Source organism: Onychostoma macrolepis, chromosome 25 (genome assembly GCF_012432095.1).
Source record: "Onychostoma macrolepis isolate SWU-2019 chromosome 25, ASM1243209v1, whole genome shotgun sequence".
Taxonomy (NCBI): Eukaryota; Metazoa; Chordata; class Actinopteri; order Cypriniformes; family Cyprinidae; genus Onychostoma; species Onychostoma macrolepis.
The window spans coordinates 9,109,186-9,622,168 of NC_081179.1; the positions used below are offsets into that span (position 1 = coordinate 9,109,186).

General features: G+C 37.3%; 28 protein-coding genes and 3 long non-coding RNA genes across 57 annotated transcripts; 9 read left to right on the plus strand and 22 right to left on the minus strand.

The window, feature by feature from the left end:
- Positions 1-4,953: 4,953 nt before the first annotated feature.
- On the minus strand, positions 4,954-46,772 carry det1 (DET1 partner of COP1 E3 ubiquitin ligase). 3 transcript variants are annotated; one of them, XR_009269406.1, is made up of 12 exons: positions 46,554-46,772; positions 45,158-45,926; positions 41,877-42,230; positions 41,475-41,665; positions 39,455-39,646; positions 38,747-38,946; positions 22,580-22,649; positions 18,139-18,499; positions 10,259-10,413; positions 8,485-8,891; positions 6,569-6,708; positions 4,954-6,031 (listed from the first exon to the last, which is right to left on the minus strand). XR_009269406.1 is itself a non-coding variant. In XM_058767656.1 (7 exons), the coding sequence occupies exons 2-6, from the start codon at positions 45,908-45,910 to the stop codon at positions 38,757-38,759; spliced, it is 1,680 nt and encodes a 559-aa protein (XP_058623639.1). In that variant the 5' UTR covers positions 45,911-45,926; positions 46,554-46,772; the 3' UTR covers positions 28,603-28,619; positions 38,747-38,756. The 3 variants fall into 3 exon arrangements, 2 of the variants coding, with proteins under 2 accessions (XP_058623639.1, XP_058623641.1); XM_058767656.1 differs by lacking the exons at positions 4,954-6,031; positions 6,569-6,708; positions 8,485-8,891; ... (1 more) ...; positions 18,139-18,499; positions 22,580-22,649 and adding an exon at positions 28,603-28,619; XM_058767658.1 differs by lacking the exons at positions 4,954-6,031; positions 6,569-6,708; positions 8,485-8,891; ... (1 more) ...; positions 18,139-18,499; positions 22,580-22,649 and having other exon boundaries at positions 37,619-38,946.
- A 14,038-nt stretch (positions 46,773-60,810) lies between these two features.
- On the plus strand, positions 60,811-69,606 carry LOC131533980 (uncharacterized). The gene is made up of 3 exons (XR_009269279.1): positions 60,811-61,045; positions 62,856-62,905; positions 69,466-69,606. It is a non-coding gene; the product is annotated as an uncharacterized LOC131533980 (long non-coding RNA).
- Positions 69,607-77,331: 7,725 nt separating this feature from the next.
- Positions 77,332-82,824, plus strand: map1lc3b (microtubule-associated protein 1 light chain 3 beta). Its single transcript, XM_058766521.1, has 4 exons — positions 77,332-77,564; positions 79,568-79,623; positions 81,091-81,197; positions 81,314-82,824. The coding sequence occupies exons 1-4, from the start codon at positions 77,525-77,527 to the stop codon at positions 81,486-81,488; spliced, it is 378 nt and encodes a 125-aa protein (XP_058622504.1). The 5' UTR covers positions 77,332-77,524; the 3' UTR covers positions 81,489-82,824.
- On the minus strand, positions 81,846-113,559 carry zcchc14 (zinc finger, CCHC domain containing 14). Of its 2 annotated transcripts, none has more exons than XM_058766514.1 (13): positions 112,081-113,559; positions 106,577-106,703; positions 92,391-92,461; positions 92,138-92,209; positions 91,165-91,250; positions 90,024-90,118; positions 89,259-89,295; positions 88,880-89,177; positions 88,602-88,690; positions 86,848-86,963; positions 86,568-86,711; positions 84,981-86,144; positions 81,846-84,028 (listed from the first exon to the last, which is right to left on the minus strand). In XM_058766514.1, the coding sequence occupies exons 1-13, from the start codon at positions 112,720-112,722 to the stop codon at positions 83,973-83,975; spliced, it is 2,997 nt and encodes a 998-aa protein (XP_058622497.1). In that variant the 5' UTR covers positions 112,723-113,559; the 3' UTR covers positions 81,846-83,972. The 2 variants fall into 2 exon arrangements, with proteins under 2 accessions (XP_058622497.1, XP_058622498.1); XM_058766515.1 differs by having other exon boundaries at positions 84,981-86,126; positions 112,081-113,556.
- Positions 112,578-156,117, plus strand: jph3b (junctophilin 3b). 3 transcript variants are annotated; one of them, XM_058766516.1, is made up of 6 exons: positions 112,578-112,680; positions 116,312-118,157; positions 128,871-129,678; positions 143,804-143,928; positions 147,644-148,614; positions 152,832-156,117. In XM_058766516.1, the coding sequence occupies exons 2-6, from the start codon at positions 117,776-117,778 to the stop codon at positions 152,910-152,912; spliced, it is 2,367 nt and encodes a 788-aa protein (XP_058622499.1). In that variant the 5' UTR covers positions 112,578-112,680; positions 116,312-117,775; the 3' UTR covers positions 152,913-156,117. The 3 variants fall into 3 exon arrangements, with proteins under 3 accessions (XP_058622499.1, XP_058622501.1, XP_058622500.1); XM_058766517.1 differs by lacking the exons at positions 112,578-112,680; positions 116,312-118,157 and adding an exon at positions 118,648-118,795; XM_058766518.1 differs by lacking the exons at positions 128,871-129,678; positions 143,804-143,928; positions 147,644-148,614; positions 152,832-156,117 and adding an exon at positions 118,596-122,196.
- A 3,966-nt stretch (positions 156,118-160,083) lies between these two features.
- On the minus strand, positions 160,084-169,665 carry klhdc4 (kelch domain containing 4). 2 transcript variants are annotated; one of them, XM_058768018.1, is made up of 13 exons: positions 169,449-169,665; positions 169,263-169,354; positions 169,107-169,185; positions 168,609-168,707; positions 168,234-168,370; positions 167,587-167,679; positions 167,081-167,243; positions 165,034-165,112; positions 164,683-164,891; positions 164,191-164,599; positions 163,110-163,226; positions 162,274-162,489; positions 160,084-162,243 (listed from the first exon to the last, which is right to left on the minus strand). In XM_058768018.1, exons 1-12 carry the CDS (start codon positions 169,545-169,547, stop codon positions 162,317-162,319), a joined length of 1,749 nt encoding a protein of 582 aa, XP_058624001.1. In that variant the 5' UTR covers positions 169,548-169,665; the 3' UTR covers positions 160,084-162,243; positions 162,274-162,316. The 2 variants fall into 2 exon arrangements, with proteins under 2 accessions (XP_058624001.1, XP_058624000.1); XM_058768017.1 differs by having other exon boundaries at positions 160,085-162,489.
- Positions 169,666-177,784: 8,119 nt separating this feature from the next.
- slc7a5 (solute carrier family 7 member 5) lies at positions 177,785-199,761 on the minus strand. The gene is made up of 10 exons (XM_058767484.1): positions 198,981-199,761; positions 196,185-196,310; positions 186,973-187,078; positions 186,365-186,409; positions 185,473-185,596; positions 185,267-185,370; positions 184,897-184,993; positions 182,901-183,050; positions 181,291-181,468; positions 177,785-180,447 (listed from the first exon to the last, which is right to left on the minus strand). The coding sequence occupies exons 1-10, from the start codon at positions 199,564-199,566 to the stop codon at positions 180,392-180,394; spliced, it is 1,572 nt and encodes a 523-aa protein (XP_058623467.1). The 5' UTR covers positions 199,567-199,761; the 3' UTR covers positions 177,785-180,391.
- Positions 199,762-202,638: 2,877 nt separating this feature from the next.
- Positions 202,639-212,708, minus strand: ca5a (carbonic anhydrase Va). The gene is made up of 7 exons (XM_058767652.1): positions 212,174-212,708; positions 210,010-210,207; positions 209,528-209,646; positions 208,735-208,830; positions 208,571-208,633; positions 208,243-208,401; positions 202,639-206,084 (listed from the first exon to the last, which is right to left on the minus strand). Exons 1-7 carry the CDS (start codon positions 212,313-212,315, stop codon positions 205,932-205,934), a joined length of 930 nt encoding a protein of 309 aa, XP_058623635.1. The 5' UTR covers positions 212,316-212,708; the 3' UTR covers positions 202,639-205,931.
- Positions 212,709-214,134: 1,426 nt separating this feature from the next.
- On the minus strand, positions 214,135-225,143 carry uba2 (ubiquitin-like modifier activating enzyme 2). Its single transcript, XM_058768076.1, has 17 exons — positions 224,870-225,143; positions 223,756-223,839; positions 223,387-223,457; positions 223,178-223,242; positions 222,990-223,090; positions 222,762-222,883; positions 220,098-220,165; positions 218,820-218,941; positions 218,636-218,735; positions 218,386-218,537; positions 217,496-217,589; positions 217,094-217,206; positions 215,639-215,794; positions 215,433-215,529; positions 215,233-215,338; positions 215,014-215,153; positions 214,135-214,846 (listed from the first exon to the last, which is right to left on the minus strand). The coding sequence occupies exons 1-17, from the start codon at positions 225,089-225,091 to the stop codon at positions 214,650-214,652; spliced, it is 2,010 nt and encodes a 669-aa protein (XP_058624059.1). The 5' UTR covers positions 225,092-225,143; the 3' UTR covers positions 214,135-214,649.
- A 3,494-nt stretch (positions 225,144-228,637) lies between these two features.
- On the plus strand, positions 228,638-229,710 carry ccl33.3 (chemokine (C-C motif) ligand 33, duplicate 3). 2 transcript variants are annotated; one of them, XM_058767689.1, is made up of 3 exons: positions 228,638-228,796; positions 229,206-229,323; positions 229,458-229,710. In XM_058767689.1, exons 1-3 carry the CDS (start codon positions 228,646-228,648, stop codon positions 229,537-229,539), a joined length of 351 nt encoding a protein of 116 aa, XP_058623672.1. In that variant the 5' UTR covers positions 228,638-228,645; the 3' UTR covers positions 229,540-229,710. The 2 variants fall into 2 exon arrangements, with proteins under 2 accessions (XP_058623672.1, XP_058623673.1); XM_058767690.1 differs by having other exon boundaries at positions 228,641-228,796; positions 229,209-229,323.
- Positions 229,711-236,873: 7,163 nt separating this feature from the next.
- septin15 (septin 15) lies at positions 236,874-269,010 on the minus strand. 2 transcript variants are annotated; one of them, XM_058767226.1, is made up of 13 exons: positions 268,736-269,010; positions 263,487-263,583; positions 252,372-252,478; positions 247,737-247,837; positions 247,432-247,566; positions 245,432-245,549; positions 245,208-245,300; positions 244,265-244,361; positions 240,532-240,583; positions 240,277-240,402; positions 239,572-239,707; positions 239,311-239,456; positions 236,874-238,509 (listed from the first exon to the last, which is right to left on the minus strand). In XM_058767226.1, the coding sequence occupies exons 1-13, from the start codon at positions 268,772-268,774 to the stop codon at positions 238,470-238,472; spliced, it is 1,287 nt and encodes a 428-aa protein (XP_058623209.1). In that variant the 5' UTR covers positions 268,775-269,010; the 3' UTR covers positions 236,874-238,469. The 2 variants fall into 2 exon arrangements, with proteins under 2 accessions (XP_058623209.1, XP_058623208.1); XM_058767225.1 differs by having other exon boundaries at positions 263,487-263,586.
- Positions 269,011-269,534: 524 nt separating this feature from the next.
- On the minus strand, positions 269,535-271,086 carry LOC131534790 (eotaxin-like). The gene is made up of 3 exons (XM_058767819.1): positions 270,702-271,086; positions 270,389-270,512; positions 269,535-270,285 (listed from the first exon to the last, which is right to left on the minus strand). Exons 1-3 carry the CDS (start codon positions 270,772-270,774, stop codon positions 270,165-270,167), a joined length of 318 nt encoding a protein of 105 aa, XP_058623802.1. The 5' UTR covers positions 270,775-271,086; the 3' UTR covers positions 269,535-270,164.
- Positions 271,087-273,114: 2,028 nt separating this feature from the next.
- On the minus strand, positions 273,115-274,268 carry LOC131534629 (C-C motif chemokine 22-like). The gene is made up of 3 exons (XM_058767631.1): positions 274,137-274,268; positions 273,837-273,960; positions 273,115-273,707 (listed from the first exon to the last, which is right to left on the minus strand). The coding sequence occupies exons 1-3, from the start codon at positions 274,264-274,266 to the stop codon at positions 273,701-273,703; spliced, it is 261 nt and encodes an 86-aa protein (XP_058623614.1). The 5' UTR covers positions 274,267-274,268; the 3' UTR covers positions 273,115-273,700.
- Positions 274,269-275,421: 1,153 nt separating this feature from the next.
- On the minus strand, positions 275,422-279,791 carry LOC131534630 (uncharacterized). The gene is made up of 3 exons (XR_009269398.1): positions 279,651-279,791; positions 279,326-279,437; positions 275,422-275,961 (listed from the first exon to the last, which is right to left on the minus strand). It is a non-coding gene; the product is annotated as an uncharacterized LOC131534630 (long non-coding RNA).
- Positions 279,792-294,815: 15,024 nt separating this feature from the next.
- LOC131534791 (monocyte chemotactic protein 1B-like) lies at positions 294,816-299,544 on the minus strand. The gene is made up of 4 exons (XM_058767820.1): positions 299,258-299,544; positions 295,535-295,655; positions 295,169-295,289; positions 294,816-295,073 (listed from the first exon to the last, which is right to left on the minus strand). The coding sequence occupies exons 2-4, from the start codon at positions 295,587-295,589 to the stop codon at positions 294,944-294,946; spliced, it is 306 nt and encodes a 101-aa protein (XP_058623803.1). The 5' UTR covers positions 295,590-295,655; positions 299,258-299,544; the 3' UTR covers positions 294,816-294,943.
- A 2,447-nt stretch (positions 299,545-301,991) lies between these two features.
- LOC131534794 (uncharacterized) lies at positions 301,992-321,854 on the minus strand. Its single transcript, XR_009269431.1, has 3 exons — positions 321,617-321,854; positions 302,349-302,472; positions 301,992-302,240 (listed from the first exon to the last, which is right to left on the minus strand). It is a non-coding gene; the product is annotated as an uncharacterized LOC131534794 (long non-coding RNA).
- On the minus strand, positions 306,986-307,678 carry LOC131534793 (C-C motif chemokine 13-like). Its single transcript, XM_058767822.1, has 3 exons — positions 307,527-307,678; positions 307,254-307,377; positions 306,986-307,145 (listed from the first exon to the last, which is right to left on the minus strand). Exons 1-3 carry the CDS (start codon positions 307,588-307,590, stop codon positions 307,049-307,051), a joined length of 285 nt encoding a protein of 94 aa, XP_058623805.1. The 5' UTR covers positions 307,591-307,678; the 3' UTR covers positions 306,986-307,048.
- Positions 311,126-311,753, minus strand: LOC131534792 (C-C motif chemokine 22-like). Its single transcript, XM_058767821.1, has 3 exons — positions 311,675-311,753; positions 311,402-311,525; positions 311,126-311,318 (listed from the first exon to the last, which is right to left on the minus strand). Exons 1-3 carry the CDS (start codon positions 311,736-311,738, stop codon positions 311,222-311,224), a joined length of 285 nt encoding a protein of 94 aa, XP_058623804.1. The 5' UTR covers positions 311,739-311,753; the 3' UTR covers positions 311,126-311,221.
- A 546-nt stretch (positions 321,855-322,400) lies between the features above and the next one.
- On the minus strand, positions 322,401-323,226 carry LOC131533901 (C-C motif chemokine 4-like). Its single transcript, XM_058766379.1, has 3 exons — positions 323,019-323,226; positions 322,768-322,891; positions 322,401-322,664 (listed from the first exon to the last, which is right to left on the minus strand). The coding sequence occupies exons 1-3, from the start codon at positions 323,080-323,082 to the stop codon at positions 322,478-322,480; spliced, it is 375 nt and encodes a 124-aa protein (XP_058622362.1). The 5' UTR covers positions 323,083-323,226; the 3' UTR covers positions 322,401-322,477.
- A 1,524-nt stretch (positions 323,227-324,750) lies between these two features.
- On the minus strand, positions 324,751-331,370 carry LOC131533902 (C-C motif chemokine 4 homolog). 3 transcript variants are annotated; one of them, XM_058766381.1, is made up of 4 exons: positions 331,346-331,370; positions 325,455-325,539; positions 325,167-325,290; positions 324,751-325,083 (listed from the first exon to the last, which is right to left on the minus strand). In XM_058766381.1, the coding sequence occupies exons 2-4, from the start codon at positions 325,516-325,518 to the stop codon at positions 324,987-324,989; spliced, it is 285 nt and encodes a 94-aa protein (XP_058622364.1). In that variant the 5' UTR covers positions 325,519-325,539; positions 331,346-331,370; the 3' UTR covers positions 324,751-324,986. The 3 variants fall into 3 exon arrangements, with proteins under 3 accessions (XP_058622364.1, XP_058622363.1, XP_058622365.1); XM_058766380.1 differs by lacking the exon at positions 331,346-331,370 and adding an exon at positions 326,218-326,327; XM_058766382.1 differs by lacking the exon at positions 331,346-331,370 and adding an exon at positions 325,910-325,923.
- Positions 331,371-335,575: 4,205 nt separating this feature from the next.
- ccl35.1 (chemokine (C-C motif) ligand 35, duplicate 1) lies at positions 335,576-336,858 on the minus strand. Its single transcript, XM_058767557.1, has 3 exons — positions 336,599-336,858; positions 336,340-336,454; positions 335,576-336,129 (listed from the first exon to the last, which is right to left on the minus strand). Exons 1-3 carry the CDS (start codon positions 336,666-336,668, stop codon positions 336,018-336,020), a joined length of 297 nt encoding a protein of 98 aa, XP_058623540.1. The 5' UTR covers positions 336,669-336,858; the 3' UTR covers positions 335,576-336,017.
- Positions 336,859-345,869: 9,011 nt separating this feature from the next.
- smpd3 (sphingomyelin phosphodiesterase 3) lies at positions 345,870-410,111 on the minus strand. 3 transcript variants are annotated; one of them, XM_058767862.1, is made up of 8 exons: positions 410,016-410,111; positions 376,085-377,796; positions 362,348-362,423; positions 356,259-356,420; positions 354,905-354,994; positions 351,328-351,391; positions 351,081-351,243; positions 345,870-349,307 (listed from the first exon to the last, which is right to left on the minus strand). In XM_058767862.1, the coding sequence occupies exons 2-8, from the start codon at positions 377,492-377,494 to the stop codon at positions 349,206-349,208; spliced, it is 2,067 nt and encodes a 688-aa protein (XP_058623845.1). In that variant the 5' UTR covers positions 377,495-377,796; positions 410,016-410,111; the 3' UTR covers positions 345,870-349,205. The 3 variants fall into 3 exon arrangements, with proteins under 3 accessions (XP_058623845.1, XP_058623843.1, XP_058623844.1); XM_058767860.1 differs by lacking the exon at positions 410,016-410,111 and adding an exon at positions 402,956-403,093; XM_058767861.1 differs by lacking the exon at positions 410,016-410,111 and adding an exon at positions 379,347-379,448.
- Positions 410,112-410,196: 85 nt separating this feature from the next.
- On the plus strand, positions 410,197-419,750 carry si:dkeyp-50b9.1 (uncharacterized). Of its 4 annotated transcripts, none has more exons than XM_058768100.1 (13): positions 410,197-410,299; positions 411,576-411,715; positions 413,412-413,547; positions 413,673-413,853; positions 415,161-415,325; positions 416,251-416,338; positions 416,563-416,687; positions 417,307-417,368; positions 417,451-417,517; positions 417,689-417,770; positions 417,956-418,031; positions 418,683-418,751; positions 419,445-419,750. In XM_058768100.1, exons 2-13 carry the CDS (start codon positions 411,593-411,595, stop codon positions 419,552-419,554), a joined length of 1,284 nt encoding a protein of 427 aa, XP_058624083.1. In that variant the 5' UTR covers positions 410,197-410,299; positions 411,576-411,592; the 3' UTR covers positions 419,555-419,750. The 4 variants fall into 4 exon arrangements, with proteins under 4 accessions (XP_058624083.1, XP_058624082.1, XP_058624086.1 ...); XM_058768099.1 differs by having other exon boundaries at positions 417,686-417,770; positions 419,445-419,748; XM_058768103.1 differs by having other exon boundaries at positions 410,225-410,299; positions 411,576-411,635; positions 413,412-413,543; positions 417,686-417,770; positions 419,445-419,747.
- Positions 419,751-419,786: 36 nt separating this feature from the next.
- Positions 419,787-421,792, minus strand: LOC131534957 (olfactomedin-4-like). The gene is made up of 5 exons (XM_058768098.1): positions 421,692-421,792; positions 421,426-421,584; positions 421,077-421,289; positions 420,781-420,913; positions 419,787-420,629 (listed from the first exon to the last, which is right to left on the minus strand). The coding sequence occupies exons 1-5, from the start codon at positions 421,722-421,724 to the stop codon at positions 419,818-419,820; spliced, it is 1,350 nt and encodes a 449-aa protein (XP_058624081.1). The 5' UTR covers positions 421,725-421,792; the 3' UTR covers positions 419,787-419,817.
- A 22,482-nt stretch (positions 421,793-444,274) lies between these two features.
- On the plus strand, positions 444,275-448,518 carry LOC131534854 (olfactomedin-4-like). 2 transcript variants are annotated; one of them, XM_058767937.1, is made up of 5 exons: positions 444,275-444,423; positions 444,595-444,717; positions 444,841-445,059; positions 445,738-445,891; positions 445,979-448,518. In XM_058767937.1, the coding sequence occupies exons 1-5, from the start codon at positions 444,358-444,360 to the stop codon at positions 446,806-446,808; spliced, it is 1,392 nt and encodes a 463-aa protein (XP_058623920.1). In that variant the 5' UTR covers positions 444,275-444,357; the 3' UTR covers positions 446,809-448,518. The 2 variants fall into 2 exon arrangements, with proteins under 2 accessions (XP_058623920.1, XP_058623919.1); XM_058767936.1 differs by having other exon boundaries at positions 444,275-444,717.
- Positions 448,519-449,304: 786 nt separating this feature from the next.
- LOC131534855 (olfactomedin-4-like) lies at positions 449,305-458,110 on the plus strand. Of its 3 annotated transcripts, XM_058767938.1 has the most exons (8): positions 449,305-449,368; positions 449,469-449,527; positions 453,251-453,314; positions 455,115-455,203; positions 455,337-455,459; positions 455,586-455,804; positions 456,324-456,477; positions 456,565-458,110. In XM_058767938.1, the coding sequence occupies exons 4-8, from the start codon at positions 455,147-455,149 to the stop codon at positions 457,389-457,391; spliced, it is 1,380 nt and encodes a 459-aa protein (XP_058623921.1). In that variant the 5' UTR covers positions 449,305-449,368; positions 449,469-449,527; positions 453,251-453,314; positions 455,115-455,146; the 3' UTR covers positions 457,392-458,110. The 3 variants fall into 3 exon arrangements, with proteins under 3 accessions (XP_058623921.1, XP_058623922.1, XP_058623923.1); XM_058767939.1 differs by lacking the exons at positions 449,305-449,368; positions 449,469-449,527 and adding an exon at positions 453,039-453,153; XM_058767940.1 differs by lacking the exons at positions 449,305-449,368; positions 449,469-449,527; positions 453,251-453,314; positions 455,115-455,203 and having other exon boundaries at positions 455,345-455,459; positions 455,567-455,804.
- On the minus strand, positions 451,491-455,662 carry LOC131534856 (olfactomedin-4-like). Its single transcript, XM_058767941.1, has 6 exons — positions 455,574-455,662; positions 453,517-453,682; positions 453,230-453,388; positions 452,899-453,111; positions 452,627-452,759; positions 451,491-452,476 (listed from the first exon to the last, which is right to left on the minus strand). The coding sequence occupies exons 2-6, from the start codon at positions 453,547-453,549 to the stop codon at positions 451,665-451,667; spliced, it is 1,350 nt and encodes a 449-aa protein (XP_058623924.1). The 5' UTR covers positions 453,550-453,682; positions 455,574-455,662; the 3' UTR covers positions 451,491-451,664.
- A 2,114-nt stretch (positions 458,111-460,224) lies between the features above and the next one.
- On the plus strand, positions 460,225-463,407 carry LOC131533865 (olfactomedin-4-like). Of its 2 annotated transcripts, XM_058766293.1 has the most exons (5): positions 460,225-460,591; positions 460,695-460,817; positions 460,934-461,149; positions 461,490-461,640; positions 462,000-463,407. In XM_058766293.1, exons 1-5 carry the CDS (start codon positions 460,535-460,537, stop codon positions 462,827-462,829), a joined length of 1,377 nt encoding a protein of 458 aa, XP_058622276.1. In that variant the 5' UTR covers positions 460,225-460,534; the 3' UTR covers positions 462,830-463,407. The 2 variants fall into 2 exon arrangements, with proteins under 2 accessions (XP_058622276.1, XP_058622277.1); XM_058766294.1 differs by lacking the exon at positions 460,695-460,817.
- A 153-nt stretch (positions 463,408-463,560) lies between these two features.
- On the plus strand, positions 463,561-472,387 carry LOC131533864 (olfactomedin-4-like). 2 transcript variants are annotated; one of them, XM_058766292.1, is made up of 6 exons: positions 463,561-464,625; positions 469,063-469,121; positions 469,247-469,369; positions 469,474-469,692; positions 470,768-470,921; positions 471,035-472,387. In XM_058766292.1, exons 2-6 carry the CDS (start codon positions 469,065-469,067, stop codon positions 471,862-471,864), a joined length of 1,383 nt encoding a protein of 460 aa, XP_058622275.1. In that variant the 5' UTR covers positions 463,561-464,625; positions 469,063-469,064; the 3' UTR covers positions 471,865-472,387. The 2 variants fall into 2 exon arrangements, with proteins under 2 accessions (XP_058622275.1, XP_058622274.1); XM_058766291.1 differs by lacking the exon at positions 463,561-464,625 and having other exon boundaries at positions 468,966-469,121.
- On the minus strand, positions 466,075-468,766 carry si:ch211-194m7.8 (olfactomedin-4). Its single transcript, XM_058766295.1, has 5 exons — positions 468,661-468,766; positions 468,223-468,381; positions 467,931-468,143; positions 467,219-467,351; positions 466,075-467,088 (listed from the first exon to the last, which is right to left on the minus strand). Exons 1-5 carry the CDS (start codon positions 468,691-468,693, stop codon positions 466,277-466,279), a joined length of 1,350 nt encoding a protein of 449 aa, XP_058622278.1. The 5' UTR covers positions 468,694-468,766; the 3' UTR covers positions 466,075-466,276.
- Positions 472,388-475,322: 2,935 nt separating the features above from the next.
- ndrg4 (NDRG family member 4) lies at positions 475,323-507,270 on the minus strand. Of its 7 annotated transcripts, XM_058766858.1 has the most exons (18): positions 507,106-507,270; positions 505,575-505,648; positions 498,743-498,833; positions 497,715-497,849; positions 494,983-495,021; positions 488,145-488,250; positions 485,843-485,963; positions 484,702-484,764; positions 484,563-484,623; positions 484,326-484,469; positions 482,613-482,716; positions 482,424-482,480; positions 482,285-482,336; positions 480,477-480,524; positions 480,343-480,378; positions 480,034-480,085; positions 479,709-479,747; positions 475,323-478,478 (listed from the first exon to the last, which is right to left on the minus strand). In XM_058766858.1, exons 2-18 carry the CDS (start codon positions 505,646-505,648, stop codon positions 478,324-478,326), a joined length of 1,377 nt encoding a protein of 458 aa, XP_058622841.1. In that variant the 5' UTR covers positions 507,106-507,270; the 3' UTR covers positions 475,323-478,323. The 7 variants fall into 7 exon arrangements, with proteins under 7 accessions (XP_058622841.1, XP_058622843.1, XP_058622844.1 ...); XM_058766860.1 differs by lacking the exon at positions 505,575-505,648 and having other exon boundaries at positions 507,106-507,269; XM_058766861.1 differs by lacking the exon at positions 497,715-497,849 and having other exon boundaries at positions 507,106-507,269.
- Positions 507,271-512,983: the final 5,713 nt, after the last annotated feature.

The following is a 512,983-nucleotide window of genomic DNA, read 5'->3' on the forward strand; positions in this document are numbered from 1 at the left end:
AAGCCACACACCTGTCTATATAAGACCTTACAGCTCACAGTGCATGTCAGAGCAAATGAGAATCATGAGGTCAAAGGAACTGCCTGAAGAGCTCAGAGACAGAATTGTGGCAAGGCACAGATCTGGCCAAGGTTACAAAAAATTTCTGCTGCACTTAAGGTTCCTAAGAGCACAGTGGCCTCCATAATCCTTAAATGGAAGACGTTTGGGACGACCAGAACCCTTCCTAGAGCTGGCCGTCCGCCAAACTGAGCTATCGGGGAGAAGAGCCTTGGTGAGAGAGGTAAAGAAGAACCCAAAGATCACTGTGGCTGAGCTCCAGAGATGCAGTCGGGAGATGGGAGAAAGTTGTAGAAAGTCAACCATCACTGCAGCCCTCCACCAGTCGGGGCTTTATGGCAGAGTGGCCCGATGGAAGCCTCTCCTCAGTGCAAGACACATGAAAGCCTGCATGGAGGACTCCAAGATGGTGAGAAATAAGATTCTCTGGTCTGATGAGACCAAGATAGAACTTTTTGGCCTTAATTCTAAGCGGTATGTGTGGAGAAAACCAGGCACTGCTCATCACCTGTCCAATACAGTCCCAACAGTGAAGCATGGTGGTGGCAGCATCATGCTGTGGGGGTGTTTTTCAGCTGCAGGGACACGACGACTGGTTGCAATCGAGGGAAAGAAGAATGCGGCCAAGTACAGGGATATCCTGGACGAAAACCTTCTCCAGAGTGCTCAGGACCTCAGACTGGGCCGAAGGTTTACCTTCCAACAAGACAATGACCCTAAGCACACAGCTAAAATAACGAAGGAGTGGCTTCATAACAACTCCGTGACTGTTCTTGAATGGCCCAGCCAGAGCCCTGACTTAAACCCAATTGAGCATCTCTGGAGAGACCTAAAAATGGCTGTCCACCAACGTTTACCATCCAACCTGACAGAACTGGAGAGGATCTGCAAGGAGGAATGGCAGAGGATCCCCAAATCCAGGTGTGAAAAACTTGTTGCATCTTTCCCAAAAAGACTCATGGCTGTATTAGATCAAAAGGGGGCTTCTACTAAATACTGAGCAAAGCGTCTGAATACTTAGGACCATGTGATATTTCAGTTTTTCTTTTTTAACAAATCTGCAAAAATGTCAACAATTCTGTGTTTTTCTGTCAATATGGGGTGCTGTGTGTACATTAATGAGGGGAAAAAAATGAACTTAAATGATTTTAGCAAATTGCTGCAATATAACAGAGTGAAAAATTTAAGGGGGTCTGAATACTTTCTGTACCCACTGTGTGTGTGTGTATATATATATATATATATTTTTTTTTTTAATAGTTAATTTGAACCTTCTATTCATCAAAGAATCCTGACAAAAATAAAGGTTTTGCCAATAGTTTTCACAAAAATATTAAGCAACACAACTGTTTTCAACATTATTGATAAAATGAAATGTTTCTTTAGCACAAAATCAGCATATTAGATTGATTTCTGAAGGATCATGTGACACTGAAGACTGGCGTAATGATGCAAAAAAAAAAAAAAAAAATTCAGCTTTGCACCACAGGGATATATTACATTTTAAAATCCAATAGAAAAATAGAATTAAAAAAAAAAAAAGTTTCAAATTGTAATAGTATTTCACACTATTACTTTTTGATCAAATGCAGCCTTGTTGAGCATAAGAGAATTCTTTCAAAAACATTTTGAATGGCAATGATGGAAAAAGCAAGGAAAAGAGTTATCAGTGTCTCAAACAACGTGAACTAGTGTCTTAATACTATTCCAAATGTACTTCGTAATTTATATATGTGTTTTTTCCACCTCATCTTGTTTTGGCCGTCGTTGCAACAAAATGTATAGTGTATTCAGGGTTACAATAATTCTTGTCCAAAAACTCTTGTATGAACTTATTCAGTTTACATCTGGGTCTGGTCTTCCATCTAGAACGTTGTCACAGCTACAGTACACGGTACAACAGAAGAGCAACTGTTGGATACAGCAAGTAATATGAGCGAATTCATTTAATAGCTGCTCTGCTTTCTCTACATTGAACGTCTGCATACACAGCACACACAAAACTTGAGATGTTTTGAATCACCATTTACTGTACAATTTAGCCACCTGAGATTTGCTAGCTTTTGAACTAATCTGGTGCCTTTTATTTCATGGAACCCCGAGGCAACAAATCATCGTCACTAGCCTGAAATCCACCGCAGCCCTCAGCGAGCACATATAAGCCCGTGTGCTGCTCCTGATCCAGCTGGACTTTTGTTTGTTTAGCCCAGGGCCGTTAGCTTGGACATAATGCTATTTAGCTACAAGCAAAGAAGTATGTTTCACCTTAAAAGACTTGGGGCTCAATCCGAGGAGTCATTACAGTGAAGGCAACGGTTTGAATTCCACCCGTGGCCCGTCCTGTTACTTATGCATCAAATGTCTGAAGTCGGAGTCTCTCTCTGAAGACTGATGAGGTCAAATGCTGCAGACATCAATATTCAAGTTGACTGCAAATCAAAAAGTGATTCAAAGGGCATTGCTCATTCATCTAAAAGTTCAGATTGAACTTAGAAATTGCAAGTTTCAACTTTGTTATTTATTTAATTCTTCAGATTGTGTGTAACTCCTTAATCTGAATGTGCAACTTCAGTTCAAACTTCTTCAATTAATCATTTATTCAGATCTTCAGGGCTGTCTGGTATCTTCAGGGAGCCTCTCTAAGCCAGTAGGCTATGAAGATTTGTTCATGTGCTGTTAACATTGTTCTGCTTAAGAAGACTGTTTCCCCCATGGAGGGATAGTTATGTGTGATGCAATACGTATGCCATTGAATGATGCAACTCAGGCTTGGAAATATTAATATGCTCGAAAAATTGACCAGTTTTATGATCTTTAATAGTTCCATGTGGCGATTTGAAAAATAAAACCCAGCTACGCATGGCAACATCCTTAAAGGCAGGGTAAGGTGATTTGGTTCAAAAACATTTTTTGTTATGCTGGTTCACATCCCAATAGCAATCACTAAGTTAAAGGGATAGCTCACCCAAAAATGAATTACTCACCCTCATGTCGTTCCAAACCCATAAGTCCTTCGTTCATCTTCGGAACACAAATTAAGATGTTTTTGATGGAATCTGAGCTCTCTGACCCTCCATAGACAGCAAGGATATTACCATGATCAATGCACAGAAATGTAGCAAGGACTTCGGTAAAGTAGTCCATGTGACATCAGGGGTTCAACCGTAATTTAAAAAAACAAGCCTGTTTAAAGCCTACATTACCTTTAAAATCAGCATGAAATTAACCATTTATGTCAATGCATTAAAATACCAGATGCTTGTTTGCATTTTTAACTGTTTACAAAAAAACTGACTTTGTTAATAAATACTGGTTAAGATTGAATATAAAACCTCTTTAATTTTTAAATTCAACAAAGTTTAAATTAAAAGTTTTTAAAAGACAAAATTTCTTTACAAAAATACAGTAAAAACCGTAAAATGGTAAAATGTTATTATAATTTAAAATTACTGTTTTTATGTAAATATATTTCAAAATGTTATTTATTCATGAGACTGAAAAGCTGAATATTCAGCAGCCATAACTCCAGTCTTCAGTGTCAGTAGTCATATTAAGATGATGATTTAGTGCTCAAGAAATATTTCTTATTATTTTCCATGTTAATAATAGGAAACAGTGATTTTTATATAATTATTTGATGAATATAAAAGTTTAAAGTTATTTATTTGAAATATAAATCATCTTTAACATTATAAATATCTTCATTGTCAGATTTGATCAATTTAATGCATCCTTACTGAATAAAAGTATGTTTTCCTTTTCATCTATTGAATGTTATTGTATATTGTATATGTTAGTGTGTGTGTGTCTCTGTGTGTGTGTGTCTCTCTGTGTGTGTGTGTGTGTGTGTGTGTGTGTGTTTCACACACACTCAAACACACACGTTCGTTTTTGTGAAAAGTGGGGACATTCCATAGGCGTAATGGTTTTTATAGTGTACTTACTGTATGTGCTATTGCCCTACACCTACCCTAAACCTAAACCTACCCCTTACAGGAGACTGTGCATGTCAACTTTCCCCCAAAAAAACTAATTCTGAGTGATTTATAAGCGTTTTGAAAAGTGGGGACATGGGTCAATGTCCTGAGATGTCACCTTCACCTTGTAATACCTACTGTATGTCATACCTTTGTCATTATACAAATCTATGTCCTGACTTTTCACAAAAACGCGCACACACACACAGAGACACACACACAGACACAAAGTTAGCTGCCAAGATCTGCTAGATGTTAGATTTTCTCTTAGAACTGTCAAAATAGGATTTTACAGTAGATTTGTCTCACACCGACTCAGAACCTTATAGTTTTTGCAGCCCAGATAAAACAATATAAGTATCTGTTATAAGCACACATATACATATACACATACATAAGGTTCTGAGTCAGTGTGAGACAAATCTACTGTAAAATCCTATTTTGACAGTTCTAAGAGAAAATCTAACATTTAGCAGACATTGCCAGGTAACTTTGTGTCTGTGTGTGTGTGCTTGTGTTTTAAACCTGAAGGTGTATTAACTGAAAATGCCACGGCTGGTGCGAGTCCCATGAGTCTTTGTGAATTGTGAATGAGAGTGAAGTGGCGGGTGACCCTGCCCTGACCACACACTGACACCGAGTCAATTAGTAGAGTAAAGTTTGTCTGCAGTCTATGGACACCCACAAACACACACACGTTTCGCTCCCAGCTCGCCTGACCTGATGCCACATCACACACCACTTCTGACTAAAAGATAATGGGTCACAGAGGAAAACAAACACACCTTGTGTCTCACCATAGAGTTTTTAATATTAGAGTTTATATTTATTTCATATATATAAGCAAAACAGAAAACATACAGTATATATATATATATGTAGTATACACACGGTTTACTAAATAAAACCAAAACAAACAATTTATCTCCCAACAAGTGCCTGGTGCTCAAACACCAGTCGGCACGCAGTCATCTGAGTTCAAGAAAGATGACTTGTCAATATCCTCAAGTTTGTGTAACTCCAAAACAGTCACACGCTACAGCTCAAGTGTTTATTTATTCAAGCAATGAGTCAAAGACAAACACGGCAATCCACCGAGTGCCGTCTCTGACACGTGTGATAACTCATCAAAGTCTGAGACGGAAAGGAAAGAAAGGGAGAGAAAAGACAGGAAGAATCTCCTCAGAATTCCCCGTCCTGACAAGCAGTCAAGCATTCAGTTGTCAAAGTCAAAGGAAGAGCTTGCTAATCATGTGTGATGCCTCATAATGTGTGTGTTTTCAAAGCAAGGCAGCACTGCCGATTCTGACAAATGGGGAGGGGGGGGGCTCTAATTCTGTTGTTCTTTTTATCTGGTCTTCATTGCCCTAAGACTCACATCACTCTGTGATGGCGTCTTTATCTGTCGTTACCGGCGCTTTTTTCTTCCTCTCTCATCTACCCCTCCACCCTGAAGCACATGCTCTGAGCATTGTCTTCTAATAGAGGGAATTTGGCTTTCTTTATCATTCTCCAGCTTTCCTGTTGCTCTCTCAAACTCTCTCAAGAATGAGAGTATTCACTTAAAACAGCCATACACTACATATCTGTTGGCTGCCAAGCTCCAAAAAGGACAAAAATTCAATAAAATGTAGCATAAAAGCAGTCCATGTGACTAAAATCCTGTGAATCACCCAAAAATGAAAATTTGCTAGTCACCCTAAAGCCATCCAAGATGTAGATATGATTGTTTCTTCATCTGTACAGATTTTGAGAAATTTAGCATTACATCACTTGCTCAGCAATAGATCATCTGCAGTGAATGGGTGCCGTCAGAATGAGAGTCCAAACAGCTGATAAAAGCATCAGTCCAGTCCATCACTTAACATCTTGTGCAGCAAAAAGATGTGTTTGTAAGAAAAAAATTCAACATCAAGGTGTTTTTAACTTCAAGCTGTTGCTTTCAGAGTCCACAATCCATAATATTGCTTTCTCCAGTGAAAATGTTGTTCCGTCTGAATCAGGAGAGAAATATGCACAGATCAAGCACTGTTTAAAAGCTAAAACAGTTCTAAACAAATATGTGGGTGAAATTTGATGTGAGAGGACACCAGGGGATGGGCCTTTTCACCGGAGGAAGCAATATCATGGATTATGGACTCATATTTTGTCTAGAAGCGACTGTTTAAAGCTAAAATGCCTTAATGATGGATTTGCTTACTATAAACACGCAGTTACAAACCCTCATGGTGTTTCAAACCTGTATGACTTTCTTCTATTTAAATCTCATATTTAAGTTCCTCAAATATAAACAGCAAGCAAGATTAGTCACATGTTAATGTGTTTCACTGATCATATGAACGTCAGTAAATCACATTACTGTATTCACTCAAAAGTGTTAGATAACCAATTCTGTATAAACACTGCATTACTGTACTGACATATAGATGTATCAAACAGGTCATAGAGTTTCACATTCTGCCTCCTGGCACTTTCTGTAATCACAGAGGAAGAAGAGAATGGAAGATGACGTGGAAGTTTGCTTCGCTTACCAGCACAGAGCGCTGCCCCTCATGGCCGTATCTTCAGCACAGCGGGCGGCCCTTCATCTCACTGCAGAGCAGATATCTTTACTGGTGCTTTCTTTCAGCATGCGTGGCCAGTAAGCTTGTTTTAGTGGAGCCGTGGGTTTCTGCTGGGTGGAAGACGGCAGTTACAGAAGAGATATGAAAGGAAATAGAGGCATAATCTTGGTTTTCTCTTTCTCATCCTCTCATTTTGTATTTCTTCTGTGTTTTTTAAAGGGATAGTTCACCCAAAAATGAAAATTCTGTCATTAATTACTCACCCTCATGTCGTTCCAAACCCCTAAGACCTTCGTTCATCTTCGGAACACAAATCAAGTTATTTTTGATGAAATCCGTGAGCTTTCTGACCCTCCATAGACAGCAATGTAACTACCACGTTCAAGGCCCAGAAAGGTAGTAAGGACATCATTAAAATAATCCATGTGACACAGTGACAGTGGTTATCTTAATCTTAATTTTATAAAGCTACAAGAATACCTTTTGTGCGCAAAGACGCATGCTTCGTGGTACTCTCGTGAACGTGTCAAAGACTGACGGGGAAGAGAAGATCTTGTTGAATAAAGTCATTATTTTTGTTTTCTTTGCGCACAAAAAGTATTCTCATAGCTTCATAAAATCAGTTGAACCACTAACGTCACATGGACTATTTTAATGATGTCCTTACTACCTTTCAGGGCCTTGAATGTGTCAGTTGCTTTGCTGTCTAAAAGGGCCAGAAAGCTCTCTGATTTCATCAAAAATATTTAAGTTTGGTTTCCGAAGATGAACAAAAGTCTTTTGGGTTTGGTACGACATTAGGGTGAATAATTAATGGCAGAATTTTCACTTTTGGGTGAACTATCTCTTTAATACATTTAGTACGCAAGAATGAGTTCCGCAAAGGTCAGATGTTGAAATAGGTTAAGAAATTTACACCAAATTGATATATATTGGACAATACCTCACAGGTTTCATAATTCTCAATATCATTGAATAACAAATTAACTTGAATTGTTAACAGGTTAATAATTAATAATGAATTGCACAACTACTATAAGTATATCCAAAGTTACCCAGATATGTACAATATGTTCTTGTTAAGTGCTATTTACAACATAACAAATCTCAACTGCTTGATTGATATATCATTAAAAAAATTTAAACTATATTATAACCTAGCAATATATTAAAAGTTGGCTATATAGTATACACTACTTGACCTGCATATACATACAGTATTCTAACATAAAGCAAGATATTATAGCAAATCTCGTCTGTTTATATCATTGCAAAATGTAAACAGTGCTGTCGCACAGCTCTGTATATAAAGTTGGATATTGTACCCAACTTTATCCATATACTGTACATACAGTACACTCATGCATTTTTTATTTTATTTTTTTTATTATTATTTCATCGCAAATTGTAACTATATTAATCACCCAGTTCTTAATGTCCAACTTTATTCGCATACATAGAGTATACTTAGGGTAATATATTTATACTATACAGCTTGAATTGCTTGTATTGGTGCAAAATGTACCAATGTAATAAAACTTTATTTCCTGTTATCTGTTAAATGTGACTATAAGGCACTAATAGATTAGGATATTACAAACATTAACATCTCTATAGTTATTAAAAATAGCGTCAATGTAAATTTTATGCCTGCTTTGTCACCCACCAAATGAAAATCAAAAGCATTACTTAAAAACGTAAACGCACATTACTGTTCAATAAACAACATCATACAAATTCATTTATTTCTGGAGCACAAACAGTGTCAAAGCACATTTTCTAACAGCTGCAACACCAGCCTTCATTTTAAAAGGTTTCATTTTCATCAAGATGACCCAGTCTTGTCTTAAGGACAAAGCGAAACTCAATTCAAATGACTTTACCTCCATAAACAGTTGCACTGCCTCTGCCCTTGGAGCTAATTTGGTTGTCGGTGGAGAGCGTGTTTTGGCTGCATGGCAGGGGGTTCCTCGCAGGGGTTCTGAATGAAATTGGGAAGTTATCCAGAGCTTTGTTTTCCATAATTTTGGCGGATAAACAAATGTAATGTAATTGCGGTTTTCTTTCTTGCCTAAAACACATGCACACAGAGGCTCTCACACACACAGTCTTTCCACAGCCTTCAATCATCTGTATTTGTGCTGATTTTACTGCTGAAACTATCAACATGCATCCCTCTTCGATCATGATATTAATACCACACATTAATCCAGCAGTTAAAAGGATCCTGGGAGGATTGAAGATCTCATTTTAGACAAAGCCAACTCCTAAAGCCTTAAACAATTCAGTTCTGTAAAACAGAGAATGGGAATAAAACATAAATTATGCACAATGAAAAAATGGAAATATAAAACAGCTTTATATAACAGCTTTTGCTTAATATTTGTGTGGAAAATGTGATACACTACCATTTAAAAAGTTGGGGCAAGATAGATAAAAAATAAAAATAAAAAAAAATTCATACTTTTTATATTTCAAATACATGCTGTTCTTTTGAACGTTTTAATCATCTAAGAATCCTGAAAAAATATATACACATTGCCGTTTCCACAATCACCAGGACAAATGACATATTATAAAATATATTAACATTAATAAATTAATTAATTAAAAGTGATATTTTACAATATTACTGTTTTTACTACTGTGTGTGTGTGTGTGTGTGTGTGTGTGTGTGTGTGTGTGTGTGTGTAATATATATATATATATATATATATATATATATATATATATATATATATATATATATATATATATATATATATATATATATATATATATATATATATATATATATATATATATACACACACACACACACACACACACTGTCTTCATGTTCTTCAGACTCAGATGCAAAGACTCGTTCTCAGGCCGCCTTTCCTTAACATCAAACCAGGAGCCCCTAGCTCAGTGCTGAATTATAAATTAGGCTGTCAGGCGACCCACTGTTTATGAGCTTGGGGGGTCATTTAAATTTAATTTGAAATGGGATTTCTCTTTAGGGTCTGTCTGCTCAGCAGAACAGCACCAAAATAAAAGAAAAAAACACATTGCAACCCCTCAACCTACAGGTCTGGATGCTCCAGAACAAGGGAGGGGGAAACACACCATATTGTACAGGAAAAAAATAAGCGAGCTGTGTCACAGTGACCAGGCTGGGGTAGTGTGAGTATAGTTCAGTATTCAATCTGAAAAAGTGAAACAGAACTGATGGGAAGTGAAGCACTTTGTTGCTGCAGTTTGGAGGAAGTCCAAAGCTTCAGATTTGGTCCATAATGGTTCACTATTATGGAAGGAGAAATACAGAAACCTTTGGAAACATGTAAAATCAATGTGATCAGTTTTGAATCAGGCCCAAAATAAACTGTTTTTACACAAAGCAAGTGGCGGAAAGTGGAAAGTCGTAGAGTATGGTTAATAATTTGATACTGTAATTTGTAGCAGATAATATTGGAAATATTATATCAAAGTTTGACACATACATACTGAAAAAAATGAATTTTTTGAGATTTTGAAATAAAATGTTAAAATTTCCCAGTCTCCCTCATGAATAAAACCATTCTTGCCTTTGAAGCAGATTAATACATCACTTGTAACGTTGAGGATGATAGATCTTGCATGAAAAACCTCATTATTGAAATGTCTCGTACTTACAAATTGGAATCAAGCTGGACACAAAATGTCTTCAAACAGCTGAACATTGTATGCAAATTATCCAGACATATGGCTTGTTCACATCAGGTCTTGTTCACATCAAGTTCATTGTAGTCCATATTATTGGGGGTGATTTTTGCTCAAAAAATTTGGACCTGAAGTGAAATAAAAATGAAAAGGAAGTGTCTTTTAGCTTTGAGGTCATGTACTATAATGTTAAAGTAATCTTAAAATGTAACTTATTGTATCTACTTATTGTAGATGTATGCATATAAAGTTACAGTATTTACAAACCAAAAGCATTAAAAACTCTACCAAAATTACAATAAACACCTTCAGGAAATGGCATATGCTGAAAATGTATTCACCCTCACAATATCCAAGATGTAGATGAGTTTGTTTCTTCATCAGAACATATTTAGAGAAATTTAGTATTGCATCACTTGCTCATCAATGGATTCTCTGCAGTGAATGGGTGCCGTCAGAATCAGAGTCCAAACAGCTGATGAAAACATCGCAATGATCCACAATCCACAACTCCAGTTGATCAATTACTGTCTTGTGAAGTGAAAAGCTGTGTGAAACATTAAGGTGCAACACTTGTAAACAGTATCTGATCTCTGCACATTTCTCTCGATTCAGACAAGACAACTTTTTCACTGGAGAAAGCAATATCATGGATGGAGGTACCAGAAGGAATGGTTTGAAGTTAAAATGTGTTAATGATCAATTTGTTTCTTACAAACACAAAGCTTTTCACTACACAAAATGTTAATTGATGGACTGGAGTCGTACTTGTGGATTGTGACTCTCACTCTGATGGCACCCATTCACTGCTGAGGATCCTTTGGTGAGCAAGTTATGTAATGCTATAGATATATGCATACTTAAGACATGGCACTCTGCTGAGTGCAGATGATCAGCCAAAGAAAATCTCTTGAGCAGAGGTTAAAATAGGACATTTCAGTATCATAACAGCTCAAAATCTCCTTTTCAGACCAAATCCCTCCGACATATTCTGCATGTAGCATGTCCTCCTACATGTCAATCAGTGACAAGAGCAAATAAGGTATCACAAACTCTGGGGATGTTATAACTGTCTGTCTGTAATCTGCATAGATGAATCATGACAACAATGACAACTGACAATCAGAATAAGCCACAAACTAAATAGCTTCTCGTGCTTTGGGTGGAAATTTATATATTTAAAAACATAAATATAAGAAACTTCCTTTAACTGGGTTCCAAAAATCTGGAAAATAAAAATTTTGCTTTTCGAAGATCTCAAAAGGTTGCAGCTCAGAAGCCCTGCCAGCAAATCCGCCTGGAGATTTCTTGCATGTCAAATGATTGTGATGCATTTCAATAAGCACAGTGGGAAGCTTCCTTTTCATCATCCTGCCGGTGTGCACTGATTCCCCCCGTCCGAATGCTGCATTTCTGCTGTGTTGTTCTGTGTTCTTAGTAATCATTTATCTATGCAAAGCATTTGTGCTATGAATTTGAATATTTATTCAGGTACACCGCATATAATAAGAGTTTATTGAAGTAGTCAGCATGTCCAGAGGGCTAAGAGTTTGCATAGTTTATAAGATTTCACTGCTAAACTTTGTTTGTCCAAACTATTACAAACAAATATATGTCTGATAGATAGATATATATATTTATTAAATCAAATTAATATTTAGGTTGCACTTTATTTTACAGTACGTGTACTTACATGTACTTACAGTGTACCTACCTAAGAAAGTTCTGGTAATATAAGGTAACTACATGGGGTATTGTTAGGTTTAGGGGTAAGTTCAGAGTTAGCACCTAGTTATTACTTAGTTATTGTAATTACTGTAATAAGTACATAGTATGTACATGAGGAACAGGACTGTAAAATAAAATGTGGTAACGCTTTATTTTAAGGTGACATAATACAGAGTAATTACCTAATTAAGTACTTAGTAGTAGTCGTTGTACTTACATTAAATAAAATGTACTGACCATGTAACTAAGTTATGGAACAGCCTGTAGTTACCGTTTGTAATTATGTAGATGTAATAGGCAGCTACTGTTACACAGCTACTTGTACACTTAAGTACAATCTTGATACACTTTATTTTAAGTAGCTTATGTTTGTGTAATATTCTGTAAATTTAATGTAATTAGAAAGGTATTACATGTATTTTAGCGGTGTACTGGAGGGTTAAATCAAACTAAGGTGCAGCTGGATAAGGTGTATAGTATAGATACACATGAAGTATACTTAAGTACAATCTTGATACACTTTATTTTAAGTAGCTTATGTCTGTGTACTTACATTTATAATTACGTGGTATAAAGTCTGCAACACATATGTAACAATCTTTGGGTTACATAAGTAGCTGTGTAACAGACTCGGTCAGTTACATATGTGTAACAGCAGCTGCTTATTACATCTACATAATTACAAACTGTAAGTACAGGCTGTTCCATAACTTAGTTACATGGTAAGTACATTTTGTTTCATGTAAGTACAACTGCTACTACTAAGTACTTAACTAGGTAATTACTCTGTATTATGGACACCTTAAAATAAAGTGTTACCTAAAAGGCTACCAATATTTTTGGGGGAAACTAATGTGAAAAACTTTTTTGTAAGAAACAAATCCATAATTAAAGCCTTTTAACTTCATACCAATCACTTCTGGCCAAATTACTATGATCCATAATAATGCTTCCTACAAATGTCCATGTCGTCATCTCACATAAAAATACACCAACATATTTGTTTAGAATGGTTTTGGACTGTTTTTGCTTGTAAACAGTGCTCAATCTGTGCATATATCTCTAATGACTTAGACAAGATGGCTTTTTCACTGGAGAAAGCAGGATTGTGGATGAAGGACTTGTATTTTAGCCAGCAATGGATGGAAGATAAAAACACTGAATGGATTTGTTTCTTACAAACACACAGCTTTTTGCTTTACAAGATGTCAGTTGACGGACTGAAGTGTTGTGGATTACTTGTGGATTAGTGCGATGTTTTTATCAGCTGTTTGGACTCTCATTCTGACGGCACCCATTCACTGCAGACGATCTATTGCTGAGCAAATGAGGTAATGCTACATTTTTCCAAATCAGTTCTGATGAAGAAGCAAACTCATCTACGTCTTGGATGGCCTGAGGGTGAGTACATTTTATTTTTTGTGTGAAAATTGATGTTGTACATGTTAGAGTATATGAGGAAGAAAAGAAACACACGGCAGACGGTCTGTCAGGGCTGAAAGCGACAGTTCTGTCCTGCAGGCCATGGACCTCTGAGCCACAGTTTGAAATTACCAGCAGGGAGATGCCTGCAGGACTCAACCCCTGGCCTGTGGTCACCTCTGTGGCCTGCGCAGATGTCATTTTCAAAGAGAAGCCTTTGTCCAAGTGCACACTGACATGTGTACCACAGAGTTAAAGATGTCGAACAAAACATGAGACATCTGTCAACAGTCAAAGTATCGAGGGGCTATCCTGTTCAGAAATGTGTTGGGTTGTTGAGTGAACCTTAAAGTTGCTTTACTTGCAGAAAAAAACGGGGGGGAAACATGAAGTGGTAGAGCAATTGTAGAGTCTATGAAGAAAGACAGCCAAAGTCCTTTCATAGAAACACAGTTGTTGTTTTCTCCTGTTGAGGTATAAATTATTCCTAGCATTGAGAGGTCATTTTGGCAGGGCTAATTATCTATTGTACCAGCAGAGGGCAACAACATTACTATCATCTGGAGAAGCATATGGAAACTACTTACTTACACACAAACGCTCCCACACAGTCAAATTAACCCAGGGTGAAAACCAAGAAGGTAATACGCGCTTCCATAAATAATATTAAAATGCCTGTGCTTTGATTATCTTCACACAGCCTACTGAATTCACGAGCATAAAAGATGTTTTATGGCTCTACATTAGAAACAAAAGAAGTGAACTGTGCTTCAGCATCTACAGACTCTAATATTCTGCCAAGTCGGCCTTTCAAAGCGAAATGCACCAATGTGATTATGCTTGAAAAATACAGCAGGAGAGTCATCATTTAATGGCCACTTTAATTAAGCATTATAAAAAATTACTGTTACTTACCGACTAGAATTCATAAATCAGAGAAAGCGGAAATATCTCTGTGTGAAAGCAACACCTGACTGTGAGAGGGTTTTTAAACGCCGAGACTAATTGACTGAGGTCAGAGGTTGGCTTATTAACACTTACGGATTAAGCAATTGACTTTCAAGCAGAATGTTTTTATGAAACATTTCCCCCGGATAAACAACCGTGTGAATGAGTCTGGGTCTGTTGCTAAATAAAGATCTCGATTTTAAGATGCCTCTTGGAAATGTCAACACAGTGAAGGACAGCCTTATTTCGGGACAATCGAATTTCTCTGACTGTACCGCTCTGAGTAATAATGGAAGAAAAATACCTCCTCTCACATAAAAAAAAAAAAACACCCGCATTAATATCAAAGACCCGCCACAGAGAGATGTGAAATAGCTGCGGCTTTGCAAAGGAACGGTGACAAAAACTCAGTGGGGTGGATATTTAATTCCATCTCAGACCTTAGAAGTGAGAACCATCTTTCCGCTAATATGTCGAGCGTGGGAATTATTGTCAAACTTTGTTCAAATTCTCATTTTCTCATCTCCTCCCCATCAAAACCGACTGTTGGCTTTATTTGTTTGTCAGCTAACACATGCTCTCAACATTGCAGTGGAATATAGATTGGCTTCCGGCGTCAGAGCGCAGGTACAGGCATGTGTGGTGCTTGACTGATAGCATCTATAACCACTGGCAACACATAGACTCAATTCACACTAAGAGATGGCACGACAGCAGGCTGCAGGCAAGTTATTTCTTGAGGATGAGAATGAGGAGAGCGAGCCTGTGGCGCAGTAGCCAGCCGCGTCCTCAGAGACCGATGCTCCAACCCTGAGGTCTACTGGACATATCATGCGGCATCCATCTCATTCCCAAGTCCCCTCTAAATCCACCTTGTGCATCTCAAACAAATGTCATTTTGCTCAGAGAAGATAATCAACCATGGTTTTACTACAAATGGAACCAAAAAATTAACCATGCTTTTGTTAAACTCTAACCATAGTTTCCTATGGTATTTGTAGTAAAACTGTGGTTAACTGGTAATCAATCTGCCAAAAAGCTATAGGATTACTACACTTTTCATTTTCGTAAGGGTAGCTTCCTAGCACTTATATTTTTGTATTGTCAGATAGGTATTTTTAATCTATTTTGCTCTTTCAGCTTTCTAGCACACCAGTTGTTCATTTTATATATATTTCAATCTGATTTGTTATTATTCTGGAATCCATATATTAGCAGTATTGCCCAATGTTTTTCAGTCTATTAGCAATTTGCTAACACTATAGTTAACTTCATATATTAGCGCATTTTGATCCACTCTGCTCTGTTAGTAGCTTGCTAGCACATCTATTCTTGATTTATATTATTCTTTTTCACTTAGTTTAGCAAGCTCGCTAGCACTTACTTTTGATTATATAGTAGCTATGTATCTTTCAATCAGATTTTCTGTTAGCAACTTACTAGCACTTCTATAGCTATAATTAGCTAAGTATTTTTAGACCCCTTGCTCTGTCAGCAGTTTGCAAGCACTTCTGTTGTTTATTTCATGCTAGCTAGCAATTTTTCAAACTTGTTCTGCTCTGTTTGCAGATTGCTAGCACATCTGTTGTTGATTTTATGTTATCTATACAGATTTTTGCTTTGCTTGGTTATCAACTTGTTAGCACATCCTTCTTGACTTCATATCTCAGCAAATCAATCTAATCTTTTTTTACCCTGTTAGCTTGCTAACACTCACTGTTCATTTTAGCCTATACACTGTGTATTTTTCATCTGATTTTCCATGTATAGCAACTTGCTAGCACTTCTATAGCTATGCATATGTTAGCTATTAATTTAAATACATTTTTATTTGCACCATTGAGATCTCATTGTGGATGAGATCATGCTGTACCCAGCATGACACATCCAAAAGATGCTAACCTGTCAACGAAATGTCCTGTTGCTCATTGTTTCTGGTAGAAATAGTTTTGCACCAAACTTTGTTCGCAAACTGAATCATTTACCTTAATTACTCATGCCAGGAAAACAAAATTGAGTTGTCATGTCTGTCATTGTTTCATTGTGGATATCAACTAAATGTTTACCTTCTCAATATATAGACCTACAAATGCAGTATTTATAGTACAAACTAAATGGGCAGAAAATGTATTCCAGAGATGTGACGACTTTCTAAACATAAACCCTTCCGCCAAACTTTCACATAGCAACAAGTAATCTGCAGAGCTGAATGCCAAACGACAGATTGCCTTGACTTGGCAGGAGAGGGTTGATAGCGTAAGATTCAGATCTTCCATTTATAGAAAGAAAACCTGCGTGCGATAATACAGTCTTGAGGAAGCGATAAAAAAACACCTGTGTGCGGGGTCTATTTTGGGATTGGAGCAGTCAAGGTCATCCATGCAGAGACAAATTGTGTAGGAGGCACGGCTAACAAAGGGAATATGTTAGTGCTTTCCGCAGAGCTCGGCACACAGACAGGTGGATCTAAGAAAGAGACCTGCTGAGAGGCTGATGGGAAGAGAGCTAAAAGGCGGGAAAGAAGTCTATCAGTAACTGAGGAGGAGCCATTATACAATCCGGGCACAAAGAGTCTGCAAAACAAAAAGGTTTATGAGGGAAAGATGAGGCAATACACTGTGAAGAGGTTAGGCTGTTTTGGCAGTCCTGTGATAGCAAACAGCGGTTAAAGACGTGAAAGCGATCTTACTAAGAAAACAATAAAATAGAGAAGTAAAATACAAATCCTTTGTTTAGTTTTAAACTGAGCAACAAAAAGCACAACTAATGCAGGACTACAGACTAAATAAAGTGTCTAAGGAGCCATTGGCTTCTACAATTAGTTTAGTTTTAAATTACAGAATCACTCTCAGGCTATTTTCTGAACGATTCACTGAGTGAGTCTGATTCAAATCACAATCTCATGTGCACGTTTGAAGCTGCTTTATAAATCTTTTTGCTATAAAGACTCACTAAAAAAAAAATACGGTTCATAATCAAACTTACTCTGTGTTAGCCATTTTTCTGTGGAAAAACTGTATTGCACACTAATTAAACTACATTTGGATGCTTAAACGTTTTCCCACCTGCCTATATTTTAAGTTCTTGATGCAATTTTGTAATTTTTTGGTCACATTTGTATAGAAGCTTGTTTATTTCTTTGTTGAGTTTGTTAAATTTACCTCAAACGATTCAGGCTTTTCGGACTTGCGTGAATTGCGAGATATAAACTTGCAACTGCGAGAAGTAAACCCTGAAATGCGAGAAGGTAAGTCAGAATTTGTATCTAGCAATTGACTTTTTTCTTAGAGATGTGATTTGATATCTCGCAATTCAGATTTTATCTCAGTATTGCGAGAAAGAATGTCAGAGTTGTGAGATAAACAGTCGCAATTACCTTCGTTATTTTTTGGCAGTAACAAAAAACTAAAATCTAACAAAAATGTAAACTCAGCATTCTAAAGAAATAAAGTCAGAATTAGCTAGATATAAACTAAGAATTGCGAGAAGTAAACTCTAAAATACGAGAAGTTAAGTCAGAATTGTGAGTTTATATCTAGCTAATCCTGACATTATTTCCTCAGAAATATAAATATAAAAAGTCGCGATTAGGTTTTTGTTTTTATTCCATGGCAGCAACGGGCTTCATACACATTTGATCATTTTAGTAGTAGTTTTATCGAAATACAATTGAATGTTTAAGAACCTTTTTACAGGCATAAGATGTAGTTTGTCAAAGACAGATTCTACAAGACTCAATCACCAGATTTCATCACCTCATCTTCCAGTCTCTCGTCTCCAGTGGCCTCATGTGACCTTGCCTGCCTCCGCCCTCTTCATCCCACCACTGCCCTTTTGTAGTTGGAGGCCTGTGTGGCCCCATCACTCTTAGTGCTGGTCTCTCTGCCAAAAGCCAGGGCTAAAAATATCTGTGCCAACAAGGCAGAGTGGGTTCAGCCCTCTAACAGGAATAGCAGAGTAGCAGTCAACTGCTGTCTGACAGAGTCGCTGGAATTGTCAGTTTGCGAGCAGCACGATGCCCTCTCTTTCTCTTTCATTTTCTCCCTCTCTGTTTTCCTTCCATAGGTTGGACAACATCTCCGTCCACTCGGATTCATGATGTTTCAGACCAGACTGCTGCAGAGAGGGGGAGTTGTTTAGACAGAGGAACATGCAAATAAGTACGCCATGCTGTTAATTTCATGCAGTTTCAATGGTGTCAAAATATGAACACATACCAAGCACTTAATACCACCCACAAACGCTACATTAATCACACCATGGACTTTAATCAGGGCTAATTTGACTGATTAGTTCATTAGGTTGTACCGTTAAGTACCTTGGTGAAACATTCAAGCCAACAAAACACTAAAAATCAGGCTTTCCAATAAAAAAAATAAATAAAAAAACTACAGAAGATATCAGGTGTGAAAATTACACTTCAAAAGAGACATCATTAAGAATTAATTGTTCAAGCAGTTCATTCGTAAATGTTGTTTGCGTTATTTTAGGGATAGTTCACCCAAAAATGAAAATTTCCTGATTATATACAGTCATGGCCAAAAATACCGGCACCCTTGGTAAATATGATCTAAGAAGGCTGTGAAAATTAATCTGCATTGTTAATCCTTTAGATCTTTCATTATCTTTTCATTCGTTATCATAAATATCATTATGAAATAAATGTTTCTCTCAAATACATTTTGGACACAATTATTGGCACCCCTAGAAATTCTTATGAGTAAAATATCTCTGAAGTATATTCCCATTCATATTCACAATTTTGAGCACTCCAGGGTGATTATGAACATGAAATTATCCAGCCATGGCTTCCTGTTTCACAGAAATATAAATAGGAGGGAAAACAAAGCCCAAATTCCCTTAATCATCCATCACAATGAGAAAAACCAAAGAATATATTTCTGATGTGCAGCAAAAGATAATTGAGCTTCACAAATTAGTGAAGTGGCTTTAAGAAAAGAGCTAGAGCAGTGAAAATTCCCATTTCCACCATCAGTGCAATAATTAAGAATTTCCAATCAAAATAAAATGTTATGAAACTGCCTGGAAGAGGCCATGTGTCTATATCGTCCTAACGCACGATGAGAAGGAGAGTTTGAGTGGCTAAAGACTCTCCAAGGACCATAGTTGGAGAATTGCAGAAAATAGTGAATCTCGGGGTCAGAAAACCTTTTTAAAAAATTGGTCAAACAGCACAAGTTGTTTGGGAGGGTTTCAAGAAAAATTCTCCTAGCTCATCCAAAAACAAACTCCAGCATATTCAGTTATCAGACACGACTGGAACTTCAAATGGGACAGGCTTCTATGGTCAGATGAAACTAAAAAATGAGCTTTGTAGCAGCAAACACTCAAGATGGGTTTGGTGAACACAGGGATAAAAAGTACCCCATGTGTACAATGAAATATACTGCTGTATTTTTGCTGTTGTGGACCTATATTTCTGCTGGAGGTCCTGGACATCTTGTTTAGACACATGACTTCATGGATTCTATCAAATACCAACAGATAAAAAAAAAACTCTGTTAGAAATCTTATAATGGGCCATGTTTGGATCTTCCAACCGTACAATAATCCAAACACAAACCTCAAAATCAACACACAAATGGGTCACTGAGCACAAAACCAAGCTTCTGCTGGCCATTCCAGTCCTCTGACCTGAACCCTATAGAAAATGAGTGGTGAACTGAAGAGAAGAAGCACCAACATGGAGCTGGGAATCTAAAGGGTCTGGAGTGATTCTGGATGAAGGAATGGTCTCTGATCTCTTGTCAGGTGTTCTCTAACCTCATCAGGCATTATAGGAGAAAATTTAGAGCTGTTAAACTGGCAAATGGAAGTTTCAAAAAGTATTGAATAAAAGGGTGCCATTAATTGTGACCAATGTGTATTAGAGAAAAACATTTATTTCATAATGATATTTCCCCCCCATTTTAAATTCTTATTATCCAACGAAAGGTTAGATTTTTGTGAATTATTTGAATAAAAGATCAAAAGGATTAACAATGCAGATAAATTTTTACAGCCTTCTTTGATCATATTTACCAAGGGTGCCAATATTTTTGGCCATGACTGTACTCACCACCAGGTCATTTAAGATGTATATGATGTATACATGCATGGACCATTTTTGATGGCTCATAATCCATATTTAGGCATCTTAAAAGTAATCCAAACAACCCCAGCCAACAAATAAGGGTCTTCTCTAGTGAAACGATGAGTCATTTTGAGAACAAACTAAAAAAAATAAATAAATAAAAAGAAATTATATATTTTTACTTAAAACTGTTAGAGAAGATTCTTATTTGTTGGCTGGGGTTGTGTGGATTACTTTGAAGCTGCCTAAATATGGATTTTGAACCATCAAAAAGAGCCCTGTTTACTTCTATTATATGGAGAAAAATCCTGGAATTTTTCCCTCAAAAATCTTAATTTCTCTTCAGCTGAAGAAAGTCATATACATCTTGGATGGTCTGGGGGTGAAAATAATCAGGAAATTTCCATTTTGGTAAACTATTCCTTTAACTAAAAGAATTGTGCAATCAGGTAATAAAGAAAGAAAAAATACACGAAAAATAAGAAAAAAAAATAGCAAAAACGGCATCTATAATGGCCCTAATTTACATAAAAAGGAGGTGTGTTTGCACTGAAAAGAATGTTAATGTCTTAAATACATCAAAGTACTATTACAGCATTTAGCACCTGGTTGAACTGTATTTTTGCGTATGATTTTGCATAGACCTATTGCTTTTAAATGGTTTAACTGTGAATTTGCCCCTAAGGTTGTACAAATTATTGAATGGACAGACTTATTTTCATTCACGTTCATTTACATTTGGTGTCCACACTAAGTATCAATGTACAATTATTTTAGACTTTATGAATAGTGTACATTAAATCTGACTTACGTAGATAAGAAATATATGTTTCTCTTTTTCTTCTCAGCCTTGTAAAATCATTGCAAGTCTGAGTCACTCTCTATTCTACTGTGGTCATGGTGAAATATTCAAATACAGCTCAAGCAGTTAGAAAGCTAACTATTGCCACCTAGTGGTGAGATACAGAAAAACACTAGCAGTCAAATTCAAGCTTATGAATAATTAATCTGATTGCATAAATGCTAAAACATTGCATAAAATCACAGCACAGTTGCTGGAATAGATGAAGATATGTGATGTGTGTAAATGCTTCAGTTTTGCTTTGATCAAGCTTCAAAAATGCTAAACAGTCTGATGTCAGCTTTCAAAGTACAACACAACTGTTCCACTAATACGTTACATTTACTAAGACAGTGGCAGTGTAACCACAAATGGGCAGGGATGCTGTTGAACCACATGGGGGCGCTGTCATTGTTTGTTGTTGTGCATCAAAACAGGCCTCCAGATACAAATTCAATGGAGTGCTTATGTAACATCCATGAATGAGAATTTAATTCCTTTTGTTTTGGCTTAACACATCCTAGACCGACACTACACACAACAAACACACCTCTTGAGCCTGCGGTTTCCGTGCCTGTGTAACGGATCGCCGCACAAAAGCTCTACGACCGACTACATTTAATTGAGTTTTATTAAATGGTCAAACAGCAGGAACCATGGGGATTATGGTTAATGCACATTGAGAGCCTTTGTGTTAGCACTGTCAGGAATATTTATTTGTGTGTAATTGTAGCTCCCTTCTTGCGCATTTCCAATAGACCTCATGTCAGCAAAGCATTTAATGCTGAATAAACTGTCTTAAGCATGTGTTTGCAAACAATAAATATTGGCTCACACTTTATTTTAATATGCTGCGCACAGAATAATGAAAAGCGAATATTATTTGCTGCTTTGAAAAAACAATAAATGCTGTTTTTTTTTCATGACAACTTTAGTGTCTAATTATTATTTTAAGTAGATCTGCCATCATGCAAAAAGTTGTTTCTACTTAAAATAATTTGTTACCCCACTGACTTAAAATTGTTAGTTTAGGGACAACTGGAATATTTTAGTTGAATAAACTAAAAATTTTAAGTCAGCGGGGTAACAAATTATTTTAAGTTGAAACAACTTTTTTTTTTTTTTTTTTTACAGTGTTTTTTTTTTTTTCTTTTTAAAAAATGCACAAAGCACTATATAGGATTTTAAAACACTATATAGGAAGGTGAGGTTCCCTTTTATAAATATGATATACATTCAAAATGCATGTACACGCAAATACCTGACACAGCATGCTGTTATTCTGTGTTTGAGGATAAACTCCCAGATCTCATCCTCCAGAGAAGGCTTCCCTAAAATAGAGCGAGAAATCAATAACTTGAATCATTAGTCTGGCTCATGTGGGCAAATTATATAAACATTAATTGGATATGACAGAGAGAGATTGCTTTTTTAGCCATTTCCCATAAGCATTTGTCTTCTTGTAGCCTATTTGGTCAAGACAATCAGCCTCTGCTGTGTTTTTACTGTAAATACAGCTGCACATGAGACAAATATTTGAGAAAATTAAATTATAATATAATATATTATAATTATTTAAGCCCTTATGTCTGTAGGGATTGATTTACTGTTTTAATATTTGGGTCCCAGAGACTACAATGATGACGTTCACATGAAAATAACACTAGTAATTTTAAAATTAATTCTCTAATCTATAATAACATCCTCTGACCTAATCAAAAAAACCAAACAGGCAGACAAAACTGTATCTCTGTTTTACAGCTAACCAATCATGCAGTTTTAATCACGTTCTTTTTGGAGTTAATTTGAGCCTAGCAAAAACATTGTAGAAAATACAATAAAATAAATGTAAGACCTAGCCTACAGACAGGAAACGAGGGATTGTATGCGTAACAACGTACCAATATAAAGTGTTTTTTTAATCCTCCATTAAGGAGAACCTACTGTGATCAGTATACTGCCCTCCTCTGGTCTTAATGGAGAAAAGCATGATACGTGCGTGCTTTTGACTGACATAAATAAACTGACCGACTAGCATAAAGAGACCGAACCTTCTCAAAGCCTTCTGAGATGTTCTGAAAAAGAAAACACGTGTTATTTTATTTCCTCAGTCTTTTTAGACATAACCCAGCGTGCCTTTAATTTGAAGATATGCACGTTCACACATGCGCACGCGCCACATGGTGGCAGCACTGCACTAGTCATACAGACTGAATGTTCTCCACCCTTCTTTCCGGCGCAGGGGCTCACCGGGGCAAAACCCACCTGACTCAATGCCTATTAATACAGACAACGCTTCACTTTCATCCATAATGTGATTATGCCATCCCGGGGTGCAAACCGATACCCCCGACCGCAAGCTGTCAATACGAATCTCTATGTGCCTATTGTACCGCCGGGCACGCGTTGTGTTCTGCCCGTCCCCCGCGGCTAGGGACAGGTCACATAAAGATTAGTCGGGTCTCCTCTCATCAGTAGGGGTCCCATCAGGAGAAATAAGCTTCCAGGGAGGTGACTATTATAAACAGGTGCCTCCTTTTATTTTGTGTGTTGACACACGGTGGTCTGATTTCGCCTCTGGATCTTTAGGCACCATATTGTTTTGCCTGTTCTCTTTTCGCGCTAACCCGATGTTTTTTTTTTTTTTTGTAGTTTTTTTTCGCGCGCGCGTTTTTTGCAATTATTAATAGGTCTTACTCATTTTGCCTCCGCCTCTGTTTCTGTCAGATATGTCTGCTGTGATAATTGGGCTCAATCAGAGATTATTCATGGTGCTCTCAGACATGACCGAGCAGCTTTGTTTGCCTTGTGCCTCTCTGACAGAACCAGCCCACACGTTCCCCTTCGAACATGCCTCTACCTCACAATGCGTACCGCTCTCAACCTTTCTGTGGGGCTTGCATGTCCTTAATTACGACCAATTAACGCATGGACGCAAACGCAGTAAAACATCCTACTTCTAAATGGACATACCCTGGAAAATAACATGACAAACCCACAAAAAAAGAGCGGATGTGCAGCAAAATAACCCCCCTGAATGTTATAGTAGGTATTTATCAAAGAAGGCAATTCGCTGATATTTGCGAGTTCTCTGAGTACATCTTCTTGAAAATAATTACAGCGGTAATGATTTTTTCCCGGTAATGCTGGGAGAGAAGGGAACAGAAGCCGGAGACATGTAGGCCGATAAAATATCCGCGGCCAGGCCTCCCGGTGCGCTCCCCTCCGCAGCCGCGCTACGGTCCTATATCTACACGGCTGATAAACCATTAGCCAGAGCCGTGACTCACTCGTTGATCGTAGTGAAGAGCGCTAGCGGACAGCCTGGCCCAATACTCCCAATTGTTCCCCTAATATCCGTCTAATGGCCTCCATTTAATCTAGGGAGGATGATTATTACGTATCCGTCCCCCCACCCTTTTCCCCTGGCCGAACACGCAGACACACAAAGCCGCAGTCCTAGCAGATGAATACATCTCGGTCATCAGTGTAAAGTAAAACATAATCAGTGCATTTCCCTCCAGTGCATGAGTATGCTAATGAGTTAGCTTCGCTGCGTAATTTTAGATTATGTTCCGATAGCTACATGCAGCGAGGGTGTTTGGAGGTTTGTCTCGGGCGCGTGTTGTGCGATCGTTCTCTGTGGTTTTCTCCATGTCCATTGAATGGGTTTTTAAGGGTTTACAGACAAAGTGAATGCGGATTTATTATCAAAATTCAGTAACCTTTATGGTTCTTATCCAAAAAATACTACTTGACTGGTCTTCCCTGCCTAGCCAAGACATGCTGTTTCTATGGTTCAAGATGGGGTGCGTTTAGCTAGAAAAATAGATCAAAACTAGCTTGGTTGGGATGGAAGACAGGCTAAACCATCTTTAACCAGCTAAAACCAGAAAACAGGCTGGTTTCTTTTTTCCAGCTGGACCAACAGCCCTTGCTTCCATCTTATTTTTTCTCCTATTATATTCATTTCCCCTCTTTTCCCCCTTGCAGCATTCTACCTTTTCTCCTCCTTCCTTCCTTTTTTCTTTTTCTTTCGTTCCCCTTTTAACAGTCGTCCTTGTTTACCTTCCTTTCTTTAAACATGGTTTTCCACTCTTTCTACCAGTTACCTTCCCTCCTTCCTTCAAACTTTGTTTTTGTCTTCCTCATTTTTCTTTCCTCCTCCTTTCCTTCCTTCATTATTCTTTCCTATCTCCTTCTTACTTTATCTGCCCTTCCTTCCTTCATTTCCCTTCCCGCCTTTTTCTTTCTTCTGCTTTACATTTTTTTCTTTCTACTGTCTGTTTACTCCTTGCTTTCCTTCCTTTTCTTTCCTCTCCTTCCTGCTTTTTTGCTTCCCTTTTGTTTTTCTTCATTCCATCTTCCTACTTTGTCTTCCTTTCCTCCCTCTTCCTTTGTTTTTCCTACTTTTTTCTTGCATGCACCTTTACTGTCTTTCATTTCTTTTTGCCTTCATTCCTTTTCTTTCCTTCCTCCATCCTGCTTTTTGCTTTCCTTTTGTTTTCCCTCCTTCATTACTTCTTTTTTTACCTTCCTACTTTGTTTCCTCCTTCAAACCTTCCGTTTTCTTTCCTTCCTCTTTCCTGCTTTGTTTCCCATCTTTTTCTTCCTTCTTCCATGCAACTTTGTCTTTCTGCTGTCATTTTTCCTCCTTCTTGCCTTCTTTCCTTTCTCTTTCCTTCCAATTTTCCCTTGTTTTTCTTTCTTCCCCCATGCAACTGTCTTTCTGTCCTTCTTGCCTCCCTTCCTTCCCTCGTACTTTTGTCTTTCTTCCTTCACTTTTGCATGCACCTTTCTTTGTATTGTTGACAGTGTTGTACCGGAGAAGGAAATTAAGTCAGTCCTGCTCTCACTACAACAGCCATGGGGCTCTCTGGACATGCACTAGCATGCAGACCTTCATTCGCAATTCACAGCTGGCTTGAAGCTCCCGTACAGCTTGACAAAATCCGAGGAACAGCAAGCCCTAGTCAAATATGTTTTGTCAATATTTAGGCTTGTTCCGCTTTTTTTCACCTCAACACAAGTTTCATTTTATTGAGTGTCTTTGCAGGGTTTGCCATCTCCTTGCAGGATTTCTTAACAATCAACCCTCGAGGTGCTCATAGAAAATAAACTGCAACTCTCAATCAATATTGGTCATATGAAGGGAAAGTCTACCATGGATGATATTAAATGTTGACAGAGTGTTCAAGACATGAGGTACAAATATTGTGCCAGCATTTGGGGATAAAAAAGCCAAAATGTGTTGCAGGGATGGATTTCATCTGTCCAAACAGCCCTCTTGGTTTAAGATACTGTTTGAGATGGTTAAATAAAACTCACAGGAGAAACACAGACAGCCTTGTACTGCAGAAGTACTGCTGTATGCTTCAAAACTAACAATATTCTCAAAGCAAAAAAAATTATATATATATATATATATATTGAGACAGTGTATATGATGGTAAAGTTCTGTCATTCTGCTCTGTTCACATTCTTTATTATTTCTATCCGACCAAACTCAGAGTGACATAAATATAACAGCAATGAAGCCCATACAGACTAATAGGTAAAAATGTAATCATACTAAACATCAGAACCCAAATATTGTTATAATACCTTACCTAATGTGTATATATGCCCGTTCAATTGAAGCTTTACGTATCTGAAAAACAAAACAAGAATTGAACCAATGTTTTGCACATCCAAAACTTTTTTTTCAGGCATGTTGACTTAGCTTGACTCCACTGTTGTTTATTTGTTTAGTTAGTTGTTCATCTATAAAAATGGAAGCACACAGCAGAAGCCGTCTGTGCTATTATCCCACTTAACCATGTTTCCAGCATTTCAAAAAAATAATATCATCCAATTCATATGGGCTCATTAGCTCCAACTATGACCTTATGTGCGTTTTCAAAGCAGGAACAATAAAGGTAACACTTTTATAAGTGCTCTTCACTCTGCATACTCTAACAGAGAACTATCAAATTACCTTGATTTCTTGGAGCGCAGGTCTCGGTTAGCGTACCTGACGCATGTCGCGGTGCGTTATTGGGGCAGTTACCTTTCAGACATGTGCTATGGTGTGAACAGGGAAAGGTTAGGAGGTTTCATTCAGCAGTTAAAAATAGTGGAGCCTCGGTAATGGGGGAATGATCATTTCCACCGTGCAGCAAGGTCTTCGATGGCTGCCGACAGCATTAAGGGCGTAGCAAGGATGTGAGCTACTTCAGAAGAAGCTAATCAGGCACAATACGACTCAGTGAAAAGGTTTTGGGTTTTGAAGAAGGCTGCAAATGGAAATGGAGAGGAGGAGAACCTATTAAGAAACATATCTAAATATATATATACAGGGACCAAAGCGTGTTTTGTTAAGAGGCTAGCGAAGGTCTTATTAAGCTAAAGCGTATGTTCGTTAATTGGAAAGATGGATAGTAATGGCATACATAAAATATCTGCAAGAACAAAGCATTTGTATGGATTTGTTTTCTTTTATATAAACAAGATGGACACAGTTTTAGCTATAACAATCAAAGCTTAAGGAAAGCATATATCATTGACGTATTAATGTTTTAAACTGTCTGCATTCAGAGTTGATGTTGAACGCAAATGTTTCTGGTTTGGACCAGAATATGGGTGAGAAATGCTAGTTTTGATGTATGCATCTCAATATGACTCTGTATAAATTACTTGTATGTGACACATACATGAATTCACACTCAAGAGAGAACAGTGACACAACCTCCTAACGCACATGGCCCGTTTTTAAACTCAGAGTCCTCTAAATGATCTCAGGAAAAGGATTTAGCTTCTTTTTTTTACTCCCTAAGCTGCTGTTTCTCAGAAATGATTTCAAGCTAACTAAACGTGCAGTGGTAAATGTTTATAGAAAGATATTTATACTGAACAGTCCTATTAAATGAAGAAATTTGGGCTAATTTTCAAATATTGCGAGTGAATGAAAAAGTACAGTACAGTGTTAAAGGTTCACAATGGAGGGTTACTTTTGGTCAGAAATGAATTAACTGATACGTTACACTGATACACAAATCCTTGTTTTTGCCTTACTGCATCACTACGGTAAGCCTAATGATTTAATTGGTTTGTTGTGATGGGACAAAGAGAAACAGAGAGGTATAACAGAGAGAATACTGCAGTGCACCCTTAAACACAATGGTGTTACATTTTCTTCCTGTTTAGTTCACTCAAATAATTAAAAAAGCAGCACAAAATATCAACAAAAGGGCATTTACTCACCTTCATGCTGTTTCAAACCTGAATGAGTTTGTTCTGTCAAACAAAAAAAAGGTCGATTTCTGAAAAATAATTTTACAAATTTAAAGTTGGTCATTCATTCATGAATAAATTTGTAGTTAAATTTCTAATAAGTTTCTGCATGTATCTGTGCAGCATATAAGGATAACTCAATAAAAAGATATGTTTGCCATTATTTCACAGCACATTTTTAATCTAACTTTGAGTTCACAATGAAAACATGCACTCACTCAGAAATCATAAGGAATCTTGAAAATAAAATGAGACAAGGGCTATTAAACTACAATATTACAAAAAATATTTTTTTGTGGCCTTATGTCTTTACATTTAAATTAATCATTTTGTACAATGTGCTTATTGTGTACATAGATGTTTTTACATTGTACGTATAATTTAAAAAAAAAATAAATACCAGCATGTATTTACATCTGTTATTACATTTATATTTACGTTGTTCACTCATCCCCACCCTTAAAGGGATAGTTCACCCAAAAATGAAAATTAGCCCATGATTTACTAACCCTCAAGCCATCCTAGGTGTATATGACTTTCTTCTTTCAGACAAATATAATCAGAGTTATATTTAAAAACGTCCTGGCTCTTCCAAGCTTTATAATGGCAATGGGTGGGTGTTATTTTTCAATAGTCACAAATAAGTCCAATAAAGCGCATCCATCCATAATAAAAAGTGCTACAAATGGCTCTGGGGGTGAATAAAGGCCTCCTGTAGCGAATTGATACATTTTTGTTTATATATTTAAAAATATATAAAAATATCCATATTTAAAACATTATAAACAGTCATTTCTAGCTTGTGCTAACTGTTGAAAGCCGGGGTGGATGACGTAGGATGTCGGCGTAGTGTTAGCTCCAGTGAGAATATGCTAGAGTCGCGAGAACCAACGTTTTATTTGCAGGAGCAAAGGAAAACCAGTCTCCTCTTGGCTTATATCGAAATCCTCCAATATTTCTCTTTACAAATCCTTGTTTTGTACTTCTAATTCACGACCAGCGTTTTGGTTTGCTCTCTCCTCTGCACTTCTGCATTCATCGCTTCTCACCAGAGCTTAGCAAACGTCCTACGTCATCAATCCAGAACACTTGCGCGTACGAGATTACCGTTTATAACGTTTTAAATTTGGATGTTTTTCTTACAAAAACGCATCAATTCGCTACAGGAGGCCTTATTTTTTGATGTAACTACATAGTAGTTAAGGCCACTAATATAAAGTGGGACCAAGAAAAGTACCACAAAAGTATCAAGAGTATGAACATATGTCAGCATATATGTCAAGAATAAAGAAATACGTATTGATACTCAGATTTACTTTAAGTACATCATATAGTGGTTTTATACAACAATAGCACAGTTGTATAAGGTACAGTGGGCTACATGTTTAATTTCGTCCATTACACAAAGAGTAACTGCAGAATTAAATTAGGTGAATTATTGAACTAAACACGCTCGTTAGACTCATTGTCTCCTCTGAATGATGATGTGCACATCTCACTCGGGTGAAAATCAGTGTAGGTCCTCTCTATTGAATTACGCGATAACACACGATGCTACACCAGAGCAGGCCCTTTCCGTTTCATATTACACTGCTGTCTAACAGGTGGCCGGCAGCCCATAGTCAAGGTTGCGCCGAAATAAGTGTGATCTTGTAAGGTCAGGCGTGTCGACTCACTTTATTCTAACCTGAAAACACAAAGATTAAAATGTGGTCTAGTCTGCCGAAGGAACACCAGAAGGGAGAGGCTGAATTCTTCTAATGAATACATACATTTGTTGCAGATTGTTACCCATTTTTTCCAGATTACATTGGGCACCTTGTTGCCAAGACAACAGCAATTAGCAAGAACTGGGTTACCAGGCAGACAGTGGCTACAACAAAGTACACATCGTAACCATAGTAACCAGGGTCAGGCCAGCAGAGCGGGCTTGTCTTCGCATGTGGTAGGAAATGTATGCGTTTTGGGCTTATATTCTCATAAAGATTGATAACACGACATATATGCTGCAAACACTAACATATGGTCCATGACCTCCCCTCGTAATTAACCTCAGGTTAATGTTTTACCAAAACAACTGACTGACATGTGAATTTCTGTTGCTATTTGTACTGCCCACTCACCGTTAATTCAAACATTGACCTTATTTGAAACCTTTTACCCAGTTTGAAGCTAATAGATAAGCAACATTATTTACAGATACAGACAGCCATTACTAAACATGCAAGCATCTACTCACCGATATATCAATTATAATCTGATATAACTGTTTTTATTTAAGTCATACATCTATAGTTTTCAAAAAAAAAAAAAAAAAACTATTGCGATACTGGGAAGAAAACTCTAAATTTTCAGATATAAAATAGATGTTAGATATAAACTCACAATTCAGAGAAGAAAAGTCTGAATCGTGACATATAGATTCTGAAACTTGAAAAAAAAGTCATGCTTGTGTCTACCACAGAATAGAGGACACAATAGAACACAAAAAAAGGACATACCTTTTTTTTATTATTATTTAGTGGTAGAAATAAGCTTATATATGACCCTGGACCACAAAACCAGTTTTTCGAAACTGAGATTTATAAATAAGCTTTCCATCGACATATGGTTTGTTAAGATCGGACAATATTTGGCTGAGATACAACTATTTGAAAATCTGGAATCTGAGGGTGCCAAAAAATCTAAATATTGAGAAAATGGCCAAATTAAGTTCTTAGCAATGCATATTACTAATCAAAAATTAAGTTTTGATATATTTACGTTAAGAAATTTACAAAATATCTACATGGAACATGATCTTTACTTAATATCCTAATGATTTTTGGCATGAAAGAAAAATGTATCATTTTGACCCATACAATGTATTTTTGGGTATTGCTACAAATATACCCCAGCGACTTAAGACTGGTTTTGTGGTCCAGGGTCACATATGATAATGTGTATCTATAAATTTCAGTAGCAGTAAGCCAGTTAGAAAGTGTTATAGGTCATTAAGTGGGTTCATTCAGTGAAGTATTTGTCAGACTGATTTGAAACTCATGAACTTGCGAGCCTGCTGAACAATTCAATAAAGGAACCGGCTCTTAATAGCCATTCGTTTATGAATTGGATTACGCTGGTTGCTCTGCACCTGTTTGATTTGCTAAAAGCGACCAGCTCCTAAAATTCATTCATTTGTGAATTGCACTATACTGCTTGTGCTGTATGTTTTTGAGTGCAGCCTGCAAGGACATCTTAATAACAAAAATATGTTTCAATGTTAATTCACGGTACACAATATTTTGATCACTCTCATTTGAACTGCTGACTTACAATCACAACTCATTGCACAGTATTCGCCAATGCTGAAAGGCAATGCAGGAAACACTCAATTTAATAGGAGTTTTTTGAGTGAGTTTTAAAAATTATTTATTAAAAGAACCAGTTGTTTTTGAATTGTGTAACACTGGTTGCACTGTATGATTTTGATACACTAGAAAGAACTAGCTGTTAAGGATCATTCACTTGAGAATCAATTTATGTTTTCATGAATTTTAATTGTTTTCATGTGCTGCCCCTAACCACAAGATAATATAAAGATGATTTTGACACTGTTTGGGGTACTTTTTTTAGCCTAATTTTGTTCAGTTTGCACTGAGAACGTACACAACTACACAATATAAATAACGCAAAACTTTCAAGACAGAAAACATTTCAAAAACTTGTAGCTTTGTTCCATGAAGGTTTTGCTGTCTGACTTTTTCAAACTAGTAACTTGAGTCTTTTAACTGATTAAAAAGAACCATCTCATTGAAGTAATCAACTTTTTTTTTGTTTTTAATGTCCTATAGAGTAATTTTATCAAATAGGCCATGAAATTTGGACAAAAAAAAAACTTTGGTTACACTTTATTTTAAGGTTTCATCGTTACAATGTAATTATACATATACAGCGGGTACGGAAAGTATTCAGACCCCCTTAAATTTTTCACTCTTTGTTATATTGCAGCCATTTGCTAAAATCATTTAAGTTCATTTTTTTCCTCAATGTACACACAGCACCCCATATTGACAGAAAAACTGAATTGTTGACATTTTTGCAGATTTATTAAAAAAGAAAATCTGAAATATCACATGGTCCTAAGTATTCAGACCCTTTGCTGTGACACTCATATATTTAACTCAGGTGCTGTCCATTTCTTCTGATCATCCTTGAGATGGTTCTACACCTTCATTTGAGTCCAGCTGTGTTTGATTATACTGATTGGACTTGATTAGGAAAGCCACACACCTGTCTATATAAGACCTTACAGCTCACAGTGCATGTCAGAGCAAATGAGAATCATGAGGTCAAAGGAACTGCCTGAAGAGCTCAGAGACAGAATTGTGGCAAGGCACAGATCTGGCCAAGGTTACAAAAAAATTCTGCTGCACTTAAGGTTCCTAAGAGCACAGTGGCCTCCATAATCCTTAAATGGAAGACGTTTGGGACGACCAGAGCCCTTCCTAGAGCTGGCCGTCCGGCCAAACTGAGCTATCGGGGGAGAAGAGCCTTGGTGAGAGAGGTAAAGAAGAACCCAAAGATCACTGTGGCTGAGCTCCAGAGATGCAGTCAGGAGATGGGAGAAAGTTGTAAAAAGTCAACCATCACTGCAGCCCTCCACCATTCGGGGCTTTATGGCAGAGTGGCCCGACGGAAGCCTCTCCTCAGTGCAAGACACATGAAAGCCCGCATGGAGTTTGCTAAAAAACACCTGAATAAGATTCTCTGGTCTGATGAGACCAAGATAGAACTTTTTGGCCTTAATTCTAAGCGGTATGTGTGGAGAAAACCAGGCACTGCTCATCACCTGTCCAATACAGTCCCAACAGTGAAGCATGGTGTTGGCAGCATCATGCTGTGGGGTGTTTTCAGCTGCAGGGACAGGACGACTGGTTGCAATCGAGGGAAAGATGAATGCGGCCAAGTACAGGGATATCCTGGACGAAAACCTTCTCCAGAGTGCTCAGGACCTCAGACTGGGCTGAAGGTTTACCTTCCAACAAGACAATGACCCTAAGCACACAGCTAAAATAACGAAGGAGTGGCTTCATAACAACTCCGTGACTGTTCTTGAATGGCCCAACCAGAGCCCTGACTTAAACCCAATTGAGCATCTCTGAAGAGACCTAAAAATGGCTGTCCACCAGCGTTTACCATCCAACCTGCCAGAACTGGAGAGGATCTGCAAGGAGGAATGGCAGAGGATCCCCAAATCCAGGTGTGAAAAACTTGTTGCATCTTTCCCAAAAAGACTCATGGCTGTATTAGATCAAAAGGGGGCTTCTACTAAATACTGAGCAGAGGGTCTGAATACTTAGGACCATGTGATATTTCAGTTTTTCTTTTTTAATAAATCTGCAAAAATGTCAACAATTCTGTGTTTTTCTGTCAATATGGGGTGCTGTGTGTACATTAATGAGGAAAAAAAAAATGAACTTAAATGATTTTAGCAAATGGCTGCAATATAACAAAGAGTGAAAAATTTAAGGGGGTCTGAATACTTTCTGTACCCACTGTAAGTACTGAGTAATATCATTTGACTACATGTACTTACTATAGGGTTAGGATGAGGGTTTGGTTTAGGGTGCATGTAATTATGCATTATTTATTATAATTAAAATAGTAGTATATTATTATAATAGTAAGAACAAGGACACTGTAAAATAAAGTGTTAGCAAAACTTTACACAAATATAATAATATGACTCAAACAACAGTCTTAGAGATACATTGCCATGTTGGTGCTGCACTTCCTCGAGATGTTAACAGTATAGTTCACTCATAAATGAAAATTCTTTCATTTATTTCTCACTCTTATGTCGTTCCAAACCCGTAAGGGGTTTTTCAACACAATTTAAAATTCACTGAAAATATCTTAATTTGTGTTCCGAAGGTCTTACAGATTTGGGACGGCATGAGGGTGAGTAATTAATGACAGAATTTTCATTTTTGGGAGAACTATCCTTTTAAAGGCTCAAAACCTAAAATCTGTCATTAATGTTATAAAAGGTTCAGCCCAGTGAATACACTGTAAAAGCAGATCTTTTTTTTTTTTTGAGGTTGTAAATAAAGACCATTGCAGCACATTTTACATAAAATATTATTTCAGTATTTCCTCATTGAAAATTCCATGTAGAATTCAGTGTGTTACTTTCAAATACTTTGTAATTAATTGTGAATTCACTTGCAATTTCTGAGTGACAATTGTTTCCACATAATTTTTTCTCAGTGTAATATGCATGTTTTTATATTTTTGTTTGCTTAATAAGCAAACCGCATTGTATTTATCTCTCTTTTTAGACAATAGGGGTCAGTATATTTTTCCTCAAACCACACACGGTCCAAACCAGATCCCTCCCACTCTCATGTCCAGAGGCTTTCCCCAGGTGTCCAGAGGGCGTCAGAATGTGTTCAATTAGCTTGTGTAACCAGAGGCAGGGCGGACACTTAATCCCACAGCACCTGCTGCCTCTTCACAGGTTAACCCCAGTCAGCCATGTCACCGACCGAGGCAGGATATCACACGTTAGCCCAGCTCAGTGGTCCTGGATTTACTTGGCCGTCTGATTGGACGTGATCTCCAAACTGGCCGACCGGCAAGCAGCTGGACACCTAATTAGGCGGCCGAATAAACCCAGAAGAAGTTTTTCAGGTGACTCGTGGCCTCTCTGCATGCTAGGTTGCTGCCATTTGTGCAGACTTAATTAACACAAAATAAGTGCCTGATTACAAGTTTGAAGAGTCTATACTTATAAAAAAAAGTGGAAAAGTGTTACAGGGCCATCAAACACTTGCCACCTGTGTCGTTTCAAGGGCTACGGGCACATGCAAATTCAAGGCACAAAGACAATCATAAAATTAAAGTAAAATTGAACAAAGACACATTATGTATAAAATTACATGTGTATATAAATAAGAAAGATGTTTTTGAATGGGCACAAATCAAAAACACAGTTATTGGCCAAGAAAAATTTACAGAAGTTCACCAATAGTGAGATACATTGCCACAAATTATGGAAGCAAAAATGCAAACATAAAATATGAAATCACTGTTTTGGCTAACGTTGCAATTAATAAAATCCATTAAAATGAAAACACATGACAACTTGCCCAGACCTCACATTTATGGAAAAAAACTTCTGAATTTTAGTATATTAAAAAAAAAGTATAGTTTTTTTTATAGTTGAGTCTTGCCTGAATGCACGCCAGTATTTTGTTCACTTGTTTACCAAACCACTATTTTAATTTATATGATTAATCTAGAAAATAAAAGTAATTTTAAAAGGTCTTGATGCATGACTTTGTAATAGTGCTGGGCAATGATTAAATCGCGATTAATAGCATCCAAAATAAAAGTTTTTGTGTACATAATATGTGTGTGTGTGTACTGTGTATTTATTATGTATATGTAAATACACACACATGCATGTATATATTTAAGAAAAATGTTATGTTTATATATTAAAAATATTATAGATTTATATAAAATATAAATTATGTGAATATAAATACATACATGCAAATATTGTATGTGTGTATCTTTACATATACACACATAATGAATATACACAGTACACACACATTTAAAAAAAATTAATTAATCGTTGCCCAGCACTACTTTGTAATAAAACAAAACGTATATATATATATATATAGATATATATATATATATATATATATATATATATATAGATAGATAGATAGATAGATAGATAGATAGATAGATAGATAGATAGATAAAACAGCTATTTTAATTAGTGCAATTAATTGCGATTTAATTACCTTTTAAAAAATAAGATCAAATGTATATAAAATTTATACAAAATATTACATACAATTCATTAATTATAACAATTAATAATAATAAATTATTTTTGTATAAATATTTATTTTGTGTGCACATACCATTTAGCTGAGTCAACATTTATATTGTTTCAAAGTGCATGTTAAAATTTAGTTGAACTGAATTTCTAACTACCATTTTTTTTTTACCAAGACTATCAGTACATTTCAATGAAAATAAATCCTAAACAGAAAGCAAACTTGAAATCAGTAGTTCTTATAAAAAGTCATTCAGAAGTGAGAGCCATTCACAGTCATTTGAAGTTTTAAACTGCAAAATACTTCAAATAACTCTAGCCAACTCCAAATTAGACCAGAAGGGATTGTAATTGCATATCATAAAAGACTTTGTGACAAGTTAGAGGAGAATAACACCTAGGGAGGTAGACAACTGACCTATGCAATGAGCTTTGCAACTTCACATAAGGCAGAGCTGACCGATGCCGCTATAAAAACCCATGAAGCAAGCTGAAATGTCAAGCTACTTTAAATGTTCCTTCTAATAAGAAGTCACAAGGTTGGAGAGTAGCACAGATTTTCAATTGACGACACACAGATATCCCATGTTTTACAAAGCGCACCCATGATGGATGGTTCGGGTTCAGTAACACCTTTTAAACCAGAGCGATAAAGACCGCAATGAAAGACGCACTGTCTCTTGTCTAACATCCACAACAATGACAGCTATTAAAGCCTGTGACGAGGTCGGACTGAAAGAGCGTGGCATAACATCTCTGTCGGCACCAATTTTGTTGTGGTAAATGTTTTAGTTCTTCTCTCTCTTTATCTAATTAATTCTCTCATACCCGGAGCAGTGTGGATCATTTGTGATGGGGACAGGTCACCGCGACACATAATAGAAACACAAAAGAAGGAAGAATGCGATGGAAAACGTTGAATAATGCAATCACAATTCACAACGTTTCACTTAATTTTCTCCTCAATCAAGTGTTCCGTACGTTTCACCTTTTTTCTCTCTCTCTCTCTCCCCTCTTTTTTTTCCCCATGCAGCGCAAAACTGAACTGATTGCGCGGGGAAATTATAACCCCGGTAAGATTTTTTTGTTCCATACCGCAGCAGCACCATTACAGATGAATTAAATGAGAGAGAAGCCCTACGAAGCACAGTCGACACCCTCCCACTCCCGCCCACGCCGAACCCTAGGATCACACTTTTCAATCCAGTCCGTGGCTAAAAGCATTCATTCCTGCGTTCAGGGGCCCCGCGCACAAGCACGCCTGGAGCACCTACAAGAACGCGGTCATCTTGCTGGACAGGGGAAATTTCTGTCAGTAACTAGCGGGATATCAGGGATTCGTATTCATAAAGCCTTGAGAGAATGATTACACTTACAGTAGTTGCACTTAGGGGTCCACTCAAAAAAAATGGCACTCTGTGGAACTTCAAGAAAAGAAAGCTTTTAGACTGGTGGGGGGAGATTTGACATGCTCCTTTCCCACTGAGACGGGCGACTCCAAATACGAGTCATCTGGGATTTGCGCATTCGATTTATTAGTTCTAATTGTATTTTGGCTTCATTATGAAGAGGGAAAAAAATCTTTCCCCTCCGTATGAAGTTCACAAAAACGCTGGCGTTTTAAAGCTGTCGCAATCTCCCATATTGAAAATTGTCCTTCAATCAGCGCTGAAGTGCTTGTTAAAACAGATGCATTTTCTTCAACCTCTGCTCTATCAACTGAACAATCGTATTCCCACAGGGAAGCCTCTCACTTAGTAAACTGGCTATAATGAATCAATTTCGGAATTAGTTTTTGTTGTTATTATTGTGGCATTAGTGTTGCTGTGGTGTTGCGTGCTTCGAACCCACCTCCGTTTTTTGGTTAATGCTGGTCGACTATGTGGGAGCTGGCTTGGTAATGGAAGCTGAACTGTTTCATTAGGCTTTTGAGGGGAAAACTGCTAAAAGGGGGCATTAGCATATTCTATACTTTCTCTGCTATTTCAAAATGGCAGGTGACGAATGTGAACTGAGAATATCTTAATGTTCTGTCAGCTTAAATATGCTGAAAAACAAAAACATCTGTTTTGACAATAATTTTTCACCTTCAACGAGAAAAGGCAGGACAACGGGTCAAACAATACTGTAATATAAATAAACCATTTTATTTTGCACATTGCAATTTAGTTAAAGAACAGAAAAGCTAAATATAAAAACATTTAGTGTAAATGCATAAAAGACATCACATTTGTAATAAATAAAACTTTAATATAAAAAGGATGTATAAAAAGAAAACAAACATAGTCTCTCAAAGCGCACGTCTCTACTCACACATGCGTTATCATACGCATCCATGGCGCATGTGAAAGTTGACGACGTATTCGGCGTTGGTGCGCTGCACAGAGATGGCAAACGGCTCGAAGGGATGGAAGGTGAACGCGACCAGTCTCCTGACCGCATGGTTAATAGGTCTGCCCAGCAGGCCTGCCTGGATCTTAAATTTCAGCAACCCCGAGTCCCTCGCGTAAAACCTGCAGGAGGAGGGGAAGAAAAGGAAAAAAAACTGGCAGTTTATTACAATGCCAACTCGCATGTCGACAGCAAGAAACCGGTGTGTTTTACAGCATAAGCGAACCGCTGTTTGGTACATCAGAGAATTATGGTAACATTTGTCAGGGAAATTTTCGAGAGCTCTCAGGAAGAGTTTTAAAGATCGCCTGTCACGGCATGAAATTACACTTCAGTGTTTCAAGATTTAACAAGGAAGTTGATGCAGACCTCACGCTGGGCCTCATTTTTCACTATACTGAAAAAGTGGGCGTACATTCTGGCCTCTTCTGCAAATCACTCTTTGTCAACAATCTTTAGACTGTGCATATGTCTATTTAAGCCTGCAAGAGAATAAAACTCAGGAGAGCTCTTAAAGTAAAATGAAAATACATGAAAAGGCTGTTAAATAATATTCCAATAAGTCATTAATTGCACTAAAAATCCACTTCTGAACTGGTTAGTAAAAGACACTTTTAAACTCAGAGGTACCGTATGGGATGATCGCCACAGGTCTTTGGCCGTTCCATGACTGACACCCACTTGTCGTCATAGCTAAAGAGGGAGAGATCCAGATAAGGGCTGCTGCTGTAGGACTGAGCACTGATGGGCAGCTGCCCGAGAAGCCTCCTGACTGCCTCTGTGTGCCCTCCGTATTTGGCATTCACAATGGTGTCTTTAAATCTGGGGACAAACCAGCCGGACCTTAAATAATGTGCAGGTCAAGTGACTCAAATGAAGTAAACAAAATAACACCTATGAGTTTTCCAGTGTGGGTGGGTTTACCCAACAATAATGGCAAAAAAAAAAAATAATAAATAAATAAATAAATAAAAGAATAAAATAATAATAATAAATATATATATATATATATATATATATATATATATATATATATATATATGAAGAAAAAAAATGAAGAAAATTCATTTAGTTACATAATTATAAAATTACAAAAACAGTTACAAAACTCATTTAAATACATAAATAAATGTATCAAATCACTTTATTTATATACAAACATTGGGGACAATTCATTTGCTTACAAAAGAAAAAAAAATAAGCTTTTTTCTTCTTTAAAGAAATGTTATTCTTTCAGCAAGAAAGTTTTTGTAATATTTCAAATAAATGCTCTTCTTTTGAACTTGCTATTTACCAAAAACGATATTGGTTTCTACTAAATATTAAGCAGCACAACTGTTTTCAACAATGATTATAATGAGAAATGTTCAGAAGTAAATTAGCATATTATAATAGGGCCCTATTATTTCCACAATGCAGAAAACGCGGACAGAATCACGGAATCTTGAATTTAGAACTGATCTGAGAGTCATTTCTTGAGCATTTTACTGTTTCTTTTGAGAAAAACTATCATCATATCATATACAAACAGAAACCTAAAGTTCTTCACAGCAACCTGTCAAAATAAAAGTTTGGTTTAACGAAGAAACCGTGAAAAATTATTAAAACTGAGATAACTCCGTTTTTAACAATTCTCAGAAATCATGTTTTTTCATTGTGCATTCCAATTAATCTCAATCAAACCGCAGTTGGGTTATTTTGACTAGGTTAAAAAAAAAAAACAGCTAACTAACAATAAAAACATGATAACATAATAAAAAACATGATTTTTGAAAATGTATCTGTTTTTGCAAATAAACTCTTCAAATATGTGTGTATATATATATATATATATGGGTGTATGGGTGTATGTGTGTGTGTATGTATATACACATATACATACACATATACACACACACACCATTAAAATGGAATCCAGAAAATTAATGAAAAACAGAATTTGGTAAAAATAAAACTGAATTAAAAAAAACAAACAAACACGTAAATCTTAAAAATGTATTTTTTTGTTAAACTTTTAATAAATTGCTGTTTAATATTGTAAGTTTCATTATTTCAATTAATTGCAATTCTGGATTCCAAACCAGAATTAAAAATTAAAATGGAAAAAAAAATTTAATTTGGGAAAAAATAAAATGGATTTCATAGGGCTCTATTATAATGATTTCTGAATGATCATGTGATGCTAAAGAGTTATGATTGCTAAAAATTCAGCTTCACAAAAGGAATAAATTACAACATTTTTAAAATATATTAAAACAGAAAGCAGTTATTTTTAATTATTACTGTTTTACTGTATTTTTGATTAAAACCAATGAAGCCTTGGTGAGCATGAGATAAATTAAAAAAAATTTTAAATGTTCATGAAAAGTCAGACTGCATCATTTTGAATGGATGAGGTTTCTCAAAAAGTTTCCGAACCTTTAAGTTTTGTTCCTTTTTTTCCCAGAACCTGCATGTGTGAGGTCTACATAATTAGGGTTTTTAATATCAAAAGGTGTCTGCATGAGCGGGTTCCCACCCAATATGTAGAGCGCCACATTTACACTGAGTCATTGTTATAGCCTTTTGTGAGAAAGTGAGACAGGCCTCCTCTGGCTCAACGATCAATTTGTGACTTACGAATTGGCCTTGCTTGAAATTTATATCTCACCTGCGCTGCACCTGACGGGCAAAGTTGTTGCTGGAAGCAGAGCAGGGGAACTGCACAGCCTCGCTGTGGAGCGTGGCGTTCCGGAAGAGGTCGCAGAAGTTTTCAAAAAGCTCCAGAAGTTTGTCTGAAGTATTCTCAAAAACCGCAATAACTGCAGTGGTTAGCATATTGTAAACCACGAAGAAAGAGGGCTAAAAATGAAGAGGAGAATTGAGAAGGTAGTTTACACAATGTTTTACTTCTGATCCACCAACCATGACGAAACACAAATCCCACCTGTATAAAGATTCAATACAAAACAATAACAAGTATTATATCTTACACTACCAGAGATTAAGGGATGACGCCAGCAAGGGCATATCTGATTCAATCTCTGGTTACTCCAGTGCTGGTGGTTTGTACCTGTGAGGGGTCGGTGACCCTCAGCGTGACCACATCTTCACTGGTGTATTTTATGAACAGGTGATGTTCATCCAGGAGCTGCATCTTCCACATGCGCAGCTGTCTGAGCTGATCGAAGAACTGAAAGAACCGGCGTTTGGCCGTGGCGCTGCCGTCCTGCTCTGCCCTCCTCCACAGGTACACCAGCAGACGGTGTTTTAAGGAGTTGATGGTTTTCTCCTTATACAGGCGGGAGAAACCAGGCTGGCCTTCAGCCTGGGCCTCGGAGTAAACAGCAGACAGTGTCAGCAGGTCATCCTCGTAACAAAAACGACCAATGGTGCGCACGTCAAGGAAGGTTCCTTCCGATGTCACCTGGTTAGGAGGGACAATTGAAAATAAAATTAGTTCAATATTTTAGTAAGTTTAATATTGTGGTGAGAAGTAATTAAGGGAGGAAACCCTTTTTCCATTTTTATTTGTACAAACAGTAGAGAAATCATAGAGAATGATGGAAAGAAAGAGGGGGGGGAGGGATTTTTTTTTTTAAATAAATTTAGTTAAAAATATTTTAAGAACATATATATCTTGCATTTAAGAATAGATTTTATATATGAAATATTTTAAGAAAGAAAAAAAAAAAGATTTCTGCTAGCATTTTTGCTATTCATATTTGCCCATAAATGTAGAGAAATTCCAATTCAAACCTGTGAAGCCTGCATGAGTAACATGGTCTGACAAAATAAATAGTTTTATAAACAATTATGTCAATAAAGTTTAAAGTGTCTAATATTTAAGAATATATTTGATATATTTAGTATCCATAGAAAAAAAATTATTTCTCTATTTTAAGTATTGCTATTTATTTATTTTATGAAATTTGAATAAATTATGGTTACAAAAGCAACATGTTTGACAAAATCTTTTCATAAACAATTGTCAATAACTTTGTTTTAAATATATTTCATATTTTGTATATATATATATATTTTTTAGATATATTCTATATATTTAATCATTTAACAAGAAAATATATTCCTCTCTTTTCTTTAATTTCTGCTACTTATATTTGTGCACAAAGTAGAAAAGTGACTAAAATTTGCTTTGATAAAAAAAATATATATATATGTCAATAATACTTTAAGAACACATTTTAAATTTAAAAACTTTTTTATACTTTGTATTTTAATTAAAAGAAAAAGTTTTTTTTGTTTTGTTTGTTTTTTTGGCATGTTTCCTATTTATATTTTTCCGAAACAGATAAATTACAAGAAATTCTGGGTATAAATTGGGTGATGGGCCTGGAAAATGGCACAAGCTTGTGTCACCAACCTGAACAAAGTCTGACTGATTCAGTTTGATAAATGTTAATATTTTAAGAATATATTTTATGCATTTTAGATTTAAGAAAATAATATAGACCTCTCTTTTTAGGCATTTCTTTCCACCTTTTTTTTTTAAACAAGTCTGTTAATAATATTTAACAAATTTTTTTTTTTTTTTCTTTTCTGGGTCATTCCGTGTCAAATCAACCAAATTTTCAGAAACTTCCCCGGCTCAAATTTTTGATTTTGCTAATATTTTTTTCTGAAGAAAGATAAGCATGAATAGTGATGAAAGCCAAAATATTAAAATGTCAAGGATGAATATGTACTGAGTAATTTGCTTTTTTTGTAGAGGAGGGTCAAAACGGCAATTTTCACCTGAAATTCAGTGTCAATTTACAGGGGGCTAAAAATGACTTCAGAAAGATGTCAGAATAATAATGTTAATTTTACACTGAGATTTGTAGGTCTGTTAGTAAAATCTGTTGACTTTAGCAATCTTTGTTGCATTATGTGCCAATGGTGACCGTTGAAAATGGGGAAAGAGCACGTTTTTTCTCCAAAGTTTGCAGGCCTGTAACTCAAGAAGAATTAAAGATATCTTAATGCCCTTTTAGATTTTGGGTCTTAAACTTTTCTTTTGGCATCTTCATTTTTAAGGCCCTATATTGTTCGGTTCCAGAGATATTGGAATTTCAATATGGCTCCAGGAGTAAATCGTTAAATTGTACACATTTTCAGTTGTCAAAAACCAAATGTGGGTCAATTTGCAAAAATATGATTCTTTTAAAGAGGAATGTCTGAAGAACAAATAATATTAAAACTAGAAATGTATCTTGTTTCCTTCATTTCCAACATAACTGTCTGAGTGCCATAAATATTATTTTCCCCAAGTTTGCGTGCCTATAACTCAAGTAGTCTTAAAGATATCGCAATATGATTTTAGATTCTAGTTCTTAATAAAATTTTATTTTGGAATCTTCATTTTCAAGGCCTTACATCATTCAGTCCCAGAGATAGGGGGGTCTCAATAAGACTCCAGATTACCCATTTTCAGTGGTCAAAAACCAAATGTTGGTCACTTTGTATACAGCTGATACTTATTAGGTAACAAGGTAACAACATGCTATACGTGTGTGTGTATACATTAGTGCTGTCAAATGATTAATCGCATCCAAAATAAAAGTTTTTGTTTACATAATGTGTGTACACTGTGTATATTTATTATGTATATATAAATATACGCACATACAATACATTTTTTGAAAATATACACATGGATTTACATGCATATATTTATATAATTTATATTATATATAAATACATTTAATATATAAAAAAACATCTTAATTATATACATGCATGTGTGTGTATTTATATAAGCAAATATACACATATAAAGATTAAGATATCTTTAATACTTCTTGAGTTACAGGCCTGCAAACTTTGGAGAAAAAACTTGAAAAGTGCCCTTTCCCCATTGTTGAACGGTCGCCATTGGCACATAATGCAACAAAGATTGCTAAAGTCAACAGATTTTACTAACAGAACTACAAATCTCTGTGTAAAATGAACATTATGATGCTGCCATCTTTCTGAAGTCACTTTTAGCCCCCTGTAAATTGGCTCCAAATCTCAGATGAAAATTGCCATTTTGACCCTCCTCTACAAAAAAGTGAATTTCTCAGTACATATTCATCCTTGACATTTAATGTTTTGCCTTTAATCACAAAACATGTTCATCTTTTTTCAGAAAATTTTTTTGCAAAATCAAAAATTTGTGCCAGGGACCTCTGGTTGAGTTGACACGGAATGACCCTTCTTTCTTTTTTTCTTTTTTTGTACGTTTTGCAATTTGAATTTGTATGAACTGTACAGAACTGACAGGAATGGTAGGAATAAATAGAAATAAAATACAACATATAAGACAAGAGTTCCAGGTAATTTATGTTGTACGGTGAAGTCTTACACACTTACCTGAAAGACATGTATGGTCTGTTGCTGCACAGAAAGCACTGCCAGTATATTTCTGTACAGGTACAGCCCCTGATTGTGTGACAGAATGATTTTGTCACACTTAAAGGTGCGTGTATCACACAGCCGGCCCGTGTGCAGGTCTATGATGTGCAGTGAGTAGTCCTCAAGAGGAGAGCGTGGATTCGGTGTCACAGATTCATTGTTTCTGTACACCTCAAAAAAGTGTGGATGAGGTTCTTCAGGCAAGTAAGCAGCTGAGCCGACAATCACATAACGGCAGTCGTCAGTGAAAAGACTGCACTCTCTATTCAAGTGCTCACCGTTGGAGGCCACGTTGGTGACGTGGAGAAGGGAAAAGAAGCGTTCAAAGAGTCTGCCTCTGATGTTGAGGGAGCGCTGGTCGTTCCCATTGGCCAGCGTTTCTCCCTCCTGACCCTGAAGAAGATCTTCAGCAGCTTGGCATCCTTGGTACTCATAGATTTCCAAAGAAGTCTGATCAGAAGAAAACGCAATAAAGCATCGCCCATCAGGGGAGAACTTACGCAGGAAGCAGGGTGGCTTCTCTACATTCACCACTGTGAAGTTGGGGAACAGGTTCTGGTGGAAGCAGCGGACACGGTACCAATGTGCCCCGACTGGACCGGAGCAGATCCGGCGTCTTTCTAACCGGTGGACAACGTTCTGGTTTTGGATGCGTCTCGGCTTCAAAGTAGGGAAATCGTCCTCTGATGTAGTGTTGTGATGAGAAGCCATAATAACAGCTTTAACACTGCAAATGAGAAATTAAATAGTTAATAAATGCAAAGCAAATAGAGCAGATCTCTCAACAAAATTATTTTATATAATACAAAAAACAAATAGACAGACAGGCAGCCATATTAACAGCTTTCCCACTGCAAATGAGAAAATGAATATTCAAGTTAATCAATGCAAAGCAGATAGAGCAGATCTCCCCACAAAATTGGTTTACACAATACTCAAAAAAAAAAAAAAAAAAAAAAAAAAAAAAAGGCAGGTAGCCATTATAAGAGCTTTACCACTGAAAATAAGGAATCAAAACGTTATTAAAGCAGATCATTATTCAATAAGGCAGCCATGATAACAGCTTTAACACTGCAAATGAGAGAGAAAGAGATCATAATAATCAAGTGAATAAATGCAAAGCAGACTGAGAATTTCTCCCTACAAAATTATTTAACATAAAAACAAACAAATAAGCAGGCAAACAGACAAGTACATGTAGAACTAAGCAGATAGTCCTGCTTTGAAAACTCCTTTGTTGCTTTTTCGTTTTTATAGTTAAAGGTTAATAACAAGCTCGTTTAAAAAGAATCTAATTAAAACACCAGTATAAAGTCCAAAACACACGCAGTTGAATAAGTTATGCATAACTTACCTGTACGTCCATTTAAATACTTCTCATGATAATATTTACACAGCTTTAGCTCTCTGAGAGCACAGGCATGTCCAAGAGATAACCTACAGCCGCATAAAACAAAACATACAAGCGAGAACCTTTAAAAAGGAGGCACAATGCGCTATAAAAGTTTATTTGGCAGTGTAAATAAGTTTAGAGCTCTGTTCCCTGTCTAAACGCCGGAAGTAACTAGCGTTCGTCGAGCTCTGCGTATAAACGGAGGACATGAGGCGCAGAGAGTGTAAGAGCGCCCCCTTCAGCAGCGGCGAAACAGCGCAACTACACCTCTGCGGTAATACGAATGAGCGAGTTGGATTGATGAGATGTTCTGTCAGATTATTAGCTCGTTGAATTCAGTAGTTTTGGGTGAATATGTGAGCTCTGGGTATCTATCCACACTGCTAATCGGCTTGGTTTTCTGAGGATATTATTACTGTCAGTGACATAAGAGGAATAAGGAAGAATTCCTTGATTAAAAACAGTTTAAACCACACTAAACCAGATTGCTGGTCTCCCAATTTGACCAGGCTGGTCTTTGAGACATTTTAGAATGGTTTTGGGCTCTTTTCAGTTGGTCAGGCTGGGAAACTATCATGCTGACCAGTTTTACACCACTAGTTTAAACCCACAAACCACTTTATGCTGATTAAGTATGTTTTCAGAAGGAACATGGTAGGCCTTTTCAGTATTGTCTTGCTCAGGGTTGGATTATTGAGAATGTTACAACGCATAAGCTGGTTCACTGCTCTTAAAGTGGTCTTGGGCTAGATTTAAAGATGTTTTGGGCACTTACCGTATTTATTTATCCATATTTTTTACTGTAAGTTGGGAAAACATTGATAATCAGAGTGAGTAAACACAAATCAGTCATCAGCAGACAAAACATTGATCATAATCACAGCACTGAGCATCTGAAACACATGAGGATTGAGAAGGTTGTGAAGTCTTGTTGTGATGAGGACATTGACCAAAAATTATTACAAAGAAAGGCATCTTTTTTCTGTTTCTTCTAGATACAATATTTATAAACCTATGGTTTTAGTTGTTGTATGATGAGTCAAGCTGGATTTTGTTGTTTGATTAAGCAGCAACACCTTATAATGCTCACATATTGTGTAAAATGAGCAATGAATTGATGCACTGAAGGCTTTTGGCCAAACTGTCTGTGACCTTTTATTCCCTTATTGTAAACTGAATAAAGAGTACAGACTGTCTTAATTTTTTGTTATAATCACCTTTTACAAGGAAAAATCAGAATGAGAGACCAGCATTTTTTTTCCACCAGGGTTATTTGAATATAGCATGAAAAAATATCTAAATTTACTTTTCAGGTAGAAGAAATTTCTTGGTCAGGGTTTGGTTGGCGAGAGGTCTGACAAAAGGGAAATTTAGAACTGATAATTAGGGACAAAGCACATCCCATTTATGCACCCATTAGCAGAGTACACCGAAAAGACAGATGAGGTCATCTCACTCTTTTGTCTTCCCTTTCTGCCATAGAAAAAATGACGAATACTCAAAATGCCTTTTCACTTCCACATTTTATGGAGCATTTGGACTTTGTAAATACACTTTTAATTCCGTATTCAATAGGCAGCATGCCTGTCTCCAGAAAATGTTTAAAATTATGATATTAACAAACCATTTTTAAATGTCAATTGACAGGGTAGTTCCATGATGATTAGGACAGAGGTCAATAAATCTTTACAGAACACCACTAATGGAGGTGCCTTTCTGGTACAGTTTGAAATTATTATGGTGAGGGTTTTTTTTTTTCTTTTCTTTTTTGAAGCAATCATTAGCTTACAATAGCTTATGGTTTTTATATTTTATTTTATAATTTTTATAAGTGAACTATTATTAACCTGTCAGATTTAAAAATAAATTAATTAGGTTATTTAACAAACTATATATATTCAAGTCTTCATATGAAATGTTATTAACATGTTTCTTTCATCGCTATAATTAATTAAAATCCTTGGCATACTAATTCATAAAAACATGCATGTGTCTGTCTGAAAAAGATTTTAAGCTCAATCTTATATAGTTTTGATGTGGAGCTCCAAAAAGGGAACATGAGATAAAGTCTAATTTGCCCAAATTCATTTAGTGTTCTTTTTCCAAAATGGATTTATGAGGACTGAAAAATTGAAAAAGAAAAATGAATAAGAACTCAGCACAGAAGGAAACCTGTGTGCTTGGCCTTGAGAGTATGATAATGGATTTGTACCCAATTATCCTCGACCCAAGTATGTAGAGACCCAGTTGGTAGATTATATAAGTTGTAATCTTCAGTAATGGCAGGTTGTGAGCATGAAAGGTATTCCAGTGGAAAAACATGGAAAAAGAACATTAGAGCCCTCCAAATGCTACGTGCCAGCATTTTGAGTGCACTCTCTACCCATTGGCCAAAGCGCTTCGCTTAGGGACCAAAAACATGGCATCTATAACATTATGGTATAGGCTTTGCATTTGAGATTTTTCCAAATAATGGCCTTTCATTCAGCTCTTTTCTCTTCGTCAAGGGTCATCATCTTCCCTTTTAGGTTTTGTTTTTGGTTTTACATCCCCCCTCCTCATTCTCAGACAAAATGCATGAGGACTCAGGAAGATTCATTTCCTCTGCATCCAGAGCCCGAGTGGAAGATGGAGGGTCCTTAAGGCTGGTTTTTAGACTGATATGAGGGCCTAATGCAGGAGAAGCAAAACAAAGCACCGGGATATCACAAATTCTGCAGTAATGAAACTTTCACTGTCGATTCCAGACTCAAAAATGGCCTGGCCAGAGGAAGCTCCAAGTACACTCAAACCGGTGGCATATAGCCTTAATTATAAACCTATTGCCTGCTAGCCGTAATTGGAAAAAGCAGATTTAAAAGGTTGCTTTTTGCGCAGAAGCAGCAAAGATGCTGGGGTTTTTTTTTTACATTTCTGGAAATCTGCGTTGCATAGAGGCTGTGTTTGACATTTAAAAAGAAGCTTTTACCTTCTCAATATAGTTGGTACTCAGCAACATAATAGAATGTTGCCGTAATTGTAGCTTCCTTCAAACTTTATGGGGATTTTTTTCCACAATTTGTTTTTTCAAGTCACATTTCCTTCTGTTCTGGATGCATTTATGCCCAATTGATCACATATTGTGACTTATATTCATGCACATTCAGTTCCTCTTCAGGAAAAATTCAGCAAGCATCAAATGTTGCTTGTTCACTGAAAAGAAAAGAAAAAAAAAGAAACGGCAGCAATTATTTTGCAGAAAAATCAAATGGTGCAGATCAAAAAGCCCATCAGGGAGCTAACAATGACACGTTTGAAAAAAAAAAAAAAATCATATGATTATAAATCATGACTGTGTTTCCAATTGTTTAAAGCATTGTGACCAGAATGAATCATGTATACATACAATCTGAGATCAACAGGTTGCATTTTCCTGTTTCATAAAGCATCATAAAGCAATAAAATTAAACCTAAATTTAAACTTTATCCAGTTTCATGTTGTTTTGAGTCATATTGAAAGAAAAAGGCCTTTCTGGACAAAACAGAACTACGTAGATCTGCCTGCTGGCTGCTTGGTCAGTGTGTGTAAATATATTCTCCTAACACTAAACCCTCACAGATAGAAATAAAGCTGTGCGCTCCCTCATTGGCCGAGCAGAATACATGGCTGCATTCTATTGGCTGTCCTGATCAGCTGACAGGATGCTGTTGCTTAGAAACATTGTTTCCTACCAAAGCCAGCCCTTCTCTGCAGCTTTGGCAGTCCAATCAATGTAGCCACAGACTGGCAGCTCATATCTGCTGTATATATATGCTATATTCCAAATATGTCTACTTAATGTGTTGCTTCTTTTAAATTGGTATTTTTTTATAATTAATTCAAGCTCCTCATTCAAATGTGACTAGTCATATTTAACAGATAACTGATGAGGTTATTGCTACACTACAATCCATGCAATAAACATACATTTTGTGAGTGAGTGAATGAGTGTCAGTGGTCGTCAGTAATCGAGTTGTTTACATGCGATACGGACTACAGATGATCCATACAACACATTTCAGCCTCGTCTTTAAGTATCAGGCAAATTCTAATTCTGGTTTCCGTGGAAACCTCTCAGAGCCAAACAATGGATGAAGGGTAAAGGACAAGTGCAGGATGCCGATCTTTCTTTTGTGGATGCGTGTGTGAGCGTGCATGTAAGAAGGCTTGTGTGTGATGCGCACTTTGTGTGTGCGTGTGTGTTATGGGGGAGGGAAACATTCTGGACAGGCATAGTTGGATTCATAATGAGCGTGTACAGCGTGTCATGGGACTACGTGTAAAGAGTGCTCGCATCTCCTTGTACATCAGTCCTCGGTAAGAGCCGGAGACTGCAGGGCATGCAAATCAGGAGTGATTTCAACACCCTCTGCTTCATCTCCACCAAGTATTTCAGCAGATTTTAAGTTTGTTTACTCCTTGTCATATTTGCCTTTAAGCAAATATACCCATGTGCACCTTTCTTATGCGTTCAGTCTTTTTTTATAAAAGACTATGAATGATTGTGGGCGACAAGACCCACTAGTGATTATTTTTGTATAGTACACTCTTAAATATAAAGGTTTTTTAATTGGAATCGATGGTTCCATGAATAACCTTTAATGTCCAGGAAACCTTTCTATAAAAAGGTATTTTATAATGGAAAAATGTTCTTTGTTTAAGAACTGCTCACTGAAAGATTCTTTGGGGAACCCGAAATGGTTGATAAAACCCACTTTTCGAACCTTTATTTTTTAAGAGTGTTGGTTGGCTTACCGCATTGTCGCATCCGGCAACACCTTGAATTTGGTCACCCAAGGTTCCATGGTTCTATGAAGAATCGTTAACAACCATGGAACCTTTGCATTCCACAAGGTCCATTTCAGTTCTTTATAGTGGGAAAAAGGTTCTTTAGAAAATTTACACTTCACTAAAGTTAAATAAACTGTTCACTAAAAGGTTCTTTCGGGAACCCGAAATGGTTCTTCAAAACTCTTAAAAAATAATAATTCCAAAAGGGTTTTCATAGCAACGATATATCTCCATGAATAACCTTTAAAGGGATAGTTTACCCAAAAATTAAAGTCATTAATTACTCACCCTGATGTCGTTCCAAACCCATAAGACCTTCGTTCATCTTTGGAACACAAATGAAGATATTTTTGATGAAATCCTAGAGCTTTCTGACCCTCCATAGACAGCAATGCAACTACCATGTTCAAGGCCCAGAAAGGTAGTAAGGAAATCATTAAAATAGTCCATGTAACATCAGTGGTTATAACAGCAATGTAATTTTACGAAGCTATGAGAATACTTTTTGTGCAAAAATTGCAAGTCATCCTCTCTTTTGAAATCTTCAGACATGTTTACGAATGTACAGCATGCATCTTTTTCTGCTTGTAAACAAGGTCAGAACGCCAGCTCCTGCATCAGTAGCACCACACGAATGCGTCGTGGTATCTCCTGAACATGCGGCGAAGACTGACACAGAAGAGAAGAAATTGTTGAATAAAGTCGCTATTTTTGTTTTCTTTGCACAAAAAGTATTCTCGTAGTTTCATGAAACTATGGTTGAACCACTGATGTCACATGGACTATTTTAGCGATGTCCTTACTACCTTTCTGGGCCTTGAACGTTTCAGTTGCATTGCTGTCTGTGCAGGGTCAGAAAGCTCTCGGATTTCATCAAAAATATCTTAATTTGTGTTCCGAAGATGAACGAAGGTCTTATGGGTTTGGAACAACACGAGGGTGAGTAATTAAAAACAGAATTTTCATTTTTGGGTGAAATATCCCTTTAACATTCAACCTTTTTAAATATATAACTATAAAGTATATATTAACTATAAAGAGCCTTTTGTGCAGTGGAAAGGTTCCATGGAGGTTGAAGGTTCTTCGTGGAACCACAGATGCCAATAAAGAACTTATATTTTATGGCATTGCTGCGAAAACCCCCTTTTGGAACCTTTATTTTTTAACAGTGTAGGTTGATATATCGCAACAATACCACAACGTTACATCCAGCAAGACCTTATATTTGGTCGTCCAGAGTAAAGAAAAGATGGGAAAGAATCGTACCAGATGAGGGTGAAAATGTTTTAGGCGAGTGCCTTGAAATGGCTTTTGTCTTGCATTTCTGTAATTGCGGCCACTCTCCTTAGCACTCGCTGATTGCTTCAGAGCCCTGTTTTCTTGTTTTTTTTTTTTGCTTGTATGGATCTCAAATCTCAAGCTTTTATGGGGCTCCAGGGGCCAGAGTGGAAGAGCAAGTAAGACAATATCTGCAGCTTTTCAGAGAGGACACCGCTCAGTTTAGGTCAGCAGAGATGGACCAGAAGTTTGGAAAGAAATGATTTCACCATTTCATCAAAACACGCTCTTTAAAGGGAGGCAAAGAGAGGTCAAGTGCAGAAACCACACTCAGGCAGAATTACCCTCTCACCCCTTAAGAAAGCTAAGGGGGTTCTCAGCAGGGAAGCCAGAGCGCCACACCACGCCTGCGCCGAGAAAGCCGGCCATCAGTGTGCAGCGGCAATTTCTGCCACTTGGGGATCACAGGTGAAAGGAAATTGATGGGCACTTTTCTATTATTAGTGCCAGCGAAGGAAACATTAGTGTCAGAAGAACTTGTCGAGCTGCTTGTGGTTCTCTCCACCCATGTTCCCCAGAGGACTTTATACTTTTCTTGCCAGACTTGATGTGCGGGCGCCAGATTTAGCAAATTCCCTCCCCCAAACTTGAATGCTGGGAAAATAATCTTCAGCGCTGAAATCATTAGCTGATTAGCACGGTTACCTAGAAAGGCTACACCTTCTGCCAGGTAATCGGGGTTTCCTCGCAGGGGCTGCCGAACAGATGCTGCTTCTCGCTAAATACAATGAATTACTTATGGGCCGCTTAGCTAAACAAGGAATCACTCTGTACAGGTTTGCATAACACCGATACGGACATCTGTCAATGTGACTTTTGAACCGCCTCTGCCTCGGCCTGGCAGGTAACCTGACGCTTATCACTGCGTCGTTGGGCCATGGGGTAGATTAGGGCCACCAGCAACCATAGATCTCTTTAATGAATAATGTAAAAACCCCTAGCCCAAGCTGACCCTTAAAATTTCCTCCGCAACTGCCGCATATAAATTAAGAATTATTTGTGTATATAGGTGAAACCCTTTTTTATATATATTAGTAAGATATTACAAATTCAAAACACTAAGACCTCATTTTTACATTGATTCTCACTTTAAAATTGTGCTTTTGGTCTTCTGTTATAGATATATATTTCATTATATTTATTTATTTTAAATATATAATAATTTTGCCTACAGTGTTGAGCGCATGAAGCAGCTGTGTGATCTGACACTTTTTTAATTTTTAAGAGGGCACTTTCATCCCTGCAACAAATTGGATCTCAAATTGTCTCTGGTTTCCCATGCATGCAGTTTGACAATTACATTGTATACCAAATGCCAATTTGCACATATTGAGATTATTGGTTTTAATTAATTGATTGCAATCTCCATGATAAATACCCTCTTAATTTGGTCCTAATTACCCACATGTCATTTGTGTGGTGTGACAGCAAAAATACAAATTAATAGTGATTAAGGAGGACACAAATCTCCAAACACTTGTGCCCTTCGGACATGCTCTTTGTATCTCAAATTTATGCTTAAGATCGAATGATGCAGCTACAGTATTGTTTACAAACCCTCTCAACAACCGTGCACTTCAAATCTGTGATCAGCGCGTGCAAAAAAAGCACTGGGGATTCATGCTACACTGCTTTAAAATTCCTCCTTGCTAAATCAAATAAACAAAATGACGGTACCTACACGATGGCCTCTGTCATACAAGCAGCCTTGTGGTAAAAAAGGTTGAAGAAACAGTGCTGAAATACGAAAACAATCATGCAAATGTCTGATAATGTACAGTAGAATGGCACAAAAATGCACAAAGGCCTGACAAAACAACATGATGAACCAAACATTTCAGTCCCGGAGTACACCAGAATAGTGCTGGGAACACAATGGGGGGGACAAATAGCACATTTGTGCCTGAAAATACACCTCTTGTGGCTTTTTTCAACCAAATTATGGAAATGTAAAATGGCTGTCTGCGCTTCCTTGCAGCTGCCGTCTCCTAAGTGGATAAAATTCATGCTAAGGTAAAAACATAATTTCCCAATTTCTTTGTTGAGCATAGACAGCACTTTAATCCCATTTATTATTGTGAAGGAGATTTTGGCATTTAAAATTGGTCCATCTTATGAAGCACACAAAGGTTCCAGGCTGAAACAAGAATGTGTTAAATTTAACAGGGAAAAGAGGTTCGACTCAACTGAGGGAAGATGATAAACTAAATCTTACTTACATTTTCAGAGGGGAAATGCACAGGCCTGTTGCTTCCCTTTGGACATTAGCCAAGCAAATCTAACGCCATAAGACGTTAGATCAGTTGTAAGGTGATCTACCGCTCTAATGTCTTGTGGAATGAATCAAAGCCATTACGACTTAAAACAGCCCTCCTTTACCACAGCATAAACTCGTGGAAGTTTTGTAAACAAGCATAGACTAGCATTTAAATAAAGTCGAAGGAAGAACGGGGCACCTCCTCTGCGGACTCATCAGTGTCTTCTCCAATTGCGTAACATCTTCACTTCCTCAGCACACACTGAGGACTCACATCGATCTCACTTACTGAGGACAAACGGTCATTAGGTGTCCATTTAATGAGCTCGGAAATCAGTATCCTGTATTTGTCACATCCTAAAAGACGGTATGAATTCAGTGCATGCTTCAAATAAACAAATATTTCATTAAACATGCAATATTTTATACATTATTTCATACCAACAGCTTTTAAATAATCAGCTCTCTCAGAAGTGACAGTGACTTTTGAAGATTTTCTGAAAATTGATAGCATTCAGCAAGCGGGAAAGATGGTTAACCTGATTTAAACTCAATTATTGATTTGTCAAAAATCAAATTAGCTTCATTTTGAGGGTAAATGGTGGTTGAGCCTCGTAAAAATAATGAATAAAACAGCTAAGCAGAGACTAAACCTGCTTATTCCTCCATAAAAATGATCAAAATAAAAGTCTACTTGGTTATTGTATGCTGTTCCTTTTAAAATCAGCCCAAACTATGTGCGAATGTGGCTCGGGGGCAAAATATGCTCTGAATTTGCAGCAAAACACATTTAAATATTAATGAATAAATAAACACTACAGTAAGTGATGCATATTATATTTGCCTAATTATACATGAACAACTAGTTCCGTAAAATAAAATAAAAACCCTTGAGAATGGCTCCTTGCTGCTTTTGTAATGTTTTGACAGTGTGTGCATAACTACTTATTCAAACAAGCAAAAAAGGACAGTATATTAAATCACTGTAAGCAGATCAGTAACTTGGGCTGAATCCAGTCGATAAAATGTGACAGTGATAAAAATGTCTCAGTTATGTGTTTATTATACACCCGTTTGCATATTAACTGTAATTAGTTACCCAAATAGGGATTATTTCGTGCATTTTTTCCTGCTAAAGCCAACAATGTATCTCCCCTGACAATTGTAAAACGAACAGTGCAAGCCAAAAAAAAAAGCTGCAACCTATTTGCTTCACGCAGGGCTGTGGTGCACCCTGACCAAAGTTAATCAAAGCCCTTCAACAGGACAGAACGCTTCATTGTGCATGTGCAATTTTAAGACTTTGCCAAATTTGAGGTCATTATAGCAGATAAAGGTGTCAAACATTGATCTTAAAACCTGATTTACTGATTTGCATCCATACAAAAACATATGAGTTTTATAATGAAATGCAATTGATATGCAGTTCACATATTCAGTGGTTTGGCACTTGATTTACATCATTTGATCATTAGTACAGACTCCAAAACCTGAACTGGGTGTGTCAGATAAGAGAGGCATTCAAAACGAGCGGGACCAGGATTGATATGACGGTAACTGTGCATGAACAAAAAGAATATAGCCTATAAATAGCCTGCTGTGTTTTATTCAACATGCACAAACTGAATGCCTTTATATATATATTGTGGTTGTGACTAGACAAATTTAGAGATGCCAAGGAAAAGCACAATGCCAAGTGACACGCTGCGTGCATCTAAATCATGATGTGTGTAGGAGGGTGCTTTACATTACAAACATTAATTGCATGTTTTTAACCTTCACAGTCTTCCTGGCTGCTGATGTTGTGTCATCTATTTATGGTGGTGAGCTAATCAGCATGCAAACAAACAAATATGTAATGAAATAAAGAAGTCATCAATTCTATATAATCATAATAGGCTGTTGGGAGGAAAAAAAAGGGGGGGAAAAAAAGGCTTAAACACACGTAAGGTGGTTTGCTGATCTTAACTGGTATCCCATCCTGGTCAGTAAGGTTATTATACAAGGTTAAAAAAATATATATTTTGAAGTTGTAAATAAAACAGATTCTTGGAGTAGGTTTTAAAATTGTTCTACTTCAAAATTCCAATCTTTAATGTGTTAATTGCCCTTTGTTTTCTGTAATTGTTTGTGAATTTTACTAGCAATTTTACACCAAATTTTTCATTGTAGTTTTGCATTTATTTTTAATTGTTTCTTTATTATTATTATTATTCTTTCTTTCTTCTTTCTTTTAACTTTATTTCCAGACTCAAGGTCCATTAGCAAGAAACACACACTACAACCCAAAACAATACACATTAAAAAAGACAGTTATCCCAATAGGTCCTCATGGAGGACTGATATCGCACATAAGTAAGCCCAGGATTTGACAACAACATTATAATATTATTATGTGAAACATCCAGCCGACAAATAAATTTATACATCAATTTTCTCCTTAAAGCAGGGAATGACTGTACTCTTGCCTTACAGAATAGTTCACTTGCACTGCTCCATCTTGGTTTTTTCAGCAAAATCCTCATACAATCATTGTATGCAACCTGAAGCTTACATAGGCTCTCTTTCTTAAACTTAACCCACAAAGGAGCAGTATACAAAGAAGTACAATATGCTCTAAAAAGGTTTATCTTTACCTGATCTGAACACATATAAAATTTTCTCACCAACATATTTGCTTGAGCATATAACTTACGACGTTGCCTATACATATCATCGTCATCACTCATTTCATTATTAATGATATGTCCTAAATATTTTACTGTAGTACATACATTTAAAACTTGCCCTGATAAATAAAATTCTGGGAAATTTAAATCTCTATGTTCTTTGGTTCTACATATCATGGCAACACTCTTTTTTGTATTGTAGTGCACATCATATCTAATCCCATAATCAGAACAAATATTAAGCAACTGTTGAAAACCAAATTTGCTTTTAAAATTTTTAAAGTGGTGAATTTAATGCACTTTTGGTGATGAAGAAATGCATCGAGTTGAAATGATTATTTAAATGGGTAGAAACAAAGATGTTGTTGTGCACACAATGGAGAAAAAAGATGAAAATAAAGCTTTTTCTAGATGAACATAAGTTAGACTGAGCTGTAGGCTGGTTAATCTAGTCAGAATGAATTATTTCTTGCGTGGGGCTTAGTAACAAACCTCTGAAGCACTGAACAGATGTTCTGAACCACCTGTTAGATGCTGACGCGTTCAAAGTGCATATTGTGAGATCCTTAAATTATTCCACTGTTGTCTCGATGATGCACAGATAAATCACAATCGGAGATGTTCTGTGCAATATTGATAACCACTTTTCATTACAAATATAATAAATAAACGGTGTTATCTGTCAGGAAATTAAATTAGGTATGCTGTATGTAATTATGGTTGGTCAACCTTATGATCCTATCTGATTTACAGACATACATTATGTGTGTAGGAGAGACCGGGGAGTTGTAAGACCATCAGTTTAGCCAATTAGAAATGAGCTACAGAGGAGAATCTTACATTGACAACCACCCTTCTCAGGTGACAGCTGTAAGTGTCTGTTTGATTTTTTTTTCCTTCAGAAAAAAAAAAGAGGTAAGAAACATTAGTTTGATACATAGAATCCAATTAAGCTTTTCATCTACATTTCGAAAACTAGAAATATCATGGCTGAGCAGACATGAAGGATTGTAACAATTTCAGCACTTCTCAACACTTAAACTGGATCCACAAAATGAGAAACATTACATGGACACACTCTACGGGTTGTTTGTCTGAATTTTATGTATTTTTATATATTTGTTTCAAATTTTGTTTGCTTTTTAATTAAAATTAATAAAAACATCAAGGAGGTGGATGAACTCTTGAAAACATCGAAAACAACGTGCTCAATGCCCACTCACAAAAATATGTGAGGAAAAGGGCGCATATAATTAGCTTCCGCCGGATATGCACTAGGCGTCTGTGCTTCAATCAATTTCAGCACCACAGTGCTGGACAGCTCCCAGTGTCACCGCACAGAACAAGGGAGTCAATGGCAATCATTTCCAACAGCACGGGATCAGCCCCCGGGACAATTTAGCGAATGAATGATTTATTTGGAAGTAGATGCACTAATGTTAAAGCCTCCCTCCCTGACAAAATTGCAGTTTTGACCCCCAAGAATTCCTCTTGATAGCTTTTGGTTCCTGAATGTATATTATTGTTGGTGTGTATAGATCAAGGCACTATTTAGTGCACTATTCAGTGCAATAAAATTGAAAACCAAATTTGCTTTTAAAATTTTTAAAGTGGTGAATTTAATGCACTTTTTGGTGATGAAGAAATGCATCGAGTTGAAATGATTATTTAAATGGGTAGAAACAAAGATGTTGTTGTGCACACAATGGAGAAAAAAAGATGAAAATAAAGCTTTTTTTCTAGATGAACATAAGTTAGACTGAGCTGTAGGCTGGTTAATCTAGTCAGAATGAATTATTTCTTGCGTGGGGCTTAGTAACAAACCTCTGAAGCACTGAACAGATGTTCTGAACCACCTGTTAGATGCTGACGCGTTCAAAGTGCATATTGTGAGATCCTTAAATTATTCCACTGTTGTCTCTCGATGATGCACAGATAAATCACAATCGGAGATGTTCTGTGCAATATTGATAACCACTTTTCATTACAAATATAATAAATAAACGGTGTTATCTGTCAGGAAATTAAATTAGGTATGCTGTATGTAATTATGGTTGGTCAACCTTATGATCCTATCTGATTTACAGACATACATTATGTGTGTAGGAGAGACCGGGGAGTTGTAAGACCATCAGTTTAGCCAATTAGAAATGAGCTACAGAGGAGAATCTTACATTGACAACCACCCTTCTCAGGTGACAGCTGTAAGTGTCTGTTTGATTTTTTTTTTTCCTTCAGAAAAAAAAAAAAGAGGTAAGAAACATTAGTTTGATACATAGAATCCAATTAAGCTTTTCATCTACATTTCGAAAACTAGAAATATCATGGCTGAGCAGACATGAAGGATTGTAACAATTTCAGCACTTCTCAACACTTAAACTGGATCCACAAAATGAGAAACATTACATGGACACACTCTACGGGTTGTTTGTCTGAATTTTATGTATTTTTATATATTTGTTTCAAATTTTGTTTGCTTTTTTTAATTAAAATTAATAAAAACATCATACACATTAATGTTTTATGTTAGTGTAACAGTGGACGGTGAGGAAGGCAGCACTCTTCCCTTACAAAAATTAACCATGGTTTTACTACAAATAAACCCAAAGACCATGGTTACTATAGTTAAACCATGGTAACTACAAATTAACCATGGTTTTGCTACACTACATCATAGTTTATCCATGGTATTTGTAATAAAATTGTGGTTACAATACAAATGGTAATCAACACATCAAAAAAAAAAAAAAGAATGCATGGTGACAACACTTTTACTACAATGTGGTCGTAAGGGTTATTTTACATCATTTAGGGATACTTTGTATATATCTGTAGGCCTAGTAGATTAATTTGAAGCATATAAATATTGTAATATTCTATCAAAGTTTCAGACAAGTAGAAAAAAACTGCTACAGACCTGTCAACAAAACGTGTTACACTTCCCGGTCTCACGTACACAGAAATATAAACTAAAAATCTTTAGTACTCCAATAAAGCTTGATTTTAAACCGAATTGAACTAGACTCCAAGCCTGTAAACTGACAAACAATCGCAGAAAAGCTTAATAGTAGATAACAAACAGTGAAATTATCGATGATTTCTCGCTGTTTTATTGGCGCGTGGCTGCGCCTCAGAACTCATCGATCACGTGCGGTCGCTGTGGATGCGCGAGCAGGCGGAGGTGACAGGTTGTCTGTGAGCGTCGTGATGACACATTTACATGGAAAAACACTTCCAGAAATGGCAGCCCAAATGGTTCGGTGGATGTCGCGGTCTGTACTTCGCAAGCAAGAAAAAAAATCGTTCGGAGCAGGTGTTCAAACAAGAGGATATGCGCAATTAATGCAATTAGATGCAGCTTGGTTACCAAAATACTGGAGTAGGTTCTGAGTAAAACACAATGTGTTGACTTTTCACATGTAGATAAACTCACTTTGTCAACAGAGACACTAAACTAAACGTTAAATGTGGTTTTCATCGTTTTTAACATTTGTTTTTAGTCAGTGGATCCATTTAAAGTGACAGACAAAACATTTTGTTTACACGTCTGTTACTTGGTAGTTTTTGCATTACATAGCTCATACTTGGATATAATATCCGCATATCTGTTAGCTACAAATTCAAGTAGTTTAGAAAAATACAGTTTATCTCTAAACTGTGTAATTTATGTCCTAAGATGGATTGTAGCATTAGCATTATACATTTATTTTGCTCCCATCATTATCCTAATTTTATTTTAATTCCAAAGTGGTGGCCATATGGCAAACATTTAGTTAAATGGCATACTAATACAGAACTACACTTGAAAAACGTGAGTGTTATATATCAAACTAAATGAGAACCTGAATCACGTGAAACCTGTTCTGTGATTTAAAAAATCCTTTTACTTGATCGGTTTTACTTTTAACCTCAAAGTTGTTCTGTGTTTTATTATCAGCAGGATGGTGGTCTTGTACGATAGTGATTTCTAATCAGTTAAACTGACAGTGTTACAGCTCACCTTGTGTTATAGCACTCCCAAATCCAATATCAAATAACAGCTGTGTAAATATATATAAATCCTAAGAGAGCCACTGCTTACTTAGCTTCCCAGCGGTAACAGGTTCCTTCTAGATAGTGTTTGAGTTCACAGCGCTGCGCATTTGAACTGTTGCTCTGAATTGGATTTGAGCTTCAGGGACCTTTCAGGCTCCTCTTGTTTGGTGTTGATATTTCAGAGCGATATTAGACTGCAGGGTAGCCCTGTGTAATATTTTGGAATCTACTGAAGCATCATCAAGACCTCAAGGGCCTTTTAACGCAGCCGTTTTCACGTTGGCCCCTAACCTTGAAGATGGCAATCCGCTTTTTCACATACGCATTTTCCAGAGTAGGTCGGACATCAAAACGTGAGAGAATCTGCGTACAAGCGATGGCCATTTGTGGCTGCGTTTGAAGTGTGAATCAGCCAATGCCAGTGACAGTCTAGCAGTGGGGGACGTGGAGCTGTGGAGCAGCTGTCCGCTGGGGGACCGGAGGCGATGGGAGGGGTCGGTGAGAGGACGATGAGGAGCGTAAGGCCTTAAACCAAATCTGCTGGTACATTGTTTGCTACAGAAAAAAAAAAATAGTAGCGATTAGCTAGTAGGGAAAAACTTATGAAATATGAACTATATGAAATTTATAAAATAAATAAATTACAAAAATTATATATACATATGTTTTTTCCCAAATTAATCACCAGTGATCCAGCAAAACCTTCCCTGAAGTCAAATATCCTCAAGTTTTCGACCATCTAGTTCAGAATGCAAATGTTTTCCTGTCTCCAAACGGACACTTATTCATGGTCCAATGTGTCATTCGCCTCCACGGAAAGCTAAGCACACGGATCCCAAGGGTATGTAGGCTAAGAAGCTCGGCTTTCCTCTCAGTGAGAGAGTGTCTGCTAGGCCGTGCAATTGAATTACAAAGCAGGAAGTGAGCAGGACTAAGATTGTGCACAGCAGGGTTCGGCCGCAGTGGAGGAGATGGTGCATGTATGCTGTGCAAATCAGAGCAGGTCTCAGGAGAGATATTGCGATATATCTTTTCCGTTCTAGTTTTAATTACAGATAAACATCAACCATGGAGACTTGAAATGAATGTAGAATGCAAGTCGATATGTGCATTTATCCATTATGTAACCATGACCATGTCTGTTTTTTTTCCAGGTTTTCACTGAACAACTGTGAGAAGCGTTGACATCATCTGTTGGTGGTGTGTGAGTATGAATTAGCTAATGCATCCTTAACATTTTCACTGCAAAATACAGCTCAATATATTGGACGATATTTGTGTGTGTGTATAGATAGATAGATATTGATAGGCTGATACCAATACTTACAAATTAAATAAATAAAAAAATATTATTTTATATTCTTGATTTATTATTGCTTATTTGTATCAGCTGATATTGAGTATTACATTGTGGATTCTCATTTTCCCTATTTTTACATTTAGATTAGCTTTGCTGTCATTTAACACTGTAACAGTTTTTAAACCCTAATAAAATGAAAACAATATGTATATATTGTAAATAAATGTATGTATATATTTATATAAAATGTAACTAAAATGACTTTTTTGGCATTTTTCTGACTTTTTTTTTTGAAACCCTAAGATAAAAAGTAAACTTTAACTTTTAGAAAAATCTCAAAATGAATATCCCAATTTTAAACTGTACATTATAATGTTGTGATGCTTAAATTCACTTGTAGCATTTATAATAAATGAATGTAGTTATATAAAAATTATTAAAATAATAAAATCATAAATATTAAATATAAAAATATACTAAAATGGTATATATATATACAGTTTCCGTATGTGTGTGTGCATACGGAAACTGTATATGTATAAGGAAAATGTATATCTATATATTCTATAAATTTTAATATTGACCACTGATAAGTTATTATTGGCTATAACATATAATAATTAAATACAACTATAAGCTTATCAGCCAAAATGTCATTCTTACCCTTTTTATTTGTACTCCAGCATAAATCTTGACCTGTGCTGCCTACCTAAGCCCTACCTATTGAAACAATGCATTGAACTCTTTCGTCCTGGTTGCCCTGGTTACGGCCACTTATCAAGGAGAGGTCTTAAAGATCAAACAGGTGTGGTATCCAGTTGCCGCGATCCTCCCGTTGCTATGGACCTTTGTTCGGCATTGAGCACAGGTGCACGCCAGTGCCACAGAGCACGGCGAGTGTACACAAAAACACAACGGAGGGACAAAAAGCATTTCGCCTCAGCGCTGCGGTGCCATAAACTGCCCAGCGACCTATCTGTGGAATGGGGGTGGGGGGCGGAAAGGAAGGGGGTTGCAGAGTAAAGTCAGACTGAAATTCGACATCAGAGGTGGGCCCAGCGAGGCACACTGACTGACGGCAAAAGCTCGGATACACATAGACATATCTACTGCTCCCCCGCTGATCGATCGCTAGCGCTCCTCGCTGTCCACCTCAGGAAACTCCCCGCTAGCAGGAGTCGCCGCACTTCCCCCAAACAATAGCACACGGTCACGTGGTGCATATTGTCATGTTGCTGTTTTTAACACTCGTTCTCAACCTTCACTCAATTTGCGGCAGCTGTCTTCACCACCCTCTCCATCCCTTCAGGTTTTAGTACTAGAATCTCTTTTTTGCCATCCAAGTGTTTCCATAGCGGCAGGTGGCATGACACATCCAGGAAATGGTGCTTAAATCTCACTGAATGCAGCCTAAATGTGTTAAATTAAATTTCTACCTATTGATTAACAAGAGACGTGCCTGTTCGGAAACGCACAGCGTATTGAATTGACGACGATGACTATAAGAGACAATCAGATTTGATTTGAGCACAATGGCCATGAGGTCATCTGACTTCATTGCGACATTCTGCAGTTTAGAAAATGGCAGAATTGATTTTTGCTGCTATAAAAACAGCCTTGGATGGTTTGCCATGGATGTACAATCGAGGTAATCTGATTGCAGCTGAGGAACGGAATCAGAGGGTTTTGCAACATTTCGTCTCTTTAAATAGACCAGACACTTTCCATATAGAAAGTTTTGGGTGAAATCTGAATGTGTTTTTATCTAAAAATGGGGAGTTATCACAGACAAACATGAAAACAGCAGATATGCGCACTCTCATGGCTGCCAGTTACCTCAAACCAAAATTTTTCAGCATCCCTCTGACAGGCAGATTGGGGGGTGTGGAGCAAATTCACCACCTCCACATCTCTCCAATTTCAGCACTGTAAAATAAAAGGAAAAAACGGTAAAAGGTCGTTTTGACTGGGCTCCTGGGAGAGAGCATGTTCAGGTAATTAAGTGTAGCTTCACTTAGCCCCCTTGTCAAGGCAATTACCGTAAATCATATGCTCTTACCCATGTTAATTACCGAGAAATCGGTCTGTACGCCACTGACTGACAACCACACTCCGGCCTGCACATATTTACAACAATAACAATTATCCGATGTACCGTTACATCTGTAACAGCTGTGGTCAAAACAGATGTTGCTTGTGAAACGTAACCAAAGCTATTTAAATTGGGGAAGAGGGGGAGAGGGCTATGTTATTAATTTAACCATCGCTTTATCATTGTTTTAAATTCAGATCACAGTTGCTTTTGTATATCAAAACTAAAATGGTCACAGAATGTTATATAAATATTATAATATATGATGTGTGTATGTATGTGTGTGTGTGTATATATATATATATATATATATATATATATATATATATATATATATATATATATATATATATAATATTGCTGATTTAAAATGAAGAAACATTTAGATATTTTTAAATAAAATAATTTTATTAATTTACTTTAATAAAAATAAAATTATATATATTTGTTTTTATATAAATTAAATGGATTTAATTTTTGTAAAAACAAAATGAACATAAACATGTTATTTATTTCAATTTAATTTTCACTCAAAGTGTTACTCTGATAATATATTTTTTAATGGAAAAAAAATGCATTAAAATTTGAAAAACGCAAAATGCCATTTTCACTAGTGGACGCCACTGAATAAAACACGTTTCTTTATTCCACCAAATCTTTCTATCGACTTAAGAAATTTTATTTAATCCTAAATTACAGCAAGTCTGATTCCAGACGGTAAATTTCTCGTCAACTTTTCTATTGTAGATTTGTAAATACAGAAACAGTGCTGAGGAACCACGGGCACAGTTTGCCCATCCGCTCAGCAGCTCTCTCAGCCCCACCCAGCAGCACTCAGCAAATCAGTAAGAGATGGATTCAAGCATCTCTGCGGTGTTTCTTCCTCAAAGATAGAGAGAGAGAGCGGGAGACGGAGCGAGAGAGCGAGTAGGAAGTGGGAAGTCACCTCCGTCACTGTAAGTCACCCACCTAATCAGCTCAGCTCAGCGCCTGGGGAGAGAGAGAGAGAGAGAGAGAGAGAGAGAGAGAGAGAGGGAAAAGAGTGAGAGAGGTAACAATTTTAAGGGGTGACTGAACAGCCACGTAAGGTGTTCCTGCTATGTTCCCTCTAAGGACAGGTTCACTGAATGTGAAGGGAATCAAATTAGGAGAGGTGGCCAGCCGGGTTGGGGGCCGATGTGACGTGTTACTGTGGTGTTATTGCATTAAAGAAATATATCTGAGGATTTTTGATGCATAGTTGGAGTTAGTGAGCTAACGAGCAAGATAACTAGCTATATGTGTTCTTACACTAATACATATTTTGAGGGTTTTTGCACTATGTTTGCCTTCTCTGTTATCAAAAAAGGTGAAATCACTGCGCTCTACCAACTCTGGGTGTGTGGATCAATTTTTTTTTTTTTACATTTTTAATGTTCTATTAAGAAAATCAAAAAAACAAAGTAAATATTTAGATATTTACATTTAATGTTAAATATTATATAATTATATAGGCTTTTTTTTTTTTTAGTGTTATGTTACAAAACTGATTTTTTTTTTTTTTTTTTTTTTACTGAGCAAGAACAGATTGCTTATTAAATGTTCAGCCTTTTCATGTAAACCTTCAGTATTTGCTTTAAAAACAAAGTTTTTGTTTTCATAAAATCGAAAACCAATTCATACCTGAACTCTCTGGGGATTTATTAATCGCTTCAGATGGAAAAAGGCGCTTTCGTAGTTACTGGTTGAATAATTGCATTTTTTTTTTTTTTTTTGCAATTAGTCATTATCAGCGTTCCACATCTGCCGTGGAACATTTTCATTTAAACATCTGAATGTGAGTCGAACACGTCTCCGACAAGATTTCGAAGCTAACTGACATCATTATCTGCCGTCTCAGCTCCATAATCGGCTGCCCTAATGCATTTTTTAATTGTTTTCTTTCCCAAATACGTGTTCCACACCTGAGTAGAGAAGGAAAAAAGTACCATCTATTAAATGAACATCTCGTCATCTGCCTGACCAGCTATTTCAGGTCTCTCCATTAGCGAGACACGATGAATCCATCTAACGTCCAAACTGTCATATCCCCGAGCCTATAAAGATCCCTATAACATGCTCAACAATCCAAAAAATGGAGACAATTGATTTTCGCCTGCCAAGAATGATCGTAATAAAGTTTTACAAGCATGACGAATCCTGGAGGTTATGATCTATGCACATTCTCAAAGAAAAAAGATTTCTCTCTCTCTCCATCGAATTATCTTTAGACAAATGGCAGCGACAGTATAATTGGACATTAGTCTTAATTCACGTGTTACAGGAGCTGAATTGAATGCTCTCTCCTCTTGGCTGGACACCGAGCTCTTTCTCTCCGCACGGCGCGTTCGGTTTTTCTAATTGTGCCCGGTGAAAGGCGGCCATCCTAAACTGAAGAGCATAATTTAACTGGCCTTAATAAAGGATTACTATTCAACGTAGAGCCCATTATTTTCCAGCTAGACTCCCGACCGGAGATAAATAGGAACGGTACTCTCACCTTTTTTTTCTTTCTCTCACTTGCTCCCACTTCTCTGGAATCTTAAGTAAATGTATAAGTGCGTGCGGAAACGGATTCGGCTACTTAAAGAAAATGAGAGGGGACCGAAGCAAAAAAGGACGCCTCGACTTTATTCAGACGAACTGAGGAGCCTATTATGGCTAATATGTTTTTTTAATGGGAAAAACCATAGTTGATCCGAGCTAATTTCCCTTGTGCGGCTTGGGCTCTGAAAGTAATCCATCACCTCAGTATGAGGCAGTGGCGGCGAGTAGCCACGTCTCTAATGAAGCTCTCCTTCAGAGGGCTAAAGAATCGTGCTGTCAGTCTCCGCTCAATGCCATCTCCGACACAATGGCCTCCCGATTGTTGCTTTCTCTTTGTATGTGCTAACCCAAGCAGGGCCTTATACAAAATGAATGGGCCGATGTAACCTTAGCTTTGACGGTCCCCTGCCATCCCAAAACACCTGTCAGTCATGCTTTTGTTGTCGGCGCAGGTGAGTTTGACGACACGCGCCGTACATATTTCTGAATCTTGCGGTTCGTGTTACGTCGCGCCGGGCACTCCGTGACCAGGGAGGCTTTTCGGCAGGATTTTGTTGTTGTTTTTGTTGTAGAGACCTCCGCCCTCTGGACTGAAAGGAAATAGAGTGTTTCTTTCAGAGAGAAGGGAGCACAATCCCGTCGCTTGTGTCTTCCGAGGAAGGTAGAACTAAATGCACTCAGCTGTCCTTCTTCAAATGTCACTATCAAAGGTCTAGGATGTGTTTGTGTGTGCGGAGAGGTTTTTAGCGAAATGATGTGCAAGCTATAAGAAAAGGCCAGCTCGCTGCACCTTTCCTGCCTCGCCTTTGCTGTCGCTCTCTCTTCCGTGCATTGATCTGTCACTTAAAACTGATCACTTCATTATCTCCCGAACGGCAGGCGTTACGTGGGAGTCGTGAGCATGCTTAACCGAGTGCCTTCTCGTTTATGACCAGCTTTTATACCCAAGGGTAACTACCTCGGTGGCTAATGGTAATTCAGGGAACGCAGGATTGATGGGAATGGAGTTTAATGCTTGGAAACAATAACTGTAGGACAAGTTTGCAACAAAATATTTGGTTTTAAAGGATTTGGGACCAATAAGATTGGGTGGGCGGGGTTGTGCAGCACCGGTGCTCAGATTTATATGGTCACATTAAATAAAATGAAATAAAATTGCATAGAAATAGTAGAGTCAGTAGAGAATAGTAAAAAGTATACGCAGGGTCAAAAATTAACAGTAAATGCAAATAAAAAAAATTAAAGCATTTCTCATTTAAATTAATGACTCATGTCTTCAAACAACATTTATTGCATTAAGCTGAGCATTAACAAACAAAAGCAAAAGAAAAACAAACAAATAATCTAAATGTCTTAAGCACAAAAAAAAAATCTATATATATATATATATTTATTATTATTTTTTTAAATATATTTTATTACATATTATAAAATGCAATTATATAATGCAAAATACATAGTTGTATAATATATATTTATAAATTATAATAATACTTGATATAATATCATATCATCGAATACATATAATAATGCAGATTTGTTTTTTTATGTTTAATGGCCAGTAAATAGTCATATTTTTGTAGCAATATTTAAATGTAAATGTTGTCTTTTATATATATATTTATACATTTTTATTTATTTACATATTGATATGTTTGTACAAATGAAAAATATCTATATATTTATAAATAAAAATATATTTTCTCCATTCACGTAACAAGGACAAACATGGATAGAATTGTTCTTTAATTCTTCTTGTTGCCTGCCTTTCTCACAAATGCTTGCATTTCTTCTCTATTTTTCAAAGGTTTCCACTTGTTAACCATTCGTTGTGTGATTCACACCTAAACCTCTTTCCGGGCCTATTCAAGCAGACCTGTTGTTCGAACTAGGGGCTTGCTGGCTGAATCATCTTTCATTTTGAGCCTCATCGGACCGAACACGAGGACACGAGGTTGCCACAGTAGCCTTCAGATACGAGCGACATTTTGCAGGGTGTGTGATGTCTTCTCAATAGAAAGGGCAGGTATGCTTCAGGTAATACCACATTATGAGCTCCCATCGGTCTTGGATTTCTCCGGATTCACGCTGGGTCTCTGGCGAGCTTTAGCTCGGGTTATTTCTGAAGCTAAAAGCACACATAAAAAGAGGTTTTAATAAATATTCATATTCATGGACAGTAAATCAATACCTTCACCTATAAAACGTGTTGGGCATGCTTGATGGTTATATCCCAGAACATACATCCAGCATATTGAAAAAAAGATCACTGAAAGCCCTGTCTGCCAAGATATTGAAGTAAATCTCAATACCTCCCACTAAAATTAAAAAGACGACTCCGTTTCTAAAGATACCAACTTCCCTTTCAGCAGATGTTGGTCTGAGTCGCTGTGGAAGACTAGTGATTTTGTTGTTGTTCCTTCTGCTTTCTGACAACAAGTCACAGTCTACCTCAGCGACTAGGTCCAGTGGCTAATAATGTAGATACACAGAAACCTTCTGACCAAAGGAGAGGCTCATCTGTGACCAAATGGGTTAGTTTTCCCCTTCATTAGAAAGGTAAGTAGCATCTAATTGTTACTTGTTGCTAATGCTCATAATTAAGCGCATTTTGGACCCGTGAACAATGCGGCTGATTAACTGGCTTTGCTTAAAAACCCTGTCATTTTGAATATTCAAAAAGCGCTGTTAGCCATGTCTTTTTTTGTCCTTGTTTGTGCATGCTGAACTATGTGAATCCAATTCAGCAGAGAGTTGAATTATTTCTGTTTTTGCAAACGTAGCCCTGTAGGACGCGATTGCGCCGACCAACTTAAGGTGAATGTTTTTGTGTAGGAGGCTGATATGTTTCAAGGCCTCGAGCTCTGAGTTGATCTTTTATTCATGCAAACCTTGTTCACTTCTGATGAAGCAATTATCTCACAAGCAAATCGCTTTTGTGTCGTCTGTTAAATGCTATGCAATCGCATCGATATTTCTCTTTCAAACTGATTAAAAACCTCATCCTGATACCTGTTCTGAGTCGCCTCTTTCTTCTTTTCCTGCACAAGTTTGCTCACTGCAGTTGCGTCGAAATGTAATCATGCTTCCATGCAAATCAGATACACTCCTGTTGCTTTATTAATCAAATCGGCCGAGGTTATTAATCTAGTCCCTCTTAATTAAGAGGCCATAGATGGGTGAATTGCAGCATTTGTAATGGTATTGTGCAGCTGATGGATACACAGACCAATAAAAGCCTTTGGTAATGGCTTCGCTGTGACTATGAATATGCATTAGCCCAGAGAACGATGAACAATGAGAGTGGGTGTTACCTTCAACTCTCACCGAACGGTGTAGGATGTTTCCATGGCGACCACCATGGCAACGCAGCGCTGAATTACTAGCCTCGGCCTTGAGAGGGGCTGTTGTCGACAATACTCGCCGCCTGCTTTTATCATGCTAAAACTATAGAGTGCTCTAGGTTATTACGACTCCATTACTTTAAGAGTAATTCATTTAATAAGATATTGGTCCTCCCAAAAAAGCCCATTCAGGGTTAGGACGATCCAGGGATTGATCCGAATGAACTCGTCCAGTGTTATTCAAGGGGGGGAAATGCTTTGGAGATGGAGAGAGGGCACCATTTTCATTTGCAATGATGCTCCATATTATGATCAAGTCTTTACCTCGGTCCCCCGGCCCTGGTGACGGGTCAAAGGATTTCAATTACCGCCGCACGAGCTCTCAACATCCTGGTCTGCCGAGCAAAGGTTCAACAGGTTCATCAGCTTATAATTTCCCATTGCACCTAGAAGACCTTGGTTAAATATTTTAGAAAGTAAATAGCGTTTTCATTTTGAAACATAATGCACTGGCTATAAGATGACCCTTGAAGGTTTAATTGAAATTATTGAAGTACAAAGGGAAAAAATCTTAATCTTCCTTTTTACTTACAATAGGGATCAATGGGATCATTGATTTTTCTAAAGACTGTTTTCAATTGCATTTTCATTTTGAAACACACTGCACTAGTCATAAGATGACATTTAAGGTTTAATAGAAATTATTAAATTACAAAGGGAAAAATCTTAATCTTCCATTTTGCTTACAATAATGGGATCATTGATGTTTTTAATTGCAGTTTTTTTGTAGTTAATTTGTAGTTTTCAATTGCATTTTCATTTCAAAACACTGCATTGGGCATAAAATTATTAAATCAGAAATTGCAAAAATTGCAATCTTCCCTAACAGTAAAGGAATCAATAATTTTCCAAAAATAATTGAAAAAATATTAAGCTTAATTTTTCCATTAAAAACAAAAAAATGGAATCATTCATTTTCCTAAAATCCAAATATTATAGACTGAGAGAAAGAGTTTGTGTGTAACACATCACTACTTCAAATTTGAAATAATAAATGCATTTAAAATCATATTAATAAATTAATTTCAATTACACATAATCATTTACAATTCCAGGTAAAGGTCAAAGGTTGCCCATGCTGCATTGTAAGTAGGCACCACATATGTAAGGGGTTTTGTTTTTATGGTTCATGTAAAGAAAATCTGTAATGCAGTTTTTTTTTTTTTTTTTTTTTCTTATCAAATCGAACTAATAAATGCTAATAAATCAGACTGTATAATATAAACAGTATGCACAATGTAAATAATTACGAAATTATACACAGTGTATTATGCAAGAGATTTGCACGAACAAATTCCACGTAATGCATTCAGGATCCAAAATGTCAGAATTACAGGATTAAATCTGTTGAGTTGCGTGGCAACTTTAATGTCTCTGAAAGCCGAAGGCAGGCTTGTTTGAGAGGATGTGTCAGAAATAGCAGACTGCCTCTGACAGTCCCATGAGTCCCTTGTAATCATGAAGGGCAGTGATTGTGCAAGAGCGCCCCCTGCTGTACACTCAGCGACCCTGCAGCGCCCAGATGCAGACGCCCAGACCTCTTATGGACCATATGGACTTTCTCTGTGAGGCTAATTGTGATTTTTATAATTAATACGATTACGAAACACCTTATTATGATGCGATTTAACAAGATTCTACACATTTTTTGGATCAACACAAAGTTGAGACTCTAAAAACTGTGCTCCGAAGTATTGAATATTTATACCATGACACAATGCCAAGGCGACGTAAGGGAGCGATATCGCAGATAAACCCGTGCCAACTGCACTTCCTACAGGACAGCTGCCATCAGTTGAGTGCCCAGCCGTGAGTGAGCTGCCCACCATCTGATGGCTGGGACGATGACAGGAACACTGAGTGTGACTGGGAGTGATCCATAACACACACACACACACAGAGAGAGAGAGAGATTAATGCGCATGCAGTCGACTCTCTGTCTTTACATGACGGTCTGTAGTCGAATAGTTTTTGGATTACTTACTATTAAGTTCTAACATAAGGCATTTCAAAACAACTTTTCTCTTACGATATCCACATTATTTTGCCAAGCGGAAGTTATTTTCTGTGCCCCTAGAAGAATAAGTGCAGTAAACGGTCAAACTATTTGTACTACAAACCTGTGTGTGTACAATTACGACAATACCTTAAAATAATATATGATATGATAAAGTAATCTCTGTTTGCAATATCAGGCAGCATAACGGTCTGTTTTTGAGCAGCCAAATAACTGAATGACACCGGAAGTCTCGCACCACATTTAAGTTACAAATGGCCGCGCCAGGTTTTACGATACGAATAAGGTGGATAGTCTGATATTTTTTAATTGTTGTTGTTGTTGTTATTATTGTTATTATTATTATTATTAATAGGCCTAAACTGACATTTGTCTTGTGGTGCCCCGTGCCCATTTCGCCCTCTTGAATTATAAATATAGTAGGCCTATTGTTTGACTGTTTGCCAGTTTAAGTTTTTACACTTGTCACAAAGTCCCTTTAAGGTATTCTATAGCTGCATGAATTTAAAAAATATATTACATCCATACGATATTAGTTTCAAACGTTTCAGTAAAAAATGTGCGCGATTTCCGGTTCATTGGCCGCTGTTGGGAAATAACGAGAAGAATAACAAAGTGCAAGAAACGGTCAAACTCTACACTACAAACCAGTATGTTCATAATTAAGATAATACATTAAAACAATACGGTAAGACACCCGTTTGCGATATCACAAATGTTTTGTCTCATGAGCCCATAGAAACACTTCTAGTACAGAAAAACTAAGAGTAAACACGATACTGAACTTGATGTTATTGAAAAACTGTTTTGAACTTGATACAATTTAAGAAATCTTTAAGTACTTAAAGTGCTAAATCTGTATAGACATGGGGGATGTCTTATTTCTTTTCTTACTGCACATAAGTTGTAAGATATTATTTTCCGGAAGGATGTATGCTGAACATCTGGATGGTTTTAATTTGAGTTCAAACCTCCAAGAAAACAGGCTTTTACTGAGAAACTACTAATAGAATATGTATGAAAATGTGTTTGATGGGATTTTTTCCAGATGTATCTCAAAGATGCATCTGCTGTTCAAGTAGGCCTAAATGATATAAGTTATAATATCACTTTTTATATATTTGTGTATTTCTGCTCCCGAGTTTCCAAATAGCCAGTACCTTGTAATGAAGTATTTCGAAAATTAAAAATAATAATAATAAAGCCAATTGAGTCTCCAATTATATATACTGTAGGTATATTCTTTCTTTCTTTCTTTTTCAAACTAATAGTGAGTATGAACATATTATTAAGATTTTCCTCTTTCGTGACGCTGCAAAAGTGTAAAAAAATAAAATAAAATAGACAGAAGGAAAAGAAAAAAAGAAAGAAAATGTGCAATTATAGCACAGATGTTCCACCTAATGCAAGTGAACCACATCCAACATACCAGAAGGTTAATGGGAAAATATGTGTGAGGAGGGAAAAACTATTTCATATGCTTACCTATTAATAGTCTGTTGATTAATTCTTATCTACAACACAAAATATCTGTAATTTAAATTATAAAATGTAAAAAAAGAAAAAGAAAAAAAAAACTCTAAAATGATAATGTAGCCTTTTATATGACTCATGTGGTAAGTTCAAGGTTGCTGTGTTGAGTAAGCTGAATTGCCCTTAAACTGAACTTTATATTTTCCATCTATTATAGAATAATGCTCTGCTGTTATTAATATTCTGCTGCAATTCATACTCTATCTAACAATCCACTCAGTATTCAAGAGGTTAACTTTAATAAAATGAATCATTTTGCAGCGAGGCTCATGGACGCCTAGCGGCTAACAATGCTGGATTGTCAATATTGTTTTCCCTTTCACTTACATGCTCCCTGATAGTCAGTGAGTCACTGAATATACCAGGGCCTGGCAAAACAGACCTTGTCAAGCCTAGTAATATGCTGGAAGGGAATAAACAACTGAGTACCTTTATCACATGGGTCCCATTTATGTTTGTACTACAACATCTCTAAAATAATAACACAAATAAAACAAAAGTAAGAATAATTGTACTGCTATTGTACTGCTTGGTTCCATGTGTTTTCAGCATCAGATCACTGCTTTCAAAATGACACATTTCTATCATATAAGTCAATGTTGTTATAAATATTGTTACTGTATTGCTGTTTTGCAAATGTTTACAGTACCAACAAAACATAGCATTTATCTCCATGGCATTGTAAGCTTATCTTTTCTGAAAAATGAGTTAGTGAAGTAGCTGTCTGTATGTGTGTGTGCATACACACACACACACACAGTCACAAATATGGAGGCCCATTTCTGCCACAGGATAAAAATAAAAAAGGTAATTGTGTCTTCTTAACTGTCACCGTCCCGTATACAGGATGCCTAAGTTTACTTCACTATATTACAATTAAATCCTAATGTAATCATGACAAACTATATATCATTGGAAAGGTCTAAGACTCCTAAATAGATATTTTGCCATTTTTTGTTACAAATTATGTAGTAACAGTAATAGATTCATTTATTACAAGAGTGCACCAAGAGTCTATGATAAATCTACATCATAACAGGAGTTCTGACCTTTGTCACAAAAAGTCTTTATTTCCTTGCCCTTTTCCCTATCACATGTTTTAGCAATCATCATAAGTTATATACCATTCGAAAGCTTAAAATCTCAAAATTCATCCTGTGAAAACCATTTTGAAATCGTACATTGCGTTACCATAGAAATGGTACTTAAAAATGTTTTAGCGGTTTCCTCCCCCTTAGCGGGGGTGTCATATTACAAAATGTATTACGGTCTTTTAAAATCAAAACTTTTTATAATCTTGACAAAATACATATCGTTGAAAAGGTCTGAGTCTCAGGATTCCATATTTGGTAGTTATTTTGTTATAGATGTAATATTGAAAGAGAAATTGATAGATTTGTGACAGAAATGCGTCAAAAAAAAATTCAATGGAGTTTGGATGGCACCCGGTGGCTGTTTTTGGTATAACGGCTAAACTAAATTGCATATGAACCTCAATTTTTTTTATATCAACTTCAAATTTGGAACACAACTTATGTAAACATATGGCTTTAATTCTATAGCAATTTTGGATTTTTAACTATTTTTTAAAATATTTATTTTATATAAAATGTAAGAAAAATAGTATAATACATTTTATTTACAGTAAATTTAAACTTCTATAACTTTTTAATACTTTAATTTTATTAAATGATTTCACTTCTGTAATAATCTGCTAATTGTCTTCTTTAAAAAGAGACCAAACGTAGGTCTGTATTCAAAAGCGTTCATGAATTATAATAATTTAAGTTTGGATAGTGCCCTTTCTCGTGAATTTTCAAAAATGGGGATGACAGTTAAGGGGTTAATATTATAATTCTAACTTTGTGAGATGTAACCTCAGAATTGAGAGAAAAAAAAGTCAGAATTGCAAGATATAAACTTGTATTTCTAAGAAAAAAAGTCAATTGTGAGAGATTTTATCTTGCAATTTCTGAATTAATTTTTTCTGAATTCTGAGCAAATCGGTTTCATTGTTTCCGCCACAGAATAAAAAAAATTAAAGCGGTAACCGCGGATTTTAATTTGACTAATTCTGAATATTTTCCCTTGCAATTGTAAGTTACATCTTGTAATTCCGACTTTTCCTCTCAGAATTGCGAGAAAAAAAGTCAGAATTGTGAGATATAAACTCAGAACCGAGAGACAGAAAGTCACATTTTATATATTTTTTATTTTTTGGCAGAAACAAGATTCCATACAAACCTGTTTCTTTAAATTACTAATGACTCAGTCTCAACCTCTGACCATTTTGACTCATCTCAGCACTACCTTATGATTTAATTCCGAGTCATCTGACACACATTAATGTACACTAGATTGTGTAAAACACAAAATCTGTTAAATCATAACTTTTTTGCTGTTTAAATATTGTCTGAAAAGCCTTTTAAATGACCACAGCATTAAACTAACCTCATATCTTGTGACAACATGCCCCAACATGTGTTGACTGACTGTAAACATTCACTGCTGTAAAAAGTGTGGCATAAGCTTGAAAAGAGTTAATCCGATAACTCAGTTGAACTGAAACAAGTATGAATAGCGTAAACATACAGAATACATAAGAACTGCCACAGACAAAACCTACCCTAAAAAAAAAAAGTATGCCTCATTGAGAGGTCAGAGTGACTAACCTCAGACTCTTCCCCTTTTCCTTCATGTACACAGCATATGCGCCATGACGTCAGAGGTCAGCTGACTGGTTTGTTTTGCTGGGTTCGACGGGCTCCACAGGACGAAGCAACGACACGCAACTGAAACACACGATTTCGCGTTATTTAAAACTTAACCGATTAAGATCTGTTCAGAGACAGAAAAGGAAAGAAATTAGGCAAGCTTGCCTAAAGAAAACGGTGTCAAATCTAATTTGAAACATGCCTTCGGAAAAGACATTTAAACAAAGGAGGACATTTGGTAAGTGCATCGAGTTTATATCATCAGAGAATCGCTTTTTTACTGCAATTCTGATATATGTATTCATTTTACATTTAGCATGACACGTTTACATAAGCCTATATATTCTGGGAAGGTTTGTGAATGTCGTTTATATTTGTAATAGTATATACAGCGTTACGTTATCTGAATATTGCAGTGAAGTGTGTAGAAATGTAATACACGCATTTTATTATATTATGACACGAAATTTATGCGATATAGAAAAATAGGTACTGTTGTTAACGTTACTCTACAAACAATCCAGTAAAACTGAGCTATAAGGGTGTCGGCCGTGTATGTTCAGACTAGACAAACATACAGGCTACAGACTCATGACCATAACATAAACAACATAACGAGTTTCTCTTAAGTTACCTTATTTTCAACATATCAAAACTAGAATCTATGCTGCAATGTCTTTGTTTGTTTGTGGGCAGATGTTAGCGAAACACCGCGCTGCAGGATTGGGGGATGGGGCTCGTCGTTTAAGGTTATTTGGAAGGACTCGAGTAAACAAACAACGATGCAGAATGCATTTTTGTAATATTGCAATAGCGACTGTTTAGATAACATCGATATTTTCTTTTAAAAAGTATTTCTGATACAGTCATCGTTGCGTTCAATTATAGGCCTGTTTAAAGGCGAAGTATCGGCGCTGAGTTATCTTTTTCATAACCGTTACGTTACCACTCTTGTTATCCATCCCTTTTTGGGACTGAAGTGGAAAAATAGCTGATAACATAGCCAGACAGCATTTTGGCCGACAGCATTTATGTTATCGATACTGTAAGAGAATATATTGGAGTTTTTACAATAAGGCCCGTGTGTCTTTATGTGAGTAGTTATGGAGATATCAGCCCGCAAATGACCTAATTCATCTTCCGCCAATGTTGTGACAATCGGCCCAAACAAGCTCATGTTACGTCTTTCTTAAGTAGAATCTTTTGTTTTAATAAAGAAAAACCAAGCTAAACAACTCGTTCACGATTTGAAGCGAATTGAACCGATGGTTCTCGAGTCGCCTGAGTCGGTCGAACACGTTTTAATTTAATATAATTATCATTTACACTTCTCATGTAAACATTATATGTATTTATGGCTTTGTTTTTGTCATATCTAGTTCCATATATTTAGGTACAGTGAATGTTTTTATTAATAAAACTTGAATGATAAAAGAAAGGATGAACCAGGTGTTCAAAACGAAACTAAAGGACAAATTTAGCGGAAACGGTTGAGCTTTAGTAGTCAGACACCGAAAGTTACCACAGTTGCTCAATAATTGCACATTTTATACATCAGCAGCACGTGCTCTGGTTCATGAACCGCCACAAGACCTCATGGTCCCCAGTCTGAAGTTTGATCTTGTTCCTTCATGTCTCTAATTCTTTGGAAACGTAGTTTGTTCTACAATATCAATGCAGCGCTGTGTTTTCTACACTTGTCGTGTTTGTTTTATGGTTGCTGTAGATTCTGTCCTGTCATGTCACGCTGAGTCATGTCTTTTGTGCAAAGTCTTAGCTTGGTAAACAAAGGCCTGCCTTGTTTCTTTTTCATTTCTGTTCATTAAATCGTTAAGAGAAAATGATGTGGAACAAATGCTTCTACAACAAAGAAATAAACTAATATTCCAAGCAATTTAACTGGGAAGAACAGACACTGGAGCCATTGTTGAGTGTTTTCTTAAAGGGACAGTCGACCAATATTTAGTCATTATTTATGCACCCTCAAACGTATTCAGTTTCATTTGGAACAGAACCTTTTTAGTTTTCGATGCCCTTCCTTGTTCGGTTGAAACTGAACCACAGGATAGGTCTAACAAGTTTAACGTGGACCTGTTAAACACAGTTAAACTTGGTCCTTTGGAGAATTGATTAATACTTAAGACCCAAACCCATATCCAGCTCAGCAAAATGTCTGTGGTTTAATGCATCCTGTATTGTGATCTGCTGTATCTAATATCCGCTCCTACTTCCTCTCTACAGAGCAGCGGGTGGAGGATGTACGGCTGATCCGGGAACAGCATCCAAGCAAGATCCCAGTAAGCAGATTATACTTGTGTCTGTGGAGCTGGAGAAGAAGATTAAAATTGATAACCAATTAAAAACGCTTGCACACTTAGTATGCAAGTGTTGTAAAGTTTTTACCAGTATAGACCTTTATAATGTAATATTGTCATTAGAATATGGTCATATTTGCCCCGTTTGAGGATGTTACATAGAATTGCATATTTGCATCTTATCGATTTATCAACACAAAACACTAGACTAAAGGGATAGCTCACTCACTCTAAAATGAAATTGTCATCATTTTCTCGTCCGTTTCAAACCTCTATGACTTATGTGACTTCTATGGAGCAAACTAAAACAAATGTTTCAGCTATTTTTGTTCAAACAATAATCGTTAATGGGGTCCAAAACAACTTGGACCCCACTGACCTTTGTTGTATTGATGAAAAACACAGAGAGTGTTAAAATATGTTCTATGTTCCACTGAAAAAATTAAGAGCAACATGAGGTTAAGTTATGATAGAATTTCCATTTTTTGTTGAATTACTTGAACAAAATCAGATGATGTAAATGTTTAAAACATGCTTAGTGTATTGAGCATAATAGGTTAATCTTATGGATAGTCTCAAAAGGAAGCTTGTCAATAGACCTAGTAGAACAGATAGCATATGAATGTCTGCGTTTGCATGTTATGTATAGGGCCTTTATCAGCCTCTTAAAGACCAGTCAGTGGTATTGTAGCCAGGTGTCACCTCTATTGATAATGCCTCAGGGTTACCAGTCTCAATTGTTATTCAAGCTAACCAGGATAAAGTGGTCAGCTTCCCATCTGCTGAATAGACACAAACCACCACCCAGTGCAACTCCTTTGAATGGGAACGTTTGGACAGACTTGATTTAAGACTGAATTATTTTGTTTTAAATTATTCTAAAACTTAAATTAAATGTTTTTATATTGATGCGTTGGACCACAAAGTGGTGGAAGAAAAATATAGTAAATATGATAAACAAAATAATGTAATTAAAAAATGCATACAGATTTTATTTTTTTTAAACAATGACAGAAAAGACATTTATTGTGTTAAAAAAGATTTATGTTTCAAATAAATGCTGTTCTTTTGAACTTTCTATTTAAAGATTCTAGAATAGATGTCTATCATTGTTTCCACAAATATATTTATTATTATACTGAGTCACAAATATCTATTACAAATATAATCCAGGTCTGGAGTAATGGCGCTGAAATTTCAGCTGTTATCATAGGAATAAATTACATTTTAAAATGTGTTATAATAGAAAATAGTCGTTTTAAATTTTGATAATATTACTGTTTTACTGTATTTTTGATCAAATAAATTCAACCTTGGTTAGCATAAGAGATGTCCTAAAAACTTACTGACCCCAAATGTTTGAAAAGCAGAGCACATACATACATACTATGTGTACACTAAAATAAACATGCATATATGCTAATGTTTAGCTTGGTGGTTTTGTTTCAGGTCATCATTGAGAGATACAAGGGAGAAAAGCAACTGCCGATTCTTGACAAAACTAAGTTTTTAGTTCCTGACCATGTAAACATGAGTGAACTTATTAAGATCATCAGGTAACCAAAAAATTGTCTTTTACCTCTTGCCTTTCATTATTATTTCTCTTTATCATTATTATTTCTGAATAAAAAGCTTCGCTAATGCATCTCTGGTTCATGTGCATTTCCAATAGGAGACGCCTCCAGCTCAACTCCAACCAGGCTTTCTTCCTACTTGTCAACGGTCACAGCATGGTATCTGTGTCCACTGCCATTTCTGAGGTCTACGAACGCGAGAGAGACGAGGACGGCTTCCTGTACATGGTCTACGCCTCCCAGGAGACATTTGGAACCGTGTGTCCTCAGTAAAAAAAAAAATGGCAAAACAATTGGCTTTCACTCTCGGACAATGATACAACCTACCCTGAACTCTTGTGACCTCTCCCTTGCAAATATCCCTATCCCATTTCCCATCCCCATCCAAACAGGAACCAACTGAACGTTTAGTCATTTGACTCACCGATCCCAGCCATTATCCAAAGCTAAATCCTAACTTCCCACATCTCAGCCCTTTAACCTCGGCTCCCTCTATATAATTTGAGTTTTAATAATGGAAGAGGAGTCGATTGTGTTTAGGTTGTAGGACAGGTTATGGGTAGTTGGACTAATGATCCGGATTTATTCAACATAAAGCTTGAACGAAAGACTTCTGGGTGTAGAGATGGAACCATCTCGATTTCTTAGCGGTTGAATTTCCGAAATGGCATTTAGTGTAACGTTAGGCGGCCAAATAGAGGTTATCCGTCAGGTTCATTTTAGCTTGGAGGGGTCGTGTTGCTGCCAACGCACTCTGGTGACCTTTAACCCCTCCCGCTGTTCGTCAAATCTCTTTATTTGTTGAGTTCGACAGCCTTTCCTTACCTGTAGGTGTCTAACTGTGTTTTCCGCTGTTCCATTTTCCTGTTAGAAGCAATTCTGTCTCTTCACCTCCCCCTCGAGCTTTTTGCTAATTGGGTCATGAGCGTTGAGGTTCTTGGATTTCACAACTCTGTCAAGGTTCGAAACAACGTCCTACTTGCCTTGTTGACATTTGAAGTATGATCCAGTGGGACATACCTGAGGAAATACATAGTAAGCGATTTATAATACAAGAAATTCTGCTTTGATTGTAGTGTGAAGCTTTAAAACGAAGGAAAATGTAATTATATTCAATGGTACATTGAGCGAATGAATGTGGCTTTAGCGATTGTGGCCCAAGGTAGACAGGGCAGCTCAATCACGGACACGAGTGCTGCCCGGACATCCTTGCTCTTTTAGGTGCACGCTTTTAGACTTTTCAATTTCATTAGAGGATTATTTACGCCTTTATAAATACATAACCGTGAGCTGTTGTTCTCTTTCCATCTGTATGTCTTACAGTAAACTGTACAGATAAGCTTAGATGCCTTTTCTCCTGAGCATTTAATTGCTGTTTGTCTTGCTCTTATTTAAAGAGATGTTGTTTTGTTCTTGTAAAATCAATTCATATGTTCTACTATTGTGCAATTTACAAAAGTGACTGTTTTGTTTGAATGAGAGTTTAACTTTAAAGGATTATCAAACCATTATGGAACTAAGCTCATTTATGTATTTCTCCTGCTCAGATTTACAGCAATATCACACTTCTATTTCTGTTGATATTTTAAAAATAAAAGAGAAATATGCATCCTGTCTGGCATTTTCTTTGATACTTTTTTTCTTAAAAACGTCAAACTTTAAGCAAAATTCTCAAAAACATTTTTAATTCATTTTTAAAAAGTGTCAAAGTGATACATTATACAAAAATTCAACAATCAAACTTCATTAAACATTCACCTCAGAATACAAAATGGCTGCGTCGTCATTGTCGTTTTAGGCCAAAAGCTTTCCTGCGATAATACTAGACATAATACATACAGCACATAGTAAATCAGGCGACATGCATAGCCAGCGACGCAAGATCTTTGTAATTTATAAACAGAAATATCACCATTTGCATAGAAACATCAAAAATGTTTGGCAATGACAACGGAATGGCATCTATTGGCTAAATGCGCCTAATGGTGAAAGTCTGACCTTTTTCAACACTTTGGAAAATTTTTAGGCTAATGTAATTGAGAAACAGAGAAACCCACTTTTTGACCTTTGTAGTGTGACATACTGAAAACTGTTTCCTCTTGTGTTCAGTTCTTAGTTCAAAAACTAAGAAGAGAATGTAATAAAAAAATATAATTCAAAAGTAGCAAACATGTTTTCAAAAACCCAGATATTAACAAATACGCCATGATTACAACAAACAGGAATAAAACATGATGATTAAGAAGACTTCCTGTAGTCAAAAAGCTAAAAAATGACCTCGAGATTGAAAATGACATTTTCGCTTTCCCAATTGTCAATTTCTCCTTCCTTTCTGAACATCCATAAAAAAAGATTGCCAGTATCTTATTCCCAAAAAATGACTTGTAGCCACACCATGAGCAAAAGACGTGGCCATAATTGGCCATTATTTGGCGAGCAAAATCTTCTCGTTTTGCTTCCATGTGCAGCATTATCTGATACACTATTGGTTGCTCCACAGTGCTCAAGCGAGTCTCAAGTGAGACGAACAGCGTGAAGAACACAAAAAGAGTGACTTCTTTGAACTTCCCTTTACTAAGATCCACCGTGAAGTGATTCTTTGGCACAAGGCTTTCATTGGAAGCCATAACCGATGGAACTCCATCGCTTGATCCTCCTGTAAAGAGAAACTGTAATGCCTTTGCTCAGCGGAGTCTCACATCAAGTGTCTTTACACACTGAGGAAGGTGCAGGTCCAGACCAGTTCATTCACACCGTTTATTCCCCTGAGTCCTGGCTGTCTGACTGCGGGGAATATTTCAGACGAAAAGTCCCTGCAAAAACAAAACAATTTCTTATTTGAAAATGTAAAAAATTATTCCGTTTTTACATTTTTTGAAGAAACCATGAATGATGTTTGTGCACACTACTAAAGTCTCTGCTACAAAGCTAAGATTTGATTTCAAAAACAGTATCATAGCTATTAAATAATTTCTTGTTATGATCTTAAACATGTATTTAAACTCAGAACGATCTCAAAGTAAAAAAAAGAGGTGCTATCGTCTGATTTTGTGGTGGCTGTAATTTCAAAATTAAGTTTTTATAGTATTAATTCAAGCGATGAAGGATTTTGAAAGTCTGACAGGAATCAGTGTTGCGTTCTACTGTAAGATTAATGCCTGGTTTAAATGTTTGAAAATGATTAACATTTGAAAACATTCATTAGAAATGTATATAAGTAATCAAAAGTAATTAGCAATTTATTAAAAGTTAAAAAATTACATTTTAAGGCCCTATTAAATAATTTTTTTTCTCTCAAATTCAGTTTTATTTTTATCATGTATAAATAAATAAATTCTGGTAAATAATTTCTTTGCTAAATATTTCCTAAAAATGTTTTCATAATTTTTTTATTAGTAGTAGTAGTATCATTACATTAAGTAATATATTTCTCTCACAGTTTCTTCAAGTTAAACTGAACTTTTATTTTGATGGGTTGCTGTGAAAAGTTTTGATTGTGCTTTTGATTTAAGTGTACTGACCTCCTTTCAATTTATTCACTCTAAATTTGGCAAACTCCGTGACATTCCGCATTATACAGTAAATTCCATTTTTGTGACCGGATTCTGGAATTCTGTCCAAGTTTTCCGTATCACGGAAAACACAGGGCCCTAAAAACTATTCTGGGTGACTTCTAATTTGCTCTTAGTGGTTGCTAGAGTATTGCTTTGTGGTTGCTCAGGTGTTACGAGTTTGCAAGCACTACTTAATAAACAGTGCTGTTACCTTGTTGTGCAGAGTCCATTGCTGGCTGTTTGCAGTCTTGTGCTCGATGCCCACTCAGCCCACAGTTATAGCAGGACACATTCCCTGTTTTCTTATGCCCAGAGCTTCCGTTTCCCATCATTCCATGGGGCTGGTACACACCACCCCCTCCCCCTAGAAAACCCTGCACTGGTGGAAGCACAAGATTTTGTTGGGAGTCATGTGATAGACTGCTGTTGTAAATAGGCGGGGCCACAAGGGGGTAGGAAAAGGGGGAGGCGGTACCACTTCCAGTAAGGAGGGGGCTGAAATGAAGCAAAGGCCCTAACGTGAATACTGACGTTCCTGAAAACGGATGTGGAAAGTATCCGGCGTAGCTAGCCGGAAGCGCTCCGTACGAGCCACAGTTGCCGCTACAACCACAAGAGCTACAAACGCACAATGAGGAACTGGAGTTAGCGCTGTTTGCTTGCACTGAGGCGTAGCCGCTATTCTCTGTGGATGCTGGGCTAGAACTGGGCGTGATTGTGGGCGTACTGTTAACGCAGTATGTGTTCCCGGGTACTGCCGCCATGGGAACGTTGCTGGCTGTTGCTATTGGAACTCCACTGACAGGTGAGAAGGTGGGTCTGGTGGAGGAACTCGATGAGGGGCAGGAGGACGGGGTGGAGAAAGGGTACGATCCTGTGCGTGGAACAGAAGACGACACTTGTAAATGTAAGGGTGGGTGGGAAACATGATGGAGGGTGTTAGAAGTGGAGGTGAGAGCAGTGCTGGTCTCCACCATGAGACCTGGAGGGGAGCGAAGCACTGTGAGGGCCCCACGGGGGCCTGACACATCCTGGTGCCCCGGAGAACCATCAAGATTCAACCCAGGGAAGATGTTCTCAAGCCGGACACCCACGGTGACCCCAGACCCCATCGGTTTGGGACGTTCTTCTGAACAGAGAGGGGGTGGACGAAGTTTGCGGGGAGAGTTGATAACGCGACCTGGGGAGAGGAGGGGCAAGGATGGATGGGGCAAATTCATTTGGGAGGGACAGAGGGAGGGATCGTTCTGGACTGGGAGGACTTGGGCAGTGGGACGGCTGGGACCAGTGGATACCGCAGGATTGAGGAGAAAGCATGACCGTTCTTTCTCACCAGGATCCAAGCCAGACTCTAAACCTGAAAGGAGATATAGACCTAAAATGAAATAATATGCAATAATTTAATAATAAATATGAAAAGAAATAAATATATATATACACATATACATACATATGCTGTCAAAATTAGCGCGTTAACGCAGACGATAAATTTTTTTCAGTTTAACACGTTAAAAATATTTAACGCAGGGGCGGGGCTATAGTTGGCCACCCCACTCACAACTGCTGTTTCTGTAAAAGTATACTTAAAAACTGTAATGTTAGGTGGGATTAATCACAAGTAATTGCAGAAAAATGTGCGATTAATTAGTTTGCAATTGACAGCACAAATATATATACACACACATGTATACATATATATAAAATCAATTTTGTGTCACAGTATACTATACGTACAATTACAGTAAACAATTTAATATCCATTATAAAAATATTAATGGAAATAAACATCAGTTCTTACGTCTGTGAAGGTCTTTGACCCGGTCAAAAGAGGTGTCACGTGATAAAGGGGTCATTGGACTGGAAGGAGCACTGGAATAGCCTGAGGAGGAACTGCTGTCCCGTGGAATGGGTAACGAGCTGTTCTCGACGTCTACCCGTAGCTCTTAATATACACACAACAAACAGATCATAATCTCTTGCATTCATACAACTATATAAACTTTTGGATACCTTCATTTAAATGCTAATAACGTAAACATATTAATTAGTATTATTATTTAGACGTGTGTGTACAGTACCACTTCCAGTGTGTGCGTGTGTCAGGGGTCCGATATGACTGGAAGGGGTCACTCTGGCAACTCCACTGCAGGAAACAGGAAACTGAGACACCACGTATCTCTTCTCCAGTTTCTCTCTGACAAGAAAACAAAAAATATCATTTACTACTTTTTTTAATGTACCATTTGATGATAAACAATGACTGGATGATGAACGTCAAAGATTTATTTTGTACAAAATCATTTTCCAGCAATGACACCTAGATGGCGCTGTGTACAAAAACATCTCCGCACTTACTGCATGTGCATAATTCTACCAGTGCATCAGTTTGAAACTGATCATCTGTCCAGACTTTTTAGAAACAAAAGTTATGATGTGAAAAACTATATAGCCGTAGCCGATAGGTATGATTAAGCTGGTTCAAGTTCTAATGGGGCTTTTCAGTTCAGAAACTTTACAAAGTGGAGTAGAAATAAACACTATTTAAGTTTCAGCTAGTGTCAGTGAGAACCATTTAACTGAGAATGAGACATGTGAAACAGTATAACCTTTATTGTTGTTTCCAGGCATGGAAAACCTCCTGAGGATTATTTCCTGTTATCTGTTAAGATATCTTAGCTCCCACCGCTCTACCTGAGCAATGGAAACTTGCTAATGTGAGAAATGGAAAAAGAATTAGAATGATGTGTTTTCACTGGTGACTTGCTCCACTTCCATGCTGATCTTAAACTGTCGATGCCAAACTCTTATCTGAAGGACGTGATTTGCCCAGGAATTGTGGAAACTGACCATTTACCAACATTTAAATAATTGCTAAAATGCAACAAATATGGATTGCAGAAATACTTTGCCAAAGAACTGACAAAATTTTCATTATTTCCTCACAGCATTCTGTTCCAAACCCATATGCTATTGTGTTTTCTAACTAGGAAAAAACTAATAGTAAATTAATCTACAATAAATGAACTACATACAATACTGTTCAAAAGTTTGGGGTCTGAATTATTTTTAAAATGTTTTTGAAGTCTCTTTTCTCACCAAGGCTGCACTTATTTGATCAAAAATGCAATAAAAACTGTACTATTGCGTATTTATTATTACAATTTATAATAACTGTTTTCTATTCAAATATATTTTACAATGTAATTTATACCTGTAATGCAAAGCTGAATTTTCAGCATCATTATTCCAGTCTTGAGTCACATGATCCTTCAAAAAAATAAATAATTCTAATATGCTGATTTGCTCCTCATGGAATATTTATTATTATTATTATCAATGTTGAAAACAGTTGTGCTTCTTAATATTTGTGTGGAAACTGGTACATATTATACATGTACTTATATTTTAATATTTAAATGTCTTTACTGTCACTTCTATTCAATTTAATGTGTCCTTGTTCATTTCTTTCAGGCGGGGTGGATGAGTAAAAAACTAAATCCAGAGTGATTCACTAAATAGTCTTATTCACAGTGATTTGTCATCCTTTATAGCACGAAGACATTTCCTGTCTATGCAAATTAGGTTAATTATAGATTGTACCTATTCACAACACTCTTTTACCTGGCATATTTAACGTTGCGCTATTTATACCCATGGAAAGCAGACGATAAGCTGAATTTTATTCGAAAGAGACATTTGAGTACATTTTCCATTTATCATGGCAGAAGTAATAGCGTTTAAACAACCCCTCAATGTTTCTAAGGTTGTTTATGGCATGATGCGCGCTGATCAAACATATCGGTGTCATTATTTAAGCACAAAACACACTCACTTCTGAAGCTCCAGCTGAGTCTTTAGTTTCTTCTTGGCCCCCTGAGTGAGGTCGTACTTGTTGAGATCCTCTTCTGTGAGAGCGAGGAACTTAGAAAATGAATAAAGAGATCATAATTTAGATAAGCTGTAGTGGGAGAGATATGTCAGGAAGTAAATATCTATTTCTTGGCTGCAATATCCGAAATCTGTTCCCTAAACATCTCTTCCAATAAATTTAATCTCTTATCTTAGAGACGGCTTCCATAGCAAGGGAAAGAGCCACTTGAAGTCACATACCTCCTCCATGGTTAGCTGTTTGAAGACAGGGTAGTATTTATGCAACCGTAGTTTACGAAGCCAGTCCAGGATGCCGTTCTGCTCCGGGCTGGGCTGCTGGGACTGGGCCTGGACTTGGGGTGTGGGGGTTGTGAGGTGCATCTGTGGTGGGCTTGCCTCCCCCATGGGTACGGGTGTCCCGGGGAGGATGGCCACCGCTGTCTGAGGAGGGAGAGGGGGCAGGTGGGCAGGGGAGCTCTGCGGGAGGGTTGCATGGACACTTAGGACAGGCTGGATGCTGGCGACACCACAAATGGGCCTGGGACAGAGTGAGAGAGGGTTTATGAATGGGGAGAAGAGAGATGTGAGAGTGCTTGCTGTGAAGGGTTGTTAAACTCACCTGCTCGCTCCCCTATACTGAAGCAGACAGCCCAGATCTGCAAAACATGGAAGTGACAAAGTGTGATTCAGAAATACTGTATAGCTTGATTTGACATGAAATTATCCAATTGAATGGGTGAATACCAGAAGACCAGACTCTTTTATTTCCCACTTTACCCATGACTTATCTCATCCTCACTTACACTTACAGTTGTTTCCCCCCATGAGCCCAATTCAAGAGTAAGGCTATAAAACCGACTTTTCCAAGCTATAAAAGCGGGTTCAGTTCCAGCTCTGCTCCAGATGGACCACTTGCACTGATGTTATTCCAACTACAGTCTATTGAGTTGTAAACAACTGTAATATTAATAACAATAGTGATTATTATTAGAATTGTTTATTGCAGAGTCCACTCTTATTGTACCTGATAGCTAAAAATTACATCTTGACTGAAAAATACAGCTGCAATAACTTATCTAAAACACAAATGATCAAGCAATAAGAATTTTGCACTTCTTTCTACCCAAGGGGGTTTCCGTCCCTTCCCCCACCACTAAAAATAACATCACAGACATACATCTAGGTTCTAGTGGCCTTTCGTCCTATTAATAGTTTCCCAAGATGAGGTCACTTCTGAAGCCTCCCGGCACAAACAGGTCAAATCAAATCCCCACTGTGCTGAGACAAACTCCCCATTTCCCCAAGAGATGGTGTGGTCCAGAAACAAACCTCTATGGTGACGCGTGAGGGATGAACCATTGCGAGGCAGGAATAAGGGACTTACTTGTGCTAGTAGGGAGTTGAGGTGCAGGCGAAGTGCTGAAGAAGAAACGGACTTTGTCATGTTTGAGAACTTGAGGTGAAAGAGAGGTCAAGCATCTGTGGAGAAGAGTAAAAATTCACAAATTTAATTATTCAATACATTTATTTTATATTTAACAAAATAAATAAATGGATAATTTTATATAGTTCATTTGCAAAAACCGATAACCGATATGAAGAGTTCCTTTGCAAAAACCGATAACTTATTTTTTTTATTGCGCATTCCAAGTAATATCAATCAAACTGTAGTTGGGTTTTTTTGATTAAGCAATAATAACTTTAACAAATAAAGGTAATTTACAAAATTAAAGTTCATTGAAAGTATGTTTTTTTTTTTTTTTTTTTACATATTAAAAATTTGTTTAACTTTTAAAAAAAGCAGATATCTCCACATTTCATGTTTTAGAGTTAAAAAAAAAAAAACACTTGTTTAATCTTTGTAATCTCCTCAGATGACAATGTAGATGCCTGACAAACGTTGTTGTTGTTGTGATCATAGACTGTATGGATGTGATTACACGCAATACACTGAGCTTTTCCCTCACTGTTGTAACACGCTGCTTTTGCAAGGTCCCGTGAAAACATTTCAGCTTTTATTTTCCTTTACGCCCTGAAGAAGATATCACAGGTTCATTAAGTTCTTCGAAATTATCCATCCTCCTCGATCACTTTTAGTCAGCTTTGACGAAACTCCTCTCAGCTAGCACGTCTTTTCAAAGTGAAAGTAGCCTTGTCACCTGACCTGAATACAGCGCGCTGATTCGTTAAAATGGATTTATCGGCTTCTGTTCAAAAACAACAAGGGCGCTTGTTGGCTTCTGCAGTAAAACATGAACTCGCGATGCCTTAGAAGTGGACAATACCGGCTTTTTTGCCAAAACGTGTTTAGGGTTCAGATCGCGCTATATGTAGAGAATAATTTTTTTTTTAAAGTAGCGTTTATCGGTTTTTGCAAATATACTCTTCATATATAATTCTGTATTTTTGCAACTGAATTTTAAATGTATATTGTAAATGTTCAGTTTATAACCCAGCCCTAGTAAAAACATGATATAATTGAGAATTTGTTCTCTGTTTGTGTTAGGATTCAGAAGTAGAAATACCGAGGATCTAGTTCATGAGTGGAATCAAGTCCAGGCATTTGGGGCAGAAGTTTCTCTAGACATTCATCGGGAAAGAGCTGAGAGAGCTGAAGAGAGAGACAACAGAGACACAATCACATGGTTTCATGACGTTACAACTTGTCAGCACTCATCAGTGAACACATTCACTGGTTTTAAACTTCACAGCACTGATTATTCAACAAAGTTAAAGCCATTTTGACTACACAACTTTCCAGTGAGTCCAGTTGCTGGTGAGAAATTAAGATGAACGGAAATGTTAAAGGGATAGTTCACCCAAAAATGAAAATTCTGTCATTATTTACTCACCCTCATGTCGTTCCAAACCCCTTCGTTCATCTTTGGAGCACAAATTACGATATTTTTTAATAAATTCAAGAGCTTTCTGACCCTGCATAGACAGCAACGCATCTGACATGTTCAAGGCACAGAAAGGTAGTAAGGACATAGAGACATTGTTAGTACGATAATAGTAACGACTTTTTGGAATGATTTCTTCTCTTCTGGGTCAAAACACATGCGTTGTAGAACTCTCCTGAATGCGCATCAAAGAGTGACAAGGAAGAGAAGATATCGTTGAATAACGTCATTACCTTTGCGCACAAACAGTATTCTAGTAGCTTCATAACATTAAGGTTAAACCACTGATGTCACATGGACTATTTTAATGATGTCCTCACTATCTTTCTGGGCCTTGAACGTGTCAGTTGTGTTGCTGTCTATGGAGGGTCAGAAAGCTCTCGGATTTCATCAAAAATATCTAAATTTGTGTTCCGAAAATGAACAAACGGCATGAAGGAGTAAAAAATGACAGAATTTTCATTTTTGGGTGAACTATCCCTTTAACATTTATTACAGACCACTTTAGTAGTTTACTTTTAAGACTTTTCATCTTTACACACTAGCTTAACATTTCACACATCCATGAAACACAACACAAATGACTGTCACTCACCTGGGAGATAAACTCCACCACTTCCTGAGGGGTTTTGCTGACAGTCGACAAAGTGGAGTCGGACCACAAGGCCTTCGACCAAGAGAAAAGTATGACAAACATATAACACGCCAAGTACATTTTGGCTACATTTGTTCTGTAAAAATATGACACAACTATAGAAAAGACCTGCTTTTCATGGAGATATAATATAGAACAACACATATAGATACAAGATGCAGGAGATTGTACTGGAAACAGAAACAAAACTCACCTCCAGGATGTATTCTGTTGGTTTGTCTGATTTGGGTGTAACTCCCCTTAGTTCAATTCTTTCAACGTACACTGAAAAAAGATGAGCAAAAAAGACAAACACCATGAGTATAAAGATTCAAATCTGTTAGAATTTTACTTTGTTACAAAAAAATCTATTTCGTTGTTTTCTTTTACTTACTATTCATCAAAGAATCCTGAAAAACTGTGCCACGGTTTCCACAAACATATTAATCAGCACAACTGTTTTCAACATTGATAATATTAAGAAATATTTCTTGAGTACAAAATCAACACAATGTTTAATACTGAGTATCAGCCTCTCTGAAATTGGACCTGAAATACTCTGAAAATTCTCTGTCCAGAAAGTGTATTGCTTATGAAATCATATACACTATAAAGATTTGCCCCTAAAATGCTGGATTGTTTCTCTTTTGCAATCCACACAACAAAACTTAGTTGCATTTACATAAATTAACTGAATGAGTTACGCTCACTCTCCAAGTCTTGAGTAAGAATTAGACACATACTCTCCAAAATGTATTGTCACAGACTGTTTGGATTCTATTAGCGGAGAGGAGTATGTGAGAAAATCCTACAGAACTTAACCTCTCAGATGGTTTCTGGCAGGTTAGAACTCATTTGAGCATATTTAGCTAAAAAGGAAGAACCTGAGAGGCAAGAATTTAGGCCTCCAGGCAATTCATTTCACAACACATTTTGATGGCAAACCAGCATCTTAACTGCTTTAAGATGAATTTCTAAAGCGAGAAACTAAAAATAAGGAGGGACAGAAGACAATATATGTATTGTGTTATAACGTTTTAATTTATTTACTTGTTTTTTGTTATGTATTTCTTTTCAAAAGTTTGGGGTCAGTAAGATTTCTTTAAAGAAATGTATTAAATTGATTGAAAGTGACGATAAAAACTTTTGTAGAGTTCTGGCATGAAACTCTAGATGGCGCAGTCTGATAGGTCTAACTCAATCTGACCTAATGACATCATTATCACATGGCACAGCTGATTGGTTTTCTCCTGTATCAGTAGCCAATGAGTTCACTGCTCAATATTCAAATACCTGGCTTTTGTTTGCTGTAGCAGTTGGCAGCGCACCTCAGAACAGCTGAAATCAACATCTAAGATAAGTGAATGCTCTTTTAATCCATATCGCTGTGTATATTCGCGTGGTCTACCTAATTGAATACAAAAATGAGCAACCATAAACAAGTTTAAACTAAGTGTCATGTTAGCAGTTTGCATTGTACGCATCAGCTAAATATTTAGCACATTAGCAGCAGCATTTAGCATCTGTGTTTATACAGCTGGAACAAAGGCAGTTTACAGCATGTAATTGCTCTGAGCATTCTTGTGCATGCATTTCAACTGTGGTTCACCATATACATCGGCGTAATATCAATGTTTCACGTTCGTTTTTTCTAAGGTCAATGTTTTCATTGTGATGAGTGTGTGGTTGATTTCAGCTGCAGGCAGCGTCAAAAGCATGTGCTAATCGCAGTCATATCAATGACAGAGTTGCGGAAGAAGGGAATTAAGAGTTATCGCTTAAGATCACTATCTATGGTTGATGTAGTCTTGAATGAAATGCATTATGGGTAGTGTAGTTCGGAGAACCCTGCTGAGGAAACCAGCTGGGGCCGGCCTGGGCTGGTTGGCTGGTTTTAGCTGGTCAACCAGCCTGGTCTTACCTGGTCTTCAGGCTGGTTTTAGAGGTTTTAGCCACTTCTTTAGCTGGTCAGGCGGGGTGACCAGCTAGGACCAGCTACTTCCAGCTTAAACCAGCTTGGGCTGTTTTTTTCAGCAGGGATATGTGCTCGTGTGACGTGTGCTCTAGCTGTGCTGTATAGTTCAGAAAACGGAGAAAGAACGTTTATATTCTTTTTATTATTTATATTATTTCAGGTCATTCAAGTCAGTCCAACCAGGAGTTGTGTGCACTGTGACCCTGATAACTATTATCTACATAAGAGAGTAAATGGCATGTATCGGCTAACTTTGTCCGTTGCATCATTGCACGAACATGAATTAATGAGCTGTTACGCTGCCGCTGGCACTGATGATGTGTAGAAAGTAACAGCAGATATTAACTGACTAAACTATGATATTTGCTCAGGTGGATGCTGGGGTCTTATCTATTGGATTGCAACATATATCCATTTTGTTAATTAACATTACACATAGTGCGCGTCTATTTAGAGTTAAGCCAGTCGGCGTGGTAGCCCAGGCATACACAGTCGTAGGCCACTATTGTAAAGCAGGTTTGTGTATTAGCCAAGGCACACATAGTCGTAGGCCACTATTGTAAAGCAGGTTTGTGTATTAGCCAAGGCACACCTAGTCGTAGGCCACTATTGTTAAGCCGGTCGGCATGGTAGCCCAGGCACACGTAGATAGTAATACATGCGGTTCACATGGCTCTTCGGAGCAGCAGCAGTACATGTCTTGGCGGTAGATCTGCTTTGTGGGGGGTATCTTGTCTTTCCTTGTCTGTTCATCTTTATGTGTGTGGATATATTCAGCGGGATGCATATATTGGCTTGTACTGTATTGTGTTCCGTGTCTCCTGGCTTGTGGGGGGTTATTCATATGTGTTATAAAGCCCAGTACACACCAAGCCGATGCCGACAAACTAATGGCGACGAACGCAGACTGCGGCGTCGGCTCACGTCGGCAGCGCCTGGGTCCAAAGTTGCCCTGACACACCAAGCCAACGCATGACACCCAATGGTCAAGTAGCATGTCCGTTCTGCGCCTTTTCTCACGCACTGGCTCGCCAGCTGAACAGCCAATCAGAATAATCAGATGGCCCGACTGACCGACGAGCTCCGACGCCAATTCAACATGTCTAATCGGCCGAAAAAAAGCCGAAGAGGACCAACTTCAGCTGACAGCACACTGAGAAAACTTAGTCGGCCGACGAACAAAAACTGCTCGACGGCCGACCATCGGCTTGGTGTGTACCGGGCTTTAGTGCAGCAGCAGTATTTCCTACATGCTCACAGCAGCATGTTGTGGATGTATTGGCAATAGCAAGTAGTGCTGGGCGGTATACCGGTTCATACCGAATACCGGTGTTTATTTTTCTTATGATATGAATTTTTAAGATACCGCAATACCGGTGTCATTTAAATAACGTTCGGAACGCGACACACTGTTTGAGAGGGGTCTCTTTTCACTATTGCATTGTGGTGAGGACACAGCTGTATGTGTTACCAAAGACTATAGAATACCCTTAAAGAGACTTTGGTGTTACTAAGCGTGAAAGTTCCGAAACTGAAGCTATAGAACGTGATGACACCTTTACAGTCTATGGATAACACAGAAGAACTCATCCACAATATCCATGACCCGCTGCCAACAGCTCCCACGTCTCACACACATGAGCGTGACTTTAGCACCATATTTAGCATTTTTCATAGAATATACAAACTGACAAACCTAGCGACTTTTTTGGATAAACCTTAGCTATGGTTCAGTTGGAAGATGTCGCCAGTGCTGCCCCGCGAGCGCGAGATCTGACTCCCGGTGCAGTGTCGCCTCTCTCTGCGTCTGTTCTGTGCAGCGAGCGGCAGAGAAGCACCTGACTGTTTGGAATTATAAATATGAGCATAGTTCGTCTGTTAATATTATGCACTTTTTATTTATTTATTATTTTTATTTTGTTATGCAGGCAGTGCGGTGCATGAGACAAAAAAGTAATATAGCCAAAACCACCGCATAGCCGCTCTTTAGTGAAACGTTAGATGCATGTTGATTTTATCAGACGATGTCACGATTATAAATGAAAGTGACTCCTGGTTAACAAGTAGGCTATTAATGGGTTGTGTTTAGTCACTATTTAGTGTGGAATTTTTCAACAATATTCGCTCATCATGACAGTAAAATAGGGCATTCTAAGTCAATGTACTGCGGTGTTTTTCTCTCTCAATCAGTAGAAAATGTGGTTAACACCCGGTCATGCATGGAAAAAATAAATACCGTCATATACCGTGAAACCGGTATAATTTGGAAAAATACCATGATATAAATTTTTGGTCATACCGCCCAGCACTAATAGCAAGTCTCGGTACTTGCTCTGCCGCAGCAGCAGCGAAGCAGATCTATTCCGCCAAGACCAAATACATTAACATTGTCATGTACATTACCATGTCAGTCCCTCCGAGAGTTGTCATGACAGAAATACTGTTCTTTTGAACTTTCTAATCATCAAAGTAACCTGGAAAAAAATTATCACTGCTTCCACAAAATTATTAAGCAGCACAATATTTTTTAACATTGACAATTAAAAAAAAAAAAAGTTTCTTCAGCTCCAAATGAGCATGAGAATGATTTCTGAAGGTGTGACGCTGAAGTCTAGAGTAATGGCTGCTGAAAATTCAGCTTTGTATCAAAGGAATAAATTACATCTTAAAACATATTTAAATAGGAAACGGTTCATTTAAATTGTAGTAATTTTTCAGAATCTTTTTAAATCACAGAAAAGTTGCCTTGGTAAGCATAAGGACGACTTTTTAAAAACATAAAAAAAATTTTTTTAAAAACCAACCCCAAACTTTTGAACAGTAGTGTATGTGACATTCATATAAGTGTGCCTCAAGCGTCCAGCTGAAGTGTGTTCATTTACACACACACGCACACACACGAGTGAGCAAGAACACATCCGGAGTCTGCTCACCGTAAACATGGGCGAGTGTGTTAAATATACCCTGCAGAATCAGCACTTCCTGTAGTGTGTGGAGCGAGAGAGAGAGAGAAGGCTGAATGGAATTCTGTGAGTTCAATGCATCATATCAAAAGATCTAATTCTTTTATTCATTGAGATGAATATTCCAGCCATATTATAAAAGAAAACAGACGTTAAGATCGAGCAACTACTAACACCAAAAAAAAGGTCTAGAAAAAAAATAGTAAGTCATAAAGTTTTAGAGTGACTTGAGGGTTAGTAAATGATCGCAGAATTTTCTTGTTTTCTTTTGATGACAGTCTCATCTCTTTCTTCTCCAGCAGGCAAGTGTGAGCTCATCTGGAATGTTCTGTAGAGGAGGAGGCCTTTCCCTTCAGCAAAGAGAGTTGCCTGCCTGCTCCTCCCAAACCACCCGCCAAACCCCTCATTACACTGTGTTTTTATATGTGTGTGTGTGCCGCGGAGTGAAAGTGAACCACAAACCCAGAGAGAGGTCACTGCCAGAGGAGGAGATTTGTGAAGTGGTTTGAGATGAGTTTGAGACGAATGTGTGAAGTACAAACGGGATGAGATGCAAAGCATCTTTCATCCAGAAAAAAAAATCATTTAAAGAGCATTTGCACATCTACAATATGTCACTAAAACATTCCCTGTCCGATGTTACAATTCAGATCTGTAATATTCAGATATTTTTGTGATGTTTCTAATTAAGATTGCATGTAAATCAAACGTTTATATACAAATACGATGCTTATAATAAAATGTGATGCTTTTTGTGACGCGTTTTCATCTAGAAATTTTATTTTAGAGCATTTGCTTATTTTTCATTGCTCTAAAATTAAGCCACATCAGTTCTCCTTTATGCTATGCGTTTTTACACTGTTGTACCAAAGCAGAATAAAAACAATTGAAATAATTCATGAAACACAAAGAGCCCACATGAAACAACACATGAAAATCCAGTTTTAATAATACACATTATTGCATTGTTATATTTCATTTTTAAAGAAATTATTCTTATTAATAACACTTATATATAAAGATGTTTTTATATAGCAATAAAAATAATGATTAATGTAGCATTATTATCGCTATATAACTTATAAAATAAACATCACACATAATAAATTATTATACTTATATAAAATACAATTTATATATATTTTAATTCATATATGTTAATTTATTCATATGGAAAAATGTATATAAAATAATGATTATTTTTATTATTATTATTCAAGGACACAACACAAACATTGTTCATTATCTTCCCCCTTCCTCTGACCTTTCACTGCAGGCATTATTGAACTCTTCACACTTCGCTCATTGCACAGGGGCATTATGGGTACACACCTGCCATCTTTCCTGTCCTCCCATGTGAGCTTTCAGCACAGGCCTCTAATAATTCATCGTTCTGCACAGGTGCAACTGTTGTTGTCGTCACTTTTTGATTCTCTTTTTTCCACCTCTCCTGTCTGAATCTTCTGAAATTATTTTCATTGATTTTCCATAGGGGTGCATCATATTGTAAAACATTAAGGAAATATTGTTTGATACGTACACTACAGCTCAAAAGTTTGGGGTCAGTAAGAATTATTATTATTTTTTTTTTTTTTAAGAAATACTTAATTTCAGCAAGCATGCATTAAATTGATCAAATATAAAACATCATTTTGGATGGTAGTGTATATCATGCTCAATATACAGTAGTCAACAGAAAAGTTAAAAGTTGTCCTAAGACAAGAACGCATTTAGGTTTTAGGACAACTTTGATGAAAGGTTTTGATCCACTTCAAATGTTGACTACTGTATTTCATATTACAGTACTAAACCTAACCACACACACATTAAAATTAAAATTTCCCAGAATTATCATAATTTACCCAAACTTTTATGTCAATAATGGTTTTAATAAAGTTTGAAAACAACATGTTGGACATCTGGTGCTCAGAGAAATCTTAACTTAGTATCTTAACTTAGAAAAATATAAACATAATTAGTCCAAATTAATGATCTAATCACTTGTGATTTGTCGCAAAACATTCGAGTGACAGTGTTGAATTTCTTTGAATTGCAGTTGAGTAACTTCCTCTTCCTGTCATTCCAATTCAAAGTCAACATCCTGTCAGGCCAATTCAAGCATCCTGAAATCACTCATGAAAAGTTATGACTCAAGAGGAGGAACTTGATATTTTCTTAGAAAACTCCAGGATTGGTTGCTATAAAACTTCTGCACTCAATCGTGCCATACAAAAGAACTATTTGGATGGGTTTAGTTGTTTAAATAATGTCATTTCATATACCAAACCTGAACAGGATTGGGATCTCTGTAGATTTAATTCTGTTTTTAAATCAGACAGGATGCCTGAAGTACTGTTGATTTATATAGAAAGTCTAAGTCTTTCGTATAGGTGCACCAGGAAAGGGAACTACAAATTTTATTCAACAAATGTCAAAATACATTTACTTCCCATCTGAATGGGATTTGAAAGAATAGTTCACCTAAAAATGAAAACTTGCTAAAAATTATCACCCACAAGCCTCCCAAATTTACATTGTTTCTTCATTGCACAGATTTAGGGAATTTTAACATTACATCACTTGCTCACGAACAGATCCTCTGCAGTGAATGGGTGCCGTCAGAATGAGAGTCCAAACAGCTAATAAATACACCACAATAATACATAAGTAATCCAAACAACTTCAGTCCGTCAATTAACATCTTGGAAAGCAAAAAGCTACATGTTTTTTTAAAAAAAAATCCATCATTAAAGTCCATCCCCTATTGTCCTCTCACATCAACATCCACCAACATATTTGTTTTGAACTGTTTTGGACTGTTTTCTCTTATAAATGTTACTTTCTCCAAATCTGTTCTGATGAAGAAGCAAACCCATCTACATCTTGGATGGCCTGAGGTAGGGCTGGACAATTAATCAGAAAAAAAATATCGAAACCGAAAATCAAAACCTCTAATCGACGTAATTTTCCCATCTCGGTTATTTTGTTTTTTTAATCCTTTTAATACTTTCCCCTTAAAAACATACATGTAGTCGGCGCTATATGACCGTTGTGCTTGTGTCTTTTGCAGCGTCTTGCACCTGAGTGGCACGTTAAAAGAATTTAAACTTTTACATGCAGCGCCACTCATCAATGTAAATTCCAAAACAGTGAAGCAACAGAAGATCCCAGAGGCGGGGCAAGCATTGCAAACTTTGGTTGGCATGGTAACTTTTGTATTTGACGGCAACATGATGGAATAGGCATTCTGCACTTTAAAAAAACTAAAACATTCCTGGGCGCTGCGTCTCGCGTTTTTAGATGCAAAGACATGTTCTGTATGGTAAGAACATAGAGTAAATACTTGCGCATATAGCATGACAGGACAAGATCACTGAGATGGTGCTCTGCTCTTTCTCTTAATCAGTAGTGTTCTATTTACATTCATTATTTAAAACATTTGTTTACAGGAGATGCAAGTTATAATTGTCTACTTTTCACATTGCATTATTTCATTTACAAGAGATACAAGTTATTTTCTACTTTTCACATGACAATATTTCAAATGTATTTTGTTCGCAAGGGATGCTGTTTATTTTCTACTTTTGACATGGCAATATTCATGTATTTTGTTTGCAAAAATTAAAGTTATTTTCTATTTTTTAAGAAACTTTTTTAAATACTTTTTAAAATAAATAAAATAAAACTGAAATGTGAATTTTTCTTAAGACGTCTTTATTTCAAGCAAGCTTTGATTTTATTGTTCGAAATATTGAAACAAATAACCATAAATAGTTTGTTTCCTTCAATTATCACATCACCCAGCCCTAGCCTGAGGGTGAGTAAATCTTCAGCAAATGTTCATTATAGGGTGAACAACTCCTTTAATGTACATTTATGATACTGCTCTTTTAAGTTCTGCTTCAACTTCTCACTGTATTTAAACAAAAACAAACACCCCTCTCACACACATTTCTATACTTTTTTTAATACAGTCACACACACATATCTTAGTCTCTATGCTCTGTATACTTCGGATGCCCCAGGGCTTGCAGTTGCCGCATACCTGATGCCAGGCCGGCTAATCCAAGGATTTCTCCCATTCTTACAGCTCTAGTTACCCACCGAGCCTTATACTACACACATACAAACACAACGATAACTCTAAACACAGACATATGCACAAAAACAGACAAGTAGATCTAGAGTCATGGACGCACGCATGCACATCAATTTCAAAATTAATTCGACAAACAGCAAAACTCAGCAGAACTTCTGGGAATTTCAAAGGACCTGGAAAAATCTTTGTTATCATTGTGAGATCCTGTGAAGTGCCCCTCTGAAGAACAGCTGTTTCAACCATCTTTGATCTGACTCATGTACCTACAAACCTCAGATGTTTTTACAAAGTCACTATCCAATCAGAGTGGAGTACGTTAGATTAAAGCCAATAAATATTTCTTACATTTATATGTGTAAATGAAGCCTTGTGATTTGTTTTGGTAATGAATGCATGTGTGTGTGAGGGTGTTGATGGATGGCTAAAGCTCGTGCTGAAGGCATGCGGTGAAGCCCATGAGGTAATGTAGTGGAGAAGCATTAAATTACCAGCAGACAAAACAACAGTCTGTCTCCGCTCTGTCCGACCTGCTGCGTGCAAGTGAAACAGCACTTGATTCGAATGACCAGCGCCTCCAGCACACCCACTGAGCACAAAACCCTGCCTGAATGCACATTTCCATTATGTTATGGTATAGATATGCAATGAATGGAGCAATACGACCCCCATTGCTGAGGTCATAAGAATATATAAACAACCAACCATATCTTTAGCTGCAGGCATCTTAGTTTACACTGAGTCTGTGCATATACAGTGCCTTGCGTATTCAAACCCCTTCCTTTTTTTCAAGTTTTTTTATATTGCAGCCTTATGTTAAACTGCTTTAAATTACTTTTTTTTCCACATCAATCTACACTCCATACACCATAATGACAAATCAAAAACAGAACTGTCACAACTTTGTAAATTTATAAAAAATAAAAAAATAAAATAAGTACATTGCATAAGTATTCAAACCCTTAACTCAGTACTTAGCTGAAGCACCTTTACAGCCTCAAGTCTTTTTGGGTATGATGCGAGTGCGACAAGCTTTGCACATCAGCATTTGGCAATTATCTGCCATTCTTCTCCTCACCTCTTCACCTCTCAAACTCTGTCAGGTTGGATGGGGGCAGACGCACATTTTCAGGTTTCTCCAGAAATATTTGATTGGGTTCAAGCCCAGGCTGTGGCTGGGCCACTCAAGGACATTCACAGAGTCGTCTATAAGCCACTCTTGCTGTGTGCTTAGGGTCATTGTCCTGTTGGAAGGTGAACCTTCAGTCCAGTCTGAGGTTCTGAATGCTCTGGACTGGGTTTTCATTAAGGCTATCTCTATATTTTGATGCAATGAGCTTTTCTTCTACTCTGATGATTCCTTCAGCCCCTGCCACTGAAAAACAGCCCCACAGCATGAGGCTGCTGCCAGCACATTTTACTTTTGGGATGGTACTCTGCAGGTGATGAGCAGTGCCTGGTTTCCTTCAAACATGATGCTTGCAATTGAGGTTCCGTAGACCAGAGAATCTTGTTTCTCACAGTCTGAGAGTCCTTTAGGTGCTTTTTTGCAAATTCCAAGTGTGATTTCATGTGTCTTCACTGAGGAGAGGTTGAGTTTGGCCACACCGGCATAAAGCACAGATTGGTGGAATGTTGCAGCGATGCTTGTCCTTCTGTAGGTTTCTCCTATTTCCACATATGATCATGGAGCTCAACTATAGTGACCATCAGGTTCTTGGTCACCACACTAACCAAAGCCCTTCTCTATCAATTGTTCAATTTGGCCAGGAGGCCAGCTCTAAGAAGATTCCTGGTTGTTCCAAATGTTTTCCATTATGGATAATGCAGGTTATGTTCTTCTGTGAACCTTCAATGCTGCCGATTTTTTTTTTCCAGAACTCTTCCCCAGATGTGTGGTTTGATGCAATCCTGTCTCTGAGCTCTACAGGCATTTTTTTTTCTTTTCTTTACCTCAGGGCTTGGTCTTTGCTCTAATATTCATTTTCAGCTGTTAGACCTTTTATTAAGACGTGTGCCTTTCCAAATCATACCCATTCAATTGAATTTGCCACAGGTTAGCTCCACTCAAAATGTGGTAACATTTACAAGCAAAATGAATGCTCCTGAGCTAAATTTCAACTGTCCCAGATAAGGGTATGAATACTTATGCAATGGAATCATGTAAGTTTTTTATCTTTAATAAATTTGCAAAGATGTTAAAAACCTGTTATCTGCTTTGTCATTATGGTGTATGGAGTGTAGACTGATGTGGGGAAAAAAAGTAATTTAAAGCAGTTTAACATAAGGCTGCAACATAAAACGTGAAAAAAATAAAGGGGTTTGAATACTTTCGCAAGGCACTGTGTGTGTGTGTATATATATATATATATATATATATATATATATATAATTATTACTGCTGTCAAAATTAGTGCGGTAACACAGGCGATTAATTTTTCAGTTTGACATGTTAAAATATTTAACGCAGGGGCGGGGCTAGGGTTGGTCACCCCACTCACAACTGCTGCCTCTGTCTCTTTTTTTCTTGACAAGAACTTTGTTTATTTAGCTGTAGAATGTCTTTATGACCACATCAAACAGGAGATGTTTCAGACACGCACTCTAACCAGGCGCGAGTCAAACGAGCACAGAAACAGTACCGGGCTTGTGGCACGTGCTCTTCAATTGCACTCACAAAGGCGCAGACACATGCTGTAGTATTTATCATTTCATATGATGATGAATGATGCACGAAATAAACTACGTGCATGCAATGTCGTGGACAGTTAAGTCATGAAGTTACCAAAAAGGCGATTAAAGCTGCCTTAAAGGGTTACTCCACCCCAAAATTAAAATTTTGTCATTAATCACTTACCCCCATGTCGTTCCAAACCCGTAAAAGCCTTGTTCGTCTTCGGAACACAATTTAAGATATTTTGAATGAAAACCGGGAGGTGTGTGACTGTCCCATTGACTGCCAAGTAAACAACACTGTCAAGGCCCAGAAAAGTATGAAAGACATCGTCAAAATAGTCCATCTGCCATCAGCGGTTCAATCTGAACTTTATGAAGCAACGAGAATACTTTTTGTACTATTTTGACGATGCTTTTCATCCTTTTCTGGGCCTTGACAGTGTTATTTACTTGACAGTCAATGGGACAGTCACAAGCCTCCCGGTTTTCAACCAAAAAATCTGAAATTGTGTTCCGAAGACAAACGAAGCTTTTACGGGTTTGGAACGACATGGGCGTAAGTGATTAATGACAAAATTTTAATTTTGGGGTGGAGTAACCCTTTAAAACTGTGCATGCATGTAATATGTTATATATGAGTCACATTTAAGTCTCTGAAATGATTTTCAAAACGATCCTGGAGAATCCAAGCACTGTTACCCTCGTCTAAAACACCCAATTCAACTCGTCAGATCATTAGTAGAGACTTTAAGACTTGAAGTAGGTCAGAAAATACAGTATGCTTATTATACAGGAATAAAACACTGAAATAAACAATGCATGACACTCTAAAATGCATGTATTTCTGATAAACGAGCAGTTTGTGGACTCCTTAGTGTGTGAATGTGACATCTGGTGCTATTGCTGCCTGAGCCAACAGCAAGACAAAACAGGACCAAAAATACAGACTTATGCTCACAACAGAGCGTAACTCAAGAAATGACAGCACACACATCCCGAGCAAAACTTGTGCGGACATGTGAGTCTGGGTAAGATATAGTAGGTTGTGTCTCTAATGTTCTCCTCAGGATTAAAATAGAAAACTACACACTTACACTACTTTCACTTACACACAAACCAAGAAATACACTCTGGAAAAGTGCCTGGCCAAGATTTCCATCAAACACAAGGCAAACTCTCTCATGTTCCACTAGTTGAGAATGCAAACTCTGGGGACTCATATAAACCCTGTATTTACAGTCTGTCCATGATAAGAGACAGAGTTCACACAGAGTGCAACAGCAAATGATCAAAAATCTCATAACTAAAACTAAAATCCCATTAAACCTGAAAAGCAGCGAGGATCAATCTTCAACCGGATATGAAACACATTTTGACCGGATTTCATGTAGAATGCAGTTTGATTTGAATGAAAACAGAAAACATTCTGCATTTCAGATCAGATGTTAAAACACTGGAATCAAATCAGGTTCATGCTTTGCAAAATTACAATTAGAGTATATTTGTTAGCAAGGCAAAAATAAACAAAACAGCTGTCCATAGTCTGTCGGCAATGCAAGTTACTCAATATTATTCAAAGTTTTCTTTTTTTATTTAGTACAACAGCACCTCTTGCTTGTGTGATGTTGTTTATTTAGTCTTTGCAGATCTGTGTGTGGGTATTGATTTAATCCAGTTAGTGCACCTGATACAATCTTAAACCCATTGTTTTGTGTGAAGGATGCTGCGCTTGGCAAAACAAAATCCTACGCTTGATTTCTGCCAAAAGCCGCACCCATCTAATTATGTGATTATGAAAAAAGTTATGAAAAAGTATGTAAATTGTCTTTTGTAGGACTTGCCTGAAATCATTGAACCAAGTATTCAAGACAATGTGCAATCCAAAAAATATGTTAAGGACAACACATTTAGTAATTATGACTGACATATTAACACATTGGTTTAATGTTTTAAAAATGAATTTGGCTTTGTTTTAGACAAAAGTATTTGGCTAAAAACCATTTTGTCTAAACTTTTCAACAACACAGTTTTTGTTGCATTGAAAATGTTTGCAGGCCACATTCTGTCATTTTTTATGCTAAACGCTAAAATAGTGTGATCTAACTCCTATGTTATTGTTAACTAAAAATAAAAATAAAAGTATTATGAATAATTTGCAGTAATTTAAATAAATATGAATATTGCACTAAAATAAATGAACTGAAATAAATTCAAAATGACAAAAAAAAGTAAATTAAAATGAAAAACAAATAGAAAAGGCTATATAGAAATATATTTATATAACAAACAAAAAATGACAAACAAACACAACAAAATGACTAAAAATTTAAATGAAAACAGAAAACAGAAAAATAACATAGCAAGTGTTTTGCTCATGGTTGTTCTTGGATGGTCAACCAAAAAAAAGTCAAAAATTGGCTATTACCACCTAAAACGAATTTCTTTCTGCAGGCTAACTGTCGCTCTGATTAATTTATCCTCCTCTGCTGGAACAGACCTGAGGAGAGGGGAAACAATATTTCCCACCAGCTGTCTCACATAAAAGAAAATTCGGTTTAAAAGATTTCAGCATTGGCGTTCTTGTTCCTACTTCGGTATTAGAATGTGTCTTTTTTTTTGCCAAGTTCTAGCATTAAGACTGTAGGATGACGTAGGATGTGTGTTTGTGGATCCAAAGTTGTGGAACTCACCTTTGCTGGGTTTTCCGACATGCATTTTGAGTGGCATTTCCTGGCACAAGAGTGATGGACTTGGCAGCATGACTTCGGGACCCAAGCCTTCATCAATCTGACCTCCTGTGACCTCCAGTTGCACATTCTGGAAAAAGAGGTCAATGGTCAAACACAGGTCAGAACTGAATGTGGACAAGTGTATTGTCCAGTCACATTTGTCACACTTGGACAGATAAGTCTTATTTAATTTATTCTGACAGCACATCAGCCTGCTTCTTTAGGTCACTCCATATGAATTTACTATTGGTTAACTCTGTATTTACAAAACTATAATAGTGGTTACATGCAACAAGTACACACATGGTTTGCGCCGACCACAGTGTGCTGCGAATTACTGGCTAAAGAGAGCATGAAATCATTCAGTATCTAGAGACATTTAGAAACTCAACACTTCAAATTGTAAAGACAAGCTTGTTGAGATTTTAAAAGAAATTACATCCAAACACACTTATAGAAGCCCATTTCTGCCCCGAAAGTAAAAAAAAAGCTAAAAAAGCTAAAAAAAGCTAAAAAATAAATTAAATTAAAGAATAACATTAAAAGAATACAATAAAACAAAACTATATACAATCAATAGTATAGAATTAAATAAAATATAAAAATAAAGAGATTTAAAAAAAAATTAATTTTAATTATGAGATGTAAAATCATTCTTTGAGATACAAAGTTGCAATTATAATAAACTAAATCAAAATTGCAAGATGTGTCACACGTCACAAATTCACAATTAAGGGAAGTTGCAATTGTTGGATAAAACTTATTTTTTACTCTCAAGCAGAAGCAAGATTACACACATTACAACAAATCATCAAAAAAGTTTGGACTAAGAACAGGCACTCAGTGTATCACTAAACAGTTTTGTTACTGTGTTTGGTAACATCCTGATGCTCAATGACACAAAACAACTGTCTCAGACTTGCATAAAAAATGAGTCACAGACTTCTTGGTAATAGATGACTGTTCTATAATTAGTCATCCTGATCAACTTAGTACACATGTGTCTTACATTATGTCATTTTTCATCACTTTGGAGTAGAACATTTAAGAATTATCAAAAAACGAAAAAAACAAATGCAAATATGTTTGACTTTTTAGCATTGATTCATCAGATAATCAGATTACAATCCCAAAACCCATTCTGATTGGCAGACTCAATAGTTAAATACTTCAGCTCCTCCTCCTCTGTTTTGCTCTGAGGTTACATCCTCCAGCTTGCTAAAACAGAGCTAAAACAAAAAAGACCAGTACCACATATGCTAAGCACAGCAGCTAGTAAAAGTCAGCTCTGAAACCAATTAGGACTGCCGTACAGTCCACCGCTGCCACATCCACATCCCACGCTGCCAAATCTCTATTCCTCTCTTCCTCTCTTTGAAAAACATGCCCTTCTGTTGAAGACTCAGCTGAAGTGTGGCTCATAACACAAAGGAAATAAGTCCTTGGAAAAGTACAGCAGGGTAAATCCATTCTTAGCAGACAAAGAAGAGCAAGATGAGAAAAGTGAATCAGCCACATTGTTAAGCACTATCTGAATAGCTGTTTTTGTGTCAGTTCAAAGTCAGTGTGATATGGCCTTCATTTTACGTTCACAATCAGACATACAATACTATAATTTAGGGCAAAATACAATAGTCATTGGGGAAAAATGTAGGAAGGGACTTGATTTTATCCATTAGGAATTGGCTGGATCTTTAAGAATTTAAGAACATAATTAGCTAGTTATAATAATATGCTTATGAAGGTAAACAGCCTTATGGACTTCTAAAAATGCTATGGAAGTCAAATGTCACCCAGATAACTGTTTGGTTACCAACATTCTTCAAAATATATTTTTTTGTGTTTAAAAGAAGAAAGAGACTCAAGCAGGTTTGGAACAACTTGAGGGTGAGTAAATGAAAGTTTTGGGGTGAACTATCCCTTTAAACTACAGTACAATCAATTGAACACACTGCACTTCTACCCTCAAAGCCTAATTTTTATTCCTGTCAAACTTTAAATTGATGCCTCTGCTTTAAAAGTGGAAAGTGCTCAAACTTTAAGCAGAACTATCTGAAATTTAATTCAAACAATTGTTAGCAATTACAACCAAAGCATCACAAAAAAATGCTTGAGACAAAATAGCATGTGTTTTTGTTGATGTTTAGGCTAGTGTAAAGGCCTCTTGAACAAGCGAGCAGTCGGAGCTTCCTGATGAATCACAGGAGAGTTACACAGAGGGCTGATTTAAGCATGGAGAAATGTGCTGAGCTTCAGTTCATGAAAGCCAAAACCAACAAATCACTAAATAGAACCGCCTTCTCTGCCTTCACAGGGTACTTTCCCACTACACCCGTTCAAGCACGTTTCGGCAGCATGTGTGTATGTTATGAGCCCATGTCTGTACAGATAACACCATGGAATACAATGGAGATTTACATCCGACAACACAAGGAATCACCAATTAAAGATTCAACACACATCATGAAGTGTTTTATTGCATTTCATCAACTTTCTGCATTTTAGAGGAGCTGTGTTTTGGATTGTGCACAGACAAAGATTTCTGCCTGGATTACACTTTAAGTTTTAACTTCACAACAATCCTTTATAGTAATTACAGAAATTGATATCAGGTAACCTCAAATCCCTCTAATCACAGTAATTGCTAAATCATGGTTACCAAAAAAAACAAAAATGCATGAACTAATACACTAACTAAATTCTGAAAGATTATGGGACACTAAAGAATGGAGTAATGGCTGCTGAAAATTCAGCTTTGACATTCCAATAATAAATTAAAATTTAAAATATATTCAAATACAAAGCAGTTCTTATAAATGGCAATAATATGTCACAATATTACTGTTTTTATTGTATTTTTAATCAAATAAATTCAGCCTTGGTGAGAATCTTGGTGAGAGCCTTCTTTCAAAACGTAACTTTTTAAAAACGTAAGGTATTGTAGATAGCTAGTAAGGGCGTTTTTTCCACAGATTTGGGCCAAAGTCTCTTTAAGACAAGTCATATCACTCGGCGGCCATCTTTGAAACGCCATCTCTTTGAATGGGGAAACATCAAATTCTCCAAAACTGTTCACTAAGCTTACAATTACATTTCATATTTGAAATCACCAAAGAAATTTGACGACAACTGAATCATAAATGTTGTTTCTTTTGCTCAAATAGCGTTATAAAAAGCTTATTTTTCAGGCTAGATCAGCCGGTGCGCATGCGCAGTTCTAAGCGAACGTCTCAAAACTCTGACTATTTCTATAGCAACCGGGACTTCTAACGGCAGCTGCAGTGATGCGTTGACTTTACCGATTAGTGATTGGCTCTTTCATTCATAAGGCGGGGCTTCCTGCGATTGAGCGGCCATATTGAGCGTTGCATTTTTTCTCATTCAAAACTACACGAGTGATGTGTCTTGGGTATTCTATAGTCTTTGTTTGGGCTAGGTCTTTAGGGTTTCCAATCCGGTTCCATACCCAAATGAATAAAGAGCATACTTTCTAATTTTGTCTATCAAATCTCAATACAAGTTACGAAGAAAAATGGCTTGGTTCCTTTCTTTGCGGCATTATCTCAGTCTCACAGAAGTTGCAGTGCCATTCCTAATTCCTGCATAGACGTGTCACGAACAAGAAGACAAAATGCAAGAAAATGTCACACATACTAGTTTTGTGGAGTGGATTGAATGACACCAGCTAAGAGCAAATAAATAGATATTACATAGCAGCCGTGCAATGCAATACTCTTCAGAACTGTGTGCGCATCATGTCAGCACATATAATGTCATTTTGACATCTATTTATTCTAGAACTGCTGCATAATATCATATTCTATAATGTAAGGTTTTTGTTATTGTAAGAACAAATGTCTTGCTGCTTCTGTCACTGTTTTCAAAGCACGTTTGTTGACTCACCAAGCTGACATTTTTGAGTTACAACATAATTATACATTTGCAATATTACATTACACACTGGGTTTAAACAAGTACAAGTGTGAGTCTTATGTCACAGTAAAGGCATTGATTTGTTGAGATCACTCCTGAACCCCCAGGAGAGTATGGAACAGATTCAAAAAGATAGTAAACACTCTCAGTTGTGAGTCGTGTGACTTCTCATGGCTGAATCGCTTGTCTGTGCCAGATGACCCCAGTTTATTATTGTTGCTCCTGGTGCTCCCCATAGATACTGTTGAATAAATCAGGTCTGACCTGGGGTGTATCGACTCTTGGGGTGTATGGCCTAGTGCTTAAAGATCGAGGCTAATAAGCAAAAGGTTGAAAACCAACAAGGGGTGATCTATGAACCGTCAGCATTGCTGAACTGAGACACTTAACCCCAGGTTGCACTGAGGGGACAGTCCTTGCAGCTTTAGATAAATGTGTCTGTCCCAGTTGGTGCCAATAGCCTCATAGTTAGTGCGCTGACATACAGTACAACTGTGCTCATGGCGACACAAGTTCGAATCCCATCCTTTGCCGATCGCCCTCCCCTCTCTCTCCACCCAATGATTTCCCATCTGCTCTATACTGTCCTGTCCGAATAAAGGCATAAATATAAAAGTGTCTGACTATATCAAAATTAACCATACTAACATTATTCAGCACACATTCACAAACTTTTATTACAACCTTAAAGCGATGGTTAATTCAAAAATGATTATTTTAGTAACATTCATCTTGTTCCAAGACTATTACTTTCTTTGATTAACTGAAAACAAAGCAAACAAAAATGTTTAAAAATTTTACGTTCCCATTCTGGACATTCTCTGAACGTTTTTTAAGAAGTTTTTTTTTTTTTTTCTTGGCTACGTGAACATTGCTTTTTATAATTTTGCAAACATTATGGGAACGTCACTTTTGAATGTTCTCTGAAGATTCTGAAAGAAGTAGTAACATAAAAAAAAAAAGAAGAAGTTAGATGAACATCCAACTAAGATAAATCAGGGGGGGAAATTCCATGAACAATATAATAATGTTTTTGTGCTAACGTTTTGAGAACATTCCTAAAGGCCATATAACTTCGAACAAAAGTTCCATTAACATTACTGCAAGAACATTTGTTCATCTTGACTTGGTGAGAACATTCAAGAGCATTAGCCAAAGTTCTGAGAATATTCCCTGTTAGCTGGGAACCAGAAGTAGTGGCAGATCTTTTTTCCATATTATAAAGTATATCCAAATGTAACAGATATTGAAAAAGAAACCATGCAGAACGGGAAATTGGTTCTATGCTTCAATTGTTGATTGGATTTTGCGATGTGGGCGTTGCACTCAAAAGAATAGACAGATTAACATTAGGGGCGGGGTTTAAGTCATTAGAGAAAGGTCTGATATTTTCACCAGAAGATGCAGTTATGATTTTGATTCAACATTTGATTCATCAAAAAAAAAAAAAAAACATGGATGAAACATAAGATCTCTAAAGCTGCATTTAGAAAATAGAGTGAATTTCATTTCCGATTTTAACTGTTTCTCACCTTGCAGCATGGACATCCGGCCTGGCAGGAGTTGAAGGTGGATGTTGTCATGTAGGAAGAGAAGGTCGGGGTCGCGCTCACGTTTGGGAGCGCAGCAGCGCTGGCCCCGCCCCCGTGTGACGTCGACGGTGCCTCACCAACTGTCACCTGAAGGATCTCCTGGATCTGCGTCAACTCTTGCCTCAGCACCTGCTTTTGATGAAAACTAAAGGCGGGATGGTTCGAAGCCATGGTGAAGAGGAGCAAAAACTGCTCTCCAGTCTGGCCATCGTTAAGCTGAAGTCCGTAGTTGTTAATGATGGTGTCGATGTGAGTGAGGGTCCGAAACAAAACTCCCGCCGCTACGCGGTTGTCCGAGCTGAGGAGCGCGAGAGAGACGAGCAGCTTGCTCCTCACGACCTCATCCGTGATGTTGGTCAGGTTGGCGAGGTCAGCTGGGTTGTTGGCTTTGATTTCTGCATCCCTCAGAGAGTGGTAGTCTTTTCGGGCTAGGTCTTCCAAACATGAGCCGAGGAAGCGCAGCTCAATGGGAACGCAGAGGTCCAAAAGGCCGCAGAGAAACTCAGCCCTCTGCGCCGAACTCAACGCGGAGAACCAGCGGTAAACCTCCTCTCTCTGAACAAAGCATCTGTTCTCAACCATCTTAGACAGCACTCATAACATGCATCAGATATTAAAAACAAAGTTCATACAGCAGTGATTGGTGGCCTTTATAAACTTTACAAACTTCCAAATCATTCACTGACGTAAACATCCATGAATTTATAGGCAGTGGTCAGTCTGAGCGTCTCAGAACCCCTAAAAGAAGACATACTACATAGTTTCCTTCGCGTTTTATATGCCTGCGATTGCATTATCTCGTCAAAGCCTATTAGGATATTGAAGAAACAAACTGTGTTTACTGTAATCCCAGACGCGCGGCGGCGCAGCCCCTCTGCCCGCCTGTGTCTCTCCTTTTTCGGCCAGCCCCCCTGCGTGATCCCCACGTCAGCCAGTTATTCAATAGACTCCAGGACACATTATAAAACAAGAACATTTCTTTCAGATCTTCTAGTATCCATTAGACCGATTTGTCCAGATGAAACTATCGCAATTCCCGTACACGCGCAAAGGAAACGTCGTCGGGCAATAAACATTTTGAGTGGAAAACTCCCCAATTTTAACAGTTTGACTGGTCGAATGGATGTCAATATAACCGTATATTCCTTCGTCGGACGCTGAAGTAATGTTTTTATGTTTTTTAAAAAAACGTGACACTTTATCCGCTGCTGTATTTGCATTCACGCGAGTGAATTAATCAACGGTTTCGTTGCCTATCATTATGCTGTCGAGTAAGGCAAACTGAGTGTAGTTCACTATCCCGAACTTCACTCAAACCCCACCCACGGTTGAATTTTATTGGATGAACAGCTTGTCAGTAATCGTATTCTGCGCTGTGATTGGTCAAAGCGACATTCTTGTGTATCTCTCAAGCGCCTGCAGTCATATTTGATGTGGACTGTAAAATATTGTATGATTTAAAGCGATAGGGTACGGTAACTTAACATACGTTCTTAAATGAATTTTAAACATGAGGTAAATTTATTTAAATAGTATGAATTATTACTCTGGTGGTGGTAGTACAGGAAACCCCCTTTTTGAAGTATGCCTTTGGCTGTAGGCAAATATTGGAAACCTCTGGTTTTGTCATTTTATTACGTCAACTTTCCCGAAGATGGCGCCAGTTGTCCCAGGGCTCAATCAGGACCAGTCTTGTAAATATTCTCACCCAATCTAACGGATTCATATTTTCTCAAATAGGCCTACTTTCCTCTTTGTCATATTTATCTGGAAAGTACCATTACCTGAGTTGTTTACAAATTGAACATGCAGTTGTTGATCTTAAAAGTCTTGATCAGTGACAAACGATATGATGCATTTTAGACTAGTTTTCAGTGGATTGCAGATTTCCCATTGTTTTTGTTCTTGTGTATTAGGTATTATAAACCAAATGAACAATACTTTTACAGCATTTAGTGTTAAGCTAGGTACATGTTAATTTCTTCTGATTACTTTTAACATTTAAAGTTCTATAAATTAACATTAATGTTCATTTGTATGTAGCCTATTACAATAAGAAAAAAACAAATGAATAATGAATAATAGTATATTTATAAATGAACATTAACAGATTAATACATGATGCACAAACACTGTTTATTTTTAGTTCATGACACCTATTTAAGAACCAATGAAAGAAAATATGAAAAGACCCTACTGTAAGATGAGTAAACTTAAGTATAACCTAATAAATGTACAGTGCTGGCCGATGAAGCTGTTGCTGATTATAAATAACCACTAGAGGGAGCAACTGGCTCTCACTGTGACTTGTGACTGAAATTTATAAATAATTGCGATGCTCAAGCAAAAGTGGTGGGTGTTCAGATTTAAAGCTTTGAAAATATATGAATCTAATACTAGTCCAACTGGTGGGGTGCAAAAAAATAAGTAAATAAATAAAATTAAGATTTAAGACAGACAGTTTAGAATAGGCAAACTAAAGTTGGGCACGAGTACTGAAGTATTTAGAATTAACAGCAGTGATTGATCATGAAATGCTTGAAGTGACTTGTACGGAACTTAAAACATAAAATAAGAGTGTTATTTGTAATTGCTTAGTGTGCTATAATATAATTTTTAGTGGTACCTTTTGGACCAATTCATCAGTAAGCAAAACTACACAAGGTCAAGCTAACCGTGACAAAAATAGTGGTGTATGCTTATTACGAGAAATTACGGTATTCAGCAAGAAAAGCAAAGAGACACGCTTTCTGAGTGTTTTTTCCTATCTAGTTGGCTAGTGAGTGGGATGCCAAAGATGTTCGTCTGATACATATGGAGATTCACTTTCACCAACAATTCACACATTGAAATCAATGCCCTAGTGTTTGAGTTGATTTAACATGCTCATCCCTAATACAAACCCAAAAACCTGAGTTTGCAAATGTCCCTCTTTCTTCTATTGCTGCCCTGTGGTTAAACAGTTAAGGAAAGCTAATTTAATAACTCTCCAAATTTTCAATAACAGCCTTGATTCTTTCAGTTGTGCTGCAGGGGTGCGTGAGTCATCACGGCCTGTTTTGCTAACAAGTCTGAGTGATGTTGCGTCTCTGGGCTTAAACTCATGGTAAGGCTCCTCAGGCCTCAACCAGCCACAGCCATAGTGCGTCTGCATCAAATTCTAAATGGTACAGTGGAAACCGCACAATTACTTTTTCAAAATGTCATCTGCCGCCCTTTAACAATTTTGTGGAGCAATTAGAACAGGATAAAGCCCATTCAATTACATATAATGACTTATAATTCATATCTTTTTTGTGTTTTTGGTTAAAAATCTGTTATTTTAATGGTTAACAAGGCAATATTATTAATATAGTTTGCCTTTTTAAGTCTGATTGTCAAAGAAATTGTGACTGTTGGTAAAAACAACCTTGCAACAACTGTCATTCTGAAATGATACTTACTGTGCCTCATGCACTTCCCTTGCTACATCTCTCTTATACACATACACTCTCCCACACTCTGTCTGCTGAACCCACTTTATAAAATCTCCCTGTCCTTCTCTAATGCTAATCAAGCCAACAACAGGCTATCACTTAAGTAGCCTGATAAGCTAAACCACCAAACGCGATGAGTTAACATTGCTCAATCAAACACAAGTTTGATTGAGCTTGTAATATACATGAAATATACATGAATCACATGAAATCTACTTGGAGTCAAACTGTAGGTGACCTGTTTACTGCATGAAACCTGGGTTCTCACTACCTGCTGAGCCAAAGCAGCATGTCAGAGTATTTTTACCCAGCTTCGTCAGAGCTGATCCCCAGTAATTGAGAGGATAAATATCCCTCCTCGTCTTTACAGACTGTTACACACAATTGCAAGTCAAAACTAAAGGTATGATTACGTGAATGCTATATATATATATATATATATATATATATAAAATGTATTTTAAAGTCTTCATGTATCCTCTTGCATCTTAATGTGCTTTCTTACCAGATACTACTGTTTGAGAAGGAAGGAAAAACACTGTACAAGCCATTATAAACCAAGATATGAAGAACTGTACGATGTTCTCAGCAATCTGTTACCGTGTTGTATGAAGTGATATGTCTTCAATTATAACATACTTTGGCCATGAATCATATGAGTCACCACATTAAAAGATGCTCTTTGTGCCTTACAGATATCATGGAATCCAGTGATGAACAGTAAAGATGATCAAGTGCCTAGGTCAACAGAGCAGATTTTATATTATCTCACCTGCAACAAAGAGATTTAATGCACCATCTCAAGCCATATCATTAACTGACAAATGCTCTAATTATTCTATGAGGGCAGAGCAATGGAGATTTAGCGGGAGGGTAGGGGGAGGACTAAGCCGGGCAATTAGGAAAAGCAATCTTTGCTCCCTGAGGTGGATAGAGAGAGAGAGCGGTAAGGATTAAGGCAGTGCATGTCTCTTTAAATGAAGGGAGAGCAAGGGAGAGAGAGCATGTGAAAGGGGGAGGGGGAGTTGGCTGCGTTGGAACAGTCCGCCTCTAATGAGCAGATTTGAGAGACACCAGTGTAAGAGAGAGAGAGAGAGACATCCAAGCATATGGGGGAATAAGATGACGACGGAGAAAAAGACAATCAGCGTCACATGAAAATCATTCCAACAACGTGATTGAGTCAAAGAAGAACAGAAGAAGGTAAATCAGGAACAATGAATCTGGTTTTCCCACCTGCAAGCGAACCGGAGCACAGAAAAGAGAGCTGAGAGGAAAACAGAGACAGCGACAAAACAGTGCCCAGATAAGGAATTAATCACATCGGTTTGTTTGCGATCAAGCTGCGCGCTCATCCTGTGTTGGCGAGAGCGTGCGTATATATGCATGCGATTGTGTGTGGATAGAGACTGCATTGCTGCTAGCTGACAGAGACTGAAGCTTGCAGAATCCATCGCTCTTTTTTCTGGTTTCTCTTGCACTCTGTCTCCCTGTGTGGCATCAGTATGTCGGGTGGATTTGGTACAACAGTAGGTGAGCTCCTGGCAGAAAGGATGCGATTGTAAATGCTACCTGCCTGCTTCATCCATCGGCCGTCACTCTGAAGACTCACAGGTTTCTAGGTGGAGCCTGGTGGTCTTCGCGACTGGGAGGGGAAGTGAAACAGCTCAAAGCCCCAGAGAGGGTGAGCGGGAGTGAGGGTAGGTGTGTGCTGGCACAGGGGCCCTCTGTGGAGGCAGGAACGCGGAGGGGGCCAGAGCACCAGAAACGAGAGAATTGTTGCTGCGTTGGTAATGACAGAACAAGGCGCATGGCTGGCGTGGGCCCACTTTCATCACTGAGAAGCAACTGCAGGAAAGCAAGCAACTTGTGAATAAAAAGCTCCACTCCTGGAGGAGGATGGTCTGAGAGGGCTCAAGCTGCTCCTGCCTAGTTTGACAGGAGGGGACTACTGCCCGGGAGGGCTCCTCTTTTTACTTTTTACTTTTTGCATTGTTTTTTTAAGGCAACTAAAGGGAGCATATACGGGTCTTTTCCTTCCCCAGCGTTCCACCAACACCCCAGCCCCATTTCCAAGTCTGATTTTGTTTGGGTCTTACTTCCTTTTCTTTTTCTTTTCTTTTTGAGATTTGGGGTATTTGCCAAAACCTATTTCATGCATGTCCACTGGGGGCAGGTTCAACTTTGATGATGGGGGATCATACTGTGGAGGGTGGGAAGAGGGAAAGGCCCATGGCCATGGCATCTGCACAGGACCCAAGGGCCAAGGCGAGTACGCAGGCTCCTGGAGCCACGGCTTTGAGGTGGTGGGCATCTATACCTGGCCCAGTGGGAACACCTATCAGGGGACATGGGCGCAAGGTAAGCGCCACGGAATTGGAGTTGAAAACAAGGGCAAGTGGGTTTATAAAGGTGAGTGGACACATGGATTTAAGGGACGCTATGGTGTGCGGGAAAGCACAGGAACCAGTGGCAAATATGAGGGTACATGGAACAATGGCCTACAAGATGGATATGGAACGGAGACATACTCTGATGGAGGTAAGAGTCCAAGTTATTTTTGTAAAGAGTTACAGTTTGTAAAAAATCTTCAGACTGAATGACACCACAAATTGCTGACATCTCTGCAATAAGACACTTAAAGTGTTCACTCCAAGCTGAAAAAAATAATAATTTGTCATTATTTACCCACCCTCTTGTCGTTACAAACATGTATGACTGTCTTTCTTCTGTGGAACACCCTAACATTGGACCCCCAGTGTTCCTCAAACTATTTACTTGTGTGTTCTACAGAAGAAAGAAAGTCATACAGTTTTGGAATGACATGAAGGTAAGTAAATGTAAAACCTCCCTTTAATGGCTAACACAAATACACTCTTACAGCACAGTGAGATTTCTAGAATACCTTGTGATTTCCATTTTTGCACCATTCATCACTTTTTTAATTTTTTTATTCTTCCTCTACTCCTCATCATTTAGACAAGCTATTTCCTCCATCCTCCACAAGCTGCTGAAGAGATAAATTTGGAGGCTCAAATTAAGGCCAATTGGACATCTAGAAAGGCAGTGAAAGACAGAGAGAGAGAGAAAGAATCACAGACACCAGTTAACCTACAGGTCTTGCAAAATCCTTCGACAAAATCCTGGAACACCCTATTTGGGCTGTAACAAAGTTTCCGGTGTGTACTGTTCTGGAGATAGTACAAACTAAGATTACCAAAACAAAAGTCAAGAACTCTTGGCAGATAACTTGACTCTGGCAATATGATACAAAGGCCGGATAACTGACAAAGACCAATGGCCATGAAGGTAACATTTAAACAAGAAGCTTATTTACTCGTAACAACTAAAACCACCACCGTGGCAAAACTTCACATAACACCTGTGCATTTGCCTATCTCTAACTGGCCTTGAAAAAGGATTTTACTGTCAGTGAATATTCATTAAAAATCGCAGTCCTGGAACATAAATACATACTTGTCCAAAGTCGCCTGAAATCTCCCATTTCATCACCCTTAGTCTCTTTATTTGTAAAGGTGCCATATTAATGCATGATAGGAAGGTAACATTGGAACCACAACTATTAAAGGGATAGTTCATCTAAAAACTTAAATTCTGTCTTTATTTACTCAGCTTCATTTAATTCAAACCTACAGAAGAAAGTCCCTGGGGTCCAAAACTATACTGGACCTCACTGACATTCATTGTATGGACAAAATACACTGAAACATTTTTTTCAAAACATTCTTTTGCTGAGCTGAACTGTCCCTTTAATTAAATTGGTAGAGTAGGAGTGTGTATAGGGACTCGTGGCTATGATATACTCATATATTGATTTTTTGTCCCATAGTTCTAAAGGTAGCTGAATGTGTAGATGTAAAGAAACATACCAAAGTATGCATCTTCACACTCCCTGAAGATATTGTTTCAATGAGTGTGAAAAGTAAAATCAGCACCCATTTGACTGTTTTAAGTTGAAGAAAGTGTCAATTCTGGTGAATGAGGCTTGTACTCATCAACGGTGTACCTATTTTTGGAGCAGCATAACCTCTCTCTCTCTCTCTCCGTTTCATTCTCTCAATCTCCCTGCATTATGGAAGTGTTGCCTGTGTGTCTTTTACAGCAAGTTGCTGTGGAAACGCTCACAGACTCTGGCATCAGGTCAGCGTGTCACTGGAGACTCAGTGCTCGCCACTCTGATTGGCTGGCTGATTCGCTAATGGTGTTTACTTACTTTGGTACTAATCTGGGCCACTTAATCACGACCACAGTAAGCAGTAAGAGAAGACATAGATTGACAAGAAAAAAAAAAGAAAGAAAATGAGCCAGAGAAAGGAAGAGACAATACAGGAGGAGGTTAATAGGGCCACAAAGAGGTTACAGTGGCATTATCAGCTCTCAATGTCTGAGTACACTACAGCTGCCACACACTAAAGCATCTGTTCACATTATGACCCGAATTCCCCCATCACACTAAAGAGGACAGGTTTGAAGAGGGCAAGTTAGTTTCCGCTGGCTTCTACAGGAGAGACTTTCAAAGTATGCAATATCATAAACACACGTTTGTTATAAATATAAACTGACATTTCTATGCGTGCTGCGAATACATCCTTTTATCCGATATTTCAAATCTATTAACGTTACATCACATGCATTAATCTTTGATTCAATAACATGTCTTGTCATGTTTTACCCCTCAGTCAGCACCTTAGGAATTACTTGTCTACAGAGAATGGCATTGTACAGGATATGGCCGATATTTGCTTTCACGCCTGCTCTGATTTCAGTTTCTGACGTAACCCTAATGATTATTCAGAAGTCAGGGAGTAAAGTACTTACATACATCAATGTGGAACTCTGCGTTGCTCCAGGCCAACAGTGTCATCATGTCCACTATGTGGCTCATATACAGCAATTCCCAGCACTCTTGCATGACTAAAACTAAAATGCTGATCAATTTGGCTTCCAAAAAGTGGCGTTCTGCCTTGCTCAAAAGCAAATCAAAATACCTACATCTGGCTTGACAACAAAAAGAAGCAATCTCATCGGTTATGTGGTTCAGATACATTCAGGATGATTTTATGTTGTTTATAATCCTAAAATGGGGACTATTCCACTTCTCACAGACATCACCTACATAGCATTGAAAAAAAAGTCAAACTGAAATCCCCTTAAACGGATAACAGCCTGCTAGTCTATGTAGGCTTACAGGGAGATTTGGTTGTAAGTGTGGCTTTATTTTGTATTGTGGGGCGTTGTCACAAATACCATTGCCCCATATACATAACACATCGCCTGAATAAACAACACTTTTATGGTATTGTTTATGTAAGACTGACTATGCAATAAAAGTATGCGGTTTGCATCAGGGAAGAGTCGCCTCTGGCCTGCTACGTGAAGTGCTTGTTATTTCCAAAGCTATGATGAATGCCCAAAGGATGGTTTATCTTACAGTAGGTTTGCGGATAAGAGATCATCTCTTTAGTCCATCTATGGATACAAACACCTGTTTCATTCTAAGAATTGCACTGTCCTGGATTTAAGCATGGCCGACAGATGTGTACTCTGCGAGCGTCTGGCCCGCAATCACACGCACGCAACAATTATTCTGAGGTGCAATTGCTGACTTTGTGAAAAAGACAAGAGATTAATAATTCATGGAAGAGCCGATCCAAACAGACTTTCTGCCTGCTTTGTGGGAGTCTGCCTTTTCCTGGCATGAATTCTAATTAGCATTGTATGTGAGATATTTAGGCCAAGTGAGCCACAATGCCATAATTTCTTTAGACCCTGACCACGACACATGAAGAGGCAAAAACAAGAAGTATTCAACCTCGAAACAGAACTGCATGCATTGTTAAAGAAACTATTGTAATTTCAACCCGGGGGAAGGCGCGTGATTAAATCTGTCCTGTGATGTTCCCGCGTCTTTGATCTTTCCGCATTAACCGTTTCCGTTCCGTGTGCCCCGCGCCGTTGCACAATACATCTCATAGGCCTCCGGCAGAAACACAGGCGAATTAGTTTTGACATGTGGGATGCAGGACTCATAGAAAGCCAATACAGGACCACTAATCACATAACCATGTGACCCATGTGAGACGTCCCATGCTCATACAAGGCTACTGCTGTCTGCATATATGCCATATACACTTCACAAGTCAGCAAGGTAATGACAGATCCAAGACAACATTTTTCTTTTTGCTATTGCATTTTCACTTGTATTGCTGTTTTCACAGCTGTGCAATGATTCAATTAGATGTTCCTCTGATTAATACTAACGTCTGTGTCCTTAGAGAGAGGCTGTTCTCTATATTGCATATTCACACTGGGTTTGTTCAAAGAGTTGTTAGATTCACAAAGCAACTGATCTGACATCTACTTCATGTAAAGAATACACATTATATTGGATATTTGAACATCTTAACCTCCTGAGACCCAGCAAACAAACAAAAACAAGGTTTGCCATATGTGCAAAAATACCAGATGTACGGATGAATTACAAACAGTTGCATCGGACATATTTTCTTTAATATCAACAATAAATGATATGGGAGTAATTTTCACCTCTCTTTTGATTTGATCCTCAGTAAAATCCTCTCTTTTGAACATTTGATAACCCAATTTCTTATATATATATATATATATATAATATATATTTATATATTGCATTTAGGATTGTATTTTCCTTGCTGTTTGCTATACCATATCATTACAATTTCAAATTTAAAAGAAAAGACCAAGATGTCATCTTTATGATATATATGAAACACTTCAAACTGTGATATATATGGTCTTAGCAATATTAACAAACAACTTATGTCCACTACAGTGAACAAAAATGAATTGCTGAGTATCAGGAGCATATAAAACCCAACCGAAACAGGCAGGCTATACACCCACTCTTATCTTCAGAACCACGGAGAGCGCCAGCAGCGCGCCGGTGTCGTGACTGCTCTCCCTCTATCTCTTTCTCCCTGAGAGGAGCTTTCCCACGATATCATAGTAATACAAGAGAAGAGTTTTCAACGATTATCTGACAAATTTTCTTCATTAGGCCTGCCTGTCATGCTGTTTACTTATAACACCTCTTTAACTGCCTCTTTTAATGAGAAGTTCCTATGGCTACCTGCAGAATTATCAAAGGACTTGCGGATTGCGTGTGTTTTTACCACAAGAGATCTCACTTTCGTTCCCCTGCCTGAGCTCACTGGGAAATCATACATGGGGGACACTTTAGCAATTCATTTTGCCCGATAATAACCTATTTTCTTAATGTCAAAGGTGGCTGTTTGTTTAGTCTGAAATTAACAAATATCCACTTTTTTGCAATCCAGATTGTTTTTATCCTGACTTTTCCTGTTTCATAAAATGTTATGTCAGTTATGGATCAGTTATTGAGATAAAATGTCAGAAAACAGCATTTTGTTTAGCTCTTCTCCTGATGAAGCACAATTGATATTTACATTTCACAAGACAAAACATGAACTATATTTACACAAATTATCCTATCCAAAAGTTGACATATACCACGTGTTTTCTATACTGTATGTTGCATCCTTGTATGAGTGAAGCTGCCCAATTTCTTGACAAAAATCCTCCAGGTTCTACAGGTTTCCCAGCATGCTCTGATTTTGCAATGGCAAAAAAATAAATTAATTAAAAAAAATAGTTATTGATGCATGAGGAATTAACACATGATATTAAAAAGCAATTATATGTAAATTATTTAGCATGATAATTACACTAAATTTATAAATTATCTTTCTGTCTATATAAATATCTGTAATGCAGCTACTTCAGGCTCATACTAAATTTAAAAAAATTATAACATCGTTTGATATAAACATCTAAATAAAGAAGAATATGTAAATTATGAGCTTAAATGTAAGAACAGAAAACTAACAAACAAGCATACTTAATGTTTCATTTGTAAACAATGTAATATACTTTTGTATTTAATTAAATGTAGGCTACATTACTGTGTCCATAAATATAATCTAATGTAAAGCGTCACCAATATTGTGCTCTTCCTGCACATCTTATTACAAAACAGTGAAGATTGCATCTTAATTTCAGTCGCTGTGCCTGTGGCCTTCAGGGAACACAGAACAGTTCAAAGGCTAATCAAGGACAAGTTCCCCCACCACATACCTCAAACGGGAAGACGTAATGTACAAAACCATTTCAGCCGGTGGGCGGATCTTGTCCTCAGACCGCCAGACTCCGAGTCGGATGCTTAGTTTTGTGTCTGTGCTAACGCTGTGCCCATCAATCAGAGCACTACAGACGTCAGCAGTTTTACATCACTGTCAGACAGTCTTTATTCTGGAAGGCCTGCCAATGCATCATAATCAAAAATTCTCTCTCTCTCGTCTATAATCCATTGAACTATCTATTAGATTTGCTTTTGTTTTAAGGACATTGATACTGATTTTCCACAAAAATTGCTTGCTATACAATAAGTATGTAGAGATTAATAATTGTGAAAAATGAGAACATGGAAATAGATTATTTCATTTGTGGCCTGTGGAAATTACAATAATGTTGGTATGATGAAGATATTTAGTTACTGTTATCTCAAAATCTTAAGTTATTTTAGTCTTCTGGAATGTTACAGTTAAATCTGAAGTGAGCAAATGTGTGCAGTAGATAATGAATGGAAGATAGTGTGTGCGTTCGTGCGAAAGAACTACACTGTGAATGTTTGGGAGGTGTGAACTGATGCCTCCTCTCTTTCTATGTGTCAGTGTGTGTGGGAATTTTCCAAGCTAATCCCATCAGTTTAGACCTGTGTTTGATCTACATATCACACAGCACGCAGCTGCTGCCCGACAATATGAAGCAAGCATCAGCCAGATGTTAGCCAACTGTCGTCCACTCCGCCGGAACGCGGCATCAGACTCACAACAGTACAGGCCTGTGACAGTGTGTCAGTTTCCTGTTCTCACTTGAACTGCAGTATTTGCTTTCTCTCTTTCATACACACATACAGCCTGCAAGTATGCTCCTTCTGATAAAAGTATTAAATCCTTGAAGGGTTTATTAACTGGATCTCATCAGAAAACAACTATTTCATGAGCTGGCGATTATGGCTGTTTTGCATGAAGTTTCACCCCCAACCCTTGGGTAAACACAAATATCATTGGGACAATGAAACTCTCATTGGGCATACAAATTTGCCAAAACATAAAACAGTTACCATAAGAGTGTGTTGGGTTTATTGACTTTTTTGTTGTTTTCTGATAGATAGATAGATAGATAGATAGATAGATAGATAGATAGATAGATAGATAGATAGATAGATAAACAAATGGAATGAAAGAGATGATAAATAGAAAGAATGATAAATTTATAGAATGACAGAAAGAACAATAGACAGATAGGACAAACAGAAATAGATATACCGTTCGACAGATGGAATGAAAGAGAAACGATAAATAGAAAGAATGATATATATAGAACGATAGATAGATAGATAGACATATGGAATGAAAGAGATGATAAATAGAAAGAATGATAAATTTATAGATAGATAGAACGATAGATAGATAAATAGATAAAAAGATAGATAAACATGGAATGAAAGAGATGATAAATAGAAAGAATGATAAATTTATAGAATGATAAAAAGAACGATAGATAGATAGAGAAGACAAACATGAATAGATATAACGATCGACATGGAATGAAAGAGAAACGATAAAAAGAATTATATATATATATATATATATATATATAAAACGACTGATAGATAGATAGATAGATAGATCAACATGGAATGAAAGAGATGATAAATAGAAATTACCATACATTTATAGAATGATAGAAAGAACGATTGATTGATAGAATAAAAGAGATGATAGATAGATAGATAGATAGATAGGTAGATAGATAGATAGATAGATAGATAGATAGATAGATACAGTAGATCACCATATGGAATGAAAGAGATGATAAATAGAAAGAATGATAAATTTATAGAAAGACAAAAAGAACGATAGATAGATAGACAGAGAGGACAAACAGGAATAGATATAACGATTGACATGGAATGAAAGAGAAACGATAAATAGAATTATATATATATATATATATATATATATATATATATATATATATATAATATATATATATATAACGACTGATAGATAGATAGATAGATAGATAGGTAGATAGATAGATAGATAGATAGATCAACATGGAATGAAAGAGAGATGATAAATAGAAAGAACGATATATTTATAGAATGATAGAAAGAACGATAGATTGATTGATTGATAGATAGAATAAAAGAGATGATAGATAGATAGATAGATAGATAGATAGATAGATAGATACATGATACTGGTAAAGAAGAAGCTCTGTGGCAGGGCTGTTTGTAAGCCAGGAAAGTACGTATATTGAAGTGGGGGGCTGGGAAAATCCACCAAGCACAGCTCCAGCCCCATCGAGCCATCCAGCAGCCCTCGCTGACATGCCAACCCACAGAGATCAATACAGGCAGAGGGAACGGGGGCGTTCATATGGCTGAATGTGTATGCATGTAACTAACAGGATGAGAAAGCTGATAATGTATATAGAAAAGGGATGGGAGAAAAGAAAAGAGGGTGAGAACGAATAAGAGGTGGGAGAGATGGTGAGATAACGGAAGTAGCACAGTGAGCTGTGTGTGTGGCTGCCACAGTAATAGTGCCAGCATGTTCTAGAATGTTGGCCAGAATGAATCATCAGCATGTAGGGATAGTGGTTACATCAGAAGTGATCTCATAGAGTGCCAAAAAGTACAGGACAGATCAGGTGGATGGTGAATATACACCTTCCGGTATAAAAGATCCATGCTAGGTGAGCACAAACTCACTCAGTTTACTCACCCTCACGTTGTTCTAAAATTGCATTATATTGTTGATTCTGTGGAACACAAAAGGACATTTTTATATAAATAACCTGAACACTCCAATTGAATTTTTGTTTTTGGTAACACTTTATTTTGATGGTCCCTTTTGAACATTCTGTTGACACTAAGTAATGTTGCAACTGCATGTCAACAAACTCTCATTAGATTACTAGTAGACGGTCTGTTTCATATCTGCTAACTCTTTATTGTGATGGTCTCTCAACAGACACTCTACTGACTATAAGTAACTTTGCAACTACATGTCAACTTATTCCAACCCTAAACCTACCAGTCTACTAACACACTACTAACAATCTGATGAGGGTTGGTAGAAATGTAGGTGCAATGTTACTTATAGTCAACAGAATGTGTTAAAGGGACCATCAAAATAAAGTGAAACCTTTTTTTTATCACATATCCATGATATCATCAAAAAAGCTTTTGTGTTTATTGAAGAAACAGCATCATACAGGTTTATGAGTGAGTAAATGATTTTTGGGTGAACAATCCTTTGAAACATGTCTGTAGGAGAGAGCATTATCCCAGATTTCAGGACCATGGAGAGAGACATCCTGTAACTGCATTTGGTTGCAAGTGCTTTAACCACTTATAACTTGATATGGCATCTTAAAGACAAAGTGCTTAACTGATATGAAACAAACAAAATAAAAAAACCTGACGTCTAACACAATTTTTGTCTTAAATTATAATGTCTTAAATGATCTTTGTTTGAGGGTTTTTCTCAGCAGATATTGATATATGCCATAGGTTGAGATTAATTAAGCACCAGTCCTATAATGAAACAACAACTATAAGGATTAAAATGCTCTTTTTCTTCTTCCAGTGACAACATTTTCAGATTAAGGCCCATCAGTGCTGTTTTTATCACCTGCGAGAACCTTAGTGTTATTGGTTACCCATGTCACTTAATGAAAGTTCCAAGATGGTGATTCATCAAGACTCCCGACAGAAAGATCAGGCTGCCAGCGCCATAAAGGAAATTTTACAGAACGCAACATTCCATTATTTTGTTGGCACACTCACCAATAAATAACACTGCTGGCGGCTAAATTGATGGGCATTGTGATACCTCATGGACATTAAGATCGATAAGATGAAAACTTGGTCCCTTGAGACTCCATCACAATAAGGAAAGTAATGGAGCCAGGTCTGGAGATCATAGCTGCCAAAAAAACTCTTCCACTGTTGCCATTATGGCACTTCCTGTACTTGCCATTGATGAGGTTGGTCATGCTGATGACGCTATTAGTGATCAGAGCTGTAACAATGGTGCGTCTCAGGGGCATCATGCACCTAGTTTGATAGTTTGGCAAAATGAGACAAAAAAATTTATTTAACAATTATTTTTAAGTGATATACAACATTTGCACTGTATATTTCAACGTAGTTTGCTATAGCAAAGTATGAGGCACCTTTTCCACATTATTTTTATGCACTGCCCCACAACATTTCATTCTTTTTTTTCATTAAGTTGTTACTCGCTATCATTGCATGGCACAAAAGCAACGAGAGAAGCATTTTATTGAGCTCACAAGGATTATTACTGTTTGTGCCTGGAGTAACACGCACTACAAACCTTTCCCAACTGTATTGAGTTACTCAAAAGGCACAAACATATTACAGAGATGTGAACTGCAGTATGATATCCCTGATGGTTAAGTTTATAGTATTAAGGCAGGTAAAAGGCCAATTAGCCTTTCAAAATACTAAGTGCCTGCAGCTAAATTGTTGTTTTGACTGTCCTTTGGTTTTCAATCACAATCACAAGTTAAAATGACCAAAACTCAAAGCACCTGTTTGTCAGCACACATAAGTTCACTGAAAGGTTTCACAGATATTTTCAATCTAACTTTGCTGCAAATGGACTCGGGTCCACAAAATCTTCCATTGCCATCAGCTATTTAAGTTACAATTTAACTTTCCACGAATAAGATTAAATAACTTGGGACTTGTCAGCAGATGTGAAAGCCAGGGTTCAACAGGGTTGACACTATTGTTGCAACTGGCTGTTCTCTAGTCCCTGAAACCGTTAGAAAAGACTGATTTCTTTGACCAAAATTAATGCTTCTTACCACTGCAGCTAAAAGGCAGCCTTTTCAGTCAGTTTTCTTTATATAATGCTTTTTCCAGCATAGTCACAGGCCAACAGACTATCAGAGCTGAAAACATGAGGCAACTCTCCAAACTAGAGAAACCTGAGGGCAGCAGACTCAGCAGGGGAACCCTAGGTTTCACATCTGCTGCAGTTGCTGAAAAATCCTGCAACAGACAGCTTGATTGCTGATTCATAGTGTACATGTCTAAAGTTGTCTCTTGTATCCTGTCTTTTCACTCAGGTACATACCAGGGCCAATGGGTGGGTGGCATGCGGCATGGATACGGCGTACGGCAAAGTGTTCCGTACGGCATGGCGGCTGTCATCCGTTCACCTCTGCGTACCTCCATAAACTCTCTGCGCTCCGAGCACAGCAATGGCACAGCTCTGCTTACTGGCGATCGGGCGCCTGTGGCTGGCGTGGGGGGTGGCAGTGTCCTAGCAGCGGGCAGCCCGGCCGTATCCCGTGGAGGCTTCGTTCTGACGGCCCACAGTGAGGCAGAGCTATTGAAGAACAAAAAGAAGGGCCTGTTCCGCCGCTCACTCCTGAGTGGTCTCAAGCTGCGAAAATCCGAGTCCAAGAGCTCATTAGCCAGCCAACGGAGCAAGCAGAGTTCCTTCCGCAGCGAGGCCGGAATGAGTACGGTGAGCTCCGCCGCATCCGACATCAACTCAACCATCAGCCTTGGCGAAGGGGAGGGTGAGCTGCCAGTGGGCGAGGACGATGTAGATGCCACTACCACCGAGAGTTACGCTGGCGAATGGAAGAACGACAAGAGGACAGGATGCGGGGTGAGCCGGCGTTCGGACGGACTGCACTACCAAGGCGAGTGGTTGGGTAACAAGAGGCATGGCTATGGATGCACCACCTTTCCCGACGGCACCAAAGAGGAGGGCAAATACAAACAGAACATACTTGTCAGCGGCAAACGCAAGAACCTCATCCCACTACGTGCCAGCAAGATCCGCGAGAAAGTGGACAGGGCGGTTGAAACGGCAGACAAGGCCGCCGACATAGCAAAGCAGAAGTCAGAGATCGCGCTCTCAAGGTAAGACACAGGGTCTTACTTCGAAAACATATCTTTGCTAGCTGCTTGTTGACCTCAGAAAGCACTCGACCCCGATGCTAACATACTTTCTCAAAGCAGACCAAGAAGGTTTCCTAATTTTAGGGTGAAAATAATGCTTTAAAAGATTTTACAAGAGTGGCTCCTGATTTTTAAATGGTTCAAATATCAACTTGACAAGCTCAATGTTTGTGCAATCAAATGCTAATGTACTCTTAAGAGTTGACTAAATTAGCTTTAAGTACACATGTTTCAAATGGACCAAAAATGTTGATGACTCACTAGATAGAATTTTGTCCAATTAGATCCTCTAGAATAAGCATGGTATGTCTCTCCCATCTGCAACAGACTAGCAAGTACTTAGGCTCATGGCCATGATGTAACTAAATCATATGCACTGACATATTTCTTTTTGAAACAAAGTTTGGGTGCTTTCCGTAATAAGCTTTAGTAACATGAACCTATGTACCTGCTAGTTGGTTGCAGGCAGTATAAAGCCCAAGTATACTTCAGTTTTGACACAAACACTTAGTGTATGCATACAGCCGAACACATTGTTTTTCAAAATATACTCCATTTGATACTGTGCATGAACACAGGCACTCAACAAATGTGCACTAGAAAGATTCATCCTTTTCCAGTGTCTGCTCTATTTCTCTCCACGAGTTATGACTGATGAAAATATTCTACAAAGCATTTGATTGGACAACATCTGTGTAGTGCAGGATCATTCATCAATATTCTCGGCCCATTTTCCTGGTAGAGCAACATTGTAAATTTGCATTGTAAAAATGCATATATGTGCTAAAAGCTAGTTTTATTAACTCTTAGAAGTATGCAAGCATATAGAGGGCTTCAAAGCTAACAAACATGGCCTTCAACTGAAACTATTCTTAAATTAATGGAGTCTTAAAATGCACACCGTGTTCCTTAGCATTAGCACGCACACTCAAACATCTGCTTGGACTAGACAAGTGTCTCATTGACATTAGTGTATCGTTCTACAACATTCATCCTCTCAATTCTTTACACTGCATCCAAACACAGGGCCATATTTCTAGCGGTAACTTGGGACCTGTTAAATAGGCCTTGCTGGTGCCGTTCTGTGGTGTGGTTGCTAAGGAAACATGAATGATTTGTGTCGGTGTCAGCGTGGAGAGAGAATACATAAGTCGGGATTCACTTAATGAGAGTCATGTAGATTCTGGGTGCATCAGCAAGCTGACTGATGTCTGTATTGATGCAGAGCAACAGTGGTACAATCAATAACATGGACATGTGGAATGCCATAGTCATAAATTGCCTGACACTGTTAGTGTGTGTCCGTGTGTGTGTGTGTGTGTGTGTTTATTAACCGAATACAGTTTTGTTGAATATTGAATGGTAATTGAAAAATGGAAGCATTTTTCACCTTGTTGTGTGCATGTCTGGTTTTGTTGATGTAGTCTAGACTAGAGCAGTGTTTCCCAACCTTTGTGGTCTTAGGAGCAATACAGCTACATAAATAAGATTCAAATGCTACTTCATTGACACCAAAATGAAATGTGTTCCTATAACCTGATACTACACTGTAAAAGGTGAGAAAATAAAAATAAATAATTAATTGCAATAAAATTTTAATTCTTTTAACCTTTTGAGACCCTTAATATTAGAAAAATAGTTCATCCAAAACAATGTTGTTATTGTTAACTAAAATTAATAAAAATAATTTTTGTTCATTCAAATAAAGCTGAAATGAACTTTTAATAAAATGCTTAATAAAGCTTAAATGTAAAAAAAAAATAATAATAATAATATTTTTTTAAAACTAGTTTTCTTAAGTACTGAAACAAAATAAATTAAAGTTACATATATTTTTAAAAAAAATAAAAAAAAAGTTAAATAAAAATTTAATAAAATGACAAAAGCACATAAATGACTAAAATTTAAATTAAATTAAAATGAAAACTAAAAATATAGAATAGAAGCCAATTCAAAATAGTAATAAATACTATATTAGTATAAATAATACTAAAATAATACTGTTTAAAAAATTCTAAATTTAGTCATCATTTTCTCAACCTCATTTTGTTTCAAACCTGTATGACCTTTTGAAAACTAGCGATTCTGATTCATGAAAGAATGATTTTGTGAGTCAAATCTCTTGATGAATCAGTTGATTTGTTCACAGACTGGACTAATTCAGTTCACTGAATAGAAGCCAATTCAACAACAGTTTGCATAAGATCATTTATTGAATAACGAATTCAATTTCTGTCTGTTTCTCATATAAAGCTATCGAATGACTTCAGGAGAGCTAAAATATAGCACAGGTCATATGAACCACATTCATGATGCTTTTGTGTTTCTCCCATTCGTTGTAATTGCATGGAAAACAGCAACTAGCACACTCTTCAAAATATCTCCTTTTGTGTTCCACAGAAGAAACAAAGTCATAAAGATTTAAAACAACATGAGGACGAGTAAATAATGAGAGAATTGTTCATTTTTGGGTAAACTATCCCTTTAAGTCTCAGTTTTATATATTTAAAAAGCTAAAGCTAAATCAAAATCTCTCCAAGAACCCCATGGAGTTTGGTATATTCTCCAGACTGGGAATCACAGGTCTAGTTTGGGTTGTTTGGGTGACTCATAGGTCAGGAGAAGAAAAAGGAGATGGAGATAGGGTTCAGGAAGAGAAATCAGCAGCGAGAGAGACACAGAGAATCAGAGATTTCCGCATTATGCCAAGAGTGCTGGAGACTTGCCGGAGATAGACCAGGCAGGCTGAATTGGATCTAAGCCAGTTCGCCTATTTTTTTCACTCTCTCCATTTCAAACACAATCCCAGCCGCTCACAAACTCACAGTAGCTTATAGCCTCACACATGTTGCGGACACGCTCTGTGTGCATTCATGTGATCTGTACATACATGTTAGGCAAATGTATGTGTAAGCACATATGTTGAGTTTATGTGCTCGTGCCTGCCCATTGATGGCGGCTGCATATGTTTGCGTACGTGTGTGCTCATACAAACATGCAGAGGTATGCATGTGCTATATTAAGAGCGTCACTCACCCCACAAATCCCACTGACCTCATTATATTCTCAGCAATGCTATCACTACAGCTTAACACTGGCCCTGCCAACACAGAGCAGACACATACACACAGCGCTCCACAGCAACCAATGAGATAAGGCTGATATAGAAATGTAAAAAAAAGGGAGGTTTTATACATTTTTCATGTTCTAAGGGTATGTATTATTCCCAATAATACAAACTCTTAAAAAACACATAAATTCAATGTTAAAATCAAATGGGCACTTGTTACTTTAGTATTATTCATACACAATTTAGTATTTATTATTTTGAATTAGATTTTATTTTTATAATTTCAGTTTTCATTTTGAGTTTATGTGATTTTGCTATGTGATTTCAATTTGTAAATAATTATATTTAGCTTATTTTTATTTTTTTTATTTTGGTGTTATAAAATATTATAAATAAAATATGTGAAATAAAATATTATTTTATTTCAGTTAGTTCCCAAGGCAACATTTTTCATTTGCATTTACATTAAGTTCAACTTGTTTTTCATTAAAAAAAATGTATTTCAATTTTATTTCAGTCAACAATGATGATTTTATTGACCCCAGTACTTTTCTTCTTGATGCAAGTTCCGGTAAATTAATTATTGGTTCATAATATTCAGAAAAAAAAAAGTTTTAAAAATCTTCTTTTTTTAAATTGTTTTTTTTCTGAATATTATGAATATAAGATTATATGGTAACACTTTACAATAAGGGTACATGAATAATCATGTACTAATGCCTATAGTAATACTTAATTCATCAAGTACTAATGATTATTAAAGTTATTAACTAATCATGAATTAATGAATCATATGGACTCACGCATGAATAATGGCAGCCTTAAGTACATGTTAGTACAAACAGCCTCGTTAAGAAATAATAAGAAATACTGTGGCTTTGAAATAAATTAAAACAATTTGACACTATCATTTTTTAACTGTTGTTAAACAATTTACATCTTCAGCTTTGACATAAACAATACTGGGTGGAAAAAGATTAGTTGATCCTCATCATCAAGTGTAGAAAATACCAAATACACTAATAACTGATCTTGTTTTGTGTTGTTCTCTTTCCCTTTAAACTCACCCTGCTGTGATTCATAAACAGCTAAATAAAGATAAAACCTCAAAATCCACAAAAAACATTCGTAGAACAATCCTGAAGAAATGCCCGGAAACAGTTCACTGTCCATCCAGACGCAGGCCGTGACGATCCTGTACCTCCGCTCTCTGACTTCTTCAAAATCCACACCACATCTCTTAACCGGGCCGAATACTCGCTGTGTTACATGTGTATTTGATAGTAAGATATAAAATAAAATAATGAGCTGAGTTCAGTAGGTAGTTAATTGGGCCCCCCTAAAGTAAAGTCATGTCAAAATAATGCATTAACAAGCCATGGGTTAATGTTACTGTATGGGTAGTTAATAATGAGTTATGATTATTCATGTACCCTTATTGTAAAGTGTTACCGATTATATTAACTAATAGCTATATATATATATATATATATATATGTATGTATGTATATGTGTGTGTGTGTGTGTGTGTGTGTGTGTGTGTGACCCTGGACCTCAAAACCAGTCATAAGGGTCAATTTGTCAAAATTGGGATTTATACATCATCTGAAAGCTGAATAAATAATCTTTCCATTGATGTATGGTTTGTTATGAAAGGACATCTGGAATCTGAGGGTGCAAAAAAATCTAAATATTGAGAAAATCGCCTTTAAAGTTGTTAGAAATGCATATTACTAATCAAAAAATAAGTTTTTATATATTTACAGTAGTAAATTTACAAAATATCTTCATGGAACATGATCTTTACTTAATGTCCTAATGAGTTTTGGCATAAAAGAAAAATCAATAATTTTGACCCATACAATGTATTTTTGGCTATTGCTACAAATATACCTTAAGACTGGTTTTGTGGTCCAGGGTCACACACACACACACACACACACACACACATATATATATATATATATATATATATACATACATACATACATACATATGTAAATTTATTTTTAAAATACAAAAAATATATAATACAAAAAATAATATCTACTGTAATTGTTCAAACATTAAGAATGTTGTGTACACATAAATTCATATTAAAATTAAAAATTATGTAATTTTAGTGTTTTTTCATCTAGATGAATTGGCCGTAGCCTTAAAAAATGTCATGTGGTGCGACCATGATTTTTATTAAAATTAAATAATTTCCTTAACATTCTTAACATTTTTTAAATGTTCTCAGTAATTAAAGTGTTTAGAAAAAGTATTTGCATTTAATTTGAGTTTTTGTAAATAATGATCTCTTATTTTGTTCTCTAATTTCAGAGTTAAATGTAGTTAGAGTTATTTTTCCTGCAAATTGCATAAAACTGATCAAAATGTTTAAAAATACCATTCACTTAAGCATACTGTAGCAGTGATTCATATTTCAACCACAGAAATTAGATATTTTATTTTTATTTCACTCCAAATGACACAAAGACCTTATAGACCTAAAAATCTATTTAAAGAGACGTGTGAAAAGTGCAGCATGTGGCATTAACTGCAGGCATTTCTTTAGCCCCAGTTATTTCTGTACTTTGCCCAATATTGACTGCTCAATTGACCCTTTTGCCGGGAGTTTGATTAACAGGCAGCTTGACATATTATAATGCCCCGTGATATATTTTTCAATGCGTGAGAAGAACATGATGCATGGCATGAAAGTGCCATGGTTTGTCGGACATAGCGACAGTAACTAAGAGGGGTGGGTCTTCACGAAAGGTCAATTTAGAGTAGGGGGAGGTTGCTGGCTCAGGTTCTGAGATGACAACATGAACATCTTTCTTATAGTAGAAAATAACATCTGGAATATGTGCTAGACTGCAGGGTCAGAATTAACATGCTGCCTATGGTGAGTGTTTATTTTACTTTGCTTGGCAGTATAATCTGGTAGAATAGATTAAAATATTTATTAATAAATAAATAAAAAATTACTAATAAATGCATAATTACCAAACTAAAATTACATGCTCCGAATTGTTTTTTTTATTTTTGCATTTTTTCTCATATTGTACGAAGATTAAACATAAACCATCTGAAATAACCCAAATTGCATAAAAATATATTCCAAATTATACTAAAATAAAGTATTTTATGTATGTAAACCATCAATTGAATATAAAAGCACAAAAACTGCCAATCTGGGACATATATCTATAATGGAAATCACTCTGCAGTGGTCGCACCACATGATATTTTCAAATTCTGTCAAAATTTACAAGCACAGAATTGGTCACCTAAACAAAACAAGCTAGCTTCCCACAAAAGGTCACTGTGAAATTTATAATGAAAAGAAATAATTGCAGAAATAACTTATTATTCATTGTTTTTTTGTCGTTGTTGTTGTCGTTGTTGTTTTTTTGAGGTCATACCACATGATATCCAAATGTGGTAACTACATGCCAGCTGTTAAAAATGTCCAAATTTGAAAAAGACTTACAAACCTGCTTGATGCTTCCATGGGTCCTTGGCAAATTGGTATATGATGCAAAGTCCTATCTTTGAATGAATTTCAACATAAAAGTCTCAAAATGGTAGTTTCTTGATGGTCGCGCCACAGGATATTTCATAAAATGGAAATCATTGTACAAAGTTTGTTTGTATATTATGATGGAAATATAAATACAAATGGTTTGCAGTTTTATTTATCAAAACACTTTGGAAATCATGCCAAATAGTGCATAAAATTAATTTGAATAAATTTAGGGTAATTTCAAAGATGTTTACAAAACAAAAGTTATGGCCAGACGGTTGCACCACATGATGTTTTGACACTTTGAATAACAGAAAAATTACAAATAACTAATATTTTTTGAAAAGTTAAAGTGAGTTCATACACGGTAGAGGCCCTTCATATATATGGCATTTAAACCAATTTTTAACTGAGAAAATGCAATCAGAAAATTTAGGCATCACGTCATTGACCCATATATATATATATATATTGTTGTGCTCAAAATTATTCATACCTATGGTAAATATGATCAAAGGCAGCTGAGAAAATAAATCTGTATCATTAATCCTTTTGATCTTTTATTTTAAAAATTTACAAAAATCTAACCTTTCTTTGGAGAATAAGAATTTCTAATGGGAGAGAAATCTCATTATGAAATAAATGTTTTTTCTCTAATACACATTGGTCACAATTAATCATACCCTTTTATTCAATACTTTTTGCAGCCTCCTTTTGCCAAGATAACAGCTCTGAATCTTCACCTATAATGCCTGATAAGTTTGCAGAACATCTGACAAGAGATCAGAGACCATTCCTTCATCCAGAATCACTCCAGACCCTTTAGATTCCCAGCTCCATGTTGGTGCTTCTTCTCTTCAGTTCACCACTCATTTTCTATAGGGTTCAGGTCAGAGGACTGGGACGGCCATAGCAGAAGCTTGGTTTTGTTCTCAGTGACCCCTTTTTGTTTTGGTTTTGATGTTTGTTTGTGGATCATTGTCCTGTTGGAAGATCCAACCACGGCCCATTATAAGATTATTAAAGCAGTATATTTCATTGTACACATGGGGTACTTTTTTATCCCTGTGTGCACCAAACCCATCTTGAGTGTTTGCTGCTAAAAAGCTCTTTTTTGTGTGTGCAGTTTCATCTGACCATAGAAGCCAGTGCTATTTGAAGTTTCAGTCATGTCTGACTACTGAATATGCTGGAGTTTGTTTTTGTGTGTGTGTTTTTGTGTGTGTTTGTGTTTGTGTTCATATATGAAACCATGCAGCCATGCATTTAAAAAGAATAATAAAATGGACCATGTGTGAAATAAAGTCACATGATTTTGTCTCAATTTCATGTAAAATTCATGTTTTTATGTGCATTCACACATCCAAAATGTGTACAATATTTAATATTTAATTCTTATTCTAATCTTTTTTTTTTTTTCCAGAATCTCTCAAAAACCATCATTTGTACACTGCAAGGAGTCATTTTATGCTTTTTTTTTTTTTTTTTTTTTCACAAGGTCCATTTAAATCAAGGTTTTTTGAACTAAAAAGAGTCATAATTTAGCTTGTCATGGCAATTTTCCAGCCTCTCTTGGCCCTACAAATAGGCTGTTTTTTCTGCTGTGCCTTTAAGACTTCTATGTAAATTCCCTCTTTGCATGTGAAATGAGAACCAGTGCTTTGCTGAGCTTACTGTGGGTTTCTTGGCCATGACTCAAGTCTCTTTAACACTCAATTGGTGTCAATGACGTGCATGGCTGGTTATTTGACAGTTTTTACAATTTCTATTAGTTTCAATAACTGTTTTTGGACTGGGGGAATGTCTGAAGACGTACATTGAGCTCTTTCAGTTAAAAGATCAAGGAAAACTTGATTTCTAATTATTTACGATTTTCCATACAATTCCAAAACACACAAATGCTGAAGTCGAACACTTCCGGTATTAGACAAACATGCGCACACGCAACACAAACAGGATGCAGGATAGACAAAATGACTGAGAATATCACGTAACAGTTAATCTGATTAGCTTCCTAGCGTCAAAGTAGCTACTACAGTATACCTGCACTGAGGCACTAACACCGGAAGCAACCATTAGTCATCTGCAAATTAAAGCTTTGTTCTGGTGGTCACAGGGTGACTTATTTAGGTCATCCATAGAGATTAGTGCTTTGTTGTCATAACTCTGTTATGAATTTATAATAGTATTATTTAGCACAAAGGTGACCACCCACTTTTTTTCCAGAGGCCCTGCTTCTGATATTCTTCCAATCAGCAGTTAATACCAACATTTAATTTGAACTAAAATTAATCATATACACCTGTAGTGCCTTGCCTTAATCTCAGAGTTCATGGTCTGTGTTGAAACTTTTGTATGTTGTATTGCTAAAAATTAATTTCTCTGAGGGGAAATTTTTAGCATACTGTTGTGCTGTATTGACATTGATGCTTAAACAGATGGCCATACGGTGTGTAAATGTTCTCATGGTTTTATTATGTCATAATCATTGACTGTTTCTAAATGTGCCACGGTATTGTGTCTGGGTGGACTGGGGTGAGAGTTTTGAATTGCGGATATTAGCATATATTAGCACTTTTTATGTTGAAAGTGCAAGAAAAATCTTGTTTTCCATTATAAATGCCGTTTCAGGAGACTGGAAGATCCATCTTTTTAAATTGATGGATCAGTTGTACTGTGGGTTGTGGATGTGTGAATTTGAGCCTAAAAAAGAACAGAGGGTGTTCAGATCATTTAGTAAAGACACGAGAGTAGGAGAATGTGAATGAGAGGAAGGGCTCTGCGTGTATGAAAGAACTGATGGGAGGTGCCTGCACGTGTCTGAGTGTCGAGAGGCAGGACGGAAGAGAAAAAAAAAAAAAAAGAGTGAGAATCTGTGTTAGCGTCAGGGAAAGATGAGAGCGTTTACACGTGGATGAGTGTTAAATGAATTTAAATGAGTTATAGGGGAAGTTCACACACATGAATATTCATTTGATCCAAAATGCTGAAACAAAACCCATATGATTTACTTTCTTCAGTGGAACACAAAGTGCATTTTTGAAAAAAATGTCCTGGCTACTTTTTCCAATATAATGAAAGTGAATGGAGATTGGAGAAGACACCTTAAAAAGCAATACAATGGAGAGGAAAATGAGTGAATAACTTAATTTTCACTACTTGCCACTTTCCATATTTAACTGAAATTTTCAAACATTTAAATTTACTGAATATTATAATTTTAAATATTACTTTTCCCAGTGACGTATGAAGAAGAAACCTAATTCAAGATATATACTACAGACCAAAAGTTTAGGTTTGGTAAGATTGGTTTGTTTTATGTTTTAACAAAGAGATATTATTACAATTACTGTTTCCTACTTCAGTATATTTTAATGTAATGTATTCCTGTGATCAAAGCTGAATACTCCAGTCTTCAGTGTCACATGATCCTTCAGAAATCATTCTTATATGCTGATTTGCTGCTCAAGAAACATTTCTTATTAATACCAAAAAACAGTTGTGCTGCTTAATATTTTTGTGCAAACCATGATAAAAATTTTTTTTCAAGATTCTCTGATAAACAGAAAGTTAAAAATAAATAAATAAAACCTTCATTTATTTGAAATAAAAATCTTTTGGAATAATGTGAATGTTTTTATTATTATTTTCGATCAATTTAATGCATCCTTGCCAAATAAAAGTTTTTTTTTTTTTTTTTTTTTAATATCTTCCTGACTCCAAACCTTTGAACAGTAAGTTATCTGAAAACAAAACTTCTCTGCATTTTTGCTTCTCAAGTAAATGAGATATTGTAACTTAAAAAAAAAAAAAACACTTTCATTATATGGAAAAGAGCAGCCAGGATATTCTTCAGAAAGTAATTCTTTGGAAAAAAAATATTGTTTGGAACAGAACAAGGGTGAATAAAATGACATAACTTTAATTTGTGGCTGAACTCTCCCTTTAACTGTATTGAGTTAGAGAGACTTGTTGTCAAACAATGTTTAGTCTCTGTTTCCATCAGAAAGCGTGTAGAAACATTGGTACCGTTCAGCAGTATATAAATAGAGCAGCAACCAGCACAGCTCGACCCAATCTCACAGCACCTGGATCGGTATGTGTGTGTGTGTGTGTGTGTGTGAGATGATATACACACCGTTTAGAGGCCCTCTATTAGTGAATGGACGGTTTCTCACATCCAGCCCTCACTCTCTGGCTGTATTCTCAACACCTCCAGAAGCATCCCACAATCCTCCTCTCATTCTCCTGTTATCTAATTGTTTGTCCTTTTTATACCCCACGCCATCTTATTCTCTCCCTCACTTTCTCTCCTCTGCCGTTGCCAGGACAACCGGCAAGGCACAGGGTGAATGCAATCCTAAGATCTCTTCATCCGACCTACCTCGCCGTATCTCACCGTCTCACACACACACTCGAATGCTCTCGCACCCACATGTTCTGACCACACTACACGCTACAACCCCATTTTAACCTTCTCATATTAAAACACTCACACACACATGCACTTAGGTTGGCTGGCTGGGTGAAGACAGCCTGGAGCAGAAAAGAAGAGGGTGCAATCGATGAGCATCGACATGCAATACTGCACCAAGACAGCCACTGCACAAACAAGGAGAGAGAATGAGACCAGGGGAAAAAGTTCAGTGAGAAAGGGAGAGCATCCTCTTATCTGGGGTTCATACGGTCCAATCTGCCTAGAAGTCTGTTGAAACATAACATAACATGTTCATTAAAACACTGAAAATAAGTTATTTTGTTTCATTTTCCTGCAAAAAAATATTTTTAAATAACATTTAATAATATATGAACAATTTTATTAATTGTTTATTCAAATTTGTATTAATTTGAATCATACAATTTTAATAAATGTCTAAATTAACTAATAATCAAAAAAACTTAATTAAATTTGTACTATTTTATGTTTGATGTTTATGTATGATTTAATGAATTTTATTGTTAAATAATATTTATATTAATAATTTTAAATAATACAATTTTAATTACAACTAATAAAAAATCATACTACTAATAATCGAATTCAATGATTTTAATGAACTAAATCAAATTTAAGGAATACTTTGTTTTAATATTTATTCAGTAAAATGTAATAATATTTCAATATTAATTGTTTCAAATTTGTAATGATAATTTGCTTAAGAAAATTTTAATTAAATGACTAAATTAACTACTTATTAATTTACTACTGATAATTACTTATAAACATTAACTACCAATAAACTATTTCAAACTAAAAAAGAAAATAATACTACTTTAATTTATAAAATTTAAACAACTGTGTTAATTGTTAAATAATAGTCATATTAATTAAATTAATCCAATTCTAAATAACTAATACGACTACAAACAAACTTCATTTAAAGCTAAATTAATAATACATTTATAATATTATTTTGCCAATAATTTGTCTCAATTCAAGTAATATTTTCCTATCTCATGCAATTTTGCCACTAAATCATTTTATCTGGTTTTCTACTTACTGGAAAACAAGACCAAAATTCTGATTAAGAAATGATTTTTTACAGTACACAATCCAGCTACCATGCCAGCATGATGCTGTGCGTCATCATCATGCAAAGTTGAAGTCTCGATCGCACACACGTAAAACAGATGGGTGTGCTGAATGGGAATCACACATTAAAAGGCGAGGTTGTGAACACTAGCTCTCTTTTATTGTCTCAGACACAGACCACATTGATTTCCTCAGTGAATTATTTAGCAGCCAAAGCAAGCAATGTTGCCTGTTCTTACAGGTCCAGATGGGAAACATTGAACAATACTTGTGTATTATAGAGGATAATTGTAACATTTTTGGGCTTTTGATTATTTATTCAGAAAATGTTTAGACTAAAGCTTTTTTTTTAAATTCCCTCAAACACAAGTCACTGGAGGAAGTTTCAATAAACTGTTCTGCAACCACTTGACAGCATGTGACATTTACTTTCGAACACGGTTATTTAAACTGCTGTAAAGTTGGTTTTCAGATCACAAAGTAGAGTCTTGGCAAGTTTACGGAGTTAAAACAAGTGAGAATTACAGTGTCAGAAAGGCATGACTCTGTGGAGTCCCGAGAGCGTCTCTCAGAGTGAGGGTGTGTGACTGCTGTGTAATTGTTTGCCTTCAGCCTGTATTTATCGTCAACCCTTGGATAATCAGAGTGTCAAGATCTTGGTAGGCGCTGAAGCGTGTGCCTTATAAATTTAATGACCAATCCTGGATTGTTCATTGGCTAAACCATATGCTTGTGTGCTTTTTCCTGTGGTCCGCTTCCATACAATGTGGTTATACTATAATGGTAGGCCTATATTAAAGTATACTTTTACCATAGGATTAAATAAATTTCAGTGTAAAACTTCATGTAATGTGATATATTTTTGAATAAAACTAGATGGGCCTATTGCACAAGAAAAAAAAATTACTTTGTGGAACTTGATCAAATATTGATTAAATTATGTCAAGTTTGTGTTACGAACCAGAATGGAGCTAGAACTTGAATGAGAGAGAAACAATGTTTTTAAAAAAAAAATTTATTTATTTATTTATTTTTAAATATCTGGAAAAAATAAAATAAAAACCTTTCAGAGGAAAGGAAAAAAAAAAAAAAAAAAGTTATTACACTTTGATTTAAAAGGATAGTTCACCCAAAAATGAAAATTCTGTCATTAATTACTCACCCTCATGTCATTCCAAACCTGTAAGAAAATTAGGATATTTTTGATGAAACCCAAGAGTTTTTTTTACCCTGCATAGACAGCAACAGAACTGACACATTCAAGGCCCAGAAAGGTACAAAGGACGTCGTTAAAATAGTCCATGTGACATCAGTTGTTCTACCTTAATTTTATGAAGCTACGAGAATACTTTTTGAATGCACATCGAAGACCGACTCAGAAGAGAAAAAATTGTAAATAGAAAATAGTTATTTTTGTTTTCTTTGCACACAAAAAGTATTCTTGTAGCTTCATAAAACTGAGGTTGAACCACTGATGTCACATGGACTATTTTAACAATGTCCTTACTACCTTTCTGGGCCTTGAACGTGTTAGTTGCAATGCTGTCTGTGCAGGGTCAGAAAGCTCTTGGATTTCAACAAAAATATCTTCATCTGTGGTCCGAAGATGAACGAAGGTCTTACAGATTTGGAAGACATCAGGGTAATTAAAGATGGAATTTTCTTTTTTGGGTGAACTATCCCTTTAAGATTAAAAATATGCATTGTTTATTCATTTACAATAAGACCAGTAACTTAAAAAAATATTCCTGGTCTTATTGTGATACACAATTTTTTTTTTTTTTTTTGCTTATTTATTCAGAAAATATTAAATATTAATTAACCTAAATATTGAAAATTTTGTCTATATATACTGCGTATATTAATTGCATACTTCACCTTAAATGCAAGACCACAAGCCTTGTCCTTTTTAAACTCTGTCTTTCTCTCCACATTTCAACATCTTTGTCCCGGACTGCTACATCCACAGGACAGCTCACGCCAGAGGGAAAGCCGATGCCGCGACGACGGCAGCGCAGAAAGCCCAGGAAGAGTGCAGGCTGGCCCGGATCACCGCCAAAGAGTTCTCCCCCTCTTTCCAGCACCGAGGAAACAGTAAGTGCAGCCAGCCGAGTCTGGAGACTAAAAATAACAGGGGCTTCAAACTGTTTGACAGTGTGACTAAGCTTTCCAGTTAGCTGTGAATGCTAAACATTCCAATAAGTTAACTTTGAAAACACAGTCCTGCCATCATTTGAAAAGGTGCTAATATTTTTCATTGATTCTCAAAAAGACAAGCACGATTTAGCGCTGATCATTTTATGCCAGCACTAGCTATCAGTCAGAGGTAGATTTATATAAGTGTGTGTGTAATAGCTCAGGAGAAGAATGGCAGAGTGTTGGTGAAAGCGTCTGTGTGTGTGTGAGTGTAGGTGCCGGATAGGTTCAGGACTGTAGGGGTCGATGCCCCTACTGTGCCATGTGGGGGGAATGAGTGATAGAAGAGGCAATAAGAAGATGAGGGGAGGTCAGCGCTGACCTTTCCGACAAGCCCACGCGAAGCTAGCCGACATACACAATGAAATTTATGCATGCACACACAATACCCACACACACACATATTCACACCACCCACATACATAAACATACTGTATACGCAGTCACACTTTCGGTAGCTGTCACGCCCCCACACATCTGCAAGAATTTATAAACTCTCAGATCGCATCCCATCACAAAACACAGCTTTACAGGAGAGCTATACGCACTCACGCTGTGCTGGATCAGTGTATGCGACCTCCTGGAAGGGTTGATATTTCTAAATGATAAAGTTATGCCATGCGATGACCTTATAAATGTTAGAACAAACTTGGTTGAGATGTGCTGACTTGCAACAGATTTGTAAATGATGTTTACAGTTGGAGTACAAGCCTTTATGAGGTTAAGTTGAAAGTTATGTACTCATGGGTGCATAGGGATGTGCGCCTGTGGCGCAAACAGACTTGAAAATCTTTGCGTCTCATTAGCTGAACTGATTAGAGCAGCCATGGTGCTGACTCTGGAACACTTTGATAAGTTACACTGTATCAAGCTTACTCATGTGCTTCAAGCAATCAAGGGTTGTATGGGGAAAATTCACCCCAAAATTTAAATTCTGTTATGATTAACTCACTCATGTGTTGTTTCAAACCTGCTAGGCAAATATTTTTTCTGTGGAACACAGGAAGAGAATTCCTGAAGAATCTTCTTGCAGCTCTTTCCTATACAGGTGCTGGTCATATAATTAGAATATCATCAAAAAGTTGATTTATTTCACTAATTCCATTCAAAAAGTGAAACTTGTATATTATATTCATTCATTACACACAGACTGATATATTTCAAATGTTTATTTCTTTTAATTTTGATGATTAGAGCTTACAGCTCATGAAAGTCAAAAATCGTTATCTCAAAATATTAGAATTACATTTGAGTTTGAATAAATGACCATCCCTACAGTATAAATTCTGGGTATCTCTTGTTCTTTGAAACCACAATAATGGGGAAGACTGCTGACTTGGCAATGATCCAGAAGACGAACATTGACACCCTCCACAAAGAGGGTAAGTCACAGAGGGTCATTACTGAAAGGTGTGGCTGTTTACAGAGTGCTGTATCAAAGCATATTAAATGCAAAGTTGACTGGAAGGAAGAATTTGGGTAGGAAAAGGTGCACAAGCAACAGGGATGACCGCAAGCTTGAGAATACAGTCAAGCAAAGCCGATTCAAACACTTGGGAGAGCTTCACAAGGAGAGAACTGAAGCTGGAGTCAGTGCATCAAGAGTCACCACGCTCAGACGTCTTCAGGAAAAGGGCTACCAAGCCACTTCTGAACCAGAGACAACGTCAGAAGCATCTTACCTGGGCTGTGGAGAAAAAGAACTGGACTGTTGCTCAGTGGTCCAAAGTCCTCTTTTCAGATGAAAGTAAATTTTACATTTCATTTGGAAATCAAGGTCCCAGAGTCTGGAGGAAGAGTGGAGAGGCACAGAATCCATGTTGCTTGAAGTCCAGTGTGAAGTTTCCACAGTCAGTGATGATTTGGGCTGCCATGTCATCTGCTGGTGTTGGTCCACTGTGTTTTCTGATGTCCACAGTCAACGCAGCCATCTACCAGGAAATTTTAGAGCACTTCATGCTTCCTTCTGTTGACAAGCTTTATGGAGATGCTGATTTCATTTTCCAGCAGGACTTGGCACCTGCCCACACTGCCAAAGGTACCAAAAGCTGGTTCAATGACCATAGTGTTACTGTGCTTGATTGGCCAGCAAACTCGCCTGACCTGAACCCCATAGAGAATCTGTGGGGTATTGTCAAGAGGAAGATGAGAGACACCAGACCCAACAATGCAGATGAGCTGAAGGCCACTATCAGAGCAACCTGGGCTCTCATAACACCTGAGCAGTGCCACAGACTGATCGACTCCATGCCACGCCGCATTGCTGCAGTAATTCAGGCAAAAGGAGCCCCAACTAAATATTGAGCGCTGTACATGCTCATACTTTTCATTTTCATACTTTTCAGTTGGCCAAGATTTCTAAAAATCCTTTCTTTGTATTGGTCTTAAGTAATATTCTAATATTTTGAGATACTGATTTTGTTTCTGTAAGCTCTAATCATCAAAATTAAAAGAAATAAACATTTGAAATATATCAGTCTGTGTGTAATGAATGAATATAATATACAAGTTTCACTTTTTGAATGGAATTAGTGAAATAAATCAACTTTTTGATGATATTCTAATTATATGACCAGCACCTGTATATCTACAGTTTAAATACTGACCAAAACTCCAATAAAGACCATAACAAAACATTAGGGATGCACCAGTATTAACCCCTTAACTGTCACTTACAGTTTTGAACATAGACATTATAGTGCACTATCCAAACTTAAATTTTTATAATTCATGAATGACAACATTTTGTAACATGTACCATTTCCATGGTAATGCAATGTCTGATTTTAAAATGGGTTTCAAAGGATGAATTTTAAGATTTTAAGTTTTCAACAGATATATAATTTCTTATGATTTCTAAAGCGTGATAGAGAAAAAGGCAACTAAGAAGCCTTTCTGTGACAAAGGTCAGAACTCCTCTTATGATGTAGATTTTTCAGGTCCACTCTTGTCATAAATTAATCTATTACTTTTCCTACATAATTTTTTAACAAAAAAAGTGGTAAAATACCTATTTAGGAGTCTTAGATCTTTGCAACTATATATAGTTTGTCATGATTAGATTAGGATTTAATTGTAAAATAGTGAAGTAAACGTAGGCGTCCCACAGAGGGGACGGTGACAGTTAAGAGGTTTTAAAATTCTGCCAAATATGATAAGCTATCAAACATAATTTGCATGCTTGAACCGGTGCACCACTTTGGTTTAGTGTCAATGACGTCAAACCTAGCATGGGACAACCACATAAACCCAAATGATTACAGACTAAAATATTTCACTTCATCATGGCAATTATAACTATCCCATTGCTTCAGAAGACTTAGAACATAGCGCATGAGTCATATGGGGAAAAAAGTTGCACTGAAAAGAACAGTTCTGTAACTATACATAGACAAATAAGAATTTGATTTTGGTCTGCTCAAAAGAATTCCTGTATTATCTTAATTATGTACATTTTTGTATTTATTTATTTTCTCTTTAAGACAGATGGAAGCTTATGCAAGGGCATGTTCCCATCCCATACACCACCTTTGCAGAATGAAGTACAACATTTAAAGTGTGCAGCATGCCTACGTGTTTTAAAATTAAAACTTGTCTCTTTGTCTCCGAGTAGGAGTGGAGTGCCAGCGACCCAAACAGCAGAACTCAAGCGAGAATGATGTGGAAGTTATCTCCAGTGGGACCGCAGATAGCACTGAGCTCTATATGAAGGGCTCCACGCCCCCAGACCTTACCCCAGACATGAGCCCCACTCCCAGTCGGCCCTCCACGCCTCCCCGAAGCCCGACCACCAAATCTTCCCACCGCACCAAAAACGCCCGCTTTCTGCGACAAACTGCAGTGGACGAGGAGCGTGGAGGAACGCAAGAGATCCAGGTGCTGATGGAGGGGAGAGGTGGTGGTGGTTCGGGTGGAGGTGGAGAGTACCTGAGGGCTAACAGTTGGAGCGAGGACAAGCGTCCCTCCCGTGGGGGCAGTAGTAGAGGTGGTAGTCGGGGCAGCAGCCGCTCCACAACTCCTTCAGTGCAAGACGAGGTACGGGTTGGGGCGGCACGGGCCAATGGCCACAAGCACTCCTCTAATCATAAGCCTCGAGACCACAGCTCCTCAAATCACAAAACCCAGAGGGAAAGGAGGCCAGACGGACCCTCATCTTCCTGGACATCTCAACGGGTACATGGAGACAGTTTGGCTCATTCCCGTCTCTTAGAGCAGGACGAGGAAAAACTGAGCAATTACGAAATGGAGATGAGGCCGTTGCAGCCAATGGACTCCCATAACTCCCAAAAGCCCTATGGGCATGGGGAGGAGTGGCACAGTCACGCAGAGTCCCGTGGACATACACTACAGCGACGGGGTAAAAATCGTGACCGGGAACGGGATGTCCGGGAAGCCTCAGGGCCCAGGGACACCCAGGAGGGGCCGGCTCCGGACTCAGTGCAAAAGCTGGACAATCTACGAGTGGGGGAAAAGCTAGAGGCTCGGCCCCTCCGTAGGGACCTCACACTCTCACCCCCACAGAAATCCCCACCTATTGCACTAGAGCACGACGATGAGAATCAGTCTCAGCTCAAAGTGAACTCGGTAAGTGAAGATGCACTACACAGAAAACGGGAATAGTTTCCCTAATATTTTAAGTTTTGGTATCATTTACTTAGCCTCATGTCAGTCCAAACTCGTATGACTCACTTTCTTCTGTGCAGCACAAAAAGAGAAATAAGAAAGACTGGATACATTTACAGCTTTCAAGCTTTAAAAAGGATGCTAAACACGCTAAAAGTTTGGTAAAAGTGGCCTCTATGAGCTCTGGGCAAGAAACAGATGACAAAAACTTTTATTGCAGGGGTGTTCAATTCTGCTCCTGAAGGGCCAATATCCTGAAGTGTTTAGTTCCAACCTGCCACACTTACCTGGACATTTCTAGTAATCCTGAAGGCCTTGATGAGCTGGTTTAAGTGTGTTTGATTAGGACTGAAGCTAAACTCTGCAGGATAGTGGCCCTCCAAGTGCAAGATTGGACATCCCTACAGGTTTTGGAAAAACATGAGGTGAGTAAATGTTGACCAAATTTTAATTTCCAGGTGAACTATTGCTTGACCTTAAGAAATCATTTCAAAAGGGCACTGTAACAGGGGGGAAATTTGGGCCCAAACGCGGCAATATGCTGGTCAAGGTGCCCAGAAACCATAGTGGTGCCCCTGATTTTAAACATATTCACAACCTTAACATTTCAGTAAACATTTTGTCCAATAAAACATTTGAATGTTGAATCATAAAATCCAATTATAGAATTTCGAAATAGATCAAATACATTTCTAATTGACTGCAAACGCACCAGGCATTTTAGTATGCATCGGTGCCTGAAAGCGCATGAGTAGGAAAAATAACCTCCACAAACACAGCGTAGGTGTTTGGAGTCCCAAGGGAGTACAGGGCCTGACAACAGCCCGAGACACACAACCTGGACACATATCCCAAATTCAAACTGGCCCCTTCCACTGTCTAGCGGCCCTACGATCTCTTGCTGCACTAAGAACACCTTGGTAACAGCAAATTGGCAAAGTGGCTCCTTCCGCAACGCAGCCCTGCATTGGCTGTCCCACACTCTGTTGCTAGGGAACAGCTTATGCCTTGCTCGGGTTGTAGCCAATCAAACGACAAGAGTGAGTTCTAGGAAGGAGGGGGTTTATGTTTGTAGCCGCAGAGAGGCAAGCAATGCAGCAGACTTGTGTAAGACAGGTTAACATGAAACAGAAACACATCCACACAATAGCTAGCCCCGATTATGCTGTCAATGTTTTTAACAACATTTATAGGAGATATCTAAACAACTGATTAGCTTAGCACATGAGAAGGGAGAACAGGCCCTATACACCGCATAACTGTCTGACTCTACAAAAAAACAACTGTGGAGAGCAAAATGTGTTTACTCAACAGGAAGATGCGCTAAATGTGACTCTATGAGATACGCTTGTCCTAATTCATTGTGCAAAATCAGCGCTCACGGTGTCTTCTTAAAACTACTGTGTCCGGTTCGCTTGTCACAGCCTAATTTCATGCCTCACATGTGTCTTGCATGTGCAACGCGCGTGTCCCTCTGCTCATTGGTTGTAAACATTGTCCACGACACGCTTAAATGAGCCCATCAATTAAAAAGTGCGCTCGACAAACCCGGCTCTTTGCAAATACATTGGTCCTTACGAGAGCTGGCACAATGCAGTACAGACTCTCATTTCCATTGAGATAATACCGTATCTCTGGTGAGCCGAGGGGAATGGAATAATCATGCGGCTTTCTTTAAACACGCACTGTAGAGTGCAAATGTGTTTTGCAGTGAATCTAGGACTTTAGTATGTTGACTGCTTAATACACTGTGGAGCAAATTCACAAAACAGTTGTGCAATTTTAGCATGATACTTCAGCACAAAGTCACTCAGCAAGTGCAAAACATGCTAGAATATCGGCATGGGTATTTTAGTCCTTTCTATGCAAATTAGGTTAATAGAGAGCAGTGTATTCAGACAAAGTGAGTACTATTTGCTATGTTAACTAATGTTAACTATTTGCAGTGCACCCACAACCAAGATTGAGAAGAGCGCTTTAACCAACTAATATCCAGACACACAGGGTAGTCGAGTACACTTCAGGCATTTTAAAGAGCCGGTTTATGTGCCTAGACTGAAGCAATGCAGTACTGTCCCAGGAAAGCAGTGTAACTCCAAAACCTAGCATCATTGTCACAAACAATTTGGTCCATACTGACTACCCAGGGCTGGATGTTTGTGATAGCTCATATATGTAAGTTCTGTAACATTTGCTGGAATTATGTGTTGGGTAATGCCAAAGTTTGATTTTTATGCATACAGTGTGAGTGCCATAAATTTAATAATCAACATAGTGTGTACGTGCAAAAACTGATTTTTTAACAGTGATAATCTGTAAATTCAGTGTGCACCTGCACCTTGAATATTTTTTGCACTAATTAGTTTGTCCACAAGGTACTAACACTGCACTAGTTTGTTGTTTCATAGTCTAAAAAGACAAGCATGAGACGTAACAACAACAAACTACTGGAGATGGCAATGACAACTGCAGCTGCTAGTTCAGAAGAGTACAATAAAGCAATAAGCCCCAAGAAGCCGTGGTTGCCTAAAACCTCTTTGGGTGTTATAAATTCACTGTAAACCATGGCTTCAGGGGGCTTGTTGCTTTGTGACCCACTATACACTATGTACTTTTGCACTATGTATTCAACCATGTAGTGTATGAATTATATAAGGTTATTTTGTCATTCATAAACAGAGTCTGTTTAGCCACTCCCCCTTTGCTACGCAATTAAAACTGCAACAGTTGAGTGCATGAAGTGTTACATTCCACACTTCGTTTTTTGGGGGGTATTTAAAATGCACTTTGTTGTTTTGGAATTTTCAGTGTGAACACACTACTCACACTATAACACGTTATAAAATAGCACATAAATACGTGATTTGGGACACACCTTAAGTGATTAGCTTGCCAAATGCTTACCTAGTACACCAAGTGATTAGCTTGCAAAAACTACAAAAACATAAAAAATGAGAAATTATCTATTTCTTTGGGCATTAATGATCAGAATAATGTAGTTTAGTCAACATACATCATACAGCAATTTTGTAAGATTTCTAATCAGGCACTAAAATGAGTACCCTTAGCAAATGAAATCGCTCTGGGGTCATTGTTGTGGAATTACACCAAGCAGATTGTGTTCAAAACTGATTTTTGGGCATGTTTGCACTCTTACCTGATTTGCATAATTCCTTTTAGTGAATCAAGTTCTAAAACAACATAGCATGCAGGTCCATGTACGTTCATTCGTTTTTTAATTTAGAAATTGAAAACAGAAACATGAGAAAATGGCACCATTTTTGTTTTTCGTTTTTCCAAAAAACCCCCGAAAAAAACAAGAAATCGCCTTGATTTTCCATTTTTACACTCGGGGGTAGAAAATGGATAAACAGCTTGAATGTTCGATTTCCACATGTGGGCGGAAATGAAACGCCCCTTTTCACTGATTGGTCAAACTACGATCAAATGGTGCCGTCATCATGTCGTCTTCAGTTTTGTGCAACAGAATAAGAGTCCTCCGCTGTTAAAGCGTTTATTGCAACTCCTGCGTTCATCTCCCTCTCATCAAACAACCAGACTAAACAAATGGCTTGACACAAACCATACTGGGGCAGCACCTAGACAGGGCTTACTTCTGTGTAGGCATAGATTCTATATAGCAAGTATTAGGTGCTTATTGCAGAAATATGTATGTACCTTGGATCTGCAGCCACATTACCCTTTTAGTCTATTTCTTTGGCGCACCGCACATTTTATGTAGCTGTCCAGTTATCAAAATCTGTGTGGCAAAGTTACGTGACGCACTGGACAACACGGGGCAAATGAAGCGCAGAGCAGTATTGATTTTAGTGTGAAATGAATACACAACAGTCCTAACTTTTATTTTAGACAGTACAGTTTCATTTTTGCTTTTCATCAGTGAAAAGGAGCATTTAATTCCCTCCCACACGTGGAAATCCAACATTCAAGCTGTTTATCCATTTTCTACCCCTGAATGTAAAAATTCTTGTCTTTTCATGTTTTTGATAAAACGAAAAATGAAAATGGTGCTGTTTTCTCATGTTTCTGTTTTGAATGAAAAATGAAATGAACGCAACATACACGGACCCATGCAAATAAGTGCTATTGTTTTTTTGTGAAATTCACACTGTATAAACAAATACTGACCTTTCTCTTTTTTCTTTCTCGCTCAACAGGGCTCCAACTCTATTCTGGTAGTCATGGTGATTTTGCTCAACATTGGAGTCGCCATTTTGTTTGTCCATTTTTTTATTTAAACTCTGCATTGCCTGCATCAATTCCTCTTGTCCAGCTACACTATTATCAAATCAATACTAGTGTCATCACAACTGTTCTGGTTCCGGCCCGTTTTTTTAAACAAACGACCTGTGTACTTCTATTGAAGTTACAGCACGTCAATACGAAGACTGAGGAAGGCAACAACACAAAACTGGGCTCAGCAGTTCTGTCTGCTTTTCTGTCTCCAAAGAGCTCGTTTTGATTTCTTAATTTCTTTTCTTTTTTTCTTTTTTTTTAAATCTGAAATAGTTACAAGCATCCTTTTGAACTTCTAGTTTTATCCTGTATTCATTCACTCATTAATGCTGTTATAAATTGATATACTTGTTTCTCTTTTTTATTTCATATTCCTTACTTGCCTTTTTCTTGACAATGCTGGTGGCTTTTTTCGGTTTTCGTTTGGGTTTGGTTTGTATTTGGGTGTTGGACTCATTTGAACGGTGGCTTTGGTGAGGGAGGGTGTGCAAGGTGGCGTAAGGGTGAAGGGCGACCACCATCAACATCTTTTCGGGTGACGGCAGCGTTACACAGCTATGATGTCAACAGGTTCAAAGTGATGGGAAACGGCCCCTGTCTAACCCCACCCGCCTCCCTCGCGCACCTCTCCTAAGCATTGCTTATGTTTCTCCATGTCCTCGTTTTTGTCACTCATTGGAATAACATGCCAAGTGCTCCTCTCATTTCCTGTACACCTCCAATTTACATCTGTGTGGTACGTTAACTACCAGCAGACTCCAGAATGTCATGGTGGGCCTGAAATGAGAATTAAAGACACTTCTTAATTACAATGGACCTAAAACGAGTCTACAAAGCTTTTTGATATCTAAACACCTTCAAATTTGCCTAAAAATGTTGCGTATGTCGAAAAGAAGTCGGCTAAACAAGCACAACCAAAGTGGGTTAGTAAAAGTTCAAGTCTGGTAATCACAAAGACACAGCGCCACCAGCGTTTCAGCATCTGCAACATTTGCACTCAGGCGAATCTGACCCATATGCATTTGGAAAAATTCCCAGACCCAAAAGTTCTACAATCTGAAAGGGCTTCATCATTAATCTTGCTCCAAATGAAACTTTTTTTTTCCAGCAGAATGAACCATAACACAAGTTTGACTCATTTATCTTTTCATAAACAGGTCCTGGCTGCATGTAAGATTATACACTGTACATTCAACACGACGTAGCATGGGTTTGATCTTTGGAAGCACTTTCTTAAGTTTGAGCTTTTCTGCAGCATTATATGTTATTTAAACTTTGTTTGAATGTTGTATGAGGGCTAGCACATGACATTCTGTGAGGTCATCATCATTACAGCGCCCCCTTACTCTCTTTGATGAAATCGCAAGAACGTGCGAGCACCTGCCGACCTCACCATGCACACCTGAAAGCCACATGCTGCGCGAGATGCTGGCGTTCCCGACCAGACATTCAAGAGACTGTTAACGTTTTTTTTCCCAACTGCTGCTTTCAAAAAAACTAATATTTATTGATAAAAAGAAAAAAAAAAAACTTTTTTAGCTATTTGCAACACGTCTGAAAAATGCCGACTGCCTTGTTTTTGTAAAAGTAAAAGAAAAAAATACAAAGTTGCATGCTAACGTATGTTTTAGTTTTGTATAGATAACCTTATCGGGAAAAAAAACGTACGGAAGAGTGTGCTAGTAAGTTTTGGATGCGGCATAAAAACTGCTAAATTTAATTTGGACTGGTTCAACACATTCTAATGCGAATTTATAAGATATTGTACGAACTGGTGATCTTACTTGTACGAATACGCACCACCTGTAGGTAAAATTTCACCACGAGAAAACGCCTCAGAGGAGCGTAACAATCCTACGAATGAGATCGTACAAATTCGCCACCAATTCGCCAACATAATTATAACTGTCATATGAGTGTGTTGAAAACTGTTACCTTCTTGGCCAATGCCATGATACATAGTGGAACAGGTCTGATCGGGTTTGCCAATGATGAACCCGTGGTCCGAGTGCTGGTCTTGGCATCCAGCGACCTTTCCGCCCCAAAATGAAAAATGAGAGAAACAAACAATCAAAGAGAGGTGTTTTGTTTATTTTTTTATAGCCAGCTAACAGAACGCAAAGATTGAGATGTTTTTATAGCATGTGTGTATGGGCTTGTACTTTCCCCCTTGAGTCTGTCCTCCTGGCAATGATTCATTCACAGTTTGTGTACTCTCTCTATCCCTTTTTCTTGCCACCTCCCTTCCTTCCCCATATTTCTCCGTTTCTCTATCCAGCCGAAAAAAGGAAAACAAAAGACCAACAAAATGAAATGTACAAATGACAACTATGCTGATGTAAAGGAACGCAAGCTGGGGGCCCAAATGTATGGAGTCATACATTTGCTCAACTCGAGTCCCTGGGTTGGTCCGAGAAGTTTGCAAACTCGCTGACTGGCTCACTTTGATACCACAACGGCTGTATGTGACGGGGACGGTGGGATTTCAAAGGGTCTTTGAAGCAGGAAGTTGCTGCAGTTGATCCACACCGCCGGCTCTTGTACCGTTTGACCTGGATGTATCCGTCACCCTATGCGCCTATAGCATGCCCAAGCATGCCCAGTTCTTTTATCTCTCTCTTTCTCTTCCTCTATCATTCAGTTCTTTACTTTTCCTGGGGGTGTTTCTTTTTGAGTTATATGGAGAAAATAATGAAAGTGTTTGAAAGTAAGCTCTTGTGTTGTGGTTATTTTTATTTTTTTGGCCTTTAGGTCTTTCTCCGTATTTTCCAAAAGTAACAAGTTGTCACATTTCGATGGATTTACAGAAGATAAAAATCATATTGTGGACCCCGACCCCCACCCACCAAAAATAATAAATAAAATTAAATTAAGGGGAAGTCATGTTTTACCCCAAAATAAAGAATTAATAAATAAACTGAAATAAAATAATAAATTATTTTTGTATATTTGTAAAAAGACAAGAAATCCTATTTTATGAGAATATTTAAATTTTTAATACTATGACGTGAAACAAAATTAAATTGTACACTGTTAGTAATCCTACAAAGGGTAGTTCTATTATTTTATATATATATATTTTTGCTCTGAAAAATATAAAATTACTACAGTAACAATCCAACATAAAAAATAATTACAAAAAAATAAAAGTAAAACATTCGGATGCATTGTGGAAATAAGAATTTGTTGGTGGCGGTGGGGTGCTTAGAAAATGCAAAAAAAATAAATAAATAATAATAATAATAATAATGGTTCTAAAATTGCCACAAAATATATTTTTTTCTTTTTTTCTGATATTTTATTTTAATTGTAAACTATTTCTAAAACTGTATTCTGTTTGTACAACCTTCATTTTGATTTTAATAGAAAAATTCATTGTATTAAAGTATTTTTACAGTAATAAAGTAAAATAAATATTGTACAGTACAGAACAGTACTGTAATGCAGTACATAATTTATAATGTACTGTAATGCTATAATAGATGTATTATAGTAATGACAGTTTTACATGAAAATAAAAATAATAGTCCTTTATTTTCTTTCAAAATATAATTCTTAATTGTTTTCCTTTTGATTTTGGGGTAAAATACAGCCTGTTTTTCACTCCTGGTATTTAATTAAGTTTGAGTGAAAGTGATAGAAGATTCTCAGTGCAGAAGATGGCAAATAAAAACAGACAAACAGGTGATGCATGAGATTGCCCTGGTGAGAGTGTGCCATCACTATAGCAACCTTCATATAGAATTGTTCTCAATCGTGCCAGAGGTGTGGCCAAAACAATATGGGTGTGGCCTCTCTCACTGCACACATGACACATATGAGGATTATCTTATTTTGTAGAAAGACAAAAAAAAAACAGCACTGTCAGGACGTCCTCCACAAACCTGTCAAAAATTTAAATGAATGTTCTTGATGGATTAAGTAAAAAAAATTGAAATGCACTGAAAATATGAAAAACAGTCTGCAAGGGTACAAGGACAATCATTTCATCTTCAAAGTCTCTCTCATGCCCTTGTTTTGTCTCCCTCTCTCACTTTTATCCTTGTCCTCTCCTGTAGAAAATAACCCCACATGTCATCTCTCCTATTCTCACATCACTGAAGCATGAGGTGGAATGCTTACAAATAAGTGTAAAAATCCACCCCATAACTGACTCCAGAAAATTTGCACCGGTTTCACAGAGACACCTGTGCAAAACCTCTCCATCTTAAAGGAATAGTTCACCGCACATGAAGATTCTGTCATTATTTACTCACCTCCATGTCACTCCAAACATCTGACTTTCCTTCATCTGTGGAACACACATTCACAAAATGGAACTAGTTGTCAAATGCCCAAAAATACTCCATAACAGTATCGTAAAAAAGTGGTCCATACATTAATTTGCTGTAGAAGAACAAGAACCAGGCTAAAATTTACGTTGCACTTGCATTTTACGACTTCTGATGTGTCTCGGCAAAAACATGCTACGTTACTTAAATTAAAGTAAGTTGAACTTTAAAAAAATAAAATAAAATGGTCTCGTGGCCTCGCGTTTTTCCCCATTCCACTGCCCATGTCTTGCATTTTTCATAGCAAAAGTGTGTTCTGTGTGAATGGCCTTAACCTTGAATCTAATTCTTAAAACACAAAATGACCAACCACCAAAAGCAACCCATATTAATTCTATAAGTTCTATTTAGTTAAAAAAAAAAATGCATTTTCATATATACTGCAGGCCTACTGTATACTTACAGGCACATATATAGCCTATGTGTTTTTTTTTTTTTGTTTTTTTTTTTAAGTTTGGGATCAGAAAGATTTTTAATGTTTTTTAAAGAAGATTCTTATGCTCATCAAGACTGCATTTATTTGATTAAAAAATACAGAAAAAAAACAGCTTTCTATTTTAAAATAACTTAAAATACAATTTATTCCTGTGAAGCAAAGCTAAATATTCAGCATCAGTGTCACGTGATCCTTCAGAAATCATACTAATATGCTGATTTATAATCAATGTATGAAACGGCTGTGCTGCATTATATTTTTTGGGACCTGTGATATTTTTTCAGGATGTTTTGATAAAATGTTTAAAAGAACAGTATTTATTCAAATTAGAAATTTTGTGTTACAATATATACTACTATGGGGACAGTAAATGTCTTTTTCCTTTTTTATTCTTTTTTTTTTTAAAGAAACTTTTAGAATATTTTTATTCAGGAGGGATGTGTTGAATGGATAAAAAGTGATAGTAAAGACTTAAATTGTTAGAAAAGATTTCTATTTTGACTACATGCTGTTCTTTTAACCTTTTTATTCATCAAAGAATCTTGAAAAAAGTATCACAGGTTCCAAAAAAATATTAAGCAGCACAACAGTTTCAACACTGATAATGAATCAGCGTATTAGAATGATTTCTGAAGGATCATGACACTGGAGTAATGGCTGCTGAAAATTCAGCTCTGCGTCACAGAAATAAATTATATTTTAAAGTAGGCTATATTAAGACAGGAAAACAATATTAGAAATTGCAATAATATTTCACAATATTACTATTTTTTAATCAAATAAATACAGCCTTTGTGAGCATAAGAGACACCATTAAAAAAACAAAAACAAAAAAACGTGTGTGTGTCCCTTATTCTGTCCCTTACTTTTTTATGAAAAACCACGATTGTCCCTTATTTTCCTTTTCTGAAGTTGGCAACCCGGATGTGTCAACAGTATTTAAATAAGCGAGCAAATCCCCTAAATTATCGTTTTGTGTCAACAAAACACTCCTGTCCCGAAGTTGCCTTAATTGACAGTTTGACACCATGGTAACCACAGCAATGTTTCGCCGTCTTGCGAGTCGTTGTTTTTGGCGAACTTTATTAAACTGCCATCGTGTTTTGTTTTTTGCCCGCTTCGCAGAGCGCGCTCGTGTTGTTGCCATGTCCACTTATTATAAACAAATTTTATTAAGCGTCTTTGTTGTTTGTGCTTGGCTCATAAGCGATCCAACTTATGGAGTTAATAGGCAGGAGCAGGTTAAGATATTTTGGTATGTTTCTTATTTACAAAATATTGAATAGTTTTTATGTTTTTTGTTCTAGCAAGATCTGGCAACACTGAGTGGAGCCTTGTTCCCTTTGAATTTCAATGACATTACACCAGTGTACTTCCTTTGACCCTACTGGGCATTGGTGGCATTTTTACATGACTGCCTCTGTCTCCCCTCCACCAAAACTGTGCGTCTGACCGGCTGCCTGTCTGTTTGGTGGACGTCTGCAGGGAAGTTAAGCCAATTTTGTCTGAGATTACTGTAACTGAATCACTGTGTTGAGTTCAGCCTTGTCCCAGTACTAGAAGAGGATTATGGGTGATTTCTTTAAATCTATTGGTAAGACGGAAGTCGAGACGGAGAAAGAGAGCTCTTAAAACGACCCCTAACATAGGGCCTAGGCAAAGCTCACAAAAACATTTCCAGGTCACCTCAAATCAAAACAGGAAACGTGTGCTTTATATTCAAAGTGTTCAACAGGTATATTGGGTTTGGTGTGAAATAAACCAAAATATAACATTTTATTTAACAAATATCCTGACCTTGGCCACTCTATGCACGACTGAACGTTCATGAGACTATCATCATTGCAGATCACTCCGACTCTCCCAGGAAAAGCACACAAGTTATAAAAATATCAAGATTAATAAAAACGTGACATGATTGATCATTACGATTTTTGAAATGTAATTATCATGACAATTAAGGTTTTCTAATTTTTCCAGATGTGTCCAGATGCTTCAGTTTTATTTTGTAAACTCCCATTATTCTTACATTTATTCAAGAGATTTTCATTAGTGTGTCATTTTTGAACTGTATTATAGTAAATCATAAAATAATTGTAAAACAGCACAGATTAAAATGCAGAGCAAAAAAAAATTACCATGATTTCCAAGTAATGGAAATATTTTTGCATATACAAAGTAAAAAATTTGCTAGTAAAATCATTGCTGTAGTAAATTCATTTTATATCAGTATGTCAAATATGACAATGTAGGAATTTTAAAACAGTAATAATGCATTAGGGTAATGAATGTATTTACCATAAGTGCATGCAATACAAAAAAAGGATTATACACACACACACATATATATATATATTTTTTTTTTTTTTTTTTTTTTAGTGAAGTTGAAAACAGTTGTGCCATTTTTTTTTTTTACATGTCTTATATATATGCACACACACACACACACACACACACACACACACAACCCAAAATCAAAAGATTCAAAAAAGTTTTGCGAGAGTCTACTGCATCAATTCTTTCTGAAACTTCATTGTAACACCTTTGATCAGTAAAAGATCATTAAATGGCTCCATTTACAAGCCTTTTCAAACTGTGTCCAAACAAATTAGATAATGTGAGGAAACATGTCCTCAAGCTATAGAATTAGTCAAGCTTCAATTATGAATCATTATCTTTTATCAAACTCTGTCTTATTGGTTCAGCACACTAATGAGGTCATAAAGACAGCCACTAGGTAAATAAATTGAATCAATCAAGTAATGTGACCTACAAACATCTTAGCAAATCTTAGAGAACTAGCAAATCTGTCCCGGTTTCTCCCTCTCACACACACTCTTCTGACGCCTCTCTGACGACAGTAGGTTCATGTGCTTCACGACGTCAGAGCAGGGCTGTAAAAACGGTGACTTTTTAGTTATTTATAAACTCTGTCTTTTTAAAAAGAAATTCTGAATTTTAAAAAAGATGGCGAGATGGAGAGAGAAAGAGGGGAGATGAGAGACAGTTGGCTGCATAATCGTAACCTCATCCATTTCTCTATCCGCCATTTATTATTCATTAGCTTCTCTTTCTACATCGCTCATTCTTCACAGCCAACAAAAAATAGGTCAATGTGGGAAGCGCCTTTCATTTAGAAGCTGTGATTGCCGCTTGGCCATCCGATTTAGCTTTCTTCAGCTCAAAGACAAAACTTCTTATAGATGTCTTTCACAGAACACATCTGTTCTGATATTTGTTGCGATTATCTCTCACGTTTAGACAAATACTGCATTTTAAAAAGCTGTGAATGACAAAATGACAGCAGTTTGAGACACACGGCAACTATCACTATAATAGAGCATATCAATAGATATACAGCAAAAATCTAAGTCCAGTGTTGTTATTGTTAACTTCAACTATTAAAATCATTTTCATTAAATGAAACAAAGCTGAAATAAAATAAATTGTAAATGATGACAAACTTTCCAAAAAAAATAAAAAATGAGAAATGTTGCTTTGGCAACTAACTGAAATAAACACGTTTCAGTTGAAAAATGAAACGGAAATAAAAAAATAAATAAAAATACTAAAAATAAATGACTAAAAGTGAAAAAAAAATACAAAATATGAATAAATATTATAATAGTATATATCTATACTGCTTTATTTATTTAGCATTTTTTTTCCTGTTGCAATTTCATACTTTCTAGTTTTGTTTAGAGCAGGAATGCATTATGACAATAAAAAGAAAAGAAAAAAGGTTTTCTAGCAAAACGACTGATAATAATAATGGGTAAAAGAGGTTAGTTGTTCAAAGTTGTTTAAAGAAGAGCAACATTCAATAAGCTTTCCTTTACTATGTTAATATCTCTGACGTTTTTTAAAATTCATGTATGTCAGAGAAGGAAAAAAGGTCTGTCAACTGATCTTGAAAATATGAACTTTTATGACTTTTTTTGCTAACTGATAACAGAACTGTCATCTTTAGTCAGGAAGAATGGCACTGAAACAAGTTAAAAATGATTTCTTTTCTCTTTGACATTTAAAAAAGGGCAGGAAAATAAGATTCTGAATAATCTTTGATTTCTTGGGACCAAATCACTAAAGATATTACATAATTACTTTAAGCAAACACAATTTATGATGAGGGAGCAAATTTATGTTGCACAATATCCCTTCAAAAAAAAAAAAAAAAAAAAAAAAAAAGGAGTAAACAATTTGCTTATGCTAAATAATGAAATTATTTGATCAAATATTATAAAAAAATATAAATATTGCCTAGTTTAGTATGATTTAGAGCAGTGGTCACAACCCAAAAATGGTTTCTGAATCTGATTAGAGAGGGTTACGGAAAGCAGGAAAAAAACAACGCTTAACGCAAATAATTAAACTACTTTGAGATTCAGCTTCTGTTATTAATAATAAAAACACATGGACAAAATAGTGAGAAAAGAGTAAGGCCATGTTTTTTTAAACATTACAGTCAGAATAACATGTTTTAACTACTTTAAAACTCAAACACACATCCATCCGTTCTTTTTTGTGCACTTTCATACACACAGCTTGCTAATATTTATGATAACACATATCCATTCTCTTTCTCACAAACAAACCCTTTAATTATCTTCTCTCTCTCTCACACACACACACACTAATCTCATTCCTGATCCTCAAAGAACACCTTGGCCATGGCGTGGCCGACCTTTTGTACTTTCTTTTCTTTGGCATCAGCACCCATGTTGGCTCGGGCCATACCCAGCCAGTATTTCTCAGTTCGTGTTTGATAATCCGCAAGCGCTTCTCCGGGCTTTACTGGAGGATGGTCTGCATCTGATAGAGAAATTCAGAGAAAATGTCAACACCTGTCCAGTTTTCCACTTCGGATCTCTTTAAAAATCTATAAACATTTCAGTTCTCCTAAAAAACTTTGGAGTCAGCACATTATGTCCAAGGTAAAACCCGGGAGCTGAAGTACTGAAATGGAGATACTCTTAACATGAAACGCCCCCGATGTGGATGATGAGGCAACAAAGTCTCTTTGTTTAGCATACTACCTAACCACGAAGCAGCCACAAGCTAACAATCAGTGATGTTATTACAACTGACAAGTGAAACAGGCATCCAACAATAATGAATTTAAGCGAGAAGGACCCCAAAGCAAAACACACAGCTCTGGTTGTCAAAGAGAATCAGTGGACGTTGACCTGGGACTTGGCAGCTAAACCCTTTGTCATCTGCTCATGTCTACCTCATGGACCTGACCCAAATCATGGCCTTGATCATTAACGTAAAATGTATGTGTCCACCCTCAGGGATGGGCTTTTAATCTCATATATAGCCATCATTTTGAACTGTCTCAAAGTAAACCGTAAACTTAGTATTTAAATACTTTTCTCCTTCACAAATGTATCCGAAATGCAAAATTAAATTGGCATTTCCAAAATACACACCTTCTTCACTCTCCTCTTCAGATTCCTCCTCTTCCTCATCCTCTTCCTCATCATCACCGCCCTTTGCTGCTTCTTCTTCATCTTCTGATTCCGATTCTTCCAGCCACTCCTGCGTCTCTGTAATTAGAAGTCAGTGTTTGAGTGTGGCTTGTTTCTTATACTTGTTTGTACTGAACTATTCGCAATACAACATAGAACAATAGAACGATAGATAGATAGAATGATAGATAGATAAACAGATAGACAAACAAACAATGGATAGAACAAATGACAGAGAGTGAAAACAACAGAATGTTGCCAACTCCAATGATTTATAGCGGAATTGGGCAACTTTTACACTGCTGCTTGGGGTTGTTTTTTAGTCTGCAGGTTAAAGTGATCGCCCCCCACCCCCCATAACATTTTTGATGGACCCCCAACAGGGAAAAACTGCATAAAAAGTGTGATTGTATTTTTGAATAGCAATTGGGCTTTGGGTTTTATTTTGCAGACATGGCAACCCTGCCAACAGACAGACAGACAGACAGACAAACAAACAAACGATACATAGAACAAATGACAAGAAAGAGACAAATAGTAGATAGATAGATAGTCGGAGACAGACCGACAGATAGATACTGACTGACAGGCAGACAGACAGACAGGCAGACAGACAGACAGACAGGCAGACAGACAAATAGATACTGACTGACAGGCAGACAGACAGACAGACAGGCAGACAGGCAGGCAGACAAATAGATACTGACTGACTGACAGGCAGACAGACAGACAGGCAGACAGACAGGCAGACAGGCAGGCAGACAGACAGACAGACAGGCAGACAGGCAGGCAGGCAGACAGGCAGGCAGACAGGCAGGCAGACAGGCAGGCAGACAGGCAGACAGACAGACAGATACTGACTGACAGGCAGGCAGACAGGCAGACAGACAGACAGGCAGGCAGACAGACAGACAGGCAGACAGACAGGCAGACAGACAGGCAGACAGGCAGACAGACAGACAGATACTGACTGACAGGCAGGCAGACAGACAGATTTATTCTGAAAGAAGCTAAGGGAATTCTGGGCTGTCTTTCCACTTACTGGGGTCCATTTCCACTAGAACATCCCACTGGTCCATCTTATGCAGGTCCAGGCTGTAGAGATCGCTGAGTGTGAATTGTCGATCTCCCACCTCAAACATTCCGCCGTACAAGTACAACTTGCCGTGCTTCACCGTTGCCATGGCGCTGGAGCGAGGACAGGGCTCCACCAGGGGAGCCATTGCAGCCGCCTCCTCCTCTTCGCCATCCTCCTCCTCCTCCTCCTCACTATCCTCCTCTGCCTGTGCGGCTGGAATCACTTCCTTGATGGTCATAACCGTTCCATCCTCACCCACGATCTCTTTAACAATCTCAGTGGGACCTTGTGGCTCCTCTTTCTCCCCTTCAGTTTCATTCGTCTGTTCTCCCTTCTTCCCACGGCGCCTCTTCTTCTTTTCTGACTTGTTGCCCTGCCAAGAAACAGACAAATGTATATATTAATGTTTCTTCAGCTTTACTTAGAGGCTTTACTAAATCAAAACATCACACCAACCTTTAGCTGAGCAGGAAACCACCGGTTTTTGTTGATATCATAAAAGTAAAGGTCATTAAAAAAGTCTCCTTCCAGAGATTCCTCATCCTCCTCATCACAGACGCCACCGAAGAGCAGCGCCCGGCCCCCAGGGCCCACCGCCAGAGAGAAGCCTGACCGAGGAGGGGGCTTGACTCCTGAAGGGTTCACTCGTGTCCATGTCCACTTTTCTGCAGGACAGGACCATAATTTATGAATAAATCTTTTTCAGACATGGGAAAGAAAGTGGATCTTCCAAATAAAAAGGATAAATGGAGAGAAAAGCAGCCCATGTTAAACAAGCGATGACCGTGGAGGCTCTAATGATGGTACCTTGCTCCTCTTTGCCTTCCCTCCTCAGCAGGAACATGTCAGAATGGATGGTTCCTTTATCCACATCCTTCTTCGCTCTCTGGAAGAGAAAGGCAGCCATTACCACCTACGTCAGTTTACTCTCGTGGGTTTACTCAAGGACAAGCTCCTGGAAATGACAATACCTCGCTCTCTGTGTAGAGCAGTTGCAGTTGCCATCAACATGCTCTTACAAAATGAAGTCAAGTGTAACACAGCTTAACTAATAATGGACATATAAGGTGTGAACAGTTTTAAATCCATTACACTTTAACCTGAAAGGCCACATGCCTATATATGGAGGGAGTATGTTCAATAAAATGAACCATCTTCAATTCAATTGTTGAGGTTATATGCATGTTGTTACATAAGCATGCAACAAATAGTTATGGCCATAGGAATTAAGCTACTGTAAGCTATTCATGTGACCGAACATCAGTAGGATTCTATATAAATGTGGCAAGTTGCTTAGCAACTGTACGTTAAAAAATAAAAGTACCTTGACACTATCATGATTTATTGGACATAGTACTACCATGGTGTTTTTCCATGTACCATGACACTGAGCACATTTACATGCACACCAGTAAGCTGATAACTCACAAATATCAGCTTATTAAAATAATCAGGTTTCCCCGTTTACATGGACATCAGTAACCTGACAACGCAAGTAAGCTGCGTTTACATGACTTTAGTAATAAATCAGGTAATTTCCCTTTAGTGAGGTCAAAATATAATCATTTTCGTATCCAACACAGAGCATTCAATATGTTTTTCAGTTGTGATGTTAAATAAAGCTTGCAACGTCAGCGCGAAACTTACAGCTCATATCCTCTCATGCAGTTATAAATGCAGCGTTTTGACTGAACCACTTCTATTTCTGCTGCACGAGATGAGAACGCTTGTATCATTTTCGGAGTCATGAAAGAGTCTGCTTTTCTGTTATATTTCCATCTTTCTTTAATGCAAAACGTTTGCTCTGTCTAGATGCGCTTAAATCTGCATTGATCTGCAATGGTTCCTGTCACTTATCACACATGTGCACTTCAATAAGCCAACAGAAAGCAGGTTATTGTGTTTACATGCCGCGCAAAATCAGGGTAAGAGGCAAAAAAAAAAAACTACCTGTGTCGACCGGTTTATGCTTACGCCGTTTATGATCTTACTCTGTTTAAAAAAAAAAAAAAACGGGTTACGGCGTTTACATGAACACGTGCGTTTTCGGTTTAGTAACTTAAGCATAACCGACTTAAGAGCGTGCATGTAAACGCATTTTTTAAAATACATAATTAGTAGTACCAATGCAGGGCTGGGCGATAATTCGATAACGATAATTATCGCGATATAATTTTACTCGATAAAACGATATGAAGAGTTTGATAAATGTTCGATATAATGTTTGCGCCAAAAGCGGAACGAAACAGCGTGACTCATTTGATATCGAAAAAAATTATCATATGATATGATATCATGATAATTTTTGGGGCCATATCGCCCAGCCCTAATTCTTAGTATCTATAGATCAAAACTACCATGATATTATGATATCATCACTATAATGACTTCATGAACTACATTAACTGGAAAAAATACAGTAAAAACAGTAATATTGTGAAATGGTATTACATATTAAAGTAACTGTTAATATATTTTAAAATGTAATTTATTCCTGTGATGACAAAGCTGAATTTGCAGCATCATTACTTCAGTGTCACAAGATCCTTCAGAAATCATTCTAATATGCAGATAAGCTGCTTAAGCAACATTTCTTATATCAATGTTGAAAACAGTTGAGCTACTTAATTTTTTTTTTTTGTGAGAACGCTAGATTTCCACAAATTATACATTTTTAAATATGTATTTTTAGGATTCTTTGATGAAAATAGAAAGTTTAAATGAACAGTAGGAAAAAAGATTGTTTATCTCAAAAGCAAACCCACAACAAAAAAAATAAAATAAAAGTATATATATATATATATCAATTTCAGTGTACATTAATAAAAATTACAGTAATAACCAAAACACATACATTTTTGGAGTATCCGCCGTAGATGATGACACCGTTGCCGTCAGGAGTGGGGGTCATTTGACAGGCTGAACGGGGACAGGGGCCAGTTCCTGTGGGCTGGAGACGGCTCCATGTGAATGTGTCCAGGTTAAAAGCATGAATATCATTGTAATAAATATAATCCCTGTAGAGCAGAGAACATAAGCATCACAAAAACTAAATATTTAAAGAGTATTAATGTTTTAAATGTTACATATGTACATAAATACATATAGATCTTAAAATAGTAAATTAATTATATTACTTATATTAAAAAAATATTGAAAAGAATATATTCAAATTAACACTATTTTAAAAATGAAAATGATTGAATAGATTTACAAAATTCTGATGGTCATCTATACACATTGTCTGGAACTTTAAGGGGCATAAATCTCACTCCAAAAAGTAGTACAGCAAAAAGTATCATTTTCCTTATAATACAGATTTAATGTTGACAAGTTGAAGTTGGGGACCCCTGCCTGTACCTGGTGCTCTCATGGAAGCCTCCAAACACAAGCAGCTGTCGTTTGCTCAGGACCATTCGATGTCCACTCCTGCCAGACGGAGCACCAGGAGCTCTGAGAGGACAAAGCGGACATATTTCAACAAGTCAAAAGTCAATCCTGTTAGTTTAGACCTCTGTAACCTCTAGTCACAGCATGACGGCAAAACACAGGTGGACACGGGTCTTAAAGTCCCTGCTAAGCTTCCATAAAGACCAAATACAATTAGACTTCTGGTTCAACTTAGAGAATTCAGTCTTTTTCAGTGTTATTCAGTGTTAAAGTTTTAGTAATTTTTTTGCTTATTTCTGTCATTTTTTTTATTTTTATTGTAGTGTGTGTGTGTGTGTATTTATCCAATATCCATGATATTTTGATATATGTTATGGCATCTTTGATATTATAGTACATACATATGGTAATCATTCAATATGTTTTTTTCATACTATTTTGACGATATTCTGTCTATTTTGCTGTCATGTTGTCTTCAAGTACATTTTAAAAGCATTTGGCTTAAAAAAAAAAAAATGTGATGGTGTCCAAATTTTAAATAGGAGTGCATTTTCTTTGACTTGTAATATCTCACTTGAGTATTGCACAGTCCTCGGTCAAAAACAAACAGTACTCACTTGATTTGCTCCCATGTGCGTGTCCCCAGGTGAAGCACCCACAGATCTTTATAATGATAGAACTGCTCGCCGTCAGGGGACGCAAACTCCCCTCCAAATATCCACATCTGCCCTCCACCCTGGGGAACTACCACTGCCTGCAGGGAGATGGAGAGAGAGCAGCAGAAACGTGTTTGAGATAAATGACTTATGTTAAGACAGTCTGACCCCTGGTGGTGAAGACTGAAATAACATGTCCAGCATTAATACAAAAACTGTTCATACATCTTCCTGTTTCCATATATTTTCTGTCAAAGAAAAAAGTTATAATATTAATATATATTTTACGGTATTACGGTATGTTTAACTTACAAATTAAATAAGTTAAAGAAGTACCTGTTGAGCGCAGCGTCTTGGAGGAGGGTTCGGGATCTCTGCCTTCACCCAGGTGTTTTTCTTAATGTTGTAGAAGAATAATTCATTGTACAGAAATGTCTGAAAGAAAGGAAACATTTAACTGGCTTGATGCTTTTTGGGAAGCACACAGTGTGCGTTTCGGTTGATAAGATATGCCACTTCTGTACAGTAACAAACTAATTAAAATGTATTTACATATTTCATAGGAAGATATCAACTGTACATTGATATATTATGTAAATATCAATATACCATGTCCTCTGGTGGAAAATCCAGTTTAAACTGGTAGCTGGTTTCTAGTTGGTCCAAGATAGACCATCTCGTACTAGCAACAAACCTTTTATCCAAAGCAACTTACAAATGAGGAATACAATAAGAATATAACAAGCTTAAGGTGGTCAGAATGGTTCTTGGAACATTACAGCTGATGGACCAGCTTCGAAACATAGCTACACGTTTACCAACACGGGTACTTACTTTCTTCCCATTGAAAAATTCCCCTCCGAACAAAATCAGCTCGTCTTTTTCGGGATGCGCGCACAGAGAAGCGTTCAACCTGCGGAGAGCGCGAGCTGTCAATCAGATGTCACAGGAACAGGCACGTGACTCACACCTGTACGCATGAACACACACCTGGGGGACGGAGGGGGACACGCCGTCTCCAACACCTGCGTCTTTTTTGCGTCCAGAGACTGAAATTCTGCTATTAAAGCCTCTAAATCCTCCTAATTCCATAAAATACAGAATAAAACTATGACTTTTTGTTGGTTTACTGTTTGGAGTGCTAATGGTGGCATCCTAAGCAATAAATTCACTCACCTCCTCTCTTTTCGATCTTTTTGACACCTTCTTCTCCATTTTTGCGGCTGTTTTCTCCGCTCCTTTCACTTTCTTTTCTTTTTTACCCTTTTTACCCATTTTGATTGTTTTAAGAGGCACAGATTGACTTAAACGTGACAATTACAGCCACATGGAGCTTTAAATGAACTACAAGGCAGACGTACGAAATACTTCCGCCAACAACACGCTTCTCGATGGTTTGTTTTGAACACTTCTGCGCTACAGCGCCGCTTGCTGGAGTGGGTGAATATGGTTGTACTGATAAAACTTCACAAGTACTTAGACGATATTAACATTCCTAGAGAAAAATAAAATAATTAAATTGAAAATCAAATCAAATTAAATACAATTTTCACAGCGTCAAATAAAAAATAAATAAATAATAATAAAATAAAAATTTAATTATTAAATTAAAATTTCACTGCATCAAACACCAGGGGGCTTAGGTCATATTTCTCTTTAATAATAAAAAAGCACAACATATATCATTATCATAAATTATTACATAAATATACCCTGGACCACAAAACCAGTCATAAGTATGGGTATATTTGTAGCAATAGCCAACAATATATCGTTTGGGTCAAAATTATCGATTTTTCTTTTATGCCAAAATTCATTAGGATATTAAGTAAAGATCATGTTCCATGAAGATATTTTGTAAATTTCCTACCGTAAAAATAAAACTTAAATATCGTAAACGTAATGTGTTGCTAAGGACTTCATTTGGATAACTTTAAAGGTGATTTTCTGAATATTTAGATTTTTTTGCACCCTCAGATTCCAGATTTTCAAATAGTTGTATCTCGGCCAAATATTGCCCTATCATAACAAAAGCTTATTTATTCAACTTTCAGAAGATGAATAAATCTCAATTTAAAAACACTGACCCTTATGACTGGTTTTGTGGTCCTGGGTCACACACACACATATATGAATATATATATATATATTATATATATTAGTGCTGTCAAACGATTAATCATGATTAATCGCATCCGAAATAAAGTTTTATTTACATGATATATGTATGTGTATATATTATGATATATATATATATAATATATCATAATATATACACATACATATATCATGTAAATATGATATATTATATATATAATATATAAACATAACATATTTTTCTTAAATATATACATGCATGTGTTTGTATTTATATATACAAAATAAATATACACAGTACACACTCATATATTATGTAAACAAAACTTTTATTTTGGATGCAATTAATCGTGATTAATCGTTTGAAAGCACTAATATATATATATATATATATACAGAGGCGGACAAAGTACACAACTCCATTACTTGAGTGAAAGTACAGATACTGCTGGTCAAATATTACTCCATTACAAGTGAAAGTTGTAAAGACATATTTTTACTTAAGTAAAAGTACAGAAGTACTTGCTTTTAAAAGTACTTACGTACCAAAAGTAAATTTCCTTTTTTATGTTAATGCACTGTTTTATCATTGTTGTACGTAATACTTGAAATACCTCTGAAGCAACTTACAATACATTACACCTACTGAATACACTGACTAGCTTGTAGTATCTTTGGAATAAAGAGCTTTTAGAATGTTAAAAACCTATGGGGGAAAAAAAACAATAATAATAATAAAAAATAGATTATTTAGCACCCCTACCCACCCCTACAAAAGCAGGATGGTAGTGATCTCACACAGCTCTGACAGTATGTGTGCACACATCTATGTGTAGCCATTCATCCACATTTGAACAGAGTGGACAGAGAAATCCTGTAAATACAGAGTGATAAGGAAGAAGAAGAAAAAATCACACCTGCTTTAAAACCCAGCAACACAACTGTAGCTGTATAACTTTACAACAGCAACACTCCTTTAACAAAGAAGCAAAACAGCAAGACTTATTTGACATCAAAACAAAATTGTCAAAAATGCTGTCTAATCGCTCTCGCTGTACTTTGATGTCACACAGAACGGTCTGCAGTGCTGCTTCAAGTCCAACACCTATTGTGTTTTATTAGGGGACGCATAACAGTTCTTCTGTGGCTTTATAAGTAATATTTTCACATACAAAATTGAGTAAAATCAGACAATATTGTAATATATACCACAATATTAACTTATTATTATTGAATTGTTGTAAATAAATATCACATTTGCAACCGGTCAGTGTTAAAAAAAATGCTGGGAAATCACTTCATGTAGCCCTACGAGAGTGATTACTGATAAAACTGTCTGAAAAAAAGAAAGTCATGTTTTGGAGAAGAAAAAAATCACCCACTGACTTTCAAAGCTGCTACATAGTAACAACTTTCTACTTCGAAGACCTTGATAGAAATGTAGTGGAGTGAAAAGTACAATATTTGTCTTTCAAATGTAGTGAAGTTAAAGTCATAAGTTTCCAGAAAAAATAATAAAAGTAAATGTACTTAGTTACTGTCTGCCTCTGTATATATATATATCAGTGGCGTTCCGTCCATATACAGTAGCCCAGGGGTCACCAAACTTGCTCCTGGAAGGCCGGTGTCCTGCAGAGTTTAGCTCCAACCCTAATCAAACACACCTGAACCAGCTAATCAAGGTCTTGCTTGGTATACTTGAAACGTCAAGGCAGGTGTGTTGAGGCAAGTTGGAGCTAAACTCTGCAGGACTCCGGCCCTCCAGGACCGATTGTGGTGACCCCTGGTTTAGCTGGTAGACGGCTGATTTCATGCGAGAAGTTAGCTGTCCGCCAAGCGCTCGCCCAGGTGGAAAAATGCGCTGTTGCTGCCAGATCTCGATTGCCAAAAATTACATTGTGTTTGATGCAAAACTAACCCGACGAAATCACATGGTGGTGGGGGGTGGGGATATCTTAATCTTAGCACCTAGCACACCCGGTTAAAAAAGTCACCGCTCGCCACTGATATATATATACAAACACACACACACATTGCTGTTTAGATTGCTGACCCAGTAAAGGTTGTATAAACTTTTAATTATGTATGGATATGAAGCCTCTACATTCCCCTGAACAATGTGGAATGTGTTACCAGAGTGAACTGATACGGTTTACATCTGTTTACCATGGGATCACTCCCACAGGCCCTGACCCTAATGAAGCTCTGACACCCATCCTTCTCAGAAATGACACTAATTAACATGCATGTCTCGTACAACTGACACAAAAGCCTACGGTTTGCATCCCTCTTCCCATTATGGCTCAGGGGTGGATAAGGCATACCAAAAGATTCTTCCCAAGATGCCTTGCCAGAGAAGATATCAGGTGTGATGTGGATGAGAACATGTGGCCAAACACAGAAGGCTGGGCAAATGAGATTACATTTATTTATAATTCTTCTGTGGCTTTTTCTGTTTGTATATTTTTGAACTTTCACATAATAAATGACAGAATATTGCATATCTTTTGTTTTCATGCATTCTTGTTTTCTTTCTTGTTTTTCTAATGTCCTGTTGCAAATAAAGCCTTTACTGCAGCAATTCTGTCTCAGTCTCTTTTTCTCCCACAAACCGTTCATTCTATAAAGCTACTCTGAGATGGGTCATTCAAATTTTGTATAGAATTTTTGCAGCAATAAGACAAAATACATGTATTTACTAAACCCAAAAAGAAAAACAAACTGTAGTGTAAAACACAATCTATGATCAATGCAATATACTGTATTACAGTAAGGTCAGACCTGACACCTAAAATAATACAGTTTCTGTAATTCCATTGGATGTTAGTGTTTTTATGATATTGTGCTATGATTGACTAAATGTTCCTGTTGGAAGAGAACATGTGTTAGTGTTTTGGAATAATAATTTGATTTTGAGACATGTTTGCAGTGTTTAGGTAGATGTAGTGTATTGTGTTAGTATATTATTGTAATTTGAAAATTAGTGTTAGAGTTTAGTTCGCAGTGTGTGATTTTGAACATGAAATTAACTGTTTTGTCAATTGTGTGTTGTAGGTGTGTTGGTGCGTTAAGAGTTTAGGAAAATTGTTAGAAGTATTGGAAAAAATGTCATAGTGATTGTAAAAAACTGTAATATATGGTATATGAACAAATATTTTATTTAAAGTCATATACATTTATAATTGTACTGATTATAAAAGTACACATAGTTCCAATGTTTCATGGCAGTCCCGAGACCAGAGGAAATTAAAGTGATCTGAATCACTGAGAAATATCCTCTCACACTGTCGACAACAAGAGAGAGAGGCAATATCCTTATCAGCTGAGCATTCATTTTTATTAGTCAGTACTATGTGTGTGTGAGAGAAACCCTATATTGCCATGCAATATTTCTTTACCTAAAAAGTGTAAATAGTAGGCCTTTCAAAGTAAAGTACAGGTGATAATGAAAGCATGAAAACTTTTTTAAAAAACCATTAAAAAAGAGTTAACACAAGCAATTTTAGAAACATATCTGTGTATTTTCTTTTTGAAATGTCCCTACCAGAACAAACAAACCTATGGCCTCGGTTGGTAAATATGCCATGTTGTCCCTTACAACTTTTTCTGACATAAAGGACAAATAAAAGTCTTTGTAGCCAAGCACATGATCACCCGGATCTTGCTTCCAGTCACCTGACTGCCATTGTGAGGGTGGAATCGTGACCTTGAGTGAGAGATTTGCCTAATTCTGTGTGTGTGTATGCACACGAGTGTGTGAGCCTCTCCGCCTCCAGACTTCCAGTCATACATCTCACTCCGACACCTTTTGACCTCTGTCTCTCTGCCCCTTCCAATCCCAGCCTCCTGTTGTTTTCTATTGCGCTTTCCATTAAAACAAGTGGTGCAGAAGGACACAAGGCCAGCCAGGAGATATTTCTCTGGTTCGTTTGTTGCATTTGAACACAGCAAGCAGTATCAGGTCATGATTTACACTTCTGTATGGTTTTATTTTTTTAACCTTTTTATTTACCTGTTATACTAGTCAGAGGCGAACCAAGATGAAGTGGGGGCCCCAGGCAAAATTAATAGATGAGGCCCTTCTAAAAGATTATTTTGTTAATATACCTTTATACAACATACAAAAAGTAGTCAAAACACATAATATAACATAAATAGTTTAGCACATCCAGCGTAACGCGAGAGGGAGCCCCCTAGGGGGGATGCAGATATATTGCACCATGTTACGTGTATATTATTAATAATGACATTTCCGATTGTTCAAATGGTCAGCTGTCGGGGGCCCCCTCAAAATGCGGGGCCCCAGGCAATTGCCTGCCTTGCCTGCCCTATTGCTACGCCTCTGATACTAGTCATAGGTTTTGCACCAAAACATACATAATGTAATATTACATGACATTTTATACCCTCCTTCTGACCCCTAGATGTAAACAGTGGTACTTTTAAGACTTCATTATTTAAAAGGATTGATATGATTGGCTAACTTCCGAATACCAGCGTATATCACACTGTTGTTTATCAGGAACTTGCAAAAACCATTGTCAAGTATCATTAATTTTCAACCTTTATCTCTACCTATAACGTTAGTTTTTGGTGCAAAGCTAAAATTGCCCCTTTATCGGCCCCATCTGCAATTGCTCAAAACCTCTGGTCTCGGTGTCAGGAAACACTTGTGATTTGACACATAAGTGTTCACTGTGACGTAAATCTTGGAGAACATGGGGTTCTGTGTGCGTATGAACCTGCATTACCGGAGAAACCAGACACGCCACTCCATCCTGATATCAGCTGCACAAAAGGTTTCTGTATTAGAGTCGTGACCACAGGGATGCCTGTGATATAAAGAAATGAGATGAGATTGGAAATTCACCGTAATGAAAATATTGAACACGATGGCAACAAATGATTTTATCTTTGAACCAGAGAAAAATTACTGATGAGTTGCCTGTTGCCAAGAGACTAAAGCAACAGAGTTCATTCTCTTAGGTAAACACACAAACACACAATAACAGAGACAGCAGTAACAATATATATATTTTTTATCCGAAAACTATTAATTTTATTATGAAGGTGAGAATTTAAATAAGGTGACATATGTTTTGGTCTTCTATTAAGCATTGCTATCACAGGAATAAATTACTTTTTTAATTATATTGAAATGTAAGCCAGTTATTTTAAATTGTATTAAGATTTCAAATTGTATTTTAGGTCAAATAAATGAAGCCTTGGTGAGCATCTTTTGTGAGTGAGGTGATTCATTTTGTTGTGATTGACTTTTAACCTTCTGGTAAACAGACAGTCCTTGATTTTATTTTAGGAGCGCAAACCTCTTCTTTGCCTCAGGCGGACTGACGTAACGCTGACCATGTACAAAATGCTAAACCCCTATGACCAATAGATAAAGAGCACAGAAATGCTCAACTTTTACATTTCTCCTGCAATCTGAGGTAGAAATTTTCATCAGGTTGCCACGTCAGAAAACTTCCCCCATGCATTTAACTAACATGAGCTGTTGATCATTTTACTTCAAATTAGAACACCTTCATTGTTTCTCTAATCTGATTTTTATTTTTTTTTTTGCCTGAAAGGGTCTCCACTATTTTCATAGAAATTATGAAACATGGATAGGGCTGCAGCACAGACTCATCTGTCAAGAATGAGTGGTCAGTCGACTGGAGGTGCTATTCTGTTTCTCACATGAAGCCTACAGTCAGGAGGAGGTCAGTCAGTGTCTACATGTTACATTTAACAGTAAAGTATGAGGATTCTCTGCTGAGTAGCTTAGTGTGTCAGGTACTCGAAGAGTTATTACACAGCAACACAACTTGAGTTTATAGACTAGTCCCGTGCTTTGAAACCTAACAATGCTCTTGTACTTTTAGTTTAGTGCTTGTTAAAACAATTCGCAATCAAGTTTGTAATGTCAAGTCATAATTGAGGTTTTTAGCTAATTTTCTGAAAGTAAACAGCAGAATATTTATTTAAAAGTAACCTTTAACTTTCCACAAAAAGTTTTTTTTATCCTACGAAATTATTCAAACCTTTGAAAAAATAATTAAAATAATGTAAACACATTTATTTTTAGAATGTAACTATTTAAAACTGTAATTTTGTAATTTATTACATTTGCAATAAATTGTTAGATAGCTTTTTAGAGCATTAAGAATGGGTGTCTCAATTGTGCCATGCTACTGTTTCAACTGTACACCATATGAGGACAAAAATGCGCCTCATAGTTTATGAGCTAATTGCTAATTGCTAATGAGCTAATTGTGGAAAATGTAAACTACTTCATCATTCGTTTTTTTTTTTTGTTGCTTAGAATTCATTAATACTTATATAGCTACAGTCGCAGTAAACTGTTTTAACAAATTACAACGCGTATGTGGTTTAATTAGTTTATCGCTTTTTAATAGGCTATTCTTTCAATGACACTTGGTGCCAGAAATGCTGCAGAAATTTCTTATTTTACTTTTAAATAGCTGAATTAGTGCTCTTCACGCTTTATCACTGAGGCGTTGCATCTGCTTTTTAACGAAATAACACAAATTTTAGTAATAACAAATAAAAGCGTAGTCAAATGACACTGGCTAATCTTTTCCTCACATGACATGAGAGCTTTCCTTAGGCCACAGCAGCTGATGCGAGACCGGAGCTATTACGGATATCCTTAGGAGAAAAATGCCTTTTAGGTCAGTTTTTCCAGAGTCTTGCATGAGCCCATTTTAGTCACGAGCAGCAGGAATTCACGACTGAGAAACTTTGCTTGAGAGAATAAAGCCATCCAGGAACTACTATAAACATCCTTATAGGCCTATGTGGAATTCTCTTTATAAAATATAAAATGTTTTATTGAAAAATAATGTATCTTACGGTGGCCGAGAGAGCTCAAGGCGCTGCAAATAGAAAAAAACACCTGCAAATTAAGAAAACAACTTCATCAATTTGACAACACACGCGCTGCAAATGCTCACAACGCAACCAAATAAAAAAAGCGCTGCAAATAAAATAATTTATTTGGTTGCGTTGTGACCATTTGCAGCACGTTTTTTTTATTTGTTCGTGTTGTGAGCATTTGCAGCACCTGCTGTCAAACTGATGAAGATGTTTTCTTGATTTGCTGGTGCTTTTTCTATTTGCATGTTTTCTGTAATTGCAGCGCGTTGAGGTCTCTCGGCCACCGTAGGGTTTCTTAATAATTTGAACTAATTATTTATAATTTTACTATATAATACATTTAAAAGTATAATTATATTTTAAATAGTTTTAGTCACAACTTTATATAAGTTGTTGTGATGAGTGTATTTACATATTAACTAAGTGATTCATTAAGTATCTTCATATTTATGCTATTTCAGTGCTAACAAAAACAGCTGATCTGCTAATAAAAAACTACACAAGTACTCATGTTTTGAATGCATTCTTGTTTTATTTTTCTGAATACTCAACAATGTTCTGCAACAAAGTAAAAATCACAGAGCATGAATTGTTTAATTTCTAAAAAAAGGTTTTTGTACAGTAGACACAACCATTACAAGAACCTGCTCAATAGGATCTCTCCATAGTTGTTTTTCACTGGACATCACTGAGAAGACAGGACAGATGGTTACAGAATACTTAGAACACTTAGAACTGTTCAGAGTTCTATAAGCAGTGTAGCTGACTGATTAGAGATCATCTACACAAGAAAACAGTCTTCTCTCAAAAGAGTGAACCGATGAAAGCGAAAAAATGAACCGATGAAAGCGAGTCTGCCCTCAGGTAAAAGGGTTTGCATGCCTGTAAAGATAGCTGTTGGATCTAAAGTTTAATTATACATGCCAGTTTATAAATGCAAAATCTGGTGTTTATAGAAACAAAAGTTTAAAGAAACTGTTTAGTGGACAATTTTTATTCGAAGAACATAAGCATACACATAAGAGTCAGTCATATCTTGAAGTTTTTTTATTTTCTTTTTTATTAGTATTTAACGAAGACACCAATGATACCGAAAGATCTGCGATGAGCAAATATAATTCATCATACGTCAACAAAAAAATAGTAAAATGTAGCGTCACTGTGATGTGGTCTGTTTTCAAGGGGCAGATGTCAGTGCAGGCAGACTCAGCTCATCTGCAGTTATTTTTATATTAATGGGCACAAATGGAAACTACGACAAGCCATCAGTTACAAAATACATTTACAGATTCACAAAAAAATAAAAATAAAAACACAAATATAAAAAAATCATTTTCTGAAGAAGGAAAAAAAATATCAGTAACAATTTATTTTCAGCATTTCTTTAAAAATGCCCTGTAAAAATTTATTAGAGCACTAACTGAATGACTCTAAAAATAATAAATAAATATAAGTAAATTTCTACATAACTATTTAAATTAGATAAAATGATCTCGTTGGCTGGAGTGTTAGTCTTACTGCTGTAATACTCTAAATAATACAAAGCTTCATTATCTAAACACCCACTATAAACATAACAGCACTGAAGAAAAGCATGTCGGATCTAAAGAGTCCTTCTATCCAGAAGCCTTGGAAATGTTTCTGTAATCAAAATAGCCAAAGGACAATTTCCATTTTGTCCTAAAATAACACCCCCCTCCATCACCCAAAACACCCCTAGTGTTTCTCTCACCACTTTTTAACGGAAAATGTGCATTTTCACCCGCACATACAACTGGTTTTGGTCCAGTATAGGAACAAATGTCCATTTAACCGAAACTAACGAAGATAACGGAATTTTTTTTTGCGTACAGCCGTCTAAAACTGAAACACAATAACGATATCGCATTTTCAAGCAAATTCATTCTGAATTTTTCAGTTCGCAAACTGATGAGGCACTAAAATCTCTTCGGTAAGGGTATTTTTATCTTTTTTTTTTTTTTTTAACGATACCTTGACGGTACAATAAAAACACGTAGTAACTGACAAACCATACATAGTACAACAGCAACAAACTGTTTTAAATGACGACATAACTTTCTTTTAAAAGTTCGTAACTACCAAGCAACTTTGCTTTGTTTAAATAATTGCCAAATTTAAGGGAAACGAAATAAAAAAGGTGGTCCAGTGTTAAGTTATACTTGCATAACAGATGCAGAAAAGAGGTGCTAAACATTAAAAAAAGGAAAACAGCACCTTATCTTTTGTGCTTCATTAAATCAAAAGTAGGCATAAAAATATACAGCCAGGTCTATGAATGTAATGTCCTGTATGTTTACTGAGGTAAGCGGCAAGGCTATAGGTATTCTGATGAATTTGTGAATACTGTACGTCTACGCCTTTTGTAATATTAAATTAGAGGACCATGACCAAACAAAAAGGAGATTCCTTGAAATTCTTAGTAACACTAAAAAAACTGCATTAAGCTATCAAAAATAAATCTGTTGACGTATAAAGTCATATCAAGTCGATCTCAAAAAATAATACAATTCTACACCAACAGAGAAGGCACAGCAAACTGGTCATTATCTGCTGTAGAAAAAGAAATGCATAATAGGATATTCCGTAATCCAAGATGCAAATTTGTCGGTCAGGTGGGAATCACGGTTCTGGTTGCTGAGACAATGGCGCCTCTCCACAAGTATGAGGGAAGCTCGGTACGCACTTTTCCTCACGTACATTCTGAAATAAAAGCTGAAAATACGATACAGGAAGCTAAAAATCATAAACAAAGCCCTAAATAAAGGGATGACCAAGTTATATGACACATATCTCTGGTAGTTAAAAAAAAATATATATATATATATATATATATATATATATATAATAAATTGATGTATTGATGTATACAGTATAATACATTTGATTGAGGAAGGACATGCAAAATCTACATCTCAATTGAAATGCTCCTGTGACCCGATGTTGTCTGGTTTCTTATGTGGTAATTCATATAGATTTTGCCTGTGTCAGCAGGATAAGACGTTTTCTGGCTCACACAAGAAGAGGTGAGGCAGTCGAGGAATACAGTAAAGGTGGGTACGAGGAGACTTGTGCGCGGAAGAGGCATCTGCCGCTCCGTTTGGTCTTCAGGACTCCTGAGGTACCACTTCCATCAGCTTCTGGCATGTCGCCGTGGCAGAGACTGGACAGAAAATTAAACAACATAAGTGTATATATATATATATATATATATTCAGCAGGGATGCATTAAACACTTATCAAAAGTGTCATTAAATATGTATCTATTTTAAATAAATGCTGATCTATGGAAGAAAAATGTATCATGGTTTCCACAAAAATATTATGCAGCACAACTTTTTCAACATTGATAATAAAAGAAATGTTTCTTGTGCCACAAATCAGCATATAAGAATGATTTCTGAAGAATCATGTGATACTGAAGACTGGAGTAATGATGTTGAGAATTTTTGAAAATTTTGGCATCACAGGAATAAAATACATTTTAGAATATCTTCTAATAGAAAGCTGTTATTTTAAATTGTAATAATATTTCACAATATTATTTTTTTCTGGATTTTGCTCAAATAAATGCAGCTTTAATGGGCGTAAGATTTTTTTCAAAAACGTTTTCTTTTTAAACCCAACAAAACAGTGTGTAATTAATTTTATTTGCATATAATTGTAAAGAGTTTTTTTTTTTCATTTATTGCATTTGAAAAGTGTTTTTAATCAAATACCATGGGAGACTTAAAAAATAACATAATATAATAGCCCATTTTTTACAAGCTAAATGAAATCTCATCAGATAAAAACCCCGTCCTACACTATTTTCCACCAAATATAATACAACTCTGTAAATCTGTCAAATTATGGAGGTCAAATGCATAGCAAATGTCTAATTTTGTCTTAAAAGCAGTCTTGTTGAATAAACTCTTATAAGGTTTGATTTTAGCAACTTAGCCATCAAAACCCGAGGAACATTTCAGATTTCAGTTATGAAGCAAACAAGAGGATAGACACTCACAGATGATCTGCAAGAGCCATTTTGGCTTGTTCTGCCACCAAACGCCGAAGAAGTACACAGGAACTCCTGTGGCGATGATTCCAAATCCTATAGCACACTCCACAGGGGTCTTCCAGATGGACACCACGATGAGGAACATGCAGGCCAATACGAAGACAATGGGCAGCAGAATATTGACCTAGTGGACAGAGAGGTGGGACAGCTTTGAAAATGTGATCAAAAGTCTATTTAAAGTACAGTCAGAAAGTATGTTTATTAAAGAATATTTACTTCACTTATGAAAGACATAAAGAAGTGTTGAGCCCAGTGTTACTCGCTCTGACAATCACCATTCTTCTCTGGCTGCTCATTTTGCTAGGACATCCTGATCTTTCATGTTTGGGTTTTGTTGTGTTGTGTTGTGTTTTCTCTATTTGTATACAATGGACTTCACAGAGCTCTAAGAATGGTTCAAAGCTTTTCTTTTTATAGCCTTCTCCTGCCTTTTTTCTCCTTACAACTTCATCACAGAGTTCCCCGGGTAGCCTCTTGCTCTTTGTGATAGCCGGACTGATCTGGTTTTGCAGAATGGTTTCACTTACTTAGCTTGTTGACAGATGGCCTGATACTCTCCTCAAGCTTGCTCTGATCAAGACTAGCTCATTGCTAACGTCATTACATTTCACTTCCACATTATGATCAGTATTTATAGTGTCTCTGTCAATTTTGAGTAGCTTAAAGCATCCTTGCTGAATAAAAGTATTAATTTAATAGCAAAAACAATTACATATCTCACCCCATTCTTTTGAACTGTAGTAAATAATTAAAGGGATAGTTCCAAAAATGAAAATTCTGTCATTAATTACTCACCCTCATGTCGTTCCAAACCCTTAAGACCTTTGTTCATCTTCAGAACACAAATATGTATTTTTGATGAAATTCGAGAGCTTTCTGACCCTGCATAGACGGCAACGCAACTGACACATTTAAGGCCAAGAAAGGCAGTAAGGACATCGTTAAAATAGTCCATGTGACATCAGTGTTTCAACCGTAATGTTATGAAACTTTTTGTTCACAATGAAAACAAAAATAAGGACTTTATTCAACGATTTCTTCTCTTTCGGGTCAGTCTCCTCCACCATTCATGAGAGTACCATGAATGGCGAAGGTCTTACGAGGATGAGTAATTAATGACAGAATTTTCATTTTTGAAAATTCAATTCATGAAACCACTAAAGTGTCTAAAAGCAGAGAAATACGATATCACAGGCAGTACTAAGTACAGTGCATGAAACAAACAATGGACTGTCGCTAATGAGATCTAGAATGAGAGCAAGATTATGAGCAATAAGCAAATGGCCTCTTTCACTCCAGTGCCTCTAAACCTCGTTTGATGAACACCCCTCTGTGTCCAGCAGATGAGAGGAGGCCACTGAATGCAATGAGAGACTGAATGTGAGAGAAGCGCACAAAAGGGCCTGTGTGTTACCGGTCTGTTGCTGGCTATGTCTGGTTTCAGACAGGGAACACATATATTATGACAGGTCACTTCTCATGCACTTGAAAGTATGACCTTGTTCACCTCACACAGTTTATCAGCATTTGCTAACTAGCTCAGCACCCCGGCTCACCTTAATTGGTCGTTCTAATTCAGGCTTCTTGTAGCGTAACCACATCATGCCAAGGATGGCCATGGCGATGCAGAGCCAATTAAAGAAGCTGAAGAAGTTGATGACAGAGAAAATGTCATTGGAGAAAGCGTAGAGAAGAGTCATGATACACTGTGGGGAAAAGAAAAGAAAAGGTTAAGACTGAATCTTCAGCAAATTCATTGAAAAGAAACCATTCAAAAGTGTGATTAACTTAAAAATTAGAACTAGTTAAAATGATTCATTGAACAAAACTGACTTAAAAGAGTAATTTATAAAGATTAATTTTAAAGAACCAATTCAAAAGAATTCATTCACAGATTAAAACCTGCTAATCCAATTCATCGACAATAACGGACTCAAAATAATTAGAACTGGTTACACTGATTCATTGAAAAAAGTTACCGAAAAGAACGTTTCGCTCAAAAATTGGAACCGATTAAACCAATTCATTGAAAAGAACTGACTTAAAATAATGATTTGGTCAAAAATTAGAACTGTCTGAACTGATTCATTGCAAGGAACAGATATGGGATCAGAATCCCGCCAAAGGTATTGCAGTCACGGATAACAACATAACAAGTGTTAAAACAGATTTAAAAAAACGTAAATAAAATTCTATAGCACAAAAATAAAAAATGAAAGCAAAGTTATTACATTTTTGATTTACATATATTATTATTTTTTATCCATGACCATTGTTTGCTATTCTGAAATAAAAAATTTAATACCACATTTAAAAAAATAATAAGCATGAATCAAAACTTTAAACACATTTAAAATTATATTGCACAAAACTGAAATAATATTGCAAAATTATCCGACTTGCACACAAAATCATGTTTTCCTTGGTTATATTTCAGTTTTTTGTGCTCTCGGACATTTTCTGTTCATATTTTTATTTTTTGCATGCTTATGCTGTGTATAACTTTGCTCTTGTTTCCACATTCTGCGCTTGCTTTTCCGAATGCTGCAGTTAGAGTTTCATGTAAATTAGGGCGGGTTTAAGCGTCATCAGTGGTCCACTAGTTCTTGATTGACAGCTCAGGTGAAAATGAATTACTGTCAGCTGGAGTAACATCTTTCCATACAGGACACCGTTATATGTGTCTGTCTGTCACTGCTGTACGCCTACCTGGCGATCCGTTAATGTTAAATGAGTAAATTGGTAAATTAATTATGAATGAATGTAGACTAGGCTAGATTTGACTACTGCATTGACTAGACTAGATTTGACTACTGATCAGTGAAAACGATAGTTACAGAGGCCAGGTGGATTTGATATACACAATGTTTTATTTGGATATTGTGTTTATTTACATATATAATTGCATATACAAATACAAAAAATAAGAGAGCACAAAAAACAGAAAAATAAGTTGGATAATTTTGCATTAATATTTCAGTTTTGTGCAATATGATTTTAAATGTATTTAAAGTTTTGATTTATGCTTATTATTTTTTTAAATGCGTTATTACATTTTTGATTTCCGCTTATTATTTTTCGATCCGTGACCATTGTTTGCTTTTCATTGTTTTCATTTTTAAATTTTGTGCAATATATTTTTACTTGCGTTTTTAAATTTTGGTTTGGTTTTTTATCCGTGACTGCAATACATTTGGCGGGATTCTGATCCCATAAACAGACTCAAAAAAAAAAAGTAAAGATTCACTCACAAATTAGAACTGATTAAACTGATTCACTGACTGATTCATTAAACCGATTCACAGAAGAAGAAAAAAAAAAAAAGCGACTCAAAAGAATGATTCACTCACAAATTAGAACTGGCTAAAACAATTCATTGAAAAGAACCAATTTACAAGAATGATTTACTCCAAAATTATAACTATTTAAACAGAAAAACTGAATTTTAAACATTAAAAACAGAACCAAGGCAAAAAATGATTCACTCAGAAACTGGACTCAACAATGACTTGTAAGTTATAGTGAGTGATGTGGTTGGTTTTGGACACCTACCGTAAATATAAGTGAAGGTAGAGGGGTCAGAAGGTCAGGGTGGATCATCGACAACAAACTGGGAAGATGACCTTCTCGGGAGCCCACGAAGAACAGCCTGAAGGGAAAGAGCATGATACAAAAGAGACCGTTTTATCCATTAGGTCTGATACCAAACAGCGATATAAACAGATCTATTTCGAGATAACCTGACCAGTGTTTACAGTGGAAAAGCCTGCAGGGTGACTTTAGAACAACACTAACCAAACAGATTAATTAAATAAACAACTTAAAGTAAAGTGATCTGATTAATGCGACCTCTTCCAACACAGGATATTTATAACAAGTGTGTGTTAGTGTTTGTGTGTGTGTGTGTGTGTGTGTGCATTACCTAGATGAAGTAAACAGAGAGCCATTCACAGAGCCAAAGCAGGACAGGCCCACAAACACAGGGATTATCCAAGCCATTGGTCCTAGGTGGTAGTTTCCAAAGTCCTAAAAAAGAACTTAATTATTAAGTAACTTTAAGAAACATTAATAAAAAGAAAACATTAAAGCAACTGAGCTAAATATAGAATATAATGTCGCGACACTCACCACAGCAACAGCCTCAGATGAGAGCATTTGCTCCGGACTGAGTGTGGTGAAGTAGGCCAGGTTGGTCAGCACATAGACAACAGTGACAATGGGGAGTGAGATGATGATGGCCCGAGGCAGATTTCTGAAAAACATTGGCACATACACTATTACATAAACCACCCCTCTCAAAAACTTATTTTTTGTGCTTTTTTTTTTTTTTTTTAGAAATGCCCCATTAGAAGTCTGACATGATTAATTTATTCAGTGACAGGAAGTGTCTAAAATATATATTTAATAATTTAAAAATATTTAAAATATATTTAATACATATCTTGATTTTTTTTTTTTTTTAGTATTTTACCCCTAAAGAAATTAATATCACTCCAATGTAAAGAAAAGGCAGCATAGAAGAAGCTGATAAACATCTAAACATGGTAGTCCCATGAGGCAACTTGCACCATGTAAAATACAAATAAATCAGATAAATCAACTTTTATTACGTATAATAACAAGATAATGACATGATTCTTCTTTTTACAGGAGTGATTTTGCTTTTCAAAATATTCATCATTTTAATATTTCATATTTTTATGGGTAAAATATTTTTGTTTAGGAAATATTTATTTTTATTTAATTATTAAAAATATGTTTAATAAGGAAAATAAGTTGTTTTTTTTTGGCTTAAACTGTTTGTTGAACTTGTACAATAACAACAGGACAAAAATACAGCAGAATAGTGAAAAAATATTGTTCCCATTCCACCCCCCAAAAAAAACTTAAAAAAGGAGAATTAAATAAATAAAAATTAAACAAGCTAAATTTAAAATACATACCTTTAAAAAAATACTCAATACATAGATATACTGTATTATACTGTAACACAGAGTAAAATAATGTAAGTTTAACTTACTTGAATGGCTCGATCATCTCCTCTGTGACAAAATTCAAATAATTCCTGGTAAAAATGAAAAAGTAAATAAGAAAATTTTAATAATTTAAACACATCCTGTTCTACAAGTTCAACTGCTGAAGACCTATAATTAGAAAGTACAGAGAAAATGAGAAAAGAAAATATAACAATATGTAAGAAAATTCTGAGAAATGAAACAAGCAATTTAAAGAATTACTGACAAATAGTTTAAATTCTAATAAGGGAATATGGGTGAAATTTTGTGGATATAATAATACTTCCTTCTGCACCAGCTGAATATGCAAAGTCAACTATAAGTCAATCATTCAGCTGATTTCCATGAAAACTGCAAACACTGTGGCATTATCAAAACAACTACATTGTTAAGTGGAATTGAATTTTGGACCAATGAAATTTCACGGTGGGCCAAAAAAGACCAAAATATCTTGTATGTTAATGTAGTAAGGGCTGTTTAAGACAAAAAAAAAGTTGATTTACATGTAAAAGATGTCTTGGTTCACATGGTGTATCATTATATTTTACTTGTGAAAGTCTTAATTCTTCCTTTTTCCCCCCCGTTCCACCCAAATCTAGTTCTGTGGTCTTACCATCCTCCATAAGCAAACAGCCCACTGTAAAGAGCCAATCCGATGTTGCCAAAGTCTGTTTTGGTTCCTTTGAACGAATTTTCAGGCAAAAGATCAGTAGTATCACCTGCAACAGAAACAATCAACATGAAACATGAGATTACAATGCTGTTGTAAACTATCAGAAACATTACATAATAAAAACAACCCATACAAGTCATAATATCTAGGGAGTACTCTGTAGTTCCCACAATATTATCCCATGAGAGGAACAAACAAGCTTGCATGAAATAGTTTCAAGGTGGACGACTGTTTCCCGCTATCACAATACAATGAGTTTTCATCATGCTGATATTCTCAAGGCCGGTTGTGGGCTGTAGGTCGGTACATGAGGGACAAGGTCACAGATGTCACATCTGAAACGCAAGAGTGATGGAAAAACAAAAACTAAAGAGATATTGTAGGGTTTGCAAATTCTTGAACACCCAAAGTTCGTGAATTTCCCACTGGATCAACAGATGAACATAGTGTTGTTTCAGGCTGGGGCCCGTTTTCAATCTCTCCCGTGAGAAAGCCGGGGGAGATCAAACCTCTACGTACATCCATCTCTCCAAAGCATGCAGGCTGTAGAGCGACGAGGGCTTCCCAAACAGAAGACGCCGTAAGGATTCAATTTATGGTTAGGAAACTCTGCCACTTTAAAGGATTGGCCCAGCAGTCCAACAAAGTGGTGTAGTATAGCAACAAACATGTAGAGGTGTAGAGAAAAAAAAAACTAGTTCAACTGGTTTGAAGAAATTGATATGACTAAATCATGAAAAAGTGACTTGCAACTTGTCTTCTCTCAAAATAATCACTGTGAAATCGTTACACGGGTTTGATATAAAGTAGTCTCCCGTGTGCTTTCTTTGTTACTTTCTTTTGAGAATCTGTGGTTGGTTGGTTGTTTGTTCTTTTGTTCCTCAGCTGCTCTTTAACACAATAGCATCAACTGATTTAATGTCCTAATTTGCATATTTTCAAGGTTTAATGACCTTGAAATTAAAGAACATGATAAGCACAACCTTCTTAAATCTAAAAATGGACATTCAATAGAACATTTCTCATTGTTTTCCCCATAGTAAATTAATGGGTAACTATGGCAAATGGGAATTATATGATGCATAATATATAATGTGTCGCCATTCTTCCAATATATATATACACTACCGTTCAAGAGTTTGTAGTCGGTAAGATTTGAATAAGGAATTAATATTTCTATTCAGCTAGGATGCATTAAATTGTTCAAAATTAACAGTAAAGACTTTGTTACAAAAAAATCAAACAAATACTGTTCTTTTCAACTTTCTATTCACCATTACCACTGTTTCCACAAAAATATTAACAGTTTTCAACACTAAAAATTATAAGCAATGTATCTTGAGCTGCAAATCAGCATATTGGAATGATTTCTGAAGGATCATGTGACACTGAAGACTGTTTTTTTTATTTAAAATTGTAATAATATTTCAATAATAATTTATATATACAGTATACATACATATACATACATATGTATATGTATATGTATATATATATATACATAAAGAGATTAAAATATAATGTACATTGGTATACATATCGGTATATGTAGAACACCCAGATTAAAAAATTATGTAAGAGTATTGTTTGTTTGTTTTTTCATGTTAGCCGTTGCATTATCTTAAGTTAACATGTACAGTATCTCACAGAAGTGAGTACACCCCTCACATTTTTGTAAATATTTTATTATATCTTTTCATGTGACAACACTGAAGAAATGACACTTTGCTACAATGTAAAGTAGTGAGTGTACAGCTTAACAGTGTAAATTTGCTGTCCCCTCAAAATAACTCAACACACAGCCATTAATGTCTAAACTGCTGGCCACAAAAGTGAGTACACCCCTAAGTGAAAATGTCCAAATTGGGCCCAATTAGCCATTTTCCCGGTGTCATGTGACTCATTAGTGTTACAAGGTCTCAGGTGTGAATGGGGAGAAGGTGTGTTAAATTTGGTGTTATCGCTCTCACTCTCTCATACTGGTCACTGGAAGTTCAACATAGCACCTCATGGCAAAGAACTCTCTGAGGATCTGAAAAAAAAGAATTGTCAAGCGTGTGTGGCAGCAACCAGGTGAGGAGTACAAAGACAAGTGTGTCTTGCCTACAGTCAAGCATGGTGGTGGGAGTGTCATGGTCTGGGGCTGCATGAGTGCTGCAGTTCATTGAGGAAACCATGAATGCCAACATGTACTGTGACATACTGAAGCAGAGCATGATCCCCTCCCTTCAGAGACTGGGCCGCAGGGCAGTATTCCAACATGATAACGACCCCAAACACACCTCCAAGACGACCACTGCCTTGCTAAAGAAGCTGATGGTAAAGGTGATGGACTGCCCAAGCATGAGCATCTGTGGGGCATCCTCAAACGGAAGGTGGAGGAGCGCAAGGTCTCTAACATCCACCAGCTCCGTGATGTCGTCATGGAGGACTGGAAGAGGACTCCAGTGGCAACCTGTGAAGCTCTGGTGAACTCCATGCCCAAGAGGGTTAATGCTGGAAAATAATGGTGGCCACACAAAATATTGACACTTTGGGCCCAATTTGGACATTTTCACTTAGGGGTGTACTCACTTTTGTGGCCAGCGGTTTAGACATTAATGGCTGTGTGTTGAGTTATTTTGAGGGGACAGCAAATTTACACTGTTAGCAAAGTAGCAAAGTGTCATTTCTTCAGTGTTGTCACATGAAAAAATATAATAAAACATTTACAAAAATGTGAGGGGTGTACTCTCTTCTGTGAGATAGTGTAAGTGTAAAAAAAAATTAATTGTCCTGTGGCAATGAATTTAGACTAAAAGTAATTTAGGCTTGAGTTGAGTTGGACTCCACCTCCATGAATCCTACCTAGGGGATTTGTGAACATGTCCACTGTGTAAGAATGATTGCAGCCCAAGGCAAGCTCATGTGAATCAGTGTGATCGATGGAGACCAACGCCGCCTGGTCACATGGCACGGCAAGCGGGGTATGTGTGTGTGACTGTATGCCTGAGGCAGTCAGGCACAGAACAAGACTGAAAGCCTGTATAAACTCTTTGTATAAACTTGAGTATTACAGGCTCAGACCTGAGCTACGCCAGTCCAGAGGAGCCTGATCTCTGTCTGCGAGAAACGCTTCGACAGCAGATCTCAGCTTACATAGCCTAGATTCAGTCTGAAGAGTTCCTAAAAACAACATGCAATCTCAAAAACACACTTTTCTAATAGACAACAGTGCAGTGTGTGAAGGCAAGTAAGTTCAGTGAGTTGAGTGTCCGGTACAACATCAGTTGTGTAACCGTTGTCGCATCAATCTAGACAGCTTAATGGACAAAGAGAATCATCTGAGAGGAAAACTAGGCCATCCGGTCAAATGGACATCTGCCCTGACATACTGGAAAAGTGTATTGTCTTATTCTAGTATCAAACAAAAGAATGTTAAGATGATGCCTTGGAATACTAGATTCTGATAGTTTGCAATTTTGCGGTAAAATACAAATTAATAAATAGATTTGTATTATTTAATAATCTATTGTATATTTATTATATGTTGATCAAAAGTGGCAGAAAAGACAGTTATAATGTTTCTACAAATATTTCTATTTTAAATAAATGTTCTTTTGAAATTTCTGTTCATCGTAAAATCTGTAAAAAAAAAATAAATAAATATTGTGGTTTCCACAAAAATAAATAAATAAGCAGCACAACTGTTTTCAACATTGACAATAATAAGAAATATTTCTTGAGCAGGAAAAAAGGCTTTCAATTTTATATCATTCATTTCCCTTAAAACAAATAATACAGACAAAAATAAGCTATTTTTAAATCAAAAGGAAGGAAGTGTTGCACAATCAAAAAAAGTCATGCTGGTTTCGTGTGGTGTTTCCATTATGATTTATTTACATCAAATATTTACTCAACCAAAGCATACAGTAGCCTATATGTGCCTGTTTATTGTGTTATTGGGCTTGTATCATTCCTGTCTCTGTTCCCTCCTTTTTTCCCTTTCATTTCTTGTCAACTCTCAAATATAAATATCAATACAGTGGCAAAAAGACCAAAACATAAAAACCTCCCAACAATGATCCTGCTAATATGTAGGCGGAGTCTAAAAAGCATGCAGTCTCACTGTCTCTTGTGTGGGTGGAGCTCCAGTCCCAGAAGACTTCAAGATGGTTGATAAACCACGAGGTATCCTGTTGCATGCTACGTTTCAGCAATGGCTGAATGAAACGGAATTAAGCAGTAGTGGCTTTCTCAAAACAAACACAAGGGCTAAGATACACACTGAGACCTTTTCTGGACTTCTAAGTGAGATAAGTCTATTACGCCATCAAACAGAAGCTACTTTGTTCACAGAGACTGATGTGGAGAGAGGAAATGTCACAGAGGAAGACGCTGTGAATTAAACAGCTCTTTCAAAAGTGAGACTTTATAAAGAAAATAAATAGGACACTTGTCAGTTCAGCCATATACATATCTGAGGACATTTCCATTGACATCTGTCTGGACAGGGAGGGTGTGTCTATCGATGGTTCAAATGTACAGTCATTATTATCTGGCGTCATTTTTCTCACAGTCATTTTGCATGTGCTTATCTAGCTCGCACACAAAAACACCCAATAGCTAGCCAGCTGCCTTGCCGTCTTCAGTCAACACAGACAGCAACGAGGCATTCTAACTAAAATGGGAATGCATGAATGACTGATTTGAAAGGAGTCGACCTCACAAGGAGAGAATCAACTCAACTCGCAACTGCTTTAAATGTTTAAATGAGTTTTGGTGTGTTCAAGTCATGTCGAGAAAATCATATTTACAGGTTGAATGCACATGAATGCATCCACAATGTCGTAATTACAATAGGGAATCTCTGAGTTTCTGAGTCGTGTCTCAGTGAGAAAATATGGGTTTAGGCAATAGATGCAAAATCTTGATAAAGATGGTAATTTTGTTGAAATAAAAGGAATGGATTTTTATTCACTTACATGTAAGCACAAAGAAGTTGCTTGTTAAAAATATGATATTATTGTACAATTACGATACAATACATAATGTTTAAATTTAGAGCACCTTCACAAGTAAAATAAAAACCTAAAAAAAAAAAATCAAAAACACACCTGATGCACATTCTTTATTCATCATTTTGTAGAAGTAGCTATATATTTTTGTAGAAATGGTACATTGCCATCTTGCTCTGACCAAAGTGACTTGGATGCACTTGGCGTCACAATTACAACTTCATAACTCGTAAATACTAATTTGACTTTACCATGTGGCTAAGCTAAAAATGCAATACTCATAAAGCACAACCGCAAATCAAAATCTTAACATAAAAATACATAAATATATCAGCTAAAATACTATTTCCAAAAAATGAACCAATTGTAATGTATATTTTTTTAACTATTGTCTCATCCGCCATCTTGGATTTTCTTTTTCACTAAGTTAGCAATGCATTCTGGGACGTCTTTCTATTCATAAAAGAATCTTGAAAATTACGGTTTGCACACAAATATTAAGCAGCACAATCATTTTCAATCTTGATAATAATAAGAAATTCTTCAGGAAAACCAAATCAGCATATTAGAATGATGTCTGAAGGATCTTGTGACACTGAAGACTGGAGTAATGATGCTGAAAATTCAGCTTTGCCATCACAGGAATAAATAACTTTTTAAAATATATTAAAAAAGAAAACAATTTTAAATTGTAATAATATTTCACAATATTACTGTTTTACTCTATTTTAGATCAAATAAATGCAGCCTTGGCAAGCAGAAGGGACTTCTTTCAAGAATGTTTTTAAAATCTTACCAACCACAAACTTTTAAACGGTAGTTCAAATGAACTTTTGGAACTTTTGAACAATGCTGCTTTAGAAGCATCTCTCTACCATGAGAGAGATGTACATGTGGCAACCTCAGCAACTAAAGGTAAAGGTTCTGAGACTTAACCACACAAAGAAACCAACACCCAAATGAAAGAGAACCAAAATTTGACAGTCTAGGCAAAATTTGGGTGAGGCAGGCCAATTAGAAGAGACGTGCCCTACAGTTCTGGCTCCAATATTCAATAATCAACATCAGCATGGCGTGTCCTTCTCATTTTCCTTTCTTTCAGAAACTACCTTGCTGTCTGTCATTACACGTCCACTGCTGTGGGCAGTGAGAGTGGGTGGATTGGAGATAAAAGATGAAAAGGAGAGCTAATAATCCATTCGAATTAACCTGTCCTGTTTCGCTGACTCACAACTGAGTCAGTGATAGCAGCTTCAGGCCTTTGTTTGTGCAGTAGACACGGACATGCACCAAGTGAATGGACCTTTGTTAATCTGCATCTCAGACTGTGAAATCCTCTTTTTCCTTTCTGAATTTGTGAGGTTATACCAGTAAGCTAATGAGAAACCGACCCCAAAAAAATGTTATTAAAGGAACAGTGTGCCCAAAATCTGCTACATGCATGAATGTAAATGTTACTTTCCATGAAACCACCGATGTTAATTCCAGTTGGTGACTGTGACCATTTAAAGAAACTACAATAGTTCATGTCTATTCTGGCATCAAGGTCTGCCAGCTCGTACTACAAATCTTTGAACTGCTCTTTCTTTTTGTTTGCTCACTCTTTCTCTAGACTATTGCTGTCAGTGCTTTAGTGTCTCAGTAACAAACAATCAGAGCTGCTGTTCTGGCTGCACATTCAGCAGGTCTACAATTCCCTGATAAACAAACTGGTCCACAACTATACAACTGTAATTAGAACCAAAAAGAGTTAGAGTTCAAAAAGAGTTGAAATTACGGTGGCCGAGAGAGCTCAATGTGCTGCAACTTCAGAAAACACATGCAAATAAAAAAGCACCAGCAAATCAAGAAAACATCTTCATCAGTTTGACAGCAGGTGCAAATGCTAGCAAACGCAAACAAATAAAGAAACGTGCTGCAAATACTCACAACACAACCAAACAAAGAAACGTGCTGCAAATAAAATTATTTGTTGTTGTGAGCTTTTGCAGTGCGTTTCTTTATTTGTTTGAGTTGTGAGCATTTGCTACACGTGTGTTGTCAAATTGATGAAGTTGTTTTCTTAATTTGCAGGTGTTTTTTCTATTTGCAGCACATTGAGCTCTCTCGGCCACCGTATGAAATACCAACATGAAGTACCAACATATCAATATGGCATGAATCAAGACTGCTGATCCAAGATTGCTAATTCATTTTATTTTTACATTTGATTTATATATTACAGTATGATTTCATTATTTTCTAGAAATGAACCATATATTGAATATAAAAATCTAATTATGTAAATTAAAATTAAATAAAATTTGATGAAAAAGTTCAAAAGAAAAAACTAGCTAGTTTGGGGATAATAATATATGTATATATATATATATATATATATATACATACATATATACAGGGCCTAAAATTAACACTCGCCAAGCGCCAAATGCGAGTAAAAATCTGCGTTGGCGGGTACAACTTTTATGAAATTACAATGCAATGTAGTGAAAACAACAGCCAGTTTTAAAGAGATTTGCTGTTTCTGACATAAGCCAATAAAATAATATTTTCCAAAGACAAGGTCAACGTGATTAGCTGTTATATAAGTGACAAGAGCGAATCAAATAATAATAGGATACAAACGGGATAAAACGGTCAGAGCAGTGTGATGGCCAGCTTGTCCCTAGACACGGTTCTAATAACTTTTACCTGTGAAGATTTTGCTGCTTCATTTCGGAGTGCAGTATATAGTTTGAAAGGCTGCACGTTCGGCTGTACGCATACGCAGAGTCGCTTCAGACAGCGCACCAGTAGCGCTTCAGCGGACGAAAACACACACAATTATGTCAAAATACGTGCGTATTTGGCGAGTTACCTCGTAAACGTAGCCTTAAATGAGTTATAAAGTCTTAAATGACTGTAAAGAGTTGGGAGAAAATCGAATATGTGTCAGATCCATCATCTGCGACATGTGCATCAGGTTTTAAAGAGACAGCACTGATTTAAAGTGAAACCTGCTGAAGTCTGTCATTGATGTAAATCAAAGAACAAAAGAAAAAGAGAAATCCTTGGACTGTTCTAGTCGCTGGTTAACTTTTGTAGCTTGAATAAAGATTAGTCTGTATAGTTTATGCATATACAATTTATAGTTTATGTGAAGATTGTTTTAAAATCACTTACATTAAAAGTTGTTATATATTTCAGAGCCTATTAAATGTTAAAAATAATGGCTTTAAATTATACTGTAATGTTGAATGGCTAAAATTAATAGGTAAAATTGAGGGACAATGCATTTAATAGAGACACCAGTAGCAGGACAAATTAAAAACATTGTAAATATGTTTAGTCATTGTAGTAGTAATAACTGCCTGTTTTTGCAAAAAGAGTTTCATGGCCGGTAAAAAAAATATTTGGCCGGTAAATTTTAACACACCACCGGCCATTGGCTAGTGTGGCAAAAAGTTAGTTTTAGGCCCTGTATATATATATATATATATATATATACACACATAAAAGAAAATGATTTATTTCATAATTTTTTTAGTAAGAGGGTAAACTGGCTCAGAAATATAAATTATGATATTTTGCATGATATTAAATGCGAAATGAGTAATATAATAAAAGTTATAATGTGTGATTTTAATAGCTGGATACAGTCAAGAAGTCCAGAAGCACTGAGGTTGGATATTTGCTGTTTTTAAATTAATTAAATGTTTGCTAATAGTTTATTTATTAACTGCGCCTTTATTGTAAAGTAATGGTACACCAATTTGTTCCCTATTAATCGAAAAAAAAGTAATTTTTTGCATGAGGCTGATGTTGAACTGAACTTGGTCTCAAACTTTGTGTAGCTTGAAGACACTTTTCACCCAGCTAAGAGCGACACTGTAATGAAAACAGTTTGAACGCTACATCGTATCCATAGCAAAAATAAATAAACACTGAAGCCAAGGCTTACCAAAGACCATACAAATCTTTATTCATACCAGAAAACATAAATACAATCGCTCTGCCTGAATTTACAAACATAAACTATTCGTATGGGTTCATTTTAATGATGGAAAACACCGTCATTAACCAAAACTACAGTATTTCCATTCCATTCCTCAGCACTTGTTTAGTTAACTGACTGATTGTTCTTGTACATGTTGGAAGTGTGTGTGTGTTACCCACCTTTGCCGATCTCCACAAAGCCAATAATGATGATGAGGCCCAGGGCGACTAGCTTAGCAGCAGCAAAGGCATCTTGAACCCTTGTGGCGGCCTTCACACTGTAGCAGTTGATAGCGGTCAACAACACTATAGGGAGAGATGGAGGGAAAAACAGAACAACAGGCATTTATTTTTAGTCTTTCACAACAGAGGCTCAGAGGAAGTAAACCTAAATACTTGGTAAACTAATTAGGCTAGAATTTATCATCCACACTTTAACTCAGGAAGTGTCATGCGCAAAGCGCTGTTTACATTGCAGCTATTCACGTGGCAGCATGTTGTGGTGTGCTACTTTTTTAAATGAAACAGCATGGCTGCCAAAGTTATTAAGGTTGAACGGAAAAACAGACATTAAATAAAATTTGGTGAAAGAACTATCTGTCCGATCTTGAAAATGTCAGCACATGTAGGTTCAAACAATTAGGAATATTGTATACTACAGCACATAATAATCTGCCTAATGGATTGTATTACAGGGTGGATCTGCAGATAATTTTTACCTGAGTCATACGCAAATATCTCGCCCTACTTATTCAATCCACTTACTTGCAAATTTTTGCAAAGTTTCAATGCGATTAACAGAAATCCTACTGACTGGATGTCTATGTCACACAATATACTGAATAAGACTGACTGGCTTTGTTGGGGTGGACTGGACAGCCTTGTGGGCAATAATTTGGGGAAACAAATCTTAATTTTTATTAACTTTATTAATATAGTATCCCCGTTGAGCAATGAGGCCTTTCTGTGTGGGGTTTACATGTTCCCTCTGTTAGTCTGGGTTTCCCCCATTATCCAAAGAGCACAAGTGAACTGGAAATTGTCAGTAGTTATAAGGGCACTGGGGAACCAGACATGGTTTGGAAAAAGAATGGATGTATGAAAAATGAGCAGGTATAGGTGCCACGGCCTAAATTAAATTTAAAAGTTCACTAACCAAATACTGGTAAACAGATTTTGAGGGAATAATAAAAATAATGAGCTCCTACCACCTCAGCCTCCAGCCCCTGGCTCCAAGCTTCCTATTAAATGTGATTAACTAACGAATACTTCAAAGCAGCATTAGCTGTAAATCGGTCTGCGAAGCCTGCTGGCCTTTGTGTGCCCTTAAAGTACAAAAGGGAGTCTGTATCGGGTAGGACAGTAGGGCCTGGGTCCCCTCATGCAAGAACACACTGTTGTATTACTCTGTTGGTCATTGCAGTTCTCGTTCTTAATAGACCAGGGATCATGAGACAGAGGCTCCTCCCTGAGCTTCCCTACGGCAGGAGCATGGTCCTGCTCAGGGGGCCTCTCCCATGGATACGCAGCGTAGTTTCATGCAACGAACCAATCCTGGAGTCCCTTTTCAATCATGACCTTAAAACACATGAGAAGTGGCCAGCTGCTATGCCAGCAGACCCAAATACTGTCTATGAGGTACAAAACCATAAAACTCTCAATGTTTGTATCAATGTTAGTATTAATCCTGTAACCTGTCGTTGCTCAGCTTAAACGTATGGCCACAGTCATCTTTACCTCCCTTTCTGTCTCATCATGCGAGTTCTTATGGAAGGATTAGACAAGCCACTAACAAGGCGAGATTACAACGGATAGTGGGTGCTGTGTTCACAACGAACACAATCACAAAGAATATGCATTCCTGTACCCCAATCAAGCATTCATCTGGCCTAAATGAGAAAGGAGGAGGAGAGAAAGAAAGAAGTGACAAAGAAAAAGACAGGGAGAGAAAGAGAGAAATATGGGTTTAATTTGTTGGCCAATTGGTAATTAGGGCTTGAGCTAATTCTCCTAATCCTGACTGGTTTAAACCTGCAGGAGGGCTGCATTGCTCGCATGGCTGCCATGGTAAATCACAACCTTAACATATTGCCATGAACATGCATGTCAAAGATCTGTGATTGTAGCGCTGCAGGGATGAATTCATTAACTCCTATTGGTCCTCCTATAGGTACTCTTACTGCAAGAAACACACACAATTTATGGCAAAAAGAGAATACAGTAACCTGATCATAACAATGAGTAATCTTGGTTTAGACATGTTTGTTATCATATGAAGTTACATAAAAGTGGAGTTTCTAAAGAAAAAAAAAGTGAATTAAATATGAAGCTCATGCAACATGATCTACGTTACTACCATTGGTTAATAACTTAAAACATCTAACAAGATTTCATAATCAATCTGCTTTTTCATTTCCATGCTGCTAAAAAAAAAGGATTTGCATTTTCTCAAAATATTCATATAATTAATACTAAAGCTACGCTAAATTGGTGCGTTAATAATACTAACAAAGCAATTAATTTGCATAAAGCCCGCCAAGGTGATGCAGTAGCGCGTGCCACTTCCTCCATGAATCATCAGCACTAGATGATGAAATTCTTCTTCACCTTTTCAACATACTCAGTTCCTCCTATAAACTACACACGCTGCCGTAGCAGCGTGGGCACATGGCGTTTCTGTCTCTAATTACACATGTTCTATCACATATATAGATAAAATCGTTTATATTTATAATCTGGCCGAATTTAGTGAGAAACATGTTGTACATGTGGAGTCTTGAACGCGTTTCGGACGTTGAAGATGAAGCGTGCGAATGGCACGCGAGATGACAGTTGAGGTAAATTCTAACGTCTGAACCGTTGAGGAGATTTACGATAAAGAGTGACTTAAGCCCTCGGTCATATCGTTTATTTGCGAAATAAATTAGTAAAACAAACTTTCGTGTCACCTAGCGAGCTAGGTAACAGGTTACTTACGGATACACAGGCAGGCGACCAGCTTAGCCCCTGTTTCAGGGACAGGACAATTGGGAAAGATGGGCTTCAGGAGGTAGGTAGCGAAAACATAGGCGACAATATACTGCGAGGACGGCCTGATGATGAGAAGCTCGATCCAGAGTTTCAGAAACGCAGGTAGGGAGCCGTAAACTTCAAGGATGTAAGCGTAGTCACCCCCAGATTTGGTGATGGTGGTCCCCAGCTCGGCGTAGCACAGAGCGCCTATAGTGGAGAAGACGCCGCATATAGCCCACACAATCAGCGACAACCCGACTGAACCGGCTTCTTTCACCACTCCGGTCGGTGTTACGAAGATGCCAGACCCAATAATGGTGCCTACAATAATGGCCACGCCGTTTACGAGAGTAATAGTTCTTTTCAGCACGACTGTCTCTTCTCCATCCGCAGAGGTAATATCTGCGGTGGGGCTTTCAGGCGTGCCGTCTCCTGGTCGGCTCATGTTGCCATTCCCACCTCTGCCGGAGAGCATCTTCTCCGTCACTTGCTTGTCGTCTTCATCCCTGTCCGCAGACGCATTTGAACTCCGTTTCTTCAACCCCGACATTGCTTCCTCTTGTCAAACAAAGCCAGGCGCTTTGTTTTGCTCTAAGTGTGAAAGTGACCTGTTCAGCTCCCTCAGACTGGGCTTGGCTGATGCACGGTGATACCGTGGAGTCCGCTCTGACTCACAGAAGCGTGGTTTCTGAAGTGTGTCAGCGTTGTAGAAGCACAAAAGCATCTTCTGATTCGGCCTGCCTCTTTTCTCCTCCGCGTCATTAAGTGTGCATTTGAGGTTTATATCGCCCTCTAGAGTCTCGTTTCCTGAAAGAAATACCTATTACCGAGTGGTCCAGCAGGGCTTTTCCTAATTTTTTCAGTTCAGTTGAACTCACAAGTAAACCTTGAGATTTCAAGTCACATCATAACATTTAAATAAATATAATAATTGATCTAATTAGTTTAAAAAGACTAAAAATACCCTACGATACAATGCTGCTGTAAAAATTGTTATTAATTGGTTAGCATTAAGTTGCTTTACACAAGATCACCATAAAATACTGTTTACAATCAGTGAAAAAACATTCCCAGAATTCACTTTGTGACACTTCAAATGAGTTTTTCTTCGATTTTCCGTTACATCTTATGTTAAATTAATACTTATTGCATTATTTTAGTGCGCTACCACATGGTGTATTTGTGTGCATGACACTGTACCTTCTATATATTAATATTTACCTCAGCTTGTGGAAAAGCTGTGTGTGATGATCTTTCATTCATGGCTTACATCTGTTTATTGGTGTTTGTCAGTGTATTCCAAAACAGATTTTAGTAGACTGCTCTGGTAAGTTTGTGAATTAACAGTTAATGAAATGAATTTGTTTTAAGTTTAATTTGTAAAACCTAAAATGTTTCCTCCATATATATATATATATATATATATTTTTTTTTACGATAAAGTTCTGGCAACCCCCGCTGCTATTTTTTTTACCATAAATTTCACAGATTTTACAGTCTACAAGCTTATGACAATCAATGTGGTAAATTATTTCTCTTGATATAAATATTTCAAATAGTGTGTAAATAATAATTGTAGTAAATATTTAAAAAATTAATTTGGTATTAGCATTTCTAGCATCTTACAAACCTCCTGCAGCTCCACCATTCCACCTCGAATTTCTAGGCATTTGTGAACCATGAAAAACCTTCTGGATGATGAGTTTTTCTAATTAGTCTGATATTTTCTATTTTAAATATTTAGAATATAATCCTTGGCTAGACATAAATTACCATAACTTGTCATTTCAGCTCTTGGAAGAATCTTTAGACTCAAATTCCTTTGATCATAATGTCTGAAGAAACATATGAAAAAATAACAAAGTTGTCCCTGCTAATTTCCTGTTTTCAGGTAAAGGCCCTTGAAACATCATAACTGTCACATCCCTGTGGGCTTTAAAGATATTGGTTCTCAAATTAAACAAAACAACAACTTAAATTCCATCCAAAAGCTTTTGTGTTTCAAAGAGAAAGACTTGCATGTCACATGCCTACAAGGTATCAATCTCTGAAGACCTGGAGAGTATAATCCGCAGGGGGCAAGTGTGTTGTACTAATACTTCTGAACTTCATGACCTGTTTTAAGGTTATTCATCAAGGCACGTTTGAGAAAAAGCTGTCACCTGCATTCTCTTTGCACGTGCTCTCATTTACAAATTTTTTACATAGCCTCCCCATCATGAGAATTAAATTGTATTCATGGTGTATGTTTGCTCAGCTTAAAGATAAATGAGACAGCAGGTGACTTTTTATTTGATAAGTCATGGTTGCTGCTGTGTTGTGCCCTGATATTTAAGAGTTCAGTTTCCTTTCTCTATAGGATAGAGGGGTGTAGGTGTCTCAGTTCTCTGGTACCACAAGGGCTGGTTATCATTAAAAGTAGAAAACAATCAGTCTCATCTGCAAGTGAAACTTCGGAGGGCCTGTCGGGTTTTGGCCAAGATTTAATGTACATTTTCAGATGTACATTTTTTTCCCCAGTTTGTTTGATCTAAAGAGGAAAGCAACTGGATTGGAGTTCTGAGAAACATCTTTAAGCCATAGGTTCCTGTTTATAGAAAGCAAATAGGACTGAATGGAGTTTTCTTTTTGTCTAAAAATAACCTGCAAAAACATTGACGAACAAAACCATAGTAGAGGAAGCAGCCTGATATTAGCAGCTTTCATCTGTGACTTCTATTCAATTACATTTACATTACATTAAGTCATTTAGTAGATGCTTTTATCCAAAGAGACTTACAAATGAGGACAATGGATGGAAGCAATCAAAATCAACAAAAGAGTAACACGTCCCAGCCAGCTCAACGCAGAACACGTAGCAAGGTTTGTTTTGTTTAAATTGATGCCTGATCAATCAGCTAAAGAGACCACAGAAGACATCAGCGTCCACTATCCCTTGAGATAGTCCAGAGTTGCATAACTTCTTTTCATTGATCACAACTGCGACCGATCTGCTTTTCATTGATCTGCTGCTCTTTAATCAATTCACCTATAGTTTGTTTTTCCTGTAGAGCTCAAAGAGCATGTTCCCAAATGCTCTCACACAATGATGGGAAACCATGGTGTTTGGGATATGCAAAAACCCAGTGTCTCGTCCAATTTTTTTATAACTCATGCAGCCAAGAACAACAAACATGGAATGGAATCTTTTTGAACCAAGTTTGAGACAAAACTCAATCCAGGTTCCCCAGCCTTTCTAAACACCCACACCCTGGCCTTATTCTCTGTCTCTTGTTTTTTAAGGTGCTGTCTAGCTCCAACTGATGTGAAACTTGCTCTCCACGGTTTCGGGTTTATTACCTGGAATCTTCTTTACTCTTGGAGAAGAACAATATATAACAGTCATGGTTATCAAAAATTAAACTCAAAACATCTTTGACAAGTTAATGGTGCTAAAACAGGTACCTGTCAACAATGTTTGCAATAACATAAAGTTAAAAAGAGGTAGCCTTCAACTTCACAGTGCAATTCTGCACTTAGAAAATAATACATATAACTACATAATTAATGATGAATTAATTACATTTCAATTAAGGGTTTAAATCTTTAAAAAAAAAAAATGATTTCACAGTCCACCCATTAAGACGTAGCTCAAAATTGTTTTTTATTTCAGTTTTATACATTAAAATTCTAATACACAACATGTCAGACAGCATGAATGAGAAGTTTGTTGACGTTCACCTCTGGGTCTGTAGGCTCCCCCTCTGCTTAGTCCGCCAAAACATGCACTTTTTATAGTGCAGCTGATCCGGACCTAACCAGCACCTGGTGCAACAACACTTGCTGGGATGGGGCCTCCATAAACCTCCGGCAACACCCTCTTCCTGCTTAAATCCCTAGGGCACATGCTTGTGTCCGCCCAAAAGTAAAACAAAACTAAATTAACCAAAAATGGCCCAGATGCAGTTTTGGGCAGTAACTACTTACTAGTAATTTAGTTACTGTAGTAATATTACTTTTTGCAGTAACTAGTAGTGTAACTAATTACTAATAAGATTTCAGTAATAATATTACAGTTACTTTCCATAAAATAGCTTAGTTACTTTTGATGCCTCAACCCCGCTGATTTAAAATCTAACAATCAAATAATTCCTAGATTTATTTTCACGACTCGCACATGCATGTGATGTCCCAGTGCAGCAGGCAAGCTTGGAATATGGAAAAGCTTACATTCAGCAGATAGAAATATTGCATCATATTGATTTTGTCAGGAAAAAAGATCTGTTGTGTAAGTTGTGGCTTTACTTTACGCTGGCATTACATCCCTCTGATCAGCATGTGGTACATTATATTAATATAATTTTAAAATATTTTTGGAAAATTAAACAGTTTCTTACAAACTCATGTGATTTGATAATATCATATGGGTAACGGAAAAATTACTTCAAGCTACACATGACAATTAATGAGATGAATACAACACTTCTACTTGAATGCCACTATCAGTCACTATTGAGTGTTTGTAATAACTTCTGACTGCGATCCAATGTGGATTTTGGTCAAATGATGAGGCAGAAATATGTTGTTAGTAACATTCTAGAAGAATTTTGTGTGGAAGATACACAGTTGTGTATCATCACAGGCATGAAGAAAAAGTAATGTAACTAGTAGTGTAGCTAATTACTGTTCCCAAAAAGTAATAAGTAAAGTAACAATATTACTTTTGAAAGGAGTAACTAGTAATGAGTAATATTACATTCTTTGAGTAACTAGCCCAACACTGCCCAGATGTAAAAAGACTTCAGGTTCCAAACAAAAATCCCACAAAACAAATGAATAAAATAAAGCACTTGCATGCAATACAACAAAGAAATCATATTAAAGTTCTGCATACATTTGCATTATACAATTGATAAAAGGCAGCATAAGTGACAGTTATGAAAATGACTTAAGATGATAAGTGAAGGATGAGGCCGTCTTTAAAACAAAACTAGTTTTAGTGTTAAACTGTGATTATTAATTTCCCTAAAAATGGAAGGCCTCAAACTACAAAACAGAGGCAAATCCTAAGTGTGGAGGAAAAAAAAAAAAAAAAACATAAATCCATGTCCCTCACGCTAACCCATTACAGCAGAAAGGGTCAGAATGTCACACTACCTCAAACTGTAATTCATCCACTGCATAATTCAAATTCAAACAACAAAAGGTGTCTTCACACTCTTCAACTCTGCTTCAATGAGAAAACATTGTTCCAGCGCCTCCTGATGTGAAAATGTACACTACTCTGAGAGCAGCTAAAGACTTGGGCAGGTGTAGGGAATGGATCCCAGTCTCCATGTAACCTAGTGTTTGTACAGTACAAATCCAGCTTTCCAGTCTAGTTAGTATCACTCTGAATTTCAACCATGAACCCAATAGGGAGAAAACCAGGTGGCCCATTCAAACGAGAGGCCACTTTGGGGACAGTTTATACAAGAACATTGTTATTCAGCCATTACAAAGAGACAGCGCCTCTTGGCAATTATAAAGCTGCATGCTGAACTTCTGCAGTTCTGCACCTCCCTGAAACAACTGAACATTGACGTTACTTCTCAACCATCTTCTAGATATCAAACTCCCCATGATGTAAATGCACAATTCATTTACAGATAAATAATACTACAGGTCCTGGACGTTTCGAACAATCTTAATGTCTCATTTTAACCGTTTCATTCTTATTGCCAATTACAGCATGTTTAAAGGAAAACGGAATGCACCAAGATTAAACTAGCCTATAACAATCAATTTGGTCTTACTGTAGATCTCATTTTTACATTGTGCCTGCTCTCATGTGTGCCTCTAGTGGAGAAATTAAATAAAGCAAAAATGGAGGTCCCTCTCTCAAAGGTATTTCGTGACATAGAGTGGAAAGACACATCCAGGTGCTCCCAAATACATTTTATACAAGGACAGTTCTTACATAAACACAGTTTCTCTGTTATTGTTTTAAAACCACTGACACTAAATACACGTTAAAGATCCACTGATGAACAATTACGATCATGAGCTTAATGGATGAGAACAACAACGACTATAAGAGATTTGAACTGGAGGCACACGTTTTGCCGAAAGGCAATTATGGTCAACCACTTGTGCAGTTGATCAGATAACTGAGTACAACGAAAAAGGCACTAATGATGATAATATATTCTATACAAATCTAAAGTACACAGCAAGTGCAGTAACGCATCTTCACTAAACAGTTGTGCGCATTAATCTACTCCTCTTCCTTTCACACCTCTAAATATCTAGTGCACCTTTCATAAAGACTATATTTATAGTCTTATCTATACTGCAATATTCAAATGTAGCCTTAAAATATCTCCAATTTTCTCTCTACATGTTAATTAGATCTACTGAAAATACTTAAGATTATTTACCATCTAAAAACCAATCAAAAGTGAAAGGCATTGTGCAGTTTCATGCATAAAAGAAATTCCCTCGCAGCAAACAAGGTAAGTCTGCCACTAAACTAAAACTACTGAACACCCCCCACCCATCCCATTTGCATTCTGTCAGTTATCCACAAGGGGGCTGTTTGTCCTCAAAAGTGGACACCCTTTGCTACTATATTGAAAGGAAATGTGCATGTTTCATACTGAAATTAGAATTTTCTGAATTCTAGTATTATTTTCAAAACTTGTAGAAATACAGCGTAATGAATTGCATGAACCTTTTGTCAGAGGAATAAACAGGCCCTTCAATAACTAAACTACATTTTTGATAATCCCTTTCAATGAAATCTCTCCAATCTATACCTAAATGCCTGGTTGGAAATGGTGAAAACATTTTTAAAAATCCAGTTAAGACTTTACGGATATCAGCAGTCCACAGTAAAGAGTGAGTCTGTGCTTGTTTTGGAAGTTAAGATGTTAATTAGGTCACTGAGTTTTGTTGCTACTTCATAGAGGGAGCATCTTGGAGGAAGGGGGTGAAAGAAGAGCGGACAGTCCGTCCCTTCACAGCCTGCTGAACGCGGAAGTTGTTGACCATGCTTCGCTGCACCTGCTCTTCTGCCGATGTGAACAGCAAGCTTCGAAACACTGCCAACTGATAAAAAAAAGACAAAAAAGGACAGAAGAGAATATGTTAAATGGGGAACAAATTCAAATTAAGGCATTTAGAATGAGAGCAAAGAATAAAAGGATGGAGAGTACAGAAAAAACAGATGTCAGCAGTCGGCCAGATGAACCTTTCTATTCCATTTCCCAGGTTACCATGGAGCAGTGGAACATGAAGTCGGAATAACAAACAGACTCCCAGCAGAGTTAAAACAGCCAGTGTGAGGGGTGTCTCAAAGCATGAATTTATGGCATTCATCAGCTGTTTTTAAAAGGGTCATATATACATTCAGAACTCAAATTACTTAGCATTGAAAATAAGCTGTCAAAAAACTTGTTCTGAATTCTCACAGCTTTCTGATGGCATGGAAAATATATATTATTCCTAAACACCAGGAAAATTAATGACAAGTATTAAATGCAATAATCCGGCAAACCCTGCACTGTTCATAGCTGCATATAACCTACCGCTCTGCATGTCCTAAAGACTACCACAGTTAGGAATTAGTGGCTCATTTTTAACATTATTGATCATTTCAATGTGCTCTCAATAGTTAAAGTATTTTAGCGTGGATTGTTTTGAGATTCCTTTACAAAAGATTTTAAGAAAAGTCAATTTAGTGCAATTTAGCACCTTGCTTGTTTGGAGCTCCTTTAGTTCGATTCATTTAGTCATTTGAACACATCATTCTCGCTTGGATCCTTACCAAAATAATCTATCCAGGACTGGCTGAACAAGGTGGTCTCAGCCCAACTGAAAAGGTCTGGAGTGGTTTGCTTGTGCTGAGAAAGCAATTGGACCCATTCAAGCAACAAAGCGGTTTTATAATTCTAAATGGGAAATGCGTAAAGGGATAGTTCACCCAAAAATAAAAATTATTTCATTAATTACTCACCCTCACATCATTCCAAAACCATAAGACCTTCATTCATCTTCGGATCACAAAATGAGATATTTTTGATGAAATCCAAGAGCTTTCTGACCCTGCAGCAACGCAACTACCACGTTCATGGCCCAGAAAGGTAGTAAAGGCATCGTTATAATAGTCCATGTGACCTCAGTGGTTCAAATGTAATTTTATGAAGGTATGAGAATACATTTGTGTGCAAAAAACAAAGACTTTATGCAACAAAATAATTACTTCATGCGTCTTGGTACGGTCATGAACGCGTATCTAAGACTGAAACGGAAGAGAAGAGATTATTGAATAAATTTGTTATTTTTGTTTTCTATGCACATAAAATTTGGTCACACTTTATATTAGGTGGCCTTAACTACTATGTACTTACATCAAAAAATACGTACAATGTACTTATTGTGTTCGTATTGTATTGCAAAACACTTTTGCTGCTATTGAGGTGGGATACGGGTGAGGTTAGGGACAGGTTTGGTGGTCTGGGTAGGTTTAAGGATGGGTTAAGGTGTAAGGGATGGGTCAACAGTGTAATTATAAATGTAATTACAGATGTGATTACATATAGGTATTTTTAAAAATATAAGTACAATGTAAACACATGTATGTACACAATAATTGCATTGTACCAAATGATTAATTTAAATGTAAGTACATAGTAGTTAAGGCCACCTAATATAAAGTGGGACCCAAAATTTTCTCTAGTAACTTCATAAAATCACGGTTAAACCGCTGATGTCACATGGACTATTTTAACGACGATCTTACTATTTTTCTGGGCCTTGAATGTGGTAGTTGCGTTGCTGTCTATGGAACGACATGAGGATGAATAATTAATTTTCATTTTTGTGTGAACTTGTGTAATTTATATTACACCATTACTTTAATTTGCAAAAACATATGTTTTTCTAGCTGAGCAATTCTTTTTTTTTTTTTTTTAAGCAAATAAAGCAACAAATAGACAAACAAAGGGAGAAAAAGAAAAAGATATGTACCCGGAGAATGCAATAGCAGCAATTGTGTTGACTTACGAAAGAAAGAAAGAAAGAAAGAAAGAAAGAAAAAAAAAAAATACAGGAGGAAACGTTTAAACAAGCTATCAAATAGGAATATGGAAAAAGCTAAGCTATTCTAATAAGATCAGTTGGCCAGTTTTACTGTTAAATTAGCTATCAGGGAAAAACATCCCCTTAATTTTCTTTCTCACATTCCTCAAACATATCAGCCTCCTACCTGATCATGACTGACTTCAATGTGCTGTTTCATCACAATCCATGTCACTGCCTCAGTAAGAGGAGGAGTGGTCAGAGAACCTGCATATGTCCAATAGTCATCGATGTTCTCCGGGAGGAGACATGCAGGGTCAAACTTGGTGAACTCTACCACGCTATCCTGGATGGAAAAGGATGAGAATGTTACATACTGTGAAATTGTAAAACAAAATGTATGCAACAAGTTTATCCCTCATCCCACTGTTTCCAAAACATCACGCTCTGAGGTTCCTAATCTCACAACAAAGCCGAAGCTCAGTGTGTACAAAACTTAATATTTAATGCCTTACCTTGTGCCTGACCGCAGGCAAGGCATCCACCAGTTTCTGCAAACCCTCGTGTCTCTTTCCAATCTGTGAGAAACACAAATCAAATGTACTTTTTTTAGCAAAAAGCCTTTCAAGCTTAAAGATCTAGGAAAAAGAAGTTTGATAAAAATGACACACATCAGTACCTTCAGAAAGACCGCGATAACAGCTAGTCCATTCTCCTCAATAACAGCCTCCTCAAACAAACTGTACTTGTCTGAGTTCCAGTGAACAAGATGGAGCTGTGAAGACAGAGAAAAGATACACACCCATGCCGATATGAATGAAACTAATGAGCACATTTCCCATAATGCCTTTCATATGGTTCAGGTTACTACAGTTGTTCATCCTGTTACACAATCCTGCAGTTGAATATAGCTAGGTTTTGTGCTTTTGACGTACCGCAATGGTTTAAACCAACACCCGTACAAATGGACAGAACTCCATTCATTCTGGAACGATTAGATTTAACCAAGGAGGTGGGAATGAAACCACTTTATGCAATACAGGATACATTTACAGGACTGAAATTTGAGATGTTACATACACACACACACTGAGAGACAAATCAGTAGAGCTAAAGGGGTGTTGAGAGCATAAAAAGGTCACATTCTCACCAGCACTAACAAAGGCAATTTTGGCAGAGTACAGTCTCTCACACATGTCTCCTTATGTAAATGGCTCTGAGTTAAAGCAGTACAGTGTACTTGTCTTGGGTTAGTGCCACATATTCAACGAGGTGACTATCTTACAATAGAAATAGCAGGTTGTTCCTAATAGTAAAGTCTCCACCCTCTGTTATAGAGAAGCTCTGTCTGTGTCGCAAGAGAGAAATACTTCCTTATAATAAAAAACGACATACAGATGGCTCAAAAAGATGACTAACTAAGTAAAGGAAAGATTTTGTGTTCTTCATTGTTACATAAGTACTAAAAATACCTCAGCAGCGTAAAGGCGGCGGTCTATGGAGTGTTCAGAGCCCCAGGCGTTGTTCTCCCCCCAGTGAAAATGAAACTGACACAGTCTGAACTGATCCTCCAGAGGTCCTCCTTTCAGAGCTAAAAGAGATTCATGTGAGTTTACAGTTCTCTCAAACCACAGAACAGCTTATTTGTTCATTTCAGGCAGAGTTATTAGACAATAATACAATTAAAAACTAAATGTTTTTGTTGTGTTCTTGGTAACACAGTTAAAACCATTGGAAATTCCTACTTGGACAAAGTTAACATAAACATTATTTTTCCTTACAAAAATGTACCATACTCAGTAAGCAGAGTCTCCACCAAAGTAATACAGTTCCATGTTTTACTATTGTAAAACCAGAATCAGTTAATATGGGATCTTCTTCTTTCAGAATAATTTTTGTCACAACTATGGATGATTTGGGTTTTTTTGGTATTAAGACAATGAAGGTAACTTACTGGATTTGTCAGTGGTGTCGTCATACTCGACCAGAAAAGAGTAGCCATTATTCCAGATCTGCTGGCAGGTCCTTGGGTCATATTGTACCTTCAGAGGTCTGAGTTGTGGATCAAACATGCTTTTACGCACCACAATGTCAATAGGCGACTGGCGATCTCCACCAGGAATGGACAGTGGCTCCTGCCACATCGGATGCACTGGGAAGAAAATTACAAGTCAGGATAAGGAAACAAATAAAACTAGGTCTGTGTTTAAAACCTATCATCTAGGCAGCATTTCGGCCCTCAAAAATGTGTAAATGCAAGCATGATGCCCCAAAATGCTAAGTAGGCAGAACGCCAGCTTTTTAAATAAAGTCTAAAATATATATAAAAATACAACATTTACAACCAATATGACAAAAACAGCAAAAGAAAAACACACCTATATTCCTTATCAAAACACACAGAATACATACTAGATAGACAGACAGACAGAACACATAAACCTACATTTTATGGCACAAAGAGCAGCCTCATGCGTTGAGTTACACATTTGTTCTGAAAATTAAATGCTTAAAATCCAAACAGGAAAAAAGCAGCAAAAAGCCGACGAGCCGTCCTTCTGGAGTGTATAAGAGAAGTGAAAGTCGAGAAGAAAATATGCTTCCTTCTGTGACTCGATGATTCAAAAAAAACAAAGAAAAAAAAAAAAACTCTGACATGTGGAATGTCAAGGAAAATCTGACTGTACAGCTCAACAGGAAGACGGTCAGCAGAGTTTTATGCCACCTTTATGAATAGACATTCCCTTGAGAATGTTATAGGCGATCCTTGAGCAAACATGTAAGAGCTCCTTTATACCGCAAGAAGCTCGTCTTACACAATAACTGCTTAGATTGTGGTCACATGCTCTAGATTCTACAAAAGGAGTTGAATTAAAACAGCCAGAGAATGTGACCAACTACCTTTCATGAGATTAAAATGGCCTTTACTATAATTCCTGTCAGCCATTTAAGTGGTCTAGCAAAGAGGGATTACAACCGCGCTGACCCATTTTATGGAAAGCAAACACCGCATGGGTTCTTCTAACTATAACTCTGTTATAAAATATCAAAAGACATACTCATTTAAGCTTATTCTTTGATTGAATGTCCAACTTTTGTAATAAACTTGATTTGGGATGTTTACTCTGTTATTTTCTATCCCAAAACCATAGCTGACTGACCACATTCACTGAAATTATTTTATTTGTTCCTTTGTTAATGTTTACTCGTTTTGACAAATAGGTTAATTGAATGTAACCTTTACTTAATAAGGTTTAATTGTCCTTTGCTTTTATGTGGCTTTCAATGTGAGGCTTAAACAATAAGGCCTACGCTTACAACGAATGTTACCCACTAATTCTTACAAAACAAAAAAAAATTGCCATTGTACATTTACTATGTATTTAATGTATTAAAAAGGCAAGACAAGTACTTTACATTTTAAAAGTTTTAGGCCCTATCTTGTACCCCATTTAAATTTCTTTATCTGCTTGGTTTGATTATCAGTAACTAATCAACAAACGACACACTCATACTAAAAAAATAAAAAAAAGGATAAAATTCAGTTTCTTTCTTTTAAAAAGCGCTCATGAAGGGAGAAAGGGTTTTATTTTTCCTTTAATGAAATATACTCTGTCTCATGTGACTTATATTGCATCTTCAAGGCCGTTTTCAATGAATGTTTTCAAGAGATCATAAACATGGCCCATATCTATTATGGGCGGGGCTTGTGGAAAACCAGTGACATGTGAAACATATAAAGCACGAAAACATATAAATCCCATAAACGGATGGGGTTATTACATACATCCTTAATGATAACACTCAAGGTTTATTTACCACCAAAACATAAACTACTGCAGCTCCTGAAACATTCAATGCAATGATCATTTTCCGCCGTGTTTCATGTAAACATTCCATTTCACGCAAAACCCGGAAGTCATTCAGGAAGGAGTTTCGCTGATAATAAACACACATACTGTGACCGTATAATCATCAACCCACTCATAAAGGACATTACAACATCTGTAATAAACCCTGGGGGTGTAAATAGTGCACAAATGGTCCAACAAAAAGGCCACTCACCAAAACAAGGTGGTGGGATTTCTATCATGACACAAAGCAAAAAATGTACTAACCTTGACTGAAAACTAATTTGCTGGAGCATGCAGACAAGTTACATGCCCGAGACGGTGTCCAGCGCTGGCTTCTGACATGCTTCACCAGATGCCTGTGGATCTGCCGACCGAGAGGCGCGACGATCGCTGTCAGTGTCACCATGATGTTTGCCGTTTATTTTAATAACCTACAAATGAATTATATTGGACTAAAACCTGCCTGACTTAAGACTCGAATTAAAACTCAAAGCTTGATTAATCGTAGGCGTCACGCCACGGCTTGTGAAATATTGTCCTTTCGCGTGCGCTCTCGTGCCCAACTTGTGCCAACAACACCCAACTTGCTCTCGCGCCCTACTGATTGGCGGATGAAGGCAAAGGGCTGGTTAACAACACCCACCAAACTCCGAACTGAGATCTAGGTGTTTCCAATTGTGTGGGTCTTACGAAACTCCCAGCTTTTGTTTGTAGTCAAGACAGCAGGACGAAAACGACGCGCATGTAAATATCCCAGTAAAAGAGAGATAAAATGGAGGACTATGTCCAGTGAGAGGGTCGAGCCTCAATCCAATCAGCTTCATCCACTGAGGGGCGTTAGGACTTAATTATATGCAGAGGAGGGACGAGACAGGACACGAGGATGGTTATGTCACGTTCAAGACTTATTTAGGGAATTTACCGTATTTACAATATTATTATTACCTATTTATATATGTAAACTGAGTAATAATGGTGACCATTATTTAGTGGAAAATATTATATCTATATATATGTTTGTATACACACACAAATATATATATATATATATATAATTATTATATTTTTTACAAAATTGTCGCCATTATTACCCAGTTTATATAATATATAAATATGGGCAATATTTTTTTCACATAACCGATAAAATTGCATTTTATTAAAACGTGTTAGTTTCCCACTGAGTGATGTAAATGATTTTAATATAATTTATTGTAAATGCAAATTACATTTAGGCTCTAAATTAAGTTTTTGACAAAATGAACCGGGATAGATGATTAGGCCTACATAAAAACACAATTAGGCTAATAAAACCTATCGGAAGAAAAACAACAAATATATGTGTGTGTGTGTGTGTGTGTGTGTGTAACAAATTGCTGTTTATTATTTTTTTAACAGAAAAAAAAAAACTAGTAGTGGAAAACACGTCTTAATAAAGACTTATCAGTGAGTTTGAATTGTGCGAAAAGTGAATATAGAACAAAACCGGTTGTGTGAAACGATTCATGAAAGAAAAAAGAAAAAACGACCCACAGTTTACAATTTAAGGGGACAGACATTTGTGGTAGTGACCGAAACCATAGTGGACACTATGGAGTGCACACAATCCCATAATAATGAATCTCAAAAACCAGCGTACAACCACTCAACGGCCATTCATTGTAAGCGCCGAGACGCATATATTTTCTAACGAATATTTTCTATATAACGAAAATTGCTCCGAATGGACACGAGATGTTATTAATTCCTTGTCTGTAGAAGACCTTTCTGCAATGCAAACATAGTATTTGCTCATATCACACTGAAAAAAAATAAAATAAATAAAAGTATCTTGACCAAATAAACTGTTGACAATCGCCTGCAAAATTTGCAACTAATGACAAAAACTTTTGCATCTCAGTTTACGTGCCAACTAGGGGAAGGGTTAACGTGTCATGTAGCATCTTAGATGAACCCTACTGACAACAAATACCTCGTGAACGGTGGACTCTGGCATCTGCGTGAGTAACAAGTGAAAACAGACTGTTCTTACGTCAAACATTCTAATGTAAACAAAGTGCAATTAGGACATTGTACCCTTTCAAGACCACGCTTTCATTGTAAATAAACGTTAAATGAGATGATGCCCTAGTTTATTCAGCGGCTCAGTTTGGTCAGTAAATGAGGAATGGGCTCATTTATGACCTCCAAAGTAAAGACTAAAATTATAAGAATGAAACACAAAGATGTAAATAGTTGTCTAAGTGTATTTTCTTAAAAAAGGAAGTCACAATATTTTTCATTGTGGTTCTAAAGCAATGCAACAGAGGACATACCAGCCATCATACAGTAATAACATGGTTACTGTAAAATGATTTGGTGATCAGAAATATTACTAAGGTTGCCAACAAAAACAACCTGTAATAAATATGGAATATGGTTTAAGATGAAAAAAAATGCATCAAAATACCGTGAGCACATTTGTCAGCCTTTCGAAACCACTGCAAAATACGAGGACACACGCATTGTAAAAAATACAAAGTTGAAAAGCATTTTATCCATCTTGAGGAAAACCTAACCGAGTGTAGTTCATAACTCAGCCGTTTTCTGTTCCCAAAAAACAAAGGACAGAAGGAAAAGACGACATCCGTTGAGCTTGAACCATATTGTACAGATATATTTACATATTGGTAAGAGAAACCGTACAAAAATTCAACTGGAGGAAAATCCTCTATTGTGGGCAGGTGAAATCTTGTGAATGATGCTAGTCTAGAGCGATGATGTCTTCATCATCATCGGCCTGCTGCTGGTCGAGGCGTTTACGCTTAGACGCAGCATCATCCGTATCAGCGTCATGATGCTTTCTCTTGCGGTTACTAGACTCCTGGGAAGCTTCCATGGTGCTTGAGGACGGCTCTTCGTCGGAGTCTACGATAAGGACGTCATCGTCCTCTGCAGCTGCTGTAAACACGAGAAAAGTACATTACTCAAATGCAAAGAAACCTTCTCACCCGTAAAATATAAAATGACATGTTTAGCCAGAATGTCAAAGCTGCTCATTTACAATTTTAAGGTGAACTATTTTTTTTACAGACTGATGTTTTGCAGGCAATACATGTTGTTCTTACCTTTAGATGAGGTAGACGGTTGGGCAGAATCTTTGTTACCGTTGGCAATGTTTTTCCCTTCTTCTGGGGCACTTGGTGCAGGTGCCTTATCTGGGGCATCACCCACTACTTCAAACTCGACATCCTTTTCCAATTCCTCACTGCAAAAAATGCAAGATGCATTTTAATATTTAAGAAACCCAAAGTATCATCCTCTTAGCTAAATGAAGCCACACTGACCTGTGAATTACATTGACTAGAAGAGTGTAATCCTGTAGGAAATCATCTGCTTGTAGACGGCTCCCATTCCGAATCCCAAAGTCGGACAAAAACTTGTTATTGTTTGCTGCAGAAAAACAGAGAGACCAACATATTAAAACAAAGCTCAGAGGATGTTATAGTAGAGAAAGACGCCCTCTAGAGGCTAACTTAATTCACACCTTCAGTCTCTCCTTCCTCTGAAGAGATGAGGATCGTTCCTTTTCCATCCTCAATTTGCACATCTGGTGCCACCATGCCAAACTTCTCCTTCAGTATCTGAAAAAGCAACACCATAAATGAACACTCAAACGTTCAGATCCAGACTTGAATCTCTTGGAGATCACACAAAGATCAAGGCTTTTGGACTGAAATAAATTACTGGTACCTTGTCTTGAAGAGCTACCACAATGGTCTTGTGCACATTAAGTTTGACTGTGACCTCAGGTTTGCTGGCACACACGTAACAGTTGGGATTGGGGCGGTCCAGTGCACACGGTACGAGAAGCTTTTTCCTGGGATTTGGCTGCTTATTCAGGAAGATCTTTAAAAGAAAAAAAAAACACAACAACATAGGAATAAGGCTATGGGCCATAGGCATGTGGAAGTAAGTGTGCAAGAGTAGCCACGTTTACCTTCAAATTGCGCAAACTGAAGATGTGAATTTAAAATATGCCCAATAGTAACACACCACTTTCTCAAAAACTGCCATATAATCACAAAAAAGTTTTTACGCTTGCATGAGGTGGTTTTCCAGGCAATTCAAAAAGGAACAGATCGCAAAACTACAATGGAAACTACATTAACAGGTCACCTGGCATACACAAGTCACATGATCATTCTTTAATGTACTATAACCTCAAAAAAAAACTTTTTTCCTTGCTTTCTTTGCCATTAATGTAGACTAATTACATTGCATTACGGCTCCAACACGGCCACCGGCATGGATCACAGCCACTCTAGTCAATGATTGAGTTTTTAAATCAGCTGCGCCGAGGAACATTTAAGAAGTGTCCCAGAAGTGACTCTCTGTGCTTCTTTACTGAAGATACATTCCTACGTCCCCTTCGATTAAAATGAATGGCTAGTGCGGTGGCTGCAATATACATAAACCCACTAACAGCCATCGCCATGACTAACGGCGAGAGGAAAAATTATGTTTTAGTCACAAACATCGGTAAATAGCAACGCAGTCAATTTGCAATCGATTTTTTTTATCTGTGTTTATAAAATATCGCAAACGTTTTGCACAGATCTGTAATGGAAACGTGGCTACTGTCTCAGGTCTTAAGAAAGCACAGTGCCCTTAATGCATACTAAATCCACTATCCCCAATACCGCTCCAAAGAGGTATTCAAGGCTAAGTGTATCCCATCATGCATCATATTCTGGAAATAAATCGTAAGAGTTTTTGCCGATATCTTGCGAGATGTTGCCAAACCTTTCCAATGTACATCAAATATTCATAATTAGATTAATTTGGTAGTAAAATAAAGTGTTGAACATTTTATTGGTTGCATTTTTATAACACTATAGGTGTGTCCCATCCAGTAATTTGAATTCCTACACACTCTTGTGGTCTTCATGCTCACTTGAACACTTGGGCCAAATACAGGAAATGTGTCATGTAAGTAGACAAGTGCCAAGACCACAAGTGCAAAGTATCTGGATAAGCCCTATAACTCCCACCTATACCACTTAACAAGACTTTCAAAAACAGTACTGCTGAGATGTAATTATCTTAAACCAAGTGAGAAAAACAAATGCAAAGAGGTGTTAGATTAGACAGGACATGACGCAATTTGGGTTTCAAAACATCAAAGGAGTAACACCGCAAGTTTACCGTGCGACACTGGTCGAAGTCAGAGTTGAGAATCTTCAGTGCCTCCAGAACAATGAGACCAGCAATGACGGCATTAGTGGTGGCTATTGCTGGAATGATGTTCCCTGCCATGGCTGGATGAGAAGGCAACAGTTTAAAGCCATTCAATTCAGAACCAACTTTTTTATTGAAACAATTGATTATGAAGTACTGTATGTTGTTTATTTGTTTTAAAGTCAAGGCTATAACACACTGACAACTTGAAGTTGAGTTCTTGGTAAATAAACCATTAAAAAAAAAATGTTAAGCCAAAAATGGCAGAAAATACGGTTTATATAATTTTAGCTAATACTGTTAAACACCAGCTAAAAAGATCATTTTGAATCATTTAAGTCAAGGCAATGCAGTCATCCAAACACTTACATTTGACATCAAAGCGGCTTTTCATGTTCATGCTGAAGACGTTCATACGCAAGTTTGCGGCTGCTGTTACAAAGTCCATGGCTGGAGGATCATCCTGAAATCAACAGCACAAATAAAGTGAGTTCACACTGAACATCAATATTTTTTTCTCTACTTTCCCCCCCAAAATTTTTTGATGAATAGAAATTTCAAAAGAACTGCAATTATTTTAAATAGAAATCATTTGTAACATTAGAAATGTCTTTGCCACTTTCTCAATGTGTCCTTGCTAAATAGGTACCAATTAAAAATTATTATATTAATTACATTAATTACAGTATGAGACAAAATGAAGGTACAGTGGTGGCCAAAATTGTTAGAACACCTGACAGATCTGGAAATATTGACCTGATTTCATTTCATAATGTTCATGAAACATGCAGATGGTTGCGATGAGCACAACAAATATCAGATGAAGTGAGTCGTACTGTTTTTATCCACTTTTAACTTTTAATATTTGGTTTGTCCACATTTTACAATTACAGCAGCACATCTCTCTCTGTGTCAATATATTTCCTGATAAATTCAACACTAATGTTATCCCATGCCTTCTGCAACTCAAGCCTTTGAAAGGCACAATAGATCTGTCCAGTCTGTTATTTTCCAACTCGCCCCAAATTTGCTCGATGGGGTTGAGGTCCGGACTTTGAGGGGTCCAGTCCATCATTTTCAATATTCCAACAGATTCCTTCCGTCGCAGGTAGTTCCGGCAATAGTTCATTTCATGAATATTGTAATGGCCAATTCAACAAAAACAACTGAAACCTCTTAAATATGCTAAGTGTTCTAACAATTTTGGCCACCACTGTATAAACTGTATATCGGACATTGCTTGTCTCTTGAGTTCTCACCTTGTCCCAGACTAGCTCTGCACCCTCTCCCTTCTCTATCAGCTGAGATCGGAGTGTTTCTACACTGCGGTGGAAGAGCTGAGCATAACCCTGAACACCCAACACCTGCTGGTCCTTCAGACCTGTGCCACAGGCCTCCTCCTGAGAAGATTCTTACACACACAAAAAACACAGCCTCATTAACATGTCCTTTAAACAGAATTACTTATATTTGTTTATATAACTAGACAATCCCAGAACAAATACACACCAATCTGCTGGATTTCAGTCCAGTCTAGAGGTAATGGGGCTTTTCTCTTTTTCCACAACTTATCCATGGTCAACAGATACATGATGTCATCTTTAAAAAGCTGAAAGGGAGCACAAGATGATCACTTTTAGACTATTTCTAAAAGAACAGCCTGGGTAATGAAGTAATGTAACAGAACTTGCACCTTGTTGAAGAGTTTAACAGGATCGTAACCTGTGGACCGAGCCCACTCTTTAGTAGACACTCGCTTGATGTCTCCATCCTGATCGGAGGCGGTAGCTCGGGCTGCTGCATCTGCGGGGTTCCCTGTAGTCAATAAACAGCCCAGAAAGATGTTGTCATCAAAAGGTCCCAATTCAAACTTGCAGTATATACTTGACAGAACACAATTCCATTCATAAATAAAAGGTAGTTTACGCCGTTGATAAACCAAATCACACATGCATTTTTCATCCAAGCTCCTTAAAGGTGCCATAGAATGCATTGATACAATATTTTAAATTGTTCTCTGATATCTACATAGAAGGTATGTGGCTTAGGTAAGGGCAAAAATTCTCCAGAAACAGTTTTACTTGTCCATTTACAACCCTAGGATTTCTCCCTAGAATGAAACGGTCTGTTACTGGCTTATTTGGACGGGTCATGAATAATAATGTTGAGCTCTGCTCTGATTGGCTGTTTCACAGTGCGGCTCATTTCAGTAGCTTACAGAAGGAAACACAGGGAAAATATATATTTCAATACTTTTTCGCGCAGTTATATCATTGGGTAATTATACAGTAAATTAAATTGCACAAACTCTGTTTATACTATGGAGCGCCAGTACTTGCCACACATTTTACAAGATCAGATGCTTGTCAGTGATGCTCAGGATCTGTAAATCATTCGCCATCATCCTCATCTCTCCTTACTCTGTTTATGTGGTAAGTGAAATCTTTTGTACTGTAATGTAACAGGCTACCCATAGCAAGGAGCTAACCATGTCCCTTTAGTGTCTCGCGTTATTTTATTAGAACGTGTTATTTGCTTTCTGTGCCTTTCTGAATACAGACACCAACCCATCCCTGCACTTCAGATCCCCTGCAATGCCTGGAACATAACATTTATTTCCATGATCTGCTATTTTCGCTGTTGTCCTCGCTTGTTTTTTTTCACAATACCTGCAGAACTTCTGATGGTTCAGCTGGCCTAGAACATGGGCAGGTATATGCAAATGTTGTGGGCGTGACTGTTACATCACAGTCTGTGTTATGTTCTGATTCGCCTATTTTTCAGTGGTCTTTTTTATTCATGAGATTTACATAAGGAGGAAACAATGGTGTTTGAGGCTCATGGTGTGCCATTTCCATGTACAGAACCGTTATTCAACTACGCCAAGGTAAATACAGTTTTCCATTCTATGGCACCTTTAAATAATGTCACTGAATTAGTAATAAGTTGTTGTAAATGTGTGAATACTCACAAGCAGCCTCAGGGTCAGCTGTGTCGGGCGATACCTCCTGATCCGCATCCTCCTCGCCAAAAAGCTGACTACGGAGGCAATTCAATATGACATGTCAGCAGAGGACAATAATTAAATTAGCTCTCAAAATCAAGCTAATCGCATTTATAAACCATTTCATTTGATAACTATCATCAAAGAGGCAGAGAAACTCAAAGTTCTTTATTACAACCCACCAAAATAAAAATGCTGTGCAGAAATAATGACCGAAAATGTTTTACACTATCGTACAGCAGAAAGTACTTCTCAAAGTAATACTAACAATATCCAGGGTTAGCCAATAAAAAGTTACTTGAATCATGTTGTAGTTACCTTTACAAGTTGACTAGTTAAAAATCGTATTAAAAAAGAAAAAAAAAAAGAGAACTGATCAAACGTTTTGAAAAATAAAAATTCTTTTTTTTGCCTTATCGCCCAGCCCTAACAATAACATTAATAGTTTATTAAAACATTCTTTTAAGAAAAACCACACAATATTTCGTGTTTTCATTTAAACTGTAAATCTCAGAAAGAAAATGTTATAATTTGTTCTTATTTTTTAATATTATGAACACGTTTTTGATAAATCTGTATTAAATCATAAAACAAGGAATCTAGGAAAATTAAAACAGACATTTAATTGATTACGCATCCTTTTTGATTATTAAAGCTTAAAGTCAAACAGAATTCTGAAAAATTAAAACAGAAAACTCAATTTAAGGAAAAAATAAAAACAGAATTTGGGAAAAAGTAAACATTTCATTGGGTCCTAGTTTAGTCACTGTGATTAGACTAGCACTGCGACGGTGGCAGTTTTCCACCACCATGGTGGTAAAGGTTCGACCACCTGTAGTTTTGATGTGTATTTTGCAAGAAAGACTTGTCAGTTTAATCACTGTTCTATACTACAGTGTGTGCAGAATTATTAGGCAAGTTGATATTCTGGTCATATTTTTTTTCCAAGAACATTTTACCAATTCCAAACCACATCAATCTTAATAACTACTATCAATTTTGTATTTAATCATTTATAAGTGATATATAATTGCCCATGAAGGCTGAAAGTTAAAAACTCCTTATTTCAGGTGTGCTGAATTATTAGGCAGGTTTTCTTTTACAGATAAAATGAGCCAAAAATTAGATTGAACTCAAGAATAAAAGTAAAACAATTATTAAATGCCCATGAGAAGGATGCAATACTAATGCAATAATAGAATTAGCAAAGTTAAGGCATGACCACTGGGCAGCGAAATGCTCATTGAAATGGTCAGCACGGTCAGAAAAAACAGGTGGAGAGGAAAAGACACGTTAACTGCAAAAGAATTAAGAATTAAGGTGAAGAATTAGCTGTGAAACCATCAGGAATCGTTTAGTCTCCAGCACCACCATTTTCCAGAACTGCAATCTTGCTGGAGTCTCCAGAAGTGCAATGTGTCAGGTTCTCAGAGACTTTGCTTGGGTAAAAAATTCTTTAAAATGGCCCTCACTTAATAAGAATAACATGCTGAAGTGATGTGAAATACATGAAGACTGATTTTGTATATGCTTTATGGACAGATAAGTTGAGAGTGACTCTTGAAGGACCAGCATCACATCCTCTTGTGCCACGGTTTGAAGAATTTATCTTCCAGAATCTGGCATTAAGTTTTGGGAGCTCATTTTAGCTCATCTCCTATCCTGAAAAGTCTGTCTTGCAGGATTGATTAAAAATGAGCTCCTAAAACGTATTTCACAACACTTCAGCATGTTATTCTTATTAAGTGAGAGTCATTTAAAATATTTTTTTACCCAAGCAAAGTCTCTGAGAACCTGACACACTCCACTTCTGGAGACTCCAGGAAGGTTGCAGTTCTGGAAAATGGTGGTGCTGGAGACTAAATGGTTCCTGATGGTTTCACAGCTAATTCTAGACATTAATTCTTAATTCTTTTGCAGTTAACGTGTCTTTTCCTCTCCACCTGTTTTTTCTGACCGTGCTGACCATTTCAATGAGCATTTCGCTGCCCAGTGGTCATGCCTTAACTTTGCTAATTCTATTATTGCATTAGTATTGCATCCTTCTCATGGGCATTTAATAATTGTTTTACTTTTATTCTTGAGTTCAATCTAATTTTTGGCTCATTTTATCTGTAAAAGAAAACCTGCCTAATAATTCAGCACACCTGAAATAAGGAGTTTTTAACTTTCAGCCTTCATGGGCAATTATATATCACTTATAAATGATTAAATACAAAATTGATAGTAGTTATTAAGATTGATGTGGTTTGGAATTGGTAAAATGTTCTTGGAAAAAAAATATGACCAGAATATCAACTTGCCTAATAATTCTGCACACATTCAGGAGCACAGAAATGGTCAATGTTACCAAAACAATATTTATTAATAAAATAGCGATAGCATACTAAAAGGCTACAACAATGTGGTAATGTTTCCAAAGACGCTGCACAGACACAAGTAATTCACATGCACACTGTCATTAATTCACACCTATGAATTTTCCCTTACATACAGTATTGTTAGTGCAAAGTGCATTCAAATTTTAAACGATACGACATCCTTGAACATGGAAAACAATATAAATGACAATTTCAGAACTAAGCCAAGTTTAACTACATTCAAGGAGACGTATTAGTGTAGAAAACTTACTTGAAGAGATATTTGGCCCACACGATGCAGTGAATGGGTTCTGAGGGCGTGTTGCGAATGGTGCAACCTGGGAAGGTTTTCTGAGTGGGTTTAGGCTGGCACTCGTAGCACTCCGTCTGACCCTGGAATTTGGAAATTTACAAAATGTGAATGCCAACAGTGTGACTTTGAGATGAATACAGCAACATGTGCCAAACAAAAGTTGTTGATTTAAGCGAAGAGCTTTGCCTTCTTGATAACCGTGACTTGTCCCAGATAGCCAGCTGTGCCACTCTCAATGAGGGGAATGTCAGCAGCCAAACACATTCTGTTTACATGATTCCTGGCCGCTGCAAGGACAACAGAAAAGACACATTTAGATGGATAGTTTAAAAAGGTAGTGTTCCTTCTTCCAAAGTCTGCTGAAAAATGCATACCTCTGTTGTCCAAAGCATTCATGACAAGCTGGAAATTTCGGAAGAATTCCACGTTGTAATCTGGGCTGCAAAGCACAAAGAAAAATTTCAAATTTTTGACCTTTAATTAGTGCTTTATATAGTATCCACAGACAAATTGTCTTTTGAAATGCACTATCAAATGTTCATACGCTACGTCTTTATCTTGGTAATAATGTAACTGGACTCACTTCATGATGCTGTCATGGTAGGCAGTGATGTTCGCAGATGGGCAAAACCGTAGCACGCTCTCCTTGGCAACCTGAAACACACTAATAAGTCAATGTCTGATGCAGATTTCTAAATCACATGTTGAAGTTTGTTTGTGTTTAATGCCACGCCATCTTCTGTGGCTAGAAAAATTATATAACAAATTATAATAGGCTTTTAATTTATTTTCACTAAAAACTCTAAAACTTTATCTGGCTTAACTCTGTTAAAAATCTCTTCAAAAGAGTTAACTGAAAAAAATCTCACACGGTTAAAACCAACACAATCTAATAAAACATGCTTCAGAGATAAAGGAGTTTACACATGTTGAAGTCAGTTATAGCATTTACCTGAGCTTTAGACTTTCCAACATGTTTCTTCTGAAACAGGAACTGTCTGTTAAGGTTGCTGACATCAATGGTGTCCAGGTCAATCTGAAATGAGGATACAAAAAAAACAAAACTCTATGAGAGGATAATCAAAGAAGAAGAAAATCTCTTCAAAACTAAAACGGCATAAAATGTTGTAATAATATGTTTATTTTATTCGCATAACTCATTATTCAGTAACTAAAAATCAATTGCCAATTTAGCATTTTCCAAATTCTGTAGTTTAATATAGTTCTCAGATGTATTACTTAAATTATATTTATTTTAACCATGCATTTTAAAGCCATTATAGAACACCCTAAAAAAGTCGGTTGTGTGCCATTGTAACACTTAATTGCATAAATAAAAACACAGATAATCATCACAACATTACCTTTGCAGATCATAAATGCTTCAATATCAATTGAGTGAGTGTTTTATCACTTCCTGCTTCTTACATTTGTCCGATTACAATCTTACCTCAAACCTGTTACCAAGATTTCGTACACTGACTTTAACAACTGTTTATTGAAAACTGTATAGCCTATATGTAGAAATACCTGCATTAATTTGTCCTGCTAATAAACAGCTTGTAGTTTCATAACCTTGTGTTCAAGGTTAATACTGGCTATAACTATAATAATATCAATCCTGTTACTTTAGCATAGACATAGAAGCTGTATCACAACAAACATTACATTTGGAGACGACGGCAAGATGCTGTTTTATCAAAATTAAATATAATCTTAGTCTGATATCAGGTTTAGAATATCAATTTTAAAATAATCTTTTCGAAAACGCACCTATTTCGCAGAAGCATAACTACTACGGTAATTAGAGGTTAAGTGTGGCCACATTGGTCAATGTTTTCAAGGGACATTGTATCGCACAGAACATGTCGCGAAAGAAAAGGGCTGGTTTATATGTTTACAATGGGACGAAAAGCATTGCGTTCTTTAAAAACTTTAAAAATTGTAACGAGTAATGCGTACAAGCCACGACTCTCATTTTCATTTCAGGATGTTATAAGTGAAGATCAGTGATAATGGGGCCTGATTCATGCAGCACAAAGAGAGTCCGCCTTCCTGCAACTTACCACTTCTATATTCTTAAAGCCGGTGAGCACCAGGTTTTTCAGGAGCTCGCAGCCGATGCCTCCCGCGCCGACCACCAGCACCCGGCAGGAGGACAGGGAGTCGGCGAGCTCTTTGCGGAGAGGTCCCACCAGTTGTGCCATTGTCGGCTCGGCGTTTTGGCGGCGCGGACAAGCAGCGGTTTGATCCTGCGGGGAGGGAAGAGACGCGCGGCGAGTGCGCATGCGCAGAGAATGAGCGCGCTGTGAAAGAAAGCGCAGCTGGTTTAACTGGCGACCTCTGTTGGTGCGGCTGAGCTGGAGACTAGACCACTGCGGAGATATAATGAATAACTCCTAAATAAATATAAAGCGAAAGGAGTATACAAATATTTACATAATTAAATCAGGGAAACACTTTGCAATAAGGTCCAATTTGTTTAAATTTGTAAATGCATTAGCTAACATGAGCTAATAGGCCTAGCCTGTATGTGACCCTGGACCACAAAACCATGTCATAAGTGTCAATTTTTTTAACTTTAGATTTCTACATCATCTGAAAACGGAATAAATAATTTTTTCTATTGATGTATGGTTTGTTAGGATAGGACAATATTTGGCCGAGATACAACTATTCTGAGGGTGCAAAAAAAATCTAAATACTGAGAAAATCACCTTTAAAGTTGTCTAAATGAAGTTCTCAGCTATGCATATTACTGATCAAAAATTAAGTTTTGATATATTTACGGTAGGAAATTCACTAAATATCTTCATGGAACATGATCTTTACTTAATATCCTAATGATTTTTGGCATAAAATGGATCATTTTGACCCATGCAGTGTATTTTTGGCTATTGCTACAAATATTTCCCAGCGACTTAAGACTGGTTTTGTGGTCCAGGGTCACATATATATATATATTTTAAAGCAATTATTTATCATTGTTAATGTAAGTTAGTAAAAATAAAATTGTTTATTGTTTATTCATGTTAGTGAATTAATATTAACAAATTAATGTTGACATATATAACAATTTTGGTTTTAAAAAATGTCGTTTAGTAAATGTTGAAATTAACAGTGACTTATAATAATTTTTAATATTGCATTACATTTGATGGCTGCAGTTATGTATTTATTCTTTAAATAGATGAAAATACTTTATATTAAATAACGATAGACAGAAATCGAACAAAAATAAACAAATAATATAATGATTAAATGCTGATCCAATGATTTAGCAATTTACAAAACCATTACACCCTTAAAAAGCTAAATGCAAACGTGTATACAGCCCACGACTTTCATTTTCATTTCAGGTTATTATAATTGAGGTCTTTGATAATGGGGCCTGATTCATCCAGAGTTTGCCTTCCTCCAGCAGTAATTTTTCAGTAATTAAAAAAAATTCAGTAATTAAAATGAAAGTTTTACTTTTGAAAAAAAAATTATTCTGTATTTTTGAAATCGCATTATTTGTAATGGCTTAATTAATTAGTTTGTGTGTTTGTTTGTTTAGATGAAAATATAGAATAGAAATAGAATTAAAATTAATAACCTATATTAATGAAGTAATGAATGAATATTTGTACATTTGTGTGTGTATGTGTGTGTGTATAGATATATATACTGTACATACATACATTCATATATATAGCTTACATCCAAAATTGTTGTGTAATAAATTGCATTTTCACTCTGTACACTGAATTGCACTATTTATAGTGAATGAAGGAAGTGCAAACTTTAAGACCAAAATTGCTGTGCAGTAAATAGCTGCTGCAGAACAGTTGTAGGTGACAGTTTCAGTGGGGTGTTTTTCTCAGAATAAGGATGGTCTTCATCTGTGTGTCTTTTCCAGTAAACTGAATTGCCCATTATGCTCTTATGGAAAAAGACACATTTTAAACCAATTCTTTAAGGGGAATTTAATACAAAACACTCAAAATGGATGTAGATTAAGTGGATGCCTTTGTACTGCAATTATATAAAGAAACTTTTAAATCACTTCATGCTGAAAACCTGAAAGGCCAATTGAGTGATTCAAATCTCACAGTCTGTGTGACTAATAAGGGTTTGATCATATATTATATATAATACTATGTACCTCACATCAAGATGAGTCACACTTTACACTTACACAGCAAGTTAACGTTTCTCATGTCAGCTACAAAAGAAATACAAATGACACACTACTGGTGGTTTCCTCAGAGGTTTTGATATGCTGAATCAGTCTGGTCCTTCATTCACTGTACTTTAGATTAGTAATAATATTTTAGCAGGTCTGAATGTTATTCTATTAATTCTATTATTCTATTATTTGTCAAATTGATCATGAATATTGCTGAAAACAATTAAACGGACAGTTTGTAAGCTAGATTATTATGTGACTGACACAGACATATATATCTACATATTCATACATATTTAAACATTCTAGTAGAGCATTTGCATGTGTGCTATTTACTGCACATGAAAATGAGGGTACAAATCGTACAAAAAAACAACAAAAAAACCACAGGCCAAAAGTGCTGAACACGAAGATCTTGATCATTATCAGGCTGAGCTGATGTTTGCATCACCTTCATCTTACAACTTCACGCGATTTTATGGTTTCTATAGAAGAACGACACTTTATGTAATATGTATTCTAAATAGAGCAAGAACATGGACATGAGATCATAACAGATTCAACAGATCAATGACAGACAGATGTTTGATAATAATAATGATTTTTTTTCTACTGTACATAAAAACAAATTAGATAAAACTTGATAAAAATAATTTCACATCAGTATATACAGTAATCATCTGAATAACATATTCATAATAGAAAAATAAAATAATTTAAATTTATTTATTTTCTAAATTTATATTTATCTAAACTTATTAGTATAATATAGTTATATTATTTTGATGTGAAATATTTAATATTTATAATATTGTAATAAATTTAATTAAAGTTGATATTAAAATTATATCATGTTTTTTAATTATTAATTCACTGTAAAAAGTGATAAGTTGACTTAACTTAAAAAAAATTGAGGAAACCTGTTGCCTTACCATTTTTAAGTAAATGATAATTAAAAAAAAATAAGTTAAGTGAATTGTCAAGTTCACTTAACCTTTTTTTAAAAATTAGTATTTACTTAATTTTAAGGCAACGGGTTTCCTCAATTTTTTTAAAGTTAAGTCAACTTATCACTTTTTACAGTGTTAGAACATGTCAAATTACATTTGATTAAATAATACATACACTATTTATATAATACATAATTATATTATGAAATCTGTTAAATGTTCTTTTTGTTAATGAATTATACATGAAGGTATTACAAAGCATTTCCATTGTGTACTTCAACACGTTTCCATTCTAGTTTAATATTTGCATACTGAAAACCCATGTCAGTGGTCATGTAGCCTACTTTTTTTCTTTGTAAATGCTGACTGTAGAAAGTGAATTTGCCACACGGAATCCATTAATTAGCCTATAGTCCTTTTGTGATTTGGACATAAAGGATGGTACGAGAGTAATGTAGATGTTATTTTACACGTGTTACTCAAGTTTGAAAATGTTTTTTAAATTTCTTGTAATAAGCGTCAGTAAAAAGACGTGCTGTAAACTTCTGACACCTGTATTTTATCTTCTCACGATCTCTGCTTGCAAAAAGCATAGAAACCCAGTACAGCAAATGTGATTCTCCGTGTGGGCTTTGATGAAGAGGAGGGGACTGCAGTACACTTCCTTATCAAACCACAGATCTGAATTGCTATCTAGCATCACGTCCGAAAGCATTTAAAAATGTGGTGCAGACTCAAATTGTCTCAGACAACTGAAACAGCTCATTATCAAAGCTTGAGGATCAACTTCAAATCAGAAATCATGAGGGCATCTTCTTTGTGTCTGATGTTCGGGCTGGTCCTGCTGATGGCCTGGACTTCTGAGGCTCAACGTAAGTTCTCTTGAAGTACAGTTTTGCTTCTGACTAAATTGTTATCTATATAAGACATGAAGTTGTACATAAAGTTTAAGTGAATAAAATGGATCAAATTAGAAACAAAAGATACCATAGTGGAACCTTTGCATGTTCCTCAATTAAATTAGTACACTGTAAAAAGTGATAAGTTGACTTAACTTAAAAAAATTGAGGAAACCCGTTGCCTTAAAATGACAATTCACTTAACTTATTTTTTTATAATTATCATTTACTTAGAAATTTTAAGGCAACAGGTTTCCTCAATTTTTTTAAGTTAAGTCAACTTATCACTTTTTACAGTGTACATGGTTGGATATGGTCAATTTTATGGTTCTCTCCTAAAACTAGAAAATGTACATACTGATATATTTTATCTCACCAACAGCAGTTGCTCATGCAGTTCCTGAGAGTTGTTGCTTCAAATTTATTGACTTTCAAATTCCAGCCTCAAAAATTAAGAGTGCTCTGAAGACAAGTTCACATTGCCCTGTCTCTGGCATTGTGTAAGTATTTAACTAAAATATATAATTTAGAAAAACTGCCATATGCTCCTTTTAAATTGTAGACAAGTAATAAAACCGATTTTGTGTATGCTAGCAAAATGTGAATGTGAAAATGTGAATTTTTCCTCCCTCAGGGTTACGACACCTAGAACCGAATTTTGTGTGAGACCGGATGAGGCTTGGATAAAGCCTGTAATGGAGAAGCAGCTTCGTTAATAAAAACGCAATACATTATGCCCAAAAATAATACTATTACTGCTTTATACAACTGTCTTTTCTTAATAAATGTATTTTTGCATCTCTTGATTAATATTGCAAGAATCTGAATGTTAAACTGTCTTCATTTAATGCTCAATCTATGCTAATAAATCTTAAAATGCAATGAGATTACCTGGTGTCAGACTCATTTGAATGTGCGCATATTCATGTAGGCCTATTAAATTAAATGAATGTATAGCCTACATATACAAACAAAGCAACATGTTTGCATAAATACAAACCTGAAAAAGATATTGTTTCTAAATATATAAGACATATAGGTGCTCTTTGTTGCCCTTTATATAAAATAGGATTTAATACACACATAGGCCTACATAAAAAAATTAAAATAATACAAATAAATAAATAAAAAATTAATCATTCACTGTAAAAAGTGAAAGTTGACTTAACTTAAAAAAGTTGAGGAAACCCGTTGCCTTAAAATGATTAAGTGCATAATAATAAAAAATAAAAAAAAAGTTAAGTGAACTTGACAATTCAATTAACTTATTTTTTTTAATGATCATTTACTTAAAAAAATTGAGGAAACCCGTTGCTAAGTCAACTTATCACTTTTTATGTACAAAGATGCCATTCTATGTCTAAGCTGATACACTCACACACACACACGTAGCCTATATATATGTGTAAATTAGAATGGCATCTTTGTAATGAATTTTTTTTTTTTTTTTTTTTACAACATGCTACTTCAACCAGAAGTTTTGTTTGGTTGTAGATCCAGGAAACTCGGTAGAGGTGGGTGCTTGCTTATCAAACCTCAGATCGGAGTTTCTATAACATCACCCTGGGAAAATATTTAAAGCGAAAAGCAGACTCTAATTCACTCAGATTTCTTCAAAAAACTCATCACCAAAGCCTGCAGATCAACTTCATATCAGAAACCATGAGAAGATTTTGTATTCTTGTGTTTGGACTGGTCCTGATGATGGCCTGGACTTCTGAGACTCAAAGTAGGTGCTCTTGTTGTTTAAATTAGTTATTTACATATTTACAAAGGTGTACACAACTTAAGACAAGGATACAGCTGTTCTGCAATGAAATCACTTGTATTTAGTATAAAAGCTGTTGTTGTTTTTTAACCAACAGCTCAAGCTTTTCCAGTCTCGGAAAGGTGTTACTTCAGTTTTATAGACTTATAAATTCCACACAACAATATATTTTTTAGCATATTGTGTCACAAAAATGTAAGCAAATATTGAATGTGAACTTTTTCCCTCAGTTTCAACATCTATAGGCATATTTTGTGTGCAACTAGAGTGCTTCGAAAAACAGAGAAACGTGAGCTTTATCATTGAAAATACAGCATTTGTATCCAAAATAATGTTTAATGTTCAGAACTATTTTAATTTTTGTTTGGTCTCTTCATTGACAGAGATAATGTGACAGGACCGAAAAAACTTACATCACTTAATGTCCAAAATATATCCTGGCAAACCACCCAACAAGCCCTCTGCCAATACCCTTGTCAGCAAATGACCACCAACAACCACCCTACCGAAGAAAACAGATCCTACCCCAAAGACAACCACCCCAACAAAAACCCTACCGAAGAAAACAGATCCTACCCCAAAGACAACCACCCCAACAAAAACCCTACCGAAGAAAACAGATCCTACCCCAAAGACAACCACCCCAACAAAAACCCTGCTGAAGAAAACAGATCCTACCCCAAAGACAACCACCCCAACAAAAACCCTACTGAAGAAAACAGATCCTACCCCAAAGACAACCACCCTACCAAGAAAACAGATCCTACCCCAAAGACAACCACCCCAACAAAAACCCTACCAAGAAAAAACAGATCCTACCCCAAAGACAACCACCCCAACAAAAACCCTGCAAGAAAACAGATCCTACCCCAAAGACAACCACCCCAACAAAAACCCTACCAAGAAAACAGATCCTACCCCAAAGACAACCACCCCAACAAAACCCCATCAAGAAAACAGATCCTACCCCAAAGACAACCACCCCAACAAAAACCCTACCGAAGAAAACAGATCCTACCCCAAAGACAACCACCCCAACAAAAACCCTACCGAAGAAAACAGATCCTACCCCAAAGACAACCACCCCAACAAAAACCCTACCAAGAAAACAGATCCTACCCCAAAGACAACCACCCCAACAAAAACCCTACCGAAGAAAACAGATCCTACCCCAAAGACAACCACCCCAACAAAAACCCTACCAAGAAAACAGATCCTACCCCAAAGACAACCACCCTACCAAGAAAACAGATCCTACCCCAAAGACAACCACCCTACCAAGAAAACAGATCCTACCCCAAAGACAACCACCCCAACAAAAACCCTACCAAGAAAAAACAGATCCTACCCCAAAGACAACCACCCCAACAAAAACCCTGATGAAGAAAACAGATCCTACCCCAAAGACAACCACCCTACCAAGAAAACAGATCCTACCCCAAAGACAACCACCCTACCGAAGAAAACAGATCCTACCCCAAAGACAACCACCCCAACAAAAACCCCATCAAGAAAACAGATCCTACCCCAAAGACAACCACCCCAACAAAAACCCTACCAAGAAAACAGATCCTACCCCAAAGACAACCACCCCAACAAAAACCCTACCAAGAAAACAGATCCTACCCCAAAGACAACCACCCCAACAAAAACCCCACCAAGAAAACAGATCCTACCCCAAAGACAACCACCCCAACAAAAACCCTACCGAAGAAAACAGATCCTACCCCAAAGACAACCACCCCAACAAAAACCCTGTCAAGAAAAAACAGATCCTACCCCAAAGACAACCACCCCAACAAAAACCCTACCAAGAAAACAGATCCTACCCCAAAGACAACCACCCCAACAAAAACCCTACCAAGAAAACAGATCCTACCCCAAAGACAACCACCCCAACAAAAACCCTGATGAAGAAAACAGATCCTACCCCAAAGACAACCACCCCAACAAAAACCCTACCAAGAAAACAGATCCTACCCCAAAGACAACCACCCCAACAAAAACCCTGTCAAGAAAAAACAGATCCTACCCCAAAGACAACCACCCCAACAAAAACCCTGTCAAGAAAACAGATCCTACCCCAAAGACAACCACCCCAACAAAAACCCTACCAAGAAAACAGATCCTACCCCAAAGACAACCACCCCAACAAAAACCCTGTCAAGAAAACAGATCCTACCCCAAAGACAACCACCCCAACAAAAACCCTGTCAAGAAAAAACAGATCCTACCCCAAAGACAACCACCCCAACAAAAACCCTACCAAGAAAACAGATCCTACCCCAAAGACAACCACCCCAACAAAAACCCTGCAAGAAAACAGATCCTACCCCAAAGACAACCACCCCAACAAAAACCCTACCAAGAAAACAGATCCTACCCCAAAGACAACCACCCCAACAAAAACCCTGTCAAGAAAAAACAGATCCTACCCCAAAGACAACCACCCCAACAAAAACCCTGATGAAGAAAACAGATCCTACCCCAAAGACAACCACCCCAACAAAAACCCTACCAAGAAAACAGATCCTACCCCAAAGACAACCACCCCAACAAAAACCCTGCCGAAGAAAACAGATCCTACCCCAAAGACAACCACCCCAACAAAAACCCTGATGAAGAAAACAGATCCTACCCCAAAGACAACCACCCCAACAAAAACCCTACCGAAGAAAACAGATCCTACCCCAAAGACAACCACCCCAACAAAAACCCTGTCAAGAAAAACAGATCCTACCCCAAAGACAACCACCCCAACAAAAACCCTGATGAAGAAAACAGATCCTACCCCAAAGACAACCACCCCAACAAAAACCCTGTCAAGAAAACAGATCCTACCCCAAAGACAACCACCCCAACAAAAACCCTGATGAAGAAAACAGATCCTACCCCAAAGACAACCACCCCAACAAAAACCCTGCCGAAGAAAACAGATCCTACCCCAAAGACAACCACCCCAACAAAAACCCTGGAAGAAAACAGATCCTACCCCAAAGACAACCACCCCAACAAAAACCCTGTCAAGAAAACAGATCCTACCCCAAAGACAACCACCCCAACAAAAACCCTACAAGAAAACAGATCCTACCCCAAAGACAATCACCCCAACAAAAACCCTGCTGAAGAAAACAGATCCTACCCCAAAGACAACCACCCCAACAAAAACCCTACCAAGAAAACAGATCCTACCCCAAAGACAACCACCCCAACAAAAACCCTGCTGAAGAAAACAGATCCTACCCCAAAGACAACCACCCCAACAAAAACCCTACCAAGAAAACAGATCCTACCCCAAAGACAACCACCCCAACAAAAACCCTACCAAGAAAACAGATCCTACCCCAAAGACAACCACCCCAACAAAAACCCTGATGAAGAAAACAGATCCTACCCCAAAGACAACCACCCCAACAAAAACCCTACAAGAAAACAGATCCTACCCCAAAGACAACCACCCCAACAAAAACCCTGATGAAGAAAACAGATCCTACCCCAAAGACAACCACCCCAACAAAAACCCTGATGAAGAAAACAGATCCTACCCCAAAGACAACCACCCCAACAAAAACCCTGATGAAGAAAACAGATCCTACCCCAAAGACAACCACCCCAACAAAAACCCTCAAGAAAACAGATCCTACCCCAAAGACAACCACCCCAACAAAAACCCTGATGAAGAAAACAGATCCTACCCCAAAGACAACCACCCCAACAAAAACCCTACCAAGAAAACAGATCCTACCCCAAAGACAACCACCCCAACAAAAACCCTGTCAAGAAAACAGATCCTACCCCAAAGACAACCACCCCAACAAAAACCCTGCCAAGAAAACAGATCCTACCCCAAAGACAACCACCCCAACAAAAACCCTGGAAGAAAACAGATCCTACCCCAAAGACAACCACCCCAACAAAAACCCTGATGAAGAAAACAGATCCTACCCCAAAGACAACCACCCCAACAAAAACCCTGCGAAGAAAACAGATCCTACCCCAAAGACAACCACCCCAACAAAAACCCTGTCAAGAAAACAGATCCTACCCCAAAGACAACCACCCCAACAAAAACCCTACCGAAGAAAACAGATCCTACCCCAAAGACAACCACCCCAACAAAAACCCTGTCAAGAAAAACAGATCCTACCCCAAAGACAACCACCCCAACAAAAACCCTGATGAAGAAAACAGATCCTACCCCAAAGACAACCACCCCAACAAAAACCCTACCAAGAAAACAGATCCTACCCCAAAGACAACCACCCCAACAAAAACCCTCAAGAAAACAGATCCTACCCCAAAGACAACCACCCCAACAAAAACCCTCAAGAAAACAGATCCTACCCCAAAGACAACCACCCCAACAAAAACCCTGATGAAGAAAACAGATCCTACCCCAAAGACAACCACCCCAACAAAAACCCTACCAAGAAAACAGATCCTACCCCAAAGACAACCACCCCAACAAAAACCCTGTCAAGAAAACAGATCCTACCCCAAAGACAACCACCCCAACAAAAACCCTGATGAAGAAAACAGATCCTACCCCAAAGACAACCACCCCAACAAAAACCCTACCAAGAAAACAGATCCTACCCCAAAGACAACCACCCCAACAAAAACCCTGAAGAAAACAGATCCTACCCCAAAGACAACCACCCCAACAAAAACCCTGATGAAGAAAACAGATCCTACCCCAAAGACAACCACCCCAACAAAAACCCTGCCGAAGAAAACAGATCCTACCCCAAAGACAACCACCCCAACAAAAACCCTGCCGAAGAAAACAGATCCTACCCCAAAGACAACCACCCCAACAAAAACCCTGATGAAGAAAACAGATCCTACCCCAAAGACAACCACCCCAACAAAAACCCTACCGAAGAAAACAGATCCTACCCCAAAGACAACCACCCCAACAAAAACCCTGCCGAAGAAAACAGATCCTACCCCAAAGACAACCACCCCAACAAAAACCCTGATGAAGAAAACAGATCCTACCCCAAAGACAACCACCCCAACAAAAACCCTGTCAAGAAAACAGATCCTACCCCAAAGACAACCACCCCAACAAAAACCCTCAAGAAAACAGATCCTACCCCAAAGACAACCACCCCAACAAAAACCCTGAAGAAAACAGATCCTACCCCAAAGACAACCACCCCAACAAAAACCCTGCGGAAGAAAACAGATCCTACCCCAAAGACAACCACCCCAACAAAAACCCTGATGAAGAAAACAGATCCTACCCCAAAGACAACCACCCCAACAAAAACCCTGCGGAAGAAAACAGATCCTACCCCAAAGACAACCACCCCAACAAAAACCCTGTCAAGAAAACAGATCCTACCCCAAAGACAACCACCCCAACAAAAACCCTCAAGAAAACAGATCCTACCCCAAAGACAACCACCCCAACAAAAACCCTGCGAAGAAAACAGATCCTACCCCAAAGACAACCACCCCAACAAAAACCCTGTCAAGAAAAAACAGATCCTACCCCAAAGACAACCACCCCAACAAAAACCCTACAAGAAAAACAGATCCTACCCCAAAGACAACCACCCCAACAAAAACCCTGCCGAAGAAAACAGATCCTACCCCAAAGACAACCACCCCAACAAAAACCCTGCCGAAGAAAACAGATCCTACCCCAAAGACAACCACCCCAACAAAAACCCTGATGAAGAAAACAGATCCTACCCCAAAGACAACCACCCCAACAAAAACCCTACAAGAAAAACAGATCCTACCCCAAAGACAACCACCCCAACAAAAACCCTGCCAAGAAAACAGATCCTACCCCAAAGACAACCACCCCAACAAAAACCCTGATGAAGAAAACAGATCCTACCCCAAAGACAACCACCCCAACAAAAACCCTGCGGAAGAAAACAGATCCTACCCCAAAGACAACCACCCCAACAAAAACCCTGCCGAAGAAAACAGATCCTACCCCAAAGACAACCACCTAGCTGAAGAATACTTCTCCTCAAAAAGACTTGTCAGTTTACTATGCTCATTTTTGTAAGTTCTGTTCTCCAAATATGGTTCTTAGATCAGAAAATGGTTCATTACAAATGTGAAGTGCTACAAAGAACCATAAGAACCTTCAAATACTGTTCTGCGGTTTTCTGATGGAGCAGAGTTGTTGTTTTTGTTATATTTGTCAAGTATGGCTTTATGCTAATGTTTTTAGTACTAACACAAAATAAACTATACATTTAAAACCTCAAAAACCATGTTGGACCACTGATAATACTGATAAGAAAACATGACAACATGACCCGGATCAGCATAACATCTCATGTTTAATATTGTACAGTTAGGCAGAAAGAATAACAGTTGAAGATAAAACATGAAGAAATACAATCGGAAATTGAAAACTGTATACATATACAAAAAATAATAAGAAAACAAACATGTCTAGAGCCATGTTCAGGTCTACTGTTAAAAAAAAAAAAAAAAAAAGTGTAGAGTGGTTAAAGAAAAGTTTTTTCCTTTTTCCCAGAATACTGTTCTAATAAAACTTTAAACTAAACATGTAGAGCGTCTGTGTGGTTTAGCAATCCACGACAGGAAGAACAGAGTGTTTTCAAACTTGCATAATGACAAACCTGCAAAATATATAAGTGTGTGTGACCACATGAGGCATACGGGGACTCTTTATTGCCCTTTGCATTGAGAGTTTTGTGCACGTTGCTGTCTATACGCTGTTTGGCATGTGTTAGACCTGGAGCCTGCATGTTATAAATCTAAACTATCCAACAGAAACAAAAGAGCTCTTCCATTCTCATTTCCATTTGGAATGTAAAGAGAGTTTATTATAAAGGGTAATCTGGGTAAGTATGGCTAAAATAACATCTGTTTAGATACTGAACTCACTCAGGTTAAAACTGACCACCAAGCCCTGATCTAGGACCAGCCCCAACAACTAAAAATCCAAGTCCCAACTATTAAAATGAAACAAACTGGTCTCAGATCAGTTTAGGAATAGATCGAGGGACATCTGACATAATCGGTTCACAATAAAAAAAAAAAAACATGAGCAGAAACAGTCTGCAATTTTAAGGCAGAATGTTCGAGCAACATCCTATAATATTATTGGAATTATTTTATATCCATCCATACCAAAAAATGACTATTGTTATTAATGTTGACAATCATGCCATTTTGTATTACACCATCTATGGTAGGGACACAATTATCTACGTACACAGCCAGCAAATGGGTTTAAAAACATGGAAAACTGTTATTGTCATAATTTAACTGTGCAATAATGTTAAAACAAGTCTTTAAATGTTTATGACCCCAAAGAAACACACAAGTCACACACACACTAGCAGAAATCAAAGACCGTAAACCATCTATCCATAGCGTTGCTTTTCAACACATACATGCTTAGCTCTGTATAAACTCGTTGCACTTGCTTCCGTCCGTCTGTCTCATCCTCCATCACACCCATACAAACCTACCACGAGACCTTCTTAACACTACGATGTGCGAATGTGTGAGTTGAAAATGTCTGTCTGTTCTGTCAGAAATCATTACAAATATGACGTACTGTTTGTAATAACCAGAATTAAAAAGCTTTTAAAGCCATGTTGGTCGATATATTCTCATTCTAATCGAAAGGTTGAAAACATACTGGGCATGTGGTGTAATATTGTAGTAAACCAGAAGAGAGCGGTAAATTTGTGTGTGGATGTGACTACAAAAATACCCTATATTTTCATAGCTTTCATTCATGCAATGAATGTGCAGTAAACTGTACCATAGCACTCCTGCCTGTGTTTCTTATGGGGTCATAAAACATTACAGCATCAAAAGAGATGCAAGGAGTTTCTGGTTTTATAAGGAATGGAGTTTCGTGATTCTTTAAAAGATTTTTCCTTTTTTCTTGTTCTTTTCCATTGTCCTGAAAAACACAAAAAGACAAAAACATTGGTGAAGAAATTAGATTAAATAGTAAATTGTTAGTTATAGTTGATGAAATGTAGTTATATATAATATTTTTCCATTACTGGTACTTAATTAATTAATTTATTTTATTAACATTAATTTTTTTTATTTGAATGCTGCCGCTCTTATGTTTACTGATGCTTTGCAACAATATACAAAACCTTTTTTTTTTTTTTTTTAAGAAATTAATACTTTATCAAAAGTGACAGTAAAGACATTTATAATGTTACAAAAATATATATTTTAAATATTTGCTGTTCTTTTGAACTTTCTATCAAAAATCCTGAAAATAATCACAAAACACAAACTTTTGAATGGTAGTCCATGAAATTAAGTTTAGAAAGACAAACCATAATATGCAGAATATCTCTTAGGGAATTTCTTAAATTATACCTGTTATTAAAATAACATTAACAATATATTAATTAAATGTAAAAAAAAAAAAAAAAAAAAATTCAATTAAAAGAAATACATACACTAAAGTAACTATATTAATTTTGTATAACACTTTTTAAAAATGCTAAAACTTTATTTCAGGTTAAATTTGATTCTGAATCCAGATTTTCAATGTGATCCAGATTGGATGTAAGAGACAAATGGGACAGTCAGCCTGCTGGAATCTAAGTGCGGTTCTGCATTTATTTAAAAAAAGGTTTACTGCATAATTTAGGGACTGAATAATACAGAGAGATACAGAAAGACTATTTTAAGAGAAAGACACTGAGGGATTGAGATGAAAGAACAGTGAGAGTCTCACTTTGATGCATCAAGTTTCTGCTGCTCCAGGATGCGTTGCTGGGCCTCCCAGTTGTGTTTTTCCTCCTCAAACTGGCGCCTCTTCTCCTCAAGCTCTTTATACTGAGCTTCTAGATTCTTCTTCATCTGTTCGTGACGCCGCTCCAACTGCATCAAAGATGCCCAAGGATTTTCAGTTAAGTATTTGTGGTATTAGCCATGACAAATATAGAGTGCAATGGGAAAAAATAGAGACCAAACACAAGCATCCTCACATACACACCTCTGCCTCAGAGTCCTTCAGTTTTTGCTTCTTTTCTTTGACCTTCATCTCAAAGACTTGCTCCATCTCTGTCTCCATCTTCTTCATCTTCATCACATGCTCCCTCCTCTCCTCCTCCATCTGAGCCAGGGGACTCCTACAAGAGAGACATCACAACAATTATAACAGAAGTGGAGAAATTTGGCATTACATAAGCATTCACCATTAGATCCTCTGCAGTGAATGGGTGCCGTCAGAATCCAAACATCACAATAATCCACATTCACTGCATAAAGCAATATTATGAGCATATTATAGCTGGAAACAACAGTTTAAGGTTAAAATTGACTATGATGGATTTGTTTCTTACAAACATGGAACTTTTGATTCACAAGATGTTAACTGGTGGACTTGAGTTGTGGATTATTGTGATGTTTTTATGAACTCTCATTCTGACGGCACCCATTCATTGCAGAGAGGTAAATATATCCAAACCTGTTCTGTTGAAGAAACAAACTCATCTACATCTTGGATGGCCTTAGGGCGAGTGCATTTTTAGAAAATGTTCATTTTTGGGTGAACTATTCCTTGAAGACTAGACTTTTTAAGAATTTTTAACCACTAGACTACAAAGGTAGCAGGTTTGATCCCAGGAAAAGGTGATTCAGGATCTCAATAATATACTCAACATTTAACATATACGTAAAAACAGAACTGTTCTCGTACTTTGTGAGCTGGCCCTTGTTCTTGGTGGCGTCGACTCCGTTGCAGGTGACGGCTGCTAGTTTCTTACTCCGGTAGTTTTCATAGTGAACATTATTGGTCACATCCTTCAGGTCCTGCATGTGAGTCCTGCAACGAATTGGAGTTTTAATCAAAAACCTGTCATCAAACAATTCAGTACTTCTCTTTCAATGACTTGATGCTGGAAGCCTGGATAGAACACAGTTTTCTCATGTAACACATCACGTTGTTTCTCACCTGATGAGCATATTCCTCAGGACCGTGAAGTCACAGTGCTCACCGTTCTCCACTGAAACAGGAAGAAATAGATGTTTTAGCTCAATAGTATCACACTGACTTAAATTCAAACCCTTCAAAACCTTAAAATCTCTAACGTTTAATTTTTCAGCTTTCATTTAAAATGTCAAAATACAATCTTTAAAGCAATTAAACAAGAAGAAAAGTATGCACTACTTGTATATTTATGTGCAGGACTACAACATATAATGCTGTAAAACTGTTAATTGTAACAATAAAAGTTTACATGAAAATGCATTATTTTTGTGGATGCATGTAGTAATGATAGACACTTAATATGAGATTGGACCTCTATTTTAATAAAATATGCAGTTAAAAACACATTTTAATAGGGATGCATGATATATCAATACCATATCAGTTATCAGCTTAAGTTTATTTTTAAATTACCAAAATCGGTCAATATTAGAAATGCAATTTTGCATGCTCATTTTCCTCTATTTTTACAATTAGATAACCTTTGCATCTATAGTAAATCTGAAAAATCATAATATGACCCTGGATCACAAAACCAGTCTTAAGTAGCACGGGCTATCGCAATAGCCAAAAATATATATATATTTTTTTTTTACGCCAAAATGTTCCATGAAGATATTTTGTAAATTTCCTACTTTAAATATATGAAAACTTAGTTTTTTATTAGTAATATGCATTGCTAAGAACTTCTTTTGGACAACTTTAAAGGCGATTTTCTCAATATTTAGATTTTTTTGCACCCTCAGATTCCAGATTTTCAAATAGTTGTATCTCAGCCAAATATTGTCTTATCATAACAAACCATAAATCAATGGAAAACTTATTTATTCAGCTCATCAATTTCGCAAAAAACTGACCCTCATGACCAGGGTCACATATTGTAAAAGATAATGTTGATGCTTAACTTAACTGAAGCATTTTAAACTATTTATTTTAGCTGTTAGTATTTATTCTTTATTTATTTAAATAAAAGAGTATAGAATTCTGCTACTAGACATTTATTAAATATTAGTCGTAATGTGATGAGCAATATTGTACAGTATTCTTAATTTATTTAGACTAAATAGTGCAAAATTATACCACTAGCCATTTATCAATTTTAACATGAAAACAATCATTTGTATTATAATGCTGTGAGGAGCTTTCTGTATTCCTAATTTATTTTTAGAAAATAATATAGAATTCTACAACTAGCCATTTTTCAATTAGCGGCCATAACATGAATATAATTAATGGGCTTACATCAGAGAGAGTTTTAATATCAGTGCATCCCAATACATTAAAAAACAAACATAATACAGTGACAAATTATACATTCATAAGCAAACAGGATCAGACACTGAGGTTGTTGACGGAACAAAATTAATCAGGTAACAATAAAACAATATCAGACAAACGAAAAATCAAAAGACAGGTCAAAACACAATTTAGTAATTAAACATCAAAACAGAATGTGTCAAAAGGTTAAACAGTCACAAAAATTAACAGCAGGTTAGCAGTTCAGACCGCTGTTATGTGATCATACACAGGTATGCATGATCAAACATCGTTGTCATCACATGGTATTCTGGAAAAGGACCAGAGACACTGTTTTCTGAAAGATGGTTAAAGGATGAAACGTTTTCTACAAGTCTAACCTGCACTGTTACAGTAGTTATAGAGCCCTACGATGCTTTACCAAGCGAGCATCTTACCTATAAGGAGAACTCATGCTGATTGACCGCCCCACGTGTCAATCATCTGCTACAACCACCTACCTGTGAGAGAGCAGTTGGAGGGGCGGGACTAAAGTCTCTCCTGAGGGAACACCCACTCAATCTGTGATTCATGGGCTACTACGGCTAAAAATGGTGTGTTGTAGGAAGGGTTACATGGCATAGCGATGACAAGCAGAGAGACCAGCCAAATGGAGCTAGGAGGAGGGGCAGGGGGTGGAGTCTTATGTCTAAAGGGATCATGGGATTTGTAGTTTCTTCTTTGATGGGACGGCAAACTCCTGATGCTGACAGGTATAGATGGTGCCTCAAAACGGCGCCCCATATATTGGGTTGTATGTTAAGACAGTGTTGATCAGAGGTTAGAATGGAAACATTAGCACTCAGTCAACCCAGCATCAGAGTTCTGAGGCAAAAATGCTTATAAATGATGATGTCAATGTACTATATATAAAATTAAGTATGTAAAAGGAAAAAAAGAAATGTTTTGACCTCAGGGGTACAGTTTGTATCCCTCAACACATTTAAATCCAAAATGGGGGTTGGAAATAAGTAATGGGAGGCATGCATGTCTGGATGCAAGGTTTTGTTTAAACATATGAGTAGGGCTGGGTGATATATCAAATATTTATGATGTATTTGCAATGATTTTTGCCTGGCAAAATCAAATTAAGCAACATCATAAATATTAACTTGTGGTTATTAGTGTAGCTCTGTGTTCCCTCCTTATCTATGAGTTGCAAAATATCTGCAGGTAAATATTGCTGCTTATTAACACTGCCACAGTAGTAAATATAATCATCATGGAAATATTTTTTTCTTTCTTGTGTTCATTTAGAGAAAAACTTATATTTAAATCTTTATATTTCCAAACTAAAAACGACCTAATTATATTTAAAATCTTTTCAATTATTTTTATTGATATTATATTATTATATGAAGTAATTTGTAATTACACATACACACACACATTTTATAAACATTACAAATTACATTATGTAACGATATACAATAAAACAATTCTTGAAAAACAAGTCCTTGAAAATATACGTGATATAAAATGGATATATTATTTGTATTACATATAAATTATATTTTTTATGAAATCGGAAAAATGCATTTCCTATTGGTCTCACACATGTATATTCTATAAATACACACACCCACTTATATTTTCAAAAGCGTTTTGAGGTTTTAAAAAAAAGTGTGTTTTTTATTACTAAATTATTCTTTTTTAAATCTCAACAAAAAGTATTCATTTTTAGTCTCACACTTTCTGATTCCTTTGTATATCTCAAATATTAGCAAAACTCTAACTCGAAATATTGAGATCTATTTTTCTAGCTATATCGTCCAGCCCTACATAGAGGGTAATTAAGAACCTATAAACATGTTAGAGAGCAGTGTTGCTCTATTTTCTATAGGTTTCTCCATGACTATTTGTAGAGCACAAATCTGACAATCAGCAAAGATTCTGAGCAGCAAAAAGGTGAAAGAGGAAGGAGAGGGGGAGGCCTTAACGTAGAGCGTATAAATGAAAAATGGTTTTGTTTACCAATAATGCCCTCTGTCAGTCATGGAAAAGAGCAGACAAAGAAAAAAAGAGAAAAGAAAGAATGACACGTAAACAACTGAGGAAAAAAAGACACACTCGCTCACCACACAACAACAATTCCAAATGAAAAAGTTTTCAGGGAGGAGAGCTTTGTAAAGAAAGAAATGTGAGGGAAGTAAAACCACAACAACAAGTCATTTGTGGCCTATGATGAAAAGAGGGGGTGACAATCTTTCTCTCTGGAAAACCTAACACCTCGTCGTCATCCCTTTTCCAGAACCCCTCAGGTTGGACATTTGACCTGAGAGACAACTCGTCCAGCAAGCCCATGCACTAGTTTCACACGCACAGGAACACCCCTGTTCTCTTTAGAAATGGTACAGTCCTCATGACAAACTCATATGGGTCATGCTGATGAGGCACGTACCTTCTGCCACACCCCAGGGGTACTGACGCCCTCTAACCTTCCTGCCATTAACTTCGATCACCACGTTGCTACCGACCACGGCCAGAGGCATCTTCTCCTGTAGGTACGAACCACAGTTAATTAAAGTGAGCCTGTATCGACCGCACACAGAGAAAGTGGGTCTGACGTAGATTCGCATTGAACTTCAGAGCCACAGACGGGTCAGTCAACTAAATTGGTTCTGCAGCAGTTTGAACGTCATCGAGAATAACCTCAAGCTAACCTAGAGAAACAAACAACATTGTGGATGCTGCTGGGATAATTACAGATGTGTTTGAGACAAAACATGTCTCATTGTTTTGTCTCACATAAATTTAAGATTTATGTGAGGCTTCATAAGAAGGCTGTACATGTTAACACTTGATCCATTAGGAAATATGAACTGACAATGAACAATATTTTTACAGGATCTTCAGGAATCTTCCTGTGACAACTTCCAGTTGATTTTATATAAATACATATATAATTTTAAAGAAAAATATCCATGCAAAAATCTATTTCTAATAGATTATGTATTTCAGAGGATAATTAGACATTTATATTCACTCAAGACATTGCAATTACTTTTCTAGGCCTAGAAAATGTCTAGGTAATATCTATAATAAAGGCTGCATATTACTTTTTGTTTTATAAATTATAAAAAAATTAAAGTATATGTATAAAATTTAAATGCACAAATTATATATGCATTTTTAGCATATTTATAAACTATCATTTACCAAATTTAGGGATCTCAGAGTCAGGGCAACTCTGAATCTTTGATCATTTTAGTTGATAAATATACTGGTGTTCATGTTTAGTTCATAATGAATGAACGAATATTGTCTGTAATTATCTGCTGTAGTCCTGACAATGTACAGTTTCTTTTAGTGCTTGGTATTAAGCAAATGGATAGAGTCTTTACCTTTATCTTTCGGATCAGTTTGCTGTCCTCATCGTCCTCTGTGTCGGGAAACTCGTAGATCTTGATTTTGTGCTCCTGGATCTCCTTCATAATCTAATGATGAGAGGACACTAGTATTTGTAGTACTTGAGAAAAATTGTAAAAAGGCAAATCATCAGCTGTAAAATGTATAAAAATCACACATAAACACACACACACACACACACACACACACACACACACACCTGTTTCTTGAACAGCTGGCACTCCTCTGGCGTGAGAGTATCGGCCTTGGCGATGAGTGGGATAACGTTGACTTTGTCATGAAGACGCTTCATAAACTCGATATCAAGAGGCTTCAGTCTGAAAAAAAAGATTCAGAATACAAGTGAATTGCATCGAACAGTTTACACTTGTTTTGGTGCTAATGCATTATTATTTAGATTACTAAATTAATTTTTGTACAGCAAGGTACAGTACATACAGTGCAGTACAAAGTGGCAAATCTATACATTTTTTATTTAAAATATTTATCTATTAATGTTGATACAACTACTGTTTTACTACTAAATACTGAAAGTCGAATAAATAAATAAATACATTAAAATAAAATATAAATAAGTAATTAAATACACAAGTAAATAAACAAAAAATTATGAATAAATAAATAAATAAAGGGTTGTGACTATTACAATTTTATCCTGGGGTGTAAATGTATAACCTTCTATGCATAGAATACAGTATAGAAAAGTATAGAGTATATAATATAGGTTATTATAGTATAGTGCATTATGGAAATAATTTTAGAACTGAGTGAATACATAAGAGACCACGAAAACTACTTGGAACAACGAGGGGGGAAATATAAAACAATAAAAAGGCACATGTTTTCACATAGTTTTGCACATGGGTAATATGAATATAATGAACAATGTCAGTAACATTAAGGTTAAGTAAAACAATGGGTAAGTCTACACATAAACCAACCACAAAAATGATCTGTGTCCTTTGAAGTGATGCAATAGAACTGAAACAAGTCAGGCACCAGAAACGGGTATGAATAAACAGACCAGAGCAGAGGGGCCACTGTCAGCATAGAGCCGCCACCACACAGCACTGAACTTTTTTTTTTTTTCATCGTTTCCTTCCAAACCAGAAAAATTATGTCATGGAGGGAATGAGGGCTTCACTCTGTCTGTCTTTGCATCACTTTCGTTCGGGATTCCAGACAAAGAGGCTGTTCTTACACTAAGCAGGGTTTGTTTGTTTGTGTGTGTGTGTGTGTGTGTGGCTTTGGGGGCCAGCTGAGGGGCTGTTTATACATTTCAGGAATGTCAAGACTGAAGATGCAACACAAAGGTCACAGAGATATGAATGTTGCTTCATGGTGGCGTCTCAAAAAGGGCAAGCAAGAAAATAGCTGTTTGTAGAACACAGGGCTACGGGGATCACACTATACTGTATGTAAATATAGAAGTAAACAATGCTTCGTTTGTCTATTCAGAGAAAATAGATGATAAATTACAAACCTCTGTAAGTTTCTTTCTTATGTTGAACACAAAAGAGGATATTTCGAAGAACCAAACAGTCGTTGGTCCCCATTGAATTCCGTTGTATGGAAGTGATTACCAGCATTCTTCAAAATATTTTCTTTTGCGTTCAACATAAGAAAGTTTTGGAATGTCATAAGGGTGAGTAAATGATGACAAAACTTTCATTTTTAGGTGAACTATTCCTTTAAAAATCACAAAGCAGATAACTGCATTGAAAAGATAAATAAAAAACACCCACTAAAATAAAAAAATTAAAAATTTCCCACATGCAATAAATTTGTCACAAATCTCATTTCTGATATAAAAAAAAAATAATAATTTTCAGCAAAAATGAGCCAAATAAGGTTGAGTCAATGAGTTAATGAGTCAACGCCCATCATACATCAAGCCCAGTTTAGTAAGCATTATGTAAGGCTTTTGGATCTGGGTGTGGGTAGTATGCATCTCCATCTGTGCTCATATGTCCTGTGTCTCTCCATTTCACCCGTTAATGCATTTCAATCAATGCACAGTCTGATGTTCTGATGCCTTCATTGTACCACAGTCATACGGTATTCATGTACAAAATTCCACCATCATCCCACTCCTGAGCAAAGTGCAAAATGTGTAAATCAGGACGTGTGTGTGTGGTGCTTCTATTTTAAGCTGGTTGATTCATGCCAGGCTTCGTTTGTTCAGGGTGCAGTACCTACCCGTGACCAGAGGGGGCGATGAAGTACAAGCAACAGTGCACCCTGTTGTCAGGCATCTGCCTCCTGTTTACCCGGGATTCAGCATTGAGGAAGTCTTCAAACTTACTGTCAATGTAGTTGATGACGGGTTGCCAGCTGAAAGAAAGAAGAGAAGGATAGATGAAAGACAAAGTCAGATGCAAACATTGAGAAATCATTGCATCACAGCCTGTAAAAACAGATTTAAAACCATCATATCTAACACCCAACATGATTTTATCTTTTGACTAGAGAATCTGAAATGCCCCCAAAATTCTTAAATTTACCAGTTGCTGTTGTCCACCGCATCTCCAAAGCCTGGTGTGTCGACGATGGTCAGCGTGAGCTGGACGCCCCCCTCCTTTATCAGCACTTTGGACTGTTCCACCTGAAAACAGGACCACAAGTTGTCACCACAGGATATGCGAGTTAGCCTGGGACAGCAACCTTGAGAGATTGGTTGTTACTGGTTTGCGCATAAAAATTTGTACTTTTGCACCTGCATCAAACCAAAAGGTCATAGACGACTCTAGTACATAAACATTGATGAATGTTATAGATGTATGTCATACAAAAAATGCTAATAACAAATATGCATTTACAAGTTAACATGAGGTGCATCCCAAATTGCGTACTTATGCACTATTCTATGATGTTTTGTAGTATAAAGAGTGCGAGTAGTGCGTTCACACTGAAAATTCTAGAAAAAAAAAAAGTGCACTTTAAATACCCGAATGATGCACTTAAATAACCGAAAAAATTAAGCAGGGGGAGGGGCTATTGGTCTCTGATTATTAATGACAAAATAACCTTAGAAAATTCACACACTACATGGTTGAGTACATAGTGTGTAAGTACATAGTGTATAAGTGCATAGTGCATCATTTGGACAGTAATGGTCAAGTAGTTGTCCAACAATAGTGAGATTGACTAGTTTATTGTATTAAAAGGTGCATCTTTAAATTCACTGCTGCTACAAACAAACATGTTCATGTTTTTAAAATGACGTCAAGTTATAAAATCATAATCTTTCCCCTTGCTAGCAACAGATGTGGTCTCACGAGAGTTTCTGCATCATCTTCCACATTAATTGCATTCTAGGTTAGGCACCAAGGTGAGACACTGAAAGAGTCATCTCCAATGTCACTATGATTCAGCTTCATCATCTTCTGTTATTTCAGCTGCTTTCAGTAAAAACCGGCTTATTCTCATAGGCCTGGTTATTTTTGGCTGACCCTCTTATTCTAAAACTGCAGTCTCATTCACACATACACTTTCTCGCTAGCAAAAACAGCCACAACCTTTCTTAGTTCTTTCTTACGGAGAAAATGGAGAGACTTGAGGAGAAGAAGATGAGAGAAAGCAAAAATGAGGGGAATGGAAGTGGAGTGAACCTTAATAAAGCTCTTTCAGTCTCGCTCATGCTAGGATGTTTATGAGGCACATCAGGCCACTTCAGATTGCAACAAGACAGAAAAAGAAATAAATTAAAATGTAGAAACACAAAGCCACAAAAATTTCAAGACTTTCATTCGACGCAACCAGAGTGGCCCTTGTGTGGCTGCTATGACAAACACTGCAGATTGTTTTGGAATATAAATACTCCCGGCGCTGACTATGTCCTGCCTGAGGTGACCACAGAGGACTAGACAGCCACACATCACAACATGGCCTTTGGCCAGACTGACAAATTTATACCACGGGCATTCATGATGGAACAGCTCAAGACAAAGTGTATGGCGGAAAGCATCCTGCCACCAGGGAAAGCGCCAAAGAAGGTTAAATGGGGTCTGAAGAGAAAAGCATGGACAGGAGAAAATTGAAAGTGTCAGATTTCATTTGTGAAATCCAGGTAAAACTATGCCAAGTGTTCAAATCTAAAATCTCTAGTAGTTTTGTGGTTAAAAAAAAAAAAAAGCCTCAGATGAATCTTCCACCGAATTCCAGTGGGAACAAGCAATGTCCCTTGGTTTTACATCACCTCTCCAAATGAGAATGGATTTGTTTAGATGTTGGGTGACAAATGCCACAGTCGCTGGATTCAAACTGTAAGATGATGTGGAGTTTGTGCTTGGTTGGTTGAGAAAAGCAAATAACCCTAAACAAGCAACCCCAAAACTTTGATCCATATGAACAGATACAATATGATGAAAACACAGGCTTTTCATTAAAAAAAATTTGTGGAAATAAATCACATTTGAAGCCCTGTTCACTGTCCTGTGTATGTGAAGTCTGTGAGGCTGTAGGGTGTCCCATGTGTCATTTTAGGTTTCAGAAGGGCACTCAAGAGCATTCAATGATGCTGTCTTCAAAGCTGACTTGTATATAGCCCTATTCGGACGGGACTAGTTTTCTAAACTACGTTTGAGTTTCGATTCTGATCACCTGACGTCTGCGATTTTCATGTACCAATTCGGATGGGACTAACATCTCTGTGTTTATTACAGAGGTGGGAGGGTCTGTTTTGTACATCTGGGCGTTTCAGAGGTCACGTGCGCTGTATGCGTGCATTGCTTGTCATTCGGATTGATTACCATTAGTATAACAGTTTTACTACAAATACCATGGTGAAGCTAAATGGGTAGTATAGCAAAACCATGTTAATATGTGGTTGTTTTAGTTTTACTTTAGTTATTTATTTGTAGTAAGCCCATGTTTAATTTTCATAAAGGTGCATATGTAATTAAAACATTATGTAATTGAGTGCAGAAATGAACGCGAGTAATTTTACCTGATGCAGATATTACAATAGCCAGTCTGAATGGTTTACGTGATCTGACTCTTGATTTTATTATTGTTTTTAATTTATTTACTTATTTTTTCCTTGCCGGTGGCAAATATATCAAACATTAGCGCAGTAAGAGCGTCTACGGTAATTCACGTTGGCCAAAACACACAAGGAAACGCGTTGTGAAAAAAAATCTCACCGGCAATCACAGACATTCGCATTCGGACGGGATTAGTTTTCTCAGAGAATCACAGAGTTTGCTGAAAAACAGTAGGTAATTTGCTCTGGAATTATTACAGAGGTTGTGTGAGAAAAACACAGACATGGCAGATTCGGACGGGATTAAAATCACCAAGTACGTCTGTGAAACACACATTTCTCTAACGACCCCCTGTAAAACTAGTCCCATCCGAATAGGGCTTATGACAGTCCAGTGGTTCCCAACCACGTTCCTGGAGGCCACCCAACACTGCATGTTTTTCATGTCACCTTAATCAAACACACCTGATTCAGATCATCAGCTCATTAGTAGAGACTCCAAGACCTGAATTGGGTGTGTCAGACAAAGGTGAGATGCATTACATCATTAATGTGTGGCTTGGAGGAGGACCGCAAGGACTTGGGACATCATTGGGGACAGGGTTTGACATGGTGGCTGCAAGAAACAAATGCATGGACCAGTTAAGATATCAGTCAGATTTTATTGGTGATTTGATGTCAAATCCTGCTCCTGGAGGGCCAATGTCCTGCAGAGTTTAGCTCTAACACGCTTAAATTTCTAGTAATCTGGAAGACCTTGATTAGCCGGTTCAGGTGTTTTTTTAATTACGATTGGAGCTAAACTCTGCAGGATAATGGCATTTTAGGAGCAGAACTGGACATCCCTGTGTTACTGCAAAATAAGTATGGCAGACAAGTTGTTGAAACTTCAATCTTTCCCCATTCAAGTAGACAGGAGATGCACATGCATGATTAGATAGCTTTTTCAAGTTGGACACTAAGTGAAATAACTTGCCTCAGAAAGGACATGTCTTGTCATCCAAGCTTGACTAAGGTCCAAAACAGCTTGGATCCAAACCTCAACAGTGAACTTAGTCATGATGTCAACAAAGACAGAGTTTGTTCATCAAGATAAAGGAGAACTTAAAGGAGAGCTGCACTTAAAACCCCAGAAAGGGCCGGGCCGTCTCGGAACACATCCCATCTCAAGGGTGGTGGGAAAGTCATTGGCGGGTGTTGGGTTTCGTGGGAAAATTCTTGACCTTCTACTGAACCCTACTTGCCTCCAGAGGAATCTAAACCCCGTCATATTGCCCCTCCCATCCTCTTCAAAAAACACTCCAATTGAGTCACTCCATCATACCGCAAGCTCTTTTCAGTGTATCCTCCCCCATTTCTGATGTTCAAGCCTCAGCATCTGTTCTCATCTTGTTTATCAAATCCATATAAGGTCAAAACTCTGCTGTCTCTTTCCTCTGGGAAGTCTGGGAGCATTTGCTCTGGCCTGGGACCTTCAGAAGGCAGGAATCTGTTTGTGATTGCTTGAGCCTACTTGGTGCTCTGCACTCCAGCTGTCTCAATGGTTGACTTGAAATTGCCAAGACAAAAAGCAATCTTGAGTGCGTGAGAGTAATTAATGCAATAAGGCCCAATCTTTCCTCAGAGTCATGCAGCTAATCTAACAACAAGCACTTAAAAAGTATCAAAACTATGCTGCTCAACTGAGTAGAGCAGTGGGGTCCCAACTGTAACTGTAACATCCCGACTGGATGTTTATTTGCCCAACTTGCTGACAGCACCATGCAGGCCAGTTTCGACAACAAAATCCAAAAATTGGTTCCTGCAGCATAACAGTGGGGGCATGCAAGAAAACAGATTGGTTTTCTGTGTTATACAAAAGGTTGCACAGTTAGGTAGCACAGTTCATCTCGAATGGTGCACTTTGTTCACGACAAAGAAGGTTGCCAACTCTTGGTCCGAGGTAAGAATTAAGAAATCAGACCTCAGAAGCCTCCCTCATGGCTTCTCTCTGTCACATCTGGCTGCAAGACAGTGGAAGATAATGGCGGCTGGAGATCAAAGGGTCAAAGGTAAGGGAAGAAAGAGAGAGAAAACTAACATAGAGATAGTGGTAGATAAAGGGAAGATCACCGGATCAGTATCAGAAGTCAAAGGTCAGCTAAAGGGCACATACCTGAACAGTCTTCTTGATCCTTTGAGATGGTCCAGGGTAGTCTTTGGAGTACAGGTCTGTCAGAAAGAGGGAATTGATAAGCGTGGATTTGCCCAGTCCAGACTCACCTAGAACAGGAAAGTAGAAAACAAAAATGTTCAGTGGCTGTGCTTAACTTGTGCCAGAATGAAATGCCAAATGCAAGAGACAGACGGAGACACCCATACTTAAAAACAGGAGGTGATGAATATGAGATTCTCTACAGATCCTCACAAGCTTTCTCTCATCCATCCACCCACACAGAAACACACAATTAGTTTGTTGTTTTTGAGCCAACTAATGGCACATGTGGGACCCTAGCCAGAACTTCTTGAAGACAGCAATCAAATGACAGCAGATTCATGGGTATATTGGGAAAACATTGTGGACAAAGAGGAAGACTGAGAGAGAGAAAGCTCTTTTATTCTAAAGTAATAATACAACATTGCTTGCTGCATTCCCTCTAGCCAACTCCACACTTCTCTTTACAACTGATGAGCAAGAAGCTGTGTCATTCTGAACATCTCTTGAATTGGGGGAAGGGAACGCTTGGGCTCATCTAGCAGAAAAGACCACCAGTGTACATCATCTTCACCCATTCAAATACACATTCTCACTCCACGGTTTTGACACAAGCTTGATCCTAGGCTTCAAGAGGGGGTGTTGAAAGCTCCTCTCAATAAACAATCTTCCCACTGACAATCCTCTGCTACTGAGCTTCCAAATCTTGCCTTATTCATTTAGTACACCAACGCCCAATGTGGACATTTACCAACTGTAAGAAGAAACCAACATTCAGTAGTAAATAATTAGATTTGTTCATTGATATTTGATTGGATTGTTAGGCTTGATTATAACATCAACCAAATTTTCCAAAGTATGAGGACCAGTGTGTCCTATGGAGCCAAAATGGTTCAACATTTGGACAAATACACACTTAAGATTCTCTGTGCTATGCCAGAGATAACACACAGACACCAAACCCACCCTCTGTCTGCTAAGTAAATTTACGCCTCCTTGCCTCTGGCTACAAAGACTTACCTAAACAAGACAGAGGGACTGGACTGTGAGAGTATCTGTGTGTGTGGGGTTGGGGGGGGGGAAGATGAGAGAACGTCAGCAACCTGAAACTGAGGCGACCAGTGGAAGAGAAGGAAAGGGGGGAGGAGAGACAGATAGAGAGAGACAAAGTAGTGTTTGGTCTGTCTGCACTTACACTGGCATTTTAATGGAAGCCATGTACCAACAACAAGACCATGGGGAAACAGCACCTTTTTTTCCTGTTTTTTTTTTTTTTTTTTCCACTAACATATGCAGGATAACACTTATGCTAACTAGCGATGACAGTTGAATACATTTCAAACAAATTCAAAGAAACTTAAATTGATTGTTTTATCATGTACAGCAAGTTCCATATATTCAAAATGTACATGTTTAACTAGCGTTATTTTTAAAGATTTCTTTTTGGTGTTTTGTCTTTATTATGATATGACAGTGGAGAGCAGACAGGAAGTGAATTGGGAGAGAGCGAGAGAGAGAGAGAGAGAGAGAGAGAGCAAGAGAAAGAGAGAGAGAGAGAGAGGGGTGGGAAAGGTCCTCGAGCTGGGATTCGAACTCGGGACGCCCGTAACGCACGCAACAGCATTATATGCCCACTAGGCTATTGGCGCCGACACAGTAGCGTTATTTTAGTATTATTTATATAGGCTACTATTATATTATTTATAAATATTACAAAATAGATTATACACTTTCAGTATTTTAATTTTAAAATTGTACTAATTTTGTTGTATGCTCTTGTCATTTTTTAAAATAGTTATATATCAAGTTATTTATACATGTTATTTATGTAAGTTTTAATTTATTTCTTTGATTTTAGTACTTCAACCTATTTCAGTTAGTTACTAAGGCAACATTTCTAATTTTAAGATTTTTATCTAATATTTATATATTTTTTCATCTGTTTTTCAATTATCAATAACTACTTTTTAATAGTTTTATTTAATAATAAAAACAATGGGTTACACAGGTAAAAGTTAGATATAAACCCAAAACTAAGACAAAAATGCATTTTGCAACCATTCAGACCACAAAAATACTTTTCATAAACATAATAATAATAAATTGTTATATAATAAATAACTGTTGTTGTTATTGTTGCAATTTAATTATGATTGCATAACTCAGTGGTTCTCAAACCTCTCCACAAAGTACCCCCAGCACTGCACATATCTGTCTCCCTATATCTGACACACCCACTTCAGGTCTTGCAGTCTCCACTAATGAGCTGATGAGTTGAATCAGGTGTGATAGATGAGGGAGACATACAAAATGTGCAGGGCTGGGGGTACTCCAGGACAGGTTTGAGAACCACTGGCATAACTGATAAAATTTTTGTGAAAACATACAAAAATCATTGCAAATTTGTTTGCTCAAACCATTTCCAGAGGTTAGTTTAGACTAGTAAAATCTTGTGCTTTATAGAAACTACATACTAGTATTAGTACACACATGCACAGAAGGATGTATTCATGAAATCCCAATGCCACTGCTTTAACGGGTGAAAATAAGTAGATTAGCCTCCAGCTCTAGATATCTCTAACGCTCTGTTTCTCCCTCTCTTTCCCTCTCACCCCCTCAGGGCAAAACCAGACCCAATTAGCCTCATCCCCTCTTTTAATTAAATATCGGTCCGCATGATCTCAGAAAATGAGACGCTTCAGTCACACAGCAAGGATCCAGGTCTAGTTCACAGTTGGCTGACCTTTATCAGACCCACGGATGAATGGAGTGAACTCACCTCCCTGTCTCGTTTTGGGCCCTTTATCGTCTTTCTTTTTCTACTGCAGTCAAAAGGGATACAGCACATGTGCTTCTCCAGCAGGGACAAACACAGAGACACTGGAAACCCATTAAACAGAGGAAAAAGTCTATAGCAGTGCTAATAGACTGGCACAACCACATAGTGCAGATAAATAGACCCTATTTCCACTGGCTTGACGCTGAACTAGACCCAGACAGGCTATAAGGGGAACAGACATTTCAGAATAAAAGGGGCACGCTAGCATCACTTCCTGACCCAGTTTAACACGGTTTGCATTTAGCTTGAAAAACTGGGGGCAAATGGTGTTCAAAAGTATTTTAAATCACCAGCATTTTGTGCAGTATGTTTGCAAGTCTTTTAAATAATGTCTTTTAAAAAAAATCTATGGCCCAAAAAAATCTTTACACTTCACCCCTAAAAATAAAATTCTGTCACCATTTACTCACTCTCATGTTGTTTCAAAGTAAAATTATTAAAATATAAATATAAAGTAAAATACACTTTTCTTTTTAATTAAAAATTATTTAAAAAATAAAACTTTCAAAATTAAGTTAAATAAAAATTGAAAAATGACAAAAACACATTACAAAATTACATTTAAAATGAAAACTGAAAAAATAAATAAATAAATAAATAATAATATTTTATATATATATATATATATATATATATATATATATATATAATTTTTTATTACTGTGGTTTGGTTTCCAACATTCTTCAAAAATCTTTTGTGTTCAACAACAACAACAAAAAGAAATTCATAAAGGTTTAAAAAGACATGAAGGTGAGTAAATGATGACAGAATTTTAATTTTGGGTAAACTATCCATTTAAAAATTTTGAAAAGTGCTTTAACATGGATTGTTAATTATTGTAATTAATCGATCATCAATTAATCAAACTTCCCTATTTAGATTGAAAGATTACTTTTCTACCCTTATTAATTGCTATACTACCCTAAATGGATGGGCAAATGGGAGGACTGGGACGAATGGACAAACGGACAAACTTTCTAAGAGATTCCGCACATTCTTCTTGACTTTCATCTTTTTACCTCTTCCTGTCATCACGCTCTGGGCCAGAAAGCACCCCAGGGCCCATTACTGGGATCAGATATCCTGACAATTCCCCACCTCCACCTCTTTTCCACTGCCCAGCCCCCCCCCCCGCCCCCATCCAGCAGCTATCCCATCTCTTGCTGTCTTTTCTGGTCGCTCACTCACTCACTTTTTTCCCCTCATAAAAGGGGCTCAAGCACTGCTGCCATACAGTTGCTTAACCCTTTAACACACAGATAGCGGACAGAGAGCGAAAGAGAGGCCCCACTACCCCAACACATAAACAAAGTTGAACTGCTGGTGCAAATAAACAGCAGGACAAACTATTTTAATTTGAACAAGCCAGAACAAACTAGAGCTTTGGGATCATGTATTTAATACAGTTAACTGATTTTAAAGGATGTGAGAATGCAAGTGTGATAGCAAGTGTGTGTTTAGCTGGTTTTCAGAGAGGGGCTCCTGTAGTGATAAGATCCATTGTTCGGCAACAAAGGTCAGAGTTCATCTCCGAACAGCCTGAGATAACAATCAGCAACGCTTTGAAAAAACTCCCATGGACACACACACACACACACATATATATATAAACTAGTAACTTCAAATAGGAAAATCAATCTGACCTACATAGAAAATAAGATCCATGAGGTGACACATGTGATGTTACACACTGCACGTGCTCGATCAGCATACACACTCTACATTAACTCACAAGCAGATATGGCGGAAATGAGTTAGATGTTCCCCACCGGCAATGCAAGACTCTTAAACACACATAATTCTGCCCTAAGCTATGTCTCTGCCACATGCATCAATTTCTGTTCTGAATCTGTAATATTATATACAACAACTTTAAGAAATGCTTCAGATTGTAGAGTAATGGTTCTCCAAAAGCCATTGCTCTTATTCATAGCAGTCTTCACACAATTAAAAGTCGGTAAGTTAACCCAAGGGACCCTGGTTAATATGCACTGTCCACATGATATTTCTCAGAAGTAGGGTGACCAGACGTCCTGTTTTTCCCGGGACAGTCCCGTATTTCAGCTCTATTTTTAGTGTCCTGACTTATTTTGAAAAAATCATGTTTTTTCCCGCATTTCAAAATTTCTTCATGACTGAGTGATCAGAGTGAGTAGTAGTAGTAGTGTTCTGTCATGCGAGAACAGCCTAATCAAAAGGTAACTAAGCTTGTCGTAGAACAAAATTACCATCCAATCACAATTCGTTATCGATAAACTTGCAGTAAGTGAAGGCGGGATAGATCCCAGTTCTGCGATCAGTTCTCCTTGCGCCCGAATTGTCAAATACACACACAGCTGTCAAAATGTCCATCGTGTGGAGTATCTCACGTAAATACAATGTCTGTTATGGCTTAAGTGAACGTAAACAGGTGGGTGAAAACCGGATGTGTGTCAGTATATTACATTCATTCAGTCTTAAAGTAACAGCAGCCTAATTAATTACCTGTCTGTCTCATTAAAGGGCATCTATTATGCCCCTTTTTTTACAAGATGTAATATTGGACTTGGGTGTCCCCAGAATGTGTCTGTGAAGTTTCAGCCCAAAATACCCAACAGATCATTTATTATAACTAGGGATGGGTACCGAGAACCGGTATTTTTTTGGACTGGTAGGTAATTGGGTCAATACAGGACTATCGATAAGCTTCAGGACAAATGATACTGTTATCGATACTTGCGTTGTTTTATCTCTGTATCCTTCAATGTTAATGACGAATTAGAAGCTGCTGCTTGTAATTTTCCTTGACTGAATGTTTGCTCGATGTGCGTGTGATATCCATGCGCATGTGCGGTGTGTGTTTGCGTGCAATCAGTCGTCGCGGCAAGAGTGAAACGGTCGAAATGGGCTCAGGTAGGGTGCGCGATATGACGATTTTTAATCGTGGACAATTAATCGTCCACAATCTGCTTTTGAAGAAATATCGTAGTATTGTGCTACAGCGCAAATTCTATCAGCTGCACTTCCGGCGCTGCCATATCAATATACTGTAAAACGTACATTCATATCAGTGTTAATTCAGCGGTAGAGTTACTCTCATGGGGCACTGCACTTATTCGCAATCACAAAAGTACATTATTTGCATGCGCTTTAAAGCCTTGCCGGTTAAATTTTTCATTCACGTGCTGTTCTGACGTGCGCTTTTTCTGAGCCCGTGACACCCGAAGCGCACGCACTAAAAAGCCTGTTAAACAGGGCCTGATTACTGAACTAAGTTATCTTTTCCGCTAATACTGTCAAAACACACAAGGTTTATGTATAGGCTCAGTTGGTTATGTCCATAACAGTTGGAAAATGTCATTATTGGTGTGTGTCTAAAAAAGAGCTGATTTGGAGTGTATGGCTTTAAATGCAAATCAGCTGTATATTCCCGCCCCATCTCCAGAAGAGGGCGTCGCGTATACGTCTCTCTGCATTGCATATCAACAGCGGCAAACAGCCGGTAGAAGCAACATAACAGAGCGAGAGAACCGGTGTTTAGCCGTAAATATGGGAAGCCTAATGCACTGAAAGTGGGACGAAACAGTGCGATGTTACAGCACGGCGCGGATTGACCGAGCCGCGCAACTGCGCTACCGAAGGAAACAGCGAATCGATTCGATTCACAATACATAGGTTTTCGATTTGATTCAAGAATGATTTTTGCAAATTCAGAATGATTCGAGAGGATTCACAATTAAATTTGATTAGATTTTAACGATTTGATTCTGTATTCTTTAAGTGCATTCACATGATTATTTAAATGCTTCCTCTAAATTCTTTAAATGCTAAGTCAGGGGGCAAATTGCAATAGCAGCCTTTATAGAGTCAGAGAGAAAAAACACTTATGTCCATTGTTAGATGATAGTTTAATGATGTTATGGCATGACATGGCATATGTAGAAATTTATGTAAGCCAAGATTTTAAAAAAGAGCTTTAAAAGTATTATGCATAAGCTGACATTTTGTCACACCAGGGGTGTAGCCATCATTTCAGAAGTGACAGAAATGTCAAATACAATAAGTTTATGTATGCATTTTATTTATTTATTTTTAATTTTTTGCAAGAAATTCTTTTCTTATCTCTTACTTTGAATTTGCTATAAGAAATCAAATACACTGCTGGACAATAATCAATCATTTGTAATCTATAATTTAATTTCTGTGGTATAATTTGTAGTAAATTGAGAGTAAATATGGTAAGAATGATTACATTTTGTATACCTTTCAAAACTTTGGAATCAGTAAGATAATTTTTGAAAGAAATAAACTTTTATTAAACGAAATGGATGCATTAAACTTGTCTAAATTGACAGTAAAGACATTTGGAATTTTACAAAAGATTTCTATTTCAAATAAATGTTGATCTTTTTAATGTTTTACTTAAAGAATCCTGAAAAAATAAATAAAAATAATAATAATCAATTTTCCACAAAATTAAGCAGCACAAATGTTCTATTATAATAAAACATTTAGTTATATTTATCTTTTTAACTACTAAAAAAAAAGATAAAATCAATTTATGTTTCATTATGATTATGATTCATAACCAATGAATACTTCAGGAATCTGTAAAAACTTTAACTAACTACATAAATACTTATAAGTCAAAGCTTCATTTTCATAATAATTTGCAAAGTGGACTGCACTGGAAACTGAATAGCCACTTCAACATTTCTACCATCACACATATCTTCCATACTGTCAAATTCCTAATTGTTTATTTCTAAACAAAGATCTCTCCAACATGATGAAACTCATCAATGGCGTGAGTGCGAGAGGATTTGCATAATGGTGTCACTCTACTTCATACACTCATAGCCATCGAGAGCCGAGAACAAGTCCTGCACAAAAGATACACAAACTTCAAATATTACCCTTTTAAATTTGAACGAAACTTTAAAAGAGTGTTTGTTTGAAAACTCAGAGATACGCCAGTGTTTGTTTGTGCGCTGGCAGATACATTAGCATGTGTGGGCTAAGACTGTCTGACAGGCTTAGCTCTATGACCGGGTTGTTAGATGACCTGTTGGCAGGCCAGTGAGGGGAAGCTTTGGCTTCATAATCCAGGGATTAAAATCTCCTCCCTGTGTGTGTCCGTGTTTCAGGCAGGGACCTTTTAAAACGGACCTAAAGCACACTAATGTACGAGAAAAGTGGCAGCTCCAAGCAGTAGCTACACTAGTGCAGCCACACCAGACAAATTGCTGCGGTGTTGTTGAAAATCTCTCAGAATGACTTGGAATTCAACAATATGTCAGGTCTGAAGACTTCAGCTACCGATTACAAAAATCATCACTTAAAACATCTCAAGTTTTGTCTAAACACAGCTGTTGGAGTTGTTACTGTGAAGAAATGCAAACAGCGCAATTAATGAAAACATGCATGACATTTTACGATTTTTTTCTTGTACAGGTGTGAATTCTACCACACAGATTGAATAACAGTTAATAAAACACTAAACCATATTTTTAACAAGACTACAAACTTCAAGGTTTCATTTCACTTCGTGAATCTTTTTGTGGCCTGTTCTTGCACCTCAAATACGCCTCAGATAACTCAATTTGAAAACCGAACCTCTAAAACTCTTCACATTTTCCAATGGTTTCTCCCTGAAGAAACATTTTGCCAGCTGGTTTGAGAGGGAAAGCTCAAGACAGGAAATGCTTGAGGAAAAAAAAACACAAGGGAGACTGAGAGAGAGAGAGAGAGAGACAGAAAAGACAGGAAACAGATTTTTTCCTCCCTGAAAATTTGGAGGGAAAAATGGAGTCCACAGCCAAAGCCCCGTGGTGTCTGTCAGGATGAGTGACAAGAGAACAAGACGACAGTTTTCAGTTCTGTCCTTTAAAAGGCCAGTGGATGACAGTCTTAAGTAGATACAAAACCCCATGTACACACTTAGATATTTAGAGTACATCACATTTTTCAGCCCAGTCTGTGTAACATATGCAAAATGCTGTTTAGAGAGAATTTATGTGCAGCGGGAAAGTTGTTTCTGAGGTAAAATGAGGCATTTCAATATAAGTGAAAGAGAAACACTATTAACTGAAAGACAGATATTGATACTTACTAGATTAGCATTTATTAAGATCAGTGGCGCTATTCGGTGTATAAATACTACCGTTCAAATGTTTGGTGTCAGTAAAAACAAAATTTGTTGTTATCCAGCTGCAAATCGGCATATTAGAATGACTTCTGAAGAATCATGTGACACTGAAGACTGGAGTAATGATGCAGAAAATTCAGTTTTACCTTCACAAGAATGAATTTAATTTTAAAATATCTGAAAATGGAAAATAGTTACTTTAAACTGTAATAATATTTCACAACATTACCGTTTTTACTGTGTTTTATACTGTATTTTTACAACAAGACCAATCGCTATTCTGTATGCAAATATTCTTGGTTCCAGAATTCTGAACATTTTATAAAATTTCAAACTGTAATCTTAAATGTTTACAAAACAAAAATAGATAAGCTAAAGACTAAATTGTCAACAAAACAGTAGGAATAGAAGTTTAATATTTAAGGTCACATTTACTGAAACTCATATTTCATTAGAAATATATGCGTGTTCAAAAAAAGATCCCCCTGCAGATTTCATGTTCAAGTTGGTCACACAAATTCAGCGCTCTGATGAACAGAAAGCTGCTTGGTTTGAAAGTAACTTTGCTACTGTAATTGCAATGGACCATTCTAACCTGTAAAATTTTGCTAAAATATTGCTAATGTGACCGCACATTTACACTTGTGAGCACTGTAAACTGACTTAACAGTCAACACAACTAGCTTTCTACAAAGACTAGTGTGGCTCAACTCCTGGCACCAGTACAAGTGTCTCAAAAGGCTGGTTTACCAAACAGGAAACCGCAAACTAGACAACCTGCCTATATAACAGAGGAAGGGAATGAGTGAGAGACAAAGACACAGAATGAGTAACAACTTGGAAGAGGAATAGAGGAACAGAAAAAATAAAGAGATTACTTCACACCAGAGCTGGAAAGCAAACCCTCTGCAAGTGCTAACAGACACAAAGCCAGTTACTATGGTGAAGCGCTCCGCAGCAGTTATGTCACCGAGATCCATATTTCCAATACAGCTTTAGTTACAGCATCCAAACCACAGAGAGTGTGTGTGAGACGGTGACAACAGTATTGATCATCCAAACGTTTCTCATCTATCTACTCTTCTATGTGGGCATATCAGCAAAAAATCACTTTCATTCAAAGCCACAGACGGGATTATTCCTGTAAAGCAAATAACAAACCACAGCAATCAATATTGTGTGCCATTTAAAAAAAAACGAGTGCCATTTGTGTTCCTCATGTATGTAAAGGAAGACTTTTTCAAATAATCGCTGATGACAACATTACTTTTGTTACAATTTTCATTTGCTTCTTGTTTTTATGCAGTTTCAGGCCTGTTCTCGCTCAAATATTATCAGCAAATTTTAGATAAAAAATACATGGAATTAAAAGCCAGCATTTTGTCATTATGTGTTTTATAAGATTTTATTTGTCTGTGTATTATTAAAATAGCTTCAAATTTTGTGTCCCAGGTTATGCACAGCCCTGTTACCATCATATTTTACCTTTTTTTTTTCAGTGATGAATACCATAAATAAAAAAATTAAAACTTATGACATCGCCATCCTTTCAATATGTGAATGTGAACTTAAAATCTCATCTTTTGTTTGTTTTCATCTTTTCATGTCATTAGTATTATAAAGGTTTAACTATGTTGCCATGATTACATCATAAACAATAGATCCAAACAGAACTAAATATATACAATTTCAAAATTTTCAGCATTAAATTAATAAAAAACTAGTTTCACAACCTTTCACACAAGACTTGCAATGTCAAATTGAACTGTATTGAACTGTTAACATTATATGAATGTTTCCTGCATGTTTTCTAAATGCACAACTACATCCAGTTTTTGATTAAAAAGAAAAATCAGCATTAACATTCATTTTTAATAAACATTCTGTAGTTTCATAACCTTGAGCACAATACTTGCAAATTGAACTGCAAATGTGTCAACCCTATTAAAGTTAAATGGAAATTCTCTGAATTCTTAATTACATCCAAACTTAATTTAGCTGGAAACAGAAGCACAATATTTACTTGTTATGTGTCTAAAATCTTCTAAAAACTTCAATCTGCAAACATTTGACTTTCTCACAGGTGAGCAGAAGAATTTTGCGACTTACCGACAACCATGAGTGTGAACTCAAACCCCCTCTTCACGGACTTCCTGTACACCTGGTTGGGGAGGTTGGCAAAGCCGACATAACCCTCCAGATTCCTCTGCTGGAAGAGAACACAGCTTTACTCCACATTCCACTGATTAAAGAGCAGAACGGCTCCTCTATTACTGTTATCCCTCTCAAAACAGGGCTCAAGAGGACTTCAGAGGAAAGATATTAAAGGCTATGCTAATATTAACATTAGTTACACTGGATAATGACTTAGCAACTCCTAATCTCACATGCAGGGAGACCACAACAAAGGATAACATGGAATTTTGCTAATTTGAGGATAAGTAAACAGATCTGTTCAGCACATATGAAAGTAACACACCAAAACAGCTACAGGCCAACAAAGAGGTTGAGCGCTTTTCTAGCCCAAACACAAACTTTGAGGCTGGGGAAGGGAGGACACATGGGATGAGGTGAAGCCCACATGCTCATTTACGTTTCGTATCAAATCCATCATGAACTCAATGTCGTCATGGAGACAGTGAATTTCGCTCCAGATCACAGCCAGCGTCTTGTCCAGCTGTAAGTCCTTCTCGAGCTCCTGCATCCCTTTCTCTCCATCACTTTCCATCTCTTGTAATCTCATGCTCTCGGAAGCACAGCGCTGAAGCACACGCTAGGCGAGGCAAACACAATTGATCGCTCTGCTTTAGCTCCGCTGAGCTTCTCATGCATGGTAGGCCAATGGAAAACTAACTAGTAGGGGCCATACTGATCATTTAGAGAGAGAGATTTTGAATGGGGAGGGCTACAGTTATCAGGGCGACTTAACTCTTTTGGGCCTAACCACATGTGTACTAAACCAATCTAAACCAAAACTAACCCAATAGATACTTTGGGAAACAGTTTTTTGTCAGGATTCGTGATATGAAAATTATTATACCAATAAATTAGAAAAATTATTGTCTGATAACATGCATTTTTTTCAAGAATACATTTTATTTTCCCTGTTTTTACATTTATATTACCTTTTCATTATAGAATGCTCACTTAATTAATCACTTAGTTAATCTTTAAGCACTAATTTAATAATACTGTTAAAATGCAATCTTTAGAAAAATATAAATGTATATTTCACGTTGTGCATTGCAATGTTGCAATGGCAGTTTTTGTATTTTATTTTTCATTTAGACGAAATACATTCATTTAAAAAAAAAAAAGCATGCTTGGATAGAAAATCATTAGTGATGCACGATATATCGGTATCATATTGGTTATCAGCAATACCGATAAATTAGAATAAAATTATCTGATAACTGATATGGTACTGATGTAACAACTCTAATGTTTTTTTTTTTTCAAGAATAAATAATCTTTTCCCTGTTTTTACATTTATATGACCTTTTCCATTATATCGGCTAATGCTCACATAAAGTTAATCTTTAAACACTAATTTAATAATACTGTCAAATGCAATCTTTAGAAAAATATAAAAAAATATTTTTTCATATTGTATATTACAATGTTGCAATGCCAATTTCAGTATTTTATATTTCATTTAGACAAAATATATTCATTTAAACAAAACACAAAAAAGCATATTTGGAAAGAAAATTATTAGAGATGCATGATACATCTGTACCATATTGGTTATCGGCCAATAACCGATATGGTATCAATGTAACATGCATCTCCAATGAATCTTCATAAAAATAGCTAAAAAGTATTAACTATTCAGATTTTATATTATAATGTTGCAATGCCAAAATGTAATGATTTTAGTGTTTTCTTTTATTTAGACAAATAAATATATTTTTCATAATTTTTTATATTGTACATTGTAATGCACAATATGAAAAAAACAATTTAATTATGTAAAAACAGCAAAACCATTTATCACTTACTGGTCATAACATAATCAGAAAAAAAATTATCATATTTTATTGGCTACAATTTGAATATCGCATCCCTAAAACTCATACAGCCTTGGAACAACATGCATAAATAAATGACGATGATTTTATTTGTGTGTGAACTATCCCTTTAAAAGACCAAAATATCAAAATGAATTTGATATGAAACCTCTGACAGTTTATGGACACTTTCAACACAAAAAGAAACAGCATCTTCTTCAAAACTATACTATATAATTCATACAGCAGTCTATAAATAGCTTTGCTCTGTGAACAGCTCAGGGCATTTTCCATGCTTTCACTCTTCTAGCGCTCTTATGTAACTGTAAGATTGATGTCATTGATGCCCAACATGGCAAACAACAAAACATCTGACTAAATGGGTGAATCAAATCATTAATTATCGAACCCCTCTCCATGTTAGCATCCCAACTCAGATGTGCAATGTGTAGAACGGGACAGATTGAACGATGCAGATAGCGTAGGTGGGAAACAGTGTGGGTGCTCACAAGCTTACTATTCAGAATATGTTTAACATTTGTGACTCTGGACCACAAAACCAGTCTTAAGTCGCTGGGGTATATTTGAAGCAATAGCCAAAAATACATTTTATGGGTCAAAATTATAAATTTTTCTTTTATGCCAAAAATCATTAGTATATTAAGTAAAGATCATGTTCCATGAAGATATTTTGTAAATTTCTTACCATAAATATATCAAAACTTCATTTTTTATTAGTAATATGCATGGCTAAGAACTTCATCTGGACAACTTTAAAGGCAATTTTCTCAATATTTAGATTTTTTGCACCCTCAGATTCCAGATTTTCAAATAGTTGTATCTCGGCCAAATATTGTCCTATCCTAACAACCCATACATCAATGTAAAGCTTATGTATTCAATGAAAAAATGAAAAAAATTGAAAAATTGACACTTAAGACTGGTTTTGTGGTCCAGGGTCACATTTGTGCAATTCATTCATCCTTTGAAGGATGCATAACACAGCTGGTATGAGGACCCTAAATATAGTGGCCCCAAAAAGCACTTGGAGTATTAAAAGTTATAAACGTTTATAATATCAATTGGAAATGATGCTAGACTTCTTCTCAGAAGCAACTTCACTTTGATGAGCTATTTTTGCAATTACTCTTAACCAAATGGCCCCATTTTGATTTTAAGCAGACATATGAAGTCAGTTTCCTTTAAGTTCACACGAATGGGATTGTGATATATGCTTGGTGACAGTTTTTGGCTGCTGTTCTCTCTAACCCCATTGAAATGCATCTCCACTCACTGCTCTCTGCAAGAGAGCTGCGCATCATGCTTAGAGCCTGTCATTCTCATTTGCTCCAAATAGCTATTAACAGCCCCAACTATTGCACTCCAAAAACACATTTGTATGCATCTGCAATTGCAATCAACTGTCTTGAGGTCAATAGTAATCAGCCTATTCAACATATTATTATGTGTGCAGCCTCAACCACAATAGCACCAATAGCACCTGGATCAAGTTTATGGATCCCTGATTATGGCAAGCTATTTTCACATTTATTTCTTAAAAAGAGCTAGTATCTACTTTAACGTAACTAGTACTTATTTTTCATTTCTAAAAAGTTATCCAATAGTGAAGACACTTGTTTTAATATAGGCTACTAGTCAAGTTTACTTTGCTATGACAAGCTGCAAATATTAGCTATTAAATTTCATGGGAATCTGTGTATTGTATATATTCTAGTGGTGGGCATAGATTAATTTTTTTAATCTAGATTAATCTCACTGTAATCTTGGAATTAATCTAGATTAATCTAGATTAAAATGGCTCATTTGAATTCTGCCAAGTAGATCAGAATAAGTTCACTACTAGTAGTAAACAACTAGCAGTCATCAAGAATTTAATATTGATAACATTGAAGACATTGTATGATTGCACGACCTGATATTGCCAAGTGCAACGTGTTCCTGGGTCAACATATTTTATAACAAAGATGTTGACCCAGGAACACGTGCACTTGGCAATATCAGGTTTGGCGGAGTGTGCTCACTTGTGTGTGCGCCACGTTTGTGTGTGTGCGCACCGCCAAACCTGATATTGCCAGTGCAACGTGTTCCTGGGTCAACATATTTTATAACAAAGATGTTGACCCAGGAACACGTTGCACTTGGCAATATCAGGTTTGGCGGAGTGTGCTCACTTGTGTGTGCGCCACGCTTGTGTGTGCGCACCGCCAAACCTGATATTGCCAAGTGCAACGTGTTCCTGGGTCAACATCTTTGTTGACCCTGGAACAACATTGTGATTAACCAATCAGATTTCAAGAACCAATTTATAATTTTTGTGAAGTTTAGGATTATAATCAGTGTTTGGTGCTTGTACATCAGTGTAATTCATCTATCAGTTCCTCAGATTTTAGGGATTACTCATGGGTAAGGTTAAGTTTAGGTGTAGGAATATGGTTAAGATTATATTTTTGATTAAAATGTTGTTCCAGGGTCAACAAAATATGTTGACCCAGGAACACGCTGCACTTGGCAATATCAGGTCGCGGCGGCGCACCGGGGCGGAACTCCGCTGTGTGCGCGATACAGAGAGCGCGACCATGTAACGTAAAGATAGAAATGACTTGTTGATTTCCATTGGGAAGCTTCTTAAAATAAATTTTCCTGAAGCAAACCCGGCTTCATAGCTGCATCCATGTTAGCACGCATACACACAGGTTCAAGACCTGCTCGCCCCCTACAGTGCAATTCGCTAGTTATACATCCGCTAAAATATCGAGGTGAAAGTCATCATAGCTTGCGTAGTATAGACCCAGCTCCCAACCCAACTTTGAGAATAGATTAACGGCGATATTTTTTTTATCGCCCGATAAGAGTCTCACGTTAACGCAGCACGTTAACGCCGATAATGGCCCACCACTAATATATTCCAACTGTTGATGTTACCTTTTTACTAGTACTACAAACAACTACCACAGAATTTGCAGTTTGCAATCATTAACAGAGAAACAGTGACTTGTTACTTGGAATAATGACTAGCAGAAAAAGAATAGAGGTATGTAATGAAAGAGTAATAGTTACTACTTGAATAAGTAGCCTACTAGATAGCATTGGGAAAAAGTACTAGCATCTATTTAATAGTTATTGTTGAAATTAGTAATAAAAATAGATGCTAGTTAGTTGTAAGTAATAAATGTGAAAGCGGCTTGCCATAACGTAGATGATTAGAGGGACAGTCACGCTAGGAATCAATTCGCCCACCACTATGCAAATCCATGAATCCATAAGCCAGATGTGCCTTGAACGTATTTTCTGGACAGATTTGGGCAAATGCATGAAAATTGTACTCACTGCAACGCTGGAAACAGCTGAGTCGGGTCTCTCGATCATTGTCCTGTGACAACACCCACTCTGAATCCCAATAGATCAGGCATAAAAAGATGAGGCGACTCAGAAGGGGTCGAGTTCAGAAGCGATGATGAACCCTAATGGCTGATTCGGATTTGGACTAAATGAATAGATTTTTAAGGGAAGTAAACGTGCACAGGACAAAAACAAGCATGTGAGCATCGGCCGGGGAAAAATGTTACAATGCTGCGAGCATGAAAGGCGATTGTCCTCCTCCTAGAGAACGCAAGCCCTATTGGTCAGCGACTGGCCGCTTGTTGTGATGTCATAGAATCCCGCCCACCCTCGATTTTCATTGGATCACTGGATTTTTACAAAGGATTGTGGTATTTGTAGGCAAAGGTGCCGTGAAGTTGCTTCGGGAGATGCATAAGCAATACTTCAAACACACACACACACACACACACACACACACACACAATATTATGTCAGTATTGAGATCTCATAAATAAATGAATGTGGAAATATTTTTAATTATTAACAGACTTGGAAGAACAGATTAACAGGCGATCTGTAATGATGTCCGTCTGCCCTCTGGTGGAATATTCACAAAGTAGTTGCAACGTGCCATATTTATCATAATATTAATAATATGCTATTCTATTTCCTTTAGAACAGGAATGTTAAAATGTTTGATAACCTTTTGTTCATAAATAAAATAAAAAAGATCTCACTTGTGATTCAGGACTTTACACAGTTATTAAACAGAAATAAACAATGAACTGATTTCATCTGAATAATGTTTATTTCTTTTCAAAGCTTCGTTACAGCAGAGTTGAATTTTGTTTGCATCATTTAATTATTTTTTTTTTTTTAATCACTGTGAAGCCGCTTTGAAACAATCTAAAGCGCAATATCAATAAAGGTAATTTAACTTGATATTTGTGAGTTGCTTTTTTAGTTTACTTAGAAATAACATTGTGCATCAGTGAAAGAAAGAAATCAAATACATTTTTCAATGAATATAATTTATATATATATATATATATATATATATATACATATACATATATATATTTGAAGTTAATATTAGTTACACTAATTGCTACTTGACAGAATTTAATAAAGTTGTCAAGTAACCTAAACTGAAGTAAATCGTAAAGTAAATATGGAAATAAAAAGGCAGATGACACTAAAATGAATTCCAAACATATGACAACTTCTGTATGCAGTATTCTCTATTACTTCATTGTAAAAAGTTATGATAAGATCAACACATTTGAATAATACACATCACAACAGTAACTCTCAGTAATTCAATACCAATTTCTTTTTTCTTTTTTTTCAATTTTACTTATTTATGCAAATATGTGTATGTATCTGTATAAATTTAGAACATTTCTATTTGTAGAAAATTTCATTTTGTTGAATTTCAATCACGTTTCTTGTCCTTAATGGCCCGTTGGACCCACTTATATTCAGGGTCCATACAGAATAGATTCTTCTGAATCTCTTCTTTCTTCTGTTTCTTGGAATCTGGAACTGTTACAAATCTAGATTGCAGACAAAAGCATTAAAACTACACGAATGTGATGTAAATACTGAAGATGAGTTACAATATAAGTGTACATCTAAACATATCGAGAGGATACTCACACAATGTGTTTGAGGGGGCAACTGCTGCTTGTCCAGAAATAAGACTCCAGCCGTTTCAGAGGTATTCTGACATTGATTTCATTAAAGCAGCAGATACTGTTAACACTCATTATTGCTTTAGTACCTGAAAAAGTGAAGTCAACATGTTTTTAAATGTTTTAATCAGAGTAAATCAGGGCTATCCAACATAGAATAAAATAACTAAGAACTGTTTTAGATTGTTTAAATAAAGCTTCCAGAAAAGTTTAAATTTGAAATGCTTTACATCCCGTTCTTATGACAGAGAACAAGTATGACAGAAACAGACACTCACAAGCTGAGGTGTTAATCTGCAGAGCACAGCATAGCATCAAAAACAGTGATGCAGTCTTCATGAAAGTCTTCATTCTCCAGGTATGACAGCATACAAGAAGCAGAGAAAGTAAGAATATGTGGTGAACTGCCAGCAGTCCTTTATGTAGAGACGGTGAAATAGTTTTTGTGTAAAAGGAAATTGCTGCATCACTGGTCTATATTTGTAAGTATAACAAAATTCCATCTCGAAACCCTCGTCTTGTCTTTGCAAAGGTGTTGCTGTATGTGCTCAAACTACATATGAGCAGGCGGAAATTATTGACAGGGTGGAAAAAACCAAAGTAAGCACCCACACATAGTGTTGCTTAAGGTTCTGTTTAAAAATATTTACAATTAAATAACAAAATGTCAATGTCTAGGCACCAGATCAAGACATTGTATATTAAATACGTCAACAGATTCTTAATGTCTTGTAAGAGTCCTGCTTGAACGCAGTTTGGCTTATTAAATTAGTAAACATTTATTTTCAATATTATTATTTTCTTTCATTATTTAGTCATAATATACAATATGTATCATTATATAATACATATATTATTCAGTTTTATATTTATATAGGTTTTTTTTTTTTATATATATTAAACCATACAAAACAATGATATTAAATGTTTTGGCTCTGGGAAAAATAATGCTTTTGCTGTAAATATCACCTTGCTAGACAAGAAAGTACTGAAATGAAGCATTTCTGTAGATGCTTTTGGTTGGATACATTTTATTTAGTGGTGTCAACGTAAATATTTTTTTTAACGCAAATTAATCGCTTGATAAGGTTTGACCCCAACTTCTTCCCGTCATCGCAGCGCGGAAGGTTATCTATCATTGTGTGATGAGGGTACAGCACCAGTGTTGCCAGGGTAACGGCACAAGTGGGCTATTTTGAAAATACAGTCGCGGGTTGCGGTTTTTTGGGCTATTTTTATGATGTACCGCAGCCGCCCAAAGTGTATATAGACAAATAAAAATGAAAATAGATCCATTTACTAATGTGTATTACACTTGGAATGTATACCTGGCAGCTTAAGAACGGAGAGACGGTTGTAGCATCACAAACAACATGAGTTTCAGCCAGAGCATATAACACAGCAGAAATAAACATGACAACAGCCACTATAGATTATATAAGATAATAAACAAACGATTAGGATAGGATATTTGTATGTGATTTTCTTGAAGCGAATGTGTACATCTGAAATGCTAATTTGTGCAGAGATATAAAAGGTTATAAATAGCATATTTTAACAACAGTAAACTAACAAATTCCACATGTGATCGCAAAAGGAAGTTATTACAAACACTTGATGGTGGTTTGAAGTGAGTTCTGAGTAAAAGTGTACTATTAATCTCATAAATTGTCTTATGAAGCATGATGCTAATATTAGCTCTAATGCACCTGCAGAACAGGTCCAATTCTTCTTCATAATGCATTTTGTCATAATACTAAACGTACGGTCGCAAGAAATGTTTTGTTGTATTTATTTAGAAAACTTTTGATCATATTTGGGGAAATGTATACTAGGATTGAAGCCATGTGGCTTGGTAAATGTTTTATTGCCAGTATAAAGGCTAATAATGGCTGAATAAAAACAAAAGATTTACTAGGATTTACCTGTAAATGTGTTGAAAAAGAAATGTATGACAAACTAGTTTAAGGAAACAGAACCTTTCACACTTCCGCCAGGTATGAGACATAATCCTTATTATTCTTTTATCATTATTCTTTTGTTTTTATTCAGCCATTATCAGCCTTTATACTGGCAATAAAACGTTTACCAAGCCACATCGCTTCAATCCCAGTCATCAATGTCCATCAATGTCCATCAATGGACAAATAAAATAAAAACATTTAATTAATCAAATGACAACTTTTATATGCAATATTCTCTATTACACTGTTAAAAAAAAAAAAAAAAAAAAATTCTGTAGTTTTTACAAAATAATTTTGGCAGCTGTTTTGTAAAAAAATACAGAAAAACTGTAAACACATTTACGGCCAAAAACTGTATAAAATTGTAATTTACAAACAAGAAAATTTTAATTTAAACCAGTAAATTCAACAATGCACACTGCTATTAAAATCTGTTTAGTACCTTTAACATACTAAAAACCAGCATAATAATGCAGGTGTTAAAAGAGAAAGCCACATGAAGATTCAAAGCTCATCACAAGTAGCTTCACCACAAGCAGACGTATATACTAATATATAGAAGGTGCACAGAGTCATTCATGCAAACACAAAACACCATCATGGTAACACATGATACTTAAATAATGCTTTATTTACTTAAATAAACATTCATTAATCAACAGAAGATAACATAAAGCCCAAACGTGCATAACTGATAACAAAAACTATTAAAAAAACATGATTATTTAAACAAAATACTTTCAAATGTGGAGTGTCGTGCAGGGAATTCTGGGAATATCAGTTTACAGTTTTTGACTGTAAATTATACATTAATTTGTTCTTTTTTACTTCTAAAAACTGTACAATTAACAGCATTTTACTGTAAAATTACATCAAATGTCTGGTTAGGGCTTTTACACTTTTTCCCTGTATATAGTACAGGAACTTACTGTTAACCTATTAACAGTTTTTGTCCGTAGCATTATTACAAAATTTTACAGTTAAAATTACAATTATTTTTTTTACAGTGTAGTTATAATACAGCTCATTAAAAATGTACAGAACAGTAGCCTATTGATAATGATGAGATCAACACATTTACATACACAACGCTCTGAAAAGTTACAATACAGTACAGTAGTAAGTATATTTTACATTTTTTCTCATATATATACAGATGTGTGTGTGTGTGTATCTGTGTAGAAATGTTGAAAATGTATTTAAATTTTCATTTAGTTAAATTTCAAGCATGTTTCTTGTCCAAGTAGTTAATGGCCTGCTGGACCCACTTTTTTTTAGGGTCTGTACAGAATTGTTTCTTCTGAATGCTATCCCTAGGAACTGTTACAAATTTAGAGCACATTACAGACAAAAGCATTAAATCTACATGAATGTGAAGTAAATACTAAATATAATATAAGTGTACAAGTGTACAATATGAGTGTCCAAACATATCGAGAGGATACTCACACAATGTGTTTGAGAGGGCAACTGCTGCTTGTCCAGTAATAAGACTCGAGCCGTTTCAGAGGTATTCTGACATTGATTTCATTAATGCAGCAGCGACTGTTTGCCATCTCACCTGCTAAAGGATCTGAAAAAAAGATTTTTAAAATACAGAGTAAATAAGAGTCATCCAATATTTTCAGAAAGATAAAGTAAGAGAAAAGAGAGAAAAAATGAAGTTTACTTTTGAAAAGTTTAAATCTGGAGCATGAAATGCTTTACATTCTGTGCCAGAGAACAAATATGACAGAAGCAGACACTTACTAGCTGAGGTCAGCTGCAGAGCACCGCACAGCATCAGAAACAGTGATGAAGTCTTCATGAAGGTCTTCATGGTCATTCTCCAGAGACAGAGAGAAGGTGGAGGGTATGTGGTGAACTGCCAGCCTTCCATTATATAGTGCCAGTCAATTAGTTCATGCTGAAAGAAATCCCCCTTAGCTGATTCTCTGGACCAGTGACACCCTTTTCTAAGTACAAAACAGCACTGTCTTTGAACCTTCTTCCTCTTTATGTGGAGGTGGTTTTAAAAGTGCTAAAATAATGCATTTGACGTAAATACTCTGCTTCTGTCCACAAAAGGCTTCCTATTAAAATGAGCTCCTACAGTTACCTTAAAAGCAGCCTATTGTTCTGCTGTGAATTCTTTTCATTCATTAGCATCTGTTTGGATGTAAGTGCATGCTTTGTGTTTAACTTTAATTCTAATATAAGTATTATATTACTTTGACTGCAACACCATAGAAATCTGTTGCTGTTTCAAATATGCATTGCATAGTTTAATGGACTGCTTTTTTGATGAAGGATTTCATTGTTTTGGCCATGATGGTCTAAACAACCCATAAAAGCGACCAGAAATGTTGCAGTTTCAAAAATTGGCCTGGTTTTATCAGTTTGTAATTAAGGTTTGTAATAAATAAACTAGATGAAAGTGTTGTATTATGATGCAGATTGTACATAATGAGCATAACAGATCAATCACTATTTTTTATTCTTGAAGTATGAGCTGACTGGGAATATGTAAGATTATGTATTAATATCACCATCAGAAGACACCTTTAGAATCATCTTAAATCATTTTAATGTCCGCAAAACACTACAATACAACTTCAAATATAAATATACAGAAAACTTTGGACAATAAAACAAAGGAAATCTATATCAACTTCTATATACAATATTCTCTGTATTAATATAAGCAATAATAAAATAGCTACTTTAAAGTTTAAATCAGATCTTTAAGGGTTATTACTGACATACAGATCATGAGATCAACACATTTTATTAATATACATTACAACATTTCCATGTTAACACTCTGAAATCTTACAGTACAATACTGAAGATTTATTTTACAGCTGTACTCATATATGCGGGGTGTGTGTGTGTATCTGTGGGTGAAGAAAATTTAATTTACTTGAAATTGAAGCACTTTTCTTGTCTATGTAGTTTATGGCCCGCTGGACCCAGTTATATTCAGGGCTCACACAGATTTGTGTCTTCCTAGGAAGTGTTACAAACCTACAGCAGATTACAGTAAAAAGCATTTAAACTAAATGAATGTGAGTAAACACTAAATATTAGCAGCAATATACTGTAGGTGAACATCTAAAAATATATAGGGGATACTCACACAATGTTTTTGTGGGGGCAATTGCTGCTTGTCCAGAAATAAGACTCGAGCAGTTTCCGAGGTATTCTGATATTGATTTCATTAAAGCAGCCATCTGAACTGCTAAAGAGCCTGAGCAAGTCAAGGGTTCACTAGTAAAATGTGATTCAACACATTATATATACAGAGTGAAGAAATTATATCCAATATAGAGAGATAGAGAACTTAAAACTGTTTTATGTAAATGAAAATTGTCCTCTACAACCATGATAAGGTGTGTGGATAGGTGGAGGATTGGGTGGTGCATCTTCCTTTGGCAGGATGGAAGAACTGGTTGCTGGGATGGGCATGGAATTTGAGGGGTGATATTATGAGACTGGCCGGGGATCAGTGGGCTGGACTGCTGGGATGAGGTAGGTAGGGGAGAGTGAAGGAGGGTAGATTGTGGTGAGAGTTGCTTGTCTTGTCACACCAGCTCTGTTAATGAAGAGACAGAAACAAACAAACAAACAAAAATGTAAAAAGATATTATTGCAGTTTAAAAGTGGAAACACTATCATTTTGGCTACTTATGTTGCATTTTCAATGAAAAATCTCAAGTTTTTGTCTTCATCCGAGACTTTTTTCACAAAACTGAATTTTAGGTGTCATAACCCTGAAAGAAAAAGTCCACATTTAAAAGTGCTTGCATACAGTATGTGTTAAAAAATAATGTAATATGAGGAATTGGAAAGTCTATGAAAATGAAACAACACCTTTCGGAGATTGGAAGACTTTGAGCTGTTGGCGAGATAAAGTGTTATATTACTCTGAGCAGAATTGTACAAATACTCAAAGACAAGATTGTGCTTCAGAAGACAGCAGATGTTACACTACAGTGTCAGCCTATTACAATGCCCTATATTCTGTGGAACATGAAACTTGGATTGTATCTTACTATTAAAATATATTCACCAGAGATTTCATCAGTTTTTATTCTTCAGGTTTTAAATACAGAGCAAGTAATAGTTATCCAATATTTTCAGAAAGAATTGATTAATTATCAAAATAAAGGGAAAAGTGTGAATGTGGAGTCTTTGCTTTACAACCAAAAAAATGATGGAAGCAGACACTAAGCAGCTGAAGTAAAATGCAGAGCACTGCACAGTATCAGAAACAGTAATGAAGTCTTCATGAAGGTCTTCATTCTCCAGGTATACGTCAAGAGAAGAATATGTGGTGAAATGTCAGCAAGAGATGAATTAGTTTTCGTGTTGAAAGAAATCCCCTTGTTGATTCTCTGAGTCTGTAACACAATCTTTTCGTAGAAAAGTAGAAAGCATTAATCTCTGAACCCTCCAATTCCTCTTTATTTGGTGTAGCTGTTAGGTGCTAAAAATGCATTAGAGAAAATGCAGCTCATTGCATCTCACACAGGAAATACTCTACTTCTATATCAGAATAGGCACTTTAAAAAAGATCTAGTGGTCTGTTGGTGAACCCGAGTATTGTTAATTCGTTAGAGTCTTTAACTTTTAAGATAAAATGTTTGATGAAAGCGAAAGTGTTTCTAAGAGAGTGAATTGTGGGAAGTGCATGGTGTTCCAGCTACACCTTGAAAGGAAATGAAAATTATTTCTATTTTTATCCACTTACAGTTTTACTAAGGACATGCGAGTTTGTCACATAAATGTAGCCAAAAACAAACAAATACCTAACTAAAAACAACAGAAACCTTCACAGATTTCGTAATGGGTAGCGATATGTGCTTACAATACTTGGCCGTGAGAAAGAGGAATTGTCACGAATTCAGTATGTGCACTTCCGTTCATTCACCACCAGAGGTCACTCGCTCATCATATAGACTTTCACACCACACATCACATGGACTGCATTTCCCATCAGCCATCTCACCAATCATATGCACACAGCTGTCACCAATCACTCATTGCACTAATCACACACACTATTTAAACCCTGGACTTTCTCTCCCTCGTTGCCGAGTATTGTTTGCGTTTACCTCTCCCCTAGCCGTAGCAACTTACAGAGCCCCAGTTAGTTTTCCTAGTTTCCCCCTGCCCGTTTGGATTGTGTTTTCCCGTGTATGTTCTAGCCTGTGTTCCCTGGATTAACCCTTGCCTTGCTGTTTGGACACCGTTTGCACCCCTGTTGGATTATAGCCCGTGTTCCCTGGATTATCTCTCTGCCTTGCCCACTGGATACCGTTTGCCGATCGTCGACCCTCGCTTGCCCTAGGATTACTCTTTGTCTTGTCCCTGCCATACCTGTTTGCCATTGCTCGACCCTGCCTGTATTTATGACCATGCCTGTTAATAAAAGCTTGCATTTGGATCCACACGTCTCACGTCTCGTCAGCCCCGTTACAGGAATCCATGGTTTATGTAGCATGTCTGATTGACTTCAGCTGTATATGTGTAATCAGTGCAATGGATGATGGGAACTGTAGTCCGGGGTGAAGTGCAACAGTTAGTGTGGTGCAAGAATCCATACTAGTGATCGGGTGATCTCTGGTGGTGAGCTAACGGAAGTGCATGAACAGGATTTGTGATATAGCCCCCGCCCCCCATATATGTGTGTGTGTGTGTGTGTGTGTTTTAATGCAGATGACATGAAGCAACGCTATCTCTCGGCAATTCGTACATATTTTACGAGGTGGCTAATTCGTACGAATTCGTACGACCTCACTCGTACACGATTTAGTACGATTTGTCTAAACCCCAGTGACGGGCAGGTTTAGGGGCGGGGTTAGGTGTAGGTCATTCGTACAAATTCATACGAATTGACAACTCCTAAAATATGTACGATTTAGCAAAAATCATATTAATTTATTTGAGTGAGGTCGTACGAATTTGTACGAATTAGCCACCTCATAAAATATGTATGAATTGCCGTGAGATCGGGCTGCATGAAGCCGAGGTTAAATAAGAGGTGGGCTTCCATACACACAGCTTCAGATTGCAGTAAGGTTCAGAGGGCTTTTTGTCCACAAAATGATACCTGGGAGCGGAAAGCAGGAGACGAAGTCACTGTAAAATGAGCAGAATTTAGGCTATTGATTAAACTTAGTTGATTCATATTATCTGTAATGATGTGCGTGTGTGTGCCCTCTAGTGGAACATTCAAATAGCAGTTGTGTCCCAATTTATGTATAATAATAATAATAATGTATTTCAAATATTAACATATTTGTACATAAAACAGACTTCATAAATAACATTTAAAATTTGTATTTGTAAGATGTTATTTAGGAAATTTGTTTGGAAACAACATTGAGCATCAATGGAAATAAATAAATCAAAGACTAATTAAAATTAAAATAAGTGTTTTTATTAAAATATTTGATGTAAATATTAGTTACAATAACTGCTGCTTCAAACAATATAATAAAACCGCAATGTTACCTAAACTGTTAGGCTATGTAAATAGTATGTAAATAAAAGATAGATATACTTCAATAATTGACAATAAATGAAGGAAATTTTAACATATGATGATTTCTATATGCAATATGTAGGAGTAGAAAATTTCTTCCACTTTAACAGAGTGTCTACTTACACTAAGTGCAAATAGCCCGCCTTGTTGGCAAAGGCTATTTACACTAACTCTGCCCACTAACGTGTGATTGGGTTAGTTAGTTGAATTTGAAGCTCTTTTCTTGTCTATGTGGTTTATGCCCTGCTGGATCCACTTAGGCCTATATTCAGGGTTCATACAGATTTGTTTCTTCATAACTGTTACAAACCTACAGCAGATAACAGACAAAAGCAACATCAATGTGAGTAAATACTAAATATTAGTTGCAATATAGATGAACATCTAAACATTGATAGAGGATACTCACACAATGCGTTTGATGGGGCAACTTATCCAGAAATAAGACTCCAGCCGTGCCAGAGGTATTTTGATATTGGTAGCATTATAGCAACAGATACTGTTTGCACTCTTTATTGCTTCTGGAAAAGTGAAGGGTTCACTAGTAAAATGCAGTTAATATGCAGTTTTTAAAATACAGAATAGGTAAGGGTTATCCAGTATTTTCAGAAAGAGATAGCTAACTAAATATTTTAGATTGTTTAAATGAACTTTCCTTTGGAAAAGTTTGAATCTGGAGCCTGAAATGCTTTACATCCCATGACAGAAAACAAATGACAGAAACAGACACTTACCAGTTGAGGTGCTAAGTTGCAGAGCACAACACAGCATCAGAAACAATGCTAAAGTTTTCATGAAGGTCTTTATTTTCCAGACGAAAGAGAGAGAACGAGAGAGGGTGAGAGTATGTGGTGAACTGGCTGTTGTCCATTAGGTGTTCCTGTACGTGCTAAAATAGCATATGAGCAGGGGGGAAATTATTCATAGGGTGGCAAGGGGTTGACAACAGCACAACCTGTCCTCCAAACAATAGGCCCGTATAGGTCGTTTGTCCAAATCAGAGGTCCAAATCCCTGAAATACGACCCATCAGAGTGTATACTACAATTGCGCCCCTATCGGCAACAGGATATTTTCATATTAATGTTTTGTACTGTTTTATCTGCGTTGCAGTTCGAGTTTCGTGTAGCTTGGCTGGTAGAGCATTGCGTTATACAATGATATGTAATTACGTGATCATGCGGACATGGGTTAGATCCCAGAAAACGCACGCGCTCATAAAATGTGCGTTAGGGGTAGGGTTAGGTGTGGTCATTCGTACGAATTAGCCACCTAGTAAAATATGTACAAGTTACTGTGAGATCGGTGTAAAAAGTCCACACATTGCATTTAAATAAACACGCATTTTGATTGGTAATGACAGTCATGCATCATTTCATGACGACAGACGCAACACGAGACTGTCATTATTTTTACGCGCGCTAGAACAAGCGTTCAGGCATAGTTCTTGTGGTTCTGTTTAAAAATAGTTACAATAAATAACAATGTCAGCGTCTAGGGCACAAGACACTATTAAACACATTAACAGATTCTAAATGAGCTTGTCTATCATTACTACATAGAGAAGGCAAGTTGTATTCTTAATACTATATAGGCTACTTGGATGTTAGTAGAGCACTATGCTGTTTCATGGAGTCTGTGGGAGGTCATTTTAATAAGACTACAAGGGGTCTACAAGGGTTGCATGGAGTGGTGTTATTTATCATGCTCTTATTAATCAAGAAGAAATTATTAATTTTATCATTAATTATTTGTGTCGCTGTACATTAGCTGCATCAAAAACAGTTTTCTGTATATTTATACATGTAGAGTTACATGATGCACTGTGCACTGAGGAAGGTGTTTATTTACATGCAATCGGGTGCGATAATCCACAGGGTGCACCGTATATACAAGTTTATGTAAGTATGTATGTGTAAGAGACCGTGTGCGTCTGGTCTGCGACTGATTATGGGTTGTTCGTCAACTGAGTCTTCCTCGGTCAGAAGGAATAGGCCAATCCAATGATGCAGTTTAAGAATTTATTAATAAAGAGTCGGGTACATGATGGTTTACAGGGGAATAATTAGGTGTTTGTAGGTGGGTGTATATGTGTGTGTGGTTATATATTAAGGACGCACACAGCACTCATACACACAAGAATCGCGTAGGATTAATAAAGGATGGCAATTCTGTGCACCGTGAATGATGCTCTTGTGTCACTGACTGGACCACACTAAAGTGAAAGCGCCTAGCAACTATGCAAACAAACAAAAAAACATGTGCATTATGGGTAACGTAGTCTATGTCAGGGCACGGACTTTTAACAGCCGCCCCTGTATTTGCCTGGCAAATACACTCATTCAAAAGTCAACTAGTGTGAAGTAGTGCCACCTGAATCCTCAGGCATTTCAGGGAGCTCCACCAGTTTGGTTACCGGGCGAATGTAGATACTGTCTTTAACCTTCACCTCTGCAGCTCGAACAACACCATCTGTCCCTGGGAAAACCTTAGTGATGGTCCCAACAGGCCAAAGTCCTCTAGGAAGGTTGGAGTCAATGATCATCACAATTTGTCCCACAGCAGCATTATCAGTGGGTTTTCTCCATTTATGTCTCAGCTGAAGCCCTGGGAGGTAGTTCTGGACAAAGCGTTTCCAGAAATGATCACTGATCACCTGACTGTGTTTCCATCTTCGGTTGGAAAGGGCATCCTGAGGGCCGTATACTGCCTGTGGCAATGCAGCATCGCGCCGCCCCATTAGCAGCAGGTTTGGCGTGATGGGGTCCGGGTCAGCCACATCAGAGGAGGCATATCCGAGTGGTTTAGAATTAAGGAGCCCTTCAACTTCTATGAGAGCTGTTAGGAGCACTTCCTCTGCCACAACTTGGTCTTTCAGGACGACTTGCAGGGCTGACTTAACCGATCTGATTTCCTCTCCCAGGCTCCCCGAAATGAGGAGAGTATGGTGGGTTGAAGTGGAAGTTGATAGTCTGCTTAGCCAGTTGCTGCTGCAACTCTGGTGCCATGCTCTCAAAGGCACTCTGTAGTTCTTTGTGGCCGCCTCTGAAATTGGTGCCCGGTGGGACCACAGCTCGTGCGGCTTTCCCGGCGTGCAATAAACCTGCGTAAGGACATTAAGAAAGAGTCGGTATCGAGGCTAGGGATGAGATCTAGGTGGACGCATCTAGTGGTGAGGCATTTGTAGATGATTCCCCAGCGTTTCTCTCTCCTACGCCCAATCTTAATCAGGTATGGTCCGAAACAGTCTACGCCTGTAGACCAGAAGGGCGGTTTGTAGAGTCTCAGCCGAGATGAGGGAAGGTCAGCCATCTTTGGTGTGCAGGGTGAGGCGCCATCTCCTACAGTCTACACACCGGTACTGATGTTTCTTAATGGCCTGGCGACCTCTGAGGATCCAGTAGGTGCGGCGTAACTCTGCATAGAGTCTCTCTGCACCAGGGTGAAACAGCTGAACATCATAGTGCTTTATAATGAGCTGAGTCAGAGGGTGATCAGGTAATAACACAACTGGGTGTATGCTGTCAGGGTCTACATCTGTAGCTTGACGCAGGCGGCATCCCACTCTTACTAGTCCACTGGGGCTGTCATACTCAGGGGAAAGGGCGCTGAGACGACTGCTCGGGCGAACAGGGTTACCTGCTTGTAATGCTTGGACCTCCTCTGGGAAGCTGTCCTTCTGCGCAGATTGAAGCAGCTGGGTCTCTACCTCCAGGCTCACTTGCAGTGTAGGAGGTGGTAGCCGCCCCCTGAAAGGATTGGTGAGTGGCCAGAATCAAATCATCTAAAGATGTGTACTGTGCTGGATCTGGCAGACTTGGTGATACATTTGTAAGGCCACAGAAGGCGGTCTTTCTGAGTTCTTCACTGCCACATTCTAGGAACTCTGTCGGGGGCTTCGGCCAGGTGTCAGGAGTCTGTGTTAGAAAGTGTGGACCATGTGACCATCGGCTGGAGACCGTGAGCTCTGAAAGTGGTTTCCCTCTTGTGATGTCATCGGCTGGATTATCACTGCTGCTCTATGACTCTGAGATATGCCACAGCTCCATACGCCTTCTCTGAGGCGTCACAGAAGATGTGAGCCTCATATGTAGCACTGTTGCTGTTGTGAGGAGGAGCGTAACATCGGGGAATAGTGATATACTGGAGATAAAGCAATTCCTTTTCCCATTCGAGCCAGGACTGAAGCAGGTTTCCTTCTATGGGCTCATCCCATCCTCTTTCTGTGCTCCATAGGGCCTGCACAATGAGCTTTGCTCTTGTAGTGTAGGGGCAGATATAACCCAATGGGTCATACTGACTGGCCAGTACTTTGTAGACACTGCGCAGCGTCACAGTTGTGTAGGTTACAGGACGGTGCTTGTATCCCAGGACGTCAGTAGTGCAGTGCCAGCTGAGACCCAGTGTTGACTCCTGAGGATCAAGGCTTTTAAGGTTTAGCCACAGTTCACAGCTATCTGACCTGGCCATACCTGGCAGATGAGCGACCACCTCAGGGATGTTGCTAGCCCACTGGCGTATCTCAAATCCGCCTTGGATAAGCAGCTCTCTCATTCTGTCAATGAGTAACTTGGCCTCTTGGGGGTCAGAAAGGGACTGCAGGCAGTTGTCCACGTAGAAAGCTGTGTGGACAGAGTCGTAGATGTCTTTATATGTGTCCCTGTGCTCCCTTACGTGGCTCTGAAGGGCAAAGGTAGCACAGCAGGGGCTACACGTTGTCCCAAAGGGCAGGACTCTCCACTCATGTACATCTGGGGGCCTCTCTGTTTCACAGTCTCTCCATAAAAACCGTAGTAGGGGGCAGTCTTCAGGGAGCAGGCGGATCTGGTGAAACATAGCTTTTATGTCTCCGCTCACTGCTACAGGATACTGGCGGAAACGCAGGAGCACACCCAGCAGTGTAGGCCCCAGGGTAGGTCCTGGCAGGAGGTAGTGGTTAAGAACGGTCCCCTGGAACTCAAAGGAGCAGTTAAAGACCACCCGAGATTTGTTATTGTGATGTACAATGTGGTGTGGTACATACCAAGATTCAGTAGAGCTATGAATCTCTTGAGTCAGCTTTACCACATAACCAGAATCTATCAACCTCTTGATCTCCTGGTTGTATTTGAGTGCCAGGTCAGGATTCTTAGCTAGCTTACGCTCAGTGGACCTCAGAAGGCCTTTAACTACTTCAGAGGAGACATGCATCTGTGGGAAGTCCTTCTTCCTGAGCAGGGGTGGCATATCGCTCTACACCATCCACAGGTACTCTGATGGTCTTGGCCTCTAACATGGCTATGGCCTCTTGGTCCTCCTTTGAGCGTGTGACCTCCTTCCCAGGTCTATGAAGAGGAGCATCTAGTTGCCACAGGCGCTGTACATCCTGTTGAAGGGCAATGGCGGGAGAAAGGCATGATATGTTCAGGCAGTGCGCCTCCCTTGCTGTGTGGGCATACTGCAGCTCGGACCCTGGATGGCCCACCCGAGCTTGGTGCAGGCGGCGACAGGTCCTTGGGCTGAACCTCGCAGGATAGAACAAACAGGAGTTATGAGATGAGCATTGTCAGAACCGATTAACACAAGTGGCTGAATCTGATTGAATCCTTCAAGCTGCACTCGCTGTAGGTGGTGATACTTCTCCTTTAGGAGCTCCACTGGGCATGACTGTTCAGCTAGGCTGAGTTGTTGGGCGGTGAAGGCGCGTTATCTTGTAACGTATTTTCGGCTTAGCCTTTGGGGACACATGGAAAGAAACATAGCCTCCTTTAATATGGATCACATCTTGACGAATAGTGCGCAGAGACAGAGTTTCCTCCTCCTGGATTAAGCCTAACAACTTAACAGCAGCAGGGAGTATAATAGTTTTCTCTGAGCCATCATCAAGAAGAGCATATGTGTCCAGAGATTTCCTTTGATAGTGTAACTGGATGGGCACAACCTTAAGCATTACACGGCTAGAGTGGCTAATAGGAGCCAAAAACACTCGGCTGGTGCTCACTGTTAGGATATTCGGGTCCCTCCTCTTCGCTTCAGCCAGATCATGAAGCACTAATAAGTGCTGTTCTCCACAGGTGCTGCACATCTTCTTAAGAGTGCACTGCTCGGGGGTATGTTTACGGCCACAGCGCCAACATTTGGATTTTTCTTTCATCCAAGAAGCTACAGCTTTGAGGTCTAACTTCTTAAAATCTACACAGCCGCTGAGGTAGTGCTCTGTCCCTTCACAGTATGGGCAATATGGTTTAAACTGCTTCTTCTTAGAGGAGGGAGAAGGATTAGTAATTTGTGCCTTAGTGTCCATCTTTCGCTGTGTTTGAACGGGATCTGAGCCATAATAGATGGATGTAGACTTACTCTGTGCCCTGGACCCTGCATAGGCTCTGTGGTTGCCCCTCTCTGGGCGTGGTCTGTCTGAGGGCTGTGGCTGAATGGCTTGCTGTGATAACTGTAGAACTTGAGACTTGCGCTCCAGCCACCCGGAGAAGTCATACATATTGTAGGTGCAACTGCTACCAGTACGTATGATACCACGTGTGATGCAGTACTCAATGAAACTGTCTCTGTAGCTAGGCGGAAGCTTAGTGAGTAACCTGTCTACGTGTGAACCACACTGAAGCTCACTGGCTGCTACATCATCCATAGTACTGAGGAGGCCTACTAGGCTGGATACCGCCAGGGAGAAATCTTCAAAGGCTTGAGGGTCACCTGCCTTAATAGGAGAGCAGTTAAGTATAGCACTCAGTTCCCTCTGGACCAATTGCCTGGGTTGCCCATATCTCTGCTCCAAAGCTCTCATCGCACTAGTGTAGGGAGTGCGATCGTGAATATAGCGTCTGGCCACTTGTAGCACATGGGTGCTCTAACTGATCTATCAGAATGTGATATTTATACTCCTCTGTGAGATGAGCATGTGGCCCAAGTAGGCTGTCCAGTCCCTTCCTCAGTAATACAAAGTCACTCTCTCTGCCTGATTTAAATGTCACCAGTCTAGGCTTCGGGATGCCATATGAAGGCGCTAAGATCATCTCCATCATGTTTGGCTGGGTGACTTCAGCTGCGGAGGTATTGCGTCTTGTGCAGTAAATGCAGCAGGCAGTGAGGGGTAGGCAGAGGCCGATGGATAGGCAGCAGAGTAGTAGCGGTAGAATCAGGCGGTGGAGCTGCATAAAGCTGGCTATAATCTGCTGTGCTGATATCCCGGTGGTGGCTGATACAGTGACGCTGAGACTGCAGAAAAGTCGTGGGATTGTGCAGAGTGTACCTGGGTGGAGCTGCCTGGAGGCTGCGGGTGTTGGTACCTCTGACTGTATAGGGGGTCAGCTTGACGTGGTTCAAGCCTCCCAAACTGTACTGATTGGGCTACTTGATTGACAGGTTGTAGAGCAGGTTGAATCACGTAACTCATTCTGGGGGGCGGAGCAGGTAGCGTTGCCGGCTGAATACCTGGATGGGCCACAGGGATTCTCAGCTGTGGTGCAGGCTTTGGCGCAGGCCAATGTGCAGACTGACCTGCGGGCTGAAATGCAGTATTCACCCTGGGTGGCGGTACAGGCGGTGTCATGGTCGCGGGCTGAAATGCAGGTTGAGGTACTAGCACTGCGCCTGACTGCTGTACAGGTTGAGCTACCGGGTTCGATGACACCGGCACTGGCTGAATATTTGAAGTAGGTTGAATAATAGGGCTTAAAGGTAGTGGAGCTGACGTTGGTGCTGAATGGAGAATGGGGTTTGCATTTCGCAGTGGTGAAGATTCAGTAGGTTCTACTGGCCTTAAGAGGTTCACAGGCGTTGCAATGTCCTGCCTCACTGCTGGTGCCAGGACGTGTAGCTGATCAGTAGTATGGATGCTGCTCATGCCTGCACTGCTATGCTGTGGTGTTTGGAGTAGAGCAGGAAGCGAAGCGGCTCTATCTTGCTGTTGAGCATCACTCTGAGTAGGGAGAGGGCTGCATGACTTGCATGCTCTCTCCAGTTGTTCCACACGCTTAGTTAATGCACCACTGGTCTCCTTCATAGTGATTTGCATCTCATTCATTGTTTTCAGTACACTGCCCCAAACTGCCTCCATTCTCTTCCATTTCTTCTTCTCCTTATTCGTCTTCTCCTTATCAGATTCCTCTGAACTGCTACTGATTGATGACTCTGTCTCGTCTGGATTAGACAGGTCATGTTCATACTCCGCTAGATGCCCCGGAAGCTTTCTGCTCCTTCTTGGACGGGAACTATGCTTTGGACTATTCTCCTGATAAACTTCATCTTGTGGAGTCGCCATCTTGTTGACTCAGCCAATAAACATCCGGCTCGAAGGACCACTTGTAAGAGACCGTGTGCGTCTGGTCTGCGACTGATTATGGGTTGTTCGTCAACTGAGTCTTCCTCGGTCAGAAGGAATAGGCCAATCCAATGATGCAGTTTAAGAATTTATTAATAAAGAGTCGGGTACATGATGGTTTACAGGGGAATAATTAGGTGTTTGTAGGTGGGTGTATATGTGTGTGTGGTTATATATTAAGGACGCACACAGCACTCATACACACAAGAATCGCGTAGGATTAATAAAGGATGGCAATTCTGTGCACCGTGAATGATGCTCTTGTGTCACTGACTGGACCACACTAAAGTGAAAGCGCCTAGCAACTATGCAAACAAACAAAAAAACATGTGCATTATGGGTAACGTAGTCTATGTCAGGGCACGGACTTTTAACAGTATGAGTGTATGTGTGTGTGCATATGCTGCCGTGAACTCTTTTATATCTCAGGCTCCTCATGTATTGGAGTGAACCATTTACATAAAACATAGCTAAGAGACTTCATGACAAACAAAGACTTCATAAACATTTAAACACTGTGAACAATATTAAACACATACAAACTGTAAAGTAAAAACACAAGGGCCTGGACAAGATCTTCATGGTTTTGTGCAAAGCAAATCCGCATGACAGTGTCGTTATTGCAATGTGCAATTGAGATGTTTACATTGGCTTGTTGGGGTAATATTGCTGTCTGACAACAGAGTTTCCCTTCTGAACTAGAATAACAAGTCACCACTTGAAGTCATCTGCACAGAGCAGAAGAGGGTAACACTTTAGAGCACTGTTCCGTCGTTAATGAATAACTACACAGGAACACGTGACTAATGCACTATTAACATTGTAGTAACTACTATTATCTAACAAGAAATTCTGATTAACGGTTTATTAAGTAATAGCGCTAAGCTGAAACTGGTAGTTCACTATTAGCTACCCAATAACTACTATTTTTTTCATATATCCTGAGAACTCCTAAGAACTACTTTATACAGATTCATAATTAATGCGAATTATGCATAATGAATAATTAATTCTAATATGAAGATCATGGTAACCCACTAGTAATGACTCAAGTATTGCCAAATCCTTCTAAATGAACTACTAATTACTTGGATCAGTATTCTAAAGTGAAAATCATCATAACTTCCTAATATTGACTGATGTCATTGTGAGCTTTGGAGATATATGTAAGGTTTTGGATAGTAATGACTCAAGTGTTACTATATCCTTCTGAAGAAACTACTAATTACTTGGATCAGTATTCTAAAGTGAAAATCATCATAACTTCCTAATATTGACTGATGTCATTGTGAGCTTTGGAGATATATGTAAGGTTTTGGATAGTAATGACTCAAGTGTTACTACATCCTTCTGAAGAAACTACTAATTATTTGGATCAGTATTCTAAAGTGAAGATCACGGTAACCCACTAGTAATGGTTTAAGTGTTACCAAATCTAGCTAAATGAATTACTAACCAGGACCTTACAAATACCTCAAAAGTTTACAATGACTTCAGTAATTACTAGGGAGTTATCACGATCTTCACTTTAGAATACTGATCCAAAAAATTAGTAATTCCTTCTGAAGAATTTGGTAATACTTGAGTCATTACTACTGGGTTACCATGACCTTTACTTTAGAAGTAATAATACATTATGTATTATTCATATTAATTATCAACCTGTAGTAGTTCTTGGGGAGGTATGAAAAGTACCACATTCGACTAAGCACTATTACTTACTAATTAATTAATCAGAGTTGCTTGTTAGTTACTAGTAGTTAGAGTGATAATATTGCATTACTCATGTGTTCTTGTGTAGTTATTCATTAATGATGGAACAGTATTCTAAAGTGTTACCCAGAAGACCTCCAGGAACAGCACACACAATGCTTTTGGCATTTTTCAGACTTGGGAAAATTTGATCACTTACTTCCAGTGGCATGCACAAATTCTCAAGAGGCCAAGTGTGAGTATTGCAGGCCTTCTAGATCAGCATAAACGAGTATTTATTTATTATTTATTTTTTACCAATTATTGAAGTATCTACCTTTAGCTGCTGGTCCAGTAAGATCCCAGCCATTTCAGAGGAATCCTCACATTATAGTTATGTTCACACAGCAGTATGATTGTGCCGCATCAAGGTAAACAGAAATATCAAGAAATATGAAAAATCAGAAAAAAATAAGGTTCTCTCATCTATAATACTTTGGGAAAACTTTGCATAATATATAGTAATGTGTTCCAGCATAGTTTATCTTTGTCATAGAAAGTCTATCAGACTGAAAACCTCCACCATTCGATGGCAGTAAATGACTGCAGGACTGTACCATGAAGGACAGCATCTGGCACAGTTGCTGCTGGTCCAGTAGTAAGATGTCACCAGTTTCAGACGAAAAAAAAAAGTAATGTGTATAAAAGACATAAAATGTCTTTTTGAAACATTTACAGTCATATACTGTATACTAAAAATGCTACTACAAGTATTTAATTAGTAAACTATCAGTATACCTATGAGTTCACTTTTAGTATAGTTGTAGTACAAGCTAAAAACTTTGATGTAAACTAGTTGTGTACTCAAAGTTTACTACTGTATACTTACCTAAAAGTATACTTTTCTATACTAGAAAGTGGGCCAATTTAGTCCCAAGGAGTATTGAAATAGTACACTTACAAGTATACTACTAGTACGCTGATATTTGTATACTTACTACATAAACTACTTAAAAATATACTTGTACTTTACTTAAGTATACTTAATAAAATAGACTTGAAATATACTACTTTTTGGTAAGGCTCTACATCTAGTAAATAAATATAAAACATTTTAAAAAAATCTAATAAATATAAAAAAGCAATATTCAGTGTTCAAATCCATTCCATTGTTAAATTGTTAGACAACAGAGATTTGTGCAAATCCTCGTAACATACAATTAATTTACTGTACTTTGAAGTATAGTCTCAGTAAACAACTAGTTTAGTAGTTTTATACTGCGAGTATACTCGTAAGTTTTCTTTAAGTGAACTTTACATTATATAGTGAAAGTGACATGACATAGAGCCAAGTATGGTGACCCATACTCGGAATTCGTGCTCTGCATTTAACCCATCAAAAGTGCACACACAGCAGTGAACACACACCCGGAGCAGTGGGCAGCCATTTATGCTGCGGCGCCCGGGGAGCAGTTGGGGGTTCGGTGCCTTGCTTGAGACTCGAACTTGCAACCTTTGGACTCTCTAACCATTAGGCCATGACTTAGTGCTGGTGAATTAGTTTTCATGCTGAAAGAAATCCCCCTTAGCTGATTCTCTGGACCAGTGACACCCTTTTCTAAGTACAAAACAGCACTGTCTTTGAACCTTCTTCCTCTTTATGTGGAGGTGGTTTTAAAAGTGCTAAAATAATGCATTTGACATAAATACTCTGCTTCTGTCCACAAAAGGCTTTCTATTAAAATGAGCTCCTACAGTTACCTTAAAAGCAGCCTATTGTTCTGCTGTGAATTCTTTTCATTCATTAGCATCTGTTTGGATGTAAGTGCATGCTTTGTGTTTAACTTTAATTCTAATATAAGTATTATATTACTTTGACTGCAACACCATAGAAATCTGTTGCTGTTTCAAATATGCATTGCATAGTTTAATGGACTGCTTTTTTGATGAAGGATTTCATTGTTTTGGCCATGATGGTCTAAACAACCCATAAAAGCGACCAGAAATGTTGCAGTTTCAAAAATTGGCCTGGTTTTATCAGTTTGTAATTAAGGTTTGTAATAAATAAACTAGATGAAAGTGTTGTATTATGATGCAGATTGTACATAATGAGCATAACAGATCAATCACTATTTTTTATTCTTGAAGTATGAGCTGACTGGGAATATGTAAGATTATGTATTAATATCACCATCAGAAGACACCTTTAGAATCATCTTAAATCATTTTAATGTCCATAAAACACTACAATACAACTTCAAATATAAATATACAGAAAACTTTGGACAATAAAACAAAGGAAATCTATATCAACTTCTATATACAATATTCTCTGTATTAATATAAGCAATAATAAAATAGCTACTTTAAAGTTTAAATCAGATCTTTAAGGGTTATTACTGACATACAGATCATGAGATCAACACATTTTATTAATATACATTACAACATTTCCATGTTAACACTCTGAAATCTTACAGTACAATACTGAAGATTTATTTTACAGCTGTACTCATATATGCGGGGTGTGTGTGTGTATCTGTGGGTGAAGAAAATTTCATTTACTTGAAATTGAAGCACTTTTCTTGTCTATGTAGTTTATGGCCCGCTGGACCCAGTTATATTCAGGGCTCACACAGATTTGTGTCTTCCTAGGAAGTGTTACAAACCTACAGCAGATTACAGTAAAAAGCATTTAAACTAAATGAATGTGAGTAAACACTAAATATTAGCAGCAATATACTGTAGGTGAACATCTAAAAATATATAGGGATACTCACACAATGTTTTTGTGGGGCAATTGCTGCTTGTCCAGAAATAAGACTCGAGCAGTTTCCGAGGTATTCTGATATTGATTTCATTAAAGCAGCCATCTGAACTGCTAAAGAGCCTGAGCAAGTCAAGGGTTCACTAGTAAAATGTGATTCAACACATTATATATACAGAGTGAAGAAATTATATCCAATATAGAGAGATAGAGAACTTAAAACTGTTTTATGTAAATGAAAATTGTCCTCTACAACCATGATAAGGTGTGTGGATAGGTGGAGGATTGGGTGGTGCATCTTCCTTTGGCAGGATGGAAGAACTGGTTGCTGGGATGGGCATGGAATTTGAGGGGTGATATTATGAGACTGGCCGGGGATCAGTGGGCTGGACTGCTGGGATGAGGTAGGTAGGGGAGAGTGAAGGACGGTCGATTGTGGTGAGAGTTGCTTGTCTTGTCACACCAGCTCTGTTAATGAAGAGACAGAAACAAAAAAACATTTAAAAAGAGATTATTGCAGTTTAAAAGTGGAAACACTATCATTTTGGCTACTTATGTTGCATTTTCAATGAAAAATCTCAAGTTTTTGTCTTCATCCGAGACTCCTCTGAGCAGAATTGTACAAATACTCAAAGACAAGATTGTGCTTCAGAAGACAGCAGATGTTACACTACAGTGTCAGCCTATTACAATGCCCTATATTCTGTGGAACATGAAATTTGGATTGTATCTTACTATTAAAATATATTCACCAGAGATTTCATCAGTTTTTATTCTTCAGGTTTTAAATACAGAGCAAGTAATAGTTATCCAATATTTTCAGAAAGAATTGATTAATTATCAAAATAAAGGGAAAAGTGTGAATATGGAGCCTTTGCTTTACAACCAAAAATGTGACATTAAGCAGCTGAAGTAAAATGCAGAGCACTGCACAGTATCAGAAACAGTAATGAAGTCTTCATGAAGGTCTTCATTCTCCAGGTATACGTCAAGAGAAGAATATGTGGTGAAATGTCAGCAAGAGATGAATTAGTTTTCGTGTTGAAAGAAATCCCCTTGTTGATTCTCTGAGTCTGTAACACAATCTTTTCGTAGAAAAGTAGAAAGCATTCATCTCTGAACCCTCCAATTCCTCTTTATTTGGCGTAGCTGTTAGGTGCTAAAAATGCATTAGAGAAAATGCAGCTCATTGCATCTCACACAGGAAATACCCTACTTCTATATCAGAATAGGCACTTTAAAAAAGATCTAGTGGTCTGTTGGTGAACCCGAGTATTGTTAATTCGTTAGCGTCTTTAACTTTTAAGATAAAACGTTTGATGAAAGCGAAAGTGTTTCTAAGAGAGTGAATTGTGGGAAGTGCATGGTGTTCCAGCTACACCTTGAAAGGAAATGAAAATTATTTCTATTTTTATCCACTTACAGTTTTACTAAGGACATGCGAGTTTGTCACATAAATGTAGCCAAAAACAAACAAATACCTAACTAAAAACAACAGAAACCTTCACAGATTTCGTAATGGTTTTATTGGTTATAATGGGAATTGAATTGGTTTTATTGGTTTTAAAATTGGTTTTCTCTACTGGTAATTTGTTGCCTTCTATTAGTGGCTTGTTAAAACCACTATCCTAATGGAATGTGGCCCAAAATACACTACAGGAAACATTTTTAATGGTTTTAATGGTTAATAATTGATGGTTTGTAATGATTGTAATGGAATTTATAGAGGAAACCGTTATAATTTCTGGGATGATTTCTATAGTTTTTTTTCAGCAGAATCGTCTACGTTTGTGGTATTGCTATGTTTACATAGTTGGTTACCTAAAGTGTACATATAAGTACCTAAAAGGTACAAAATTGTGCCTTTTAAGAAGGTACCACCCCAGTGACCGAGTTTACATGAAAACCTAGATCATTTCACGTACTTACAGGCAGCTTAATCCATGGCAAAGTTTCTGTTAAAGTAACGGTTTCGGTTCAAATTTTGGCCATATACTCAAAACTACTAATATTACTAATATTAATTTTGAATTGCACCTTGACATCTGGGTCTGAGGTGCTGAGATTCTCATTGGCTGCTTTAGGATACCAGTATGGACCCTTTAGGTAAGGTGTACTTTTTGAAATACCGACCCAGTGACCGCTGTCTTACCTTTACCTCTGAGAGTGAATCCACAAAAGCATCCTTTTCTTATAATAATAGCTGCTATATATGTTTAAGACTCATTTGTACTGAGAGAGAAAATTAGTAGGTGTGATAAATACTACATTAATGAAATAATTGATATGTTATCATTGTATATAATACTTAAAAAATATTTCTGCCAGGACCACTATCGTCAAATGATAGACACTTAGCATACAGTTTGGTTTGGCGGTATGGTTCTGTTCTGGGCAAAAACTCCCTGCCCATCCATGCAGCCTGTCATGAATGAGCAATAATAATAATACCTCCAAGGGTTAACAGAACAGAACCAAGCAGATCAGTAATGTACTTAATTTCATTTAGTGTAACACATTACTCAAGATTAGGGAGTCTGATTCAACAGGAATATCAGAAGCCAAGTCCTGACTGTGGTGAAAGGAGGAGTTGGGGATGGAGGAGGGTAATTGCTCCTGAGCAAGCAAAAGCTGCTGAATAATACTGAATAGCGCTTATGTAGTTATGTCGTCATAGGTGTCGTATTCCAATAGGTAGATGTGATCAGCTGAGAGTCAGCTGATGCAAGCTTGACTCACGTGACCTGCCAGAAGTAAAGCTATACGCTTGATTATTACTAATGGAAAATATTACTAATTAATCAACTGGAAAACCTGCTTTTGTCAGTTTGTAATTCAAAGTATCGTATTATGATGCAGATTGTACATCACAACCACAACAGATCAATCACTACTTTTGAAATACACAATACATTTTTAAAATACCCAACACAGCAAAAATGAGCTGAAAAAAAATAAAAAAAATAATCACTATTTGAATCCGCTAAGATTATGAAAGATCTCCATCAGAGGACAACTTTAGAAATTCACTTTTATTATAAAAAAAAAAGACATGTTAAAGTCCACAAAACACAATGCAAATTCACATTTATTTGAATACAGAAAACTGCTTTTGATGCAGCTACAAATGTAATTTAAACAAATGAAATATTAATAACATTTATTCTAATAAAAGCATGATAAATGATCTATCTACAGAAATAGAGTAATAATTATGAACATTTTCCCCATTAAATACTGAACAAGATACAGTATTTATACTGTAGTGCTTAGAGTCTTCGCTGTAGTAGCTGTTGTTGTTCTGCTGTTCACTTTTGCAATATGGCTGTTCACCCAGCTGGTGTTTGGATTCATACAGAACTCCCTTCCAGCAGCTGTCCGAAACCTGGGGCCAAAAACCATCAAGACAACTAGTAAGTAAAAGATTTTACTGAATGGACTCATTCAGTTTGGCTCTGAAACTCTTTAGAGGACGCTTACACAATAGCTGACATGGGACAGTTGCTTTCGGTCCGGTAAAAAGACACCACCAGTTTCAGAGGAATTTTCTTTTTATAAAACTGGAAACAGCATGTTGATCGTGCTTCAAGTGCGTTAGGAGCTGAAAGAATTTAATACGTATTAGAACTAGTGTCAAAAAGTTTACCTTTTAAAAAAAGTAAACTTAATATACATTTATTACACATTCAGCATTTAAATAAATGCATGGACACGCAAAAATGTTGACAGAATTAATAGATTGAATTAAACACTGTCAAATGTTTCCTGAAATGAACTGCATTGTAACAGTACAAGTAACCTGAGTGGTCATTGCATTGAAGTACATAATGTCAAGTCACTACCCACCACATGAAGTCAGCTGAATAGAGCGGAGCAGCAACAGAGACATCAGGATCCTCATTCTTCAGGAGTATCTGCTCACACAAAATCTGGTCTAAAAGCGTGCGCTGAATGAGTTGCTTGGTCCCTGTTATATAGTGAAGAAGAGAGAAGTTTCTTGGAGAATACATTCACAGAACTTTGAAGCAACACTGAATGAGGATCCATATCTGTTCCCTTTTTTGTTGTTGTGTCTGTTACTGTTACGGGGCTGATGAGACATGAGACGTGCGGATCCATATGCAGACTTTTATTTACCAGAGACGTGGTCAAACAGGCAGGGTCGAACAATGGCAGACAGGTATATAAAGGCAATGCAAAGAGTTAACAGAGACAAGCGTGGGTCGACGATCGGCAAACAGTATCCAAAGGGGTAATCCAAAAACGTCAGCGATGGTTCAGGCAGGGGAAAACACAATCCGACAAAGGCTAGGCAAGGCAAGGAAAACTAACGGGGCTCTGTAGGGCAGCGATAATGCATACAATACTCGGCAGTGACGGAAAGAAGGTCCAGGGTTGAAATAGGGTATGTGATCAGTGTGTGCGTAGGATCAGGTGTGCGGGTGATTGGGGCAATGAGTGATTGGTGACAGCTGTGATCAGTAATGGATGATGGGAAATGTAGTTAGATGGTGAAGTGCCAGAGTCCATGTGATGAGCGGGTGACCTCTAGTAGTGAGTGAACGGAAGTGCAGACCAGATTCGTGACAGAGCCCCCCCCCCAAAGAGCGGCTTCCAGACGCTCCACACAGTCTATAATCCAGGAGGGAGGTGGAGCGGAGGGCGGAACAGGGGGAGGGATGGAGGGCCAGGTCCTTGTGGAAGCGGAGTGATCTGGGACCGAGGTAGAGCCGGCAGAACAGGAAGCCAGGGCAGAGTGCACGGGACTGGAGCCCACCCGGGTGAAACAGACGGGACACAAGCCCACCAGGGCGGAGCAGGCAGAGCAGGAGCCCACCAGAGTGGAGCAGGCAGAGCAGGAGCCCACCAGGGCGGAGCGGACAGGGCAGACGGAGCAGGAGCCCACCAGGGCAGAGCAGACGGAGCAGGAGCCCATAGAAAGGAGAGAGAACATGCACGGACCCAAGGACCGAGGCAGGGAACACAGAAAGTTCATAGACGGAGTCAATAGCCGTGACAGGACAGAACGAGAGTTCATTGACGGCCTCCATAGCCGTGACAGGACAGAACGAAAGTTCATTGACGGCCTCCATAGCCGTGACAGGACAGAACGAGAGTTCATTGGCGGCCTCCATAGCCATGACAGGACAGAACAAGAGTTCAACGATGGATACCGCTGACACCTCTGGAGGTTCTGCAGCAGCTGCCGCCACCTCTGGAGGCTCTACAGCAGTAACCTCAGGACACAGGGAGAGTTTAGTAACGGTCTCTTCAAACGCAACACAACAGGTTGGGAGTACATTACTGGGCGCCACCACCATACAAGGGGCCGACGCAAACCCCGCTGCTTCTGGAGGTTCTGTAGCGTGGACCGCCACCTCTGGAGAAGCTACAGCGGGCGCCACCACCTCGGGCAGTTCTGCGGCGGTGTACGCAGCCCAAACGCAACACAAAGCGATTCCCATCCGGGGAAGTGCCTCAGACAGGGGAATATGCATAAGAACAGGAGGGTTAGAGTGAGTTGGTTTGGGGAAACCAGCCGTGCGTGTAGACACCAGCGGTACATCCCTCAAACTAGACATCAAACTGGGACTGTGGAAGACTGACCTTGATGATCTGGGTGTGTCAGCCCGGACGTGCTGTGACTCTGGACGGGCAGCGGTGACGTGCTGTGACTCTGGACGGGCAGCGGTGACCAATTGTAACTTGATTTGACTCTCTGACATTAACTATGACTTGACTTAGCTTGTGAAGATCAGCTGTGTCTTAGCTTGATTCGTGAAGATCAGCTGTGTCTTGGCTTGATTCGTGAAGATCAGCTGTGTCTTGGCTTGATTCGTGAAGATCAGCTGTGTCTTGGCTTGATTCGTGAAGATCAGCTGTGTCTTGGCTTGATTCGTGAAGATCAGCGGTAACTTGACTGGATTCATGAAAATCAACGGTGACTTGACTTGGCTCTTTAAGATCGACTGTGACTTGACCTGGCTCATTACTGGCAGCAAGAACATGACGGGGTGTTGTTGTGGCCGCCATTTTGTGAGCGTGCTCCTGCGCGGTTGTGATCATACAATTGTGTGCGGTGTCGCGTTCCTCCGCAACACCCACAGTGAACGATGAACCCACAGTCAGTAGAGCATAATCCATAAAATCCCTTAGAGACGAACGGGGACCTTCAAGGGTTAATGATTTGAGCGGCTGGTTAATGCCCTCACAAAAGAAATCTATGAGCACACAGTCCGGCAGATCAGAAAAATATGCGAGCTCCAAGTACTCCTGTACATAATCCTCGAGCGATCGCAAGCCCTGCTCTAGGGTTAATAACAGTCTTGCAGTGTCCATACCTGGCCAATATCCACCTGAAAAGCCGCTGGATCCTTGTGTGGCCGAGTATTCTGTTACGGGGCTGATGAGACATGAGACGTGCGGATCCATATGCAGACTTTTATTTACCAGAGACGAACAATGGCAGACAGGTATATAAAGGCAATGCAAAGAGTTAACAGAGACAAGCGTGGGTCGACGATCGGTGAACAGTATCCAAAGGGGCAAGACAGGAGAGGTAATCCAAAACGTCAGCGATGGTTCAGGCAGGGGAAAACACAATCCGACAAAGGCTAGGCAAGGCAAACTAACAGGGCTCTGTAGGGCAGCAATAATGCATACAATACTCGGCAGTGACGGAAAGAAGGTCCAGGGTTGAAATAGGGTATGTGATCAGTGTGTGCGTAGGATCAGGTGTGCGGGTGATTGGTGCAATGAGTGATTGGTGACAGCTGTGATCAGTAATGGATGATGGGAAATGTAGTTAGATGGTGAAGTGCCAGAGTCCATGTGATGAACGGGTGACCTCTAGTGGTGAGTGAACGGAAGTGCAGACCAGATTCGTGACAGTTACTACTTTTCATTATTGTAAAAATAATGTTTTTCCTGAAAGGACAGACCATCTTGCTAGACATAAAGTAGGGAGTTTGGTAATATAATTTGATAATATATTTTGGTAGTATAATTTGGTATGTATTCATATATATTCAATTATATTATTATTTTAATTTATATATTCATATATATTCAAATAATAATATAATTGATGCAAACTCATTGTTGTTCCAAACCTGTATGAGATTCTTTCTTCTGTGGAATTCAAAGGGACATATTATTAATAAATGAAGGAATTAATGAATGTGACTAATGATGGTGATCAGTAGCCACTGCATAAACTGTTCAGACTAGTCTCACAAATTAGTCTATTATCTTTTTTTCTTTAAGATTGGTCATAACATTTTTAAGTCACTCACATAAAAATATACATTGGTCTAATTTGAATCAGAAAAGTATGACTGATTGCTGAAAATGTACTCCTCCTCAGCAGTGATGGGAATAACGGTGTTATAAATAAACGGCGTTACTAACGGCGTTATTTTTTTCAGTAACGAGTAATCAAACGAATTACTGTTTCCCCATTACAACGCCGTTACCGTTACTGACAATAAAATGAGGCGTTACTATATTATATTAGAATTTTATTTTTCAGTTCATCTGAATGGATGCGTCTAGCTGTATTTGACGTACCATAAACTCTAGTGTGAAGGCGCACAGCTCGCCGTCGCTTTCTCTCACATACACGCACGCAAAGAAAGATACAGAGCAAGAGAGTCTTTCATAACATGCAGAATTGACGCGCTACATGTAAACGATATTCTTTGTTGTATTTTCCTGTCAAAATAACGGAGTTCCTTTGGAATTCTTCAGCTTTTAAGAACTGCCGGTTTCTCTGGTAGTGGGCGGAACTAATGCGCAAAGGACAATCTCATTGGCTGGCGCTCACCTATTATCGTCCCTGTTTTGATTTCAGCAAATCAATTCGAGCAAAGGCAGACAACGTGATTAATATTCATGAACCCAGCAGCTCATTAATCCTTAGTGCGTTTTATATTTATGACAAATATGCATTCATACTTGGTTATTCTAATTACTAAAGTTCTATCATCATATAATATTATATAATGCTTCACTGACTGATGCTAAGTGTCAGTAGATAAATAGTGTAGATTAATGTACAATGTTTTATAATAATAATTTATTCTTATTTAATTTAACATATAATATTGGGGGCATCCAAAGTTATTTGACATTTGAACATTTTTTTTTTTTTTAAAGTAACGCAATAGTTACTTTCCCTGGTAATTAGTTACTTTTATAATGATGTAACTCAGTTACAAACTCAGTTACTATTTGTGAGAAGTAACTAGTAACTATAACTAATTACTTTTTTAAAGTAACGTGCCCAACACTGCTCCTCAGGCCATGTGTTATGTGTTTATTTCTTGAATTTTAGCACTACATCACTTGCTTACCAGTGCATCCTCTGCACTGCCATGGTCATGGTCGTTAACTTACTTTGTAAGAAAATAGCATCTTGAACATTCTGCACAACATTTTTATTTTTAGGTGGATTAAAGAAACCACGTGAATATTTTACAAGGGTAAGTATTCTGAGAAAAGACATTTCAGAGCATGCACAGAAGAACTTATTATAGCCTACTGAGTATAAGAGATATTTCTCCAACAGATATTCAAGTAAATGCATTACTGACGACCAACAAATGACCTAATTGAACCGTTTCTTTTTCTCATCCTCTTTCTACGTCTGTTTTAGTTCTCCTCAGTGTTATAAGGAAACAATTTATGTTTCCTTCAAGTTGTCTTACTCAGCATTAACTGCGTCTGAATATTTCACAGGGGCAAATATTCTGAGAAAAAGAGACGTAGGGCCTATATCTCAGATATTGCATTACAGTGTGATCTCATGAGAATTTGTATTTTCGTAAGATTGTTCTACAGAACGTACAGTTTCTTACATTTGCAATAGACACAGAAATGTTCAATACTGATGTATTTACAGCATCTAAACATACAATACTGACATATTGACAACACCTAAAATGTAAATCCTATTTACGTATGAATTACTTTACAGACTTACAAATGAATCCTTATGAACATTCAGTTGTCATACCAATCTGCATTTATTAGCCTATATGAAATTTACTCATTTACTTCATATGAAATGATAACATTTTGTTTTGTTCTGTGAGTTCTGCTGCTTGTTTCAAAGAATACACAATGTTAAATAAGACTACACTTTAAACCTTTAAAAAGAATAACATTTCTGCAATCGTTTAACCCGTTAACATTGACCTTAATCGTTTTAAACTTGACTTTCCTCCACTGCTTTAACTCAGATATTAGTATTTTTGTCCATAACAGCTAGTTTTCTTCACATTACTATTTTGCAGCCCTTATGAAAATGAACCATGGTTTATAGTAAAAGTGTAGTATCGATGATTTATTTGCATATTGATTACCATTATAACCACAGTTTTACTACAAATAGAGTACCATGGTTAATCTATGGTTAAACCATGGTTAATTTGCAGTTACCGTGGTTTATCATGGTTTTTTGGTTTTATTTGTAGTAAAACCATGGTTAATTTTCATAAGGGAGAACACTTCTCCTTATATTTCTATTTGTAAGATAATTATTTCTCAGAATGAGGCAGTTACAACATCATATGAAGCCTGTAGACTTTCTTAATCTGAAAACAAAGGTTTTACCCACACAGTTCATAGATGCTGCACTGAGAAAGAAGGAAGCAGATTTATTGTGAATTGAATGAATCTGTTGTATCACTATGTGTGGTTTTAAAATCACCCACTCTGCATTTTCCACCATTGCATCACATTTGCACATTTGTATTGTAATGCGCCGCAACAGTCAGACTGAGCATTTTGCTCAAGACTGGCCTTGATAGTCTCATTTAAATGTGAATTTTAAGCATTGAACATGAAACCTCAATTGCATGATGTTTATTTACAGTAGGCTAATAAACCAATTTTCTTCCCTTTTAGTGTGTAACTGTCTTTTTAAAACATTTACAGTCATATAAATTACTAGTATCTTAGGAGTTGCTAAGTTAAGTGTCTCTGTTGTCTAGAAGAAATTGCTGTCGATATGGAAGCAGAGCACTGCAGTTATTTATACATTTATTGGATTTTTTAATATTTATTTATTTTATTTTTTTGTATTAACCATCTATCTTTACTAGTGTCTTTAAAATAAAAATGTTTAAATAGAATTTAAACAAAAAGATTGCTTTCAAAATACACAAAAGAAAAAAATCACTACATTATGATATTTTTATCATTTATATTTTATTACAACAGCTGGATTCATTCACACTATATTATATATATATATATATATATATATATATATACACACACATCAGAAATAGTGGCTGAATATACAGTATGAAATGTAGAGATCAAATAGAAACAGCTTCAGACTGTAAGGCTCTGAGTCTTTGCTGTAGTAGCAGTTGTCGATGCAGCAGAAGTTGATTCTGTAGCAGTTGTTTTTGTAGCAGTTGATGTTGTTGCAGCGTTAGTTTCTGTAGCAGCTGTTGTTCTTTTGTCCACTTTATCAATATGGCCGCTCACTCAGGCAGTCTCTGGATCTACACAGATCTCTTTCCCTAAAATTCTCTTAAATCTGAAGGTTAAAACAAAAACATGACTTAAGTCAAAAACTTCAGAAGATTGTCTCATGGAGGTTCACTTCATAGTTTGAAAATGAAATAATAGCTAAGATGACACTCACACAATAGCCCGTCTGGGACAGCTGCTGCTGGTTCAGTAAGACACCACGCGCTTCACAGGAATCCTCACATTAGTGAGCTCTTCTCCACAGCACTTTGATTGTGGCGCATCAATTGAATAGAGAACTGAAATAAGGAGATATGCAAAATATCACAAACTTAATTTCATTAAAAAAAATGCAAAGAAAAACGAAGACTTCAAGCTGTTATATCTATATTTTTAAATCACCAAATGCAACAAATGAAACTAAACCTGCCACAAATATTCTGAAAACAATACTTTGGTCTAAATTCAATATGAAAACGAGTGCTCACCGCTTGAAGCCTTTACGAAAAAGAAGTTTATTCAAGTGTGCTATTAGTATAGGCTAAAAATAGGAAAGTATACTTTTAGTCTACTTTTTATGTACTTCTCAGAAATAGGCTTTATGTACTTCTCAGAAATATACTTAAAATGACATTTAAGTATACTTGACTTATATTTAGAAAAAGTCTAAATATATACTTGTGCTCCTAGAATCCGTGTTTTCATTGTTATATGGTAGGGGGCGCTAGTACACATTGTCTGTACAGAATTTCAAAAAAAACACAAGTGAAGAAGAAACCAAAACAACAGATGCTTCCACTTGTACCACTTCAGACATAAAACCAGCATCAAAACTGTGTAACATTATGGAATAAAATGAAGAGGTAATAATGGCTGTCAAGCTTTGGGGTGTTGATCGACTCCATCTACGTTTTGATTATTATTCTGAATCCAATTCATAGTCTTTTTTCAGCTTTTTGTTCAAAATGTTGTTTATTTCTTTATTTTTTGTTTATGAAACTTACTCACATTCAAGTGTTTAAAAAAAAAGAATGCATGAAGCTAGAATAAAATGTTTTTGTTTACAAGCAGATACTCTGTTCTTTCTTTAGATTTTTTGTATGTCCAGATATTCAAATAACAAACTATATACAAATTAATACCTAAATAGGGACATAGTAGTATAATTAAAGTATGATGTAAAGTTAACTTAAAGAAAACTTACGAGTATAAAACTACTAAAATGAAGTATTAGCTTTAGTTCTGGCAGGTCACGTGAGTCAAGCTTGCATCAGCTGATTCTCTGATCGTATCTACCTATAGGAATACAACACCTATCACGGCATTCCTATATAAGCTCTATTCGTATCAATCAGCAGCTTTTTCCGCTTGCTCAGGAGCAAATCAGACGGTGAATTCCATCTCTATGGGAAAGCGTTCAATCAGGAATTTTCAGGGGTTCGTTTCCCACGGAGTTCTCACCAGATTCAACAAGTTGTGAACTTGAACACGAATTCGCCGCGATTGATATAAGCTGATAGACTCGGAAGTGACCTGAGCAAGCACTGCTTCTCATAATGATATATCATTGACATAGACTCTTTGCCTGCAATGCCCGCAATTCATCGCTGAAGTTGTGCTAATGTGACTGCATCAACAACACTTTTACACGAGATCTCAAGGAGGGTTAAAGCATCCATGTAAAAATTCTTATTTCGTTCTCATTGCCTTATGCTATGTTGGCAATTATGCTATCGTCAAATATTGCTCGTTGTTAAGGCAGTTGTTCAGTAACATGTTTGTTTGCTAGGCATGCTTTTGCTTTAGGCTCACTGGTTGTATTTTGTCACGCTGGTAACATTACCCAGTAAACCTACTCAGCGAGGCTTGTTTTTATCTAGTATTGGGAATTCTGTTTCATTAAACTTATCCTATTTTTATTTCTATTTGATATGCTGTTGCTTTAATTAGTGTACCTGTTACGTGCTTGATACTTAACGGGCAGTATGTAGATTTTGCTACCAAAGGTTATTAATGCTAACGATTATCTGGATAAGGCAACATGCTGTTGCCTAAACGTCGGGTATTGACAATATGCTGTACTGCATTAAAGGGGCATGCTGCTCTTCTCAGCTGCTGATTAAAGAAGAGCACCCGTTCGCTGCTTCTCTTCTTCTTAAAGGGCATGCTGCCGCATTCTACGCTATTTCAGAAGGTCTTTGCTTTAAAGCTGTTAGGGTATTGGGATTTTGCTTGCTTTTAGGGCTTATCTAGTGCTCAGTATCATGTTTGTTGCTAGACCTGCTTGTTTCTTTAAGCTATTGGTTGTACTGCAAGTACTGGTACTTGGTAAATTTGCAACAGCAAGAAGCTAATATTTAACCTGTTGTTAGGCCATCTGATTGTTCTCGAAATATGCTTGCTGCTTATGGCTCATCTAGTTATTGGGACTGCTATTTCCTTAAGTTTCTCTGACTACTGCAACACGCTTGTTGCAAAGCTATCGAGTGTATTGGTAAGGATTTCTTTCTTCACTCACGTGGGTTGTCAGATTGAAGACACGTAACATAACGAGCACAATGTCAATGGGAGACGACAACCTGTAAACTGAGTTGATTTGTTATTATATGCTGTTCATAGAGTTTTTTAAATGGATGCTGAAGCATTTAGGCCAGGTAGAATATGCAATCTCTCTGAACCGTTCGTTGCTCGCTTCTATGGCTGCAGTACGTGTGTTTGCTGCAAATTAGGCTGTCACTTTTAGTGAGTCAATTAGCTGTCAATTTTTCTGCATCTTTTTCAGGTATTGCATAAAAGGGGCTTGCTGCTCTTCTTAGCTGCTTGTTAAGAAGAGCATGCCTTCGCTGCTACTCTCTTCCGGTAAGGGGCTTGCTGCTCTTCTTAGCTGCTTATAAAGAAGAGCACCCCTTCACTGCCTTCTGTGTAAGGGGCTGCTGCCCCAGTCTCTGCTATTTCAGAAGGATATGCTTCTTTCAGAATGCCATCAGTTGTGGTTTGGGCGGTTCTGGCCTATCGTTGTGTCGGGGGGTTCGGGCCTATCATTTGTGTTGGGGGGGTTATTATTGTTGCTCTCCCTGCTCATTCATGACAGGCTGCATGGATGGGCAGGGAGTTTTTGCACAGAACAGAACCATACCGCCAAACCAAAACTTTATGCTAAGTATCTATCTTTTGACGATAGTGGTCCTGACAGAACTAGTAGTTTACTGAGACTATACTTCAAAGTATACTAAAAATGCTACTACAAGTATTTAATTAGTAAGCTATCAGTATACCTATAAGTTCACTTTTAGTATAGTTGCAGTACAAGCTTGTGTACTCAAAGTTTACTTCTGTTATACTTAAAAATATACTTCTCTATACTAGAAAGTGGGCCAATTTAGTCCCATTGAAATAGTGCACTTAAGAGTATACTACAAGTACACTGATATTTGTATACTTACTACATAACGTATACTTAAAAATATAATTGAACTTTACTTAAGTATACTTAAAATAAACTTGAAGTATACTACTTTTTGGTAAGGGAGTCGTCTGCACAGAGCAGAAGATCACCAGGAACAGCACAGACATCAGGTGTCTCAAGATGTTTCTTCACAGTCACAGAAAGAATCTGTAGAAGTTCTGTAGAGCTTGAAGATCTCAGAGCTGTTGTGTCCAGATTAATGTCTGAGCACCTTCTTATATACATAGTCGGAGACATATTCCTCATAAAGACATTCATGTAAATCCATTTCTGAGTATTAATGAAGAAGAAAAGCAAATATCCTCCAATACTGTCTCTGAAGAGAGCGTAGCATTTTGTGTTTCTGGTACAGAAGTGAGGTCGAAGCGTGTGTGTCGAAGGCTTTATGCTTAATATAGTGATATAGTGGTGCCTCTTTGTAAATCAGGACCACTATGTTACTATATTAAGCATAAGGCCTTCGACACACACACTTTGACCTCATTTCTGTACCAGAAACAAAATCACAATTTTATGCTTGAATAAAAATATAGATAATATGTGGATATTCTACTTTGAGAAATTACACTATTATCACACAAATACCTTCAACAACCTCTACACTTCCCAAATACACCTTTTTTAAAAACATTGTGGCTCTAGTGGGACAATTGAAATGAATTTTTATTTGAACTGTACATGCTTTTATGTGAGAAACAGACACAAAACCTTGCAAACAGTGAAACAGAAATAGTAGTAGAGCTTTTTACAGCCTTGAAAAGATGACCATTAACATTACCAATTACCAATAGATGAACGCTTTTCATATTCGTATGCTGACATTAGTGTGCATATTTGCAGTATAAACTTATATCATAGTAACTCTGTGGTTTGGGTCTCTTATAGGCCTATAAAATAATGAAGTATAGTTGCTTGAAAAGGCCATTCAATTTCCTATTTGCTTCTTCTGTGACTGTGATTTGGATATCAATAAAATAAAAGAAACAAATTATGAGCTTGAAAAGGTTGTCTGAGCACCTTTGTGTGATTATGAGTGACATAGTGTCTTTCTGTGAAGGAGCAAAACCTGTTTAAATCTGGCAGTTTGTGACATCAGCAGAAAAAAGCAAGAATTTTTAGCATTTATCATCTATTTTAATACTGTATCATCTATAATACATCTATAATGCTGACTGAGATATTTAAAACAAATGCTTTGTTTCATAATAACAAACATTTTAATAAAATGTAATATACCTGTATGCAACAGAGAATAAAAACATTACTACATGATAATTTTATCACTGATATTTTATTAAAATAACTGAACCAATCACATAAATTATTCTGTAAATAAAATATTTTATATACACATTGGAAATAACACAAGGTTTGAATATACAGTTCAAATAGAAACAGTGTAGCTTCTTTTAGACTTTTGTTCTTTTGTCCACTTTAGCAATATGGCCGCTCACCCAGACGGTCTCTGGATCTACACAGAACTCTCTCCCTGCTTTTGTCTGAAACCTGATGTGAAAGACACAAAAATAAGATTTAGATCAAAGTTTCTTAATGAGTGTCTCATACAAATTGAATTTTACAGTTTGAAAATGAGATAATGTTGATGATACTCACACAATAGCTCGTCTAGGACAGCTGCTGCTGGTCCAGTAGTAAGACTTCACCATTTTCACAGGAATCTTCACATCACTGAACTCTACACAACACTTAGATTGTGCTACATCAATTGAAATGACAGCTAAAATGTGGAGAAATAAGAAAAGTTTTCAATTTGATCATGTCACAACATTTTAAATCACCAAATGCAACAAATGAAACTTCCATAAATAATCTAAAAACAATACTTTTCGTCTTCATTCAAAAATAAAACTGAAAAAGAGCGCTCACCATTTGAAGTCATCTGCTCAGAACAGAAGATCACCAGGAACAGCACAGAGATCAGGCTTCTCATTCTTCAAGATGTTTCTTCACAATCACAGAAATAATCTGTAGAAGTTCTGTAGAGCTTGAAGATCTCAGAGCTGTTGTGTCCAGAATAACGTCTGAGCAGCTTCTTATATACATGGTAGGAGATGTATTCCTTATAAAGGCATTCATGGAAATCTATTTCTAAGTATTAACATTGCAGAATCAGAGCTGTTTTTAGCTTTTTCTTTACCTCATCTTTTTTCTGATTTGTCATTAATATGAAAATGTGTCAAGTACTTTTCTTTCAGATTCACTGAAAACATGCTTCAGGAAAACAACACACAACTTCCTCTTTTCAGGCCTGTCAAGCTCGGCATTAAATGAACTAAATCTGAAGATTTTAATGATCAATTCTGAATTCTGCTGTCAATATCAGGTGCTAAACCTTCACCCCTTATTCACATATGAACCCAAAGACCTTGATTAACTGGTTCAGGTTTTTAATTAAATCACTAAACATAAGATGTTGGACCGAGAACCCCTGCTCTAAGAAAACAAAACCACTTCTTGTTTCTAGTGACACTTGTTTGTCTGATAGAGAAGTTAGAATAATAGTGAACATTTTAGACTAACTGAAATCAAGTGTGAGTATTGCAGGCCCTCTAGTTCAGCTTAGACGTGTATTTTTAATTTGTTTATTATTTATTTTTACCAATTATTGAAGTATGAGAGAATGGGTGTAAAACCAACATTAGCCAAACCTGTGTAATTGCAACAAATTAAGCTAAACCTGCCATAAATTGACTGAAAAAACTATATATTTAAATATATTTTGTCTTGATTCAAAATAAAAAAATTGTAGCCCTGTTGGGCTAAGAAATATTCCATAGGGGCAATGTTTATGGAGATAATTTCCCCTTTCATTTCTATGGTCTGTCACAACTTGGTTGCAGAGATGAACATGACGAAGAAGATATGAGACTAATAAAATAATGAACTGTATAAAGTCTATAGAGCCAATTTTGAAACACTACAGTGAAAGTGTTATGGGCTAATTAACTTACAAAGTTTTTATTAAATTCACATTAAATACAAAGTCAGTTGTATTAAAAGTACTTTATGGTATGACACTCATATCTGGTACAGAAGTGAGGTCGAAGACAGGCTTTTATGCGTATTTAATAAATGTAGGCTACTTTGCCCATCGCCCATGATAGATCAACTAACATAATCTATGAAGGTGCAAAATGCATTTACTTACACATTTGAGAATCAAGATATTTCATGATATATTTTGGGGCTATATCGAATAAAAAATTAAAACAATTTAATAAAACCCCTGCTGAAAAAAACAATAGACACCATTACAAAATTAGTAATGGTTCTACTGGTTATAATGGCACTTGTATTGGTTTTACTGGAAACTGTAATGGACCCTGTTGGTCTCTAATTGGTTACTTTCTATTGGTGGCTTGTTAAAACCAATAAATCCTAATGAAATATGTCCCAAAGTACACTAAAGAAAACCATTTTTTAATGGTTAAAAGTTGATGGTTTATAATGTTTGTAATGGTATTTGTAGTGGAAACCATTAAAATTTTCTGTGATGGTTTTATTGTTTTTTTTTTCTTCAGTAGGACATAAGCCTATATCAGTTATACAGTGGTACTGTGGCTGCTGTATGTCACATGACAAGCATGAGAGCCACCCCCCCCCCCTTCACTCGTGCCCCCTCAAAAATGAGTGCATGATGCCCCTGACACTACAATACAAAATTATTTGTCAAAATAAATGAAACATGATGAAGCATTCATTTTAGTTTAAATTGTTATAGATTACTTCTAGATTGCAGTGATACATGACATGGTGAAAAATGACTGAATGAATAATATTAAAGTAGGTTAAGATGAATTTTAAATTGTGCCCCCTAAAAGCATGAAAATGGTAGTAGATGTATTCCTTACAATGGCATTCATGTAAATCCATTTCTGAGTATCAACATTGTATAATGAGAGTTGATTTTAGCTCTTTCTTTTCTTCATCCTTTTTCTGCTTTGTTGTTCATGTAAGAAAGTGGAAGGTACTTTTCTTTCAAATTCACTGAAAATTTGCTTCAGGAAAACAAAACACAGCTCTTTTCAGGCCTGTCAGGTTCAGCGCTAAATGTTAAGATTTTAATGATCAAATCTGAATTGTGCTATCACCAAATATCAGATGTTAAACCTTCAACCCTTGCTCACAAGTAAACCCAAAGACCTTGATTAACTGATCCAGGTGTGTTTTATTGAAGTAATAAACTCACTGTTATTAAACTTTAGGGGTTCTTAGCCCTCAATGAGGATGTGAAACAAATGCCCTCGTGGTCCAGGGGCACCAAGATGGGACTGAAAGGGCACTTTAGCATTGGTGATTAAAGGGGCAGGGGCCTTCTTCTTCACAGAACTAAAATATGCACAAATAATGAAAAAATGGGGCAGCTGTTTTTTTTTTCTTCATTTACAGTGAGAAAAAAGGTGCGATTTTCTTGGGAGTCAGACACTCACTTTAAAATGCTATTTTCAGTCAGACTAAAACAATAATTCAGTTTTTCCAACCGAGCCTACCGAAGAGAAAACGGATTTCACAGTAAATGAGAGAGAGAGAAAAAAAGTGCTTTAAAGCTTGTTGTTTTGTAGAACATCACATTTGATATGAGGACAGTAGGGCCTGTAGATAGGGAGTATGTGTTATTTAATAAAAATATAATTATCTTTTCAGAATGACATTTTTTTTCTTCTCAAGTCTGTGGGGTAAAACGCCCCCAGGGGGCAATGGGCAATTACTGTAGTTATTCTGTTCTGAACATCAAATCCTTTGTTTTTCCATCAGATGTATTCTAACTAGTTGGTTGAATCAAAATATTTGGACTTTATATTTAAAAATTACCTCAAGTTAGCATCAGGTAGCAAGTTAGCTACCATCAGCTAACTTTTTTTTTTTTTTTTTCAAATAAGCTATTATAATTTTGTAATTCATAATTATTGATTATATTCTTTTTTATTTTAAGCTAAAACTGTCTGAACTCTGATTTTGCTGTAAATGTTTTTGCTTTGTCAGACTGGGGGCTATTTTAAAACGCCACCTTGGTACAAATTTAATTTTTGTTAAAAATCTAATAACATGAAAACTCTGGACATTTTTCATACTTGGTTTATAATTTATGCCAGTCTCATTAAAACTATGATAACTTTGCTGAACACATTTAACCTTAGTTTAACAGAAAACAAATTACACAGTCCTTAAACGGGACGTTTTCCACTCTACCCTACTGTCTATATTTCATTTTTCTAATTCTATTAATACCAAGTATATAGTATTTTAGTGCTTACATGAGAAGGGAAATGTGTTGCTAAAACATATTTGGTTTTAGTCATTTTTATACAATTCATGATTTTTAAAACAAATGCTTTGTTTCATGAGACATATATTTGAATAAAATTGAATATACCTGTATGCAATAGAAGATAAAAACGTTACCACATTATGATCATCATTGATATTTTATTTAAAAAAACTGAACCCAATTACATAAGTTATTCTGTCAATAAAATATTTTATATACACATTGGAAATAGCACAAGGTTTGAATATACAATATGAAATGCACAGTTCGAAGAGAAACAGTGTAGCTTCTTTTAGACTGTTGTTCTTTTGTCCACTTTATCAATATGGCCGCTCACCCAGACGGTCTCTGGATCTACACAGAACTCTCTCCCTGATTTTGTCAGAAACCTGATGTGAAAGAAACAAAAATAAGATTTAGATCAAAGATTGGCTTTACAGTTTGAAAATGAGATAATGTTGATGATACTCACACAATAGCTCGTCTGGGACAGCTGCTGCTGGTCCAGTAGTAAGACTTCACCATTTTCACAGGAATCTTCAGATCAGTGAACTCTACACAACACTTAGATTGTGCTGAATCAATTGAAATGACAGCTAAAATGTGGAGAAATAAGACAGAAGTTTTCAAGTTGATCATGTCACAACATTTTAAATCACCAAATGCAACAAATGAAACTGCCATAAATCTGTAAACAATACATTTTGTCTTCATTCAAAAATGAAAATTAAAAAAGAGCGCTCACCGCTTGAAGTCATCTGCACAGAGCAGAAGATCACCAGGAACAGCACAGAGATCAGGCTTCTCATTCTTCAAGATGTTTCTTCACAATCACAGAAAGAATCTGTAGAAGTTCTGTAGAGCTTGAAGATCTCAGAGCTGTTGTGTCCAGATTAATGTCTGAGCAGCTTCTTATATACATAGTCAGAGACATATTCCTCATAAAGGTATTCATGAAAATCCATTTCTGAGAATCAACATTGTAGAATGAGAGTTGTTTTTAGCTCTTTCTTTTCCTCATCCTTTTTCTGCTTTGTTGCTCATGTGAAAATGTGGCAAATACTTTTCTTTCAGATTCACTGAAAACGTGCTTCAGCAAAACAACACACAACTTCCTCTTTTCAGGCCTGTCAAGCTCAACATTAAATGAACTAAATCTGAAGATTTTAATGATGAAATCTGAATTGTGCTGTCACCAAATATCAGGTGCTTAACCTTGACCCCTTACTCACATATAAACCCAAAGACCTTGATTAACTGATCCAGGTTTGCTTACGTTGAACCACCAGAAACAGGACTGAGAACCCCTGCTCTAAGAAAACAAAACCACTTCTTGTCTCTAGTGACACTTGTGGTCTGATAGAGAAGTTAGAATAATTCAGCCCCCAGTTAAACAGATTCACAGAATTGAAATATGCAAATATAATAACAGGAAAAGGGCAGCTTCTCATTTACAGTTAGTGTCTGCACTCTCAGAAATAAAGGTACAAAAGCTGTCACTGGGGCAGTACCTTTTCAAAAGGTACACTTAGGTTCAAATGTGTACACTTTTAAGTACTAATATGTACCTATAAGGTACCAAAATGGACCCTTTAGGTACAAACATGTACCATTTGAAAAGGTACCGCCCCAGTAACAACTTTTGTACCTTTATTTCTGAGAGTGTGGGACAGATGATGCTGGTCACCGGTTTCAGAGGACTCTTCACACTATTGATCTCTCCACAGCACTTTGATTGTGCCACATCAAGTACTAAAACTGAAATATCCCAAATTAGAAAAATCTCATGTATCTGTTTGCTCATGCACAAAAAAAGACAAAAGTTTTTGAGTATCTGTCTATATTTTCAAATCACCAAGTACAACACTAAATTGTAAAACTAAGACCTACTAATCTGAAAATAAGTCTTTATTTAACAAAAAGAGCCATCACCACTTAAGGTCATCTGCACAGAGCAGAAGAGCACCAGAAACAGCACAGACATCAGGCGTCTCATTCTTCAATGAATCAAGAAGAAGTTCTGCAGAGCTTCAAGCTTTCTGTTACGAAGTTACAAAAGCATGAATAAAATAGTCCATTAACATTTTCATTTGGTTTACTTCAGTGTCCCTTTTTGTCCCAATCAATCATTTAGAATCATGTTATTAATGTTATCAAAATTATTCAAATTCTATTTCCTCTACACTTTATTACATTCATATTGCCTTCTTTAGTTTACATTTGAATGCATAACAGATCTGGTATTAACAAGTATTTCAGTATTATTCAATTTAACTATTCAACGCCTGTATTATGCATATTACAGTTCTTCTCAGTTGCTTTGGTACATTTCTCAAATCATCCTTAACATTTACAAACCAGCAAGTGCATTTCTCAAATTAATTAGAAAAGGGGAGTCTCTGGAAATTTCTAAAGATCCATCCGGAGATCTACAACAAGGTCCTTTTAGAAACTCAAGAGACAACATGAGTTGCTCAGAAACTTTCTGTACATTTTCTTTTTTTTTTTTTTGTTTGAGGATACAATTATAATTCAAACTATCCATTGCAAATTGTAATATTGTAATCCTTGTAATCTTATAGTTACAGTTGACAAGAATTTTTAGCATGGTTTTATATCTATAATACTTTGGGAAAACTTTGCATAATATCTAATGGATTCTAGTATAGTTTCATCTCTTATCTTTGTCATTGAAAGTCTATCAGACCGAAATCATCCACCATTAGATGTACCATTAGACAGTACCATGAAGCACATAGTATATCAACATCAGGTAGAGTGCGGTAAGTAGGGCCTGTAGATAGGGAGTATGTGTTATTTAATAAAAATATAATTATATTTTCAGAATGACATTTTTTTTCTTCTCAAGTCTGTGGGGTAAAACGCCCCCAGGGGGCAATGGGCAATTACTGTAGCTATTCTGTTCTGAACATCAAATCCTTTGTTTTTCCATCAGATGTATTCTAACTAGTTGGTTGAATCAAAATATTTGGACTTTATATTTAAAAATTACCTCAAGTTAGCATCAGGTAGCAAGTTAGCTACCATCAGCTAACTTTTTTTTTTTTTTTTTCAAATAAGCTATTATAATTTTGTAATTCATAATTATTGATTATATTCTTTTTTATTTTAAGCTAAAACTGTCTGAACTCTGATTTTGCTGTAAATGTTTTTGCTTTGTCAGACTGGGGGCTATTTTAAAACGCCACCTTGGTACAAATTAAATTTTTGTTAAAAAATCTAATAACATGAAAACTCTGGACATTTTTCATACTTGGTTTATAATTTATGTCAGTCTCACTAAAACTATGATAACTTTGCTGAACAAATTTAACCTTAATTTTACAGAAAACTAATTACACAGTCCTTAAACGGGACGTTTTCCACTCTACCCTACTGTCTATATTTCATTTTTCTAATTCTATTAATACCAAGTATATAGTATTTTAGTGCTTACATGAGAAGGGAAATGTGTTGCTAAAACATATTTGGTTTTAGTCATTTTTATACAATTCATGATTTTAAAACAAATGCTTTGTTTCATGAGACATATATTTGAATAAAATTGAATATACCTGTATGCAATAGAAGATAAAAACGTTACCACATTATGATCATCATTGATATTTTATTTAAAAAACTGAACCCAATTACATAAGTTATTCTGTCAATAAAATATTTTATATAAAATTGGAAATAGCACAAGGTTTGAATATACAATATGAAATGCACAGTTCAAAGAGAAACAGTGTAGCTTCTTTTAGACTGTTGTTCTTTTGTCCACTTTATCAATATGGCCGCTCACCCAGACGGTCTCTGGATCTACACAGAACTCTCTCCCTGATTTTGTCAGAAACCTGATGGGAAAGAAACAAAAATAAGATTTAGGTCAAAGTTTGTTTTTTTAATGGAGTGTCTTTACAGATTGACTTTACAGTTTGAAAATGAGATAATGTTGATGATACTCACACAATAGCTCGTCTGGGACAGCTGCTGCTGGTCCAGTAGTAAGTCGACACCATTTTCACAGGAATCTTCAGATCAGTGAACTCTACACAACACTTAGATTGTGCTAAATCAATTGAAAAAGAGCGTTCACCGCTTGAAGTCATCTGCTCAGAGCAGAAGATCACCAGGAACAGCACAGAGATCAGGCGTCTCATTCTTCAAGATGTTTCTTCAGACTGATGCAATGAATCAAAAGGTTACACCGTTACAAAAGCATGAGTAAAATAGTACTTAACATTTTCATTTCATTTATTTCAGTGTCCATTTTTACACCAATCAGCCTAATTTAGAATCATCAGTATCAAAAATAATCAAATTGTATTGCCTCTACATTTCATTACATTCACATTGCCTTTTTTAGTTTATATTTGAATGCTTAACAGATCTGGTATTAACAAGTATTCAGTATTCAATTCAACTATATTTCACATATTACAGTCTTTCTCAGTCACTTTAGTACATTTCTCAATTCATCCTCAACATTTGCAGACAAGCAAGTGCATTTCTCCAGACAATTTATACAAACAGCATCACACAATGGGTTACCAAAAGCCTGTTAATTGCTCAAAATCCTTAGTTCATCTCTCAAAAGTAAATATTTATATCAATGAATGCATTTTTCATGAATAAGATAGTCGAAATGTTTAGCCATGTTATAATAGTGTACTGACAGTACTTCCTGATGTAAACTGCTGCTGTGTTTTGATACCAAAAAATGCACAAGGCTTCACTTGTTTCAGTGTTGCATACATAACAGATCATTGTCTAATGCCACTGTTTATATTCACGATCTATTACAATAGTCAAAGCATCATTCCATTTTAAATGGTTTCTTTTTTAATTTATGGATTTCACCTGTAAGCCTATAACAGGAGAAAATGAAGAAGCAGGAGAATCACGTCCGCTCTGTCACAGCTCCTCTTGTGGTACAAAGCTGGTGCATTAAATCACTCATTTATTTTCATCCTATATGATCATGCCAAAATAAACTAACCTTTGTATTGTCCATACAAACGTCACTACACAGTCAGCATTTCACAACTGAAAAACAAATAAAACCCTTCAAGGCTGTTAACTGAGAGCCAAACAAAAAGAAAAAACACACACAATTGTGTAGCTATATACTTGGCATCACACTGTTGTGTCCAAAATAATGTACACATCAATACATTATTATATGAGACCTTATTATATGAGATTTATACACCTCATATATTTATACACCTTATTATATGAGATCATATGAGATTTTTCACCAAACAACATTCTTGTATAAATAAACATCCATTTCTGAGTATAAAGATTGTATAAATTCTGCAGAGAGCTTGAAATTTAAGAAGTTCAGTTGAAAGAACTACCCCTGCAGGTATGAACAGTGTGAGTCATGCCACAAAATAACCTTGGATTATGCTGCCACGGTTAAAAAACAGTCGAGTGTGAAAAAGTATAGATCAAGGATTCATCTGGATTCACACAAAATTCAGTTCTAGGTTTCGTAACCCTAAGGAGGAAAAGTTCACATTCAAAATGTTTGTTTAAAGTGCCGGCATGCACAAAATCATCTTCTATAATTCAGCTATAAAGGAGCAAACTTACAACCTATAAACTTACACAATGGCTGGGAGAGGGCAATGTGAAACTGTCTTCACAGCACTGACATTTTTTTTTTGTCTGGATGTAAACTAGTTGTGTACCCAAACAGCTGTTGGTAAGATGAAAATTAATTAATTAAAAAAATAAAACTAATAATAATAATATATATATATATATAGTTTTAGGAGAGAATGGGTATAAAACCAACATTAGCCAAACCTGTGTAATTGCAATAAATGAAACTAAACCTCATTTTTATTTATTTTTGTTTGAGGATACAATTATAATGCAAACAATCCATTGCAAATTGTAATCCTTGTAATCTTATAGCTACAGTCGACAAGAATTTTTAGCATGGTTTTATCATCTATAATCCTTTGGGAAACCTTTGCATAATATCTTATGTATTCCAGCATAGTTTCATCTTTTATCTTTATCATTGAAAGTCTATCAGACTGAAAACTTCCACCATTAGATGGCAGTATATGACTGCAGGACTGTACCATGAAGAACGTATATTAAAGAGGACCTATTATGCCCGTTTACAAGATGTAAAATAAGTATCTGATGTCCCCAGAGCGTATATGTGAAGTTTTAGTTCAATATTCCCCACAGATAAATTTTTACGGCTTGTTAAAATTGCCACTTTTAGGGTATGAGCCAAAACGCGCTGATTTGAGTATGATGCGAGTGAGCTGCTGCTCCCGGAGAAGAGGGCGGAGCTTCAAGAGCTCAAGCTCCGGTGTTAAGGATCAACTGGGGATCGTGTTAACTGGGGATGTGCGCGTGCACGCAAGTGTGTTTACCTGGATTTCCAGCAGATGTTAGACGGCGACAGATTCGTCACTGCAATATTCCACAGGTCATAGATTAAAAAACGTGTTTCATTTCATCAGTTGTATACATTGGCATCATGCACAATAAAGTGGTTTGATTCCGCGGAGTCCGTACCTGCGTATTTCACATGGTTTTAGTGAAGTTTACCATGCTCCCAAACCACGCCCACGTTAACATGGGACATTTGTTTCAATCTCAATGGATGATCAATGAACGAACTGAAGTAAACATGTAAGTATTTTCTTTTCAGTATCACTGTACATGGTATTTGTAGTGTGCTGTCATGTGTTCTAATTAACAGATATAAAAATTAAAATTACTGGTAGGCTACCTAAAGCAAACATGAATTGCAAAGTGTTTTTATTGACAAGCCTGTTCATTGATCTGTAGTTCATATATATATATATATATATATATATATATATATATATATATATATAGCCTATGTGTGTGTGTGTGTGTGTGTGTGTGTGTACCTGTTTTCTCTAAATTTAGGTCCCCACAGGTAAACAAGCTAATAAATCACACAGAATGAAGTTTTTTGAAAATCTAAAAATGCAGAAAGTCTCCTGTAATGGTACGGTCTGTACAGTAGAAAAAGCATTACGCCTATGGAGAGTCCCCACAAGGATAACAAACCAGACGGTGTGTGTGTGTGTGTATGAAGAAAAAAAGTTTGTGTGGTTTTACCTCGATTGAATACAATAAAACTAAAAAAATATAACAAAATAACTAAAATATAATAAAATACCTAACTACATAATACTACTGTTGTTAGAAATTGCAACAAAATTAAAATAGAAATATAAACTTTTGGACTGCTGGTTCGTCTGGTCAGAGGAGAACTGGGCCCCCGACTGAGTCTGGTTTCTCCCAAGGTTTTTTTTTTCTCCATTCTGTCACAGAGGGAGTTTTGGTTCCTTGCCGCTGTCGCCTCTGGCTTGCTCAGTTGGGGACACTTAATTTATAGCGATTATTGCCGATTTGATTGCACAGATAATATTTAAACTAAACTGAGCTAGACAATGACATCTCTGAATTCAATAATGAAATGCCTTTAACTGAAAATTGAGTGTTTAATCTTATCATTATACATTACTGACACTCTATCCTCTAATTTGATACTGTTAAGTGCTTTGACACAATCTGTATTGTTAAAAGCGCTATATAAATAAAGGTGACTTGACTTGACTTTACTCTGATTTTATTATCTGAGATCTCTTCCTTGTACAGTCAGCTCTGGTGCCTCTGTATCCTCTTCCCTGGACATAAAGTTTCATCATGGATTTATGACTGATCTGAAATCAACATTTTGTATTGGCTTAGAACTCTGTTCAGAACAATTCTGTATTCAGTTTCTTACAAACATATAATCAATTGAATTACCTTAATTTTATCTATGCTTAATAGTGTGTCTGTATTGTACTGTACGTTATGCTCAGTTAGGTGCTTGAATATGTTGTGAATCTGATGTCTTTCATTGAACATGTAGAGAACACTTTGTTTAAAGTAAATTCTAAGTTCATGACTCCTGCTTTTCATTTTACATATAGGCCTACTGGTCTCTTGGCAGACTGCTTGTGTTTCCGACCATAGAAAACATGTTATGAGCTGCAGGATTCAAAGCCAAACTCTTTTAATACTGTATGTGTGATGAACACAGGAAGGCATTTTTCCACAATTTGTATGAGCGATATATGTCACATGTATGGCATGTATGTTTACACTTTTAAGGTGACAAAGTGATTGACGTGTTTATTAAAAGTGAACCATGCTGTAGGATCTTTCTTACTGACTCATAGCTTCCATATGAGCATAGACCGTTTCCATACTGTCTTTTCTATGAAAGTCCTGTGACAGTCACTCAGCAGCCACAACTTTTTCATGACTGACATGATACTGTGATGATGAATTATTACATATATGGCTAATATTGCAAAAGACAGTATACATCACTAACCTCATAATCATTTGACATATTACACGAATATGATACCTCTTTCACAAACATTAATTCGAATAGGAAAACCTTCAAAATTTACTTTATTGCAGACTTCTTGAGCTAAAAATATGACACACAAGCCTGTCAGTTTCGTAAAAAAAATGAGTGTGGGCCTCTTTATATGTAATATAACTTTGAATTATGCCAGTTATCTTCATTTCAGTGGTAACAACCTCACTAACATTTGGATTCAGCCTTTGTGAAGATTTTAGATGACCCTAACACCTGTGAAGAGATAACAACCCCTGCAAAAAACTAATGATCCCAACTCTGAATCAATATGCAAAACTGCAAAATTATCCTTATATTGTAAACATTAATATGTAAATCATTGCCTAAACATGTTTGTGCATAACTGAATGATGTTAACTACCCAGATCCAGCCCGTTTCCAGTCCAGATGGTGGATCAGCACCTAGAGAAGACCACAACAGCTCTAAATGTCAGTGGAGACCATGTAAACTAGATGTGCCCTACAGACAGATCCCCTGCGAAGACCTTGTCACCTCGACAGCCATCAGCACAACTGAACTGAGCCAGAGGATGACTTCACTGAATCAACCATGAACTGACTTTAACTGAGAAATTGACTTCATTTTAGAGCTGCTTTACGGCTGAAATGAACTTTGTTTGCATTATTGACACACTATTTCAGTATTTAACACTGTGAAGCTCCTTTGACACAATCTGTATTGTATAAAGCGCTATATAAATAAAGGTGACCTCATTTGACTTGACAGACCTCTATTATAAAACTGTACATTTCTGCAATATGGTAATTACATCGACAGTCATTTCTGACATAGCAGATTTCTCTTCATAGTAAAGAAAAAGAAAAAAAAAATGCATTTTATGTAAAACTGCTTTGAAGCTGTATTGTTAAAAGTGTTTGTGTGTGTGATTTTGCTTCAACACCTAACTATGTAGGCTATATACGTTTGTTGAACATTCCCTATTCAGGATAATTCATTGCATTTTATCTGTGTCACTAATTCGAAATTATATGCATAACAAAAAACTATAGCTTGTTTATCACGCATTGTTTAGCAATATAAAACAGAAAGAAAATGAAATGCTTGACATTCCTTCAACCACTGCAATTTTGCTGCTCAAATTCATTTACACAAATTAAGTAATATTTTTGAACAAATGCATACACAGACGTTGCAATGAAACAAAGTAAACACCTTATTTAATGAATTTACAATTGTCATTAGAAAAAAAAATCTATTGAAAGGAATTAAGCCTAAACAAATTAATCCGGTGTTCTGTCCATTTGTGCTACCCTGTCAGATTTTGCTACCTTCTATTAATATTGCTACTAAAACAGTAGGTAGTACAATTCGACAACGAAAAATGCTACCTGTCAAATTATGATTTATTAATGTCTACACCTACCACAACCCTAAACCTACCCTTACAGTAATGCAGATACATTCAATATTGTTGTTCAGCATGAGAAAAAAGCGAAATATTGCGCAATATTGATGTGCGCATGCGCAGTAAGCCCTGGTAGGAAAATCTGACGGGTAGGATAAAATGTCAGGACACCGGGCGTGGTCTGAGAAGCGACACGAAAACGCATTAAAACTTCCCTTAAACCGCTTCAGATACATTGGGACATCGACAGGGGAAACAATAATGAGTCTAATAATGATACAAACATTCACAAATAATGTGGAAAGCTTTGAAATCTGTTCCGTTGAAAATTCCCTGTGAGGAATCTGTGGAGGTCCAACATCTGCTGGAAACTCAAGTAAAAATATTAGCGTGCAGGCGCATGTCCCCAGTTAACACGATCCCCAGCTGATCCATAACACCAGCTGTGCTAGTCTTTGCAAATAAACATTCCACTATTAATACAAGCCTGTTATCTTTACAGAAAACTACTCGGTTTCAAAGTCAGTCATCTGATTATACTGTGCATAATAAATTCGCATTTATGAATTACACAGATGGGGAGCACAGCGGGATAAAAATAACAACATGGCTAACTTTAGTCTCATGCTATCACAAACTTTATAAGTCCCACTACTGATTATGAGCTGGACAACTTCAAGCGATCAACTCACATTGCTTATAAGCAACTTTTAACTACCACATTCCTATTCACAATCATTTTGGCAGCACTTGAAGGCAGCATCAGTGAAAACAAGCAGAGACAATGATAGCTTTAGCAATTAGCCTTACAGAGTGCCAAGAAGCTCTTTCAGAAAGGCAATTTGGAAAACAAACGCGTGATACTTACTTTGTCTGGAGCTGACGTTCACGCATGAAGCATTGGTATTGATTCCTAAACAATTAGGGGACATTACCGATTTTTTCCAGGATATTTCCTTTGAAAATGAAATGTAACCACAGTGTCCTCGGCTCAGATGGGGGGAGATTATGGGCGACTCCTATGTTCATTAGTGCATCCCAAAACACAACACTTGCCTCTTTGGTGCTGACATTGTATATATCTCCAGTAATGGAGTACAGCAGCTTCTCACTCAGAGCTGTGTTTATGCTAATAGGGCAGAGAGTGTCACAAATGGGCGGGACTTTTTCCCCTCTGTGACGTGAACAGAGGGAGAATCTGAAACAGCTCGTTTGGAGAGACTGTGCATGATTTATTGGTTTTATTAAAAAAAAATGAGTTGCTGGATTTTTATCATGATAAGCTGGTTGTTTTCACACACTGCGGCCACACAACTGTGTTCAAACACCTTATAAAAGTGATAGGTCCCCTTTAAAAGTTCAAAAGCTATATACTGTCAATATTTAATTTTGCCAATTCTATTAACAAACAAGGTATATAGTGTTTTAGTGTTTACATGAAAAGGGAAATGTATTGCTACAACAGATTTGTTTTTAGTCTTATTTAGAAAATTCACCATAGCCTGACCTGAATATTTAAAAGGTTTCTTCATGATACACACATTTGAATAAAATTGATTATACCTGTATGCAATAGAGAATAAAAATGTGACTACATTATTATAATTCTTTCAATGATATTTTATTAAAACAATTGAACCCAATCACATAAATTTTTCTTTAAATAAAATATTTTATATACACACTGGAAATAGCACAAGGTTCAAATATACAATATGAAATGCACATTTTAAATAAAAAATAGTGTAGCTTCTTTTAGACTGTGAGACTGAGTTTGTGTTTTTGTAGCAGTTGTTGATGCAGCAGCAGTTGTTGTTGTAGCATTTGTTGTTCTTTTGACCACTTTATCAATATGGCCGCTCACCCAGGTGGTCTCTGGATCTACACAGAACTCTCTCCCTGCTTTTGTCTGAAACCTGAGAAGAAAGGCACAAAATAAGATTTAGATCAGAGTTTGTTTAGTATCTCATTCAGATTAACTTTGCAGTTTGAAAATGAGATAATGTTGATGATACTCACACAATAGCTTGTCTGGGACAGCTGCTGCTGGTCCAGTAATAAGACGCCACCAGCTTCACAGGAATCTTCACCTTAGAGAGCTCTCCACAGCACTTTGAGTGTGCCCCATCAAGTGCCATGGTAGCTGAAATAAGGAGAAATAAGACAAAAGTTTTCAGTTGGATCATGTCACCACATTTTAAATCACCAATTGCAACAAATGCAATACATTTGGTGTCCATTCAAAAATAAAACTGAAAAAGAGCGCTCACCGCTTGAAGTCATCTGCACAGAGCAGAAGATCACCAGGAACAGCACAGAGATCAGGCTTCTCATTCTTCAAGATGTTTCTTCACAATCACAGAAAGAATCTGTAGAAGTTCTGTAGAGCTTGAAGATCTCAGAGCTGTTGTGTCCAGAATAACGTCTGAGCAGCTTCTTATATACATAGTCAGAGACATATTTCTCATAAAGACATTCATGTAAATCCATTTCTGAGTATCAACATTGCAGAATCAGAGCTGTTTTTAACTCTTCCTTTTCCTCATCCTTTTTCTGCTTTGTCGTTTGTGTGAAAATGTGTCAAGCACTTTTCTTTCAGATTCACCGAAAACGTGCTTCAGCAAAACAACACACAACTTCTGCTTTTTTAGGCCTGTCAAGCTCAGCATTAAATTAACTAAATCTGAACATTTTATTATCAAATATGTATTGAATATGAATTGTGCTGTCACCAAATATCAGGTGCTAAACCTTTACCCCTTACTCACATATAAACCCAAAGACCTTGGTTTCAGGTGTGTTTGATTAAAGCAATATGTTGGACCACCAGAAACAGGAACGAGAACCCCTGCTCTAAGAAAACACAAGCACTTCTTGTTTCTAGTTTCTTGTTGGTCTAACAGAGAAGTTAGAATAATTCAGCTCCAGTTAAACTGATTCACGGAATTGTTTTATTTTATCAAACAATTTTTATTTTCAAATAAGTTAAGACAACAGTTCAATTTTTCATTATAACTGAATAAAAAAATAAAAAAATAACAATAATAAATAATTGAACTGAAAGATAACTCAATACCCTTAAAAATACAGCAATGACATACTTGTCTATATACTCTCAATGTCTATCAGTTCCACAAAAGAGTCACCTCTTTCTAGATTCTAGAATGTTTTAGACTCTCTAAAAAGTCATAGAAAACTTTCCAGATGGACCAAAATACATGAAGCTTTTCTGAGGCAAGGCATGAGGTCATCCCCTTTATCCATTGAGACACACACTTTCTTCTTTATTCCAAGAACATGCAGTTATTAGCTACCAGCAAACAGAGAATTAACAACAATCTTTCATGTTTGGCGATTTTAAAATTCAGAGGACAAATATGTAATATACGCAACCTAGGATCAAGAGGAATTATTTTACCAATGATTTGACTTATCAATATTTTAACCCCAAAACAGTAAACTTTAGTGCATTCCCATGCACATACAATGGAATAAAGTTCCCTTCCCTTGTTAACATTTGTTGCAAAGTTTATGACTGCAGGACTGTACCATGAAAGACGTATCAAAAGTATATCAAAAGCTATAGTTTATACTGTAAACAAGTGTTTACATGAGAAAGGAAATGTGCTGCTAAAACGGATTTGTTTTTAGTCATATTTATAATATTCATGATGGTCTGAGATATATAAAACAAATGCTTTGTTTCTTCATAATAATTCACACACACAAACACACATTGTTTTTTTTTATGGTTTACGGGGACTCTCCATAGGTGTAACGGTTTTTATACTGTACAAACTGTATTTTCTATGACCCTACACCTAAACCTACCCCTCATAGAAAACATTGTGCTTTTTTATTTTTAAAAAACACCATTTAGTCTATTTTTTATGTCTTTTGAATTACGGGGACACAGAAAGTGTCCTCATGAATCACCTTCACAATTTAATACCTATGGCATACCCATTATGCAAATTTGTGTCCTCATAAACCACATAAACATGCACGCACACACACTTTAATAACATTTACCGTAATATACATGTATGGAATAGAGAATAAAAACATTACTATATTATGATCATTTTATCATTGATATATATTTTATTAAAACAGCTGAACCCAATCACATAAATTATTCTGTAAAATTAAAATACTTATATACACATTGGAAATAGCACAAGGTTTGAATATACAATATGAAATGCACAGTTCGAAGAGAAACAGTGTAGCTTCTTTTAGACTGTTGTTCTTTTGTCCACTTTATCAATATGGCCGCTCACCCAGACGGTCTCTGGATCTACACAGAACTCTCTCCCTGATTTTGTCAGAAACCTGATGTGAAAGAAACAAAAATAAGATTTAGGTCAAAGATTGGCTTTACAGTTTGAAAATGAGATAATGTTGATGATACTCACACAATAGCTCGTCTGGGACAGCTGCTGCTGGTCCAGTAGTAAGTCGACACCATTTTCACAGGAATCTTCAGATCAGTGAACTCTACACAACACTTAGATTGTGCTGAATCAATATGAATGACAGCTGAAATGTGGAGAAATAAGACAAAAGCTTTCATTTAATAATTTCACACTAATCCCAGCATTTAAATCACCAAATGCAACAAATGAGACCAAATGAAAACTACCATAAATAATCTGAAAACATTTTTTCTTCATTCAAAAATGAAACTGAAAAAGAGCGTTCACCGCTTGAAGTCATCTGCTCAGAGCAGAAGATCACCAGGAACAGCACAGAGATCAGGCGTCTCATTCTTCAAGATGTTTCTTCAGACTGATGCAATGAATCAAAAGGTTACACCGTTACAAAAGCATGAGTAAAATAGTACTTAACATTTTCATTTCATTTATTTCAGTGTCCATTTTTACCCCAATCAGCCCAAGTTAGAATCATAAGTATCAAAAATAATCAAATTGTATTGCCTCTACATTTCATTACATTCACATTGCCTTTTTTAGTTTATATTTGAATGCTTAACAGATCTGGTATTAACAAGTATTCAGTATTCAATTCAACTATATTTCACATATTACAGTCTTTCTCAGTCACTTTAGTACATTTCTCAATTCATCCTCAACATTTGCAGACAAGCAAGTGCATTTCTCCAGACAATTTATACAAACAGCATCACACAATGGGTTACCAAAAGCCTGTTAATTGCTCAAAATCCTTAGTTCATCTCTCAAAAGTAAATATTTATATCAATGAATGCATTTTTCATGAATAAGATAGTCGAAATGTTTAGCCATGTTATAATAGTGTACTGACAGTACTTCCTGATGTAAACTGCTGCTGTGTTTTGATACCAAAAAATGCACAAGGCTTCACTTGTTTCAGTGTTGCATACATAACAGATCATTGTCTAATGCCACTGTTTATATTCACGATCTATTACAATAGTCAAAGCATCATTTATTTTAAATGGTTTCTTTTTTAATTTACGGATTTCACCTGTAAGCCTATAACAGGAGAAAATGAAGAAGCAGGAGAATCACGTCCGCTCTGCCACAGCTCCTCTTGTGGTACAAAGCTGGTGCATTAAATCACTCATTTATTTTCATCTTATATGATCATGCCAAAATAAACTAACCTTTGTATTGTCCATACAAACGTCACTACACAGTCAGCATTTCACAACTGAAACACAAATAAAACCCTTCAAGGCTGTCGACTGAGAGCCAAACCCATGAAAAAAATTGTGTAACTATACACTTGGCATCACACTGATGTGTCCAAAATAATGTACAGGCACCTTATTATATGAGATTTTTCACCAAACAACATTCTTGTATAAATAAACATCCATTTCTGAGTATAAAGATTGTATAAATTCTGCAGAGAGCTTGAAATTTAAGAAGTTCAGTTAAAAGAACTACCCCTGCAGGTATGAACAGTGTGAGTCATGCCACAAAATAAACTTGGATTATGCTGCCACGGTTAAAAAACAGTCGAAAAAGTATAAATCAAGGATTCATCTGGATTCACACAAAATTCAGTTCTAGGTGTTGTAACCCTAAGGGGGAAAAGTTCACATTCAAAATTATTGTTTAAAGTGCCGGCATGCACAAAATCATATAATTCAGCTATAAAGGAGCAAACTTATAACCTATAAACTTACACAATGGCTGGGAGAGGGCAATGTGAAACTGTCTTCACAGCACTGACATTTTTTTTGTCTGGATGTAAACTAGTTGTGTACCCAAACAGCTGTTGGTAAGATGAAAAAATAAAAATAATATTTTATATATATATATATATATATATATATATATATATATATATATATATATATATATATATATATATATATATATATATATATATATATATATATACAGTGGGGCAAAAAGTATTTAGTCAGCCACCAATTGTGCAAGTTCTCCCACTTAAAAAGATGAGAGAGGCCTGTAATTGTCATCATAGGTATACCTCAACTATGAGAGACAAAATGAGAAAAAAAATCCAGAAAATCACATTGTAGGATTTTTAAAGAATTAATTGGTAAATTCCTCGGTAAAATAAGTATTTGGTCACCTACAAACAAGCAAGATTTCTGGCTCTCACAGACCTGTAACTTCTTCTTTAAGAGGCTCCTCTGTCCTCCACTCGTTACCTGTATTAATGGCATCTGTTTGAAGTCGTTATCAGTATAAAAGACACCTGTCCACAACCTCAAACAGTCCAACTCCAAACACCATGACCAAGACCAAAGAGCTGTCAAAGGACACCAGAAACAAAATTGTAGACCTGCACCAGGCTGGGAAGACTGAATCTGCAATAGGTAAGCAGCTTGGTGTGAAGAAATCAACTGTGGGAGCAATTATTACAAAATGGAAGACATACAAGACCACTGATAATCTCAATCTCACCCTGTGGAGTCAAAATGATCACAAGAACTTTTTGGTAAAAACTCAAAGAATGCTGAGTTGCATCCAAAGAACACCATACCTACTGTGAAGCATGGGGGTGGAAACATCATGCTTTGGGGCTGTTTTTCTGCAAAGGGACCAGGACGACTGATCCATGTAAACGAAAGAATGAATGGGGCCATGTATCGTGAGATTTTGAGTGAAAACCTCCTTCCATCAGCAAGGGCATTGAAGATGAAACGTGGCTGGGTCTTTCAGCATGACAATGATCCCAAACACACCGCCCGAACAGCGAAGGGTGGCTTCGTAAGAAGCATTTCAAGGTCCTGGAGTGGCCTAGCCAGTCTCCAGATCTCAACCCCATCAAAAATCTTTGAAAGTCCGTGTTGCCCAGCGACAGCCCCAAAACATTACTGCTCTAGAGGAGATCTGCATGGAGGAATGGGCCAAAATACCAGCAACAGTGTGTGAAAACCTTGTGAAGACTTACAGAAAACATTTGACCTCTGTCATTGTCAACAAAGGGTATATAACAAAGTATTGAGATGAAATTTTGTTATTGACTAAATACTTATTTTCCACCATAATTTGCAAATAAATTCTTTAAAAATCCTACAATGTGTTTTTTTTTTTTTTTTTTTTTTGTGGATTTTTTTTTTTTCTTATAGTTGAGGTATACCTATGATGAAAATTACAGGCCTCTCTCATCTTTTTAAGTGGGAGAACTTGCACAATTGGTGGCTGACTAAATACTTTTTTGCCCCACTGTGTATATATATAGTTTTAGGAGAGAATGGGTGTAAAACCAACATTAGCCAAACCTGTGTGATTGCAACAAATGAAACTAAACCTGCCATAAATTGACTGAAAAAAACAATATTTTAATATATTTTGTCTTGATTCAAAATAAAAGCCCTCCATGCTCTGAATTCATCTGCTCATAGCAGAAGATCATCGGGAACAGCACAGACATCAGGGCCCGTGTTCTTAAAGATTCTAAGAATCCTTTTAGAGAGCTCCTAATTTAGCTTAAAAAAATTCTAACTAGGAGTCTTATGCTGCGTTCACGCCATATCGTAATTCCGAGATGACAACACGTGACGTTCAACTCGGGGCTGTTCAAGTCCTCCAACTGGGGATTATCTGTTTCTATAGCGACAGTCAACAAAATGAGCCCGCGAAAGAATGTTGAGAACAACAACAAAATAACAGTACGAACACGGTATGTTTTTTATAGTACATTATAGTATCTATATACATGCATCTATTTTCCTCTTTTTTTAGAGCAGTAATATAGCTTTCTTTGAAAGCGCCGGCATTTTTCTCTGGTTCCGCGTTAGGTGTAGCGGTCACGTGGTACAAGCCGTAGCTTTCAGAAAGCTCCCAGTTCACAAGTTGTAATTACGAGTTCTGCAAGGACGTGACCGCTTTTTACAAGTTGGTATCTCGTAATTACGGTTATTACGATATGGCGTGAATGCAGCATTAGCTTAAAAGTGATTCAGGACCAATCTGAGAGTAACTCTGAGCGAGGAAAACGCAAAAACTTGTAAGGTGCGTTCACGCCATATCACGCCAACTTCCTTTTGCGATCACATGTGGAATTTGGTCGTTTACTGTTGTTAAAATGTGCTATTTATAGTCTTTTATATCGTTGCACAAATTAGCATTTCAGATGTACACATTCCCTCAAGAAAATCAATCATACAAATATCCTATCGTAATCGTGTGTTTATTATCTTATATAGTCTATAGTGGCTGTTGTCATGTTTATTTCTGCTGCTCTGGCTGAAACTCATGTTGTTTGTGATGCTACAACCGTCTCTCCGTTCTTAAGCTGCCAGGTATACATTCCAAGTATAATACACATTAGTAAAAGGATCTATTTTCATTTTTATTTGTCTATATACACTTTGGGCGGCCGTGATACATTATAAAAGTTGCCCAAAAAACAGCAACCCACGACTCTGTAATATTTCCCGTGACTGTATTTTTAAAATAGCCCACTTGTGCCGCTTCCCTGGCAACACTGCTGTACCCTCATCACACAATGATAGATAACCTTCCGCACTGCAATGATGGCAAGAAGTTGGGGTCAAACCTTATCAAACGATTAATTTGCGCTAAAAAAATATTAACGCATTAAAATGTTTAGATTAATCGCATGCGTTAACGTTGACCCTAGTTTGACCCTAGTTCACCCCTAGTTTAGAATAATGTCTGAGCAGCTTCACATACACGTATTCCTCATAAAGACATTCTGATAGACCCATTTCTGAGTATCAATATTGCATGAGAGTAGTTTTTAGTTCATTCTTTCCTTGTCCTTATTGCTGTTTTGTCACTCATGGGAAAATGTTCTGAGTACTTTTCTTTCTGATTCACTGAAAACATGTTTCAGGAAAACACACAGCTTCCTCTTTTCAGGCCTGTCAAGCTCAGCATTAAGTGAACAAAACATTCATGTAAATCGGGATCAAAACGAAAGTAGCGTTAATCCTCTGCGTCTTCAGTGGCTCATATGTAGGGAGTAAATGAGGACTGCTATATTCATTATTACATCCAACAACAAAACGCCTCAATCGCTTAATCAGAGACATCTTGTCTTCCCCTGCACCGGAGTCGACACAATGAGCTTTCAGCTCACTCAATCCTGATGTCAATTAACTTAATTAGTTGCTAGATGTTCTCCCAGCTGAATCTTTTCAAAATGTCTTGCTTTTTCAGCCCTTTGTTGCCCCTGTGCCAAATATTTTGAGACCTGTGTAGCAGGCATCAAATTTGAAATTAGCTCATTTAATGCATAATAATTGTAAAATTTCTCAGTTTAAACATCTATGTTATCTATGTTCTATTGTGAATAAAATATTGGCTCATGTGATTTGAAAGTCTTTTAGTTTTAATTTTATTCAAATTTAAAAAACATCCCAACATTTCTGGAATTCGGGTTGTACTTGTGAGTTTACATTCACTATAAAATGTGTGTTTGTTTTTTCAGTCAGAGTAAATCATTATTATTATGTGTCTGGAAATGTACTGTTATAGACTGTTTCAACGCAACAACATAAACGTTACTACCAAAGGAATTTGCTTTGTTCATCAACATCTTGCAAAAAAGGAAACATCCTATAGACCTATTGCAGATGAGCAAACCCCCTAAAAAATCCATCTTGCAGATGTAAATACAGACATCAAACAGACGTCTCCGAGATGTACGTGTGCTATCAGGGTAATAACTACTTGACTACATGGATGGATGGACTTAAATGCAAATTCATTCTTTTCCAGCACAGCAGTGCATGTTTTACTAAATTTTTGGGCTATTCGAAATATTTCCAGTAATTAAACTGTAAGTAAATTAATTTTGCACCTTTATATTTTATGTTAGTTAATCTATAACGAGCGATGAGCAAATTCGCCTAATGTTCTATTAACTACCCATTAAATCCATCTTTTTACCTACTACATATGGATGTCATGCCATAAAATATTTTTTATAAGACTGACTTTTTTATTTAACGTGAATTTAATAGATTTGAAACGTTGTAAGTTACTAATTATAACGCTAACGTTATCATTGTACAGAAACACAGCAAAGGACATTTACATTATCAAAGAACATTATCATTTCATTATCAAGACTTCAGTCTCAAAAACTCCCATTATAATCACTGAAGCTGTTTGCACTGTGAAATGAATCTCTTACTTACATCGTGCGCACTTCTACACTTAGTTGTTTCTGATGAGAAATCGCCTGAGAGAGGAGAATTCGGTCAGCGAGAGCGCGCGCCCTGAACAAAACACCGCGTTTCAGCGATGACTCATCTGAACGCATCTGATTGGCCATTGCATTCATAAACTATTAGATAAAGGTATTATCTAACATAACTTGGGCAAACATTTTCACATAATATTTTGTGTAGGCTAGAGTTGTTTCCCAATAAAAGCCTAAAACTTTCATCAGTAGGTGGCAGTAAAGGACTGCAGAACAGGTTTAGGGATAACTAACCACATATACTTTGTTTCTGTGTTACTGATGATCATCATTTTAGAGAGAGAGAGAGAGAAACGTGTTGCTGAAAACACGTTTGCCTTTAGTGAATTTAGTATTTAGACAATTCACAAATAAAAATCCACCTCCAGAGGTCAGTCGAGAAGAACTGAAGAGGGTTTTAGAACAGATTTAAGAATTGCTCCTGGACTCAGATAGGTCTAAAGTCTGTGCTGCCGATACAAAAGAAACAACATGTTTCTCACCCATCATACTTCTCAAAACCACATGCATCTACACAGACACATTAATCTTGCTTCCTTTTTTCCTCTTAAAAGCTGAAATCCACTCCAATGTGAAGGTGTTCTATTTGCATAATATCCAAAACTATTTAACACTTTCAGAATTTCATGAAGCTCAACTCCATAATCAGTTTTGTGTTAGACCTACTATAGTTTGATATTAAACTAAACTTGATGAAAATATGCATTACAAATAAATTTGAGAAACTACAATTAATTGAAATATTTTGTTGTCTCCCTACCATTAAATGCGTTCAGTAACATTAGAATGTATAGTCCTAATGTACAAGTACAGTATATACAGTAATGTAAATAATGTAGATACATTCATATGGTAATATAAGAATATTAGAGGATAGGCTTAAAAAATAACTCTAAAGGGTCCTTGGTCTGAAAAAGTTTGAAAGCCCTTATGTTAGGCTAACTGATCAGCCCTCAAAATCCGTCAGACCCAAATACCTCTGTAGTTTTTCAGAGACTAATCCTGAATCCTAATCCCACTACCTCTACATGGTCAAATTACACAGTCATCTACGTACATACAGTATCTGGATCTAAAATGGACAATGTCACTTCCTATTACCAACATGACGTGTATTTGCAGGCAGAAAAGAGAACTGAACTGTGTTATATTTGAAGATTACACCTTCTCAAGTTCAACAACAGAATACGCATGACCACAAACACATGTGGTTGAAAACACTGTACGTCAGAGGCATAAGGTCACAAACTGTTTCCAAACTTTCCGTCTGGTTTACAGTGCAATTTTAACACCCCCAAAAAACTGCGTTATTAATGATGTACAGTCAGGGGAAAATATTGTGACCAGTGATGAGTTGCAATTATTAGGCCTAAGTAAACAATGCTTGCCTCATTATTCACATGCTGTTTAGTTTCAGAGTCTGAGGGAAGTGGATAAAATATGAATCAGTGATGAATCTACTTTTTGTCTTCGTATGATTTATTTTTGTTGTTGTAGCGTACCCAATCTATAACTTCTGCCAGATGTAACCATGCCAGCGTATGTTTGCCTGTCAAGTAGAATCACATTTCTACATTTTTTTAAGCGTGTTAAAGCACTCAGATCCGTCCAGCGATGAAAAGCCTCAGTGTTCACTCAATCTCATCTTGCTTCTTTTTTGTCTCATTGCTTTTGGTCTTTTTTATTTTATTCAGCCTTTATGCCGGTTAAAACGTCTTTGATGATAAACTATCCAAACTTTTAAATTTATAATCTTTCCATTTCCGGCTTTTCATATATGGACTGTTTCCTTGAATGCGCTAATTGATTGACAGGCATAAAGCACCTCAAAAGGCCTTTTGATTGGCTAATCTGACAGAGGCCTGCATCTACTTTTTTGTACTGTTTACAAAGATGTGTCCGAAACTGCTCCCTGTCCCCTATATATTGCACTTTATCGAGTGTCTGCCATTTTGTAGTGCTGTCCGAAGTCTGAGTGAATGAGTTCATTCCCTACATTCGTTCAATACTTTTTACCCACAATCCACTCTGATTTTGAGTGTAGAACCCATAGATGTAGATCTTGCAGTGTCAGCTTGATGTCATTCACCATAATATTAAAATAATATTCAAAGATGCCACAATCCTGCACAGCCGATGGTTGTAAAAACCGCCTGCAACTTGCTCTTGCTCTTACATATAGCGGCTTATCTATTGAAGAACTGATGTACACTCGCTGAAGCACTATTTCCCATAATCCAATGCGGAGAGGACTGACGATGCTGACGATGAGCGAGTTTGAATCAGAGATGCCGTTTACACCGTTCTTATTTCTGCTTTAACGGTTATTTCATGCATTAGTATTATTTAGGCATTAACTCAGTTTAATGTTTCACAAGGTTTCTGAGGTGGCGTTGCTGTCTGTCAGACCTGCGTGATATGTTAGGATTGTTAGTTTAGTGAAACCTTCAGGGAGCAGATTCTTTTTTTTACAACTTTTTCTATAAAAAATAGCTTACAGCACCTGCAGGACAACGAAGGGACACCCGTGGCAACATTTCCACAGATAAAGTTTAAGCAGGCTGCATGTTAAACAGCCTATATCAGTGGCGTGCACAGACCTCCAGAGGGGCAGGGGCAAAAGGTGTGTGTGTGTGGGGGAATTCACAATACTATCACAATTCTTTGTCATGTTGGATTTTCTATTTTGCAAGTTGTTTGAGCAGTACAGCCAAACTAATTTCCCTGTTATAAAGACAAAGCCTTTCAAGGTAACAAAATATAAAAAAGTATGGCGGATATTTAGGCCAAAGTGGGTGAAGATAAAAATCGTTGTCATTATTTTATCTTTGTTATTAAAAAATGAGAGCAAAGATACACATTACAAATACACATAATATACAAATAAAATAAACAGTCTTTTATTTTCAGGTAGTCTACAATAATGAACAAATATAAAAATAAAACACTGTATAGATTGTATAGCATCTGTATTAAAGTTTTTCAGTCAAGAGTAGTGAGTGATTTTTCTCTTTGTGTTTGGTGTTTTATTAACATTAAAGGAATAATTCACCCCAAAATTAAAATAGGCTAGTGTTTGATTTTTATACCTTCATTTACTCACTCAAAAGTTGTTTTAAACCTGAACGAGTTTCTTCTGCTGAAAATAAATGTTATTTTGAAGAATGTGGAAAACCAAACAGTTGCTGGTCTACAGTGACTTCCATAGTATTTTTTTTTTTCCCTACTGTTAAAGTCAATGTGGACCAGCAACTGTTTGGTTAGCCACATTCTTCAAAATATCTTCTTTTGTGTTCAGCACAAGAAAGAAATTAATACAGGTTTGGGACAACATGTGAGTGAGTAAATAATGACAGAATTACAATTTTAATAACTATCCCTTTAATTACAGTCGGCAGCATGTTTAGTACTGTTCCTTTAAGACCTGCACGCATCTAATATACAGGCACGCATGCCTTTCTCTCAGCTGTTTACCTTCATTTTAGACATAACTAACTGAGTCTATACATAAACCTGGTGTGTTTTGACAGTATTAGCACAAAACATAACTTAGTTCAGTAATCAGGCGCTGTTTGACGGGCTTTTTGGAGCACGCGCTTTGGGTGAATGTGCTCAGAAAAGGCGCTCGTCAGAACAGCACACTGAGTGAAACGTTTAACCAGTAAGTCTTTGAAGCAGATGCAGATAATGTACTTTTGGTGACTGCGAATAAGTGCAGTGTCCCGTGAGAGTAACTCTACCGCTGAGTTAACACTGATGTGAATGTATGTGGTGTTGTACAGTACATTGAGACGGCGGCGCCAGAACTGCAGCTGATAGAATGCGCGCTGAAGTACGATACTACGATATTTCTTCAAAAAAGCAAATCGTGGAGACATTTTTATAGTCCACGATCAAAAATCGTCATATCGAACACCTCTACTCTCGGCAGAAATCGCAGACCGGGGGCACCGGACCGCAAGGGCACTTTACCGTCGGACCTCAAAGGGGCAGGGGCTCGAGCCCCCTTGTGCACGCCACTGGCCTATATGCAAATACACGAATGTTAACGTTTTTTCAAATGTACAGAAATCTTGAAACCTGACCACCTCTGTGTGAACAGTGTGAATCATGGCGAAAGATAACGCATGATTATTTTTACACAAATGGAATCAAAAAACTCAAATAGAGACCTAAAAGTGCCTTTATTGTGAGGAGGTTACATTTGCAAAAACTTACATAAACAGATCTTCATCATAATTATGTTGTCTTCAATGACACATTACAAACATATTCAGATTTATTTCATGTTCTTCCATAAACTAGTTTATACTTTAAACTATAGGTGGATAAGCTGCAATACTTTATCTATCAGTGCAAAACACTCTTTTTAGAAATACATTAGTAAGACAAATGACTGACGAGTCGAAAAAGATAAACAATTCAAACAACATACATTCTGGATTGTTCTGAACCCCATAGCTTCAATATGCTGATCAGTTAGTGACAATGCATTTGTCGGCGAGTACAATAATTGCAATTTTTTTTTTCTTCAGTTTTGCTAAGACTCCACACTTGTCCAGTGCTTCCAAAATGGTTCAGAAGTTGGAGGACGCAGGTCAACATGATTACAAGGACCCCTGGCTTCCGACGTTCCTGCTGTTAATGATCTTGATGTTCTCCTGTACCCATGAGTCAGTGGGTTTGGCACACACATAATGACCCTTCACAGTCTTGAACCTGTATTCAGAGAAATTCAATACCATCAAACATAAAGGAATTGCTTTGTTGGTCAAATGAGTTCAAACCAGTTTAAACATAACAATAATAACGATCTTTAATACAACAAACATATAAAAACAACAGATATAAAAATGTGTTTAATAATAATACTATTGTATTTTTTCTCCCACACACACAAAAACAGATATATATTCTTGGGAAACTTACAGCACGGCTTCTTTGGGGCACTGCTGGCTTGTCATGCTGTATTCAACCATTCTTTTGGCTTGCACAGGACGGGATGAAAAGGAAAAACAGCATCTTTGTGGTCCAATACGCAGACCTAGATTAAAGAACATACAACCAAGTTTTTGTTAAAACAGTATACAACTAGACTGTACATTGCACAGACTTTAATTAAATGTTTTACATATTTTAAATCATCTTGTATTTCAATATGTTAATTTGTCTTTCTCCTTCATCTTACCTTCACTGAGGCTAACTGCGCACAGAAGCACCACCACTGCGGAGAAAATGACGAAGCGAGAGGCGGTCATTTTGGCTGTTCTTAGATTAGATTGGCTTGATGTACAGAGAGTCTGTTAGAGGTAAAGCACTCAAGCTGGACTTTGCTGCTGTGTGGCTCATTGTCCAGGCTGTCAGACTTTATAGAGATTCTTCTGTGAAGGGAATATCCCTTCAAGGGAATTTGAGGAGGGAGATTTTGGGTTGAATTCACCCACACAGAAAGAAAGTCCAGCAGTATCTGCCGTCATCCCACACGTGCCTTCTGACCTTCACAAGTCATATTTAGGCAAAGCTTTCACTTCCTCTTTCGCTACAGTGGCAAAAAAACAAAACAAAACCAAAAAAAAAAAAAACACAAGACTGGAGTACTGAACAGAGTGTGCCATTATACTAGAAGGAAATTAGATGCATTAGACTCATGCTCATGCCATTCCAAACACAAAAGCGTCATCAGAAGCGTCATGAATTTTGATGAATGTATTTGGTATTACAGAGGGGACACAGTTTTGTCAGTTTTACCAAATATTGTGGATTTTAAACAGAGAAAAACATATGAGAAAATGAAAAGAGTTTGGTCAAATATAACCATTTGGCTGGAAGGTCAGACTGTTTATTTTTGAGAGAATTACACCCTCCCAGTCAATTTTTAAAATATGAGTAAAATATGCAAGAAATTATTTCTGTTTTTTAATAACAACAGCAATAATAATAATAATAATAATTAGTGCTGTCGAATGATTAATTGTGATTAATCGCATCCAAAATAAAAGGTTTTGTTTACATAATATAGCCTATGTATGCATGCTGTGTATATTTATTATGTATATATAAATAAACACACATGCATGTATATATTTCAGAAAAAATATGTTGTTTATATATTAAATATATTTATTTATAATATAAAATATATGAATATAAATATAAACATGTAAATACACATAAATATTTTCAAAATATATACTGTATGTGTGTATTTAGGCCTATTTACATAATAAATATACACAGAACACACACATTATGCAAACAAAAACTTTTATTTTGTATGTGATTAATCGCGATTAATCATTTGACAGCACTAATAATAATATATTTGGTAGTTGTATATTATTGGTAGAATACTTTTTTTATAGAAAATGTGACTGAATGTAACTTCAAAAAACATTAAGCATCTCATTTGATTCCTGTTTTTGTTCTGTTACTGTAATAATAATAATAATAATAATAATAACAACAATAATCTACCTTCTATGCCAGATAATCATATAGTGTCATCATGAATAACTGTTGGAGCCTAAACAATAACAATAATAATAATGATTCTTATTATAATAATTTAACGTAATTAAATTGTATTTTATTATTGTTAGAATTCATACATTTTTATAGAAAATGTGATTGAATGTATATAAGAAGAAGAAGATGATGATGATGAACATGAAGGAAAAAAAAGAAGAAAAAGAAATGAACCATATATTATAAACATATATTATTATATTTTGTTACTGGTAGAATGGAAGAATGAATAGGCTATATATGGACGTTCTGTAGCCAATAATAATAATACATTTTATTGATAGAATAAATACCTTTTATTGAAAATGTGATTTAATGTATATGCAAGAGACATAGCATCTCATTGCGATTCTGAATTAAAAAAAAAAAATAGTCTAATTAGCTTAAACCTAATTGTTAAAAGTTATTGCAGTCATGAACTTTCTTAAAGACACGCTGGCAGCACATTTAGAAGGCACAAATGCCCGCTCAAGTATCACATCCTCTTTCGAAAAGGGGTGCAAATGCATGACAAATGTCATCAGCAACATTAATAGTGTGAACTTCTGTCATTTTCGTGTTTAGACACACATGGACAGCTTCACTTAAGATTCAAACGCCCCCTCCTCAGCTAGAAAAGACCAAACAATCTTTTTTTTTTTCTTTTTTCTTTTTGGCTGATAATTAAAAGAAATTAAACCGTACCTAAATGAGCTTTAGAAAAATTATAACTATTATAAATTATAAAATTTAATAACTATAAATATAATTGTTTTGAATCCACCAAATCTCTCACACACCTGTTGGACATTGGATGGATGGAGATGAGTTTAATGTCCTTTCATTCTCTGACTCATACGCATTTACATTGTATCATAACGAAACAGCATTTCAGCAGACACACTTCAGTAACTTTGTGTATGTGTGTCACGAAGCTTGTTTTAATAAAGCACATAAATATTTTATATCATTAAAATATGTCAGTGTGTTAGAACCATGCACGTTAAGGTACATTCCTGATGATTCATAGATCTGTGTTTTATTCTCCAGAACTATTCAGCTCGGATGTAACAGAGGTATCCTGTTTTTTTTTTGTTGTTTTTTTTTTCTCAAGCTTCAAAGGAATCCCTTTAATAGCCTATTGGTAATTTGTGTTGCAAAATATAGGGGAATTATTTGAGGGGCTTTTTAAAGCTTCTTTATGTAGCTGAGACAACATTAAAATAGGCTAAATAATAAAACACATAGAAAATGTTACAAAATATATACTTGTCTTAATATGTTGCAATGCATTATTATGTAACATATGTACTGTATATGGCCAGCTGTGTACAAATATAGGTTGTCATTAACACACAAAAGCACATATCAATATATTAGAAAGCAGATTTAATTCTGTTCTAATTTGCAGGGGAAAACTAACCAAATTAAAGCATATGATACATGTAAGACCATGCTGTCTTATATCAGTGAAATATTAGATAGAAATTACAGCTTTAACTTCTCTATATTGTGGAAATATTGTGGAAAAACTCCTCTCAAATCAGGAAGTTCCAGATTCAAAGTTTAGACTATATGTGACCCTGGACCACAAAACCAGTCTTAAGTCGCTGGGGTATATTTGTAGCAATAGCCAAAAATACACTGTATGTGTCAAAATTATAGATTTTTCTTTTATGCCAAAAATCATTAGGATATTAAGTAAAGATCATGTTCCATGAAGATATTTTGTAAATTTACTACTGTAAATATATCAAAATGTTGTTTTTGATTAGTAATATGCATTGCTAAGAATTAATTTGGACAACTTGGCGATTTTCTCAATATTTTGAATTTTTCAAATTTTACCCTCAGATTCCAGATTGTCAAATACTTGTATCTCAGCCGAATATAATCCTATCCTAACAAACCATACATCAATGGAAAGCTTATTTATTCAGCTTTCATATGATGTGTAAATCTCAATTTCGTAAAATTGACACTTATGACTGGTTTTGTGGTCCATGGACACATATTGTTTAAGACAATACAGCCGAGATGCCAGTTGTACGTCTCAATCGTAAAATAAGCGGAAATATATTTATCTATAAGTCTATCTCCACTTTACCTGCAATTGTTATCTCCCAAATCATGGCACCTCTTTAATGGTGGAGCGCTGCCAGCTGGACTGTTTTTTAAAAGCCTATGTCAAAACATCACATATATCATTTTAATTGTATCACAAAGCAGTTAGTACAGGTTCATACTTGGAGTGTTTGTCTTGTACCATGAAAAGACTAGTACATGCTATTCAGAGTCCTAGAGGTCTAATTAAGGCCTAATACAAGCCTTCAGTTCCCTGATATTATTTATAGGCTATCCTACAAACATGTACTATTTCTCTAACACACATATATCTTGGAGAACCCAGTGCATAAGAGGTGGTAATTCCTGTTCATGCCAACACATGCATTTACCTGTTTAAACCAGTGCTTAAAATATGGCAGAGGGGCTGATTGAAAATGCTGTTTCACTCTTTGCCTGTCAGTAGCTTTCCTCTTTATGACATAGAAATTATATGATTAAGCCCATATTAACTAAGCGAGAAGTTACAGATGCAGTCAAGGCAGAATAACAACATTGGATACACAAATACAAACTCGCTAGCTCTTCACATTTCTACCTCCACAACTATGATGTGTGGCAACAAGCCAAAGTAAGAAGATACTAAATTCAGGTTATTGCAGGCCTTGTCTTATTCATAATGAGTCATTCTATATCTACTGACCAGTTAAAGTTACTTTATGGCTGATTTCAGTTTCTTCAATTTTGCAGAAATAGACAAACATAAAAAGGCCTATTAGTTTTAGTTCCTTTAACCGTTTGTATTTTTGGAATTACATCTTCTTTTTTTTAATACAGTGAGTGCACTGTAGCGACCAGAAACCGGAAAGTGTTACAACAGCGAAACAGGAAAAAACGGCAAACAAGATTACCGAGAGAGGAAATGTACGTGGAACATGGCGTGTTAAAATGGACATCATGTGGCACAAGTGTAAAATACAGGCTATATTTGTAGCCTTACTTGCTTGGGTGGAGCAAGTCGTTAAGATGTCACTTGTTCCAAGCTTCTGCATTATATGTAGCTTGTGAAGAACTAGCGATAAATTTGATTAAAGTGAAACCTTGTGCTCCTGCCACGCACAAGGCCAGTACACTGAAAAAAAATGATTCATTGAATTTACTCAATTTTTTTGTTGCAATCAATTTATTTTAGCTACATTTAAATAAACAAATTTTTTTTTTTTATTAAATGTAGCTAAATAAATTGTTTGCGACCACTTACCTTGTACTTTAGTATTGAATTTTTTATCAGGTAAACAGTCCTATCAGAGAAACTCGTTCATTAAGATCCATTAGGGGCATAGTAATCAGCTGTATATTCGTTGGCATTGCTATTGCAGTTTAGTAAGCGAGCCATCAGCCATAACGATTCAGTGGACGCTCTGGAGTTTGTTCAGTGAAAGAATCATTTAGACCAGCTCTTTTGATTCTTTTTGAATGATTCATTAAATGAACCGACTCCAGGGGTGTAAAATACTTGAGTAATTTTACATGATTACTGAACTTAAGTATTATTTTGGGGGTATTTGTACAAGTGACTACTTGTACTTTATTACATTTCTGAAGGGAAAACTGTATTTTTTACTCCTTACAATTATACTTGAAAAGTATTCGTTACACTGTTGGATTATTTATTTTATCTTCCACACATTAAATATGGTACAAGGAAGCTCAAACGTGCACACTAATGAGATTTGTTTTCATGCATCAAGCACATCCATTTCAGTTTCGGTAATAACTTTAATCAGGCAAATTTCTGGCTTCAAAATTTCTTTGTCGTCAAATGTGAGGAAGCATACACTGTAAAAAGTGATTAAGTTGACTTAACTTAAAAAAATTTAGAAACCCGTTGCCTTAAAATTTTTAAGTAAATGATAATTCAAAAAAATAAGTTAATTGAATTGTCAAGTTCACTTAACTTTTTTTTTTTTTTAATTATTATGTACTTAATAATTTTAAGACAATGGGTTTCCTCAATTTTTTTTTAAGTTAAGTCAACTTATCACTCTTTACAGTGTAAGGTAGCCAAGTTTATTCCTTATTTATTCCCTATTTTTATTCTGTCTGTGTATACTGGCTGAATGCACAAAAATCAGTGATGAGAATTGAAATACAATTCATGTTTTAGTGGTCATGATTACTTTGTAAATAAAATGTTACAAAAAGCTCCAAACAGTGTGTAAATTAACGCGTGTTAAAGTAATTGTAAATCATGTTTAGTGATGTTCTTACCTGGGAGTTGATAAGTTGTATTATATAATGATATATTGAGTAACAATAGGACTTTTAATTAAATATTATTTAATCTAAATAATTTGCTCATCAATTAATGTAATTAGTTGTAAATAATTATATATCAATATTTGCTGGTAAAAAATTATAAATGCTCCAAATACACAATTAAAAGAAGAACTGTTACAGACAGGATAGACAACACAAAAAAGTGGCTTTTTCAAAAAGTCAATATATGTTTTAATTCTGTCACTCATCATTAAAGGGATACTCCACCCCAAAATGAAATTAATCATTAATTTGTCATTAATCACGTACCCCCGTGTAGTTCCAAACCCGTAAAAGCTTAGTTCGTCTTCGGAACACAATTTAAGATATTTTGGATGAAAACCAGGAGTCTTGCGAGTGTCCCATTGACTGCCAAGTAAATAACACTGTCAAGGTCTAGAAAAGTATAAAAGACATCGTCAAAATAGTCCATCTGCCAACAGTGGTTCAATCCGAATTTTATGAAGCAACGAGAACACTTTTTCTGCACAAAGAAAACAAAAATAACGACTTTATTCAACAATTCGTCTCCTCCGCATCTCCTCCACGTCCCCGTAGCCAGTGTTGCCAATTTAGCAATCTTGTTGCTAAATTTAGCACCCTTCAGACTACCTTAGCATCTTTTTCTTCCAAAAGCACCTAGCAACAAATTTAGATATTTCTAAAATTTATTTGGCAACTTTTAGCAACTTTTGATAAGTGACTCACACGATAAAAAGGCACACATTTACCATTTAAATTACAGAAAAAGAGAAAACCAAAGATGCCTAGCAGTACACAAATTACGTGAAATTAAGTTAGCTGATACTTGCAATTGTTTAATTTAATAATAATAATAAAATAATTGTTTATTTATGATACACTTTGCTAGTAGCTTGTACCTGCGACTGTTGATCAGTTAGTAGTGCACCGTAAGAAAAATTATCTATAAAAATGGAAAAGGAACTAGTAATTTTTCAGGACATTATCCGTTGTAACCTGAAAACACAAAATACAATGCGTAATTAAAATGCAGGTAAAAAACCTGTGGAAAAATCAACACGGAAAATTCCTTCATTTTAACAGTAGATTGTGCCCTATTTTACAGACTTTTCTAAAAGTGTAGCACACTAACTAACTACTAATACACTGCTTAAAAGTATAATTGTTCAGAATGTGTAGTTTTATTTCTTTACTAGCTAATAAAATAAAAACAATTTTTAATTGTAATCGTTCGAAAATGTAAGTTTAAAAATATTTATATTTTAATATTATATTATGCATTTATATTATTACACGAACAAATCTAAATTAACAAATATAAGATATATCTTTTTTATATAGTGACAATTTTGCATGGTGATTACATAATGACGTCATCGCACAATGACATCGCAACATAATTTAGCAACTTTTAGAAACAAATAGACCTTTCTTTAGCAACTTCCCCTGAAAATTAGTTGGTAACACTGACCGTAGCTCCATTTTGGAGAGTATCCGTTGGACGCAAACTGCCTGATCTCACAGAATTCCGTGTAATGTTCACGGACTTAATTAACCCCGAATCTGTGGTGGTATCACGGAATCGCCGAAAATTCCGTGATGGGTTCACAGAAGGCATCAGCCGTGGTCCACGCACGGATTCACTGGTTCAACACCAGCGCTGCATCGGACCACGTGAAAAGAGTGACTCCGATGCAGTTATACTTTCACCGGAGTACCTGACCCCACCCTACCCTAAACCTACCCAGTTCTGAACAATAATGATAACGATAAATTATCGCGTCGGCATATTGAAAGTGTTGAACCAGTGGATCTGTGCTGATGCCTGTCACTGACTTACATTGGTATCACTTCTGTGAGCCCATCACGGAATTTTCGGCGATTCCGTGATGCCACCACAGATTCGGAGGTTAATTAAATCCGTGAACATTACACGGAATTCTGTGAGATCATGTTGCAAACTGCGTATGCTTTTTTTGTGTGTTCCAATGTGCTGCATTTTATTTGTTGTTGTTGCACTAGATAGGCTAAATGTGTTAGATCTGTGCCATTGCATTTTGTTTTCTCCTTTTAATCAAACCTTGATGAAACATATTTTTTTCGTTCTTTTTTTTTTTTGCAAGGTTACTTCTACTTTTACTTGAGTACCATTTAAAGTAGTACTTTTTACTTTTACTTTTTTACTCAAGTAGGCTATGTTTTTGGCCAGATACTTGTACTTTTAACTAAGTAAAATTTTCACATCTGTACTTTCACTTGAGTATAATTTTTGAGTACTTTTTACACCCCTGACTGAATCATAATTTATTGACGAATCAAACTACACTGGTTGCGATGTTTATGATTCGCTATAGACTCACTATATGCTATAGACTCACAGCTTAAAACAACTAATTTAGATCATGGAGCCTGTAAGAAAGTAAATGTCGCAGCTAGTATCAAATCCTCTTTCGGTCTCAGGTCGGGACAAATGACATCAGTCATAATGAGAGTTCTTGCTCTGATCGAACAGCAAACACTTTTGCAGTTCTACAAGCCTCCTGTTCTGCTGCTGTATGTTTAATGATGAAAGAGCTGGATACAACATAAAATGACTGAAAATAATGAACTATTTAAAATACATTTTAGAAGATTTGTGTTTTTTTTTTTAAAGAAAATAATAGCCCCTGGTTGAGGTTTAAGGTGAAGTAAATGTATACTTGTGTAAATGTATTCATATACTTGGATCCAAATGTGTGAATTTCATAAAAGGCTCTTGTTTTTACTGTATAAAAACCTGATTAAGTGCATACCCAACCATCCTAAAACCAGTTACACTCTTAAAAATAAAGGTGCTTCACAATGCCATAGAACAGTGATAGGCAACTTCGGTCCTGGAGGGCCAGTGTCCTGCAGAGTTTAGCTCCAACCCTAATCAAACACACCTGAAGAAGCTAATTAATGTCTTCAAGATCACTAGAAAGTTACAGGCAGGTGTGTTTGATTAGGGTCGGAGCTAAACTCTGCAGGGCACCGGCCCTCCAGAACCGAAGTTGCCTATCCCTGCCATAGAATAACTTTTTTGTCTAAATGGTTCCATAAAGAACCTTTAACATCTGAAGAACCTTTCTGCTTCACTGAAGGTTCTTCAGATTATAAAAAGGTAAGGAAAAGATGGTTCTTTAAAGAACCTTTGACTGAAAGGTTCTTTGTGGAACCAAAAATGGTTCTTCTATGGCATCGCTATGAAGAACCTTTTGAAGCACCTTTGTTTTTAATAAGAGTGTAGGACTGGTGTCTAGTGTTGCATTCAACACTCATTGACTCTACCTTGTAAACTGCTTCCTGTGGAATTTTTTCAGATATACAGAATGAGTACAATAAAAGTTTTGGACAGTACACAATTGTGCGGGAAACCATTTTTATAGTCATTGTTATTTTTTTAACTTAAAGTGAGTGTTAAATTTTGTAAATACACTACCATTACTACCATAATAAGAAATTTCAAATAAATGTCTTTTAAACTTTCTATTCATCAAAGAAACACTGAAAATAGGAATGTTTTTTTTTTTTTTTACATCATAGATATTTATATGGTATGGTAATTCCACTGAGAAAAATGTGAAACAAAACTCTAAACACATTTTTAACGAATAATCAAAATGCACACACTTTGAATCAAAGAGGGATTTTCTTTTAATAAAAAGCAGAACCAAAATGCATTTATAAAGAGCTGACACTGAGAAAGCTTTTCCCTTTCCATTTTCCCCTTGAGAGCCTGACCAGCTGAAAGCTTGCAGCAAGCCACATTCCTCAAAATTTAAAAAGAAAAGAAAAGAAAAGAGAAACACAACAAAAAGTACATAGTCTCGAAAACAATATATAGAACAGTAAGATCTTAATGGACAGCGATGAGAGTGAGAAATTGTGAAGCTTCATTATTTCACTGCATGCATCTCTACAACAGCTCTCCCTGTCTGACCCTTCAACAATGACCTTGAAAAATGTTTAGATATGATAGGAAGAGTTTAACTTCAGATTAAATGAACACGGGTTACTAAGAGATAATCTGAATCATACCCTGTGCTCCCTTATAAGCATTAGTACTGGTGGATCTGGATAGGGTTAATTATTATGGCACACTGACCTGATTGAAGAACGATACGCAAGATTAAAATTAGTGGTGAGAGGATGCACTGGGACTAGATCAATGCTGCGCTCCATCCAAAGTTTGATGTGGGTTGTTTTTATCATTGGCTTCAAACCACGACCTTTTTTTTTTTTTTTTGTAAATAACAGGTAGAATGAATACATTTAAATTTACAATTATTATGAATATTTTGTTTACATAGACTTTTTAATGACTTTTCACAGTTCTTTTTTTTTGGCCTTGTATATTAAACAAAAATAACATAAAAATAAACAAAAAATGTGAATCTTTTATTCATTAATATTTATAAAATACTGACAAAATTCAAACATTTTTAGCTAGACATTGTCATGAAAAATCATCATAACTAAGACGAACATTGTTGTAACTGTGCTGTTGTAAATCTCACTGTTAGTTGCAATAAGCTGCATGCTTTTGATTTACCAAAAAGAATAAACTCAAAAGAGTCACTGATTCAGGAACCAGTTTTCCTTGGTTGCGCTGTATTTTCATGTTTCACCAAAAAGAACCAACTCCAAATGGTCATTCTTTCAGTAATCAGACTTCAATGCTTGCGCTGTATGTTTTCGATTGACCAAAAAGGACTCAAAAGCATCACTCATATACGTTGTTGATTCACTAAAAATAACCTACTCTTAAAGGGATAGTTCACTCAAAAATGAAATTTCTTCCATTAATTACCCTCAGAAATTACAAGTCATCCTCTCTGTTGAAATCTTCAGACATGTTTACAAAGACTGTTTTACATACAGCCTGCGTCTTTCTCTGCTTCTAAACAGGGAGCAGCGCATCTGGGTTCTATGTCAGAATGCCGGTTCCTGCATTAGCAGAACCACACTCATGTGTCACGGAACTATCGTGAATGTGCGAATTTTCCACAGAATTTTCATTTTGTGGGTGAACTATCCCTTTCACTATCCCTCTCCATGCTCAGAACCTTTCAACCCAATGATGAAGAAACGCTTTCTGTCATTATTTTAGTATTTTATCCCGGTCTAATGAAAATGCGTATCAACAGCATGATTTTTTCTTCTATTTTACGTGCTATTTATACACAGAAACTGACTTTGGCATGCTTACAATACGCACGTTTGACATGCATATAATACGCACCTACCCCACACCCCTAAACCTACCAATTGTGTATCATATGCATGCCAAAATCCATTTATGCATATAAATAGTATTCCAAATAGAAACAGAAAATTATGCCATGGAAACGCACATTCATGAGATTGGGTTATATTTTAGTATGTATTTCCACATCTACAGAGAATGCGCATGCAACAACTGTTAACACAACCGGACGCCTTTTGCTTCTGGTGTTTCAGTTGCATTCCCTTGCACATTCAGAACTGAATGGAACACAGCATTTGATATGGTAATTCTAAAGTTGTTTATAGGCATACTGATTGGCCAATTGGTCTGTCAGTCAAAACAGGGTGGAGCTCTACACTACATTGCTGTTAACCTCTAACACAGCAAAAAGCAGATAAATGCATCATGGGGAATGTAGTCATTTGTAAAAAGCACATAATGTCAAATCTACGAACCATAGTAATCATAAGAATAATGATAATAATAACAATAATAGCAATAATAACAACTTATAACAAGAGAATTTTAGAGAGTATAAAAGCAATTGTGTTAACACATGAAGAGCGAGCTTCGGTGGGTCTACCTGGGGTAGTTCTTGGGGTTCCGTTGCCTGATAAGTGTGTAAACATTTGCAGGGGACGACAATCTTGGCTCAAATATGTAAACAGTGAACACTGCGATGCCTTTTACGACATCATTCTCCTGTGATGGAGCCACAGCAATACTGCAAGAAGGAAACGTGTTAGGGGAGGGGGCTTGTGTGTGAAAAATAGCCAGTGTTAATTGCGTCTCAGGGTTCACGTCAAACATGCAGGCCATGACAAACATGGCAGTGCACTGAGAAACATGCATCTACCAACAGTTTGGGGTTAAATCCCCACCAGTTGCTCAGTTTTCCCATAGTTTGCAGTGATGGCGCCACTGCCATACTTCAGGACTTGGTCATTGTATCCCAGCAGTCAACAAAACATGTTCTCAATCGTTTAACTTAGTGTTACTTGAGGCCATACAATGCAACCTTGATCAGTATTGTATATCAGTATATAAACTCCCTAAAAAGATGGCGCGAGGCCATAGAAACCTTAGAAAGACGTTAGAAAAGAAAGACACTTGCTGAGGTCTTTTGAAGAACGCTGAGGGATAGATCTTGCGGTGGACTAACTTTAAACACACAGACGCACATGTCCTTGTCCATGTTGTGTGACAGACGACCAGAACAGTCAATGTACGCATTCTTCCATGCAACAGCCTTCATTCGAATATCCGGGTCATGGCACCAGAAAATGGCCTCCACCCCTTTAAGGGCCCCAGAGAAGCTTCAGAAGTGCAAAGGTGAGTAAATCTTTAATTTTGTTCTTCAGTTCAGATGTAAACACGGAGAGTCCAGGGGTGGATGGAGAACCAAGGTCCACAAAATCACACACCTTCACGCTGCTTTGAGCTGATTGGTGGTTTTCTCCTTTCCTTCACCCCCCTCTCTTGTCTGTGTTCTCCATCTATGTCATCCATCGTTTTTATGACTTACCAACCCTCTCAATCACCCTGCCCTCATCTGTCGGGAAGCTTGACGAATGCCTCCTCCTGCTGTTTTTCCTTTCACTCACTTCTCTCTCTCTCTCTTTGCCTCTCCTCTCTCTCTCTCCGTGGCATTGATTTTTCTTTAAATTATGGCCGGGTCCTAAGTCTCCTCTTCTCCAGTTGACACAACCAATCTTGCAGCCACTGAGAGGTGGTCAGTCAATCCAGCAAGTTGAGTGATGTAGCTGAACTCCTCTATATCCTTTAAGGGGTGATAGATCAAGTTTTTAATAACTATTAAAATAACAGCAAAACATATATCATATAGAAATGTATACCTCTGTGAAAATGTGAATTAAAACAGATGTGTCAGATACTATTTATCTTTTTGGATGCTATACCAACACTACTCCATGGGATGGCACCAAAGAGTTAAGTAAGCAAAACTAACCATAATAGGTTATTTCTCGACTAGAATATTGTACAATAGTTATGCACCAACGAAGTTAGTAACACTATTTCTTCACTATATAGTATACTATATATATATATATATATATACACATTATATACTGAGCACAAAAGGCAATATGCATCAGTACCTCAGTATATTAGAATATGTTCACTAAGATGTGTAGTACACAAAGCATACTGTGTGAAAACCCATAATAACCCTATAATGTAACCCATAATGTAATTCTATAATGTAACCCATAATGCAAAGCGCTCAACTTTACCTTCCATTTCCACTGTGATAAACAAACTAGAGGTAATGCAGCTGCACCCTAATACATTTTCATAATTATTTAATATATTCAAATGTAGAGTTTTAAATTACATTTGAACTTTTTCTTGACAAATAATTTGATCTCTATGGAAGCCCGTTTCCGCTACTGAATAGAAAAAAAAGAAAGTAATTGCGACTTTTTATCTCGCAATTCTGACTTTTTTTCTTGCAATTGCGATTTTACATCTCACAAGTCTGACTTTTTTTCTTTTGTGAGTTATAAAGTCAGAATTGTGAGATTTAAACTCGCAGTTCTGACTTTTTTTTCTCAGAATTGCGTGATATAAATTTTCAGTTGCAAGTTATAAAGTCAGTATTGTGTGATTAAAAACTCACAATTACCTTTTTTATTTTTTTATTCAGTGGCAGAAACGGCTTCCATAGATCTCACTGCCTACACTGTTATAAAAAAAAAAAATTAATAATAATAATTTCCAAGACAACTGGATGCCGTGTCGCAACAAATCTAGAAATATTTATTGTGGAATATTATTTCACTTTTTAAAATTTGTGTTTTAAAAAAATATATTTTAAAATTGGTAAGTAGCAATAGTATTGTTTTAGTATTATTTATATACTGTTTTAGCATTTATTAAAATTATACATTACCTATTCTGAAGTAATTTTGTTATGTGCTTTTGTCATTTTTATTAGTACACACACACAGACACACACACACACATATCTGTTTTACAGTAGTTAACAGTAGTTAACACTGGGCAGTATGAATGATCTAATATTTCATTTTGAATATAACCAAAATGTTTCCAAAACAGCATGCTACACAGTTGTCATTGCCATTTAGTGGCATCCAGTTTACATTTTTTCTAAAGATAAAAAAAATAAAGTTAATTTACTATAAAAAAAAAAATCAGACCTCTTGGGTGTCCCATCAAATAATAAGAGATGAAAGTCTTGTTTAAAATCATGGCTGTTATAATTTTTTTGTCACACTAGAAGTGAAAAACCAAACAAACCTGCACTGCATTGTGGGATATGATACCCAGTGCAGTATGTTCTGTTGCAAATTATATATACTTTATACTACAGATACAGCACAAGCAGTATTGTAATATTTTATTCCAATCACAGGCATGAACGTGCTACTCAACAGGAGGTAATTTGTTTATTGACCTCCGGTGTGCAGTCCCATGTTCCTGCATTCACTGTGAATTTTAGTCACTGTGTTTAGTCATTATTTGCATAATGCACTCGAAAAGGGAAGTAGGTTTATTAATCAGAACTCACCACTTTCCAGTCTGGCTGCAGGCCTTCTTCTTTATAAAGGATGTAATCGATTCTCCTGCCATTGCCTTTCAGGGGGATTTTGCGCCCCTTCTGGCTGGGACAATGGTTCTTGCTAGCGGGGAACACCAAGTACTCTTTTCTCCCCTCTTCATTCTCCATAACTCTGTCAGAGAAATGCAATATTTGTGTTGCAAATTCATAACCTACAATATATATATACATATATTTGCACTTGTGTTCAACTTACTTTTGTAGGCTCTCTGGTGAGCTGACTTCCTCATCATAAAGACCACTCGTGTCCAGCAGTGTACCTGTATAATATGCACATGCAAACACACACATAAAGTTTATATGAACTGGAAATATAGAATTTTAACATATGTATACCCTGACAGAACGACCATTTAAAAGACCCTTAAATCATTCAAGTAGCAGATATTTGACATATCTGTGCAATCAAGGTCTCTTGAGAGCAAACAGAGGGACAAAACCCACTGGGACCGCAGAGAGTAAAACCAACGTTAAAATAAGCTCAAGGGAAATCTGTATGAGTCACGACTGTGCTTCTGATATACACATGTATCTAATGTGCCATCTGCACCTAACCTTTCCTCACCAGACTGATAGTTCCAGTACTTTCCATTGAGGTGCTATTTGTGACTACTCCTCTTTATTTAAGGATTTCAATGGACTTCTAAAAACTTCTTTCAAAGTTTTGAAAATTAATCATGGGGTACTAGATTCATGAAGCTTACTGAAATGAGAAATGCCCTTCATTTATAACAAAATCATAAAATGTTAAACAAGTATGAATAACTTCCTACCTATAAAATATCTGAATAATAAATCTTTCTGAAGTTTGTTACACAATATCTATAGTCGTATTCAGGCAGAACAAGTTTTTCATGAAGTCAGATAAATCCTTGTTTCGCAGATGTACTTTCACTGTAAACAAACACATCTGGGTTTTTTCAAATAGTGAAGTGATAGTATAGATAAATTAAAATAGATTTTGAAAAACAAAACAAAACCAAACATTTTTTTTTATTATTTATGCATTTTATATATTTATCAAATCAACACATCTACAACCCCAATTCCAGAAATGTTGGGACATTTTTTAAATTTGAATAAAATGAAATCTAAAAGACTTTCAAATCACATGAGCCAATATTTTATTCACAATAGAACATAGATAACAAAACAAATGTTTAAATGGATAAATTTTACACTTTTACTATTTTAAGCACAAAATGAGCTCATTTCAAATTTGATGCCTGCTACAGGTCTCAAAATAGTTGGGACGGGGACATGTTTACCATGGTGTAGCATCTCCTCTTCTTTTCAAAACAGTTTGAAGACATCTGTGCATCGAGGTTATGAGTTTCTGGAGTTTTGGTGTTGAAATTTGGTCCCATTCATGCCTGATGTAGGTTTCCAGCTGCTGAAGAGTTTGTGGTCGTCTTTGACATATTTTTTCATTTAATGATGTGCCAAATGTTCTCTATAGGTGAAAGATCTGGACTGAAGGCAGGCCAATTCAGCACCCGGACTCTTCTACTACGAAGCCATGCTGTTGTAATAGCTGCAGTATGTGGTTTTGCATTGTCCTGCTGAAATACACATCGTCTGGAGGGGAGCATATGTTGCTCTAAAACCTTTATATAGCTTTCAGCATTCATAGTGCCTTCCAAAACATGCAAGCTGCCCATACCGTATGCACTTATGCACCCCCATACCATCAGAGATGCTGGCTTTTGAACTGAACGCTGATGACACGCTGGAAGGTCTCCCTCCTCTTTAGCCCGGAGGACACGGCGTCCGTGATTTCCAACAACAATGTCAAATTTGGACTCGTCTGACCATAGAACACTTTTCCACTTTGAAACGAGCCTTGGCCCACAGGACAGGATGGTGCTTCTGGACCATGTTCACATATGGCTTCCTTTTTGCATGATAAAGCTTTTTCTCCAGTTTCTCTGAAACTATTGATGATGTTATGCACTGTAGATGATGAGCAGCCATGTCACCCTGTAGCCCAAGACTGGTTACTCACTGAAGCAAAGCAGGGTCGAGCCTCGTCAGTACCTGGATGGGAGACCTCCTGGAAAAACTAGGTTGCTGCTGGAAGAGGTGCTAGTGAGACCAGCAGGGGGTGCTCACCCTGTGGTCTGTGTGGGTCCTAGCGCCCCAGTATAGTGATGGGGACAATATACTGTGAAAAGCACCGTCCTTCAGATGAGACGTTAAACCGAGGTCCTGACTTTCTGTGGTCATTAAAAAATCCCAGGATGTCTTTCGAAAAGAGTAGAGGTGTGACCTCGGCATCCTGGCCAAATTCGCCCATTGGCCTCTGACCATCATGGCCTCCTAACAATCCCCATATCTGCTGATTGGCTTCATCACTCTGTCTCCTCTCCACCAATAAGCCAGTGTGTGGTGGGCGTTCTGGCGCACTATAGCTGCCATTGCATCATCCAGGTAGATGCTGCACACTGGTGGTGGATGAGGAGACCCCCTCACAATGTAAAGCGCTTTGAGTGCCTAGAAAAGTGCTATATAAATGTAAGGAATTATTATTATTATGAGATTTGCAAAGCCTTTGCTATTTGACGTTGAGTAACGTTGTTTTTAAAGTATTCCACAATTTTTTGGACAGCCTCTGTCCATCTTTACATCTGAGAGACTCTGCCTCTCTAAGACATTCCTTTTATGTTACAGACCTGATGTCAATTAACTTAATTAGTTTCTAGATGTTCTCCCAGCTGAATCTTTTCAAAATTTCTTGCTTTTTCAGCCCTTTGTTGCCCCTGTGCCAACTTTTTTGAGACCTGTAGCAGGCAGCAAATTTGAAATGAGCTAATTTAGTGGATAAAAGTGTAAAATTTCTCCATTTGAACATTATGTTATCTATGTTCCATTGTGAATAAAATATTGGCTCATGTGATTTGAAAGTCTTTTAGTTTTCATTTTATTCAAATTTAAAAAAACATCCCAACATTTCCGGAATTCGGGTTGTACTTTTTTTGTAAAGTTACAGTATAATATAAAATAAATTACATTTATTTAATCATTAATTAATATATTAACAAAATACATACAAAAAACATCATGGTATAGTTGAAATCTGAAATGTGAGTAGTATGGGATGCAAGAATTGTGGAACCAAAAAAACCAAAAACACAGTTGAGTCATGGACTAAATAAGGTTAAGTACCCCTGTTCTAGAGGTTAGCAACAAAATTGTTATCTTTCCATCTATTCAGCGTGTCAATCTTCATACCCTCACCAGGCCCTGAACCTCAGAGGAGAGAAAAAAACAGGGTGTGCTATAAAAGAGAAGTGGAACACGCCCACAAATGGTGGCCACTAAAATCAGAAGCGTCATTAAAGGCCTGCACTCCGTTAGATCTATTTCAGAAGTGGGGCTGGGCAAGAACTTCTCTCCCATGGTCTCCTGCCAGCTCATCTAGTGCACCATCTGTGTGTGGCCGTGGAGAGCACAGCCGTGTGACATCTAATTTAGCTCTGACATGGAAGCAACTTTAAAATCTCACAGAAATCGAGACACTTTAGAAAAAGCCTGTTACCATGTTGTAAGAGATCTATTTTCGTGTCTGTGTGTAAAATATGTACTTTATATATTATATAGATAAATATTTGCATAGCTATTATATCAGCACTCTGCTTTCTAGATATTACTATTTGCAACAGTTCTTGAAAAACCCACATTGGTCAACCACAAGTGCACTTACCCACTATCCACTAACCCACAACACCCAAGCTCTTATGGCACTGCCTGTAAAAGTATTTTGCTGAACTCACCCAAAGCCCACGGTTTGTCTTCTCCAGGACCGAGACGACAGGGGTCTTTATAATGAGTGAAGAGGGCATGCTGCTGTTCCAGTTTATCCTCTGAATGACAGAAACAGAAACCGTGTGAGAAAGAAAGAGTCTTTCAGAAAGGGTTACATTGCCTCCTTCTGGCCATAAATAACACACTTATTATTATTATTATTATTATTATTATTATTATTATTATTATTATTATTATTATTATTATTATTATTATTATTATTATTACTAAATGCATAGTTCTGGCTCCAAAATATTATGTAAAAAGAAGAAATTGTGAAAGATTAATATCTAGTTATTATTAATAGTTAAAAATAATGAAAATGGAGGGGAAAAACTGTGAAAAAGAATTGTTTATTTGAATAATAATAATAAACAATAAACAATTTGTCTACCAAGTTTTTCAGGTTTTGTAATTTTTATTACAAATACTGTAATAAAATACTGTATAATATATAATATCGTAAAAGTTAATACAGTAATAAAATGGCTATATATATATATATATATATATACATATACATACATACATACAGTATATATATATATATATATATATATATTCAATATAGAAATTCTTTATTTATTAGAATAATATATATTCTAATATAAATATTATATAGAAAATATATAGACAAATTATACACACACACACACACACACACATTTAATAATATAATTAATATTCTATATTATTATTATTATTATTATTTTAATGATAATGATAATAATTAATTATAATACATCTGCCAATTTTTTTCACATTTTGTAATGTTTTTATTACAAATATCGTAAAAGTAAAATAAAATGTATATCTATCTATCTATCTATATTCACAGTATGTATACAGAAATTATTTAATATCATAAAATATAGTATAATATAAATATTATATAGAAAATACATTGAAAAATATGTACATATTTAATAATATAATTCATATTTTATAATAATAATAATAATAATAATGCATCTCAAGTTGTCACATTTTGTAAATTTTTATTTAAAAAATAAATAACAATAATAACAGCAATAATTATGATAATATTTTGTTAAACATTATTGTCTTTTCTAATATTGATTTTGCCGCAATTTTCTAATAGAAATGGACCGACCAAGTCAAATTGGAATTGTCGTTAACCATGTTTTAAGAGAAGAGTATTTTGGGGGGGGCAATATCATGGAATGGGTTAAAACATGGTAAAATACGTTAAACCCAGCTGTTGCATATACTTATTTTTAGCAGCTAAAGGTATAATCAGTTTTGCTGTTTATTGCTTTAGTATAAAATTCCCAGGTGTTTGTAAGGAGAAGATGCTGGTACCTGAGGAGCAGTTGTCAAAGTTGAGGTCTCCGAGGATGACATCGAAGGCCACCTGATCTTCCAGAACCTTCTCCTCATCCATGGGACCTGAGGTGGCCCTCTTGAACTCTGCTCCCCACTCCAGCAGCATATCCAACTGCTCGCAGCGCACCGATGAATCACCTGAGAGAGGAAGACAGATTTACACAAACAATACCTAAGAACTGAAATGTAATAAAACCCTGGATTTCATTTTATGGTGGGTTTTATTGAATAAAGTGCGCACAGAGCGCACTGTGCAAAACAACTCATTTGATTTCGGAGTAATATAATGAAATAGCGTTGCACTGAGGCGCCTCCAGTTTATCACATTTTCACGACTCGTTCTGAGGCGGTTATGGTAGATGTAACGATTTAATGAGGCCAGGGTGGGAAAACAGAGACAGGAAGAGTGTGAAGGAGCAGTGAAGCAAAGGAAATGAGGAGATCATCTGTAACATCTCCCCTCTGCTTTGGTGGAGCTGGCAGGGGCAGGTGTAGAAGAGAAAGAGAGAGAGACAAGAGAAAAAGAACAGCTATTTAATTGCATCTCTCATACAGTTGCTGGAGTTAGAATTATGTGTGTTGCTGGTGGTAAAAAACAACCTTTAAAAATATCTTAAAGGTTTAGTGTGTAATTTATGCACAGATTTATGCACAGTAACTGTTTACTTGATTACTTGTTTCTGATTGGCCAATCTACAGTCATTTATTTTTTTTAGATTGTAAAAGTTGTTTTTTAAAACATGGAACACATGTTCGTTTTTGTGAAAAGTGGGGACATCCCATAGGCGTAATGGTTTTTATACTGTACAAACTGTATGTGCTATTGCCCTACACCAACCCTACACCAAACTCTACCCCTTACAGATAACTTTGTGCTATTTCAGATTTTCAATACACTCCATTCTGTATGATTTATAAGCGTTTTGAAAAGTGGGGACATGGGGTAGTGTCCTGAAAAGTCACCTTCTCCTTGTAATACCTATGTCACTCATAACCTTGTCATTATACAAATTTATGTCCTCATTTGTCACACACACACACACACACACGCACAGAGAAAGAGAGAGAGAGTGAGTTCGAAGATCGCAGATTGCGCTGCACACACACACATCAACTTGTTGTTAACACTTCCCTGCGATTTTTATTAATAAAATAGCCTAGATACTAGATCACTAAATTATATTCCCCAGCAACGAGGTGGTAAAATCGCTGTTTTTGAAGTAATTGTTTGTAGAGAGAGATGCGCAGACACAGCAAGCAGGTACACACAACTGTCATCTCTCTCCCTCTCTCTCTCTCTCTCTCTCTCTCTCTCTCGATCGATCGATAATTAATTGAAATACATTCATTCAAATAAATGTGGTCTTACTTTTCATCTCTGTGTATGATTTGCAAGAGCTAAAGTGCCGTAACTGACGAAAATAACTAACTTTTACCCATTCGGTCAAATATTGCGCTGCAAAGAGCAATACTAGTTTTAACTTGTCTATAACTTGGCAAATGATCATGGAATAAGCAAGATAATCAACGGCTAGCCATGCATAAAGGATTTTAAATGCACTTTGCATCGGGCGGTTCTTTGCCTCCACGTCGTGCATTTAAAATCCTTTAATGCGCGGCTAGCCATTGATTAGCCTTTAAATATACACTACTGTTCATAAGTTTGGGGTTGGTAAAATTTGTAAACGTTTTTGAAAGAAGCCTTGTATGCTCACCAGGGCTGCATTATTTGATTAAAAATATTGTAAAAACAGTAATATTGTGAAATATTATTGTAATGTAAAGGAACTGTTTTCTATTTGACTATCTTTTAAAATTAATTTATTCCTGTGATGTAAAGCTGAATATTCAGCATCATTACTCCAGTCTTCTGTGTCACATGATCCGTCACAAATCATTCTAATATGCTGATTTGCTGCTAAAGAAGCACCTATTGTTATTATCAAAGTTGAAACAGTTGTGCTGATTAATATTGTTGTGAAAACAATTACATTTTTTTTAGAATAGAAAATTCAAAATGGTGTTTATTTAAAATAGAAACCTACCAGGTAAACCAACACTGTACTGTAAATGTCTTTATTGTCATGTTTTTGTCAATTTAATGTATTAAATTTAATTAAAAAACTAAAATAAAACCTTACTGACCCTAGACTTTTAAATGGTTGTCTATAAGTGACAAACTTCGAATGTATAACTTGTATAACAACATATAAAATACCATCAATAATATTAAAGGGTTTCTGCAAATCTTAAAAAGTCTGTATTTGCCTTTCCAAAAATGAAGGCCTTGAAAGGGTCTTAAATAATACTAGAAAGTTTTAAATTCATAAAGAAATGAAATTAAATGTTTCATGCACTACAAAAAAATGAATATCTTCCTTAGTATTTTTGTTTTAGTTTCCAATACAAATATCTAAACATCCTTAAATCAATATGCATTTACTTGACATGCAAACTGAGGATATAAAGTCTTGTTTTCTAAAAACTGAACAAAAAGAAGTTATCTTATGCTTAAAATAAGAACAAATATCTGTAAATGGGCTACAATAACTTATTAAAATAATAAAATAATATTTCTCATTTATTTTAATCAAAATTGCTTCACTTTGATCAATTTCTCTTCATATCTTCTGCCATTTCTATTTGCTTCTCAAGTAAATATATCTTGATTTAGTAATCTTCAGATTTGCTCTGGAAAACAAGACAAACATACATATAATATTCATTATTATTTTGACCTTTTTATTGTAAAATTAATTAAAAGTAATAGAGATCTGTAAACTTTAAAGCATTTCTAATACAAGAAATGTGCACTTAGAGACCATATTGATGTATGGATTCCATTCAGTATTGGGTTCCACTCTATTCCTTAAATTCTCTTTACCTGCTTTTAAAAAAGTCCTAAATCTATCTTCATAAAACCTGCAGAAACCTTGTAGAATATATATATAAATAAATAAATAAGTTTTTCCAGGCCTGAATATCAAATTTTAAATTTTGAGATGAACGAACTACGTTAGCCATAAAACAACTCCCTCTAGGTCTCAAGTAGTCTCGCTGAAATCTCTACACCGCATAAGAAACCACATTTCAGTGTGTCCAAGACAAGTGAACAACTTCACATACATGTGTGTATGTCAGGAGAATAACTTAAATCCGCCTCGGCACACACACAGAGTGTGACAGGCGAAAACAAGCGATTGAGAATATCCAGAGACGACGCTGCCTCCACTATTAACTGAAGCACACTTGTCCCTGAAAGTCCCTGTCCAGCATCATCTCCAGCATAATCAGGTTTCTCTTGCCTTCTTCCCCGTTTCTTGCCTCGTTCCCTCATGTTTCATTTATCCTCCTGAAATAGCCCCTGCTCTATAATTAGAACGGGTGGCAGACACACAGAGGCGTAGGTGGATCCCGGAATAGCAAGAGTGTCTTTGTAAAAAATGAGCGCTAGAAACCGCGAGCTTTAAATAGGGCTAACGCCAGGATCAGCGAGAGCCCGTCGCCATGGGAACCAGGACCCTGTGGGCGAGCGGGATACGTTGATTAATCGGAGCGGAGAACAGGGGTCAACATGCAGTGATGTCACAGGCCCTGCATGTGCAGTGGTGATGCGGGCGAGCGTGCATGACACAAGATACTGAGATAAAGCAAAGAAGAGGCGCTTTTTACGGGTTGCACACAAACGCTCACATCCACACAACTGTTTCCCCGCTCTGTGATGTACGGCAAACGAGCAGTAGGATCAGGACAAACCTGTCAGGATCACTCGACATCACCGCACCAGTCAGACTACAGCAACACCACCGGGGGGTTATGAGTGTGTCAGGATAAAACCTAAAAAAGCCACTCAAGCTTGTGGTCCTGACTAGAAAAATAGCTAAATGTCTCATTTCACATATACAAATTAAATATATTTCAGATATATTATTATTGAAATTATCATCGACTTCATTAACTTTTATATATATTATATATATATATATATATATATAATATTTTATATATTATTTATTTCATATACATTTTTATATATATACCGTACATGCAATATTATATATATTAGATTATTATATATATTAATATTAGACATTTCTAAAAACTAAAAACAATAATAACAAAGAATAATAATTAATATTATATTATTAATAAGCATAAAATATTATATTATATTATTAATAGGCATAATAATTAATATGATCAATACTACTACTTATATATATATATATATATATATATATATATATATATATATATATATATGTATGTATATATACACAATAATAATATATCATCAACAACAAAAGCATAATAATAATTAATATAATAACATTATTAATAAGCATAAAGTTATATTATAATAATCTTAATAAGCATAATAATAATTAATATTATTAATACTACTACTACTAATATTTTATTTTCTATAAAATAAATTATTTCATCTTGCATCAAATTCTTATTTTTATTTTAAATAAAAATTTATAAATTTGGATGGATAAAACTGTCTGCTAAATCCATAAATGTAATTAATAATTAGGTCACACTTTATATTAGGTGGCCTTATCTACTGATTGATGTACTTATTGTGTTCATATTGTATTGCAAAACCCTTTTGCTGCTATTTAGGTGGGATGGGGTAAGGTTAGAGACAGGTTTGGTGGTATGGGTAGGTTTAAGGGTGGGTTAAGGTGTAAGGGATGGGTTGACAGTGTAATTATAAATGTAATTACAGAAATTAATTACAGATGTAACTACATATAGGTATTTTTAAAAATATAAGTACAATGTAAAAACATGTATGTACACAATAAGTGCATTGTACCAAATAATTAATTTAAATGTAAGTATATAGTAGTTAAGGCCACCTAATATAAAGTGGGACCAATAATTACATTTGATTCATAATTATATAATTATGTTAATGATTACAATGAGAATTTGAGAATGAAGGAGAGACTCCCTCCAATAAAAAAATGAATTAATATGACTACCGTAGTCCTGCCTTATACAGTCAAAAGAGTCTTGTTTTTCAGTAAAAATCTCCTATGAAACACCAAACTACATTTTCTGAGATATCAACAGAGTCTCTTTTAGCAGAGATTTTAATAGAAGACAATGTTAGCATCCATTTATTTTAATTGTAGGAGAAAACCAGTTCATTTTGAGCTTCTTGTGCCATTTATGTCTTGCGTGTTTAAAATCTACATCATGTCAATGCCACAAGTTGTGACTTGCAAATCACTGTAGTACTTTGATGACGTGTCATTGTCTAATTAATAATTATTCTTAAGACTGCATGTCCTTATCTTATGAGAAGACGCTTCGCTTAATTATTCACAACAGCACATGTTGATTTCCTATGACAGATGCCTCATGTGCATGATCACGTACAATCAGAGACACGTTCAAAGACTAACAGAGAGTGTTTGTTTTTGTTTTGTAAGAGACTCTTCTGTAGACCTTGAGTCTCCAACACAAACATGATTCATCCACACCGTGAATGTAACCGGTCTTTACAGCTCCTTGATGTAACCGATCAAACAGCTTATATAAACACAGCAAAATAAGCCTCAGAAGTTATTAAAAATGCAACAGTGCAGTCTTATACATTTTCCATGCGGAGTGCAAATGCAAATGGCTGTACATTTGTTTGCCTATTAAATTAGAGCCCTCACAGGATGTGTGTACTTATGTAATGCACAGTGAGCTTAGAAAACCATGTATAACATATAATCATTTTGTTCTGTGTAACAGTGAATTGCAATGTGCATTTGAGGGAAGCATAGATACTTTTAACTCAATGAGACCGAAATAAAAGTATCTGAATCTGAAAGCGCTGTTGTGTTCTCTGTCTCCCCAGTTCTGGTTACCATTGACTTCCAGTGTATAGACAAAAACATTCATGCTAATTTGGAACAACATGAGGGTGAGTAAATGATGACAGAATTAAATTTTTTCCATTGAGCTGGCCATTTAAGTCTCTATGATATCTTAGTTTCAGATATGACTATATATGAGATAAAAAATCTGTGTGCTCTATTTGTGTGTTTATAGACACCCACCTTCAATAGCATGCAGATGAGTACAAGCGATATATCCAACAACCCGCTGATCCTGAGCAGAGCTTCCCACCTGCACCTGAGAGAATAGAGCAGGAGGACAAAAGAGATTGAAGAGTGAGAACTTTGCCACATCAAAAGCGTTACAGAAATGCAAAATCAGTTATGAAGTGCCGTCAACACCCCTGAGCACTGTTGCACTGTTTCTCTGTCAGCTTCTTCTGTCATAACACTCTAGATTCCTTTCATCTGTCCGTGGCTTGTCTGGGGACCGTGTTAAAAGGTAATAGTCAGAGCTTGCACACCTCTGAGCTCTTCAAAACACCTGCTCGTATCATCATTTTTTCCAGCCGCACCAAATTCCCCCATTTCTTCTTGTTTTTCTTTTCTGGCTCATGCACTATATCGGCTCATTAGTGAGCAGACGGACTGAATATTTCAAAAAGACAAATTGATTAGTAAGTGCAGATCAAATTTAATGCCTAAAATCTTGCAAAGTCAGCACAATTTTCAACTGTTTTTTTTTTCTTCCACACACATATATACACACATAAGCTCTCTGCAAATATTATATATATATATATATACAGTGAGGAAAATAAGTATTTGAACACCCTGCTATTTTGCAAGTTCTCCCACTTAGAAATCATGGAGGGGTCTGAAATTGTCATCGTAGGTGCATGTCCACTGTGAGAGACATAATCTTAAAAAAAAAATCCAGAAATCACAATGTATGATTTTTTAGCTATTTATTTGTATGATACAGCTGCAAATAAGTATTTGAACACCTGAGAAAATCAATGTTAATATTTGGTACAGTAGCCTTTGTTTGCAATTACAGAGGTCAAACGTTTCCTGTAGTTTTTCACCAGGTTTGCACACACTGCAGGAGGGATTTTGGCCCACTCCTCCACACAGATCTTCTCTAGATCAGTCAGGTTTCTGGCCTGTCGCTGAGAAACACGGAGTTTGAGCTCCCTCAAAGATTCTCTATTGGGTTTAGGTCTGAGACTGGCTAGGCCACGCCAGAACCTTGATATGCTTCTTACAGAGCCACTCCTTGGTTATCCTGGCTGTGTGCTTGGTCATTGTCATGTTGGAAGACCCAGCCTCGACCCATCTTCAATGCTCTAACTGAGGGAAGGAGGTTGTTCCCCAAAATCTCGCAATACATGGCCCCGGTCATCCTCTCCTTAATACAGTGCAGTCGCCCTGTCCCATGTGCAGAAAAACACCCCAAAGCATGATGCTACCACCCCATGCTTCACAGTAGGGATGGTGTTCTTGGGATGGAACTCATCATTCTTCTTCCTCCAAACACGTTTAGTGGAATTATGACCAAAAGTTATATTTTGGTCTCATCTGACCACATGACTTTCTCCCATGACTCCTCTGGATCATCCGAATTGTCATTGGCAAACTTAAGTCGGGCCTGGACATGTGCTGGTTTAAGCAGGGGAACCTTCCGTGCCATGCATGATTTCAAACCATGACGTCTTAGTGTATTACCAACAGTAACCTTGGAAGCGGTGGTCCCAGCTCTTTTCAGGTCATTGACCAGCTCCTCCCGTGTAGTTCTGGGCTGATTTCTCACCTTTCTTAGGGTCATTGAGACCCCACGAGGTGAGATCTTGCATGGAGCCCCAGTCCGAGGGAGATTGACAGTCATGTTTAGCTTCTTCCATTTTCTAATGTTTGCTCCAACAGTGGACCTTTTTCACCAAGCTGCTTGGCAATTTCCCGTAGCCCTTTCCAGCCTTGTGGAGGTGTACAATTTTGTCTCTAGTGTCTTTGGACAGCTCTTTGGTCTTGGCCATGTTAGTAGTTGGATTCTTACTGATTGTATGCGGTGGACAGGTGTCTTTATGCAGCTAACGACCTCAAACAGGTGCATCTAATTTAGGATAATAAATGGAGTGGAGGTGGACATTTTAAAGGCAGACTAACAGGTCTTTGAGGGTCAGAATTCTAGCTGATAGATAGGTGTTCAAATACTTATTTGCAGCTGTATCATACAAATAAATAGTTAAAAAATCATACATTGTGATTTCTGGATTTTTTTTTTAGATTATGTCTCTCAGAGTGGACATGCACCTACGATGACAATTTCAGACCCCTCCATGATTTCTAAGTGGGAGAACTTGCAAAATAGCAGGGTGTTCAAATACTTATTTTCCTCACTGTATATATGTGTGTGTGTGTGTGTGTGTGTGTGACCCTGGACCACAAAACCAGTCTTAAGTGTCAATTTTTCGAAATATTTCGAAATATCCAACAATATTTGGCCGAGATACAACTATTTGAAAATCTGGAATCTGAGGGTGCAAAAAAATCTAAATATTGAGAAAATCGCCTTTAAAGTTGTCCAAATGAAGTTCTTAGCAATGCATATTACTAATCAAAAATGACGTTTTTTTTTACCGCGGAAACGGTACTGTGCTCGCAGCGCGTGCTCAATTGCACACACAAAGGTGCCGCCGCGTGCTGTAGCCTGTATTATTTCATATCAAAGCGTGAAATAAACTACGTGCATGCAATGTCGTGGTCAGGTAAGTCATGATGTTACCAAAAAGGCGATAAAAGCTGCCTTAAATCTGTGCATGCATGTAATATAATTTATATGAGTCACATTTAAATGGTTTTCAAAAGTGTCCTGGAGCGGAGCCCAGCACTGTCTCACTCATCTAGCATGCCCGATTCAACTCGTCAGCTCATTAATAGAGACTTTATGACCTGAAGTGTGTCAGAAAAGGTAAAAAGAGTTGAGAGAAAACATGATGCGTGTCAGATCCGCGTCACGTTCAGCAGCGTCAGCTCTTAATAACAGCCAAAACAACCTAATAACCAGCTGCTGTGATGTCTAGTAATCAAATGACTAAGAAAAGGAAAAAAAAAAGAGGAAAAAATAACTTTTATAGCTTTAAGGATTCATCTACACTCATTGCCAAAAATATCGGCACCCTTGGTAAATATGATCAAAGAAGGCTGTGAAAATTAATCTGTATTGTTGATCCTTTTGATCTTTTATTAAAAAAATTCACAAAAATCTAACCTTTCATTGGATAATAAGAATTTAAAATGGGGGGAAATATCATTATGAAATAAATGTTTTTTCTCAAATACACATTGGACACAATTATTGTCACCCCTAGAAATTCTTATGAGTAAAATATCTCTGAAGTATATTCCCATTCATATTCACAATTTTGAGCACTCCAGGGTGATTATGAACATGAAATTATCCAGCCATGGCTTCCTGTTTCACAGACATATAAATAGGAGGAAAACAAAGCCCAAATTCCTTAATCATCCATCACAATGAGAAAACCAAAGAATATATTTCTGATGTGCAGCAAAGATAATTGAGCTTCACAAATTAGTGAAGTGGCTTTAAGAAAAGAGCTAGAGCAGTGAAAATTCCTATTTCCACCATCAGGACAATAATTAAGAATTTCCAATCAAAATAAAATGTTACGAAACTGCCTGGAAGAGGACGTGTGTCTATATCGTCCTAACGCACGATGAGAAGGAGAGTTTGAGTGGCTAAAGACTCTCCAAGGACCACAGCTGGAGAATTGCAGAAAATAGTTGAGTCTCGGGGTCAGAAAACCTTTAAAAAAAATTGTCAAACAGCACCTACATCACCACATGTTGTTTGGGAGGGTTTCAAGAAAAATTCTCCTCACTCATCCAAAAACAAACTCCAGCATATTCAGTTATCAGACACGACTGGAACTTCAAATGGGACTGGCTTCTATGGTCAGATGAAACTAAAAAATGAGCTTTTTAGCAGCAAACACTCAAGATGGGTTTGGTGAACACAGGGATAAAAAGTACCCCATGTGTACAATGAAATATACTGCTGTATTTTTGATGTTGTGGGCCTATATTTCTGCTGGAGGTCCTGGACGTCTTGTTTAGACACATGGCATCATGGATTCTATCAAATACCAACAGATAAAAAATCAATAAGTGACTGACTCTGTTAGAAATCTTATAATGGGCCATGTTTGGATCTTCCAACCGTACAATAATCCAAACACAAACCTCAAAAACAACACAAAAATGGGTCACTGAGCACAAAACCAAGCTTCTGCTGGCCATTCCAGTCCTCTGACCTGAACCCTATAGAAAATGAGTGGTGAACTGAAGAGAAGAAGCACCGACATGGAGCTGGGAATCTAAAGGGTCTGGAGTGATTCTGGATGAAGGAATGGTCTCTGACCTCTTGTCAGGTGTTTTCTAACCTCATCAGGCATTATAGGAGAAAATTTAGAGCTGTTAAACTGGCAAATGGAGGTTTCAAAAAGTATTGAATAAAAGGGTGACGTTAATTGTGGCCAATGTGTATTAGAGAAGAACATTTATTTCATAATGATATTTCCCTCAATTTTAAATTCTTATTATCCAATGAAAGGTTAGATTTTTGTGATTTTTTTTAATAAAAGATCAAAAGGATCAACAATACAGATTAATTTTCACAGCCTTCTTTGATCATATTTACCAAGGGTGCTGATATTTTTGGCAATGAGTGTATATTTAATTTAGTATTTAGTGTTTGATAACTTCAGTTTCAATTTCTGTATATTTCTGCTGAAGGGCACAGGTATGACATTTATTATAATGGGTTTATGTGAAGATTATTTTAAGTTCACTTAAATTAGAAGTTATTTTTTAAAAGTCTAATAAATGTTAAAAATGATATCTCTCAATTATACTGTAATGTTGAATGGCTATAGTCAATGGTTAAATATGGGGGCAGTTTTATAGAGAAATCAGTATTAATTGGTATCAGTGATACTGGCCTTCAGTCATAAAAAAGTTGCCATTAAACACATATTAAAAAATATACTGTCTTTATGTTGTTTGTATATTAATTTGAAGATTTATATATTTATATAAAGTATATTTAAAAACTTTAATGTTAGGTGGGATTAATCGCGATTAATTTCAGAAAAATGTGTGATTAATTAGTTAATTGTTTTTAATCGATTGACAGCACTAATATATATATATATATATATATATATATATATATATATATATATATATATATACATACAGTGCCGTGAAAAGGTTTTTGCCCCTTCCTGCATATTTGTAGTTTTTAAATGATGATTTCATTTATTAAGGGCAAAAGCTGTCCAAACCTACCTGGCCCTACGTGAAAAATTAATTGCCCCCTCCTGTTAAATCATGAAAGAACTGTGATTATATTTCACTAGCCAAACCCAAAAATAGATCCTGTCTGACAAAGTGAAGCATGCTTAAAGAGCAACACATCATGCCGTGATCTAAAGAAATTCAAGAACAGATGAGAAACAAAATAGTTGACATGTATCAGTCTGGAAAGGGTAAAGTCATTTCTAAGGCTTTGGGACTCCAGCGAACCACGGTCAGAGCCATTATCCACAAATGGAGAAAACTTGGAACTGTGGTGAACCTTCCCAGGATTAGCCGGCCTACCAACATTACTCCAACAACGCAACGACAACTCATCCAAGAGGTCATAAATGAACCCAGAACAACATCTAAAGAACTGCAGGCCTCACTTGCCTCAATTAAGGTCAGTGTTCATGATTCAACAATAAGAAAGAGACTGGGCAAAAACAGCATCCGGAGGGAGGGTTCCTAAGCAAAAGCCATTGCTGACCAAAAAGAACACAAAGGCTCGTCTCACATTTGCCAAAAAATATGAAGTAAATAAGACTTTTGGGCAAATATTCTGTGGACTGATGAGACAAAAGTTACATTTTTGGAAAGTGTGTCCTGTTACATCTGGCGTAAAACCAACACAGCATTTCATAAAAAGAGCATCATACCAACAGTCAAACATGGCTTATGACTTGCCATAATTGATGGAACCATGAATTCTGCTCTCTTATCAGAAAATCCTGAAGGAGAATGTCCGGCCATCAGTTTGTGACCTCAACTCAAGCGCACTTGGGTTATGCAGCAGGACAATGATCCCAAACACAGCAGCAAGTTCACCTCTGAATGTCTCAAGGAAAACAAAATTAAGGTTTTGGAGAGGCCAAATCAAAGTCTGAACTTAAATCCGATTGAGATGCTGTGGCATGACTTTAAACAGTCCTTTCATGCTTGAAAACCCTCCAATGGGGCTGAATTAAAAACAATTCTGCAAAGAAGAGTGGGCCAAAATTCCTCCACAGCGATGTTAAAGACTCATTGCCAGTTATCGCAAACACTTGATTGCAGTTGTTGCTGCAAAGGGTGGCACAACCAATTAGATTTAGGGGGCAATTACTTTTTCACGTTGGGCCAGGCAGGTTTGGACAGCTTTTTTACCTTAATAAATGAAATCATCATTTAAAAACTGCATTTTGTATTTACTCGGGTTATCTTTCTGTAATATAAAAATTTGTTTGATGATCTGAATCTTTTAAGTGAGACAAATATGCAAAAAATTAAAAAAACAGGAAGGGGGCAAAAACCTTTTCACGGCACTGTATATATATATATATATATATATATATATATATGTACATATGCACACACATACATACATATGTCTGTGTATATGTGTGTGTTATTGTATTTACTAACTCTAGGTCAACATTAAATGACAGCGAAAGTAAATCTAAATGTTAAAATAGGCAATATATACACACACACACACACACACACACACATATATATATATATACAGTATATATATATATATATGGACCCCTTTTTCTGTTAGTAAACATTGTGACGTTTTTCTGTGGGCGGGGCTTAGGTGGAGGCAGAAAGATTCCACTGACCGCTTCACTAATGCTAGCTATGCAGTTTGTTGCCTTGTTTTTTTAACAATAGCTGGAGAAAATACGATTTTACCTGCATATGTAAGGTCACTCACTGTGCAGGACCATGATTGTTATTTAAATAAGTTAACTTCATCAGATGGGCAGACCCTCTGCTCATGGATGGACGATCTGACAGGATTACCTCTAATTGAGTGACTCGAGTCGCATATAACGTTAGAGAAACCTAACGAGTAGTAAAGAGAAACTCACCTGTGTCTATCTAGTCATGAAGATGTGCATATATTTCAATTTCAGCAGGCAACTATTTTTACAGCTAATGTTGAGATGTGAGAGTGAACTGGGCCAAAATACAAAAAGTAAGTTAAACATTCAATGTGATGGATATATTATTTGAAGATGTATGTATCATGGCCAAATAGTTATTTTAAAGTATATACATCCTGTAAATTATGTAAATTAAGTTTACAATACTTTACATACAGTACATTTAAAGGAAGATGTGAATAGTTTCTAAAAATAAAAATTCCAGAAATTAATCTTGAACTTTCTGTATTTTGATTATTCTTTCTAAGTTCTTAAAAAGTCCAGCCACTATCAATCACAACAATGTATATTACAGATGATTACGCATATAAATCGTCAGTTTGTTGTTTTACACACATGCACACAGACATTATTTCATAGTTGTGAGATGCATAAGAAATCTTTAGACACGTAACACAAACCATAATCCATAACAACAAAAGACAATACTTAATTTAACCTTTTCTGATAAGAAATGTGTGCTGCAAACGCAAGCATTTTTGACGATCGTTTCTGTCCAGTCCGCTCGTTTTATCTCGTTTAACCACAGCTGTCGTTGGCTTTTGTCTGGGAGTGGCAGCAGGTATGCATTAAAATTTCAAATTGGAGCCTGTACTATGTCGATTCTTGCATCCAACATCACAACAAGATGATATTTTAAGCTACTTCTGTAGCCGAATCTGCACTGGTTTGAATGGGCCGCCTCCAGTTTTCCTTTTGTTTTGCCTCCAGCTAGCACTGTGACGTAATCGTGACGTTGGCGCAAAAAGGGTTTATACATACTGTATGTATGTATATATATATATATATTATTATTTTTTATTTTAATTCAATTATATATTTTATTTCTTTTTTATTTATATTAACTGTAGCATGCATTAAAAGGCAGCAAAAGTAAATTTAAATTTCAAGGAAAAACAGGGACAGCTACCATTTCAAATAAAATAAAATAAAATAATAAACAATTAGTGAAAGGTCTGACTGAAAAATATGTTTGCTAGTGTGAGTGTGTGTGTTTTTTTTTTTTTTCATTCTGCAGGCTTTGTATATCATGCTTCTTCCAGCACTGGCATCTTTGTCCTCTTTTCATCCAGACGGCCCATTCAGTGTAAATCATTCAGTGACTTACATTGGCTCAATCCCAGCAAGGACTCCTATTCAAAGTGCTGAGTGCTACAATACAGCTAGACACAGTTTCTCAACCTCCTTCCAAATCCTGAAGTCCTCCACAAAGTGCAAATTCTACATTTCAGCAGCAGGTGATAATAAATGTCATTGTTTTTCAGAGCTGATTTGTAGATTTAATTACACTAATAAGAGTCTGACCATGTGGTCTGTACCATGAGCTCACTGCGTTGGATCAAAAATGGCAAGTACTCTTTCATTTCATCGTTCGCTTTTTCCTCACTCAGCTTCATTGCCTTTCTCTGTTCCATAGCTTTACGGCTTCTCTTTCTCTTTCTGTGTCCTTGTGTATGAATATTTCAAACGTTTATCCATGCTTGGCTAAGTGTGTGTGTGTGTGTTTGCAATGACAGACTGGAAGAGGCAGGAACTCAGATGGAAATGTTTTATGTGTCTATAGGCATGTCAAAGGTTGAAATAAAATTAAATAAAATTAAAATTAAAAAATATTTCTACAATATCGGTAGCACCAAGTACCAACAATTAGATGACAGCCAACTATTTTCCAATGCCCATGTGTACATGCACGTATACATTTCATGGGCAAAATACATAAATATCTTTAGGATTGCTGTTTATTATGTCATTAATAATAATCATAGAACATTTTGGCAAAAAAAAGGAGAATTGGATGGATAAAAATGAACTGGAGTCATATGGATTACTTGTGGATTATTGTGATGTTTTTATCAGCTGTTTGGTCTCCCATTTTGACGGCACCCATTCACTGCAAAGGATCCATTAGTGAGCAAGCGATGTAATGCTAAATTTCTCCAAACCTGTATATCGTAAAATGTGAAATTTCACTGGTATTGGTGGTGACTGCTGAAATGTCATCTTAAGCATGTGCAAGGGTATTTTCTGACCTTGGACCTTTGACCTTGGATGATGTTTTATCTGAGCTTGAGTGCATGCAAAGTTTTGTGTTATGATTATGTGTGCATACATGCAAATAAGTGTTAATGAGCAGTGTGCTAATTGGAATGTGTCTGCCACTTGTGAGATCTCTTATAAGGTTAAAGATTATTTGCCCAAAGGAGAAACAGTCGGCTGGCTCAGTAAGTCCATCACACACACACACACACACACAGGCTTGGCTGTCTAATAGACTTCCTCCGGTTCTTCTAATCCACTCCTACTGGCAGCTTGAATGCTGAGCTGATAACACACACAGCAAAGACATGACTACAGCTGAAGACAGCTAGTACTTTACACTAACAAAGCTTTGCAAATAGAGCTGACCACAGCAGGAGCAGTGGGTCACGGTCTTTTACCGCTGAAAGACAGCACTGATTGCTGTACAATCTCCAAGCTTTAGGGGGACATTTTGCAATCTTGCAGCATTTTAATTCCCCCCCTTGAAGACTATGCATAATAACAGTGAAACTGTCTTGTACTAAAAACAGTAATTTAGTTTTACACAACCAATCCCCCTCTGAGCCTCATTCATGAAACACAAGCAGAGCAAATTCATGAGTATGTCTCTCGTAAATCTATTTGTATATAATTGTGCCACTGAATGAATGCAGCAACTTACGTAATAATGGATTTATGCACTATTTATGCAGATTCTTGTTTCACAAATGGCCCTCTGACCTTTAGAATTAAACAAGCTGTTTTTGCTATTGTACCTTTAACACTTCTACAGTATATATATATATAAACGACCTCTGTTATGATTTATTTTGCAGCGGTTTCCATGGATGATCTGGGTGGACAAGATAGTTCTGCATTTTGAATGCTGACTCATGAACTATTCCTTTTTGAAAGAGCTTTGAAAGCTATGAAAGCAATGTCTGACCAGCGAGATGGTATTTTTTTGTTTTTGAAAGAGGGTGCTCACCAAGGCTGCATTTATTTGATAAAAAATACAGTAAAAACTGTAATATTGTAAAATATTATTACAATTTAAAATATTTTTCTCTATTAGGAAACTATGGCAATTCATAACAAACCCATAAACATCCCTATACATAAAGCAGACATGGAATTTATGGACACACATCAACAATTTGCGAACGAACATGCAAACCCTAAACAAGCATCTACCCTTGACGTTGTGAGTGTGGAGAGCTCTTGAATAATAATAAGAAGGCTGAACATACATGCTGAAAGGCCTTAATTAAAGGGCCGCTCAGTCCTACGGGAAGCATTTTTAATTAATATTTCCACTCCACACACATCCCTCCCTCTCTCCCCCCCGTTCATTTTACACCCCTTCCTCTAACACAAATGATCTGACGAAGCTTTCTCAGTTTATTTATCAGAAGCTGACCTTTTATCACCCATAATGGCCCGGGGGTGAAAAGCAGTGTTGCAATATTACTAACCTTTTTGTCAGTAGTGTGAGTAGTTCTGCTGTTTTTGTATCTTTCACTGTTTTTGACTTTCCAAAATTGTGAAAATGTATCTGTTTAATTTAATGGTTAAATTTAATTTCACCATTTTGTGCCTCATAAATACCTCTATGTTTGTAAAACAATGAAAAAAATAATCTGATAATTATTTAAAAAGACACTGACCCTTTAAATAGTTTACATGTGGTAATCCACTTTGTAGCTTCTTGAGAAGCTAACAACCTTGTAACTGGGGTGGGCAATCTTCCCAAAATATCATATCATCATCTTATAAAGCAAAATCATGATCTACGATCTAAATCACGATCTTCCCAATTTTGAGATGTACAATCAAGAATATCCAGATTGGAACAAGCCTATGACTTACATTTGCAGTTTAAAAAATACATGATTGCATTAAACAATCAGTTGTTAAACTTTAAAACACTGCATCACCATATGAATTAAATATACATTGATTCTTATTAAAGTTTCTCTGTCTTTTGTTGTTTGATTAATATTAATGATGCAGACAGCAGTAGGTTTATTAGGCTGCTGTCTCTTTAAGACAGAATGCACGGATCAAGTATACTGACACGCATCTGATTTCTTTTCCAATTATTTATGTTCATTTAAGACATCATTGACTGTCTTCATGTAAATACTCACTATTTTTTGACATATATTAGACCGTTTGTGTGCACCCGAAACCTTAAGTATACTTTGCTTGTTCGTGATTAGCTCTGTCGTCTCTGTGAATAACATGAGAGGTAGGCCTAGTGCGAGAAAATGTGACCCTGTCTGTGAAATCCAAGTCTCAAAATCTAATTATGATATAACAAGCATCAAAGTTTGGATTCAACCATTATTTTCACTATGATTTCAATCTTTGACATGGACTTATTCAGTCAATATTAAAGGCTAGAGTTTCACAGAATGTTCTGTACATTATGTGAAAAGTAAATCACAAAAAAAATGTAGATTGAAATGAGTTTTAACAGGCAGGGTCACAAATAGCAAGACAGACAGAGAGACACTGACCTTCCACATCCCCGTTCCATCTGTGTGTTAATTAAACTATTTTTTTTCTCCAAAGAACTGAAGTGTGAGCTTTCAAACTAATTATTTTAGGTTTTGCTCCAGTTGTCAGGGATTTTAACAGCAGTTCTTTTCAGGAATTATCTGTGTTGTTCAACTGTACAGTTTTATACTTACAGTTCAAACTAACTCTAGTCCTAGTCTTATACTGTGTGCTATGTACTGTAGAAGCTTGGGTAGCCACTGTGAAATCTAATTGGTTCAAAATCTTGTTCCAAATAGCTGTGTATTAAACAGACAATACTACACCATTCAGCAGTTTCAAGTTCAAGTGGTCAGGCAAATAGCATGTCGCTGGAAACTCATGCCTGAACACATTGTTATTTCTGTCCAGATTAAATTTGAAATGATAAACGTAATTACCCTAGCCTTGTTTTGAAACCTTCAGGACTGGATGACAGATGCATTCTGTGGTTCAACAGATAAGCAAATAAGAGGCCAGGACCTTGAAGGAGTATCCAAAGAGCATCAATAACTTCTGGAAGCAGTTGGTTTAACTTACACCCCCGTAAAAGATTGAACGTCAATTCAAGTAAGAATCTATTTAGTAAGTACATGTACAGGGCAAAGGTATTGACCTTCTGTTTCTCTGTGTACAGTACTCAATATTTAACAGGCTGCTCTCTCTCTAGCTCACACACATTCAGAGTTAGCATTTAGCAGCTTTGTCTGACACACAATGGTGGCTGGCCTCTTGCCCTTTTGGAGGGAAAAAGAGATCAGGACTGGAATACAGCCAGAATCGGATATAGTGCTGAGAGAGTAATGATATCTCAACCCTAAAAGCCTGTGCTCATCATCACTCTAAATGAGGGCTACGCAAACAAAAACACAAGCTAATATCATGCATAAATATAGCCACTAGTTAACACATGCTAATCATGCAACATCACAACATGCTAATGTAAGCAAATAGCAACATTAGAGCAATTAACATGTCAAGTCATTACATACAAAAAATCCAGAGCAGAAAATTGTTCTAACAACAGTGCAAAGCACAACAGCTTTCTCTTTTACTCATCCGCTGTCCATATGCTAGCATAAACAAAAGAACTTTTTGTAATTGAAACTTAAAACTACCGTGGCGCTACTAGCATTCAACTGGTCAGTTCACTGCACTGTTCATGAAGAATTCAGAACAGACCCTTATTTATTCACAGACCCAACAAACCCAACGTTTGGTATTTTCTATACTTTAAAATTAAGTTCAAGCCTAATGTTCAAATGAAACCTGTCACATATGCTAAATATGTACTGTACTTCACCTGAGTACTGTATGTACCAGAATACATAAAAATCTATGGGAACACTTTTATCTTTGTAATTAAACACCACCTTAGTTCATAATCCATCAACTGCTAGCGCACACATTCACTGCTTCTTATATAAACCTTATGTAGAATGTTAGCAACAGCAGCTGCAGGACTAATGAGCCTGTCTTTACAATATCCAGACTAAAATGAGCATACAATATTGTATCAGAGTGAAACTACGTCTTGAATTGTAATATCTACTCAGCATAAGTGCACAGCCCCATTAAGACCATATATAATGCAACAGGACTATACGTCCAGCCATGCCTCAACAAAGGGTGGAAGCCTGTGTTTCTGAAGGCATGACAGATGAGTGTTTCAAAAAGGCCCTCTAGGCTACAAAGGGCTAGTTGTAAATTATTCAGGCTGTTTGTGTACACTCAAACCACAAGTCCAACTTTAACTCCAGACACGTGCCATGGAAAGTTCAAGAACTGGAACATGCCCTAATGTGCCATTTTGATATCAGTGACATGCATCAAATGTTGTACAACAGGTTTAAACATTGATAATCAGAATGAATTGGCTGAATATAAAAAAACAACTCTTAAATATCCCTTTACAATAGAAATCTGAGGATTCAGTTAATCAAGTTGAGAGCTGCATTGGTTCACATGCAAGGGTGTAGTATAAACCAGCGGAGGGTAAACAGAAGGAATCCAATATCCTGGATATAACAAATGCAAGAAAACTGGCTTAAAAGCATGCCATAAGAAAGGAGTATAACAAGCTCACCTTGGCAAAAAGAACTCCTTTAGCAGCCAGAGCATCCTCGCTGCGCCCATTAGGGAAGCACTCATAATGGGCATCCAGAATAGGGTAGCGACTGGCCAAAAGAAGCCCACTGTTCAAGAACTTGAACCGGGAGCAACAGCCTTTCCAACCATAGCGCCCCACGTCGCTCAGCACAAAGGGAAAATAGCGGTGCAGCTGCCTCCTGAGCCTGTCTGCAGCTCGCCTTTCGAAGACTTCCTGCAGACAAAGGAAGTCCAGGTTGGCTGGGAAGAAGGCAGAGATCTCATGGTCAAAGCCGTCGTCTCCGTGACGCCGTTTGCGCCCAATCGGCCTTTTAAAGACTGAGGTGCGGTGTTGTGAAAGGGTGTTGTTGGGGGAGATGCCTCCATCGGCTGCGTGGAAGCGAACCAGGGATTCCCGTGAGGCTGTACGGCTTTCTAGGCTACCCGTATCCCCATCCCCGGTCTGGTGGTTTCCTTTTTCAGCCTCAGTTGGCTCGGAATCAGGAGAGGTGATGCTGATTTGCACTCCAGCTGGATGGAGAGGACAGTCTTCGGAGTTCTGGATGATGTTGCTATGTACTGGACACTCACCAGAGGAGTGTGGGTCTGCAAACTGGTGGACGGCACAATCAGGAGCATGCTCTTCTCCGTTGGGGTGGAGGGGACACTCCGAAGAATTTTGGGCTCCAGTGCTGTGGACGGGGAAATCTGAGCTTGTACTTCCTGAGGGGTGAACGGGACACTCAGTTAAGGCCTCAGTTTCAGGTTCAGTGGTGACTACAGGCTCAGGACGATGGTCCAAAGATGAGGTGCGGCGGAAGCCCTGGGTGGCCAAACTGCAGAAGGATGCTGCACTAATTGAAGTATTGGTGGGCGAGTCGATGTATATCTTGATCTGGGGTCTGCTGGCACCGTTACGGATTCGCTTGCCCACTTCACGAGCTCGGCGTTGAGTATCTGCAAGGTTGTTGAAGCGTGCAAGTGAGTCTGGCAGCAGGCAAACATTGGCACTGCCGAAGCAAAAGCTGCGTCCTTGCGGACGCCATTCAGCAAGTGCCGCCCCGGTTCCAGCCGCTATTCCCTGCTCGGCACCATGCTTGTCTGGTTTCTGGTGAGAGTAGATGTAGGGGTTCCTGATGCTCTGCAGTGGGGCCCACAAGAGGAAGCCAATAAAAGCAAATGGTAAGGATGCCAGTAACAGCACCAGGTAGAGTGGTGTAGAGATCAGGACCCCAAGTGCCAAAAAAGAGCAGGGATCTTGGGAGCGTCTACGCTTCTCTAGTGATGTTGCTACACAGGAGGCCAACAACCGGTCCAACAGCCAGTAACAAGGGAAAACAAAGGCCCAAGACAGACGGCTCAGAAAACTGAGGAAGGCACTAGGGTAGGGAGAGGTGTGCAAGACCATTTCTGGCTAACCTTGTAGACCAACTCCCAGCCAAAAAAAAAAAAAAGTACAAAAAAAGAACTACAAAGTTAACCCTCCCCCCTGTGGCGGAAAGAGGTATACTACATGGTTCTTGGGTCCTTCGCTATGTCCGGCTTTGAATTTGGGATATACAGGGTTCCGTGCCCAGCCTCTTCCCTCCTTGGTGGGGGTCTGCAGTGCTAGAGTCTCCTGAAGAATCTGATCATGGTGATGACAAAAAACCCCTCCTGGGATCCAGAATATTCCAGGCACGGAATGGGGAGGCCTCGTCAGCGCAGAGCCTGCAGACAAGCAAAGGGAGGGGGGAACAGAATACACAGGCAATCAGATGAAAGTGGAGGATAATGTGCAATCAACAAATTGGATCCCAGTAAAATTTTAAATGTTTTGAAAATCATGATGAATAAAAAATAATAATAGCTTTTCACAGAACGCAGAGTGTCAGGTCACCAAATGTAGCCTGCTGTGTAAGAATTTAGTTTTTTGCTACTAAAGTGCTTCATTTGCATCTGTGTGTTTTTGAATTGGGTTTGGCACAATATGTCATTTAAAGTAGCTTATTGTTTGTAAATAAAATAAAAACGCGTATGAAATACAAGTGACCTAAATGTTCATTATTCAAATCCATTCAACCACAGTGGGATTTTTAGAAAGAGGGTCTACCAGATGTGGCTTATTATCCCAAATGACCTTTTGATTTGAACAAAGGAGAAATTAGGATAATTACCATTTAAAAAGCTACCACTGCACATGTGTTATTGTAAAATATGATAACTAATTCCCTTTGTAGAGTGGTGGTGATTTTGTGGTTGTTCCTCATGAAATAACTATACAAACAAACGGAGCAGATGATGAGGAAGATTAGACTGCAACCTCACAGAGAGACAATTACACTGATTAAATGTAAGAAAAGATGGTACAGAAAAATATTCTCTGTCTTTGTCACAAGGAAGTACTAATTAAATTTACCTTGTTCTTGAACAAAGAACTCACAGAGGTGTTACGTTCTTTTGTTTTAGACACTTTATTCGGTGCAATTTAAAATTGTTAAATATAATTAATATAAATATAATTAAATATAGATTGAAATTGAGCTTAACATAAGAAAAAAACATGTTTAATGTGATTTGTACCCCTAATACTTTCCCTCCACTCCTTTGATATTTAATCACCTTCAACAAGTAATTTTATAATTTTAGAGATCCTCATTAGATACATAAATCTAAAGTGCTTTAAACTTTTGTTTTGAAAGCAGTCATTGACATAGCTGTCCTTTTATGTTGAGATGCTGGTTGCCTTTTTGTGGCAGATGCTCCTAGTTGAAACCCTGACCTAAATCATCAAAAGATTTACCACAGATCAAAGAGGGCAGGTCAGTCTTTGACACAACCAGGAAATTTATGTTACTTTTGTGGTTTTGTAACTGGGTTGACAGTTGACACTGATGTCAAGAGACTAAATAACAAAAACAGAAAGATAAGTTCACAAGTCGTAATTTAACATCATATTTAAATTGTCACTATCCAATTAATCCCCAATGGATCAAATCAAGTCCTATCTCACACGTTTCTCATTGAATATGCTGTTTCACTCAGAAATATGCCACATTACAAAATTATAATGGGTTGTGAATACCATTTCATGTAGATTAGCAAGAACACCTCTTGCACATTTACACATACAAATGACCTTTCTCACACAAAGTCCTCTAAAAATACTACTAAAGCACAGATAAAAGTCTGTATTTTACCCTGTAAGAGTACAGCAGTTTCCCAAGATAAGCATAACACAAAGCTTCATGTACAAATAATCCCTTTGCATCCACACTCACCTCATCTGCACACACACTCAATCTGTGGAGTAATAATTTACAGGGTTTTATCCATCACCGCTGCCTAATCTGCGCTGGACCGCTGTGACGACTGCATAGTGGCCTAGACGTGAGGGAAAAAAATCATCGCTTTCTCTGAGAGGGCTGGTTTTTGACAGCTCGCTGTGAGCGCTGGGGAGAATTTGAGCCGTCTGACTCAAAGAGTGACAGATAGGGCCGTCGGTGCACGAGAACAGGAAAAGGAAGAGTGTAGCAAATGAATGTGTGGTAGTTTGCAGCTGTGCATGCTGTATACATGCGCATTACCGCACAAACACACACATACACATATGAGCGAGGAGGGTTAAGCGACCGTGTCTTTAGGTTAAGCTTGCCTACTGCTGAGCAGCTTTCAGGTCACACATAAATAAACACACACACACACACACCCACACAAAGCTTGCAAAGGGAATCCGGTGCAACAACAATGTCCTGAACTCTTCACAGATTCACAAAGATTGTCCTGCTGTCATTTTGACCCTAAACCGAGCTGCCATATGGTTTTGTAGAACACACACATACTAAACTACAAATTCACACTTAAATCTATGCTGAAACTGACAAATAAATAGATGTAAATCTATCAGTCCCCAGTTAGATGTTCTGGGTCAGCCCAGAGGAACATTTTATTGCTCAAAGATTGCTCTTTAATATCTCAGGGGACATTACTTCACTTTTATGCTCCATTTAAATGTGCAGTAAGTGATATTAGCCTCTCTGGGACTGTTAGACATGACCCTCTTTTCCAAAATCCACCTACTCATCTACAAACTTCCTGCCTATAGGCTGTCCTGTGAACATTCAAAATGACTGATATATAGAAAGTGCCTAAACAAAAAATCTGACACATCTAATTCACTTAATTCGGTAATATGCAGCAACTTTAAAAGTCTATGTACAGAAAAGCTCAGATAATGCTGTATTTGGTAGTATTTGATGAGAAATTCAAAGTTCATGTTAGTGTTATTTTATGTTATTTACTATTATACTATTTATTCACATTTTCAGTTGGCTTTTATTTTTCTATTAAAATTTCTCATTTAAAATGTAGTTTAAGTTTAGAAAATGTTATGTGGCTTGTCATTTTTATTAGTTTCTTTTTTATATTTCTATTTAGCTTTAATTCTTATTTGATTATTTATGTACTATTTTGGTAACATTACCTTTTAAAATATTTCAGTTTAGCTTTAATTTTTATTATAGCTTTAGTAATTTTACTACTTTTTCAGTTAATTGTTGAGTTTTCTTCTGAAACGCTACAGAAGACAAACTATGAACAATAATGAATAATATATAAGTCTTTCTTTGCTCATATTACAATCTAATTAACTGCTGCCTAGGAGAAAACAACCACAACATTACAGAGATCTCATTTTTCTTTTCTCTGGGAGATATAATCCTTTTTCTCTTTGTGTAGTTTCAACAGTTCTCATTGTGTTTCGGGAAACTTCTACCTGTGGTTTTCAACAACCAGCTCTCTGCTCCGTGTATTTACTTTAAGTGTATGCACTTAAATGTTATGTGTGCCTTCGATAACTTTCCTATGTGAGTCAATATTTCTCCAGTACAGACCAGAAGCCTGATAATCAGGGCAATAAACTAAATGAATGCGGGCACCAACAGGACGTCTGTTAGCTAACACTTTGTTTAGAAAGCCTCAGCTATAGATCTGTTTATACACTAATCCTTCTACTTCAAATCAATACTGATCACAACTTTCCCCATGAGGAAAGAGATAGACACTGACAAATGTCACGTCGATGACTGTGACTGTTTACCAGCCAATATAAACGTATAAACACAGAATTTGTTCTGTAGAAGCTATTAATGGTTTTTGGTTATTAAGTAGGCCTATTTGATTAAAGGGAATTACAAAAGCTGTTAAAGTGCCCCTATTATGGGTAATGAAAGGTTCATATTTTGGTTTTGGGAGTCCCTAACAACAGGTTGGCATGCATGCAAGGTCAAAAAACACTTTCATTGTCTTATAATTTGCATTTATTTTTATCTTACTTGCTCAACGACTCCCAAACGATTGGCTCAACGATTCATTTTTCCAAACCCCTACTTTGCGTGATGCTAATCTGCAGTGATTGGTTCAATTGGTCTCATTTTCATTTCATCATGCCTGTAATGCCTGATAAAGCAGCGTTTGAGAGCACAGAGCTGCTTTGTGTACAGCGTTACCGGGGAAACCGCTATTTTACCTCTCCAAAAGCGGCATTTAGTGGCAAAGAATGAATATGCATTTTCATTCAGACCAACGATATGCTAATGTTATATGTTGACGTCAGCATGAAACGGCTTGGGATTCGTTTTAAAAACGACTTGTTTCAATGATTCAGAGTCGACTCTTTCTTTTGAGAGGCAATAACTTTATACACGGTGCACTTTCAGATTTAAAACTTTGCAGGATGTTTTCATTCACTTAGAGCTGTGTTACACACTCATGAAAAGGTCATTTTCAAAAATCCATAATAGGGGCACTTTAAGAACATTTCTGGGTCAAATGTTTACCACAATATCGAAATAAAAAACTATATTAAACTAACTATGGAAATAAAATTAAATATTATCTTAGGGATATGTAAAGGTCCTCCTTAAGGGTGATAAAATTAGGACAATTAAGACAATAAAAGTGATACAGTTACACTGTCTCTTTAAGAGAATGTTTGTTTAAGAGAATGATTAAGAGAATGTTTCTCTTTAAGAGATGTTTTTTGTGCATAAACAACAGTTTTTTTTAACTGCTTACACACATTTTCAAAACTTTGCCTCTTTTTTAAAAAACTTTACACACAAATCCAAGAATTGCACACAAAATGCAAAATGCCTCACATATCTTGCAAAATGAAGCACTGCATTCAAAATATCACAAACACATCTCAAAAGCAAACATTTGCAAACACCTTTGCCATAATATTAATTCCTGTTAGATTTTTGTGTTACATAGAGAACTGTGTCTTGTGTTTTGCAAAAGGTGTTTTATGAAATTGAAAACTGAGTCAAAGGCCGAGATATAGTGTATGGTTTTGAAGATTTGGTGTGTGGTTCTGGTGGTTGAGTGTCAGGTTTCGGAAATTATGTGACAAGTAAAGATTTTGTGTGTAAGCAATTGAAAAAAAAAAAAAAAAACCTGTAAAAAAACAAAAAATAAATGAATAACAAATGTAATAAAATAAAATAATAATAATTATGCAGTATTCCTTTAAGAATGCATATGAGTAATGCTGTACAAATGAGCATGTTTTAGTGTTGGCCTTCCTGTGAACTCTCTGATCAAAACACTGATTAATTTGTTTGTGTGTGTGTGTGTGTGTGTGTGTGTGTGTGTGTGTGTGCTGCTTTTGTGAAAAGTCATGACATAGATTTGTATAATGACAACAGTATGACATAGGTCAAGGTGAAGGTGACATCTCAGGACATTGACCCATGTCCCACTTTTCAAAACGCTTATAAATCATACAGAGTGAGGTTTTTTTGGGGAAAGTTGAAATGCACAGTCTCCTGTAAAGGGTAGCTTTAGGTGTAGGATTGGTGTCGGGCAATAGCACATACAGTAAGTAAAGTATAAAAACCATAACGCCTATGGGATGTCCCCGCTTTTCACAAAACGAACATGTGTGTGTGTGTGTGTGTGTGTGGACAGGTCTTGGTGTTTGTTTGTTTGTGTGCTGTGTGGACAGGTTTCAGTGTTTCAGTGTGTGTGTGTGTGTGTGATGACTGATGAGGCTGATAAGTGTGCGTGAGGTGCTGGTTTTGTATCCGGAAACTTCAGAGAGTAATGCAAACTCATCAGCAGGGCTGCGCTACTTTTCTATTGGTTCATCATTAATGGACCACAGGAAAAGAGAGATAGCCATAAAGGAAGAAAGAAACAGCTTCAACTGTAAAGGTTCAACAGGCTCGAAGCATGATCGGTACAGATATTTTACTTTATTCGTTCATAGAATCAACAAGGATAGCCTAATGAAACATATTGTGACATATGCACAAGCCCTGAGGTGCTTTTATCACTTTTATGTCAGATTCATTTATCCCATCTTTTAATTTCCTGTGGAACTCGGGCATTGCTTATTCTAGACTAATGTGTATGTGCGTGCGTGTGTGTGTGTGTGCACCAGAGCAAGCGAGTGACACTGCACTGAGCACACTCAAGGGAGTTTGTTGCCATGGCGACACTGCACTCACTCATGAACAGTGTTGCTGTTGTCTATCAGTCTGGTCAATGCCCCTTTAGTATGACGCACACACACACATACACACACAAAATAAATTATTTAATCCGTACCTTAGTCGTCTAAACAAGCTAAAGGAAATATTTTCAAGCAAAAATAAAATAAAAATAAAATAAAATATTATGGTATTCATACAAACCGACTGCCATGTTATGAGTAAAAAAAACATGGTTGTATTGCCATTGTACAAGCATGAAATAAAGTAAAATGGAATCAAATGAAATAAACAGTTGGTCAACTTTACAAGCAGAAGAACCACATCAAACTAATATTGTGCTGTAAAAATAAGCCTTGTTAATTATTAAATATTAAGCTGCCAAATGAAAGTTATTTACCCCTCCATCAAAAAGAGTTCTCCCATTTGCAAAGCCAATTAAACATTTATTTGTCTAGAAATTGTCATTCCCCAAGTATCTTTTTAAAATAATCCGAAAAGCATTTTAAATAGTCTCTATTCATTTTTAAATAAATTACTTTTTATGTTTATATTTTATATTTTGTACTTTTAAATTTCTTTATTAAGATTTATGTGCAAGTAAAATAAGCACAGAATTTAGCACACAAAGGCAGTGGGATTTATATGTTTAGCAAGATTTTTCACCGTAAAAACACATACAGTGTATGAATGTCTTATAAGAAACACATCAAGTTCGATTTTAATTGCCATTTTTGTATATTGCCATAATAAAGATTTTTAAAAAAGGCTGGTTCATGTTCATTTGAGTAATATTTGGGCGACAACTATTGTCAAAACATCTGAATGTATGTGTACAATCGCAGATGCTAAACTGTAATCAACCAATAGTTTCCAAATGGTTTTCTGGCCTCAATAGAATTTAAAAAATAGGACTGACAAGGGACAGCAATCACCAGGCAAGCGTCTTCAAATCCCATGATGAAAACACTTGCTGCACGCAAGGTGTTAATGAAACTGGGTACAGCTCTCGAGCACTCATTTAGCCGTAGACATTACACGATTTAAATGAGACGAGGAAATTCTAGCTGAAGCATCGCCTCTCTTGAGTATTCTCTGACTGCTATCAAATATAGGCCAATTGCAGTAGCAAAATGTTTGTGATATAATTTAATCCACCAACAGATCAAATGTCATTTCCTCTGCACGATAGAAGCTCATTTCAGATGCTAATTAATGTGCCACCTTCGTGGTGGGATTATGACCGTCATATCCTCAATAATCCGCCATTAATCAATGCAGGTGTAATCCTTATCAATCTGGCAACCGAGGACTGTTTCAACAACAAACCTCCTACTGTTTTATGGTTTAATTGTATTAATAAATTTAGACTATTAAAGAAAAAACCAAAGGGCAGTTGACTGTGCAAAAGTCTTTACTCTAAACTAGCCATGTGTTTAAAGCTGTTTAACGCAGGGAACTGGTTTAATGAACTGAATGACTTCCATTAGAGGAACGATCATCGCGATTATCTGTCTTCCAAAGTACAGCAGCAGTAACTTAAGTCTGATTGTGCCACCACTTTCATTCAGCAGGGAGCGACCATTACTCACCCAGACTCCCTGACACCTGGTTACACAAGGTGATGAGTGCTTTTACTGTGTGGGTGTTTGTGAGATTGAGTGGCATCCAGGGGCAAGACAGACAGCGAATGTTTGAGTGAAGAAGTGCGTGGGATGGCAGAGGAGAGGCAAGGTGCTATTAGATATGGCTGTGCTAGATTTTTCTCACTGTTCATTTCTTGTGATTTGGGTATGAATATACTGTACAGTGGGGGTCCAACACTTTGCAAACACACTAAAAGATTTTTTTTTTTTTTTTTTATTCTGACAAAAAAGGGTTACACTTTATTTTAAGGTGTCCTTGTTGCAGTGTAATTATACATTTAAGTACTGAGTAATATTAATTAACTACATGTACTTACTATATGGTTAGGGTTAAGGTTATTGCAATTATGCATAATTAACTGTAATTATGATAGTAGGTACATGTAAAGTGTAACAAGGACACCTTAAAATGTTAACCAAACACCTTAAAAAGTGTTACCAAAAAGAGTTTATGGTCTAAAATGAACACAAAATATTTAAGACTATACACTATTGCTGGGTCACAAATTAAAATGTAAGCAGATTTGTGACTTTGACTATGTTAAGTCCTTTGTACGAAAGGTCAGAACCACAGGGCAGATGCTCTTAAACATTTTTGAGTCATGCTGGATAACATGGATAATAAGGATTCAAAAAACGAATTAAAATTCATTTGCAAATTAATTAAAATGACCAAATATTTTCTTTAAATATTTAATATCAATATTCTGAAATAAAAATAGATTTTTATTTAAAATAAAAATATTAAATATTTTATAAATTCAAAGTTCACTCAAAATGTGAATTAAAAGATAATATGATTATAAATAAACAAATATATATTTGCAAAAAATGCAACAAAAGTATTTTCTCATGCAGACCCCATTGTACTTTGTTTGAACTGTGTTTGAATGAATAAAGCTGCTATGCACAGATCCTTCAGTTTGTGGAATGACGGCAGAGGATTATGATGATGATTCAGTATTACCCATCATGCTCTTGGGCAGTGGCCCATATGGCCCCCCCCCCCCATCTCTACAGGGTGTTTGCTCTAAATATACTCTCAAATCTAGATCATGCTGGATCAATACTCTGTTACACACACAAGCACACACATTCCACTACTATACATATCATACTGTGTCTACTAGAGGAATAATTTCCTCCATGATATTTTCTCTGTGGTCATTTAACCTGGTTCTCCTCCTCCCCCTGCTCACATCTCTCTCCGTCTCGCTCGCTTTTTCCATCTGCGTGACCCTAAGTGACCCAACACAAATACAAATTGCTTTCAGACTTCTGTGGTTGAACAAAAAGACAACTTGCAAATCAATAAACCCTGACCTGCCTTCGAAAGCCACACATGTGAGCAAATGAAAATAAAACACATGTTTGCACACACATAAATACAACAAAACAACACACATCACAAGTTCAAATCCATACTCTCTCGAGGAATAAATATGGATCTGTGATGTGGATTGATTTGCTCTGTATTGCTCAGGTTGACAACACTGATATTTTTCTATAGTTTTCCAGTAGATTTAATGTGGTCAAAGGTATTTTGAAGACAGATTGAATATAGTGTACAGTCAACACAGTATCATCCAAACATGAACAGGAAGGGAAAACAAGCCACAATCAAACATGTCATCCAAATGTTCCTCAGCTCTAATGCAAATGAGTCATTTGCTTACTTTATTCTTCCAATATTTTTTCCACAAATGCAGAGCACAGACATGGTAGTCTGACTGACACCAGTAGCCAATTATTTTTATGACTAATAAGCAGTTTGATGACAAAATGATAAAACTGTTTTGTTTGGTCTGTTAAAAACAGTTAAATCTCAAATATATGATTAAAATAATACTTCAAAACAAAAGACAAAGACTGAAAAAGTACAGCACTTTCATAACCTGGCATAAAAATGGGAAAATATGCCCTGATATTATCTGCCTCTACAGCCAAATATCAGAGCAATAATTAAAACTACAAAAAGAAAGAAAAAAAATAATAATATTTGCCGATACCATATGTCAATGGTACATAAAATAAAATAAAAAATCAACAAAACAAATAAAAATGAAACTAAAATAAATAAAATTAAACAAAACAAAACCAAAAATAAATAAATAAATAAAGTAGGGCTGTCAGTCGATTAAAATTTGTAATCTAATTAATTGCAAAATAAATTGGACTGTGAAAATACCCACAAAAGATTATTTAAAGCTATTTTTGTGTCAAATGAGAAAGTATCAAGTAGGCATTACAAACTGTAGCTTTTGAAATATTTTATTTTATTCAACAAAATATTTATTACACATAAGTATTTAGGCTACAACAGCCTAACATAAATTACGGAACACAAAAGAAGATAATTTGAGAAACATCTTAGTATTTTTTGTTCATACAATGAAAGTCATTGGTAACCAATAGCTTTGTTACCAACAGTCTTCAAAATACCTTCTTTTATGTTCCACAAAAGAAAGGTTTAAAACGACATGAGGGTAAATGATTACTTTATTATTTTTTTGAGTGAACTACACCTTTAATGTTTTTATTATTATTATTATATTATCTGCGCGGGGCCCAGAGGTGTTGTACCTTGTTTCCCTCCTTCTGGGAACAGTAGTTATATGCATAACTCAGTCGGTTCACTCGGTACAACACATGACTATGGGACATATATACACACCCGCAAAGTCACCGAACTAAACATAAGGGAGAAGCACCATAACATACCCCACGCTTCTCACAGGAGCGATGGCTCCTGGCTTGAGACTGCTCCGGTGAGTACGGACCGAGCCACTGTCACTGCAGTGACATCCAGTCGGTAAAAATGAACAAACGTGTGTGGCGACGCCCAGCTAGCGGCCGCACAGATGTCCTCCACAGACACTCCCCTAAACAGAGCCCATGACACTGCCATACCCCTAGTTGAGTGTGCGAGCACCCCCGCAGGCAGGGACAACCCTTTGCTCTTGTAGCCATAGAAATCGCCTCCACAATCCAGTGTAAAAGGCGCTGCTTAGATAGCGGCTTCACCCGAACTGGGCCAGCAAAACATACAAACTGTTGATCAGCGGAACGCACCGCCCACGTCTGCTCAATGTATCTGTGTAGAGCCTGCACGGGGCATAAGGCATGAAGCTTCCTGTCTTCCTCCAAGTCAATAGAGAGGTTTGACAAAGCAGGCAGCTCAAACGAGAGTGCGCTATATGCCCCCGACAAGACTTTAGGCGTATATGCTGCATTCGGGCGCAACACCACTCGACCCATCCAGCGCAAACTGGACGCATGTGGGACGCAAAGCTGTTTTATAAGACAACATCCTCAGGCCCAAGGCCTCTAATGGCTCAAAAGGAGGCTCACACATGGCCTCCAGAACCAAAACCTGGTCCCATGATGGCACCATCGATTTTGTTACTGGCCTTAACCGTTGCGCCCGAGAGACCACAGCTCCGGCCGAGGATGCAGAATCTGCCCCCCTGACTGGGACAGCAGGTCGTTGCACAAAGGAAGACACCACGGTGTCCCCGACAGCAACGCTACAATGCCCGCATACCATATCTTCACTGGCCAGCATGGGGCCACCAGAATTAGCGACAGACCCTCCTGACACACCCGGTCTAGGGTGGGCTGTATCAGATCCACTGGTATAAACGCATACAGCAGGGTCTTGGGCCATGCATACGAAAGAGTGTCCACCCCCAGCGGGGCGATCCCATCTGTGATTGAAAAAAAACAGCGGGCAGTGTGTGTTCTCTGCTGACGCAAAAAGATCCACCTTGGCTCTGCCAAACCGATCCCAGATCTGTGCCACTATCCGCGGGTGCAAGCGCCACTCCCTGCCCTCGGGCTGCCTCTGGACAGCATGTCTGCCCCGTCATTCAGATGGCCCGGAACATGCACTGCCCTGAGTGACGCTAAAAGTTCGCTGCTCCATGTCAGGAGCTTCCGACCACCGTCGTGTTGTCTGTCCTGACTAACACATGTCTGCCCCGTAAACGCTGGGCAAAATGTTCGAGAGCCAGACAAACAGCTCGCAACTCCAAATAATTTATGTGACGCTGTCTCAGCGCCGTTGACCACTCCCCTCTTACAGAGCTCCCTTGGCACAGAGCTCCCCATCCATGTAATGACGCATCTGTTGACACTACTATACGTAACGTAACCCTGCCCAGGAGAATCCCCTCTGACAACAGAGAGGGGTTTTCCCACGGAATCAGAGCCCGAACGCACAATGGCATAATCGTAACATGTCTGTTCAAATGCAGCACGACATGCAACCCCGCGCTCAGCGCCCATCTCTGGAACGCATGCATAAAGAGGAGACCCAGTCAAACGACTGCTATCATCAAGGCCGTGAGCCCCAGTAGCCTCAACACCAAAAGAAAACAAACCCGCTTGCCCAGCTGAAACTGAGCCAGACAGCTGCAAAAATCCTCGGTGCTCCGTGCTGACAGCATAGCTGTGTTCCATACGGAATCTATCTCTAAACTGAGATACAAAATCCGCTGACTCGGAACTAAGGAGCTCTTTTTGAAATTTATCAAGAATCCCAGAGCTCGCAAATGTGAAACAAGCAATGCGATGCTGCCTGCTCTCTGCTGTCCACGGCCAGGAGTAGGTCGTCTAAATAGGCGAACACTCTCATGCCCCGACGCCATAACGGGCCAACGCTGCCTCTGCCCAATTCGTAAAGATATGCAGCGCTAGGGATAGCCCGAATGGTAGAACTTGAAACTCGTATGCAGTCCCCTCGAAGGAGAACCTCATAAATTTTCTGTGCCTCGAGTGGATTGTTATATGAAAATATGCATCAGTCAAGTCCACCGATGTAAACCAATTCCGGGGGCGCAGGGCGCACAACAGGTGGCGCACCGTAAGCATCCTGAACTTGAAATGTCTGAGGTGCCTGTTCAGCTGTCGGAAATCCAGGATAGGCTGTAAGCCCCCACTCTTTTTTGGGAGGAGGAAGTAACGGCTGTAAAACCCCTCTTCCATCCTTTCCCGTGGCACCACTCGAACTGCCCCTTTGCTGAGGAGAGCACGGATTTCCCCTCTCAGTACCGGGGAATCCCCTTCTAACACAGAGGTTGCAACTACCCTGCCGAAACAGGGGGAAAGAAACTGCAGCTGATAACCCCACTGAATCAAGCGAAGAACCCACGGTGTTGGTGCGTATGCATGCCACTGCTCGAGGCAGGTAGTGAGGATCCCCGTCATCATTCGGGGAATCCCTGCCTCTGCCTGCACATGCTGTATATGACATATCACTGCATCTTTTTTTCCCGTCGGCATATGGCCAAACTGCGAGGCTAGTGGTTGTGAAGCATTCTGATTTTCTTGACCAATCAACACATGAGGCATTGTATGCTGAACACAAAATCTCTTTATTGAAATTAAACTTAAAGTTGGGCCCGCCCTCCTGCAGGACCCTTTCTGTGCTGAGAGAAGAATACAGCTGCCTCTGGACCGACATTCCACCCTCTTTCGCGGGCTAGGGACCAGATGGCCCTTTCCTTCCCGAAGAGAAACTTCCCCCTTTTGCCGGGTGCGGAGCCCTCTTTCCCAGTCCCGCCTGCTGCTTGGACTGCACTCGCCCCGTTTCCCAAGCGGTCGGCCTTGGTGCTGTCGCTGGAGCCGGCCTCTTGCCCGGGGGCGGTCGGGAAGATGCCCTGCACCCTTGGCTTACAGCCGGCTGCTCTGGCCTGCTGAACCTCCTCGACATTGAACCCCTCAGAGATTCCGCCTGCTTTTTAGAATCCTCAAACCGCGTCTGAAACGTGCCGAGGCCCTCCCCAAAGAGCACGGAAGGAGAGATCGGAGCACCGAGAAAAGCGTTCCGATCTCGCTCAGGCAGGTTCACTAGAGTCAACCATAGATGAAGCTGCGCCACCACAGTACTGGCCATCTCATGACCCAACGACACCAGCGCCCCACGAGATGCACGCAGAATGTAGTCAGCCGTAGCCCGCACTTCCCCCATGAGCACGTCACACGGCCTCCCTCCCGACACGGCCTCGCTCAGTTCCCCCAAACAAATGGCCTGATAAGTCTGCAGCAGGGACAGAGAGCTCAACGCTCTGGCCGTGCAGGCTTGATTGCTGTAGACCCTGCCGAGCTGCTTGAACAAGAATCGACAAGGACTCGTCGGGAGGGTGAGGGTACCTACACAATCTAGATAGAGCGGCAGGCGGGTTCTCACTACTGTTTGCACCCGAGATAAATAGAACCCCCCGAAGTGCGAGCTCTTCTGTACTGGTGAGGGGGGCAGGCCATTCCACCGACAACTTCTCCACCGCTCTCCAGTAGAGGTCTGTAAAGGGATCTTCCCCAGCCTCGCTATTACCCAACGCCTCGGAGGGCAAATTGGGACTTGCCCTGCGTGAAAAATGTAATCGAAGAACTCTTCGCCCGCATCCAGCGAGTCATCGTCCCGACACTCCAACTCCCGATTAAACTCGGGGGCCATCAGGGGAATACCTCCAGCCTCCTCGGCTTCAACACGATCACCCCAGCCTCCTGCGGCCTCCCCAAAAACAGCTAAAGCACACGCTCCACAAAGCCACACGCCGCTCAAGCGTCGAACGCCGCAGTTGCCGACAGTGCGCACATGCTCATTGAGAATGCCAGCTTAGCGTGGACAATCCCCAAACACACGGGACAGTGCTCGTGAGTATCTTTACTGGACAGTGAATACCCACATGCCATAGGACAGAAGCAAGAATCTTTCTGGTGCTTAGACATCTCACTTGAAAAACAGTTAATTAGCCCTTGTTAGCGGTGTTAAACGTGAGCTAAAAATCTTTTCGTATCTGTTTCTTTTTTCTCTTTCTCTTTTTCCACAAGGATCACCACCGTGGGCTTTCTCTTGTAAAAACGTGGCGTGACGGTGTTCTCACAGCACAGTGAAGAGCTGAAGAACAAAGGGAATGACACTGGCCTTTCAGATGTGATTAGAGGTGTCTTCAGCAGATGGTGCAAGAGCGTGATATCTCATAGTCATGGGTTGTACCGAGTGAACCGACTGAATGGGAACACGGATTCATTCAGAAACTAAACACCTAGAGTTGTTGCCCTGCATCATATTTGTCAACAGTCAACTGTATGAAATGTAAGATGATAACAGGTCTGGGTGCGGGGCCAGTGTGTTAAAAATAATTTAATCGCGTTATTTTTTATAACTAATTAATTAAGTTAATGCTTTAAACTGACAGCCCTAAAATAAAGATAAATAAAATGAAACAAAACAAAATAAAATAAATAAAATGAAACAAAACAAAAATAAATGAAAAAATAAACAAAACAAAACAAAACAAATAAAATGAAATAACACAAAACAAAACGAATTGAAAAACATAAAATGAAACAGAACAAAATAAAACAAAAATTTAATTAAACAAAAAATAAATTAATAAAATGAAAAAAAAAAAAAATAATAAAATGAAATAAAATAAAATAAAATGAAACAAAACAAAATTAAATTGAACAAAACAAAACAAAACAAAACAAAACAAAACAGAATAAAACAAAACAAAATACCAATGGATTATCATATCTAAAAAGCAGAAATAATTCCACTGTATCTGTTTATAAACAGCCAATAAGGCGTTCACAAAATATTGGAATTTTTAATTGAAAATTTAAAATCCTTTCTGAATAACTATTTATATTGACAAGCCTGTTGGTAAATTTTGGAACAGGCCCCAGGCTGTTAATCGGCCAAGACAATAATCTCAAAATAGCCTGACTCTAATCTGCCTGGGTTGATATATTGGCCTATAACTACCTTGTGGTTCCTCAGTGTCTCAGTGAGTCCATCATGTGGTTTGAGACGGTCAGAGTTGATGTGTCTCGTTGAAAGCACCTGATCCTTCATGTCTTATTACATCACAGCTACAGCAGATGAACAGAACGAGACAAGCGCAGCTCAGAGCGCCAGCAGAGGACGGGAGGGGTGGAAAGGGGGCGGCATTGTCAGAGCGAACTCAAGCATACGAGAACAGAGTTGCCAGGGAAACCGCCCTAAAACCCAACCGCCAAAGGAAACAGAGGTGAGCGGTAGGTCGTATGACCATGTGGCAGGAAAAGAGAGAGAGGCGGCCCAGCAGGACAGAGATGGTGCACATGTTCTTTTGCTTTTCCTGCTGATCATAACAAGTTCTGTGACAGCATATCAGCACCTACAACACCCTCTCCTGCTGCCTGGCACCACAGCAGCCCACATTAACATCCATATGTCTCTGATGTGCAGAGCCGCTACTGGTTTATAATAGCAGGAGACCATCATGCTTAATTACACACAGACACACACGTTTGCTTTTGCCATACACACAGTGGCCTAAAAAGTATTTATAAGCCACACAAAAATCACATTACATTACAAAATGTCACAACAAATGGCAGCCCTCCTTGTTAAAATCAATGTGAAGTTTCATTTGCTTCCCACTTCACTTACATGTATTTAACAAAGCTATTCAATGAGAAAATAGTAAGGGTGGGATTTAATTTTATCCATCTGGAATTGAACGAATTGTGAAGTGAAAATATTAAATGAAACATGAGTTTGCTTAAACGACAGTGATAGTAATATTAATAATCACAGTCATTATATATTAGAATAACAAAGCGATTAATCATTCACAACAACTGGGTTTTATGTATGTACATATTTTTATTTAGCACTTTAAATTGAACACATTACACATAATGATTAATTCATTAGCATGTAAAATTACATTATTAATAATAAACCTATTATTATTACTAAGCCCTAACATGGGTTATTTTACCCATAAGAATTTCTAAGGGTGCTAATAATTGTGGCCAATGCGTACTGGAGAAAAACATTTATTTCATAAACAAAATTTTCCCCCCATTTTCAGTTGTTTTGCTTCAATGAATAATTAGATTTTTGTGAATCTATGAAAGATTAAAAGAATAAACATCGCAAATTTATTTTCACACCCTTTTTGCTCATGTTTACCAAGTGTGCCAGGACTGACCAGGATGGTGTTTAGCACATAAAATGTTATACAATACATTGCAGTTCATGAAACTCCAGAATAATTAATTATCACGTAAAATTTTAATAATAATAATTAGAATAAATAACTACTAACTCATTTGACTAAATAACTCATTTTACTCTCATTGTCAAAGATTCAATATCTAAATTAATACAAAATTATAATTTTCCTCATTGTTAAGCGATGATAAAATCTCCATGTAATTGTTATTACATAATGCTAAATAATAATAATTAAAAAAAAAAAAATTATTACATAAAAACTAACTAGGCAGTATAAATCAGACACTTGTGAATGTACAGTTTTTCCAGCAAACTCAATGTGCACCAAAATGGAAATGTACCAACAACAGCCACTAGGTCATTTGAACATTCCCCCACTAGCACACATTTCCAACCCCGACCTGCACACACGCACATCTCTTCACCAGAAAAGCCTCTCATCTGTTTCGAGGTCAGCTCATATCCTGCAGGTAATGACAGACCTCATCCCCGAGACAGGGGCCCCTGACAGAAAGAGCAGGGTGCATTAGGGTGGTTCTGAACCGACGCGCCCTCTGTAATCAACCAGCAGCCTTGGCCTTGAATGCATACACCCACAACCAGGCTGGGCTGAGAGTCTTAACTGGAGGTTCTCCCATAACCACAGCCCTAAAATAGGGATGGAGCCACAGTTAGAGAGAGCAAAAGCAAAGCATGGGTCCTAATCACACACTCCAGCTACCAATCATGTCAAACACAGTTACCTCTATCTATACAAGTGCTTCCCACAATTATTATGATTATCATTATCACACAGCTAAAGCCATCCTATATCAAAATAACATATCACTTCACCAAATGCCTGTCAATCCATTAATGGATGGATGGCTAGGTAGTGTTAAAACCAGAGCTGAGCACAGAGCCAATGTTCTATAAATGACCTACAAGGGCACACACACACAATCGTATTGCGCCGCTCTGGCAGATTAACTGAACAAAAACCAAATCCTTCTCTCTCGTTGCATTCATATTTCCCTGTGTACCAGCGCAGGACAACTAATCTCTCCATGTTAATGCAGGCTGTTCACAGAGCACTGCCAACATCAGCCAGCACACACATACACACAGGAGAGAAGTCTGCCTCAGAAATGGTAAGGTAAATATTGTTCTTCAGGCAGATTTAAAGGGACAGTTCACTTAAAAATTAAAGGCTGCCATTATTTACTCTCCCTGATGACGTTCTTTAGAGGGAGTTTTGTGTGTGTGTGTGTTTTTCCACACAGTTTTACATGCAGTTACAATAAATGGACACTGAAGATTCAAAAAGGTTGCAAAAGCACCATATTCAGCACCAGTATCTCTGAGATGTAAACAGACATGCTCACATTCACAAAACATACAACATATCTCAGCACTGTGCATATGCATATTTTTGAATCCGACTGAAAACACAGCCAGATTCTAAGGTGTACATGGCTCAGATCTTGCTGTTAAACAGATTATTTAAAGGGACAGTCAAATAAAACAGTTTTGGGGTTGATTTCCAAAATATTTTTTGTCCAGTATACTATGGAAGTCAATGGGACCAAAATTCATTTGCTGACCAACGTTTGGTCATGAGTGCAAATAAATACAAATTTTGGTAAACTGTCCCTTCAAGATCTATACCACCCCTTTCAATCTGAATGAAATTTAATTTGAATCAAGCTAATTCGGATTGACTGATTGACTTTTTAGTCAGATTGAGCCATAAATCTGATTATTAATAGATTCATAGGGTTGCATGTCAACATATAGGAGGTAGTGAGTTGAATTAGAGAACCAAATCAATCAATGAATCAATCAATCCAATTTGTTTTGTGACTCAAACCACCTCATTTATGATTTGTTAATGAATCATTGATTTTGCTGTGTTCCTTGCAGAGTACTATGGGCATGGAATAAGAATGGCATGGATTATCACGAGTCATATGGACCAAGTTTATGATTGTTCAAATCAGCTGATTCAGCTGATTCAAATGAGCAATTCACTGAATCAGACATTACTGCTTGGATATAAGTTTGAATTTTGATGCTTTCCTCGTATAGAACAATCAGAATGGCTTGGGATGTTGAACACAAATCTTATGAACCATGTTTATAATACTTTTATGATGTTTATGAAACAGAAATCAGTGTTTCCCCTAGGTTTTCGGATTGGGGGGGGTTCTGCTTTTTTCTGTTTAAATTTTTCTGGAATCCTTTTTAATGGTTAATTAATTAAAATCATGAAACTTAAACAATTTAACATCAATTTATTAAACGTTTAACAAAAATTACATGTTTAGGGCCCTATGAAATGTTTTATTTTTTCCAACCTTATGTTTTATTGTTACCAAATTCTGTGTTTTAGCATGTCTAATTATTTGAAAGCATAAAAACAATTTTCATTTATTCCTACAGTGCCCTATGATTTTTTTCCCTCAGAAATTCTGTGTTGTGTGTTTCATTTTTTTAAGGCATAAAACATTCATTTAATTTATCTTTTAATTAATGAAAATTAAACTAATTATTTTTTTGGAAAATAAAGGGGATTTAATATTACAATTAAAAACATCAAAGAAACATTGTATGATTATCCCTTAAAAATAAGGTTTTAATAATTTTAGTAGTAGCCTATTACATAGATTCTACTGAACAATAGTAATGTAGGCTATTTCTGCCACAATGACTTCAAGGTAAACCAAACTTTTATTTTGACGGGTTGCCGTGAATACCTTTACATTTCTGTGTGTATATGATACGAAGATAGTTTTACTCAAATGAAACGGTCAAATGCTCATGAAGTGACTCTCAGACAGGATGACCATACGGGCCATTTGGGACGCACACTTGCCAGGATTTCTATATTGCCTAAAATATCCAGGTTTTGGCTGTTTGCACTGTGCAGATCGATCCTTGTATGTCATTATTTCATGAGAGCTATAGAGAGCAGAGCACACGGCTCCTTATGCTTTCAAATCGCTCTCGTGGTACTTTGTTGTCATACAAAAATCGGTGCGCAGCTTCAAATCGAACGAACAAACAAACATGTGCACGTATTTACATCGCTTTGATCATTCTCACCTTCTCACGCACCATGATTGGTCGATTATGTACATGTTATTGGTCAAACTACTTTGGATGTTTTAGGCAATATAAAAATCCTGGCCAGGACGTGTCCCGTATAAATGGCACATATGGCCACCCTACTCTCAGAGCAGTTCTGGAGATGTTGTTCATGTATTTATGTCCTCATTTAGTGAGACAGCAGACGTTAATATCACCAGAAGAGTCACGCCAGAGTAGTAAACAAAACCGCGCGTCTGCGCCATTCATTAACACAGAGACATGCATAATTCATATTTAAATAGTCGTTTCGCGGCTTAATATTTACAAAGAATAGTGGGAGTGAGTGTGCTCATTTGTGTGTGCACACACGTTTGTGTGTGTGCACGCATCGGGGCGGAACACCGCTGTGCGCGATTTCAGAGAGCGCGACCATATAACGTAGAGACAGAAATGACATGTCGTCGTGTATATAAGATAAATAACATAAGGCTATTTAGTTTGTTTAACCCTTAAAGACCTAGAACATTTTTGGGGCACCTGACACGCCTGTACTTTTCTTACTTTGACCTATTCTAGTAGTCAGCATTAAGTGCCATATATCATTATAAACAGGAGAACTTGAAGTTTCAGTCTAGCTAATTTAAAGTCCCAATTTTCCATTTGTTTTCTCTAAGAATTAATGAATTTCCAGAATTTTAAGAAAAACGCAAACAATAATTCGGTGTTTTTTTACTGTGTACTCAAACAAATACTCCTTAAGTTTGGATTTCTTTCTTTAGAAAGTTGTATCTGTGTGTTTTACTCTTCCAAATAATTTTATATATATATATATATATATATATATATATATAAAACATTCCCCAAGCAAGTTACAGCCATTTATTACAATATTGTTATAGGCGCTTTTCAATTAAAAACATAAATTCCAGCGCTTTTTCATCCTTGCTTTTGGTTTGTTTTATGCCAAAGTGCTCTCTCCTTTGTTTTTCTGGGCTTTTTCAGAGAGTGCTCTCATGCAAATGTGTTATTGTGTGTTTGTTTTCATGCATGCACGAAACACTTTACTTTCACTTTGCGTTTGGTCCGATTTCCAAAGAAACTCACTAAACAATGGTTCAAAAGACAAAAACCTATGTTTATTGGTTGAATATGTGACAGTTTGAACCAGTCTGGGCACGGGGGTGGGTCTAAGTGTCAACAATCGTTCCTGTTTGGCACAGAGGAACGAAATGCATTGGTTTCTTCTGACCAATCAATGTGATGACGTAATCACGTACGCTACGGAGCCTCTGAATATCCAAACAAGACAAAATCTCTGCTTTCCGACACTTTATAAACCATTCAGATAGGATTAGCGGTTCAAAAATTATTAAACATTTAAGAACAATAGTTATTTTTAGCCGTATTTGGCTGTCTTGGTCTTTGAGGGTTAATAAAAGAACAAGGTTCTATAGGAAATTTAACTTTAAATGACTTCTGTTCTGATCTGGCGTTATGGAGAAAATAAAATTAAATAAAATTAACTTGACCTTCAAGGGGGGAAGGGGTGCCGTTGGGGGGGCGGAGCGCCCCCCTAATATAATGGCAGGGGAAACACTGGAAATACATAAATATGTACCAGCATCAGCCATTAGGGGTATCATCCTTTAAAATCACATTTGATTATTTGTGAATGAATCATTTGGACTAGTTTTGTAAATCAAATCAGCCGACTCAACTGAGCGATTAATTGCATCAGACATTACTGCTTTATTATCAGCTTGAATGTTTCTTTGTTTCACCCATAATGCTATCATATGGCTTCAGAATGACTGGTAACATAGTGCACGAGTCATACGAACCATGTTTATGATACTTTTATGAATTGTTTGCATCCTAAATAAAACTTTCAAGCCTCAGTGCCCTTTCACTGTAATTTTACAGAAAGGAGCAACCAACGCAGTCTTCAGAGTATCTCCTTTTGTGAGAAAGAACGTCATATAGGTTTAGAGTAGTGAGTAAATGATGACAAAGTTGCAATTTCTAGATGAACTATCCCTTTAAAACCATGTCTAAAAAAGATTTCAAGCATGTATTTTTGAATATATTTGTCTACAAATTTTCCATGTGCAAACATTGCTTTTACCCCTCACAGCATGAGAAAACAGGAGCAAACCTCACACAGAATGGATTCACTGTTCCTGCCGTGTCATTCAGCACTCAAAAACATCCTTGAAATTCAGCACAGTGAATGAGCCTGAACAAGCTGTGCCCAAAACTCTCTCACACACACACACAAGCACCCTTGTGCTATACCTGCCCTATTTCTGGCCCAGCACTCCCCTAGTATAACATCTGTTGACCTGTAGAAAAACTAAAGACCTGTCCTAAAAATAGACTGCCACGTCACGATCACAATCCACCCTGCTGCTACATGGATTGCTGTTGACGGATTCCGCGTTTCCATTTACAGTCGAGATTGAGGAAAATAACACGATGTGCTATATTCTGCACTTAAATTCTCACTGTCCTACACCATATTCTTATTCTTGGGTAAGAAGTAGTGTGGTGTGGGCGGGTATGGTTTTGAGGGTACATTTATGGCCATATGCAAGTGCGAGAAAATGAAGGTTACAGACTATAAATGTGCATATGCATATGATTTACATGAAACAATAGCCAATTACAGTTAAACTAGTCTGGTTCTTCTCCATCTTGTTTTGTTAATACAAATAGTCTCACACAAAACTCTTGCATACAACTCAAAAGATTTTACGGCATGATCCGTGCAAACTTTGGCAAATTCAGCAACTAGTTGTTCACGAACACATGCCATCTGACACAAGATCTGAGCAAATCCAGCCCATGTTGCTGAATCATAACCACTCCAGAGCTGCCAGGGAGACAGTAGTCACACTTTACATTCACGATCAAGCTAAAACACAAAATAAAAGAGTAATAAAAAAAACAGATGGAGACAATCTATATATGGATGATTCTTCAATTAGAGGAACTGTCCCCTAGGATGGATTTAGAAGAAAACAATCATTTTAGTTTTAACGGATAGGTTATAATAGAATGCAACAGTTGGTTAGTTAGAAATCGGTTAATTTTGAGCTTTATCATTAAAATAAAAAATAGAAATGCATTGTTTTTCATCAAAATTGTATTGTGCAAAGAACTACAGCATTGCAAATGAATGTCGTAATTGAAGTAAATGTAGGTAGCTTTTAACCTGAAATTCTGCTGTTAAATATGATTATTTAAAAAATGGCTTCAGCAAAAGCACATTCCATCGATTAACAATCTCATAGCTCACAGTAAGTCTGTCTTCAGTGGTTTAGAAGTTATCTTAAAAAATCAATTCCCCTATGGAGAAAATGAATGGGATTTTTGCTTCCGGAAAAACTTAAAAAGCCTATCTAAATCTAAAAATATTTATGCATCCAACTTTCTCCAAAAAGGGCAAACATCTCAGTCCACATCATCAAAAAATATACCAAAATCCAACTGAAGATTGACCAGGATGTGACAAAGGTATTTAAGCACATGAAACAGTTTTTCCAACTAGTCAAAAGTGCCCCTAATTGAAGAATCACCCACATGCTGTATGGTTTACACAATGCTAAAGTGCAAACAAGAGAACTGAAGAGTGGAACTGAACTTTTAAGAATTACATTATGTCATTCAGGAGAGTATCTATTTATTTTGTGGCTTCTACTGAAGCACATCCTGCTCAGGCAGATTAAATGTATCATGCTTTTCAGCTCTTAAGAAGCATATTAGGATGACACAAGCTCCTCTCAGCTGTTCCTCTAATGGTTTCGGCATAATTACTGAGTGTATGGCTATCTGCCCGAGAAACCCACGTGAGCACTTCCTTATGGCCGTTTTGGCACACTGACCAGAGTATTTGACATGAACCGGTGTTGTCTGATGTCCTGAGCTTGTCTTGCATTCAGATAATGTGCACTAATGAAGAAACTTCAGCAAATCCAGTGAGAAAATGACCCGCTGTGTCGGATTAGCACTGCGTCATCACTAATTTCAATACAGTGACCACATTTCCCTCGCCCACTGTCGTGACTTGGCCTAATGCCTATCTTGAGAGGCTCTCTAAAGACCAGAGGAAAAATGGCTTGCTATAAATCTGGAAACAACATGGGAGGTTTAATGGCTAAGCCAAAGTGATCTACCAATAATGATGCTTAACATCACGCAGGTGGGGAAACTAAATAGTGCTTTAGTGAGTAGCGCACGTTAAAGGTACAATTTGGCTAAAAATTAAAATTCTGACTTTATTTATTTACTCTAACGTAGTTCCAAACCCATACAAAAATCAAAATGGCTTTGAAGACTTGCAATATAGAGCACAAGTCATATAGACTATTTGTATTGCATTTGAGTGGAAAAAAATAACATGCATTCTTCAAAAATTATCTTTTTTTTTTTGTGCTCCATGGAAATAAAGAAAATCAAACAGGTTTGAAACCACATGAGGCGAGTAAATCATGTCTGAATGTATTTGAATTGTATATAAAATATCCATCAATTAGGACTATACAGTTTTAACATAAACAAGCTAATAAACTTACTGTGATGCATATTTGTCAGTCATACAAGATCTGCACTCAAAAAAATAATAATAATTATTATTATTACTACTTGCATCTATTTGATGTATAAAGAATTTTTATAAATATATTTTGGATATCATTTTCAAAATGCATTCATTAAAATCGCTTAGAATCAGCAAAAATACATTGATTGTGAAAACAATTACATTTATTCAGTTAAAAAGTATAAACATTCAGCATTCAATTAAATATAAATATAAACACATTCAGTTTATTATACTAGAAAGCTTACCCATTTCATTTATATATGACTGACAAATACGCACAAGTTTATTTGTTTGTTTACACTAAAACTGTATGATCTGAATGCAGTTTAAATATATAAATCTTAAATTTATGTCTGAATATTTTTTTAATGTATCATGCATTTGTAGGTCATTACAGTCTGTGGAAGTAGAGATGGGAAGCTTGGTCAGAATCTCACACCAACAAGAATATGTTTTTCAACACTGCAACTATCAGTCCTTTGTCATTTAGAATAATACACCTTTGTTTTAACCGGTAACGTGCATAAAGAAGAACTAGACAAACAGGGTTAATAAAACACAGACGCTGTGGCTGCCACACCTTGATCTGTGGTTTAAAATTAAACACTAAATAACATCCTTACACTACATTACTCAATTCTATACAGTCTCATTTGAAAGTATGCATATACTAAGTAGGTGCTGTAAAGCATACCAGTCTCTAAATGCATGCCTTGCCACAAACTGATGGCTGATGGGGGCAACTGCATTTCTCAGAAGGAAGCAGTGCTCTCTGGATAAGTGATCAACCATACGAGTCTAACACAGCCTCATGCACATGCAAATATTATTCAAATCGCATCCCTCCAATAGTGCCACGAAATTAAGGCTTTAAAGCCAGAGGAAGAGCATTTCTGTGAAACAAATCATCAATAAACAGTCTAACAGTTAAACAGAACAAACCCCTTCCAGGCGCACAAAGAAGCGTGGTAGATGATGCTGATACACTCACAGGCAAAGCCGTTTCAGCTCGCGCCGTAACTTTCCTTTTAAACCTGTCGAATGGGGGATTTTCAGTACTCACAGTTCAGTAGTCTAACAGGTGAGTGTCTCCTTTTGCGCTATTTCCGTGCCAGTTTCCAGATATCTGATTTCCCTCGCCGTGGTCCGCCTCTCCGCCCCGCGATGCAACTGCTGACGACGACGCTGAGTTTCTTTCCAGCACCAGCGCGCTTTGAACAGCTCCACTGACGTCACTCCCCGCGAAGCTAGCCGACGCCACGCCCATCAGGCTCTGATCCGCCGAGACCCCACCCAACACACATACTGTTCCGATTCATCTGCACGATTCGAATCTTTTGAATCAATCGGTTCACTACATGATTTGTTCAGTTTGTTCAATTCTGACTAGCATAGGGGCCAACTGTTACTAATGGACCCTTTTCACAAAACTGTAATGACGCGTTTCAGTGGTCATCAGCATGTAAATCCTCTAAAGTTTTTTGTATTTAGATTTTTTTTTTTCAAATGTATGTACATTTATAACTCTGTGCTTTGTGTTATAGTCATATCACTTTTGCATCAAATTACAAAAACGAGTTAACGCTAATGCGAGGGTATTGCTAATGCAGCGTCTATGGGAGTGACATTGTTCTCTCCTCTGACTGCTGTTATCAGTCTCACTCAATTTTTTTTTTTTTTTTTTGAAAGTTGTGAAAATACTGTCGTGGAGTTTTTCTTCTGCTGTTTGAAAAATATATATTTTTGTGGAAGCCTACTCTCCCACTGCTCTCAAAGTTATCCCAACTATGACGACTTCCGCTGCTGAGAAACCCGGAAATGTGAAAAACGGGCACTAATCCCTTCAAACGGTTTACCCTCCGGAGTGAGAGTTTCGAAGGGTTGAAGGGTGTAGGGGACCAAACAACTGTTTCTTGAAGTGCTCTTCTGCATCATCATCCCGTGCCCACACGGAGGCGCCATCATCATGGAAAGCATCTGTGCAAAGGATCATGGGGGCCCGAAGTGTCCATCAGTTGTACCCTTCGAAATCGAAACCCATTCCGAAGGGCCCTTTGAAGTGGCTAGTTTTGAGCACTTCGGTTTGGAACGACCTTTCAATATGGCGGCCATGATTGTTTTCACTCCAAAGTGCCCTTCGGAGGGCGATATATCCCATTTGGAACGCACCGTTATATGAAAAATAAGCATGTGTTAGTCACGAATCCTGTCCATGGTCTTCCATCCACTTGCCACCAGAGGTCGCTCTTCGGTTACATTGACGTTACATTCACACTACACAGACTGTTACATGTCACACATTTTCAGTGATGGGATTAATCAACCACTATAGTCTAAGCTTAGATGCGAGGGTCCGCATTCGTCACTCAGTCAGTTTTTGGACTATGCTCTGTTGTCAGTCGGTTCCTCATTTACCGTGGGTGTCGCGGAGGAGGAACGCGACATCGCATCTGTGCTGATAATGGTGGCCGCGGCGTTTAGTCAATCGCTGGCTCTGGGACATTCGTCTGTGAACTCTCTGTCTGTCCCGTTACGGTCAAGGAGACCGTCTGTGACCTCTTAATTTGTCCTGTCACAGTCAAGGAGACTGTAAGTGAACTTCCAGCCTGTCCTGTCACAGACAGAAAGGCTGCCCCTGAACTCTCGTTCTGTCCTGAGCCGGCCACGGAGGCCAACGATGAACTCTTGTTCTGTCCTGACCTGGCCATGGAGGCCAATTATGAACTTTTGTCTTGTTCTGACCCAGCTGAAGAAGCTGCCTTTAGACTCTCAGCCTTATCTGTCACAGACGAGGAGGCTGTTTGTGAACACTCTGTCTTGCCAGTCACAGTCAATTAATCTAAATATGAACTCTCTACCTGTGTTGTCTCCAAAAATATGTCTATAGAATCATCCGTCTTGCCAATCCCAGTCAGTGAGTCAAATTATAAGATGTCATCTTACTCAGTCTCTCCAAGTGTGCCAACTGTTGAACTGTCTTCAGTTTCTGTCAAGAGGTCAGGTCAGGTGATGTTTGCAGAGGTGTCTCATACTAAAACATCTGTTGTACCAGCTTCAGTCAGTGAATCCTGTCACTGACATGGAGACCGCTCATGAACTGTCAACATGTTTTGTTACCCAAAAGGTGTCTAACTCCGAATCATCTGTTCCACCAGTTTAAGTCAGTGATTCGAATTATGAGTTATCTGTCTGTTCATTTCTCCCAAGTGTATCTGAGTTTGAACCATCTGCTTCACCAGTTCTAGTCAGTGAGGCTAATGGTGAAATGTCTACCTGTCCAAGTGTGTCTGATTGTGATCTATCTGCCTTGTCATTCTTTGTTCGTGAGTTAATGTATGAACTATCTGCCGATCCCACTACAATCTATGCCAATAATTATGAACGGTCAGCCAAATCTGTCATAACCAAGAAGACTGTCACGGAACCCACTATGTTGCCTTCATTGGTCCTTGGGGCCATAAATGCTCTGTTTGTCTCGTGTGTCTCAGTGTTCCCTAGGTCTCAGTCCCTGCCATGGTCTTCTGCTCCAGCCTGGTGGTATTCTGTCCCGCTCTGGTGGTCTTCTGCTCCGTCTCCAGCCTGGTGGTCTTCTGTCCTGCTCTGGTGGTCTTCTGTCCCACTCTGGTGGTCTTCTGCTCCGTCTGCTCCAGCCTGGTGGTCTTCTCTTCTGTCCTGCGCTGGTGGTCTTCTACTCTGTCTGCTCCAGCCTGGTGGTCTTCTGTCCTGCTCTGGTGGTCTTCTGCTCCGTCTCCAGCCTGGTGGTCTTCTGCTCCGTCTGCTCCAGCCTGGTGGTCTTTTGTCCTGCTCTGGTGGTCTTCTGTCCTGCTCTGGTGGTCTTCTGTCCCGCTCTGGTGGTGGTCTTCTGCTCCGTCTGCTCCAGCCTGGTGGTCTTCTGTCCTGCTCTGGTGGTGGTCTTCTGCTCCGTCTGCTCCAGCCTGGTGGTCTTCTGTCCTGCTCTGGTGGTCTTCTGTCCCGCTCTGGTGGTCTTCTGCTCCGTCTCCAGCCTGGTGGTCTTCTGTCCCGCTCTGGTGGTCTTCTGCTCCGTCTGCTCCAGCCTGGTGGTCTTCTCTTCTGTCCTGCTCTGGTGGTCTTCTGTCCTGCTCTGGTGGTCTTCTGTCCCGCTCTGGGGGTGGTCTTCTGCTCCGTCTGCTCCAGCCTGGTGGTCTTCTGTCCTGCTCTGGTGGTGGTCTTCTGCTCCGTCTGCTCCAGCCTGGTGGTCTTCTGTCCTGCTCTGGTGGTCTTCTGTCCCGCTCTGGTGGTCTTCTGCTCCATCTCCAGCCTGGTGGTCTTCTACTCCGTCTGCTCCAGCCTGGTGGTCTTCTGTCCTGCTCTGGTGGTCTTCTGTCCCACGCTGGTGGTCTTCTGCTCCGTCTGCTCCAGCCTGGTGGTCTTCTGTCCTGCTCTGGTGGTCTTCTGTCCCGCTCTGGTGGTCTTCTGCTCCATCTGCTCCAGCCTGGTGGTCTTCTGTCCTGCTCTGGTGGTCTTCTGTCCCGCTCTGGTGGTCTTCTGCTCCATCTCCAGCCTGGTGGTCTTCTGTCCTGCTCTGGTGGTCTTCTACTCCGTCTGCTCCAGCCTGGTGGTCTTCTGTCCTGCTCTGGTGGCCTTCTGTCCCGTGCTGGTGGTCTTCTACTCCGTCTGCTCCAGCCTGGTGGTCTTCTGTCCTGCTCTGGTGGTCTTCTGTCCTGCTCTGGTGGTCTTCTGTCCCGCTCTGGTGGTCTTCTGCTCCATCTGCTCCAGCCTGGTGGTCTTCTGTCCTGCTCTGGTGGTCTTCTGTCCCACGCTGGTGGTCTTCTGCTCCATCTGCTCCAGCCTGGTGGTCTTCTGTCCTGCTCTGGTGGTCTTCTGTCCCACGCTGGTGGTCTTCTGCTCCGCCTGCTCCAGCCTGGTGGTCTTCTGTCCTGCTCTGGTGGTGGTCTTCTGCTCCTGCTCCAGCCTGGTGGTCTTCTGTCCTGCTCTGGTGGTCTTCTGTCCCGCTCTGGTGGTCTTCTGCTCCATCTCCAGCCTGGTGGTCTTCTACTCCGTCTGCTCCAGCCTGGTGGTCTTCTGTCCTGCTCTGGTGGTCTTCTGTCCCACGCTGGTGGTCTTCTGCTCCGTCTGCTCCAGCCTGGTGGTCTTCTGTCCTGCTCTGGTGGTCTTCTGTCCCGCTCTGGTGGTCTTCTGCTCCATCTGCTCCAGCCTGGTGGTCTTCTGTCCTGCTCTGGTGGTCTTCTGTCCCGCTCTGGTGGTCTTCTGCTCCATCTCCAGCCTGGTGGTCTTCTGTCCTGCTCTGGTGGTCTTCTACTCCGTCTGCTCCAGCCTGGTGGTCTTCTGTCCTGCTCTGGTGGCCTTCTGTCCCGTGCTGGTGGTCTTCTACTCCGTCTGCTCCAGCCTGGTGGTCTTCTGTCCTGCTCTGGTGGTCTTCTGTCCTGCTCTGGTGGTCTTCTGTCCCGCTCTGGTGGTCTTCTGCTCCATCTGCTCCAGCCTGGTGGTCTTCTGTCCTGCTCTGGTGGTCTTCTGTCCCACGCTGGTGGTCTTCTGCTCCATCTGCTCCAGCCTGGTGGTCTTCTGTCCTGCTCTGGTGGTCTTCTGTCCCTCGCTGGTGGTCTTCTACTACGTCTGCTCCAGCCTGGTGGTCTTCTGTCCCGCTCCTATGTCACGAATCCTGTCCATGGTCTTCCATCTACTTGCCACCAGAGGTCGCTCTTCCGTTACATTGACTCTCACACTACACAGACTGTTACATGTCACTCTGTACTAAAGTTCCTATCATCCATTGCACTGATTTCACACACACACACACACACACACACACACACACACACACAGCTGTAACCAATCACACGCTCAACTGAAAGCTATTACACAAACTATAATACACCCACTCAGATCTTGCTCAAGTCTCCAAGTATTGTTTAGCGTATATAACTCTATAGCGATAGTTACTCTACGGAGCCAGTTCTAGTTACCATAGTTTAGTCATAGTCTAGCCTTGCCTGTTTCCCCATGTGCTTATTCTCGCCTGTGTATTTCGGATCACCCCTTTCGTCTTGCCGTTCGGGCTCTGTTTGCCCCTGCCTGGATTATTGCTGTGTACCTGGATTATCTCTCTTTTCCTTGCCCTGTTGGATACTGTTTGCAGATTGAAGACCCACGCTAGTCCTAGGAATACTCTTTGTCTTGCCTCATCTATGTCTGTTTGCTGTGTATCGACCCATGCTCATTTCTGACCATGCTAATGAATAAAGCTCTGCAGATGGATCTGCACATCTCATGTTCTGATCACTCCGTAACAGTGTTAATGGGTCAGTGACAAAAAGGGGTTGGCAAGATGAGAAATTCAAAAATATTTTAAAAACTTGTTTTTAAAGCATGCATCGGGTCTTTTAAAATGTACACAGCGTGTTTATGTTGATTTTATGTAATTAAAAATTACAAAGTTAAGACTGAATGTACATGAAAATGTCAAATGGTGTAACCTCCAAAGAATGAGAAATATTAAATATTTTATCCGCCTAAATGGCATGTAAGCTTACTCATAGAAATAAATACATCATTTTAAAATGTCACACGAAAATAGATTTTATTAGAGTTATCTCTAAATGTAAATTTTAATGCGTTTTTGCAATATTTAGCAGGACATATGCTGAAAACACCTCTGTTTTCTAAATAATCTTTGACAAATGATGTAAAAAAAAAAAAAAAAAAAAACATATTATTATACTAAACTAGATGATTACGTTTTATTCCACATTAATTTTCTTGTACATAATTATATTTTTTATGAAAAAATACTGGTTACGCCAATTGACAAAAACCAGTTACACCACCTGACCATGTTGCTTCTACAGCCAAAGGCCATTGTTTGTTGAAGAAATTGACACTGACAATCAAGCATGACTGTCAACAAGTTCAGCTGAAGTGCTTTTTTTTTCAATGCTAAAAAAATCTAGCAACACAAAATTATCATAGTGATGAAAAGTGAGCTCGTGTCTCATATTGTAATTACAGTTAAGAAACAATATCTGACAAGAAGTCATCATAGTGATGAACAGTGAACTCATCTCATATTGTAGTTACAGTTAAGAAACAATATCTGACAAGAAATCATCAGAGTGATAAACAGTGAACTCATGTCTCATATTGTAATTTAAATTTTTGTATTGTAATTTCGTATTGGCATCTATTGGGGAAAAAGGGGCTCTGTTATAACATATTAAATATAAAATATCAGAAATTCAATGAATTGTATTTTACAGATGTAAATTGTAATCTTTGGTTAACATTTTTTATCAGTGAATTTATGTTCAAATGTAGACACCCACCTCCTTCTGCTACATTATTAGATAATTGATGTATATATTACATTATATTATATGATACTATATGTGACCCAGGACTACAAAACCAGTCATAAAGGTCAATTTTTTAAAATTGAGATTTATGCATCATAAATAAGCTGAATAAATAAGCTTTCCATTTATGTATGGTTTGTTATTTGAAAATCTGAGGGTGCAATAAAAAAAAAAAAAAAATCAAAATACTGAGAAAATCGCCTTTAAAGTTGTTCAAATGAATTTCTTAGCAAAGCATACTACTAATCAAAATTTAAGTTTATATATTTACGGTAGTAAATTTACAAACTATCTTCAACTATCTTTACTTAATATCATAATGATTTTGGCATAAAAGAAAAATCTATAATTTTGACCCATACAATGTATTTTTGGCTATTGCTGCAAATATAACCATGCTACTTAAGACTGGTTTTGTGCTCCAGGGTCACACATATTGCTTAAAGGAATAGTTCACCCAAAAATGAAAATTACCCCATTATGCCCCCCACCCCACCCCCTCCATCATAAAAAAGTGCTCCATATGGCTACAGGGGGTTAATAAAGGCCTCCTGAAGCGAATCAATGCACTTTTGTAAGAAAAATATCCATATTTAAAACTTTATAAACCATAATCTCTAGCTTCTGCTATCTGTCCTACTTGCTTTCACGAGATGGCATTCCAGGGAAAAAATAAGGCGAATAGCAGTCCACATAAGAGTTTGCAGCAGTTATGGGTGGATTTTGATTGGAGGCTTATCTGTTTATCATTCATCATCTGAAAATGTTCTGAAAGTGACAACAATATTTTACCTTGTGTGCTAAGCCATATGATGTTCGATGGTGTGGAAATTATGGCAGAACCTAAATTTTGGTTTAACTATCACTTTAAGAACATTCAAGTGGGAAATAAACCACACCATCCTACGTGGTCATCGCATGTTCATTAATAGGGACTCCAAATCCCAGAAGACACTGCGATTGATTTCCAGCTCCACCGTTGCCATAGATACACTCGCTCGCTATCCTAGCAGCACAAAGCAGCCAAGTTTGCGAAGGTGGCCAAATTGTCAACACTTCTGAAGCAGGCATTGGAGGTATTTAGTTTATTAATATGTTTACAGATTCATATATTAACAGATATCACACACAGTTTTGTTTTAACCTGAAAAAATAAAACCAATTCACAGGAGACCGGGTTAATTGTCACACTTCCATTATTATTCACAACGGTTGTTTTATTTTTGAACGTCAACTTCTGCGCAAAACTCGGCATAGTGGCAATAAAAAGCTAGCGAACATTTCCTCCGTTATTAGCTAGGAGAAAAATACACGTTTGTGAAAATATTGGCCACTATGGGTACGTTAAGTCACAATGAGCAATAGAGTAAAACGCTAACTTACAGTAAAAAAAGGCCCCAATCTTCCACAAAATAGCAGCATTTAAATGTTTTATAGTCAATTTAACACCGTTAAAAAGCAAACAGTATAAAGTGGCATGCGAAAGTTTGGGAACCCCTTTCAGAATCTGAAAATGTGAATAATTTTAACAAAATATGAGAGATCATACAAAATGCATGTTATTTCTTATTTAGTACTGTCCTGAGTAAGATATTTTGCATAAAAGATGTTTACATATAGTCCACAAGACAAAAAATAAGTAAATAAAAAATAGCTGAAATTATTAAAATAACCCCCTTCAAAAGTTTGGTTCTTAATACTGTGTGTAGTCACCTGGAGTTTCCTTCTGGAGCATCAGTGAATGTTTGAACCTTTTTTAATAATTGTGTTTGAGTCCCTCAATTGTCCTCATTGTGAAAAGATGGATCTCAAAATCATACAGTCACTGTTGGAAAGGGTTCAAATATGCAGAAGATGCGGGAAAACTGAAGAATCTGCAGGACCTGGAGGATTTTTCTGAAGAACAGTGCTCAGTTTAACTGTTCAGAACAAACAAGGGACTCATGAACAACCATCACAAAACAAAAAAACAGTCGTAGATCATCCAGGTAACCACACACAGTATTAAGAACTAAGGGTTCCCAAAATTTTGTTAAAATTATTCACATTTTCACAGATTCTGCAAGGGGTTCCCAAACTTTTGCATGCCACTGTATTATGAACAAATCAAAAAATTATTGAAAAAGCACAAACGGAAAAGGGAACATATTCATATTTTAAATTTTGGCCAAAAGTAACTTTTTTTTTTTATTTTTTTTTTTTAAATCTACAAAATTGCCAGACTTGCATTACTGCCCTGAGAATATAGTTGTCACAATTAGCCTCAGTCCCCTCTGCAAAACTCTTTTACAGCAGGGGCAAGTGTCATGTTTCATTTAATGAATGCTCATAAAGGTGTGTCTCTCTTTTTAGCTGGTCTGTTGTGAGCGATGGAGGGATGCATGGTTCGTCTCCACAGTGTCCACTTCAGGGGTGCGTTGAGTGCTCAGCCCATCATAGTCAACTTCCACGAACTCTTCCAAACCAGAGATGCTCCTACAATTCTGCCTATGGTTAACATATATTTCTTTCTTGTTTTAGATTCAGATTCTTACTAAATAACTAGATTAATATCACACTAGATGTCCAAAATAAACTTTATTTTCTATACAGGTAGTCATTTATAACTGGGTGGGTAGTTAAATACCCATCTGTTGTTGATTAATCTTCTGGGGCCTGCAAACACAATGTGGGCTGAGATTGGAAATATTGTTCTAAGGAATACAAGCATCCCACCATACAATGCAAATATCACAAGGCACTTGATGTGTTTTCTCTTGCTCTCATATCTTTATGTTGGTGGGCTCTTCAGTGCTATTTTGGATTTGGAAAGGGCAAATATATCTCTGTGCAGGTTCGGTTCATATCCAAAAAACATAAGAGCTTTGCAAAATATACACTAGCATATTACAACAAACATACTTTCATTATGAACCCTAAAGCTTTTTTCTGAAGCCTAGTAAGTGGCCTTGCTGCTTACTGCCTAATGGCCTATGTAGGCAGGGATCATCTTAATGGTCATAGCCTGATACCTGATAAGCCCAATACAAATAAAATAAAATAAAAAAAACTATTATATTTAGTTTCTTTCTTTCTTTATTTATTTTGTATTTTGTCAATTCAAATACATTGGAAAAATCAAATGGATAAACACAAATTACATTTATGTTAAAATCAAAAAATCTAAACATTTATTACACTGAAAAAAATATGTTGAAACAATTTTCACTCAGAAATTGCTAGTAATAATTACAAAGAAACGGCAAGTAACACATTGAATTAAACATGAAATTTTGAAGTAGAAAGACTGAAATTGTATTTTCTACTCTAACTTTGAAAAAACAATTACAGTCTATTTTTTTATTTAATAAAACTTTTAAAATATAATATTTGAAATATTTACTGAAATGTAATTTTATTTATATGTATTTTCATTAGAATGTATGATCATCACTCACCTAATCTGCCATTGGATTTATTTTTCACTGAGATTGTTGCAATACATTCTGGGATTGCCATCTCCGCCAAGGATATATACAACAGAATTAAACTCAAAAAGATATCTTAGTAGGCAATATAATTAAGTTGCGTACCTTATGGAAAAGCCTTTGCGTCAGAAATGTGCCTTAAAATGCTTCCTTTGTAGGCAGCTGACTTGGTTTTGGAACAGCATAAATGTCAAATTGCCTCATACACGCCTATACACTTACACCCACCTATGCGCTAATTCATTTCAATCCCACTTAGCCTCTTTTATTATCTTGCTTGCTTTCCCTTCATTGATGTTTATTGATTATTGAGTGCTGTATTCCACTTCCTTTCCGCATATTAACTCCTCCTTGTTTTTGAAATATTATCTGAGCTTTATTGCTCTATTACTCCACAAAATATGAAATTATAGAGCCAGCGTGATCGGGAATATAGGTCACGTTTCAGACTCCCCTCGTGTTGTCCAGGAACTCCCAGTCTTAATTGAATGGATTTTTTCCCAGCCAGAGCTTTGCAAACATTGGTGTGGGGGGTGGGCGTCACGATGCAGACAGTCTTCCTCCTGCACTGGTTTGCACCAGATCTATGAGTGTTCTTGAGTCTGCTGCTCTTTTCTACATTACCTGAGGCAGATGTTCTGATTCCTTGTGCTTTGATGACATACACATGGATATATTTGTGTGAGCATGTATGAATATGTAGATTGTCTTGGTCTTGCAGATAAAAAATGAGGATGTTCTGCGGGCTGTGGTGGCTCTATTGGACACGTCCTTGCCTGAAATCGGCCCCAGAGATGTGCATGAAACAGTACACTACCCTGGGATACATACTATTATTTTGTCACAAGACCATGTAGGTATGTAATTCACCTTGGTTGGGCAATAGAGCATAAATTATGCTAGTGATAGAAATATCCTACATGATTCCATATATAGAATGAGTGTTGGCCTAAGGCTATTTTATGCTGATTTCTCTTTGCAGATGTTTTAGAGGACTATAGAGGGAGAGCTTCCCAAAAGGGTACAAATTTGAGCCCAGTACCCTGTAAAACAAGTATGGAAGCTGATTCCACACACAAGCTGCTGGCTGAGCTATACAGCGACTCTGAAGAGAGTACAGAGGAAACCTCAGAGGAGATAATAGCAACAGAGACAAGTATCAGGTTAAATATTTTTAAGTAATTCTAATAGTGTAATCACATTTGCCATTGTTCTGCAAATTTTCGAGGGCAAAATCCAGTCATTTGGAATCCACGTATTTGGGAAACTTCACATGACGGTGAAAGATTTCCCCTTGCAGATTTCACAAAAGGTTCAAGTTAGGTTTTTGTGAGTGCATCATACTTCACTACACTGTTGACAGTAGCCAATTAACCAGCAAAATGTTTGCTAATGTGACTGCACCTTAACATCAAATTCAAACGAATAGTTAATTAAAACTTTGTCAGCATTTACTCAACATCATATCACTCCTAACCCTTTTAGTCCTTTTGTGAAACACCCAAGGCAAGATGTCTGAGATTCTTAAAAATATAGGTTCCAAACATGGATTTTTATCAGCGAAGCCATAGAAGAACCATTTTGGCTTCCCCAAAGAACCTTCCAGTAAACAATTACTTTCTTCTTAGCGTGAGCAACATCTGAATAATATTTTTCCCAATAAAGAGCTGTTTATGAAATGGAAAGGTTATATGGATGTTAAAGGTTCTTCATGGAACCCAAAAAGCTAAAAAAGAATCATTATTTTTAAGAGTGTACAACAAAAGTGGATGCTGATTTATACTGTCAAGCTCCAAAACAGGTATATCATAAGAATGACTATGTTCAAAGTCTTCTGAAGTCATATGATACCTTTGCGTGAGAAACTGACTAAAAACGAAGTCATTCGTTAAGTCATGATTGAGAATTAATGAGAGTGAATATGACATGACTCAGCACAAATCGTTTGTTGATTCTGTTAAAGATAATGGGATTACAAGAGCTTTTTCCCAGATCCTCTCTGGCAAACAGTTTGCCAAGCATTCCTTATCAGCTCTATCTATACTCCTATAGGCATAGATCTGGAAAGAAGTGAATTTTTATATATTTATTTATTACATTTGGGAAGGACCTTTAACAGAGATCATCATGACCTTATTATAGTCAATTAAAATGACAAATGTCACCATGTATGTATGTTTCTATGCCAACACAACTGTGTTATACCATTTTATGGACAATTGTATCCTATTATGGTCACTTACTGGGATGATGTTAGTGCATGGTGTGACAGAATATTGTTGCAAATTTGATTTTGTACAAAATTCCTACCCAGATTCTTGTATTTGGATTATACTAAATGTATGTGCTTATGTGGGAGATTTCCTCTGTCTCTTCTTATAGATTCAATTCAAGTGTTCTAGTTACTGTTCTGTTAATAAAAAAAAAAAAAAAATTTTTTTAAATAAAGTTTGTTTTCTGTTCTCCATAGTTGGTCTTGGGAGCGATTCTGTGAAGGCCTGCAGGAGTTTGTAGATGGAGTGAGGGATAGGAAAGAAAAAAGAGCAGTCCAACGAGAAGACGGAAAGATTCCGCCATCCGCCGTAGGAGTTGAATCTCTGATCGTGGCTGCTGCTTGCTACGAACTCAAGATACTGTAAGCAAAGCACAAGCACTGTGCCTGATTCAATCAAACAGCTGCGAAAGAGCAATATAATACTATTTTGTGAAATAAAACACTAATGCTTTAAAGCAAGATACTTTTCTTCTGTTAGCATCTCATAACATCATCTGGCAATGCAGTAAATCTTTGTCAATTGCATTTTATAGTCATTTTTGCAATAAAGAGGAAGTTACACAGACAAAATATGGATATTACACAAAATGTACTAAACTTCTTGTTTGTTGCATTCTACAAAGCATTTTTCACACTTTTTGACTACAAGGGATCTTCATACACACACACACACACACACACACACACACACACGTCTAACTCACAGAATACTTTCTGTGCAGAATCATCTTCTACTGTACCTACAACCCACACATCCAAATCAAACTGTGTCCAGCTGTAAGAACAAGCGCCTGACTGTCCCTCCCATAGCCTCAGTCAGCATTTCAGCTCTTTATGGGTGGATTCCATCCAGGATTCCTAAAAAAGACTTTATTTATATCATCAAACTGAATCAAGCCTTGTCATTATGAGATCCCACTGAACGGTGTTGCTCCACCCTGAGTCTATTTCCAGTCCAGAGGGGCTGAAGAGTGGAGAAACCTGCCCTGCCCTGCTGGCTGTGGGGTGTTATTACCAGTCAATGAGAGACTATGGCTTCCTCTCTCTCTCCTTTCCCTCTTCTGCACTCTGTATTTGTGCCAATCGCTTCCACATGGCCTGTGGTTTAGTTTAACCTCAAGCGTCTGCCACACACACACACACACACACATCCTCACTAGAACGTCTCATTGTGACAGTTAAAATGGATGTTTCTCAGAAACATAATGTGAATTAAATTAAGACATAAGCTGATTTAATAAGAACAATGATATGGAGTCTTCTGCTTCTGTCTGTGAAATTGTAGGTCTACAGGAGATATGGTGCTTCAGCTGTCTCTTTTGGCTGTTAGGAAACGCTACCGGCACCTTGGGATTGGTAGCTACATCATGGAGGTAAACACATACACAAATTGATTCTGTTTAGACCTTCTCAATCCTCTTGTAATTGTTCTAGTGTGCAAATGACAATGTATATCAGTGCTGCTGTCTCTTTACAAATTGTTTAATAAACACAGCCTATAAGCTCGCATTTTGCATAGACACTGCCCTCTGTTGTTTGCATTTATAAATTTTTTTTTTTAAAGTACTTGTTTTTTTCCTGTATTTTTTTGTTTCAGCTTTTGAAGACTCAGTCTATAGTAGGGAAATATGATACACTTGTTGCCCACGCTGACACTGATGCAATAGGTTTCTTCAAATTCCACGGGCTCACCAATGACCCCCTGCTCAATGACCAGTTCAAGTACAGATAATGCATCCCACAATGCATGTTATGCTAAATCTAAATGTATAACAATAATTGTATATATACAACTATCTAATGCATATTGCACAAAAAAAGTACATAAAAAAGGCCAAATTGCTGATTACATTTAACACTTGGCCCATATATCATATAAAATATAATTTTAAAACAAGGCAGCTGAACATACTGAACAGATGGAACAAATGACTCGTTCTTGGCCAGAATTAGCTGAAAACTGACTTTATGCTGATCATTAAACATCTGGCTCTTTCTGTGAGACCAATGTGGCTTTATTGACAGCAGATATGAGGCAGGAGTTTCTGACTTTTTTAAATTGTTTTAACAAACAGTGCCATCTATAGGCTAGGTGGTATATGACTGTGGTAGCTTGAGATTTAGAAATACAATAAATTACTTTTTATTAACAGTTAGGGATGTAAACCTGTTAAAATACTTAATTGCAATTAACCTAAAATGTTTCTGTAGTTAATGCATGTATTTCATTAAAAAATATTTTTTTAAATATTCATAAATAGTTATAGGCACTTAAAAATAAAATTGTTTTGATGGTACTCTATAACCTTAATTCTAATTTTTGTTTTGGTATATTATACAGAGAGCTGAAAGATGATTGGACTAACAGTATTCTCATGAGCTACCTGCCACCCTTTACTACAGGTGAGGCATACACACACACATATACACACTCATGAACACACACATACAACTTCATGTTTTCATTCCACACATTTTCCTTTAGACCTAGAAATGAGAAATCCCGTTTTCTCCCTGAGCTTACGAGAGGTGGAGATGGACATGGATGTGGCGTGAGTTAATATTCATTGTATTATGCATTTGCTGGGTGTCTCTGGGTAGTTGCTAAATTTGTCCTAACCCTAAATATGAGCAATTATCTTTGCAAGCACCACTAAAAATAATCTAAAGCATACTGAACAACATCTGATAACCAGGTTAATGGTGTCTCTGTTTCTTAGAAGGTCACAGGCTCTCTTTGCATATCAGCAACAGGTAATGTGTGTGACGAGATTACTCGAAGAGGTCAAGATCTTACGCAAACAGGTGATCTTACATTTCACATGATATTTGATAGTGCCCTTACTAATCGGCAGGTGCATTTGAGTGCATTACAATCATATAGACTCTGTGTTTCTGTCATGTTGCTCATGTATCTCTCTCTCTCTGTGTGTGTGTGTGTGTGTGTGTGTATACGTATTCACATGCTTCCATGGTGACTGGCTTTTCAGCTAGATCTACAACGTGAGGAAGTGGACCGCCTGAACTCCAAGCTGGAACAAGAAAAACGAAAGCGCCATGATATAGGTATGTTTGTACGGGTGCAAATTTGTTATACCTCAATATTTGCCTGTCTGTTTTACACAGAACAATTGTGAGGGTTAAAGCAGCACCTACCAGTCAAGTCTAAAAAGCATTTTGATCATTTAATGTTATACATTGGGCAGTTTAATCATTAAATACGTAGGGCCCTTAACCCTTACCTTCCCCTATTTCTGTCTTACTTTTCCCTGATCTTTTTAACCATTTTTTTAATCTAATTTTATCTTTTCCACTTCCTTTTTTAATCGTAATCCTTCTTTCGCTCTGATTTTATATTGGTTAAATGTATATTATATCTTGTTTATATTTTTTGTTTTTGTGGTTATTATCTCCCAATTTAATATAGGGGTGTAAAGTTTAGACCTACTGTATTGAATTTTAAGTTGAAAGAAGATGTGTTCCCATGCATGTTTGAGTCTCTCAAAACTTCATTCTCTAACTCTAAATTAATTTTAATTTAGAAAAGTTAGTCTAAATGTTAGAGCATGCACAATTTAATATTCCTTATCAGCCAATACTGCTAAAATACCAAATATTAGCTAAATAAGTTACAGATTTTTTGTTTTTTTTAATGAACATTAAAAAGATTTTTAATGAATGTACAATTAATTTTATTCATATTTACATACTCTGTAGAAAACAAGTTCTTGATGTACAGGCTGAAGAACACAAAAGAACTGTTAGACAATATTGCCTCAGACTCAGGTGAGTATTTTTTTTTTTTCATCTAGCAGCTGCAAGAAACACATATGAACTGTGATACCTTCCAATCTCAGCTGATTTGAACAGTTGCTCCGAAATGCTCATGTGCTCATATAATGGTTACTCACAAAATCCCTGCCTGTCATATTGACTCAGCAGCCATGATATTCTTTTGAAGCACCTGACCAATAACAAGCTCACTCTGACCTTTGCATGCACCTCCAATTATAAGAGCCACTTGTCTTCTAGCCTGTGATTCATAGAGCTTTGTGCTGAGTTATAATGACTCATAAAGCACTACTGGCTCCATAGTGAGGGATGAAGAAAGACCCATAAGATCAATCCTGTCTATAAAATCAAAAGTGAAGAGAGGCACAATAATGAGTGCAATAAATTCAATGTATGTAGAGGTCCACATGGCCAGTCTTCTCCAGTCAAACTAAAAATACATTTATTGAAGTAATAAGCCACTTTAGACTTTAATAAAAAAAAAATTCTTACGCAAGGTAAACAAAGCAAAAATTAGTGTGGTCACAAGTGTGTGTACATTGGCTATTGTGCTACAAATTCAAATATGGCTCATCCAATAAAGTGCTTTGTAATTGCTTTCATCTCAGTAAAGCTAATGTTGAGTTGTAAGAAATTACATTAAGCATAAGTGTGTAGGATATGCTGGATTGTCTTTGTACTTTCCAGATGATCAGGGACTAACTGAACAGGAGCAAGCAAAACCAGGAACACAAGAGCAAGAAACAGCACAGTCTGAAGAACCTCCCATCCAAACACCAGAGGGTGCTGGAGTTTAAAGTTTTGCACCTTTAACTGCAGACTTAAAGAAGTCGAATGTTAATTGTTTGATGTCCATTCTCACATTTTTGCATTTGTTTGTATGTTTATTTGTACCTCTGTTTTGTAGTTTTTGAATGTCATGTTTTTGAGAGGCACTCTCTTGGTTGGCAGTAGTAAAAAGTCTCTGGACCATCTGCATAAAAGCTTTGGGAAATAAAGCAGACCAGTTTTGAATTTGAAACAACACACTTTTTATTGGGTAACTGCATTTGAAATGCACTTAGAAGAAGGTATCATATGCTAAAAGATAGGCATCATTGTACAAGTAGAGTTTTCCGTCAACAGGATTGTAGTTCAGATTGGCTATTCCAGCAGAAACCTTCTCAAAAGGCAAAGAAAGAGTGTTTATCTCTTGACCAGTGGTTGTATCGAAAGCATAAAACACCTCTTCTTGGTAAGTATTAACAAAGCGTGTAGCATACAAGACCCCACACACCATAAACGTGCTGGTGACGGACCTCTTAAAGAGTTGCGTCTTCCAGGTATGTGTGATATTGAGTGACAGCGGGTCTAAATGGCTCACAACAATGTTGCCGTGGTTCTCCTCAGTGGCGTATATCACCCACACAGCATCTTGATCAGCCTCCAGATCGATATCAGTCCAATCAAGACAGCTGTAGTAGCAGAAAGGGAACTTGTTGTCGATTCCGGCACCATCCAGTTTCATACGCTTGGTTTCTTTTGTTGCAATGTTGAAGCTGCAGATTTCAGCGGTGCTGTAGCATTGGTAAAATACAGTGTTGTCATACAGAATAGTGCCAGAGCCCTGAACGGCATTTTCATGGCTGTATGATGGTGCTATCTCTTCATCTTTGTAGTGATTGTTGGCCATGAAGTCCTCAAGTGAGTTGTACATCCTGATTGTGTTGCCATGCTTGTGTCCGCTCACCAGACAGTGTTCCCAATAGTGTTCCTTACTGCTTAGCAGAGCATCACGACCCCAAGCACCAGAAATATAGGACTTGCTGATGGAATTGAGCTTGGTAATAACTGGAGAACTTATTCTGGTCATAGTGCGCTGATGACACGTACCTGCAAGCAATTAAGTAACAGTTTCTTTGTTTGTTAGAAACTTTTTGGATCTTCAGAATTCAGAAAATGGCAATTGAAAGAAATTCTGTTCCTTAAAAATTTCTATATTTCTATATAAAAATATCTTACAGATAGTCAGTAAAGTACTTACTTCTGAAATCATTTGGCATGGTCTTGCAACTCTGTGCACGGTTGTTGAGGTCACGTAACCTCTTCTTCATGGTCTCTAGGTTGAAGAAATCATCTCTGTACATCCTCTGGACATCATGTTTTGCTTTATTTAACTGAGAACAACAGATGTTTTCATTAAACTGTGGTTGCCTTTACTTTTATATTGTTGAGATCATTCTGTCATCATCTTAATTTGGAGATTGATTTGAAACACTGATTACAAAAGAAAAGAATCTACAGAAATATTTGTTTGCGATCATGTGTTGCAATATCTACCTCACTGAGTAGATTACGCGTCTCTTTGTTGGGGGTCTGCATGTGTGTTTCATTGACAGATTGATATATTTCCTTGAGTTCCTGGTTCAGCTGTTGCAGATGAAGTGCGCTGTACAGTCCACTTCTGTAAAGGTAATCAAATGCTTTCAGACGGGCTGAGATGTTCTGAAGAGTGGCTTCCATCATTGGCAGTTCTGCATTTGTGTTCCTCATCTGGAAATCACCTCAGAAAGTTAATTGATATTGCCTTAATTCAAAATTCTTTTCAATTGTAATGTACATCATCTGAAAAGTATTAAAGTCTATTAAGTAGCAATTGTCATAAGAAGCTTAATAAGTGATGCTTTACCTTTTCCTCAAACTCATTCAGGTTGTCCTCACAAATTTGGACCTGTCTTGTGATTTCCTCAAAACGAAAAGCAGGAAAAGTCCAGATAGTGCTGTTTATTTTACACAAACATGAATCAGACGTCTGTTGACCTGGAAATCTCTGAGCCTCGACAGTCGCCTTATGTACAAACACAATAAGAATATTGCATCACACATACAAACATACGTTTTCAGACATTAAGTCAGAATGGAATGGCCAATTGAAGACACAAAGAGAAAACTTACGATGACTGTGAGGAGTAGCAGGTAGACAAACATGATGACCAAATGGGCTGAAAGACTACAGATCTGCTTTAAATCACCACACAAGCACTATGATGTTGCAGTTTTAGATATTGAAATTTGCAATTTTGATGTTTGTTGAAGAGGATGTGAAAAAAATTAACATATGGCTAATTTCAGAAATTCAGGAAGAAATCTAGCTGACAAACGGAAAATTCATCCGCAAGTTCCCCCAAAAATCTCAATTTCATCATAAATTTTATGCAGACATTTGCACTTTCATTACATTGACTTTAAAAGTATTTTTTTAGATATTCAAATTTGCGGTGATGAGGGGTCTGTTGAGGAGGGTGTGAAAATTGTGATGGCTTCAAAATTATGGCTAATTTTAGAAATTCAGGAAGAAATTTTTTGAGAAACACAAGATTTAACCACAGGTTCCTTTAAAGTTTAAAGAAACCTTTTCAATACCGTGACTAACATTATTGAAACGTATTTTCAGGTTTCTCCAGAAATGTTCAATACCACCACACTTCACTGCTGGGATGGTACTGTGCAGTTGATGAGCAGTGCCTGCTAACTTTCATACATGATGCTTGAAACTGAGGTTCATCAGACCAGAGAATCTTGTTTCTCAGTCTTGACAGTCTTTTAGGTGCTTTTTTGCAAATTCCAAGTGTGTTTTATGTGCCTTCACTGAGGAGGGGATTTAGTCTGGCCACACTGCCAAAGTCCAAATCGGTGGAGTGTTGCAGTGATGTTTGTCCTTATGCAAGTATCAAGTTCAAGTTGAGCTTTATTGTCATTCTGCTACATGTGTGGACATATAGTGGAACGAAATGTGTCTCGCAGGACCACGGTGCAAATATAGGAAAAACAATAGAGCTATACAACAGTTTAACCATCTGACTATACATATACTATAAATACTATACCTAGTTGACTACACATACACAAACTGAGACTGTACAAGAACTTTACATAAATACTGTACATGAAATTGTGCTAAAGAGATATTTGTACATGAAATTGTGCAGAAAATATATGTTTTGTACATTAAATTGTTCAGAAGAGAGATTTTGTGGGAAGCAGCGCGCAGTGCAAAATATTTAGAAGTGCAATGCTCAAGTAAACATTATTTTGTAGTGCAATATTCAAGTAAACATATATTATCTTATTGAGTCTTTGTAATGGAGTGTTTATAGAAAGTGTCTAGTGTGCATATAGTGGGATGAGTGTTTTACTACAGGTGATTTGTATAGCCCACTCACCTGTGTGTAGCACACTCAGAATTGCACTTAGGAAAATTGTCAATAGTTATTTATGAGTTGGGGGGCTGAGGTGTTTATGGTTTCAGAGGGGGACAGGGAGATTGGAGTTAAGAGCTCTCACAGCCTGGGGAAAGAAGCTGTTGAGCAATCTGGCAGAACGAGCTTTGATACTCGGGTGCCTTTTTCCTGATGGCAGGAGCTGGAAGAGGTTGTGGGAGGGGTGGGTAGGGTCCTTCACGATGCTGGTGGCCTTGCTGGAAAATGTCCAGGATGGAGGGAAGAGGGGCACCGATGATCTTTGCAGCAGTGTTCACTGTCCGTTGTAGGGTCTTGCGGTCAGCAGCACTGCAGTTCCCATACCAGACAGTGATGCAGATGGTCAGCACACTCTCAATGGTGCCCCTGTAAAAGGTGGTGAGGATGGGTGGAGGGAGACTTGCCCTTTTCAGCCGATGGAGAAAGTAGACAGAAAGTAGAAAGTACACGCTTTGTTAGAAAGTAGGGACAGGTTGTTAGCGCCACATCATTCAGCCAGCTGTGCCACTTCCTCTCTGTAGTGCGTTTCATCGTTGTTGCTGATGAGACCTACCACAGTTGTGTCATCAGCAAACTTGATGATGTGGTTGGAGCTGGACTTGGCAGTGCAGTCGTGGGTCAGCAGCGTGAAGATCAGTGGGCTGAGCACACAGCCTTGTGGGGCACCTGTGCTCAGTGTGGTAGTGCTGGAGGTGTTGCGACCGACACGGACTGACTGAGGTCTTGCAGTTAAAAAGTCCAGGATCCAATTACAGAGGGAGGTGTTAAGGCCCAGCAGGTTTAGTTTGTGGATGAGCTGTTGTGGGATTATTGTGTTGAATGCTGAGCTGAAGTCGATGAACAGCATTCTTACATATGTTACGATTCTTTTACCAGAAATCGCAACAAAAGTAGTCAGGGAGACGCCGCACACAACCACTGCTTAACAAAACAAGTTTATTTAACAATAAAGAAAAGAAAAACATGTAATGTAGTCAGTGTAAGTGATAGTCAGTATGTCGGCAGGTGTTTGTAAATAGTACCAATAACAGTCCAAACAAACACTAATAACAAAACTCAGAACCCAAACGTCCAATCTAGGAAAAGATAAATCAAAACAGAAACTCCTCCAGTGCAACGGCAATCTCCCATAACCTCTGTATCCCGTGAGTTCTCCGGTAGACACAGATGCCAAGTCCAACAAACAACTGCTCCCCCGCCATTGTTCCTCCGAGTCCCTTTTAAAGACCGTTGATTTAAACCAGGTGCAACACCTCATCAGTCAATCACCTGCAGACAACCAGTCACCTGTAACTCAGGAATAAACAGTAACTCACTGATACGTCACACACCCCCCCTAAAAAAAATCCTGCATCCAATAAAGGATCCTTAAAAAGTAAAAAACTACTTCCCTTTAGTTTTTTTTTTTTTTCTGGCATCCATTACCCCCTTCCAATACAATGATGTTCTCACAGTCCCATCACTTTTCCCAAACTGCCTCCTTATCCCCAGCAATCTGGATCCTGAAAGAAAATTAAGAGGACAAAAGAGAACAAAAAGAAAACAGAAAGAGGAACTGTTCCAACACAACAGTACCTATTCACCATAGTCAGGAATTCGAGATAACGCATCCGCCACTTCATTATCAATTCCCTTAATGTGTTTTACAGTCAAGTTGTAGGGCTGTAGAAATAAAATCCAACGCATTAACCTCTGACTTGGGGACTGTAAAGAATGTAAAAACGTTAAAGGATTATGATCAGAATAAATTTCCACAGGCAGTCCTCCACCCACATATACATCAAAGAACTGAAGAGCCCAAATTAATGATAATGCTTCTTTCTCAATTACAGAATAATTCTTCTGATACGAGTTGAACTTCCGAGAAAAGAAACAAACAGGGTGTTCAAGTCCACTCTCACCAGTTTGCAACAAAACAGCTCCATCCCCAACCTGACTTGCATCCACCTGTATCTTAAATGGTTTATCCAGCCTAGGAGCAGCTAGAACAGGGGTAGAAGTTAGCAACAGTTTAACATTGTCAAAGGCTTTCTGACATTTTTCACTCCAAACAAACTTAACAGAATTTCTAAGCAAGTCAGTCATCGGACAAACAACAGTCAAAAAATTAGGGCAAAATCCCCTATAATACCCCACCATGCCTAAAAACCTCATCAGCTCTTTCTTTGTTAATGGTGGAGGAAAACTTTGTATGGCCAAAACTTTGACTTGAATAGGACGTACCTCACCCTGTCCCACTTCTTTGCCCAAATATCTGACTGTAGCCTTGGCAAACTCACACTTTGCCAGGTTAACTGTAAGAGATGCCTCTACTAAACGTTTCAACAGCGCACGAAGATGAACCAAATGTTGTTCCCAAGTATCACTAAATATAATTACGTCATCCAAATACACCGCGCAACCCTCCAGACCAAATACCACTTTATTCATCAACCTCTGGAAGGTAGCGGGTGCATTTCTCAAACCGAAACTCATAACAGAGTACGAATATAACCCTGATGGTGTAATAAATGAAGTTATTTCTTGAGCTCAAGGAGTTAATGGCACTTGCCAATATCCCTTTAAGAGATCCAATTTGCTTACAATTTGGCTATACCCACCTGATCCACACAATCCTCCATTCGAGGAAGTGGAAAAGCATCAGGTTTAGTAATAGAATTTAATTTGCGGTAATCAGTACAAAATCTATAAGTAGAATCTGGTTTCTTCACCAATAAACATGGTGATGCCCAACTGGAAGACGAAGGAACAGCTATCCCATTCTCAAGCATATATTGCACTTCAGAGTCCAATATTTGCCGCTTACTAATAGGAACCCTATAAAAATGCTGACGAATGGATCGAGCCTCTCCCACCTCTACATCATGCTGGATCAAATGAGTACGAGATGGTACATCTGCAAACAAACTAGGAAAATCATGTACCACTGTTTTCAGTTCTGACCTCTGTAACTCTGACAAATGCGAAAGCAAAGAATCAAAATCTTTAAGAGTTTCTGAATTCTTTAACCTAGGAAGCAACACACAATCCTCAGGGACAACCATATCCTCTTCTCCTCCTACAAAAAGAGATTGAGAATTATCAAGTGAAACAGAAGCAACAGTAACGGCAGTTTCTAATTGATGGGAATGATAAGGCTTAAGTAAATTCGCATGAAAACATTGCCTACCCTTCCGCCGATCTGGAGTTGCAATTTGATAATTTTGGTCAGACATTTTACGAAGAACAGTGTACGGGCCAGTAAATCGTGCACAAAAAGGAGATCCTGGTGAAGGCAACAAAGCCAATACTTGATCACCAGGTATAAAAACACGATACTCTGCACGTTTATCAAAGTGGCTTTTCATTTTACTCTGTGCTCCAACAAGATTCTTCTGAGCAGTTATTCCAGACAAAAATAAGCGTCTACAAAAACCATCTACATATTCTAACAAATTTTGTGGCGGATCTTCCTCCACCAAACCCTCCCGCAAAACAGAAAGTGGACCACACACTTTGTGGCCAAACACTAGATCGTTTGGGCTAAATCCTAAACTGTCTTGTTGAACCTCTCGGGCTGCAAGTAGCAACCAAGGTAATCCCTCCTCCCAATCACGGTTTAACTCCACACAATAGGCACGCAACAACGCTTTCAATGTTTGATGGAACCATTCAAGAGCCCCCTGACTTTGAGCATGATACGCAGTTAATTGATTGTGTTTTACTTTAAGCACCCTCAAAATCTCTGCAAACATACGTGAAGTGAAATTTGTCCCTTTGTCACTCTGAATAGTTTTAGGTATCCCAAAGATAGAAATAAATTGTGTTAAAGCCTTCACAACTGCTTTAGTAGTAATCTTTCTAATGGGACAAGCGGCTGGATACCGAGTATTTTGGCACATTACGGTTAACATGTACCCATTTCCTGATTTAGACATAGGTAGTGGACCCACACAATCAATTATTAAATGCTCAAAGGGCTTACTTGTGACTGTTATCGGACAAAGAGGCACTGGTTTCAAAGGCTGATTAGGCTTTCCTGTTAACTGACATACATGACAAACTTTAATAAAAGCAGAAATGTCCTTCTTCAAACAAGGCCAATAAAATAGGCGCAAAATTCAATCATAAGTTTTATTTACTCCCAAATGACCTGCTACTTCACCATGTGCAACCTTCATTACTACCTCTCGAAATGGCTTTGGCACCACCACCTGAATTACAGATTCCTCCATCAAACCTTTCTTGCAAGGTATATACTTCCTTAAGAGTAGATCATCTTGGATGAAATACCCACTGACAGCACTTCTTATCTCCTCAGCTGAAACAACATCCGCAACCAGTTTCTGTAACCCAGAATCATTTTGTTGTGCAGTCACCCACTCCTTCTGAGAAATAGAAGAAAGAGTAGACAAACCAGGTACCACACATTTTGAAACTTCTCCCTCTTCAACAGACGCTCCAGAACTCATTGAACGAGTTACTGCACAGGCTGTAAAAACCTCAGGAAATCTTTGATTTAATGGATCAATTTTTTCAATCAATGGTGTAGACACTACAACAGAGGGAGGAATTACATCTCGCCACACTTTACCTCCCACCAAGTTATTTCCGTGTATTATCATAACACCATCTACTGGCAAATATGGACGCACTCCCAGGGTTACTTCTCCACACACCAGTTCAGAAGTCAGCTTCACTCTGTGTAAAGGAACAGAAAGCGTTTGTAATCCAATTCCTCTGATCAAAACATTTCTCCCTACACTTGTTTCCTCAGAGAATGGCAGGGCAGATTCAAGAATAAATGATTCCGAAGCTCCTGTATCCCTCAAGATTTTAACTGGAACTTTTTCCTCAGAATTAAGCAAAGAAACAAAACCCTTAGTAATAAAAGGAGCAAAGTGTTTTGTAACGTCAACTTTTGACCCACCAACTACATGGTCCCTCTCCACATAGGTACCACATTCCAATTCTTTTGAAGTAGTTGTAGTCTCAGTCACTAATGCCGGAGTAACATAACTGTTATTTGACTTAGTCTTTTGATTAGACTTCAATTTTGCAGCCAAAACAGGACATTTATTTTTCCAATGTCCCATATTAAAACAGTAATTGCACACTAACTCTCGGTCAGTTTTCCCACGATAACTTTTATCAAATTTTGAAAAATAGGGTTGTTCAAATTTCTTTGATACACTCCTATAGTCACAAAAGTTACCATGATTATGGCTTGACTTCTCTTGCATATACACTTTTTTATGTATCAACATATAGTCATCTGCCAAGACTGCAGCTTCAATCGCATCCTTTGGCTTCCTCTCATTTATATATGTAGTAATATGCTCTGGCACAATGCTCTTAAATTGTTCTAGAATTATCAAGTCACGCAACTTCTCAAAATCATCTACCTCGGAAGCAATACACCAACGATCAAAGTGTGAAACAAGTTCTCTTACTACCTCAGAATGTGTTTGACGATCATCTTTCCTCCAGTTTCTAAAACGCTGGCGATACGCCTCAGGAACTAACTCATAAGCTTTTAAGATTGCAGCTTTCACCTTATGATAATCTCTTCTGTCCTCCATTGTAAGAGCTGCAAATGCCTCCTGTGCTTTACCTGTAATGACAGGTTGAAGCATAACAATTCGAACCGCATTTGGCCAATTCCCCTCTTCAGCTATGGTTTCAAATAAAGAGAAAAAAACATCAGGGTCATGTTCATTAAATTTAGGGAGTAGTCTTAAATTACCCGCTAAATCAAACCTGCTAGTCGAAGTTACATCTCTCACACCATCATCTGGGAATAATTTTCCTTCCTTTACCAATTTTAAACGCTCCACCTGCAAATCAAAGTCCCGCGCTGAGTTTTCAGCCTCTAATTTTTTCTGTTCCAGCTCAATTTCGCGCTGTTTGATTGAACGTTTTGTTTTTAATTTTTCAATCTCAAATTCATATCGTTTAGTTTCCTTGACCAACTCTTTATCATGACGCTGTTGCATTTCCAAAATTTATTTTCTCTGTTCAAAGGACAACCCTGAAAAAATATCCAACGGACCCTTTGTACCAACTTCATGTTTTTTCTGTGCGGAAACGATCAAAAGATTATTTTCAATTAACCAGTTTCTCACAATAGAACGAAGTTCGCTTTTCTTTATTCGTTTGTCCACATCACTAATTTTAAAATGCTCTACTAGCTTCCACAATTGTTGCTTCACAAACAATTCTAACATGTCATCTGAAGGGGCTTTAATAAATTCATCGACAGATGCCATTTTTACTTTTCAAATTGTTGGCTAATTTTTTATTTAAAAGGAAATGCATTTACAAAGTCATACAGATCAAACTCTTATTCTACTAATCCCCTTCTACCCTACCTAACAACCCACTAAACTGTTCTATGCCTAGTCTTCATGCAGCTTTCCAGAGTAAAGCGACATTAAACACCAAGATACCGATGGTTTCAAAACTGAACAAAACGGTCCAGTCCGCAACCACGGCGGTGTGCTTCACCCAAAAGCCTGCACAAAAATAAAAAAGGCAAAATAACAAATCAACGCAAAGCGTTGCTGATCCCTAACGGGGAAAATAGAATAGAGTATCACCTGTATCTTAATACAAATGCACTTACCTTCCATGATTACTACCGTCGAACCCACGGGATATTCCACACAAACTTTTGCGAGCACATTCCAAAATGAACCTAATATAAATAAATTTCAATAACAAATCGAATAAGCTTGGACGAGTTTCATTTGTTACGATTCTTTTACCAGAAATCGCAACAAAAGTAGTCAGGGAGACGCCGCACACAACCACTGCTTAACAAAACAAGTTTATTTAACAATAAAGAAAAGAAAAACATGTAATGTAGTCAGTGTAAGTGATAGTCAGTATGTCGGCAGGTACCAATAACAGTCCAAACAAACACTAATAACAAAACTCAGAACCCAAACGTCCAATCTAGGAAAAGATAAATCAAAACAGAAACTCCTCCAGTGCAACGGCAATCTCCCATAACCTCTGTATCCCGTGAGTTCTCCGGTAGACACAGATGCCAAGTCCAACAAACAACTGCTCCCCCGCCATTGTTCCTCCGAGTCCCTTTTAAAGACCGTTGATTTAAACCAGGTGCAACACCTCATCAGCCAATCACCTGCAGACAACCAGTCACCTGTAACTCAGGAATAAACAGTAACTCACTGATACGTCACACATAGGAGTCTTTCTGTTCCAGGTGAGTAAGAGCTAGGTGGAGAGTGGTGGTTATTGCATCGTGCGTGGAACGGTTTGGATGATATGCAAACTGGAATGGGTCCAGCGTGTTTGGGAGACTGGACTTGATGTGATGCATGACTAACCTCTCAAAGCACTTCATCATGATTGGGGTCAGTGCTATGGGACGATAGTCATTCAGACAGGACACATGTAACTTCTTTGGTACTGGGATTATGGAGGTGGATTTGAGACACGTGGGGACGACTGCCTGGCTCAGCGAGGTGTTGAAGATATCTGTTAGGACATCCGTCAACTGTGCAGCACAGTCTCTCAGTACACGTCCAGGTATGTTGTCAGGGCCCGCAGCCTTTCGTGGGTTAATCCTGGATAGGGTCTTCCTTACATCGGCTGGGGAGAGACAGAGTACCTGGTCGTTTGGAGATGTGGGTAGTTTCTGTGCAGGTGTGTCTGTATCTGTGTTCTGTATCTCAAATCGTGAGTAGAAGTGGTTGAGTGCCTCTGGTAGGGATGTGTCATCGTCACTGGCCTGTGGTGGGGCCTTGTAGTCAGTGATGGTCTGAATGGCTTGCCACAGGGTCCGAGTGTCTTTACTGTCACTGAAGTTGTTGTTGATTTTTTTAGCATACTGATGTTTTGCCTTCTTGATGCCATGAGACAGATTGGTTCTTGCTGTTTTGAGCGCTGCTTTATCTCCTGATCTGAATGCTTCATCTCTGGTCTTTAGCAGCCCACGAACCTCTGCTGTCATCCATGGCTTCTGGTTGGCACATGTGGTGATGGTCTTAGTGACTGTCACATCATCTATGCACTTTTTGATGTAAGCAGTCACAGTTTCAGTGTACTCCTGCAGGTCTGTGTGGTTGTTGTAGGTGGCCGCCTCTTTAAACATGTTCCAGTCTGTGTCCTGGAAGCAGTCCTGCAGTGCTGAGGTGGCATTGTCTGGCCATACCGTGATCTGCTTTTGAACCGGTTTGGCAAGTTTGAGAAGTGGTCTGTATGCTGGGATTAGCATAACAGAGATGTGGTCCGAAAACCAAGGTGGGGGCGGGGTTCAGCTTTGTATGCATTTTTCTCTGTTGTATAAACAAAGTCCAGTGTGTTGTTTCCCCTTGTTGCAAAGTTCACATGTTGGTAGAACTTTGGCAAAACTGTCTTTAGGTTTGCGTGGTTAAAGTCACTGGCTATGATGAAAATGCCGTCAGGGTTAATTGTTTGCTGTTCACTGATGGCGCTGTACAGTTCACGAAGCGCGTCCTTAGCGTTTGCACACGGGGGGATGTAAACTGCGACAATAACAATGGCCGTGAACTCCCGCGGCAGATAGAGCGGTCGACACTGCACAACCATAAACTCCACCAGCGACGAACAGTGTTTTGATACTACCGCAGCATTGTTACACCATTCTTTGTTGATATACACACACAAGCCACCCCTGCGAGTCTTACCAGACAGTGATGAATCTCTGTCCGCTTGGTAGCAGTTTAGCTGAGTCCGGGATGTTGTCCTTTAGCCATGTTTCAGTGAAAACAAACACACAACAATCCCTTGCCTCATGCTGTGTAGATCGACTGAGTTGAATTATGTCCAGTTTGTTTTCCAGAGAGTGAACGTTTGAGAACATGAGTGTTGGAAGAGCCGGTCTTGTGGGGTTAGCCCTCAGCTTAGCTCGTATACCTCCGTGCTTACCGCGCCTCCGTTCTCTCTCACACCGCTTGCAACACTGCCTTGTGCGGGTAGCGTCAGTAGGCGAGGCCACGGGTTCGAGGTCCAGCTTCAGCGGTAAACAAAGGCCTCGTAGCTTCTCAGTAGCCGCCGCTGAGAGTTGGTTTTTGTCTGCGTTGCTGATATCCAAAAGACTTTGGCGATCATAGATGAGTTTTGGAGTGATTTCCTTTTGAATTAACGGTAAATTGACACTATTTGGAGACGAACAGACGGCATTAAAAGACATAAAAGTTGAGAAACTTAAAAGTTTAAGGCAACCAGCTTCAGCACAGTTTTCTGAACTTATTTTTGTAGATTTTTTAGTTCTCTCAACTTTCTGTTGTATAAACCGAATACTGAAAACTGAAACTTTTTAAGTTCTCTCAGTTTTGATTTTTTACAGTGCTGTTATTGAGACAACTTACTGTAAAAAATCTAAAGTTGAGATAACTTAAAAAGTTTAAGGCAACCAGCTTCAGTAGATTGCAGGTTGGTTCGCTCCATTGGCCAGTTAAGTAATATATAAGTATTTCTTTATTTTTTGAACACACGCTTGTTTAAATGGAGGAAGATGAACTTGAAAGGACTGTTGAGCCCATAATAAGTGCAACTGTTCATGCATTTGAGCCGATACAGCGAGGGGACCGAGCAGTAGCCTACTGCTGCTACAGGTGAAAGAAGTCGTGAATCTGCTCAGGTTTGGGGTGAAGAGCGGGTCGAAAACAAATTGTGTTTACGTGGATACTCATCAAAACAACCATTAACATAATATATGGTGCATTGGCTTAAACAGGCAAGAAAGCGGTCTCAATTTGGTCTTTGCTTGCAGTCCGAGCCGAGCGCTTTTTGTGTGTGTGTGTGTGTGTGTGTGTGTGCAAAGAAACAATCTGTCACAGCACGCAAATACCGCATTGAAATATATTTCGTGCTGACTCGCAATTTAAATGGCTTAAAACAGTTTAATGTTTAAACTGACAAGGCTTTCACGAGTTCACACTTACATATAATAAACTGAGTAAAGGTTATGCGTATTTGGCGTGCTGTCCAGGGAGAGGGCTCCGAGCTCTGTACTTACCCCCGAGCCCAGGGTACTCCACCTGTACGGGGAGAGGGGTCCGAGCTCTGCATTTAGCCCGGACCCAGAGCGTTCCCCCCAAAGATGCAATAAGCCCGGGACAGCAGCCAGAGAGGCGTGTTGATACCCCCCAAAATCGGCAGAGCTTAATGTTGGTGGGGTGCTGGACGTCGCTTGGAGAAGAGAGTTTAGCTACTGTGGGAGCGGACACTGCTACGGCATCTGAAAAACAAAAGAAAGAAGCTTCTACGGAAGCGGGCACTGCTCCAACATCTGAAAAGAGAATGTGGCTTCTGCAGAAGCGGGCACTGCTGCACCTTCTGAAAAGAGAATGTGGCTTCTGCGGAAGCGGGCACTGCTGTGGCAGTGGGAAATAGAGATGAGTGGGCAGTAGAGATACAGGCTCCTGCGGGAGCAGGCACTGCTGCGGCAGTGGGCAGTAGAGATACAGGCTCCTGCGGGAGCAGGCACTGCTGCGGCAGTGGGAAATAGAGATGAGTGGGCAGTAGAGATACAGGCTCCTGCGGGAGCAGGCGCTGCTGCGGCAGTGAGAAGTAGAGATGAGTGGGAAGTAGGGATAGAGTGTCCTGCGGGAGTGAGCACTTCTGTGGAATCTGAAAAGAGAATGTGGCTTCTATTGAGACGGGCACTGCTACGGCATCTGAAAGAGAATGTAGCTTCTGCGGAAGCGGGCACTGCAGCGGCAGTATGAAATGAGCAGGGCACTGTTACGGCCTCTGAAAAGAGAAGGAGGCTTCTGAGGGAGCGGTCACTGCTACGGCATCTGAAAAGAGAAGGCGGCTTTTGTAGGAGCAGTCACTGCTGTGGGTGAATATAGAAAAGGCTCCTGCGGGAGCAATCACTGCTACAGCACCTGAAAAGAGAAGGAGGCTTCTGAGGTAGCGGTCACTGCTACGGCATCTGAAAAGAGAAGGAGGCTTCTGTGGAAGCGTGCTCTGCTACGGCAGTAGGGAAATACAGATGCAAGCTCCTGCGGGAGCAGTTACTGCTACGGTACCTGAAAAGAGGAGGAGGCTTCTGTGGAAATGGTCACTACTGCGGGAGCCGTCACTGCTGAGGCATCTGAAGAGAGGAGGCTTCTGTGGGAGCGGTCACTGCTACAGCATCTGAAAAGAGAAGGAGGCTTCTGTGGGAGCAGTCACTGCTGCGGCAGTGGGTAAATACAGATAGGGCTCCAGTGGGAGCAGACACTGCTGCGGCAGTGGAGGAATATAGAAAAGGCTCCTGCGGGAGCAATCACTGCTACGGCATCTGAAAAGAGAAGGAGGCTTCTGAGGAAGCGGTCACTGCTACGGCATCTGAAAAGAGAAGGAGGCTTCTGTGGAAGCGTGCTCTGCTATGGCAGTAAGGAAATACAGATGAAAGCTCCTGCAGGAGCAGTTACTGCTACGGTACCTGAAAAGAGGAGGAGGCTTCTGTGGAAATGGTCACTACTGCGGGAGCCGTCACTGCTGAGGCATCTGAAAAAAGGAGGCTTCTGAGGGAGCGGTCACTGCTACAGCATCTGAAAAGAGAAGGCGGCTTCTGTGGAATCGAGTACTGCTGCGGCAGTGGAGAAAAATCAGATAAGTCTCCTGCGGGAGCGGGGTGTTGCTGGGATGGTTGAAGTGGAGATGAGCCGCTATGGGTGGATTTGGTGGTGTTAGAGAGGATGGCTATGGCGGGTCCGAGGGTCGAGTGAACAGGGATGGACTGGCGTTGAAGGGGTCTGCTGATGAGGGTTCGGTGAGCTTCTTTGATATGGATGGGTCTTCACCACTAGCAGAGGCAGCCTCACACTAGCGTCTGCTATGGAAGCTGGAGGTCATTGCTTCGGCTGCTGTAGCTCACTCATGGGAAGGGAGTGGGGTTTGTGACATCCTGAAGAGCCTGTGGTCTGTACCACTAGCGGAGGCAGCCTCACGCTAGCGTCTGCTATAGGAGCTGGAGGCAACTGAAAAGGAAAGGGGTTAGGAGTAACAGGAGGAAAAGACAAAAAGACATGTGAGGGCCTGTGTTGCAAGCGGAGACAGCTTTGCGCTTGCTTCAGCTGCTGTAGCTGCATGACACAGGGGTTTGTGGCATTCGGAGAGAAAAGCTGTAAAGCCTGTACAGCCTGCACTACTAGCAGAGGCGGCCTCGCGTTAGTACCTGCTACAGGATCTGGAGGCTGCTGAAAAGGAAAGGGGTTAGGGGAAGTAGAAGGAAAGTCTGAGATGGGCCTGCAAGCGAAGGCAGCCACATGCTTGATTCTGCAGCTGTCAGCTATGGAAAAAGGGGGAGTGGTTTGTGACTTTGGCGGGACATGCTGAAATGTCCGGGTAGTCTGCAGCGTTTAACAATTTCTCAGACTACCCTAGCAACTTGTTTTCAAAGCAACTAGCAACAAAAGTAGCCATTTTAAAAATTTTATTTGGAACCTTTAAAAAGTGATAAAAATGGTAAAAGGCATGCATTTTTCTCTTAACCACACAAAAGAAAAACATATTGAAACAGCTAGCCAGCTAAGCGGCACATTGGCTGGTAACGTTAGACACTGAGGGAGGTGCCTAGCATATGCACTTCATATGAATTAAGTTGCAGGTTGCACTTGTTCAATAATTGTTTATTTATGGTACGCCTTAATTTTTTCATTTGTACTTATGATTGTTCATTACTGTTGGTCCACTGAGATTAATTTTTTTTCTGATTAAGATCAACAGTGGAAGAGAAGTTTCACTGTTGATTATCTGACTTACCTATCCGTTTATCAAAATGGAATGAGTAAATTAAATACGGGTAAAATGCTGGTGAAAAATAAGAATAATTTCAGTGTGTATTCTAAGCACTTGAATCATGATTACGTAATGACATTAACATCCGATGATGTCACGACGTCATTTAACAACAAAAGACCTGCCTTTAGCGATTTTTACCTTAAAATTGTTTGGCAAGACTGGTGGCCTGCACCGCTAGCGGAGGCAGCCTCGCGCTTGCGTCTAGAAACAGAAGTTAGAAGCTGCATGCGGTGGTGCGGCCGGAAGAGCTGCGGTGAAGGCTGAGCCGAAGCGGGAAACAAGTGAGGCTTGCTGCGGTAAGAACTGGGTGCGGCCAGGCTCGTTGAAGGCCTGCTTCTGCGACCCGACGCTCGCGGAGAGCCGGGTCTTGTGCAGGACAATGGTGGTGTCAAGCGAGACGAGTTCGGGGCTTTGCTCGATCATCTCAAATGCCCTGCCCAGTGTGGATGGAGCACAGCTAGGGCGAGAGAAAAAATCTGAATCAAGAGGAGGCCTACCACACTCCTTACACTAGACATACTGCCCGCAGAGCTCTGGAGGAAAACGCGCACAGTTTCCTCGTGCTCCGGCAAGTGGAGGCCTCTAAAACTCTCTGAGCGAAAGGAGACTTGACGACACTCGCCGAAACAGTCGAGCTCTCAGAGCGGAGACGTCTGCATACCGACTCTCTAATCGAGAGAAGGTCTACTATGCTCCACACGCTGGACATCCTGTAAGGAGACTCACTTAGAGCCTACCACTCATACAACTGTTCTAGTGGAGCTCTGGCGAGCGGAGGCCTCTAAAACTCTGAGCGAAAGGAGACTTGACGACACTCGCCGAAACAGTTGAGCTCTCAGAGCGGAGACCTCTGCATACCGACTCTCTAATCGAGAGGAGGTCTACTACACTCCACACGCTGGACATCCTTTAAGGAGACTCACTTAGAGCCTACCACTCACACAACTGTCCTAGCGGAGCTCTGGTGAGCAGAGGCCTCTAAAACTCTCAGCAGCACGAGGAGGCCTACAACGCCTGCAGTGACCGTTTCGAGGGGAAGACTGCCCAGCAGCCCCCTCTGATCAGGTCGGCTTGGTACGCCTGTAGCACCACCATGGTGTGCAGGCTGCGTACCCCTTGCCCATCAGCGCTGATGTTGTACGTAGCGGCTTGGAGGGCAAGGATGGAGCATTTAGAGACGACGCAGCGTCAGGGGACAGATAGCTCGCGAGCGTCCGTTCCACCCGAGGCATCGCTCTATAACCGCAATCGTTCAACCCCACCAAATTACCATAGTAATCTGAGGTGGGGATGAAGATGTGGGCCGAAAAGGTCTTGCCCACGATCTCGACACCTCGGTGTGGACTCTGCGTGACTCGCCCCCAAGCAGACCACACACAAACTATGTGTATCCCCAGCAGTGATAAAACGTTTGCAGGGAGGAACACACAGCCTATAATGTGATCTTTCTCTCGCCCAAGTGCTTTATTTTCTCAGCACTCTTAGCCATAGTGGAGCTTATTAGATGTGTACTGGGACAAACAAGACTAAATAAGACTCACAACACAGAACGACAGACACACTAGACAGAGTAGCGGTTGCTGAATGACAAAAATCTGACGCCGGTTCCACCGCACGTGCTTTTATGCTTCCTGGCCGATTACGTCACCCGCCTGTGACGTCTCGCCCTTCCATTGGACTGATTACACATGTGATTCAGAGCGTGGTCACGCTGAAGGCGTTCCCATAGCGTCTCGACGCAGCTCGAGTTCCTGAGAGGGAACTCTGCATTCTCAGCAGGTACATTCGCAGGTTTTACATACAAATACTGGTAATCGAGCCAGTGTAATGCAAATGTCTGAAAGGTCTGACATAACAAGGTGCCACATGAACAATACTGTATGAAGCGTTGTTTGTTTACATCACGTTGCGACTCACGCTATGAAAATTATGTTTGGGATATAACTTAATGATCACAACTTTGTGAAATATTCCTAGATAATGTGATATAGATATTTATGTTGACTATTCATCCAAATTATGGTGAAAACCAAAATATTGATGTGTTAAAATAACATTTGTGTGTTCAAAAAATAAAGAAATACCTATATCTGGCTAATGGAGCGAACCAGCCCCGTGACGTCACATGCGGTGGTACTGCAAGATGGCGGCGCCCGTGCTCTAAAAGCTATAACAAAACCTTATTTTTTCTTTAAAATGGTTTCATTAATCATGTTTGTTATATATTTTTTAATTAAAGTGGAAATCACTTTACTAAATAATGCAAACTTGACTGGCTGCTTCACTTCTACTTTAATATTTAACCATTGACTATAGCCATTCAACTTTACATTATAATTAAGGGCTATCAATTTTAACATTTATTAGACTTTAAAAATAACTTCTAATTTAAGTGAACTCAAAACAATCTTCACATAAACCCATTATAATAAATGTCATATTTATCTACCTGCGCCCTTCAGCAGAAATATACAGAAATTGAATAAAGTTATCAAACACTAAATTCTAAACCAAATACAGATGTATCCTTAAAACTATAAAAGTTATTGATTCCTCTTTTTTTCTTTTATTCTTGATGAACAGACATCACAGCAGCTGTTATTAGGTTGTTTTTGGCTGCTATTTCTTTAAGAGCTGCTGCTGCTGAACGTGATGCGGATCTGACACGCATTGTATTTTCTCTCAACTCTCATCACCTTTTCTGACCCATTTCATGTCGGACCCATTTCAGTCTCTTCTAATGAGCTGACGAGTTTAAACGAGTGTGTTAGATGAGGGAGACAGTACTGGGCTCCAGGACAGTTTTGAAAACCATTTCAGAGACATGTTCTTAATGTAACTCATATATAACATATTACATTCATGCAAAGTTTTATGTCAGCTTTAATCGCCTTTTTGGTAACTTTATGACTTAACTGATCACGACATTGCATGCTCATAGTTTCTTTCGCGATTTGATATGAAATGATACAGGCTATGCACGCGCCGGCACCTTTGTGCTTGTATTGAAGAGCACGCGCTGCGAGCACAGTACAGTTTCCGCGCTCGTTCAACTCGTGCCTGCCCCTGAAGTGAAGTTGAAGCGCGCGTCTGAAATGTCTCCTGTTTGATGTGCTTGTAAAGACGTTCTGCGACTGAATAAATGCACTTCTTGTCAAGAAAAAAGAGACAGAATTAGCAGTTATGAGTGGGGTGGCCAACCCTAGGCCCCGCCCCTGCGTTAATGGCGTTAAACTGAAAAAATTAACGGAGTGTCTATTTACACTAATGGCTTGTTTCCACTGAGCAGTACAGTTCAGTACAGTACGATTCGGTACGGGTAACCCTGATCAGGCTTGCATTTCCGTATGCCGGAAAGTAGCGATCGACAATAAAGCGCGACAGTAAGCACAACTCTACCTCTTTTATGTCAGTTTTAATGAACAGTAATAGCCATTATAAAAGTATAAGTACAAAGTATAAGAGGCTTAGAGGAAATAAAGACAAAAGCAAATAATTCACAGTCAAACGTTTGCTGCAAAGTCAGCGCTACAAGTTACTACGGTAAAGTTCAAAATAAATATAAAGTTAAACTTTGTGCTCAGTCAAAACGATATGACCAGGAACAAATAATAGATTCGAGATCACGAATGCCTGTTAAATATACACAAAATGAATTGATTCTCGTTTAATCACTACAGAGACATCAGAGCCAGGGGCAAATGTCAGAAGGACTAGCCAAGCGTAAGGCTGCTCGAGGTGGATACATGAGCACGGAGCACCCGGTGATCGCCTGGAGCTTCGAAATCGGCATAGCAAATTTTCAAATAGGCGCTATATCTTTATAAATAAACAGCAGATTTGAGTTTTAAACAACTACATTCTCGCCTGAAAAACTCTTAAAACTACATTTCAATTTTGAATTTTGAAAATTACGCGGGTTTTTTGGCAATGACGTTTCACAAGTCCACAAGAACAGACAAGCACACATATTGAGAAATGGTTATCTGTGTGAAAATATAAAAGTATAAAATACACTGTTATTGTTTTGTGTGTGCGTTTGCACACTCTGATGTAATAAGCTGAACACAGCAGAGCGGAACAAGTGAAGGAGAAGCTTTATTCCCTTGTATCACGCAAAAGTGACGATTCTGGTAAACCAATCAACTTCTGCAATGAGTTTAGCTCCACCCTTTTGGTACCCTTTGCTGTGCTAGGTACCCCAACCAAAGTGTACCAAAAAAGTGGTACGGCATGGTTTGCTATTTTGGTACCATTCACAACTTCTGACATTGGAAACGGACATAATTGCGTATTGTACCAAACTGTACCGCTCAGTGGAAACGAGCCATAAGTGCAAATAGCCCGCCTTGTTGGCAAAGGCTATTTACACTAACTCCGCCCACCAACGTGTGATCGGGATAGTCAACACTGCAAAAAGATGCTTGATCAGCTTCAGTTTCAGTGGCGTAGATGATAAGGCATGTGCTTTTTGACGCGATCGACCCGAGTTCGAACCCACCTTTTGCAGAACTTTTTTTCTCCCTTTTCAAATCTCATATCGCATCGGAAAGGCATTTATTTTCAATAAAAATTATGTAAATAATCAAAAAGTTGAAAATAAAGTGTCGGGTAGGGTTAGGGTAGGTGTAGGGAGGGCTTTATTGTCCCAATAAGGTGGCATCCATTTAATAGCCTAATTTGAGGCTATTGTGTAATTGTGTACTGTTTTATAATGTACTACAATACTGAGGTGCAGATAATTGCCACTATTTGCAATAAGTAGTATAAAAATCTTGCTATTTTAACAGTGTAAATAGAATCTATAGCTATTTGCACTTAGTGTAAATAGCATATCATTAAAAAAATATGCTATTTGCACAGTGTAAATAGCATCTATCGCTATTTACATTTAGTGCAAATAGCCGCTGCCAAAAATTAATCGCCTGCGTTAATGCGCTAATTTTGACAGCACTAGTTTATACAACAAAAAGTTGAGAAAACTCGAAAATCTGCTGAAGCAACTTCTCAACTTATTTTTTCAACTTATCAACTTATTTATTTATTTTTTTTTACAGTGCGCACCCTCCTAAAAGTTACAAAATTAAGTTCTGTCAGGACCATTGTCATCAAAATGATAGACACTTATCATACAGTTTGGTGGTATGGTTCTGTTTTGGGCAAAAACTCCTTGCCTATCCATGCAGCCTGTCATGAATGAGCAGGGAGAGCAGCAATAATAACCCCCTAGGCCTAGGTAAACAGAACAAAGTGTATATTATTAATGTACTTAAAGGTGCAATAGGTGATTGTCTTCAGAAACATTTTTTGTTATGCTGGTTGAAAGTCTCCTCACATCCCGACAGCAATCATTAAGTTAAGTGGTCTAAATGTATTTATCTTATCTATTCTGTGGAAGGCGTAGGACCAAGAAATGTTCGTCCAATCAAAACGCTCGGTCCGAATAGTAAACACCTGTTTGTACTGAATAAACAAACGTTTTTGTGTGCTAGTCTTATATTTTTTATTTTCGTTTGCAATGTCCAAGAACAGCTTCACATTTAAATGATTTTGTCTTTAATCAGATGAGAATATGGCTATTAAACGTACTATTTGTGTAATATTGATGATTAAGTTAAGAGTTTTTTCAATTTTAGACAGAATTTTGTGTAAAAAAAAAAATTTAAAGGGGACAAAGTCAGGCACAGCAGCAATACATTCAAGGTTTCTTCAAGAAGAAACCATGTCAAAGACAGGTAGATGCAGTACAGTGCATTGCAGGTCAGAGCCAATTCACCAGGCAGGGCCAAGTAGGCCAGCAAATTAGCAGCCCTGAACCTGGCAGCACAGGTCAGAGCCAGCCAGAGAGGGCCAGTGAGGACTACACCAGCAGCAACAGGTGAAAGTCAGAACATGAGCAATTTTTACAAAATGTTCACAAGACACACACACACAGTCTGTTTGGACAATAAAAGAAGTTGAGAACAAGTTTCATCTAAATGCCTCATTCAAGTATTGTCTGTTCAGTGGTTTTTATTTATAAAAAGAGAGATGAGTTGTCCAGGCACTTGTGCAGTACCATTTTTATGTCATTCCACTTGTTGGGGTACATGACGTTTCCCATGTGCCCCCCCTAACTGGTTCTTGGTCCCCCCTATGCCACCCCATTAAAAAAAATCCTAGAATCGCCCCTGACGTCTGCGCACCCGGTTTGTGCAGACAGGATACATCATCAGCCGATCACACATGCTGTGCAGACACAGTGAGAATGGCAGACAAACATCAACAACTTGATCTTCCTTCCTGGTATTGTAGTACTTTTACTAACTGTTCTATAAAGCTTTCTCACCAGCGAATGACACGTGATGTAGCCAAGCGCTGTTCCCAGTTCCAGTCCTCGCACCCCCTGCTCTGCATATTTTGCATGTCTCACTTAGTCTACACACCTGAATCAGATAACCAGCTCGTTAGAAGTGAGCTCTGTGCACGAACTGTGTTCCGATTGATATGATCCCTACACAGTGTTCATTGCTCCCTACTCCCTGAGCAGGGAAATCCGTTGAAGTTGATTTAACTTCGGAACATTCATTCAAGGATTTGCACTGCGCAGCATCTTCACACACAGACGAAACTTACTAGAGAAATGTGACATAATATACCTCTGTAATTAAATACTATTTAAATTCACATCTCGCACACTTTAATCCGCTTTGTATGTAACATACACGCTTGCTTCGAACTGGAATCATGGCGAGGACTGGGATTGGGAACCGTTGATGTAGCCTATTGTAGTAATGTTGTCTCTGTTATTCGGTCTGTGAGCGTATATGCGTTCAGGGGGCGTGGCTTTGGACGGCGAATGCAGGGAGGGTGGGAAGTTCGCTTTGAGTGCTATCAGGCTAAATTTAGCATTTTCCAAGATCTCCTACTGCACCTTTAATGATATTTAAGTGTAACAACATTATTCAAGATAAAAGGAGTCTGATTCAACAAGGAAAGCCAAGTCCTGACTGTGGTGAAAGGAGGCGTTGGGGATGGAGGAGGGTAATTTGCAGTAATAATACTGAACAGACCTTATATAGGAATGCTGTGATAGGTGTCGTATCCCTATACGTAGATGTGATCAGCTGAGAGTCAGCCGATGTGAGCTTGATGATTTTTTCCAGTTAAAGGCTTGTTTTGTAATCAACAGGTATATTGAACCAAAACATTTCAAGAGGAGTAATTTCTTGAAAACTAAATGTGTTACATAGCCCACTGAATCATTCTTTAGTCATTCAATCAGACCTAATGCTGACAACAATGGAAGCACTTGGGAGAGAATCAGCAGGAGACTTATTTCTTTGCACAGAAGATAGTAGTTTTTAAGTGTCCAGGTCAATGAAACAATCAGGCCTGTGCTTTAAGATTTAATTTCGCGATGAGTGATTTTTTTTTTTTTGCTAGAAAAAGAGCAGGAGCAAGTGTCTCTGAGCTGGCAAATGCTATGACGCTATTGTTTTGTCTCACACGGTAAGAAGTAAAATGCATGATTGTTGTCCACACTGGACTATAGCCACACTGTAGCCAATGCACAATAAACTTATTTTAACCATTTTGCAAGTTTAACATTTACAGAATGTGGACCTATGGGAATCCATACTCTGGTTTCATGACTAATAATTCAATCATTTTGGATCTAATAGCATTTCGGTGGTAGTTCTTCTGTAAGGATTTATGAGTGCTGAAGACATGAGGGTGTTGTGCTTCATTAGTGCTGTCATGAATTCACACACCACTGTGTGATGTAATCCGAAAAGTTGAAAGAGAAGATGCCCCGCTTATAATTCCCTGCATTGCTAGGCACTTTTTCAACACTTACAATATCCAATCTCCCACAGTAAAAAAAAAAACCTTCTGGGGGGGGTTTTGTAGAGACAAGTTGAACAATACTCCCCATTAAAGATCAGGGTTAAGGAGGTCATCCTCCAGGAGTTAAGCAGAATAGATGTGATGATTTTTCATGAACTTGTACAATCAATGCCAAGAGGGTCAGAGTTATAGAGTACATACCCTTCATTTAAACAAAATTGGTTTCAGATATTAATGACACATATTATTAATGATATGTATTTGTCTGTTTTTTGATAAGTGTATGTTTGCATTTTGCCATCTTTTCATGAATAGTATTATTGATCACTAAGAAAAAAAATATTTTGTGTTTGTTCAGAGAGGGGTGTACTCATTTGTTTATTTCTCTCTCTCTCTCTCTCTCTCTATATATATATATATTTACAGTATCTCACAGGAGTACACCCCTCACATTTTTGTAAATATTTTATTATATCTTTTCATGTGACAACACTGAAGAAATGACACTTTGCTACAATGTACAGTAGTGAGTGTACAGCTTGTATAACAGTGTAAATTTTCTGTCCCCTCAAAATAACTCAACACACAGCCGTTAATGTCTAAACCGCTATATATATATATATATATATATATATATATATATATATATATATTACACACACACACCAAATATATACTTCCTCAATTCGTAATTTTTTTGTGTGTCAGCAGAAACTGATGCAAAACTTCTTTATATATAAAGCTACAGGATAGCAACCTGTAATATGTCCAACATGAGTCAATCACACATTTTCATTTTGATGGTCGTCATTCCTCTCATTTTCTCACAGGTAAAATGTAACTTTTCAGTATCATTTTATTATTTTTATTTTACATTATTTCTAACATCATGTTTAATGTCAGTGTTTATTAAATATACTATATATATATATTGTCATTTTTATGGTGTAATTTTGCTTGTATGTTGGATTTATTTATGCCCTGTTATTTCATCTCCACAGTCAGCGAGAACGAAGGACTGTGTATGTGAGCTAGAAAATTCTGATCCTGCTTTCCCTGAGAATAAACTAAATAACGTTGAGTTCACTGCTATTCAATGCACTAGGAACGTCACTTCAGAAAAGGTAGAAACATGCCAAAACATACTGTTGTGATGTTTAGGGTTGCAAATTAGGCATGTATAATTCTGTACAAATCGGTTACTAAAGCAAAATTGTCTCTTATTCAATTATTTCCTTTGTAATCAGATGACAGAGGTTGACAGGCTGGTGTTGGGTCTACAACACCGTATCCGGCAGCTTCTTGAAAATGTATCCATGCTGGAAAAAGAAGACAATGGAAATCTGTATGCAGCCGTGTCTCTACGCATTATTGAATTAGAGTTTGCCGAGATTGAAGACCTTCTAGACAAACTCAACAGAACCACTGACAGTTACCAGCAGCAAAGTTTACAGACTGCTGCAGAGGTACATTTATTTACACTACATGCACATGTTTTTATGTACACCTTTGTATATTAATTATATGTAATGTGTTTTTTGTGACATATTTCTAAAACTAAAATTAATTCCTCACCAAAACACACAGTCACATACATTTGCATTTATAAAAAAAATCTAAATATAAAAATGTTGTTTCACAGTCCTGTTAGGTTTTGCAGAACATGATAATGCTCAACATGTTACATTAATGAAAATATTATTTAATTAAATTACATTTAATTTTTTATCTAAATTAAATATGAATATTAAATAAATATTTAATTTTATATATTTTTTTAATTCTTTAATTATTTTGATAATGATATGATAATGATAGTGATATGATAATTTTCAAAATGTATTAAATTAAAAGGAAATGTTTATTTAATGTATTTAAATTTAAAAATTGATCTAAACTAAATATGAATATTTAATTAAATGTAATTAACTTTAAATAAAATTTTAATATTTAAATTTCTTTATTTTGTGTAATGCCAAGAAAGAGCTATAAATATTAATTACTTCTAAACCAGATTTTTATATTATTTATTTATTATTTACCTTTACTATTTGTTTTTGACTGTTCAGGTCCCCAATTCTTTAACAATATTTTGTAAATGATGTGCATTTTACTAATTCCTGTTTAATCCTTAATTTTTACAGTTTCAGGACATGACAAAAACTATGGCTGAGCTGGAGAAGTTTGATCACTTGCAGGTGATGGCGAAAGAGCGTGAGAACGAGATCATTAAGAAGGACCTGGAACAGTGCAAAGAAGAGCTCAACAGTACATCACCAGCCCCAACACTTTCCCCAGGTACGCATAAACTAGACTATCATTATTACATAGCCACAGCTAAAGCATTAAAGTATTATACTTATATTTTTGCTTCTATTTTTTCAGGTTACTGTGGCTTGGGCCACATGGTCAATGTATCAGGACCAAAAACGTATTCCCTTACAGAGTACGGAACGTCCTACCCTTATGGTGCTTGCGGTCGAGATGCAAATCCTGCTCTGGGAGACGAGAACAAGTACTGGCTGGTGGTGCTGACAAGTAGTAATGCATACAGCAACTTTATCCGCCAGTACAATAGTTTGAGTACTATTATATTAGGTATAGATTCAAAAGATGCATACATATCAAGCTCCAATCCCACAACAAACACAATTCAGGGGCCAAACATGGTCATGTATGGTAATGTGCTCTACTATAACTGTTACTATACTTACTCCGTCTGTCAGTTCAACTTGACAACTGAATCTGTCAGTACTGTGGCTTTACCTAGTGATACAGGTTACAACAGCAAGTTTCCATTCGCACACCTCGGCACAACATACAGCTATACTGATTTGGATTTTGCCACAGATGAATCAGGCGTTTATGTCATATATGCAACCACAAGCAACTTTGGAAATGTGGTTATCAGTAAAATCGAGACTAGTAACCCGCCAGTTTTGGGCCAAACATGGTTCACTTCTCTTCACAAAATGACTGCCACAAACACCTTCATGGTGTGCGGTGTGCTTTATGCTACTCGTTACCTGGATGAGGAAACGGAACAGATCTTTTACTCTTATGACACCAAAACAAACAAAGAGCGATATGATTTTAAATTTAATATCAAGAAGAGACAGACTAATATTCAGTTTCTTAACTATGACCCCAGAGATCATTTACTGTATGTCTACAGTGATGCCTACATTTTAACTTACGAGCTCGTCTTTCAGTAAGTCTCTATTTAACTACATCCGATTTCACATACTGTCTGCACTAAATAGTATGCAATATTAGAACTGCTGCATTGCAAATGATTTTTATGTTGAAAACAGTATCAAAAAGGTACACAGACAGTAGATATTAGATTTTCAAAGTGTGCAAGGTTTTTAAACATACCAGGTAATGAACCCAAATGAATTTAGGATAATGAATTAAGCTAGATTTATGGTGACCATATGTGCCATTTTTCCCGGACGCGTCCTGGGCAGGATTTCTATATTGCCTAAAATATCTAGGTTTTGGCTTTGTTTGCGTGTGCAGACCGATCGGTATCATCGGACATCAAAGTACCATACAGATTGTTCCATATGCGTTCAAAACGCTCTCAGGGTACTTTGATGTCAAACACTGATCGGTCTGAGCCACGCTGCTTTTAAGTCGAACACACCTAATATGTATACGTAATTGCATACCTATGTATACCTCTTTGACCGTAGATCCCACCTTCTCACACACACCATGATTGGTTCATTATGTACAATGCCTGCATGTTATTGGTCAAACTACTTTTCAATCATTACCTTCAGCAAGCATGAAAACAGGAAAACAAAGCCAAAACAAATCCTGGCAAGGACGTGTCCGGGAAAAATGGCACATATGGTCACCCTAGTTTAAATCTATTAACTCAAAGTTAACTTTAAAGGTGGGGTAAGTGATTTCTGGTAGCCAATGTTGATATTTCAAATCACCAAAACAAACATGCCCCTACCCCAAAAGGGTCTCGCCCTATTTTGATAGCTCTGCCACACACATACATATGCACCCCAGGTAACGATTAGTTCTGTGAAACAGCAAAACCAATGTTACTCACCTATCGAGAAGAAACAAAGCATCCTCGGCGTCCAATCACAGGCCTTCCCACTCCTTGAGTTCTCTCCAGCGCTGGAAAGCTGATCCGATATTTACACGGGTTCTACTTCTTGCCTTATCGTAACACCGTGTCTACACTGGACGCGAGTGGCACGGTGTAACAAAATACTATAGAACTCATTATAATACCTATTACTAAATAATAGGTATTACCTATTACTAAAATACCTTCCTATTTATGAGGTATTGACACAAATTTCAAATGATTTTCAACGGTCGATTTGTCGCGTCCAGTGTAGACAGACTTTAACTGTTGCGGCGTTGTCGCGTCCAGTGTAGACACGGTGTAAGCCTTCTTTTGTTCCGCAGACATTTTCCTCTTTTGTTTTTTATCCGCCATCTCTATCTTTCTGTTGTCGCTCGGCTCGGCCAATGTCCATCATGTGCACTGAGCGTTCTCTCCTCCGCATCATGAGTAGACACTCCCCTTACTGCTGATTGACTACAAGTTTGTTTTGGTACTCGGCCCGACATTTCTAAAGCGTTTTTGAAAAAATACACACCCCACCTTTAAGATTTTTAGACATGGAAAAACATGATTTAAGACATGCTTACATGCTAACATAAAAAAGGGGTCTGTGGTATCAGAACAGTTATAGTGTATCATGTCCAATTGCTAGTTTCCTATCTTTAAATATTTCCAAATTTTGTATTTACAATATTTACCATCACCAGTTAAGTATGTTCATTTACTGTAAATAAATATGATTTTACATGTTTCGAATGCCAAGACTGGTTGCTTTGTGGAGGAAAATCATGTGTTTATATTAGTGCTGTCAAATGATTAATCGTGATCAATCGCATCCAAAATAAAAGTTTTTGTTTACATAATATATGTGTGTACTGTGTATATTTACATGTGTATTTATATATTTGTATATGCATGTATATATTTAAGAAAAAATAAGTTTATACATTTAAAATATTTATATATAATATAAATTATATGAATATAAATATAAGCATGGAAATCAATGGAAATATTTTCAAAATATATACTGTATGTGTGTGTATTTATTTATACATAATTAACATAATACACACATATATTATGTTAAAAAGTTTAACTATCTTTTATTTGACTTTTTGATTAATCGCGATTAATCGTTTGACAGCACTAGTTTATATGTAGGCCTACTATTACACATTTTGGTTAATGAAATAAAATCTGAATGAAATGAAATGCTAGTGATGGATAACCAAAGCTTAGGTTGACATTTGTTTAATGTTCACCAGATATTCCGCCATGATTCCAGTTCGAAGCGAGCGTTTATGTTCCATACAAAGGGCTTTAAAGTGTGCAAGATGTGAATTTAAATAGTATTTAATTACAGAGGTATATTATGTCACACTTCTCTAGTAAGTTTCGTCTGTGTGTGAAGACGCTGCGCAGCGCAAATCCTTGAATGAATGTTCCGAAGTTAAATCAACTTCAACGGATTTCCCTGCTCAGGGAGTAGGGAGCAATGAACACTGTGTAGGGATCATATCAATCGGAACACAGTTCATGCACAGAGCTCACTTCTAACGAGCTGGTTATCTGATTCAGGTGTGTTGACTAAGTGAGACATGCAAAATATGCAGAGCGGGGAGCGCGAGGACTGGAATTGGGAACCACTGGTCTACATCACATGTCATTCGCCGGTGAGAAAGCTTTACAGCACAGCTGGTAAAAGTACTACAATACCAGGAAGGAAGATTGGGTTGTTGATGTTTGCCTGCCATTCTTGCTCTGTCTGTACAGCGCGCGAGATCGCGCTGATGATGTAGGCTATCCTGTCTGCGCGAACAGGGTGCGCAGAGGTATGTAAATACATACGTTGACAGGCAGGTAGGAAAGACAATTAAAACGTTGGGACAAACATTTCTTGGTCCTACACCTTCCACAGAATACCGTATTGACCCGAATATAAGACGATGTTTTTTTCTTGGAAATACATCTGAAAAAAACGCGTTCGTCTTATATTCAGGGTCTAGACTTTGACATGTCAATAATACACCCACAACAATAGGTGGCGCCAAAAACGCATAAAACGAGTGTGCCATGAAATATGTAATGTGTGTTGTAAAGATCGCGAATGAAAACAAATGAAAAAGAAAAGCTTACAGCAGCATGATCGTGACTGTCATGTTAGCCTGATGGGACCAAACTTCCTCTGTAAGTGATTTTAAAACATAAGACAGTACCCAGATTTGAAGACTACAATAAGATTTCACTTCTACTGATAATAACATTTTGGTAGGCTACTATGAGTTGGATAGCCTAAATGTTATATAATTCAGATGGGCTACCTGTTATTTCAATGGTATATCAAAATTTTCCAATGTCATTGTTGATACATTTTACCATACTTTCAAAACAAAAATTAGAATTGGAAAAATATGCAATATGAAAATAATTTAAGAATAAATGTGTTTTACAGAGAGAGAGAGAAAAAAAAAACAAGATTTGGTTTTCAAAAAGCCTTTTTTCAACAGGTGCATCTGGAAAAAGGGGGGTCGTCTTATAATCAGGGTCGTCTTATACTCGGGACAATACGGTATATAAATACATTTAGACCACTTAACTTAATGATTGCTATCAGGATGTGAAGAGACTTTCAACCAGCATAACAAAAAAATGTTTCTGAAGACAATCACATATGGCACCTTTATGGAATTGTGATTATCAGTAAATTGCCAGTTTTTAACTAATCATGATCCATTTTTTTTTACAAAATGAATGAACACCTTCATGGTGTGTGATAATGAAAAAAAAAATATATATATATATTTTCTGGAATTTTGTAGATAAAGATAATTAGACGATATTTTGCTATTTTGAGTGTGTCATTGGAGCTTGCAGCAGTAACAGAAATTAAAAAAGAGAGAGGGGAAATGTATAGCCTACGTAAAATCGCCAGTAGGTGGCATTCATTCAACCAATTTGGCACTCTTCAGTGCCATTAACACTATCAGATGATATAAGTGTAAAAGACAAAGTCATACAGAGATTTTTTTTTTTTTTTTTTTACCTTGATTTATGGGGGAATTCTAAATGTATTTTAATAGACTAAATCAAGCAGTGAATAACTTTAGTAGTTAACAGTCTCTTATTTACAAGCACTCCATAAAACAAACAAAAGTCCTGTAAATTAATAAAAGAACATTATGAAGGCACTTCAAATTTAATTGTATTTTATAATTTGTTAATTGCATTTAATATATTATACTTTCAATAAAACATTTTTAATGGGTTTGTAATACCTTATTATGCATGTTTTGGCCTGACTTTTTGTTGCATTTATACAATTTTGACCAGCAGGTTTGCGTAGCAGTTGGTTCAAAAGATTCAAAGCTTTAAAAAGATTAATTTCTTTCATCACTAATCAACATATCCTCAGCGTCTGAAAGTTAAACGTGTTCTATGAAATGAATACTGAATCACACAATCTTGTAGGCCTGTCGTAAAAATCTAACCACCGTTATACAATATACGCTAGCATGGAGCTCTGAAACGTTTCTTCTCACCTGAACGTGCATGCGTACAGCACAACACAAATGCTAAAAAAGAAATAATGAGGCATGTGATTTTTGATCTAGGAACTGAAAGTTCTTTCTATTTGCAACAATGATGGATAGGATAATGAGTGTCATGTACTGGACTGATGATATTGCATTCTGACTCTTGCCATGACCAGCAGCATTTAATATTACAGTACTGAAAGAAATTGTAGAGTTTGCAGTACATTAATTAGTAAATTTGTAGAACGTGTGAGATAAATCGTCTGTTAAAGTACATTTATTGTAACAATAAAATTAGACAAAATTGTACAACTGACTTACAATCACATAATGCTAACGTGAAGCTTTAGTTTAACAACTGTGAATATTTTGAGATTTTCTGCCCGCTGTGAAATGTATTCCATTTTTTTTTTTCTTAGATGCCTATGAAAGAATCTCAGTTGAAGGTATCATATGCTAAAAGATAGGCATCATTGTACAAGTAGAGTTTTCCATCAACAGGATTGTAGTTCAGATTGGCTATTCCAGCAGAAACCTTCTCAAAAGGCAAAGAAAGAGTGTTTATCTCTTGACCAGTGGTTGTATCGAAAGCATAAAACACCTCTTCTTGGTAAGTATTAACAAAGCGTGTAGCATACAAGACCCCACACACCATAAACGTGCTGGTGACGGACCTCTTAAACAGTTGCGTCTTCCAGGTATGTGTGATATTGAGTGACAGCGGGTCTAAACGGCTCACAACAATGTTGCCGTGGTTCTCCTCAGTGGCGTATATCACCCACACAGCATCTTGATCAGCCTCCAGATCGATATCGGTCCAATCACGACAGCTGTAGTAGCAGAAAGGGAACTTGTTGTCGATTCCGGCACCATCCAGTTTCATACGTTTGGTTGCTTTTGTTGTAATGTTGAAGCTGCAGATTTCAGCGGTGCTGTAGCATTGGTAAAATACAGTGTTGTCATACAGAATAGTGCCAGAGCCCTGAACGGCATTCTTGTCGCTGTACGATGATGCTATCTGTTCATCCTTGTAGTTCCTGTTGGCCATGAAATCTTCATATGACTTGTACATCCTGATTGTGTTGCCATGCTTGTGTCCGCTCACCAGACAGTGTTCCCAATAGTGTTCCTTACTGCTTAGCAGAGCATCACGACCCCAAGCACCAGAAATATAGGACTTGCTGATAGAATTAAGCTTGGTGATACTTGGAGAACTTATTCTGGTCATGATGCGCTGATGACAAGTACCTGCAAAATTTAGTAACTGTTTTTTTTATTTTGTTAGAACAACCTTCTTAATTCATAAAATGGCATTTGAAAGCATTTATATTCCTTAAAAGTTTCTATATCCTTCCTTAAGAAAAATAATTTTAAAAAATCAGACAGTAATGTACGTACTTCTGAAATCATTTGGCATGGTCTTGCAACTCTGTGCACGGTTGTTGAGGTCACGTAACCTCTTCTTCATGGTCTCTAGGTTGAAGAAATCATCTCTGTACATCCTCTGGACATCATGTTTGGCCTTATTTAACTGAGAACAACAGATGGTCTCATTAAATCGGACACCTATTTTTATATTGTTGAGATGGTTGTTGTCATCTCTAATTTGAGACTGATTTGAAAGAAAGGAGTTTAGAGAAATATGTGTGATCATGTGTTGCAATATCTACCTCACTGAGCAGGTTATGCGTCTCTTTGTTGGGGTTCTGCATGTGCGTTTCATTGACAGATTGATGAATTTCCTCAAGTTCCTGGTTCAGCTGTTGCAGATGAAGTGCGCTGTACAGTGCACTTGTGTGCAGGTAACCAAATGCTTTCATACGGGCTGAGATGTTCTGAAGAGTGGCTTCCATCATTGGCAGTTCTGCCTTTGTGTTCCTCAACTGGAAGTCACTTCAGAAAGTCAACTGATATTCTTCCCAATTGTAATGGACATCATTTGAAAATCAATACAGTGTCCATTTAGTTCTAATTGTCATTAGAAGCTTAACGATACCTTACCTTTTCCTCAAACTCATTCAGGTTGTCCTCGCAGATCTGGACCTGTCTTGTGACTTCCATAAACTGTACAGCAGGGAATGTCCAGGTAGAGCTGTTTATTTTACACAAACATGAATCAGTTTTCTGTTGACCTGGAACTCTCTGAGCCTCGACAGTCCCCTTGTGTACAAACATAATTAGATTATTGCATCATACATAAGTTCTCTCATATTTTCTCTCAAATCATTATTTTTCAGAATTGTCGGAATGCTAGAAACTTATGAGCTTATTTAAACAGAGACACTTACGATGACTGCGAGGAGCAGCAGGAAGACGAACATGATGACCAAATGGGCAGAAAGACTAGAGATCTGCTTTAAATCACCACACAAGCACTAAGATGTTGCAATTATGAAAAATTGGCGTTTTGGGGGGGCTGTTGAAGAGGATGTGAAAATTGCACGTGTCTCATTTCTGAAATGAGGGAAAATTGAGAAATGAGGGAAAATTCAACCACAAGTTCTCCTCTAAAAAAAATACCACCTCAGGTCATCATAAATTTTATGCAGATATATGCACTTTTATTACGCAAATTGGTTTCAGTATTGCATCATCATATTGAAATGACCGTAATAAAGGAAACGCAATCTCTTAGTAATATTTAACTTTTTTTCTTATGTCAGTAGGTTACAATATTATAAAATGTATATGAAAATACATGTACACTATATGGACAAAAGTATTGGGACACCTTCTTCTAACGAACAGGTTTGACTTCTTTAGTCATTTCCATGAGTACAAATCTTAAATGTTAAAGAATATAATGATATTCTAGCGAATTGTGTGCTTTTAATTTTATAGCAACAGTTTGGACAGGACCTTTTCTATTCTAACATGACAATGCCTCTGTGTATAAGGCAAGGTTAAAAAGAAATGATTCACTCGGTCATTTTAGACACTTCCAAAACTGTTGCAACAGAGATGGAAATACAATTTTTAAATTCATGAATTATGTTTCCATCGTTGTTGCCACAGTTTTGGAAGTGCCTTTTTGTGTTCTAAAGAAGGGGATGTCCCAATACTTTTGTCCATATAGTGTATGTAAAAGTCATTGGGGTTTGGTGATGAGTTTTTGGCTCAAGATCTGCATTTACTGTAAAGTCACACCAGAGGTGTTCAGCTTGGATTTGGCTTTCTGCAGACCAGTCAAGTTCTTCCACACTGACTAAATCAATCATTTATTTTTGAACCTTGCCTTATACACAGAGACATTGTCATGTTAGAATAGAAAAGTGTCCTGTCCAAACTGTTGCTTTAAAATTAGAAGCACACAATTCCCTAGAATATCATTATATGCTTAAACATTAAGATTTGTACTCATGGAAATTACTAAAGTAGTCAAACCTGTTCATTAGAAGGGGGTGACCTAATACCTTTGATGACATTTTATTTATTTGATCTCAAGAAAAAAGGCAATTCATGAAGAGGACATTTCTAACTTTTTAATTCTCATGTCAGCAAAACTGGTATTATCTTCTGCTTACAACTGGTTATGCCAAGTGATATGATTTTTGAGATTTGTTGTATATACTTATTTGTTTTATTGGTAAAAGTGCAAACAAATTGCATAAGAGGATCAAACAGATGTACAGAAACATCAGATATCAGGACAAATGTATACACACACACACACACACACACACACACACACACACACACACACACACAATATTAACAAAAATCATAATCTCATTAAAAATATTTGCAGGATCAGATGATGAACTTCCACATTTTGTAATTTCTCTCATGTCAGCAGAAACATTCAGCTCACTAACCAATCCTGGGATTTTTGCTTTAAATCTGAGCTTCTGTCTTTCTGCAAAGCAAACCGTTCTTTATTTTCAAGGCTACAGGATACTGACCTCTCCTGTCTCAAACATGAGTCAATCAAACATATTCACTTTGATGGTTGTCATTCCTCTAATGTTTTCACAGGTAAAATTTAACTGTCCATTATTTTTATTTAACATTATTACTGACAGTATGTTTCAATATTCTTTTATATATTAACATTTTTAAGGTGTAATTTTGCTTGTATGTTGGATTTACTGTTATTTTGTGTTCACAGTCAGCGAAAGGAAAGGACTGCGTGTGTGAGCTACAAAATTCTGATCCTGCTTTCCCTGAGAATAAACTAAATAACATTGAGTTCACAGCTACACAATGCACGGAGAACATCACTTCAGAAAAGGTAGAAACATGGCAAAACATACTATTTAGGGATGTATGGTAAAAATTTTTATCATTTGCAGAAGAATTCTTTACAAATGTATTACTGATGCTCAATTTCTTATTCAGTTGTTACCTGTTTAATCAGATGACAGAGATTGACAGGCTGGTGTTGGGTCTACAACACCGTATCCGGCAGCTTCTTGAAAATGTATCCATGCTGGAAAGAGAAGACAATGGAAATCTGTATGCAGCCGTGTCTCTACGCATTATTGAATTAGAGTTTGCCGAGATTCAAGACCTTCTAGACAAACTCAACAGAACCACTGACAGTTACCAGCAGCAAAGTTTACAGACTGCTGCAGAGGTACATTTATATTTATATTATATATTATATTTAAGTAGAATAGGAAATGAGTTTGTCATGCAGTATGTCATGCTAAGAGTAAAATAATTCCTCACCAACACTGTCACATACATTTGCACTCATAAGAAGATTAACATACCAATAACATTGTTTCATAGTCTTTTTCACAGTCAACACTTTAGATGCTGTAGAAAATGATAATGCTATTAAATAAATATTTCCTTTTTCTGCAATGCTTCATGATATGATAACGCTTGAAATGCATTACATTAAAGGAAATATTTATTTAATAAATTAAATATAAACATTTAAGTTAAATGAATATTTAATTAAATGTAATAAAATTTAAATTAAATTGAAATATTTTACATATGTGCTTTGCGATATGTATAAATATGTCACATCAAGAAAACTGTTAATATTAATATTAATTGTAATGAATTCAATACTTCTTAAACAGAGATTTTTACATGAATTATGTGCACTTCCCTAATTCTTATGTAAACCTTCATTCTACAGCTTCAGGATATGGAGGAAACGATGACAGAGCTGGAGAACTTTGACCACACGCAGGTGATGGTGAAACAGCGTGAGAACCAGCGTATTAAGAGGGATCTGGAACGGTGCAAAGAAGAGCTCAACAGTACATCACCAGCCCTGACACTTTCCCCAGGTATGCATAAACTAGTTTATCATAATTACGTAACCACAGCTAAAACGTTAAAGTATTAGACTTACATTTTTGCTTCTGTATTTTTAGGTCACTGTGGTCTGGGCCGCATGGTCAATGTATCAGGACCAAAAACGTATTCCCTCACAGTGTATGGAACGTCCTATTCTTTTGGTGCTTGGGGTCGAGATGCAAATCCTGCTCTGGGAGACGAGAACAAGTACTGGCTGGTGGTGCTGTCAAGTAGTAATGCATACGGCAACTTTATCCGCCAGTACAATAGTTTGAGTACTACTATATTAGGCATAGGACCAACAGATACATACATATCAAGCTCCAATCCCACAACAAACACAATTCAGGGGCCAAACATGGTCATGTACGCCAATGCTTTCTACTATAACTGTTACAACACATATTATGTCTGTCAGTTCAACATGACGACTCGTTCTGTCAGTACTGTGGCTTTACCTAGTGATACAGGTTACAACAACAAGTTTCCGTTCGCACACCTCGGCACAACATACAGTTATACTGATATGGATTTTGCCACAGATGAATCTGGCGTCTTTGTTATATATGCGACCACAAGCAACTTCGGAAATGTAGTTATCAGTAAAGTCGGGACTAGTAACCCGCCAGTTTTGAGCCAAACATGGCTCACTTCTCTTCACAAAAAGACTGTGACAAACACCTTCATGGTGTGCGGTGTGCTTTACGCTACTCGTTACCTGGACAAAGAAATAGAAGAGATCTTTTACTCTTATGACACCAAGACCAACGAAGAGCGATATGATTTGAGAATTCACATTAAGAAGATGCAGACTAATATTAAGTATATGAATTATGACCCCAGAGATCATTTGCTGTACGTCTACAGTGATTCCTACATTGTGACATATGAAATCATGTTTTAGCAAGTTCACTTAAAGTGCCCCTATTATATATGACAGTTATATGACAGGTTCATATTTTGGTTTTGGGAGTCCCTAACAACAGGTTGACATGCATGCAAGGTTAAAAAATACTTTCATTTTCTTATAATATGCATTTATTTTTACCTTATTTGCTCAACGACTCCCAAATGATTCGCTCAACGATTAATTTTTCCAAACCCTTCCTTTGCGTGACGCTAATCTGCAGTGATTGGTCCGATTGTGTTTGTGAGAGCAGTGCTGCTTTGTGTACAGACCTTACCGGGGAAACAGCTATTTTTAACCCAAAAGCGGCACCTAGTGGCAAAGAATGAATTTGCATTTTCATTCAGACCAACGCGAAAATTTTCCCAGGTCAGCGGGTGGGCAATATGCTAATGTTTCATGCTGCGGTCAACATGAAACAGCTTGGGATTCACTTTAAAAAAGGACTAGATTCAATGATTCAGAGTCGACTCTTTCTTTTGAGAGACAATAACTTTATAAACGGTGCACTTTCAGATTTAAAACTTTGCAGGATGTTTTCATTCACTTAAGAGCTGTGTTACTGCATGGAAGGTAATTTAAATCCATAATAGGGGCACTTTAACTTGATTAATGTCTTTTATTCACCAATAATTTTACATATTTGATGTTTTTAAATGGAAAATCATTTACTTAAATATTTTGGTTCTTGAAATAAAATTTGAGTGAAAATATTATTGCTGATTTACAGTGTTGGGAAGGTTACTCTGGAAATGTAATAGGTTAAAGATTACAAGTTACCCTACTTAAAATGTAATTAGTGTATCTTTACAATTACTTTATTAAAGTAATATAACTGTATCTTAATGTTAGTCTTATCTCAATATATCTTAAATATATCTTAATTTGCATATAAATGTGTCTTGGCAGTGTGTGGACACAACTACCCTCCAATGATAAAACTTCACTCCTTTTTTTTAAATCCCCCAAAAACCTAAACAGTCTCAATTATCACGCCATTTTGATTTTGGAGTGAATAATCAGTGCTCTCTTCCACCTTCAATACCATGACAGAGGTGAGACCCTTGAGCAAGGCACGGGCGCCGCAGCAATATGGCTGCCCACTGCTCTGGATGTGTGTGTGTGTGTGTGTGTGTGTGTGTGCACTTGGATGGGTTAAATGCAGAGCACAAATTCCGAGTATGGGTCACCATACTGTATTTGGCCACATGTCATTTCACTTCACTTTCAATAAATTTGTTTATGTCTGGCTGCGCAAATCATTTTACTCCAGACTGTTTTCTGAATGAGGGACAATTCAAGGCAGGCTTTGTTAAAAAGTTAAAACTCAAGGATGGATCAGTACCCATTGTTCATGATCCAGCTGCAGCTCCAGAAGAAGTCTCACACTTTACATTTTTTACGATTATTTGCGAATTGCCTTTGCTCTTCCCACCGAAGAGAGGGGCGGGGTGAGCAGAGCTCATTAGCATGTAAAGAGATATGCAGGGAAATGAGTTGCTGTGAACAGAGCTGTTTTTGACAGGGTAAAAAGGATGTTGTTTTTCACAACCAAGAAGACCCTAATGAATCATACCAACTTGTGGAAAATGGGCATCCAATGTCCCCTTTGAAGCACAGCCACCACAAAATCAGACTTACTTTAAAATCATTCTGAGGTTAAATACAGATTTAAAATCACAACAAGAAATAGTTTAATAGCTATGATACTGTTTTTGAAATCAAATCTTTGCATAGCTATGACAAGAAACATGAATCTAACAATGCCTTAGAAAAAAAACAACAACAGTTAATCTTAAAAAAAAATAAAGCATATACATAAACCCATATAGGAAATACAAGAGTTATCGGACAAGCATGTTATAAACTTCTGTAACATTGGTGTTTCACATTTTAGAGCAGTCATTGCAATTTATGAAAGAAATCAATTAAATCTGTATGTGGGAGTGTGTGTGAAAAAAATCATATGTAACCATATTGTAATCCTTCACATTTTCATAAGTAACTGTAATTTAATTACACATTTTTTCTTAGTAACTGTAACTAATTACAATTACTTTTATTTTGTAATTAAATTACGTAATTATGTTACATGTAACTATTTACTCCCCAACACTGCTGATTTTCTAAATCATGCAGACATACACTATACACACAGACACATGCAGAACATAATGCTTACATTATGCTTGATTTAAATATTTTAACAATTTCGTATCGTAAAATAATAATAATACCGTCTCGCAATACTCTCGGTAGACTCGGGTTCTGGAACGCTTATCTGGTGTCAGTGTCCAAGTCATGTCGGATAGATCGTATTTACGAGTTGAACGCACATTAACGCCATTACAAAGTCGTTATTACAGTGGGAAACTCTACATTTTCAGCTGAATGCACATGCGCACGCTCTGGTTCTGATTTTGAGACTTCCAAACCACATGACAGTGAAAAGGACCAACAGTCGGATGAGCAAAAAGTCATATTTTAATACTGCACTCAAACACAAGATTTTGCAAACATTAGCTATATAAAGCAACACTGCGGTGAGATTGTGAGGCAAGACATTTGGTTTACTTTACTCATGGACCTGCCAAATGTGTCCACAGAGATAAGACAACATCTCTTATTTCTTCATTTGTCATTTTTTTCACATTAAACTGGTAGGTTTAAAAATAGGTGAGGTAAGGTCAGAGAGTCAGAAGGTCAAAAATGGTATAAAGAACTACTATTAGCCTAAACCAAAAATAAATGGCTAATTGCTAAAACAAATAACAAAGCATAAAAAGACACATTTTATAAGCAGTGATCTAAAATGCCCATTTAGGGTAATATTTTACTGTTAATGTAAAATTACAAATTTTATTGTATTTTGTACAGTCTGTATAAAAGTGCTAAATGTGCTAAACCTTTAAACGTAAGAAATAAATCTTCAAGACACTGTCAGTTCAGTTCAACATCAGTTAGACAAAATATGAAAATTAAAAGCAAACTCTGTTGCAAGAGATGACCTGCTCCACCCAAAGAAATGAAATCTTCTTTCTCACTTTCATCAGATATTTCACCATAATGATATAGCGTTAAAACTCTGCTTCTGCCACACAAGTTGTTTAGGGTTATAAGGTCCCTTTGCTACTTTAGAGATGAGTCAGTCCTGTATATTCATTTTGATGATTGTCATCCCATTCAGTTTCTTGCAGGTAAGAAAGATAGTCTGTCTAATATATTGTCATAGAGAGTGCATATATTGGTTTTTAATTCTTTAATTTTATCATTTAATTTCCTGTGATTCGTTCACCACAGTCAGCGACAGGGAAAGAATGTGTGTGCAATCTGAAAAATTTAGATCCTCTATTTCCTAAAGATGAACTAACAAAAGTAGAGACCACCACCTTGAAATGCATGAGGAGCATCACTTCAGAAAGGGTATTTTTTTTTTTATTTAAACATGTTTCTTTATATTTAATTCAGATTCATTTTAAATAGTTTTAGTAAATTCAATCAATCAATTAAATTAATAATGTAAATGTAATTATCTGCAGATGACAGACATAGACAGACTTGTGTTGGGTCTACAACAACGTCTGAAGCAACTAGAGGACAATGTGGTCGAGCTAGAAAAAGAAAACAGCAATCTGTATGCGGCCATGTCTCTGCGCATCGTTGAGTTAGAGTTTGCCGAAATTCAAGACCTCCTCAACAAACTCAACAGGACCACCAACGATTACCATCATCTCGATGTACAGGCTGCAGCTCAGGTGACTAACTGTACAAAAAAAAGTTCTTAAAATTATAAACAAATCCATAGAATCATTGCAATGTAAAGTATAATCACAGAGGAAAAATCTAATCATTTAAATCGTAGATGTAAATAAACACAAACACAACAATAATAAAAGTTATGTTCAAATAGAGGTGAGATATAAAAAGTGAAATTTTAAATAATATGTCAATATAAATGATTATTCCTTTAATAATTAGTGTTATTTAAATTGACATAATAAAGGATGGGACGTTTTCTCTGTTTTGTGAAATATTTTTTCATTACTCGTGTTTTAATTGCCTAAATTCTTCTTATTTTCTCCCTTTTTCTTAAAGCTTGAAGATATGAAGGACACAATGGTGGAATTGGAGAAGTTTGACAAAATGCAAGTGATTAAAAAGAATCGAGAGAACCAAATCAAGAAGAACTTGGAACAGTGCAAAGATGAGCTCAAGGCTTCTTCACCACCTCCTACATTTTCCCCAGGTACGCTATAGCTAAAGACCTCAATAGTCTTTTTTTCTATTTTCTATTTTTTTCTATTTCTAGGAAAAATATTGTTTTACCGATTAACTGTGATCTTCGTTTGTTCAATCTTAATATCGATTACCATTATTACCTTTGCCTGTTAGCAGGGGTGCAAATCTGTGGCGCAGCTGCTGAATATAAAGCCACATGATAAAAGAAGTTACACTTTACCCCAGTTTGCAGTAGAAATTGAATATGATGAGTAAGACGAGTGTGTATCACAAATAATGGCTATTGAGTTTTCCTCTTTTCCAAATCAGAAAATGTGCTTTAATACCTAACAGAAATTTTCTAATTGTAGATTTCTGTTTTTTCAGGGCGCTGCGGTCTGGGTCAAATGGTCAATGTGGCGGGACCTAGAGCATCTTCCCTCACACCATATGGCACCTCCTATCCTTATGGTGCTTGGGGTCGAGATGTGAAGCCCGCTCGAGGAGACGAGAACAAGTACTGGCTGGTGGTGCTGACAAGTAGTAACGTATATGGCCACTATGTCCGCCAGTACAGCACCTTGAGTACTCTTTTATTAGGTATAGGACCAAAAGATACGTATATATCAAGCTCCAATCCCACAACAAACACAATTCAGGGGTCAAACATGGTCATGTATGGCAATGCGCTCTACTATAATTGTTACAACGCATATTATGTCTGTCAGTTCAACATGACGACTCGTGCTGTCAGTACTGTGGCTTTACCTAGTGATACAGGTTACAACAGCAAGTTTCCGTTCGCACACCTCGGCACAACATACGGTTATACTGATATGGATTTTGCCACAGATGAATTTGGTGTCTTTGTTATATATGCGACCACAAGCAACTTTGGAAATGTGATTATCACTAAAGTCGAGACTACTAACCCACCCGTTTTCAACCAAACATGGTTCACTTCTCTTCACAAAAAGACTGTGACAAACACCTTCATGGTGTGCGGTGTGCTTTATGCTACTCGTTACCTGGACAAAGACACAGAACAGATCTTTTATTCTTATGACACCAAAACCAACAAAGAGCGATATGATTTGAAAATAAATATCAAGAAGATGAAGACTAACATTGAGTATCTTAACTATGACCCCAGAGATCATTTGCTGTATGTCTACAGTGACGCCTACATTGTAACTTATGAGCTTGTCTTTCAGTAAAGCCCGTTCACACTAAGAATGATAACTATAAAGATAACAATATTAGTGTCCACACCAGCGAATGATATCGTCTGTTTTTCTAAGCGCACCCTCGTCTGCTGCTTTAAATTCTCAAGCTCTTGAGCTCTTGATTCTGATTGGGTGTCAATGTTTTTATCTTTCATCAGCTGGAAAAAATCATTCTGAAAGTGATTCCAAGGATATCATTGTGCCTTTATCGTTATCGCTGTGGTGTGGACTCTGCTATTCTTTAATATTAAGAAGGATGTTTAGAACTATATCTTGATCATTATCTTTATAGTTATCGTCCTTGGTGTGAACGGGTCTTAAGTCTCCAGTGACTTGATTTGAGACAAGGGATATTGGCTGAATCCTATTTCACAAATCCTATTTCTGCACTATATAGTATGCAAGATTAAAATTGTTGCTTCGCAAATGATTGTATGTTGAACAAAGTATCCCAAAGGTAAAGAACAATATCAGAACAATTTTTATGTCCAATTATTAGTTTCCTATCCTACAGTAATTTCAGAAGTACTTTCCTGTCACCAGTAAATAAATATTTTGCGTATTTTAAATGCCAGAACTGCTTATTTGTGGAGGAAAAGCAGGCGTTTTTATGTACTACACATTTTGGTTAATAAAATAAAATCTGAATGAAATGTTACTGCTGCTGAATAACCTACAAACAGGTAAAGAACATGCTTACATTATACATATACATAATTTCAAATATTAAATACACACAAATTCCAAAATTTTCCCATATTAACCTTATTTTCCTTCTATACTTTCTATATTTTCATTGTAATGTATTCAGTCATTTCAGTCAAAAGTGGTCTTACCTGTGAAGGTGCTCAAATGACTGCAACATTTGATGGTCACCATTGTTGAGGTTCTCACGCTGATACTTGATGTCTGTGTGCCTAGATGAAAGGTTTTTTTTTTTATTATTATTTAATTATTTGATCAGAAAATTTTTAAAATCTCTGTTTATGCTGGAAATTCCAGACATTACACTGTACAATCACAGGATGGCAGAAATCGATACGGTAAATTCAACTCAGAGATTCAGGTCAAATGATGATGATGTCAAAACATAACCAACACCACCCAATCACATTTTCTCTTGGCTTGTCTTAACTGTTGTCTAACTCAGTTACAGCAGCCAAACAATATCTAATGTTAAAGAGTCAAGGATCAAGAGCCCAACTAAAGCAAACACTGACCACCATGATGGTGACCCATGTCACGAATCGGGTCTGCACTCCCGGTCACTCACCACTAGAGGTCACCCGCTCACCACATGGACTTTCACACCGCACATCACATGGACTCCAATTCCCATCATCCAACACTGATCACAGCTGTCACCAATCACTCATTGCACCAATCACACGCACACCTGATTACACAGCATCACTAATCACACACACTATTTCAACCCTGGACATTCTCCCCCTCGTCGCCGAGTATCGTATGCACTATCGCTGCCCTACCAAGCCCGTCAGTTTGCCTAGCCTAGCCTAGCCTAGCCTAGCCTAGCCTGGATGGATTGTGTTTTCCCCTGCCTGGACTATCGCTGACGTTTTGGTTTCCCTCTCCTGTCTTGCCCTTTGGATACTGTTCGCTGATCGTCGACCCACGCTTGCCCTAAGTTTACTCTTTGTCTTGTCTCTGCCATACCTGTTTGCCATTGTTTCGACCCTGCCTGTATCTTTGACCATGCCTGTAAATAAAAGCCAGCACATGGATCCGCACGCCTCTCGACTCATCAGCCCTGTTACAACCCAATGGTAAAACATGATTTTCTCCTTCAGTGATTCTGTGTTAATATCAGGTGTCTTCAATAACTCAGTTCTGGGGGCCGGAAACACAAGCTTTTGAACATGATGCCTGTATCATCTCTATGTAAACAACAAAAACATGAATTTGTGAAAAAGGTGATGTCATGTGCATGCATATTACGTTTTTGCGCAGTGTTTCTTGATCGCCAACTACTGGCCTGGCATGCATAACATAGTATTCATTAGCATAGTGTTTTTTTTTTTTTTTTTTGTCCAATGAAACCAATATTTTTGTTTCAATTTTACTTAATTTGTTTGTGCTATTTTACTCATTGTGACTGGATGATTTGTAAGCTCATTTGATTAATTCTAATAAATTTTTATGTGTTTGAATTTAATTAATAATATTGCTTGTAATCTGTTGACACAATTTTAAATATAGTGTATAATTTTTTACAGTGTAAGGCATAAAAGAAAGGTAACAGCCTATAGCTCGCGTCTTGCAAAAGTACCAACTTATTCACAATGTTTGACAACTAAACGTGTTTTTTTTTTTTTTTTTTTAAAGGAATAGTTCACCCAAAAATGAAAATTCTGTAATTAATTACTCACCTTCATGTCGTTCCAAACCTGTAAGACCTTTGTTCATCATCAGAGCACAAATTAAGATATTTTGATGAAATCCGAGAGCTTTCTGACATTAAAATAGTCCATGTGACATCAGTGGTTCAACTGTAATTTAGTGAAGCTACGAGAATACTTTTTGTTCACAAAGAAGACAAAAACAATGACTTCACGACGCATGTGCGTGGTGCTGCTGATGTAGAACACGCATGTGCTGTGCCTTGTTTACATTCAGAGGAAAGCACGCGTATGCGTCATGATACTCTCCAGAATGGAGAGTGAGAAGAATCGTTGTATAAAGTCGTTTTTGTTTTCTTTGCGCACAAAAAGTATCAGTTAAACCACTGATATCACATGGACCATTTTAAAGATGTCCTTACTATGTTTCTGTGCCTTGATCGTGGTAGGAACGACATGAGGGTGAGTAATTAATAACAGAATTTTCATTTTTGGGTGAACTATCCCTTTAAATACTTAATGATTCATATAATCGTGAATCGTAAAATAATGTTCTATTACGGGTCATACACTGCGCAAGCATGGAGCTCATGGAGGTTATAAGATTGTAATAAAACTATTACCTCATAAATATTAGACTGAAATAATCAGGCATGTGATATTTTGATCTGGCAAATTAAAAGGCCTTCTCTTTGCAGCGACGTTGGATAGGATAATGACCTTCTAGTGCCATGATGATGCATTTTGGCTCTTGCCAGGATGTTAATGTTAATCTGTTAACTGTTACATTACTGAAATAAATTGTAGAGTTTGCAGTACAGTAGTAAAGTTGTAGAAAAGGTGAGTTTAAAAAAGACATTGACAGTCACAGAGAAGTGCAGTATAAGCACATTTATTGTAATGACAAAATTAGACAAAATGGTTCATCTGACTCAAGCACTTTAAAAGTCTCACAATCACATAATGATATAGCGTAGAGCTTTAGTTTAACCACTGTGCATATTTTGACATTTTTCAGCATGCTGTGACGTTTGGACTTTGGATTGCATATTTTTTATTAGCTGCATATGAAAGGCCCTCAGTTGAAGGTGTTATATGCTAACAGATAGCCATCATTATACATGTAAAGTCTCCTGTCAACAGGATTGTAGTTCAGATTGGCTATTCCAGCAGAAACCTTCTCAAAAGGCAAAGAAAGAGTGTTTATCTCTTGACCAGTGGTTGTATCGAAAGCATAAAACACCTCTTCTTGGTAAGTATTAACAAAGCGTGTAGCATACAAGACCCCACACACCATAAACGTGCTGGTGACGGACCTCTTAAAGAGTTGCGTCTTCCAGGTATGTGTGATATTGAGTGACAGCGGGTCTAAACGGCTCACAACAATGTTGCCGTGGTTCTCCTCAGTGGCGTATATCACCCACACAGCATCTTGATCAGCCTCCAGATCGATGTCTGTCCAATCACGACAGCTGTAGTAGCAGAAAGGGAACTTGTTGTTGATTCCGGCACCAGCTAGTTGCACACGCCTGGTTGCTTGTGTTGTAATGTTGAAGCTGCAGATTTCAGCGGTGCTGTAGCACTGGTAAAATACAGTGTTGTCATACAGAATAGTGCCTGAGCCCTGAACAGCATTCTTGTGGCTGTAGGCTGATGCAATGTACTCGTCTTTGTAGTTCTTGCTGGCCATGAAATCTTCGTACGAGTTGTACATCCTGATTGTGTTGCCATGCTGGTGTCCGCTCACCAGACAGTGTTCCCAGTAGCGTTCCTTACTGTCCCGTTTGGCTTCGCGACCCCAGGCACCTGAGATATAGGATTTGCTGATGGAATTGAGCTTGGTAACAACTGGAGAACTTATGTTGGACATGATACGCTGATGACAAGTGCCTGCAAGTAGAGTCGTATGGATTGGTCATGCGTTTAAAGTAAGCATTTTACTGCCTATTTCATGAAAAAAAACATCAAACCAATCTTCAAAACCCTTGGTTTCTCCACTCACTGAGAGTTGTGTACTTACTTCTGAAGTCTTCAGGTATAGTTTTACAGGTTTGCACTCGGTTGTTGAGGTCACGTAGCCTCGATTTCATTGTCTCTAGATTGAAGATATTATTTTTGTACATGTTCTCAACGTCCTTCCTTGCATTATTCAACTGAGAGGAACACAAATTATATAATGGTCAACAAATCTTTGAATACATTTTTTGTTTTCCATTTTTATCAGCTTAGTCTTTTGTCATCTTCATAGAAATTCAATGATGAGTAAACCATAACCAAAAGATATTTCCTGTCACTTGATTTTTTTAGGAAATGAATGCAGACATGAGCTTCGTGGAACAGTAGAGATCCTGAATAATGACTTAAATTTCAGTGTTTTTCACACTGATAAAACTTTTATCATATGACTTTTCAGAAGACTTGTTATTGTTAACTAAAACTACTAAAAAAATTTATTTCAGTAATTGAAATAAAGCTAAATAAATTAAATATTAGATGAAAGACCTCAACTTTAAATGAGAAATGTTAACTGAAAGAAATGACTAAAATACATAAACAAAAATAAATTAAAGCTAGAAATATTTGAAAAAAATCATGAAAGACAAAAACGTGTAACAAAATGACTGAAACTGGAAAAAAAGCTAATTCAAAATAGTAGTAAATGCTATAATAGTATATCAATTATACTAAAATAACACTTTTTTATGTTGTTTGGATATTTTTTGGAGATCTACCTCCTTGAGAAGATCATTTGTCTGTTTGCTGGGGCTTTTCTTGTGAGCATCTCTGGCAGTATAATAGATTTCATCAAGTTCCTCAATCAGCTTTTGCAGATGAAGGGTGTTGTACAGGCCGTTTGAGTTCAGATACTCGAAACGCGTCAGGTGGGTTTTGATGTTCTTAAGAGTGAGTTCCATCTTAGGCAGTTGTACATTACTGTCCTTTATCTGAAAGTTACACCACAAATGAGGTCATTGCAATTACTTTATTTCAAGAACGAATCTACATGAATTCAAAGAAGCTCACCTTTTTATGAAACTGTATAAGGTTTTCCTCACAGGTCTGGAGTTGTTTTTGAACTCCCTCAAACCTCACCGCAGGAAAAGCCCAGATAGAGCTGCTCAGTTTACACACACAGGAACCATCCTTCTGTTCTCCTTGAATTCTCTGAGCCTCGGCAGTCACCTGATTTACACACGTCAACACAAATACTGTACACGCATGATATTCGGCGCAATTCACAAACTTTTAAAAGTTTAATGCATGAGTTACATTTTGAATGCATTTTTATTACTTCATTTTATTGTAGCAGACACAAAGAATTATATTACTGAATGCTTTCGGGAGTCAAATAAAGTGATACATTATATAACTGCAGCAATATGTACAATCAATAAATTAAATTAAACATTATAAATATTAAATAAACAATAATAAATATTGTCGAAAAACAGTGGGACTTACTATGACTGTGAGGACCAACAGGTAAGACAGCATGATGAGCAAATGACCCGAAAGTCTAAAAGTTCTGCTGCTTTAAACAGCACAAACATTTTGATGTTGCAAACACTACATGAAGTATTACAAAAGTTAAAAAAAATATGTGGTCAGAAAGAGTGAGGCAAAACTATAATGTCGAAACTTAGCTAGTAAACAATACAATTTTCCATTATTCATTGACACCCAAAGGTGTCCACAGAGATATGATGAAGATTGCAACAGACCCTACCTGCTCCACCCAAAATAAATGAAGAAATCAGACTCAGTTTTCATCAGATATTTCACCATAATGATATGGCTTTAAAACTCTGCTTCTGCCAAACGAAGTTGTTTATTCTGATGTTAGGCTCTCATTTCTACCTTCAGACATGAGTCGGTGTAATATATTCATTTTGATGATTATCATCCCTCTAGCTTTCTTTCAGGTAAGAAAGATAAAATCCTTTTACAATGAATAATTTTTGACAATTTATTTCTGTACGTACCTGTACATTTTTCAGGGTATTGGCTGTTGTATTAAATTTAATTTCCTATGATTTGGTCATTACAGTCAGTGAGAGGGAAGGACTGTGTGTGCGATCTAAAAAATTCAGATCCTGCTTTCCCTGAGCAAAAACTAACGAAAGTAGAAACCATATCTGCACAATGCATTGGAAGCATCACTTCAGAAAGGGTAATTGTTTTTTTTTCAAATTTTATCTGTTGTTCAAATTAATGAAAATTGTAAAACATAATTAAATCAAATTAAATTAGTAATGTGAATGTAAATATCTGCAGATGACAGACTTGGACAGACTTTTGTTGGGTCTGCAACAACGCATCAAGCAACTAGAAGACAATGTGCTCATGCTGGAAAAGGAGGATGACAGGAATCTTTATGGGGCCGTGTCTGTGCGTATCATTGAGTTAGAGTTTGCCGAAATACAGGACCTCCTCAACAAACTCAACATGACCACCAACGATTACCATCATCTCAATGTGCAGACTGTAGCTCAGGTGAGTTGCTGTGCAAAACAGCACTCATTACTGTAAATCAATGTTGTGAATTGAGGGATCCCTGTTAACTGCAAACACTTCTCACAATTTGGAGAAATTTTAGAACTATTAATAACACACAACTAATTCTTTTACTGGGCAAATAAACCAACTGTAAACATTGGTTAACAGAAGTCAGAAACAATGAAGACGGATGCAAAGAGGAGAAAGTACTGTGGCCGGCAGAGCAAACTCTGTTCACGATTCCTGAAATATTGGAAGAAAATCCTAAATACTGAATTAGTTTAGATGTTTTTTGTTGTTTTCATTTTATCTCCATATAATGCGCATTAATGTAGTATTCAAAAACGCAACGTTGCTTTGTTTACAGCAGTGTTCTAAGCGCCATCTGCTGTCAGAGAGTGAATTTGCATTTTCATTCAGCCCATCTGCTGTTACTGTTTTGTGCAGAAATATTTTATATAACATAATTTCACAAAACTCAGGTCAGACCATTCTGTTTTTGCTTTAAATTTTTAAATTATATAATCTAATTTACATCAAAAACTGTCCATGCTGCATGTAGCATGTTTGTTTGGATTGTGATTAAAATACAGTGGTTCTGCAACAGTTTCATGCATTCTGATGCATATAAAGGCACAGTCAAGGAAAAACGGTGACTTAAACGGTACTGAAACTGCCAGAATCCTAAAAAACCATGATACAGATTTTTGGACAAACCGCCCAGAACTATATTAAAACCACCTAGTTTTATTAGGCACATTTGAAGTCTTAAAAATAATACTTAACATACTTTATATACATAGCACTAGTAAAATAAATAAACTGTTCTAATATAAAATAAAAAAAAATCCGAACAACTGCATTTTCTTTTTAAGAAAAATATTAAATAATAACAATTAAAAATAATTGCAAAAAGCAAATAAAAAAATAAAGGTATATATTGTATTAAAAACTAAATAAATCAAATAGGGCATACACATAAAACTATATAAAATATATTCCCTCCAAAATATATATATATATATAATATAATAAGTATAAATTAAAAATGTAAGTGATATTTTTCTAAAAGCTTGAAGACATGAAGGACACAATGGCAGAGCTGGAGAAGTTTGACAACATGCTGGTGATAAAGAAGGATCGAGAGAACCAGCGTGTTAAAAGGGACCTGGAACAGTGCAAAAATGAGCTCAAGGTTACATTACCACCTCCTACAGTTCCCCCAGGTACGCTAAAGATCCCAATAGTCCTTTAACTCAAGCTTCCAGTGCATTTTCATTGTTAACCAGCTCAAGAAATGCTCAAGACTTTTAGTTCTGTTTTTCTTTTGTGTTTTCAGGACGCTGTGGTCTGGGTCAAATGGTCAGTGTGGTGGGACCTAGAACGTATTCCATCACGGTATACAGCACCTCCTATCCTTATGGTGCTTGGGGTCGAGATGCAAAACCCGCTCCAGGAGACGAGAACAAGTACTGGCTGGTGGTGCTGACAAGTAGTAACGTATATGGCTACTATGTCCGCCAGTACAGCACCTTGAGTACCCTTTTATTAGGTATAGGACCAAAAGATACATATATATCAAGCTCCAATCCCACAACAAACACAATTCAGGGGTCAAACATGGTCATGTACGCCAATGCGCTCTACTATAACTGTTACTATACTTACTCCGTCTGTCAGTTCAACTTGACGACTCGTGCTGTCAGTACTGTGGCTTTACCTAGTGATACAGGTTACAACAGCAAGTTTCCATTCGCACACCTCGGCACAACATACAGCTATACTGATTTGGATTTTGCCACAGATGAATCAGGCGTTTATGTCATATATGCAACCACAAGCAACTTTGGAAATGTGGTTATCAGTAAAATCGAGACTAGTAACCCGCCAGTTTTGGGCCAAACTTGGAAAACGTCTTTGTACAAAACGACTGCCACAAACACCTTCATGGTGTGTGGTGTGCTTTACGCTACTCGTTACCTGGATAAAGAAACAGAACAGATCTTTTACTCTTATGACACCAAAACAAAGGAAGAACGCTTTGATTTGAAAATTAATATTAAGAAGATGCAGACTAATATTGAGTTTCTTAACTATGACCCCCGAGATCATCTGCTGTATGTCTACAGCGATGCCTACATTTTAACTTACGAGATCATCTTTCAGTAATTCTCCAATAACTTGATTCAAGACATGAGAATATGGCTGCCACCTATTTCACATACTGTCTGTACTGTATTGTATGCAAGGTTAGAATTTGTTATCTTATGGTAAAAACAGTATTCCAAAGAAACCCAGATAGTACAGTAGATAGCAATTTTTCAAATCAACCCAAATAACTGTAAAATAATGAATTTAGATGCTAATGCAAGGGAATAAATATATTAGTTCCTAATTTACCAGCTTTTACAAACAGATTGCAACAGTTTTAAGGGGTATATAGTATCAAGTGTATACATATGATTACTTGTGTCCTATCTTGCCATACATTCAAAATTCTGTACTTTCCCCATCACCAGTGCAGTATTTACTTTTACTTTATATAAGTATCTGAATTGAAATCCAGCCTATAAATGTTTTTTTGTTTTTTTGCTATGCACACATCTTTAAATGCTTAGCTTTGTTACGTGAGGTGATGAAATTCACAAATGTATCGCAAATTTCATTTCTTGAAATAAATTACAGCAGTTTATACAGTGAGTGTGCTGAATTACTTCTGTAGACAAATTACATTACATTCAGTATCTCACAGAAGTGAGTACACCCCACATTTTTGTAAATATTTTATTATATCTTTTCATGTGACAACACTGAAGAAATTACACTTTGCTACAATGTAAAGTAGTGAGTGTACAGCTTGTATAACAGTGTAAATTTGCTGTCCCCTCAAAATAACTCAACACACAGCCATTAATGTCTAAACCACTGGCCACAAAAGTGAGTACACCCCTAAGTGAAAATGTCCAAATTGGGCCCAAAGGGTCAATATTTTGTGTGGCCACTATTATTTCCCAGCACTGCCTTAACCCTCTTGGGCATGGAGTTCACCAGAGCTTCACAGGTTACCACTGGAGTCCTCTTCCACTCCTCCATGACGACATCACAGTGCTGGTGGATGTTAGAGACCTTGCGCTCCTCCACCTTCCGTTTGAGGATGCCCCACAGATGCTCATGCTTGGGCAGTCCATCACCTTTACCCTCAGCTTCTTTAGCAAGGCAGTGGTCGTCTTGGAGGTGTGTTTGGGGTCGTTATCATGTTGGAATACTGCCCTGCGGCCCAGTCTCAGAAGGGAGGGGATCATGCTCTGCTGAACTGTAGCTCCCCAGTGCCGGCAGCACTCATGCAGCCCCAGACCATGGCACTCCCACCACCATGCTTGACACCACACTTGTTTTTGTACTCCTCACCTGGTTGCCGCCACACACGCTTGACACCATCTGAACCAAATAAGTTTATCTTGGTCTCATCAGACCACAGGACATGGTTCCAGTAATCCATGTCCTTAGTCTGCTTGTCTTCAGCAAACTGTTTGCAGGCTTTCTTGTGCATCATCTTTAGAAGAGGCTTCCTTCTGGGACGACAGCCATGCAGACCAATTTGATGCAGTGTGCGGCATATGGTCTGACCACTGACAGGCTGACTCCCGACCCTTTCAACCTCTGCAGCAATGCTGGCAGCACTCATACGTCTATTTCCCAAACACAACCTCTGGATATGACGCTGAGCATGTGCACTCAACTTCTTTGGTCGACCATGGCGAGGCCTGTTCTGAGTGGAACCTGTCCTGTTAAACCACTGTATGGTCTTGGCCACTGTGCTGCAGCTCAGTTTCAGGGTCTCGGCAATCTTCTTATAGCCTACACCATCTTTATGTAGAGCAACAAATCTTTTTTTCAGATCTTCAGAGAGTTCATTGCCATGAGGTGCCATGTTGAACTTCCAGTGACCAGTATGAGAGAGTGAGAGCGATAACACCAAATTTAACACACCTGCTCACCATTCACACCTGAGACCTTGTAACACTAACGAGTCACATGACACCCGGGAGAGAAAATGGCTAATTGGGCCCATTTTGGACATTTTCACTTAGGGGTGTACTCACTTTTGTGGCCAGCGGTTTAGACATTAATGGCTGTGTGTTGAATTATTTTGAGGGGACATCAAATTTACACTGTTATACAAGCTGTACACTCACTACTTTACATTGTAGCAAAGTGTAATTTCTTCAGTGTTGTCACATGAAAAGATATAATAAAATATTTACAAAAAGGGGGTGTACTCCCTTCTGTGACATACTGTAAAAAAAAAAATTTAAATCGTGTTTTGTTAAATCATAATCATGACAAAAAGTCTTTATTACATAAGTCACTTTAAAAGTCAAGATAAAGTTTATGAGATAAAGTCATAGTTATGACAAAGGATAATTCTGACATAAAGAGCTGAAACTGAGATTGTTGAAAGTAAAAATTGTGAGATAAAAAGACATTCTTGAGAGAATGAGAACAGAGAATTCATGGCATAAAATGGCATATTTTCTGTCAAATTTATGATATAAAATGATATCACAGAATCTGAGCTTTTTATCTTTCATAATTATGATGACATTATTTTGATTACTTTTTGTCCCCATTTGTCATAATTTTGTCTTTTTATCTCATAATTATTACTATCTCATAATTTCAGCTTTTTTATCTCATAATTATTTGTCATAATCTTAATAATCATAAACTTTTTATCTAATAATTATGACTGGTCATAATGGCTAATTTGGACTATTTCATAATTATGACTTAGTATCTCATAGTTTTGACTTCTTATGTCACAATTATGATGTACCAAAGCATTATTTTTCTCCTATGTGGCAGAAATAAGCCTCTACGAAAGCGACTTTATACATATATTATACATATATTTTTTGATATATTATTTGTGTTCATTGCGAGTCGATACCAATTAAGCTACAACAAAATAAAACAAAAGCCCTTTTTTGTATATTCATTTTTATTTGTTGCACGTTCAGTTTTTTTAGTACACAGACAGTGACAGCTTGTATATAGATGTACATACATCATAAACACATTAGTTTTTGTAGTTTTCTTATGGTAAAGCAGGTAAGGAGTGACACTTGCTGTATCTTTAGACATATTTGTAACAACCAGCCCCCATCCAAAAAAATAAACACATACAACTTATTGCTTAATATAAAACAATGGCTAATTGTAACAATTGTAATCATATTATTAATAATAATACTCATTGAATCCTCACAAGAATAGATGCAACACATGGTTAAATAAGAACTACTGTATTATAAAAAGAGGAACTCAAGGGAAATACAAAGTATAACAGTTCCACATGACAAGGCTAGTGGTACGGACCTATTTTTAGATTTATGCCCTAAAAACAGCGAATATCTACAGCATAGAACATAGACTGAGAAGGAAAAGGGTGCAAGGGAAGGCAGGTGTGGCAGGTCAAACTGGTGTGAGCCCTGATTTAAGAAAAGGTGATATGGGGCCACATTGACAATACTGTACAGCACTTCCAAAGGACATTATACATTCAGGGCCTCCAGGCAGAGATCAGGGATCAGGAAAAAGTGCACCTTTGAAAGGTGGGCATGCTCTTTATCTCTTAATAAGAGCTAACGACTGCATACTTCAGACAGGAAATCAATAAAAACGACACAAACACGAGGTTGCATTATCAAAACTCATGCAAATCAATACTGGGGAAGAACGAGTGTTTGTCCATTCAGTCTTTAGGAGGAAACCTGTCGATATTTAGCGTTTGACTTTCACCCTTCCGCTTTGAACACCCTCCTTTCATTCCTCCTCTCCCTCTCTTTCACATTCACTGCTTATTCCATATCACGCATTCACTTTTCTCATTGTACAGTATCTACAGTACTGCGCCCAGCTTTGCATGGAGTGAGGTCGATCACGATGCGTTGCCTGGGTCGATAGCCCTTTAGGGGCGACTGGAAGTGTCTGTGAGGGGCGGGGCACCTTGTGTTTGGGGGTTGGGTTTGTTGGGGGTGGGATTTGCCCTACATTCCGAGCTTGGAGCATCATGCTCCAGAAAGCCCCGCCCCTTACAGACAAACATGCAGGAAACACCCCTGAAAAGTCGTAATTGTGCACTTCCTGTTTAAGGAAGCCGCAGAAAAATTGACATTCAATAAGACAGAAAAGCGCGAGTGTGGAATGGAAAGCCAACGGTTGCTCTGCCCTCATAAGTCCCATGTTAACTGCGTCGGCCAATCAGATCTCAGCTCATGTCAGTCATCTGTGGAACTTGATTCAAATAATTTGTTTATTCATTAGTTTACTCGTTTGTTGGCTCATTTATTCATTCATTTGTTCGTTCATTTGTACATTCATTCGTTCATTTATTTCTTTTATTCGTTTAATTGTTTAGGTGGGGTTTTTCTCAAAAATTTTGTGCAGTTTGTGTACATAAATCAATAGATTTTTCCAATTAGGTCCACACACAAACTGCACACATTTTTTTTCACAGACTTTGATTACATGTTTCCAGATATTAACATTGCAAATCTAGACATTTTTTATATAACACTATACTTTGTGTTATATTACCTTGGCTGCTGCTATGTAGGTATTTCTAACAAAACGGTAAGTGAAGAGGGAGTGACGTCAAACTTGACATCATTTTCTCTTCTGACACCATAATCAATCTCTTCATTTTTTCCACATTTGGAAAGTCATAGAAACACTATTGTGTTTTTTTGTTTTGTTTTGTTTTGTTTTTTTTGCTATTGGAGCATTCACCACTTTAGGAATTTTTAAAAACTATGATGAAAATGTGGAAATGTCACAAGGGTCACATAAAATAAGTAAATGTGAATCTACAGATCTACAGTAAATTATGAAAAAAGCATTCACTGAATATGGATTGATTTTAATGCACATGAATCTTTCAGTGTTGTTTATATGCAAGTTGCATGTGAGTACATGAATTGTGTGTGTGTGTGTGTGTGTGTATATAGGCTATATATGCATCCAAAAGCTCTGTTACCTTGCAGAACCCAGCCCTCATTGGGAAATGTGTATGTGTGCATTTTTGTGTGCATTTTTATCAGTAGCTTTGGTATATTCTTGGTGCGGGGCTGGGTGCTGTAAGGGAAGCGTGAAGCCTTGATTCTGTACCGCTAACGCACTGCAAACTCTATCACACAGGCTCTGCCTCAGTCGACGGTTCCGGTTTGGTTTTGGTCAGAAGCTGATTGTCTATAAAAAGGAGACCGTACAGAACCGATCCCAGGCAAAGCCGCTTTCATTTGACAGCGAGTGCACACTAAAAGGGTACTAGGTATGTCATATTTAATGAAGTGAGACTTGATTTGAAAGTGCACTTGATTGTATTAGTGCTTAATGTGAAAGGAATGATAAAATGAAGCATTCTAACAAGAAAAAAAGACCCTTTAAGGCAAGTCAGCGGTCAAGTCATAGAACTTCTGTTCCTACTTTAATGGAGAAAAATGTTCAAAACTGTTTTTCATGCTTTAATAACATTTTAAATAAGAAAACCAATCACAGTATCAAATCATGCAAAAAATGTCTATCAAAAGCGATTCTACAGTATGTGGTGACACATACACTCCCAATGACTGAATGAGCTGAGATGATTAGCAGAAAGCTACTGTTTACTGGTTAAGAGATTTTCGACCTCTTCGATTATACAATCACTTTGCTTTCGCTCAAAATTGAGAGGGAGAGCTACAAATGTCACTTATAAATCGCTCTCTGGTTTAAGACCCATCCTTTCCTCTTTCTTTTACTTTGTTTCATGCTGTTCCTCAAGACCGACCCCTTCTACCTGCGACCCAATCCATCAGTTTCTCCTCAAAGACTGTCATAGGACAGGAATGAGTGAGAGCAGGGGCTGATGGGACTTGTAGTTTTGTCTTAGGAGGAGGTGAAGGCCAGAGGCAGCAAGCAAAGGGTGCAGAATACTGACACGTAGAGCGATAAGTAACAGCGTTACAAAGTTGGGGGAAACTAAACACCGTTTTCAAGGGGAAAAGGACAGCAAGTCTTCATTTTACAGGTTAAAGGAATAGTTCAGCTCGAAAAGAAAACCTCAAACTAAGGTTCTCCTAAACCTGTATGGCTTTATTTTGTCTGTGGAACACAAAAGAAGATGTTTAGCAGAATGTCCGAGCTGCTCTCTTCCATACAATGGAAGTGGATGGGGACCAAGTGCTGTCATGCTCAAGTATAATAAAAGTGGTTTACATTACCTGTGCACGACATTTCAGGTCTTCTAAAGCTAATTCACAAAAAAAAGGTTGTTATCCACTGAAATTCAGTTGTGGTCACCATTCACTTTCATTATATGGAAAATAGCCGCTTGGACTATATACATCTCATTTTGTGTTCTACAGAAGAAATCAAGTCATATGGGTTTCTAAAGACATCTGGGTGAGTGAATTTTTGAGTCAACTATTCCTTTAAGATGACTAACACTGAAAAACTGAGAGAAAACGACATAGAAAATGGCTGAGAAAGAAAGAATGAAAGCAATATGAGACCTCCATTCTTCTCACGCCCTCCTTCCATGCCATGTCTGTATAAATGTGTGCGTGTGAGACAGTGCAAGAGGGTTCAGCAGGACACTTCCATGGTGTGGCTGACCTGCCCGACGCCCTCACTGCTATCCGAGTGCGTGCATGCACGGTTGCGAGAACCATCCACGGAGCCGGCGCTGGTCAGAGAGGCCGTTCGCGAGCGAACAAGACGGGTCATACTGGCCGAAGGCACTGAGAAAAAAACAGAGAAGGAGAGATAGAGATAGGGATGAATAGTCATTTCATATCCACAGGGAAATTTGTCCGGGCTGCATGATGTGTTGCAGAGAAGGCAGGGATGACATGCTTGAACTTTTTGTCAAAATAACTTCAGCCTCAAGCTGATAACATTCCACTGTGAATACTTCAGAATGACTCAAATCCAACTTAAATAGCCAACCAGAATCTCTATGTATATATCTAAATACCCTTGTTTTCAGTGTAAAAAAAAAATCATTTTCTCAATCAGTTTTTTTTGTTGTTTATATCTAAACATCCTTAAACAAGAAAAAAATCATTTAAGTAAAATTGTGTAGAAATACGAATTAATTCCCCTTACGCCATTTGAATTTTTTCCTCTTGTTAAGAATATACGTCAAAAATTGTTGTGAAATTTTAAACCAAAACCAGAAAAACTATGCGCACACACATATACACACTGTTAAAATGATTTTTTTCCAAGGTGTAAATAAAACAAATGTTTCTTTCTACTTTATAATTTTAGTTTGGATTTTTTATTTTTTTATTTTAATTCAGTGTGTTAATTGCCATTTCTTTGTAGTTAATTGTGAAACTTACTTGCAATTTCTGAGTGAAAACTCAGTACTCAGTGTTTCTACACTATTTTTTCAATTGTTTAATGGATGTTTAGATATTCGTATGCAAAACAGGGCAAAAATATTGTAATTGAATTGAGACTTGTTCCAATGATACTTAGTTTTTTGAAACAAGAAAATACTGTATAAAAATATATAAATGTTATAACTATTTAAATAAATAAAATATATAAATATTTATTGAAAAAAACAATCATTCAAATATAAAAGATATTCCAGCCTACAAGTGCTCTCTTAGAGGTGAAGTTTCTGAAAAAGTAATATAATATAATTCAATAATATTAACATAATTCTAAGCTAAAAAGAAAAAAAAATTGCATTTCATGTCATGTATTCATCTACGATTTTGTTTTCAATGGTACAATTTCATGCTAACTGCCATGCAGAGAGCATGAGAGCGCATTCAAAGCACATTTTTCCTTCAGAGGAAAAATCACTGATCAGTAAAGTAAATAATGAATGAATGGAAATATCAGTCTGGGAAGAATAAATACAGAAATTAAACAATGCCAAACAAGGGATTAGAAGATTAAATGTGTTATCTTAATGAGGAAGAGGGCAGGTGTGAACAGGAAGCAGGAAGTACCTGGCCCCCCACTCATTCTCCGATCCTTCATATAAGCAACTGAGAAGGGGCAGGAAAATACACATAGGGTACAGATTATACCAAATACAACACCTCCACACACAAACACACACTTATTTCCTTGCATACACTCACAACTCTCTCATCATGGGAAATAGACACACGTGGGAGAAAGGACACACTGAACATACTGGATCGGTTTACATTTGGCAGAGAAAGAATCATCACTTGAACTGATTTGGGGTTCTGATTTACCCAGAAACATTATTAACACTGTAAATAAATACATTGATAATCAAAATAATATGAAATAAATTAGACTTACTGTAACCCATTCCCTGCAGGAAGTACTTGAAAGCCTCTGTGAGTTTTCCAGGCTGTAGGATTCAAAACATTTCATCATAAATCATGATTGTTTTTTTTTTTTACAAATCAAACACTGAAACTATTGTTTGACAAGCAACTTTAACTTAAGTTTTTTCTTGGATATTACTAATTATCCATTAATAAATTATTTGATTTTAAGTACATTTTGATTACCTTTGTAGTACAATACATTTTTGGTATAATGTTCAGTCACCACTGTAATACTATCAGACACTGATCTGAGATCAGACACATGAAGCAGTCTCACCTGTGTAATTTGAGGCATTCCACCTGAATCAGCCATCTGAAAGAAATCAAATATGTTAGAAATCATTTCTAAAATGTTATGTGCCAAAATGGTCTAAGTTGGCCTCTATTTCTATGGTATGTCTGTTCGCTTGCCTTTAAGAATGTGGTGTTGGTTGGATCCAGTTTGGAGTTGCACTCAACCTAGGAGTAGAAAATATTTATACTGTATTTTAAAAATGTTTGTGAACATTTGGATATGTATCAAGGCATTTACGGAGCAGTACAAGAGAAGATGGAGTTCTTCAGAAGGGCAATAAGATGGATGATGTGATGAAGGGAGGAGAGAGAGAGAGTGTGTGTGTGTGTGTGTGTGTGTGTATAAATATACTGTGTATATATATATATATATATATATATATATATATATATGTATATTAGTGCTGTCAACGATTAATCGCATCCAAAATAAAAGTTTTGTTTACATAATATATATGTGTGTACTGCATATATTTATTATGTATATATAAATACACACACATACAGTATATATATTTTGAAAATATTTACTTGCATGTACATTTATATATTTATATTTTTATATTATATATAAATATATTTAATATATAAACATAATATATTTTTCTTAAATGTATACATGCATATGTTTGTATTTATATATACATAATAAATATACACAGAACACACACGTATATTATGTAAACAAAAACTTATTTTGGATGCGATTAATCACAATTAATCGTTTGACAGCACTAATATATATATATATATGTATGTTTGTATGTATGTGTGTGTGTGTGTGTGTGTATGTGTATGTTTGAGGTCTGCCCCAGTTCTGCGGTACTGCAGAGATGAGTCATATCCCAGCGCTAAAGAAAGACAGCTGCGCAGATGCATTTGCCTTCGGGTTCTTGTTTGGACCACCGCAGACACTTTCAGAATGGGATGGGAAACCTCTTTCTAACATGTTCACAGTTCTAATGAAAACTCTCACCTCAAGTGTTTGCATTAGTCAATGGATGTGATACTAATGGTGGGAACACATCTTTCCTCATGTATATTTCCCCCCAACCAATATTTTATTAAGTATTTAAAAAATATATATATATATTTATGTTAAATATTTTATTTAAATGCTAAATCTAAAAGTTAAACAAAAATCTAAATCATTGTCTTATATGTAAATGTTTTAAATATATATATAAACGTGTGTTTGTGTGTGTATATACACATATACATATAAACATAGTTTAATGTGTGGATGACTTAGACCAGGAATTGAAGGAAAATCAATCAAGTAATGATGCCGACCGTTGTTAATATTATTCTAAAATTGGGAATATATTATAATAATCAAGAATTATTGGGTTTCACTGGTGGCATATTTGCTTTTCTGATCTCTCCTTCTGCTCTAAATTGCTTCATTTACCATGATTTTTATTTATTTATTTATTATTTTCGTCATAATCTCTTCCTCATCCTTCTGTTGTTTCTTCTGCTCCCACCTTTTCATCTTCCTCCACTTGCCCTAAATTACTCAAATCCGTCTCTTCTCTCATCCTCTTTTTGTTTACCTCTCACTCTTATCATCTCTTCCCCTCCTTCATCATGTCCCTCTTTTTCCTCATCTCTCACCCTGCGTGTCTGATTAGATGTGATGGGGTACTGACCCAGCTTTCATATGTTAGATTAAAAGACCATGGTGTGGAGTTAAAAATATCCAGCGCACACAAGCTGGGAGATCAACCCCGGGGCCAGTGCCATCTGCTCCCATGAGACAACCAGAGAAAGAAAGAGGAAGAAACGCAGAGCGGATTGACTTGTCTCTGAATGACAAATACATCCAAGTTTGGGGAATATTATATAGAAAGACAAGTTCATGTAAAGACAGAAAGGAGAGAAAAGTTTGAAATATCAGGCCCAAAGGTGGCATAAAGTCTCACCACGCCTTCCTCAGCCGGAGCATTGTCACCAACAACCAGCATGACCGGGCACCTGCAAGAAAGAGATTTCAGAATTCGGTCTTATCACACAGGCATATGTAAATGAGACTAATCAGATTCTAATTAACTTAGTTCTCACCTCAGGGTCTTAGCATTTAGCACAGAGCCACTGCGGTTCATTTCCAAATCCCTGCGGCTGTGGAAAAAAAGAAAAGAAAATGTTAAATCATGTGTTTTTTTGTTGTTTTTTACAGAATATGCATTTTTATTCTACTCGTGCATTTTGCATAACTTTATATATATTAATAAAGTAGTACTGGGCGGTTACCTGTTGTACATGTTCCAGAAGAGCTGTAGGTTGAATTGGTTGATGGTGTTGTTGATCTGTTGGCGGTAACTCTGGACCACTTCTGTGTTGCTCATAAGCTCTTCCTGTAATACAATGAATGTTATGTTAGCGAAATATTTAGCTTGAGAATTCGGTTTCAATTTACAGTTTTTTTTAATTGCTTTGGTCCATTTTTTACAAGCAATTGGTAAATTTTCAAAAACCCTTAGTACTAATATCACAACAGATAATCAAAAGTGCACTTTTTTCAAACATTTCAGCATATTTTCAATTGTGTTAGTACAATACACACAATCACAAAATATCCTTTTCACTACACAAAATAAGTGTTTCATCTATATAAATGTTTCATTCACAGTAACTGCCTTTCATAAAGCTATTACTATCAAACTGTTCATCAGCATGACTTCTCATTCAGTTTAATACATTTGTCTATTATTTTTATCTAACTCATCTTAATGGTTAATCAGTGAGTCTTTGGTGCATCTATAGATATAGATTCAATAGATATTTAGTTTCTATAGAACGTGATTTCAAATTATTTTTACACTAAAAGAGATTTATCTAGGATGATAATCACTATTTTGTAAGGGTGTGTGTGTGTGTGTGCACAACCTGATATTGCCAAGTGCAACGTGTTCCTGGGTCAACATATTTTGTTGACCCTGGAACAACATTTTAATCCAAAAATATAATCTTAATCATATTCCTACACCTAAACCTAACCTTACCCATGAGTAATCCCTAAAATCAGAGGAACTGATAGATGAATTACACTGATGTACAAGCACCAAACACTTATTGTAATCCTAAACTTCACAAAAATTATAAACTGGTTCTTGAAATCTGATTGGTTAATCACAATGTTGTTCCAGGGTCAACAAAGATGTTGACCCAGGAACACGTTGCACTTGGCAATATCAGGTTTGGCGTGTGTGTGTACCTACTTACGTTACAGTAAACAATTTCTGGGGACAAATTGGTACTCAGAAGTAAGCAAAACTTGACAAAATCACCTAAAACCTCCCTTTGAGGACATCCTCATTTGTAAAACCGTGTGTTTTGCTATTTGTGAACATACAGCAGGACACCAGGGAGAGGAACTGATCAGAGATGTATCAGAAGAAGGGAGACAGATGGCATCAAATACAGCATTTTACATTACATTGTGCCATGTGATACTGTATATAGAAGCATTACCATGGTAAAGACTGCACATTACTTTAACCCTTCATCTGAAAAATTCAGCTAGAATATAGATTCAGTCATATGGCACAGTGAGGACATTTACTGCATTGGCAGTAAACTCTGTTCTAACACAAAACCTTATGGCCATGTCATACCTTCATCACACCTTTTGATAACACACTGGATAAATACTTTTACAAAATATTATTGATTTTATGTGAGATATGCAAGTTAGGTAATTTAAGTGTATTTTCTAACATGACAATTATTGCCTTTATTACTGTAATTATTTCAGCAACAAATCAACAAATTATATCTTTGATATGCATTTATTATTATTTTAGAAATAAAAAAGTAGCTAAATATATTTTCTTTTCTTTTTTTCCCCATTAAATGCCCTGAAATTAATGCAAAAATGTAAATCAATTTTAAACCTTAAAATGTATTTTTAAAGGTGACTGTATATCTACAGTGAAACATAAGCAATGTAGATTAATATTGTACCTGGCTGAAGAGGTGGGCCAGGACAGTGTCTGGTAAAGTACTGGTGAGTCCTGACAATTTTGTGGCGGCCCAGTCGATCCATCCCTTCCCATTGGGGTCAATGTTGAGTAGAACCAGACCCTCCACAAGCTCAGGGAAAATCAGCTACAAGTAGAGAGCACAAATGAATTGCATTGAATGTAAAAAAAAAAAAAAAAAAAAAGACCATCATACAGTAAAAGGCTGAGATTTACTAACCGCAAATTTGGCGAGGATGTAGGCACCAGCCCCCACTCCAATTCCAACAATGCTCTTGAAGCTAGGAATTTAAAGGAATGGATTATCATTAGATTACATTATCATCACAGCTCATTGAGTATAATCCAAACACACTCACCCGAAGTGTTGCACCACACTAGGAAGCATCCCAGCTAGCTGATCCATGGTGGGATACTGATACCTAGGAATAACAAGAAAAAGAAAAACAAAGTCAATTATATCTCGAGTTCTTACATGGCTCTCTGGAATACTTGATTCTGATTGGTCAATCAGGGCATTCAACGCTTAGATATTCGCCATCTTGTTGTTGTACACAGAAATGTTTACATCTTTGCATCAGTCCACTCATCCGTAACCGGTGCTACTTTCATCAGACTCGGGCTCTTTTGTTTCATCCAAACGCAACTGGCGCCATCTTGTGTTTCAGTTATCGACTGTAGTGAAAATCACCTCAGAGGACTAGTAATGCACAGTAGTCTTACAATTGTAGGCTAGCTATTATTGTTTTCTGACTGACTGTACATACCCCACTGGGGGAAAAAAAGTTTTAATGGTTTTGACTACATTATTACATACTTTACATTACAAACCATTAATTCTTAACAATTAAAAATGTTTTTTTTTTTGGGGGCATATTTTATTAGTGGTAACAATTCCCAGGTGAAAAACAAGTGCACTTCCATTATGTAGGCCTACTTAAAGTGCTCTATTTTCGCACACTAATCTTGTACTTAATATACTAAAAATGATACTTTAGTACTTAAGATAAACTTAAGATCATCTAAGTGTACTCAACTGTGCTATTTTGAGCCACCATGAATATGAACTAAAATGCGCTTTTAACATACTATCTTTGTATTTAAAAAATGTATTTAGTTACCACTTGTAGTACACTTGAACCCATCTTTCATACACTAGTACTCAAGTGTACTACAAGTGGTAGCTAAATACATTTTTTAAATACACATATAGTATGTTAAAAGTGCATTTTAGTCTCAAAATAGCACAGTTGAGTACACTTAGATGATCTTAAGTTTATCTTAAGAAGTACTAAAGGATCATTTTTAGTATATTAAGTACAAAATTAGTGTGTGAAAATAGAGCACTTTAAGTGCATTATGGATGTGTACTTGTTTTTCACCTGGGTTACCAGAGACCATAAAATACAATCCATTAACCTTTTTTTTTCAGCAGGGTACAGCCTATTCCTTACATTAAAATGGCAAATACTGGTGTATTTATGTGTGTGTTCATCATACCCTTGTGGCATCTGGGGGGCACCAATGTGCTGGCCTGGGGCATCTACGTGGCACACCACAAAATGCTTAGTGATCTCCTGCATGTCTTCATTGTGGAAGAAGGTGTTGAAGCACAGCTTGTCTGCTCAGAGAAAGAGAGCGAGACAAAAACGTATCGCGTAAAATGATATCAGATGGTACAGAATGATTATCGTGTTTTATACAGTGTTCGTGGTATTTACATGGTATTTCTCCAGCAACCATATATAATACATTGTTATCCCAGATTCCATTGGATCTCCTTTCATAACATCATACATTATATAACATTCCTGATTATAAAAGAACACTTCAAATTTGGGGCAGTTCTATAATTTGTGTTCTCTGTCTGCAATCTCTCATGCCAGAATCATTGGCCTATTTAGATCATGAAATAAAGAAACAAAACAACTTCGGTGTTCTAGCTAACTGTTCAAGCGGCACTAACAACCCATTTTAATTCATGCCATCTCCCTAATCATCATCAAATGGTGTTTTGGCAGGTCTTCAAGCTATTTAAAGGAAAACATCACCCAAAACACCGACTCGTCCTTATGTCGTTCCAAACCCATGCTGTTTCCTATTCCATGGAGTACAAAACTAGAAATTTTGGAAGTCGCCCATATAACTTGTGTGCTGCAGAATCTAAAAATAAAGTATAATCAAATAAAATAAAAAATGACCTTTCTCATGGTCTTGAACCAAAAAAGACTTGCCGATTTAAAGGTGCCGCGAATCATATCCAAGCTTCTCTACCCTGTAGTAAATGACCCAATTTTTTCCCATTGCCTCCCAGCTGTATTGTTCACTTTGCATTTTTTTATATAGGCCAGTGTCTCCTTTCGGTGGTCTGTGTCACTCGCTTGCTCTCTCTCTCTCGCTCACTCACTGAGTCATGCTTTGTGATGGAGGATGGCCATGCATACTAATACATGTATCCGCAGCGGAGTCAGAGTTACTCTATGCTGCAGTGCTGACCTTCCCCGCTCCCCTCCCCATCACTGCATGATGGGTATGTTTTTGTGACCTACATATTTCTCTCTCATAAGCGTGCACTGCATAGGAATAAGAACCAGCAGACAATAACACACTTGAGGACTAGATAATGTGGAATGTATAGATAGAGGAAGGAGGAGAGGAGGAGATTAGGAGGAAAGAGGAGCAGTAGAGGACAGGAAAGCCATGCTGTGAGTGATGAGAAGAGCTCTCGGGCAAGGTTACGAGTCATTTAATTCGTCACATTGACAGAATGTGGAATTTAATATCAAGGTCAATAGCAACTCGGTCGCCTTTGTTCTGCTGACCTATAAATGGATCTAATGTTCCTTATCAAGCCATAGATTAAATTCCCATAATTCACATTGAGTACTAATTTAATGCTTGATTAGTCATTCATTTATCTTTAATATAACTCTTTGAAAAATAGCTACTAGAAACAAAGGATTAAAAAATTATGATGAAAATGTCCATTCTTATATGTACAAATTGTATGATATTAAATATAAACAGTGTATTTATATAAATGTATATGTATATTTATATATATAAAGAAGTACTTATATTTAACCTTTTATATGTTTATTTACATATTCAAATTTGTATACATCATAAATTGATATATGATCATATATAACTTCCCAATGTAAATATTATAAATTGATCATTTTAATAAATCCTATATAATATAAATACATAAATACAAATATATAACATTTGTACTATTATACACAAAAATGTAACTATAAAATATACAAAAAATAAACAAATAAGATGAAGCTAGTTTGTACTGCTAATATCCAAGCCATAATTGTGTTTGCCTTTTTTGATCATTTGTATTTTTATTTTTTTGTACTGTATGCTTTTCAAAAAAGAAAGAAAGAAAAACTATGCTTGAGTTTTTGCACCATCACATATGTGGCACTGAGATCACCTGACACCTGAGACCAGCTTCATCTCACACTGCATGCAATCTGTTAACAGAACTGATAAACTGCAGTCGGCTGGCATCCAAATTACAGCTCTGATCACAGCCCACACACATCACTTCCAGAGAGCTGCTCTCTGAACACGTACATATGCAAAAGTACACACACTAACACGCAACCATCTCTTGTTGGTTGTGAAGATGGGGAAATTAACTCCAGGTCAATGCTTGGAGACAGATGGTCCACCAAGATGGAAATCGTGCAGTGTGTGTTGCTTTGGGTATTGGAGAGCAACGTGGGTGTAGTTTACCTTGGTAAACAAACGCACACACACACACACACAAACTCTGTTTACTTACGGTTGAGCCCAACATCATGGTAGGTCAGGATAGCTGGCTTGTTGCCCTTGGGAGCCCCGCGGATCACCACATGCAACATCCCATAAGGGGTTTCAATGTCATGTTCCTACAACAACAAAAAAAAAAAATTCAGCAAAGAGTCTCAGAAGGTCCAAGCCGGTCTTGTCCTGAAATGGCCAATGACCTGAAATGGATCTCTTGAGAGGCCTGAATTTTATACAGTACATATATCTAAAACAGTAGTTGAGTCAAAATCTGCAAGGAGTAATAATGGAAAAATTGTTTAAAAAAGTGATTTTTTTTCTATTATTTACAACAGGATCTGCATTTTTATGGGTTTAAATAAAAGGTTTTGTTTTTTAAGAGACAATAAAAACAACTCTGTGCATCAAAACCACTCCTTTCTTGGTAAAAAAAAAAAAAAAAAAAAGAAAGAAAGAAAAAGATTTGCAAAAGTAAACGAATTTGCGACAGCTGAATGTAACATTTTGTTTGTCAAAAAACATGCGCAATACACAGTAGTATTTATGAGAAGCAGAGGTCCAGGGAGTACACGCATTACCTGGAAAACCCACACTACCGGATGTTTTGACTACATCATTTCTTTCAGAAAAGGAGAAAATGGTAGCCTGAGCGGCTTCAACATGCTGTCTGTCAGAGGCTGTCACGTATATAACACGCACATGAGATTAAATTTGTTCTTCACATGCTGAAATTGACAGATTTTTATCTTCTCAGTCCATCCATCCATCATAAACAGTGCTCCACATGACTCCCGGAGGTTAATAAAGGACATCTGAAGCGAAGCATTGTGTTTGTGTAAGAAAAATATCCACATTTAAAACTTTATAAATCATAATCTCTAGCTTCTGCTAACTGATGTACGCGTGTTCTAGGGCTGGACCAGAATATTCGATTATTCGAATATTCGTTCGATGGGTTGGCATTCGATTTTCAATTTTGAGATTCAAATATTCTTTCTTTCTTTTTTTCGAACCCCTGGCATCCCCGCGAAACGGTTCTCATTGGCGCTTGAATATGAATTGCCCATGAGTGAACGTCATGATTCAGTTCAGTTCATCTGGAAGAGAAGACAAAAATGCCGAAGACCTCAGCTGTGTGGGAGCACTTTAAATTGAGTGAGGACAAGACAAAGGCAGTGTGCCAAAAATATGCGATTTGAAACTGGCCTACCACAGCAGTACATCAAGTTTGAAAAATCACCTGAGTTCTGTAAGTAGTGTGCCTATAGTATATTGTTGGTGTAAAAAACCGAGCTGCTTTTATCCGCCATGTTAATCAGTAATTTTACACATGATAAAAACGTGCACTTAATTTGCTTGGAAAATGCTTGCGAATACGCCGCAGTCATAAAACTAAAAATTATTTAAACTGTTCGTTAATTAAAATGTGTGTTGCTGTTTTTGAAAGTATACTGCGTTCATTATTTATTACAGTTCGTTGAACTTCGTTCATTTATTTTTCATTCTTCTTTTATTTAAATAGCCTTTACGGTGTCAGTGATTACATGTGCTGCTAATTTCTGATTTGTGAGTGATTAGTTTGTTAAAAAAAATCACTAGTGCAGTGTCCGTTCTCGGAGCATTTAAGCCCTGCCTGCGTAAGGCGCGCTGCTTCTGGCTCACGCGGTTCTGTAGTTTATTAAAAGTTTATTAATTCTGAACATGTCGTGTGTCCATATTGCACCAAAATGCGACACTGCACTTCCTTGGGTCCGCAGCAACACACCCGCCACGCGTGAAGTCGATTGGATGAATGGTTCTCGACATGCAAACAGACAGACAGACACACAGAGATTCCTGCCTTTATTAGAGAGAAGAAAATGTTCAGCCCCCTCCCTCCGAAGCTTCGAATATTCGGTGTTGATTACTACCGAAGCTTCCAAGCTCAAAAAATGGTATTTGGACCAGCCCTAGCGTGTTCAGGAGAGAGTGGCATTCCAGCAGATGGCGTAGGTGTAGCATAAGCTCTGATGAGAAGTGACAAACGAAATAAAACGCCAGTTATGAATTCTAAGTACAAAGCGAGGATTTGAAAAGAAAAATGTCGGAGGATTTCGATAATCAGTAAGCCAAGAGGAGACTGGTTTCCTTTGCTGTAAACAAAACTTGGTTCTCGCGAGACTAGCATATTATCACCGGAGCTTATGCTACACCTACGTCCTACGTTTATAAAATTTTAAATATGGATATTTTTCTTACACAAATGCACAAACGAAGGCCTTTATTAACCTTCCAGAACCGTGTGGAGCACTTTTTATGATGGATGGATGCACTTTATTGGACTTCAAAATCTCAGCACCCATTCACTGCCATTATAAAGCTTGGAAGAGCCAGGACATTTTTCAATATAACTCCGATTGTATTCTTCTGAAGGAAGAAAGTCATATACACCTAGGATGGCTTAAGGGTGAGTAAATCATGGGGTGATTTTCATCTTTGGGTGATTATACATTTTTCCTGGATTTGATTTCATTTAATTACTCCTCAGCAGATTTTGACTTAAAATAGTCCAAAAATGGGTAAAGAAAAAAATCTATTTAATCGAGCAACAAGAGTTAAAAACAAGACTAATTAATATCTCATTAAGCGTCTCTGATCCCAGATTCACTGCACCCGGTCATGTAACACACTTTTAATTGCCAGTTCCAAAGGCATTTTAATCTGAACTGACCCACATTTATTTCAGGCGTAGGAGCGATGAATGTTGTTGTTTTTCTTGTCCTGAGGATTATTTCAGCATCTCTGTCTTTCCAGTGTTCCATGCATAAATCCTAGCAGACACCTCGCAGGCAGCCCACTTCTGAGCTTAACGCAGAGCCAAAGAGAGACGGGAAATAAATCTCCCGTGGGGTTTAAGCCCCTGTCACTTGGTGTTTTTGATGCTGGAAAAACCGTGGAAGGTCAGAGCGGATGCAACGGTTTTTGTGTGTTTGTGTGTGAATTTAGGACAGCTGTTTGTGTCCCTCTGTGTTTAGATCGAGATAAAATCTTGTGACAGCTGTCACCGTGCCGCAAAATGTTGAGCATGTTTTCTAGGGCGATAATATGCCACAAACACTGACAGGATAAACAGGAAATTTGACCTAGATTTGACATATTATGCAAATATGGGGCAGAAAATAGTAAAGCTGTTCATCATCTCTCAAGAAAATCTCTTGTCGCTGCTCATTTTTCATTCTCAAGGTCACACAACTAACCTTGTATGAGGATTTTATTATTAGATTGCAGACATAAGATTTATCATATCATCAGCACCGCATGCGCAAACACATTTCTGAACACACTCCAGGTTACTGCAGAGGTACATCAGAGTGCACGTAGCACATGTGTCAGTGTGTTAGTGTGTCAGTGCAAATGGCCACCTCACACATGACTGGACATTTCTGCACAACACAGATTTCTAAACACTTTTTTTAAAAGATGGAACATTTATTGCTCTCTATCTTTTTCTTTCCCTTTTTTTTTTTTTTTTTTTTTGATAGAAATATATATTTATTTATTTCTACTGATCATTTTATTATAATTAATTTTTTAATAATTATTTTTATTAAATGTTATGAAGTTTTATTTTTTGTTTTTTTTTGCTTAAGATGCTGCTTTGTTTATGTTTCACAATAATTAGCCATTGTAAATTAAAATAATAATAGATTAATAATCATAGATTATCATCAAATGATAACAATAATTATCCATCAAGAAAATGCGCAATGTAATTATTCCAAAATTACCAGATCAGTAGGTTGAGCTAGTTAATTCTGTAGAAAAATATTACTATTTTTTACTAATTATTTTATTATTAAATATTATGACAATTTTCGTTTTTTACATTTACAGAGGATGCTGATTTATTTATGATTTAGTATAATAATTAGCCGTTATAAATAAAAATAATTTGATATTATCACAGAACGATAACAATGGAATTGCTTTACAATTACCAGTTCAGTCTAGTCATTTCTGACCACAATGCAAATCAGTAGCAATTTATTTAACCATCCAAACAATTAAGAATGATTATATAGCGTACAAATTATTATTACAAAAGCATTGTCTCTATATTTACATTCCTGTAATCACAGATATCCCACTCACCCCATCCCAGCACTCCGGCATGGCTGCTTACAGATTGTGTACACTTGCTTAAAGGCGTATATTTGAGCAGGAAGAAGACAAGGTCCTCTCCGGGAAATCGGTCTCGGATGCAGGCAACCAGAGAGATGCTGCAGTTGCTACGGCGTCTCTTTGTCTCTCCTCGTTCTGGTCAGGGGAGTTTTGCAGTGCTGCTGCCCCTCCCCCGACACATTTCATACCCCACCCATGTCCTCTCATTGGATGACTGCAAAAATGGTTGCCTGTTATTGGCTGGGCTTTGTGTCACTCTAAATCTGTTGTCTTCTGTCTGTATTTGTCCCATATTTGCAATCTTTATCTTTCACATGCCTATGATGGCCTTTAATATAGATGTTCTATAATTCTATTGCAATTTATCAGCGATATAGTAAGCTACTTGGTTTTCTGATGAATAGAGGGAGATTTTCAAAAAATGTGTCATTGTTTACTGCATGTTTAAATGCTTCTGCATATGCTAATTTATCATCTGAATTTTATTTTTGTTTTTATTATTATTAGACAAACACACAATACACACCAAAATGGGCCAGGTCAAAGGTCAGTGAAGATTTCATGGCAAGGCTCTAGCAAGATTTGTGTATGTGACAGGGTCTGTGTACGTGCGCTCCGACATGATCACATGACATGAACACACGAGGTACATGGCCCATTTTTGAGACAAGGATGTATTTACATGTGCTGTATTCTGTAGTAAACTACCTCTCTTTGAATTTTCAATCTGCATTTTCTGTCTAAGAGGACCAAGCTGACTCAAATGCGTCTTTTGAGTTTTCAAGTTTTTCTCTGTGGAACGAGGAAGATTAATCCCTTTGTGGCTGGCTAGACTTTTGCTGTCTCGCTTGAATGCACTACCTCTATCTCCCTCTCTCAATTGCAGATCTCATGCATGGGTGTAAATACAGTTGCATTGTCATTGTCATAAAAGGATGGACTCCACCCACCACATCACACCATGCACATAAATGCTAACAGGTTTAGTGCTTAATGTAATGTAAAAAAAATTATCATTTTAAAACTTTTTTTAAAATTCACCTACAAGACCTTTTTTCAGCCTTGAGTGCCTTATTGCTATTATGAAATGATTACTGCCCATCCCAATATGAATAAACAGTACAAAACTGATAGAATGTACCTTGAATGCACTGTAGGTTGTGTAAATGCGTCACAAAAAAAAAAGAGGTTGAATTCTGGTTCTACAGTATTATTATATATTATTGTTTTTAAAATGTGTTTTAGAACCAAAATTTTAATTTGGGAAAAAATGCATTTCTGTTAGTCGTGTTAGTGACTTTTGCCGTATTAACTTTAAGTATCATGTATATTAAAGGGATAGTTCACCCAAAAATGAAAATTCTGTCATTAATTACTCACCCTCAAGTCGTTCCAAACCCATAAGACCTTTGTTCATATTCGGAACACAAATTAAAATATTTTGATGAAATCCAAGAGCGTTCTGACCCTGCATAGATAGCAATGTAACTGAAATGTTCCCAGACCCAGAAAGATAGTAACAACATTTTTTAATTCTCCATGTGACATCAGTGGTTAAAGCATAACTTTACAAAGCTACGAGGATACTTTTTGTGTGCAAAGACAACACAAATAATGACTTTATTCAACAATTCTTCTCAAAAAGTGTTCTTGGGGAAAAAAAGCTCTTGGATTTCATCAAAAATATGTTAATTTGTGTTCCGAAGATGAACGAAGGTCTTATGAGTTTGGAACGACTTGAGGGTGAGTAATTAATGACAGAATTTTCATTTTTGGGTGAACTATCCCTTTAACAGCGTAAAAACTTTTAACAATGAAAAAATATATTATTTTTTTAGTGCGGCTGTATGGAATGCTGCACTGAACAAGCAGACTGTAATCCCAAACCTGATTTATTTGATGTTGCATTTCTTTTTTTCCTTAGGCATTAGGTAACCGTATTGTGCTAGCAAACACCCATTTAATTATCTGTTCTCCATCACAATTAAAACCTCTCACTTGATGAGCGTACGGCTTACAAATCTTATCATCTCCAGCCCCCTCCGCTGTTTGGATTTCTCACTGTTTTATTCAAATTCTTGTCTCTGTGATTTAGTCCTATTTCTGTCAGAGGTGTGAAGAGATGATGCAAACCGTGAGACAGCGACAAAACTGAGGTGATAAAGTTCTTATACCTCAACTTTTATCTCAGTAGTTTGACTTCAACTGCAATTTGATCTCTGCAACTGAGTCTAACTCTTAGAGCACATTAAAAGCTGAAATAAACTGAATATAACTGATGTATTATCTTATATTATATTATATTATATTGGTGCACAAGAATATAATATTATAAGAAGCGTATATTATACATTTAAATAGGTTGGATGTCATGTTGACAGTTAAATTACCAGTTCTAACCAACAGGCTGGTAATACAGGTTGCTGTTAGTGCTCTGAATGGGATTTTGATTGAATAGCAATGTCTCTGTTTTTTCGTTCTCTCTCACATTCTCTCATTAACTACAGTAATTGTTAGCACATTCCTCTCTCTAACCAAGACAAACAATAAGTCTTTAATCATCAAACACCAAAAAGGAATAATGAGGCTATGTCAGCCACTCCATTTTTAAATTAGACATGGTTTAAAAACCTTCAAGGACTGTCCGTTTCAATAAGTCAATATCAAAATTGCACAAGGAAGAGTCACTGTACCTTCCAATCTCCTTCTGCCACGAAGGTCTCACAATTTTCCTGCAGGAACACAAAAGGTCAGGTTCATCAGAGCCAAAGCACATTTGTTCTAAAATGCTATCAGAATAAAATAAGCAGCGACTGGAGCAACACTCTGCAAGGTCCCGCCAGCGAGGAAAGAGTTTGTGATGGAAACATTTACTTGAGCTGTTGTTTCTAGAACTTTGAGTTTTTGTCTGGGGTGTAAAAAGTATTGAGAAAATATACTTAAATTAAAGTACAGATGTCAGCATTTTACCTTAAATGTCAAAGTGTCCAGCCAAAAACCTTTAGAGTGAAAGCAAATAAATTTGAAATTGACTGGATTTTCAAGAGGAAATTGTAAAGTGGAATCTAGATTTATATCATGATGACCATTGATATACTTTTTAAGGAGTATTGTAAAATGTAAATAAGAAAAGCTGCAGCTATTTATTTTACTCTGAGTAAAGTAAACATACCCTAAAATAATACCACATACAATAATAAAGTATAATTACTCAAGTACTTTACACCCCTGGTTGTTGTTTCACTAGGCATGATTGGTTAGTATGTGGGTGGCCTAGCTGGCTTCAGATCAGCAGCTATTTGTGGAAAGATAAAACGTGCAAGCTGAGCTTGCTTCAGTGCTGATATGAGGCCTGTTTAACTCCATTATACATTTAAGTATAATGGTTAGCATTTTGATGGCCTGGGCTGGTCCAATGCCAGTATTAATGAGTAAAGACACTGTTAAGAACACAATGTACTATGGAAAAAAAGGTGAAATGAGTACAAAACACAGCTGTAAAGAAAAAGAACAGCTTGAGAACAGGACAACATCTCCTTGCCAAACAATTGTATCACAATATAGTCACCATAGGAGTAACATAAAAATTCATCTCATTCTTCTGAAAAGGCAAGGAAACATGAGTTAGCACAATCTACGTAAGATAAAAACAAAGCATCCGTTTTAGAAAAGCAAGTATCACTTATAATGTGATTCTTGTGCAGATTGGTAGAAGCAGGAAGAAACCCACAAACCTAAAGAAAGAGGTTAGTGCATGCAGTTTGAGCTGTTTGCAGCAGAGAAGCAAAAGCAGTTTTAATGTCGGACCAGCAGGTGTCACTCCTTTTCAGGATTGAAAATCTAATGCAGTACCTCAGAAGTGCAAAAGGGGGCAGCCTTACGGGTAAACAACAGTGTGCTGTTTTCTTCTTGAGGAACTAAAACTTATGACATTGAAGTATATAAAACTTTGTTCACATTGTGCATAAAGCTAATTTGTGTTTCAAATCCCATTTTAAGCAATGCCTTTTTGCATCCATAGTCAGAATCCAGCATATCTACATATTTTGCCATAGCAGGTGTTAGCACAATGCTAGACAAAAGTCTTTGTGGAAAGAGAACAGAAAACTGAATTTTGCCTGTGCGCATGTCCGTTATGATACCTTGTCCAAACTTGATATCTTGTTATCATGACAACATATTAGGAGCCATTACTGTACTATTTACACATTTAAGCACATGTTTTGTCTAAAATTACTCACTTGTTCTTGTTCACTTATTCACTTTATAGTGAATGCCATATGTCAACATAAGTGACTGAATTCATACACAGTTATTGGCATTTCTAAGCTTTACATATGACGTTACAGTCATGTTGCAATAAATATCCAGCAAAAACCTTTTAGGGATGAAAATTCTGTGATTAATTACTCACCCTTGTGTTGTTCCAAACCTGTAAGACCTTTGTGGAACACAAATTAAGATATTTTAATGAAATCCAAGAGCTTTCTGATCCTGAATAGACAGCAACACAACTGCCACGTTCACATTAAAATAGTCCATGTGACATCAGTGGTGCAACCGGAATTTTTATGAAGCTACGAGGATACTTTTTGTGCGCAAAGAAAACAAAAATAACATGCATCTTGGTACTCTCGTGAATGTGCATTGAAGACTGACACTGAAGAGCAGAAATTGTTGAATAAAGTCATTATTTTTGTTTTCTTTGTGCACAAAAAGTATTCTCGTAGCTTCATAAAATTACGGTTGAAACACTGATGTCACATGGACTATTTTAACGATATCCTTGCTACCTTTCTTGGCCTTGAATGTGTCAGTTGCATTGCTGTCTGTGCAGGGTCAGAAAGCTCTCGGATTTCATCAAAAATACCTATTTGTGTTCTGAAGATGATGAAGGTCTTACGGGTTTGGAACGACATGAGGTTGAGTAATTAAAGACAGAATTTTCATTTTTGGGTGAACTATCCCTTTAATGCATCTGTAAAAATCAGATTTCATGTGGTGTTCTAAAAGTACAGATTACAAAATCCACTGATTTGATTTTCAATGATTAGAAGCAAAAAAACAAAGCAAAAGACAAACTAATGATTTGTTGATATTTGTTTTTATGTCCTATTATCATGTGCAAAACAATTAGCTTAAGCAAATAATAATAATAATACAATATAGAATAGTAATAATAAAATTGCAAATGTAATCTATTGATACTTGTTTACAATTGTGCTAATGCTAAAATCTGTTATTTTCCCCAAATAAGACAGCATGTGAAACTGTGATTGGGTTTTTTGTTAGAGACTTGGGGAGAGAGAAAATATCAGGCCTTGTTTGGTCTTTTCTAACAGAACTGCATCTAAAGTAACAAAGGACTTGAGAGAAATTAGTATTTTTTTAGTTGGAAACATGGACTGTGCGGTAATCAGCCTACCGGGAAGTACCCGCTGGTCCGACGGCGGGTCAGGCCGAGCCAGTGTCGGGCGATGGCATGCCAGCGTTTTGGGGGGCGAGTCGTGGGGGGGGAGGGCGTAGCACAGGGCAGCGCGTGCACACACTGTCCTTTAGCCTGCCACGTTACACACAGACACAAACACTAGTTACAGCAAACTACAGCAGACAGTGCCCTCTATAGGATCGGACAATGCTTTGGTGACAAGAGTTGAGAAGCTGAAGAAAAAAATGATGATATGCATGAATGGTACTGTGTGAAATATGGAGAAAATTAGCAGCAGACACAATATCCACACAACAAACTTTGATGAATGAATTGCCATGACTTCCAATCATTTGCAATTAGTTAATGTGAATTTTTATCATCTTTTTAAAGAGATTACACTGCAGTTTCACAAAATGACAAAATGTTCTAGAGCTGTACATGAATGAAAAAAAATACTGTATGTATTTTTATGCTGTAAAAATACAAATATTTCATTTTTAGCTCATGACACTTTATCAACTAGTGTGAACATATATGACTTTATTGTTATGCATTTATAAACATTCTTGGCCTGGAAAATTTAAGTTTTAACACTTAAAATTTTTATTTAAAGCCTGGTGCATCTGATTGATTTAATCAGATAAGGCATAGGAATTACAGTAGGTTGCATCATTAATCAATGGATTTCAGATGAATATCAGATCATTTCTAGAGAAAAGCAAGAAAGTAGTACACCCCTTTTTGTCCAGTGTCTCAAATTTTTAACTGATATTTTAAAACCATTTATTTTTACTGGCATTAAAGACATATCATGCTTTTCATTTCACATTAGCTTAACACAGATGTGTGGATTAAGATGAAATATGGTATTTGGTGAGCATAGATAAATCCTTTATCATGCACACACACACATCCAATTTTTTTGTTCTCTTGCCTAAAAACAGGGGGCCATTTATAACTGGTCTACTATATTTAGCCATGCACACACACACACACACACACACACACACACACACACTCACCATCTCTGTTTCCTGTCCCCTGGATTCTGGCAGTAGCGGTTTCTCTTCAGTGAACTGCTGATCCTTCATGCCAGCCATCCTGGAGAGCAACCTGCAATCACCATGGCAACACACACACCTGAGATTAACAAGGCTATTCGACAGCAAACCATAATCTAATCAAATCCGCCTGGTGTTCCAATATTAAAATATTACCTACACCGCCCAAACCTTGTATACAGTCCCAGCTGGAAAAAATAAATAAAAAATCAGACCATACCAACTTAAAGACCCAATGATATCAAAATTATAGTTCCTCATGATATCAGAATTGTAGTTTTGTGGCTTTTACTACATGTCTGTTAGCTTTGAGATCATCCATATTACAGAGTACAATAAAAGTTGACTAAATTAACTTTAATCAGATATGTGCATTTAAAATGGACAGAATTTCTCTTTCCGAAAAACAGACCACAATTGTTGATGACTCATCCTGCACTACAGATTTTTGTCCATTTAGATGTTCTCTAGAATCCAAATGCCCCTCCCCCTTATATCACCTGCAACCAATTAACAGGTGCATACATTTATGGATGAGACATAATCTCTTCAATATGCCCTGCCCAAACTTCCTGTTTCAATAGGAAGTATGTAACAACTGCACTTAAACAATTTCCCTGGAGTCTTTAAGGTGGTAAAGCTGGTCAAGCTGTGTTTTGGAACACACAGTAGCTAAGATGGTGGGGACTAGATTGATCTCGGCCCCACCGGGTGGCAGGACAACTAAACAGCTAAACCAGTTTGCTTGGAACAGCTATGGTTGTCTCTTTCCACTCCCTATTTTTCTATGGAAAGAATCAGTATATCATAAACATGATTTCGGGCACTAGCAAGGACCTTGATCCAATAAACATTATGATACTAATGACTCAATTACATGCAACATGATTATGACATCATGCAATAAACATATCAGCAACATCACTGTTCTGATGATTTGAAGGACTGAAGAAGACCATTTCATATACTGAGCAGCTTAAGCTTTCAGTGAGTGAATGTTTGAGTACACTGGAATGTCTTATGGTGTGTGCACACCAAAAGCGAAGCGAATATTCGCATCACATTATTGCACTAGATTACTTGCGGGATGTTTTATGCGCCACTCGCGCAAATAAAATCATTGGATAATGCTCTCAGTCATTTATTGATACAAATGTCAATAAGCTCTTCGCTGATTGGCTTGCGCAATAAAGCATCATGCGAATTTCCTGCTCGAGTTGAAATTTTGTAACTTTCGTGGAAGATGGGATTGAGGCGTATATCGTGCGTTCGCGGCAATCACGTCGGCCGGTGTGAATTCACGTCTATTCCCATCTTTGCATTGACTTTGTATGTAAACTACCAATGCAAATAATTAAATTAACTTTTGGTGTGCACACACCATTAGAAATGGCTGCCTACCTGAGCAGTGTACTAAATACTGAGCTAGGGAGTGGATTGAGACACACCCTGTGTAAAACCAGCTACTATCAGTAGTTGGTTTTAAATGCATTTTTCAGCAGGAGTGCTTATCTGGCTCCAAATAATGTAAAACTACATGTGGTTATGCCGTTTTGTGGACTTAAAATGAGGTGGCATTGTGGACATGGCTTGAATGTTGTTTGGTGGTTAGGTTCACGATGACACAAAAACGCACAGATTTGTCAGTCTCCAGGAACACATGGCCAAATTGGGACATTAGCTCTCAGGTTGTCTGAAGGTATCTGTTGATGGATGAGACAATGCACTTTTCTGTTAGGTTCTTATTAAACGCCAGCTGTGCAGCTGAAGGTAGTCTGCTCATGGGAGCTCCGTCAATGTCAACTGATATTTCAATAACACGATGCTAAGCTAACAATCTCCTCCACATCCTACTGTTAACTCTAATAGTTCTGCAAACTCATGCGTATATAGATAAAGATTATGAAGTATGTTGTTATTTACAACTTCAATGGAAATATTTCTAGCATAATCATTCAAGCTTAGCAACAGTCTTTAGCTTGTTTTAGTAGCATTCCTGAACATCTAACGCTCCTGCCATCCAAATGCTGTGAAAATGAGTAAACAAGAATATGAATGAGAAATGAAAAAGGAAAAACAACCTCATCAAATATTAGTGCAGATTGTTGCCACTTTTACTCAAGAGAGGACAGAACACTTTGATATATCATTCTCTTGGAAGAGTTGCACAATAACTGGGTTTAATTCAGAAAGTCAACCGAAAAGTCATTCCACTCTTATTTGCTGTCAGTGCCAAGAGCTGCATGAATCTGGAATCATGGGCAGTGTAAATCAAACCCTCGGATGTGAACGGATAGAATGATTCAGAGCCCTGCAGGGAATGATTATTTTGGTTGCATAACACCTCCCATGAGGTGATTATAACGAGGTCTAGACATGACCACAATACTCTCAATTGGCCTGTCTTTCTCCCTCCCTTTCCTCTCTGTCACGATCTCTCCGTTGATCTATCTCGCTTTCCCGCCTCCCCCACATGTACTGACCTTTCTCAGATCATTATTGTAATCGTTAGTGCTCTGTTTTGCTACACCATAATAGAGTAGCATTTTTACTCTTTCTAAACAGAACGTGAGTGGTGCTTGCCAGTGCCTCCACGCAACCTTAATTGCTGTGTGGTTTCTAAGGTGTTCTGGGTGTTTTCTATTTTGTCGCATGTGGTTGTTGACTAGCCCAAGTCAACAGAGCCTAGCCTAAGTCTCTATGATATTCTGGTCACTAGATAATCTAGTAGCTTATAAAAGTAATACTACACCTTCCCACAACAAGCTGCACAATTTAAGGCAGGAGTTACATTCCAAAGATTAATACTGAGGACTATGGGTTTGTTCAAATCTCTAAACCCAAATATGAGCAATAGTAATAACAACCTTAGCATGTACCAATAACTAATTATTGACTAAACACTAACTGGTTTTTGGGTGGGTAAAGATAAATAATTTAAATCCAAGATATTTAAAAGTGTTAAATATAACACTTTATGTTTAGCTAATTCATGATCAACAATATTAATAACATCCTGTACTAAAATTACAGCATAAAGAAAAACATTCATGTCAAATATCAACCTGTAATCTTTCTTGTTTGCAGAGATTTATTTTTGTGGGTTCTGTACCCCGTCAGTGTTGCCATGGTAACCTCTAGTAATGCCAGTAGACGCCCCTGCAGTCTTCAGGGAGTTGGATAACCTTTATCTTTCCTTCTTTATCCTTTTCGACAACATCACTGCTAGTCCTAACTGCAGTACTAGAAAAACATAGTTTGGAGTCACCAAGATGATGTGTTCACTCTCAGACATGTTGAATCCAGATAGACTTCATGTATTGAGCAGACAACATCAGCCAGAGCTTTTTTGACCCTGTTCAGTGACAAAAAATAAATAAATAAATGTGCATAAGAGAATATGACACTGGATAGATCATTGGAAGAGTATTTTGTCAGAGACCAAATCAATAGATCTGCTCAAAGGCAAGGGTCTGACCTACTATACAGAATCCCAATCAATACTTGGAAACTGTGTGTTTATGCTGTATGCAAAAAAACAAAAACAAATTACAACTAAATCTATGGCAGATGGAATTCTAAAATCAATTCAATTCAATTCAAGTTTAATCATTCTCTGAACACAAAACAGGCGAAGGATCTTGGCTCAAAATGTCAAGAAGCTGAGCTATACAGTCTCCTTGGCATCGCTATAAGGTTATACAAGTGATCGAAGTTTTAATTAGCCATTTGGGTGCTAACATAATCGAGGTAAATAGAAAGAACATGGCTGTATAAGCAAGGTGTAGAGAGTGCTAAGTACCACCCACATGCTGGCAGAATCAAATATACCAGGAAATAAAAAAATAATGTCATTGTGGAAGTATGGGAGAAATCAGTGGAAGACCTGAGCTGTTGTAGTTTTTACAAAGCACTTGTTGCTGCCTGTCAAGCATCAAGACAAATACAGTATCTTCCTTTCATGCTTATTAAAAACTGGCTTCATTGTTGAGTTAGTTTTCTCTGTGTTTTTATAGAATGAATGATCTTTATGTTCTTCTAATGTGTATGTTTCACTTATGTCCAAGATTCTTATAAGGATCCACTTTATAAGGTTAAATGTTGAGGGTGATGGAAAACAAAAGATGTTAAGCAAAAAAAAAAAAAAAGCTCAAATGGGCATAAAAACACAACTACTGTTCCAGGAAATTCAGTCATAAGGCGCATTCGCACAACATAGTTCTAGGAACTTAGTTATAGGAGCTAGCCAGCAGGGTGGTTCCTAGAGAACCAATTTCCCCCTCAGGCCATTTTCCTGGTTGCATTCACACCAGCAGCAGCAGGAACTCTGAAGCGGCCAATAGTGATGTCTTTATTTGCGGCAACAACCGGGACGCCACGTTCTAAGCTGTTTTTGATGCTTGTCGTGGGTTTTGTGATAACCGAGATGGAAGGTAAACGCACAAATTATATGATTAAAAGAGCAAGAAAATCTGACTAAAACTTGCAGTGTTATTATCGAGGCTGAGAAAAGGACAGAACGCTGCAGACAACAGGTTAATGCCGTTATCACTGTTTTCCATGTTCGAGGAGTAAATATGTTTACATGGCTTTATGTAAATGTTTTGAACATTTAAATGTTTAAAATTGGCTTTATTTAAATGTTGGGTAGCCAGTGTTTCATATGCCTTTGGCCAATCAGCACACACTGCGTCATTGATAGTTCCTATAGGACTGTTTTAGACCCTACTCTAAAGTTGGAGCTATATTTCCTATTTAGTTACTAGAACTAAATACATTCCTAGTTCCTGTGATGCAAACACGGCAAAAAGCGGGAACTTCCACCAATAGTTCTAGGAACTATGGAAAGGTTTCTCCAATGCAAAAGCGCCTATACACTAAGGCCCTGTCCATACGGAGACACGTTTAGCTGTATACGCAAAAACTTTGTATCGTATCGACGTTTCGTCCAGACGGATCTGGTGTTTTAGGAGAGTGAAACCGCAATTTTTGGAAACCGGGTCCCAGAGTGGATAAATCTGCGTTTTCATGTGTACAGCCAATCCGTATATTTTGTGAATCACCCCATGTCTTGACTCTACACAGACGCCGCTACATCATCTAACAGCAACAACAACATGAACAAACGCTGAACGATTGTCTTTTTATTAACTAACATTAAATGTATTGTTCCATGTTCGTTTGTATACTGTGCGCAAGGTTTATGCGCATAGTCCAAGTCTTCTTCTCTGCTTTTAGTGTATCTCTGTGGCAGAATTACAGCACCACATACTGGTCTGGAATTTTTACTACATCGTTTTGTGTCAATTTCGTGGTTTCGTGTGTACGCAGATATTTCTTGAGACGAGGGGGAAAAAGATTGGATAGGGAAATCTCTGGCTTCGTGTGGATGTAGCCCAATGCACACCATAGTCCATTAGACCTGTGTTTCTCAACTCCAGTCCTGAGGACCCACCGGCACCTACCAGAATGTTTTAGATGCCTCATTAATAAAAAACTTGATTCAGCTCATCAGATTCTTAGTGTGTTAGATATGGAGGCATCCAAAACATTCTGGGAGGTGAGTTCCACGTACTGGAGATGAGAAACACTGCAATATGTCTTATATTAAAATTGAGATAAAAAGCAGCTGTGGAACTCACATAAACTTGTTGTAATCTCAACCCCTTAGAGAGCTCACTTCACACCTCCAGTGGGATTCTGGGTAACATCTGAAGGACCAATCATGGCTATCTGGCTTTCAAATACGCTGTGATAGTGTTGTATCACCAGAATCAACCATGTTTCCAACCCCTCACACTGCCTCTTGTCAGAAGCTGCCTAGTGCTGTAAGCCAGGCTGACAGAAGGTGAGTTGGTATGTGGTCCGCAATAACGCCATTTTACCTTGGCCAAAAGTACAGTAACCTGGCCAAACCTTTCCTTAAAACAGGTTTCTACTGTATGGATCAGTAGGAAACCAATCCTGGGGTGTGGTTTCCTTGAAATATTAATGGTTCAATTATGATAAATAGCCTGCATCTAAAAGCTTTCAAGAAGCGATCTTTCACAGCTGCACACCTATTTAGGTCAGAACAGAATACCATCAAGTCCATAATAGCTTTCTTCACTCATGTGCAGTCAAATTATTCATGGAGATTTTTCATTTATTGTAGTTCATTAACATGAAATTGGTGTCACATGGCTCAGTTGATTATAAGCTGCATTGGGAGCACTGGAGGTCAAGAACTACAGAAGGCAATTCAAGTTTTGAAGGACCCTCTTGAACAGAAAAAAATCCAAAGTAAAAAAGCCACCAAAACAGAACAATGGACATCAAGGTTGATATGCATCTTTGTATATGAACATTTATTTTCAGTATCAAAAAACACGTAGCTCAGGCAACAACTGATTGAAAGATATTCAAGACTTCATAATTCAGATTCCTACTGTATAGAGTGGACATGAGACTTACAATAAAGTATAAAATAATCTTTTTACATGAAATCAGCTTGAACACATAAACCTATATGAACAGATTGGTCAGAGACTGAAGGCTGAAACAATCAACAGCTATTGGGCGATGAATAATGAATAATGATCTACAGCAGAGTAATGATGGTTATTGACACTTGACCTTGTTTGGCCATTGCCCAGTGATTGGTCGACAAATCAAGGTGTGATCATTATGTGGTCAGACACAGCAACGGGCCATGGATTTCACAAGCAAAGAGACGAACAAAAAATGAAGAGATGGATGCTAATAAAAACGGAAAAGAAAGGCTACAACCTCGGTTACAGGCAGAACTACGTACATTGTCTGCAGCAGGCTCTGTGGAACCGTGCAGCTAGTCTTGGATGGGAAGTTCCAGAACAATCCAGGCCCCATCTATCAGTACAAAACAAGATCCATTTGTAATTCAGCTATACACAATATTCGGTATTCAGATAACTCTCACAGTAAGTACGTTAAACTGGGCAAGATATTGAGGAAGCCCCCTCCGAGTTTAGCTTCTGTACACTAAAATGCAAACTTGTCCCAGGGCATGCCTCTTACAAGAAGATCTTTTATGAAAAGGTTCCAGGCAATTCACTAAATCCCCTATAAATGACATTCTTTATATAAATATCAAGCCAGGAGTATCTATTAAAGTAAAGCTAACATGCAGTTTATTGAAGAATCTTTTTCCATGCTCAGTGAAGGAATAGTACAACAGTTCTAACAGGAAAGGCTTCCAGGCGGTATGGGTTTGTACGAGTGAGACAGAAAAGTTTCCAAGGCGTCTGTTGCATTGTTATATAATGTAGAAATGGGGGCATCTCGTTGTTGTCTTGCAGGGAGATTTAGCAAAAAAAAAAATTAATCAGCCTTGCATCAAGTTGCATCAGTATTGCCATCTTTTTTACAAGGCTGAATGAAAAATATCCATTATTTTCAATTACATATTTTCAAAACCGTGCCACATATTATAATTCATCTTTACAGCTGTAATCATCCCACACATTAGTAATTGAAGTACCTTCTTGAATTTCCACAAACCAATGTATTTCAGCTACACGCCATGTTGTCAATCAACTGTGACAAAGGTGTGGCAGTTGCCTTTAGCTGTAGCAAAAAACTGTTTTATTTTAAACTCAACATAAATATTTTCATCTTAAGGCACATGCCAACAACATCATCCATCACCCCTTTAAAACTGAAAGTGTCAAGGCTTATGATAAGTCACAGTTTATCCACCCTGGAAAGTTCCACGGCCCTCCTGGCCTCCTATGCAAGCTGGCACCCAACCAGGTACACTGGCGTCTGATATTCTGTGAAGTGTTATTGAGATTAGGAAAACAAAAGCTCTGCTTATCTGTTATTACACAGACCTCAATACTTCTCAGCACCACGGCAGACAGCATTACTCCAATGAACAGGAAAGGACACCTGTTAGTAGACTTACCCTGAATTTAAGGGGTGGTCTGGATGGACTGCGACTGGCTTGCTGTTTTTGGCAAAGCTTCCCTGTCTGACGCAGTTATTTTGCGGGGTTAATAAATTTAACCTGTCGACCTCCCATTCACGCCAATGCAGAGGCTGGAACTATAAAGCGTAGCTTATGACACAAGCGCTGAAATACTCGTAGGAGGGACTCTAATGATTCTCTTGAGACGGAGTCCCTCAAGGCCCTGTGTTGGGGCACTTTTTGATCTGATTGTATCTTCATACAGTACACCTTGCACCGAAACAACAAAGTATTTAACATGACCTAACAACAGATGTCTTAGAGTTCTCTTGAATGATCATTCTAAATTGTGCCTAATTGCAAAAATGACCACAATAAGCAAAGATATATTTCTTACCTCGCTGAAGGACTGTGTTCTGTTGTTGTCTTAAAGGATTCTGATGTGTTTAGCCTCTTTTTGTTTGCTCGTGAGTGCCTTTCGGAGCGATGCTCTCTACCCAGTGAGGGCTATGCTGTGTGAATATCTGTACCTCTGTTCCACCCTCCCTCATTCGTTCACTCTTCCCCTCCCTTCTTTTGCTCTGTAATAAACAGAGAACACGTGTCCTCTTGGATGATGCAGCCTGAGCCATACCAACAGATGAGAGTGAGACAGAGGGAGGGAGAGAGAAAGAGCAATCACAGAGAGGGACAGAGAAGAGGGACACACAAGGAGACAGAGAGATAAGAAATTCGATACAGGAGAGGAGTGAAAGAATAGCAAAGGGCAGACAGGAAGGAAGGAAGGAACCAAGGAGACAGAAAGGAGAAAGAAATAGTGAGACAGGGATATTGAGAAAAGCCTGGAGGCTTAGAATGAAAGGCTGTCCAATTAGACCACAAGTGACAGCTCTGTACAAACAATTCTTACACTTCAGGGAGAAAGCACAAATTTTGGCAGCATGAGCTTTTATCAAGTCAGTTTTTACTATAAACTCTACACCCAAGATTATAAGTACATACTCATATACCCACCCAAACACTGCTATAACAAACCCACACATTTATCCACAGCATCAATCGAGGACACAGACACATACGCCCATGCACATGTTGGTACAGAGCAGTTTTCTTCTTCTTCTTTGTACTCTTTCATAGCATTTTTCACTTTTCCCTGAAGACTACTTCTAATGTTAGTCAAGGATTCTTGCACCAAAAACAGCTGTAACTAGGCATATATTTCACCCTCTCCCTAACTCTTGGAATTAGTCAGTTTTTGCTTGTATATCTTCTATAGCTAAATTGGCTTAGTCTAAATGTACTGAGGCAGTCTAGGGTTCAAGGCTGGTTAACATGGTCCAGTTAGCCAGTCCTGTTTGTGTATACCGTAACTACACCAATAAAAATTTTCAATTAATTCAGAAGAAGCTGCATGCCTGACTACATATTTTTGATGAAAACAAATTAATAAATGTTTAGGGTGGTGGTAATATTAACAATGATGATGATACTGATGGAGATGACATACAGTGTGCTAATCGCTTGTCATTTACAAGACGCCAAGAGCCTTGAATCGTAGTAAATCAATATCCTAATTAACACATCCAAAGGATGGAAAAACTGCACCATGCCTTGTTTCCCCCTACAGTCTCACTGTCTTTAATATTCTTTAATGCTGTACCAAGAGAAATGTTACTGGCTAGTCTGACTCAGCCAGTAGCTTCTGGTTGGAAATTGTCAGCAATTTTGAAATGGCTATAAAACCTTTCCCTGGCAATTCTGAGGGTCTTTTGCTGTTGGAAAGTCCATATAACCCACTATGCAGCCAGAATCAGAAATCTAAATAAACTTTTCTCATTATCTTGTTGGCACAGTTGAAAAGTCAAGGGGGAAAGGGAGCACGTCAACACACTAGTGTTCCTACTGTTCCTAAATTTTAACAACATAAAATCAAATGAAATATGATTTGGTGATTGAATCAACCATGGCAGCTTCTGTCATTGTTTGAGAGAGATGTTAAAGCCAACCTACAGTATTTCAGCACACTTGTTGAGTTGACTGAATGAGAGATGTTTCAACTCATATTATTCTGCAGTCTGACATATTCTTTGCTGAAGGATGCTTTCTGCTCTTCAACTTAAAACTTGTTAATACACTAGTTCAAACCAGTACCAAATTATAATGTTTAGCTTTATTAGGAATTATGGACTAGTTATCACCACATACTGTACACAGCAGTGTAGTATAGTATACATTCCTCCCTGCTTCATTGTTTGTTGCAAAATAAAGACAGTCACACGTTCTTGGCTCACAATCTTGCAGGCTAATTGACCCTTATTTGTCCCTATATTAGCTATGCGATAAAGAGAAATCAGGTCAGTCGCCTTTTTTGGAAAGGTCTAGAACAGGAGATGGACACTAGCCAGGTTTTAAGTAGTGAATTGGGAGAAACCTGGCAGCAGAGTAGACCACAGTTGATAGGCTAAGCACGTTTTGAGTCCTTGTTTATCTGAGGTTTGGTTGTCTGTACCTGTGCCAATGTGACAACCTTAAAGTGCTCATTGGTTAGCAAGACATAACCAAGGCACGTGCTATCACAGAGGCAACACAGCTGGCTCGCTGCAATGTGGACAGTGTCAATATTGTACATCTTTGTCCGGAGTATAGATGGTCAGAATAAGGAGTGTTAGAGAGTGACGTACAGTAGAAGTTGACAGAATCCGCACTGGAACAAAGCGGAGTCTTTTTTTTTATTATTATCATTTGCTTGAAAATGGACAGGCAACAAATCCAGACAATGGTCATCACAATTGTCGTAGTTTTCACTTGCACATAGGGCTGCAAAATAAATGGAAATAAATTGGGATTATATGGTGTAGATTTCAGAATTACATTTAGGTCTACAATTGTTGAATCCAAATGTTTTATTTACAGCATGTTTTTTTGCATTGACTTTATTTTGAGTGTGATTTGAGTTGCTTTTTAAGAACTGATACTTTCTGTGCCAGCAATCACACCTTGTTGTTGAATCCCATGTAGACTTGGGCCTCAGCACATGCTTGAATCCAGAAATGGATTTTGTCTGAAACTTAAAAATGCTTATTTTATTTGACATACTACATAACTGACAAAAAAGAAGTAACATGAGAAATGCACTTACTGTAGGGTTTAGGCCTTGTTCAAGGACACAACAGTGACAGCCACTATGACACACCAAACCCCAAGACACATCAAGATTGCAACTTTCTTTGAAGACAGTTTGTGGTTGCCCATGGAAAAATCACTAGGTTGTTGCTAGGCAGTTGCTAAGGTGTTTCAGCACATAAATTGTCTCTGTACATGCTTAAGTACAAATTGGATTCTGTCTGAAACACAATGCTTCTTGTATGTGGTGACGTATGAAGAGAAAAAGAACACTAGAGATGGACAGCTGAGCTATGACTCATCCCTCCATTATAGCAGGAACGAAGGAGAACAGGTCACTCGACTCTGATATTTATGGATGTTTTTTTTCTCATCAGCCTGAATGCACTTGTCCATCAAACTGGCATCGCCTTACACTGATAGAGAGAATGGAATACAAGGTGAGGAGAGAGGTGGTGAGACAAAAAGACACAGGAGATAAAAACACAGGAGAAGACACCATTTATTGCACATCCAACACTCGCTCAGCCTATTTATAAAAGACATGTCACTCTGCAGTTAGCAATACTGCAAACAAAACAGACGAATGAGGCATTGCAAGTAGCTCAGAAAGGATGGGGCAATGTCTTCCAACACCCTATCCATTCTGACATCAAACATCAGCAGAATTTTGTCCTAAAAGGCAAAGGCGGCAATGCCTAGTCAAAAAACTGAACAAATCTGAAAAAGAACTCTTTGGGCATGTTGGACCACTCAGTTCGTATAAATTAAGGTGCACCATACGTAAATACTATTGCACCTGTAATGTTTACAAAAGATCTGATGAGTAATAGTTTTGAAAATAAGGTAATTATTAATAATAAGCTAACAACACCAAGTGGTACAAATAAAAGCTATATTAAATGTTCCATATGCCATTAACCTAAATAAATTTGTGGAAAACAAAGAAGAGTAGAAGTCCACCACAGGTTCCACCATCAAAAATATTAAAAGGCGGGGGGATAAAACACTGTTCTCAACCTCCCACCTGCTATAGTGCACAGGCTTGTTTGAGCCGGTGTTTCAGAGTGAATGCAAACCCAGTCGGGGAGAGATTAGCCACATCTGAAGAGCAGCGCGGGGGCGTTAGCTTAGATACGGCTAATCCTGACACCTCTGTTTCTCTCTCCATCTCTCACTCTTTTGCCTTCGAGTCGTGTCTGTTCTTTTCAAACGAGAAGGTCTGAAAATCGGCTCACTGGAACGGCTAAGGCGAGAAGCCAATAGAAGCTCAAAGAGAGACATGGGAACACTAGTGGATACTTTTCCTCCAACTCTGTTAAAAAGAGATGCAACACAGTCAGCTAAGGACAGATGGGATCTGAAATCATTTGCAGGATTCTCATACAGTTAAAAACATGAATAATTCTGCAACGAATTAGAGGTCTATTGAGAGAGGAAGGGTTGTGGAAAGACGCCAGTGCTTTTTTAAAATATGTTTTAACTTTTTTGGGTTCACATCAGAATATTTTCAGTCTGTGTGTGTGTGTGTTATTCAAATGAAATGCACAAAAAAATGTTCTAGCACACAGTCTACTCAAAATATGCAGTGCTGTTACAGAGATAGTGCTACTGTAGATACCTTGTGCTTGCATACAGTCTCTGTGAAAGCCTTGGTTTGGTAATGAACTGTCGTTTTCTAACACGGCACACTGGTCTACATCCTCATAAAATATTATAGCCTAAGTGTCTGCACTTAAAGAAACATCTTGCATGCACTGTAAATCAGTATGCTATAAATGCCACTGTCATGGATTCTTAACAAAAAAACAGAACATTAACAGGGTTATTTGGCAGTAGTTGGGTCAGTTCCATGTTCATGACTCTAAAGAGGAGTAGTACATCTCTAGCTCATGCCAGAAAAGCCACACTGTGAATCCAGGTCAGGAGTGATTCATTGAGCAATAACAAGAAATGGTAGTGTTCTAGGAGACCCAGCATGGGTCATGGTGAAACACTTGACACCATTCACTAGGAAGCTAAGGAACGGTAACCTAAGATTTTTAACTCTGTATGTAGTGAAGGGAATAATCTTTAATGATAGATACAATGACGTTTAACTTAAATCGTTATATTTATATAGCGCTTTTCTGGGTACTTGAAGCGCTTTACATGGATGGGGGAATCTCTTCGACCACCACCAATGTGCAGCATCCACCCATAGGTAGCATTGCTATGAGGTTTCTAAGTTGTTCAAATTGTTTTAGTGCTATGCAGTTTCTAGTATGCTGAATGGGTTCTTAAAAGCCCAGGGAGAAGGTCTCGGGCAACTATCAAAGTACCTTGTTCAAGGGCACAACAGTCATGACTTTCACCTTGTGGAACGGAATCAACCTTCTGGTTACTATAGCCCTCAACCACTATCCAACACTATCCTAAAAACAAAGAGAGAGAGAGAGAAACACATTCACACTTTTATATTACTGTCTGAATATGTATGGTTATTCAATAAAGTCATTGCCCCATTTGTAATCAAGCCACCAAATGATGTAACTTCAAAAGAACTGTAGGGCAATGAGTGACTTTTCTTTAGTTTAGACCTTTCAAAAAGTCAATAAATCCCTCCTGCCCTACCCAATCCAACTCAGCTAAGGCTGCAGAGAGATAACAAGGTCGATATGACCATCCCAGAGGGACATATCAATAACTTCCATTCCGAAATCACGGATGAGGTCGTCCACATCAGCCGACCCACATTTTACACATGAACAAGCAGCTAGGACTCATAAACATGCTCATTAAAATGAAGAAGACGAAGACATTTGAAATCTGATCATGGAGAAGAGATTTCCTAATTCAAATATACATAAGATCTGAAGGATAGATGTTTGTTTTAAGAGGGGAGAAAAAGGAGCACCGAAGTGTGGAGACATGCAGCGATTTGATTTGTCCTTGTGTCGACTGATGCAAATAGGCTTGCTCACACACACATAGTCACGAACAACCTGATGACGCATACAAATGTCACCTCCAATATTCTAAATATAAGAGCTCATGGATTATCAGAAACCAGCACTCTTTATATGACAGCATAAATGCATTAAAGTTAAGCATTTATGTTTCAGTCTGAACACTGGAAATAATCTTTGTTAAATTGTTTTAGTTATTGACAT

Excerpts from the sequence above, each read along its gene's own strand:
- det1 (XM_058767656.1), bottom strand. The coding sequence starts at position 45,910 with ATGGCTTCTCATCACAACACTACATCAGAGGACGATTTCCCTACTTTG. Across the intron at positions 42,231-45,157 it reads AGACCATACATGTCTTTCAG|GTGACATCGGAAGGAACCTT; the intron begins GTAAGTGTGTAA and ends CCTCCTAACCAG. Across the intron at positions 38,947-39,454 it reads TGTGGCGATCATCCCATACG|GTTTTACGCGAGGGACTCGG; the intron begins GTACCTCTGAGT and ends CTCCTCCTGCAG.
- map1lc3b (XM_058766521.1), top strand. The coding sequence starts at position 77,525 with ATGCCTTCGGAAAAGACATTTAAACAAAGGAGGACATTTG. Across the intron at positions 79,624-81,090 it reads AGCATCCAAGCAAGATCCCA|GTCATCATTGAGAGATACAA; the intron begins GTAAGCAGATTA and ends GTTTTGTTTCAG. Across the intron at positions 81,198-81,313 it reads GAACTTATTAAGATCATCAG|GAGACGCCTCCAGCTCAACT; the intron begins GTAACCAAAAAA and ends CATTTCCAATAG.
- zcchc14 (XM_058766514.1), bottom strand. The coding sequence starts at position 112,722 with ATGGTTGAGAACAGATGCTTTGTTCAGAGAGAGGAGGTTTACCGCTGG. Across the intron at positions 92,462-106,576 it reads TGTCGGAAAACCCAGCAAAG|TGTACGTTGAAAGAATTGAA; the intron begins GTGAGTTCCACA and ends ATCTTTTTTCAG. Across the intron at positions 88,691-88,879 it reads AACAGCTAACCATGGAGGAG|TTCCTCGCTCTCACAGAAGA; the intron begins GTATGTGACTTC and ends TCATTTTCTAAG.
- jph3b (XM_058766516.1), top strand. The coding sequence starts at position 117,776 with ATGTCCACTGGGGGCAGGTTCAACTTTGATGATGGGGGATCATACTGT. Across the intron at positions 129,679-143,803 it reads TCAGAGATCGCGCTCTCAAG|GACAGCTCACGCCAGAGGGA; the intron begins GTAAGACACAGG and ends CTACATCCACAG. Across the intron at positions 148,615-152,831 it reads CTCAGCTCAAAGTGAACTCG|GGCTCCAACTCTATTCTGGT; the intron begins GTAAGTGAAGAT and ends CTCGCTCAACAG.
- klhdc4 (XM_058768018.1), bottom strand. The coding sequence starts at position 169,547 with ATGGGTAAAAAGGGTAAAAAAGAAAAGAAAGTGAAAGGAGCGGAGAAA. Across the intron at positions 169,355-169,448 it reads AAAGATCGAAAAGAGAGGAG|GAGGATTTAGAGGCTTTAAT; the intron begins GTGAGTGAATTT and ends TTATGGAATTAG. Across the intron at positions 168,708-169,106 it reads AATTTTTCAATGGGAAGAAA|ACATTTCTGTACAATGAATT; the intron begins GTAAGTACCCGT and ends CCTTTCTTTCAG.
- slc7a5 (XM_058767484.1), bottom strand. The coding sequence starts at position 199,566 with ATGTCGGGGTTGAAGAAACGGAGTTCAAATGCGTCTGCGGACAGGGAT. Across the intron at positions 186,410-186,972 it reads CTGTTTGCTTATGGAGGATG|GAATTATTTGAATTTTGTCA; the intron begins GTAAGACCACAG and ends CATTTTTACCAG. Across the intron at positions 185,371-185,472 it reads CATCTGAGGCTGTTGCTGTG|GACTTTGGAAACTACCACCT; the intron begins GTGAGTGTCGCG and ends GTTCTTTTTTAG.
- ca5a (XM_058767652.1), bottom strand. The coding sequence starts at position 212,315 with ATGGTGACACTGACAGCGATCGTCGCGCCTCTCGGTCGGCAGATCCAC. Across the intron at positions 208,402-208,570 it reads TGCCTGCGGTCAGGCACAAG|GATAGCGTGGTAGAGTTCAC; the intron begins GTAAGGCATTAA and ends TTTTCCATCCAG. Across the intron at positions 206,085-208,242 it reads TTGAAGTCAGTCATGATCAG|TTGGCAGTGTTTCGAAGCTT; the intron begins GTAGGAGGCTGA and ends TTTTTTTATCAG.
- uba2 (XM_058768076.1), bottom strand. The coding sequence starts at position 225,091 with ATGCGCACTCGCCGCGCGTCTCTTCCCTCCCCGCAGGATCAAACCGCT. Across the intron at positions 223,840-224,869 it reads GCTTTAAGAATATAGAAGTG|ATTGACCTGGACACCATTGA; the intron begins GTAAGTTGCAGG and ends TCCTCATTTCAG. Across the intron at positions 215,339-215,432 it reads AGAGGAAGGAGAGACTGAAG|CAAACAATAACAAGTTTTTG; the intron begins GTGTGAATTAAG and ends GTTTTTCTGCAG.
- ccl33.3 (XM_058767689.1), top strand. The coding sequence starts at position 228,646 with ATGTGGTGCAGACTCAAATTGTCTCAGACAACTGAAACAGCTCATTAT. Across the intron at positions 228,797-229,205 it reads CTGGACTTCTGAGGCTCAAC|CAGTTGCTCATGCAGTTCCT; the intron begins GTAAGTTCTCTT and ends TCTCACCAACAG. Across the intron at positions 229,324-229,457 it reads TGCCCTGTCTCTGGCATTGT|GGTTACGACACCTAGAACCG; the intron begins GTAAGTATTTAA and ends TTCCTCCCTCAG.
- septin15 (XM_058767225.1), bottom strand. The coding sequence starts at position 268,774 with ATGATCGAGAGACCCGACTCAGCTGTTTCCAGCGTTGCA. Across the intron at positions 239,708-240,276 it reads AACAAGGGCCAGCTCACAAA|GAGTCCCCTGGCTCAGATGG; the intron begins GTACGAGAACAG and ends TCTCTCTTGTAG. Across the intron at positions 238,510-239,310 it reads CAGAAACTTGATGCATCAAA|GACAATGGAAAAGAACAAGA; the intron begins GTGAGACTCTCA and ends TGTGTTTTTCAG.
- LOC131534790 (XM_058767819.1), bottom strand. The coding sequence starts at position 270,774 with ATGAAGACTTTCATGAAGACTGCATCACTGTTTTTGATGCTATGCTGT. Across the intron at positions 270,513-270,701 it reads GCAGATTAACACCTCAGCTT|GTACTAAAGCAATAATGAGT; the intron begins GTGAGTGTCTGT and ends TCACTTTTTCAG. Across the intron at positions 270,286-270,388 it reads TGCCCCCTCAAACACATTGT|ATTTGTAACAGTTCCAGATT; the intron begins GTGAGTATCCTC and ends TCTGCAATCTAG.
- LOC131534629 (XM_058767631.1), bottom strand. The coding sequence starts at position 274,266 with ATGGAAGGCTGGCAGTTCACCACATACCCTCCACCTTCTCTCTGTCTC. Across the intron at positions 273,961-274,136 it reads TCTGCAGCTGACCTCAGCTA|ATCCTTTAGCAGGTGAGATG; the intron begins GTAAGTGTCTGC and ends TCTTTTTTTCAG.
- LOC131534791 (XM_058767820.1), bottom strand. The coding sequence starts at position 295,589 with ATGAGGATCCTGATGTCTCTGTTGCTGCTCCGCTCTATTCAGCTGACT. Across the intron at positions 295,290-295,534 it reads TATTCAGCTGACTTCATGTG|CTCCTAACGCACTTGAAGCA; the intron begins GTGGGTAGTGAC and ends AAATTCTTTCAG. Across the intron at positions 295,074-295,168 it reads TGTCCCATGTCAGCTATTGT|GTTTCGGACAGCTGCTGGAA; the intron begins GTAAGCGTCCTC and ends TTTTGGCCCCAG.
- LOC131534793 (XM_058767822.1), bottom strand. The coding sequence starts at position 307,590 with ATGAGAAGCCTGATCTCTGTGCTGTTCCTGGTGATCTTCTGTTCTGAG. Across the intron at positions 307,378-307,526 it reads TGAGCAGATGACTTCAAATG|CTGTCATTTCAATTGATGTA; the intron begins GTGAGCGCTCTT and ends TCCACATTTTAG. Across the intron at positions 307,146-307,253 it reads TGTCCTAGACGAGCTATTGT|GTTTCAGACAAAAGCAGGGA; the intron begins GTGAGTATCATC and ends CTTTCACATCAG.
- LOC131534792 (XM_058767821.1), bottom strand. The coding sequence starts at position 311,738 with ATGAGAAGCCTGATCTCTGTGCTGTTCCTGGTGATCTTCTGCTCTGTG. Across the intron at positions 311,526-311,674 it reads TGTGCAGATGACTTCAAGCG|CTGTCATTTCAATTGATTCA; the intron begins GTGAGCGCTCTT and ends TCCACATTTTAG. Across the intron at positions 311,319-311,401 it reads TGTCCCAGACGAGCTATTGT|GTTTCTGACAAAATCAGGGA; the intron begins GTGAGTATCATC and ends CTTTCACATCAG.
- LOC131533901 (XM_058766379.1), bottom strand. The coding sequence starts at position 323,082 with ATGAGAAGCCTGATCTCTGTGCTGTTCCTGGTGATCTTCTGCTCTGTG. Across the intron at positions 322,892-323,018 it reads TGTGCAGATGACTTCAAGCG|CTACCATGGCACTTGATGGG; the intron begins GTGAGCGCTCTT and ends TCCTTATTTCAG. Across the intron at positions 322,665-322,767 it reads TGTCCCAGACAAGCTATTGT|GTTTCAGACAAAAGCAGGGA; the intron begins GTGAGTATCATC and ends CTTTCTTCTCAG.
- LOC131533902 (XM_058766381.1), bottom strand. The coding sequence starts at position 325,518 with ATGAGACGCCTGATCTCTGTGCTGTTCCTGGTGATCTTCTGCTCTGAG. Across the intron at positions 325,291-325,454 it reads TGAGCAGATGACTTCAAGCG|CTGTCATTCATATTGATTCA; the intron begins GTGAACGCTCTT and ends TCCACATTTCAG. Across the intron at positions 325,084-325,166 it reads TGTCCCAGACGAGCTATTGT|GTTTCTGACAAAATCAGGGA; the intron begins GTGAGTATCATC and ends CTTTCACATCAG.
- ccl35.1 (XM_058767557.1), bottom strand. The coding sequence starts at position 336,668 with ATGACCGCCTCTCGCTTCGTCATTTTCTCCGCAGTGGTGGTGCTTCTG. Across the intron at positions 336,455-336,598 it reads CGCAGTTAGCCTCAGTGAAG|GTCTGCGTATTGGACCACAA; the intron begins GTAAGATGAAGG and ends TCTTTAATCTAG. Across the intron at positions 336,130-336,339 it reads TGCCCCAAAGAAGCCGTGCT|GTTCAAGACTGTGAAGGGTC; the intron begins GTAAGTTTCCCA and ends CTCTGAATACAG.
- smpd3 (XM_058767862.1), bottom strand. The coding sequence starts at position 377,494 with ATGGTCTTGCACACCTCTCCCTACCCTAGTGCCTTCCTCAGTTTTCTG. Across the intron at positions 354,995-356,258 it reads CTTTGACAACTGCTCCTCAG|AGGATAAACTGGAACAGCAG; the intron begins GTACCAGCATCT and ends TCTGTCATTCAG. Across the intron at positions 351,244-351,327 it reads TCACCAGAGAGCCTACAAAA|AGTTATGGAGAATGAAGAGG; the intron begins GTAAGTTGAACA and ends TTTCTCTGACAG.
- si:dkeyp-50b9.1 (XM_058768099.1), top strand. The coding sequence starts at position 411,593 with ATGGAGGGATGCATGGTTCGTCTCCACAGTGTCCACTTCAGGGGTGCG. Across the intron at positions 416,688-417,306 it reads CTGCTCAATGACCAGTTCAA|AGAGCTGAAAGATGATTGGA; the intron begins GTACAGATAATG and ends TATATTATACAG. Across the intron at positions 418,752-419,444 it reads CAATATTGCCTCAGACTCAG|ATGATCAGGGACTAACTGAA; the intron begins GTGAGTATTTTT and ends TGTACTTTCCAG.
- LOC131534957 (XM_058768098.1), bottom strand. The coding sequence starts at position 421,724 with ATGTTTGTCTACCTGCTACTCCTCACAGTCATC. Across the intron at positions 421,290-421,425 it reads TGAATGAGTTTGAGGAAAAG|ATGAGGAACACAAATGCAGA; the intron begins GTAAAGCATCAC and ends GGTGATTTCCAG. Across the intron at positions 420,630-420,780 it reads CATGCCAAATGATTTCAGAA|GTACGTGTCATCAGCGCACT; the intron begins GTAAGTACTTTA and ends AATTGCTTGCAG.
- LOC131534854 (XM_058767936.1), top strand. The coding sequence starts at position 444,358 with ATGTCCAACATGAGTCAATCACACATTTTCATTTTGATGGTCGTCATT. Across the intron at positions 444,718-444,840 it reads GGAACGTCACTTCAGAAAAG|ATGACAGAGGTTGACAGGCT; the intron begins GTAGAAACATGC and ends CTTTGTAATCAG. Across the intron at positions 445,060-445,737 it reads GTTTACAGACTGCTGCAGAG|TTTCAGGACATGACAAAAAC; the intron begins GTACATTTATTT and ends TAATTTTTACAG.
- LOC131534856 (XM_058767941.1), bottom strand. The coding sequence starts at position 453,549 with ATGTTCGTCTTCCTGCTGCTCCTCGCAGTCATC. Across the intron at positions 453,389-453,516 it reads TGCTGCTCCTCGCAGTCATC|GGGACTGTCGAGGCTCAGAG; the intron begins GTAAGTGTCTCT and ends TTTGTACACAAG. Across the intron at positions 452,760-452,898 it reads CGCATAACCTGCTCAGTGAG|TTAAATAAGGCCAAACATGA; the intron begins GTAGATATTGCA and ends TGTTGTTCTCAG.
- LOC131534855 (XM_058767938.1), top strand. The coding sequence starts at position 455,147 with ATGAGTCAATCAAACATATTCACTTTGATGGTTGTCATTCCTCTAATG. Across the intron at positions 455,204-455,336 it reads TTCCTCTAATGTTTTCACAG|TCAGCGAAAGGAAAGGACTG; the intron begins GTAAAATTTAAC and ends TTGTGTTCACAG. Across the intron at positions 455,805-456,323 it reads GTTTACAGACTGCTGCAGAG|CTTCAGGATATGGAGGAAAC; the intron begins GTACATTTATAT and ends TTCATTCTACAG.
- LOC131533865 (XM_058766293.1), top strand. The coding sequence starts at position 460,535 with ATGAGTCAGTCCTGTATATTCATTTTGATGATTGTCATCCCATTCAGT. Across the intron at positions 460,592-460,694 it reads TCCCATTCAGTTTCTTGCAG|TCAGCGACAGGGAAAGAATG; the intron begins GTAAGAAAGATA and ends CGTTCACCACAG. Across the intron at positions 461,641-461,999 it reads ACCTCCTACATTTTCCCCAG|GGCGCTGCGGTCTGGGTCAA; the intron begins GTACGCTATAGC and ends CTGTTTTTTCAG.
- si:ch211-194m7.8 (XM_058766295.1), bottom strand. The coding sequence starts at position 468,693 with ATGCTGTCTTACCTGTTGGTCCTCACAGTCATA. Across the intron at positions 468,382-468,660 it reads TGTTGGTCCTCACAGTCATA|GTGACTGCCGAGGCTCAGAG; the intron begins GTAAGTCCCACT and ends TGTGTAAATCAG. Across the intron at positions 467,089-467,218 it reads TATACCTGAAGACTTCAGAA|GCACTTGTCATCAGCGTATC; the intron begins GTAAGTACACAA and ends CTCTACTTGCAG.
- LOC131533864 (XM_058766292.1), top strand. The coding sequence starts at position 469,065 with ATGAGTCGGTGTAATATATTCATTTTGATGATTATCATCCCTCTAGCT. Across the intron at positions 469,122-469,246 it reads TCCCTCTAGCTTTCTTTCAG|TCAGTGAGAGGGAAGGACTG; the intron begins GTAAGAAAGATA and ends TGGTCATTACAG. Across the intron at positions 469,693-470,767 it reads ATGTGCAGACTGTAGCTCAG|CTTGAAGACATGAAGGACAC; the intron begins GTGAGTTGCTGT and ends TTTTTCTAAAAG.
- ndrg4 (XM_058766858.1), bottom strand. The coding sequence starts at position 505,648 with ATGGGGCCTGGATTGTTCTGGAACTTCCCATCCAAGACTAGCTGCACG. Across the intron at positions 497,850-498,742 it reads GGGGACAGGAAACAGAGATG|GCTAAAGGACAGTGTGTGCA; the intron begins GTGAGTGTGTGT and ends GTAACGTGGCAG. Across the intron at positions 480,525-482,284 it reads CTCCGGCTGAGGAAGGCGTG|GTTGAGTGCAACTCCAAACT; the intron begins GTGAGACTTTAT and ends TTCTACTCCTAG.